The sequence below is a fragment of the Capra hircus genome, chromosome 18, assembly GCF_001704415.2.
Source record: "Capra hircus breed San Clemente chromosome 18, ASM170441v1, whole genome shotgun sequence".
Lineage (NCBI taxonomy): Eukaryota > Metazoa > Chordata > Mammalia > Artiodactyla > Bovidae > Capra > Capra hircus.
The window spans coordinates 48,481,428-49,010,152 of NC_030825.1; the positions used below are offsets into that span (position 1 = coordinate 48,481,428).

At 46.5% G+C, this 528,725-nt stretch overlaps 10 protein-coding genes, 1 non-coding gene and 2 pseudogenes across 29 annotated transcripts; 8 read left to right on the plus strand and 5 right to left on the minus strand.

Annotated features, from left to right (window-relative positions):
• LOC102171908 (zinc finger protein 30 homolog) lies at positions 410-22,616 on the minus strand. Of its 3 annotated transcripts, XM_005692356.3 has the most exons (7): positions 22,477-22,616; positions 21,995-22,157; positions 16,925-17,005; positions 15,355-15,446; positions 13,401-13,527; positions 11,572-11,670; positions 410-4,149 (listed from the first exon to the last, which is right to left on the minus strand). In XM_005692356.3, the coding sequence occupies exons 4-7, from the start codon at positions 15,361-15,363 to the stop codon at positions 2,780-2,782; spliced, it is 1,605 nt and encodes a 534-aa protein (XP_005692413.1). In that variant the 5' UTR covers positions 15,364-15,446; positions 16,925-17,005; positions 21,995-22,157; positions 22,477-22,616; the 3' UTR covers positions 410-2,779. The 3 variants fall into 3 exon arrangements, with proteins under 3 accessions (XP_005692413.1, XP_017918846.1, XP_013826629.1); XM_018063357.1 differs by lacking the exon at positions 15,355-15,446; XM_013971175.2 differs by lacking the exons at positions 13,401-13,527; positions 15,355-15,446; positions 16,925-17,005; positions 21,995-22,157; positions 22,477-22,616 and adding an exon at positions 8,709-8,843 and having other exon boundaries at positions 11,572-11,671.
• Positions 46,849-59,895, plus strand: LOC106503117 (zinc finger protein 383-like). Its single transcript, XM_018062309.1, has 7 exons — positions 46,849-46,929; positions 48,066-48,192; positions 48,952-49,047; positions 56,473-56,643; positions 57,649-57,792; positions 58,385-58,498; positions 59,472-59,895. Coding segments are annotated over exons 1-7 (663 nt in total). The 5' UTR covers positions 46,849-46,920; the 3' UTR covers positions 59,474-59,895.
• On the plus strand, positions 65,742-87,230 carry LOC102174867 (zinc finger protein 607). 2 transcript variants are annotated; one of them, XM_018062305.1, is made up of 5 exons: positions 65,742-65,952; positions 70,962-71,044; positions 74,908-75,034; positions 76,084-76,182; positions 85,209-87,230. In XM_018062305.1, exons 2-5 carry the CDS (start codon positions 71,036-71,038, stop codon positions 86,252-86,254), a joined length of 1,281 nt encoding a protein of 426 aa, XP_017917794.1. In that variant the 5' UTR covers positions 65,742-65,952; positions 70,962-71,035; the 3' UTR covers positions 86,255-87,230. The 2 variants fall into 2 exon arrangements, with proteins under 2 accessions (XP_017917794.1, XP_017917795.1); XM_018062306.1 differs by having other exon boundaries at positions 76,087-76,182.
• Positions 88,380-89,671, plus strand: LOC102176453 (nucleophosmin). Its single transcript, XM_018062307.1, has one exon. The coding sequence runs from the start codon at positions 88,695-88,697 to the stop codon at positions 89,568-89,570; it is 876 nt and encodes a 291-aa protein (XP_017917796.1). The 5' UTR covers positions 88,380-88,694; the 3' UTR covers positions 89,571-89,671.
• Positions 106,588-107,681, plus strand: LOC102176724 (annotated as a pseudogene).
• On the plus strand, positions 115,791-122,181 carry LOC108638065 (annotated as a pseudogene).
• Positions 130,196-148,229, minus strand: LOC102177273 (WD repeat-containing protein 87-like). The gene is made up of 9 exons (XM_018063166.1): positions 148,122-148,229; positions 138,747-141,622; positions 137,008-137,281; positions 135,362-136,423; positions 134,006-134,779; positions 132,872-133,888; positions 132,295-132,691; positions 131,213-131,913; positions 130,196-130,972 (listed from the first exon to the last, which is right to left on the minus strand). Exons 1-9 carry the CDS (start codon positions 148,227-148,229, stop codon positions 130,196-130,198), a joined length of 7,986 nt encoding a protein of 2,661 aa, XP_017918655.1.
• On the minus strand, positions 170,493-181,775 carry LOC102177559 (WD repeat-containing protein 87). Of its 2 annotated transcripts, none has more exons than XM_005692520.2 (6): positions 181,701-181,775; positions 180,746-180,792; positions 177,368-180,268; positions 176,638-176,909; positions 174,235-176,258; positions 170,493-173,982 (listed from the first exon to the last, which is right to left on the minus strand). In XM_005692520.2, the coding sequence occupies exons 1-6, from the start codon at positions 181,773-181,775 to the stop codon at positions 170,641-170,643; spliced, it is 8,661 nt and encodes a 2,886-aa protein (XP_005692577.2). In that variant the 3' UTR covers positions 170,493-170,640. The 2 variants fall into 2 exon arrangements, with proteins under 2 accessions (XP_005692577.2, XP_013826551.2); XM_013971097.2 differs by having other exon boundaries at positions 177,368-180,246; positions 180,622-180,792.
• SIPA1L3 (signal induced proliferation associated 1 like 3) lies at positions 189,122-442,565 on the plus strand. Of its 5 annotated transcripts, none has more exons than XM_018062310.1 (23): positions 189,122-189,221; positions 291,430-291,497; positions 336,123-337,964; positions 341,753-341,883; positions 352,295-352,483; positions 353,291-353,465; positions 355,573-355,676; positions 358,714-358,871; positions 366,012-366,588; positions 370,990-371,264; positions 378,486-378,737; positions 379,487-379,624; positions 389,713-389,840; positions 392,944-393,048; positions 395,258-395,376; positions 397,847-398,274; positions 412,307-412,528; positions 426,454-426,619; positions 427,380-427,626; positions 431,883-432,026; positions 437,001-437,136; positions 438,837-438,918; positions 440,346-442,565. In XM_018062310.1, the coding sequence occupies exons 3-23, from the start codon at positions 336,431-336,433 to the stop codon at positions 440,487-440,489; spliced, it is 5,454 nt and encodes a 1,817-aa protein (XP_017917799.1). In that variant the 5' UTR covers positions 189,122-189,221; positions 291,430-291,497; positions 336,123-336,430; the 3' UTR covers positions 440,490-442,565. The 5 variants fall into 5 exon arrangements, with proteins under 5 accessions (XP_017917799.1, XP_017917802.1, XP_017917801.1 ...); XM_018062313.1 differs by having other exon boundaries at positions 437,040-437,136; XM_018062312.1 differs by having other exon boundaries at positions 427,383-427,626.
• On the minus strand, positions 445,948-466,904 carry DPF1 (double PHD fingers 1). Of its 11 annotated transcripts, none has more exons than XR_001919484.1 (14): positions 466,559-466,904; positions 462,226-462,322; positions 459,804-460,348; positions 453,019-453,179; positions 452,836-452,943; positions 451,310-451,437; positions 450,950-451,039; positions 450,479-450,557; positions 450,165-450,296; positions 449,230-449,280; positions 449,018-449,137; positions 447,849-447,941; positions 447,191-447,272; positions 445,948-447,098 (listed from the first exon to the last, which is right to left on the minus strand). XR_001919484.1 is itself a non-coding variant. In XM_018062317.1 (14 exons), the coding sequence occupies exons 3-14, from the start codon at positions 459,944-459,946 to the stop codon at positions 447,028-447,030; spliced, it is 1,278 nt and encodes a 425-aa protein (XP_017917806.1). In that variant the 5' UTR covers positions 459,947-460,348; positions 462,226-462,322; positions 466,559-466,904; the 3' UTR covers positions 445,948-447,027. The 11 variants fall into 11 exon arrangements, 9 of the variants coding, with proteins under 9 accessions (XP_017917806.1, XP_017917804.1, XP_017917810.1 ...); XR_001919483.1 differs by having other exon boundaries at positions 447,191-447,302; XM_018062317.1 differs by having other exon boundaries at positions 447,849-447,961.
• PPP1R14A (protein phosphatase 1 regulatory inhibitor subunit 14A) lies at positions 483,939-488,178 on the minus strand. Its single transcript, XM_018062325.1, has 4 exons — positions 487,718-488,178; positions 485,599-485,679; positions 484,988-485,020; positions 483,939-484,183 (listed from the first exon to the last, which is right to left on the minus strand). Exons 1-4 carry the CDS (start codon positions 487,916-487,918, stop codon positions 484,055-484,057), a joined length of 444 nt encoding a protein of 147 aa, XP_017917814.1. The 5' UTR covers positions 487,919-488,178; the 3' UTR covers positions 483,939-484,054.
• Positions 493,538-493,609, plus strand: TRNAW-CCA. The gene has a single exon. It is a non-coding gene; the product is annotated as a tRNA-Trp (tRNA).
• Positions 496,095-523,672, plus strand: SPINT2 (serine peptidase inhibitor, Kunitz type 2). Its single transcript, XM_018062326.1, has 7 exons — positions 496,095-496,605; positions 515,902-516,072; positions 519,360-519,413; positions 520,632-520,685; positions 521,222-521,383; positions 521,717-521,755; positions 523,033-523,672. The coding sequence occupies exons 1-7, from the start codon at positions 496,500-496,502 to the stop codon at positions 523,197-523,199; spliced, it is 753 nt and encodes a 250-aa protein (XP_017917815.1). The 5' UTR covers positions 496,095-496,499; the 3' UTR covers positions 523,200-523,672.

The following is a 528,725-nucleotide window of genomic DNA, read 5'->3' on the forward strand; positions in this document are numbered from 1 at the left end:
GACCTAATTATCTTGAGAGGCCCCATCTCAATCCCATCACAGTGGGGCTTAGGATATCAACACATTTTGAGGAGACACATTCAGTCCATTGCAAGGCCCAAATGGTTTTACTGGAAAATTATACCATTCAAAGATTAATTAACACCAGTCCTACACTATCTCTTCCAGAAATTAAAAGGAGGCAATACTTCCAAACTCCTTATGTGAGGCCACCATCAACCTGATACCAAATGAAACAAAAAATAGAACAAAATTATAGACCAGTATCTTTCATGTAGACACAAAAATTCTCAAGAAAATGTTAGTTAAATTGTAGCAATCATAGCAAACATAGCAAATCCAGCTATATATGTGTGTGTGTGTGTATATATATATATATATTTGAAGTATACACTACAGACAAATGAAGTTTACTACAGTGATATAAGGTTTAATCAATATTTGAAAATCTATCATATTAACAGTAAAAAAAACATTATATTCATTATATCAATTGGTGCATATTTCAAGTAGAATTTCAAGGAAGTATAGAGGATTCATGACAGTGTTTACAGGTAGCAAAGGGTTCTCAAAATTACAATGGGCTTGAGAGGGGAGGAACGATCAAGTATGTGGTGCTGTCATAAAAATATGACTCTAGGGTAAAGATAAAGCCAACTTTCATTCTTTCTGTGAAAGAGCAGGGCTTCTAAGAATTTGAAAGTCTTTTTCCCACAGAAGCCTCACAGGAAACCCAATACAGAGAAGAACCTGTTGATCTTTTGTCTAACTGAATGAACCCTAATAAAAATCACAGAAAATACAATCTTAAAGAGAATTGTACTCAGTGCACTGCAAGCTTGAGCTTAATAGGAAACAGTATAAAATTTTAAAAAGGCCTTTGGATGCCAAAACATCTACAGGCCAAAAGCAGTCTGAGAAAATGACTCAGTAAACATAGGCTACATTTTATGAAGAGGGAAAAAAAAGAGTCCAGCATGACTCAGGGTAGAAGCAAGACCTCAGGATACAAACATGCTACTTGACAGCAGAGACACACTTAAATTTGGGTTCTGTATTATGTAGTAATGCAATCCACTGAATTTCACAGCTTCCCAACTACAGCAGAGAAATGCTGTGAGGAATTGAGATGTTAATCCTTTTTTTGAATGAAATATTCAAAACCTCATGTGTATTTTACACTTAAGACCATTTTAATTTGTATTAACTATCATTCCAGTTCTCAGTAGCTCAGTTTTAAGTGCTCAACATGCTGCTAGCATCTACTTTATTAAATAATACAGTTCTATTCCACTGATTATACAAACAGCTGCAACTGCTCTTTTTACTCACTCCTGAAATATATGAAGTACTATGGGAACAGGTACTACAAGAGATGTAGCATTAGGTGAACTAGAGAAAATCTGGATCCTCAATCTTAATTTCCCAAATACCTTATAGCACATTTAACATCCCTATGTGTAGAACTTTAGCTACATCCGGAAGTTCTAATAAGTAGCCATTTACAAATACTATTCACTTAAAGCTGGCTATAATTTCATAGATGTTTTAGGATTTTAAAATGATGGAAATTTTCAAATACATGAAAATAGAGAAAATAGCAAAAACAAAATAAGCAAAAACCATGCACCTGGTTTATCTTACCATGACTTAAACAAGTTATCTATCCTTACTTTTCTTTTGCATGAGCATTTTAACAGTAATTCTACACATACCGTTTTATGTGTATAAACTTGCTAATTTATCTCTAAGACACTTTTACATAAACACAAGGATATTAGCACATCTAACAAGAACATAATTTCTTAATATTATCTAGTACTGTCAATAGTCCCATTTCCCCAACTGTCATAAAAATGTCTTTTGCTTGTTCAACTTGTGATCTAAATGAAAAACACTCATTCATTGCATTTGATTGATACATCTCTTAAGACTTCGTTAACATCTAAGAGTTCCACCTCCCTTTTTCCAATCCATTTCACTGAGTGAGAAGCTTGAGTCATTACTCTCATAGAATTACCCACATTTTATTGGTCTGCTTCCTGTTATATCATGTAATTTGTTCTTCTGTTCCTCGAATTTTCTTTAAACTGGGAGTTAGGTCTTGATGCTTAATTAGATTCACGTTAATATTTTTTGGCAATGGTATGTCTTATTGTATCATACAAGGAGGCATAAAATGTTTTGTCCTATTTTTGATGAGATTAAAGTTGATCAGTGGGTCAGATGTTGTCAACCTGATCTATTCACTGGGAAGTTCATATAGACCATTCACCTAAAGGTCTTAACACTTCTACTGAGAACCGTGCTTAGATCCATTATTTCATTATGTCCTGAAAATTCTCTAATAAAGAACTTTACCTCATCAACCTCTAGTTGTCTTGAGCTATAGTTTATACAGGAAATGCAGGCTACATCACTCCTCCTTCCTTCTGTTTATCAATGTCCAGAATGAGTTGGTACCCTGGCAACCTCCAAAGGTTGGTATGTACAGATGAAAGAACAGAGGTGGTAATAAGTAAGATCAAAAGCTTTTTCACATTCACTCCTTTAAGAAAGTTTCTTTCTATGAATTTCTATCAGTCTCCTAAAGTTTAACATGGTTTGAGTGGTGATAAAACACTGCTGTGTATTCATTAATTTAACCTACTCTTTTAAAACCTCTTGTTTTAACTTTGAGCATGAAGCAAAAGGGATTCCTACATTCAAACACTTCTCTTCCAGATTTATTTTCTAATGCTCCTTAACACAAAATTCACAATGGGTGGCTTTCTTATAACTATTTAGTGACATTATGAACTCGCTGATGGTAAGTAAGATGTGAATGCTGCCTAAATGCCTTCTTACATTCCTTACATTTGTATGGTTTCTCACCAGAATGAATTCTCTGATGTTGGATAAGAGATGAATGAAGTCTAAAGGCCTTTCCACATTCCTTACAGTCATAGGGTTTCTCACCAGTATGAATACTCTGATGTTGAGTAAGTTGGGACAGCAATCTAAAATTCTTCTCACATTCCTTACACTTATAAGGTTTCTCACCAAAATGAATACTCTGATGTTGAGTAAGTTGTGAGAACAGTCTGAAGGCCTTCCCACATTCCTTACAATCATAAGGTTTCTCTCCAATATGAATACCCTGATGTGAAATAAGTTCTGAGTAACGACGAAAGAACTTCTGACATTCCTTACATTCATAAGGTTTCTCACCAGTATGAATTCTCTGATGGAGAGTCAGATGATAGGCACGACTAAAGGTCTTCCCACATTCCTTACAATCATAGGGTTTCTCGCCAGTATGAATTCTCTGATGAAGAGTAAGTTGTTGCCGCACTCTAAAGGCCTTCCCACATTCCTTACAGTCATAGGGTTTCTCACCAGTATGAAGTTTGTGATGTACTCGAAGGCCTGTACTGCACAGAAAAGCTTGCCCACATTCCTTGCATTCATAGCATTTCTCAGCAATATTAAGCCTTTGATGTCGAGTAAGGTGTGCATATTGTCTAAAGGTCTTCCCACACTCCTTACATTCATAGGGTTTCTCACCAGTATGAATCCTTTGATGGAGATTAAGTTGTCCTCGCACCCTAAAGGCTTTCCCACATTCCTTGCAGTCATAGGGCTTCTCACCAACATGAATTCTCTGATGTACACGAAGATCTGCACCACATGTAAAGATCTTTCCACATCTTTTACATTCAAGGAGTTTGTCAGAAGCATGAATTCTCTGATGTCGACTAAGGTGGGCACACTGTCTAAAAGCTTTTCCACATTCTTTACATTCATAGGGTTTCTCGCCCGTATGAATTCTCTGATGGAAAGTAAGTTGCTGGCGTACTCTAAAAGCCTTCCCGCAGTCCCCACATTCATAGGGCTTCTCTCTACTGTGAATTCTTGGATACAAAGTAAGAGATGTGCGTTTTCTGGTCTTGGGCATTTTTTCAGAGGTGGGTTTTTTCACTTGCCTGAAATATGCCTCATGAGGACCCTCTTGTCCCTCAAACTTTTTATATTCACAATCTTTCCTGAAAAAAGAGTCTTCAAGGCCACAGCTTCTAATTCTTTCCATTATCTTCCACTGAGAGAAACTCATTTCACAAATATCCTTTACTTGAAATAACTTTTTAGTGTCATATCTGGATTCCAAATCTGAAAGAAAAGAAGATAAAACACATGCTGTTTTCTTCTAGAAAAAGTAAACAAAGAAGCAAATAAAAACTTTATAATAGGAAAAAAGAAAATAAAGTCCAGTTGAAATAAATGTGCTTACAAGGACTTTAAAAAAGAACATAACTTGAGAAAAGCTAAGACAAATAAAGAAAATGATGAGTTAAGACCAGATAATTCCGAAGTAAATAAAAGTCTGAGATCTCTACCTAAACTTGTTAATGATTTCTTTTTCAGTAAGAATAAAGTACAAACACTTTATTATGAATAACACAGCATTTGTTTACCAAAAGATGTCATTTCAAGCTGTAGATCCCTTTACTCCCTATGTCTGTCACACTTGCCTCCTTTCAGATACTAAAATATGTCACAATCTTTCCATTTTTTAGAGCTTCTTACTGGCTATTAAATCTCCCAAGAATGCTGATGGGTTCTCCACATGGTTGGGTTCTTTTCATCCTTTAGATATCATGATAAAAATCAGAAAAGCTATCTGTGCGGACTTCATCTAATTTATATCCTTCATTTTCTATCCCAATAATTTGCTCCCTGCTTCTTAGCACTTTTTTCAATTCTGTTGTGATATATTCATTAATTTTCCAAGTTTTTATCCTGTGTTCTCAACAATTTCCCAAGAAGAAAAAATCTTTCACTTATCACTGAATAAAAAATCCACAGCACAGAGAAACTATTTATTATTGTTTCATAATTAGTTAATAGTAAAAATATATATGTTGCCTTGCCTCCAATCTTACACCTTTTTTTAGCACTATCTATAGAGATGGGAGACAAAAGCACACCAATGCTATCTCAATCAAATACATAAATGGAAAAATTTCTTTACATCTGCTCATCCCTCCAGTGGCCTCTTTACTTTCACGTGCAGATATCTCCATTTCAGCTCACTGTCTACACAGCTGTAAGTGAACCTCACTTTTGCAACCAAGGTAATGAAAGGTTTACTTATTTATCTTCAAGTTTATTAACTATACACATGTATATTACAAATATGCAGCCCATTTTGTTTCTTCATACCCTTTCCTATATTCTTCCTAAAGGCATCATAGCCAGTGCCATTTAGTTACTGTCTAGAAAGTATATTAGAGATTTTTCAGTCATAGCAACAGGTTTATAAAATAGTAACATGCTAGTAAAATTCTGAGCAAAAAATGTATTTAAAAACAAAATCTACAACATTATTTTTCATATGCATGAACTAGAAAGAATCCAAGTATTCATTAACAGAAGAATGACTGAGAAAAGTTATATAGATATGGATATAACACAATAAGAATAAACTGTAACAGCAATAAGAATGAATAATCTACAAGTACACACAACAATATGGATCATTCTCATTAACATAAGGGTGACCCAACAAAGCCAGGCATAAAATAATATATACTATATTATTTCATTTTTATAAAGCTCATAAACACTAAAACTAATCTATGGGCTTATTAAAAGTCAGGCTAGTAGTTAATTTTGATAGGGAGGAATGACTGGAGAAAACTAGAGAGGAGCTTCTGCTGCTGCTGCCTCTGCTGCTATCGCTTCAGTCGTGTCCGACTCTGTGCGACCCCATAGATGGCAGCCCACCAGGCTCCGCCGTCTCTGGCATTCTCCAGGCAAGAACACTGGAGTGGGTTGCCATTTCCTTCTCCAGTGCATGAAAGTGAAAAGTGAAAGTGAAGTCACTCAGTCGTGTCCGACTCTTCGCGACTCCATGGAGTGCAGCCTACCAGGCTCCTCCGTCCATGGGATTTTCCAGGCAAGATACTGGAGTGGGTTGCCATTGCCTTCTCCGAGAGAGGAGCTTTTGATATCCTACTAAAACTATTTCCGAATCAGTATACTGATAAACTGGGCATAATTACTTTGTGAAAATTCAATGAGCAGCATATTCTGACTTCTGTTTTTTGGATCTATTTCAAAAAGTTTACTTTAAAAGGATATAATAAAAAGATGTTAAAAGGCAACAATGATTTAAATACTGTAGATAATTTGTAAGCAGAGACAAATTAGTGAATGTCACAGAAGATACTCTGATGAAATCTGAGTATCTTTCTGCCTCATTCCATCTCCCATCCCTCTGTCCCTTCCTCCTTCCCTTCCTCTTTCTCTTTCTTTTCTCTCTTTCTCCCCCACATCTTCCCTTCCTTCCCTTACTCTTTCCTTTTCTTTCTCTCTCTCCCTCCCTGTCTATCTTCTCTATTCAAGAAAGCAATGTAAAACTAATGTTATTTTGTAAAAATTACTGGGAAAAAAAATTTAACACTTCATTAAGGTAAATACGTTATAAATGATATATAAAATGAACAGTAATTAGCTAGTCATAACAGTAGTAAATAACTAGGTAACTACAAAGGCGTGACAGCTGTTATTAAGATGGTGATTTCAAACAATTTACTTGCAAATTAAAAGTCAATGATTTAAAGGAAAATAATAGTCAAAATAAACACTGAAGGCCCAAACACTGGTAAGAAAAATGAGAAAGTGTATACAGCACAAAAGCCCATACAAACTGGTATAAGAAACATTAAACAATGGAAAAAGTAAGAGAATAAAGGACGTGAGCAGACAATGCACAAAATAAAAAACACAAACACACCGAGGGCAAAATGTCCATATTCACTCAATTAAAAGAAAAAAAAGTAGAAGTTACAATACTTACCCTATAGAATTTGAAAGTTTTAAAGAACAAACAAAACATTCCCAGTGTGGATATAGTGAACCTGAGACTTTTTTTTTAATTAATTTTTAAATTGAAGGATAATTGCTTTACAGAATTTTGTTGTTTTCTACCAAACATCAACATGAATCAGCCATAGGTGTACATACGTCCTCTCCCTCTTGAACTTCCCTCCCACCTCCCTCCCCATCCCACCCCTCTAGGTTGTACAGAGCCCCTGTCTGAGTTCCCTGAGACACAGAGCAAATTCCCATTGGCTATCTATTTTACATATGGTAATGTAAAGTTCCATGTTACTCTCTCCATACATCTCACCCTTTCCTCCCCTCTCCCCGTGTCCATAAGTCTGTTCTCTATGTCTGTTTCTCTATTGCTGTCTTGCAAATAAATTCATCAGTACCATCTTTCTAGATTCTATATATATGTGTTAGTATATGATATTTATTTTTCTCTTTCTGACTTACCTCACCCTGTATAATAGGCTCTAGGCTCAGTCACCTCATTAGAACTGACTCAAATATGTTCCTTTTTATAGCTGAGTGTAATATTCCATTGTGTATATGTACCACAAATTCTTTATCCAATCATCTGTCAGTGGACATCTAGGTTGCTTCCATGTTCTAGCTATTGTAAACAGTGCTGCAGTGAACATTGGGGTGCATGTGTCTTTTTCAGTTTGGGTTTCCTCAGGGTATATGCCTAGGAGTGGGATTGCTGGGTTATAACTGAGACTTTTATATGGCTTCCCTGCCTGACATGACACATTAAGACTTTGGCATGCTGAATATTCATATCTAGGAGACTATATTACAGTTGACCCTTGAACTGGAGTAATAGGGGCCAATACCACCCCTCCATTGAAAATCTGTGTATAACGTTACAGTTGGCCCTCCATACCTGCAGTTCCACATCCACAGATTCAACCAACCTCAGATCATATAGTACTGTGCATGTGTGCTAAGTCACTTCAGTCGTGTCCAACTCTTTGTGTGCCTATGGACTGTAGCCTGCCAGGCATTTCTGTCTATTGGATTCTCCAGGCAAGAATACTAGAGTAGTTTAGTTTGCCATGCCCTCCTCCAGGGGATCCTTCTGACCCAGGGATCAAACCCACATCTCTTAAACCTACACTGGTAGGTGGGTTCTTTACAATTAGCACCACCTGGGAAGCCCACAGTACTGTAGTACACATTTTTTTTTTAACCCATGTATAAATGGACCCATGCAGTTTAAACTCATGTTGTTCAAGGGTCAACTGTATAAACAACTGAACTATAATCTTACAATTTCTGTAAACAGTCAGCCATGATTTTTCCCAAATTCGTTTATGCCTGTTCTTTCCCCTTCAAGAAACTAAAAGATAGCCATTTCAGTCAATCAAAACTAGGTTCAGTGCTTTGCTAGTTCTGACATAGATGCACACTGCATTGTTTCTGAGAAGACAGTGAGAAAATAGTAAAGATTGATGGAAAACATAAAAATTCATGAAGGACTCTGCACACAGATTGCTTTACAAGTATCTTTAGATTCTTGTTCTACTTTAAATAAATTGAAACTGGAAATTATAGTCTATGCACTATACATGAGATTTAATCAAGAAAAAATTGGCTGGCCCAACACTGAAACAAAGGACAAACTAAACCTCAAAAGACATATACAAAATATTTAACTTCTCAAAATAAACCAAATACTAGTTTGTAGTCTATTGAATCAAAGGGCTTTATTCTAGTAAATGATACTAATGCAAAAGCAAAATATTAGCCCACCTTAGAGCAATATAAAAGGAGAAATGTTATTTCCATTGGCAAAATACCAACTTTAATTAAAAAGAAAATAAGGAGCTAATTACCTGGTCATAAAGTTAATTTGTTTCCTGAGATGATGTCTTCAATAACTTTGCTGATACAAGACGATATGAATGTAGAATATTTATGACAGAAGCAGTTTTAGTCACATTAACACCAGGGTTAATGTATCCAGAGATCTGTAAATGTTAAAACCTGATAACCAAAGAACTGTACTTCTGAAAGTCAAAACTGATTAAATAGTAAATAATCCATACTGAATTCCAAACAATTTTCACATTCTGCTAATTTTATTGCTAATTTCATCAAAGAATAAGACGCAATGGAAAGAAAAATGATATTCTCCCCTTTACCATGTTATCCAACCACTTAAGTGCATATTCTTATCATATGCATTGGTTTTCCTTCATAAATTGGCTCCTACTTCTACTCATTTACTGAAAGTCACTGCTTACAGAAATCACCCTCTCTCTTGATACCATCAGTTTTCCTCTTTGAAATCATTCTCTTTAGCCTATACACAGTCCTAATACCTCACATCTTAAGATACTTTCCCTGTACCCCATGTGTCTGCTTTTATGGCAAAATTCCTCTTAAGTGTTACATACATTTATTTTCACCACTGTCTCACTTTCTTTTCCTTTTATCTCCCACTAACTTTAAAAGAAACCAAAATTTTATTACAGAGTATTTCTAACATACACAAAAGTAGAAGAGTAATATTAAATGTACAAGTTATCTATGGACCAGCCTCAACAACATCAACCAAGCCCAATACTGACCTATGCAGACCCTTATCCACTCTCCGCACATTGTCTAAAGCAAGTCCCATAATATATTTTGTAATCACTTCAGGATTTATCTCTAAAAGGATTTTAAAAATAATTGTAATACCATTACCCAAACCTGAAAAAATGAACAGTAACTCTTTGTTGTCATTGTTCAGTTGCTAAACTGTGTCCAACTCTTTGTGACCCCATGAACTATAGCACACCAGGCTTCCCTGTCCTTCACCATCTCCCGGAGTTTGCTCAAACTCATGTCAACCATCCTCATACTTTTCTGCCTCTTTCTCCTCCTGCCTTCAGTCTTTCCCAGCATCAGGGTCTTTTCCAATGAGTTGGTTCTTTGCCTCAGGTGGTCAAAGTACTGGAGCTTCAGCATCAGCCCTTTCAATGAATATTCAGGGTTGATTTCCTTTAGGATTGACTGGTTGGATCTCCCTGCTGTCCAAGGGACTCTCAAGAGTCTTCCCCAGCACCACAGTTCAAAAGCATCAATTCTTTAGCCCTCAGCTTTCTTTATAGTCCAACTCTCACATCCATCCATGACTACTGGAAAAACCACAGCCTTGACTAGACAGATCTTTGTTGGCAAAGTAATGTCTCTATTTTCTAATATGCTGTCTAGGTTGGTCATAGCTTTCCTTCCAAGGAGAAAGCATCTTTTAATTTCATGGCTGCAGTTACAATCATCAGTGGTTTTGGAGCTCAAGAAAATAAAAGTCTGTCACTGTTTCCATTGTTTCCCCATCTATTTGCCATGACGTGATGGGATTGGATCTTAGTTTTCTTGAATGTTGAGTTTTAAGCCAGTTTTTTCACTCTCCTCTTTTACCTTCATCAAGAGGCTCTTCAGTTCCTCTTCACTTTGACCCTATAGCATTTCTCATATTCTGACTGTATTCCCAAGATGTAGTAGAACATGTTCCTCTATCTTTCTCCAATAAATTAGTGGTTGGCTAATTCAGAAGCTCCATCAGACTTAGGCCCACTTCATAGGTGATACTGTATTATTTCATTTGAAGAAATACAATCTGACTGTCTCTATTTCTGTGATGTTATCAGCATTGATGTTCAGTGTCTAGATCCAACAGCTTACTAGAGGTTCCAAACTGGTAATATTCTAAGTCTATAATCCTTCATTTATTCACTGAATACTTTAAGAAAAACATGGGCTTCCCCAGTGGCTCAGCTGGGTAAAGAATCTGCCTGCCCATGCAGGAGACATGAGTTTGATCCCTGGTTTCAGAAGATCCCACACACCACAGAGCAACTAAGCCTGTGCGCCAAAATCACTGAGCCTGTGCTCTAGAGCCCATAAGCCACAACTACTAAGCCCACACGCCACAACTAAAGCCCGCTTGCTTAGAGTCCGTGCTCTGCAACAAGAGAAGCCAGGTCAGTGAGAAGCCCATGCACTGCAATGAAGAGTAGTTCCCACTCACTGCAACTAAAGAAAACCCACAAGCAGCAATGAAGACCCGGTACAGCCAATAAATAAATAAATAGATCTTGGGGGAAAAAGAATTTACAGAATCAAGTATATTTTATGTGGTTGTAATACATTTCAGTTATGTATATAGATGCTTAAATGATTCCATCGTTTTTTACAGGCTGAAGAGCCTCTGCCAACTGGTTCCTCTTCCTTGACTACCCTATCTAAATTACCCAACTAACCCATCATAATTCCCCATATTCTTACTTCCTTACCCTTCTTAACAATATTTAATCACCTCATGATACTAATCCATTTGTTTACTATACGATTTCCCTACTATAATGTAAACATCATGAAAAGAAGGCAATGAAGAAATATATACCTAGGAGGCAAAATACAAAAGATGATCTAAGTAGAAATTAGATGCAAAATACAAGTAAAATGGTGGTCACTGGGGAAGAAAGCTTTCCCCCAATGAAATGAGAAGGAAACAGGACAGTGAAGAAAGAAGAGATAAATGGAAGTAGAGATGAAATTTCTTTGGTTGTCCATGCTGAGATCTAAGTTTTCTTCTCAGGTATCAGGTCTCTCCTTCATAATCAACAACTAAGGAGTGTGTTTCTTCCCAACCTGCAGGGATATGCTGTGCCACAGCAGCTTACCCTCCCCTGATAAGCACTTACTCACCTAGTCTCCATCTTCTTTTCTCATCCCTCACAACCATCCAGGGTTCTTTCCCTTGCTCTAACAGAGTAATTACATCTGGCTTAGAAATGGAACATCCTCCTTGAAAAAAAAAAAAAAAAGAACATAATAAAGTATAAAATTGACCAAGGCTTCAGAGCAAGAAGAGTAATTGGACTGAAAAACATTCATATTAGAGTTACTTGAGGATCACAAGAACAGAGAGGTAGGAATATTGTCTTATTATAATTGCCAATTGATACAGGCTTTGTCTCTAGAAGTAATCATTGAGAGCACTGGCTTCAAATCCTCCCTCTGTCACCTGAGTCACTTATAGACTCAGTTTTTTCAGTTGGAAAAATAATAATATATACTCATAAGTAAATAATAATATAGTAAATAATATATTAAAATATATAAAATAATAATGTATACCCTGGAGAAGGAAAGGGCAGCCCACTCCAGTATTGCCTAGAGAATCCTGTGGACAGAGGAGCCTGGTGGGCTGCTGTCCATCGGGTCACATAGAGTCGGACACGACTGAAGCGACTTAGCATGCATGCATACGACTGAAGCGACTTAGTATGCATGCATGCATGCATTGGAAAAGGACATGGCAACCCACTCCAGTATTCTTGCCTGGAGAATCCCATGGACAGAGGAGCCTGGTAGGCTGCAGTCCATGGGGTTGCTACGAGTTGGACACAACTGAAGTGACATAGCAGCGGCAGCAATGTATACTCATAAGATTTTTGTGAGGTGTCACTTAAGTTCCTGGATGAGTGCCTAGTACATACTAAGCACTATACATGTTCATTAGGTACTATTTTTGCTTTTATTTAAATATTTTGCTAGGAGGAAAACAATTTGCTTCTCACCAATATATTCACCCAATGTCAAATGCAAAGTTCATATATATTAAACTTTATATCATAAAAGTTAATGTTTAAATCAATTAAAAAGATAACATGTTTGTTGTAGTAAGTTGAATGTGTCCACTTGAATTTCAACAAACTATTGATTTAACCCAGTATCATATACACTGTATCAAGTTTTTCAGTAGGTGTGTACAGCCAGACACCTCTGTCTTCCTGCTCACACTGCAGGTAAGTTAATAGATAATAGACCATCTACAACAATATGAAAACAGACTTCTTTGAAAATGGTTTTACTCTGAGTGCCTAAGAATTTATATCCAACTGTCATTAAAGAGAAGCAATTATATAATAGAAAAGGCAAAGGAAAATGTAAAGGCCAATGATTTATGAGGGAAGCTGCTGCTGCTGCTGCTGCTAAGTCACTTCAGTCGTGTCCGACTCTGTGCGACACCATAGACGGCAGCCCACCAGGCTACCCCGTCCCTGAGATTCTCCAGGCAAGAGTACTGGAGTGGTTGCCATTTCCTTCTCCAATGCGTGAAAGTGAAGTCGCTCAGTCGTGTCTGACCCTCAGCAACCCCATGGACTGCAGCCTTCCAGGCTCCTCCGTCCAAGGGTTTTCCAGGCTAGAGTACTGGAGTGGGGTGCCATTGCCTTCTCCAATGGGGGAAGCTAACGGTGCTATTTAATAGTTTAGCAGCTGAAGACACCTATTCTCAAACTACAAAGCAGATAGTCAACTAGTGTTTGGACAGCCAGCCCTGAAATTCAGTTATGTGAATTTCTACATTATTTGACACAGATGGCTGGATGGCATCACCGACTCAATGGATGTGAGTTTGAGTGAACTCCGGGAGTTGGTGATGGACAGGGAGGCCTGGCGTGCTGCGATTCATGGGGTCGCAAAGAGTCGGACACAACTGAGCGACTGAACTGAACTGAACTGAAACTTACCCAGTGACACCAAGTTGCTATAATTCTCTAATATCACATCTCTGTATAAATTCCTCTGATTTGAGTTCAGGCATTCCCATTCTTCCTGAGAAAAGTCCACAGTCACATCTCTGAACATCACCAAATCCTGAAATGACAAACCCATGCTTTATTTGTAAAATTACTTATTTCTGTATAGGGCGATATGCCACATATTGTCTCTATTTGCGTATCCTTTCCTTTCCCTTCTTTTTTAAAGTAATTCTTTCAGAAAGTAATTAACTCATAGCTTGCGCTAAAACAGGACATGGGTTGACTCTGGCTCACAAGCTGCACTTTGCCTACTACTGCTATAGACAAAGCTTCCTATATACTGTGGTATACCTAGTTTTACTCCCAGATGTGCACAGATAGTTAATCAGAGTTTCACTAAATCACAGCAATATTTTCTTAGATCAGTCTCCCACAGCAAAAGAAATAAAAGCAAAAATAAACAAATGGGACCTAGTCAAACTTGAAAGCTTTTGCACAGTAAAGGAAACCATCAATCTTCTATTGATGGGCACAAAAGAAAACAAAATGAAAAGACAGCCTACTGAATGGGAGAAAATATTTGCAAATGATCTGACCAACAAGGGGTCAATATGCTAAAAATACCAAGAACTCATACAACTCAATACCAGGAAAAAAAAAAAAAATCAAAAAAAATGGGCAGAAGACCTAAAAAGACACTTTTCCAAAGAAGACATTCACATGGCCAGAAGACACATGAAAAAATGCTCAACATCACTGATTATAAGAGAAACGCAAATCAAAATCACAAGGTATTGCTTCATACCAGTGACAATGGTTATCACCCAAAGTAATAAATGTGGAGAGGGTGTGGAGAAAAGGGAATCTTCCTACACTGTTGGTGGAAATGTAAATTGGTGCAGCCACTATGGAGAACAGTATAGAAGTTCCTTAAAAAACTAAAAATAGAGCTACCATATGATCCAGTAATCCTACTTCTGGGTATATAATGAGAAAATAAAATTGGGTTCTGGAAAAAATTCTTTATTTTTATGCAACCTCTACTTTTTAAAACAGAGATCCAATTTCATGACTATATGTATCATTAGCATTTTCCCTTATTATAACAAACCCTTTATTGAATATTTTAAACTTACTACAAAATAGTCCATTTTATAGATATGTTGGCCGTAATGATTACATTTAGATATTTCTATACTTTTAAATATGCTAAGTTATATTTACAATTTAAGTTATACAAAATTTCTAAAGCTGCCATGTCTAACATGCTATCTTAGACAAATGTGGTTACTGAGCATTTGAACTGTAGCTAGTACAAATTTAGATGGGCTATAAAATACACACCAGATAGTGACTTTACCAAAAAAAAAAAAAAGACTGCAATATATCTCAATAGTTCTTATTTTGGTTACACTTTGAAACGATAATATTTTGCTATATTGGGTTAAATAAAACACTAAAATTACTTGTGCATTTCATTTTTACTTTTTAAAATGTGACACTAAAATGTTTAAGATTATGTGCCTTGCATATTATTCTACACTTTTTGTGAGACTGACATGAGACCTACTGTGCTAAGAAGGCACTAATTTTATATTTTTAATATTGGACACTGCAGCTCTAAAGTGTTCTCCAGTCCTGAGTTTCTCATATCAGTTGTCTCCCTCAAGGGACTACATTTCTGCTTTATCGCTGCTCTAGACAAAGACTGAACACATAGGAGACTGAATAGTTTGGTCAACTCACACATGGACATGGATGGACAAGAGAGGGGCACACAGGAAGGGCCAGGCTGTCTGGCTCCATCCTTTACTAGAATGGGAACATCTAGGAAGAAGCTGTTGGATGGGGATCTGTTTGGAAGTTTCAGGACAACTAATGAGAATATTCACATAACCTGAAAAAAATACAGCATTCCAAATAGAGAAAAAAACGAACTTACATGAGCCATGATTTCAGAGTTGCAAGAAAATGATTAGTTTTTCTCAAGGGTCATTTACTGAAGAAGCAGAGTCCACAGACAGAAGCCAAAAACTGGAGGAAAAGTATGAAGCCATAAGAACAAAATCCCAGAGCCCCCAAATTTAAAAAACTCACATGACTTCTCCATTCCTACATGCAACACCCCTCCATCACCCCTCCCAACACAGAGACAAGTTATGAAAGGCAAAAGCTAATCAATTTAGACAAATACATGCCCTCCCCAAACCAACAGGAAAATCACTGCACAAGGATAGACATGGAGAAGACTCTCCAGAAGAGAAGAACATTTCCAGCTGTTTTGGCAGGAGAGATTCTGGGCAGTCCTCCACCTCAGTAAGGCTGATCTGGACTCAAGGTTAGGCTACCCAGACCTGTCCTGAGCAGAGATCCATCTCCCCTCATTCCCAGTTTTCCCAGCTAAGAAGTGGCTACACCATCTAAACCAGAATATCCTTCTCAGACTCAGGAATCTGGCTTGCCTACCCAACCCTGAAGACAGAAAAAATTATAGAGAAGAATTTTCCAAACTATGCCACACATTGGAATCACCAGCTAATTTTTTTTTAAGAGAACTTGGTGTATTTTTTTTTTAACATTTTATTTATTTGACTGCACCAGGTCTTAGCTGTAGCATCTGAGATCTTTGATCTTCATTGCAAGCACGCAGGATTCTTTAGTTACAGCATGCAAACTCTTAGTTGCGGCATGTGGGATCTTCTATTCTAGTTCCCTGATCAGGGATTGAACCCAGGGCCCCTACATTGGGGCCACAGTCTTATCAGACCTTTAAAATATACTGATGCCTGACTCCCATGCCCCAAACATTCTGATTCAATTAGCAGAGAGAGCTGTGACTCGGGAATCAAAATTTTTAAACTTTCCCCAGGTGATCATAATGGGCAGGTTTAGTAATCAAACTTTGTATGCATCAGAATCATCTGAAAGGCTTATTAAAATACAGTTTGCAGGGCCCCGTTCCTCAAGTTTGGCATTTACTGGAGCTAGGGTTGGGCTTGAGAAATTGCATTTTGAAAACATTTCCATTGACACTGATGCTGCTGGTCCAAATGCCACAATTTGAGAACCACTTGCACAGACCATGACTAGCAGTCTTTATAATGGCAAAACTGTACTTGCATACTGGGATCTCTTCCTCAAGGCTAAACTATCTTTCCCAGAATCCTCAGAGCTCACTGTTCACCATCTTCCTATTAGGAATCATCAATACTGTCTACATGATCTCATTTACCAATCCTATTCTCTTGGTACCCAGGCTGGGGAAAAGTGAATTTGTAAAACCTGAGTATGGATAATGAAATAACCCACTAGTTAAAACTCAATAGTAACTAAGGAGTTGCATTCAAAGGAACTGGATTAGCAGATTTTAAAAACTGATAATACTTATCACTAAGACTGGAGAAATGGACACTTGTGGTATGGTGTAAAAAGAATGAAATGATACATGGAAAATGATTATAATGAGACCAAAAAAGTCAAAATGGACTTGGAATAAGATTTTATTGTGTTACCTCTGTTGGATAGTATCCCACGTGATCTTTATTTTGTTCTTCCCAGGAGTCTCTCAATTTTTTAATCAAGAAATTTTTAATCTGTAAAAAGAAAAGAAAAGAAAACTTTAATTGTGTCACTTGTACCTGGACATAAATTTAAAACAGCTCTACAAGGGATATCACAAAAAGCCCCAACAGTTCCATCCCTGCTACCCTTTCCTCTATCTTCCAAATCTAGAGGCAACAATTTTCACCTCTGTTAGCTATTTCTTTTGTTATATAAATACCATACATTCAAATCACATGCTAATATTACTACTTCAGTTATCTTTTATTTATTTTTTTTTCAGCTATCTTTTATCTACCCACCTCCCACTTCATGTGTGCATAATTGCATCTCCCTATCCTTCCAATATGTTCTTTTTTCCCCCCGTGCGGTTTTGTTCTATTAAAGGGTACACAGATGTTCAGTTTCCATGACTATGATCATTTAAATACCATTACCAACTGAACTATATAGTATAATCAGATTATTTTGCCTTTCTTCTCTGAGTTTAACATGATTTTGTTTTTTGTAAGATTCATTTTCTAGGTAATTATCATTAATTTATTTCTCAAATTCTCATTCAAATGAAGGATCAGGAGGATGAAGCTTCTGGCATAAAACAACAGAACTGTCCACTTCATACTCTTAACAATCCTTCAGAAATAAAGCCAAATACTTCAGAGTTATCACTTGTATCCCTAGTTGGCAGAAGTCAATGCTATATTCCTCAACATTCCTACCTCTGAAATCCCATATGATCCTGAAGTGAAAGCTGGTTAAGTAATAGGACCTAGAAAGCCTGCTGAAGGAATTGTTCAGGCAGTTTTGAACATCACTCCCCAATAACTTATTTCTTAAATACTTGATAAAACATCCACAAACAGAATAATAATCATTAAATGCTGAGTTTTTGAAAACTTAAGGAATGGAAAATATCCAAGACACACTGAAAGAAAAAAAAAATCAGTTTTAAAAATATATAAAATCCATAAAAATGTTACAAAATCCAGGAGAACACTGAATTCTTCTTTTTTATTAATTTTATCCTCATTAAAAAAAATAATGTGTTTCTTTTTTTCTAATTTTATTTATTTATTTTTGGCTGTGCTGGGCCATCACTGCTATGAGCAGAGGCTACTCTCTTATCACAGAGCACAGGCTCTAGCGCACACCGGCTTCAGTAGTTGTGGCTCCCCGGCTCTAGAGCACAGGCTTAATAGTTGTATATGGGGTAAGTGGCTCCACAGCATGTGAGATCTTCCTGGATCAGGGATCGAACCAGTCTCCTGCACTGGCAGGCAGACTCTGTACCACTGAGCCCCCAGGGAAGACTCCTGAATTCCTATCTTAAACGAAGAATTAGAGGTCTTGCTTTCCTTTAAATTTTTAATTAATGTTATCCTATTCAGAAATAAAACTGAATAAGCATATACAAATATGTATACAAATATACAAAACCACAAATGCTTGTAAAAAATATTTTGGGGAACATATGCTCTAAATAGGACTTCCCTGGTGGCTCAGAGGTTAAAGTGTCTGCCTGGAATGCAGGAGACCAGGGTTCAATCCCTGGGTTGAGAAGATCCCCTGGAGAAGGAAACGGCAACCCACTCCAGTACTCTTGCCTGGAGAATCCCATGGAGGGAGGAGCCTGGTAGGCTACAGTCCATGGGGTCGCAAAGAGTCGGACACGACTGAGCGACTTCACTTTCACTTATGCTCTAAATATGAATAGTGATTATTTCTGGATGTTGGGAGTATGTGTGTGTATGCTTAGTCAAGTCCAACTCTTTGTGACCCTATTGACTATAGTGTACCAGGCTCCTCTGTCCATGGGATTTTTCCAGGCAAAAATATAGGAGTGGGTTGCCATTTCCTCTTCCAGAGGATCTTCCCAACCCAGGGATGGAACCTGCATCTCCTGCAAGTCTCCTGAATTGCAGGTGGATTCTTTATCGCTGGGAGGCCCTGCTGAGGACTGTAATTTTTATTTTCTTCTTTAAGTTTCCTTAGTTACTAAATATTTCACAAACTTGCATTAAATACATTATCTGAAATTTTAAAAAAGCTACTCCCATTAAAAATAATTTTTTAATGATTTGGGTAGACAGGTATAGTCATTAAGAAAACTGTGATTACATAGGCCTGCATAAGTGGTAACAACAGGGAAATCAATGTCACTGAAAAAATAATTCTTACCAGTTCTTGAATACTGTATTTCATTAACACCCAGAAACCCTTCTGTGAAGGATCACAATGCTGATTCACGACATTTCCAAAGATCAAGAGATAGTATGCACAGCAGACAGAAAAAAATGCTTATTTCATAGCAAATGCTCAATCATTTGAGTTGACGCCTCCTGAATAACCAATTACTAAATCCTTGCAAAAGATCTTATTCCTTACCTTAGTGTTCAAGATACATAGGTAACAACAATTTCTTAAAAATTTTTATTCAGAACAATAAATACTTCCCAATATTACATTATATGGTTTTTACTTATGACTTTATAATCTTTATTATCCCATAACATTCCATCATATGGATGAAGTGTGAATTACTTAACATTTCCATATTGTTAGACACTAGTTTTTTAAGATTATCCTCAAAATTATTCCTATTTATTCCAGACTTTGATTCTAGACCAATGAAAATCAATCTTGTTGGGTCTTATACAACTCTGATATCATGAAATTATAAGTAAGTAGATTCCCCTCCCAAATTAACCACTGAAAAATATTTACAATATTTCTATATATATATTTGATTTTTTTTTCCTTGTCCTAAAACCCATAAACAGAAACCAAAGACTTCATGTTAAGAATCCCTATTCTGGTCCATTTGCTGTTGAACTTTCTGCTTGCATTCATCATAAGTAACTTCACATTTTCATTATTCTTGGGAATAAAGAAAGTTGATACGGAATGATTAAGAATCATCACTAACCGCTAATATAATTAGGCAGTATTCTACTATGCTAGGTAATGTTTTAAGAGCTTCAACAGATATTAATTCAGGTAACCTTCAAAACAACTCTGTGAGGCATATACTATTATAATTCCAATTTTACATATGAAGAAACTGCAACACAGTTTTCTTTCGACTGCCCAAACTCACTTAGATTTAAGTGATGGTCAGGATTAAAATCCTCTTAATCTAGGTTCAAAATTCTTAACCACTGCATACATCTTTCCTCCTCTATCCCAAAAAAGTGAAAGTGTTAGTCGCTCAGTCCTGTCTGATTTTTTTCCATCCACGGACTGTATTCTGCCAGGTTCCTCTGTCCATGGAATTCTCCAGGCAAGAATACTGGAGTGGGTAGCCATTCCTTTCCCCAGGGGATCTCCCCAAGACACTCCTAAAACAAACTCATGCTACAAAATTTCAGTTATAAGATAATAAGCTCTGAAGACCTAATGTACAACATGGTTACTATAGCTAATAATAGTGTATTACATACTGGAAGTTTGCCAAGAGTATATCTTAAGTACTATTGTCACATATACAAAATAGTTAACCTTGAGAGGTAATGGTTAATTAGTCGGTGTGGTATTCTGTTCCATAATGTTTACATATATCAAAACATTATGCTGTACACGTTAAACACTTTTTCATTTGTCCAAAATAAATAAAACTCATGCTAACAAACTCTAACCATATCAGGCTGGTACCAAAAAGTTCCACTCATGGATTCCCTTTGGGAAAAAAATCCCCACTCCTACTGTGGAATAATTAGAGCTGTCTAAACCCAACACAATCCAATAGCCATGAAATTAAAAGACACTCCTTGGAAGAGGAGTTATGACCAACCTAGACAGCATATTAAAAAGCAGAGACATTACTTTGCCAACAAAGGTCTGTCTAGTCAAGGCTATGGTATTTCCAGTGATCATGTATGGATACGAGAGTTGGACTACAAAAGAAAGCTGAGCGCCGAAGAATTGATGCTTTTGAACTGTGGTGTTGGAGAAGACTCTTGAGAGTTCCTTGGACTGCAAAGAGATCCAACCAGTCCATCCTAAAGGAGATCAGTCCTGAATGTTCATTGGAAGGACTGATTTTGAAGCTGAAACTCCAATACTTTGGCCACCTGATGCGAAGAGCTGACTCATTTGAAAAGACCCTGATGCTGGGAAAGTTTGAGGGCAGGAGGAGAAGGGGATGACAGAGGATGAGATGGTTGGATGGCATCACCGACTGGATGGACATGGATCTGGGTGAATTCTGGGGGTTGGTGATGGACAGGGAGGCCTGGCTGTGGTTCATGGGGTCGCAAAGAGTCAGACACAACTGAGAGACTGAACTGAACTGATGCGAAGAGCTGACTCATTTGAAAAGACCCTGATGCTGGGAAAGACTGAAGGCAGGAGAAGAATGGGGATGACAGAGGCTGAAATGGTTGGATGGCATCACTGATTCAATGGACATGAGTTTGAGCAAACTCCAGGAGTTGGTGATGGACAGGGAGGCCTGGCATGCTGCAGTCCATGGGGTCGCAGAGTCAGACAGGACTGAATGACTGAACTGAACTGAAACCCAACACCACTTAACAAATCACAGTTGAAAAGAAAACATAAACGGTAACTTCCAAAGGGCTACTTCCATCATTAGAAACTGCTCACAGAGCAACTGGATTTCTAGCACACGGTTAACTAAGGTGGCTCAGTGGTAAATAATCTGCCTGCTAAGGCAAGAGACACGAGTTCGATCCCTGGGTCGGGAAGATCCCCTGGCGTAGGAAACGGCAACCCACTCCACTATTCTTGCCTGGAAAATTCCAAGGACAGAGGAGCTTGGCAGGCTGCAGTCCATAAGGTCCTGAAGAGTCTGAGTCTAACTAACTGAAGACCTGCATTAAGCGGGCAACAGAACGGGGAATGTATAAACCGGGTTCCCTGCCAGGACGTAGGTAAATCCTAAAGTCCAAATCAGTAAGTAGATTATTCTTACTCAGGACATTTCAAGAGAAGGAAATTTTAACAATCTCGTGTCACAAATATCAAGTGCATTTCACGCAAACAAAGAAGCAGCAGAAACTCACAAAGAACGTGGTTTTTAGAGACGCAGCAGCGATTCACTTCACTTCATAGGCCTCTGGAGACTGACAGGGGTCAGGAAGCAAACCCGGTTGATTACATCGCAGGCGTTTCTGGACGCGGTCAACACCCACCGTCCACGCCCCCTTGACCGTTGCTACCCACCACCTGCAAACACAATGGAAAGATAAAGACGGGCGAAGGTCCGCGGCTCTGGGTCGGCTGTAATTCAGACACCACAGCCACCCACGCTCGGGCAGCCACCGCGCCCTGCAGGGGACTTTCATTCAGAGGTTCCACCTCCCGTTTCCCTCTCAGGCCTTTCCTCTACGGCCAGGCCCCAGTGGTCGAGGCGAGGAAGGCGACCGGCAGCACCGCCGGGAACAGGCCGGGGCGGCGCCCAATTACCGCCCCACGAGCTTAACCCCGCGCCGCCCAGTCTCAGACTGCAAAGCCCTCACTCCGGCCTGAGGCCCCCAAATCCAACCTCGATCTGGTCCGCAGAACCTGGACGGTCTCGCGCTTGTTTCCTTCAGAAGAGCAGCGGCTACCACCGAGCCTGCCTTACCGCCCTAGGGCTGCTCCAGACTCGGGGGACCGCCCAGCGCTCAAGACCGCGGCGCCGGAATTCCGGAGAGTGCCTTCTCGGTCCCGAGTGCGCAGGCGCGAAGGGGGTTGGGTGGGTGTTGGGGGCCGGTCCCCTAGCTCCTCCTGAAGCTCTCGGAAAGACAGCTGGGGCACGGTGCCCGTGGGGTTTGGAAGAAGAGCGGGGTTCCCTCGTAGGCCGACTCCTCACCTGTAAAGGTGACCTTGTGAGTGACTCGTGCCCTCGAGCAGAATCCACCCCTGCTCCCCTGTTGGAATTGTAGTCCAAAATCTGGGAAACTGTATATTCCAGCTTTTCTTACTCGGTTCTCGGCTCCGCAAAGGGCTCAGACCCGGAGCTCCGCCCCTGGCGCGAGAGCCCAGCGCCCAAGCTCTTGGAAGGTTTTGTCTCTGTCCCTCGTGGAGGTGGAGGTGTTCCAACCGGGGATTCTTAATGCAGCTGAGGAGGCTCTTAGGGCCACGCACGTTGAGGGCTGGGGGAGGAGGGGTACGAAGAGATTGGAGCCAGGATACCCAGTTGGTCCAGGGTGTCCAGATCTTTAGATTTTTAAGGGTGACCCTGATTGCTATATCCAGTGCCCCAAGCGTGGTCTCTGTGACATTCGCCAAAGGACTGATAGTGGTGTGGTGCCCTCTGTGCCTGCCTTGTGATCGTGGATGGAGTTGTGTTTTCATGCATTAAGTTTCATGTGATGGGTGCCGCTCCGTGGATGCTGGAGTGAAATGCACTCAGGGAGAAAGGAAACCAGGCAGGACCCCCTGCGGCCCTCCTTGATACAAAAGCTGTTTGGTTTTAGCCTCCTGCATCTTCTCAGAGTTCCAAAGGGCAGATTCAAACAGTTGCTAATCAAAAAAAGTGGGGAAATGTAGAAACAGAAGAGATGGGATCAAGCAACAGTGATCAGTACAAACAGGGCAGCAGTGAAAGTTCTAGTTTTCCCTCGAGGAATATACGTAGCAATATGCCTGAGTGCTGCTGGAGCTAAGGCCCACAGCCCGGTGGAGGATGGCAACTTGAGGCTGAGCACAAAAGTCCCGGGAGCCCTACCCTGTAATCTCACCACTAACCAATCAGAAGAAGGTCACACAGTCCACTGCCTTCACCCCAAATTTTGCCTTTAAAAACTTCTCCTGGAAAACCATTAGTGAGTTTGGGGCTTTGGAGGACGAGCCACTTGTTCTATTTGCTTGAAAAGTGAAAGTCACTCAGTCATGTCCACCTCTGCAACCCCATGGAGACTATACATTCCATGGAATTCTCTAGGCCAGAATACTGGAGTGGATAGTCTTTCCCTTCTCCAGGGGATCTTCCTGACCCAGGGATCCAACCAGAGTCTCCTGCATTGCAGGCAGATTCTTTACCAGCTGAGCTACCAGGGAAACTGCTACTTGCTTGACCCTGCAGTAAGCCATTCTCTGTTCCAATCTCTTGATTTGTTTGGCTTCACTATGGGTTGGGCACGAACTTGCATTTGGCAACAGGTCGCCTGCTATTATGCTGCACTGTGAAACCAGGTTTAGGAGTGTCTGGTAGTGTTGAAGAGGAGGGAATTTTCCTCTTAAGCTTCCAAGTTCTTCTGTCTGGTCTTGTTACTTGAAAACTGGGTTTGCCTCTTTTGGTGTTGAACCAAGAGACACAACTAGGCCAAAGATTGGGAGAAGGAGAGATTATTACCTGCAGCATTTAAGGAGAACACTGGGATCTTTCCCAAAGCAGTGTCTCCCCAAACAGAAATTGGGGAAGTTTTAAGTTAAGGATATATGCATATTCATGAAGGGGCTTGAGCAGAGGAAAATTCAACATTGAACAGGGATAATTCTAGAATCCTAGCTTTAGTTGTCTAAAGTCTGAAAAAGTCAACATCATCTTTCGGTCCTCCACCTCAGGTGGTGGGGCCTTAGTTTCTGTAGAACTCAGAGATATGTTACTCTGTATATCCCTTGAAGAGGAAATAGGACTTTGTTTTATCATTCCACTATTGTTTGATTTAGCAGCATTGTTTGACTGCCTTTTCTCTGTTCCTACGTTCCTTTGTTCCCTTAAGATCATTTGTTACTGAATCTGTTTACTGGCAAGGAGATCACAAAATGGCTTAGGCTGGGACTTCCCTGGTGATCCAGTGGTTGAGAATCCACCTTCCAATGCAGGGGACATAAGTTCCATCCCTGGTCAGGGAACTTATGTCCCATATGCCACAGAGCATCTAAACCCATGTGCAGCAACTACTGAGCCCGCACACTCTGGAGCCCCCATACCACAACTGCAGAGAAGCATGCCCCAACAAAAATCCCAGGTGTCACGACTAAGCCCCGACACAGTCAAAAACAGAGGCTGGGCCAAAATGGCTTCTCTGCATTCTTTCCTGGAGAATGCCAAGGAGAGAGGGGGCTGGTAGGCTACAGTCTATATAGGGTCAAAAAGAGTAGGACACAACTGAAGCAATTTAGTACATATACGCATATATGTCAGAAAAAGCATTCCTGATTCTCTTTCTCCAGTGACCCACTACCCTATCTGCTTACAATCTAAGAATTAAGTTGACATGACATAGGTTAGCAGAATAAAATCAGACAAAACTTTAATAACATGCATACTTGGGAGAGATCCAGGAAAACTGAGTTTCCTGCCAAAATAGCTAAAGACAAAAGAGGATGTTGGGAGTTATGGTTTGGGAATTCAAAGGAGGAAGGCAATTCAGCCAGAGATGGAAAAGCAAACGTTTGGTAAGCAAATGTTTGCTGAGCTACTCAGAGACAATGGAACAGGTAGTGAACTCATCTCTAGGCCCTGCCAAGAGTTTTCCCACCTCACTTAACTTGTGTCCTTTGCAGATCTCTGGACTGCTCTATTCTGAAAACAGCCCTTTATCTAAACTCGTGTGTGCATACTCGGTGGCATCCGACTCTTTGCAACTCCATGAACTATAGCCTGCCAGGCTCCTCTGTTCATGGAATTTTTCAGGCAAGAATACTAGAATGGGTTGCCATTTCCTACTCCAGGGGATCTTCCGGACCCAGGGATCAAACCTGCATCTTCTGCACCTCCTGCAAGGAGATGTAAAAAGAAAAATTTCCTGAGTCTTCTTTTTCTTAAATGTAATCAATCTAAATTAACCCTCATGCCAAAGAGACAGATTTGGGGTGGCAAAATTTGCTCCCGTACAGCTACTTCCTTGTGAAGTGCCTAAGATTATGTGTATCTGTGAAGACAGTGCCTTGAAGGTAAACCATAGTATGTCACTCAAACGTATGCCTTTTTGACAAAAAACAGTTTTGAGTTGAGGGCAATTTAGAACTATCAAATGCAGGAAAAACTCTCTCCACCCTCACCCATTTCTGCCTAAAGGCAGGATATAAATTCTCCTTTACAGGACACAACTCTAGACTCTTAGCGCATAGACAACACCAGAGGAATGTGCAAATAAATTTTACTCCATTAGTTTCCTCCCACAGTTTGCCACCCTTGGAAGTTCAAGACTGCTTTTCTTTATCCTGTCATTTCTCAATAAATTTATGTTCTTTGTTGAAGATACCACATAATATGGAGTTCTAAGCCACAACTTTGAATTGCTCTTGTTAAGGTTTTCCCATATGACAGGTACACACAAGTTAATAAATTGGCTTTGTCCTGTTAATCTTTTTCGTGAAAGAGACCTGGGTGGAAACCTAAGATGGCTAGAGATAAGATTTTTTTCTCTTGTAGCCCTATTATATTTTGGGGATGGTTTTGATAAGCCCACACTTCGGGCTCTTGCTTTCCATGAGCAGTGTGTTGTGGGTCTTTGTGTTACTAGATGTTAGGTTTTTGATGATCAGTGTCTAAAGTGTGTGCCTTCAGGAATGTGGAGCTATACTAGTTGGATGAGTAATTATAGGCACAAGCAACACTGGAAAGGGAGAGGCAAGGTTACTGAAAGAGATTTTCATATATTGAGGTATGGGGAAGTCATTCTGGCTTGTACATTATCTAACTCAAATTCTATGCTAAGTAAAACAGGCTGTCTGTGGCCTATCAAATGTACACTGCACATCTGCTTCAGTTATTAAGGGAAATGGTTCAAAGACCAGAAGTAAAGAATGTCCATTTTAAAGATAAAGATTAAATGCCTCTCTTCCTGAGATGCCAGTGTACCAGCTCCTTCGATAAGACTCCCTTCCTTGGTGCCAAGGCCTTACTCCCACGCTGTGAACATGCTCATCTATTTTGTTTTGCTGAACCTTGAAGGAATGTATCCCTGACTTGTTCGGTGTTCTTTGTGCTGACAAGATACAAGACTGTGCTGAAAACCATGCTTCTCTAGAGCAGTTCCTCCAAGTTATCTGTGAAGCTGTCTTCCAAGATATTGTTTTCAGTATGGCTCACACAAAATTCTTTTTGATTTCTATTAGAGATTGTTTATTCATTATTTTTGTGGCAGTGTAATCAGAAAGTTGAAATTAATAGGACTTTGTAAAACAAAAGAGAGAGGAACTTTATTTTCTCCCATAATTGCACTTATAGTATCCCTCTGTGGATGAGGGAGGGTCTTTTCCCCTGCTCCTAGATGAAATCTTGGATAAACTCAATGTCTTCATTGGGTAACAAAAGTTTCTCTGAACATTTTTAAAAGATCAGTCTCATTTTAGTAGTTAAAAATATCTTTTAGTTTCAACTAAAAAAATAAAGTGAAGTGAATGAAAGTTGCTCAGTCGTATGTGCCTCTTTGCAACTCCATGGAATTCTCCTGGCCAGAATACTGGAGTGGGTAGCCTTTCGCTTCTCCTGGGGATCTTCCTAACCCAAGGATTGAACCCAGTTCTCCTGCATTGCAGGCAGATTCTTTACCAGCTGAGCCACAAGGGAAACCCAAGAATACTGGAGTGGGTAGCCTATCCCTTCTCCAGTGATCTTCCTGACCCAGGAATTGAACCAGGGTCTCCTGCATTGCAGGCGGATTCTTTATCAACAGAGCTATCAGGGAAGCCCCTCCCCCCAAAAAATGTACAACCAAAATGTTGAGAATTTTATTATTGAGGAATATAGCCTAGGATGGGGCTTCTCTGGTGGCTCAGTGGTAAAGAATCCACCTGTCAATACAGAAGACACTACAGACTCGAGTTCAACCCCTGGGTCAGGAAGATCCCCTAGAGAAGGAAATGGCAACCCACTCCAGTATTCTTATCTGGGAAATGCCATGGAGAGAGGAGCCCAGCGGGCTATAGTCCATGGGGTCACAAAGAGTCAGACAGGACTGAACGATTAAACAACAGTGATAGCCTAGGATACAGCCTCTCAGATAGCTCTGAGGTATTGTCCCAAAGAGGTAAGGGAGGAGCCAGGATGTATAAGATTTTTTGCTGGTAGCGGGGGCAGGGACATATAGTCAAACATCAAATATTTCTGCAAATCACAAAAACCAGACATCTCAAGTTAATGATTTTAGTGCTTTTCTATGTATAGAAAGATGCAAGAGTCTGGGTGCATTGAAATTATTCCCTTGATATGCATTTTAACTGCTAGGGCCAGTATTCTATTTTTCTCCATCCTGAATTCTCCTAAGGGCTCACTTTCAGGGGCGACGGCAATGGCAGATGGTTTGATGATGGATTTTTTGTTTACTGAAATGGCAAGCAATATTTCTTGTCCACATTAGCAATAAAAATGTGCAGTGTAATAATACTTCATTTAAAGAAAAAAAAACTTCTTGTTTCTTTTTGACCATCTTCAAATATGGTTAAATCTCAGTTATTGGTTATATCAATATAATTATGTAAATTTTTTAAAATTCAAAACCAAGTGTTGTTTTAGATACATTTTTGTCTATTAAGGACTTAATTAGGGACTTCCCTGGTGGCCCAGTGGCTAAAGACTCCGTGCTTCCAATGCAGGGAGCCTGGGTTTGATCCCTGCTCAAGGAACTACTTCCCACATGTTGAAACTAAGACCCAGTGTGGCCAAATAAATATTTTTTCTTTTTAAAAGGACTTAATTAGCTTTCTATGTATCTGCTGCTAGTTTTTAGAGATGTTCCAATGCATGCATTAAGTGTCCATTGGTTTCTTTTTTTACGTTGTTCAAATATCCAGTTGGTATCTCTCAGGTTTCCATTCTGTGGCTCTAAGTAGACAGTACACTTACTATGAAACTTACTTTCATTGTCTTCCTGAATTGTATTCCTGTTTCCTAGAATTAAATTGATTTTTGCTAACTTTTCATTTTTGCTCAAGTTCCTTTTCCAATGGCTTCCTTAAGATACATGTGTTAGAAAGTGAAAGTGAAGTTGCTCAGTCGTGTCTGACTCGTAGCAACCCTGTGGACTGCAGCCTACCAGGCTCCGCTGTCCATGGGATTCTCCAGGCAAGGATACTGGAGTGGGTTGCCATTTCCTTCTCCAGGGGATCTTCCCCACCCAGGGATCGAACCCAGATCTCCCACATTGCAGGCAGATGCTTTAACCTCTGAGCCACCAGGAAAGAAGGAATTCCCTCCTGCTGCAGTGGTTAAGACTGTGCTTCTGAGGGCTCAGGTTTCAATCCCTGGTTGCCATGTGGCCAAAAGGAGAAACAAAGAAAAAATATGCATGTTTTAGAGATGAATATTTGAGTCTTTCATGTTTGAAAATGGCTTTATTCTACACACTTTGCCAGTATTCAGAATTTGGAAACATCACCTCAAAGTTTCCTGGTCGCTCCTGTTGTCAAGTCTAATGCCAATTATTTTCTGTTCCTTTGTATATTATCTTATGCCTCCTTCCTGCTCATCTGCTAATACTTACTGCTTTTTATATTTCCAATGTATTAACTTTCAGTTTGTACGATTTAGTTCTGCAGATGTTTCTTATATGTTTGTTATTTGATAGTCTTCTCTAGGCTTTTTTGTTCTCTTCCTGGAATTTGTATTTGTATTTGAAATCTTTTTCATGAGTTGTATCTAACTTCTCCTTCTTCACTGCTTTCTATTCTTACTTATAGATACAACATAATCTCTGATCTCTCAGAGATTAGATTTGTTTGAAGTTTTCTTGTCCATTTTTCTCTATGTCCAAATCACACTTAAAAAATTTTTTTTAATTGTTCTCTCCCTTTTGTATTGAATACTTTCCTGAAATGTGTAGCGATTCTGGCCTCCAGTTGTGAGGTAAAACTTCTCAACTGGTAGACTTTAGAGCCAACCTTTTCACCAGGAGACTGCCAGAGCTCTGTTCTCTGCTTTTTAGTTTAGAGCAGAGGACAGCTCCAGTCTCTTGCGTTACTGGTGTCTGGGGCCAGGATGGGGAAGATCCTGAGAGGCCCAAAGTCCTGGGTATGGTTTTTCACTCCATCTGTCTGTGCCTCCGGCTTATCTTTCTTTCTGCAGGTATACATCCTCTCCAGGTCAATTTATCCAGAGATCAAACCTCCCATTAGTGTATTATATTTGGTTAGAGAAAAAAGTAAAGGGAGAGAGCAATTAATTGTGCACAAATTTTAAACCAGTTTCCTGTTTCCAGTTCTGTATCTCTCCAGTGTCATCAAATTTCATACCTGAATGTCCAGAGGTCTTATACAGTTAATTGTCTCACTCTGTAGGCCCTTGGAAACCAGAGTTCTCCAACAGTTCTCATTTGTTGTCATTTTCATTTTCTTTCATTCTCACATGTTAATATTTTTTGTCTTTCTCAACTAAATATGCTCACTTTAATCTCTTTTTTTTTTGTAGAGGAAAAATGGAAAATAAATGCATCCACTGGCTCTGTTTATGGGAAAGCCTCTCTTACTCTTCCTAAATCATAAGATTTTGCTTTCGTACTGGAAGTTTTTCTCTTATGTCCATTTTTCTCTTTTCGCTACCAATTTTCTTATTTCATTAATTTCCACTTTTTTTCTCTATTGATTTCTTCTGACCGCTTTCAGTATTTTTTGTCAATGAAAACTTAATTAAAAGTCTAAGAAACAAATAGAGAATTGTACTTGAGCCAACCTGAGGATTATAACCCAAGAGACAATCTTTCAGAAAACTCTGAGGATTAAAGCGGATTTATATGTGTTTTCAATGCGAAGGATTAACAGGATCATTGCATGGAGCTGGGACTCAGGGATCTTTCATCGCGACCTGCCTTACCACGTTTCCACTCTGTCCCTCTCTCCCATTAGATGTAATTTCCACATAACCCGAACCAGGAACCAGGTTTGGTGGCACAGATACAGTATAATTGATGTAAAATGTTATACATTACAGGTGTACAATACAGTGATTCATGAATTTTTAAGGTTATAATTCACTTATTATAAAATATTGGCTATATTCCTTGTGCTGTATTAATACAATATAGCTTTCTAGCTTTTTTTTTTTAGTTTTTTTTTTTTTTTTTTAATGTGGACTGTTTTTTTTTTAAGTTGACTGTGTTGGGTCTTAGTTTCCTCATGCAGGAGCCTGTGGTGTGCAGGCTCAACAGCTGCAGCGTGCAGGCTTCTCCTCTAGGAGCTCACAAGGCAGGAACTTTAAAGACAGGAATCATGAAGGAAGGAAGAGTATCTATCTGCATCTTGCCACCAGGGCCTGCCCCACTGCAAACAAGCAGCAGAGATCTAGAAATCCGGGCTGTCAGAAACCAAAGGAAAGAAAGGCTGGTTCACCCTCCCTGCTGTTCCCCAGGTGGTTGCCCCAGAACCATACCCCTGCCCTTCCCCAGTGGAAGCCAACTGTGCAGGCTTCAGTGGCAGAACCAAACCTCAAAAGGAGAGAACCAGAAAAAAAAAAGAATATCAGAATGGAATGGTTTAAATCATCCTCTTGGCCTCTAGTGAACCTGAGCCTCATTCTATGCTCATTGGACTTCATTTGCCTAACAGGAAACACCTGACCATATGGAAGGAATTAAAAAAAAAAAAAAAAAAAAAACAGCAAGATGGGACCACAGTTCCAGGAAGAACCCTGCTTTTTCCAAGAAAATCCAAACCTCTTTCTCCCCTCATGATCCCTGTTTTTTAAAGTTCCTGCCTTGTGAGCCACTAGAGGAGAAGCCTGGGTGCTGCAACTACTGAGCCTGCACATGGAAACTAAGACCCAACACAGTCAACTTAAAAATGAAAATCTTAAAAGAATAAAACAAGCTACAAGGGTACATTGTATTAATACAACATAGGGAATATAGCCAATATTTTATAACCTTAAAAATTCATGAACCACTGTATTGTACACCTGTAACATATAATATTTTACATCAGTTGTACTGCAATAAATTTTTTAAAAACTGAAGTTTATTCAGTGAAAAACACAAATATACATTAGAGTATCTACAAGTGTCTTCTTTCCCACTCCTGGCACTGGAAGGAAAAAAATGGATACCTTTGGGGATCTGTCAGAGCTGTAAGTGCAATCAAGAGATTGTTCAAAGGTATGAACTAATAAAATCTCTTTGCTTTCTTCAATAACTTCAGTTTGTTTAACAGATGGATTTGTTGTTGTCTCAGTTCAGTTCAGTTCAGTCGCTCAGTCATTTCTTACTCTGCGACCCCATGAACCGCAGCATGCCAGGCCTCCCTGTCCATCACCAACTCCCAGAGTCCACCCAAACCCATGTGCATTGAGTCGGTGATGCCATCCAACCATCTCATCCTCTGTCGTCTCCTTCTCCTCCTGCCCTCAATCTTGCCCAGCATCAGGGTCTTTTCAAATGAGTCAGCTCTTCGCATCAGCTCTTGGCCAAAGTATTGGAGTTGCAGCTTCAAAATCAGTCCTACCAATGAACACCCAGGACTGATCTCCTTTAAGATGGACTGGTTGGATCTCCTTGCAGTCCAAGGGACTCTCAAGAGTCTTCTCCAACACCACAGTTCAAAAGCCCATTTCTTCCATGCTCAGCTTTCTTCATAGTCCAACTCTCACATCCATACACGACCACTGGAAAAACCACAACCTTGACTAGATGGGCCTCTGTTGACAAAGTAATGTCTCTGCTTTTCAATATGCTATCTAGGTTGGTCATAACTTTCCTTCAAAGGACTAAGCGTCTTTTAATTTCATGGCTGCAATCACCATCTGCAGTGATTCTAGAGCCCAGAAAAATAGAGTCAGCCACTGTTTCCACTGTTTCCCCATCTAGTTGCCAGGAAGTGATGGGACCAGATGCCATGATCTTCGTTTTCTGAATTTTGAGCTTTAAGCCAACTTTTTCAATCTCGTCTTTCACTTTCATCAAGAGGCTCTTTAGTTCTTCTTCACTTTCTGCCATAAGGGTGGTGTAATCTGCATATCTGAGGTTATTGATATTTCTCCCGGCAATCTCGATTCCAGCTTGTGCTTCATCCAGCCCAGCATTTCTCACGATGTACGCTGCATATAAGTTAAACAAGCAGGGTGACAATATACAGGCTTGATGTACTCCTTTCCCTATTTGGAACTAGTCTGTTGTTCCATGTCCAGTTCTAACTGTTGCTTCCTGACCTGCATATAGGTTTCTCAAGAGGCAGGTCAGGTGGTCTGGTATTCCCATCTCTTTCAGAATTTTCCACAGTTCATTGTGATCCACACAGTCAAAAGCTTTGGCATAGTCAATAAAACAGAAATAGATGTTTTTCTGGAACTCTCTTGCTTTGTCGATGATCCAACGGATGTTGGCAATTTGATCTCTGGTTCTTCTGCCTTTTCAAAAACCAGCTTGAACATCTGGAAGTTCACGGTTCACGTATTGCTGAAGCCTGGCTTGGAGAATTTTGAGCATTACTTTACTAGTGTGTGAGATGAGTGCAATTGTGTGCTAGTTTGAGCATTCTTTGGCATTGCCTTTCTTTGGGATTGAAATGAAAACTGACCTTTTCCAGTCCTGTGGCCACTGCTCAGTTTTCCAAATTTGCTGGCATATTGAGAGCAGCACTTTCACAGCATCATCTTTTAGGATTTTAAATAGCTCAACTGGAATTCCATCACCTCCACTAGCTTTGTTTATAGTGATGCTTCCTAAGCCTCGCTTAACTTCACATTCCAGGATGTCTGGCTCTAGGTGACTGTGAGTGATCATACCATGGTGATTATCTGGATTGTGAAGATCTTTTTTCTACAGTTCTTCTGTGTATTCTTGCTACCTCTTCTTAATATCTTCTGCTTCTGTTAGGTCCATACCATTTCTGTCCTTTATTGAGTCCATCTTTGCATGAAATGGTTCCTTGGTATCTCTAATTTTCTCTAAGAGGTCACTAGTCTTTCCCATTCTATTGTTTTCCTCTATTTCTTTGCACTGATCACTGAGGAAGGCTTTCTTATCTCTCCTTGCTGTTCTTTGGAACTGCACTCAAATGGGTATATTGTTCCTTTTCTCCTTTGCTTTTTGTTTCTCTTCTTTTCACAGCTATTTGTAAGGCCTCCTCAGACAGCCATTTTGCTTTTTTGCAGTTCTTTTCCATGGGGATGGTCTTGATCCCTGTCTCCCGTACAATGTCATGAGCCTCCGTCCATAGTTCATCAGGCACTCTGTCTATCAGATCTAGTCCCTTAAATCTATTTCTCACTTCCACTGTATAGTCATAAGGGATTTGATTTAGGTCATATTTGAATGGTCTAGTGGTTTTCTCACTTTCTTCAATTTAAGTCTGAATTTGGCAATAAGGAGTTCATGATCTGAGCCACATGGCAAACCACTTCAATATTCTTGCCTTGAGAACCCGATGAATGGTATGAAAAGACCAAAAGATAGGACAGTGAAAGATGAACTCCCCAGGTTGGTAGGTGCCCAATATGTTACTGGAGATCAGTGGAGAAATAACTCCACAAAGAATGAAGAGATGGAGCCAAAGCAAAAACAACACCCAGTTGTGGATGTGACTGGTGGTGGAAACAAGGTCTGATGCTATAAAGAGCAATATTGCATAAGAATCTGGAATGTCAAGTCCATGAATCAACGCAAACTGGAAGTGGTCAAACAGCAGATGGCAAGAGTGAAGGTAGACATTTTAGGAATCAGCAAACTAAAATGGACTGGAATGAGTGAATTTAACTCAGATGACAATTATATCTACTACTGTGAGCAAGAATCCCTTAGAAGAAATGGAGTAGCCATCATAGTCAACAAAAGAGTCTGAAATGCAGTACTTGGATACAATCTCAAAAACAACAGAATGATCTCTGTTCATTTCCAAGGCAAACCATTCATATCACTGTAATCCAAGTCTATGCCCTGACCAGTACTGCTGAAGAAGCTGAAGTTGAACGGTTCTGTGTAGACCTACAAGACCTTCTAGAACTAACACCCCAAAAAAGATGTCCTTTTCATTATAGGGGACTGGCATGCAAAAGTAGGAAGTCAAGAAACACCTGGAGTAACAGGCAAATTTGGCCTTGGAGTACAGAATGAAGCAGGGCAAAGGCTAATACAGTTTTGCGAAGAGAACGCACTGGTCATAGCAAACACCCTCTTCCAACAACACAAAAAGACATCACCACATGGTCAACACCAAAATCAGATTAATTATATTCTTTGCAGTCAAAAACAGAGAAGCTGTATACAATCAGCAAAAACAAGACTGGGAGCTCACTGTGGCTCAGATCATGAACTTCTTATTGCCAAATTCAGACTTAAATTGAAGTAGGGAAAACCACTAGACCATTCAATTATGACCTAAATCAAATCCCTTATGATTATACAGTGGAAATGAGAAATAGATTTACGGGACTAGATCTGATAGACAGAGTGCCTGATGAACTATGGATGCAGGTTCATGACATTGTACAGGAGACAGAGATCTAGACCATCCCTTAGAAAAAGAAATGCAAAAAAGCAAAATGGCTGTCTGAGGAGGCCTTACAAATAGCTGTGAAAAGAAGAGAAGTGAAAAGCAAAGGAGAAAAGGAAAGATGTACCCATTTGAATGCAGTTCCAAAGAACAGCAAGGAGAGATAAGAAAGCCTTCCTCAGTGATAGAAAGAAATAGAGGAAAACAATAGAATGGGAAAGACTAGTGATCTCTTCAAGAAAATTAGAGATTCCAAGGTGACATTTCATGCAAAGATGGGCTCAATAAAGGACAGAAATGGTATGGACCTAACAGAAGCAGATTAAGAAGCGGTGGCAAGAATACACAAAAGAATTATATTTAAAAGATCTTCATGACCCAGATAATCAAAATGGTGTGATCACTCACCTAGAGCCAGACATCCTGGAATGTGAAGTCAAGCGAGGCTTAGGAAGCATCACTATAAACAAAGCTAGTGGAGGTGATGGAATTCCAGTTGAGCTATTTAAAATCCTAAAAGATGATGCTGTGAAAGTGCTGCACTCAATATGTCAGCAAATTTGGAAAACTGAGCAGTGGCCACAGGACTGGAAAAGGTCAGTTTTCATTTCAATCCCAAAGAAAGGCAATGCCAAAGAATGCTCAAACTAGCACACAATTGCACTCATCTCACACACTAGTAAAGTAATGCTCAAAATTCTCCAAGCCAGGCTTCAACAGTACATGAACTGTGAACTTCCAGATATTCAAGCTGGTTTTAGAAAAGGCAGAGGAACGAGAGTTAAATTGCCAACATCTGTTGGATGATTGACAAAGCAAGAGAGTTCCAGAAAAACATCTATTTATGCTTTATTGACTATGCCAAAGCCTTTGACTGTGTGGATCACAATGAACCGTGGAAAATTCTGAAAGAGATGGGAATACCAGACCACCTGACCTGCCTCTTGAGAAATCTGTATGAAGGTCAGAAAGCAACAGCTAGAACTGGACATGGAACAACAGACTGGTTCCAAATAGGAAAAGGAGTACATCAAGGCTGTATATTGTCACCCTGCTTGTTTAACTTATATGCAGAGTACATCGTGAGAAATGCTGGGCTGGATGAAGCACAAGCTGGAATCGAGATTGCCGGGAGAAATATCAATAACCTCAGATATGCAGATGACACCACCCTTATGGCAAAAAGTGAAGAAAAACTAAAAAGCCTCTCGATGAAAGTGAAAGTGGAGAGTGAAAAAGCTGGCTTAAAGCTCAACATTCAGAAAACGAAGATCATGGCATCTGGTCCCATCACTTCATGGCAAATAGAAGGGGAAACAGTAAGAACAGTAACAAACTTTATTTTAGGGGGCTCCAAAATCACTGCAGATGGTGACTGCAGTCATGAAATTAAAAGATACTTACTCCTTGGAAGAAAAGTTATTACCAACCTAGTCAGCATATTAAAAAGCAGAGACATCACTTTTCCAACAATTTCCGTCTAGTCAAGGTTGTGGTTTTTCCAGTGGTCGTGTATGGATGTGACAACTGGACTATAAAGAAAGCTCAGCATGGAAAAATTGATGCTTCTGAACTGTGGTGTTGGAGAAGACTCTTGAGAGTCCCTTGGACTGTGAGGAGATCCAATCAGTCCATCCTAAAGGAAATTAGTCCTGAATATTCATTGGAAGGAGTGATGCTGAAGCTGAAACTCCAATACTTTGGCCACCTGATGCAAAGAACTGACCTTGGAAAAGACCCTGATCCTGCGAAAGATTGAAGGTGGGAGGAGAATGGGACGACAGAGGATGAGATGGTTGGATGGCATCACTGACTCAATGGACATAGTTTGGGTAAACTCTGGGAGTTGCTGATGGACAGGGAGGCCTGGCGTGCTGCATTCCATGGGGTCGCAAAGAGTTGGTTGGACATGACTGAATAACTGAACTGAACTGAAACAAAAGCAAGAACATTAATCCCTGGGAGATGACAGGATCAGAATTCAGACTTGCTACAACATATATAAAATGTCCAGGTATCAACAACAAAAAAATGAGAACTACAAAGAAATGGAAAATGTGACTCATAAATAGGAAAAAAGTTAATAGAAACCATCTCTGAGGGGGCAAAGATGATGGACTCAGCAGAAAAAGACTTAAAATCAGCTATTATAAATATGCTCAATGATCTAAATGGAACCATAATTAAAGAACTAAAAGAAATGATGATAGTCATCAAATAGAGAATGTCAATATAGAGATAAAAATTATTTTTTAAAAAGAACTTAATAAAATTTCTAGCTTGGAAGAGTTTAATATCTGAAATGAAAAGTTCTCAAGAGAAGCTCAAGAACAGACTCAGCTGGCAGAATGATGAATCTGTGAACCTGATGATAGATCACTGGAGATTATCTGTCTGAAAAAAAGAAACATTAAAAAAAAAAAAAAACAATGTCAGAAACTTGGACAATAATCAAGCATATCAAGAATACACAGTACCCAAAGTCTAACAGCTACTTTGAAGGAGAGCAGAGAAAGGCACAGAAAAATTCTTTGAACAAAAAATGGCCCAATGTTTCCTGAATATGATAGGGAAAAAATCTACAAATCAAAGGAGCTCAACAAACTCCAAGCAAGATAAACAAAATTAATTAACATTTAAAGTCACACAATCAAGCTACTGAAAGCCAAAGACAAGTAGGGAATCTTGAAAGAAGAACAGTTCATTATGTACAAGGGAACCACAATTGGATTAACAGCTGATTTCCCTTCAGAACAATGGAGGACAGATTGCAGTTGGATGACGTTGAAAATTTGTTGTTTTTTTCTCTTAACTGACTCAAAAAATAATTTCACAAGACAACTATAAAACTGTACTCTTGAACTTACAAAAAGATGTGATGTATATGATAATTGCACAACAGGAAGGGAAGGACTGGAGCTATATTAAAGCACAGTTTCTATATTTTTGATGTAAATTGATATTAATTTAAATCATTCTACATTAAGGTGAATACTGTCTTCTCTAGAGCAACCACTGAGAAAATAATTCAACATATTAAGAAATCTATAAAAGTAAAATGTTACACAAGAAAAAAATATTGAAAAGCTGTAAAGAAGATAAAAAAAGACACAAGAAACAAATGGGTAATGTAAATTCAACAATATAAAAATTTACATTAATTTGAAATGTATTGAAAACTCTGATCAAAAGGAGAGACTGTCATTCTCTAAATAAAACAATATTCAGGTGTATGCTATTTACAAGAGACACACTTTAGATTTAGGTAGATGGATGGTTTGAAGTAAAATGACAGGGAAGCATACCATGCAAATAATAGCATGATAGCTAGAGTTTCTAACCATATCAAGCAGAATAGTCTGTGATACAAAACAAAAAAAGTCACAAGAGACAAAAGGGAACATTTTACAATGATGAAAGTGTTAAAGTATATAAATATATAACAATTTTAAACATTGACAATGAGCAACAAAATAAATGAAGACTAGTAGAATTGAAAGAAGTAGACAGAAACAGCTGGATTCTTCAATTTGCCATTATTCCCTGGTGCAGGAAATGGCAAACTGAGTCCAATCAGGAGGGAGACACCACACAACAACTTGATCAGGAAATGTTTAAGTAAGTATTAACAATTACAGGGGATTATAATAGTGAGCAAGTAAGTAAAGCAAACTTTAGCAGATATTTAAGAGCATTAAATCTCACAAACCGAGAGTTGAGATTGAGAACCCAAGGAAGATCCACCTTCCACAATAGAGACCCAGATGTTGTTGGAGAGGACATGGCCATTAGCTCACTGAAAAGACATTGCTACTATGCCAGGCTGATGGAACTTACTGAAAATCTGCCCTCTGGGGTGCTTGGGAAAGCAATTGTCTCACCAGAGATATTAACTACAAAACTGCTCAAGGAAGGCTACTAGGGGAATCGGCTGTTACTGGCTGCTGCTAGAGCCCGGCACTGGAGAAGCTGTGAATGATTCAGGAGCTGAGGTACTCTGCCACAAAAGTATGTGAGGATGGGCATAACATTTAGAGGGCAAAGATGTATCTTCATAGAATAGTCTGACTACAAATGAATTGATAGCTAAGAGCAATAAAATATTAAGTGTCTCACATCACTCTCAATAATGGAGCTAATAGAGACTTCCCTGGTGGTTCAGTAGTTAAGGCTCCACTTCCAACATGGGGGTGAGGGTTTGATCCCTGGTCAGGGAACTAAGATCCTACATGCTGATCTGACCTAAGTGACATGCATAGACTATATACGTACCTTTCAAGCCTCTTTCTTTCTCTGAGTCTCTTATGCGGACTGCCGCGGCCAGCACAAGCAAGAGTCGCACCTGCACAGGGAGAGAACGGAGCATCCCCGCTAAGAAAAATAAGAGAGAGACAAAAGATGGGGTTGAGAGGATCAGACCAAAATGGCTGATGCCTTTCTTTATTAGGCTTCAGTATATATAGGATAATGTACGTGACTTATGACATTTACAAGATTGTTTTTAATCTCAGGATACAATCACCAGACCCTTACCATTGTGTACAGAATATAATAAGATAATCTATCTTCTATGAAGTGTTGCAAGAACTAGACATCCCGGAGCCTTAAGGGCTATAAAAATTCTTCAGGGGGGCGGGACAGGGAGCTTAGGAACATGCCTAAGGCTCTGCATAACCTGCCGAGCAGCTCCCAAGACTTAACCCTTCACGGGCAGTCCCCCGCAGTGGACTATTTATTTTGGAACAATGCTAGATACAATATGAAGGATACACAAACAGCAGAGAGGTTAATGTGGAGAAAATGAACATACTAGTATCAACTTATTAAGCATATAAAGAGGACCATCCAGCTCCAGTTGAGACTTGAGAAAACTGCAACCTCATGGGAATTGCCCAGAATCACCCAGCTACCTATTCCCAAGGGCTTCCCAGGTGGCTCAGTGGTGAAAAATCTGCCTGCCAATGCCAGAGATACAGGAGACGTGGGTTTGCTCCCTGGGTCAGAAAGATCCCCTGGTGTGGGAAATGGCAAACTACACCAGTATTCTTGCCTGGAAAATCTCATAGACAGAGGAGCCTGACGGGATACAGGCTGGCAGTCACAAAGAATTGGACACTACTGGTGACTGAGCACACGCCCATGCATGCACACCTATTTCCAAAATTCTGACCTTTAAAAATGACAAAAGATAGTAAATGTTAGTGGTGCTGCTCAGGAGTAGATATTAAAGAAGGTTGTTTGTTAAATTAAAATATCCAGCAAGTCTCATGGTGTGAATGTTGCAGGCACAGACAAATAAGAATCCTCATCTTTTGTGTATTTGCCCATATTTTAAATAGTCTGATTCTCGATTACAATACATAAGTTTACCTCCAATAGTGTCCAACAGTTTCAGGCTAAATTGTTGTTACTACAAGGGTGAATGCTGGTTTCCCTGGTTTCAGGCACAGAATACCTCGATTTAGATCAGGTAGAGAAAGGCTTCTACTCTACTAGGCAGGATTATGCCCACTCTCAGCAGGAAGTAACCGAACTAACAAGCTACCAACCAAGCAGAATTATTCAGGAAAGATCAAAAGGAGAGAGGAGCCGCCAGTCCATATGTCCTACCAACCTTCCAGAATCCTTCTGGCTGGAATCCATTTGGCTGAGCAATGCCTGTGCCATTAGGAAAGACGGAGTCAGAATGACTAGCCAGAGACAACCCGGAAACTAACCACATTACCGTAAAACCCAAGACTGTGAGCTACATGGCAGAGAAGTCCTCTTGGATTCTCTTACTCTCCAGCTCATTGGAAGGATTGATGCTGAAGCTGAAGCTCCAATACTTTGGTTACCTGATGCCAAGAGCTGACTCATTGGAAAAAACACTGATGCTCAGAAAGATTGATGGTAGGAGGAGAAGGGAATGATAGAGGGTAAGATGGTTGGATGGCATCACCGACTCAATGGACATGAGTTTGAGCAAATTCTGGCAGATGGTAAAGGACAGGGACGCCTGGCGTGCTGCAGTCTACAGGGTTCTCAAAGCTCAGACAGAACTTAGCAACTGAACACCACCACCACTCCAGCTCTATGCCTGGGGCCCCTCTTCCCAATATAGTCTCTTGCTTTGCAGCCCACGTATCACCTAGGACAATTCATTTCTGAGTGTTACACAAGAGCCCACTCTTGGGTCCTGGAAGGGCTCTCCCTTCCAGCAACAATACTATATGTTCACTTGCACACTCATAACACACACGCACAATTTGACTGGATCATGAACCTACCTTCAGGAGCTTGCACTCGATGACGCTTGGTGTCACATTACTGATTGAACAAGGCAGACTCCTCACATGAAGTCCTGAAAGTTAAGGTAAACGTCGCTCAATCGTGTCCGACTCTTTGGGACCCCGCGGACTATACAGTCCTTGGAAATCTCTAGGCCAGAATACTGGAGTGGGTGGCCTATCCCTTCTCTAGCGGATCTTCCCGACCCAGAATCCAACCCGGGTCTCCTGCACTGCAGGCAGATTATTTACCAACTGAGCTATTGGGGAAGCCTGAGAACTCGGAAAACAGCCCTGCAGTCGCCTTATCGTAATTTACTACTGCAATCAGTGCGATCACAATCGCACTCACCCCCTCCTGGCAGACCTTGAGAGCATCGACCCCATCCCTTGCCTCAGGTGTGGCCTCCAGCCATTCCGGATCTTAGGCTGCGCACTCGCAATCCGAGAGTCATTCCCAGAAGTGTCTGGGACTGGGTTGGGCGGCCGCTTTGAACTCGTAACTATATAGGGCATCTCCAGCGATGAAGCAGGTGACTTCCATCTCGGGTTCTTTGCTTGCTCCTTGAAGCATTGAAGGCATGTGAATGGCATCCATCTAAGCAGGAAACCAGTAGGTCGCCACGGAAACGACTGTGCAAAGGGAGCCCGAACCGACGAGAGACAGTGAGTGGCGGTGAGGGTGGGGTCGGGGGAGGCATTCAAAGTGTGGACGCCTAGCGCCGCTGCGCAGTCCGCCTCTCTCCTCCGGGCTGTGGGCGCTTGAGCTGCGGGGAGGGTGGTTGCAGCCCTGAAAGAAAGCCGGAAAGGGTGAGTGGTTGTGAGAGGCCATGCTTGGTGCAAAGGGCAGCGTTGGGGGGCCGGGGGTTGTTGACGGCGGTAGACGATTTTTTGAGACCGGAAGAGGTGCGCGGATATCCTTGCGTGTTGGGGACATAAGGTGCACATTTTTTATGTTAGCGTGGGTTGCTATGGTTCTGTCTTGAGTGTTTGCGTGACCGGTGGCTCTAGGTTCACTGTGGCTTCTTTCGCCCTCCTCACAGCCACGTGCGGCTGCCACCGAGAAGTGGTTACAAGAGGGAGGTCAAATTCTGAGCCCTGGATGAAGGTTTCCAGGAAGAGAGTCACTGTTAGGGTAGGAAGTTAGATCAGTAATTGGCCCGGAGATGAGCGCGATAGACTCTAACAAGGGGATTCCTTCCTGAAAGAGTGCCCCAGGGAGTTCTCTAGGGGTTCGTGGAAGTGTTTAAGAAATTTAGCATTCTTGAGCTCTGACCTCTAGAATCTGCAGTGAGCAAAAGAGGTTCCAGCCACCGTAAATCATTCTGATTTTATATAAGAGACCACGGAGCGGGTAACCTTGGAATGGGAAGCGTAAGCTCTCCATATATGACGATTCAGGGTCATTCCTCTTTAGGATTCTGTAGACCCAAAGGAACAGAAATATGAACTCAGTTGTGATGTGTGCTTGCAAATTAAGGTGAGCCAGAATTCAAGTGTTCCAAGGCAGGAGTTGTTAACTAGCAGCTTTTTTTGGTCTGTTTTTTATAGGATTAAAGTGCAACACAAACCTTTTGAAATTGTATAGCGCACGGCAGTATGTATTTGGTAAATTTGCCTTTCTCTCAGGTTCCTCCTACGTGCTTAATGGCTCAGTCGTGTCCAACTCTTTGCGACCCTTTGGACTGTAGCCCCCCAGGCTCCTCTGTCTTGCAGGAGATTTTTCAGGCAAGAATGCTGGAGTCGGTTGCCATTTCCTCCTCCAGGTGATCTTCCTGACCCAGGAATTGAATCTGCATATCTTGTGTCTCTTGCAGGCGGATCCTTTATCCGCAGAGCTAGCAGGGAAGCCGCCATGGGTGTACATAACCCAAATTATTTAACATGGGCTTTGGATCTGAAATGAAAAATTGTTGTACCTCATAATAGTTTTGCAGAAAATTAGTGGCCAAGATTATGTGAATGGTTAAGAATATCATGAGACATCTAGGATTAAGTATTAGGCAGATAATAAAATTTACCTTTGTAAAGAATTAGTCAATATAAGGAAAAATGGTGTTATCTAATAATGTTAAACCGTGTCCATGCTTATGGATAATAGTTCTCCAGAAAATTTTCAATTATATAGCCATCCCATTTGAAAAGATAGAATTTTGTAGAACTGTTGCAGGAAGGCGGACCCCTTCCAGGGCCTGAAACTGGGCTCTTGTCTAACACTTGGAAATGAATTGTCTGAGGAGACACATGTGCTGACGAAACAAGAGATTTTATTGGGAAAGGGCACCCCGGTGGAGAGCAGGAGGGTAAGGGAACCCAGGAGAACTGCTCTGCCACGTGGCTCACAGTCTTGGGTTTTATGGTGATGGGATTAGTTTCTGGGAGGTCTTCGGCTGATCATTTGGCTAATTCAGAGTCTTTCCTGGTGGCGCACACATCGCTCAGCCAAGATGGATGCTAGCAAGAGGGATTCCAGGAAGTGGATGGACATGCGGTGTCTCCTTTAGACCTTTCCTGAACTCTTCTGGTTGGTGGTGGCTTATTAGTTCCGTATTCCTTATCAGGATCTCCTGTCATAAAACAACTCATGCAAATGGTTACTATGGTGCCTGGCCAGGGTGGGCGGTTTCAATCAGTGTGCTTCCCCTAACAGAAACTTTTGCAAGGATTATATCCCAAGAGATAATTTAATTGATTATTCATGGAAAGATCAAAGGCGTGTGGCCCATCTTCTGAATATCTATCTTCATTAAATCTGCAAAGAAATTTCTCTTTCCATTAACAGTTGCATAGTGAAATGTGTCTAATTATACAGATGCTGCACAACTGAAAAATGTTCACAAACAGTAAATGCTTTAATCACACTGAGTTTTCATGCCATGGTTATATTTACAGAATTTTTTCTGATGAAGAAAATGCATCCTTTTCCAATGATGACACTTTTGAATATTTTAATATTTTGAAATAATGTTCTTGTTATGACAATGGAATTAAGGCAGGATTGTTTCCAAAATTTTCATTATCTAAGGAACTTATGGAGAACAGAGTTGGCATAATGCAGTACCCCACTGCCCAGAAATACAGACTTTCAAACTTGATATATATGTTTGCTGTTTTCATCAATGTACATTTCCAAGTGGTTTTGTTGCTGTAGAACTGAATTAATCAAATAAAGGACTCCAACTCTAATTTTGAAGAAGTAATCTGACCCAATTATGGCCCAATTTGGATTTCTTTATATCAGTGCTTGCAAGTAGTAGAGGGAAGGGCTCTCTTTAAAAAAAAAAAAAATTATTTATTTATTTATTTATTTATTTATTTATTGGCTTGGCACAGTTGTGGTGAGCACCCTTCTCTTCATTGCATGGGCAGGGTTCACCTTGTTGTGGCTTCTCTTGTTGCTGGGGCTTCCCAGGTGATGCAGTGGTAAGGAACCTGCCTGCCAATGCAGGAGATTCAATCCCTGGGTTATGTGTAGCCAGCCATAATGAAACTGAGACTGTACCCTGTGGGGCGCTCCAAGCAGTACCTGTGGGGTCCAATTTTTTTCTGTGTCCCATTTTCTTATTTGTAGGAAATAGGCTTCATTCAGGATCCTTGACCTTCCCAGAGTTCTGAAGAGTAGATTCAAACAGTGGGTAATCAGTGAAGGGAGAGAATGCATATACAAGGGAAAAGCAGTGAAGAAAAAAATTGTGCAGCCTTGGAGCAGCATGCCATTCCTCTAGGAGTATACAGAACAATACATCTGCAAAGAACTAAAGTGTGTGTTAGTTGGTTGGTCATGGACTCTTTGTGATCCCATGGACTGTAGCCTGCCAGGCTGCTCTGTCTATGAAATTCTTCACGCAAGAATACTGGAGTGGGTTGCCATTTCCTTTTCCAGGGGATCTTCCAGACCCAGGGAATGAGCCACCAACGAAGCCTGAACTAGCAAAAAACTAAGGCCCCATCCAGCTAGAGGATGAGATGATGCTGTTTACCCCTAGTGACTTCAACTAAAACTTGAACTCTGTAGACCTTTGTCTGAATCCTATGCTGAATTCTCTGCTCAAGCTGGCTCGTGAATATGCATATACCCTTAGCTTAAAACATCCCCACTTTCGCTGTTTGGGGGAGCTTTTGGGAAAGATCCAATGGACTTCCCTGGTGCCTCAGACTGTAAAGCGTTTGCCTACAATGCGGGAGACCTGGGTTAAATCCCTGGGTTGGGAAGTTCTCCTGGAGAAGGAAATGGCAACCCACTCCAGTATTCTTGCCTGGAAAATCCCATGGACAGAGGAGCCTGGTAGGCTACAGTCCATGGGGTCGCAAAGAGTCGGACATGACTGAGTGACTTCACTTCACTTGGGAAAGATCCTCAGTGTTCTCCTTACTTGCTGCAAGTAATAAATCCTTCTCCTGGGGTTTGGCTTAGTTGTGTCTATTGGTTTGACACCTACCAAGAAGTGAACCCAGTTTTCGAGTAACAATAACATGTTGAACCTTGTCTACATGTGAGATATTTTATATTTTTAGTTTAGGTTGTCTGGAAATCATTCTTTTTTTTGAGAGGGTTCCTAAAGTTTTTCTTAAAAACTTCCATTTTTTTTCTTTTGCCACGCCATGAGATATGCAGGATCTTAGTTTTATGACTACCTCTCTGCTAGTCTTTCCATGTATTATTAATATATTCATGTATTTTATAGAAAAGAAATATTGGCCAACCAGGTTTTTCTATTGACATTATATCTGGAATATTTTCCATGTCCTTAAATATTCTTCACAAGGTGATATTAATGACTACTTTGTTTTCTAGTATAATAATGGTGTGTCATATATTTAGTGAGTGAGCTTTGCTACATTCAAAATGTGGAACATTCATGTCCATTTCCAATATCTTGACAAACTAACCAATTTCTAAGCCACTTAAGAGGTTCTGTTTGGGATGATATGACCTCTATTTAGTCTTAAAGTTAAAATGTTAAAAATGGAAGAAGGAATATCTTCTCACAACAGATGAGTTGCTCAATCTCAGGTGCATATTCACCTGAACAAATTGATACATTGGCCAGAAAACTTCATGCTGAAGTGTCTGGGTCTGGCTTCAATACCTCTGGTCTATGCCCTTGTGCAGCTGCAGACTCTGGGAATTGGGGGATGAAATGGATTTATCCAGAATCCTAACTTCCCTAAATAACTATGATGGATAGCAGTTTGGAACTTGGAATGTAGGACATAATGATAATAATAGCTTAAATCCAGTGGGGAAACACAGCACTAAAGCGCAGCTGGTCTCAAGGTCTTTCTCTTTCCCCAGGTGTGGTTTTCTGGACTCTATTTTTCTGCTAAAGGAACCCTGAGGACTAATCAGCTCTTGCAGGTCCAAAACCATGGCCCGGGTAAATTAATGTTCTGTCACAGTTGAAATTTGTGTGTGTTTTTCACATCATGTAAGTACTGTCCTTAATTTTTGTGAAGTTTCCTACCCAAGGAGGAAACTTCATTAGCCTACATCTTAGTTCTTTTCTTCCCATAAAGTGTGCGCCACATTACCCAGCTTCTTCCCTACATGGCCCACTCTGAGCTAATTACTGTTCAGTATCATTATTGGCCAGATTACTCAACATCTCCCATGTGTCTGTTCTTTTGTTAAAGACACCAAAGGATGGGAAAGCAGACAAGTTACTTGAAGTCAAGGTTTATGCATTTCATGTCTGTTGTATCCTCTGGTGAGATAGAAACAATTGTTCTATTTGTCCATCCATGAGATGTGGTCACTGTAGGGCTTAAATGGAGTGGATCTGCTTCCAAGCTTACTTGGATAGTTGTTGATAGGATCTAATTCCCTTTAGGCTGTTGATCTGGGAGCCTTCCTTTCTCAAGAGTCTTTGGCTGGAGACTGCTCTAGGTTTATTGTCATGTGGGCTTCTCCTTAGAGTACCTCACCACAGAGCAAGTGGGAAATCACGAGAGGGAGAACAGTCTGGAAAGTACAGTCTTTTATATTCTGATATTGGAAGTGTCATTCATTCACTTTTGCTAATTCTGTTTGTTAGAGGTAAGTATGTCAGTAGGTTCATGCCATCCTCAAGGATAGGGAATTATGCAGGGCATAAATGCCAGGATGGTGAAGTCACTGATTACCATCTTTGAGGTTATCTTCCACACTCAGAATATGGAAAATGTTCAATAAGACATGGTAGATGGCAGTGAAAAAGAATATTGTAAGGAGTAGGTAAACACAGAATTCTAGTATTGGGGAAGGGCTTACAAATATTGTGTAAACTAATATATAAATGTTTATGCCTAATAGAATCTATCTTATAAGATCTAAAATATAAATCCATGACATATGTCTTATGATAAAATCTATTTGCTTATTCAAAGCACATGATAATGTTTATGGTAAGATTTGACATCCACATTTCTCACCAAATTACTTTATTGTTGTAATGCATGGTTTCATTTTATCTACTTCTGTTTTCCAAATATTTTTCTGTATTTTCCTGAGTAATCCATAGGTTTGCCGTTCCAGGGACCAGTAACATTCAGGGGTATGGTGATAGAGTTCTTTCCGCATGAGTGGGAATTTCTCGACTCGCTTCAGAAGAAATTGTATTGCAATGTGATGATGGAGAACTATAGTAACTTGGTCTCACTGGGTATGTTTATTAGCCTCAGTTAGAATCTACTCTGTAGGCTATATGTTTTTTCCACTGTGATTTTTAGGACTGCCTTTCAAGAAACTTGATTAAATTTGTTTTCCTCTCCCCACTCCCCAAAAGTGATTTGACCTTTTTCACACTGGAAATGGCAACTCTGTCAAAACACTTTCATCTTCTCTATCCATCAGTGACTTTCACACCTCCCTGTGGTTCTCCTTTTAGTTTCCTCTCTTCCTTAAGGACCAAGAGGCTACTTTAGACTTCTCTTCCTTTGATTATGTAACCATTGTGAAAGGATCCAGGTTTCTTATTCATTTCTGCTCAGAATTGCTGTGGTCCTCAGTTATGTTATATGATTCAGTTATTGGGACATTAGCTTGATAAAGTGCTCGAAACTGCTCTCATGTAAAGAGCTTCTGTAATGAAAAACACTCAGCTTCAATGACTTGCGCAAGGTCATATATGGTTGGGAAGTGTCACACACAGGAATTGATGCCAGGCTCTAGATTCTGTGTCTTCCACTATATTATGCTTACTCTCAAAAGTTATGAGGACAAAAGAGTTTAAATTTTTAATAAATAACAAAATAAAAGCTTTTACCCTCCCTAACTGATCTCTTATTCTTTAATTCTCTGACTCTTCTCAAAAATCGTATTCAATATGATTTCTGCCCTTTGTTTATTACAATTTTAATTTTAATTTTGACTTTTAAAGTTTGTGCCTATATTCTGTCACGTTTCTTTTCTTTGTAAGCAGGCCATTCCATTTCTAAGCCAGACATAATTGTGTTATTGGAAGAAGGAAGAAATCCCTGGATGGTTGTGAGAAAAGAAACAAGAAGCTGGAATACAGGTAAGTATGATGAGCAAGCCAGGCAAGGGAAACCACCCATATAAGGGATTGCCCAGGTGGTCAACACTCAATGAACACATCACTGAAACATCATTTGGAAAAGCCCACTTCTTAGTGGAGAAAAAGCTTGTGATGTAGAGAGGATATCTTGGCAAGAAATATCTAGTGAGCTTTATGTTCACCTCATTAACCACTTGCCATTTTATACTCCTAGTTTTGTCCCTAATTTAGTGAGAGTTACCATCCTTCCACAGATGGTACCTTTTTTTACCTCTATTTTGGATTCATTTACTTTGCAGATCCTCTTTCATATGTAGAGTTATATATGTGGCCCTGTTGCCTAAAAGTACATCATTCTGTATCTAGCAGGTATTTGAGTACCCTGAGCCTGGCACTATGCTTAGCACAGTTAACTCAGTAATACTGAATCAACAGATAATGTTCCTCCAATCATGGACATTGTAATATAGAAAGGATGATGTAAAATACACATGTAAACAATGTAATAGAAGCAGGTAGAAATATACCTGAATTAGTGAGGTGTGACTAACAAGATACTACTAGGTCAGTGTGTTAAGAAGAATCAGGTCTTATGAGATTTTGAGTTTCATTATGAAGATATTAGGATTGTTTTCTAAAAGCGATTAGGGGTCATGTTCTCATGTAAGTTTTTATATCATTACCTTTTAAAAAAGATTTCAACCTTTGTATTAATGTTGAGACTTACATAGAAATCCAGGTTAAATAAATAGAATGTGATGAGCTATTCACTTTCATATCTCTTACTTTTATTTCCTTTTGTTTTAATGCTGTCTTAACACTAACAGGTTGAGTTTATCCTCTTTCTTTCTATTTTGGTATTCTAAAATCATTTCCTCTTTAATTTCTACTTTATTCTTGAGCTCTGTTGTTTGTGAGCTTTGCTATTTCTCTTCATGTTGTTTTCTATTTCTAAATACTTCCTTTCTTGTACCTCATTATCAAATAGCATAGTGTTAGTCTGGTTTGATGGCACTCGTTTGAGTTGTATTTCTCTTATCTATGTGATGGTCATTTAGTCTGTTTTCTCTTCTGCATTCTTGTGTGGGATCTGACCTTAGACCTTTTTGTCATTCATTTGTTTTTCTCAAGCATGAGGAAAGAGTCATGGTTTAGGACCATGACTTCATTTCAGTTTCCAGATTTGTGGTTTTAAAGCTGTCTCTTCTTTTATTTAAGTGTTTTAGTCATCTTGGCTCTGGAGAAGGAATGGAGCTATATGGGAATGTAGCATTTGTATACTATTGTAATTCAGTTATAATAAATCTGATTTAAATTATTAATTAATTATAATCACAAGGGGAAACAAGAAAATAACGGAAATTTTAAAACTGGGGAGGGAAAAAGTATGAGAATTTAACTGGTATCTAGAAAATATCTATGAAAGAGAAAAGAAACCAATGATGGATAAACAGGGGAATAAAAAGACATAAGATATGTAGAAAATAATCAGGAGCAAATCAGATATATATTCTATAAGTAATTTAACTAAATGAAAATGGAATGAACACTCCGATTAAACACAAAACGTGGCAGAATGGATTTTAAAGAGAAAACTTCTTAGTATATGCTGTTCACCACAAAAATATTTTATAGTCAAAGGCACAAATAAGTAAAATTAAATGATGCAAGCAATCAGAATATTCAAATAGTACAAAGAATGCAGAAGTGGTTCTACTAATTTCAGACAAGATAAACTTTAAAATGAAAGGGTCAGATAATATATATTACACAAACACTAAAGAAAATAGAGTTTAAGGCAAAACGTGGTAGTAGGGAGAAAGAAGGAGGACATTTTATCATAAAAGGGCCAACCCACCGAGAGAATGTAACTGTTATAAATGTATGTTACCTGAGAAACAAGTCCCACAAGGTATGAAGGAAAAAAGTGATGGAATCAACGAGTAAAAGTATAGAAAAGTGAACTATAATTGATGGCAACAACAGTAACCTGGTTCTAATAATGAATGAAGGGACTTCTGGTGGTCCAGTGGTTAAGAACCTACCTGCCAATGCAGGGGATGCAGGTTTGATCCCTGGGTTAGGGCAATAAGATTCCCACATGCTGTGGGGCAGCTAAGCCTGAGCCACAACTAGAGAGAAGCACACGTGCTGCATGAAGTTTCCATGTGCCGCAATTAATCCGACACAGCCAAAAATCAAATAAACAGCATTAAAAAAGAATGAATGGAACAACTGGATAGAAAATCACTATGGAGAAAGAATATTTGAACAGTATTATGAACCGAATAGGTGGAAGTCTGTGGAATACTTCTCTCCAAAATATCAGAATGCACATTCTGCACACAGGGAACATTCTCTTTGATAGTAGAACATGTTTTTTGACCATAGTTGGGTCAAATGAAAAATTCATAACCTTTGGAAAGATCTTTGGGAAATTTAACTGTATGTGGAAGTTAAACAACACAACCCTTAAATAAGCAATGGGTCAGAGAAGAAATGAAAAGAAAATTAGTTCTTTGTGAGAGAAGATAATGAACATGCAACATACCAAAATTTATGGGATGCACCAGACTGCAGTAACGTTACGAGAGAATTTGAAGCTATAAATGCCTATATGAAAGAAGAAGGAAATCTCTAATATTTCTTAACCTACCTAAAGAAACAAGGAAAAGAAGGGTAAAATAAACATGAAGTATGTCGGAGAAAAGAAATAATGATAAGAAGGGAGATAAATGAAACACAGAATAAATACATTAAAAATATAGAAACTTAGTCTGAAAGTTTATTCTTTGAAAGATAAAGAAAAATTGACAAACCTTTGGATTGAGTGGCCAGTAAAAAGAAAAGATAGAAATTACTAATATCTGGAATGAAAGGGTACAGTTCTTCCCACTCTAGGAAAGAAAAAGGAATTATCAGGGAAAGTTATGAATGCTGCCGCTGCTGCTAAGTCGCTTCAGTCGTGTCCGACTCTGTGCAACTCCACCAGGCTCCACCACCCCTGGGATTCTCCAGGCAAAAACACTGGAGTAGGTTGCCATTTCCTTCTCGAGTGCATGAAAGTGAAAAGTGAAAGTGAAGTTGCTCAGCCGTGTGTGACTCTTCCCGACTCTTAGCGACCCCATGGACTGCAGCCTACCAGGCTCCTCCATCCATGGGATTTTCCAGGCAAGAGTACTGGAGTGGGTTTCCATTGCCTTCTCTGAAAGTTATGAATAACTGCCAACAAATTAGACTGAAAGATATGTTTCTTTATTTTCTTTTCAGTATCTTAAGTGATCATTTCCCATAATTTGATATTTGTATAGCCATTCCATCTTCTACATCATGTTCTTGTGTAGAGAAATATCTTTTACCTCTTTTTAACTTTTATATGTTAACATCTTTATAATTAAAATAGCACTAATCCAGTCTTTGGTTTTTGGTGGTGGTTTTTTTTTTTTTTTTGGTTGTTAGTTGGTTTTGTTGGTTTTAACAATCTGGATCTTTTTATTGGAGTATTTAGCACATTTATATCCAGTGGTGTAGATGTAGTTGAGTTGAGATTTACATCTTGCTATTGTTCCTTACTTCCTCTACTTGTTTTGGCTCATTTTAACATTTTTTTATAGTTAACATTTTTTTTTAACATTTAAAATTTTTTAAAATATTTTGTCTTTAGAATATTAAAAATATTCTAATATTTCTAAATATATTCTAATATATATCTAATAAATATATTCTAATATTCTAAATATATTTTAATATTTCATTTTACCTCCACTGTTTATTTATTGAAAATGTGCCTTTGGGTAATGTTTGTTCTAGTCCTTACAATAGGCATCCTTAACCTATCACAGACTACCTTCAAACAGTATTACATAGCATATGTAAGGCCCTTATAATAGAAGCTTCCCTGGTAGCTCAGATGGTAAAAGCATCTGGCCACAATGCGGGAGACCCAGGTTCAATACCTGGGTCGGGAAGATCCCCTGGAGAAAGAAATGGCAACCCATTCCAGTACTCTTGCCTGGAAAATCCCATGGATGGAGGAGCCTGGTAGGCTGCAGTCCATGGGGTCGTAAAGAGTCGGACGTGACTGAGCAACTTCACTTTCACTTACAATAGTCCAGTCCAGTTCCATTCTCTTACATAACTTTTATGCTATAGTTGCCATAATTGTTGGTTAATTCCTGAACAGACAGTGTTGCTTTTGCTCTTCCAACCTCTGTAAACCTTGGGGAGTTGCCTTTACATTGTAACAAGGTACTTCTGGCTGCTCTCTTGGTAGAGTTTTCTCACGTTAACATAACCAACATGAAATATTTCTCTGTATTCCTTTTTCTGTAGAATTCTGAGTTAAGCCAGACCACTAGAGATTGGGAAGATAAAAATGAAGCAGAAACCATATTCTTATGTTTGAAATGAATGTAGGCCAGAACATTGTCTTACAGTCATAAATTTTTTCACTCAACAACTGGCTAACTACATTGGCTTGAGTTGAAAGCTGAACCTGTGTTTGCTAGGCCTCCTCTTACAGCTACTATACATCTTGGGACTCATCAAGTCTCTAGCTCCATGAAGAAAGGTGCCAGCTTCTGCAGAATTCCCCCATTGTCAAAGCTGGAGTCTTGGAGAACATGAGATGGCAGTGCAAGTTCTAGTTTATCTTCATGGCTTCCAACTGATTTTCTAAAATTCTACTCTAAAGGTCCTTGCTCCCCTCACTTCACATCCAAGCTTCTAGCCCAGCTGTGCACTGCACTAAATAACAGTCTCACAGACAGTGTTTAACCAGCTCCCACTATAATTTACTTAACTAGTTGCCTGAGTAAATCCCTTAGTATTTATCTTTAATTTGTGTTTCTATCTTCAAATCCTGACTTCAAACTCTAAATGTTTTAATGGTACTATTTTCATTAAACCTTTGAATGCTTCCCTCTTTTTTGACTTAAGATTTCTAGGCTTGCTCTTCCAGTGCCCTTCTTGAATTGTGCCTTTGTCCAACTATCCTGTATTCATACTTTGGAACTGTATATTCAGTCATTACAACATAGGCAGGAAATCTGTTTAGCTTTCTCTTCTATGATCAAATGTGATGAATATGTCTATTCATTAGCATTCAGTTATACCATTATATAGTACTCTTGTAATTTATTTTATTTGTTTGCTTTCTTTGGGGAGTTTTTTGTTTGTTTTGTTTTTTGGCAGCACTGTGTGACTTGTGGGGAATTTTAGTTCCCCGATCAGGGATTGAACCCAAGCCCTCAGCAATGAAAGCACCAAGTCCTAAGCACTGAATTGCCAGGAAATTCTTCTTGAAATTTAAATAAATTCCTTTATATTTTTCATTTTCCTCTTTTAATTTTCATTATTTCTTTTTATAATTTTTGGTTGGTTTGGGCTTCAGAGAGTAAAGAATATGCTTAGACAGTAAAGAATCTGCCTGCAATGTAGCAGACCCAAGTTCGATCCCTGGGTCAGGAAGATCTCCTGGAGAAGGGAATGGCTACCCACTCCAGTATTCTTGCCTAGAGCATGCCATGGACAGAGGAACCTGGTAGGCCACAGTCCAAGAGGTCACAAAGAGTTGGACACAACTGAGTGATTAACACTGTCAATATTTTACTTTATGATATTTCTAAGCACCAGCTCTTCAGTTTATTAGTTAATGTTATTTTGTTTCCCAATTCATCACAATCTCTTTTTATTAAGTTTCCGATAGTTTACTATTTATTTCCTAAATATTGGATCCTACATTATTTGTTGATTCTAAAATATTTTTCTTCCTTCTTTCCTTCCTCCCTCCCTCTCTCCTTTTCTTTTTCTTTTCTTTCTTTTTTTTTTTTTTTTTTTGCCACACTGCATGACTTACAGGATCCCAGTTCCCCAACCAAGGATTGACCATGGTATCCTAACCACTAAGCCACCAGGGAACTCCCCAGATTTTTCTTTCTTTTTTATTGAAATAAATACTTAAGTCTCTGAATTCCGTCAATGTTGTAATGAATGGCCATGATTATGAAAAGCAGCTATTTTTTTCTATTGTGATTGGATAGGATTTAAAATTTTTATTAATTTTTGGCTGTGCTGTGTCTTCGTTGCTGCCCGTGGACTTTCTCTAGTTGCAGTGAGTGGGGGCTGCTCTCTAGTTGCAGTGCATGGGCTTCTCATTGCAGGTTTCTCTTTTTGCAGAACATGGGCTCTAGAGTACAAGCTCAGTAGTTGTGGCGCGCAGGCTTGGTTGCCCTGAGGCATGTGGAATCTTATCAGACCAGGGATCAACCCTGCATTGGCAGGCAGATTCTTAACCTCTGGACCACCAGGGAAATCCTGGTAGAATTTTTCCATTTCAGTTTTTTAATTTCCATATTGTCCTAGTATTTATTATGTAGAGGACATTTCCATTTCTACATGGAAGGGCTCATTTTTTTAATGTTATTATTATCTTTTGTTCCTGTATTCTGGAAGTGTATAGATTATTTCAGTTCTGTACACAAAACAGAGTGTAGTTACAAGATGATACTTTTTGTCTTGAGTCATGTAATTTGGCACTCGTGATTTTGTTCAAGCTATCACTTTGTATAAAATATAGACTATTATCCTGCAGTCCCCTTGTTCCAGTTCTTTTTCCTGTAGTTCTTGCTGTTTTTGCAATTGACAACATTATATAATTCAGGTCCACCTGTTTTGCTCCAAAGAGTCAGCATTCTATTAAAGTGGTGTTTATACCTGGTGCATGTCTGAAAACTCGTTGACATACCCTTCTGAGGATGAGAAGAATGGTTGGCCTGGGTTAAAAGGGAAAGCTGGACCAGACCTTTACAAAGATGGGAAGGAATAAAACGGATAAAATGGGTTGGTGATGTGAAATCTCAAGAGGAGTTAAGTAAATAACAGCTCAGTATCATCTGAAAAGAAGACATGGCTGTGCATAAAAGGGAATGAACTACAGTGGAGGAGACATTTGTGACTTTTAGGACATCATAATTGCAGAATATCAGATACAGAATGTTACCAGGCATAGATATTCATCTTTTCTTATTTATACATTTGTATATACCGACATTTAATGTGGGAGTGGTGTGTTAGAGCTAGGCAGTAATGTCATGGCAGGGCCAACTATATGCATCTCTTCCTAACTCTGTTCACTGAATCATATTAATACATTGATATTGGCCATGGTAGGAGTATTAACACTGTAAACACTGGTAAACACTACAAAATAGAGGTGTCTGTGTAGAGCTGATGGTTTAACCAGCACTTCACTCCATAAAACCATTGTTTTTTGAGCTGTCCTTTCAGTATTTCAAATTTTACAACTGTTCTCTCACCCATCTTTACTGGGGAAGATTTTTTAAATTTCTATTAATTATACTACAGAACATTACCTTTTTCTTACCATGGAATGGCAATATTTTTGTTTGTTCATTTATTTTTCAGATTTGGAATCAAGTTATAAAATAACCAGCGATAGGAAAACATTTGTATTTGGGAAACATTCATCTCTTTTTTTGCATCAGATCATTCATGGTGATGAGAAACTCTATGAAGAATGTGGGAAAGCTTTTTGTTGTGCTTCAAACCTTGCTCAACATGGAAGAGTTCATTATGGTGAGAAATCATGTATATGTAAGGAATGTGACACGGCCTTTCGTAATGCTTGAACTCAGATTGCATCATAGAATTTGTAGTGGTGCAAAACCCTTTGAATGTGTCAAATGTGGGAACTCTTTTATGTACATTTCAAACTTTAAACCACATCTGAGAATTCATACTGGTAAGAAGACTATGAATGGAAGAAATGTGGGAAGGTCTTTAGAGGGTGTGAGAGACTTACTCAACATCATAGTATTCATACTGGTGAGAAATCTTATAAATGTAACATGTATGGTAATTGCTTTAGTGTCAGTTCAGCCTTCACAGAGGATTCATACTGGTGAGAAACCCTGCTAATGTAAGGAATATGGGAAGGCATTTCACACTGCCTCATACCTTGTTATATGGGAGGAATTCCACTTCCTCACCAGCTTTTGATGTTTTCAGTATTTTGGAATTTGACCATTATAGTAAGTGTGTAGTGCTATTTCCATATTTTAATTTGTAATTCCCTAATGACTTACAATGGGTGTCCCTGGTGGCTCAGTAGTAAAGAATCCGCCTGCCAATGCTGGAGACATGGGTTTGATCCCTGGGTCAGGAAGATCCCCTGGAGGAGAAAATGGCAACCCACTCCAGTATTCTTACCTGGAAAATCCTATGGACAGAGGAGCCTGGCAGGCTACATAGTCCATGAGGTCACAAAAGAATTGGATATGACTTAACTACTAAACAACAACAAACGACATATTATGGTAAACATGCTTACTTGCCATCTGTACACCTTTGGTAAGGTTTCCAGGTGTTGTGCCCATTTTTAATCCATTTGTTTCTTTTCTTTATAACTGAGATAGAATTAACATATACCATTTTATCAGTTTCAGGTGTACAGCATAATGTACAATTCTTTTATACAGTGTGAAACAATCAACACCATAAGTCTGGTTAACATGGATCATTGTTCATAGTTAACGATTTTTTGTTTCCTTGTGATGAGAACTTTTAAGATCTCCCTCTTAGGAGCAGACTGCCAGGACTCCAAGATGGCATCAGTTTTACCACTGAAGAAAAAGAAACTCCTGGATGTCAAATTAAGGGAGCTGCCAAGCTGGATACTAATGCGAGATTTCATCCCTAAAGGCATTGCTGGAGCGCTTCAAAGAGGTCAGAGCCTTATGTGTAAATAAAAGCTAGTCTCTGGGTCTTCAGGTCTCTTTTTGCCCTGAATGAGTTTGGCCAGTAAAAGCTTTCTTAGACTAGTAAGTTATGTGGAGAAGGACAGGGTAAAATTGTTATCTCCTGAATTTCCATGTTTGATGGGTCCTATCCAAGGCTGGCTCTGGGGCATTTTGGACAAGGAAATGTTTTCCTATTGCTGGGAATCTGTACCACTGCCTCCATCATTAAAGAAATGTCTGAAGACTTGAGGAAAATGAGTTTGAAACATAGGGAACATCAATCTATGATGCTCATCTCCGTGTCGGAGAAAACTTCTGAGATGGATATTTGATATTGGCTGTCCTTCAGACCTGTGCATTTTAAAGTGCATGACTAGTCAGATCAATCCTGTGGAACCCATGTCATCATCCTTGGGGGGCCTCTTCCTTCTGTGTTTTTCATTATAATTTTGGCCACCCTATGACTGTCTTTTGTGTACTATTTCCTCCTGCCCTGAGGCCTTTCGTCAGCTTTGTCCGCTCATATTAGAATGTGTAGAACGTGCCCTCAGAGAAGTGACTTCCTCTCCTGTTTGCAGGTTATTGCCAGTATTACAACAAGTTAAACATGAAGAAAGGGAGTGTCGCTGGGCTTTCTATGGTGCTGGCAGCTTACATGCTTATCAACTGTTGCCATTCTAACAAGGAGCTTTGTAAGTCTCTTGCATTGTTTTGCCTTCGGTGGGGTTTCCTGTGACAGGGTGGTATTGGTTTTCTGTCAAATTGAGAAGTCCATTATTCTGCTGACAGCTGAAGAACTAAAAGGACTTATCAGAATATAGCCCATAAGTGAGAAAATTGTGGCAAAGACAGGAAAATGAGATGAGGATGGGGTAAAGGTAATACTTAGGCAGCTTTCTCTAAGTTACCACAGGCAAAGGTTGGTAGAAAACTTGGCTTTATCTTCTAGCTGCTGCTGTGGCTAAGTTGCTTCAGTTGTGTCCGACTCTGTGTGACCCCATAGACGGCAGCCCACCGGGCTCCCCCTGTCCCTGGGATTCTCCAGGCAAGAACACTGGAGTGAGTTGCCATTTCCTTCTCCAGTGCATGAAAGTGAAAAGAGAAAGTCAAGTCGCTCAGTCGTGTCCAACTCTTAGCGGCTCTGTGGACTACAGCCTACCAGGCTCCTCCATCCATGGGATTTTCCAGGCAAGAGTCCTGGAGTGGGTTGCCATTACCTTCTCCTTATCTTACTAGCAGCCATTGTGAATAAGGAAATAGGTTGAATGCTACAATCAAGTATTTGTAGTCTCTGGAAAAGCATGGCTGTTTCTGAGACTTGAGGGGAGTGTGTCTGATAGGAGACACCTGGTCAGGAACTGTTTCCCTTCTAGCCACTGACTGGGTTTCATGGACCATTTCTGGCTGCACCCTTGCCAGTCTGGCACCCAGAGCAATGAAGGATGGGCCCTTAGGTGCTGTTTTTCTGAGTGGGTGTTCCTTCAGGGAAGGAAGAGGCTCCCTAGGCGGCAGATTAGCTCCTAATTCCTCAAACAGGTTGTGGGTCATCTCCTGAAAGGAATTCTCGGGATGGTTTCAAGTGATCTTAGCCTGCTGCCCTCCCTGTCATCCTGTGCTTTCACTATACTTTTGAAGAAATTGATCATTTTGCCTTTCTAACTTCAGAACAAGAGCAGCCAAGCAAGTACCACTGAAGAGGGCACATTCTGCATTCCTGACCATCACCTTTGCCATGCACCCCTGAATCCTTTCATAGCCTAATGGAGAATTAACATCCAATTAAAGATGACTGGTTAAAAAAAAAAAATCTCTCTTAGCAACTTTCAAATCAAATAATATGAATTATAATCACCATTCTGTATATTACATCCCCATGAGTTATTTACTTTATAATTGGAAATTTGTGGCTTTTGGCCTTCTTCACACTTTTCAGCCACTGCCTCTGGCAGCCATTAGTTTCTTCTCTGTATCTGTGACTTCGGTTCCATCTTTTTGTTTTTGATTTTTTTTTTCCAGAGTCCTCATATAAATGAGGTCATACAGTACGGGTATATGTCTTTCTCTGTCTGACTTCACTTAGTATAATGCCCTCATCCATCCATGTTGTCACTAATGGCAGGATTTCCTTTTTTTATTATTGGATAATATTCAATTGTATACATGCCACATTTAAAAAAAAATCTCTTGATGATCTCTTGTTTCCATGTCTTGGCAACTGTAAAAAATGCTGCATTGAACACTGGAGTGTAGATATATTTCAAAATAGTGATTTTGGTTCCTTTGGATAAATACCAAGAAGTGGAACTGTTGGGTTAGATGGTAGTTTCTAGTTTTAATTTTTTGAGGAATCTCCATACTGTTTTTCATAATATCTGAACTAGCTGACATTCTCTCAGCAGTGTAGAGCTTCCCTGGTGGCTCTCAGATGGTAAAGAATCTGCCTGCAGTGCGGAACACCTGGGTTCGATCCCTGAGTTGGCAAGATCCCCTGGAGAAGGGAATGGCTACCCAGTCCAGTGTTCTTACCTAGACAGTTTCATGGACAAAGGACCCTAGCGGGCTACAGTCAGTGGGGTTGCAAAGAGTCAGACACTACTGAGCAACTAACACACACATACACCAGCAGTACATAAGGGCTCCCTTTTCTCTACATTCTTGCCAACATTTGTTATTTCTCATTTTAATAGCCATTCTTACAGGTATGAGGTGATATTTTATTGTAATTTTGATTTGTATTTCCCTGATGACTAGTGATGTCGAGCACCTTTTCCTGAATTTGTTGGCCATTTGTTTGTCTTCTTTGGAAAAATGTCTATTCAGAGCCTCTCATTTTTAAATTGGGTTGATTGCTTTTCTGTTAAGTTGTATAAGGGTTTTTTAAAAATATATTGTAGATTATAGATCAACTATATTCTAATAGAAAATCAAAGTTTTTAAAATCTACAGTGGAAATTGTTTTATTATGATACTTAGTGCCAAAGGCAGAAGATATTACATACTGAGTAGTAGTGCATTGAAATGTACATCAAAGAATCCTTGTAACAAACATTTTGAAATGTTCATACTGGTTTTAGTTTAAGAACTATATTATGCATGATTTGATTCTCCTTTATGTTTTTTCCCCCAAAATATCTTAGATAATTTTACTAAAATTTTTGTAATAAAAGCAGAAGAGAGCCTCTTGTAGTGTAAGGCCTAAAACTTGCATGTGTTATCCTAACATCGTTGAACCTCACAGGGCTCAACAGTCTAACCATGAGTTCCCCTCTTCTCACCAGATATGCCCACCACCCAGTGGGAGAGGCTTTCAGCTGGTTAGTTCCCATATCTGCCAAACCATCTATACCCTTCCTGGCCTTCAACCTGTTGGGGTGTATCTCCCTGTCAGTCACAAAGTTAATCAAAGAAGCCAATCCCATCCTTCCACAGCAACCAGGGATCAAGCACCTCATCTACTAACTTCTTGTTAGCAGAGCTCCTGTCTTCCACCGCTCCTATTGTTTTACTCTGCTCCTGAGTGACACCAGCCTGTGACCTGTTGTGTCCATCTCCCCTAGGACTTGAGGATACTCGACTCATAGACTTCTGTCAGTCTCATCTATCTGGTATCTAGGTGTATATTCAGATATCTCCAGAACTCTGAGGCAGGACTCCCTCCATTGTTGCTAGCTGAAACAAAAGCTGCCTACTCATTTTCACTGTTACTCCATGAATTGTCTGCATCTACACTGAGAAAAAAATTTTTTTTTTAATTTGGCTGCCTTGAGCCTTAGTTGTGGCACATGGGATCTTCATTGCATCATGTGGGATCCTTCACTGTAGCGTGGGCTCTCTTGTGGCACATGGGCCTTCAGGTTGTGGCAAATGCAGGTTCAGTAGTTGAGGCTCTGTAGGCTTAGTTGCTCTGACATGTGGGATCCTAGTTCCCCAACCAGGGATTGAACCCATGTCCCCTGCAGTGTAAGGTGGATCCTTAACCACTGGACCACCAGGAAAGTCTCAAGAAAGATTTTTCTGAAGCTCAATTAACCTTCAAATAGGAATGCTAGATCATGTTGTCAACTTACATGTCTGCGATTGAAATTTTATTTTGCTGAGCCTACAAACTAATATTACACTTTTGCCCTATTTGTAAGACAGATAAGGCTAAAATTAATGTAGGTATCATAGATAATGATTCCTCCTTAAGCTTGGAATCAAATAGAAAAGGACGTTTTTAGATTATTTTTTCAGATTGGGTGCAAGTGGAGCATTAGAATAAAAGAACTGCAAGTTAAAGGGGGTGAGGTGAGAAAAAAGAACTGAGAGTTAAAATGGGAAAATGGTAGCAGAAACACATTCTTGTACTGCTGTGAGAATGTAAAATGGTATAATCACAATGAGAAATTTGTCAATAACACAAGTTAACATGCAAAAAGCAAGTCTACTTTTGAAGTTAACTCACATATAAGCCTTACGTGCAAAACAGAAGTTTATGGAGGGATATTAATTGAGCATTATAAGAAAAAGTCTAGAGATCGCTTTAAGAAAATTAGAGATACCAAGGGAACATTTCATGCAAAGATGGGCTCGATAAAGGACAGAAATGGTATGGACCTAACAGAAGCAGAAGATATTAAGAAAAGGTGGCAAGAATACACAGAAGAACTGTACAAAAAAGATCTTCATGACCAAGATAATCACGATGGTGTGATCATTCACCTAGAACCAGACATCTTGGAATGTGAAGTCAAGTGGGTCTTAGAAAGCATCGCTACGAACAAAGCTAGAGGAGGTGATGGAATTCCAGTTGAGCTATTTCAAATCCTAAAAGATGATGCTGTGAAAGTGCTGCACTCAATATGCCAGCAAATTTGGAAAACTGAGCAGTGGCCACAGGACTGGAAAAGGTCAGTTTTCATTCCAATCCCAAAGAAAGGCAATGCCAAAGAATGCTCAAATTACCGCACAACTGCACTCATCTCACATGCTAGTAAAGTAATGCTCAAAATTCTCCAAGCCAGGCTTCAGCAATACATGAACCATGAACTTCCAGATGTTCAAGGTGGTTTTAGAAAAGGCAGAGGAACCGGAGATCAAATTGCCAACATCTGCTGGATCGTGGAAAAAGCAAGAGAGTTCCAGAAAAACATCTATTTCTGCTTTATTGACTATGCCAAAGCCTTTGACTGTGTGGATCACAATAAACTGTGGAAAATTCTGAAAGAGATGGGAATACCAGACCACCTGACCTGCCTCTTGAAAAACATATATGCAGGTCAGGCAGCAACAGTTAGAAGTGGACATGGAACAACAGACTGGTTTCAAATAGGAAAAGGAGTACGTCAGGGTCACCCTGCTTATTTAACTTATATGCAGAGTATGTCATGAGAAACTCTGGGCTGGTAGAAGCACAAGCTGGAATCAAGATTGCCAGGAGAAATAGAAATAACCTCAGATATGCAGATGACACCACCCTTATGGCAGAAAGTGAAGAGGGACTACAAAGCCTCTTGATGAAAGAGGAGAGGGAAAAAGTTGGCTTAAAGCTCAACATTCAGAAACTAAGATCATGGCATCTGGTCCCATCACTTCATGGGAAATAGATGGGGAAACAGTGGAAACAATGTCAGACTTTATTTTTGGGGGCTCCAAAATCACTGCAGATGGTGATTGCAGCCATGAAATTAAAAGACGCTTACTCCTTGGAAGGAAAGTTATAACCAACCTAGATAGCATATTCAAAAGCAGAGACATTGCTTTGCCAACAAAGATCCATCTATTCAAGCCTATGGTTTTTCCAGTGGTCATGTATGGGTGTGAGAGTTGGACTGTGAAGAAAGCTGAGCGCAAAGAATTGATACTTTTGAACTGTGGTGTTGGAGAAGACTCTTGAGAGTCCTTTGGACTGCAAGGACATCCAACCAATCCATTCTAAAGGAGATCAGTCCTGGGTGTTCATTGGAAGGAATGATACTAAAGCTGAAACTCCAATACTTTGGCCACCTCATGCGAAGAGTTGACTCATTGGAAAAGACTCTGATGCTGGGAGGGATTGGGGGCAGGAGGAGAAGGGGACGATAGAGGATGAGATGGCTGGATGGCATCACCGACTCGACGGATGTGAATTTGAGTGAACTCCTTGAGTTGGTGATGGATAGGGAGGCCTGGCGTGCTGCGATTCATGGGGTCACAAAGAGTCGGATACGACTGAGAGACTGAACTGATACGAAAAAGTAGGAAAATTTATAATATTTATTTGTCGAGTTTCATTTCTTAGAAAAAGGTTCAGCTACACATACTGTGACCTACTTTGCAGATGTTGAAAATGATAACACTTCTGTGTACTGATAAGGAAACACATTTGTGTGAAGAAAAATATATACTTTCATATGCATATAACATAGTATTTGAAATTACATATATATTTTGTATTCATGTATGTGTAAATATCTGTATATTTTATTTTAAAATAACATCTGAAACAACAAGGTCCTACTGTATAGCATGTTCAATATCCTGTGATAAACTATAAGGTAAAAGAATATGAAAAATTATATCTGTGTATAACTGAGTCACTTTGCTGTACAGCAGAAATTAATATTATAAATCAACTATATGTCAATAAAATTTTTAAAGATGTCAAGATAAATTGTTTTTATGAGAAGAGAAAAAAATCTGTAAGGTTAAACATTAAAATCAAAATGGTGTACATGCTAATATTAGCCACTGTATGTCTGAAATACATGGCAAAAGTTGATCACATTTTAATTAAACTTTATATCCTTTTAAATGTTAATCTATTCATGGTTTGCATATTTAAAATATGTTGTAATGATGATAACTGACATGTAGGTATCCTTTGATGAGAACTTAACATTTCCCACTGGCTGGTCTTACTCATTAATCTAAATTTATATAAATGCAACTTTGATTCTTCTGATAGCCCAGAAGATTTTTCCTCTTAGATTCTGAGCCTGATTTATCTTTACTGTCCAAACAAAAGAGAAGCAAAATATTTTTGAATGAGATGTCATGACCAGGCATTAGGAATTAAAAGATGTTTCTCAGCTTGCAGGCTTTTAAAATGCAGTCAAGCCCATCAATTCATAATAGAGTAGAGAGCGATGAAAACAATCCCTTAACACAATTTCAGGTGGACATAGTATTGTAAAATGTAAAGAAGTTATTGCTTTTCTTTTTGTTCTAGTTTTCAGAGAACTGCAATCAGTAGTCTAGAAAAAGGGACCAACATTCATTCTGCCTTTTTCTACAGTGGGAAAATGTTATATATTAATAGCAAAGTCTCACTTTATCCGGGCTTCCCAGGTGACTCAGTGGTAAAGAATCTGCCTGCTAATGCAGTAGATTCAAGACTTCTATCCCTGGGTCAGGAAGATTCCCTGGAGGAGGAAATGGCAACCCACTCCATTATTCTTTCCTGGAGAATTCCACGGACAGAAGCCTGGCAGGCTACAAGTCCATGGAGTCGCAAAGAGTCAGTCGACTGAGCAAACACACACACACACGCACTTTATCCAGCTTTTCTCACCTGGAAACACGGCTTTGCTAATCAACAATATAATGTTATACACCTTTTGTAACCTCAGAGGCTTCAGCTGTAAAAACCACAGGAATCTGTGGCATTTTGATGGAATGAGCCTTGTAGGAAAGGGAGAGTTTGTTTGGATTATGAACCCACCTTCCAGATCCTCCACTCATGGCCCTGAGGGTCATATTACCGATTTAATTGTGCAGACCTCTCACTAGCAGGCTTGAAGCCTGGGAAAAGAAGAGCCCCTCAGTCCACTCCTCCCAGTTCTCTGATCAGGTCCCATTCGGACACGCCTCCTCTCGGCCCAGGGACCCGCTGGACACGCCCCCTACCTCACGTCCCTCCTCCCGTCTTTGAGAAGTATGCGCTGCGCAAGCGCAGTCCGGCGGTCATTCCCAGAAGTCTCCCGGCCCCACCCGGCGGCTACTTTGCTTTAGGAGTTTTACGACGTGGATCCTCATGTCCCTCAGACGACCCGGTGACTTTGGCCTCTGGTTCTTTTTCCGTATCCCTTGTTGCAAACTGCGCGTGAGTGGCACCGTCTGAGGAGGAATCCAGCGTGGGTCGCCGCGGAGACGACTATGCAGACTTAGCCAGAGCCCGCGAGGGACGGTGAGTGGCGGTGGGAGTGAGGTTGCGAGAGTAGCTCAAAGCGTGGACCTCCCGAGCGCCCGCGCGTCCCCTCGGGGCTGTGGACGGTTCAGCAGCGGGGTTGGGGGGGCGCTGGTTTTCTCTCTCTTTTAGGGTGAGTGCGACTGTGAGACTTAGAGAGGTGTGCATTCGTTTGTGTGGCGGAGACACCGAGTGTGTGTCCTTTCTGTGAACGTGGATTACACAGAGCTCTTTGTCCCCGCCGCTGCTTCCAGGCTTCTCTCAAACATGTGTGTCTCCCAAAGAATGTGGACGCTGTTGGGAAATCTGTTTTTGAGTCCTGCAAGACACCTTCCAGCAAGAAAATACCTACCGGCTGCTGAGATCGGAATTTTAAAATCAAGAATTGTCCCTGAGGCCAGGGTTCTGAGAGAGCCCACTTTGTAGCGAGGGGCCTGAGAGTCTGTCCTGGTCGCTGCCCACCCTAAATTGTAAATTCCCCCATTTTTCCTCCTGCCGTCCAGAACTTTAAATAGCCTCCAGCACACTATGTGGCTCCCAAAAGTTGTATTAATAATTAAATAATGTCCAGCCGTCAAAAGGCTGTTATTGGGAGAAAAAAAAAAAATTGCTCCTGAGACAGGTTCCTACTCCGATCCTTCCTCGGATTACCCTTCCTGGAAGTTCTCTGGAGCTCATTTACACATTTGAGAATGAAATCATTTCTTGAGCTCCGATGGCAGAAACCTGCTGTGAGCCTTGATACAGATTCCACAGTCCTACTTAATTCTGGTTTTATGTATGAGATCACGGCGGATTTAGTAGCTTTGAAAGATGGAACACAATAAATGCTCAACATTGTCTTTATTGTGGTGTCATTCACCCTTCAGATTTCTATAAATCAATGACGAAAATATGAAGTTAATGTGATGAGTGCTTCTATATCAAAGGGCTAGGTGGAGCTAATTTTCCAGAGTGTTCTGATCCAGGGGTCCTTTGTGTTTGGGGGCTTACAAGGGACCAGAAAGTCTTTGTAATTGTCTAGAATTACAGCATATATTTGTAAAAATGCATTTTTCAAAGGTGTGCATAACTTTAAAAGATTAGACTTGGGTAACTGATCTGCAATGATAGATATTTATACTTTTGGATGATTTTTCACAAAATTAATGATTATACAAATGGAATGGTTAAGAAAAATCACAGGACATCCATGAATTAAAATATTATATAGATAATAAAATTCCTGTTCATAAGAATTAGTCATTACAAGAAAAAAATGGCTATGATCTAATGTTGAGCAATCTTAGTATAGTTATAAAACAGTAGTCAAGAAAATTGAAATCAGCAGCTCATTTTAAAAAGAATTTTGTAAAAACTTTTGCAAGGATTGTAGACAAAATGATATTGGTTTTTTAGAGAAGAATGAGTGTTCAGCTACATTTACTGAGCATTTTCTATGTACACAGAACTTTTCTATCTCTTTGGTATACATGTTCACATTAATTTGTGAAGGCAGTTTCCCTTTCCGTTGATGTTAGAGTGCTTACCGTGAAATGTCTCTAATTATCATCAGTGCAATACAGCTAAAGGGTATTCAGGAAGTGAATATACTTAAGTGGTATTTTAATCATGTTGAGTTTTTCATGGTAGGTCTGACACTAACAAATCTTTTTAATAAGGAAAATAAAACCTCTTTCCAAAGTCATGTCTATAAATATTTTAATACTTTGTAATACCTTTATATTTTATTTATGATAATGGAATTAATACAGGTTTACTGCCAAAAAATAAGCCTGTGTTCATTTCCTTAAGGAATTCATTGAGAAGAAAGCAAGGATAACCCATAATCTCCCTAGAGATAATCACTTTAACATTTTGATGTATATATATATATATTTTTTTATTCCATTTTTGTGTGGCTTTGTTTTGGCAGAATAAAATTGATCAAGTAAAGGAGACAAAACAGTCCAACTCATAGTTCAAAAAATCTAATCTAATCCAATAATAGACATTATACCCTGTATATGTAAGGAGAAGAGGGAATGGCAGAGAATCTTGTGTGAAAAGCATTACAAACAGTTATGCCTTTTATTTATTACAAATGTTATTTGAAACAATTACCAGGGCACTGTATTACTAAGGGAGACATCTTTTCATCTAAGTTAATAACTTAGAAGTTTGAGCTTACTTTCTGAAAAAATAACATTAATCTCTAATTTCCAGGTGTCTTGCAAGTACAAGCAATTTTTACAAACATAGTTGTTATGCTAGAAAATAAAGATAATATTTATAAATATTTATGTAAATATGTGAAGAATAAAATTGATTTCCCGGTTGTATTCTCAATTTTATCATACTATTCTTTGAACTGGTTTATGATTCTGAAAAGTTTTTCTTACTCTTTATAGCTGCTGGGGACTGAGGAAAGGCATAGTTTCTCTTTTCTTGTTTAAAAATCTCTCTTTTTTGAAATAATGATTTTATAAAGCAGAAATCTATTTTCTCAAATGTAGCTCCTAAAATTTTATTAAATATTAGAATTATAAGAAAGAGGAAGCTCAAGAAGCACAAGTTTTAATAAAACCAGGAAGCATCAGAATTAACTTTTTATAATGAAAGATTAAGGAATATGGAATGATTTTCTTCTTCAGTAATGATAGAAATTTTACATTAGTCATCATGATGTACAGTTTAGTGTGTATATGGATTATTTTGCCTAGTCTTCAAAATAGTTTTGTGTGATTTTTTATCCTTTGCTGATGAGGAAATCGGCATTGAAATGTTTTTCCTAATTTCAGTGGGATGCCACCTCCTAAATTATGCGTACCTTCTTCACTGTGCAATTCTTTTAATATTGTTTTCCATCAATTATGTGGTTTAATATCATCCTTATTAAGAATAGCATGGCATAAATGTCACAATATAGCAGACTATAATATATTTAACCTGTTTGCTTGCAGTGAGATTTTCATGTTTTTAATTGTGGACCATCAAAAATTACTCTCTGATGAACATCCTTGTGTATATACTTTGTAAATTTATATAGTTATTTCCTTTAAAATTTTTTGAAAAGTGGTGTTTTGTAGTAAAAAAAAATCATACTTCTTTTAATTGTTTAAAATATGCCAGACCTGGAAAGTATAATATTTGAGGTAATGCAGTTACTAAAAAGACATAATTGCTTCTATCAGAGTACTTATAATCTGTGAAGGAATTTAAAATCTGAATAGGAATAGGGCTTCCCTGGTGATTCAGTGGTTAAGAATCCACCTGGCAATACAAGAGACATAGGTTCAATCCCTGGTCCAGGAAAATTCCCACATGCCTCGGAGCAACTAAGCCCGTGTGCCACAACTACTGAGCTTGTGCTCTAGGGCTTTGCAAGCCACAGCTACTGAAGCTCGTGCACCCTAGAGCCCAGGCTCCACAACAAGACAAGCCATTGCAGTGAGAAGCCCGCACATCGCAACTAGAGAATAGCCCCTGCTTGCTGCAACTAGAGAAAAGCCAGTGCCACAGCGAAGACTCAGCACAGCCAAAAACAAATAAATTAATTAAAAAAAAGACAATCTGAATAAATCTGAATAGGGATAATTATAAGGTAGTATGTGATAAAGGCCACTGGTGAGAGTTAAGTGACCTGCCTAAAGGAGACATCTGGGTGACTGTAGTGACAGTAAGAATATAAACAAGTAATACTGAGCGCATGGGATCTGTATAGCAATATAAGTGGATATTTTTATCTTGTAGACTTCATTCTAGTATGAGATGTATAGCAAAATTATAGGTAAAATAATACAGCAGCTTTCTGGAGGGTATCATGACAAAACTGACTGGTTCAGAAACAAAAATTCTTTTGTCAAAAAGATCTGAAATAAAGATGCATTGAGACTGTCATCAGTTCACAAAAGAGATTACTCAGGGACTGTTCCCAAGTTTTTTGTAGCCAAAATTCCAACATAACTGAGAAAAAAGTATAAAATAAGATATTAGGATCCAGAGGTAACAAAAGCCATTTAGTAAAATAATGTGAATTTAAAGAACAAAGAACTTTTGGGAAGTCTTCACCTTAAGTTAAAAAAAATCTTTCAAATTCCTATGTCAGTTGTTACAATGATTATGAAGTAACTTTTAAAAAAAAACAAGATCTAAGCAAAAAGATAGGGATTGCTCATGTCAAATTCTGATCATGGCAAAGGTATATTTTATGTCTTCAGTAGTCTTATTTGATTGTTTCATGTATGGACTAAAAACAATTGAATACGCAGTGATTCATTTCTAAAGCCATCCCCACAAAAACAAACAATGCAAAAACAACCAAAAATATAAGAGCTCTTAGTATGTAGACATACAAATTTCTGGACATTTCTATCTTCTGTTTTATGATTATCTGTCATTCTTTTCTCTGTATTGATTAATATGCTGCTATATTTTATAAATAGAAATATTAGTTAAATTGACTTTTCTATTGATGTAACTGAAACATTTTCCACTTCGTTAAATATTCTTCCCAATTTAACATTTAATGACTACTTAGTATTCTAGTATATTGTTGGTCTGTCATATATTTAACTAATAAGCTCTGCTGGACTTAGAATGCTGAATATTTCTTGTCCATCTCTAATATTTTGATCAACTGCAACCACTTTCAAGGCCACAAAAGAGGTTTTAATTTGGATTACATAGCCTTTTTTATGTCTTGAAGTTCGCAATGGAAAGAGGAAGATCTGCTTAGAGCAGGACACAGCTGCCCAATCTCAGGTTCATATCAATCTGATCACAATGGTACATTGGTCAGAAAATTTTCTACTGAAGTATCTGGGTCTGGGTTTCAGTGCAGAAATGACTCTGCAGCTGAGGCCTCTGGGAAATGAGTGAGGAATGCATTTGTCCAGAATCCTAACTTACCCAAGTTGTGTGTGATGGGAAGTGATTAGGAATCTGGAATAGAAGAGCATAAATGGTGATATTAACTGACGCCCAGTGTGGAAACTAAAGCACATCTGAAAGTCTTTCTCTTCTCCCAGGTCTGGGTTTTCTGGACTCGGCTTTTCTGATAGAGAAGCCCAGAGGACTGATCAGCTTTTACAGGTCTAAAACCATGGCCCATGTAAGTTAATATTTCTCTTCTTGTTGAAATATGTGTGTGTTTTTTAGGTCATGTAAGCATTTTCATTAATTTTCCTGAAGTTTCCTAAGAGAAAGTTTGCTCAAATAACCTGTTTCCTAAAAAATAAATAACCTGTTTCCTAACTATTGTTCCAGAGAAATATGAGGTCAGATGACTTAGCATTGTCTCTGTTTGGCCCATTCGAAACTAGCATTCATATAATTATTTCCCAGATTATTCAGTATATTTTAAGTGCCCATTTTTCAATTAAGGCCAGTGATGGAATAATGGAGCTTAAAGCTCCTTGAAGTAAAGATTTATGCTGTGCAGGTCAGATTTGTAGTTTGGAAATAGAGACAGTTCAGTTCAGTCACTCACTCGTGTCCGACTCTTTGCGACCCTGTGGACTGCAGCACGCCGGCCTCCCTGACCATCACCATCACCAAGTCCTGGAGCCTGCTCAAACTCATGTCCATCAAGTCGGTGATGCCATCCAACCATCTCATCCTCTGTTGCCCCTTCTCCTGTCTTCAGTCTTTCCCAGCTTCAGGGTCTTTTCAAATGAGTCAGTTCTTCACATCAGGTGGCAAAAGTATTGGAGTTTCAGCTTCAGCATCACTCCTTCCAATGAATATTCAGGACTGATTTCCTTTAGGAGATAGAGATAGTGGTTCCATTTAACTATACATGGTAAGACTTTGATCTTTTCCACAGATGTGAGATTTCCGTAGATGCGGTGGAATTTATCGTTGAATGACCTGAATCTTAATGTGGTATGAAATTCTTGCTTTCTGTGGATTAGGTTATGATTGGGGCTTTTAAGATGGCAGTCATAGATTTGCTAGGAAAGCCATGAGACATAAATACTAAGGCTATTTTGTTGTTGAATGAGACATGCTATGTTTGTGTAACATCTGTATAATTGACCAGCCTTCTTCAGTATCATTTAAGTCAAATGAGTTATCTTTTACTGCATAATTAATTAATCTGTATCTTAAAGCAGCAAACATTTATCTCACAGTTTCAGTCATTCAAATATTTGGATGTGGCTTAGCTTGACTCTTCTGCTCTGGGTCTTTTATAGGGTTATCAATGTGTTGGTCAGGTTTGCAGTCATTTTAAAGCCCAACTTTGAGTGGATCTGCGTCCAAGCTCACTGGTGTGGTTGTTGACTTGATGCAGTTCTCATGGCTGTTGGATTGAGGGCCTCACTTCCTCAGTAGCTGTTGACTGGCAGCTGTTCTTGGTTTATTGTTATGTGGGCCTCTCCTTAGAGCAGCTCACAACATGGTAGCTGGCTTCCACAGAGTGAGCAAGTGAGACTGCAAGAGAGAATAAGCAGTGTGGAAATCATAGTTTTTTATAAGCTAACGTTGAACATGACATTCCATCACTTTTCTCTATTCTATTCTATCAGAAATAATTCTCTCACTGGGTTCAGCCCACATTCAAAAGGAGAGGATTACATGAGGACATAAATTCCAGGAAATGGAGATTATTGGTAGTCAATAAAGTTACCTGCCACTCAGAATAAGGAAAACAGTCAGTGAGAAATGGTAGATGACAGCAACAATGCATATCATTATATGTAGTTGGTGAAAATAGGACCTTAGAATTGTGGAAAACTTTCCAAATGTTGTGTATCTAATTGTGTAAATGATTAAATCTGATTTACTTATAAAATACAATGTTGTATACCAAAATAATACATGGATTTCTTGAACAAAGCAAAAATGCTTATGGCAATATCTGACATAATGGAGTGCTTCATGCATATTTCAAATCCTAAAAGATGATGCTGTTAAAGTGCTGCAGTCAATATGCCAGCAAATCTGGAAAACTCAGCAGTGGCCATAGGACTGGAAAAGGTCAGTTTTCATTTCAATCCCAAAGAAGGGCAATGCCAGAGAATGTTCAAACTACCGCAAAATTGCACTCATTTCACATGCTAACAAAGTAATGCTCAAAATCCTCCAAGCTAGGCTTCAACGATATGTGAACCGAGAACTTCCAGATATACAGGCTGGATTTAGAAAATGCAGAGGAACCAAAGATCAAATTGCCATCCATTGGATCATAGCAAAAGCTAGAGAATCTAGAAAAACATCTACTTCTTCTTCATTGACTACGCTAAAGATTTTGTATGCTGCTGCTGCTGCTAAGTCACTTCAGTCGTGTCCGACTCTATGACCGCATAGACGGTAGCCCACCAGGCTTCCCTGTCCCTGGGATTCTCCAGGCAAGAACACTGGAGTGGATTGCCATTTCCTTCTCCAGTGTGTGAAAGTGAAAAGTGAAAGTGAAGTTGCTCAGTCGTGTCTGACTCTTAGTGACCCCATGGACTGCAGCCTACCAGGCTCTTCCGTCCATGGGATTTGCCAGGCAAGAGTACTGGAGTGGGATGCCATTGCCTTCTCTGAAAGATTTTGTATAGATCACAATAAACTGTGCAAAATTCTTAAAGAGATGGAAATACCAGACCACCTTACCTGCCTCCTGCAAAACCTGTATTCAGGTCAAGAAGCAACAACAGTTAGAACTAGACATGGAACAATGGACTGCTTCAAAATTGGGAAAGGAGTATGACAAGACTGTATATTGTCACCCTGCTTACTTAACTTATATACAGAGTACGTCATGCGAAATGCCAGGCTAGGTGAAGCACAAGATGGAATCAAGAATGCCAGAAGAAATACCGGTAACTTCAGATATGCAGATAACACCACCTTGCAGAAAGTGAAGAAGAAATAAAGAGCCTCTTGATGAAGGGGAAAGAGGAGAGTGAAAAAGCTGGCTTAAAACTCAGCATTAAAAAAAAAAAGATTGTGGCATCCAGTGCCATCACTTCATGGCAAATAGATGGAGGAACAATGGAAGTAGTAACAGACTTTATTTTTGTGGGCTACAGGATCACTGTAGACGGTGACAACAGTCATGAAATTAAAAGATACTTGTTCTTTGGAAGAAAAGCAATGACAAACTTACATAGCATATTAAAAAGCAGAGACATTACTTTGCTGACAAATGTCCATCTAATCAAAGCTATGGTTTTTCCAGTAGTCATGTGTGAATGTGAGAGCTGGATAGTAAAAAAGGCTGAGTGACAAAGAATTGACAACCTTCAAACTGTGGTGCTGGTGAAGACTCTGAGAGTCCCTTGGACTGCAAGGAGATCAAACCTGTCATTCCTAAAGGAAATCAACCCTGAATATTCATTGGAAGGAATGATGCTGAAGCTGAAGCTCCAGTACTTTGGCTACCTGATGCGAAGAGCTGATTCATTGGAAAAGACCCTGATGCTGGGAAAGACTGAAGGCAGAAGGAGAAGGGGGTGACAGAGGATGAGATGGTTGGATCGCATCACCAACTCAGTGGACATGACTTTGAGCAAACTCCGGGAGATGGTGAAGGAGAGAGAAGCCTGGCGTGCTGCAGTCCGTGGGATCACAAGGAGTTGGACATGACTGAGTGACTGAACAACAATGCTTGAAGGAAATCTTTAATTTTACCCAGTTTTCTAAAATTTGAAGAAATATTTATTGAGAATTTTTGAGGCAGATACTATTTGAACATTATTCTTGTGTAGGCTTTTTAATTTAGGAGGGAAACATTATTATTTTGTCCATTTCCAAATGGTTCAGATATTTAGAAGTATCCAGAGTATGGAAGACATTCGACCTGTGTCAGCAGGCTTCTTAAAAAATACATATACATTGTGCTTCAGTCTCCTTCCACATTCTAGATTGCCAGTCTGCATGCTTTCATTTTCTCTTTTCCTGCAGAGAAGTCCATCAATTCCTCTGCTTCTACTTTCAACGTATTTTCTTTAATTTCTTCAGTGACACATGTATTTATGGTTTCAGGGATCGTTGACATTCAGTGATGTGGCCATAGGATTCTCTCAGCAGGAGTGGGAATGCCTGGACCCTGTTCAGAAGACCTTGTACCGGGATGTGATGATGGAGAACTATGGTAACTTGGTCTCATTGGGTACGTTCATCAACCTCAAATAATTTAGGTTAATTTAGAATCTGCTGTATAGGCTATGTATTTTTTCCACTGTGATTTGCAGGCTGCCTTTCAAGAAACTAACTAAATTTGTTTTTCCTCCTCCCCAAAAAGTGGCTGAGCTTTGTCAGGTTAGAAATGGCAGCACCATTAAATACCTTAATCTTCTCTATCCTTCAATCATATTTATATCTCCATGTGTTCTCTTTTTGTATTTGCATCTCTTCCATAATGACCAAGCAGCTAAATTAGAAATTTGTGGCATATATTGTACAACATGGTCAAAGGATTGAAGTTTTTTTGTTCATTTGTGTTCCAAATTGCTCTAATACTTCATTTTATGATTTGAAACAGTTTTAGGGATATTAGCTTATCACAGGGCCCTGAATTGCTCTCAGAGCCTCCACAGTTTGTATGATAATGGGTTGGATAATTGGAATTTATTTAAAATTGTACCAAACGCAGTTCATTTCCTAAAACAAAAGTCTTCATCTGATTTGCTGTTGAAAGTTGTGATTGGTGAAAATTAAATTCAAAATGGAATGACTATCTTATAGCTGTCTTTTCTTGTGTCCTCTAGTGATGCTAGAGCATAAGAATAAAGTTAATAGTTAACATTTTGATTACTGTGCAGTAATCATTATTCTAGGTACATTATGTGATTTAACTTATTAAAATAACTTGAGTATTAACTGAGTTAATTCCCCCAACAGTACTGTTATCCCCATTTTATAAAGGAGAATACTGAGGTGCATTGGGTTTAAATGAATTGTTCAAGTTATGCCAGGCTTCAGAGTATCTTTTTAACCACATTATGCTTGATCTCTAGAGTTAGAAGACATATGAGTTTGAATTTTAAACATAGCAAAACAAAAACTTTACCTTACCAACTGATCTCTTGTTCTTTAATTCTCTCATTCTTCTCTAAAATAGTTGATATTATTATGATCTTTTATAATCTTAATTATAATTTTAATCTAGACTAGTCGCAATTTATTTTTCCATCCTGTGGCATTCTTTTTTCTTTAAAGCAGGCCATTCCATTTCTAAGCCAAATGTAATTACCTTACTGGAGCAAGGAAAAGAGCCCTGGATAGTTGTGAGAGAAGAAACAAGAAGTTGGTGTACAGGTAAGAGCCAGTCAGGCAGAAGTCATTTGTGTAAGTGGTAGCCCAGGCGGTATGTACTTGGTAAACATATCCCTGAAACATTAGTTGAAAGCTCCCCTCTCAGTGATGTATGCTAAGTTGCTTCAGTTGTGTCCAACTCTTTGCGACCCCGTGAACTGTAGCTCACCAGGATCCTCTGTCCATGGCATTTCTGAGCCAAGATTACTGGAATGGGTTACCATATCCTTCTCCAGGGGATCTTCCTGACCCAGGGATCAAACCTGAGTCTCCTGCATTGCAGGCGGATTCTTTACCGACTGAGCCACCAGGGAAACCCAGTAACTGCATGTTTAACAATCTTAGAAAGTTTACATTGCTCCATTCCACTTACTCCATATCCTTTTCAACACTTGATCTTGTCAGTCCCTTAAATTCTAGATACTATACTTGGTATGTAGTAGTACCTTAGTGGTTTTAATTTATACCATGATGACTAATCCTGAGTTTCTTTCATTTACTGATCATTCATATTTTTAGGAGTATTTGTTCAAATCTTGACCCATTTGAAATCATTATTTTCTTACACTTGAGGGGTAACTGTTCTTTATTTTGCAACAGAAGGAAGTTGTTTTGGAACATTAAAAATATTTTCCCCACAATTTGTCTTACCTATTTTATTAATATCTTAGAAGGAGTTTTAAAATTTTTATATATCCAATTTATCAAATTCCTCTTTTATGATTTTTTTTGGGGTATACTATAAAAGAAATCTTTGTCTGCCCCAAGGTGGCAAAGTTTTGTCCCTATTTTTTCTTGACCTTTTTTAAGTTTTGCTTTTACATTTAGTTCTGTATTCATTTTGAGTTAATTTTTTATTACAGTGTGAGTAGGGTTCAGGACTAATGGTTTTCCTATGGATACAGTTATTCTAGCACTGTTTTTTAAAAAGGAATTTCCTTTCCCTTTTGGATTGCTTTGGCACCCCGTTGGGTTATGTGTGTGTGTGTCTATTTCTGGTCTCTATTATGTTCTTCATGTTGGCATAGAAAGTGAGAATCTTGAGGTAGATTTTTAAATTTGTAACCTTTGTTGAATTGAGGTAGTTTTCTTTGGTTCCTAGTTTGCTGCTTTCTTTTTTGTTGTTGTTTGTTTTTGCTATGAATGGGCGTTCAGTTTTGCCAAATGTTTTATCTGAGTCTATTATAATTTTTTTTCAAAACTTGACATTTCCTGTGTCCCCTCATAATCCTTCCTTTTCTGTCTCCTTCTGACTTCCCTAGGTAAGCACTGATCTACTTTCTACTTTCTATCACAATTGAGTTGATTGCATTTTCTATAGTTTTATATAAACATGATAGTGTAAAGTTTTTCATCTTCCTTTAGTCAGCGTAATTATGTTGAAGTTCATCATGTTGTTATTTGTATTTTACTGTGTATTACTCAGTACTACACAAGTATTTGATTATACCACAGTTTGTTTCTTCATTATTTGTTGATGGACATTTTTGGGTGTTAGCAATGACAAATTAAGATGCTGTAGATATTTGTTTACAAGTTTTTGAATGGACATATGCTTTCGTTTCTTTAGGATAAATACCGAGCAGTTGAATGCCTGGATTATATGGGACATGTATGATTAAATATGTAAGACTTAAAATTCATTTATTTTTGGCTATGCTGGGTCCTCGTTGGGGCTCAAGGGCTTTCTCTAGTTGCAGCAAGTGGGGGCTACTCTCTAGTTGCAGTGTGTGGCTTCTCATTGTAGTGGCTTCTGTTGTTGCAGAGCATGGGCTCTGGGGTGCGGGTTTCAGTAGTTGTGACTCACAGGCTTAGTTGCCTGGTGGCATGTGGAATCTTCTTGGATCAGGGATCGTACTTGTGTCCCCTGCTTTGGCAGGTGGATTCTTAACCACTGGATCACCAAGGAAGTCCAAGATTTTAAATTTAGATAAATAAATTAAAAAATAAATTTAGATAAATAAGATTATAAATTTAAATTTGTAAGAAACTTTTTTAGAGTTTTTATACCATTTCACATCTCCACCAGCTCTTAAGAGAAGGTGGATCCTCCATATCTTGTGAACAACTGGTCTGATCAGTCTTTTTAATTTTGGCCTTTCAAATAAGTATATAGTGGCATTTTCTTGTGGCTTAAATCTGATTCTCTGTAATGGCTCTTCTTTACTGTTTCTTTGGTGCAGTAAATCTTTTCTCTGTTTTCTTATTGAACTTGTAAGTTACTTTCCACATTCTACATTAAAATATAGTCTTTTTTAATATTCTCTTTTTTATTGTGATTTTTCCTTTCATTCTTATAGCAGTATGTTTAGAGAACAGAAGTTTTTAACTTTCACACAATTGAGTTTACCTGTTTATTCTTTATGAATCATGACTTTTGGTGTATCTAAGAATTCTCTTTGCTGTCCAAGGGACTCTTAAGAGTCTTCTCCAACACCACAGTTCAAAAGCATCAATTCTTTGGCACTCAAGCTTTCTTTATAGTCCAACTCTCACATCCATATATGACTACTGGAAAAACCATAGCTTTGACTAGACTGACCTTTGTTGGCAAAGTAATGTCTCTGCTTTTTAATATACTGTCTAGGTTGGCCATAACTTTTCTTCCAAGGGGCAAGCGTCTTTTAATTTCATGGCTGCAGTCACCATCTGCAGTGATTTTGGAGCCCCCAAAAATCAAGTCTGTCACTGTTTCCACTGTTTCCAAATCTATTTGCCATGAAGTGATGGGACCAGATGCCATGATCTTAGTTTTCTGAATGTTGAGTTTTAAACCAACTTTTCACTCTCCTCTTTCACTTTTATCAAGAGGTTCTTTAGTTCTTCTTCACTTTCTGCCATAACGGTAGTGTCATCTGCATATCTGAGGTTATAGTTATTTCTCCTGGCAGTCTTGATTCCAGCTTGTGCTCCATCCAGCCCAGCATTTCTCATGATGTACTCTGCATATAAGTTAAATAAGCAGGGTGACAATATACAGCCTTGACGTACTCCTTTCCTGATTTGGAACCAGTCTGTTGTTCCATGTTCAGTTCTAACTGTTGCTTCTAGTCCTGCGTACAGATTTCTCAGGAGGCAGGTCAGGTGGTCTGGTATTCCAACCAGTCCATCTAAAGGAAATTGGTCCTGAATATTCATTGGAAGGACTGATGCTGAAGCTAAAACTCCGATACTTTGGCCACCTGATACAAAGAACTGACTCGTTTGAAAAGACCCTAAAGCTGGGAAAGATTGAAGGCGGGAGGAGAAGGGGACGACAGAGGATGAGATGGTTGGATGGCATCACTGACTCAATGTACATGAGTTTGAGTAAACTCCGGGAGTTGGTGATGGACGGGCAGGCTTGGCATGCTGCAGTCCATGGGATCACAAAGAGTCGGATATGACTGAGCAACTGAACTTAAGAATTCTTTGCTTAGCCCAAGATCACACTTTTTTTCCCTGTTTTCTTCTGGAAGTTACACAGTTTTAACGTTCAGGTCTGTGATCCATTTTTTATTTCATTTTTATTTATAAAAGTCTGGATTAGTTTTTTCTTTTTCGGCGTATGGCTATCCCAATTGTTCCTGCATCATTTCTTTCTTCACTATTGCCTTTGAAATGATGAAAGTAAAATTTTCACATATGTATGGATCTATTTCTGATAATCTGTTCCATTGGTTATATGTCAGTTTGATGTGTCTTGCTGATTACTGTATCTTCATAAGTCTTATAATTAAGTAGTATTATTTGGTCCTTGCATTACAGTCTTTTCAAAGTTTAACTATTCTAGATCCTTTTCATTTCCTTATAAATTTTAGGATCAGCTTGTCAGTTTCATCATAGACAACAAAAATGTCTGCTAGGACTTTTTAATGAAATTACATTAAATCTATAAATCAATTCAGCAATAATTATTGACATCTTAATAATACCAAGTTTTACATCCCATGAACATGATATATCTCTCCATTTATTTATTTATTTATATTTCTCAGCTGTATTTTTTAGTTTATAGTGTACAGGTCTTCAGTTCAGTCACTCAGTTGTGTCCAACTCTTTGCGACCCCATGAACTGCAGCATGCCAGGCCTCCTCGTCTATCACCAACTCCCGGAGTTCACTCAGACTCACGTCCATCGAGTCCGTGATGCCATCCAGCCATCTCATCCTCTGTCGTCCCCTTCACTTCCTGCCCCTAATCCCTCCTAGCATCAGAGTCTTTTCCAATGAGTCAACTTTTCACATGAGGTGGCCAAAGTACTGGAGTTTCAGCTTTAGCATCAGTCCTTCCAAAGAACACCCAGGATCTATCTCCTTCAGAATGGACTGGTTGGATCTCCTTGCAGTCCAAGGGACTCTCAAGAGTCTTCTCCAACACCACAGTTCAAAAGTATCAATTCTTCGGCACTCAGCTTTCTTCACAGTCCAACTCTCACATCCATACATGACCACTGGAAAAACCATAGCCTTGACTAGACGGACCTTTGTTGGCAAAGTAATGTCTCTGCTTTTGAATCTGCTATCTAGGTTGGTCATAACTTTCCTTCCAAGGAGTAAACGTCTTACACATCTTTTTTGAGATATATTCCTCATGATATCCTATTTTTGATACTAAAGTTTTTAAAGTTTGAATTCCTGAGTGTTCTCTCATATTTATTATACACATTGGTTGTATATGCTTCAGGCTTGTTAAACTTAGTTATTATCTTCTAGTAGCTATTTTGTAAATTACATTTGACTTTCTACATGTATGATTAAGTAATCTTGATTAATGACATTTTTGTGTCTTAGCTTTTCTCCTGCATGCCTTTATTTATTTTCTTGACTTATTACACTGCCTGGAACTTCTAGTCCAGTGTTGGATAGAAGTGCTGAGGGCATAACTTTTTATTGTTCCTGATCATATGTGGTAGGCATAATTGTCTCACCATTGGATATTATGTTAGCTGTGGGTTTTTGGCAGATGATCTTTATTAGGATAAGTTCTTTTTTTCTAGTTTGCTGTAATTGTTTTTCAGATTTTCTTTAATATGAACTATATTTTAAAGTCTTTATTGAATTTGTTACAATATTGTTTCTGTTATTTATGTTACGGTTTTTTGGCTGCAATACATGTGGGATCTTAGCTTCCCGACCAGGAGTTGAACCCACACCCGCTCCATTGGAAGGCAAATTCTTAACCATTGGATCACCAAGAAAGTCCTTACTATGAGTTTTTATGAGGGACAGATATGACTTTTATTAAATGCTTAAAAAAATTTTTTTTAGACATGATCCATATGGGTTTTATAGTTAATTATATTGATGGAATTTTCAAATATTAAACCAGTCTTGTATTCCTGAGATTGATCATTGATATGGTCTGAATGTTTATATACCCCAGTATGCACATATTGAAATCCTAACTCCCAAAGATAATGGCATTTGGAGGAAAAGCCCTTGGGATTTGATTAGGGCATGAAGGTAGAGCCCTCATGAGTAGAATTAGTGTTCTTATTAAGAGTTCCCACAAAGATTCCTAAACCTCTTACATTGTATGAGAATGCATTGAGAGGGTACTGGCTATGAACTAGGAAGAAGGCCTTTCCCAGAATATGATCATACTGGTCCCTTGATCTTGGACTTCTCAGCCTTTGGAACTGTGAGAAATAAATTTCTGTGTTTATGAGCTACCCAGGGTATTTTTTGTTACAGTAGCCTAAATGGACTAAGACAGGCGTAATGTATTATCTTTTTTATATGTTGATCAATTCTGTTAAGACAGTGTTTAGTATTTTGCATATATGTTTACAAAGACTTCCCAGATGGCTCAGTGATAATCCACCTGCCAAGCAGGTTCTATCCCTTGGTCGAGAAGATTCCCTGGAGAAGAAAATGGCAACCCACTCCATTATTCTTGCCAGGTAATTCCATGGACAGAGGAGCCCGGTAGACTACAGTCCATAGGGTCACAGAGTTGGACATGACTGATCGACTAAGCATGTACACAGATATGTTTACAAGATTTTATACTGTGTAATTTTCACTTCTTACAGTGTTTTTCTCCTGTTTGGTATCACAGTAACTAGCTACCTAGAGTGATTCACTCCTCAATTTTCTGAAAGAGTTTGTTTAGAATTGGTAGTACTTCTTCACTAAGTATTTCAAACAGTTCATCAGTGAAATCACTTGTGCTTATAATTTTCTATATGGAGAGGTTTTTAAATTGTTTGTAGGTATAGTGTTTCCACACTGATTTATATCCTCATGCACATGTCATTGTTGATAAGGGTGAATGTTGTACTGATCCATACCCAAATGGGCTTCCCTGATAGCTCAGTTGGTAAAGAATCTGCCTGCAATGCAGGAGATCCAGGTTCGATCCCTGGGTTGGGAAGATCTCCTGGAGAAGGGAAAGGCTACCCATTCCAGTCTTCTGGCCTGGAGAATTCCATGCACTGTATATAGTCCATGGGGTCGCAACGAGTTGGGCACAACTGAGCGCCTTTCACTTTCACATACCCAAATACCAAATTAAGAAATCTCCTTTGCTGGCTATTTTTGTCCCAGCATTCCCCCCTTGCTTTCTAGTTTGGCAGTGCTCCCTCTCATTGTTCTTATAGCCAGAAATATTGTGGCGTTTCTGTTGGAAGTTTTGTAGCCCATGCTTACCTCACAATAGCTGGGACCTGCCCTTGAAACACAGACATGAGAGTGAGTTAAGCAAGAAACTCAGCTCAGTCTCGGCTGTTTTGTAAAGTCTTGACTCCTTTCCAAAGCCTTCCTGATTTATTTACAGCCTTAATGTAGTTAGTTTTTGTGTTTTGTCAAGTGTTAATTGTTGAAATCAGTCAGAAAGGGGCCAGGCCATAGGAACTTCATGCTGCCATACTGGTACTAGAACGTCTTCAATTAGAGTTATTTAATGATGAGAAACAGTTTTTTTCTCTTGTATCACTGCTGATTCATTGCTTTTTGTTGCATGGTTTTTACCTGTCAATCATTTTTATGCCACTATTTTTTAAATTTTTTGGCCAGGTTAAACTTTCTAAGCCTTTGAATTCTTCCTATCTTTTTGGCATAAGAGCCTAAATTTTCCCTTTGTCCAGCTATGCTGTATCCATTTTTTTAGATCTAGATATTGAGAAATTATAATACAGGTGTTAAAATATGTTTATTACTTTTTCTTTCCTGGCAGCTTTTTTTTTGTTTCTTCTGTAGCATCTGATTGATTTAGGCTTTCTCTTCTGTGGTCAGTTTTGATAAATTTTCCTAGAAAGTAATCCATACTTTCAAAAATAGTCATGTAGTATAATTCATACAAATTATACCTTATAGTTTAAATAAATTCCTGTTTCTTTTAATTCCTCTGATGGTTCTTGTTTTCCTCATATTATTAAATGTTTTTAATTGTCTTTTTTAATTGATTTATGTAACACTTCTTATAATGATTTTTTTTAAAGTACCATCTCTTTATTTATTAACGCTACTGTTTTCTAACTCATTACGTTCTACTTTTATCTTTATTTTACTTCCTCCCTCTACTTTGTTGTTTGTTGTTTATTTTTTACATATTGGGCTTCGAGTTTCAAATCACTTTTTTGTAGAGATATTAGTTTAGGTTTTCAGTTCTCTGCCTGGTGAAACAATGCCCAAGATTCAGATATGGGTTTGTTTTCTGTGTGGTCCACTTATTAGAATTCTTTTATTTTAGTTTTTTCTTCCCGTAGTGATCTAGCATTTTTCAAGAAGGCATTTTCATTTCCACATGAAAGTGCTTTTGGTTTCTAGTATTTATTAATTACCATTGTTATCAATTTTGAAACATGTTGTTAATATTCTTTCAATTTTTTATACACATACCACACCATACGCTAGTTACAAGAAAATATTTTTTGCCCTCAACTCATAGCCTCCTCATTAAACACTTTGTATTTTGATCAAGATACTTCACAGAGACTTTTATCATTCAGCCCCCAACTGCTGATTGTTTTTCATATAATTCTTGGTGCTCTTCTAGACTCTTTTGTATAATTCAAGTTCGCTCTTTTGCCCAGAGTCCCTAAATGTTCGAAATACTACATGACTTGTATGTATACCTGGTATATATCAGAGAACTGATTGACAAACTTTTCTGGGAATGACCAGAATGGTTGATGATGATGATGTGATGTTTAGTCGCTAAATTGTGTCCAACTCTTGTTACCCCCATGGACGGTAGCCTGCCAGGCTCTTCTGTCCCTAGGATTTCACAGGCAAGAATACTGGAATGGGTTGCTATTTCCATCTCCAGAAGATCTTCCCAAATAAAGGATCAAATCCATGTCTCCTGCATTGGTAGGCACATACTTTACCATCAGGGTAAAGCCTTGACCAGAATGGTTGGCCTTGGTTAAAAAGGAAAGCTCGAGAGGACCTGAGAAAAGCTATGAAGGAATGAATGAGATTGAACATCTATAAGGATGATAAATAATAAAGTGTCAGGGGAGGAGTAACTAAGCAAAGACCCTCAGTATCTTAATTAATATATATATGAAGAATAAAAAGCACATGTGGCTATGCACAGAGGGAAAGTGTCACAGTGGTGGAAATGCATATTTTTAGGGGAATTGTAATTGAAGACTGATCAGGTATAAATAATTGCTTTTTGAAATTTTATATATGTACATATTTATATTTTAGATGGAAATAGTATTTAGAGATAGCTGATACTGCCTCTCTAGGGAAAAGATTTTGCATATCATCCTAAGTCAAGTTTCAGTTACATTACACTGATAGCTTGAAATTGCCTGTGGTGGGACTGTTTACACCATAGACACTGGCAAACACTATAAATCAGGGCTGGATGTGTTAGGTGTGTGTCTTTGTAGAGCTGGTTGTTAAACATTTACCAGTACTGTACTGCATAAACTTACTTTTTCTGAGCCCTCCTTTTAAATTTTCAAGTTTTATAACTGTATTTTAGAGTTCTTTAAACCATCTTTACTGGGTGAAATTTTCAGTTTTTCTCTTAATTCTATAAAATGTTTTGTTTTGTGGTCAAAGGAACTTTTTTCTTATTTGTTTTAGATTTGGACTCAAGATATGAAATAACCAGCAATGGAAAAGCATACATTTATAAAAAACGTTCATCTCTTACTCTACCTCACAGAATTGATAATGGAGAGAAACCATATGAATGTAAGGAATGTGGGAAGGCCTTTAGTCGTCATACAGACCTAAAAGTACATCAAGTAATTCATACTGGTGAGAAACCGTATGAATGTAAGGAATGTGGGAAGGCCTTTAGTCGTTCTACAGATTTAAAAGTACATCAAGTAATTCATACTGGTGAGAAACCGTATGAATGTGAGGAATGTGGGAAGGCTTTTAGTCGTCTTACAGACTTTAAAGTACATAAGAGAATTCATACTGGTGAGAAACCCTATGAATGTGAACAGTGTGGGAAGGCTTTTAGTCGTGCCTCCAACCTTGCTCAACATGCCAGAGTTCATACTGGTGAGAAATCCTATGAATGTAAGGAATGTGGGAAAGCCTTTAGTGATGTTGGAACACTTAAAATACATCAGAGAATTCATACTGGTGAGAAACCGTATGAATGTAAGGAATGTGGGAAGGCCTTTAGTCAAGCCTCAAACCTCATACAACATGACAGGATTCATACTGGTGAAAAACCCTATGAATGTAAAGACTGCGGGAAGGCCTTTAGTCATGCTTCACATCTTGTTAGACATGAGAGAATTCATACTGGTAAGAAACCCTATGAATGTAAGGAGTGTGGGAAGGCTTTTAGGAGTAGCCATCAACTTACTATACACCATAGATTTCATACTGGTGAGAAACCGTATGAATGTGAGGCATGTGGGAAGGCCTTTAGTGTGTATGGACGACTTACTCGACATCAGAGTATTCACAGTGGTGAGAGACCTTTTGAATGTAACAAATGTGGGAAGTGCTTTAGGCTCAGTTCAAGCCTTAAAGTACACCAGAGTATTCATACTGGTGAGAAACCCTTTAGATGCCACAAATGTGGGAAGTCCTTTAGGCTTAGTTCAATGCTTAAGGTACATCACAGAATTCACACTGGAGAGAGACTTTGTGGGATATATGTATAGTAGACAGTGGAATTATACAACTTGTAATGAAGAGAATGTGAGAAGGATTTTATATGGTTCAGTTCTTAAGAGGCATCAAATAATTTAGGAACTCCTGGGAATTCAAGCAATGTTTGAAGTTTTTCAGTTATGACCCAAATACTGTTCACCTCCAGAGAATTTATATTGTACTTTATATTAACAAGTCTTTTATGGCATTTCCCTTTTGTTACTATTCACTGAGTGACCAAGCTCTTTGGCCAAGGTTGCAAAGCAGATAAGTGCCTCCAGTTCCCTGGTTGGGGAATTAAGATCCAGCAAGCCACACAGCATGGCCAAAAAAGGAAAAAAGAAAAATAACCTTCCAACAAAGAAAAGTCCTGGGCCTGGTGGCTTCACTGGTGAATTTAAACAAGAACTAATACCAGTCTTTCTCAAACTTTTCAAAAAAGTTGAAGAGGAGGGAATACTTCCTAACTGATTCTGTGAGACCAGCACAACCCTGTTAACAAAACTACTAAAAAACCACTACAGTAAAGAAAACTACAGAACAATGTCTCTTATGATCATTTATTCATAATTCAAAAATCCTCAACAAAATACTAGCAAACAGAATTCTGCAGCATATTAAAAGGATTATACACAATCACCAAATGAATTTATTCCTAGAATGCAAGCATGGTTCATCATATGAAAGTTCACCAATGTAATATGGCACATCAGCAAAATGAAGGAAAAAAACATGATCATGTCAACTGATACAAAAAAAGGATTTGACAAAATTCAACACCCCTTTATAATAAAAACACTCAACAAAATAGGAATAGAAGGAAATCATCTCCATTGTAACAAAAGGTATATATGAAATTATCTCCACATAGTAAAAGCTATATGAAAGACCAGTAGGAAGCATCAGTTCAGTTCAGTCGCTCAGTCGTGTCCGACTCTTTGCGACCCCTTGAATCACAGCACGACAGGCCTCCCTGTCCATCTGTCCATCACCAGTTCCTGGAGTTCACCCAAACTCATGTCCATCGAGTCGGTGATACCATCCAGCCATCTCATCCTCTATCGTCCCCTTCTCCTCCTGCCCCCAATCCCTCCCAGCATCAGAGTCTTTTCCAGTGAGTCAGCTCTTCACATGAGGTGGCCAAAGTGCTGGAGTTTCAGCTTTAGCATCATTCCTTCCAAAGAAATCCCAGGGCTGATCTCCTTCAGAATGGACTAGTTGGATCTCCTTGCAGTCCAAGGGGCTCTCAAGAGTCTTCTCCAACACCACAGTTCAAAAGCATCAATTCTTTGGTGCTCGGCTTTCTTCACAGTCCAACTCTCTCATCCATACATGACCACTGGAAAAACCATAGCCTTGAGTAGACAGACCTTTGTTGGCAAAATAATGTCTCTGCTTTTGAATCTGCTATCTAGGTTGGTTATAACTTTCCTTCCAAGGAGTAAGCGTCTTTTAATTTCATGGCTACAGTTACCATCTGCAGTGATTTTGGAGCCTAGAAAAATAAAGTCTGACGCTGTTTCCACTTTTCTCCATCTATTTCCCATGAAGTGATGGGGCCAGATGCCATGATCTTAGTTTTCTGAATGTTGAGCTTTAAACCAACTTTTTCACTCTCCTCTTTCATCAAGAGGCTTTTAAGTTCCTCTTCACTTTCTGCCATAAGGGTGGTGTCATATGCATATTTGAGGTTATTGATATTTCTCCTGCCAGTCTTGATTCCAGCTTGTACTTCTTCCACCCCAGCGTTTCTCATGATGTACTACTCTGCATAAAAGTTAAATAAGCAGGGTGACAATATACAGCCTTGACGTACTCCTTTTCCTATTTGGAACCAGTCTGTTCCATGTCCACTTCTAACTGTTGCTTCCTGACCTGCATATAGGTTTCTCAAGAGGCAGGTCAGGTGGTCTGGAATTCCCATCTCTTTCAGAATTTTCCACAGTTTATTGTGATTCACACAGTGAAAGGCTTTGGCATAGTCAATAAAGCAGAAGTAGATGTTTTTCTGGAACTCTCTTGCTTTTTCAATGATCCAGCAGATGTTGGCAGTTTGATCTCTGGTTCTTCTGCCTTTTCTAAAACCAGCTTGAGCATCTGGAAGTTCATGGTTCACATATTGCTGAAGCCTGACTTGGAGAATTTTGAGCATAATACTTGATAAAAGATTTTTATCTAACATCAAGAAACAAGGCAAGCATGTCTGCTTGTACCACTTCTATTCAACACAGCACTGAAAGGTCACAGCAGATCATTATGCAAGAAAAACAAAGGCATCCAAATTGGAGAGGAAAAAGTAAAACGATCTCTGTTAATAGGTGACATGATATTGTATGTAGAAAACCCTTGCTTTTTCCCTGGTGTGATTCCGTCCTGTGCGGCTGCTGGTTTGAATAGTAGTCATTTAATTCCGTCCGGCTTCTCTCCCACATAAGTGCGTGCCGCCAACCCATGGAGGATTCAATGGACATGGACATGAGCCCCCTGAGGCCCCAGAACTATCTTTTCGGTTGTGAACTAAAGGCTGACAGAGATTATCACTTCAAGGTGGATAATGATGAAAATGAGCACCAGTTATCTTCAAGAACGGTCAGTTTAGGGGCTGGAGCAAAGGATGAGTTACACATTGTTGAAGCAGAGGCGATGAATTATGAAGGCAGTCCAATTAAAGTAACACTGGCAACTTTGAAAATGTCTGTACAGCCAACGGTTTCTCTTGGGGGCTTTGAAATTACACCACCTGTGGTCTTACGGTTGAAGTGTGGTTCAGGGCCTGTGCATATCAGTGGACAGCACTTAGTAGCTGTGGAGGAAGATGCAGAGTCAGAAGAAGAGGAGGAGGAGGAGGAGGTGAAACTCCTAAGTATATCTGGAAAGCGTTCTGCCCCTGGAAGTGGTAGCAAGGTTCCCCAGAAAAAAGTAAAGCTTGCTGCTGATGAAGATGATGATGACGATGACGATGATGAAGACGATGATGCTGATGACGATTTTGATGAGGAAGTTGAAGAAAAAGCTCCAGTAAAGAAATCTGTACGAGATACTCCAGCCAAAAATGCACAAAAATCAAACCAAAATGGAAAAGACTCAAAACCATCAACACCAGGATCAAAAGGTCAAGAATCCTTCAAAAAACAGGAAAAAACACCTAAAACACCAAAAGGACCTAGCTCTGTAGAAGACATTAAAGCAAAAATGCAAGCAGGTATAGAAAAAGGTGGTTCCCTTCCCAAAGTGGAAGCCAAGTTTATCAATTATGTGAAGAATTGTTTCCGGATGACTGACCAGGAGGCTATTCAAGATCTCTGGCAGTGGAGGAAGTCTCTTTAAGAAAATAGTTTAAACAGTTTGTTAAAAATTTTCCGTCTTATTTCATTTCTGTAACAGTTGATATCTGGCTGTCCTTTTTATAATGCAGAGTGAGAACTTTCCCTACCGTGCCTGATAAATGTTGTCCACGTTCCATTGCCAAGAATGTGTTGTCCAAAATGCCTGTTTAGTTTTTAAAGATGGAACTCCACCCTTTGCTTGGTTTTAAGTATGTATGGAATGTTATGATAGGAATAGTAGTAGTGGTGGTGGTCAGACAGATGGGAATGGTGGGGAGACAAATATACATGTGAAATAAACTTAGTATTTTAATAATAATAATAAAAAGAAAACCCTTAAGACTACAAAAGAAATCTGTTAGATTTGGTAAATGAACTCAGCAAAGTTTCAGGATGCAAAGTCAACATGTAAAAATCAGTTGCATTTCTGTACATTAACAACAAAAGGAATTTCAAAAACAAGTCCATTTATAATAGCATCAAAAAGGATGAAATAGTGAAATTAACCAAGGAAGTAAAAGTGCAATGAAAGCTACAAAATCAATTACAGAAGACAAATAAATGAAGAAACATCCCATGTTCATAGATTAGAAGACAATGTTATTAAAATGCCAGTGCTACCCAAAGCAATCTACAGATTCAGAGCAATCCCAATCAAAATCCCAATGATGATTTTTGCAGAAATACAGAAACCCACCCTGAAATTCAAATGGAATCTCAAAAGGACCTCTAGTAGCCAAAATAATCTTGAACAAATCTAGAGGACTCACATTTCCTGATTTCAAAACTTACTATGAAACTTTAGTAATCAAAACAGGGTGGTATTTGCATAAAGACAGACATATCCATAAGTGGAATAGAATAGAGAGCCCATAAGTAAACCCTTACATATATAGTCAAGTGATTTTGACAAAGCTGCCAAGACCATTCAATGAGGAAAGTATCCTTTTTCAACAAATAGAGCTGGGAAAACTGGATGTCTACACTGAAAAGAATGAAGCTGGACCCTTACCTAATGTCATGTACAACAACTATCTCAAAATAGACTGAGGACCTAAACACAAGACTTAGAACCTTTAGAATGAAACAGGAAAAAACCTTCATGACATTGGATTTGGCAGTGTTTTCTTGGATATGACATCAAAGACACAGCAAAAGAATTGGACTTGGTGAAATTTTTTTTTTTAATTTGTATCAAAAGACAGTGTCCATTCAAACAATATCATTGAAACTAATGGAGTATCATTTTCAATAGGTGATTTTTGGAAATTACTTTTCTATAACTATGTATCTTTTTCATTAGATGAGAATGTGTAGATCATTGTCACCTGAAGGAAGAAAGAAAAAACAGACACTATCCACAGAGTAAAAAGGCAGTCCACAGAATGGGGGGAAATATTTGCAAATTTGATAAGCAATTATATCCAGAATGTAGAGAAACTTGTAAAACTCAACAACAATTTTTTAAAAATGGGTAAAAAACTTAAATAGACATTTCTCCAAAGAAGATATATGCATGGCGAATAAGCACATGAAAATATGCTTAACATCACTAATCATTAAGGAAATACAAATCAAAACTACTGTGAGGTGCCATCTGACATCTATTAAGATCACTACATTGGGGAAAAAAAAAACCAGAAAAAGAACAGTGTTGGAAAGGATATAGAGAAATTGGAACCTATCTGCACTACTGGTGGGAATGTAAAATGGTACAACCATTGTAGGAAACGTATGTAGTTTCCTTAAAAGGTTAAAAAGAGAAGCATGTATGATCCAGCTGTGGGTATAATTAAGGTCAAGGTCTTTTAAGAGCTAGTTATATACTGTTCATACCAGCATTGATCACATTAGCTCTAACATAGAGGAAATCCAAGAGTCTGTAAGCTAAATGTGGTATATATATACAATGGAATATTCCTCAGCCTTTTAAAAGAAGGAAATTCAGTAATATGCCAAACAAAGATGAACTGTGAGGATATTTTGGTGAATGAAGTAAATTGTCACAAAAGGCGCATATTCAATGATTCCACTTACGTGAAGTACTTGGTCGAAAATCACTGAACTTGTAATGGTGGTTGCCAGTGCCTGGGGAGAGTGGGGAATTATTGATTATGATTGATAAGTATAAAGTTTTAGTGTTAAAAAATTAATTTATAGGGTTCAATGGTAGTTATGACTACATATAATGTCACTGAAATGTATATTTAAAAATGGTTAAGATGGTAAATTTATGATATATGTATTTTTAAAAAATACAACAACAAAAATTCACAGACTTCATAGCTTTAATTTATCTTCTTACAGTTCTGGAGACAACATGTCATCAAGTTTGGTTTCTTCTGAGGCCAGCCTCTTTGGCTTGCAGATGACTGCCTTCTCACTGTGTCCTCATGTGGCCTTTTGTCTGTGTGTGTGCATCTCTGTGGTCTCTCTGTATGTCCTAATCTTGCTGTAGTGACATTAGTATTAATAAGAGTGCATTAGGGCCCACCCAAATAGCCTTATTTTAATTACTTCTTTTAAACCTTATCGCCAGATACAGTCACATTTTAAGGTCCTGAGGGTTAGGATTTCAATAGATCAATTTTGGGGAGGCACATAACACTGGTTCATAACACTGGTCAAACTGATAAAACGAGGTCTCAGGCATACAAAAAACTTTTTAGGCAAGATATTCCAAGGGATATTCCAGTTATTCCCAGAAACTGCTTAAGATCAATCCCTTCTTAGAATGTGTAGGATTGGGGCAAACCAAGGCTGAGGTATTAACCCTTTACTACAAGCTATGCAAGCACTAACTCAAAGCTAATTAAGAAAATAAAGATAACCGGAGATAAAGAGGAATAAAAAGGTGAACTCATCAGAAACACGCAGCAATTTAAAATTTTGTGTAAACCGAATAACATAACTTTAAAATATATGAAGTAAAAATGATAACAAAAAAAAGAAATAGAAAAATTGGCAATTATAGTGGAGGACTTTAATGCACACATAGAGAATAAGTAGACAAAAGAGTCAATGAATATCTGAGTAACATGATGAATGAATTTCACATATATAGAATACCATACCCAGTAATGACTGAATACACACCTATTTTCCCATGCATATGGAACAATATATAAAAGTTGATCATAATTTTTGGTTGAGCCATAAGTTTCCATGCATTTTTAAAAATTAGGATTGTTCAGATCATGGCCTCAGAGTAGAAGGGATCCAGAGTTTTGTCTAGAAAAAAAAATTTTTAATGTTGAAATATTGAAAACTTTCCCCCGAGACTTAAAGCAAGACAACATATCCATGGTCACCACTACTACTCAATATTGTATTGTAGAACTGAGCCATTGCAAAAGGCAAGTAGAAAAGACTTAAAGGTTGGAAAGGAAAAACTAAAATTTTATTATGTGTACATAGGGTATCTAAAAGGATTTCAGGTAGCTTAGAGGGAGTGTATGAAATCAGTAAGGTTACTGGCTGTAATGTCAATATTTTAAAATTGTATATATGTACCAACAACAAACACTTTAAAATGTTGTTTTTAATTACAGTTTATACAGTATTAAAATCAAATACCTAGTAATAAATTAACAGAAGACATGCAAAACTTCTACACAGAAAATTACGAACTAAATTGAGATGAAGTAATACTTAAAGAAATTAAAGAATATATACTTTGTAGATTGGGAAATTGTTGAAATAATTTCAGTTCTCTGCGATCTGAGTTGTATATTTATTGCATACTACTCCCCCCAAAATACCATCAGGCTCTGTGTATGTATAATGGACAAGCTGATTCTAAAATATACTTTGGGTTGCAAAGGAGGAAGAATAACTAAGACAAATTTCAAGAACCAGGAGGAGGAAGAGGGGAGGGATAAGAGCAACAACAAAACTGGAGGACGAGTACTAGCAGGCATCAACTCTTACTATCCATTGTGGCCTTGGAATTTCCCCTGCGGCCTTGGTCAAGGATAGACAAACAGATCAGTGGAACTGTAGAGTACAGAAACAGGCTCACACATGTAAGACAGAGTTAACACTTTGTTATAAGTTGGGAAAAGAATCTTTCTTGTAAGTATTGCTGGGTGAATTGAATATATGTATGGAGAAAAATTTTGATGCCTACATTACCCTTTTCTCATAACCATACCCCCTCATTCATATGACTTGAAGGACTAAATCTGACATAAACTTAAATCTGTAGGGGAAAAAATAAATTATGATTGTAGGTAGTAAATTTTTTCTCAAGTAGTGATAAAGTTTTTTTTATATTGGTATATAGTTGATTTAGTAATTTCTTAAATAGAATATAAAAAATACAGTGCCACTGAGGGGAAAATTGATGATCTGATCACATTGAACTTAAGAACTTGTATTTGTCAAAAGGCACTATAAATAATACACAAGAGGGTGGCACACCCACAGAGTGGGGAAAGATACTTGTAGTGCATATATCTGATGAAGACTTCCTATCCAGAATGAAGAGTTCCAAATCAATATGAAAATGAGGAAAAGGCATGAACTGTGCTTCACAAAAGGTAGATCCAGGAGACCCCAAAACATGAAAAAGTGCTCACCCTCGAGTTATTTTGCCTTATTTTAGTTTATCCAACTACTCATAGTTCCATTAAATTTGAAGTTACACCAAGATGTTTTATTGGGTTCTGATTGATCATTTTTGGAAAGAGTACTTGTTGCCAAAGTATTATTAGGTGATGTTGTATACATTAGAAAGCATACAGTGTTGGATTTTTCCAGTGTTCAGCTCTGTTCAGTTGCTCAGTCGTGTCCGACTCTTTCCAACCCCATGAATTGCAGCATGCCAAGCCTCCCTGTCCATCACCAACTCCCGGAGTTCACTCAAACTCACGTCCATCGAGTCGGTGATGCCATCCAGCCATCTTTTTTTTTTTTTTTTTAAACATAGTATGACTATATTTTAATATACAACCAAAATACAAAACACAGTAAATTGACAGCAATAAAATATGGTATTTCATTTGCACTACACTAAGACATTGACATACCAAGGAAAATGAAAAGGAAAAAAAAAAAAGCAAAATGAAATAATGCAAGAGACTGGTAAGGACTAAGCATATATGAAAATGACAGACTCAACAGTAACAGAAGAAGAGGCAATTTCTTTGTAACATCATATTGCCAAAGAATAAAAATGTAACATTTATACAGTTTTAGGAAATATATCCATATAAACACTTGTAGGTAAGATTGATGAAATCCTGTCTATATAATAGAGGAAAATCTATTTTACTTTGGACTTGAAACTATAAATTTTGGGTATCAGTCTTCATAGTTTCATTGGAATTATTTCAACAAATTAGTTGGATAAATTTACAATTCATATATACCATCCAGCCATCTTATCCTCTGTCGTCCCCTTCTCCTGTCCCCAGTCCCTCCCAGCATCAGAGTCTTTTCCAATGTGAACATTTTTTATGTTTTAAGAGAAAGCTGTCCTCAAAAAAAAAGTTCATTTATTAAACCATTATGTTCATGCATGTGGATTTCTGTCTATAAAATGGGGATGTCCTTGAGTAGAGTCGAATAAAAACTGATGCTGGACTCATTTCTACATCCTTTTTCAGATCTTCTTTACAGAAATATTTCTCTGTGTGTTAGTCATGATACACTCCAGATATCTGCTAAATTAGCCCATTACTCTCACTTTGCATCCAACATCATTAGAATAAAAAATGTAAGGTATAATTTACAGCATAAATTCCTTCCCTTCATCTCATCAGTTAGGCTTAATTTAATTAAGATCTGATCATGGTAACTGTAATCAGAATTAACATCACTACATCAAATTTCCAGGTCATGTCTTGTTAGCAGCCCCTAATCCTTAATACATATGCCTGTTGAGAGGTTATCTTACTACATTATAAGACACTTTAAAAACTATGTCAATTTAGTCTATCACCCCAAATACTTTAATTGCAGGATCTGGTATGTGTAGGTAATATAGTAAAGGTCTGATTGTTTTGTCCCAAATTCTACTTCTAGCAGTCAAGTTAGGGAAATATCTGTAGAAATGTATGACATGAAAGGACATTCAACATATATTTTGGATAACTAAACATTAAAAACAAAATTCTAACAATAGGCAACAGATTAATTAATTTGGTTCTGCTATATAAAGATAAATATACTATTGTTAGTCATAATGATTTTAGTCTGCATTAATTGCTGAAGAATTGGTGAGTAGGTTTACAATAAACATACATAATTTGGAGATGGTATCTTGTTGAAATTTAGATCATAGGGTCTCTTGTCAGATTTTTAAAATATGAAACTGAGTTCACAGTGTTTATGACATCTTAATGCCTTGTTTTTTCATTGATAAATGTAGAATATCACCTACTACATATGAGTATTGTGAAAAAAGATACTCTATAAAACAGCTAATAGTATTTTATCCCATTATATTAGTGTAAATTAGCTGGTTTTACTGATGTGAAGATGTTATATGTCCTCAAATTAAATATGAGTCTTAATAGTACTGTTATTATACTATTAATAAAATTTGTTTCTCATGCTTGCTATTTCTTATAGTGCTAATAACATCCACCTCAATTTGGTAGTTAAGTGTGAGAGTGCATTTATTCTTATTAAAGAAATTGATTTTTAATTAGAAAAGAGTTTTGAAATACAAACCCAACCCACATTGCCTGAGATTGGCCTTGGCTCAATTAATAGAACTTGAAACTGTAAGAAAAAAAAGGGAAAAGAGGCCTTTTTAAACTCAAGTGAGTAAACTTATTCCAATTGTTATTTATAAGCTAATAAGTTTTATATTGAAATACTTGATTCATGACTAGGTTTTAAAATGAAACTATGAGATATCTGATTCTATCTTTATGCAAAAATTAATTTGTAAATGAGCTATACTTATTCATTGGAAAAGACCCTCATGCTGGAAAAGATTGAAGGCAGGAGGAGAAGGGGATGACAGAGGATGGCATCACTGACTTGAAGGACTTGCGTTTGAGCAAGCTCCTGGAGTTGGTGATGGACAGGGAAGCCTGGCATGCTGCAGTCCATGGGCTTGCGAAGAGTCAGACACAACTGAGTGACTGAACTGAACTGAAAGGAAAGTAACTACTTACAAATCAAACATTTCTAAATACAACAGAAGCTAACCTAAAGTTGGCAATTTGATCTCTGGTTCCTCTGCCTTTTCTAAAACCAGCTTGAACATCTGGAAGTTCACAGTTCACGTATTGCTAAAGCCTGGCTTGGAGAATTTTGAGCATTACTTTACTAGCATGTGAGATGAGTGCGATTGTGCAGTAGTTTGAGCATTCTTTGGCATTGCCTTTCTTTGGGATTGGAATGAAAACTGACCTTTTCCAGTCCTGTGGCCACTGCTGAGTTTTCCAAATTTGCTGGCATATTGAGTGCAGCACTTTCACAGCATCGTCTTTCAGGATTTGAAATACCTCAACTGGAATTCCATCACCTCCACTAGCTTTGTTTATAGTGATGCTTCCTAAGGCCCATTTGACTTCACATTCCAGGATGTCTGGCTCTAGGTGAGTGATCACACCATTGTGATTATCTTGGTCATGAAGATCTTTTTTTGTACAGTTCTTCTGTGTATTCTTGCCACCTCTTCTTAATATTTTCTGCTTCTGTTAGGTCCATACCATTTCTGTCCTTTATTGAGCCCATCTTTGCATGAAATGTTCCCTTGGTATCTCCAATTTTCTTCAGATCTCTAGTCTTTCCCATTCTGTTGTTTTCCTCTATTTCTTTGCATTGTGCCTGACCTGCCTCTTGAGAAACCTATATGCAGGTCAGGAAGCAACAGTTAGAAGTGGACATGGAACAACAGACTGGTTCCAAATAGGAAAAGGAGTACGTCAAGGCTGTATATTGTCACCCTGCTTATTTAACTTTTATGCAGAGTACGTCATGAGAAACGTTGGGCTGGAAGAAGCACAAGGTGGAATCAAGATTGCCAGGAGAAATATCAATAACCTCAGATATGCAGATGACACCACCCTTATGGCAGAAAGTGAAGAAGAACTAAAGAACCTCTTGATGAAAGTGAAAGAGGAGAGTGAAAAAGTTGGTTTAAAGCTCAACATTCAGAAAACGAAGATCATGGCATCTGGTCCCGTCACTTCATGGCAAATAGATGGGGAAACAGTGGATACTGTGACAGACTTTATTGTTTTGGGCTCCAAAATCACTGCAGATGGTGACTGCAGCCATGAAATTAAAAGACGCTTACTCTTTGGAAGGAAAGTTATGACCAACCTAGATAGCAGATTCAAAAGCAGAGACATTACTTTGCCAACAAAGGTCTGTCTAGTCAAGGCTATGGTTTTTCCTGTGGTCATGTATGGATGTGAGAGTTGGACTGTGAAGAAAGCTGAGCACCGAAGAACTGATGCTTTTGAACTGTGGTGTTGGAGAAGACTCTTGAGAGTCCCTTGGACTGCAGGGAGATCCAACCAGTCCATTCTAAAGGAGATCAGTCCTGGGTGTTCATTGGAAGGACTGATGCTAAAGCTGAAGCTCCGGTACTTTGGCCACCTTATGTGAAGACTTGACTCATTGGAAAAGACTCTGATGCTGGGAGGGATTGGGGGCAGGAGGAGAAGGGGACAACAGAGGATGAGATGGCTGGATGGCATCACGGACTCGATGGACGTGAGTCTGAGTGAACTCCGGGAGTTGGTGATGGACGGGGAGGCCTGGTGTCCTGCAATTCATGGGGTCACAAAGAGTCAGACACGACTGAGCGATTGAACTGAACTGAACTGAACCTAAAGTTTTAAAGGATCACATGACCCAGTACTAATTTTTTTTTTAAATTTTACGAGTGAAAACATTTAAATTTGTTGGTTTAATTAATACAGACATGTCTTCAGAGTCATCAGTATGAAGTATAATACATTGAATGTATATTACTGAAAGTCAGTTAATTCATAGTGTGTCTCAGAATTTATCAGCAAGAAATATTAACAGGATGATAATATTTTTGTAACTAATAATAGAGATAAGTGCAATAGAAGATTTTAGGTAAACTTTAGAAATAATTATGCTTTGGTTTTTCCATATTTTTGTAACTTAAAACTCTAGAAGATGTAATAGGCATACAGAAGGAGATGGTATGTGAGGTCTCAGCATGAGCTCTGCACTTCAGATTAGAGTAGAGAACTCAGCACACCCAAGGAAATGACACGCGTGTAACTACTTCAGTATATTTTTTGCTTCTTTGTTTTTTTCTGACATGAATCACTGTTTACCTTACTTCTCATTTAAAATTTCCCAGAAGATCCAATCCAACCTTTTCTGTTTGTTCTTTTTTTGGGGGGGTGGGGATAGGGGGCACTTTGCTGGCATACAGGATCCTAGTTCCCCAGACCAGGGATCCAACCCATGCATCCCACCCCCTCTCCCTTACCCGCACCCCCTACCCTGCCACTGCTGTAGGAGTGAGGAGTCTTAACCACTTGACCACCACCTGGGAAATCCCCAGTCCAACTTTGTGATCAAAGAAAACTATATTTCTAATAGATGTGGACACATTCACAAGAAAATGGAGTTTCCTGGCAGCTTTGAACCTTACTGAACTCTTTTTTGAGGTCTGGAGAAAGAGTTTTCCCCAGCAAACTGCCTAAAAATCTACAGTCCACATTTCTGATTCTGGCTCCTTAAAAATAAGTAATAGGTTTTCAAAAATTATTTAGGAGTATCAGGAATTTCTATGCTTGAGACGTGGTGGAAACGTGTTGAGAAAATAACTTCAACTTAATGCTTTTATATCTGTCCTCTTGTTCATTTTTTCTGCACTTAAGATAGAAAATGTGAAACTTACCCAATATCCTCTTTTAGTCCTGGGTACTTTTTTCCAATTCCAGATATTACTGGGGCCCCTGAGTCTTAGATTATCTGGCTCTCAAGGAAGGAAGGAATAAATTAACTAACTGAATGTGATTTTGATGCGATCTGGTTCTCCTGGTGTTTAACATGACATGATGATGTATGCCCCTTCCAGAAAAGAGAATTACTGTAGACAGCCATTCCTGAAGTCAGTGATCATGAAAAGGACCCAAAGCTACTCTGTCTTGTCTACAATGAGAACACTAAAAGGTAGTCGCACTTTATCCAATAAGACCTGGAAACATGGCTTTGCTACTAAACAGTGTAACTTGTATCTGTTTTGATCTCAGAAGCTTCAGTTCTGAAATGGAAATACAGGGACTTCCCTGGTGGTTCAGTGGTTGAGAATCCACCTGCCAATGCAGAAACACGGGTTCAATCCCTGGTTGGGGAAGATACCACATGACACGGGGAAACTAAGTCCCTGCACCACAACTACTGAAGCCAGTGTGCCCTAGAACCCACTAGCGGCAAGAGAAGCCACCACAATGAGAAGCAGAAGCACAGCAACTAGAGAAAGCCTCGTGGGCAACAATGAAGGTGCGAAGCAATGAAGAAGACCTAACACAGCCAAAAATGAACTAAATGATTAAAAACAAGATAGAAATATGCTAAGCATCTGTAACATTTTAGGTGTAACTGGAATTTTAGGAAAGATATGTACACCCGAACATGCATACACACACAAATACACGAACCTACAGCATGGGTAGATTATGAACCCAAGTTCAGGTGCTCACCTGTCAGGCACTCCATGACCTTGGACATCCCATCACTGACTCAACAGGATGGACCCTCACACATAGTCCTGAGCCCTCGTAAAATATGATCTCTGAAGCCATCTCTTCAAAACTCCGGTGCCGTCTCACGCCACCGAGGGTCGCCTCTTCGTAACCCTGGGAACCACTCAGCTTGGCCTCGGCCTCAGGTCGGACTGAGATCTGCGGGCAGCGATAAGCGGTGCGCACGCGCAGTCCGGTGGTCTCGGAATTCTCCGGGCAGGCTGGGAGCCGCGGCTTAGCTTTGGGACTTCCTAGGCCAGACCGTAGCTTCCACAGTCGAAGAGGTGTTTTCGACCTCAGGTATTTTTTCCGTGTCCCTGTTCGCGCTGCGCGCGAGTGGCGCCCTTCCAAGGAAGAATCCGGCATGGGTCGCCGCAGAAACGACTGTGCACAGGTAGCCCGAGCCCGAGGAAGGCGGTGAGTGGAGGTGAGTGGAATTTCGGGAGGCGCTCAAAGCGTGGGCGCTCCGAGCGCCGTCGTGGGAATCCCCCAGCCCCCTCGGTCCTGTGGGCACTTGAGCAGCGGGGAGGGTGGTTGCAGCCCTGAGAGAAAGTCTGGACGGCTGCGTGGTTGTGAGAGGCCTTGCTCCGTGCGAAGGGCCGCGGGGCAGTTCCGCGGCGGTGGGTGCCATTTCGAGACCGGACGAGGTTATCCTTGCCTGACGGGGATCAAAGGTGCAGGTCCTTTGTGTGAACGTGAATTGCGGTAGCCTCCTGGTGAATATCTCAGTGACCCATGGCTCTGAGAGCTCCCTGCTGCTTCCTCTCCTTTCAGCACCTACTTGGAGAAATCACTCCAAGTGGGAAACCAGATGCTAAGCCCTCGATGAAGGGTTTTGGTAAGAAGGTACAGACTGGCTTTTATATGGGAATTTTAAATTAGGGATTGTCCCCGAGTCACGATTCTAGGAAGGAATGGATAGAGAGACTCTAGTATATTCAAAAGCAGAGACATTACTTTGCCAACAAAGGTCCTTCTAGTCAAGGCTATGGTTTTTCCAGTGGTCAAGTATGGATGTGAGAGTTGGACTGTGAAGAAGGCTGAGCGCCGAAGAATTGATGCTTTTGAACTGTGGTGTTGGAGAAGACTCTTGAGAGTCCCTTGGACTGCAGGGAGATCCAACCAGTGCGTTCTGAAGGAGATCAACCCTGGGATTTCTTTGGAAGGAATGATGCTAAAGCTGAAACTCCAGTACTTTGGCCACCTCATGCGAAGAGTTGACTCATTGGAAAAGACTCTGATGCTGGGAGGAATTGGGGCCAGGAGGAGAAGGGGACGACAGAGGATGAGATGGCTGGATGGCATCACTGACTCGATGGGCGTGAGTCTGAGTGAACTCCGGGAGTTGGTGATGGACAGGGAGGCCTGGCGTGCTGCGATTCATGGGATTGCAAAGAGTCGGACGCGACTGAGCGACTGATCTGAACTGAACTGAAGAATGGGGTTCCTTCCTGGGAAAGTTGTTTCTGGGTTCATTGGTACATTTGAGGATGACAATGTTTCTTGAGCTGTGAAGACGTGAACCTACTGTGAGCACCCTCTTATTATTTCATTTTGGTTTTCTGTATGAGCTCGCAACCGATGGAGCCACAGAGGGTGTACTGTAATAAATAATAAATACTCAGCGTGTGGCGACTCTGATTATTTCCCTGCAGATTTCTGTAGCTAAGAAGCAAAAAAAATGTCAGGTTAATTATGACTTGTGTTTGCAAGTTAAGCGACTGAGCCAGAATTCAGTTGTCTAGTTCTTAACCAAAGTTCTTTTGATTGAATTTATGGGTATAGAGGGAACCATACCCCCCCCCCAAGTTTTATAGATAATCACTATATGTATTTGTAATTTCCATTTTTCAAAGGTATACACAATTCAGAAGATTTAGACCTGGGTTTTTATCTAGAATAAAAATTTGTTATATCTTGGGACAGTTTTGTACAAAATTAGTGATCAAGATAATGAGAATGATTAAGAAACTCCCATGACATCCATGAGATGATATTATGTAGATAGTAAAATTTCTGTTTATAAAAGTTAGTCGTGATAAGGAAAAATGGCCATGATCTAATGTTAAATCATCTTCATATGGGACTTTCTTGATAGTTCAGTGGCTAAGACTCCTAGCTCTCAATGCAGGAGCCCCCCAACCCCCTTTACATCCCTGGTTGGGAAACTAGATCCCACATGCTGCAATGAAGACCTGCTGAATACAAATAAATATTTTAAAAAATCATCTTCATAGTTGTAGATAATGATACCCAAGAAAATTTAAAATTACATATGGCATTAATTTTTTAAAATAGGGGATAATCCTTGCCAAAGGATCCCCTTTCCTGCAACATTTAGATGGTTTATAGTCTTCAAAACAGCCCTCTTTTGTAGGTGGTATTCTTATCCCTTTTTTGCTGATGTTATAGGTAACATGGGCACTTAGAAATTTTTAACTCTCACAGCTTAAAGTTCGTTTTCAATTCCTGAAATTCCGGCAACATAGCTTGTGTCTTAATTTCAACAGTATATTATATTATATATTATGCATGCCTTTTCTTCTTTTTTTAATCCATTATGCCAATCTCTTTTAAGTGAACAGTTTAATCCATTTAAATTTGAAGTACTTACTGATTAGGAGGAACTGATGCCATTTTGCCAATTGTTTTGTTTGTCTTTTTTGCTCCTTGATCCCTCCATTCCTGCCTTACTTTTGTGTTTAATTGATTGTGCTGTCCTGTTTGATTATCCTTTCTCATTTTTCTCTATATTTTAGTTTTTTTCTTAATGGTTATCTTGAGGATTATAATGAGCATCTTAAATTTATGACAGCCTAGCTTGAATTAATACCAGCCTAACTTTAACAGTATACAACAAATCTGCTTTTTGTTTGTTTGGGGTTTTTTGTTTGTTTGTTTTTTAGTACACTGTGGGTATAGCTCAGTGGTAGAGCATTTGACTGCATACTTTTGAAACCTGCCTTGGTCTTCACTGAGTCAAAATTGTTTTCCATCATTTCATATGGATTAATTATTAAGGAAACCTTAAGAAAGGCAATGCCAAAGAATGCTCAAACTGCTGCACAATTGCAGTCATCTCACATGCTAGTAAAGTTATGCTTAAAATTCTCCAAGCCAGGCTTCAGCAATAGGTGAACCGTGAACTTCCAAATGTTCAAGCTGATTTCAGAAAAGGCAGAAGAACCAGAGATCAAATTGCCACCTTTGGCTGGATCATCAAAAAAGCAAGAGACTTCCAGAAAAATATCTATTTCTGCTTTATTGACTATGCCAAAGCCTTTGACTGTGTGGATCACAATAAACTGTGGACAATTCTGAAAGAGATGGGAATACCGGAACACCTGACCTGCCTCTTGAGAAATCTGTATGCAGGTCAGGAAGCAACAGTTAGAAGTGGACATGGAACAACAGACTGGTTCCAAATAGGAAAAAGAGTACGTTAAGGCTGTATATTGTCGCCCTGCTTATTTAACTTCTATGCAGAGTACATCATGAGAAACGCTAGGCTGGATGAAGCACAAGCTGGAATCGAGATTGCCGGGAGAAATATCAATAACCGCAGATATGCAGATGACACCACCCTTACGGCAGAAAGTGAAGCGAAACTAAAAAGCCTCTTGATGAAAGTGAAAGAGGAGAGCGAAAAAGTTGGCTTAAAGCTGAACATTCAGAAAACGAAGATCATGGCATCTGGTCCCATCACTTCATGGCAACTAGATGGGGAAACAGTGGAAACAGTGGCTGACTTTATTTTTCTGGGCTCCAAAATCACTGCAGATGGTGATTGCAGCCATGAAATTAAAAGATGCTTACTCCTTGGAAGGAAAGTTATGACCAACCTAGAGAGCATATTAAAAAGCAGAGACATTGCTTTGCCAACAAAGGTCTGTCTAGTCAAGGCTATGGTTTTTCCTGTGGTCATGTATGGATGTGAGAGTTGGACTGTGAAGAAAGCTGAGTGCCGAAGAATTGATGCTTTTGAACTGTGGTGTTGGAGAAGACTCTTGAGAGTCCCTTGAACTGCAAGGAGACCCAACCAGTCCATCCTAAAGGAGATCAGTCCTGGGTGTTCATTGAAAGGACTGATTTGGCCATCTGATGCGAAGAGCTGACTCATTGGAAAAGACCCTGATTCTGGGAAAGATTGAGGGCAGGAGGAGAAGGGGATGACAGAGGATAAAATGGTTGGATGACATCACCCACTCAATAGACATGGGTTTGGGTGGACTCCGGGAGTTGGTGACGGACAGGGAGGCCTGGCGTGGTGCAGTTCATGGGGTTGCAAAGAGTCGGACACAACTGAGTGACTGAACTGAACTGAATGTATCACTGTATTGCAAGCTGTCATATTTTTAACTTGTTGCCTGAAAGATAGTTATTTTTAATTTTTGCCTATTAAAAATTATTCTCTGATGAACGTCCCTGTACACATGCTATTAAGTGTCTACAATATTCTAGACCTAGAAGTTGTAAGACTTGGGGCAATACAATCACTAGAAAGCCATAGTTGCTTCCTTTAAAATGCTTATTATCTAAAATGAGGTAAAATCTGAGTAGGAGTAAGGTGGTGTGAAATGAGAGACAAAGGTGACCTACCTTGTGAATTCACAGGAATGTCTGTAGCAATAGATAGGACCTGAGCAGAATGCACAGATTCTGTGAAATATCAGTGATAATAAATGGATTTTTTTTGCTGTGACTTTTGTACTTTACAGTTTCCTTCTAATTTTGTTGGGCACAAAGTGAACCTAGTAGGATATCATAATTCAGCAGCTGTCTGGGAGACATGGCTTAGTTGACAGGTTTAGAAACCAGGTAAACCTTCTGTCAAGAAAACCTGAAATAAAGCTATATTAAAATCATCATCATTTCATACAAGAGATTACACAAAGACTGCTCTCTATTTTGTCTAGACAGAACTCCATCATACCTGAGAAGAAGTGGTAGAGTGAATGTAGATACTGGGATCCAAAGAAACAGACAAAAGATAAGCCGCTCAGTAAAACAATCTGAATTTAGATAACAAAGAATTTTCTTGAATGTTCCTCCTTTTCAGACAACATCTTTCTGTTAACAATTTTTTAAAAAATAATTCACATTTATTTCAAGTTTGTTGTTTAGTCACTAAGTTGTTTTTGATTCTCTGTGACCCCATGGACTGCAGCATGCCAGGCTTCCCTGTCCTTCACTATCTCCCAGAGTTTGCTCAGACTCATATGTCTATTGAGTCGGTGATGCCATCCAACCATCTCATCCTCCCTTGCCCCCTTCTCTTGCCCTCAGTCTTTCCCAGCATCCAAGTCTTTTCCAGTGAGTACGTTCTTCACATCACATGGCCAAAGTGGTAATTGTTAAAATAATCATTGGATAAACTTTAAAAAGAAAAATCAAGATCAGAATTAAAAAATAAGCACTGCTATTAGATGGTCACATAACCTTCCAGACTTTTATTATCTACTAATTTCAGTGGTCTGTTTCTCTGACTCTGCTTCTCTATGTTGCTTGATATATTCAGATATTGTTCAGAAATACTTATATTGATCAATCTGATTGTTTTGCTGACAGTGTATCTGGAATATTTCCCATATCCTTAAATATGTTCCCAACTTCACATTTGGTATCTACTTTGAATTATAGCATAGTGATGGTTTGTCATATATTTAACTAGTAAGCCTTGCTAGACTCAAAGTCCTGAACACTGACTTACTATCTTCAATGTCTTAACCTACTTCATATAATTATAAAGCCACAAAAGAGGTCCTTAGTAGGATGGTAGTCTTGGAAGATGGGAATAGAAGGAAGAGGATCTGCTCTGAGCAAAACTGCATTGCCTACTCCTAGGTCTGTATCTCCCTCACCAAAATGATACAGTGCCAGAAAACTTTCTGCTGACATATCTGGGTCTGGCAGAAAGGCCTCTGTTCTATGACTTTGTTCCTCCTAGACCCCTGGGATTTGGCAGAGGAAGTGGGTTTATCTAGAATCCTAATCTACCCAAATCATGTGTGATGGTAAATAGTTTGGAACCTGGAATGGAAGATTATGTTATTAACTTATGTTCTGTTGGGAACACCAAACTGATCTCAAGGTCTTTCTCTTCTACCAGCTCTGGCTTTCTGGACATGTGCTTTTCTGTTAGAGAAACCTTGAGGACTAATCCAGTCTTGCAGTTCTAAAACCATTGTTCATGTAAGTTGATGTTTCTCTCCTTCTTCGAATATGTGTATTTTTTTAGATCATTTGAGTATTTTCATTAATTTTTCTAAAGTTTACTACCCAAAGAGGTTCCTGAGATAACCTGCCTCCCAGCTTTTGTTCTAGTGAAATGTGATACATAATTACCCAGCATCCTCTCAGTGTGCCTCAGTCTAAACTAACTAGTGTTGGTGTCGCTGTCACACAAAGCTGGGTGTCAGATGAGCTGCAGGGCAGTGCAGCCGGGCAGTAAGGTAAGCTGTCTAGCCTTTAACCCTTCCTCCTTGGTTAAGGAAATGACCAACCAGTACAGTGTTCTCTTCAGACAAGAGCACACCCATGATGATGCCATCTGATCAGTTGCCTGAGGGTCAAACAAAGAAGACTCTGAGACAGTGGTCACAGGATCCCTGGATGACCAAGTGAAGGTCTGGAAATGGCGTGATGAGAAGCTGGACCTACAGTGGAATCTGGAGAGCCATCAGCTGAGTGTGTTGTTTGTAGACTTCAGCCACACCCTCCCTATTGCTGCATCCCATTCTCCTGATGCTCATATTCTTCTCTGGCAGTTGGAAAAGAGCGAATAAATAAAGTCTGTAGATGCAGAACCTGTGGATGCATGGACTTTGGCCTTTTCTCCCGATTCCCAGTATCTGGCCACAAGAACTCATGTGGGGAAAGTGAACGTTTTTGATGCGGAAAGTGGGAAAAAGGAGTGTTCTTTGGACACAAGAGGAAAATTCATTCTTAGTATTGCATATTGTCCTGATAGGAAGTTTCTGGCCAGTAGAGCCATAGGTGGAATCATCAGTATTTTTGATATCACAACTGGGAAACTTCTGCATGTGCTAGAAGGTCATGATATGCCCATTCGCTCCTTGAGTTTTTCCCTGGAGTCACAGATCCTTGTAACTGCTTTGGATGATGGCTCTGTCAAGATCTGTGACCAACAACATGCCTGCTTGGCTGGCACATTGAGTGTCCATGCATCCTGGGTGCTGACCGTTGCTTTTTTGTCCTGGTGACACACACTTGGTTTCCAGTTGATCTGACAAAAGTGTGAAAGTTTGGGGTGTTGGAATGAGGACTTGTGTTTATACCTTCTTTGATCATCAGGATAAAGTCTGGGGAGTAAAATACAATGGAAATGGCTCAAAAATTGTGTCTGTTAGAGAAACGACTAGGAAATTCACGTCTATGATTGTCTGATTTAAAGGTCAAAGTCTTCCAGACTAATGCTGCAAGGAGAATGTATAGATTGAGCATGACATCCCTTACCTTTCTGGCTTGTTTAAAAGAAATTGCATTTATTTTAGCAAAAACTTTTGTAGATACATATAAATCTCTTCCTGTTTTATTGTAAATGCCATTCATACTTTAACATAAAGTGTTCTTAATGCAAAAAAAAAAAAACTAGTGTTAATGTTATTACTAAGAAATTACCCAACATGTCTTACATGCCCATTCTTCTATCAAGGGCAGTGTTGAAGGAGTGAATGAGATAAGTCCATTAAAGATTTGTTATATGAGTCAGGTCTGGATTTTGTTTGAGATGGAGACAAAATTTTGTTTGGTTGTATTTGACTGCTCAAGAGAAGACTTTGAAATTTTCTAGATGTAAGATTCCAGGTAGATAAGACAGAAATTTGGTATTGAGTGACTTAAATCTCAGTGAATAGTAGTGTCTCATAGTTTATGTGAATTAGTGTATATACATGATTGAGATTTGCAAACTTGGAGGTCATGGATCTTGGCAGGAAATCCCTGAAAGCTAAATATCAAGACTATTCTGTTGTTGAATGGAACATACTAAATTTGGGTGACATATTTCAGCATCCTTCCTCAATATTCTTTAACTCTACGTATTAGTTATCTACTGTTGCATAACATATTACTCTGACAGTAGCTTAAAGCAGTAAACATTTATCTCATGATTTCACTGGTTCAGAAATCTGGACATGGCTTAGTTTGGCTCTAGATCTCTTTACACTAATTCTCTTGCAAGGCTATTAAGTTGTTGGGTAGAGTTGCAGTCATCTTAAGGCCAATATTGGGTATATCCTCTTCTGAGCTCACTCAGATGGTTCCAAGATCCAGTTTCTCATGGGAGGATTGGAGGCCACCCCTGGTTGAGCAAGTGAGACATCAAAAGAGGCAAACAACATAAAAGTCTTATTCTGCAATCTGCCATCACAAATAACATTTCACCACTTTAATCATATTGTGTTTATTAAAAACAAGTCATTCAATTCAGCTCATACACATGTAAAGGAGAGTACATAAGGGCATAAATACCAGAAGATGATCATTGGTAACCTAAGTAATCACTCAGCACAAGCCAAGTGTTCAGTGATAGACGTTAGATGGCAGTAAAAAGAAAATGTATCATCATAAGTAGTAAGTGAATACAGAATCATAGGATTGGAGAAGACCTTACAAATGCTGTGCCTCCTAAATGTTGTTCACTTAAATCTGATGTATATGTGCCAAAAATTAGGTGGATTTCTTTTTTAAAAAAACTATGAGATCTGACATAGTGAAGCATTTAATAATTGAGGAAATTCTCAATTTTATATAAACTGTATTTTCTAAATTGGGACTTTATACTGCATTAAAAAAAAAACTGATTAAATTTTCCCTTCTTTAAAAGGCAAACATTTTCCTTGACAGCTCATGTTTACTGAGAATTTACGTGACAGATACCAATCAGGCATTATCCTCATGTTCACTATTTAATAACCAAATGTTACTATTTTATCTGTTGTTAAATGGTTCAGATACTTAAGAACAAACCAGGAAATTTTGTCTACTTCAGCAAGCTTCTTCAAAAATACCTATATATTCTGCTTCAGTCCCCTCATATATTATAGATTTTTAGCCTATGTACTTGCCATATTGCTTTCTTCCTACAGTACAATCCTTATCGTCTCTCCTTCTGTGTTCAAAATATTCCTTTCATTTCCCCATTAATACATAGGTTTGCTGTTTCAGACATCGACATTCAGGGATGTGGCCATACACTTCTCCCAGCAGGAGTGGAAATGTCTCAACCCTGTTCAGAAGAACTTGTACCGGGATGTGATGATGGAGAACTATGATAACTTGGTCTCACTGGGTATGTTTATCAGCCTCAAGTGATTTAGAATAATTTAGAATCTGCTCTTTAAGATATGTATTTTTTTCCACTGTAATTTTTAGGGCTGCCTTTAGGAAACTAGTTAACACTTTCTTGTTCTTTTTTACTAAGAAAGTGGTTTCAGCTTTGTCAGGCTGGAAATCACATCTGCATTAAATATCTTTATCCTCCCTCTCCTTCAGTTACATTCATACCTCCTCTGTTCTTAATTACAGTTGCCTCTCTTCCTTTATGAATAGGGTGTAGTTTAGAAGTCTTTGGCATTTGTTATATATCATTGTCAAAGAATCCAAATTTCCTATTTATTTATGCTCGGAATTTATATAGATGTTCCATTTTATTATCTGATCCTCTTGCGGAGAGATTGTCCGGACACAGGGTGTTAAATTTCCCTACTTGCTCTAAATGAACCCCTACAATGTATATAGCAGTGGGTTAAATAAATGGAATTCATTGAAAACTGAAGAACATGCATTCTATTTTGGAGAAGTTTCTTCTGTTTTGTGGTTGAAAGTTATAATCAATGAACATTGCATTTTAAATGGATTTAATATCCTACAGACAGGTCTTCTTGTGTCCTGTTTGTAAAACAACAATATCGATAATAGTGTTAATAGCTAACATTGTGTCAAGTATTTAATAGGCAAGGCTCTAAGCATTTTATATACATACATATATCAACTTGTTTTTTCCTCCTTATTATTCCCATTTTATAAGTGAGTACTGAGTCACGATGGGTTTAAGTGACTTTCCCAAGGTCAGACGCAACTGGAAGGTGCAAAAGCAGGAAGTGAACTAAGTTTCCAGGATCTGTATTTCCAACCAAGATATTAATACATGCGTTCAATAAAAAGAGGATATGTGAGTCTATATGTATGTATTCATATATATCTATATCTATCTATCTATATATATATATATCTTAAACTGACCCTTCCTGATTTCTTGTATTTCATTCCCTTGCTGTCTCTTCTAGAAAATCTTATTCAATGTTATTTTGACCTTTTAACTGAGCGATGTTTTCTTCTACATCATGTGCCATTTTTTTCTTTGTAATCAGGACATTCCATTTCTAAGCCAGATGTGATTACATTATTGAAACAAGGAAAAGAGCCATGGATGGTTGTGAGAGAAGAAACAAGAAGATGATGTACAGGTCAGTATGAGCAAGTCAAATTATGGGGCCACATCCATGTAAGTAAAAGCCCAGTTGTCAAGGAGACACACACTTGAAATATTGGCTTGGAAAGCTTCATTCACGGTGGAGAAAATACCTTTGATCTAAAGTGGAAATAAATGCTTTGCATGAACTACCCAGTGAATTTTATCTTTACTTCATTAAACACTCCCTTTGTTATTCTTCTTACATTTTCCTCCCAGTTCAGTGATGGGCACTGTCCTTCTTCTTCATGTACTTCTTATTTATTTATTTATTTGGCTGCACCAGGTGTTAGTTCTGGCATGAAGGATCTTTTTTTTTTAGTTGCAGCATGTGGAATCTTTAGTTGAGGCATGTGAACTCTTATGCATGTGGAGTCCAGTTCCCTGACCAGGGATTGAACCTGGGTCCCTTGCGTTGAGAGCATGGAGTCTTAGCCACTGGACCAGCAGGGAAGTCCCCTTATGCACTTTTTAATATGTATTTTGGACTCAAATATTTTCTAGAACCTCCAGGGCACTTAGATTTGTAATATGGCTTCATTAACTAAAAATATATTTATTACTATATCTGGTTAATAAATGGAGTTTGTGTTATATTAGGGAAGACAAACAGTAGATAAATAGCAAATAAGTAGATAAATAACATCACATAGTGAAACATAGTTTGAAGGAGACTACCAAGGATAAGGTAAATTTAGATAATGAGGTAAGATGGTCAGGAACCCTTTTCTGAGGAAGTGGTATTTGAGCTGAGACATGGAGGGTAAGGGCCTGAGGCATTTGAGTATATGAGGAAGTCCATTACAAGAAGAATAAATGACACATACAAAGGCCTGAAGATGAACATGAATGTTGTATGTTAAGGAGTATGTGGCAGATCGGAATAGAGTTATTGAGGGTTAACTTACAAAACATGAAGTCAATATATTATGGCAGTTCAGGTAACTTAAGGTGTTATTAAGAATTAAAATTGTTTTCTAAGATTATTTAAGAGCCATGATCTGATTAAATTTTTAATATATATTTTAATACATTATTTCAAAAACCTTATTATTAATGAGACTTAGAAGTCTAGATAAAATAAATATAAATTTATTTGTTTATTTACTTTCTCATATACTTTTTACATATTTGAAATTTTTTATTAAAAATTTTTGTCCTAATATTAATATATTGGAGTTTTTCTTATTTCTTTCTAGGTTAATATTCTGAAATTATTTTTTCTTTTATCTCTACTATGTTGCTGAGCTCTATCACTTCATTTCTGAGTTTTTCTAATTCTGATTTATGTTGTTCTTTCAGCTCTTATAGCATATCAGAAAATTCAGAACACTTAATACTGTTAAGATGGCAACACTATCCCAAATTCTGTTGCTCAGTTGCTTAGTTGTGTCTGACTCTTTGTGACCATATGGACTGTAGCCTGCCAGGCTTCTCTGTCCATGGGATTCTCCAAGCAAGAATACTGGAGTAGGTTGCCATTTCCTTCTCCAGGGGAACTTCCTGACCCAGGGACTGAACCAGCGTCTCTTGCATTGGCAGGCAGATTCTTTACCACTGAGGCACCAAGGAAGACTCTTTAAACCATAATTTTAAAATTCTTTTTCAGGAACTTCGTATATCTGCTTTTCTTTAGAGTTGGTTTCTGGCGCTTTGTATTGATCCTTTGATTTCTCTGTTTCTCTGTATCCCTTGTGATTTTTCACTGAGACTTTGGCTTTGTGGAAACAGCCACTTCTTGCAGTCTTTAGAGACTGCCTTACTACCTTCACCAGTAAGCCCAACCAGGGGTCCTGGAACCTATCAACCACCTTTTCTTGGGAAGCATCTTTGGGGTTGTGTGTATGCTTTTATTTTAGTATAAATGGCTGCTTTTGACATCTTAATTTCCTGTTTCTTCTGAGGACCTTTTAGTTTCTCTTGTATTCCTCTATGCTTAATCTTTTGCTTCTCCTGTTGCCTGCCCGTGGAAATGCATATTCTTTGCCACCCTAACATGCTGCAATACTCAACTGTGTTTTCAGTAGCCTCCAATGTGATGTACAAACTATGCCACCATTCCCACTGGCAAACCAAGCCAGATAAGACAAAAACCAGTCCCTTGGGCAGCCCCCAGGGAAGTCAGAATGTTGGACACAAGTTCCACGTTTTTCCTGTTTTGAGGAAGGAGCCAGAAATTAGGGGTAGGTGGGCTTCCTAGGTGGCTCAGTTGAAAAAGCATGCACCTGCTAGTGCAGAAGATGCAACAGACTCAGGTTCGATCCCTGGGTCGGGAAGATTCCCTGAAGGAGGAAATGGCAGCCCACTCCAGTATTCTTGCCTGGGAAATCCCATGGACAGAGGAGCCTGGTGGGATGCCATTCCTAGGGTCACAAAAAGTAGGACACGACTGAACAACTGAGCATGGCACATATTCTTCCCATCACACCTCATTATACTGGGTGACAAGAGGGACTCGGGCAAACAAACTGTAAACAAGCAAATTTCTTGGCTGTCTTTTCTTTTGTTTATGTATTTATCTGAGTGCTAGAGCCCCTTAACTAGTTTTTAGAGTAAAGATATTTTGGTACATGTAACCCTGTTGATTCAGTATCTCTTGGGGAGAACAAGGGGCTGTATCTTTATAGTTCACGCTTCCTAATGTCCTGTCTGTCTTTGTTTTAGGTCTTCTGTTTCCATTTCCTGCTTTGTACTGGAGTATTGAAATATTTCTTTAGTATTCATTTTAGTTTTTCTCTTGGTATTTTGACTATTTCTCTTTGAATATTTGGTTTTAGTGTATGTTATGGGGGTTACAGTATAAAATATACCTAAGCTTTCACAGTCTATTTTTTCAAATATTGTAGCATTTCTTGTAAAATGAAAAAAACTATAGCTTCAATACGTTTATACTTACCTTTCACTTTATATTATAATTGTCATGTTTATCACATTTACATATATTGAAAACACCACCAGAATGTTAAAAGCTTTGCTTTCCAGTCAAATATATCTGAAATAACTTAATAGGGGAATAAATGACCTTAATATATTTACCTAGATATTTAACTTTCATGTTGCCATCTTTCATTCCTAAAGATTCTATCAGTGTAGATAACTTCCTGTAGTAATTTTTTTTCAATCAGTTTTTTGCCTCAATCTGTCTCCTTTCCTTTTCAGATTCTGTTTGCATCTTTACATATATTACTGCAATAACTTCTATACATCTGTCATATTTACTTTTTCCTCTGTCATTTCCATTCTGCCGCAAGCTCCCCAGCATTTTTTTTCCTCAAACTTTAAACTTTTTATTTTGTATTGAAGTATAGCTAGTAAACAATGTTGTGGTAGTTTCAACAGTGTTGTGGTAGTTTTGCCCTGGCTGAGCAAAGAAATTCAGCCATACATATACATGTATCCATTCTCCCCAATATTTTAGAAGTTACTTATTTCAGTTTTATAGTTTTAACGTTTTCCTTTATGTGGTTTCTTTTTTTCTGTGTTGTCTCAGCATCTGTGGTTTATCTTTTACCTTGAGAGGGGATCACATTTTTTTTTGTTGTTCTTTTTACAATTAATGATTTTTAAGTTGTTTTTTGGACATTGGGAGTGCTGTGTTGTGTTGAAATGTTTACATGTTGATATTTTTATTTTAGCAAGTAATTGAAGCAATAAAATTTAGGCTACATGTTCTGTCCTGCTGTTTGGGGGCAGTAGTATAATTCTCTGGTTCTGGGCTTAGCTATACTGATTTGTGTCCGTTTCATGCACACATGATTCATGTTTAGGCTAAGAGTTGTACATGTTTCCTCCCCAGATTAGGGAACCTTCTCTCAGCGTTTCCTTTCTAGGGTTCCTCCCTCACTTTCCTCTTCGGTAGTATTCCTTACTGTGATTCTTGTGGTAGGAAATATGCTGGGGTTTCTTTGTAACTCAGTTTTGCCCCAGTATACTTGAGGCCAACCCATATTGCAAAGCTGTGAGTGATAGAGAAAGTGGCAAGAAACTCAGTTTAGTGTAGGTCATTTTTTAAGGTTTTTACTCCCCTCCACAATCCTTTTCCATTTAATTTACAGACCTCAAGTGTTCGATTTTTTATTTTGTCAAACATTTTTAGTTGATAATCAGTCAGAGAGGGAGATGATCTTGAAAGGGTTTACATCACCATGATGGTACTAGAACATATTCAGTTAAGGAGTTATTTAATGTGAAAATGGTTTTTTAAATTTATTTTCTCTTGTATCATTGTGGACTCATTGCTTTTTTTCTTATTTGCTGGTTTTTAGTATATATGTATTTATTTATTTGGCTGCACTGGGTATGAGTTGTGCCATATGGGATCTAGTTCCCTGACCAATGATCAAACCCATGACCCCTGCGTTAGGAGCCCAGAGTCTTAGCCACCAGGGAAATCTCTCATTGCCTTTTATCATATTGTTACATCCTATCACAATCATTTTTATGCTGCTGTTTTCACAGTTTTGGCCAGTAACACCTCTGTAAGTCTTTGATGGAAACTGATACAAGAAAGAGTATATTAAATCACTCTAGTAAAGTATGATAAATGAGTTATGGAAACTGTCATTAATATTACGCAGTGTATAGCTGATTTTAGAGTTATCTAAAGTAATTCACTCTGATGAGTGATATTTTTAATTTAAAAGAATGTAGTGTAGAATATTGGAGAAGGCAGTGGCACCCCACTCCAGTACTCTTGCCTAGAAAATCCCGTGGATGGAGGAGCCTGGTGGGCTGCAGTCCATGGGGTCGCTAAGAGTTGGAGACAATTGAGTGACTTCACTTTGACTTCACTTTCATGCATTGGAGAAGGAAATGGCAACCCACTCCAGTATTCTTGCCTGGAGAATCCCAGGGACGGTGGAGCCTGGTGGGCTGCCATCTATGGTGTCTCACAGAGTCGGACACGACTGAAGCGACTTAGTAGTAGTAGTAGTAGTGTAGAATATTTACTGTTCTTTGTCAAGGAAAATAAAATGTTTTTCTCTTTTAGATTTGAATTCAAAATATAAAATACTCAGCTGTGAAAATGTACATATTTATTAAAAACATTCTTACTGTGCGTCAGAAAATTCAAACTGGTGAGAAACCCTATGAATGTAAGCAGTGTGGAAAGGCCTTTAGTGGCTCATCCAACTTTCTGGAACATCAACTAATTCATAGTGGTGAAAAACCCTATGAATGCCATGAATGTGAGATGATCTTTAGTCTTAGTATAGGTCTTAGGGAACATCATAGAATTCATACTGGGGAGAAACCCTACAAATGTAAGGAATGTGGAAAGGCCTTTAGTCGTGCCTCACATCTTGTTCAACATGAGAGAATTCATTCTGGGGAGAAGGCCTATAAGTGTAAGGAATGTGGGATGACATTTAGTCATGGCTATCAACTCATTCCGCTTCAGTAAATGCATATCGGTATAAAACCCTTTGAATGTCATGAATGTGAGAAGCCCTTTAGTCATGCTTCAGCACTTATTCAACATGAGAGAATTCGTACTGGTGAGAAACCCTATAAATGTGAAGAATGTGGGAAGGCCTTTATTAATGGTGGAAGGCTAAGAATGCATCACATAATTCATACTGGTGAGAAATCCTATGAATGTAAAGAATGTGAAAAGGCCTTTCAGTTCAGTTCAGCTCAGTTCAGTTCAGTCGCTCAGTAGTGTCCGACTCTTTGTGACCCCATAAATTGCAGCACGCCAGGCCTCCCTCTCCATCACCATTTCCCGGATTTCACTCAGACTCATGTCCATCGAGTCCGTGATGCCATCCAGCCATCCATCCTCTGTCGTCCCCTTCTCCTCCTGTCCCCAATCCCTCCCAGCATCAGAGTTTTTTCCAATGAGTCAGCTCTTCGCATGAGGTGGCCAAAGTACTGGAGCTTCAGCTTTAGCATCATTCCTTCCAATGAACACCCAGGACTGATCTCCTTCAGAATGGACTGGTTGGATCTCCTTGCAGTCCAAGGGACTCTCAAGAGTCTTCTCCAACACCACAGTTCAAAAGCATCAATTCTTCGGTGCTCAGCCTTCTTCACAGTCCAACTCTCACACCCATACATGACCACAGGAAAAACCATAGCCTTGACAAGATGGACGTTAGTCGGCAAAGTAATGTCTCTGCTTTTGAATATACTATTGAGGTTGGTCATAACTTTTCTTCCAAGGAGTAAGCGTCTTTTAATTTCATGGCTGCAGTCACCATCTGCAGTGATTTTGGAGCCCCCCAAAATGAAGTCTGACACTGTTTCTACTGTTTCCCCATTTATTTCCCATGAAGTGATGGGACCAGATGCCATGATCTTCGTTTTCTGAATGTTGAGCTTTAAGCCAACTTTTTCGCTCTCCTCTTTCACTTTCATCAAGAGGCTTTTTAGTTTTGCTTCACTTTCTGCCATAATGGTGGTGTCATCTGCGTATCTGAGGTTATTGATATTTCTCCCAGCAATCTTGATTCCAGCTTGTGTTTCTTCCAGTCCAGCGTTTCTCATGATGTACTCTGCATAGAAGTTAAATAAGCAGGGTGACAATCTACAGCCTTGACGTATTCCTTTTCCTATTTGGAACCAGTCTGTTGTTCCATGTCCAGTTCTAACTGTTGCTTCCTGACCTGCATACAGACTTCTCAAGAGGCAGGTTAGGTGGTCTGATATTCCCATCTCTCTCAGAATTTTCCACAGTTTCTTGTGATCCACACAGTCAAAGGCTTTGGCATAGTCAATAAAGCAGAAATGGATGTTTTTCTGGAACTCTCTTGCTTTTTCCGTGATCCAGCAGATGTTGGCAATTTGATCTCTGGTTCCTCTGCCTTTTCTAAAACCAGCTTGAACATCAGGGAGTTCACGGTTCACGTATTGCTGAAGCCTGGCTTGGAGAATTTTGAGCATTATTTTACTAGCATGTGAGATGAGTGCAATTGTGCGGTAGTTTGAGCATTCTTTGGCATTGCCTTTCTTTGGGATTGAAATGAAAACTGACCTTTTCCAGTCCTGTGGCCACTGCTCAGTTTTCCAAATTTGCTGGCATATTGAGTGCAGCACTTTCACAGCATCATCTTTCAGGATTTGAAATAGCTCTACTGGAATTCCATCACCTCCACTAGCTTTGTTTGTAGTGATGCTTTCTAAGGCCCACTTGACTTCACATTCCAAGATGTCTGGCTCTAGATGAGTGATCACATCATCATGATTATCTGGGTCGTGAAGATCTTTTTTGTACAGTTCTTCTGTGTATTCTTGCCACCTCTTCTTAGTATCTTCTGCTTCTGTTAGGTCCATACCATTTCTGTCCTTTATCGAGCCCATCTTTGCATGAAATGTTCCCTGGGTATCTTTAATTTTCTTGAAGAGATCTCTAGTCTTTCCCATTCTGTTGTTTTCCTCTATTTCTTTGCATTGATCTCTGAAGAAGGCTTTCTTATCTCTCCTTGCTATTCTTTGGAACTCTGCATTCAGATGCTTATATCTTTCCTTTTCTCCTTTGCTTTTCTCCTCTCTTCTTTTCACAGCTATTTGTAAGACCTCCCCAGACAGCCATTTTGCTTTTTTGCATTTCTTTTCCATGGGGATGGTCTTGATCCCTGTCTCCTGTACAATGTCATGAACCTCATTCCATAGTTCATCAGGCACTCTCTATCTATCAGATCTAGGCCTTTAAGTCTATTTCTCACTTCCACTGTATAATCATAAGGGATTTGATTTAGGTCATACCTGAATGGTCTAGCAGTTTTCCCTACTTTCTTCAATATAAGTCTGAATTTGGCAATAAGGAGTTCATGATCTGAGCCACAGTCAGCTCCTGGTCTTGTTTTTGTTGACTGTATAGAGCTTCTCCATCTTTGGCTGCAAAGAATATAATCAATCTGATTTCGGTGTTGACCATCTGGTGATATCCATGTGTAGAGTCTTCTCTTGTGTTGTTGGAAGAGGATGTTTGCTATGACCAGTGCATTTTCTTGGCAAAACTCTATTAGTCTTTGCCCTGCTTCATTCTGCATTCCAAGGCCAAATTTGCCTGTCACTCCAGGTGTTTCTTGACTTCCTACTTTTGCATTCCAGTCCCCTATAATGAAAAGGACATCTTTTTTTGGTGTCAGTTCTAAAAGGTCTTGTAGGTCTTCATAAAACCATTCAACTTCAGTTTTTTCAGCGTTACTGGTTGGGGCATAGACTTGGATTACCATGATATTGAATGGTTTGCCTTGGAAATGAAAAGAGATCATTCTGTCATTTTTGAGATTGCATCCAAGTACTGCATTTCGGACTCTTTTGTTGACCATGATGGCTACTCCATTTCTTCTGAGGGATTCCTGCCCGCAGTAGTAGATATAATGGTCATTGGAGTTAAATTCACCCATTCCGGTCCATTTTAGTTCACTGATTCCTAGACTGTCGATGTTCACCCTTGCCATCTCTTGTTTGACCACTTCCAATTTGCCTTGATTCATGGACCTGACATTCCAGGTTCCTATGCAATATTGCTCTTTATAGCATCGTATCTTGCTTCCATCACCAGTCACATCCACAACTGGGTATTGTTTTTGCTTTGGCTCCATCCCTTCATTCTTTCTGGAGTTATTTCTCCACTGTAGCATATTGGGCACCTAATGACCTGGGGAGTTCCTCTTTTGGTATCCTATCATTTTGCCTTTTCATACTGTTCATGGGGTTCTCAAGGCAAGAATACTGAAGTGGCTTGCCATTCCCTTCTCCAGTGGACCACATTCTGTCAGACCTCTCCACCATGACCCGCCCGTCTTGGGTTGCCCCGCGGGCATGGCTTGGTTTCATTGAGTTAGATGAGGCTGTGGTCCTAGTGTGATTAGATTAACGAGTTTTCTGTGAGTATGGTTTCAGTGTGTCTGCCCTCTGATGCCCTCTTGCAACACCTACCATCTTACTTGGGTTTCTCTTACCTTGGGTGTGGGGTATCTCTTCACAGCTGTTCCAGCAAAGTACAGCCGCTGCTCCTTACCTTGGACGAGGGGTATCTCCTTACCGCCACCGTTCCTGACCTTCAATGTGGGATAGCTCCTCTAGGAAAGGCCTTTATCACCCCTCAAACCTTGTTAGGCATAAGAGAATTCATACTTTAGAGAAACCATATCAGTGTAAAGAATGTTGGAAGGCCTTTAGTCACGTTGAAAGCCTTAGAATGCATCACAGAATTCACACCGGTTAGAAACACCGTCAATGTAAAGAGTGTGAGTAGTGGACATCAACTAATTATACAATGTAGATTTCATACTGGAGAGAAACCCTATGAATGTAAGGCATGTGGGAAGCCTTTAGTGTGTATGAACAACTTACTCGACCTCAGAGTATTCACAGTGGTGAGTGAGCTTTCAGTTCAGTTCAGTTCAGTCACTCAGTCATGTCCGACTCTTTGCAACCCCATGCACGCCAGGTCTCCCTGTCCATCACCAACTCCCGGAGTTCAGTCAGACTCATGTCCATCGAGTCAGTGATGCCATCCAGCCATCTCATCCTCTGTTGTCCCCGCCTCCTGCCCCTAATCCCTCCCAGCATCAGAGTATTTTCCAATAAGTCAACTCTTCGCATGAGGTGGCCAAAGTACTGGAGTTTCAGCTTCAGCATCATTCCCTCTGAGAGAGCTTTAGAATGTAACAAATGTGGAAAATCACTTAGGCTTAGTTCAAGCCTTAAAGTGTATCAGAAAATTCATACTGGAGAGAAACATTATGAATGTAAGGACTGTGGAAAAGCGTATATATGCAGTAGAGAATGTATAGTAAGTCATTGTATTTATAACACTGAGAAAAATTTTGAATGAAAAGAACATGGGAAGGCTTTTAGATATGGTTCAATTCTTAAGGCGTTAAATAATTTATACTGGTGAGAAGCCCTCAGAATGTAAATAATGTTTCAGATTTTTTAGTTACTACCCAAATGTTCAAATTCAGAAATTTACAGTTTATGTTTTTGTAACTCAGAAGGCCTTTACTAGCATTTCTCTATTTATGGATTACCAGAATATTTATAATGGAGAAAAATTCAGAGAATGTAGAAGTGACCTTGCTTTGTATGCTGTTTATAAAAGCTCTATAGCCCTAGTCAATTCTTGTTACATTTGAAAAAAACTAATGCCAAAGAAAATCCTTGTTGACCTAACAAATCTGAAAAAAAAAATCCTGATTGCCATTTGATTTTTAGAACCTGCGTGCAAAAATCTATCCCTGTGGGAGTCTTTTGTAAGTGATCGTAATAGTACCTATACTATAGTGCTGTTATTGGAGTATAAAGAACATAGAAAGCTATCATTTAAGATAATAATATTTATTCAGTAAGGGTGTGGTGTGTGTGTGTTTTTAGTTGCTAAGTCATGTCTGACTCTTGTGACCTCATGGACTGTAGCCCACCAGGCTTCTCTGTCCATGGGATTTCCCAAGTAAGAATACTGAAGCAGGTTGCCTTTTCCTTCTCCAGGGGATCTTCTCTACCCAGGGATCAAGTATCTTGCATTGACAGGCAGGTTGTGTACCACTGAGCGACCTGGAAACTTATAAGAAGCAATCAATACAACTAAAATTATTACAGTTTATTGATTATTAACCAAAATGATACTCTAATAAAAGTTTGGGTTTTTTTTCTGTGAAAAGTAATGAATATATATAAAAATATATTTTAATAATTTAGAAATGTAACAGTAATCTTGAAACTTTTTTAACTTTAAATTTTTTCTTTAAAAATGTTAACATCAAATAAATGTTGGTGAATCTGGCCAAGAAAAATTATAAATGTTACATTATAGCATTGTTAGTAAGAAAGGGGATTTAGCCATAAATATGGAAGAAAAAAGAATCAAAGGAAAACAACTCTTTTTTAAAAGGCAGCACTATGGCACATAGTCAGGTAAGACTTAAAGAAGGAAATTATTTCTAACAGTCTTTCTAGCTCATTGCTGTATGGATTACATAATTATAACAAATCTGTTAGAATAATAGGTCCTAAAAGTCAAAAGCTAAATGAAGTTTCCTTATAAATTGAGCATAGAAAATCCAAATATATTACCTGCCAACTAAAACTGAGAATCTACCAAAAGAATTATGTAATTAAAAATCATTTATCTAGAATATTCAAAACTTCACTATTCTTATTTGATTTTAAATCTTGGATGATCCAATTTGAAGTAATTGATTTAATACTTTCTATTTATTTGTTTAATTATTGTGGTTCTGTTATACAGCAAAGTGAATCAGCTCTGTGTGTACATGTATCCCCTCCCTCTTGGGCCTCTCTTTCACCCCCACCACCCATCACACCCGTCTAGACCATCACAGATTACTGAGCTGTGCTCCCTGTGCTGCACTGCAGATTTCCACTAAGCTATCTGTTTTACACATGGTAGTGTGTTTATGTCTCCAGTCTGGTACTTTCTAATGTTAAAGGTTAGCAAATGATTGCCCTGTGGGCCAGCCACCTGTTTTCTAAAGTTTTATTGGAACATAGCCGTATTCATTCACTTACATATTATCTAAAGCTGTAACAGAAAATGTATACCCCATAAGCCTAAAATATTTACTCTTGACCTTTAAGAACAAGTTTCCTGCAATCCCTATCAAGCTACCAGCCACATTTTTCACAGAACTAGAACAAATAATTTCAAGATTTGTATGGAAATACAAAAAACCTCGAATAGCCAAAGCAATCTTGAGAAAGAAGAATGGAACTGGAGGAATCAACTTGCCTGACTTCAGGCTCTACTACAAAGCCACAGTCATCAAGACAGTATGGTACTGGCACAAAGACAGACATATAGATCTATGGAACAAAATAGAAAGCCCAGAGATAAATCCACACACATATGGACACCTTATCTTTGACAAAGGAGGCAAGAATATACAATGGAATAAAGACAATCTCTTTAACAAGTGGTGCTGGGAAAACTGGTCAACCACTTGTAAAAGAATGAAACTAGATCACTTTCTAACACCGCACACAAAAATGAACTCAAAATGGATTAAAGATCTAAATGTAAGATCAGAAAATATAAAACTCCTAGAGGAGAACATACGCAAAACACTCTCAGACATAAATCACAGCAGGATCCTCTATGATCCACCTCCCAGAATTCTGGAAATAAAAGCAAAAATAAACAAATGGGATCTAATTAAAATTAAAAGCTTCTGCACAACAAAGGAAAATATAAGCAAGGTGAAAAGACAGCCTTCTGAATGGGAGAAAATAATAGCAAATGAAACAACTGACAAACAACTAATCTCAAAAATATACAAGCAACTTATGCAGCTCAATTCCAGAAAAATAAATGACCCAATCAAAAAATGGGCCAAAGAACTAAATAGACATTCCTCCAAAGAAGACATACGGATGGCTAGCAAACACATGAAAAGATGCTCAACATCACTCATTATTAGAGAAATGCAAATCAAAACCACAATGAGGTACCACTTCACACCAGTCAGAATGGCTGCGATCCAAAAATCTGCAAGCAATAAATGCTGGAGAGGGTGTGGAGAAAAGGGAACCCTCTTACACTGTTGGTGGGAATGCAAACTAGTACAGCCACTATGGAGAACAGTGTGGAGATTCCTTAAAAAATTGCAAATAGAACTACCTTATGACCCAGCAATCCTACTGCTGGGCATACACACCGAGGAAACCAGAATTGAAAGAGACACATGTACCCCAATGTTCATCGCAGCACTGTTTATAATAGCCAGGACATGGAAACAACCTAGATGTCCATCAGCAGATGAATGGATAAGAAAGCTGTGGTACATATACACAATGGAGTATTACTCAGCCGTTAAAAAGAATTCATTTGAATCAGTTCTGATGAGATGGATGAAACTGGAGCCGATTATACAGAGTGAAGTAAGCCAGAAAGAAAAACACCAATACAGTATACTAACACATATATATGGAATTTAGGAAGATGGCAAGGACGACCCCATATGCAAGACAGGAAAAAAGACACAGATGTGTATAACGGACTTTTGGATTCAGAGGCAGAGGGAGAGGGTGGGATGATTTGGGAGAATGGCATTCTAACATGTATACTATCATGTAAGAATTGAATCGCCAGTCTATGTCTGACGCAGGATACAGCAGGCTTGGGGCTGGTGCATGGGGATGACCCACAGAGATGTTGTGGGGAGGGAGGTGGGAGGGGGGTTCATGTTTGGGAACGCCTGTAAGAATTAAAGATTTTAAAATTTAAAAAATAAAAAACTGGAAAAAAAAAAAAGAACAAGTTTCCTGATCTGTGATCTAGATTCATTAGTTTTTCTAATATTAATACTAAAAGGAACGTCTCTTCCACCCTCTCAACACACCTACCTGACCATTTTTAAAATCAGGATACCTACTTTCAAACACTTCCAACCAGATAAATGTCAGAAATGAGTCATTTGAAATACCTTTCACTTTTTTTTTCGGGCAATGTCAAAGAAGTGCCAGCAGCAAATCATATTGGTTTTGATAAAATATTGTGTATTTTTGCATGGTTGGTATTCAACCGTATAAAAGAATTGTTATCTGTCAAATAAGAATGATTCATGGAAATTACAAGTTATGCATTGTCAGCCCACTATCTATGATGTCAGTGTGATTGTCCCTTATAACCTATACCTCTCTAACCACTTGTTGCAGTTGGGGAATCCACTGTCCTATTCAGTTGTTCACCATCTGATGGTTAACATCATTGTCCCATACATGTTTTGTTGTTTTTCAGTCACTCAGTAGTGTCTGACTCTTTGCGACCCCATAGACTGCATCACGCCAGACTTGCCTGTTCTTCACCATCTCCATGTTTAGGTTTTAGAATTAAATATAATACAAGACAGAATAACTTGAGTTCTGTAATAGAATAAGCCTGCAATAGGTCAGCATGGTACTTCTCCAAGTTACTATATACATAGTATATAATACATCTATTATTATATATTGTTGTTGTTAAGTCACTCAGTCACTTCCCACTCTTTGCGACCCCATGAACTGTAGCACTCCAGGCTTTCCTGTCCTTCCTTATCCCTCGAATTTTGCTCAGACTCATGTTCATTGAGTCAATGATGCCATCCAACTATCATTCTCTGTTGCCCCTTTCTCCTCCTGCCCTCAATCTTTCCCAGCATCGGGGTCTTTTCCAGTGAATCAGCTCTTCGCATCAGGTGGCCAAAGGACTGGAGCTTCAGCTTCAGCATCAGTCCTTCCAATGAATATTCAGGATTTATTTCCTTTAGGATTGACTGGTTTGATCTTGCAGCCCAAGGAACTTTCAAGGGTCTTCTCCAGTACCACAATTCAAAAGCATTAATTCTTTAGCAGTCAGCCTTCTTTATGGTCCCAACTGTCACATACATTGGAGAAGGAAATGACGCCCACTCCAGTATTCTTGCCTAGAGAATCCCGTGGACAGAGGAGCCTGGTGGGCTGCTGTCCATAGGGTTGCACAGAGTCGGACATGAGTGAAGTGACTTAGCATGCATGTATGCATTGGAGGAGGATATGGCAACCCACTCCAGTATTCTTGCCTGGAGAATCTCAGGGACAGAGGAGCCTGGTGGGGTGCTGTCTATGGGGTTGCACAGAGTCAGACACGACTGAAGCGACTTAGCAGCAGCAGCAGCTCACATACATACATGACTACTAGAAAAACCATGTCTTTGGCTAGACAGTCCTTTGTCAGCAAAATGATGTCTCTGCTTTGTAATATGCTGTCTAGGTTGGTTATAAATTTTCTTCCACGAAGCAAATGTCTTTTAATTCCATGGCTGCAGTCACTGCCTGCAGTGATTTTGGAGCCTGAGAGAATAAAGTCTGTCAGTATTTTCATTGTTTCCCCATCTATTTGCCATGAAGTGATGAAACCAGATGCCATCATCTTAGTTTTTTGAATGCTGAGTTTTAAGCCAGCTTTTTCACTCTCATCTTTCACCTTTATCAATAGGCTCTTTAATTCCTCTACCAAACATTTAAAGAGGAAGTAACACAAATCCTTCCCAAATTCTTCAAAAATAGAAAAGGAGAGAACACTTCCACACTCATTTTATGAAGCCAGTGTTTTGATACCAAAACCAGACAAAGACATTACAAGAAAAGAAAATTACAGGTCAGTATCCTTGATGGTCATATATGTAAAAATCCTCAACAAAATGTTAACAAACTGAATATAATACATTCAAAGTATACACCATGATCAAGTGAGATTTATTCCAGGAACAAGAGGATGGTTCAACATCCAGAAATCAATTGATGTGATATACCACATTAACAACATAAAAAATAAAAATCATATGATCATCTCAGTAGATGCAAAAGAAAAGCATTTGACAAAATTCAACATCTATTTATGATAAAAACAATGTGGGTATAGATGAGACATAGCTCAACATGATAAAGGATATGTATCAGAAGCCTGCAGCTAACATTGTACTCAATGATGAGAGACTGAAAGCTTTTCCTGTTAAGATCAAAACAAGACAAGAATGCCTACTCCCACCACTTTTATTAAATAGAGTACTGGGAGTCTTAGCCAGAGCAATTAAGCAGGAAAAAGTAATAAAATGTGAGAAGTTGGAAGAGAAGTAAAACTGTGCCTCCTTGTAGATGGTAAGGCATTATATAAAACACCACCAAAAAAAAAAAAAAAAAGAATTGATAAATGAATTCAGTAAAGTTAAAAGATGTGAAATCAATATCCAGAAATCTTGGACTCCCAGACCTCTCCCATGATATCTGACTCCTGCTCCAGGGTCTCTTCCCAAAGCTTCCAAGATTCTGATCGCCTGGGCTTCCAAGCTTTTGCTTAGATTCTGTCATATTCCAGAGAACTCTGAGAATTCTTACACCCAAGATTTTCTCCTGAGCCTCTAAGCATCTTCATGCTCTGGCATCTTCTTTGCTCTTGCTGGCCCTCTCCTTGAGCTCTGTCCCTTTTCTCAAGGTACCTCCAATCTCTCTTGAGGTTTCAGGCCCCTCATCTAGCCTACAATTCCTTTCCTGTGCTCCCAGTATGCTAAAATGGGCATAGGGAGGATCTCATTTGAACCTCATAATGAGCCCCATTTTTGCACATGATAAAACTGAGGATTAGAGAAATCATTGACGAGATTACATTTTAAATTGAAAGGCAGGGATTCAAATCCTGGTTTGAATCTAGAACCTACACTTTTATCCCCACACTATATCTCATTAAAAATAGCTATCCATTAGAGGAAAAGGACTGAATTCCTGGAACTGAATTAAGTGTTTCACTTAGGTAGACATTATTGTCACCATTTTACTTTGAGAAAATCAAAAACTAAGATTAAAGAACTAATACATGGCAAAGCAAGGGCTAGAATTCTTCTGAATTCAAATTGATACACAGCCATTATTTCACTCTTTATCCCTGTGATGTACATGAGAACACTGAATCAGAAATGTTGAAGAACTTAAGAACAAAGTTTAGACTTCCCTGGTGGCTCAGTGGTAAAGAATCTGCCTGCCAATGCAGGAGACACGGGTTCGATCCCTGGTCTGGGAAGATCCCATGTGCTGTGGAGCAACTAAGCCACAACTACTGAGTCCTGCTGCAAATACTGAAACCAGCGTGCCAAAAACCCGCGCTCCACAGAAAGAGAAGCCCACATATCAAAACTAGAGAGTAGCCCCCACTCGCTGCAACTTGCGAAAACCCACGTGCAGCAATGAAGACCCAGAACATCCATAAATCTTTTAAAAACAACATTTATAAAGGGACAAAACTGTGGGTCTTCTTTCCTTCCTCTCATATTAACACTAAATAAAAGTCCACCTGTACCAAACACTCCCTCCAAGATCTCTTAAGGAAAGGAAATTACAACCAAAGAATTTGAGTGAAGGACAGGCTTTCCTGTCAAAAAGTGATCAAACACTGGCCCCTGCCCTCCAAGGGATGTATCCCACTGAATGGAAAACTGGTCCCTCTTCAGTTCAGTTGCTCAGTTGTGTCCAACTCTTTGTGACCTCATGGACTGCAACACACCAGCCCTCCCTGTCCATCACCAACTCCTGGAGTTTACTCAAACTCATCTCTATTGAGTCAGTGATGCCATCCAACCATCTCATCCTCTGTCATCCCCTTCTCCTCCTATCTTCAATCTTTCCCAGCTTCAGGGTCTTTTCCAATTAGTTAGTTCTTCACATCAGGTGGCCAAAGTTTGGGGTTCCAGTGTCAGCGTCAGTCCTTCCAATAAATATTCCTTTAGGATGGACTGGATGGATCTCCTCGCAGTCCAAGGGACTCTCAAGAGTCTTGTCCAACACCACAGTCCAAAAACATCAATTCTTTGGCTCTCAGCTTTCTTTATAGTCCACCTCTCACATCTATACATGACTACTGGAAAAACCATAGCTTTGACTAGACGGACCTTTCTTGACAAAGTAATGTCTCTGCTTTTTCATATGCTGTCTAGGTTGGTCATAGTCTTTCTTTCAAGGAGCAAGCATCTTTTAATTTCATGATTGCGCCCACCATCTGTGGTGGTTTTGGAGCCCAAGAAAAGAAAATCAAGCAGTCTTGATTCCAGCTTGTGCTTCATCCAGCTCAGCATTTCTCATGATGTACTCTGCATATAAGTTAAATAAGCAGGGTGACAATATACAGCCTTGACATACTCCTTTTCTGATTTAGAACCAGTCTGTTGTTCCATGTCCAGTTCTAACTGTTGTTTCTTTACCTGTATACAGATTTCTTGGGAGGCAGGTAAGGTGGTCTGGTATTCCCATCTCTTGAAGAGTTTCCCACAGTTTGTTGTGATCCACACAGTCAAAGGCTTTGGCATAGTCAATAAAGCAGAAGTAGATTTTTTCTGGAACTCTCTTGCTTTTTTGATGATCCAGCAGATGTTGGCAATTTGATCTCTGGTTCTTCTGTCTTTTCTAAATCCAGCTTGAACATCTGGAAGTTCATGGTTCACATACTGTTGAAGCCTGGCTTGAAGAATTTGAAGCATTACTTTGCTAGCATGTGAGAGGAGTACAATTGTGCGGTAGTTTGAGCATTCTTTGGCATTGCCTTTCTTTGGGGTTGGAATGAAAACTGACCTTTTCCAGTCCTGTGGCCACTGCTAACTTTTCCAAATTTGCAGGCATATTGAGTGCAGCACTTTAACAGCATTATCATTTAGGATTTGAAATAGCTCATCTGGAATTCCATCACTTCCACTAGCTTTGTTCATAATGATGGTTCCTAAGGCCCTCTTGACTTCACATTCCAGGGTGTCTGGCTGTAGGTGAGTGATCACACCATCGTGATTATCTGGGTTGTGAGATCTTTTTTGTACAGATCTTCTGTGTATTCTTGTTACCTCTTCTTAATATCTCCTGCTTCTGTTAGGTCCATACCATTTCTGTCCTTTATTGTGCCCATCTTTACATGAAAAGTTCCCTTGGTATCTCTAATTTTCTTGACGAGATCTCTAATCTTTCCCATTCAGTTGTTTTCCTGTATTTCTTTCCATTGATCACTGCAAGGCTTTCTTATCTCTCCTTGCTATTCTTTGGAACTCTGCAATCAAATGGATGTATCTATCCTTTTCTCCTTTGCCTTTTACTTCTCTTAGGACAAAGGTTTTTTGTTTTTGTTTTTTTTTTTTTCTGTCTACTTTTTAGGGGATTCTAAGCATGGGGAGGAACAGAAATAAGCCAAAGTATTTGTTAGATTTTATTTTCTTGGGTTTCAAAATCATTGTGGACAGTGACTGCAGCCATGAAATTAAAAGATGCTCCTTGGAAAGAAAGCTATGACAAACCTAGACACCATATTAAAAAGCAAAGACATAACTTTGCTGACAAAGTTCCATATGGTCAAAGCTATGGTTTTTCCAGTGGTCATGAATGGATATGAGAGTTGGACCATAAAGAAGGCTGAGTGCTGAAGAACTGATGCTTTCAAATTGTAGTACTGGAGAAGACTCTTGAGAGTCCCTTGGACTGCAAGGAGAATAAACTAGTCAATCCTAAAGAAATGAACCTTGAATATTTATTGGAAGGTCTGATGCTGAAGATGAAGCTCCAATCCTTTGGCCAGCTGATGCAAAGAGACAACTCATTGGAAAAGACACTGATGCTGGGAAAGATCGAAGGCAAGAGAAGGAGAAGGCAGCAGAGGATGAGATGGGTAGATAGCATCACTGACCCAATGGACATGAGTTTAAGCAAACTCCAGGAGATAGTGATGGACAAGGACACCTGGAGTGCTGCAGTCCATGGGGTCTCAAAGAGTTGGACACAACTTAGCGACTGAATAACAAATTTGTTACAAATGAGAAATGTCATTTTATTTAGTATGTATTAATAGGTTTCTGGAGCTGAATGAAAAGGAGTCCATGTCTATCCTCACCTTAAAGTGGGTACCAGGTAAGGAGGCTTAAAACTTGTGGCTGGGTCTTATTTTCCAGTAAGACCCCAGAATCTTAATAGTCAACCAAATCAGAGAGTAGGGGTAGGGATGTTGGGCAGCCTCTCCCTACGGTAAGGATTGACCCTTGGTAGCCTTTTCCAGGCAAGTTCTAAGAATCCATACTGGGCAATGCCCATTGGTTGAACAGTATGCACTCTGTTCTGCCCAGGCAAGGGTACAACATTCTGGAACTCAAGGGGACCTGCAGGGGTACGAGAACTACCACACAACAGGTCAGAGAGTAACCGTTCACCAGGCACCAACTCCTTGATCCTTGCAGTGTCTTCGTAGATGATCTGTTGTGGTTGGAGTCTCTTTCCCCACAGCAACTCCAGTAGCAGCCTCTGGATTCGGGGGGACTTGAGCTGGTACAAGTCCATGAGACGTTTAAACTGTTCCATCCACGCAGCACTGTCTCTCGCATATCGCTTCTGCAACATCCGCAGAACATGGTACAAGGCCACAAATGTCTGCCATTGGGGGAGCTCTTCCTTGTCTTTAGAGACAGGCTGTGCCTTCTTTTCCAGCTGGGGCAGCTTGAGGGCCCTACCTTCACCCTTCAGAGCCCTGAGATCGTTCTGAAACATCAGTGCCAGAGTTTGTTTTCCCACAGAAGCATGGGCACCTGTGAAAATATCTCTTGTGGCAGGATGAAAGTGTTGCATTCCCATCTCTTGGAGAACATGGGATAACTGCTGTGCCCGTGCACTCCTGTAAGGCTCTCCTAAAAGAAGCCAAGTTAGAGCCTTTGGATCTTGAAGCCTGTAGGTCATTGATGGTAACGCTGATGTAGGGGTGGGCCGGGACTTTGCTTTGTGAAATGTGGGGAGCTCACTTCTTCTCCCCAAGGCTCGGATGTCCAAGGACTCTTTATCCATAGAGGGATAGAAGGCTGTAGGAACATCCTTTCTGGTTTGATAAAGGTGCTTTACCTTCTTGACAGCAGTGGATAACTGCTGTTCCTGCCCCTTCCTATAAGACTCAGCTAAGGGATGCCAGCTGAGATCCTGTGTGGTCTGAGTCCTCTTAGTAGCTGACAGTAACACTGGCTCATGGATAGGGAATGGCTCTCCCCAACTCTCCATTTCTTTCCTTCTGATTGGAGGGATCGCTTTTATGTATACTGGGCTCAAAGCATCTTTATAGCATTGTGATATATCTCTGTGACCTCCCTGTAGGTTCTGCTGGAGGCGTTTAGCCACAGCTTTAAGACTGTACAGATGTGTTTGTTTCAAATATCCCTTTGAAGTGAGGTGCTTGAGGAGTTGGCTCAGTCTATGGAAACTGTCCCTTGAAAGTTGTTCTCCTGCTTTCAGTCTTACTAAGACATTACTAATCCAGTCCTCATCTGGGGAATCAAGCCTTTTAGCTGGCATAGAGGTAAGGGATGGGTTCAGGGCTGTGGTTGGGGCAGGGGCAGGGGCCTGGCCCTCAGTCTTGCCCTTTTGAGAATCCTGAGACTTTAAGAACCACTTCCAGGTGTCATCTTTGGGCCTGAGTTTAGGTTTCTGTGATTCTCTGATAATTTCAAGTAAGTGAGACTTTGGCTTGTGGAGGCCTTTTGGGGTCTGTGTCTCCATTCCCATGACTTGTAAAAACATGCCCCTGCCTTTCTCCAAGAGCACATCCTCTTGTCTTCCCCATGATGTTGTCACGGGGTATGCTTTAAGAAGTTGACTTTCCTGTCCTTCCAAATCGAAATGATGCCCTAACACTTTCAGGACCATTCCCTTTTCTTTTCCCAGGGCTACAGGAAATGGTGTTTCGAGGGGGCTCTTCATAATTGTTGGCCACATAGTCTTATCCCTAACTGTGGGACTTACCTGTCCATAAAGCAATCTGTCTCTTTTAGGAGCCATTTCTTCTTTAGCTGTGTCTTCCCTTTTCTCAGCAAGAACCTCACTTACTGTCGCTGGCTTCGATAAGTTCACTCCTTCCTTTGGGAGCTCTGTTTTCCATACTCTCTGCTTTACTGGGAGCATTGCCTCTGTAAGTCTTCTTGGCTGTTCCTTCTCTTTACTCATACTCTCCTCATCCTTCTGTCTTGCCTTCTTTTCCTCCTCTTTTTTCTCTGTCTTCTCCATTTTTTCTTCTTTCTCCTCTTTCTCACTCAGATGACTCTTCTCACGCAGAGCCTTCTCTTTCTCACTCAGACTCTTCTCCTCCTCACTCAGGCCCTCCTCTTCTTCACTCAGGCCCTCCTCTTCCTCTTCACTCAGACTCTCCTCCTCACTCAGGCCCTCTTCCTCTTCACTCAGACTCTCCTCCTCACTTTGGCTCTTCTCCTCCTCACTGAGGTCCTCCTCCTCCTCCTCCTCCATGTGTGGGTCCCCACCTTCCTCCTTGCTGAAGAGCTCCATCTCTTCCTCATGTGGGCCCTCTTTTACCTTCTTATGCAGCTTCTCTTTCTCCTGAGTCAGTTTCTTTTCCTTTTTCCTTATTTGGGTTGAACCCTTTTTCTTATGCTTCCCAGCCAAGCTCTCTTCCAATTCCTCTTCACTCAGGCTTACTTTCTTTTCCTTCTTCTTCATCAGGTATTTCCCTTTCTCTTTCTTGGGCAGAATCTCCTCCTCCTCCTCCTCTCCTTCAATGAGCCTCTCCTCATCTATCCTCTTCTTAGTTGGAGCTCCCACTTCCTTCTCTATCAAATTCTCTGATAAGCCTTCGAATAGTATGTCTCTGATATTCTCTAATAACCACTTTACCTGGGTCTTTTCTGGTTTCTTCTCCTTGATTATCTTTAGAAGCTTCTTCAGCTGCTTTTCTCCTAACAGATTTTGCTGCTGAGCCTCCTTCAACATACTGTCTACCTGGGTTTTATCTAATAGTATATTTTCCTGGACCTTCTCTAATAACCTTTGGTCTTCCTCCAAGCCCTCTTCATCAGTCAGTATTCTCTCTTCAGTAGCTAGTCTGTCGTCTTCTAGTTTTCTCTCTTTCTGAACCAGCTGCTTCTCTTCTCTGGTTATTTCCTCTGGTTCTTTAGAAAATTCCCACCTCTGGCCATCAGTTTCACTCATTCCCATAGAAAACAATTGATCTTCCTCAGGTATTCCTGAGGTTTCTTTCAATGGCACTTTATTCATTTCTCTAATTATTTTAGCCAGGATCCGCATCAGGTGACTCTCTTTCTTCCTTATATCTTTTTCTCTGGAACTAGTCTCTCTTCCTTCAGAACTAATCCCCACCCCCATATCCAGTTTCCTCATTCCCTGTATGCTCTCCTCTTGGATTCTTTTCTTTTCTTCCTTAGCAACACCCATCTCCTTGGCCCTAACGTCATAGGCCAGTTTCCCCTCTTCTTCAATAGTTTCTTTCTCTTCTTGAGTTGCTTTTTCCTTTCTCTTAGTTACACCAATTCCTTCCCTGGCTGTTGCCCTTTCTTTCTTGGCAATATGCCTCTCTTCCTTGCCCATAATACTGTCTTCCTGAGTCAGTCTTTTCTCTAAAGCCCTTGCCTGTCTTTGCTGGGACTTTTTGTCCATTTCACCGGCTTGTTTCTTCTCTTCTCCGGACAATTTCTCTTTTCTCCAGGCCCATTGTTTTCTTCGCTCACTCTCTTTCTGACCCCATATTCTCTCTTTCTGGGCCTGTTTCTCCTCTGGTAGGGCTAGTTTTCTTTTGTGGGCCCATTGTTTTTTTTCCTTGCTGATTTTATCCTCTTTTTCCATGACCCATTTCTCTTCTTTGGGGGACACTTTCTCAATTTTCTCTCTACTTTTCTCTTTTGAGACCAGTTTCATTTTTTCTCTGACTAGTTGGGTTTTTTCCTCAGCTGCTTCCTCTACTTTGGGAGTCAATTTTTCCTTTTTCTGATCCTGTCTCTTTCCTTCCTGGGCCTGTTTCTCTTCTTTCAGTGACAGTTTCTCCATTTCCCTAGCCTCTCTCTTCTCTCCTAGATCCACGTTTTTCCCTGAGATCTGTTGTCTCTTTTTCTTAGTTATTTCCTCCACTTTCTGGGTCCCTCCCTCCTTTTCCCAAGCTTTGCTTGCCTTTTTCTGGATCTGTTTAACTTCTTGTTGTGACAGTTTTTCCTTTTCTCCAAACATTTCCTCCTCTTTTTGGCTTAGTTTCTGTCTTTTCCTGGCTAATTGCTTGTCCTTGGCATCTTCCTCCTTTTCCTTAGCCTGCCTCTCCTGGTCTACTTTCTCCGGTTTCTCAACTTGCTTTTCCTTTTCTTGGATTTGTTTCTTTTTACGGGCCTCTTTCTTCTCTATCATGAATGATTTCTTCTTTTCTCGGATCAATTTCATCTCTTGCTTTACCAAGCTGTGTCTTTTTAATGTCCATTTTCCCTCTTTCCCAGACAGTCTTTCCTCTTCTTTAGACAAATGTTCCTCTTCCTGGGCCAATTTTTCCCTTTCCCATGCCTCTTCCTCATCATGTTTCTTTATTTTGCGATAGCTTTTCATCATTTTTTCAATTTGTTTCTCTAGGTTCTGGATTATTTCCTCCTTCTGGGTCAGCGCCTCCTCTTCCTCACCCAGCTCCTCTAGTTCCTCATTGAGGTCCCCCAGTGCCTCAATTAGCTTCTCCAGTTCCTCACCCAGCACCTCCAATTCCTTTCTCAGCTCTTCATCTTCCTCACTCAACTCCTCCTCTTCCTCATTCAGCTCCTCCTCTTCCTCCATCAGCTCCTCCTCTTCCTCCATCAGCTCCTCTTCCTCCATCAGCTCCTCTTCCTCCATCAGCTCCTCTTCCTCCATCAGCTCCTCTTCCTCCATCAGCTCCTCCTCTTCCTCCATCAGCTCCTCCTCTTCCTCCATCAGCTCCTCCTCTTCCTCCATCAGCTCCTCCTCTTCATGGAGCAACTTCCTCTCCTCCCAGGCAGGCAACCCTTCTTCCTGGGCCTGCCTACCTTCTTTGTGGTCCAGCGTAACCTTCTCCAAGTACCATGTCCTTTGTCCCCGGGTGACCTTTCCCCTCTCCCAGTTCACCCTCTTTCCTTTTCCTAGTAGTTCCTCTTCTTTCCCAGTTCCCTTCTTTTCTCCTTGGACTAACTTCTGCTCTGCCTTGGTTAACTTCTTTTGTGAGATGGGTGATATTTCTTCCTCCTCAGCTCTTTTTTCTTTTTGAAGGATCGATTTCTTGTCCTTGGTCAGTTTCTCTTTTCTCTGCATTAATTTCAAATCCTGCTTACTCAGTTTTCTTGCTTCCCCAATTATTTTCCCTTTTTGCATAGCTAGTATCTTTACTTTTTGGAATCTCATTTTGTCTGATACTTGGTGATCATCTAAGTAAGCAACTTTCTTTTTCTTGACTTTAGAAGACACCTTGCCTTTCTTTAACATTTTTTTAGCTCTTTGTTCTTGTTCTCCGAGTCCTACTGTCTCTTCTTCCTTGACAACCTCTGTAACCACTTCTGTTACAACAGGTGTTTCTTCCATCTCCATGTCATCCAGTTCTGATAAGTCCTTTAAAAGAGGACAAATCTCCTGGAAGAGATCCCAGCTGGGCTCTTGGGGAGCAAGGATTGCCTGAGCCCAGTTCACCAACTCTTGACTCAGATCCCTTAACATTCCTGGATTGGAACTTGCTATCCTTGAGGTCACAAGATTGCAAATGTCATCCCGCCAAGATCTGGTTTCTGATTTGGTCGTGCGGCCAGGGATCCCAGACAAACCACGACCATCCTTTCTAAATACCTTTGTTGCATCTTCTTCTTGCTCAGCAACCTGTATAACTTCTTTCTTGGGCTCTTTTGCAGTTGTTTCTGGAATTTCCTTCAATTTTCTCTTCTCTTTCAACTTCACACTTACTTTGTGATGGGTTTTTTTCATTGCTCTTTCCCAGAGCTTTTTCAGGTGTTCTTGTCTCTGTGCCTCAGGGATCACTTTTCCATAATCTCTCATGTCCTGTTGATCTATAGCCTTCATAACTCCCATGGCCTCCACTGCCTCTCTGGCCTTCACTGCTTTTTTGATCTCCAAGGCTTTTGTGAGTTCTGTGACTTTTTTGGCCTCCAACACAACCTCCTTTGATTCAGCATCCTCTTTGGATGTGACTGGGCTGAGAGTACTTAGCGACAGCTCTGGCTCTGAGGCAACATCCTGAATGTCAATTTGATCTGATTCCTTGGCTTCTCTCTGTTCACCTTCATGCTCTAAAGTCACCAACACAGGGCTCAATTCTGTCTCTCCCTGCTTCCTGGAAATTTTCATGTCCTTTTTAACTGCAGAGATATTGGGAGAAAAGTAATTGAGAAAAACACAGAGGTCCTGAGTGAGATCCTCTGACACACCTAGTTCAATGAACTGCTGTAAAAGGTAACAAAAAGTACAGATGACAAAAGCTTTATGGCCCAGAAGTGCCTGCTCTTTTATCCCAATTTCCATATCCCTAAAGAAATAAGACTTGGTATTTGTTGTGGGAAGACCCCCCGAAGAAGGAAATGGCAGCTCACTCCAGTATTCTTGCTTGGGAAATCCCATGGACAGAGGAGCCTGGCAAGCTACAGTCCATAGTGTCCCAAAGAGTTGGACAGGACTGAAGTGAGTTAGGACAGCACAGCACAAAGAAATGAGACCTTGATATTTGTTGTGGGAAGATCTCCTGGAGAAGGAAATGGCAACCCACTCCAGTATTCTTGCCTGGGAAATCCCATGGACAGAAGACCTTGGCAGGCTATAGTCCATGGGGTCGCAAAAGAGTCACACACAACTTAGTGACTAAACAATAAAAACAAATTTGTTATGGGGTAGATCTTTCCCAGAAAGGTTACTTTCTGTGAAAGAGTCCTTACTTAAGTCTGTCACCACTGGTATCTTTTTATATAACTTGGGCTTATTGACCCTGCCTTTTGGTGCCCTAAAGTGGGCCCCAAATATACCCAATATGTTACCCCATACATACTGAGATTTTTGCTCTTTGCTGTAACACGTGTCATTCTTTGATCTGGTTTGGCGATCTTTGCAGGTTCTGACCAAATTTTGAGTGTTTGTTCATCAAGTTCACGATCCCTTGATATAACTAAAAGCAAAGGAGGTTTCTCCTCTCTGTGTGACAAGGTCAGGTTCTCATTTAACCGCTGTTCCACCTGAGTAAGCAGGTACTGGATACCACTAGGTTGAATTCCCAGCAGCTGGTCCAGAGAGATTTCTCCAATAAAGTCTTCCCTACAAAAGTCAAGGTAAAACAAGGATTATACCGAGCCATCAATAAAACCAAATTAGAGGAAGAGGAGGAGAAGAAGGAAGAAGAGGAAAAGGAGGTAGTGGCTTAAGGATAGTGGAAGAGGCAGGGCTAAAGTAACCATCTAGGACAGAGTAGTTCAAGGTAAAAGATGGATAAAGAGGTAAAAATCTACAACAGCAAGGAATAGAGTAGTCAGAGTGACCCAAGATGCTTCTTTAGTTGGGTGATTTGGGGACTTGAGTCTCGAAGAATCTTAAGGAAATGAGGAAATGATGGAAGAGCAGGCTACTCAATGGACAGAAAAAGAGGGTTTCAGCTACAAATTGCCACTTGCCAAGGACATTTGCCATCTGCCTCTACAAGGATTAAGTCATGTGCAAATGTGGTTGTTGACCATCAACACACCCTGAACTGTGTTCAGGAGGTGGAGATCAGGAATAAGGCAGTCTGCTCTGGAAAAACTGGCAGAATAGATCTTTAGATGGTTAGATATTTTCAGGAACTGATTTTATGTGCCCAATTCCTTTTTTTTTTTTTTTGAACTTTTAATTTTTTATTGGGATATAGCCAATTAACAATGTTGTGATAGTTTCAGGTGAACAGCAAAGGGACTCAGTCATACATATACTTGTATCCATTCTTCCCCAAACCCCCTACCATTCAGACTGCCACATAACATTGAGCAGAGTTCCATGTGCTATACAATAAGTCCTCGTTAGTTATCCATTTTAAATACAGCAGTGTGTACATGACCATCCCAAACTCCCTAACTATCTTTTCCACCTGGCAACTGTAAGTTCATTTTCTAAGTCTGTGAGTCTCTTTCTGTTTTGTAAGATCATTTGTATCATTTCTTTTTAGATTCCACATATAAGGGATGTCATATGATATTTCTCCTTCTCTGTCTGATTTACTTCATTCAGTATGACACTCGCTAGGTCCATCAATGTTGCTACAGATGGCATTATTTCATTCTTTTTAATGTATGAGCCCAATTCTTGCATCTCCTCATATCTAGAAAAGCACCAGATTCCTTCATGGTGACATTTGCTCCTTGTGACTAGCAGAAACCTTCTGCAAAAATAGGCACTTGATTGTATGAACTCCCCCTTCACCAAAATCACATATATATTGACCTCCCCCTGCACACCGCCCCCCCCCCATCTCTTTGGAGCATTTTCTCAGAAATATCTGAAATGCGGTCATAGCCTGAGCTATGATCCTCATTTTGCCCAAATAAAACTTAACTCCTGACTCTCATGTTGTGCTTTTTTTTTTTTTTTTAAGTCAGTAAGGGATAGACAGTGTGTGGGGGGAAAGCAAAGAGAAACAAAGAACACAGGCAGAGGAAAAGAACAGAAAAAGTTGTGGGAAAAGGAAAAGAAGCGTCAGATTTTGAAGGTTAGGAGCCAGAAGGAACAGAAGGGGATAAGGTTACTGACTTACTGCATTTCCTGGAGAGTGTCTCGTCTCTTCAGTAGAGCTATCAGCATGCTCTTAGTTTGGATGCCTGTGACTCTTACCATAAGGTATAAGGCCTTAGCCCGCACATTTTTATCACTGTCCATCAATCCCACAGCCAGGGGAATCGCAAAGAGACGGCTCATGAAGCCTAGCTTCTCCAGTCCCTCCCAGGCTGTCTCCCGGACCTCTGGATTGGAATGAGTTGTGTCTTCCATGAGGCGACAAGCAGTTTCAGAATGCCACCTTGGAGATACTTGATGGGAGGCAAAAATCTGTGCCAGGATACTGATATACGTCTTGTATTGCTCTATAGAACAGTAAACTGTGAGGTTGAGGATGGTCTCAATTATAGTATTGATAAGTCCTTCATCCAGTTTTCTTCCCATCCAATTTTGACTGGCCAAGTTTACAAGAATATCAAAGAAAGTTTGTTTTCCCAGCGTGGGTTTTCGGTCTGGTTTCCTCTTTGAGATTTTCTGTTTTCTTGAGGTCACAGGTGACAGTGCCTGACTTCTGCTCAGTCCAGTCATGTCCCAGTCCTTATCTTGGTAGGATGAGTGGAGATCACAGTGCAAGAAGATGGGGGTACCTTCAGGCCAAAGACGGGCACGGATCACTGAGTTGGGGATGTAGCCATCTGGAGGAAAGGGCCAAGGCCGCCCTTGACCAAAGAAACACCGTAATATCTGGTAAGGTTTCAACCCATCCCAGCCAGCCAGTCGCAACTGAGGAGGAACCACGAATGGGGGACGATCACGCTTGGGAGTAAGAATAGGAAAATCAATATACTTATCTTCCAAAAAATGCAATGTGGGTCCCTCCTGCATCACAGAGGACTTAGGCCTCTCTTCCTCCACAACATGGGGCACAGTATGGTCAAAGGCAATCATCCGCTTGTTAACAAGGGCCTCTAGCCCCCGTAACTCCTGCAACCCTTGACCAAAGTAGACAAATTTGGGTACAAATACTTTTTCGAATGAAAAGAAGAAGCTAGGCAGGAAGGGTTTAGGGGCTTCTTGTATGTCATCTGCATTGTTCAGGAGAGTAAGGTGAATCAGCTGGGCTGGAGGGAGCAGTTTTAAGCAGGATACCAGGTAAAGACTCTGGTTGAAAGTCAAAAGCAGGTCACCCCGGTCATTGGCAAAGCAGAGTGGGCCAAAATGTAACGCAGAGTCCAACTCAGTTATGAGTTTCCCATGGAAGTCCCAGATCCGGACTAAGCCGCCAGTGTCCCCCGTGACAAAAAGTTTCAGGGAAAGGCAGACATCAAATGAAGTGATGGCACACCGGTGCAGGCATTCTGTCTCTGTAAAGTCGGATCTCTGCTTTGACCCTGGAGATGTCAGGAAGTCCTGATAACTCCAGAGATGCCAGTGGTGGTTCTCAGTGATGGCACCCACAGAACCTGGCAAGAGTATCACGTGTTTTAGGGGCCAAACACAGATAATTTTGCTGACAGGCTGCAGGACTACCCTGTTCCCCTGCAGCACAGCTTCTGTGAGGTATACAATATTATCCATGCCATAGGAACAGACCAAGGAGTACTCCTGGGGACCCTCCAGGGTAGACAATGCCAGGACTGCCCCAGAGTGAAGAATCTTTGCTACTCGGGCACAACTGTAGTGGGAGAGGATTCTCACAGTGCCGCTGTCATGCCCACTGAACATCAGTCCTACAAGGCCCTTACCCAAATGGTAGTGCCCATAGGCCAGGCATCTGACTCTATCCGCAGGGTTTACTGAAGGACACATAAGATACTTGGCTGTGCAAGGAGAGCGTGTTGCGTCAAACACCAGCACCTCTGAACCATCTGTTGCCACAAAGAGCTCCTCTCTGTGTGAGTCATAGGCCCAAGCCACAGCCTTATCCATGATAAGTAGAGGCCAGGTGATAACCAGGAGATCTCCCGTTACTGGAGACAAGAAGCGCAACAGACCGTCCTTAGTGGCACATAGGATCCGAGTCCAATTATGGCCACAGCAGACCCGCCGCACCTCCTGGGGAGCAGAACCACAGACATTGAAGAGGCTATAAAAGTAGCGCAGGTGATACAATGAGAAATTGTGGTTAGTCTGGCAGAAAAAGGTGCTATTATCAATGAACTGCAGTCTCTGCATGTTCTTGTCAATGTCCAGCTGCCGCAGCAAGTTCCCAAAGGCAAGGTTCCATTCCTTCACTACACCTTCACCACCCGCTGTTAGTAAGGTATAGGTCTCTGACCGGCTTTGGATACATATCACTGATGAGGAATGAGCCTGGAAGCTGTGGAGGAAGTTTCCTCTGTCTAGACCCCAAGCATGGATTTCTCCATCCTTGTTTCCAACATAGAAGTAGCCCTGAGATAAACAAGTGAAGGAGCAGGTGATGGTGGAGCCACTGTTGATAGGAGTGAACTTCTTCACCTCTTCCAGCTGGCCCTGACCTTGGTGGGTGAAGACTCTCAGCTTATTCTCACAATGAGCCACCAGGAAGCCCGGGGGGCCATTCAGGGAAAAGCCCTGAACAAGCTCACCACCAGGCACAGGCACAGTTTGGGCCATTTGCAGGCCCCTGCCATTTGGCAAGATAATCCAGGTGACCACAGCCCCCAGGGTACCAGAGAGAAGCATCTCAGTTTCTGAGTCATAGCTGAGGCAGCTGATGGAGAAACGACAGGGGACCATACCCAGAGATACGAACCCTTGATGGTGATCCCCAAAGAGCCGCAGGCACATGTCATCACAGTAAGCAATTAACATGTGATAGGGAGCTATGTGGACCATTGCTTGGATGGGTGGAACCTGAGCCATCACATGGAACTTTATCTTTTTTATCACTCCTTCCATTTCTGCAGCTTTCTTCTGTATCCATAGTACTGCCTAGAATAGGATGAGAGATAAAAGCCTCACCATGGAGGAAGGCTACTCCCCAATGTGAAGGGTAAATGGATCTCCCTGGTGGGCCAGTGGCTAAGGCTTGTGCTCCCAATGCAGAGGGCCCGAATTTGATCCCTGGTCACGGAACCAGATCCCACATGCCCCAGCAAAGATCAAAGATTACATGCTGCAGCTAAGACCTGGCACAGCTGAATAAATAAAAATTTTAAATGAGGGGTAGAAAAAAGTTGAATGTTTAGATCCCTTTTCCCTCTTGTGGGTCTAAGAAAAGACTGAATAGCTTGACTGCGAGTTTCCTGTTGCTAGGAGTCAGGTGTGTGATAGAAGCGCTATTCTTAAGGCTCTTTCCTTGGCCTTTAGCCTACTTTATGGAGAATGTGAATTCTGTCAACCTGATGACTAGAGAGGAAGACGGATCACTGCATCCAGGTCAGATTGGTATATGGAGATGGGTATTACAATGAGCTAGCTTAGAATCACCCTCAGCATCCTGAGATGAGGGCAGTTTAAGTATGATGCATGTAAAGTGGATTAGGAACGAGGTAGGGGACCTTCCCTGGTGGTCCAGAGATTAAGAATTTGCCTGCCAATGTAGGGGACATGGGTTCATTCCATGGCCTGGGACTATTCACATGCCGTGGGGCAGCTAAGCCTGTGTGCCACAAATATTGAGTCTGTGCTATAGAGCCCACAAGCCACAACTAGTAGGCCTATGCAGTGTGACTGCTGAAACGTGCGTGCACTAGAGTGCATGCTCCATGACAAAAGAAGCCACTTCAGTGAGAAAGCCACTCACTGCAACTGGAGAGTAGCCCCCATTCATCACAACTGGAGAGAGGCTGAGCCCAGCAACAAAGACCCAGTGCAGCCAAATAAATAAATACAATTTTTTTTTTAAATGAGAGGGAAAAGCATGAGGTCACTTTACCTGCATTTGCTTTGAATACAGTTCCACCCAGTTTAAGGAAACAAAATAGTTGTCATCAATGGAGTAGAAGCAGATGAAAGGTTTGCTCTCAGGATGGTGAGACTCTTGGCATAGAATCTCAGTCCAGTCACTCAGCATATTCACATCACCCTCTGTCTTTTCACCAACCTGAGAGACAGGAGTGACCTGAGCTAAGAGGCTTGAATCCCCACATACTCATTCATTTAATGAATATTGAGGGATTAGTGGTAATCTGTTCTTTCGCTAACCAACATTTATTCACCCTACTTCTAGAAAGCACAACTGGGGGAGCTATCCTCTCCTCCCTCACCCTCAGAATGCATCCTAATTCATCACAGTATCTGCCAGCCTTCTTCACCAAAGTTCTGTGAGAGAAGGTAAGCCCCAACACCCCAACATATCTATTCTATATAATAGGTATTAATTCTTCCCTATGCATCAGAAATGCTACTAGTTATGTACCATCCTTAAGAGAACTGAGAAAATAGCCCCTCAAATCATTGTCTGTGTCCTATGGGTCAGAGGAGGTACCACCTTTGAGAAAGGCTGGTGGTATGTTTGTGACAGACACTGGGGCTATGATGCTAAGAGAAAGAGTTATGGGCTAAGCTCTTAAAAGATAAGAGTCCAGTGGAACAGGTGCTAAGCAAACAACTAACACAAGACTATATGTTTGTATGTACGTATGCTCAGTTCCTCAGTTGTGTCCTACTCATTGCAACCCCATGGACTGTAGCCTGCCCGGCTCCTCTGTCCATGGGATTTTCCTGGCAAGAATACTGAAGTGGGGTGTCATTTCCTCCTCCAGGGGATCTTCCCAACCCAGGGATCGAACCCATGTCTTCCTTGTCTCCTGCATTGACAGGCAGATTCTTTACTACTGAGCCTTCTAACAACTGACTATACAAAACAAAATCTTCAAAAGAAATACAATCCTATATGAGAATGATAAAGGAACTCAACCTTGGTAAATATCTCTTCCTGTCACAGTTGGACCAAAACTTTTAAGTTCCCGCCTGCACCCAAAGGACCACTCCTGTCACAATCACAGACATGATATGTAGCCTCTGGGAAACTCATGCTTCACACACGTGGAATGCCCACCATGTGTGACAACTAGACCCTTGTGGCATGCACCTCCTTCACTATTCTCATGGGCATCCATGGAAAACATGTTGTTGACAACACAGAGTTAGCTGTGCTTCAGCTCCAATATTCTGAATTCTGACCCAGTGGAGTGTGTGTGTGTGTGCACATGTGCACACACACTTCACACACATGCATCTCTCAAGAGAAGTTTGTTTCTTTTCAACATGTTACTAGTACAATACACACTACCTTCTAGTGACTATAGCATCTTCCTAGGATATATATCCTTATTTATATAAGGATATCCTTATAACAAGCATATGTGAACTCCTCATTCTGACTAACCAAAGCTGAGGCTCAATAACTTTACTTTGGAAGTCCCTCTTAGCAGACACTCATGCTATACCTGCCTCTTGAACAATCATCCATGAATTTAACTCTCCAAGTCTCTCTGTATTAGAATGTGGACTATGACCACCTAGGCTGGCAAGTGAAATACTCAAGTTCAGTTCAGTTCAGCTCAGCCACTCAGTCATGTCCAACTCTGCGACCTCATGGACTGCAGCACGCCAGGCCTCCCTGTCCATCACCAACTCCTGGAGCTTGCTCAAGCACATGGCCATTGAGTTGGTGATGCGATCTAACCATCTCATCCTCTGTCGTCCCCTTCTCCCCCTGCCTTCAATCTTTCCCAGCTGCTGCTGCTGCTAAGTCACATCAGTCATGTCTGACTCTGTGCGACCCCATAGATGGCAGCCCACCAGGCTCCTGTCCCTGAGATTCTCCAGACAAGAATACTGGAGTGGGTTGCCATTTCCTTCTCCAGTGCATGAAAGTGAAAAGTGAAAGTGAAGTTGCTCAGTCGTGTCTGACTCTTTGAGACCCCATGGACTGTAGCCTACCAGGCTCCTCCATCTATGGGATTTCCCAGGCAAGAATATTGGAGTAGGGTGCCATTGCCTTCTCTGTCTTTCCCAGCATCAGGGTCTTTTCTAGTGAGTTAGATCTTCACATCAGGTGGCCAAAGTATTGGAGTTTCAGCTTCAGCATCAGTCCTTCCAATGAATATTCAGGACTGATTTCCTTTAGGATTGACTGGTTGGATCTCCTTGCAGTCCAAGGGACTCTCAAGAGTCTTTGTCAACACCACAGTTCAAAAGCATCAGTTCTTCACTGTTTAGCTTTCTTTATGGTCCAATTCTTACATCCATACATGACTACTGGAAAAACCATAGCTTTGACTAGATGGACTTTTCTTGGCAAAGTAATGTCTCTGCTTTTTAATATGCTGTCTAGGTTGGTCACAGCTTTTCTTTCAAGGAGCAAGCATCTTTTAATTTCATGATTGCACTCACCATCTGCAGTGATTTTAGAGCCCAAGAAAAGAAAGTCTCTCACTGTTTCCACTGTTTCCCCATCTATTTGCCATGAAGTGATGGGACCAGATGCCAGGATCTTAGTTTTCTGAATGTTGAGTTTTAAGCCAGCTTTTTCACTCTGCTCTTTCACTTTCTTCAAGACGTTCTTTAGTGCCTCTTCACTTTCTGCCATAAGGGTGGTGTAATCTGGGTGGTGTAATCTGCATATCTGAGGTTATTGATATTTCTCCTGGCAGTCGTGATTCCAGCTTGTGCTTCATCCAACCCAGCATTTCTCATGATGTACTCTGCATATAAGTTAAATAAGCAGGGTGACAGTATACAGCCTTGACGTACTCCTTTCCCAATTTAGAACCAGTCTGTTATGCCATGTCCAGTTCTAACTGTTGTTTCTTGACTGCATACAGATTTCTCAGGAGGTAGGGAAAGTGGTCTAGTATTCCATCTCTTGAAGAATTTCCCACAGTTTGTTGTGATCCACACAGTCAAAGGCTTTAGCATAGTCAATAAAGCAGAAATAGATATTTTTCTGGAACTCTCTTGCTTTTTCTATAATCCAGCTGATGTTGGCAATTTGATCTCTGGTTCCTCTGCCTTTTCTAAATCCAGCTTGAACATCTGGAATTTTTCAGTTCATGTACTGTTGAAGCCTGGCTTAGAGAATTTTGAGCATTACTTTGCTAGTGTGTGAAATGAGTGCAATTGTGCGGTAGTTTGAACATTCTTTCGCATTGCCTTTCTTTGGGGTTGGAATGAAAACTGACCTTTTCCAGTCCTGTGGCCACTGCTGAGTTTTCCAAATTTGCTGGCATACTGAGTGCAGCACTTTAACAGCAGCATCTTTTAGGATTTGAAAGAGCTCAGCCGGAATTCCATCATGTCCACTAGCTTTGTTCATAATGATGGTTCCTAAGGCCCTCTTGACTTCACATTCCAGGATGTCTGGCTCTAGGTGAGTGATCACACCATCATGGTTATCTGGGTCATTAAGATCTTTTTTTTTTTTTTTTTGTATAGTTCTTCTGTGTATTCTTGCCACCTCTTCTTAATATCTTCTGCTTCTGTTAGGTCCATACTGTTCCTGTCCTTTATTGTGCCCAAATTTGCATGAAATATTCCCTTGGTATCTCTAATTTTCTTGAAGAAATCTCTAGTCTTTCCCATTCTATTGTTTTCCTCTATTTCTTTGCACTGATCACTGAGGAAGTCTTGCTTACCTCTCCTTGCTATTCTTTGGAACTCTGCATTCAGATGGGTATCTTTCCTTTTCTCTTTGCCTTTAGCTTCTCTTCTTTTCTCAGCTATTTTTAAGGCCTCCTCAGACAACCATTTTGCCTTTTTGCATTTCTTTTTCTTGGGGATGGTACAGTGTCACGAACCTCTGTCCATAGTTCTTCAGGCACTCTATCAGATCTAATCCCTTAAATCTATTCCTCACTTCCACTGTATAATCGTAAGGGATTTGATTTAGGTCATGATGACCTGGATGTTCAAATGACCTGAATGATCAAATGGTTTTCCCTACTTTCTTCAATTTAAGTCTGAATTTTGCAATGAGGAGTTCATGTTCTGAGCCACAGTCTGCTCCCAGTCTTGTTTTTGCTGACTGTATACAGCTTCTCCATCTTCGGCTGCAAAGAATATAATCAATCTGATTTTGGTATGGCCGTCTGATGAAGTCCATGGGTAGATTCAACTCTTGTGTTGTTGGAAGAGGGTGTTTGCTATGACCAGTGCATTCTCTTGGGAGAGCTCTGTTAGCCTTTGCCCTGCTTCATTTTATACTCCAAGTATTAATACTTCTTTACTCAAAATGCCCATCATGCCTGCTGCCTACATCCACAGAGGCTTTGAGACGGTGCTGAAGCCATTATCCACAACTCAGAATCTCTATCCTCCTTAAAATTCCCACAGTCAGATCTTTGTATGTTCTCAGAGAATACAGAGAGCTGGAGAACTTCAAGCATGATTCAGGGACAGCCACAGAGTTGAGAGGATCATGGTGTCTGATCATGATCTTCTGTCTTCATTGAACCAGAAGCCTCATTTACACACCCTTTGCTGCTGCTGCTGCTGCTAAGTCGCTTCAGTCATGTCCGACTCTGCGACCCCATAGACGGCAGCACACCCTTTATGCCTTAGTTAATCACCATTCCTCTCCTCCTTTCCAGACTTCGTGTACAAATAATTTACTCACTCATTCAGCACTGTCAATGCTCATCTACAGAAGAACTCTAAAAGAAAAGGATATCTTAAGCCCAAGCAGTGTGTCTGTACCTGGCACTACTGTTACCTACTCTGTGTCAATCCCCACTCCTTGCTCTTCCTCCTTCCATCTCGATAAAAATTGGAACTTGATTAAGGTGATCATGGACTCATAAATTCTGGAGAGCGGTACTGACGCTGACACTCCAACACTTCGGCCACCTGGTGTGAAGGGCTGACTCACTGGAAAAGACCCTGATGCTGGGAAAGATTGAGGCAAAAGGAGAAGTGGGTGACAGAGGATGAGATGGTAAGATAGCATCACTGACTCAATGGACGTGAGTTTGAGCAGACCCCAGGAGATAGTGAAGGACAGGGAAGCCCGGTGTGCTACACAGTCCACGGGGCCACAAAGAGTTGGACATGACTGAGCACCTGAACAACAGTGACAACAGAGTAGTGCCATGGTACCAAGGCTGGCACAACCCTGTGCTCTCTGACCTTCTCTCTTTTACCTACTTTTAATTTAAAGCTGGAAGTGTGGCAACTATCTTGTACCCTTATGATACTAAGCTGAATACTAAACAGGTAAAAAAGGGAGTAAAAAGGAACATGATTCTTTGACACCATGTAAGACAAAGATGCCTCCTGCTTGTTTAATCCACTTAAGGGCATTTTCTGGTTTTCGTTTAGTTTTTGCAGCACATGTTCTAATTATAACTAACGTTATCATATTAATCTAGACTGGGAGTTGTTTAGGGCTGTGAGAGGATCACATGTTGCTTCTGCCACAGGCTGCCCTGGCAGGGACAGAGAATTAGTCGAAGCCCACCATGCGTGTATCTCTCATATACGTCACCTGTTTATCCTTCAGGATGCCCTTTAAGAGGGGTTTCAAGTCCTTCCACTCAGGAATAAGTCTGGGTGATGTTGACGTTCTCGTGATATCCCAGCACTTAAAAGACATCTTGGATTATAGAATCTGTGGGAGCAAAAATGACTGAATTACAATGTCTGATGTGAGACTGGAAAATAAGGAAACTGAGAGAGAGAAGAGCAACAGGGAAACTTAGAGAAGGGCAGAAGCAAAATTAGTCCTTTAGAAACAGAAGAAGCTCTTATTTCAGAGAGATAGGGGCCAGGACTTCCCTGGTGGTACAGTGGGTAAGAATCTGCCTGCCAGTGCAGGGGACACGGCTCCATCCGTGCTCCAAGATTTCACAGGCTAAGGAGCAACAAAGCCCAGGTGCTGTAACTATTGAGCCCACGCTCCGCAATGAGAAGCTGCTGCAATTAAAGGCCCGCACACTGCAAGGAAGAATAGCCCCTGCTTGCTTCAACTAGTGAAAGCCTGAGTGCAGCAGCGAAGACCCAGTGAAGCAAAAACAAAACAAAACAAAACAAATAGGGGTCAGAGTGAACTACTGATACTTGCAACATGGATGAATCCCCAAAACGTTATAGAACATATACTATTTGATTCCATCTATTATATGAAATTCTAGAAAGGAATCATTGAACCTATAGGGACAGAGAGCAAATGAGTGACTACTTGGGGCTAAGAATTTGGGGGATTGCCTAGGCAGGGGTTGGAGAAGGCAATGGCACCCCACTCCAGTCCTCTTTCCTGGAAAATCCCATGGATGGAGGAGCCTAGAAGGCTGCAGTCCATGGGGTTGCTGAGGGTCAGACACGACTGAGCGACTTCAATTTTACTTTTCACTTTCATGCATTGGAGAAGGAAATGGCAACCCACTCCAGTGTTATGGCCTGGAGAATCCCAGGGACGGGGGAGCCTGGTGGGCTGACGTCTGTGGGGTCGCACAGAGTCGGACACGACTGAAGCGACTTAGCAGCAGCAGCAGCAGCTAGCCAGGGGTAAAAGGGAACATCTTGCAGTGATGGAAATATTCTATATCATGACTTTGGTAGTTGTCACATGGGTATATAAATTTGTCAAAACTCACCAAAACATACACTTAAATGGGTATACTTTAGTACATGCAAATTATACCTAAATATGGTTTCTAAAAAAAGATAGGAATGAAGTAGGGGTTTTTATGAAATCTACAATAGGAAAAAATGTAGCAAAAGCAAGCTGTTAGGTGAGCTTAAGTGAGTCAGTTGTAGCACAGGTGAAACAGCACAGGAGCCCGGCTTTCCAGCCCTCCTGGAACTCTCTTCATTGGCATGCTCATTTCTTAAGACATAATTTTGTAGACACAACTGTCTCTCTCCTCATCACAACTGAAGCCTTCATGTATGTGAAAGTCACTCATCTGTTCCACATAGATTCACTCAGCGTTCAGTATATGCCAGGCTCTGTGCTGAGGGCTAGAGACAAAGCACTGAACAGGAGTGTCTATCTGCCTGCATGGAGTTTACTACCCAACACAGAAGGCAGACGCTGAACAAGATGCCAGACTGAAATAAGCTGAAAGTCTCCTGCTACACACTCCTTAGAGATGCTGGGTAGAATAACAAGTAGCTCAATTCCAGGAGCCAGAAATGAAGAAAGGGTTAGGGAGAAGGACACAACAATAAGTGCAAACTGCTTCTGTGATGCTCCTGAGGAGGTGTAGTTCTCAGGGCCTCAAACTGACCCTAATGACTGGGAATTAGGGTAGTACTGCCTTGGCTAAGAGAGGAGAGAGGACTTGGGCCATGAGAGAGAGGGACCCAGGGCTTCGCTGGTGGTCCAGTGGTTAAGAATCTGCCTGCCCTAGGTAGGGGACACAGGTTCAATCCCTGGTTCAGGAAGATCCCACAACTAAGCCCACAAGATGCAACTACTGAAGCCCGTGTGCCTAGGGCCCATGCTCTGCAATAAGAGAAGTCATCACAATGAGAAGCCTGTACGCCTCAATGAAGAGTAGCCCCCGTTCACCATGGTTAGAGAAAGCCAGTGTGCAGCAACAAAGACCCAGCACAGACAAAACTAAATAGATAAATAAAGAGAAAAGAGAGCTAGGGACCCAGAACTGAGACTCCTCCATTACCTCAGAGAGTGATACTTCCACAGACAGAGCTGGCTTATGACCAGCTTCCTGAAAGCTTACACACCTTAAATCTTTTTTCCATGCATGAGTTGAGAATGTACACACCTCCATATTCAGGAGATAACTAAATGGGTATCATCAAGCTCCAAATAATTCTCTGACACATTATCTCCCAAAGAAGAGAAGGAAGGAGAAATACCACAGAGCATACGAATAATCCTTTCTAAAGAAATTATTTAAAATCTGCACCTGAGAGGGTAATGAGCTACAGAGGTAACAAAAATCTCCTTTACAAGGTCTTAGCATGCTCTACAGAGGTTATCTGACATCTGCTGTTCTCAAATGAAATTCCCAGAACATTGAGCCATATTTAATATTATGTTATAGGTGTATATTAAAAAATCTAAGGAAGCCACCAAAAACAAAGAAGCAAATAGACTGTATGATTTAAGCAGGGGAAACGGAATAGGAAATAAAAGAAATATAAATCAATCCAATAGGGGAAATATAAGACAAAACATAAGAAGGAAAAAAGAGGTCATGTAAATAGAAATAAGGTGATAGAAACAAATCTAAATATGTTATCATCATAATAAGTACAGACTAAACTCTTTAGGTAAAAGACAAATTTTCAAACAAATATTGTATCAGTTCAGTTCAGTTCAGTCGTTCAGTCATGTCTGACTATTTGCGACCCCATGAATCACAGCACGCCAGGCCTCCCTGTCCATCACCAACTCCCGGAGTTCACTCAGACTCACGTCCATCGAGTCCGTGATGCCATCCAGCCATCTCATCCTGGGCCGTCCCCTTCTCCTCCTGCCCCCAATCCCTCCCAGCATCAGAGTCTTTTCCAATGAGTCAACTCTTCTCATGAGGTGGCCAAAGTACTGGAGCTTCAGCTTTAGCATCATTCCTTCCAAAGAAATCCCAGGGCTGATCTCCTTCAGAATGGACTGGTTGGATCTCCTTGCAGTCCAAGGGACTCTCAAGAGTCTTCTCCAACACCACAGTTCAAAAGCATCAATTCTTTGGCGCTCAGCCTTCTTCACAGTCCAACTCTCACATCCATACATGACCACAGGAAAAACCATAGCCTTGACTAGACGGACATTAGTCGGCAAAGTAATGTCTCTGCTTTTGAATATACTATCTAGGTTGGTCATAACTTTTCTTCCAAGGAGTAAGTGTCTTTTAATTTCATGGCTGCAGTCACCATCTGCAGTGATTTTGGAGCCCACAAAAATAAAGTCTGACTGTGTTTCTACTGTTTCTCCATCTATTTCCCATGAAGTGATGGGACCAGATGCCATGATCTTCGTTTTCTGAATGTTGAGCTTTAAGCCAACTTTTCCACTCTCCTCTTTCACGTTCAAGATTCTTTTTAGTTCCTCTTCACTTTCTGCCATAAGGGTGGTGTCATCTGCATATCTGAGATTACTGATATTTCTCCCAGCAATCTTGATTCCAGCTTGTGTTTCTTCCAGTCCAGCGTTTCTCATGATGTACTCTGCATAGAAGTTAAATAAGCAGGGTGACAGTATACAGCCTTGATGTACTCCTTTTCCTATTTGGAACCAGTCTGTTGTTCCATGTCCAGTTCTAACTGTTGCTTCCTGACCTGCATACAGATATTAATGCATATATATGGAATCTAGAAAAATGGTACTGATGAGCCTGTTTGTAAGGGGGCAGTCGAGACACAGACGTGGAGAACAGACTTGCAGACACACTGTGGGAAGGAGAGGGTGGGGTGAATGGAGAGAGTAGCGTGGAAACCTTTACATTATCATATGTAAAACAGATTTCTTTCTTTCTTTCTTTCTTTTTTTTTGCTGTATGACACAGGGAACTCAACCCCATGCTCTGTGACAATCTAGAAGGCTGGGATAGAGTGGAAGGTGGGAGGGAGGTTCAAGAGGGGAGGGGACATATGTATACATGTGGCTGATTCATTTTGATATATGGCAGAAATCAACACAACATGGTAAGGCAACTATCCTCCAATTAAAAATAAATAATTTTTTTTAAAAGACAAACTTTCAGATTATATTTTTTCAAAAATGAATAACATATAGTTGTATGCTGTTAGTAAGAAACAAATCAAATATTTAAAAACATAGAAGCTTTAAAGTATCATTATTACCATGGTCTTCTATTCTGAAAATCATCTGAAAACAAGAAAAAGAATGAAAAGATCTTTGCAAACTCCACATTCAGCAAAACCAGGAGATGAGTATAATTGGAAGAGAATAAGTTACATGTAAGGATTGAGAAAAGCAGCTGAAATTGGGGGCAATAATGAAATAGGAACTGGAAACAAGAAAGTATGAAAAAAAAAAAAAGGCTTCCCTAGTGGTTAAGTGAAGTAGGCAATGGCAACCCACTCTGGTATTCTTGCCTGGAGAATCCCATGGACGGAGCAGCCTGGTAGGCTGCAGTCCATGGGGTCGCTACGAGCCGGACATGACTGAGCGACTTCACTTTCACTTTTCACTTTCATGCATTGGAGAAGGAAATGGCAACCCACTCCAGTGTTCTAGCCTGGAGAATCCCAGGGATGGAGGAGCCTGGTGGACTGCCGTCTATGGGGTCGCACAGAGTCAGACACGACTGAAGCGACTTAGCAGCAGCAGTGGTTAAGAATCCACCTGCCAACACAGGGAATAAGGGTTCGACCCCTGATCCTGGAAGATCTCACATGCCATAGAGCAACTAAGCTCGTGCACTGAGCCCACATGCCCTACAGCCTGTGCCTTGCAAAAGACAAGCCACTGCAGTGAGAAGCCCACCCACTGCAACTAGAGAGGAGCCCCCTCTCACCGCAACTAGAAAAAGCCTGAGGGAAGAAAACGAAGATCCAGGGCAGCCAAAAATAAATAATCAATTAATTTAAAAAATAATAATAGAAACTATGGAGGAACATTTGAGCATAAAGAGAGACAAGCAGAGGCAGATGTAAAAAACATGAGGAAAATTACATTTCCCAAAGGTGAGGGTCTTCCTACTTGTAACTACGGCTCCAAGAAACTGGGACACAGAGGAAGGAGGGCTGCTCAATCCTTTTATAAAGTCACATTTATGATGGGAGATAAGAAGGGAGCTTTAGTTTTGGTTTTGTTTTTGTTTGTTTTGGCTGTGCTGTGGGGGTTTTCCTGGTGGTTCAGTGGTAAAAAATCCACCTGCAACGCAGGAGACGTAAGAGACTCGTTTGATCCCAGGGTTGGAAAGATCTCCTGGAGGAGGTCACTGCAACCCACTAAAGTATTCTTGCCTGGAGAATCCCACAGACAGAGGAGCCCGGTGGGCTACAGTCCATGGGTTCTCAAAAAGCCGGAAGTAACTGAAGCAACTTAACAAGCATGCATGCATGTGCGACCAGGGATTGAACACAGGCCACAGCAGTAGAAGCCTGAAATCTTAACCACTAGACCACCAGGCAACTCCCAACAAGTAAGCTTTAATGTTATGAAAACCTGCTAACTTGGAACTCTACTCTGACTCCTTCAACATACCCAGGAACCTCTTGCAAAGAACTAGTCCGAGAAAACTCAGACAATGATGTGTAAGAAGAAAAGAATGAGTATAATATTAATCCAAAGCTACAAAATGAACTGTTCATAGATTCTTGAGGCAAGAATACTGAAGTGGTTTGCCATTCCCTTTTCCAGCGGACAACGTTTTGTCAGAATTCTCCATGACCCGTCCTTCTTGGGTGGCCCTGCACTGCATAGCTTATAGCTTCATTGTGATCCATGTGATCATTTTGGTTAGCTTTCTGTAGTTGTGGTTTTCATTCTGGAGACTGTGGGATTGTAGTACTTGCTTCTCCTGTTTGATCTCTGATGGATGAGGATAAGAGCTTGTGCAAGCTTCCTAATGGAAGGGAGGCTTGCTCCTTGGAAGAAAAGCTATAACCAACCTAAACAGCATATTAAAAAGAGACATCACTTTTCTGACAAAGGTCCACATAGTCAAAGCTATGGTTTTTCCAGTAGTCATGTATGGATGTGAGAGTTGGACCATAAAGTAGGCTGTGTGCTGAAGAATTGATGCTTTTGAACTATGGTATTAGAGAAGACTCATGAAAATCCCTTGGACAGCAAGGAGATCAAACCAGTCAATCCTAAAGAAAAACAACCCTGAATATTCACTGGAAGGACTGATGCTAGAGGTGAAGCTCCAGTACTTTGGCTACCTGATGCAAAGAGCCAACTCACTGCAAAAGACCCTGATGCTGAGAAAGATTGAGGGCAGAGGATAAGGGGAAGACAGAGAATGAGGTGGTTGGATGTCATCACCAACTCAATGGCAGGACACTATCAAAAAAATAAAAAGACAACCCACAGAATGGGAGGAAATATCTGCAAGTCATCTATATAGTGAGGGTATAATATCTAGAATATATAAAGAACAGTTAGAATTGAATAAAAAGACAAATAACCCAAATTAAAAATAGGCTAAGGATTTGAAATGACATTTCCCCAAACAAAAAATGCAAATGGCTAATATCCACAAGAAAAGATGCTCAACATCATAAGTCTTTAAAGAAATGCAAATCAACAAAATACCACCAAATATCCACTACAACAGCTATACTTTTTAAAAATGGAAAATAACAGGGGTTGGCAAGGATGTGGAGAAATTGGAATCAAATTGTCAAAACTTGGAAGGCCATCCTTGATAGGTAAGTGAATAAATAAATTGCAATACCTCTAGACAATGGAACATTATTCAGTTCTAAAAACAAGTGAGCTATTAAGACATGAGAAGACATGGAGGAACATTAAATGCTTATTATTAAGTGAAGGAAGCCAATCTGAAAAGGTGACATACTGTATAATTCCAACTATATGACATTCTTGGAAAGGTAAAACAATGGAGACAATAAAAAGATTCGTTGTCAGGGTTGGATGGGATGAATTTAGAGAAGAATAGGCAGAGCAGAGAGAATTTTTCTTCTGGTTTTTTGTTTTGTTTTGGCCACGAGGCATGTGGGATCTTAGCTCCCTGACCAGGGCTTAAACCCATACCCCTTACACTGGAAGGTGAAGTCTTAACCACTGAGCCACCAGGGAAGTCTCTCAGAGACGATTTTTATGGCATAAAAAACACTCTATGATGGGACTTCCCTGGTAGTCCAGTGGCTAAGACTAAGCTCCCAATTCACATGGCCCAGGTTTGATCCCTGATCAGGGAACTACATCCCACATGCCACAACTAAAGATCCCACAACTAAGCCCCAGAGCACCCAAGTAACTAAATGAAAGAAAGTGAAAAGTGAAATTTGCTCAGTCATATCTAACTCTGCGAATTCTGCAGGCTAGAATACTGGAATGGGTATCCTTTTCTCTTCCCACCCCAGGGATTGAACCCAGGTCTCCCACATTGTGGGCAGATTCTTTACCAGCTGAGCCACAAGGGAAGCCCAAGAATACTAGAGTGTGTAGCCTATCCCTTCTCCAGTGGATCTTCCTGACCCAGGAATCAAACTGGGGTCTCCTGCATTGCAGGCGGATTCTTTACCAACTGAGCTATCAGAGAAGCCCCAATAAATAAATATTTTTTTAAAAATATGATATTAAAGTGATGGATATATATCATTATGTTCAGTTTAGTCGCTCAGTCGTGTCCGACTCTTTGCGACCCCATGGACTGCAGCACGCCAGGCTTCCCTGTCCATCACCAACTCCCAGTTCAGTTCAGTTCAGTCGCTCAGTTGTGTCCGACTCTTTGCGACCCCATGAATCGCAGCACGCCAGGCCTCCCTGTCCATCACCAATTCCCGGAGTTCACTCAGAGTCGTGTCCATCGAGTCAGTGATTCCATCCACCCATCTCATCCTCTGTCATCCCCTTCTCCTCCTGCCCCCAATCCCTCCCAGCATCAAAGTCTTCTCCAATGAGAGGAAGCAGAAGATATTAAGAAGAGATGGCAAGAATACACAGAAGAACTGTACAAAAAGGATCTTCACGACCCAGATAATCACAATGATGTGATCACTCATCTAGAGCCAGACATCCTGGAATGTGAAGTCAAGTGGGCCTTAGAAAGCATCACTACGAACAAAGCTAGTGGAGGTGATAGAATTCCAGTTGAGCTGTTTCAAATCCTGAAAGATGATGCTGTGAAAGTGCTGCACTCAATATGCCAGCAAATTTGGAAAACTCAGCAGTGGCCACAGGACTGGAAAAGGTCAGTTTTCATTCCAATCTCAAAGAAAAGCAATGTCAAAGAATTCTCAAACTACCGCACAATTGCACTCATCTCACGTGCTAGTAAAGTAATGTTCAAAATTCTCCAAGCCAGGCTTCAGCAATACGTGAACCGTGAACTCCCTGATGTTCAAGCTGGTTTTAGAAAAGGCAGAGGAACCAGAGATCAAATTGCCAACATCTGCTGGATCATGGAAAAAGCAAGAGAGTTCCAGAAAAACATCTATTTCTGCTTTATTGACTATGCCAAAGCCTTTGACTGTGTGGATCACAAGAAACTGTGGAAAATTTTGAAAGAGATGGGAATACCAGACCACCTAACCTGCCTCTTGAGAAATCTGTATGCAGGCCAGGAAGCAACAGTTAGAACTGGACATGGAACAACAGACTGGTTCCAAATAGGAAAAGGAGTACGTCAAGGCTGTATATTGTCACCCTGCTTATTTAATTTCTATGCAGAGTACATCATGAGAAACGCTGGACTGGAAGAAACACAAGCTGGAATCAAGATTGCCGGGAGAAATATCAATAACCAACTCCCAGAGCCTGCTCAAACTCATGTCCATCAGGTCGGTGATGCCAAGTATATTTATATACATACTTTTGCCCAAACCTGTAAGATGCACACCAAGAGTGATAAGGCATGGACTTGGATGATTATACTCTATCAATGTAGGTTCATCCTTGATGAAAAATGCACCATGCTGGTGAATGATGATACTGAGGGAGAGGTAATGCATATGTGCAGGCAGGGAATATATGGAAAATCTCTGTATTTTCCTCTCAATTTTGTTATAAAACTGAAAGTGCTCTAAGAATATTTTTAAAAATATCTTTATGACTGATTTGCTTTTTGTATGACAGAAACCAATACAACTGTTAAGCAGTTTTCCTCCAATTAAAAAAAGATTTTAAAAAATCTTCACTTTAAAACTTGTATAGAAGTATTCACAGTAGCATTATTCATAATAGCCCCAAAGTATAAACAATCTAAATTTCCATCACTGGTGAATGAATTAAATTTGTTTTTTCATCCACATGAAGGAGAGTACTGGAACATGCTGCAAAATGGATGAAACTTGAAAATACTGTATTATTCTAAAATATTACATAACTACATGAAAGCATCTGGACACTGGATAATAACATGAAAAACTAATCATAATGAATTTCAAGTGTGAAATTCTGAGCTGTGGGGTTATGAGTATTGGCTCTATTATTTATACTTTCCTGCAGCTTATCTAATTGTAAAAAAGGAATTCCTTGGCAGTCCTGTAGTTAGGACTTGGCATTTTCACTGCCGTGGTCTGGGTTCAGTCCTTGGTCAAGGAATTAACATCCCGAAAGCCATGCACTGCTCAGCCAAAAAAGAAAAAAGCTAGTTCCAAAATAGTCAACAACTACTTGTTGACATTTTACTTTATAACATGTACTTTGCTATCCACTGGTTATCCTAAGATCAAAAGCAGTCTCTGTCCTCAAGGAACTTAAGTGGTTAAAATTCAGTGATTGCTGTAATGGAGCACGTGAAGCTGCATGCTATGCCACAGAAGATTCTAGGGGGAAAACATAGGTTCTCAGCGCAAGAGGAGTATGAGGGGGGCTGCTCATGCAGATAATGCATTCCAGGAGGAGAGTATGGCACAGACACTGAAAGTATGATTTGTGCCCAAAACTGCATAGGAGTTACTATTTTTTTAATTTTTAAAATGTATTTTATTGTATGGGGGCGGGTGCTGCACTGGGTCTTCATTGCCGCATGCAGGCTTTCTGGTTGCAGCGAGCAGGGGCTACTCTCTAGCTGTGGTGTGTGGGCTTCTCACTGCAGTGGCTTCTCCTGTTGCAGAGCACGGGCTGCAGCGCTCAGGGTCAGTAGTTGCAGCATGCAGGCTTTGTTGCTCCACTGCATGTGGGACCTTCCTGGAGCAGGGATCAGATCTGTGTCCCCTACATTGGCAGGTGGATTCTTAACCACTGGACCACTGAAGTCCCCGGAATTCAATTTTTACCTTGAGTAGTTGTTAGAAAAATACTTCAAAACAATTTTATTAATGTATTATCTGATTTAGAGCAGTGGGAAAGGAAAATCAAATTATGAGAGCAATATAAGAGATTTAGGGGTTAGAAACTATGGGCTTCCTCGATGGTGCTAGTGGTAAAGAACCTGCCTGCCAGTGCACGAGATGTAAGAGACAAAGGTTCTATCCCTGGGTCAGGGAGATCCCCTGGAGGAGAGCATTGCTTCTCCTGGAGGCAATCCACTCCAGTATTCTTGCCAGGAGAATCCCATGGACAGAGGAGCCTGGCAGGCTACTGTCCATAGGGTCGCAAAGAGTTGGACATGACTGAAGGAACTTTGCATGCATGCACACAGAATCTATGATCTTGAAAATTAGTCGGTGGGGAGAGTCAGGAAAGGAGAAATCTATAATGGTTCCTGGGTTTCTGAGTTGGCTGTGAATGAAATTTGGTGCATTCAGATGGACTAAAGAAGTAAAGAGCAGGTATGGGAGAAAGATCAGTTTGATTTTGGATTTGTTGAGATGGTTATGGAATATCTAAATGAAGACAACTGGATATGTGGGTCTGGAGATCAGGAAAAAGGTCTGAATTGAAACAAATATGAAAATGATCAACCCATAGGGAGAGCTGAAGCCAGGCACCCAGAGGAGTGTGCCCACAAGGGAATATGCAGCATGAGAGGGGACTTGATAAGCAGATAACTGGGGAAGCACACTGAGAAAGAACAACTATAGGAAGATAGGATGTTCTCCCAGAAACCAGAGGAGGAGAGTTTCGTGAAGGTAGATCAACTGTAACAGAGATGTCAAGTGAGATGAACTAAAGAGTGGATTTGGCAAATGCTACTGGCATCTTTAATGAGAACAGTATCACAGAAGAGTGATTCTTAAAGTCAGATTGGAGGGAGCTGAGGAGCAAATGAAAAGTAAGAGTACATCTTGAGAAACGCTGGGCTGGAGGAAGCACAAGCTGGAATCAAGATTGCCAGGAGAAATATCAATAACCTCAGATATGCAGATGACACCACCCTGATGGCAGAAAGTGAAGAACTAAAGAGCTTCTTGATGAAAGTGCAAGAGGAGAGTGAAAAAACTGGCTTAAAGCTCAATTCAGAAAACTAAGATCATGGCACCTGGTCCCATCACTTCGTGGCAATTAGATGGGGAAACAGTGGAAACAGTGGCTGACTTTATTTGGGGGGGCTCAAAAATCACTGCAGATGGTCATTGCAGCCATGAAATTAAAAGACGCTTGCTCCTTGGAAGGAAGTTATGACCAACCTAGACAGCATATTAAAAAGCAGAGACATTACTTTGCCAACAAAGATCTGTCTAGTCAAGGCTATGGTTTTTCCAGTGGTCATGTATGGATGTGAGAGTTGGACTATAAAGAAAGCTGAGCGCTGAAGAATTGATGCTTTGAACTGTGGTTTTGGAGAAGACTCTTGATAGTCCCTTGGACTGCAAGGAGATCCAACCAGTCCATCTTAAAGGAGATCAGTCCTGGGTGTTCTTTGGAGGGACTGATGTTGAAGCTGAAACTCCAATACTTTGGCCACCTGATGCAGAGAGCTGACTCATTTGAGAAGACCCTGATGCTGGGAAAGACTGAGGTCAGGAGGAGAAGGGGACAACAGAGGATGAGACCGTTGGATGACATCACCGACATGATGGACATGGGTTTGGTCCATGGACTCCAGGAGTTGGTGATGGACAGGGAAGCCTGGTGTCCTGCGGTCCATGGGGTCGCAAAGAGTCGGACATGACTGAGTGACTGAACTGAACTGAACTGAAGAAACTTAAGTGCAGCTTTTCAAAAGCTTGGAGATGAAGGGGAGAGAGGGAGGAGGGGAGAAATGGAGAGAGAGAGAGAGAGAGAGAGAGAGAGAGAGAAGTAGAAGAGTATATAGGGTCAAGGAAAGTTTTTTTTTTTAACTCTATTTTTCATTATTAAATTCAATAGATATGATTCCTGTCAAATTGCTATAAAAGTCCTGAAATACTTTCTCTGAATTTCTGTACTTGTTGAGGACTGGAGCAAACAGTTCCTGGCTGCCATTACTAAGGGGGACTGCCTTAGGGATTCCTACAATTCCAGGCATTTCTCTCCCACCTAGCAACCTCTCTTACTACCTCACTTCAGTTTCTACCACCAGGAAACTTTCAACCTTCCGAAACCTTGCATATGTCTGTCTAGGACATGCATGGGAAGACCAAATGCCTGCGTGCTCGGTCACTCAGTCACGTCGGACTCTTTGCGACCCTATAGACTGTAGCCCAGCTGGTTCCTCTGTCCATGGGATTTCCCAGGCAAGAATTTCCTCCTCCAGGGGATCTTCCCAACTCAGAGATGAAATCTGCATTTCCTTTGTTGGCAGGTGGATTCTTTTACCACTGGGCCACTTGGGAAGCCCGAAGACCAAATGATTGGTCCCTAACCTGAACCAATTTGCAGGGCAGGAATAGAGACCTAGATGTAGGGAATGGCTGTGTGGACATGAGGCAATCCAGGGTTGAATTGGGAAATTGGGACTGGTGTATGTACACTGCCATATATGAAACAGACAGTTAGTGGGAACTTGCTGTATAGCACAGGGAGCTAGCTCACTGCTCTGTGGTGGTGTAGATGGATGGGATGGGGCAGGGGGTGGGAGGATGAGGGAAGTCCAAAGGGAGGGGATATGTGTATATATATATAGCTGATTCACTTCTTTGTACAGAGGAAACTAACACAACATTGTAGAGAACTATACCCTGTTTTTTAAAAAAGGATTGTTTTAAATGAGATAATTAAACACAGTTAAATGGTGTTGGAGAAGACGCTTGATAGTCCCTTAGACAGCAAGGAGATCAAACCAATCAACCCTAATGGAAATAAACCCTGAATATTCATTGTAAAGACTGATGCTGAAGGTCTGATATTTTGGCCAGCTTAAGAGAAGAGCTGACTCATTGGAAAAGACCCAAATGCTGGCAAAGATTGAGGGCAGAAGAAGAAGGGGGCAAAAGAGGATGAGATGGTTGGATGGCATCATCGACTCAATGGACATGAGTTTGAGCAGACTCTGGGAGTTGGTGAAGAACAGGGACGTCTAGCGTGCTGCAGTCCATGGGGTCACAAAGAGTCAGACACGACTTAGCGACTGAACAACAACAAATGTCAGGAGGGGGATGCCATAAAGGAGGGAGAGTGCAAATACAGGAGAGAATGGGCTGCTACATTGGGCTGATATGAAGAGAAATGAGGGTTGGTTCCCACAATCCCAGAGGCTCCCTGAAGTTTTCTCTGGTAATTTAAGACTTGGAGCTCTGGCTTAAAAAAACCGGAACATGTCTGACACTTCTGTCCAAATCCTGGGCTAGGGAATTCCCTGGTGGTCCAGTGGTTAGGACTTGATGCTTTCACTGCATAGGCCCAGGGTTCAATCTCTGGTGGTGGAGCTAAGATCCTGTAAACCTCTCAGGAAAAAAAAAAAAAAAAAATCCTAGGTTGACACTCCATTTTACCAGGTTTGCAGTGAGAGGCATTTCACTTTAACCCCTCTTGGCCTCAAGGAGGAATGCCCCTCTCTTTCTCTCTATGAAAACCTTTTAAAAAATAAAGTGAGATACCGAAATTCAAGAGATTTTGCAAAAGAAAAAAAAATACAGTAAAATTCAGGAGGCTATTATTGTGAGAGAAGTGAAGGGGCATGTTGTGATTGAGGGAGAATAGGAAAGATGAAAAATGACGCTTGAGAATGAAATAGACTTACATGTATAATCCTAGGTTCTGCCACTTCAGTTTCTTCTTTTTTCCCTTTAGGTTTCTCAGACTGAACAAAGTCTTCTCTCACATATATCAGATACCTTAATGAGCTCAGTGGCTCATTAAGTGGCTCAGATACCTCAATGCCCCTCAATATACATTCTCCAAGTTGGTAAATTTTTACTAACATCATCCATCACAGGTTTCCCATCCCCTCCTTGTTCGCTCCTAGCTCATACTCCACAGAAGATAACATGCCCCTAATTCTAGAAGAGACAGACTGTATTACAGCTTCCTATAGAAAGAGTGTCACTAGCTCCATCATAATGGTTCAGATCTCCCAACCCCCGCCCCCCACACACTATGTCCAGTGGGGCACAACACCAGCACTGTTGAGAACCTCAAAATTCCCACATGAGTTTGAGGAGCACTGGGAGCAGGGAGAATCTGGACCTTTGAAAATATGGCAGTAGGATGGAGAGGGCATGTAAACTGGACTTGCTTGACAGAGTGGCTTTCCGGAGGGTGACCATTTCAGGTAGCACAGCCAGATGACTACAGACACTGTTGGGATGTGATGTAGTTAGAGGAGCTTTGCCATTTTATATAAATTTCAATGTATGTTTACATATGCCAGGCACTATTTTAGGAACTGTTTATGCACTGCTCCAACAATACCTTAAATCAGGGTTGCCAGATAAAATACAATTATACTTTAATTTGATTCCCAGTTAAATTCGAATTTCAGATAAAGAGTATTTGGGACATGTGCTTAAAAAAAAAAAAAAGAAAGAAAAAATTGTCCGTCTTTTAACTGAAATTCAAACTTAACTGGAGGTTCCACATTTTCATTTGCTGACTGCAGCCCCACAGAAGGTACTGTGATGCCCTGGTCCGGCCACACAGCTAGAACGTTGCAGAGCCTGAGGCAGAGTCCAGGCATGTTCTTAGCTATTATGCCATGTCACCGGATCTGCGGGGATGCGCATTTGAGGCTCTGGCCTTTATGACAGAGGCCGGGCATCAGCGGCCGCGGGGGCCGCTGCCCCTTTGTGATTATAAAGGGGCTTCTCGCGCCTTGTACGATGCCTGCGCCCGAGCCCCACGAGGCCAGATGAAGCCACAAAGCAAAACCTTTTATAAAAACACCAGTGGTAGGAGATGGAGCAACATTATCCAAACATTCCTCTTTCTGCGCTAACCCTCACAGGCAAACAGGCAGCGCGGCAACTGGAGGGCGAACTTGAGAGAGTGGCCCCGCTCCGTCCCTGTGCAGGCTGGTCGGAGGAGGGACGCGCGAATGAGTCACACCAACAGTCCCTTCCGCGTCCGGCCGGCCCTCTGCGAGGACCTCGCCGCCGCCTTGCTTGGGCCGGGAGGCGCGGCCGCAGTATTTGGCGGGAAAGCACGCGAGCACGGGGGCGGGCACGGGGGCGGGCACGGGGGCGGGCACGGGGGCGGGCACGGGGGCGGGCACGGGGGCGGGCACGGGGGCGGGCACGGGGGCGGGCACGGGGGGCGGAGCTGGCGCCCACGCACAGGCCCTGCTCCGCCAGACGCCGCACTTCCCACACCTGAGGCTTCTAGAGGCTCGCTTCGCCTTCTCCCGCTCGGTGGCGCCCTTTTTTGGCCTCTCGCGCTCTTCTGCCTCTTTTCTCCACGGGTATCGCGGTTTCCCCGCTCTTCAGTTCGGAGACACCAGAAGGGAGGGACAGAGAGACCCGCGTGAAAGGGTGGCTAGTCATACGCGATCTCTCTCTGGGCGGGAGATTTCGTCCCTCCAGGCAGGAGACTTGGAACAACACCCACGACGGCGAGTGAACTACGACTCCGGTTTGGGCCGCGGAGGCGGGACATTTCCCAGCGTCTATGCAGCGCTCTTTAGGCCAAGTCTTTCTCCGTCTCCTGGGGACGTGACGGGTAGAAGTTTGGATTTTTCCAGTGTGCTGCTGAATCATGCAGTTTCCAATACCATCCGTCCCAAGTTTCGTTAAGTTCCGCCTTTCACTTCAGTCTTAGCTTGTTCCCTAGGGACCCCAAGCCATATGAAAATAGGGAAAGGACGGCGCGGGGGCGTGGGGGGTGGGGGGCGGTGGGAAGGTGCGGCTGCAGCTCCCGGGATGCGATGCTCGTGGGGAAGCTCCTTGGGGTTTACCTTGCCATCAGGCCAATCCACCTGCCTAGTGTTGCCTGCCGTAAGTAGGTAGCTGTGAAGGCGGTGTTGGGAGTGGATGGGAACCATAACCCCTAACCTACACAATGTTGGGAAACTAGTTCCATTGTGGTGCTTGCCTGGCTTCTTGTGTTTCTTGGAGACGGCCAGGGAATTACAGCTGTCTGGAGACCCTGGGGAGAGAGGGAGCTTTCCCAGGAGGCCCGACGGGGTCACCTCTCTCCTTAAGTAGTTCAACTGGACCCGACCCAAACTCAAATCATTAAAAAAAAAATTTTTTTTATTGTGGTCAAAGTCACATAAAACATACTATTTTAACCATATTTAACTGTATAGTTCAGTGGCACTAAGTACATTCACATTGTTGCGCAGCTCTCACCATCATCCATCTCCCCAATTTTTCACCTTCCTAAACTGAAACTCTGTCCCCATTAAACACTAACTCCTGATTCCCCCTTCCCACCCTACCCCATCTCCTACCCCCAGCTGCTGGCATCTGCCAATGTACTTTCTGACTCTATGAATTTGACTCTTCGTCTAGTCAAGGCTATCGTTTTTCCTGTGGTCATGTATGGATGTGAGAGTTGGACTGTGAAGAAGGCTGAGCACCGAAGAATTGATGCTTTTGAACTTGGTGTTGGAGAAGACTCTTGAGAGTCCCTTGGACTGCAAGGAGATCCAACCAGTCCATTCTGAAGGAGATCAGCCCTGGGATTTCTTTGGAAGGAATGATGCTGGAGCTGAAACTCCAGTACTTGGGCCATCTCATGAGAAGAGTTGACTCATTGGAAAAGACTCTGATGCTGGGAGGGATTGGGGGCAGGAGGAGAAGGGGAGAACAGAGGATGAGATGGCTGGATGGCATCACGGACTCGATGGACGTGAGTCTGAGTGAACTCCGGGAGTTGGTGATGGACAGGGAGGCCTGGCGTGCTGCGATCATGGGGTCGCAAAGAGTCGGACACAACTGAGCGACTGAACTGAACTGAACTGAAGTATCTCTAGGTATAAGTGGATACAGTATCAAATCATTCTTGATGCTTCCCAGCACTTTTTTTTTCCTAAGTCCATTCACTGCCATACCCAACTTTTCAAACACATACTCCCATTCCCTTTCCCTCAACTAATAACCCTGCTTCTCACTTCACTGGGAAAATGTAAGCTATCAGAAGAGAATCTCCAGACTCACCCACCTACCTACTAATCTACATCTGTGCCTATGTATGAATGCTCCTCTAGTGCTCATCCCACAACTAAACCACGATTTGATCTAACTCTAGTCTCTCCACTTGGGCACTAGATCTTACCCTTTTTTTATTTTAAAATTTTAAATTTATTTGGTTGCACCAAGTCTTAGCTGCAGCTTGTGGAATCTAGTTCCCTAACCAGGGATTGAACCCAGGGCCCCCTGCATTGGGAGCACAGAATCTTAGCCACTGGACCACGAGGGAAGTCCAATCTCACCTATTTTTGTTTATCAATTTCTCTCTCTCTCTCTCTCTTTTTTTTTTTTTTTTTGGCCAAGTGGCTTGTGGGAATCTCAGTTTCCCCACCAGGGACTGAACCCTGGCCTGCAGTGAAAGCCACCAAGTCCTAACCATTGGACCACCAGGGAATTCTCCGTCAAGTTCTTGACTCCAGCAATTCCCTTACCTTGAAAAACACATACACACACATGACTTTTATTTCCTTTCTCTCATCAACTACAGTCACATTTCTAGCAAAGCTACTAGAAAATATCTGTATTTCGCTTCCAATTTCTTTTCTCTTGTTCTGTCTTTAAAGCAGTCTAATCAGACTTTTGCACTCATCACTCTACCAAAACTGCTCTTGTCAGGGTTACTAATAATCTTCATCTTGCTAAATATAATCACTGACATTCAATTATTTTCTGCTTGACCTGTTAGCAGCACTTGACACACTTGATCACTCCTTCCTCCTTGGTACACTTTCTTCACTTAGTTTCTGGTGAGAGGTTTCTTGATTTTTCTATTCATTAGCATTCCTCAGTTTCCTAGGCTGACTTCTCCCTGCCCTTGTAATGTTAGAGCTCCTCAGGCTACAATCCTTGTTTCTCTTTCCTTATCCACAACCACTTGCTTGGTCATCTCATCCAGTCTCTTGGATTTTTTTAAGTATCATCTATATACCAGCGAGTGCCAAACTTATGACCCCACTACAAACCTGTCTCTTAAACTCCAGACTTATATCCAGTGGCCTTCTGGACATCTCCTCTTAACTGTCTCATAGGCACATCAATCTCAATTTGTCCAAAACTGAATTCATGAACTCCTAATCTTCCTAGTACCAACTCTTTGTTAATCTTCAACTAACTTGATGGTGCCTCCAGCTTTCCAACTGGTCAAGCCCCAAACCTTGGGGTCATCTTTGACTTCTTCTATCTCTCCTGTTCACATCCATTCTGTCAGCAAATTCCAGTGGCTCCACCTATAGAAGGGTCCAAAACTTCCCAATACTCATTTTTACTGCCTCTTTCTCCCTGGTTCAGACCCACTGCCCTCTTTCCTCCAAATTGTTGTAGTAACCTCATCATTAATCTCCCTGTTTCCATTCCTGCCCCCAGCCTCTGACTCCCTTGCCACAGTCTATTCGCCACAAATAGGATGCTTTTTGAATAAGAAAATTGATGTGGGTTTTTTGGCCAAGATGTGTGTGGCTTGCAGGATGTTAGTTCCACAACCCGAGATTGAACCCTTGCCCTCGGCAGCGAAAGTGCAGAGTTCTAACCACTGGACCGCCAGGGAATTCCATGTAAATTAGATTTTTTTATCACTCATCTTCTCAGAACCCTCCTATGGTTTCCATCAAATGCAGAGTAAAAGCCAAAGGCCTTAAAATGACCCCAAAGTTGTTATAAGATATATGAACAATCTGTAGGATACCCCAGAACTGAGAAAGAGTACCTGGAGAAGAACAAATTTGGAAGAATTCTCCCATTCCAAGGTGGTGGAGGAATATCTTGCACATAGTAATTTAATTTCAGAAGTTTCATGCACCCCTGAAGCACAACCAGATCTCATTTAGCAAAACTCTGCTCAATTAGAAAACTACATGGAAGAAATCTAAAGGATAACTGATTCAGTGTCTTCAACAAATCAATAGTGTGAAAAAAAACTGGAGAGAGAGGAGTGTAAATATTTAAGATTAAGTCTTCAGTTCAGTTCAGCTCTGTCATTCAGTCGAGACCCCCTGGACTGCAGCATGCCAGGCCTCTGTGTCCATTACCAACTCCTAGAGTTCACTTAAACTCATCTCCATTGAGTCAGTGATACCATCCAACCATCCTCTGTCATCTCCTTCTCCTCCTGCCCTCAATCTTTCCCAGCATCAGGGTCTTCTCAAATGAGTCACCTCTTTGCATCAGGTGGCCAGAGTATTGGATTTTCAGCTTTAACATCAGTACTTCGAATGAACACAGGACTGATCTCCTTTAGAATGGACTGGCTGGATCTCCTTACAGTCCAAGGGACTATCAAGAGTCTTCTCCAACACCACAGTTCAAAAGCATCAATTCTTCAGTGCTCAGCTTTCTTTATAGTCCAACTCTCACATCCATACATGACTACTGGAAAAACCATAGCCTTGACTAGATGGACCTTTGTTGGCAAAGTAATATCTGTGCTTTTTAATATGCTGTCTAGGTTGGTCACAACTTTCCATCCAAGAAGTAAGCGTCCTTTAATTCCATGGCTGCAGTCACCATCTGCAGTGATTTTTGAGTCCCCAAAAATAAAGTCAGTCACTATTTCCCCATTTTTTTCCCATGAAGTGATAGGACCAGATGCTTTGATCTTAGTTTTTTGATTGTTGAGCTTTAAGCCAAATTTTTAGGAAGCGTAACAATAAAATCCAGTATGTAGCCCTTGTTTGAATTCTGATTCAAACAAATTAAGCATAAAAGGTCACTTTTGGGAACAACCAGGGAAATTTGCATAGAGTATTGGATAATAGTAAGGGATTATTATTTTGTTAGCTGTGAAAATTTTTATATAGCAAAATTTTATTTTATTTGAGATGAGTATCAAAGGACTTAGGGTCCTTTGATATTAAAGACATCATGATGTCTGGGATTTATTTTAAAATATTTCAATTAAGGAAAAAATATAGATGAAGCAGTTTTTGCAAGATGTTTATAATTAAGTGATGGTGTGATAGGGATCTGGGGGTTTGTGATAGTGCTTCTACTTTAGTGATTGAAATTTTCCATAATAAAGAGAAAATACAAACAAGCCCTGGTCTCTGCCATTCTGGTAGAGGCAAAAGGATATCCAGGTCATCATAGCCATAGCCAGTACCATCCATAGAATTTAAGAGCCATATATAGACTTCCTGACTCTGGGGCAACAGTTAAGACTATTTCTTGTCACAGTGTTTTATTTGTTGTTTGTTGACCAGAAGACCCACTGAAATCCTGCAAAATAGATTTGATAAGTATTACTATTCCCTTTCTGGATCTTTCTAGGAATTTGTCCTTTTCATCTGTATTGTCACATTTATGGGCATAGAGTTGTTCATATTAGTCTTTACCCTATTAATGTCTGTAGGGTCTGTAGTGATGTCTCCTCTTTCATGCCTTATATTTGTAATATATATAGTCTTTTTGACACAGATAAGTAAACAGATGCCAGAAAGGAGAAATGATTCAGGTCAGGGCTGCAGAGCCAGCTGGACCATCCTTACTTCTGCTACCTTGCCTGGCTATTCGGTTGATCATCCTTTTTGAGACTCCGTATCCCCAGCCCCCAGCTTGCATATACTCCATACTCCAGGCCTAGTATGTAATCTGACGTGGAAGAACTCAACTACATACTCAGGGTTCTTGTTACCCTTGCCCTCCAAGGTGAATCCAACATCTCAAAATGTTCTGTTGCCCTCTATTCTTGGATTCCCCACAAAAGCAAACTCAGGTGGAGGGAGTAGAATAAAGGAGAGGTTGGGATGGAGGGTGGCAAATAGCATAGATGGGCTACTTGCTAGAATCTGTTGGTTTGGCTTACCTGGAAAGAGGCAGTTTTGAAGTCTTCATAGTGGGAAGAGGAGATCAGGGAGGCTCACCATTACTGGCAGTGACAACTTCCTCCACTTTATTAATGCTTTCCCTTTGTCTTTTTTTTTTTTTTTTAAGGTTTACTTATTTATGGCTGTGGTGGGTCTTCATTGCTATGCACAGGCTTTCTCTAGCTGTAGTCAGCACGGGCTTCTTGTGGTGTGTTCTTTTGTTGTGGCACATGGGCTTAGTTGCTCCATGGCATGTGGAATCCTCCTAGCCCAGGGATCAAGCCAGTATCCTTTGCATTGCAAAAGGATTCTTAACTCCAGACCACCAGGGAAGCCCCTATTGTCTCCTTAATCACTAGAGGGAAGGATCATAAGTCCCTAGAATGTCTAGGGCCTATTAGAGTTTACACCTAATCTTTCAAATTTTTATTCTATCATTCTCCCCAAAACCGATGTCTAGGTTGGCAAAGGAAGTGAAAGACATAGCCTTCCCTCCTTTGCTTTCTGCTTTAACCTCAAATGGCCTCATCTTTTAATGCCATCCAGTAATGAGGTCACCAAGTAGTACTGGCTAGAATTTGAAGTTTTTCCCATATTCTGAGGATTTTTCTTAGCACCCACCATACCGGCTGTTTGGGAATTAGGCATTAGCATGCAGAACTATGATCAGAGAACAAGAGTCTGCCTCCACTGTGTACCTCCAGGACCCAAGGGCAAAATGCTAGGTCTTTTGGTTCTAAAATCCATTTTCTTTCCATTGTATCAATGCCTCTTATATTAATGCCAAATATACATTCATTTTTGTGCCAGGTGCTTCCCTTCCTCTAGTCTTTAGGGGAGAATGGTGGGGGGCAAGGAAGAAAGAGGACAAAGACAGATTCTTCTGCCAGAAGGCCTCTGAAGGGTGAGTACTGCTGGCTCTGGGGGAGTTTTCCCACTCTCAGAAGTAGGTGAGTGTCTGGTCTCCCTGGCTACCTTCCTAGAGAAGCAATGTTTGAAGAAAAAAGGACCCATCACGGTGCTTGTTATAAATGAGAACCTCCTCTTTATTCCACATATAAAAGCTAGTTTCTGGAACTGGCCAGGGAAAGAGCTTTGGCCTGGCTCTACCTCCCTGTGAGTCCTAGGGGTAAAGGTCTAGATCCTGGTGACAAGGCCTTTCTCCAGGTAGGCATGAAAAGTCCCGCCCCCTCCAGTCCCAAATCAGAGAGTAGGAGCAGCCACATAGGACAGTTCATTGGTTAGGTGTAAATCAGCTTCCGGCAGGCTCTTCCAGGCAAGCTCTAAGATCCCATACTGGGCAATGCCCATGGGGAGCATGGTACGCACATTGTTCTGCCCGGGGAGGGGAACCACCTCCTGGAATGCCAGAGGCTCTTTATGGGCTTGAGAGCCACCACAGAGCAGGTGGTAGAACAACCGCTCCCCAGGGGCTAGCTCGACGGCCCTTAGGGCATCTTTGTAAGTGACCTCTTGGAATTGGGGCTCTTCTCTCAGTAGCAGGTCCTGCATCAGCTTCTGGATTCGAGGAGACTTGAGCTGGTATAGGTCCATAAGACGGTTGAACTGTTCCATCCACGCAGCACTGTCTCTTGCGTATCGCTCCTGCAACATCCGCAGAACATGGTACAGTGCCACAAATGTCTCCCACAGAGGCACCTCCTCCTTTACTTTAGAGACGGGTCGTGCCTTCTTCTCCAACTTGGGCAATCTGGCAAACCTGCCCTTATCCTTAAAAGCCCAGAAGTCTTTCTGAAACATCAGCGCCAGGGTTTGTTTTTCAACAGGGTCCAGGGCACCTGTGAAAATGTCTCTTGTGGCAGAATCATAGTATCGCATCTCCATCCCCCTGAGAGCAGTGGCTATCTGCTTTGCCCGCGCACTCCGGTAAGGCTCTCCCAGAAGATGCCAGTTGATAGCCTTCGGGTCTGGGATCCCTTTGGTAGCTAACAGAGACTTTGGTGTGGAGACAGCCAGACGTTTGAGCCAGCTCTCCTTTTCCCTTCCTTTGATGGGAGGGATCACTTTCAGGTACTTTGGACCCAGGGGCTCCTTACTGGGCTTGGAGACATATGTGCCTCTGGATTCCATGATCTGCTTGTGATGGCACACAATGGCTTCGAGCTTGGCCAGGTGCATCCACTCTAAGTTCTCCTTTGCGGTGAGGTCTTTGAGAAGCTGGCACAATCGGTGGAAACTATCCCTGGAAAGCTGTTCTCCTGCCTCTATCTTTTCTAGGACATGGTGGATCCACTCTACATCTGAGAAACTGATGTCTGGGTAGATTTCCTCAGCCAGGATTTTGGACAAAGGTAATTGTACCTCACTCTGTTTCTTCAGAGATGGATGACGCTGCAGGATCCACTGCCACTTGGCCCCTAGCGGTTTGCCTTGGAGTTTCTGAGCTTCTATGGTCTTCCTCAGTATGTGGGATAAATATGGGGTCTCTAAGTCAGGCTCCTGGGCCTCCAAAACTATATCCAAAACATGTAGAGGCATGGGCTTATATTTCTTCAACAGTTCTAGTTTATCTATAAACCCTGCCCCTGGGAATACTCCAGGCTTCCCAAGTGCTATGGTCTTATCGTCCCAGGATATTTGTTTAGTTAGCAATGGCTCTGATATCTTCTGTTTGCTCCCCAGAGCAACTGAGATCAGTTGCTTGGGAGGGCTTTCCAGTTTTATAGCACTGCTTTTGACGTCAGGGATTCTTTTTTCAATATAAAGGACTTCTTCTCTTCCTCTTAAGTGCTTTTCCCCTTCTTCTAGTAATTTGTATATTTTTTCTCTTTTAAAAATTGCTTTTTTCTTGTCTACCTCTTCTAACAAGCTTCTGTCCTCTCCTTCCTCTTTCTCACTCAAATATTCCATCTCTTCATCACTTGTGCTTTCCTCCTCAACCACTTCCTCTTTCCCCTCTTCCTTCTCCTGTACTTTCTTCTTTTTTTTCTTTTTCCTTTTCTTCTTCCTCTCCTTCCCTTCTTCTTCCTCCTTCCCCAACTCCTCCTCTACCATTTCCTCCTCCTTCACCTCCTCCTCTTCTATTTCCTCCTCTTCCTCCTCCTCTTCCTCTTCCTCCTCCTCTTCTTCCTCCTCCTCCTCAGACAAACTCTCTTGCTCTATTTCATCTAACAGGCGTTCCATTTCTTCAGAAGAGCTCTCCTCACTTTTCACACTTTTCACCTCGTCCTCTTGACTGAGTAACTCTTCCTGTTGTGTATCAGCTGTCTTTAGCTTTTCTCTTTTTCTTGACTTATGTTTAAGGAATGACTTTGCCTCTTCTTCCTCTGTTGTTTCTTCTTCCTCTGTTTCCTGTATGACATCTCTCTGTTGCCTGGCCAATATGCTTTCTTGTTCAGTAACATTTTTCTCTCTCTTTATCAATCTTCTAATTTCCTTGGCTAGTCTTCTCTGCCTCTTAGCCAGTTTCTTCTCATCTATGGTAATTTCTGGTTGTTCCTCGGAAAAATCCCATTCCTTGGCATCAAGTTCATTCTGTACCTCGTTCAATTCCCTTTCCTTAAGGACAAATAACCTCTTTAACTTTGTCATCTCTATTTCTTCCTGGGTTAGTTTCCTTTCTTCTTTAATAAGGCCTTGAAGTATCTTTAAGACTTTGCTGCTCACTTTTAATGGTTCCTTGGAAATTCCCTTGCTTTCTTTAGCTAATTTCCTTAGTAACCTGGCTAGCTTCCTTTGTTCCTGGGCATATACTCTCTCTCCTCTAGTAAATTCCAGTTTTTCTTTGGCCATGTCTGTTTGCTCTGTGGCCAGGATCCTTTCTTCATAGAGCAATATCTTTTCCTCTAGTGACAATTTCCTCTTGATTAGCTCTAGTTCATCCTTAGGTAGTCCTTTCTCTTTGGAAGTTTCTTGAGTCTCTTCCTTGAAGAGAATTTCCTTTTGCTCAGCCAGTGTCTCTTTCTCCCAGGTCAGTATTTTCATTTCTATGTCCAGTTCCTTTTCTTCCCTGGTAATAGACCAGTCACCTCTGAGCTGGTTCAGTTCTTGGAACACTGCCCTCTTCCCTACAGCTAATTTCATTTTGTCTTGGGCAACTTTGTGCTGTTTCTTAGCCAGGCTTCCCTCTAATTGGGTCAGTTTCTCCTCTATGGTGGCCAGTTTCTCCTTCCTCTGGAAGAGTTTCTCCTTTTCCTCCATCAGCTTCTTCTCTATCTGAACCAGCCTATTCTTATACATGTCATGTTTCTCCTTCTCAGGGATTGATTTCTTTCTGTTCTGGATGAGGCTTTCTTGGAGCTGGATTAAGGTTTCCCTCCTCTGAGCCAATTTCACCTTCTCCTGAGCCAGTTTCTCCTTCTCCTGGGCCAGATTCTTTTGCCTCCAGGCCAGTATTTCTTTGGCATTGGGAAGTTCTTCCATGTTCTGGATAAGCTTAGTCTTCTCCTGGGCCAGTTTCTGCTTATTCTTGATCAATTTCTCCCTTTTCTGGGCAAGTTTTGCCTCCTTCACTGGCAGTGTTTCCATGTTCTGGGCCAGTTTCTTCTCTTCCTGGATCAGTAGCTCTTCCTCTTGGGCCAGTTTCTGCTTTTTCTCCATCAGTTGCTCCCTCTTCTCGGTAAGTTTTTCCTCTTCTCCAGGAAGTTTTACCTTGTCTTGGGCTAGTTCTTTCTCTTCTTGGATTAGCAGCTTTTCTTCCTGGGCCAATTTATGCTTATTCTCCATCAGTTGCTCCCTTTTCTGATCAAGTCCTTCCTTTTCCTCAGACAGATTTTGTTTGTCCTGGGCCAGTCTCCTCTTCTCCTGGACCAGCAGTTCTTCCTCCTGGATCACTGCTTTCTCTTCTGCATCCAGTTTCTCTTCTTGAGATGCCAGTGTCATCTCTTCCTGATCCAGCCTGCCCCCTTCATTGATCAGTTCCTCCTCTTCCTGATTCAGTTCCTCTTCTTTCAAAGCCAGTTCCTCCTCTTCCCAGGTCAGATCCTCCAATTCCTGGGCTAGTTCCTTTTCTTGCCATGCTAGATCTAGCTCTTTCTGGGCCAGTTTATCTAGTTTCTGCATCATTATCTTTTTGACTTCAGCTAGCTTCCCTCCTTTCTTTGCTATGTTCTCTTCTTCTCGGGCCAGTTTCTCCAATTTCTTGGCTAGTCTCTTCCTTTGCTGGGCCAATTTCTCTGCATCCTGGCTCAGCATTTCCTCTGTTTGGGCTAGTTTTTCCTCATTCTGGATAAGCTTCCTCTCCATCTGGACCATTTTCCTGTCTTTCTCAACCAGTTTCTCATACACTTGGGCCATTTTTCTCTCTTCCTGGGCTAGTCTCCTCTCTTCCTGTGCTAGCTTCTCCTCTTCCTGAGCCAGCTTCCTCTCTTCTTGGGCCCGTCTTCTTTCAGCCTGGGCCCGTTTTCGCTCAACCTGGGCCTGTTTGTATTCTTGGTGGATCTGCCTCTGCTCTTCTGTCATTGGTGCTTTTTCTTGTGCTGCTGCTGCTGCTGTTGCTTCTGCTTCTTCTTCCCGCTCCTGAGGTGGTTCTTCCTGCTCCTGAGGCGGTTCTTCCTCCAGAGTCACTTCCTCCTGAGTCACCAACATCTTCTTCCTGGCCTTGGCTGACATCTTTTCCCAGATCTGTGACCATTCATTCCATGTCCGCTTCATCTTGTCCCTTCTGACTTGTCCCTCTTCTGCATCCGGGAGCAGCTTCTCTTCCTCCTCAAGTAGTTGCTCCTCTTCCTGATGACTCTGGCTTTCCCATGTTTCCTTCCATTCATCCCACGATATCCTTGTCTCACCGAAAGCATTTTTCCATTGATCCCAGGACTTCTTCCACTCCTGCCAAGACAGTTTTATCTCATCTTTAAGTGGCCTTCTTTCTTGCTCAACCACTTTCTCCTTTAATTTGGCCACCTCCTCCACTTCCTGACCCATGCCCCTCTCTTCTTTGGCTATCTTCCCCTCTTTTTTATCCACTTTTATCTCCTGCTGGACTGCTTTCCTCTGTTTAGAAGGCTTAGAGGATTTCTTCTCTTCTTTCTTTGATATTCGTTTTCCCTTGCTTAGGTCTGGTTCTGCAAAAAGAACTTTCTTTTTCTTGCCTTTTTTTGGACTCACGTGGGTTTCCTGCAGGTCCTTTTCTGTCTTTCGCTCTTGTGTCTCTCTTGTCTCCTCTTCCACGTCTCTGATCATCATGTCCTCTCTAATTGCTGATCCGTGAATAAAAACTGGTTTCTCCTCTGGCCAGGCTACATCCCAGTCAAGGTCCTCAAGCAGTTCCTCACTGTCTTTCTTCAGCAGGGGGCAGATCTCCTGAAAGAGCTCCCAGCTGGGCCGTCGATCAGCCAGCATCTCCTGAGCCGTGGTGACTAGCTCATTGTTGAGAGCTTCTAACATTTTTGTCTGGGAACCAGATATCCTCAGGGTCATAAGACGACACAGGTCATCCCGCCACATCGAGCTATCTCTAGACCTGAGGCCAGGAGCTCCAGAGGCACCCCGCCCTGTGATTTGCAGTGGCTTCATAATTAAGTCTGTCTTTCCAGTATGTGGCAATCCCTCATGTGTAACTTCAGCGTCTGTTACTTTTCTTTTGCGCCTCTTTATGGTTTTCTGAGATACTGATTTCCGGCTTCTTTTGTCACGTGTCTTCCTCAACATCTTCATGGTCAAGGCCACGTGATCCTTTGAGGCATCTACCTCTGAAGATTCTTGTTCATCATCTTTTGAAACCTTTAGTATACTGGAGGCTGAAGATTTAGCCTCCTCCACCTCAGTGGGTGCAGGTTCACTCTGATCACCTTCATCCTCTAAGGGACCTGGCTCTGTGACAGTTTCTTTGAGCTTCTTGAGGCTCCGCAAAAATTTTCGGGCTATAGGGAAAATCAGGAGATGCAGATAAGGAAAGCATGGGAGGCTTAGATAACACCTTTCCCAATTGAGCTAAGATGAACTGCTGTAACAGAAGTAGTGACAGAGGGGGCTGAGGCCTTTAACAAGAAGGCCTTCTCCTTGCTTTATCCCCAGTGCCTTCCTTCCCTCTTCCCCTCTCCACTCCACCTCTGCTGAGTCCTACAGATAGGTTTTGGGGTCCCTCTTAATTTGGGTGGATCCTTCCTAGGAGGGTTCTTTTCTGTGAAAGGATCTTTTTACTTATCTCTGTTCTTCTCTGATACCTCTTGTCTCACTTTAGCCCTAACTGCCCTGCCTCTTGGGGACCCTGAGGCATGAATCAGATTACCCCATACATACTGTGCTTTCTGACTACTGGCCGGCCCCGTCTTGGGCCTTTGCTGTGCTTGAAGGCAACTTCAGGTTCTTCAGGGACAGTATCAATTTCCTTGGAAAGAGCAGTAAGTTCAGATGCCTCTGAGACATCTAAAGTAAAAGTAGGCTTTTCATCACCCTGGTATAAGGTCAGGTTTTCATTCAATCGCTGTGCCACTTGAGTATGAAGGATTTGGAGATCTGGGGCTCGTAGTCCCAGCAGACGGTCCAAGGTTTCATCCCCAACCATTTCCTGCCTATGAAAGTCAAAGGAGAGAAAGAACCATGCTGAATCAGGGACAAGAGGGAGACAAGAAGTAAAGAACTGTTATAGAACTGGCAGGAAACTGGGCAATGTAACTCACAGAGACAGCATATTTAGAGGAAATGATGGCCAAGAAGAAAGAAAAAGTCTAGGAAGTCAAGATGGCAATGAATGAAGTGACCTGTATGGGGGCTTCCGGGGTAGGAGAAAAGGGTGAAAGGGGTTCTTAAAGAGGCAGGGGACAAACAGGAACAGGAAAAGAAATGGAGAAAGGAGTGGGCACTTAGGGGATCATCAGATAGTCTAGGAATGGGAAAAGACTATGAACAAGGAAAAAAGAGCTCATGAACAGAGATGAAGAGACAGTGAAGGAAGGGAAGGGGGAAATGGGGAAGAGGAAGAAGAAAATCAGAAGCTAGTAAAGAACAGAGGAAGGCACAAAGAACTTACTGCATCTCCCGGAAAGTATCTCGACTCTGGACCAAGTTCAAGAGTGAAGTCTTAGAATGGACTCCAGTGTCAGCCATGAGGCTCAGGGTCTTATTCCTCACTCTGTCATCTTTGTCCATTAGTCCTTGGGCCAGAGGCACGGCAAAGAGATGAGTAATCATTCCTAGACGCTTCAGCCCTTCCCAGGCCAGCTCTCGAATCAGTGGGTTGGAATTGGTTGTATCATCCAATAGACGGTGGGCTGTTTCAGAGCGCAGGGGAGGAGACACCTGGTAAGAGGCAAAGATCTGCCCGAGGGCACCAATACAGCACTGGTACTTCAGTGGAGTAGCATGGATTAGAATACTGAGAATCGTCTCTATCAGGCTATTGATAGCAATTTCACTCATCTTTTTCCCCAGCCAACTGCGGTTTGCGGAGTCTGTAAGAACGGTGTAAGTGATATCCTTGGACGCTCTTGTAAGGAGGAAGTCTTCATCTTCCTTTTCATCTATGTATTGTTCTGCGTCGCTTATAGCTCTTGCCCGGCTGTGCCAGAAGAAGAATTGTTGAGACTTGTCCCATTCCAGCTCCCGCACGGGTGAGTGCAGGCTGCACTGCAGGTATATCGGGCTGCCCTCTGGCCAGAGACGGGCCCGGATCACCGAGTTAGGGATGTAGCAATCTGGAGCCAAGAGCCATTCCCGCCCATGACCAAAGTAGCACCGCAGTATCTGATAGGGGTTGAGTTCATCCCAGGTAGTCAGCTGTAGCTGGGGAGGAAGCACATAATGGAAATAAGGTGGTTTTTTCACCTGCGACACATCAACTTCCTTACACCTGGAATCATGTTTGAAGGAAGAGAGTAGCACAGGGCTCCCTTGCTCATCTTCTTCAATGACATGTGGCACATTATGATCAAAGGCAATGGCTCGATGATTGACAAGACTCTCCAGACCCACCAGTTGCTGCTGCCCGTGTCCAGGGTAGATATATTTGGGCACAAACATGGTCTCGAAGGAGAAGAAGAAGCTTGGTATGAAAGGCTTAGGGACTTCGAGCACTTCATCTGTCAGACCCATAAGGGGGAGGTGAACCAGCAGGGTTGCAGGAAGCAGCTTTAAACAGGACACCAGATAAAGACTCTCGTTGAAAGTTACAAGCAGGTCACCCCGGTCATTTGCAAAGCAGAGTGGGCCAAAATGCAGTGATGAGTCCAGCATGGCTATGAGTCTCCCATGGAAGTTCCAGATCCGGACAGAGCCATCACTGCCACCCGTGACAAAAAGACTCAGGGACAGGCAGACATCAAAAGAGATGATGGTGCATTGGTGCAAAGGCAAGGTCTCTATGAACGTTGAGCCATCCTGTGAGCCAGAAGACAGAAAGTCATGGAACTTCCAGAGACGCAGGCAGTTAGTCTGGGTGATAGCACCCACTGACTTGGGCAAGAGTATCAAGTGTGTTAGCTGACAGCTGCAGAGAATGCTGGCAAGGGTCCGCAGTTTCACTCTGACCCCTTCAAGCACAGCTTCTGAGAGGTGTATGTAGTCATCCATTCCATAGGAACAGAGCAAAGAGTTTTCTCGGCTACCAGAGAGCCCTCCGGGCAATGTAGAGAGGGCTAAGACAGACCCAAAGTGAATGTATGTCTCAATACGGGCACAGCTGTGCTGGGAGAGCACTCTAATCACACCGCTCTGGTATCCAGAGAACATCAGTCCTTCTAGACCCCGGCCCAGGTGAAAGTGCCCATAAGCCAGGCACTGTACCAGGTCCTGAGAATCTGGTGAGGTGCATAAGAGATACTTGGCCATGCAAGGGGAGCGGGTGGTGTCAAAGACCAGCACGTCTGGGCTGCCTGTTGCTACAAAGAGCTCCTCTTTATTGGGGTCATAGGCCCAATCCGTGGCCTGGTCCAGAATTGAGAAGGGCCAGGTGATGACCAGGAGATTCCCCGTTAGTGGGGACACGAAGCGCAGCAGGCCATCCTCGGTGGTGCACAGGATCCGGAACCAGTTACTGCCACAGTGGACCCGGCGCACCTGCAGGGGAGCAGAGCCACAGACATTGAAGAGGCTATAGAAGAAGGGCAGGCTGCGCAAGGAGAAAGAGTGGGTAGTCTGGCAGAAGAAAGTGGTGCCATCGATAAACTGGAGCCGATACAGCTCCTCGCCCAGTTCAAGCCGCCGTAGCAGATTGCCTGAAGTCAGGTTCCACTCTTTGATTATGCCTTCCCGGCCAGCTGTGAGCAGGGTGTGGGCTTCTGGCTGGCTGCGGATACAGACCACCGAAGAGAAGTGGGCCTTGAAAGTGTGGAGGGAGTGGCCCCAATTGAGGTTCCACACTTGGATCTCCCCAGTCTTGTTTCCAGCGTAAAGAAAGCCCTGCTCAGAACAAGTGAAGCAGCAGGTGATCGAGGAGCCACTGATGGTGGAAGAGAACTTCTTCACCTCTGCCAGGAGGCCATGGCCCTGGCGCTCCAGGACCCTCACCACATTCTCGCACATGGCAATCAGGGAGCCGTTGGGGCCATTCAGCATGATGTCATGGACCAACTCGTCACCAGGCAGGGCGACCATGTGGGCTATTTGGAGACCCCTGCCGCTGCGCTCAATGGTCCAGGTGACCACTGCCCCCAGGATTCCCGACAGAAGCATCTTCATTTCTGGGTCATAGCAGAGGCAGGTGATGTTAAAGCGACAGGGTACTACCCCCAGGGATTTGAATGACCGAAGGTGGTCCCCAAAGAGCCGCAGAAGCAGGTCACCACAGTAGACCACAAGGATATGAAACGAACCTGTGTGGACCATGGACTGGATGGGTGGCAGCCGATCTGTCATGGAGAACGTTCTCTTCTCCACCATGTCCTCAGTCTTGCTTTTCATCCATACTACAGCCTGAGAGAGAATAAAATGGAAACTATCTAGGATAGGTAGTAGAAGAGGAAAAGGCAGAATAGTCAGCTATTTTTCTCTTGCTAAGGAGAAGTTGGAAGATCCTAGAGTGACTTAACCCACTGGTTTGAGGAAGTAGAAATCCTGTAAAATCAGGAAACCTAGGACTCTTTCCCTAACCTTGGCCTACTTTAGGAGAAGAATAAAATCTACTCAACATGGAGATGGTAACAGGAGAAAGGATGAAGGAGGAGTCCTGGGTCCAGATCATGTTCACTCAAGGGGTATATCTTCCTGGATTAATCTAGGGTCAAAAGTTACATGGCCATGGCCCCCACTTAGAATGGGCTAAGGAGAAGAAAGACTGGGGACTTCTACCTGTATTTCTTTTGTGATTGTTGTCACCCAAGAGAGGGAAGAAAAGAAGTGGACGTCACTGAAGTAGTAGCATATAAGCGGCATGTTTTGAGGATGGCGAGACTCTTTGAACAGGATCTGGGACCGGTCACTCAACACAACTACATCAGTCTTCGGATCATCTAAATTTTGCTGGGAAGAGGCATGGCATTAAACTCAGAGACCAGAAACACACATACAATAAATATATTCTCACGCAAGTCACAATCGAAACCAGTGTCAAAGTTCTGCCTCCGCCCCAAGGATCACTCCTGTGACACCCACACATGCAGTTTATCACCTGTGGGACACCTGCACCACACAAGCAGGGAACAAACCCCTCAACACAAGAGTGAACCAAACCACTGTAGGGTCTATGTCGCATCGGGGGAAACTGATATTCCTTCCAATGTGAAGTTAGCTATACCCGTCCTTGAACATTTTCCCTTCTGTCTAATAGGGTACATATGTCATGAAAGAAACATTTAACAGATTATCAAGGCAAGTACACTGCCATATGCCCACATGTAAAGTAACAGGGTGTCCCAAAAGTCAGTGCAGCTTTATTAAAGCCTAAAATTGCACTAAGTAAGACTTTTAGGACATGCTACCTGGCCTTTAAATTTGACAGAGGACAATAACCTATCTATACACACATACATACACACATATGTATAAATGACCCCATGGTGATAGAGCATGTGCTATGAAACATGCACCTGGCATCCTTCTACAAAGAGCCAAACCATAGCGAACCTGAGGTTGGAAAATGTTCTCTCTGGTGCCTTCTTCCTTCTCATCTAGAAAAATCTCTATTCCCAGAGGGTAAGTTCTTCTGATAGCGCTCCAAAGTGTTCACCTCTCACTATCAAAATGTCCCAGCAAGAGGTCTCTAGGCTCACTTGGAAGTTGATGGCCTACTTCCTGCTATGGGGATAGTTGTCCTTATGATTTTCCCTGCCTGCTTCCTCTTTCCATAGATGATCTATGCTCCTCTAAAAGGCTCATAACTGTTCTAACAGACAGGGGCCAATAACATGTCTGTCCTACATATACATTACCTTGCTTTTCTGTATCATATCACTTAGAAGGTATTTAAAGTCCTTCCACAGGGGGATGAGTCTGGGAGAAGTCATCACGTCGATTATCTGCTGGTCTTCCTCAGGACTGTTGTTTAAAAACCGGTGGGAATCTGAAAGAGGCCAGCTTAGCCACTGCTGCTTTTTAAGATCTGGAAATCAGAAGTCCAGAGCCATGAACTCATGCTTATTGGACACTTTTTGAAAGTCAAGAACTATGCATAAGACATACGTTCTTAGGAGGAGAAGGGGACGACAGAGGACGAGGTGGTTGAATGGCATCACTGACTCAATGACATGAATTTGAGCAAGCTCTGGGAGATGGTGAAGGACAGGGAAGCCTGGTGTGCTGCAGTCCATGGGGTCACAGTTGGAAATGACTGAGTGACTGAACAACAATAGCCTGGGGAGGTAGATATTATCTCATTTGAGAAAACTGAGGCTTGGAGAGCATAAATAAAGGAAATGGAGCTTGAATCTTAGCATGGGCTGTCAGATCCAATAGGATATTCTAGGAGAAAGAAGCAGAGAAACCTAAAGAAGCTGGAAAGGAATACTGTCACCGGCAAATAGTTATTCTATGTTCATGGTGGGCTGTCAAGAGAGCTTTTTGCAAGGACTAGTAGTTCCCAAAGTGTGGTCCCGTGACCACCTACACCATGATTCCTGGGGGAGAGGTTCGTCTTAAAATGCAGATCCTTAGGTACTGAGGGCTTCCCTGATAGCTCAGTTGGTAAAGAATCCACCTGCAATGTAGGAGACCCCAGTTTGATTCCTGGGTCAGGAAAATCTGCTGTAGAAGGGATAGGTTACCCACTCCAGTATTCTTGGGCTTTCCTGGTAGGCTCAGCTGGTAAAGAATCCACCTGCAATGCGGGAGACCTGCACTGGGTTTGATCCCTGGGTTGAGAAGATCCCCTGGAGAAGGGAAAGGCTATCCACTCCAGTATTCTGGCCTGGAGAATTCCATGGACTGTATAATCCATGGGGTCGCAAAGAGCTGGACACGACTGAGTGACTTTCACTTTCACTTTCAGGTACTGAAGCCGAACCATGGCAGTGGGATCCTGAGTCCTTCCATTGTAACAAGCTCCCTAGGTGACTCAGTGGACGTTTAAGTTAGACTCCTGAACAGAAAATCAAGATAAAAGGTGCCTAGGACTAAGAGTCAGCCCCACGTAGTCCAGCTGGAGAAAGAATCCAGTCATTCAGCCATGCAGGCTTTCCCAGGCTTGCGGAATCAAGTCACTTTCTTGTGTGTGATACATCTGCTATTCATCTTCTTCCTCCCATTCCCTTCTCTCTAGCCTTCGTGAGGATAAACCTCTACTTTTTCTGACTGGATGTGAATAAAGCCTACTTTTAACAAGTCCCCTTTGTCAAGGAGTCTATCATTACTGGTCTGACGATGGACTTGTTTTCCTTATTTGTATTGATAATATGAAAATGCCAGTCTCGCCTACTTCACAGGATTGTTGAAAGGATCAAAGATGATAATTCCTGTGAATACCTTTTAAAGTATACTCTGAAGCAACAGACAATCATGACTGCTGTTTTTAGGCTGGTTTGGTTCTACAGAGAAGTAGTTATTTCCTCCCAACCTGTACTTTGTACTTTTCAGTTGCTCTGGAAACATTATAGCTAAATTTATAGTCTGGCCAGCAGGGGGCAGTGGAAGCCATCCTTGCACCTGCCAGATGAAGGAAAACTGGTGGACTTTTTTTTTTTTTTTTTAATTTTAAAATCTTTAATTCTTACATGCGTTCCCAAACATGAACCCCCCTCCCACCTCCCTCCCCATAACATCTCTCTGGGTCATCCCCATGCACCAGCCCCAAGCCTGCTGTATTCTGCGTCAGACATAGACTGGCGATTCGATTCTTACATGATAGTATACATGTTAGAATGCCATTCTCCCAAATCATCCCACCCTCTCCCTCTGCCTCTGAGTCCAAAAGTCTGTTATACACATCTGTGTCTTTTTTGCTGTCTTGCATACAGGGTCATCATTGCCATCTTTCTAAATTCCATATATATGTGTTAGTATACTGTATTGGTGTTTTTCTTTCTGGCTTACTTCACTCTGTATAATCGGCTCCAGTTTCATCCATCTCATCAGAACTGATTCAAATGAATTCTTTTTAACGGCTGAGTAATACTCCATTGTGTATATGTACCACAGCTTTCTTATCCATTCATCTGCTGATGGACATCTAGGTTGTTTCCATGTCCTGGCTATTATAAACAGTGCTGCGATGAACATTGGGGTACATGTGTCTCTTTCAATTCTGGTTTCCTCGGTGTGTATGCCCAGCAGTGGGATTGCTGGGTCATAAGGTAGTTCTATTTGCAATTTTTTAAGGAATCTCCACACTGTTCTCCATAGTGGCTGTACTAGTTTGCATTCCCACCAACAGTGTAGGAGGGTTCCCTTTTCTCCACACCCTCTCCAGCATTTATTGCTTGCAGATTTTTGGATCGCAGCCATTCTGACTGGTGTGAAGTGGTACCTCATTGTGGTTTTGATTTGCATTTCTCTAATAATGAGTGATGTTGAGCATCTTTTTGGTGGACTTTAAAAAAGAAGTAGTCCCCAAAGGGCAATCCTCAGGACAGCAGCATCAACATCACCTAGGAACATGTTAGGAGGCTGAGCGCTGAAGAATTGATGCTTTTGGACTGTGGTGTTGGAGAAGACTCTCGAGAGTCCCTTGGACTGCAAGGAGATCCAACCAGTCCATTCTGAAGGAGATCAGCCCTGGGATTTCTTTGGAAGGAATGATGCTGAAGCTGAAACTCCAGTACTTTGGCCACCTCATGCGAAGAGCTGACTCATTGGAAAAGACCCTGATGCTGGGAGGGATTGGGGGCAGGAGGAGAAGGGGATGACAGAGGATGAGATGGCTGGATGGCATCACTGACTCGATGGATGAGTCTGAGTGAGCTCTGGGAGTTGGTAATGGACAGGGCGAGCTGCGATTCATGGGGTCACAGAGTCAGACATGACTGAGCGACTGAACTGAACTGAACTGAACCCTCAACCTACTAAATTGTAAAGTCATAAGGGTAGGACCCAAAATTGAGTTTTAAACAGCCAATCTTAAAGTCTGGGAACTGGTGGTTTGGAGAACTCTTGGAATTCCAGGTCATTTGGCGGGGCATCCTGAGGTAAAGTCAGCAGAACCCACCCTCTGGCATGGTTAAGCCTAGACTGTGTGTTTCCACAGAGACATGATGGCTGGATCTGGGGCAGGGGGAGCAGCAGGCAAAGCTTATCATCATCTCATGTGTAGGGTGGGTAAGAGCCCTCCCCCCCGCCAAAAAAAACCCCACATCAATCACTTCATGAGTTCTCGAAAGAATTCTGAGGCAGATCCCGTCACCTCCATTGTATGGATAAAAATTGTGAATTCAGAGAGGTAAAGGATGCAAACAGAGCTACACCTGGTAGGCTCAAGACTGAAACTCAACCCACAGTTCAGGATTCTCCTGTCCTTTCAGAGAAGCAGGAGGTTCTCCCAGCTGAGGCTAAATGCACTCTCTGCCTCACAAACCCACTGATGGGGGCTTTCAGATATGAACATCCTGTGTTTCTTCTCTCCCAAAAGCTGCGCTCTGCCCTCCTGCTGTATATCTTTTTCCATTCTGTTTCCCTGTGACCCTGCACTTGCTGACCGCCTTTGAGGAGCCATTGTGACCTGCTGAAATGGATCGGTGGGTGGCCCCTCAGGCCAGGGCTCCATAGCTCAGAACTACACCCGCCCCCCCCAGTTCCTTCTTGAGGCCCCAGAGCTACTGAGAGTGGTCGCTTGAAGTCAACAAATCTGCTGTCACTGCCATACGTTTCCATTTTTCCTAATATCTCCTCTGGGTTCAGCTTCTCTCGACCAGCCTATAAAAAGCAAGTGGCTGGGACCCTTTGGGGGATATTCTTTGGAGGTTAGTAAGAAAGAAGTCCTCCAACCCCCAAACCTCTGTCTGTTGTTATTTTGGGAAGTTTTGTTAGTTCATTTTTTTGTGGGATCTTAGTTCCCCAACCAGGGATCAAATGTGTGCCCCCTGCAGTGGAAGCACAGAGTCCTAACCACTGGAATGCCAGGGAATTCCCTGTTTTTTTGGTGTTCTTTTGCCACTTTCTCCCATCTTATACACTGGTCTCCTTAGAGGAAACCCTCTCCTATAATCTTCCACTTTGATTCCCTAATCCCATTACCTGTTCTTAAAAGCAAGTCCGGAGTGAGCTTCAGCTTAAGCATTCAGCTTAAGCCCAATGATTTTGACTTTTTAATATCTTGATAACCGAAAGATGATCTAATGGGAAGTCATGCAGCCAACCTAGGGGAGTCAGTATGTGGGGGCCGAGATATGGTATGTAACACTGACTACAGAGACAAATTATAGGTCTATTATTGGACACTAATGCTGTCACCACATCCTTTTTCTTAACTGCAGTCCATTCCAAGGTACAGTGTTCTGTTGGTGGTGGTGGGATGAAAGACCAGCATCCTGTGAGCCCTGCCTTTGTAATACAGAGAAATGACTCTAGGGGGCACTGCACTCCATGTCACTGTTGGGCCCTGTTTAAGAGGGAAAAGAACAAAGTATTGTTGAGTATGTGTAACAGGGAAACCTGGCCACCCTAAAGGATAGTGATGTGTGCTCCACGCTGTGAGGTGAAGCCCTGCATGGATCCTATAGCCTTGCAGGTGGCTCTTATGTTTGGGGACAGCGATGCAGAAAGCCCAGCTGGCATCAGCTGACTATAAAGTCAGAGGGACTGGAAAGCCAAAGGGCAATCTCGGTTTACTCTGTTTTTTTCTCTTTTTTTCTGAATGACATTTCTAATAAACAGCTGAAGTCTGTCCCCAAGGCCTGGGACTACTACTCTGGTCTTATAAGTGATGTCACAGCTAGGGCTGGACTGGAATACATTTAACACACTTTATGGAAAGAAACAATTTTCCAGGCTGAGAAACATGTATTACCAGGGTAAGCAAGTTCCTATTGGGTAGAGTTATCCATCCAGCATGGGAGTAGTGATAGCATCCAGAAATGATTAAGGTAGTAAGTGGTAGCTAGGTATTTTACATATATTGTTTTAATACTATACAATAATTCTGTGGCTTAGCTATCATCCTCCACTAATTGATAGCTAAGTCACAGAATGGACATGGAACATAACATACTAACAAAACATACTAAGGAACATATACTGAAAAGAAAGTCAGTTGTCCTATTTCCCCTTCAGAAAGGTAACTCTGGTTGTCTTTCTACAGGTGTTCTGTACACACACAAAGATGTATGTGGAAAAATACTACTTTTCTTACACAAACATTAGTATGCTATATTGTTGTTTAGTCACTAAGTCATGTCAGATTCTTTTGCAATCCCATGGACTCTAGCCTATCAGGCTCCTCTGTCCATGGGATTTCCCAGGGAAGAATATTGGGGCTGGTTACCATTTCCTTCTCCAGGGGATCTTTCAGACCCAGGGATTGAACCCGTGTCTCCTACATTGGCAGGTGTATTCTTTACCGCTGAGCCACCAGGGAAGCCCAGGTGCTATACACTGCATTTTTCTCACTTAATAATCTTAAAGATTAACTCATATTAAAACATACAGTTCTGTCTCATTTTTCAACAGTTGTCAGCTGCATGCTACTCCATTGTCTGGCTGAACTATCATTTATTTATCTAACGTCCATTAATAGAAATTGGGCAGGTTCCAGCCTTTTGCTATAACCCATGCCACAAATGAATATTTTTGTTAATGCCTCACAGTTTTAATTAACTTAAAATTTAAAACTGAAGCGATGTTTTCATTAAACATAACTTATTTTAGATATACTGGCTTAAATTAATAAAATTTCACCTATTAACTTTTTTAATGTAAATCTTAAAGTTGCAGATTTGGCTTGCATTATACTTCTATTAGACAGTATTGCTTTAGATTATCACCTTCCGATGGCGGTGTGGACTTCGGTTCCTTGAGAGTAGGAACCGAATCTATCTTGATTTCTCCCCTGTCCTGATAATCAATCACCCAAGCTGGCATGAAGTAGGTGTCTAATACATTTTTGTTGAATGAATGAGCAAATGAATCACCCTCTGCCCCTCTCCCAGGAAGAAGAAATATATACTTCCCAGCTCAGTCTCATTCAGCATCTTCTTGGAAGGAAGGATGAGATGGGAAGGGTATTGACTGGGTTTTCCTGACCAAAGAACCTTGCAATTCCAGCTAGTTCCTTTGGTAACCCCTTACGGAGTAGTAGGAATGCCAATAAAAAAGGTCGGATCCTTGATTATGTCGACAAGTGGACTAAATTTTAACAAAATCTCCCCAGCCATAGGTACTCAACAAACACTGATTACCCTAAGAATGTGCGATCAACGAATAAATGATAGGTATCTTGGCCTCCAGGGGACGTCCCTTGCGTGATGGTTAAGAGACTCCCGTCGAAGGCAGAGCTCCGGAGACTCCTACTACCGAGGGAGGCGACCAGACCGGAATCCCAACACATTCTGGCATCCCGGCTCTCCGCGTGGGAGGGAAGAAGGGCGTGTCCGCCTCCTCAAGGCTGGGGCCGCGCCTGTTACCTGCGACGACTGGGCTCCAGACAGGGGACGGGGACGGCGTGTGTGGCGGCACTCCGAAGCTATGTGAAGCGCCAGACCTAGAATAGGAGCGCCAGAGGAGCGACCTTGGGGATACTGCGGGAGGACTCGGCCAACAAAACGGTTAGCTCCGCAACCCCGCGCCGGGCGGACTGACCAAGGCCAGGCGAGTGGGCGCGCGTGCGCACTGGCGCGCGCCCGGCAGGAAAAAGCCCAGCGCGAGACCCCGCGCGCGCGCGCGCGTTCGAAAGGGGAAAAAAAAAAAAGTCTTCCCCGCGGGGGCCCGCGGCAATTTAGGCCGGAGTTGGCCGGCGAGCGCGCGTGCGCGAGCGCGCATAGACGCCTTTCTCCACAGCTCCCCTCGGTTGGGGGTCTAGCGCTGTGTTCCGCTGCTCCTGCTTCTCCAGAGGCTCGCGCCCTCGGGGTAAGTACCTCGCGCCTCGCGGAAAGGGAGAAAGAGGGTCTACTGAAGGAAGGGAGGAGGCGGATAGAGCTGGGAAAAAGGAAAAAACCGCCTTCGCAGAGCAAGGAACGCAATCAACGGGTTGGAGTCTACAGAAGACACACCTCCATCCCTCACGCCCCTCGGGGCTGCGGAAGTACTCAGGAGACTAGAGCGGCACGGAGGCGACAGGTGGACTACCGTTCCCAGAAGGCGGCGCGGCGCCGCGCCTACTGCTCCCGGCAGCGCCTGCGCGTCAGGCTTTTTTCAGTTTGCGGCCGCCTAGGGCGAAACTACAGTTCCCAGGAGGCCTCGCGCGAGGCGGCTTGGAAGTGGGCAGCCTGGAAGTCACTCGGGCCACTGGAGCTGGCGGCGTCTCCAGCAAGCGGCGCGGATCTGAACGCCGCGGTCGTGGGGCCCGCGGGGCGGGCAGCCGGGACACCCAGGTATGTGGCTCCGGGTGCAGGGTTGGCCTTGCGCTAGGGTAGCGGGGAGTCGATGTCCAGTCGGACCCCGAGGGTCAGCGCGGGCGAGCTACTGGGCGGACGGCCGGGTGTGGGCACCGGCTGTTGGGGGGCGGCGGCGGCACTCTCGCCCTCCCGACCTGGCTGGACGCGTGCCCGCATGCTTCAACTTTCCAGACGAGCTACCCCGCGCCGTTGCGGGAAAGCGTGGCATGAGAGTCGGGTAGCGGTGGGTTCGTGTACGGACTCTTGCCTCTCGGGAGGTGCGATCTAGGGAAACCGCGCCGAACCTCAGTTTCTCCTTTCGGTCAAACCTGGGAAGAATAGTGGCTGTCTTATGCTGGGAATTCTGTTGAGATCCGATGAATAAAGCGTTTGTACATAGAAGACACTTATTACTTGCTTGTTTTATTGTTAGCTCCGGAGAAATGGGATGAAGGTATTATCGACTGAATGTGGTAAGCTGAGGGTGAGCCACATGGTTAGCACTCGGTGCAAGGTGGCTGTTAGGAGAAATTATTTTGCTGAGAGCTTCGGTTTTGGAGGCAGAGCCAGGTTCAAATTTAGGTTCTACCTTTTACCAGCTCTGTGACCTTGGGCGACAGACTTCACTGCTCTGTACCTTGGTTTTCTCTGTCTACAAAATGGGTATTTTTTCATAGCAGCCACCTTGTAGAGTCGTTTGGAGGATGCAGTGAGAATACCATTTGTGAAATGCTAAGAGCAGCAGCTGGCACATAGTCAGCATTTAATAAATGACCATTGATTCAGCGTTTTCCCGGTTTCTCCGAGACCCCCTGAGGGTGGGGCTCTGCCTGTAGTCTTGCTTTTCTAGTGGATCAGACTTATAACTGGTCTGGTTGACTTCCTCTCCTGCACCCTCAGGTTCCATCCGTGTAAAATGGGATAACAATATCAGCCTCAGAGGGTTGTAAGGATTTGCTGATACCGTGTTCCCAGTCCAGAGCCATCTCTCACTAAGTAGCAGCTCTTGTATATTATAATTGTTCTTCTTCCATGTGCTCCATCTGGCCCAGAGCTTGCCTAACTGTTGTGGGATGTGACATGACAGCCCTGAGCTCCCCCACATGTTCACTCCCAGCCTCAGTGTCCCATCTGTGAAATGATAGTCATAGGACATTTGTGCCAGGGTTGTTTCAATGATTCCAAAAGATAATTCATGTGTAATGTTCAGCACAGGGCCAGGTGCATCCTAAGCTCTTAATAAACATGCCTTGTTTCTCTTGATGGGCTTTTGCTGCTTATGTTTGCATTACAGTTCAGAGCAGGACAAGGTCCCCTCGCCTCTAATTTTTATTCACCAAAGGTAGAATTGTGGAACATACTGCCATATAAGGGGCTGAGAAGAAATGGCACTGACTAGCTGCTATCAGCAGGCCACCTGCCCTCCTCCCAGCTCTCACACACTCCTGCTCCCAAAACGACCACTCTGGGGCTTTTAAGTGTTGTACCACTGCTGCCCGCCATTGACTGTCTCAAAGCACCATTAGCCCCCGAGCTCCACCTCCACATGTGGGGCCTGTGCTCCTTGATGTCCTCTGCTAACTTGATGTCCCATTGGGTGCCATGAACTCAAAATGTTAAAACGAAGCTCCTTTTCCTCCCAGATCCAGTAGTCACCACCTCGGCAGATGGGCCAAACCGGAAGCCTGGGAGTCCTTCTTCTCCCCAAGGCTTCCCAGATGCAGTTGATTGGCAAGGTGGATGGTGCTGTCATTCCATAACAACCAGTTCTTTGGCCTGTCTTGGTCTCTTATCTTGTGGGCCACTGAAAGTCCCCCTTGACTACTGAAGGTGGCCTCTTCCAACATGGTTGAGTTGTTTCTTTCAAGTCACCAAGGATGGATACATGTCAAACACTGTATCATTAGGAGCCAGAGAGGGCACTGCAGATGTGGCCAGATGGCAGTGGCCACAAGTATGGAGTAAAAGCCCTGGCTGTCAGGGAGTCCATTTCTAGCCTGGCTAAGCTCAGCTGAGTCGCTTGCTTTCTTTCTGCAAAGTTACCCGGTGTCAGCGGGTTAGAATATCCTCTGTGCAACAGGCCATCCTGAGTGTTTTGGGAGGCAGCACACGCACACCCAGGAAGAGGCTGGGCAGGGAGTATGTTAGCTCTCTGTTTAGGGTGAGCCTGTCATCAGATCTGTCATTGTAATTTCTTTTTTTTTTTAGAGATTTTATTTATATATTCTTGGCTGTGCTGGGTGCTCCTTGCTGCACGTGGGTTTTCTCTAGTTGCAGTGAGCAGGGCTCTCCATTGTGGTGCACGGGCCTCTCTTTGCAGTGGCTTCTCTGGTTGCAGAGCACGGGTTCTCTGAGTAGCTGTGGCTCATGGGCTTAGGTGCTTCTCGGCATATGGGATCTTCTCAGACCAGGGATGGAACCCATGTCTCCTGGGTTGGCAGACAGATTCCTAACCCCTAGACGACCAGGGAAGCCCCTGTAATTGTAGTTTCATTTGGTGATGGGAACCTGTGGTCTCAAATTTGTTTTGACCACTAAAATTACCTAAGTGTGTTATTTTTTTATTAATTGATTGAATTGTGTTTTTTTTGTTTTTTTGGTGTTTTTTGGTTGAGCCATGTTGCTTGTTGGATCTTAGTTCCCTGACCAGGGATTGAACCTGGACTTCAGCAGTGAAAACTCCCAAGTCTTAAGCACTGGACTGCGAGGGAATTCCCCCTAAGTGCTTTTTTTTGCATCTGAGGAAATAAAGCAATGACTTTAAAACAAAAATCTTGGTCCTGATTGTTAGTGACGACAGCACGTGGGTTTTTAGCAGTCTGTGTGGAACGGTCAGAGTTAAACATGAGCCTGTTTTTCAGACATTGCAGTTGTTAGGCGGTAAATCAAAAATGGAATTTAGAATGTGCAGTGATTGGCGCCTTTTTTTTCCCCTGTGAAAGTTATTTTGCTTATATTTCAAACTTCAGTTTAAAAAAATGACCCAGGTTATGATAAGAGCTTAACCTTGTTGTGTGTATAATTTCCCAAATCTAAATTAAATGTCTATATGTTTTGATAAAATAATTGAGTAGTCATTGCCTCTAAAGCAAAGGGTTTTTAGCAGTTAGAACGAGAGGCCATTAGGACGGTTTGTGCGTTTGTGCTTTAAGACACTGCCTCTATTTCTTAGGACTTCTCTGGTCGTGGCCTTAGTTTGTATGTGTGTGTGCCCGAGGGTTGGTTGAATTTGGCTTTTAAAAAGTTATGCAAAGAAATGCATACTCGTAGTAACCTGTCAAACATTACAGAGATAGGCAAGGGAAGTAATAACTGCCACCCTTCATTCCAAAATCCCATCCCCCTAAGAAAACCATTTATTCAGACAGTGAGTGTTTACTAAGTGTCCAGTGTCAGGCTTTGGAGATGTCTGAGAGAACAAAGTAGATTCATTACCTTTGGAAATGTAGGGGTGGCTGCTCTCATCTTTTTCTGTGCTCCTTTGGATGTATGTATGCGTATAGTGGGGCATCATCCCTGGTGGCTCAGATGGTAAATAATCTGTCTGCAATGCAAGAGACCCAGGTCGGATCCACTGGAGAAGGGAATGGCAACCCACTCCAGTATTCTTGCCTGGAGAATCCCATGGACAGAGGAGCCTGGTGGGCTATAATAGTCCATGGGGTTGCAAAAGAGTCAGACACTGCTGAGTGACTAAACAGCAGCAATGCATATATCAACTGTTTTCTTTTTTCTCCCTCACCATTCCCCAGAAAAGGAGGGATCAAGTCATACATATTTGTAACTCGATTTTTAAAAATATTTGATAGCGCATATCTCTTCAAGTCATTACATACAGATCTGACTCATTCTTTTTAACAGCTAGACCCACGTTCTTCAGTGTGGAGAGACCGTGCTCCACACTGCCATTTCCCTATTACTGGACATTTAAATTCTTTCTGGGATTTCTTTTTTAAAATTTATTTGGTGGGCACCAGGTCTTAGTTGCAGCATATAAAATCTTTAGTTGTAGCATGTGAGATTTAGTTCCCTAACCAGGACTGGGAGCGTGGAGTCTTAGCCCCTAGATCACCAGGGAGGTCCCTCTAGGTTTTCTATTACATCCGCAAACACACATCCAGTAAGCATTCTGATACATAGGCAGTACGCCATAGTCGCTGAAAGCATAAATTCTGGACAGCGAATAAGAGAGACAAGATCCTTGCTCTGCTAGGGTTTACATTTCTAGCTGAGGGGACACGCAGCAAACAAGGTAGTCTCAGGTGGTTTTAATTTCAGATGGAGGCAATAACAGCGTGAGGGGATGGAGTAGACTGGTGATGGGGAACGGCTGGTTGCCTTCGCTTGTGTGACCCCAGAAGGTCTGCTGCTGCTGCTGCTGCTGCTGCTGCTGCTGAGTCGCTTCAGTCGTGTCCGACTCTGTGCGACCCCATAGACAGCAGCCCACTGGGCTCCCCCGTCCCTGGAATTCTCCAGGCAGGAACACTGGAGTGGGTTGCCATTTCCTTCTCCAATGCATGAAAGTGAAAAGTCAAAGTGAAGTCACTCAGTCGTGTCCAGCTCTTCGCGACCCCATGGACTGCAGCCTTCCAGACTCCTCCGTCCATGGGATTTTCCAGGCAAGAGTACTAGAGTGGGGTGCCATCACCTTCTCCGAGAAAGCCTCTTAGGCCTCACTGAAGGGGAGTCATGTGAGCTGAGACCTGAATGAGCAAGAGGCACCAGCTATGCCAAGAGCTGGGGGAAGACCATTCCAGGCCGAGGGAACAGGAAATGCAAAGGCCCAGGTGTGGGAATGTATTTTCTACAAAAACAGTATCATCGAAACTGGAGAAAGGTGAATTCCCACTGTTCAGGCTCATGCTACTTTAATTTTTGTAAAATAATAATACTGATAATAATAGCAGCTGACATTTCCTGGTACTTTACTCTGTACTTGGTGCTCTTCTAGGCATTTTGCACTTTTCCTCAATTAATCCTCACTCTAGAAGAAGGGGACAACAGAGGATGAGATGCTTGGATGGCATCACCGACTCAATGGACATGAGTTTGAGCAAGCTCCAGGAGTTGGTGATGGACAGAGAAGCCTGGCGTGCTCCAGTGCATGGAGTCGCAAAGAGTCGGACACGACTGAGCAACTGAACTGAAGTGAATCCTCACAAGAGTCCAGTGAAGTAGATAAATGTATGGAACTCATTGCCAATGAGGATGCTGACTCCAGGGTCCCAGGTCTTGGCCCGTATGCTATATTCCTTTCCCAGGCTCCCTTGACCAGGCTGAGGCAAGATTAAGAAGTGGGTGCAGCGTTTCCTTTCCACGTTGTTTAACATGCAGATCTCTGCGGACTATATTTAGTACCTCATTCATGTGGCCCCGGGAGTGGTCTGGGGATGTGGCGTCGTCTCCACAGTAAGACATGACAGCGTCAGATTCTGTGGGGATGTTTAGTTGGTTGGTTGTTGGTTACTTCAAAACTAAAGGCCCTTCAGCAGAGCATGTCCTCAAATAAAACAAGATTGGCGGTGTGGCCACCACACCAAACGCAAGTTAGCAAGAATTGAGGTGTGGTGTTGAAGGAGTGTGAACAAGGAGGTGTCCCATTGAGCTTGCAAGGGGTGAGCTTTGCAAGAGGACTTGGACCAGCCGGGGAAAGAGAGTTCCTAAGCACTGAACTAGTATTATGGACTGTTAAAGCTTTAAAATACCATTTAGTTATTAAAGTGCTGATGCCTGGCCCAAGTAGAGGCTCTAGGATCCTGTTCCAGCCACCATGACTGTGTCCATTTTGATCGGGTGTAGCTTGGAACTTAAGAGTTGTTCAATATTTTGAATGAAGGGCAGGCCTAGTTAGATGTGAAGATGGTGGTGGTTGCTTTTAAGACCAGGAAAAGTGTGGATGGTTTCATCCAGCCATCTATGAAGCATGTGTTTCTGCCCAGCCTGTGTGCCAGGCACCGTATGTTAGTCACATAAGAAGACTCTGGTTCTCCAGGGTTTGCACCAGAACTTTGCTTTAGAAATATAACCCAGGCCACCAATGTGGGCCATATATGTCATTGCAGATCTTATGGGGATCACAACATATAGCCAGTATAAAATTATTGAGATATATTACATCCTTTTTTTGTCACACTTCTTCAAAGTTCCATGTGAAATCTACTCCTTCAGCCATTTCCATCTGCACCAACCACGTTTCAGGTGCCCAGGAGCCACATGTATTGGACAGAGTGGGCCTCAGGTGTGAGACTCAAGTGTAGGTCAGGATTCACAGTGATGAGTCAAAGATGCCGTCCCTGTTTTATCTTGGTGAATAAGGGCAGATGAGTGATGAAAAGCATGCTGGTCAGAGGCAGGCCTAGCTAAACTCACAGCTGTCATCCTTCAAAGGCACCTTCTGGGCCTGGTGTTGTGCTTGGCGCATGTCACTTGTGTTCTGAGGTGGCCGGGACGCTGATCATCCCCACTAAACAGATGAAGGTGAGGTCTGGCAGCACGAGGCTATTTGCTCACAGTTAGCAAATGATGAGGGCAGAATTTGAACTCAGGTACAGAGACCGTACTCTTAAATCTCTGTGTGTCTGTGTTGTGTTAGTGTTTGAGGGAGGGTGGGGTCTGAGCTTTGAGCCACAAAAATACCATAGGAAGGACTCATCACACAAAACAGACTCCCAGTGTTCATCAGCCTCAGTCCTCGAGTTTCTGTTGGTATTGTAGTGCTGGTTTAGACCTGAGAGGTTGGCTGACCCCCTCCTTACTTAAGCCCCAGGTTTGGTGGGAACAGATCTTTACTTCCCAGGAAGGGGAATGGTCTTTGGGGACTGAGGACAGTGGGCAGGATGAGTGAAGGAAATGAGAAAAGGACCTAGCCTATTGAAAGTCCATTCTAAGCAGCTTCTGTGGGCATGAAGCCTCTTTTCTTTTCTTTTTTTTAAAAATATTTATTTATTTATGTATTTGGCTGCATTGGATCTTAGTTGCAACATGAGGGGCTCCTCCTTCGTTGCAGAATGTGGGCTTAGTTGCCCCACAGCTGAGGAAAGTTCCCGAAGCCTCTTTTCTCTTTCATCTGCCTCCTCTCTCTGTCCCTCTTGACTGTGACCTCCTGAGGGAGCTTCGTGGCCTTTTCCTGTCTCAGCGACAGCCAAGTTTACCCAGTGTGTGAGTATTGCCCTTGCCTGATTCAGAGGCACTGCTGCGTGGGGGCTAGCGGGAAGGGGACTCTCTCATCTATGGGAGTCATTATTCTAGAACTTCAGTTACTCTCTTGGTTCAGGATTCCCCCTCTCAGGAGCAAGGAGTATCTGGACCTTGTACCTAAACAAGGCAGGTGCTAGAGATTCCGAGTCTGTTCACGTGCCCAGATGACCTGTGCCAGCCCCAGTGGTGATTCCTGAGCGCTTTCACCTCTTTACCTCTCTTATCTCCTACTGCTGGACAGTGCCTGGCTGGTTAAAGATCCTCAGTGTGTGTCAGCTGAATTGCTGATACGAGCCAAGGTTCCCTGAGCTCTTACTGTGTACAAGTCTCTGCTCTGGGTGCTTTTCATGTAATATCTCATTTAATCCTCATAACTCCATGGTGTAGGTATTCTTACCATTCACATTTCTTACGTAAATAGACTCAGGTCCTGAGAAATACAAATCACAAAGCTGGTGAGTATCAAAGTCAGGATTCAAACCCAAGCCAGTCAAGTCCAGGCTGTCTTTTTTTTCAAGTTTCATCTATCTGTTTTTGTTTTTGTCTGCGCTGAGTCTTCATTGCTGCATGCGGGCTTTCTCTAGTTGTGGCATCTGGGGGGTACTGGCGGTGTGGTGGCTTCTCTTGCTGTGGGGTGCAGGCTCTAGAGCACAGGTGTCAGTAGCTGTGGTTCATGGGTCTTAGTTGCTCTGTGACATGGGGTATCTTCCTGGACCAGGATTGAACCTGTGTCCCCTGCATTGGCAGGCAGATTCTTAACCACTTGTCTACCAGGGAAGTCCCTAGGTCCAGGCTCTTAAACGCCCAGTCTGCAGTCTGTCCGTGGACAGCAGGTGGCCGAATGGGGTCGGGAAGCAGGGCCACACTGGCGAGTTGCAGTCTCCCCACTCCACACGTGGTCTCTGAACTGGTCTGGGGTAGTCCTGCAGCAGGTCCCAGGCCCCTTTGGGCCTGGAGACTTGACCATCACCCTGGGTGTGAGGTTTTTCTCTAATTCTGGACTTGAGGGACTTTTCCCTTGTGGTCCAGTGGCTAAGACTCTGTGTTCTCAATGCAGGGGGCCTGGGTTCGATCCCTATTTAGGAAGCTAGATCCCACATGCCATAATAAGACCTGGGGGGTCAAATAAATAAATACAAATACATATTTTAAAAAAATCAGCCAAAAATAACAAAAATGCACTGGATGTTTGACATTATTAAGGAATTCTTGTTAATTTTTGAAGATGTGATAATGATACTGTGGTTCTGCTTAAGAAAAGGTCCTTATTTTGAAGAGTTACAGTCTAAAATCCCCATGAACTGTTAAGATACCTGAGATTTGCTTCAGATTAATGTGGATGGGCAGGGAGGTGAGGGGCCCAAGTGTATGGGCGAGGAAAGAGAGGAAGTAAGATTGGCCAGGAGGCATTGCTGCTGAAGCTGGCTGGAGGGGCGTTCTTATGCTCTGCTTTTCACCTTTGTGTGTTTGCACCACGAACACCTCGCCACGAAAAGTTAGAAGCAGATATAACAACTATCACTCAGTGTTGGTGTGTTTCAAACTCGAGTGTAGTGTGGAGGGATTCCCTACCTCTGCCCAGTCCACTTATATAATACAAAAGTGGTATTTTTTTTTTTCTCTTTTCATCCTACGAGTCAATCTTTGGCTCTATTGGCCACATGCTCCCCCGACTGCTCTGAGCACCATGGCGCTGGTTCTCTGAGTCAGCTCACAGAGGTCCCTCTTTCTCCAGGTCTGGTTTTCTCCAGCATCTGAGCGTGGGGCCCCTCCCACATTTTTTCCAAAGACGAGTTCCAGCAGGAGGCCTCAGATCCTCCCCGCATCCTCCCCTCAGGACAGACTGCACAGATCCTTCCTCTGATGTGTCTCTGTCAGCCGCCCCCCCCCCCACCCCGCCCAACCCTGCAAGGAACCACAATCCAGCATTTGGTTTTGCCTCCAGCGCTGCTGCGGGAGGCAGGGAAAATGCCCCCTTTCAGTCCTGACTTTTGACAAAGCTGCAAGATGTAGCATGTGATAGTGCCACGGACCTGATGGTATTTCTCATCAAGCCAGCAGATAAAACTCCTTTAGAACAAACATGCACAGCACCGCCCCCCCTCCCCCCGCCCGCCCCTTCACATCAAGCAGAGAGGCTCCTGTTGCATTTGTTCATTGGGGGTCTGTAACTGAACAGCGAGTCAGCAAGGGGCAGAAATCCGCGTGTGAAAGTGGCAGGAAAAGCGGGTACCCTCATTTGAGGGTTTCTGCTTGTGGTTTGCTCGCCAGGGAGGGGTAGAGATGTGTGATGTGAAGAGGAACTCGGGTCTGGCCTTGCTCGGGGCTGGTGCCATTGGTTCTGGTGGTGGGCTCTTTCTCTGTATCGCGCTTTTGGTTTGCAGGGAGGAAGGCAGGCCGGGTCCTGGAACCCCCCCCCGCCCCCACCTCCTGCAGGCGTTGCTACCTCTGCCGCCACAGCAGTTCTCTTCTTTCCTGTTCCTTTGCAGGCTCTGAAGCGTGTCTAGCGCGGAGAGCTCATTAGGATCACTGTCATCAGTTTAGGCAGCCTGCTTTTTCCGGGTTTCCCAGTGTAGACCTATATATGTTGAATCTGAAGGTGGCAGACCCCAAACACTGATACTGATTTTTTTTTAAATATTCATGTATTTATTTGGCTGCGCCAGTTCTTGGTTGTGGCACGCAAGATCTTTGAGCTTTGTTGCGGCATGCAAACTCTTAGTTGTGGCACGTAGGATCTAGTTCCCTGACCCGGGATTGAACCTGGGCCCTTTGCATTGGAAGTGCAGAGTTTGAGCCACTGGCCCACCAGGGAAGTCCCCTGATTATGATTCTTAAACTTACTCATTCAACAGATATTCATCCAGCTGAATGTTCTTCCAGGTACTAGGTTTATAGCAGTGAGCAAAGCAGACAAGGGTTCTCCCCTTCTAGGGCTCTCAGTCAAGCCGGGATTCAAACAATCAACAGATAAATAAGACGTATACTGTGTTAGGGCGGTTCCCAGGTGGCACTAGTGGTCAAGACTGCCTACCAGTGCAGGAGACGTAAGAGGCCTGAGTTCGATCCCTGGGTCAGGAAGATCCCCTGGAGGAGGGCATGGCAGCCACTCCAGTATTCATGCCTGGAGAATCCCATGGACGGAGGAGTCTGGTGGGCTGCAGTCCATAGGGTCGCAAAGAGTCTGAAGTGATTTAGCATGCACACATACTGTGTTTGATGGTAATAAGTTCTGAGTGGAAGATACTAAGAAAGGGGATGTGAGATATTAGGGTGGAGGATGTTGACAGTTTAGACAGGGTGCCAAGGGATGGCCTCCCTGGGAGTGACCTGAGATCAGGCCTGAAGGAGGCGAGGCAGTGTGAGCAGTGGGGGTTTCTTGGCAGAGGGAGCAGCCAGTGCAAAGGCCCTGAGACAGCGGCTGGAGCAGAGTGGAAGGGGGAGCAGGAGTTGGAAGATCTCTTGGCATCTAGTGCAGCCTCGTCTTTTCTCTGAGATGGGACCATATTGCAGGGCGTGTTGAGTTATTAAATTTCATTAAGGGACTTCCCTGGTGTCCAGGGGCTAATAATCCCCCTTGCAATTCAGGGGATGCAGGTTCGATCCCTGGCCAGGGAACTAAGATCCTGCATGCTGCAACTAAGACCTGATACAGCCAAGTAAATACATAAATAAATTTTTTTTAACGTTTCATTAAGTTTTGATTAGTGGCCACACGTGCATGGAACCAAAGGAACAAAAATAAAGCACCCAGTTCCCTTCCCCAGAGGCCACCACCATCCCTGGTTCTTGTTGGTGACCAGTTCCTTGGCACTGCATTATTTGACTCATTTCCTGGCCTACATTTGTTCGAACCGTATGAAATTGCCTTTTTTGTGGGTCAGAAAGAATGGTTGAATGTTGACAGTTTTGGGAGGTTCAGCCTAACAGCTTCCTTTCCAGGGCCCAAGGAACTTGACCCATCCTTTCTTTGGTGCTTCCCTGGTAGTTCAGATGGTAAAGAAAATAGCTGCAATGCGGGAGACGCGGGTTCGATCCCTGGATTGGGAAGATCCCCTGGAGAAAGGAGTGGCTCCCCATTCCAGTATTCTTGCCTGGAGAATCCCATGGACAGAGGAGCCTGGTGGGCTACAGTCCATGGGGTTGCAAAGAGTGGGACACAATGAACACTTTCTTGCCTCAGGGATTGGTGGTCAGAGGTCGGGACCCCCTTTCTGCACCCGCACATCTCTTTCATTGACTGGCCCAACAGTGTCTGCGACACCAGTGTGTGTAAACCCCCTGCTCACCCATAGCCCCATACCCGTCTTGCTGTTAAGCCTGACAAGACGCTGCCTCTTCCTCCTAGGACGGTACCTGGGGGTGGCATTAGGCGTTCTTTGGCTTTCTGCGTCTTGGAGCCACCAGTTTTGAAATCACAGATAACTTGCAGAGGGAAGGGCATCCCTGGACTCTTACCAGGTGTTTGGCATGACTCACATGGCGGGACTGGATCAGTAACTGGGCAGAGTAGGTGGTAGAGAACCAGCCCAGAGTGTCCAGGAGGAGGTACTGGGACTGTGTAGGCTCAGGCTGTGGGGGGAGGGCTGAAGAGCGATGAAGAAAGGCCGTCCCTCTCCTCTGGTGTGTCCCCTCCAGAGAGCACACATCCTGAACCCCAGGGCCCTGGGCTGGATCTTGCTTTGGGGGAATTCAGCCAGAAAATGGTTTCAGTTGGTTTGCCTTTGGCTGCCAACAATACTGTTAGCAACAACAGCAGCAAATGTTTTTTTTTGGGGGTGGGGGTGGCGTACCACATGGTGTGTGGAACTTCCCTGACCAGGGATCGAACCTAACCCCTGGGCCATCAGGGACATGCCAGCAAATAGATAATTTATACAGTGTCTGCTAGATGCTAGGCACTGTGCTAGGTGCTTCCCACAAAGTGATTCATTTAAACCTCCCAACAACCCTGCAAGTACCCTTATTACTCCCCTTTTGCTGATGAGGCCAACTAAATTTAAATAACTTACCCGACAGCTAGAAAATGGTGGTGACACGATTTGGATCCTGGCAGCCTGGCTCCAGAGGCCACATCCTGAACTCTCAATCGCTGTGCTCCTGTCGTGGTTCTCAAACCCGTGCAGGCACCAGCATCCCCCAGAGGGCTGCTTAAAACGCGAGTTGCTGGGCCCCACCCAGAGTTTCCGATTCAGTAGGTCTGGCTTGAGAATATACATTTCTAACAAGTCCCCAGGTGATACTGCTGCTCCTGGGCCTGGGAGCACATTTCTGAGAACCACCGACCTGACCTACTATAATAGGAAGTTCAAATGAAATTGGCCCCAAATCAGGAGACTGATGATCTGTAACAAAGAAGCCTACAGATAGGCAGCACCAGGACAGAATAATTAAGCCTGTAAGGAGATCAGCCCTCTCCACTATACTTGGTGTGTCTCCTGTGTCCTCAGGCTCCCCTCACGGCCACAGGATGACTGTCACAGCTCCAGTCATCATTCCTGACGAGGCGATATCCAGCAGCAGAAATATCCGGAGTCTGGAGGATATGTCCAGAGCATCTCTTAGGAGTGTGGAAACTCTTCCTAAAAGCCCCGCCTCCCAGATTCCCCTCATATCTCATTGGCCAGCATTGTGATACCTGACCATGCCTGGGCAAATCACAGGCAAGAGCCAATCAGGATTTATTGTCAGGGCTGGGGCCTCTTCACCTGAAGCACAGGACCATGTAGTGCGGCTCCAGGAATAAACCCGTAGTACTGTTTAGGAAAAGACTGGGAGAGGGGGATGGACATTGGGTGGGCAGACAGTTGGATCTGCTGCAGAAGTTAGGGAAACAGGTGAAAGCCTCGTACCTATCTATTTTTGTGTCACTATCCTTACCAACAGTGTCCTTCCTTTTGTAATTACCTGAATCAGGACATGGCTTTTAAATTCTCTAATCATTTCCACCTTTAAGAAAGTGTGCACAGAGTCCCTGTATCATAGGAGCTCTCAATCCTGTCGGGAAACGAAGTATTTCATCTGAACACTCAGGGAAACCCAAGCTGGGGAATGAGGCAGCAGTCTGAGGGGCGGTGTTGGTGGTCCGTGAGCCCACTCACTATGCTCAGCAACACTTGGGGCTCCTCTCTCTGCTTCTGGCCAGTATTCCCATTCAAGGTGCTCCTTGCAGAGGCTCAGTTTCCCCCTTTGAGGACTGCCTGGTAGGGTGGTTGTGAGGAAGAAGGGAGAGGTTGCAGGGAATTTCCTGGCAGTCCGGTGGTTAGGATTCTGCACTTTCACTGCCAGAGCTCAGGTTTAATTCCTGGTGAAGGAACTAGGATTCCACAAGCTGGCTTAGTGGAAAAAAGAGAGGATGCAGGTCAAGTGCTTACCCCCAGGAGCTAGCTCATGGTAAGTGCTCAATAATGTGGCCCCTGCTGTTAACATATTTAATTTGACTTACTAATTGAATAGGGCTTTTCTGGTGTTTCAAGGGTAAAGAATCTGCCTGCAATGCAGGAGATATGGGTTCAATCCCAGGGTCAGGAAGATCCCCTCTAGAGGAAATGGCAACCCACTCCAGTATGGAAAAATTTTCCAGTCTGGAAAATCCCATGGACAGAGGAGCCTGGTGAGCTATAGTCTATGGGATCGCAAAGAATCGGATACGACTTAGGGACTAAACAACAATTAATTGAATAGTTATCATTTAATAATCCCACCCTTTCCTCCCAACAACACATGAAAGTGACCATTCATTTTGCAGACTGACATTTCCTGTGGGTGCCTGTTGCTGCAGCTTATGGACCCAGCATAAAGCTGTTGCCCTGTAGATCTGCCAAGGGACTGAGAAACAAAGAGCAGGCTGTGGAGCCACACCACTTGGGCTCAAGTCCTGGATCCATCTCGGGCTCCCATGTGACCTTGGGCAAGCCACTAGCCTTGCAGTACCTTGGGTTCCATATCTTTAAGGTGGTAATGAAACCGTGTAACTCAGATTGAGATTTGAATCAGTGAGCCCAGACTTGAACCCAGCCAGAAGCTAGATGGGGACTTGAATCCACGGTCTTTTAACTGAGATCCCACACCTGGTCTCAGGACTTAATGAAGCTCAGGTTCTTGATGTCTCCTTGCAGAAAGGATTCAGTGAAAGACAAAGCGATAGCTAAGAAGTTGATTTATTTAGAGAGAAATACACTCCACACACAGAGTGTGGGCCGTCTCAGAAGGGGAGAGTGGCCTTGAAATACGGTGTGGTTAGTTTTTATAGGCTGAGTCATTTCATAGGCTAATGAGTGGGAGGATTATTCCAACTATTTTGGGGAAGGGGGTGAGATTTCCAGGAATTGGGCCACTGCCCAGTTTGTGGTCTTTGATGATTGGCCTCAAAACTGTCCCCATACCTGTGAGTGTGTCATTTATCTTGTGCGTGTGTTTCAGTGAGCGTATACTGAGACTCAGGGTCTAGTGGAAGTTGACTTGTCCACCATCTTGGACTTACTTGGTTCTAATCAGTTTATGTCATGTCCTCGGGCTGTGTCATTCTTAAAAAGTCTGTGCCCTGTCACTTTCCCTCTGAGGTTGATGGGACAATTGCATTCAAGCACCCAAAGCATTTTGAGCACTGCAGCCCCTGGCCCACAGTGAGCACTCAGTATATCTGCTGTATCTGCTGTTCTTTGAATATTTGTGCCAGTTTATTCACAGGGGTGGCTTACTCCTTGGAAGGAAAGTTATGACCCACCTAGACAGCATATTAAAAAGCAGAGACATTACTTTGTCAACAAAGGTCTGTCTAGTCAAGGCTATGGTTTTTCCAGTAGTCATGTATGGATGTGAGAGTTGGACTATAAAGAAAGCTAGGCGCTGAAGAATTGATGCTTTTGAAGTGTTGTTGGAGAAGACTCTTGGAGAGTCCCTTGGACTGCAAGGAGATCCAACCAGTCCATCCTAAAGGAGATTAGTTCTGGGTGTTCATTAGAAGTACTGATGTTGAAGCTCAAACTCCAATACTTTGGCCACCTGACGCGAAGAGCTGACTTATTTGAGAAGACCCTGATGCTGGGAAAGATTGAGGGCGGGAGGAGAAGGGGACAATAGAGGATGAGATGGTTGGATGGCATCACCGATTCAATGGACGTGGATTTGGGTGGACTCTGGCAGTTGGTGATGGATAGGGAGGCTGGCGTGCTGTAGTTCATAGGGTCACAAAGAGTCAGACACGACTGAGCAACTGAACTGAACTGATTCACAGGGGATATGACTTCCCTGGTGGCTCAGTGGTAAAGAATCTTCCTGCCAATGCAGGAGACACAGGAGATGGGGGTTTGATCCGTGGGTTGGGAAGATCACTTGGAGAAGGAAATGGCAACCCACTCCAGTATTCTTGCCTGGAAAAATCCCACAGACAGAGGAACCTGGTGGACTGCAGTCCATGGGATTGCAGAGTCAAACTCGACTTAGCAACTAAACAAATAAATAAGCTCCTTGAGGGCAGGGTCTGTGTTTTGTTGTTGTTGTTGTTGAAACCACTGTGTCCTGAGTAGATGGGTTATATATTTCTTTTGTGGATGAAAACAAGGGCAGTAAGTCAGCCTTCTTTTGTTTTCCCTTTAGCTGCCCAGAATTTAAACTTGGTGACGGTAATAATCTCCTGTTTTGAACCTGATTGAATCTGGAGTCAGCATGTGATGACTGCAGCTGGTGGTTGAGCATTTTGTGCATTAGGGCTAAATGCTCTCTGTAAGCCCTCGCTGTGGAGAAGGAAATGGCAACCCACTCCAGTGTTCTTGCCTGGGGAATCCCAGGGATTACGAGCCTGGTGGGCTGCCGTCTATGGGGTCACACAGAGTCGGACACGATGAAGTGACTTAGCAGCAGCAGCAAGCCCTCACTGACTCTTCACACTCACCCCATTTTACCATTGAGGAACCTGAAGCCCAGTTGAGGGTGGGGCACCTGTCTTTCCTCTTGAGGAGGTCCAGTGCTGAGGTTAACAACTGGAAACCCAAGAGTTGCTCTGCTTGGCTTAACTCTGCGCCACCACTTTCTTGCTGTGTGACCTTTCGCCTGTGACTTCTCTGTTCTTGAACTTTCTCATATGTAAAGTAGGAATGCTAATCGTACTTACTTAGGACGGCTGTGAAGCCTAGGGGAGCGGGGAGATAATTCACGTCACGTGAAGTGCAGAGTGAGGAGGGGGCGTTCTGGGGCTGTTATTGTTGGGCACACCCATTCCTCGGTGCTTCCCAGGCTGGCTGGAGGAGTCCGGTGGCCGCGCTCAATCATTAAGCCGCGCTGCTTCGGCGAGCCGGCTGCCCTTCCGCCCGGCGAAAAGGAGCCCGTCTTTGGATCGTGCGGTTGTGAATGAAGCGAGCAGGGGAGGCCGTGGGCGCCGATCCAGCCCTGGATCGGCCAGCGAACAGGTGGCGCGCTCCTAGATCCGAGGCCAGCCGCCTTTGTTACCTTGAACTTTCACTGAAGCCCATTCAGGCTCCTCAGACCACGTGTCTGATGAGTAAGGAGTCCTTTTATTTCCCTCCCCTGAAGGGACCGCTGGCAGAACAGCCCGCCTTGGGGACGCGCCTTGTTCGCGAGACCAGCCTGCTGTCGGGGGAACTCCGGTGGCCGGCGGGTCGTTGCTGCGGCTGTTGCTGAACAAGTCGCTGTGAGGAGCTGGCGCGGCAGGTTCCCGCTTCCGCATTCCAGACACCCACCGCGGGCGGGGGAGGGCGAGGGCGGCCGCGGGCGCGGGCAGGCAGGTGGCCTCGGCCCGGGCCGGACCCTGGAGCTCCCCTCCGGGTCACCTGCCGACTTTGTGATCCCGGCCGGGCTCCGGACGTCTTTCAGGTGAGCGGTGGCGGTTAAGTTTGGTAGGGACTTGCAGAGAAAGTGCAGTGTGTTTCCTTCTTTTCGGGCATGAGACTGGTGGTTTTGTTTTCTTTTCTTTTTTCCCTCTCCTCTCCCATGAAATGTTTACCTGTCTGCTGCTGACTGTGAAGAAAGGGTGGGCGGAGTGTGGAGGGAGTGAGAAGGAAATGGAGGAGATTTCTCCCCGGAGAAGGCATGGGTGAATGCTGAACTCCCAGGGGGATGCCAACTTCTGTACCAGTGGGGCATCCTAGCCTGGTCCAGATGAGCTGTGTGGTCTCAGGCGAGTTCCTTTCCCTCTCTGAAGCTCAGTTTCCTCATCTGATGAGGTGGTAAATAGGAGCAGTACCCACTCACCTTCCTAGTGAATCATTGCTCACAGCCTGGGTGCTCACAGCCTGGGCGCTCACAGCCTGGGCGCTCACAGCCTGGGCGCAGAGTGGTGGTCAGTGTCAGCTCTCCCTAGCCCCCCTGATTCCCTGTCTGACCGTATCTCTGACTTCTCACCTGCTGCTAGCTGCCTCCTGCCCTTCCTCCCTCAGGGCTCTTGCCGCGGCTGTTCCCTCTACCTGTAGCATTTCCCCAGTATCCCCAAAGCTCCCACCCCCTTGGGGCTCTGCTCACATGTCACCTTCTCAGTGAGGCCTCTCTCCTCCCTAAGTAGCACCTTCTCCATCACACTCTAGCCCTCTGCTCTGCGTTGGTTTTCTTCATAGCATGACCACTGACGTGTTTATTCTCCCACCTCCCCTACCGTTGTTGTTTAGCCACTAAGTTGTGTCTGACTCTTTGCCACCCCGTGGACTGTAGCCCACCAGGCTCCTCTGTCCATGGGATTTCCCAGGCATGAATACTGGAGTGGGCTGCCGTTTCCTCCTCCAGATAGTCTTGCTGGCCCAGGAATCGAACCCGGTTTTCTCCTGCATTGGCAGGCGGACTCTTTATCCCCTAAGCCACCAGGGAAGTCTCCTCCCCTACCGTAGGCCCCAGGAAAGCACAGGTACTTCTGTCTTTCTTTGTGGAATCATCCCTGGCATGTAGTAGGTGTGCGATACATTGTCTCATGAGTGGATTTAGGATCATGAGTGAGGAAGGGTGGCTGTTCCTATCTGGGTTTTGAGGAGAATGTCAACATATCCTCAAACCTGGGGCTGAGGGTGGGCCGGCGGTGTGCGCACACCCTCTCCTTGGTCACCCAGGGTCTTCAGGCCTCCCTGCAGCGTCCAGCCCTCTGGCTTCCTGTCTGTCCATCAGCTCCTCCAGCCTGTGCAGCCTGGGCCCTGACAATGCCATGGGTGTATGTGGCATGGAACAGATGGCCTTGACCCTGACCTTGCTTCTCATGAGCACAGAGGATGTGTGCAGTTTAGCTCAGGTGAGGAAGGCTTTGTTGAAGACACCACACACATCCTCCCACACACATAACCCGCCCCCAACCTTCCCATATATGTAGAAAGCTGACTCTATTATCAGGCCCTCTTGAGTGTTCCTGCAGTAGTAGGGGGTCAGGGAATACTTTGGAAATAAGAATGAACTGGCCAGGCAGAGTTTATCAGTCTCCCCGGCTTTTACAGGCAATCATTCTTGTTCTGGGGCTGAACAGGCTTTAATTAAACGGTGAGCTCCACGAGTCTGACCGTGTAAGAGCTGACACCTCCACATCTGTCTCCTGGCTCCCGGTGTCAGCAATTGATTCTGTAAAAATATCCCGGGCTGGGCTTCCCCAGGCTCCACGGAGCGAGGTCAGTGGCCCTCTTGGGTTTCTCCCAACAGCACGGAGGGCCTGAGGTGTGTGCAGCCTTCACACACATCCTCACACCTAGGGGCCTACTGCTATTTTAAGAATGTGCAAAGTGTCAAGAATTGCTGCTCCTGTAAACTCTTAACTCTGTCCTCTGAGCTCCAAGTGCAGTGGGTTTTGGAGTTGACCCTCTTGCATAATAGTGCTCCCAGCACTGCCCAAGCTTTCGGCCACAGCACTTGGCTTCTCTGGGCCTCAGTTTCCGTATCTGGAAGATGGGAATAATTAATAGTACCTGCATTAAGTGAGCAGTTTAAAGTGCAATGGGGTGACCTAGCACTGTGTCTAGTGGATTGAGAGCACTCACTTAATGGGATAATTATTTTTACAATTTTTTTCAAGTCATTTAAAAATGTTTCCAGTCCCTTTTTTGGGGGGTTCCTTTCTACCGCATCCCCATGCCAGCATTCTCTCACAGTCCTTCACCCATGGGAACAATCAAGCACTGTATGTATCTTTCCACATGTTTCTCCATGGTTATATAATGCTATGCTGCTGCTAAGTCACTTCAGTCATGTCCAATCTGTGCAACCCCATAGATGGCAGCCCACCAGGCTCCCCTGTCCCTGGGATTCTCCAGGCAAGAACACTGGAGTGGGTTGCCATTTCCTTCTCCAATGCATGAAAGTGAAGTCACTCAGTCTTGTCCGACCCTCAGCGACCCCATGGACTGCAGGCTCCTCTGTCCATGGCATTTTCATGGCAAGAGTACTGGGAGTCGGGTGCCATTGCCTTCTCCTATATAATCCTATAGGGAAATATTACCCTATAAGGGATAATATTGCCCTCATTTTCCTGCAGGTTGCTTTTCTTACATGGCAGTACTGTGTGGAAATGGAGGCCCAAGTCCTCAGGTTATGCTCAAATTTGCTCTTGTTAATGTCTCCATAACACATGGAGGGGTGGGTGTACCAGAGTTTATTTGGCTCGGCTGTTACTGATGTGCATTCCTTTTGTTTCTAGGTTTTTTTTTTTTTTTCCCCCTCCTCCGTATTATTTTTACTGACAGCTTCTTAAAATTAGATTGCAGACATCCCATCTGCTTAGCCACCTTGTGGCTAAGCCGTCCCACCTTGTTAAGCTCTAAGCCTCTGAGAATGAATAGGAAGTGGTATTAGTTTAATGAGGCGTCTTGCCCAGATAGGAGATATGTTTTTGGAGGGTTCTCACCAGGTCCAGCACAATGTTGAGCCCTCTACTTTAAGTGCTTTTTACTTATAAAAATGATTAATAGATTCCTCATCCTCTATACAGATTAGTTGTGCTAAATGAGTAACTATTACCAAATAAGAGACAGAGAAAAGTTCTTATTTTTTTTTATTAATGATCTTTGTTGGAAATCAGAACATGCAAGAGATCTTATTAGAGTTGTGATCTATTGGCAAGTTTCCTTTTAAGGTGGTACTTTAGTAAAGGAATATATTTGGCTTCCTGAAACTTGTGCAGTGGTGTACCCATTTAGAGTTCTGTTTCAGTTCCCTGCTACATAACCAGCCATCCCAGAACTTATGCCTTAAGGGGATGAAAGTTTGTTATTTCTTATCAGTCTCTGATTGACTGAGGCTCATCTGGATGGCTCTTCTGCTGGTTTTAATTGGGGTCTCTTATGTGGCTAGAGTCAGAAGACGGATGGGTCTTAAGATGGTTGTACTCACAAGGGCTTCTCTGGTGTTTCAGTAGTAAAGAATCCCCCTGCAATGCAGGAGACACTGGTTCAATCCCTGGGTCAGAAAGATCCCTTGGAGAAGAAAACAGCAACCCACTCCAGCATTCTTGCCTGGGAAATCCTATGGACAGAGAAGCCTGGCGGGCTACAGTCCATGAGGTTGCAAAGAGTCAGACACAACTGAGCCTACTCAGCAACAACAACTCACATGGCACCTTGGAGACGCCTGGTCCTCTCTGTAGTCTCAGAACAACTCCTTCCACATGGGTCTTGCCATCCAGTAGCTGGACTTAGAACATGGCAGCCCAGAGCTTCCTCAAGTCAAGGTGTATGTAGGTCTAGAACTGACCCAGTGGCGGCCCAGATTTCATGTTGGAAGGCAGACAGAAGTCTTGAGCTCTGGAAGGTGTGGCCTTTGAGGGGCCATCTTTGGAAACCACCACAGCCTTCATTTTCTCCCAGAAGGAAAAGTGCAGAGGTCACCAGGTCCAGGTGGTGTTGCTGTTTGCAGGGCCCCAGTCTCTTGTTTATCTGTATTGCTGCCCTTAGCCTCATAGATACAAGAAGGCTGCCCCATCTCCAGCCTCACATCCTTGTTACAGGCAGAAAGAAGCAAAGCTCTAAGAAAAAGAAGTAGCACCTTTGTCAGGAAACCAAAGCCTTCCCTGAAATCCTTAGCAGACTGCTGCTTCGCCTCTTTGGCTAGAACTTTGTGACAAGATCACCCTTTGCCAAAAGGAAGTCTCAGAAGTGCAGTTTTTAAGCTGTGCTTATTGCCACTTCAGACAGAGGGTCAGTAAGGAAGCTGTGAGGAGAAAGGACATGCTGGGTCGACACGCTGTCCCTCCCTGGTGGTCGGCCTCCAGAGTCTGTGCACTGAACCACTGTGCTGTACTGCTTTAGTTTGTTTATGATTAACCCAACATTTCTTTTTGAAATGAGTGTGTAAGTGACAGAGATAGAAACCACTTACTGCTCCATCCCTCTCCCCTCCTGCTTCGTGCCTTATTGGTCTTATCTGTCAGTAACTTAGTGTATGTTCTTTTTCTCCTCTTTCTATATGCATTTCATGTTTTAAAGGTGACCTTTGGACATACAGAATTGGATTAATCATAATCCTTGGTGCATGTTATAGTGGTATTTTTGGTCCGTACAAATGTTTATTACAATGAATAGCCATTAGCCTACTCCCTACCCAAGAACTAGAACATTACCTACCAGTAGTTTATATGAAACTATGGTATTTCCCATTCAGTTCCCAGGCTCCTCTCAGCTGTGACCACCATCTTGAATATTTTGTTTAACGTTATTTGTTTTGAAATAGTTATTTTTGAATGTCTACAACAATCTCAAACTATACATAGTCTTCTGGGACTTGTATTTTTCTTTTAATATTGTGATGAATCCAGGTCATTTCGTATAGTGGTTTTTCATTTTTTACTGCTGTGTAATATTCCACTGGGCAAAGATATCACCTGTTTGTTTTAGTCATTTCTGTGGCAATGCATGTATCATTAGTGTCCAGATTTGTTTTTGCTCTTCTTGGGCTACTGTGAATGTTGTTAAACACATTTTCTAAGGTGCCTGAACAAGAATTTCTTTGAGGTATATAATGGGCACAAGATTGGTGGCTGTAGGATGTGAGCATCTTTAATTTTGCCAAATATCATCAAACTGTTCTCAGATTCTCACCAAGGATGTGTAAGAGTTCCTGTTGTTCTGTATCCTGTCACACTTGGTTTTATAAAGCTTTTTTGTTTTTGCCAGTCTGATGTGAGATGAAATCTCATTATGGTTTTAATTTGTATTCCCCTGAGGACTGGTAAGACATTCTTCTCATTTATGTTTTTTGGATATAGCCTATTCATCCTCTTTGCTTCTTTTTCTTATTGATTTGTAGTCATTCTTTGTATGGTCTGGTTACTCATCTCGAGGCTGCAGCCAGACCTAATGAAACATTCATGATTCTCATATCTCTGTTTCCTTTGTTGTCTCCTCTCTCCACTCTCTCCCCACCTCCACGATGCCTGTTTGTGTCCTCCAGCTCACAGTGATTCTCCCTGAAACAGTTCTCAAATTATGGGTGTTTTTATACGTTTGCGTGGATATATGACTATACCTGTTCCACCCATTGTACCACAGCTTTGTGATCCCAGGTGTAGCAGGATTAGGTTCAACTGTAGGTAATAGAAAACCGCTTATAAAACAAACTGACAATGGCTTAAACAAGGTAGAAGTTTATTTCTCTCTCACATAAAGGAGTCCAGTGATAAGGAGGCCCGGGCTGCACTCTATTCCAGAACCCAGGTTCCTTCTACCTTCGTGCTCCACCATCCTTATACTGTCACCTCCTGGTTCAACATGGCTGCTTAAGCTCCAGCCATTATATCTCAGCAGGGGATGAAGATGGACACTCTGCTTAATGGAAGTTTCACACTATGTTCTGCTTACAGACTCTTGCCCAGAATTTAGTCACATATATAGTTAAAAGGGAATCTAGAAAATATATTTCACATGACCTTGTTCTTAGCTAAAAATCTGATTCTATTACTGAGTTAAAAGGGGAGACTAAATACTGGATTAGGCTGCCAACAACTTTACTTGTTCTGAAAAGTTCCCTAAAATGGCTCTTAAAGGAGTTGCCAGACACCAGGATGGCACCTCTAGATGATGCCCCTTTTGATTCTTTGATTTGTTACACAGATGTTTATTGAGCATCTGTTTTGCACAGGCACTATTCTGGGAAGTAATGAACAAAACAAGTGAAGTCCCCACTCTCACGGAGCTTATTTTTATAAAAGGGAAGATAGATAGTAAACAGACAAGGAGTTTATAGTGAATCAGAAAGAGATAACAGGTGTGAAAAGAAATGCAGGAGAAGGCATGGGATGAGGGTGAGTCGCTGACCTGCTTCTTGAGAAACCTGTATGCAGGTCAGGAGGCAACAGTTAGAACTGGGCATGGAACAACAGACTGGTTCCAAATAGGAAACGAAGTACGTCAAGGCTGTATATTGTCACCCTGCTTATTTAACTTATATGCAGAGTACATCATGAGAAACGCTGGGCTGGAAGAAGCACAAGTTGGAATCAAGATTGCTGGGAGAAATATCAATAACCTCAGATATGCAGATGACACCACCCTTATGGCAGAAAGTGAAGCGGAACTAAAAAGCCTCTTGATGAAAGTGAAAGAGGAGAGTGAAAAAGTTGGCTTAAAGCTCAGCATTCAGAAAACGAAGATCATGGCATCCGGTCCCATCACTTCGTGGGAAAAAATGGGCAAACAGTGGAAACAGTGTCAGACTTTATTTTTCTGGCTCCAGAATCACTGCAGATGGTGACTGCAGCCAGGAAATTAAGACACTTACTCCTTGAAAGGAAGGTTATGACCAACCTAGATAGCATATTCAAAAGCAGAGACATTACTTTGCTAACAAAGGTCCATCTAGTCAAGGCTATGGTTTTTCCTGTGGTCATGTATGGATGTGAGAGTTGGACTGTGAAGAAGGCTGAGCGCCGAAGAATTGATGCTTTTGAACTGTGGTGTTGGAGAAGACTCTTGGAGAGTCCCTTGGACTGCAAGGAGATCCAACCAGTCCATCCTAAAAGAGATCAGTCCTGGGTGTTTTTTGGAAGGACTGATGCTAAAGCTGAATCTCCAATACTTTGGCTACCTCATGCAAAGAGTTGACTGATTGGAAAAGACAGCTGATGCTAGGAGGGATTGGGGGCAGGAGGAGAAGGGGACGACAGAGGATGAATGGCTGGATGGCATCACGGACTCGATGGACGTGAGTCTGAGTGAGCTTTGGGAGTTGGTGATGGACAGGGAGGCCTGGCGTGCTGCGATTCATGGTGTTGCAAAGAGTCGGACACGACTGAGCGACTGAAGTGAGCATGTGGTGCGGTTTTAGTTTTATTTCTTAAGGATTCATTTATTTTTGGCTGCACTGGATTTTCATCGCTGCACATGGGCTTTCTCTAGTTGCAGTGAGCGCAGGCTACTCCTCATTGCCATGTGAGGGCTTCTCATTGCAGTGGCTTCTTGTGGAGCAGTAGAGCTAGAGGCTTCAGTAGTTGTGGTTCGCAGGCTTAGTTGCCTCGAGGCATATAAGATCTTACCGTACCAGGGATCGAACCCATGCACCCTGCTTTGTAGGCACTCTTAACCACTAGACCACCAAGGAAGACCTGGTGCTGTTTCAGATGGAGTGAGTGGTCAGGAAAGGCCTCCTTCATGAGATGACATTGAAGCTGAGATGAAGGAGGCAAGTGAGAGAGCCATGTGGATCTCTGGGGGAAGAGCATTTGGGGCAAAATTTAAGGGCCAGTGAAAGGCCCTGGGGCAAGACAGTTACCAGGCTGCTTGAGGACCTTTGAGGAGTGGTTAGCAGAGCTTGAGATTGATGAGGGAGGGCGGTGGTGGGAATTGAGAGGAGAGAGGTGGTGGGGCAGATCAGTGGGAGTGAGGGGGTTGAGAGGGCTTGTGGGCCACAGTGAAGACTTTTGGCTTTACCCGGGGTGACATGGAGATACGGAAGGGATCCGAGCAGGAAGAAGACGTTATTTGATCATTAGCACTCGATAGTGGAAGTGATCTTTCTTTCTTCTCAGTTCAGTTGCTCAGTCGTGTCTGACTCTTTGTGACCCTGTGGACTGCAGCACGCCAGGCTTCCCTGTCCGTCACCAGCTCTCGGAGCTTGCTCAAACTCTTGTCCATCGTGTCGGTGATGCTATCCCACCATCTCATCCTCTGTCATCCCCTTCTCCTGCCTTCAATCTTTCTCAGTATCAGGGTCTTTCCAGTGAGTCAGTTCTTTGCATCAGGTGGCCCAAGTATTGGAGTGTCAGCTTCAGCATCAGTCCTTCCAGTGAATATTCAGGACTGATTTTCTTCTCAGAGCACCGTGCATTTTTCACCTCCAGACACCTTCTGAAAAAGTAAATAGCAACAGGGGGCCTTCCCGGTGGTCTAGTGGTTTAAAATCCGCCTTGCAATGTAGGGGACGCCAGTTTGATCCTTGGGCTGGGAAGATCCCATATGCTTCAGAGCAACTAAGCCTGGGCAACTAAGACCTGACACAGCCAAATAAATAAATAAATACTATCAACTCTTATTAACTGCTCTGGTTTTATATATATCTGCCACTGCCCTCTCCCACTGGATTATTTTAAAGCTAAATATTTCAGTATTGATCTCTGAAAGATAAGGATTCTTTAAGGACATAATGACAGTATTACTGTCATGATTAAAGTAACTACCAATAATTGAATGTTATCATCTAGTGTTCAGTTAGTGGCTCTTCTCATAAATATCTCTGTAGAATTGATTTGTTCCAGTCAAGACCCGACAAGGTCCATGGTTGGATTTGGTTCACATGCCTATTAGATGTCTTTTAATCTAAGTGTCTAATCTAATCTAGGTGTCTTTTAATCTATGGGCGCTCCCTCCCCAACACTTTTTTTTATTCCTTTTAATAGTTTAATTGTTGAGAGAAGCCATGTCATTTGTCTGAGATTTTGTATATTCTGTGTCTGGCATATGTGTGGTGGTATTTAATGAGCTCTTCTGTCCCTGTGTTTCCAGTGAATGAGTGGTAGGATTGAGACTGGAGCAGATTCGTATTTGAGATGCGCGCGCACACACACACATTTGTGTGTTGCTGTGTTTGTATATCTGTTGTTGTTAAGTCACTACATCGTGTCTCTTTTGAGACCCTGTGGACTATAGCCCATCAGGCTTCTCTGTCCATGGGATTTCCCAGGCAAGCCTTCTGGAGTGGGTTGCCATTTCCTCCTCTCAGGGATCTTCCTGACCCAGGGGTCAAACCCCTGTCTCCTGCGTCTCTTGCGTCGGCAGATGGACTCTTTCCCGCTGCGCCACCAAGGAAGCCCATGTATACCCATCAGGGTCTGGGAAGCCTGGTGTCTCTTTCCACGGTGTTCTGTAGAGCTAGCCACTGTAGATGACTGTTATATAGACCCAGGCTTTCACTTGGGGGTTGCAAAAATTGTGACATTGTAATTCGACCCTCCACTTATTAGCCGGAATATTCCTCTAGAGAAGAAACCTCTCTCATCTATTATTCAGCTATCCGGAGGGTACTGACTCTTTTCAGCTTTTGTTTATGTTAGAAATGAGTAGTGAACAACTGGCCTGGTGTCTAATCAGCTGGCTTTTCCTTCCATGATTCTAGCCTTCTTTGTTTTTGTGTTCATGCGTTTTGTGTTATTTACTGGCCTCTGTTACTGCCCACGTCTGTCTTGGATTTGGGAACAAACAGATGAGCAGCGCTCACAGTCATCTCATTTTGTAGGCCTGGCTGCCTCGGGCCTTACCTTTGACCAGGTGGAGCCCTGTATGCTTGTCAGTGTAACCAGGGAGAGTCGACTCTAGACTGTTGACATTTTCTTTTTTTTTTTTTTTTGCCCTCTCCTGCCCTGGCTATGTATTTCCAAACCAACAGCCTCCAGAGAGTTATCATTCAGTGCCAGGGGATTAAATCTTTCTGCTTGGGGCAAGAGGTTTTTGAGCATTTGAATTTCTTCTGATCTGAAACTCCATTCTTAAGACAAAAGAACAATAGAGGGCTCCTCTCCATTGGAAAGGCCAGCCCTTCTAGTAGCCTGGCCAGGGGCGAGCTCTGACCCCAGCCACTGCTGTCTGGGTCATAAATTCTTTAGGGCACTAACATGCTTGAAATCACTTGGATGCTTTGTGAGCAGTTACATACTAGATACCTGAGGGTTTTCTTTCCTCCTGGAGATTATAAACACATTTATTCCCACTGGGTGGGGAGAGAAGATTTGATGTGGAGTGGTCCAGAATTCATTAATTCCTTCAGCCCCTGACTTGTTCATTTGGCAAATACTTATGGAGCCTCATGTGTTCTAAGTGCCGGGGTCAGAGCCTGGGAAGGCCCATACTCTGGGAGTTTACGTTCGTGCTGAAGGACACAGGTGATAAAGTGGTAAACAGAGTGATCATATCCTTTCAGGTGAGGATGAATAATGCTCTGAAGTCATGGAAGCAGAATGTGAGTGGACACACCTGAAAGGTGGAGGGGGGCTGTGGGAGGCCAGATAACCGGGGTGCTTGGGGGAGAGCCTCGCTGGGGTAGTGACACATCAGCTGAGCTTGGGATGGTATGAGGTGACAGCCTTGTGTAAGACCCGAGGGAGAGCCCTCCCAGCTGAAGGGGCCGTGAGGGCAGGGGTGGGAGTGAGCTGGGTGTGTCTGCTCTCTCATTCCCTCTGGCTGCTGTGACAAGCAGAGGTGGCAGAGGTGGGGGCGGAAGTGGGGCGATGAGGGAGGTGGAGTGAGCAGAAGGGTGTAAGTAGTTACTACTTACACTTTCACAGATGAGGACACTGAGGCCCAGGGAGGTGAAGCCCTTGATCTTTGTCCCCCAGCTCCCCGGGGCCCGGGTTGGGAGCCGGGTAGCTCATCCCAGAGTCTGACCTTGGTTGAGCTATCTGACCACAGCTGTTAATTCACGATGTTGACAGAGTCTGTGCCTAGCAGGAGTCAAATGTCAGTGTCCTACATGTATGAAATCAGGACAGGGGATCAAGTCCACATCAGTGTCCCTCCCTTCTACCTTCCTGCTAACCTGGGTCCTGACACACCTTTTATTACAGTGTTTATTACAGGGCGGAAAACAAGGACTTTTTGGTTGCTGACACATTCGTAACTTGACTTTGTAAGTTGACACTCGGGCCAGATAAAAAGTGTATATAGGCCCCGGTCTTTGAGCTTCTGAGCCTGCTTAACTGATGGGGCTGAAAGTCTCCCCAACCATCAGATCCTTCTTATCTCCTCCTCCAGCGCTCCATGGGTCAAGGGGGCTCACTCCTTATGTGGTGTGACCTGTGTGATGCCTCAGCCAGATTCACGGCTGTATTTGGTGTCCCCTAGGAGAGAGGCTTGAGACGCCCCCCGCCCCCCACCCCACAACATGGCTCCTGGAAAAGGAGTTTGGTCCTGCCCACCACTTACCCTGTAACAGCACTGATGGATGCTGATCATCTGCCACTACCTGCCTTTAGGACAGGCAGCTAAAATTTTCTATCGATAGGTTTTTTAAAATTCTATTTTGGGGCTTCCCTGGTGGCTCGGTGGTAAAGAATCCCTCTACCAATGCAGGAGATTCGAGTTCAATCCCTGATCCGCAGGAAGTGCCCAGAGGCCTTGGCGCAACTAAACCTTCCTCACCTCAATGAGAAACCCATGCCCCGCAACTAGAGAGTAGACCCTGCTCACCACAACTAGGGAAAAGCCCTCATGCAGTAACAGATTTCTAGCACAGCTAAAAATAAATAAATAAAATTTGTTAAAAATTATATTTAAAAAATACTGATTTAAAACTTACAGAAGCCACTTGCTAGTTTTAACAGTTCAAAGAGCAGAGCAGCCTGTAAAACATGGAAGCTCCACGTTCCCACTGTGGCCCTAGCACCTGGCCTTCTCGCCTCCCTCACTTGCCCAGAGGGACACCACATGTGTGCCTCCTTGCTGTGTGTATGGGGGATTGTGTGTGCTAAGAGAGCGGGCTCTGGAGCCACAGTGCTTGGGTTCAGATCCCAGTTTTGCTGTGTGCAGACTTGGGCCTTGACTTAATCACTCTGTGCCTCAGTTTCCCCCTCTGTGAAATGGGAGTGATGATCCTAACTTCTTGACTGAGGATTCATTGCATTAAGTATGTAGCAGTTAGAGTGGCACCTTGGATGTGACAAGTACTCAAACGTTAGCTGTTTTTATTACACAGGTATATACGAGTATTGTTTTATAGACATACTTTTTCCACGTATGCACTTTCCTTTAATAATTGATCTTGGAGAGCCTCCCATGGTACTCATTGGGTCAAGGTCAGCCACATTCTTTTTAATGATTTCATAGTGTTCCATCCTGTCAGTGCCTGTGTTGAACACTGGTTGTTCCAACCTTCACTGTTATAACTGAACATCTCACACACCAAAACCTTTGTTTGCTTCTTAGATTTTTCTTAAGACAAAGCCCTGGGGTTGCAATTATTACCACAAAGTGAATAAACAGCTTAAAGACTTGTGATATTTATTGCTCACGACTTCTAGGATCTTTTTATTAAACATATGTATTCTTTGTTAGTTGCCTGTTTGTTCTAGGGTTTTTTTTTTTCTTATAGATTTATAGGGGATCTTTACATTATTGAAGGTATGATTCTTTTGTTATACGTTGCAAGTTTAATTTAAAAAAATTTATTTTTAATAAATTACATTTTTGCCCACCATGTGGCTCGTGGGATCTTTAGTTCCCCAACCAGGGGTTGAACCTGGGCCCAGCAGTGAAGGTGCCGCCGAATCCTAACCACTAGACTGCCAGGAAATTCCCTAATTTGTGAGTTTAAATTTCGACTTAGTTTTACTTTTTTTTTTTTTTATGTTGTTAAACATATCGAGACTTTTCTTTTTAAAGCTTCGGTTTTAAATTTGAGGTAATTATATCCCTAGTTATTTTATGGCTTCCTCTTTTACATTCAATATGTGGAATTTTTTCTTGGGGTTAGGTGTGGGATAAAGATCTTAAAAACACCCTTCACCCACCCTTAAGCAATAGTTAACCAATCATCTCCTTCATACTGTCAGAGCAATACATCCTTTCCCACCCGTTTGAAAAACTTATGAGCCAGGCCCCAGTCTAAGTGTCTTAACACTTACCTCTCAGTCCCCTGCTATAACTCAGTGAAGCGGGTTGGTAATATCGCCGTTCACTGGAGAAAACCAAAGCACCCAAGGGTGACCTTGCTTGCTTAATGTCTCACAATGTGGATGAGGCAGGCCATCCTGGCTTGCAGTCTTGTGGATTTATTCAGTCATGAGCTCCCTTATTTCTATTTTCAGCAGCTTTTCCTGCAGTTGCTTGACAGACCTTCCTTTTGTCCACTAGTAATAGCCATTTCCATTACTCCTGTGCTATTCCCTGCCTCGTTGCCTTGGCCAGGACTTCTGTGACAATGTTAAATACCAGTGGGGGGTTGCAGATGGGCGTGGGGGCCTCAAACTGCAGGGCCCCCCTTGTTAGGGGCCTAGTTAGGCAGGGCAATGTCAGTACAATGAAGCAGCGGTTCCCAACTTTGATCTGAAGTAGAGCTCATGTAGTAATAATTGAAATTAAATGCACAACAAATGTAATGTGCTTGATCCTGAAACCAGCTCCTACCACCAAGTCTGTGATTTAACTGTCTTCCATGAAACCGATCCCTGGTGCCAACAACGTTTGGGGAGCACTTCAATAAAGGACTCATCTGCCCCATGGCTGGGCCAAACCAGGGAAGAAGCTGGCTAAGACTTGACTGGCTGTCTCCGTCCCAGGACAGGGGGTCTGATTGGCCCAGCCATGGTCAGATGGTTCCCTCTCCTCCAGAGCTGTGGCGAGGCAGTAAGCATGGTACACACACCTCTCATAAGATGAGGGCTTTCAGAAGCCCAGCAGACCCTCTTCTTTGCTCTCCTGGCCTAGGACATCATTCCTCTTCGTATATATGAACCAGCATCATGCAGTGGGTTTGCACATGGGCCAGATGACTTGGATTCAAAGCTCAGCCAATTACTAGCTCTGCGAGTTTACCTTGTGTTTATCACTTCACCTCTCAGGGCCTCCGATGCCTTACGTATAAAAGATGATAACGGCTTCTACTTCATTGGGCTCTATGAGTATTTAATAAACTTATGGAGGGGACTTCCCTGGTGGTCCAGTAGCTAACACTCCATGCTTCCAATGCAAGGGGCCTGGGTTCGATACTTAGAGAACTGGATCCCGCATGCTGCAACTGAGACTCAGTGCAGCCAACTAAATTTTAAAAAACTTATGGAAAGTATTTAGTCTGAGCCTGCTACATTGTAAGTGCTCAGGAAGTATTAGTTCTCATCACCACCATCATCCTTATTTTTTTTTTTTTTTTCTTCTGAGACTAGATCGGGTTCTATTGTTCAAGCTTGGGCTTCGGAATAATGAGTCAGGAACTGATCTCAGCTTCCCCAACTAACCCTGTGACCTTCACCGAATGAGTAACTTCTGGAGGAGCTTTGGGTTCTTCATCTGCCGAGTGGGAAGAATCACAAACTGACAGGGCTCCTTCCCTGGGTGTTGCATGTGCTGTCTGCGGTTTGGGCGATTGTGGAGAGGGAAGAGATCCCCGGTGTCTGGACTCAGTATAGCCTGAGCTTCTCCTGATCACACACCTTGCAGGTGTGACCTAGTGGTGAGGCTAAGGTTAAGATCTGCCTTACCTCCTTCTCCAGTTTTCTTGCCTGGAGAATCCCAGGGACAGGGAAGCCTGGTAGGCTGCCGTCTATGGGGTCGCACAGAGTCAGACACGACTGAAACGACTTAGCAGCAGCAGCAGCACCTCCTTCTCAGAGTTGTGCAAGGCCTCTCTGCACGTGGTATGACACCACACCTGTTCCGTCTGCCGCCCCTGGACTGTGAGAGCAGGACCCAGGTCTGACCCACCCATTCCTGTCCCCTGGCTTCAGTGCCGCGTGGGAGTACAGAACACTCACCCTCATCAGGCTTCTTCTCTGGTGAAAGACTGATCTGGACAACAGCGTCGCAGAAAGTGTATTTGTATTTGGTCATACCCCTTCCCCAGTTGGTGATTCTGAAACCTGGCTGGGCATTCGCCTCACCTGGGGAATCTTATTAACAGTTGGGCTTTTCTGGCTTCTCTCCTGGAGCTCCTGTTTGGGCAGGTGTAGAAGATAACTGTCTGCTGGTTTGGCTGCCTGGCAACCATTCTTTGAGATTTTCCCTCGGGGAACTGTGCTTCCACCTTTCAGTCCATTTATTTACTGAGCTCTACTGTATATATGACGGGAGCTTCCCTGGTGGCTCAGCAGTAAAGAATCTGCCTGCAATGTAGGAGACCCAATCCCTGGGTTGGGAAGATCCCCTGGTTCAATCCCTGGGTCAGGAAGATCCTTTGGAGGAGGGCATGGCAACGCACTCCAATATTCTTGCCTGGAGAATCCTGTGGACCAAGGAGTCTGGTGGGCTGCAGTTCACAGGGTCACAAAGAGTCAGAAATGACTGAGGCGACTGAGCACGCACCGCATGTATGACACCAGTTGCTCTAGCACTGGGGACTGGGAGTGAGTCAGACACTGAAAGCCCTGCCCTTAGAAATGAGACGACAGTGTCTCTGCTTCTTAAATTTCTTTCTTTATTGTGATAAAAGTCACAGAATATAAAACATGCTGCTGCTGCTGCTGCTAAGTCGCTTCAGTCGTGTCCGACTCTGTGCGACCCCATAGACGGCAGCCCACCAGGCTCCCCTGTCCCTGGGATTCTCCAGGCAAGAACGCTGGTGTGGGTTGCCATTTCCTTCTCCAATGCATGACAGTGAAAAGTGAAAGTGAAGTTGCTAAGTCGTGTCCAACTCTTAGCGACCCCATGGACTGCAGCCTACCAGGCTCCTCCGTGGGCTTTTCCAGGCAAGAGTACTGGAGTGGGGTGCCATTGCCTTCTCCGATGAAACATGCTATTTTAACCATATTTAACTGTTCAGTTCAGTTACATTAAGTACATTCATATTGTTCTGCAACTGTTACCGTCATCCATCTTCCGAGTTTTTCACCTTCCTAAGTTGAAAGTCTGTCCCCATTAAACACTAACTCCCATCCCCCTTCCCCATCCCCTGGAATCTACCACTGACTCTGTGAACTTGACTATTCTAGGTACCTCCTGTAAGTAAAATCAAGCAGTATTTGTCTGCTTCACTGGTGGCTCAGATGGTAAAGAACCTGCCTGCAATGAGGGAGACGTGGGTTCGATCCCTGGGTTGGGAAGATCCTCTGGAGGAGGGCTTGGCAACCCACTGCAGTATTCTTGCCTGAAGAATCTCTAGGGACAGAGGAGCCCGGCGGGCTACAGTCCATGGGCTCCCAAAGAGTCAGACACAACTGAGCAACTCAGCACACACTCAGTTTATATTGGAATGCATGTTTAAGGTTAACTTAATACATGGAGATGGTAATATCTTATAAGTTATCAATTATCTTATGAGTTACATATTAGATTACATACATTAGATAACAGTCATTTTCTGATTTCAATAATTATACTCTGACTAGGAGAATATCATTGTTCTTTGGAAACAGGCACTGACTTCTGTAGGGGTTGAAAAGAAGAACCAATTCTTGGAAAAAGGACCAGCAAACCAGTATTGGCTGAGCAATCGTAAGATTGACTAAAATATTTATCCTTTTTCATTTTGGGGGTAACGGTCATGAAGACTCAGCCGTAAGGAAATGCTTTGTTTTATAGTATAGGTTTCTATTCAGGAAGCCAGTGTGTGTATGCACAATTTTGAGTTTAAAGGTTCTAAAAACATTAGGAGATAGGAAGTTTATAGATTCTTTTCTTTCTTTATACTTTGGTGTCTTTCTCACATTTTCCAGAAGGAACTTTTGGAAATAGGAGTGAGAAGCAGCTTTAAGAAAAAAAAGCCCCTCCCCCTGCTTGTGGAATGTTCTGGTCCATATGGTTTGGCTGTGGAACCGTGAGCAGGCACGGGTCCTTCCCATCAGCCCCCCTCCCTGCTACAGTGACTGGTTCAGGAAGGGAGGGTCTCATCAGACCACTCAGAATTAATACGTATCCTTTGCCAGAAAGCACCAGGAAAGAGGTATTTTTCTTTCTGCTGGGATCTGAAGTTGTGGGGCAGAAACCTAATGCCACCGGGGACCGTCTTTTCCAAGGGGTCAGACAGAAAGAACATAGAAATGATTAGTTCCTGATAAGCTCTGGAAGTAACTGGTGTTGGAATAACCCCTGCACTTGTCAGCATGGTGACCCAAAAGATTTCTTTTTTTTTTCCCTCCAGCCAGTTTGAGTTGGGTCTCAGCCACTGACAACCCAAAGAGCTCTGTAAGTAACAAAATAATCTTAGTGGGCCCTATAACTTGGAGCTTAAACATTTTTCACAAATGATTTGCATCAGGTTTCAGAACCACTTTGCTAGGGTTTTCCGAGCGGTCATTCTCAGACTTCACTGAGCGGCAGACTTGCCTGGAAGTCTTGCTAAAAATACAGAGCCTTTGCTCTGTTCCAGACTGCTGGAGGTTCTGATCTGGAGCCTGAGGCCAGGGGATCTGAGTTTTGAGCAACTTCCATTCTGACAAAGGGCAGAGATCATGCCCAGTCTAAGGCTTTACCCCTGGTTGGGGCCCGGGGTCTCTCTCAAATGAATGAAAGTAAAGTTTGAGTCTAGATCACCTTTGGAAAATCATTCCTCTCCTGCCTGTTACCCAGCTGTGCACACTACATGATATTTTAATAAACCTAACCAAGGGACTTCCTAGTGGTCTAGTGGTTAAGACTTTGCCTTCCAATGCAGGGGCTTTGGGTTCCATCCCTGGTTGGGGAGCTGGGATCCCACATGCCTTGCAGTCAAAAAAACCTCAAAACATAAAACAGAAGCACTATTGTAACAGACTCACTTTAAAAATGGCCCACATCACCCCTGCACCCACATCACCACTGTTGAGCCTGGGAACCTCACCCACTGAAGCCTGCTCACACTAGAGCCCATGCTCCACAGCAAGAAAAGCCTGCACACCACAACTAGAGAGTAGTCCCCACTCACCGCAACTAGAGAAAAAGCGCACGCAGCAATGAAGACCCAGCACAGCCAAAAATTTCAAAAAGTGATCCACTTCAAAAAAAAACGTAAGAAATCTAACCAAAGGAACTATGGTTAGATATGTGAGCTTCATTAGTGTAATGGTTTAACCAGCGTGGACCCCTCAAGTAATTTGGAAACAGCTGGATATTGTGCAAGCTGAAATTGTTGCTTCAAATTCAAAGCAGTCTGCTCTTGAAGAAAGATTTTGGCGGTAGTGGAAAATGTTCCAGAGGGTAATTACTCAGTGACTTAGTCTGAGGTAATTCATGGTGAATGCTTCCCTCACGTGTGTGTTGTGTGTGTGTGTGTCTGTGTACATGTGGACCCGTACTTACTTGGAGGTGAAGGAAGGGCCACAGCCCTTTTACTTGGATGAAAGGGAATCTTTTGAGTTGACCCGTCAGGCCAGAAAATCCCTTTTCACATACCATCTTGTAGCAGCTTTGCTCTTGAGGCCCCTGAGAGCTGGGGGAAGAAGGATGTGGAGCCTGAATGAAATGCCCTGTTGGCCCTCACCCCAGGCACGTGTGACTTTGCCATTGTCTAAAGTCTTTCCCCCTAACAAGGATTTGTACCCTACACTGAGTTCCTGTACCTCAGCCACCAGGAATTAGGGTGTGGGTTGGCCATGATTATGCAAATTAAACTGATCTTCAGATATTTTTGTTTGTGTCCCCTCAAGAGAATTCTGATAAGCCGCACCTCTTTTTACATTATAAAGCTAACGTCTAAAATGATTTTATGATAACAAAATTTTTCTTATTTGTGGGAGAAAGACAAGAGTGCATATTTTATAAGATGAGATAAGATGAAGACTGACTGTAATTGAAATAACTATTCTAGGATATGATTAGATAAAGTAGATTTTTCACTCTTCTATTAAATAAAACATGCAGACTCTGAAAGAAATCAGATTTGGAAATTTTTTCTGGTGGATTTCAAAAGGTTTGGTAGTCCTGCAAAACATTCCGTTTAAGTGAATCAAGATCACTAACCTTCGACAGTTCTGAATTTAGGCAATCCCATCATGGACCAAAATATCCTGTTTTTAAGGCCAAGTTTCATATCTAACAGAAATATGTGTAAGTCAGGGAAAGACAGGCAAGTCTGGGAGCTTAAGGAGCTTTATTATTCATTAAAGACTACTTCTCTGAAACCAGTGTTTTGATGCTTTCTGTTGCTCAGAGGCCTGGAAATTTATACACCCCGCTGGGCAGTGCTTTTTGAAAAGAAGTGGGAGGTTGTGCAATGAGGGCTGGACAGCTGAGAAGGCTGGCTGGTTCACAGATCAGTCTCAGGAAGGAAACCTGTGGCAGTTGACGATCTCTTCCTTTAGAGACATTTGTGTTCTTGGATCAACTGAAAGTCTCTTTAAACCCCTGGAGAGGAGTACTTCCTCTGAGCATGAGGACTGAGCTGAAAGAATTTCGCTGTTTCTTATCTCTTGATGAGGAAGTCCAGGGGTATCTAGGTTACCGAGATGGTTGACTGGCTCACCACGGTCACCACTGCTGCTGTCATCGTTGCAGATCCAGTTGATCTCATCTCCTGGCTCAGCAGGCTTCCTCCTCCTGTGTGCATGGTCCAGGGGCCATTCTGCAATCCTGGGCATCCTGGCCAGATAGGATAGTGTATAAGGGAGAAGGAAGCTGGTACCTGTCCCCTGAAGCCCCAACCAGTCTCTTCTTGCTTCTTGTTGGCCAACTGACTTAGATCAGACCATCTCCTACCGAGAGGTAACAAACTATCATGTTAGTATGTAAAAATTCTAAACATCACTTCTCTATCACTCATTAATACAGTGGCTAAAAGCCAATTGTCAGATGTATTTACACCACATTTCCCCTCTAGTCAATATCTAAACTTGCATCACCTGCATCAGCCTTGGTCGACTGGTTTCATGTCCACAGGTGGTTCTTACCTTCTGATTGTATTTAAAGTGTAACTTTGAGACTTTGCCTGCTTTAAATATTGTAGTGAGTTTTGAGAGCATAAATTTTTCCCACATAGAAAATTAGGTGAAAACACATCAAGAACTATATACACTCAGTGAAGTTTGTGTATTAAAGACCAAAGAGGCATTTTACTGGGAGAAGAATTTTAACCTGAAAGACATTCTTTGTAGTGATACCTGGCTTATAATAAGCCCTCAATAAATGTTTCTTGTTATTCTTACTAGTAGGGTATTTGTTAAAATCTGTAATACCCTGTTTCCCCTAAATTAACAGTGTCTAATAAAGTAGCCATTCAGAAAATGTTCGTTGAGTGAATTAGAAAGCACAGGGTAGTGACTGAATTGACAGCCTTGGAATTGTTGTTTTTCAGTCACTAAGCTGTGTCTGACTCTTTGCAGGCCCATGGACTTATAGCCTGCCAGGCTCCTCTGTCCGTGGGGTTTTCCAGGCAAGAATACTGGAGTGGGTTGCCATTTCCTTCTCCAGGGGATGAAACCCGACCCAGGGATCAAACTCCCATCTCCTGCGTTGGCAGGAGGATTCTTTACCCCTGAACCACCAGGGAAGTCCAATAGCCCTGGTACTAGACAGACCTATATTCTAATCCCATCTCTGCCATCGTTTAGCCTTGATTAATTTCCTAGTAAAAACAGGATTAACTCAAGGTACTGAGTCAGTACGGCTAGGCTAGGTTATGCTGCTGTAACAAATAACCTTAATACCTCAGTGACTTGAAAGATGGGGATTGTTTTCTTTATTACTGCCGCATGTTCCTTGTGGGTTGATAGTATTCCCTGCTCTGCATCATTCTCATTCAGAGATCCAGGTTCTGCCATCTAGAAGATGTTCACTCATGCAGGAAGGAGAGAGTGGGGGATTGTACATCAGCTCCCAGAGGATCCCACGTGGAACTGACCCGCATTGCTTCTGCTTATATTTCATTGGCCAGTGAAATATAAGCCTTCAGTGTGGTGGAGAGGTGTAGTCATACCCTTTGTCTAAAGGGTGAATCAGAACTAATACAATTGCAGTGCGGTTTAAATAAGAAATTTGTGAAGCATTTAGCACCGTGTCTTATGTTAAGTAGGAAGTGTAAGTGCTGTTTTGTTATGGTTGACGATGATGATAGGAAAATAAGTGGTTATTACTTTCATTCTGCAAATTTGCAGTGAGGTCTAGTGGTTGAGCTCTGTGACTAAGGTGCTGGCTTGGGTTCCAAAGTCAGTGGCCCTCCTTGCTAATAACCCTGTTGTTGAAGAGTGGTTCTAGTAGTGAACTCCTGGGGACCTGGGGATGTGATGTTCGTGCATGGAAGGGATCATTCCAGAGCCTGCCCTGGACACAGCCGAGAGTAGATTGTTACTGTTGTTGTCACGCAACTTGTTTCATTAGCTGAACCTGAATTACCCTACATAGAGTAAGTTTAAAATTACTTAGATTTTCTCTTTTGTTTCTTTTCCCGTACACCCCATTCAGTCCACACATACTTTACAGATTTTTGCTTTGTTATTTATTTATTTGGCTGTGTTGGGTCTTCATGGCAGCACACGTGATCTTCATGTGTCCTGCAGGATCTTCCATTACATAGCCTGGACTCTCCAGTTGTGGCGTGAAGGCTCTGGAGCATGTAGGTTCAATAGTTGGGGTGTGCGGGCTTTAGTTGCTCTGAGGCATGTGGAATCTTAGTTCCCTGACTAGGGATCTAACCTGAGACCCCTGCATGGCAAGGCGGATTCTTAACCACTGGACCACCAGGGAAGTCCCAACCCTAAAGGTTTTGATATGTCATTTCTTATGAGTCATACATTTTTTAAATGATTAGCAATTTTAAGGTACCTTTATTGAGGTATGACTTTTTATACCTGGGTTCTGCTGCTAGCAATCTGTTTTTTAGGCTCTTCATGTTTTAACATATTTCAGTTCACTCCTTTTGTTGCTGAATAGTATTCTATTGTATGAGTATACTGCCTTTTGTTTATCCATTCACCAGTTGATGGATATTTGGATTGTTTCCAGTGGGCTAGTATGAGTAATACTGTTACGAACATTCGAACATTCATGTACAAGTCTCTTTGTGGACATTTTCACTTCTACCTAGGAGTGAAATTGCTGGGTCATTTGATAACTCTGTGTTTAACATCTTAAGAAACTGCCAAATTCTTTTCCAAGGTGACCACACTGTTTTATAGTCCCACCAGCAATGTATTGAGGATTCCAGTTTTTCCATATTCTCATCAACACTTGTTATTACAGCCATCCTAGTGGCTGCGTGGTGGTATCTCATTGTGGTTTTGATTCACATTTCCCTGTCGATTAAGGATGTTGATCATCTTTTTATGTGCTTGTTGGCCATATTATATTTTATTTGGTGAAATGTCTCTCTGGATCTTCTACTCATGCTTAATCTTCTTATTTGGTTTTAAGACTCTTTTGATGTTGTGGATAACAGTCAGTCATCAGATATATAATTTGCAAATAATTTCTCCTAGACTGAGATTTGTCTTTTCATTTTCTTAGTGATATCTTTCGAAGTGCAGAAGTTTTAAATTTCGATAAAATCAAGTTTATCAACCTGTTCTTTTATGGAACCTGCTTTTGTGTCATGTCTAAGAATTCTGCCTGATCCAGTGTCAGGGATATTTTTCTTATATTTTCTCCTAGAAGTTTCATACTTTTAGTATAACTTGACCTAAAACCCTGTTATCTATTTTGACATCACTTGTGTGTTATTTAAGGTAAAGATCTCAATTTATCTGTTTGTATGTGACTGTCCAGTTGTCCCAGCACCGTTGGTTGAAAAAAACCACATTATTGCATTGAGCTGTGTTGGCACTTTTGTTGAAAACTCTCAGATTGTCTTTGTAGTTTTTTTTGGCCACACCACATGGCTTGTGGGACCTTAATTCCCTGACCAGGGATGGAACCGGGGCCACTACAGTGAAAGTGCCAAGTTCTAACCACTGGACCACCAGGGAATTGTATTTGCAGATGTTAAACCAACCTTGCATTCCTGGGCTAAATCCCTCTAGGTCATGTTGCTAGATTAAGCTGCTAATATTTGTTCAGGATTTTGGTATGTATCTGCTTCCCTGCTGGCTCAGAGGGCTTCCTTAGTGGTTCAGACAGTAAAGAGTCTGCCTGCAATGCAGAAGACCCAGGTTTGATCCCTGGGTTGGGAAGATTCCCTGGAGAAGGGAATGACTACACATTCCAGTATTCTTGCCTGGAGAATCCCATGGACAGAGGAGCCTGGCAGGCTACAGGTCATGGGGTTGCAAAGAGTCGGACATGACTGAGCGACTAATACTTGGTGTACATATTCATGAGTCATAATGGTATGTAGTTGGTTTGTTTTTTTATGATCTTATCCAACTTTGGTAGTAGGGTAATACTGGTTCCATGGCATGAATTGGAAATATCCTCTCCTCCTATATATTTATTAGAAATTTATGAAGGGTTGATTTTATATCTTCTGTAAGCCTTTCAAAGAATTCACCAGTGAAAGCATCTGGGATGAACTTTTTTTTTAGGGAAACATTTTTAATTACCTCTGTAAAATCATTTTCTGCAGGTTTTGATAGTTGTGTTTTTTTAGGATTTTGTCTTCTTCATCTAAGTTGACTAATTTGTTGGCATAGAAGTATTCCCCTATATTCCTGTTAATTTCTGCAAAGTTGGGATATTTTTTCACTCCTATATTTTCTTTTCTCTCTCTTTTTGGTTAGTCTTGCTAAAAGTTTGTTCATTTTGTTGAGCTTTTCACTAAGAACCAACTTTTAGTATATGTGCTGCCAAAGCAAGCGTAAGAACTAACTTTTAGTTTAACTGACTTTTCTGTTTTGTCAGTTTTTAATTTCATTGATTTGTTTTTTAATTGAATTATATTGACAATATAACATTATGTTAGTTTCAGATTTCAAACCATTACCATTTATATGTATTGTGAAATGATCACCACAATAAGTCTAGTTACATCTGTTATCATACATAGTTAACTTTTTTTTTCTTGTGATAAGAACTTCTAAGATTTATTCTTAGTAATTTTCAAATGCAATGCAGTATTATTAACTATAGTCACCAAGCTATATATTATATCCCCATGACTTACTTCTTTTATAAATGGAAGTTTGCATCTTTTGACCACCGTATCCCCATTGCCCACCTCTGGCAACCCCCAGTTTGTTTTCTCTATCTGAGTTTATTTTTTGTTTGTTTAGGTTCCTCATGTAAGTGAGAACATATGGTATTTGTCTTTTTCTGACTTATTTCACTTAGCACAATGCCTTCAAGGACCCATCTATGGCAAGATTTTATTCTTCTCAGGACTGAATAATACTCCATTGTGTGTATATCACATTTTTGTTTTTTAAAGTTTATCTGTTTATTTTTGGCTGTGCTGGCTGTTGCTTCTTTTTCTCTGGTTGCGGCCAGCCAGGGCTCCTGTCTAGTTGTGGTGCTCGGGCTTCTCATTTCGATGAGGTCTCTCGTTGTGGACCGTGGGCTCCAGGGCCTGTGGACTCAGTAGTTGTGGCTTCTGGGCTCTAGAGCACAGGCTCAGTAGTTGTGACACACGGGTTTAGTTGCTCTGTGACACGTGGAATTTTCCCAGATCAGGGATCAAACCTGTTTCTTGTGCATCGGCAAGTGGATTCTTCGCCTCTGAGCCACCCGAGAACCCCTGTCTCACAGTCTCTTCATCCATTCACCCACTGAAGGAAATTTATGTTGTTTCCGTATCTTGGCTCTTGTAAATAATGGCTGCATGAACATGGGGTGCATATATCTTTCTGAGTTAGTGTCTTTGTTTTCTTTGGATAAATACTCAGAAGTGAAATTGCAGGATCTTATGGTAGTTCTATTTTTAATTTTTTGAGGAATCTGCTCATCTGTTTTTAGTTTCTTCAGGTGAAAACTTAAATTATTGACTTGAATTCTTTCTTATTTTCTAATATAGGCATGCAAAGCTATAAATTTCCTTATAAATACTGACTTGACTGCATTCCATAAATGTTGATATGTTTTTGTTTTATTCAGTTTAAAATATTTTCTGATTATCCTTGTGATTTCTTCTTTAACTCCTGTGTTATTTTAAAGTGTCTTATTTAATCCAAATATTTGGAGGTTTATCAAATCTCTTTCTGTTGTTGATTATTGATTTAATTCTGTGTGTTGGAATAACATTCTTTGTATCATTTCAACCCTGTAGAAAATTTAAATCTCACAGAGAAATGCAGAAATACCGTAGGTGGAACAAATGGTTATCTTCATGCAGAAGAACAAAGTTAGATTCTTACCTCACACCATATACAAAATTACCTCAAAATAGACCATAGACCCAAATGTAAGAGCTAAAACTGTAAAACTCCTAGAAGGAAATATAGGAGTATGTCTTTGTGACCTTGGGATAGGGTAGTGGTTTCTTAAATATCACTCCAAAAGTACAGGTAACAAAAGAAAAAATAAATATATTGGATTTTAATCAAAATAAACTATTTTATGTGATTCAAAGAACACCAGCAAGAATATAAAAACTCAAACCATAAAATGGGTGGGAAATGAGCTGTTGATTGATTTGATGCTCCTTGTGCATAATAACCTGTTTCTTCCCTCCTACTTTAAAAGATTTTATTCTTGTCTTTGTGTTTGAACAGCTTGATTATGTGTTTCTAGGTGTGACTGTGTTTTTAGTTATCCTATATGTAATTTGTTGGGCTTCTTGGACATGTAGACTGATGTTTTTCATTAAATCTGAGATGGTTTTGGCCATTACTTGTTAAGATTTTCTTCTTCCCCTTCCGTTTTCTCTTTCTTCCTCTTTTGGAACTTTCATTATACCTGTGTTATTGTCCTTCCTTCATTTCTCCCCCCATTTTTTACTGTTTCAGGTTGGATAAGTTTTGTTAATCCACCTTTAAAGCTCACTGGTTATTTCTTTTGCCATTTCAGATCTGTTGAGCTCCTCAAGTGCGTTTTTCTTTGCAGCTATTATAAACTTCAGCTTTAAAAGTTTCTTTTTTAAAAAAAAAACATTTCTTTATTGTCTCTACTTTTAATTCTTTAAGCATGATTTCCTTTAGTTGCTAACTTATTTACAGTAACTCTATGCAGTCTTTGTTTGCTAAGTCTAACTTCTGAACCCTCTCAAAGACAGTTCCTGTTAACAACTGCTGCTTTTCCTGAGTGTGGGTCACACCTTACTATTCCTGTGTGTGTGTCATGTTCTTTTGTTGTTGTAGTTGAGAACTGCACATTTTAGATTGTATATTTCAGCAATTCTGGATTCTGATCCCTTTTTCCACAGATCATTGTTTTTCTAAAGTTGTTTTGTTCTTTTTATTCATTGAATGACTTTCCTGGGCTAATTCTTTGGTGTCTCTCTCTCCTGTGGTATAGAAACTGATGCCCATGCTCTTTAAAAAAAAAAGGTCTTAATTATAAGCTTTACTTACTAGAGGTTGTCCTAGGTTCAGAATGATTTGGTGGTGGTGGTTTATTCGCTAAATCGTGTCTGACTCTGGTGACCCCGTGGACTGCAGCCCACCAGTCCATGACATTTCCCAGGCAAGAGTACTGGCGTGGATCACCATTTCCTTCACCAGGGGATCTGGACCCAGGGATCGAACCCGTGTCTCCTGCTTTGGCAGGCGGGTTCTTTACGTCTGAGCCACAAGGGAAGTCCTCAGTGTGGTTTAGTGGCCAGCTGATGCTTGATCAGAGGTTGTGCTGAAAATCCTTGAGTCGGTAAGGCAATCTTTTGTGTGGATTGGGTAGTATTTTCAAAGTTTAAACAGTCTATGAATTTTCCTCTGTTACTGCTTTATGCCTGGTCATCTGGTATCTTCTTTGCATAGTCTGAAGGGCTCATGTTCAGCCAGGGATATGTGGATAGTGAAGGCCCTCTCTTGTGTCTCTGGAGCTTGCATATGGCTTTGTATAAATATACATTCTTCCAGACCAGCAGGGATACCCAGGAGCTTACAGGCCCAGTATGGCTGGCTCATTCTCTGGATCTTCCTGTGAAAGTTCTGGTTAGTCTGCAGGTCCATTGCTTGCTCCAGCCTGGTTGTAACCACAGTTCAGCTGTGATGATGGCCTCTCCCATTTGTTTGCTACTGAGACTGCTACTGTTTTAATAATGCCCAGGGGTGTGGGGTTTTGCCTTGCCTCTTTCCGATTCGGTCAGCCTCTCCAGCAGTGAAGTTTTCATGGCTTGCTCTGCTTTGGTTAAACTGTAGCGCAGATGGAGCATGTGATGGGAGTAACCTAAGTTAAATACCACATACCTCCACTATTCTTACTCAGAGTTCGGCAGTTTTTCTTATATAAACGCTTCTTAGGTTATTGTATGCATTTGGGTAATTTCTAGTGTCCTCAGATGTTTGTGTTTAGTAGTTTGGTCCATTTTTTTAAATTGGTTTTTGGGAGAAAGGATTTTGAGTTCCTCATTTCACCATTCCAGAAGTTTGATTGACACTTTTGACTTTTGATTTCCTGTTTAACTTAAGACACCCACAAGTATTTGTGAATTTTGCAGATTTCAATTATGTAACCCTGGCTACCCCTTTTGATCCGCTGGAGAACTTTTATTTATTTATTTTAAAATGCTTTTATTTACTTGGCTGCCCCAGGCCTTAGCTGTGGCACTCGGGATCTTTAGTTGCTCCATGTGAACTCTTAGCTGTGTCATATGGGATCAAGTTCCCTGACCACGGATTGAACCTGGGTCCCCTGCATTGGGAGTGTGGAATCTTAGCCATTAGACCACCAGAGAGGCCCCCATTGGAGAACTTTTTAAATTGCTTTTTTGTTTATTTGTATTTTACACTTTACATTTTATGATGAACAGTTGCCAACATGTAGAAGTACAGCATATATGATCTCGTCCTGACTAATCTCACCTTATTAATATTCTGATTGTGCCCGCTTCTCCTCACCATTAGTTTGAAACAAGTGTTATACATCATATCCAAGCCACAGATATCTCAGTATGTAATTCTAAAAGGAGAAGGTCACTTTTTGAAAACATAACCACAATGCCATTATTACAACTAAAACAATTAATAGTAATTGCTTAATATCATCACATAAACTTGGAAAACTTTGAAAAATAAGATGCCCAATCCAATGAAATCAGACTCTCTAGGGCTGAGTTCTCAGTATCAGGATATAGGATTAAACTCCCCAGGTTTGTTCGCTTGTTTATTTTTATATTTATTTATTTGGCTGCCTCAGGTCTTCTTTGCATCATGCAGGATCTTTCGTTGCTGTGCAGAGACTCTCTAGTTGTGGTGAGTGGACTTAGTTTCCCAACTAGGGTTGGAGCCCACATCTCCCACATTGCAAGGTGGGTTCTTAACCATTGGACCACCAGGGAAGTCCCCCACTCCCCCAGTTTAGAACCACTAAGTTAGATTTCTCTTTATCCTTTTCCAAAATTATGTTTATTTCTTGTTTAAATGCATTAGGGTCAGTGTGTTGTGATAGGAAAAATTCTCTTTGGGGAAATTTGAGAATTTTCTTAACATAGGATCAGCTTTTATGAATATTCAGTGGATATTTTATAAAGAATGAATCTTATCTGCTTTCAGGTAAAGAGATTTATATCAACCTTTAAAACCAAATTGCTACCAACAGGGACCTACTTGTCCAGCACAGGGAACTGCTCAATACTCTGTGATAACCTAAATGGGAAGAAAATTTGAGAAAGAATAGATTCTTGTATATGGGTAACTGAATAACTTTGCTGTACACCTGAAACTAACCCAACATTGTTAATCAACTGTGCTCCAGTAGAAAACAAGGAAACCAAGTTGCTAATTTATGTTATTCAGCTTCTCTGTAGCATTATAATTTGGCCACATTATCTACTGTTACTCTCCTGAAAGGAATGTGTGTATGTTTCCCACAGTCATTATAATTTTGTCTATTCTTATATTTTTAATGGTTTCTGTTTTAAGCATTTAATTCTTATTTTTTAATTTTCTTTTTTGGCCGTATGGCATGTGGAATCTTCCCCCAACCAGGGATTGAACCCGTGCCTCCTGCCTTGGGAGCATAGAGTCTTAATCACTGGACCACCAGCCCTGTTTTAAACATTTAGATTCACATTTCCCTCATAACTTTTTGCCACAAAAAGTTGAGGAAAACAACAGCAGACTGTCTCCTACCCACCCTCTCCCCCCTCCCCCCTGTTCCTGCATTTCCAAATCCTGAATTATAGTTGGAATGTCCTCTGATGTCGGTGTCATCAGATGTGTTGGGTGACATCAAATGCCACTTCAGCCCTTCTCTAACAGGCCCTGTCAATCCAAGGTTCATCTTAGGGTCCCAGCCTTGACTGTGCCTCAGTATGTCTGGACATGGCCATCTCCTGCCCACCTCCAAAGCATCTGCCGCGTTCCTGATCTTTGTGCATGGTGGGCGCTTAAGGGAAGCATTTATGTTAGAAACAGCAAGCTGTGTGCGATTTAACACCTGATTTTTTGTGGCCCGGGTGTGTGCTGGGCTCGCTCTCCACTCCCGCTGTTAGTACCATTTGGTCTAGACACAGAGTGTCTCCCCCACCCCCAACTCCCCTGCTGTGTGATCCACGGCTCAGTGTTTTTCCCCCCGAAATAAGTGCTAATTGGTTTTCAGTTCTGCTTGGATTTTAATGCTGCCCACTTCAGCCTTGGTCCAGAAACACTGCTCCGTTTGAAGAGGTGCCCCTCAGGAGGAGGAGTCCTCATGGCAGGGAGCTGGCAGGCTCTGCCCTCCCCAGCTTGCCATGGTGGCCGTGGGCCCCTGCCAGCCACACGTGCCACCTGCTTGGACTCTGCAAGGGGTGTTCTGCAGAGACCTGCTCACAGTGGCGAGGACAGGTTTGGACAGAGCTTCTTTGCCTCCATGAGTGGAGAGCGACCGGGTCTTGGTGGGTAGGGGCTGGGGGAGTGTCATTCCACCAGCTTTGGGGTGGTGGGATGGGGACTCCTGATCCGAGAGCGTTCTGGATGTGCCTTCTGGATGACTCCTGCCAGAGGCCCACCTCCCTCCGCCTTGCCCATCTGGGGGTCGGCTCTGCTCTTGGGGCTGCTGCCGTGCCAGCCATCTGGGATGGGGAGGTAGTTTTGATCCGCCTCCACTCACTCTCCTCTCTGGTGTTTACTCTGTGCAGAATGCTGTCCGGGATTGCCCCACTTCTGGGCAGCCCCCAGGGGCCTGCCCCTCTGCAGCCCATCTTCCCTTCTCCTCACTCATCCCGGCCCTGGGGGCGTGGGGAGGCCAGTGTCAGTCATGCTGATAGAGACCAGGGGCACAGGGAGGATTGGGGCCATTTCTAGATCCCGGGAAGGTGGACGGAGCAGTTCCCACAGGCCTGAGGAACAGAACGGTGGTTGGAAACATGGCCTGCCAAAGTAGACAGATCCAGCACCTCCCCCCCGCCAGCCGGGACATTTGGTGACGGTGACCCCACCCCTCCAGGCCTCAGGTTCCTCTTCACAGTATTAGTTTTCTGGAGCTGCCATAACCAAGTACCATGAACTGGGTGGCTTAAACAACTAAATGAATCATCTCAGAGTTCCAGAGGCTAGAAGTCCAAGATCCAAGTGTTGGCAAGGTTGCTTCTTTCAGAGGGCCATGAGGAAGACTGTTTGCCTCGCTCCTAGCTCCGGACAGTTCGCTGGCAGTGTCTGGTATTCCCTGGTTTCTGGTACATCGTTCTGAGCTCTGTCTTCACTTTCGCGTGGTATATGGTGTTCTCCCTGCAGGTATGTCTGTGTCCAAACTCCGCTTTCTTCTGAGGGCACCAGTCACACTGGGTTAGGGGCCCACCCAATTCCAGGGTCACTTTGTGAAGTCAAAGTGTTAGTTGCTCAGTCACGTCCGATTCTACGACCCCATGGACTGTAGCCCGCCAGGCTCCTCTGTCCATGGAATTCTCCAGGCAAGAATAATGGAGTGGGCTGCCATTTCCTTCTCCAGGCATCTTCCCAACCCAGGGATCAAACCCACATCTCCTGCATTAGAGGCAGATCCTTTACAGTCTGAGCCACCAGGGAAGCCCAGGATAACTTTATTCTAACATAATTGGTTACCTCTACACCTACTCTGTCTCCAAACAAGGTCCCATTCTCCGGTGCTGAAAATTAGGACTTCAGCGTGTGAGTCTTGGAGGGGACACAGTTCAACTCACAGCAGAAGAAAAGCAACTCTGATAATACTACCCATGCATGAGGATTGTTAAGTTACTAAAGCACTCGGCTCAGTTCCTGTCACATCCTAAGTGCCCAGTAAATGTTAGTCTTGTTAATAGGCTCTGGTGACCTCATCTTCCAGTGAGACTATTGAAGTAGCCTCCTAATTGGCTCACTGCTTCTATTCTGGCTTCCATGATTCATTCTCCAAATATAGAGATAAAGTCATGTTATATCCTGTACGTGCTTCCCCGGTGGCACAGTGGTAAAGGATCCGCCTGTCAATGCAGGAGATGTGGGTTCGATCTGTGGGTTGGGAAGATCCCCTGGAGAAGGAAACGGCTACCCACTCCATTATTCTTGCCTGGGAAATCTCATGGACAGAGGAGCCTGGTGGGCTACAGTCCACTGGGTCACAAAGAGACAAAACTGCGTGAGCACACATGCATACCACATATACAAACCCTCCAGTGGGTTCCCATTTCTAGTAGTCAGGAAATTAGGATTGCAAGAAACAAAACCCAGTCCAAACTGGCCTAAGGAAATTCAGAAGTCATTGGTATGACATGATTTTTTCAATTAATTTTTATTGCAGTATACAGTAGTTGCTTTACAATATTGTGTTGGTTGGCATGACATAATTGAAGTTCATTATGTCATGAACTTGATGCTTTAGATGCAACTTGATCCAGAGCTCAAATTATGCTATCACCAGTACCAAGTTTTTCTCCTTGATCTCTCGGTTGGTTCCTCTGAGCTGTTTTTACTCATAACAGTTCTGACACCAAATATGTGGGTGTTTCCCTCATAACATCCAGTCCTTCAACTCTCTGGACAAGTAGCCAGGTGTCCCACAACTCAGTTCTGAAAATAGCTACCGTGAGTTGTCACAGACCCCACAGGTGAAGGGCTTAGTTCCACAAGGCTGCCCCCACTTTGATGCCAGGTGCAAGGCCCCGGGGGCCCACTGTAAATTGAGGGCCTGACTATTAATTGAGGGTTCCAGTGACTCGAATTTATAGTTAAACCCTATAAATTGAGGGTTTCAGGTTTGATATTGAGTTGGCTAAAAAGTTCATTCAAGTTTTTCCTTGAGATATTATGGAAAAACCCAATCAAACTTTTTGGCCAACTTAACTGTTTAGTTCTAGATGGATTTCCCTGGTGGCACAGTGAATAAGAACCCAGCTGCCAATGCAGAGGAGACATGCCTTCGATCCCTGGTCTGGGAAGACCCCACATGCCTTGGAGCAGCTAAGCCCATGCGCCACATCTACTGAGCCTGGGCTCTAGAGCCCACTTGCACACAACTCCTGAAGCCCAAGTGCCTGGAGCCTGTGCTCCTCAACAAGAGAAGCCACCGCAGTGAGAAGCCTGCACACTGCAAGAAAGATGCAGTGCAAGCAAAAATTACAAAATAAAAAAGAAACTGCTTTTTTAAAAAAAAAGATAATTCTCTGTAACAACAGCTCGCAGAAGACTGGAAAACACCTTACTTAGCTTTACCGGTTTATGATAAAGGGTGCAGCATAGGACGAGCCCAGTGGAAAGGATGCGCAGGGTGGAGTTTGGGAGGAGGGCCGCAGAGCTTCCACGGCTCCCCGGCGCCGCGCTCCCCGCGCCTCCACCTGTTCACCAGGCTGGACGCTCGCCCAACCCGTTGTTTAGGGTTTGATGGAGATCTCAGTATGTAGGTGCAGTTGATGAAATCACTGGCTGGTTATCTCAGCCTCCAGCCCCGCTCCCTTCCTGTAGGTCCAGGGTTGAGGCGGATAGTTAACAACCCTTTGAGGATGCCTTGGTCTTTCTAGTGTGACCGGCCCCCATCCTGAAGCTCTCAGGGGCCTCTCAGTCAAGAGTCACTTTGTGACCATAAACTCAGGTATCGTTACACACAGCAAGATGTTCCGATCACCCCTGTCATTCAGGAAATTCCAAGGGTTTTAGAAGCTCTGTGTCAGCAACTGGGGACAAAGATCAAATATATATTTATCACAGTTCCAGTCTTAAATTGGTTGTTCTCTGATAGTTATGATTGCAACAACTCTAGCCTCAAATTATGAGGCTCAAGTCCAGTGGAAAAAGAGCTTTCTTGAGCCTTTTTTTTTTGGTGTGTGGGAATTTCTACAAAAGTTTGAAGTTCACTGTGAGCCAGCAGAGGTCATGTGTGCAAGTGTTACCTTCAGTGTGACCTGGGGAAGGTGGGACGCCTTGATGGACTTAGTCCTGGGTCAGGGCTGGAGCCCCACCGACATCTCCTGGCCTGCAAGTGGGGGCAATATGGGCTCCAAGTGCAGATAAGGTGCTTTGTGGGAAAAGAGACAGTGGCTGCCAGTGGGAACAAAGAACAGTCACCTACTAATATACTCCTGTACCGACAATAACTTTCAAAGATCCTTTTCATGGCCAGGACTTCCCTGGCATTCCAGCGGTTAAGATTTTGCATTTTCACTGCAGGGGTGTGGGTTTGTTCCCTGGTCGGGGAACTAAGACCCCCTCATGCTGTGTGGTATGGCCAAAAAAAAAAAAAAATCCTTATCATGCCCACAATACAGCCGCTGCTGACCTCACTCACAGCATACGAGCCAGTCTTTGATTTAGTTTCTCAAACAAGTCAAGCTTTTCCAACCTCAGAGCCTTTGTTCATGCACTTCCTTGTCCTTGAAATGCTTTTCCTGATGGCTTTTCTCCTAACCTTGGTTTTCATCCTGAAGATTGCAGCTTAAACAGCAGGGCTTCTAAGAGTCTCTCCTGGACCATCCTGATTCTAAACTAGGCCCCCTGTTATCCTCGTCTGGCAAACCTTCAGAGCAGTTATCATAATATTTAATTATACATTATATTTGCCTTCACATGTTTAATGCCTGTCTTCTCCACTGGGCTGTAAACCCCAGCAGGTCATGCCCAGGCCTGTTTTTATTTCCTCGCGTTGCATCTGCAGTACATGCTAGGTGCTTAAAAAAAATCTTTTCTAAATGAATGTGGTGGAAGTGGAAAAGTTTATTCATTTAAAATTATGATTAACCTGTCATTGAACTAGGGCAGGAAACAGTGACTGACCAGAAGTTTTTTAAACCCTGGAAGTGAAATTTCAGAGTGAAAGTTTTACTAGTAGATTAAATGAAATGCCTGCCTCAGCTATATTTTTTATAGGCCTCTGGGTATTAAGTGATACCCAAAGTGACCTTCTTTTTGGAGTCTTGGGGCCAGTTGAGATGGTCCATCTCCTAACAATAAAAACTTCACCACATTAACTAGCGAAGGACGAGGAACACACATTTTTAATTAGCCTGTTAGTCATCTTGTATCTGAGGAGGCCAGAAAGGAGGAAGCTAAGGTCAGGCATTTTAACACTTGGCTGCATTGTCCTGAATCTCTGCAGGCCATGGAGGCTCCTGCACTTGGAAACTTTCCCCATGTGGCTCTATTCTCTGCTAAAGCCACAGTCAGCCTTTCAGTGCAGATTGGAGAGGTCACCAAACTGGCATGACAGCCATGGGGGCTGAACCCACCTCTCCTGCAAGAGGCAGGGGTGGGGACACTTGAGGTTGGGGAGTGCACCTCGTGGCAGAGTTAGCTTTGGCAGTCATTGAGTAAAGCAGAAGCACTGTAGGGTCAGATGACCTTGAACTTCCTCTTAAGATGTCTAGTATCACTTGAAAATATGTGGGTTATTTTCAAATATCTTTTGGTATTGATTTCTAACATAATTCCACAGTGACAAGAGAAAGAATAGACTCTGTATGATTTCAGTACCGTTAGACCATGACATTTTTGCCCCTTGTTTTATGTCCCTGGATATGTTCCAGTGTCTCTGAGTTTATAGTCTATGGGAACTTGAACAGAATTTGTATCCTACTATTGTGTGAAAATTGTATAAATCTTCATTATGTTGAATTGGTTCATGGTGCTTTTCAGGTCTATTATATAATTTTCTGTATATTCTATTAATTTTTGAGAGTTTGATATTGAAACACCAACTAAAAATTTTAATTCATCTACTTAAAAAGTAATTAGAATATATAATGGAACTGTATGTAACTTCGTTCTGTGTTTTCCAAGTCGCCTGTAAATGTGTTATCATACTTTTGTAATTTAAAAATTAAAAGCAAAGAGAAAAAAAGATGTTGGGTATTAGTTGAATGTGGGTTTGGCTGCTGTAACAGACCCAGAATAGCAGTGGCATCAATGAGGGAGCAGTTGATTTCTCTTTCCTGAAACATTTGAGACTGAGCAGCCCAGGACTGACGATGCAGCTCGAGGAGCCAGGCTCCTGCCAGTCTGTTGCTCCCCATTCCTGGGATGTTGTCCTCTCTGCATGGTCCCGAGTGGCTCCCCACCATCACCATGTGTGCCTTCCAACCCACGGGAAGGGAGGATATAAGAAAAAGGGCACCTCCCCTTCTTCTTAAAGCACCAGTTACTTCTGTTTTGAGACAGAATTCACATACCGTAAAATTAACTGGTTCATTTTTTAAAAAGTTCTTTTAATATGTACCATTTTTAAGATATTTATTGAATTTGTTGTAAGATTGCTTCTGTTTTATGTTGTGGTGTTTTGGCCAAGAGGCATATGGGAACTTAGTTTCCCGACCAATGATAAAACCGGTGCCCCCTGCAGTGGAAGCATGGAGTCTTAGCCACTGGACTACCAAGAAAGTCCCAAAATAAAATTTTTGAAATAGGAAGATAACAAATTTGTGATATAGTGTGGCAAAACCCAATGACAGGGCCAATAGCTACATGATTTCAAAGTACCAGAAGACACTGATACTGTTTTGAGATGTTTGTAAGAACTGTAGTGTGGTTAAAAAAAAAAAAAAAAACCTGTGATTTCTATTGTAGGTGACAAATTCACAGGTATTGTGAAAACTACTGTGGTTTGCCTGTGTTCATAATGGAAGGAAATGCTGAATTTTGGTTAGAAGCTAGTGAAAATAAAAGAGGTAATCTTCTACCTCTGAATTAATGGAGCTTCTGAATTCTATCACACTTCAATGAGCTGACCCAGAAATCAAGTACAGCTCTTCCACTTCTGTCCTGTTGGTCTGAACGTAGTCACATGACCACACCTAGCTGCAAGGGAGGCAGGGAAATGTAGTCTGCATTCACATCAACCACGTGTCTGGCTAACATGTAAGGAGTTCAGTTATTAAAGGGAAAAGGGAAAAGGTGTACTGAAGGACAACAGGAAGTTAATAATACACTACACCCCATACAGCCAATTTCTTGCCCAGGTTCAGAATATGCATTCTTCTTTCTGACGAGTGCCTCCTGAAGGAGCTGGTTTGCCTCGAGAGGCCGTGTTTTAGGAAAATGTGTTTCTTGAGACACTGGAATACTGCTCGGGGTGGTGAGCTCCTAGCTGAACCTGCCTGAGGGAATAGTGTATGCTCGACTCCCCTCTCACATTCACACCAGAGCAAATACTCATGAAGTGGAATGCTGGACACCTGTCCCACCTTAATGATCGGTCCTTTGGAGGAAGGAAGGGGTCATGTGCATTGTTGAGTGTGTGCGAGGTAAACATTTGCTGCAACCTCTCGGTACCTCTGGACTGCGCCATAAGATGTGCGGTTGGCTTCTCAAATGCTGAAGTGGATGTTACATTGAACGCTTGATCTTAAGTGTCAGACAGAACTTATCTTAGATCACGCAGGACTGGAGAGGGACTGATTCGTTGGCTCCGAGTCCAAGGAGTTTGGCAACAGAGAGCAGACGGCTTAGGCGTCAAGGGTAGGAAATAGCAGGTCACTTTTGGCCCATTGTCTCGGTCCTAAGGCCAAAGAGCAGTGATGCTGATCATGATGATGGTAATGGCTAGTTTTCACTGAGTGCTTACCGTGTGCCTTGAGTTTATGAGTAAGCTCATTTGACAACCATCTTATGAGCTGAATCCTACTGTGTCCCCATTTTCCTGATGCACAGGGGTTAATTGGCCTGTGCCCGAGAGAGTATAGTTGTTTATTCATGGCAGGGATGGGATTTAAACACTGAAGGTGTGGTTCTGACCTGTGCTCTTAATTAACCCTGCTGTCATGAGGACAGAAAGTGAGCGCAGGAGTAGAAAGCTTGAAATTCTGGAAGGAGGAGTATGTTTACTTTCACGCGTTCATTTCCCCAGTATTTACTTTGTTGCTGACTTTTGAGTTGGTCTCAGACTCCCCTCCTTCTGCTGCAGCACCCAGGGGGTGCATCCTCGCCCTGTCAGCTCCACCGCTGAAATGCTCAGGTGACTCTGTTGATCTCGTTGCCTCCCTCGATTCTAGGCCACCCCTTCACCCTGGTTTTGGTTTTAATAGCCAGTGTTTTGCTGTCCTAGTCTTAAATGTGAATTTTTTAAAAGTGGTTGATTTGTTACTCAGCTAGTATTTCCAGGGGCCAGGTCTGAGCCACCAGACACAGGAACATCATTAAGCAAGTCCCTGCCTTCATGGAATTGACAGTCGGGAGGGGAGGCGAAAGACTCAGGCACTCAACAGATAACTTCACCAGCGCCGATGGCTGCGGTGACAGACACCATCAAGGAGAAATATAGGGAGCTCGGGGCGCATGTGAGGGTTTCACTGGTGGCTCAGTGGTAAAGAATCCACCTGCCAATGCAGGAGGCACAGGTTTGATCCCTGGATTGGGATGATCCCCTGGGGAAGGGAATGGCAACCCAATCCAATGTTCTTGTCTGGAGAGTCCCATGAACAGAAGAGCCTGGCGGGCTACAGTCCATGGGGTCGCGGAAAGAATCGGACATGGCTTAGCAGCTAAACAGCAACAGAGCATATGAACGTGTGAAACACAGGTCCTGGGTTGGGGGGCGGTGGTGAGGAGGGGCAGGGAAGCTGCAGACACTGGTCATAACCTCACTAGACTCTGAGGAGACCGCTTCCAAGCGAGGCCTCTCTACCTACAAGCAAGACCTGCAGCCTAATCAGGCTCGGTTTCCTCATCTGTCAGATAGCAGTGACCTTGGTCATGGTGCCCACTTCATTGGTGGCTGTGAGGATTAAATGAGTGGCTGTATGTAAGATGTTTAGACCAGCTCCTGTCATGTAGCAGGGGCTCTCTTCATGTTAACAGGTCATGAAAACTTGTGTGTTGTGGGACTTAAAACAGCTAATAGAAAATCAGAGAACCCAGCTTAAGGCCAGCATCCAAGCTAGGGAAGAGCTGGATGGGGGCTGCCAGGCCTGGGGACTTGGTGTGGGTATTAGGGCAGCAGCCACTGGATCCCATTCCCAGGAGTCTTTCAGGAACATATCGGGGTAGGTTTGGTCTCACAGTGAAATGGTAGAGACACCACAGGAATTTAGGACCTGGGGACCAAGGATGCTGAATGTCCTGCAGCGCAGAGGATTAGTAACAAGAGGGTCACTCTCATGAGTTTGTGTCATCTCCATATATTAAGTTAACCTTAAACGTGCATTCCAAAATACATTGTGCTTTATGCTGAGTCGTTCAGTTGTGTCTGACTCTTTATGACCCCATGGACTGCAGCCTGCCAGGCTCCTCTGTCTATGAGATTTCCCAGGCAAGAATACTAGAGTGGGTTGCCATCCCCTTCTCCAGGGGAATCTTCCCGACCCAGGGATCGAACCCTTGTCTCCTCCCTCTCCTGCATTGGCAGGTGGATTCTTTATCACTAAGCCACCTGGAAAGCCCAACAAAGGATTGTTCCACCCCAAATGCCAGCAACAGGCCCCCACCCCACCCCCTGGAGAGAGCTCTCCCCTAATGAGTCCCTTTGGTTCTCTCCTTGCTCTCTGTAACCTGTTTCCCCTCCCTTTCCTTACGCCTCTCCTCCCCACTTTGGAAAGAGGCTGCTCTGGCAGTTGCAAGCTGCCCCCAAAGCCCTGACCACTAACTCCACGTCCTCAAATGTTCATAAGGTGCTGCTGCCTTATAGCACTTGAAAACACTCTCTGCCCATCTGGCAGAAAGTGTGAAACCAAGTAAGTATTCCGGGTTTATCAGTCTGGTTCTTGGGTTGCAGGCAACAGAAACCAGCTGGGGCCACCTGCAGTAAAAGTGAAACCGGGGTCAGGCAGCTCTGGGGCACCTCGAGGTGGGTGTTCAGGGGCATCTCAGGGGCCGAGGGGCCAGGGGAGGGGAGCTGTGAGGAGCTCTGACTCCATAGCTGGCCTCCTGAGGATGAATCCCAACCTCACTACTTATTCAGAGGTTTCCTAACCTTTCTGTGCCTCAGTTTGTCATCTGTAAGACAAGGAAAAAGAAAAGAAGGGTTGGGACTTCCCTGGTGGTCCAGTGGTTAAGACGCCATGCTTCCCCAGCAGGGGCCGTGGGTTTGACCCCCATTGGTGAACTGAGACCCCACATGCTGCGCAATATGGCAAAAAGAAAAAAAAGATAACAATAAGGTAATAATTTTTAAAAAAGAATAGAAAGGTTATTGTAAGGATATAAGTATTTGAGACAGATTTAGAATAGTGCTTAGTACAGAGTATGCAGCTTTGATAAATATTACCTGCTTTTGTTTTTGTTTTATTGCCATAGTTACTGTCATTGTTTTTATTGAAGTCCAAATTCATGAGCAAGAGCAGCTGATCGGCCGAAGCTTGTGTGTGTGGTGGGGGGCGGAGTCCCATGATTGACAGCCCCCTCCTCCCCATGCTAGGAAGAACTGGGGAGGAGCTCTTCTAGGAGAAGTAGGCTGCTGTCACTCAAAATTGGGGCAGGCCCAGACCCTAGATGTCCTCCAAGCTCAGTAATTTGACCCCATTAATGTTGGTTATTTGCCTGCTTTGTACCATGACCCGCTCTAAGGACAGAGGACACAGGGAATGGTAATGAGCAAGGTCTTTTCCTGACAGGTCTCAAAGTTCAGAGGGAAGCAGCTGAAAAACAAGGGGTGTGGTTAAGACCAAGTACCTAGAATAATGCCTGGCTCTTCAAAGGTCAGTGTATATTTGTTGAATGAATAAACACATAGGAAAAGCACAGCATTGTAGGAGCACACCACCAATGCATCTGCCTTCCCTCTGATTCCATCAGTTTGTTTGTTTTTGGCTGTTCTGTGGATCTTGGTTCCCTGACCAGGGATAGCGCCCCTGTCCCCTGCAGTAGAAGCTTGGACCCCCAGCCACTACACAGCCAGGGAAGTCCCTCATCAGTTAATTTAAAAGAATCCCATGTTTGCACCTGCAGCCTCCAGGGCATAGTGCAGAGGGGTGTGTACCCTGGCACACAGTAGGTGTTTAATAAATGGGCACTGAGTGATCTCATGGATGCAGGCTGCAGTCCACCCCATGTGACACTCAGGGACAGACGCCGGGCTGGGAAACGGGCATCCTTCCCCGCCAAACAGGACGTGCAGACGTGGCTCCAGGAGGCATCTTTGTGGAATGTGGTTGCTAATACAAATGAACTTCCTTACGTCACAAGGCATCCATTATGTGGACAGTCGGATGACTTGCTGTGGGACTGGGCGGACTCTCGAGGGGAATTTTACAGCCGCAGTTATGTTTCAGGCTTCCCTTCGGAGGAAGGCTCTTCCCCATGAATGACTCTTAATGAGGGTAATAATAGCCAGCACTTTCCAGGTGCCTGGCGCTGTGCAAAAGGCTTATTAACCCGTGGAAGCCTCCTGACTGCCTGTGAAGCCAATACTGATGTTATCCCCATGGTGCTGGGGCTCAGAGATGGCACATAACTTGCCTGTTGGGTCCACAGCAGGTGAGGAAGAGTTGGGATTCCAGCCATGGTCTCTTAACTTCTGAGCATGGGCTTGTCACTCCACACACAGCCTCGTTTCTTGTTTAAGAATTAACTTGAAGACAGTACTCTGTTAATTCATTCATGGTGTGCTGTGTGCTAAGTTGCTTCAGTCATGTCTGACTCATTGCAACTCCATGAACTGTGGCCCGCCAGGCTCCTCTATCCGTGGGATTTCCCAGGCAAGAATACTGAAGTGGGTTGCCATTTCCTTCTCCAGGGGATCTCCCTGACCCAGGGATTGAACCTGTGCCTCTTACATCTCCTTCACTGGGTTCTTTACCACTGCTGCTGCTAAGTCGCTTCAGTCGTGTCCAACTCTTCGCCACCCCATGGACTGCAGCCTTCCAGGCTCCTCCGTCCGTGGGATTTTCCAGGCAAGAGTACTGGAGTGGGGTGCCATTGCCTTCTCCATCTTTACCACTAGCTATAAAGCGTCTGCCTGCAATGTGGGAGACCTGGGTTTGATCCCTGGGTCGGGAAGATCCCCTGGAGAAGGAAATGGCAACCCACTCCAGTATTCTTGCCTGGAGAATCCCATGGACGGAGGAGCTTGGTGGGCTACGGTCCACTGGGTCGCAAAGAGTCGGACACAACTGAGCGACTTCACTTGCACTTTCACACGTTATTTAAAAATAAAAAAATGAATTTCCTGCCTTGTCCATCTCTGAACCCTGCACAGAATCAGCCACTGTGACCTGTCTCCTTCCAGAAATTCTCTGCATATATGCATCAGGCATACACATGGTAGCCATTCTCTATACCCAGGGTGTCAGACTGAAGACCTTGGGCCTTTTAGCCCGCTGCATGTTTCTGGATGGTCCAGGAGCTAAGAATGATTTTTACATTTTTAAAAAAATGGTTAAAAAAAGAAAAAAATCAGGGCACTGTCCTGGTGGTCCAGTGGTTAAGAATCCACCTTGTGGGAATTCCCTGGTGGTCCAGTGGCTAAGACCCTGCACTCCCAACCAATACAGGGGGCCTGGGTTCGATCCCTGGTCAGGAAGCTAGATCCCACGTACCACAGCTAAGACCCTATGCAGCTAAATAAATAAAAATAACTATTAAAAAAAAAAGAATCCACCTTGCAATGCAGGGGATGTGGGTTCGATCCCTGGTCAGGGAACTAAGATCCCATGTGCCAGGGAGCAATTAAGCCTGCCAGTACCACAACTAAGACCCAGTGCAGCTAAATAAATTTTTTTAAAAATCAAAAGAATATTTCATGACATGTGAAATTAGATGAACTTCGGGTTTCAGTGTCCATGAGTGAAGTCTTGTTGGAGCACAGCTGTGCCCTTATTGCCAGGGCTGCTCTCACACGACAGGGCAAAGTTGAGTAGTTGAAACAGAACCATGCGAGCCCCCCAGGCTTAAAAAAGATTTACTCTCTGGCCATTGACAGGAAAAGGTGGCTCACTGAGCCACACTCTTTTCTTTCAGCAGTGTGTCTTAGAGCCCTTTTCTTGTATAGTAATTGTGTTCCCTTCCTCCATACTCATTAGTTTATTTCACAGAAACAGGCACACAGTGGGCTAAGCTCCGGTGTGCAGCGGGTGGTGAGTTGAATGGTGCATCCATTTCCGCCCACTCTGAGCATTTCTCGGGCACCAGCTGCGTGCCAGGCTCCTGGCTGGCAGCCCGAGCGGGTCCAGACCTGACCTCAGGGGTCCTGAGGGCCAGTGGGTGAGTCGGACATTATCAAGGAGTCCCACAGATGGATGTGTTCAGGTTTGTGGTCACAGTCTACCTCTTACCCTCTGCCCGTCACTCCTGCTTTGTTTTGTTTGTGTTAAATTTCATTTATTTATTTATTTCTGGTTGTGCTGGCTCTTTATTGCTGCGCAGGTTGTGGTGCACGGGCTCCTCATTGCCGTGGCTTCTTTTGTTGCGGAGCACGGGCTCTAGGGCACATGGGCTTCAGCCCTTGCAGTTCCCTGGTTCTAGAGCACAGGCTCAGTAGTTGCAGTGCACGGGCTTCATTGCTCCATAGCCTGTGAGATCTTCCCACACCAGGGATCGAACCTGTGTCTTCTGCGTTGGTAGGTGGATAATCTTTAGCACTGAGTTACCTGGGAAGCCGCCCTGCTTTGTTTTCGGGATACTTTTTTAAAAGTAGGTCATACATCTGTAAGCTTCAAAAGTCAGTTCTGCGTGCGTGGCTTTGTGCATGTGTGCGCATGTGTAGACGTACACACTGAGCTCTCTCCTACCCCTTTCCCTGCCCACCTTGTCCCTCCACCCCTTAAGCAATCATTTGTATTAGTCTCTTGTGTATCATCTAAGGTTTCCTTATGCAAACGCAAATACCTATTTTTATCTTCCCCTCCTTACACAAAGTGCAGCCTACTCCACACCCTGTCCTGTACTTTGCTTTTTTATTTGATTTTTTGAAATCTTACCGGCAGGTCCCAGAGCTGTCTTGTTATCCAGCCCAGTGGCTAAACATTGAAGGTTGGGTAGGAATTAATTAAGGGAAAGAGAACAATGTGTAGTGGGGCAAAGGGAAGCATGAGGAAGAACATTCTAGGCCAAGGGAAGAGGCTCTGGGGAGCGGGGCTTCCTCCAGAGCAGAGACAAGGCTGTGAGGCTACATTGGCAGGGAAGGGCCTGCTCTAGCTCCGAGGTCCTGATGGTCAAGGGGGGGACCATGGCCTTGATTCTAGGAGCAGCTGGGTGTGGAGTTCTGCTCTGTTTCCTTCCATGTCCTGCTTTTCTCTGTGGCCAAGTGCATGTGGCCTTTATCACATGTGGCCCAGGAGAGGCCAGTAGTGTCCTTGAGAACAGATTATTGAGTGTGGTTAATAGTGAAAAGAAATGTCTCCTGGGAGCTGTTTCCAAGAGGTGTGATCTGGGGTCTGGGGGTTGATAGACTTGTACCTTTGATCTCCGTGGTCCTTACCAGTCATGTGACCGAGGTCAAGTCTAGTCACCTCTCAGCTTTTCAGTGAACACGGTCGGTCATGGTGCTGAGCACAGGGGGTCTTTGGAGGGTAACATACTATGCTAGGCTCTCAGGTTGCCACATAGTAAGTGTTCAGTATGTGGTAGTGATGATTTTGATTATTTTTAAATAATCAGCCTTGTACCCATACTTTGTTAGTGTAGCTCACAATGAAGGCTTTATTAAATTTTTTTTTGGCTGTGGTGGGTCTTTGTTACTGCAAGTGCGCTTCTCTAGTTGCGGTGTTCGGGCTCCTCATTGCAGCGGTTTCTCTAGTTGTGGTGCACAGTCTGTAGGCTCAGTAGCTCTGGCATCCTGGCTTAGTTGCTCTGTGGCATGTGGGATCTTCCCGGACCAGGGATCGAACCTGTGTCCCCTGTATCTGCAGGTGGATTCTTAACCACTGGGCCATCAGGGAAGTCCACGGTGGAGATTTTTGGTTAGGAAGCCTGGTCACGTGGGTTCTGATAGGTCCTCTGCCACTGACTGTCTACATCGGGCAAGTTACTTATTGTGCTTGACTTTGGTCATCTGTAAATGGATATGATAATACCTGCCTTTTGGTCCTGTGCTGAGGCTGAAATGAGTTATCATTTGTATTGCGCTTAAAATAGTGCACAGCAAGTAGTGACAAAAGAGGTTGCCAGCCATTATTATTACATCACTGGACACCCTCTGCTTTCCATCCGGAGGTCTGTACACTGTATACTCGGGGGGATCTTGATGTCAAAGAGGACAGTATCACCATCATTTCAGGAGGGCACTGCCCTCTCTGCATTGCAGTAACATCTCACTTTTTCCAAAGACCATCTGCCCACAAATACCTGGAGAAGATTGTCTGTTTAGTCGAGGACGTAATTCCACCAGACTTCCTTTTATGTCTTTGGCCATATAAAGTCACATGACCACTCTTAAGTGCAAGGGCGGGCAGGAAATAGTTTTCTAATTCTCTGTCTTGGTAGAATACAAATAACATATTCACTGGCAGGCTCAGTAAATATTTGCAAGCATAGAAACTGATTTACCAATCTAGCTATCAGGAGACTTCCCTGCATTTTACACATATCCATGTTGTGGTCAGTTTGCAGAAAGTGACCCATCAAATGTGGCAAAACAACTGGCCCCCAACCTGAGGTGCTAGAAGGAAGCTTGTGAGGGACACTGTGTTAAAGCCTCTTGAATTGTAGCTGTCTAATCAGGGAGATAATTATACCTCCTAGATCAGCGTGGAGGGGCAGGCTCTGGGAACTGGGCCCAGAGCGGCCAGAGAAAAGCTGCAGAACCGGTTTCTTAAACTTTTGATTGCCAAGGGGAAAGGGAGGGGGAAGGGGTAAATGAGGAGACTGGGAGTGACACAAACTCACGTGTGAAACAGATAACTTGTAAGGACCCACCATATAGTACAGGGAACTCTATGAACTCATAGCCAGTACTCTGGGATGACCTATATGGGAAAAGAATCTAAAGAAGAGTGAACGTGTGTCTGTGTGATTCCTACGCCTGAGATGGTAAAGAATCTGCCTGCAATGCAGGAGACCTGGGTTCGATCCCTGAGATCGAACTGGAGATCTCCTGGAGAAGGGAATGGCACCCCACTCCAGAACTCTTGCCCGGAGAATCCCATGGACGGAGAGCCTGGTGGGCTGCAGTCCATGGGGTCGCAGAGTCAGGCATGACTGTGCAACTGGCACAACACAGCATAACTGATTCAATTTGCTGTGCATAAGACTAACATAACACTGTAAGTCAACTATACTCCAGTAACAATTTAAAAGAAAGAACCGGTTTCTTGGACAGGTCTGTTTACCTGCTTCTCTGATGCCTAGTGAACAATCCCATTGGCTCCCAAAGGCCTCCCAGGTCATCCCCTCCCTTAGGCTGGGCCTCTCTTTGCAAATGGATAAACACCCTGGGGCTAGGGAGTGCCTACTGTGTGTCTGGTGCTGTCCAATGTGCTGGAGATAAAGTAATAGATGACATGGCTCAGACGTAAAGCGTCTTGTCTACAATGCGGGAGACCCAGGTTCTATCCCTGGGTCAGGAAGATCCGCTGGAGAAGGAAATGGCAGTCCACTCCAGTACTGTTACCTAGAAAATCCCATGGACAGAGGAGCCTGGTAGGCTACAGTCCATGGAGTGGCAAAGAGTCGGACAGGACTGAGTGACTTCACTTTCACCATGCCAGGCACTGCAGGTGCTTGGGTTAACTCATGTAATTTTCTCAGCAGCCCCATGAGGTAGGTCTTGTGTTCGGCCCATTATAGATGTAGAAAAAACAAAATATGTGGGATTTGGGGATTTTTTGTGTTTTCTCCTTTTTCCCCCCTTTACTGAAGTACAGTTGATTTACAGTATTGTGTTAGCTTTAGGTGAGCAGCACAGTGATTCAGTTATTTCAGATTCTTTTCCCTTATATATATTACAAGATATTGAGTCTAGTTTTCTATGCTATACAGTGGTCCTTGTTGGTTATTTATTTTATATATGCTGCTGCTGCTGCTAAGTCGTTTCAGTTGTGTCTGACTCTGTGTGACCCCATAGACCCCATATTTTAGATATAGTAGTGTGTATATGTTTATCCCAAACTCTTAATTTTTCTCTCCTCTCCTTTCCCTCTTTGGTAACCATAAACTTGTTTTCTATATCTGTGAGTCTATTTCTGTTTTATAAATAAGTTCATATCATTTTTTTAAATTAAGTTTGTGGGTTTTTTTAATTGAATTATAGTTAATAAATTGTTTAGTCACCCAGTTGTCTGACTCTTTTGTGACCCCATGGATTGGGATTTTCTAGGCAAGAATACTGGATTGGATTGCCGTTTGCTTTCTCCAGGGGATCTTCCAAACCCAGGGATCAAAGCCACATCTCTTACCCACATCTCCTGCGTTGCAGGCAGGTTCTTTAATGCTGAGCCACTGGGGAAGCCCATGGTTGATATAACATATTATCAATAGTTTCAAGTATACAATGATTTTGTATCTGTATATATTGCAAAATGATCCTAAAGTCTTCATTTAAAAACCCTTATTTTGTTTTTCAGTCAGTAAGTCATCTCCGACTCTTTGCAATCCCATGGACTGCAGCATGCCAGGGCCTCCCTGTCCCTCCTATCCCCCAGAGTTTGCCCAGGTTCATGTCCATTGAGTCAGTGATGCTGTCCAACCATCTCATCCTCTGCCAACCCCTTCTCCTTCTGCCTTCAGTCTTTCCCAGTGTCAGGGTCTCTTGCAGTGAGCTGTCTGTTTGCATTGGGTGGCCAAAGTATTAGAACTTCAGCCTCCAGTCCTTCAGCATCAGTCCTTCCAATGAATATTCAGAGTTGATTTCCTTTAGCATTAACTGGTTTGATCTCCTTGCTGTTCAAGGGACTCTCAAGAGTCTTCTCCAGCACCTCAGTTCAAAAGCATCAATTCTTTGGTGCTCAGCCTTCTGTATCGTCCAAGTCTCACATCCGTACATGACTACTGAAAAAAGCCATGGCTTTGACTATACGGACCATTGTTGGCAAAGAAATGTCTCTGCTTTTTAATATTCTGTCTAGGTTTGTCATAACTTTCCTTCCAGGGAGAAAGGGTCTTTTAATTAAGTCTTCATTAAAAAAAACTTATTTTATATGATGCTTAATATTTTAAAATTATGAATATTTGTTATCTCAGAATAACATATGCCTTTTTCACTGATGGCTTGTTTTGTTAAGATTGATTCTTTTTTTTTTTTTTAATTTTTTATTTTTTTTTTTAATTTTAAAATCTTTAATTCTTACATGCGTTCCCAAACATGAACCCCCCTCCCACCTCCCTCCCCACGATTGATTCTTTTTTAAAGATTTACTTTTTATAGCAGTTTTAGAATCATAGCAAAAATTGAGGCGAAGGTATGGAGACTTTTCATGAATCCATACCCCACTCCTGAGTAACTTCCCCCATTTTCAATAACCCCCACCATAGTGATACATTTATTATAATTGATGAACTTACATTGAAATATTGTTATCACCATAGTTTATAGTTTACATTAGGGTTCACTGTTGGTTTTATACTTTCTGTGAGTTCAAACTAATGTATGCTATGAGTCTACCCTTGTGATGTCATACAGATTTTCACTGCCCTAAAAAATCCTGTGTGCCCCACCTGTTCATTCTCCCTCCCCTCAGCCTCTAGCAACCATTGATCTTTTTACTGTCTCCATAGTTTTTTCTTTTTTGGAATGTCATATAGATGGAATCACAGTAGGTAATCTTTTTATTTTGGCTTATTTCACTTAGTAAATATCTTTAACTTTCCTGAATATCTTTTAATGCCTTGATAGCTCATTTCTTTTCTGTACTGAATAATATTCCATCACATGTATATTTCCAAGTTTCGGCATTTGTTATATGCTATAACATTCTGTGTGCACAGGTTTCAACTTCTTTGGTAAATACCAGGGATCATGATTGCTGGATTGCATGGTAGGAGTATGTTTACTTTCCTGAGAAGCTGCCAAATTGTCTTCCAAAGTGGCTATACCATTTTGCGTTCCCACTAGCAATGGATGAGAGTTCCTATTTCTTCATATCCTTGTCAGCATTTGCTGTTGTCAGTTTCTGGTTTTGCTGATTCTAATGGGTATGTGGTAGTATCTCACTGTTCATTTCAATTTTCATTGACCTGGTGAAATGGAGCATCTTTTCATTTGCTTATTTGCCATCTGTATATCCTCTTTGATAGGATGTTTGTTAAAGTCTTTGGTCTATTTTTAATCATGTTTTTCTAATTGTTGAGTTTTAAGGGTTCTTTATATGTTTTGGGTTGCAGTCCTTTATCACGTGTCTTTTGCAAATATTTTATCACAGTCTGTGACTCATCTTCTCATTCTCTTAATGTCTTTTATAAAGCAGAAGTAGTAAATTTTAACAAAATCTGGCTTATTGATTCTTTCATGGATTGTGCCTTTAGTGTTATAACTGAAAAAGTTATTAACTGTACTCAAGGTCATCTAGATTTTCTCCTGTGTTATCTTCTAAGAGTTTCGTAGTTTTCATTTTACCTTTAGGTCTGTGACCCATTTTGAGTTAACTTTTGTGAAAGGGGGAGGATCTGTGTCTAGATTCTTTCTTCTTTTTTTGCATGTGGATTTCCAGCTGTTCCAATACCATTTGTTGAAAAAGATTGTCTTTGCTCCTTTATCAAAGATCAGTTGACTGTACTTATGTGAGTCTATTTCTGGGCTTTCCATTCTGTTCCGTTAATATATTTATCTGTTCTTTAGCCAGTACCACACTGTCTTGACTATTGTAGTGAGTCTTGAAGTCAGGTGGTGTCAGTCCTCCGACTGTTCTCCTTCAATATTGTGTTGGCTGTCCTGGGTCTTTTGTCTCTGCATATAAACTTTAGAATCAGTTTATCAATATCTAGAAAGTAATTTGCTGGGATTATGTAGAATCTATAGATCAAGTTGGAAGGAACTGAGATCTTGACCACATTGGAGCTTACTATTTATGAACATGGAATATCTCTCCATTTATTTAGTTCTTTGATATCTTTATCAGAATTTTGTAATTTTTCTCATATAGCTCTTATTGGGGTATTTTATCATATCCTCACCTAACTATTTTATTTTGTGGGGTGCTAATGTAAATGGTAATTGTATTTTTAATTTCAGATTCCACTTGTCCATTGCTGGTATATAGAAAAGCAATTGACTTTTTAATATTAACCTTGAATCCTACAACCTTGCTATAATCATTTCCAGGAGTTCCTTCTTTCCCTCCTCAATTCTTCAGGAGTTTTGATATAATGATCATGTCATCTGCAAACAAGGGCAGTTTTGTTTTTTTCTAATATGTGTTTCTTTCATTTCCTTTTCTTGTCTTATTACATTAGCTAGGACTTCCAATACAGTGTTGAAAAGCAGTGGTGATAGGTGACATCCTTGTCTTATTCTTGATCTTAGTGGGAAAGTTTTGAGCTTCTCACTGGTAAGTATGACACTGTGAATATGACTTTTCTCTCATTAGTTCCCCTATGCCAGACATTTGGAGGGTGGCACCTTGCATCTACTTCCCTTAGCCCAATCCTGACCATGTAATTGATTTTAAAAACATGTCAATGAATGAGTAATAAATGACTCTAGTGGCACAATGAACAGCTAAACAGAACTTCACTTGCAGTTATCTTCTGGGCGGTTGTCAAATTAGAGTTAAATAGGCAGTAGAGGGTAGTGATTGTCAGCAGAGTCTAGAGCCACGAGCTGGTTCAAATCTGGCTCTGCTGCTTACTTGGCTGAGTAACCTTGGGCAAGGGACTGCACTTCTAAGGACCTCAGCATTCTCATCTGTGAAGTGAGGATAATAATAGGACCTGCCCCATGAAGTAGTTGTGGGATTTAACTAAGTTGGGAGTGTAGAGTGTCTGCCACACCTCACATGTGTGAGAGTTAGCTACTGCTGTTACGGTGTTATGTGGTAGTTTCAACTTTAAAGGGTAATTTGTGTCTTAGCTTCAAGTATGTGGAGAGATAAGCTCAATTCCAGGGAAATGAAGTTCAACCCATAAACCTGAGAGCCAGCCATTTCAGCCCCGAATGGCTGCTTGGCGCTAACGTGGAAGTGTAAGTCCAGCCCTGATCAGTACACCTGCTTGTTAGTACAGGTATGATGAAAGCTGGAATTTTTGGAGTTGTGTTCTTTGTGGGAGAAGTTGGGAGAAAGACACAGCCTGCTTGAATCTCCTGAGAACGTTGAGGCACTTTCCCAGATGCCCTGTCATTCCAGTCTCAGGAAGCACTGCCGTATGCTCTGGGCAGGATGGTGCAGAACAGTGGTTAGACAGACTCGGTGCGGTATTCGGTCCTTGCTAAAGTGTGGCCTTGGGCAAGCAACATAGTCTTCCAAGCTTTGGTGTCCATCTCTGCAAAATGACGAGAAGAATAAGATGCTATATCCTAGGCCTGTTAAAGAGCTTTGAACTAGTAAAGCTCCTTGCAGTTTCTGTTCCTTGTAAGAAAAGCTATGACAAACCTAGACAGTGTATTAAAAAGCAGAAACATCAGTTTGTCAACAAAGGTCCGTCTAGTCAAAGTTATGATTTTTCCATTAGTCATGTATGGATGTGAGAGTTGGACCAGAAGGAAGGCTGAGTGCTGAAGAATTGATGCTTTCAAACCGTGGTATTGGAGAAGACTCTTGAGAGTCTCATGGACACAAGGAGATCAAACCAGTCAATCCTAAAGGCAATCAACCCTGAATATTCATTGGAAGGACTGAGGCTGAAGCTCCAATACTTTGGCCACCTGATGTGAAGAGCCAACTCATTGGAAAAGACTCTGATGCTGGGAAAGATTGAGGGCAAGAGAACGGGGCGACAGAGGATCAGATGGTTGGATGGCATCACCTACTCAATGGACGTGAGTTTGAGCACACTCCAGGAGACAGTGAAAGACAAGGAAGCTTGGTGTGCTGCAGTCCATGGGGTTGTAAAGAGTCGGACACCTCTTGACGACTGAATGACAACAGGCAACTCTGTAGCAAACTAGAACATCGTGGTCTTGGTGAACGCTCAAGAAGATAATATTTATTTCATTAACCTGAATAGAAATAAAAGATTCACATGTTCACTCAACAAATATATATATAGGGCTTCTGTTCTGTGCCAAGTACTGTTGTAAACCCCATGTCCATTATGGACAAGACAGACACAGTCCCTTGTACTCCTACAGTACAAGGTCTGGTGGGGGAGGCAGATTAAAAATAAACAGCATGTATTAGAGGTGATTGGTATTGTTAAACTAAACTAAAGCAGGATACTGAGATGTGAACAAGGGTGGGAGGGGGGCTTTGGCGAGTGGCGTCAGGAGATGTTGTTTGAGCTGAGATTTGAAGGATGAAAAGGCACCAGCCATGCAAAGAGATGAAGAAAGACCCAAGAGAACAGCAAATGCAAAGGCTCTGAGGTGGGAATGAGTTTGGGAAGTTGGAGGAAAAGAAGGGAGGCTGGCATGGCTTGAGCTGGGTGGACAAGGCTGAGACTGTGGGGGAGGGACTTGTGGGCCCTGAATTTGCTCCCTGAAACCTGTGCTTTCTTGCATCCCTGGGAGTGTTTGACGAGAGAGCTGAGTTCAGCACCTAGGAAGAGGTGTGGAGGGAACCAGAGGCTTGGCTCATGCCTCAGCTCTTAGCGACCTTCTCAAAATCCTAACCCAGGGACTCCAAGCCAGGATGAAGAGACCTTTCGCCCCATGGCTGGCTTCTCTGACTTCCAGCCAAGAATGTGGTTTACATTTTTTCTTGTCTCCAATGTGACCTAGCTGTGCTGTCAAGCACGGCAAAGCCTTGATGCTCTGTGCCCGAAGCCCATTCTCCTCTTCCACAAAGTAGGACAACTGAAAGCTAGCTGCCCTGGAGAGGTACCAGGAAGCACCCTGGCCAAACCCCCCTGCCTCTTGGGAACATGGAGGATACTTTGTGCCAAAGGGAATAGGCTGACAGGTCAGGTGCTCAGTCTTGTCTGAGACTTTGTGACCTTGTGGGCTGTAACCCACCAGGCTCCTCTGTCCATAGGATTTTCTAGGCAAGAATACTGGAGTAGGTTGCCATTCCCTCCTCCAGGGGATCTTCCCAGGGATCAAACCTGAATCTCCTGCGTCTCCTGCTTTGGCAGGTGGATTCTTTACTGGTAACTCAGCTAGTAAAGAATCTGCCTGCAATGCAGGAGACCCTGGTTCGATACCTGAGTCAGGAAGATCCCCTGGAGAAGGCATAGGCTACTTGTTCCAGTATTCTTGGGCTTCCCTGGTGGCTCAGATGGTAAAGAATCTGAGTGCAATGTGGGAGACCTGGGTTCGATCCCTGAGTTGGGACGATCCCCTAGAGGAGGGCATGGTAACCCACTCCAGTATTCTTGCCTGGAGAATCTGCATGGACAGAGGAACCTGGCAGGCTACAGTCCATGGGGTCAAAAAGAGTTGGACACAACTGAGCAACTAAGCACACCACAGTGCCACCTCCGAAGCCCCGTGCCAAAGGGGAGGGAGGTGTTAAAGCCCCAGGTCTTGGTGGGAGAGCAGTTCAGCAGTGAGGAGCCTGGTCTCTGAGTTTCAGCTCTCGCTTTACCACCTACGAGCTCTATGATCTTGAGCAAGTAACTGGCCTGTGCCTTGCTTTAGCTTTCTCATCTGTAGAATGGGGACATCAGCTCCTGTGCTTAGACACAGGCACATGGGACACACTGGCTATTGTTAGTATCACCTTCCAGTTTGAAGTCACAGTGAGATAAGTTCCTCTTTCTTCTTGTTTCCTGTGAACACTTAAGATGCTCGGATGTTTTACTCCTGTTTCTCCACATCGGCCTAGTTCCTGCCCAGGAGCTTGGCGTCTGGCAGACAGCATAGGCTCTGGGTGCCAAAGCACCCCTGCTTCTCGGGGGCCAGGTTATTCAATGCCAAGGACCCGAGAGTCGATAGGATGTTTGTCACCAGAGGTCGGCGACTCTGTGGGGGGGCCTCTACAGTGGCGACTTCTGTCTGCCTGCTAGGGAGAAAAGACTGCTTCCTCCAGGGCTGTGCTTCTGGGTTTCTCAACCCTGAGTTTGAATTGGTACTGAATTGGGAAGGTCGGGCTGGACTGTCAAAACCTGCCCAGCCGCCCCCCTCCCTCCTCTCCTTATGTAAAAAGCCTGAGGCCCAAGCATGGGAAATTTTTTTCAGTGCTCCCTAATTTGCCACCAGGATTCCCTGGATGTCCCATCACTGAATGTACCTGAGAATCTTGTTAAAAATGCAGATTCTGGGTAGATAGCTAGTGGGACAGCTGCTGAGGGTGGGATGGGGGTGAGTGGAGAGGAGGCCCAGGAGGGAGGGGATACATGTATATTTACAGCTGATTCATGCTGTTGGACAGAAGGAACTTAACGCAACCGGGTATAGCAATTATCCTCCAATGAAAAATAAACTGAAAAAAAAAATGCAGATACTGTTTCAGCAGGTCTGAGGAGGGGCGATGGTCTTCATTTCTAAGGTGCTTCCAGGTGTTACTGGTGCCCCTGCTCCCTGGACCATGACTTTGAGGCTCACAGGCCTAGAAGTTGGCTTCACAGACTAAAGAATCTCAGATCACCACCACTGCACCCCCACACACACTGAATTCCAATCTGCATTTTTACCAACTCCACTGGTGCTTTAGCATCTTTTTACAGTTTCCAAGCCTAGACCCAGGGTTGCGCAGGCTCATTTGTTGACCTTTGGGGCCAGATTGTCCTTTGTTGTGGGGCTGTTCTGTGCATCGTGGGACATGGAGCAGTGTCCCTCACCATTGTGCACAAGATCCCAGTAGCAGGCACCACCCCCAGTCATGATGCAAATGTCCCGGGGTGGTTGTTCAGTCGCCAAGTCATGTCTGAGACTTTGCGACCCCCTGGACTGCAGCATGCCAGGCCTCCCTGTCCCTCACCGTTTCTCCGAGTTTGTCCAAGTCCATGTCCATTGAATTGGTGATGCCATCCAATCGTCTCATCATTTTTTGCCCTTGTCTCCTTCTGCCTTCAATCTTTCCCATCATCAGGGTCTTTTTCCAAGTTGGCTATTCACGTCAGGTGGTCAAAGTCCCAGGGTAGGGGTGGCAGAACGCCCCCAGAAGCAAACCAGGGGCCACAAGCCCTCCAGCTTGGCCATGCCTGGGAATCTCCTGGCCAGGCGGCACACAGATGTCCAGGTCCTGAGGCAGAGGTCACGGCTGCTTTAGTTCTGGGTGGGGTTGGAATTCATACAGAGAATAAACACACAGAGCGCCAGACCGGCCAGATCATTACAAGTGGACTGTAATCACTGCCATCTCACAGCTGGTCAGGAAACCAAGAGCCCTGCCCCAGCTCCAGGCTGCTGTGCCCTTCGCCACCAGCAGGCCCGTGTGCTCCTTTGAGAGAGCTGGCTTCTAAAACAAGAAAAAAAAATTGTGCAGCTTGTGGGTGATCACAGGGTTTCTAAAAGACTGAATGGGAATCTGCCCTCCCAGTGGGCATAAATGTGTTTAATTGGGCTGCTCTTACTACAGCCAAAATACCTTTTTTTAAAACCTTTTTAAATATATATTTATTTTTTAATAGATTTAGTTTTATCTGGCTGCACCAGGTCTTGGTTGCAGCGTGTGGGATCTTTTATCTTCATTGTGGCATGCAGTATCTTTAGTTATGGCATGTGGAAACTAGTTCCCTGACCAGGGACTGAACCCTGGGACCCTGCATTGGGGATACTTGGAGTCTTAGCTACTGGATCAGCAGGGAAGTCCTATACAATAGCAAATATTTATGTAGCTCTAAGCACCAGGTCCTATTCTATATATTTTTACACAACAACCCTATGAAATTGGTACCATCATTATCCCCTTTTTCAAAAGGGGAACCTGAAGCACAGAGAGGAGAGGTAACTTGTCTGAGGTCCCATGGTGCGTAGTGGCAAAGATGGGATTTTCACCCAGACCACCTGGCCTCAGAGTCCTTGCTCTTAAACATGCTGTGGACATAGCGCAAGGTTGGCCAGAACCAGGACTGCTCACAGGTTGATCTCTTTGGAGATGCGAGGAAGCCCTGTGAGTGCAGAAGTGAGCAGTCCCAACTCCAGACCTTCAGGGAACAGACAGCTCCCCACGTCCCAGAACAGAGGCCACGGAGTACACCTGCAACTCATATAACATTGTCAATCAACTATTGTTTAGTCCCTAGATTGTGTCTGACTCTTTTGCAACCCCATGGACTGTAGCCCACCAGGCTCCCCTGTCCATGGGATTTCCCTGGCAAGAATACTGGAGTGGGTTGCTATTTCCTTCTCTGAGGGATTGTCTGGACCCAGGGATCAAACCTGCGTCTCCCGAATTGGCAAGCAGATTCTTTACTACTGAGCCACCAGGGAGGCCCCTAATCAACTATACTCCAATGTAAAATAAAAATTAAAACAAAAAGAAAACTAATAGGAAAAAGACAGGATTATTCATTAAAAAAAAGAGAACACGTAAAGAAAATTAAAAAGCAAAGGAACACGATTATAGATGCTGCAGAGATTAAACATATTGTGAATAACTTTATGCCAGTCAAGCTCAAAATTCACAGGCCACAGATCCACTCCTAGAGATACAAAATGCACCAAAAATCACTCTGTAGAAACAACAAACTGAATAGTACTAACATAGAAATTACCAAAAATTAATTAGATATTGATGATTGTACAACATGGTGAATATGGTTGATGCTGCTGAATTGTCTGTTTAAAAACCATTACACTGCAAATTTTATGTTATGTATATATTTTACCACAGTAAAAAACAACATTAAACCCTCAATCTAGAAGACAAGAACAACAAAAAGAGGTCATGGATAGGAGTAGAGACACAGATGTAGAGAGTGGACGGACTTGTGGACACAGCGGAGGAAGGAGAGAGCAGGACAAATCGGGAGAGTAGTCTTGAAATACATGTATTATCATACGTAAAAGAGCTAGTGGGAAGTTGCTGTGTAACAGGAAAGCTCAGCCTGGTGCTCTGTGATTACCTAGAGGGGTGAGATGAAGGGGGTGAGAAGGAGGCTTATGAGAGGGAATGTCCGTTTGCTTATGACTGATTCTTGCTTGGGAAATCCCATGCACAAAGGAGGCTGGCGGGCTACAGTCCGTGGGCTCGCAGAGTCCGACACGACTGAGAACACACACATGTGACTGATGCGCTTGAGTTCAGTAGGCTCATTACTGAGGAGGGGGGATGGTGCAAAGCAGCAGTTACCAGGCAGCGTGCGACTGCCAAGCTCTCTCCTGGCCTGGGGATTGGCCAGGGCTCCTGGTCACTGTGAGGCCCAGTAACAGTGATGGCAGTCCACCGTGAAGTGACTACTTGGAGCTAGAGACCGGTTTCAAGCAGGGTAGAGATTTAGGACATGTGGCATTTGGGTGTGAGGCTGTGAATCCTTGCAGCTAAGGGCTTTGGAGTCACGCGGTCGGCACCTGTGTCCTGGTTTGTCCTGCACTAGCTGCGTGACAGATGGGACTGCACGTCTCTGAATGTCAGGCTCTTTGTTTTTAAAGTATGCACCTTGGGACTTAGTGGTCCAGTGGTTAAGACTCCATGCTTCTAATGGAGGGGGCACAGATTCAATCCCTGGTTAGGGAACTAAGATCCCACATGCCATGTGGCATGGCCAAGAAAATGGGGGGGGGGACCTCATCAAGGTGTGTGTATACAGAAGGTAGATGTGGGAAGGCACTGAGGTCATCTCGTGGAAAGTGTTTAGTCCGGAGCCCAGCACCCCATGAGTGTTGAGTGCACAGGCGAGATTGTGTCATGGGAGGCAGTGTTACTGAATGGTTAGGGCAGGGCCTCCGGAGCCACCGCTCCCAGCTCTGTGGCCTTGGGCCAGTGGCCTTAGCCTCTGTGGAGCAGCATTTGCTCATCCTAAAACAAGAATAATGTTTGTCCTTACCTCATAAGGATGCTGTGAGCATTGGGTGAGTCAGAACCTGTGAGGCAGCTAAATTAGCGCAGGGCCTGGTGCTCATACCTGTCATGGTTTAATTAGCATTAAGAATGTGGGCCTGAGGCCTAGCAACCAGGTGAGGAGAACCTTGCACAGAAGAATGTTATGAATGGGCTGGTTTTAGAAACCTCCACTCAGGTCAGCCAGCTTCCCTCTAGGCGCAACAGACAGTGATGTGAGGCCCCTTTGGTTGTGTGAGGGCCTCTTCTCCTTTGAGACGGGAGTTGGCCTCTCAGGGCTGAATAACCTGAGCTAGAAGCAGGCAGTGAGAAAGCCAGGGAGTGGAGGTGCGCCAGGGCCCCAGGCCTGAGTTTCACTCGGGTTCTATGAGGTGCTGGCTGTGTGGTCGTGTGTGAGGGTGAGAATGCGCTCCAGGATCGGCTGACCTGGATCCCAGCTCTGAGCGGTGTGACTTCAGGCGAATTCCTCAATGTCAGCGTTCAGTTAGCTCAGAGGAGCTTAGTCAGCGCTGGCTATTCTGGGGTCAGCAGGGTAGTGAGGAAGTTAGGAGGGTGGGCCCCTGGAAGTTAGGAGGGTGGACCTGGATTCAGCCTTGGCTGTGTCACACCCCCGCTGTGGGACCTTGAACAAGCGACTTAATCCCTTCTGAAGCTCAGTTCCCTCGTCTGTGGAAGGAGAGTGGCACTGCTTTACCTGGGGCCATGTGAGGATCCTCAGTTTGCGTGTGTGTGTGTGTGTGTGTTGGTGCCTCAGTCGTGTCTGACTCTTTGAGACCCCATGGACTGTATAGCCTGCCAGGCTTCTCTGCCCCTGGAATTCTCAAGGCAAGAATACTGGAGTGGGTAGCCATTCCCTTCTCCAGGGAATCTCCCTGACCCAAGGATTGAACCTGGGTCTCCCGCGTTATCTATCTAAAGTCCTAAAGCAGGACCCAGTACAGGGAAAGTCCTTAGTGCCCATTGGCGGCTGTTCTTGTTGTTATTATTATAAACCCATCCTGGAAGACAGTGTCCGTGAAAGAATGAACCATGGATCCATTCCAGGGGACAGAGCCCTAGTGAGGAAGTTAGGGCTCTGCATCTGAGCTGGCATCTGAGCTTTGGTGTTACTAGAATGTAAGTGAAAAGAATGTGCAAAGGAACATTGGGTAGGAACCTGCTAACTAGGAATGATGCCTTACTGCCGTAGGGACAGGCTTCCCAAGGTCGGATCATTCCACTGGATAATTTGGAGTGGTATGAGTAAACACCTTAGACAGTTTCATAGTCGTACTTTTATTTTCATGCATAACAGGAAAACAATTTCAATAGCATATCAAATCCAGTATTCCATGGCTGTTACTGCTTTGGGTGAGGCTAGTGATGGCATGTAAGCCAAAATAAAAGGGAATGCAATTAAAGAAAAGTGCAAAGTAAGTCATAGTACCAGTGGTCTAAGGATATGGCAAAAACGGTGAAGGTGCGTGCAGATCCCTGCTGGCAGGACACGTGCGTTAGGAGAATGGGTCTGAGCTGGGTTTGTTGTTAGATTTTTTTTTTTTTTTTGGCTGCATCAGGTCTTAGTTGCGGCATGCAGAGTCTAATTCCATGACCAGGATGGAATCCGGCCCCCTGCATTGGGAGCATGGAGTCTCAGCCACTGGACCACCAGGGAAGTCCTGCCAGCTGGGTTCTAACCTTGTTTTTCAGCCTGGAAAGGCTGAGGTTCCCTCAGGAGGCTGCCAAGCTGTTGGGCCCCTTTCGCCCCTCTTCTCCTTGCCTCTTTCTTGCCCCGAAGGAGGGGATGCAGCCGCCTCAGAGAGGGGCCGCAGCCCTGGCGGCTGTAGCTTCCTCCGTCTGGGGTGGCAGGGCGGCGCTGAAATGTACTGAGGTGTCTGCAGCTGGCCCCTCCTCTCTCTGCCCCAGGATGTAGAAGCTGCGGTATGGCCACGAGCAGCTCACTATGATAATGGTAATAATCGCTAAGCAAGATTGAGTGAGCACCCAACAACATCCTGAGCGCTTTACATGCGAGATGGCATCGCACCCCTGCTCTGTGAAGCGATGTGTCAGTGAGGATACATCGGGCTGCAGATAACAAGATGCCTGGCGAGGACTCCCCCATGGCTCAGGTGGTGTGATTGTGATCCCTGAGTCAGAAAGATCCCCTGGAGGAGGAAAGAGCAGCCCACTCCAGGATTCTTGCCTGGGAAATCCCGTGGACAGAGGAGCCTGGAGGGCTACAGTCCACGGGGTCACAAAGAGTCGGACACGACTGAGGACTGAGCACCCACCTCCTGTGTAGGTTCCAGGGCAGATTCTGCATCGTGAGTGTTCACCAGTGTGGGTAGGGAGTGCGCTGTGGAACCTGGAGCAGTGGCCTCCCACGTGGAAAGCCCAGGATGCTACCTTGCCAGGATCCGGTGTTCTCATCTAAACCTTGATTGCTTGCTTTCAACTGTCAGCTCTGGCGCATAAAAGCTGTGTAACCCTGGACAAATGACTTTGCCTCCTATGCCTCAATGTCTACATTGGTACCAGGGGAAAAAGTGCTTAAGACATTGCCAAGCACATGAGAAGCATCAGTAAATATTTTTTGTTGAGTCCACGAATGGAAGAGCCAAGTCAGAAGATACATGCTGGTTGTCAAGGTTTTGGGGATCTGTATTACCAAGAGGCCCTGCAGAAAGGCATTACTCCATCATACTAGCTGAAGTGACCCATTTCCCTACTTGTTAGTCAACATGAGGTCTAGGAAAAAATACCTTCTAGGAAAAAATTCATTGTTATTTTGATCAGTTAAGAAACCAGCTTCATATTGTGGACACATAAGGACATGTCTGCATACTTCAGATCTACCAACTGAAACATGTAAAAGTGAAAGCACCTGATATCTAGGGTTTACTTTAACATGCTTCAGACAAAAGGAAAGGGGTGGAAGAGAAATCGGGAATAGATGAAGCTAATGGGGAAGAGTTGATAATTACTGAATCTGCATTTGAGTAATTGGGAGTGCATCATACTTTCTCTCTCTGCATATTTAGAATATTAGCAAAACTGAAAAAACCAGCCCCCGCCCCAGCACACACGCACACACCACACACACACACACACACACACACACACACAGCATCTAAAGATTGAAGCATGGTGAGACGTTACTGAGCTCTGGCTGTACAGAGGCATTTAGCAGGGCCCGGGGCCCTGGTGGGTTGGATACATGGCAGCCTTACAGCCCTCGCTTACCCCTTTTCTGCATGGATCCTCTTCATGGGGAGACTGGTTTGGCTCAGCACCTGCTGCTGCTAAGTCACTTCAGTCGTGTCCGACTCTGTGCGACCCCATAGATGGCAGCCCACCAGGCTCCCCTGTCCCTGGGATTCTCCAGGCAAGAACACTGGAGTGGGTTGCCATTTCCTTCTCCAATGCATGAAAGTGAAAAGTCAAAGTGAAGTCGCTCAGTTGTGTCCGACTCTTCTGCAACCCCATGGACTACAGCCCACCAGGCTCCTCCGTCCATGGGATTTTCCAGGCAAGAGTACTGGAGTGGGGTGCCATTGCCTTCTCTGGGCTCAGCACCTGGAAGGATAGTAATTCTCAGACTCCAAGGTGCAATTTCTCATCTCCCTCCCTGAACCGGGCATTCTGAGACTTTTTCCTGAGATGGAGGTTTTCCCTTCCTAGACTGGAGGGAAAACAGACTCCCGAGTAATTAACTCCTGGGAAGCCCGCCCCCCACCATGGTTGTGGGTCTGGTTTTGCTGTGGGGTTAGAGGGAGTCACAGAGCTGCTTTCTGTGTGATGATGGCATAAGCAGCTGATCCTCTGTGGTGATTCAGTATTGACTCTGGCCCCGCTCAGCCTCTGAACATGCCAAGAGCAGTCCCTGCCTACCCCTGTCAGCCGTAGCCCCCAGCCCTCCCGCTAGATTCACGTGTAAATACATGGCGGGCAGTCAGTTTTCTAAGCCTGTTTTCCAACCCACTGGGAGGTGAAGTTTGGGAGAGGCTTTCACATCCCATCTGACACTAGGTGGGGTCTCAGTCGGGGGAGTGTGATCCACCCGGGAACTGACCCCCGGTCCCCTCCCGAAAGGTCATCATTTAAGAATGTTTCTTAGCCCAGCAGAGACCTACATGTGTGTGTGGTCAGCTCTAGTTTCCGGCTATCTCACTTATGCTGAATTTCAACAATTTCTCATTTCCTTTAGGAAACAAAATGAGTCTGGAAAGAAGTATGAATAATCGTGATGACAGACTTGGCAACAGGGACATTGGGAACCTTGCCCTGAAGCTCATAGTTGGTGTCATTGTTGTCAGGGTCTTGATAGTTGAACCCAAAGGAAGAGGATCGCTGGCGCCAGATGACTTGGGTTCGGATACCCGCACCACCACTTAACGGCCATGTGACCTTCAGAAAGGCACTTAATCTCTCTGCCTCAGTCTTCTCATCTATAAAATAATAGTACCCTTATGGGATTGTAAGGATTAAATGAAACACTCTTTGTAAAAACGTTTAAAATGGCCTCATTGAAAATCTATGCTCAGTTAATGCTGGTGGTGATTGTTATATCCCGTTATGGTCATGCAGAGTTAGGACTGAGAACGACTGGTCTGTGGGCGCTTCCCTGGTGGTCCAGTGGTTAAGACTCCCAGCTTTAGTGCAAGGGGCCCGGGTTCAGTCTTTGGCCAGGGAACTAGATCCCACACGCGCATGCCCCAGCTGTCAGATCCCATATGCCAAAACGAATATTGAAGATCCTGCATGCTACAGCTAAGACCTGGTGAAGCCAAATATATATATATATTTTTTTTTTTAAAAAAAAGAAGAAGAAAGAAAGAGAAAAGAACCAGTGGTCTGTAATGGTGGTTCAGATGGAAGCAGAAGTTAGAGGATCAGAAGAAGGGGGTATTCTTCCTTCCCAAGTCTATAGTTTGGGAGACAGACTTAATTTTGCCATTTAAAAACATTTTTCACTCGATGTTTAAAATCTAGAAAAGCACAGGTGAAAGACTTCAAGGAAGAAGAAAAATCTCTTCACTGCTCTATACACATACTGCTCACACTAGAGAAAAAAGACCAGAAGGAAATGAACTAACGTCTTTATAGTGGCTATTCTCCGTGGGGAGATTATGGGTAGCTTTATATTCTTCTTGGCACATATATTTTCTAGGTTTTTAATGTGTATGTGTAAGCATATATCACTTTCATAAGCAAGAAAAATATTTTGAAAGGTAAGGAATCACGTGAGCTGTGGCTTCTGGGGAAGCTAGGTGGAATTCTCCCAGAACGGAGCCGTCTGTGTAATGTTTGAGAAGCTTGTGTTCCAGCCTTCCTTGACGAGGAACCCTATAACATTTCTACTCAGAAAATCCTTATTATCAAAGCTGATTCCTTAGCATCCAAGCCTCCACCTGCCCAGCCTTGCTCTAGGTATTCACACTGTCTCTCATCCTGTTCTCAAGATGAAAAAACTCCAGGGTTTTTTTGGTGGCTCTGACCTTGAGAAGGAGGCTCATTTTCAAACAGCCATGATCAGTGGTAAGCACCCCTTACATAGGTGCATCTCAGCCCACTGCCGTGTGCATACGGGTGCTTTCGTGTTAGCTAATGTTATGAATAACTATAAAATTGGAAGCAAAGCAGTTGATTTATTTATTCAATTAACATTCATTGGAGACCTGTCCTGTATCAGTGAGCAAGGCAGACTCAGTCTGCCCCACCACAGAAAGAGACTAGAAGACGCAAGAAACACATGGCCACACCGCTAATCCCCAGCTTCTAAACATTCAGAAGAAGGATAAGATTTTTTTGAGCCATAGGACAGGCGCTTCCCAGAGGCTCCCCAAGGAAGTAGAGTTTAAGTAACATACTCCGGGTGCAAATGGAAAAAATGAACTTGGTGTCCATCTCTAGATAAGCCTCGCTTCCGAACGTTTCCAGCTGTGGGCAGGGATCTCCAGATGGGCGTTGCTATGGAAGCATCTTCCAGTTCTCACTTCCTGAGTTTATTTCCGAGTTTCCCGCGCCCATGCCAGTTCCCAGCTGTGGATACAGACGTGGGGCGGAGGGGGGTGGGTGGCAGTCCGGTCTTCCTGCTGCCTCATAGCTGTGCGGAGAGCGGATGTGGCTGGAAGCCAGCCGGGAGCCTCCTCCCGGCTGAGTTAGTTGTGGAACCTGCCGTGTCGTGGTTTCTTTTGCATCCGGGCTCTTTCCTTTGTCCGCTCATGGGACTGTGCCAGCATGTCCCAGCCTGTGTTTTGAAACTTTAGACCCCAGCTTGTATTCGATGGAGAAATGAGCTCATAAGGGCTTCCTCCGCCACCCAGCTACAGAAGTTGAGTCTGATCTCTTTCATTCAAATTCCCTCTCCCTCCCCTCAGAGGTTAGATTTGCCACTCTCCTGACAGAAACTGGGCTGGCTGTTTGTTCTTTGGGACTGTTAGTGAATAAAGGATTTGATGACCTAAACAAAGGAGTAGCAAAACAAGATGGGGGAGGGCTGGAGCTAATTGCAGTCTGCGACTGAGGCCTTTCAGCTGCCCTTCGATGCTTTAGAATAATCATTGCTAACATGTTGAGAATTTACAATGTGTTAGGTATTCTTAAAATTGTTTCTAATCCTCTTAACCCAGTGAAGTGTTTATTATTATTATCCCCATTTTACAGCTGGATAAACTGTTGTTGTTCAGTCACTCAGTCTTGTCCAGCACTTTGCGACCCCATGGACTGCAGCACGCCAAGCTCCTCTGTCTTCACTGTCTACTGGAGTTTGTTCAAGTTCATGTTCATTGAGTCGGTGATTCTGTCTAACCACCCCATCAGGGTAACTTGTGACAGGGGGCAAATTATGTTGTCAGTCCAATTGCTTTATTGTTGTCTTAGAGCTCCTTAAGGCCTGCCATTTTAGCAGCTTTTTAGGCCAAAAAGGAAGATTTAACAAGAGGGTGCTAGGATGGCCCAGAGAACCAAAGCAGGGCCTCAGGAAGGACTGTGTACCAGTTACTTGGTTACAGGTAGCGGAAACACCAAGTCAGATGGACATAAGTCCTAGGGGACAAGATTGACCCACAATCGGAAAGCCCAGAGGTGGGACAAGCTTCTGGGCTGGTTGGCTCTGGAGCTCAGGGCCATCCCCAGAGACCTACTTTCTCTCTGTCCTTCCGTTCTTTCCTCTGATGTCCAAATCATCCTCAAACCTGGCTCTCCTAGAGGTAGCAGACTGGCTGCCAGCACTGGTCCAGGCTTTTGTCTTCTCATCCTTGGCCTGAGAGGTAGAGAGAGCGTCTTATCCCTCAGCCATAGTGCAGAGCTGCCGAGTTCCTGTCTGGTTGGATTAGCCTGGGTCATGTGACTCTCCCTGAACCAATCCCTGTGGCGAAAGGCTGGGGCCGCACAAACAGGCTGGTTGCTCCCACCCAAAACCACTCATGGGGAAGGGTGGAGTGGGTGCTGGGCAACAGCCGGCCTGTGAATTGGAACCAGCGCACAAATGCCACCAGCAGGGTTCTCTTCCTCATTCCTGCCCCCGCCCCCATCTGCTTTATCCTTTCTCTCATATTCAGAGTCTTTCTGCCTTTCCCTCTGCTCATTGACGACCATCTACAGACCATGCGGTATACCTTGTAGTGGGCTCCCAGAAAGGCCAGAACGACCCAGGGTAGGGAAGGTGTCTCCCTGTGGACTCATCACCCAGGGCCAGGGAAGGGTTCTCAAGATGGGCTCAGTTGCGGTCAGGTGCTGTTTCTGGACCGATCGGCTGTGGGCAGGGATGGAGTCATTGTTCCCTCTGTCCTCCCCTCCCCGCCAGGTGCCCCACTGCATCCTTTTCCCAGGACCTCTGGGCTGAGAGTCATGTCAGCAGGTCCCCTGAAGACAGCCTCCCAGGCGGTGCAGTTGTAAAGAATCTGCCTGCCAGTGCAGGAAATGCAAGAGACCCAGGTTTGATCCCCGGGTCTGAAACACCCCTGGAGTAGGAAGTGGCAACCCACTCCAACGTTCTTGCCTGGAAAATTCCGTGGCATCAAAAAGAGTCGGACACGACTGCACACACACAGACACACACACACACACGCATGCACACCTGAGGACAGCAGTTAGGCCTCACTTCTCGACGCTAAAACCTCATTTTATTTCCAAGCAGCTGGACATGAAGGGTGTCCCTTGCATTTTCCACAATCCTGGAGCTGTCCCCTTGCAGAAAGGCCAGCTCTTAAATCCCACCAGGCCGAGCAACCTGTGGCCCCTGCTCACCCCCTGCCCCCAGCCTCATCCTGCAGGCCCCTCTACACTCCACCCTCCAGCCACCTGGCTGGCTTTCGGTTCCTCCAGCGCGTGACATTTGTTCCCTCTCCTGGAGTGCTTCCCCTTCTCCCTGTCTTGCTCCCCAACCTCCCACCACCATTCTGGCCTCCCTGTGCCACTCCTCTTTCAGATTTCCCCTGACACATTCCTGCAGGGGTTTACCTTAACCACACACCCTACTCTTATTCCCTGAACTACTCAGCTGACATCTTCAGGGCCATTCATCCTCTCAGTGAAAGGATCAAATCTATTTTGCCTAAGTTGTAACCCTTTCTGTCAAAGATATGCCTGACTAAGTTTTGGTGAGGGAATAAATGAAGCAGTAATAACAGTAGCGGTCTTTTTTTTTAATTTATTAGGCTCCACTGGGTCTTAGTTGCAGCATGTGGGATCTAGTTCCCTGACCAGGGATCGAACGCAGGCCCCCTGCATCGGGAGCTCGGAGTTTTAGCCACTGGACCACCAGGGAAGTCCAAGACTTGGTTGATTATGGCAATTGAACCCAATCTTTAGCCCCTCTCCTCTCCTCAGAGGTCGGGGGATGGGACTGAAAGTTCCAAGCACTAATCCAAGTTGATTCTCCTGGCAGCCAAGCACCTCAGTGGGTGTAGGTGGTTTGTGGGGAATCCTTGGGTTTCCCCTAGGGACTTCCCATTAGTCACCCCATTAACAAACTCAGGTGTGGTTGGAAGGGGCTTGTTCTGAATAACAGGACACTCCTTTCCCCTTTACAACTCTGTAGTTACTTTAGGAATTTAGGATAAAACAACAATAATTTGAAACAAAAGATGTTCCCTTTGCTCTTATCACTTAGGAAATTCCCAGGATTTTAGAAACTCTGTACAAGAAACATAAGTTTGAGCAAACTCTGGGAGATGGTGAAGGACAGGGATGCCTGGCCTGCTGCAGTCCATGGGGTCACAAAAAGTCGAACATGACTGAGTGACTGAATTGAACTGTGCCAGAAACAAAGACCAACTGCATTTCTTACTATAAATCACAATACCACAATACATATTTCTATACATTCTACCTGTATAGTCTACATATATTCAACATGGCACATAATAAGATAAATGCCAGTTAAGATCATGCTGAGATAATAGTTTTCATCTCTCAGAGGCTTCCCTGGTGACTCAGACAGTAAAGAATCCGCCTGCAATGCAGGAGACCCGGGTTCAATCCCTGGGTCAGAAAGATTCCCTGGAGAAAGGAATGGCTACCCACTCCAGTATTCTTGCCTGGAGAATTCCATGGACAGAGGAGCCTGGTGGGCTACAGTCCATGGGGTCGCAAAGAGTCAGACACGACTGAGTGACCAATACACTTTCAGTCCTCAGAAGGGCAAGAGCAAAAGCTGAGCTGCTGGCAGTGGTGTGGGGAAGCAGGCAGGCTTGTCCAGCGCTGCGGGCGGCGGGTGAGCAGGACCGTTGTTTTGGAGCGGCTTGGGCGATATCAGCCCCACACTTGCACACCCCTCCCTTTGAACCCTCCCTTTGCCTAGCACTCCCACTTTGAGGAATTTTTGCCTCAAAAGATGTTCCCAAGTATGAGAAGTGATCTCTGTCCAGCATGGTTCATTGCAGCACCGTTTGGCAGAACAGAAGCTGGGAACTGCCCTAAGTTAAGTCGCTCGCTCAGTCGTGTCCGACTCTTTGGGACCCCGTGGACTGTAGCCCACCAGGCTCCTCCGTTCATGGGATTTTCCAGGCGAGAATACTGGAGTGGGTTGCCATTTCCTTCCCCAGGGGATCTTCCCGACCCAGGGATTGAACCCGGGTCTCCCACATTACAGGCAGACGCTTTAATCTCTGAGCCACCAGGGAACTGCCCTACATGTCCCTCATCGTGAGGGGACTGGGTGAATCAGTGAGGCACTGTACCACTTTGCAGGGGGCATGGGATCCTGATAGTGCCTTTCGTGTCTGTGGTACACCACCAAGTATGAAAAAGTGAAGGAAAAGGAACACCTTTTACAAATGATGCTCCACTGGGAAGGGCAGGTTGGAACCTGAGGGGAAAGTGTAGGTGTTTCAGGAAGGGGGACCCCTTCCGGGGTCTTGAGTGGGCTCTTGTCTAACCCTCAGAAATGAATTATCTGAGGAGACCCACATGCTGATAAAGCAAGAGACTTTATTGGAAAGTGACGCCTGGGAGAAGAGCACGAGGTTAAGGGAACCCAGGAGAACTGCTCTGCCAGGTGACTTGAAGTCTCAGGTTTTATGGTGACGGGATTGTCTTTGGCTAATCATTCTGACTCAAGGTCCTTCCTGGTGGCACACGCATTGCTTGGCCAGGATGAATTCCAGAGGGGAGAATTCTGGTAGGTTGGTAGGACACAATGACCTTTCCGGAATTCTTCTGGTTGGCGGTGGCTTGTTAGTTCCGTGATCCTTACCAGGACCTCCGGTTATAAAATAAGCCATGCAGATGGTTGCTATGGTGCCTGGCCAGGATGGGTGGTTTCAGTCAGTGTGTTTTCCCTAATAGAGGTTTTTTGAAGATTCCAACCCCTGGAAGCCCAAGAGCAAAAGTCACTATCAAAGCAGATACCTTAGATTTCTTTAGCAGGGGCTGTGTTCTTGGCTCTGTGTGTGTGTGTGTGTATATTATACATACAGCCAGCCAGCTATATCTAAGATTATGTATGTGTGGGTATGCGTGTATATATAATTTCACTACTTTATTCAGGCCTCAGCTTGAATGGCCCCTCAGAGAGGCCTTCCCAAGCACCCTAAGACGGCTCCTGCTCTGTTTCCTTTCATAGCAACTGTTATTACACATTTGTTTGCTTTCTGCACCATCCTCCTGAACTCTGAGAGCAGCAATCATGGGTCCACCCCTTGCCTTATCTCAGTGTTTAGAGCAGTGTCTGGCCCATAGTAGTTGCTTAATAAGTCTCTGCTGAATGACTCTGAATGCGCCTGAAGAATGAAAATTGTCCCCATGTTAGCTGTGGACCTGAGGCCCCCAGAGGCCTTGACCTTCTTTCATGGAACAAACTGAGGACCCCTGCTCTTCTGACTGGGGAAGAGGCAAGAAGTGGCCCTAGACTGCCTTTGATGTGGCTAAAATTCTCGCTTTATTCACATTTCCACCTTGAGAGATACAGATGCAGGTGGGGGGGGTCTGCCTGTGAGGCACTGAAAAACGAGCCTGTACTGTTCTCTTCTGATGCCCACTTCCCAGACTGTCTGTGGCCCATCTCCTCTCTCTGGCTTGCATTCGTGCCATGGAGAGTAGCTTAGAGGGGGAGAGAATCTTCCAACCTGAAGGCTTCTCTCCTCTGGAGGACCCTTCATTTCCACCCTGTGCTTAATATTATCAGAGTCCAGTTTGGCCCAAGGGTGTCGGCAGACGTGAGGAGTTGCGAGCATTGTTAATGGCTTCTTCAGTGTTTGGGGTATAACAGCTTTGCTAACATCTTTTAGAGCTCCCGCTGTGCCAGGCGTTTTGCCAGTCCCTCAATCCGTTACCTTACTTAATCCTCCCAACAGGCTTGTTCAGGGGCGGACATGGCCCACCCACCGCACCTCCACCTTTACTGATAAGCAGACTTGGGCTCAGAAAGGTCTAGTCATGAGCCATGGGTCACATAGCTGCTGAGAGGCTGAGCTGGGATTTGATTCTGGCCCTCGCCGACCACCATGAAGGCATTTTCCCAGCCACGGGGCCTTACTGCTTGTCCATCTGCTTTGGGTATTCTCCTGGTGGCCAGTGGAGGAGGGTCTGGTTTCCTTCAATGCGATATGATGGATTGTCGGTCAGGTCACAAAGCCCTGCTGGCCAGCATGAGGCCTTGTTGGGCTGGAGGAAGTGGGTGGAAAGCCTTCTGCTTGTTTCTTTTTCATAGACATTTACCACACGAATGACCAAACTTCTGTTTCTCTTCAAGACTGGTTTTCACCTTGGGCAGGAGAGAGGGTGGGAGAGCAGCCAGGGGAACCCTGTTACCACCCCGTCAGATCTGTCTGTCCTCTGCTCCCTATTCCCAAGTAAAAACCAAAGTCCTCATCATCCCTGCACAGTCTGCCCCGCCTTGACCTGTGACTTCTCCTCCCACTCCTCACCTGCCTGGCTCCTTCCATGGGCCTCCTCAGTGCTCCATAGACACTAGGGTATGTACCCTCCTCAGGACCCTTGCTCCGGCTCTTCCTGCTGCAAGGAAGGCTCTTATCTCATACCCATGCACTTTGCTCTCACATTATCTTCTAGGTCAAAATGTGCAAAGGCCCTAGGGTAGGAATAAGCTTGAAAGGGGAAAACAGGCCAGTATGGTGGGAGCATTTGGGTGAGGAGTAAAATGGAAGGGGATGAGGTTCCTAGAGGCGTTGAAAAATTTTAAGCAGGAAAGGGGTGTGGTCCTTGTTTGATTTGATCCTTCTGGCTGAGTGTGTGTAGAATAGAATCTGGGAAGGCAAAAGTGAACTCAGGAGGACCAGCAGCGGATGTAAGGGAGCTGTCCAGGTGAAAGATGGTGCTGGCAGCTTGGCCTGAGAGAAGGAAAAGGGGATGCGGGGTGGCTTCCCTGGTGGTCCAATGGTTAAGATTATGCCTTCCAGTGCAGAGGGAGCTGGTTCGATCCCTGGTCAGGGAACTAAGATTGCACATGCCTCAGGGCCAAAAAAACAAAACATACAACAAAAGCAATATTGTAACAAATTCAATAAAGACTTTAACAATGAAACAAAATTTAAAAGGCAAAAGGAAATAGATTCAGGATGTGTTTTGGAGGTTATGGCAACAGAACTGGCGAATGGACTCCCTGTGGAGGGGAGGGAAGGAGAGACATGGGCTCTGCATCGCACTCTGTTGGCTTGTCTCTCCTGATGGTCCCTCAAATTGTCTCCCGTTTTCCCCATTCACGGAGGCCGCCCACTCCTTTGCCGGCCAAATCTCGAAGGATCGAGGGCAAGGGCATCCCAGGTGGAGGGAACCACTCCAGCTAAGGCTCTGCCACACCTGGCCCAGCTCTGATCAGAGTGTGGGCTGCAGAACGGGAGCACAGGGCCTCAATCCACCGCCTAAATCCTGTGTACCTGCTGCTGATTTGAGATGTGTTTTCATGCCCTCCCGTCCCCTGCCTTCCCCTGAGTCACTTTCTCATCTGGCCACGTTCAGTCTCCTCCCTCCACCCTGACCCCTACCCCCCGACAGGTGAGTCCGGAGCTGCAGGCAGTGTGGCCGCAGCAGGTGCGTTCAGGTGGAGTGGCTGCCAATGCTCAGGGCCCTTGCTCTCTACATGAGCTCAGCTTTGTCGTCCTGTTGTTTGAGTCACGCCGGGGTCTTTGGTTCTGGACCAGCCCTGCAGGCCGACGGGCCTGTAGGAAGGGAATGAGAAGACCTCTTGCTTCTCTGAGCTCGACTCTTCCTTATTCTTCATCCCCTGTTCCCTCCTGTCTTGTCCTCAGAAGACAGGGCCCCTCAGCTAGCAGCTGCTCATGCAGCCTCCCTTGCCCTTCCTCAGAGGCTAGGGGCACTTGGGGGTCTCCAGGCTGCTCGCTAATGAGGCCGTTCAGCCAGCAGGAATTTAAAACCATGACCTGCACGCCCGTGAGGAGAGAGCGTCCCTTCTATCTTCTGCACTTGGTGCCTTCAGGTCCCTAAAGACCGGCTCCCGCCCTGGCTGGGGTTTCTTTCGTGCCATTGGGAGGTGTCGGCCAGGCTGACTTGTCAAAATTAGTATCTCTGGCAGTTTGCTTTCTGCCTGCTCAAGGGCTGTGGAATTAGAGGAATTGTGGATCTCACAAGCAGGTAAAATGTGATGTTTGAGTTTGCACTAGGTCAAAAAATGGGGGCTGGGGGGATGGACAGCCTTGAAGGAGAAAATATAGGGCATTAATGAGCTCAACTGAGTCTTCTCCCACGTTGCTGGAGGACATGTGAATCATCGCAACCTTTTTAGAAGACAGCCTAAAAAAGAAACCTTATTTATTTTTGAATGAGCAGTCCTGGCACGTGATAAAGCAGTCAAATGACGCAAAAAACCACATACAGTGAAAATCAAGTCTCCCTCCCCGGTCCCTTGCTGCCCAGTTCGCCTCCTGTGAGGACACCCATTTCAGGTGTATTCTTCCAGTGACACTCTACACCCCAGCAAGCACCTGCTAAACACACAGCTCTATCCTTTGATCTCAGAAGCCATTCTCTAAGCTAACTGTAAAATACTCCATAAATAGCCTTTGATGCCTGCGAATTTATCCTGTGGAAATAACGCCCCCCCTCCCCCACCCAGTACAAAAGGTTACTTATTGCAGCATTATTTGTGGTGGCAAAATGAAAAACAAAGCAAAACTCCAGAAGGAAAATGAACGCCCATTTTTCAGGGAATAATTGAGTAAAATATGGCACCTCCACACTGTGGAATATTAGCTGCTAAGAAGAGTGGGTCAGAGCTCTCCTAGTTGATTTAGAGGCAGTTCTTTGATGCAGTTAAGGGAAAGCAAGATTCTGAGAAGTAGATATGATATGATTCTGTTTATTTAAAATACAGTGAGAAAAATCCGTATGTTGTGTATGGTGTTTAAACAAAACAAAACATTTATTTGCTTGCACCAGGTCTTAGCTATGGCACATGGGATCTTTAGTTGTGGCGTGCAGACTTTTAGCTGTGGCATGTGGGACCTAGTTCCCTGACCAGAGATCAAACCCAGGCCCCCTGCACTGGGTGCAGAGTCTTAGCCCTGGGCCCCCGGGGAAGGCCCTGTATGTTGTGTCTGAGTGGCGGCTGTCGCACTCATGCTCTGCCACATCACGCGGCCCAGTGCTCTGTCTTCGGGAGACTTTGCAGCGTCCACTGTTGTGGTCAAAACAAACTCCACTCATTGGACAATCCTAGAGGGCACCTGGGGAGGGTATCGAACCCACATGAGGAGCGCCCATGGATTTGGTGTTGGGAAAGGCGCCCCTGGACCCGTGTCAGCATAGGAGGGGCTCGTGTGGCATGTGGTGAGAAGTCACTCTAAACGACAATGACAGGCTATTTGACCTATTTCCCAGGCATTTGGTAGGATGAAATAAGCAGAGTTTGGTCAACTGTGTGAAGCAGGCAGCGCCACCAAGTCTGCCCCTCAGGAGGATAACCAGGAAGAATTAGAGAAACGCCGAAGTCAAGGCCTCAGGTCCCGGGCCGTGATCTGGTGAAGCTGCCCAGGGCAGGGGGCACAGGCAGCAAGTTACCTCACATCCACCCCCTGCCCACCCACAGAGCCACATGATGGGATGCTGCTCACACCCCCTGCCCCCAGCAGACCAGCCCTGTTGCTGGGGAGAGAGGACCTAGAAGGAAGCCGTGGGGAGGACATGTCCCCAAAGGACGTTGTGTCTCGCCACTCCAGGGGCTCTGTTTGTGCTGTGGTCTGTGATCATGCTGGCCCTGGAGTTCTTCTCTGTGAGGCTCTGCTTCCCTCCCCCTTTCCCGCTCCTCGACCCAGAACAAAGGTGCATTCCTCCAGGATTCTGGTGTCCCCTCAGGATGCATGTGGCTTTCAGTGGGTTGGGGGTTCATAACCCCAGTGAGTCACAGCTCATCGCCTGCTGGGCTTCCCTGGGCAGTTGCTCCGTTGCTAAGCCAAGTCCAACTCTTTTCAACCCTAGGGACTGTAGCCCGCCAGGCTCCTCTGTCCGTGGGATTTCCCAAGCAAGAGTCCTGGAGTGGGTTGCCATTTCCTTCTCCAAGGAATCTTCCCAACCCATAGATTGAACCCAGGTCTCCTGCATTGGCAGGTGGATTCTTTACCCCTGAGCTACCAAGGAAGCCCTCACTGGCAGTGGCTGTTCTCGACTGAGGCCGCCTCGCTCAGTGGACCACTTTTATCTACAGTGCTTTCTCCCTGCTCTTGGCTGTGTTCCTTACGCTTCCATCACCACCAAAAAGAGAATGCTTCCTGTTGCTGGATCAGCGTCTCTTCCTCTGTTTCGTCTCCTACTGGTCGTTCATCAGAAGTGAGAGCTCACTGGTCCCTGGCTGATCTATTCACCCCCTCAGAGAAGGAAGGACCTGATTGTTGCTGACTCTGTCTTTATCTTGCTCAGGGTGGGTAGAGTGGGTGGGTGTGTGTGTGTGTGTCTATATATATATATATATAGTGTATATAGTATATATATATACACACTATATATATATACACTATATTATACTATACTATACTATATATATATATATATAGTATATAGTATATATATATAAAGAGTATTCTCAGGTTTCTGATTTGGGTAGTTGATGGTATCTCATGGACCACTGTCCACCAGTGGATGGGAGAGAAGCAGGTACAGGTAAGGATATTATATGGAGAGAGAGACAGAGTGTATGAGAGAATATATATATGATCGTACACACACATACATACGGAGAGAGAGAATTCATGTCTTTATTGAAAATACAAAAATACGCCCTACAAAGAATCAGGCGGCGACTGCTCATTCATTGAACTCATTTAACAGGCATTTGCTGATCTGCTCTTCTTGTGCTGTGCACAGTTAGAATCTGGCAGAAAACCGCTTTGGAGAAACTCATGAGACCGTGTAAAGATCACTCTCGAATCTTCCTTTTCCGCCTCACCCCACCACCCCCTTCACAGCCAGGCCCTCATCAGGGCTTCTCTGTCCTTGACCTGAAACAGATCATCACCAACCTTCTCTTCCATCCCGCTGCCCTTGCCCTGCTCCCAGCCACCAGCATTCGTCCTTGGGTGTGACAGCAGCCACTTCATGCTTCTCCCTGCTTCTCTTCAACCCCGGCAGTCTCTATGCAACAACCAGAGGGGTCTTTCAAATGTCAGTCAGAGCACACCATCCTCTTCCTCCTGGTTAGACTTAGAATAAAGAGCATATGGCTGGCTGGGGCTCACACAGCCCTCGAGCTTCTGCCTCATCTCCCAGCACCCCCTCCCTCCCTCACCACAGCGATCTGGACAAGAGGGCCTCCTCTGAGTGTATTTAACAAATTCTTCCATCTCCTGGAATATTCTTTTTCTTTCTTTCTTTTTCTTTTAGCTTTCATTAGAGACTTTATTACCAATCTGGTAATTCAATCTGAGTAGCCCTTTGAGTCTTTTAATTGAGATATAATTCACATACTGGGCTTCTCTGATAGCTCAGTTGGTAAAGAATCTGCCTGCAATGCAGGAAACCCCAGTTTGATTCCTGGGTCCGGAAGATTACCTGGAGAAGGGTTAGGCTACCCTCTCCAGTATTCTTGGGCTTCCCTTGTGGCTCAGCTGGTAAAGAATCCACCTGCAATGTGGGAGACTTGGGTTCAGTCCCTGGGTTGGGAAGATCCCCTGGAGAAGGGAAAGGCTATCCACTCCAGTATTCTGGCCTGGAGAATTCCACGGACTATATAGTCGATAGGGTCGCAAAGAGTCAGACATGACTGACTTTTCTTTCACATACCATAAAGTTCACCCTTTTAAAGCATGGTTCACAAGCGTGGTTCAGTGTTTTTTAGTGTGTTCACAAGATTGTGCGACCATCACCAGTATCTAATTCCAGGATGTTTTCATCCACACAGGAAACACCCTGAACCCATTAGCAGTTACTCCCCTACCATTACCCCCGACTTCCAGCCCCTGGCAACCGCTGATCTACTTTCTGTCTCTGGATTGTCCTCTTCTGGGCATTTCATATAAATGGAATCTCCTGATATGAGGTGGTCTTTGTCATTAGCCTCTTTCACTTAGCATCATGTTTTCAGTGTTCATCTATGTTGTATACACGAATCAGTGCTACAGTCTCTTTACAGCTGAGTAATATTCCACTGTATGGATGTATCATGTGTTGTTTATCCATCCCTCATTTGATGGGTGTTCTGGGATATTCTTACTCCTGTTCTTCACATGGCTTCCTTCTCCTTTCCCTTCAGTTTTGTGCTGAAACTCACTCAGGTTTCCGACGTCGTACTTCTTACGGTTTGCACTTGTGTATATGTCTGTTCCCCTGTTTGTCTTCTGTCCCCTGTTCTGGACTGTGAGTTCTGTAAGGGTGGGGACCTGTCTGCCTTTTTTTTTTTTTTTTTTTTGGCTGCAGGGTCTTCACTGCTGCTCATGCAGGCTTTCTCTTGTTGCAGTGAGTGGGGGCTACTCTTCAGTTGCAGTGTACAGGCTTCTCATAGTGATGGCTTCTCTTGTTGCAGAGGACAGGCTCCGTAGTTGTGGCTCATGGGCTTAGTTGCCCTGTGGCATGTGGAATCTTCCCAGACCAGGGATTGAACCCGTTTCCCCAGCATTGGCAGGTGGATTCTTAACCCCTGGAGCAACAGGGAAGTCCCGACTCTTATCTGCTTTTGTTCACCCTGTCTCACTCAGTGCCCAGAATAGGATAGTGCGTAGTAGTTGCTGGATGAATGATTCAGTACATCTCATCCAGTTCTCGCTTTACATCCTCTTAAGGCAAAATGATTGTAATTCCTTTCTGTGGAAAATTCTGTATGTAGCGTTCTACTTACTGTACCTAGCTCTCTACTCTGAATAGTGGCAGGTTGCTAGAAGGATTCCTCTGGTGTAGAACACTGTCACATCTGCTGTGTAAGGCCACAGTGTCATTGGAAACTGCATGTGGATGCCAGTAGCAGAGATGAGAAGTAACAGTGGTGTAAACTCAATGGCAGGTGGTTTCTCTTGTGAGTAAAATGTCCTGAGATCTGCAGTCTGGGGCTGGGCTGGCAGCTCCATAGTCCTCGGGTAAAGCAAGATACTTCTATCCTTTTGCTTAACCATCACGGCACTGATGCTGAAGCTGAAACTCCAATAGTTTGGCCACCTGATGCAAAGAACTGACTCATTGGAAAAGACCCTGATGCTGGGAAAGATTGAAGGCAGGAGGAGAAGGGGACGACAGAGGATGGGATGGTTGGATGGCATCACCGACTTGGTAGACATGAGTTTGAGCAAGCTTTGGGAGTTGGTGAATGACAGGGAAACCTGGCATGCTGCAGTCCATGGGTTTGTAAAGAGTTGGACACGACTGAACGACCAAACTGAACTGAGCTTTGGGGGAGCTTGGGAGATGTAGTCTTTGCTGAGCATCCCGAGAAGAAAGGGAAGAATGGCTGCTAGCTGGACAGCTAGCACCAGAAGGTCCATTTCCTGCCCCTGGGCCCTGGCAGCCAACTTCTGCCCATTGGCCTGAGCCTTCAAGCCTTCTCCTTCCCTAAATGGCCAGAATCCAAGGAATGACTTTCTGTCTGATTGACCAAAGGGGGAGATTTTGAAGCCTCTCTAGGGCCTTTAGTCCGAAAAACTGACCATGTCACCAGCATTAAAATTAATGGTATCGAACCTTTTTGAATATTTAGTACATGATCAGTTCTGCTCTAAACATTTTTCATGAAGTGATTGACTTCATGGGGCTTCCCAGGTGGCTCATTGGTAAAGAATCCACCTGCCAGTGCAGGAGACACAGGTTTGATCCCTGGTCCAGGAAGATCCCCTAGAGAAGGAAATGGCAACCCACTCCAGTATTCTTGCCTGGAGAAGCCTATGGACAGAGGAGCCTGGTGGGCTACAGTCCATGGGGTCTCAAAGAGTCAGACACGACTGAGTGACTGAAAAACAACAACAATTTACTTTATCCTCATCTCCACCTTACAGATGGGGAGACTGAGGCACAGAGAGGCTAAATAATCCTAGACATTCTCGCTGCTAATATTTCTTTTTCATTCTTCCCTTTCAGTGTATACAATGAACAAGAGGATTAAAAAATAAAGCCTGACCTACTTTGGTAGATTGACCAGTGTTCAGTCTCCCATCTGATGAGCTGAGTTCCAGAGAGTGCTTTGTGGAAAAGCACTCGGCAGTTGAAACCACATTGACAGGCTGTTTTCATAGGAGTGCAGGAAGGGGCTTAACTCTTGGCACATCCAGCAAATGCCTACTGACAGGAGGAAAAAGGATCCACAAGCTCTGCAGGATTTCCCCAGCCCGTGAGCCTGCAGCCAGTAGACCTCAAAGCATTTCTGCCAGTGGGCGTGGCGTGGCCTTTGAAACCATGGCCTCTGCGACAGCTCTTAGGGTCCATGGGGAGAAAGAAGGCCCTCTCCAGTTCAGATCCTTTGAGAATTAATTCAGGCACCAAGTCATCTTTCTGGATGCCTGTGATCTGGGAGATAGTGAAGGACAGGGAAGCCGGGTATGTTGCAGTCCATGGGGTCACAAAGAGCTGGACACGACTGAGCGACTAAACAACAGGAATGATCAGCCATGCTTGATGGAAATCTCCGATTCTCAGAGTTCACCTCTGAATTGGGACTTTTTGAGACTGTTTCAGTCTCCTGTTAGTGGCTCTTTACAAACTCTGGTTAGTGGTGTGATGGAGCGGGTGTTTCGTCAGGAGTGCATTGGGCTGCAAGTATCACAGGTGGCATTGTCACTTCAACACATTGGAGGTGGTTTGTGTCTTATAACACCTACAGGGAGAGGATGTAACTTAGTAACTTGGCAGAGTGAATGCCAGCGCTGTGCCCCATCATGGCCGCAAAACAGCTGCTGCCCCCACCCTCCCCACAGGGCTGGGGCACCCTGAGTGTTCAGTCCTTCCCTTCTGGCAAAGTAATGTTCTGGAGACAAGAGGGAGCCTCTCAAATCCAAGTATCATGTCTACATTCCAAGCTGGAAAAAGGCAGACTGGTGAAGAAGCAGAGGGTCATGTGGGTGAGCCTCATTCTTTTTGTGAGGAGAGCAAACACCTTCCCAGATGCCCTGACTGAGAAAGTTCGCTTACCCCAGTGTGGAGATACGATTCTGCTTTATCTTCTAGATACACTTGTAATTTCCTCTTGTGTTTAGGTCTTGGATCCATCTGAAAATGGTGTCTGAATGTGGAATGAGATTGGGTTCAGGGCTGAGCCTTTTCTGTTAACTCTGTGTTTGGAAATTGGCATGGTTGGTGGTTCTGGCACCAGACCCACTGGGTTCAAACCCTGCCTGGCTGCACCACCTCCTTGGCTGTGTGACCTTGGGCAGGCTACCCCTCTGTGCATCAGTTTCCTGAGCTGTTAAAAATGAGGATGCTGGTAGACCCACCTTCACAGGCTTGTTATGACAGTTAAATGAGTTGATGATTGACTTGAAAACAGTTCTGGCATGTAACAAAAATCAAAGCCTTACCCTTCAAGCCAGAATGAGAATTCACAAGGTCTCATGGGTCTGGGGACTTGGCAGGGAATCTCAGACCTCAGTCAGTGGGGAAAGTCACTGAGGTCACTGTCTTTCTTTACAAGAAATGGCCAGACTGTTCTCTGAAGATGACTGTTGCAACATACACTCCCACCTGCAGAGACTTCCCCTAATTCCATAACTTCAGTACATTTGATGGTGTCAGACTCTGACTTCTTAGCCAGTCTGCTGTGCATAAGATGGTCACTCATGGACGCTTTACCTGAGCAGTTTTTCTGTAGAGGTATGTCATGTGCCACTCAACCAGAAATTAGTTGGGCTAGGCTGGAGGCAGGACAACCATGAGACTGTTCCCCCCACCCCACCCCACTCCTGGCACAGTGAAGACCTCAGAGTTCTGTGCTGAGAGCCCAATACCAAGATGCTTCTCTGGGACAGGGTTGGGGAGGGGTGGAGGCTGAGGAGAGGACAGAAGATGAAGCTTTAACATCCTGATAGTGAGCAATCCAGCCTTGGTCATGATTGTGGACTGAATCAGTCAGTGAAGAACCAATGCTGAATCGTTAATGTGTGTTGTTAACAGAATATAGGTCATAAGAGAAAACGTGATTAATTACAAGAGGATCCCAGTGGCTGTCATACAAGATAGCAGTTAAGGGCCTGGATTTTCCCACAGCCAAGTCTTTTCTTCCCATAGCAGCCTTTCTTTGTTGGCAGGTGGGTAGAGGCAGTTTAGTGAATGGAGATTTTCCGAAGTTGCTGTTCCAGAAACAGGGTGGGGATGGGTATGATGGGAATCTTCTCTAAATGAAGGGTGATTGGACCACTTTATTGGTAGGTGAGTAGGTCCCTCACGCCCCCAATGTAAAGCTCTGGTAAAGTCTAAAAAGGAGAACGCAGCTTGTAGCAGAAGGCCCCTCCTGGGCTTGGTTCTCCTTCACCTCAAATTGAAATGCCTAGGCCAGCCACTTACAGACCTGTCTGCCGCAATGACCGCCTGGTCAGGGGGCTGCCTAGAGGTTGGATGAACACTGGCCAGGATGTGTGTCTTGTGCAGTAAAAGACAGAAGGCTGCCATCTCTGGGCACAGGGAGAGAAAGGAGCTGGTAGGGCCTGGTCCCAGCCTTTGGGGCTGCCGATCCTGCCCACTGGGGAAGTGGATACCAGCACCAGCCACAGACTGTCACTGTCAGATTAGCCAGCCCTTTACCCAGGTGGCACTAGTGGCAAAGAATCGAGCTGCCGGTGCAGGAGATGTGGGTTTGATCCCTGGGCCAGGAAGATCCCCTGGAGGAGGAAATGGCAACCTTCTCCAGTATTCTTGTCTGGGAAATTCCATGGACAGAGGAGCCTGGTGGGGTACAGTCCATGGAGTTGCAAAGAGTTGGACATGACTGAGTGCACACACACACACACACAGACTTCCTTACTTGGCCTTTGTGAAGAGGTATGAGTGGATGACCTTTTCCATGTGAGTTGAGATGGAAACTGAAGGGAAGAAGTGCAGGGACAGAAAGACCCAGGTGCATAGGCTGCTCTGGGGTCAGGAGAGCAGCGCCCGGGCTGGCTGGCCTTGCAGAAACACCTTGCCTGGAGCCATGGCTATAAAGCCGGCTTCACAGGATTTCAGCGAGGATCAAAGCCAAGATCATTAACATGTAAACACCATGAAATGTGATATAAGAGATTGGTTTTCAGGATGTTGATTGTGGAGTAATGGAACTTTTGTCAGATACTTCCCTGAGAGCCCATTTTGTAAAACAGAAAAAAGTAGAGCTGCTGTAGGGGAATGGGGGTATGGAGGCCCCCTGCTGTCTCCCTAAGGCCCATACTCAGGGGAGTTCAGGGTGAAACCTCCTTGGGCTGTGAGGAGGCTCTGCCCCCAACTGGCCCTGAGTCCCAAGCAAGACATCTCAGCATGCTGAACCTCAGTTTCCTTATCCATTAAGTGGGCAGATCAGAGTAGCTTGAAGAGTTCTTCACCCGGTTCCTATGAACAGAGGTTTCAGGTCTTTGGCATCCCCATTACAGTTTGGGGGGTGGAGGCAGGGAGGGGGCATTTCTAGAGAGACGTAGCATAGTTTTGTTTTGTCAGCTCCTTGGAAGGATTATGTTCATTGGAACACGAAGGAGCACTGTATTGATTTCTGAGGTCCCTTCCAGTTCTAACAGTCAGTTATTTCCGTTGTAAATGATAGAATGAATCCTCCCAACTCAAACTGGCTTAAACTGCAAAGGAGGAATTCATGGCTTTAGGACTTGAAAATCTCAGAGCTGGCCTGACCAGAGTCCGCACTCAGGTATTCTTGTCAGGAATCCACCCTACTCCACTTCTGGGTTCTGCCTCTTTCGGCTTTGACTTTATTCTCCGGTGACCATCCCCTCCCCCAGGGGGCAGAGAAAAACCCTCAAGCAGCCCCTACCTTCCACCCATTTCTTCCTCCCAGTAATCCAGCAAAATGTTTGGGGTCAACTGTGATTGGCCTTGCTTGGGTCACGTGTCTCTCCCAAGAGCCAATCACTGTGGCTGAGGGGAGGAGTCATGAGACTTGGAGGCAGGCCAGGATGCCCTCTCACCCCCAGGTTCTCTCATCCTGGCTTTTGTTTCTTGGTATAAACCCTGGGAAGCAAGGTGCGCAGCCCTGTGACTGTAACCTCTGTGACAGGTGAGCCAGGGCTGTTGCTCTGGTGGGTGCTGGAATTACTTAAGCAACTGCAACTGGGGTCCTTCCTTCCCAGGGTGGTGTAAGAGGGGCTCTGGGCTGTCTGGGGTCCTGGCTGAACTCCTGGTGCTAAACCCTGCCTTTGCTGCATTTCCACACCCCTTGGGCATCTTCCTTTCTGCTGCGGCCCCTCCTGTGTATCAAGGTCCCCAGACTGATGGACATCACAGCTTCCTCCATTTGACGGGAAATAGATTCCCAGCTCAGAGAGACGTGGCACAACTGCGCGTCACTGCTGATGTGTCTTTAAAGAGCCATGAGCATCACTCAAGAGAAAGAAAGGGGGGAAATGAATGGCAGAAAAGCAATTTCCAATGTAGTTAAAAAGGCACTGATTACAATTTTACAAGCAGGGGCTTCCTGATCATCCCAAGAATTTTTTTTAATGGAAAGCTTGGTGATAAAGGAAGGTGTTCTAGGTGCTTCTGGTTCCCTCTTGCCCTTCCAAGCATGTTGAAAATCCAAATCATTAGTATTTCATAGACCAGCTTTAGGGACTGCAACCACCCAAGAGATTATTTCTGAGTTTTTACAGAGTGTGTGTTTTTCTGTATTTGATGCTTCTATGTATAGTAGCTGTTTCTAATTTTATTTTATGCTTTCTGAAGTGTCTTGGTAGTGAGCTGTGGGAATTGTCAAGAACCGTACTCACGCCTTCCCTTCTGTGTCAGTTGAGAGTCATTCGGTTGTGTGAACAAGTAGAAATTCAGGTCAGCCTGCTCACATATGAGAGGAAATGTTTGAACTTGCAGTCTGGGACATTCTGTGTGTAACGACCTCAGGGTTTCTGGGACCCCGTTTCCTTCCATCTCCTGGCTCTGCAGTCCTCTGTTGGCTTTATTGTCAGATGGGCTCTGGGGCAGCTCCAGGTATATATCCAACCAGCTTAGCAGCCCCGGGGATTTTCCTATTATCCCAGCTCACGTCCTGAGACTCTTCTGTGGACCTGATCAGCTGGCTTTGGTGCCAGGGTCACCTTGAGCCATCCCTGAGGTTAGGGCTCTGGAAGAGGGGGTACAGTGACTTTATTGGCCAGGCCTATGTTTTTATGACACCATTCCCTTCCCTACCAAGCTGTGGGTGGGGTCATCCTGACAGGAATCCCATGGGCTGAGTGAGAAAGATGATGTTCCGAGGGCTGACCTGGAAAAGGGAAGTGGGTACAGGATGCACCAAAACCGCTCAGTGCCCAGGACCGCTTCCCATATGAAACTAACACAGATATGGATCTGCTCCACATTCCCCAGCTGTTACCTTCCCTTAACACCTGCTCCACCTTTACCCTATCTCAGGACTAGCACAGGCGTTCTTAGTCTTGGGTTCATGGACCCTTGAAGACTCTTTGGATGCAATTTAGAGGATCATGAAGTTGGCTGGGGAAAAATTACATCTTTATTTTCTCTACCATCTAACTGAAATAATTTCCATTCCTTCTGAACAAAGGCCACAAGCCACATTGTATTAGCAACACCCATGACTTTGTCGCCACTCGAAAACTCAAAAGTATTTCCATATCATATTACTGTTGTGGATATTGCAGATTGTCATTTACACTCATCTCTTCCTAAATGACTCTAGTTCCTGGACCCACTGCTAAGATCTTGTGATTTAAAGCATTCACTGTTGCTGTAGTTCATTTGCTCAGTCATGTCCAACTCTTTGCGACCCCGTGGACTGCAGCACGCCAGGCTTCCCTGTCCTTCACTGTCTCCTAGAGTTTGCTCAAACTCATGTCCATTGAGTCAGTGATGCCTTCCAACCATCTCATCTTCTGTCACCCCCCTTCTCTTGCCCTCAGTCTTTCCCAACATCAGGGTCTTTTCTGTGAGTTGGCTCCTCACATCAGGTGGCCAAAATATTGGAGCTTCAGCATCAGTCCTTCCAATGAATATTCAGGGTTGATTTCCTTTAGGATTGATTGGTTTGATCTCCTTGTTGTCCAAGGGACTCTCAAGAGCCTTCTCCAGTGCTACAACTTGAAAGCATCATTTCTTAGGTGCTCAGCCTTTTTTATGGTCCAGCTCTCAGTGGAAAAACCATAACTTTGTACAGACCTTTGTCAGCAAAGTGATGTCTCTGCCTTTTAATACACTGTTTAGGTTTGTCAAAAGCATTCATAAAGAAGCGCAAAGATGACTGTATCTCAGAATAGGTTTTGTGTTACAGATATTTCTGAATATAACTCATTTCCTTTGTAACCTTGTGTATTGCATTTTGTATGCTTGAGCATGTGATTCTAATAAAGAACTCACACCCTTCTTCACCAGGCTGCTAACAGGGATCCCTGGCCTGAGAAAGGGTAAGAACTAAGAACTCCTTTTGGCTTCTCCAGCATCCCTAAGGGCAAGATTATTGAAACTGTCCTAATCCTTAGGCTCTGGAAAGTAGGCCGGCTGCTTGCCAGGTTCCCTCCCTTAGGCTCTGGAAAGTAGGCCAGCTCCTTGCTAGGTTCCCTTCCTCGGAGGCTCGCTGGAGGGTCTGGCTGGGGTGTGAGGTCGGCCTTGGTGTGTGGGTGGCATGTGGACATGGCCGCATCGAGGAAGGATTGGGAGAGTCCTTGCCAGCCTGCAGTTGGCCCTTTCCTCATTGATCACCGTGACCACGTGGCCTGGCCAAGTGGTCAGGAACAGGCTGTGAGTAAGGGTGAGGGACCAGGCTGCCTGGGTTCATCCTCCCTATGGTGTACTTTTGACTGACTGGGCAGCCTCAGCTGGTGGGCCCATTACCCACTGTGTGCCTCAGTTCTCTCATCTGTAATACGGATGCAATAATGTTTTGTATTTCTTAGGCTTATTGGGCAGGGGTGGAGACATGAAATGAGCCGGCATGTTCTGCCTGGATGGAGCCTGGCACACAGGCAGTGAAAGTCACCATTTAGCATCTGGGAAGGTTCTGGGTTGTCCTCTAGATCTCATCTCCCTGCCTTCGTGCCTGGCCTCAACTGAAATATGTCAAACCATGGAGACAGTGGCTTCTCAACCCAGGAACATTCATTCATCCATGAAATAGCCACTCAAAAATGTACAACCATACTAAATAGTCAAAAACATAAGTTAGTAATACAGAGTTACAAGTCAGGATAAGAGCCTTTTCTCCACCACTCCTCTGCTCACAGTTGTCTGAAGGAGATGTCATTATAATGGGCTTTCATCTGTGCTCCTGACACCTCCCTGCCCTCATCTCCTACATGCACTCTGCTTCTGCTGCTCCTGAGTGACCCCCACGCCCCACCCCAACACACACACACTCACGTGCACACACACACTCCTGCCTCAGGTCACATGCCATCCCTGTGCCTGGAAGGCTCTTTCCCAGATGATCACACAGCTCATGGTCTCCTGTGTTCTGGTCTTCGTCCACAGGCCTCCTCTGGCCCCTCAAGAAAAGCAGCAGCTCCCTCAGTCTTAGGCACCTGCCACTCTCTGGCTGCAAATTGTATTTGTTCAGTGTCTCCCTTCCCTGCTGCAGTGTCTGCTCCCCATGGGCAGCACCCCGGTCCTGGTCATTGGCGTACCCTTGGTGCCTGGCACGCAGCAGGCGTTCAATAAATACTCAGTGAGGGACTGAATTCGTGAATAATGGCCGGGTACTATGTTAGGAAGGCTCATATTGGCCAAAGACGTAACCTTGTGGCTCTGGGGTTTTTTTTCTCCATAGATGCACAGTCTTTGACCTCAGCTTTCCTGGGACCCATAAGGAGCACTAGTGTCCAGAACGTACCAAGGGTGAGTACTAAGGTTTGTTTGACTTTGGTTTGCTTAAGCTTTACAACTCATGCATGTAAGTCTCTATTATTCTTTGCTTGTTTTTGAGTTTTTTGTTTGTTTTTTTCCTTTTTCTTTATTATTTTTAAAACATTTTTAATTGGAAGAGTATCAGGGGAAAGACAGAAGTCTCCTTCACTGTCCCTCCCCAGACCCACAGTCTGATGTCTTCCTTCCGAAGTAATGACTGTCAGTAGCTGGGCGGGTGTCCAGCCGGACCTCACTTCCTTTCAACTTTTTAATTTCCGTTTTTAAAATCTGCACCAAGTGCAATTCCCTTTTTGGTGTGTAGTTCTTTGAGTTTAGGCAAATGCACGCCATTGTGTACCTGCCACCGTGGTTAGGACACAGAACGGCCCCGGCCCCCACCGTGTGGATATGCTGCGAGTCTATCGGCTAAAAACGTTGTGCGAGTAGTTACACGAAATTAAAATAGGTGTACACGGTAAGTACTTACCTGTAATATGCAGATTTTTAACGTGTTTTGAAGTAGGTTTCTGGGTGTTTGGCTAGTGAGCACCTTCTTTGGTTTCTTTGGCTTAGACCAGAGGAGGGGGCCTCAGGGTGGGGGGTGTCCCAGGTGATAGTGGGTCATTCCTAAGTGAGCACACCTACCTTTGTTGGCAGGATGCCACAAGGGCCTTGGGAGAGGGGGTGCTGTCTGACCCTTGAAGCACCAAAAGACCCCAATAGTGTCTCTCGGCAAGTGGGAGAACAGAAGATTCTGGCATCCAGGCTCTGGATGCACATAATAGTATTAGCTGAGTTGCAGGGACCAGTCAGTCGAGTTTGGGAACTGAGTGACTCTGCGGACAGAGGGAATTCCCTGGCAGTCCAGTGGTTAGGGCTTCAAGCTCTCACTGCGAAGAGCCCAGGTTTGATCCCTGGTTAGGGAACTAAGATCTTGTGGCCAAAGCCCAATTTTTTTAATTAAAAAATTATAGACAGTATCTTCTTCCTTGTTTTTTTTCTTTGGTGTCTTCATATTCCTTCATCCTGGTCTGTGGATCTGCCCAGGTACAAAAGCTTGTTTGTGGACCAGTCTCTTGAGACCAGCTTTCCACTGTGGGATGCTTCTTGGCCCAATTCTTTATTAACTTTTTTTTATTTTAGAGGAATTTTAGACTTATAAAAAGTTACAAAAATAGTACAGAGAGTTCACATTATCTACCCTTCAATCAGCATCCCCTATTGCTACCATCTTATATAGCTGTAGCACAGCTATCAAAACCCAAGAAGTGAACTCTGGCCCAGAACTATGAACTAAGTTACAGACTTGTTTTACTTGTTTTTTCCCTGATGTCCTTTTGCTGTTCCAAGATCCTGTCCAGGATCCCTGACTGCGTTTAGTGGTCCCATCTCCTTAATCCTCCTCTCGTCCACCTCGGTTCCTCAGTCTCTCCTTGTCTTTTATGACTGTGACACTTCAGAAGAGAGCAATCCTGTCATTTTGTAGATTGTCTCAATTTGGGTTTCTCTGATATTTCTGCAGTTTATGCATTTTTTGGCGGAACACCTCAGAGGTGAGGTGCCCACCGTGGTGCATGGCACCCACAGGTCCACGTATCTTATCACTGGTGATGTTAACCTGGATCACTCGGTCGGGTTGCTGTCTGCTGGGTTTCTCCACTGTCTGGTAACTGTTTTTCCCTTTGTAATTGATAGATATCTTGGGAGAGGTGCTTTGAGACCACACGAGTTTCTCCTTAAGCTTGCACCCACTCATTTTGCCACTGGTAGGGTGAATCTTGCATGCAAGTTATTACTGTGGTATTTCCCAATGGTGATTGTTTTTAAATGTCCTTCACTCTTTTTACATTTATGAATTGTCCTCATGATTAGTTCTGTGAGGAAGACCTGTTCCTTCCCCCTCATTTATTTCAGTTATTAACATATATTTGTATGGCCTCATGAAGTGAGGTGAAAGTTGCTCAGTCGTGTCCGACTCTTTGCAACCCCATGGACTGTACATTCCAGGGAATTCTCCAGGCCAGAATACTTGAGTGGGTAGCCTTTCCCTTCTTCAGGGGATCTTCCTAAGCCAGGGATCGAACCCAGGTCTCCTGCATTGCGGGCAGATTCTTTACCAGCTGAGCCATAGGAAAGCCCTAGTATACTGGAGTGGGTAGCCTATCCCTTCTCTAGCGGATCTTCCTGACCCAGGAATCAAACCAGGGTCTCCTGCGTTGTAGACAGATTCTTTACCAGCTGAGCCACCAGGGAAGCCCTGTGGCCTCATGGGTACTTATTTGAATCGAGCGTGGTAAAAGGGGGACTTCCTTGGTGGTCCAGTGGTTAAGTCTCCACGTTTCCAGTGCACCAGGTTCAGGTCCAGTCCTTGATAGGGGAACTAAGGATCCCACATGCCGTGCAGCATGGCCAAAAAAAAAAATGTTTTGTTTTTAATTTAGTATGGTACAAGTTCCAGTTTCTGAGTGAATTCCTAGTATCGCCTCTCAAGCCACAGGAGGACCAGCATTGTTCCCACCTGGTAACCAGCACATCAGGGACTGGAGAGCGGGCGATGGGGTTTCATTTGTCCCTTCATTTGTTCCGTTCATTCCCTCAACAAACAGGCATTTGAGCACCTACTGTTATGTTCCAGATACTGGGGATTCAGGAATGAACAAGACAGACAAAACCCTTTCCCTGCAGGCACTGACATCCTACTGAAGGATAGAACAATAGACAAAGGAGTGAACGTCGGGATAAGTACTATAAGGATGAGTAAAGCAGAAAAGGAGACTCACTGGGAGCAACTGGGGGCGATTTTATTTTATTTTTGGCCACACTGTGCGGTGTGTGAGGTCTTAGCTCCCCAACCAGGGATCAAACCAGTGCCCTGTGTGTTGGGAGCACGGAGTCTTAGCTGCTGGATCACTAGGAAAGTCCAAGGGGGCGATTTTAGACCAGGTGATTCAGGAAGGCTTTTCTGAAGAGGCCCTGACCTAATTCTTCCACCTGCCAGCCAGGAGAGCTGAACAACTTAACTTACTTCTGAATCGGGTTTCAGGAATTGTGGCAAATAAGAAAATGTGTTCCCTCTCTGAGGAGCAGCCCCTACTTAGCTCTAGCCCATTTGCCGCCCTGTGGAAATGCTAAATCTTGCCAGATCTTTTGATTTTTTCCCCAATAGAAGACAAAAATGAGGAATTCTTGCCAACCACCTGAACCCAAATTATGGTACATCAGTTAACTTTCAGAGATCAGTGGATGACTATCTTTTGTTCCTTTTCATTGTGTTTATTCATTAAGTTACTTTTGTAGCAAAAGATACCAGTTTTGCTGTTTGAGTAAGAATGTAGATTCTGCATATAAATGTATGTATATATATTCAAGTTTATTGAGTAAGTAATTGTATAATGGGACACATTAATAGATGCAGCTGAAAAGGGAGGGTAGAACACAGAGACTCAGGTTTGGTAAATGCTGGTCTTGGCCTTCCATGCTTTCTTCTCTGGATCAGGAGTTCTCAGCCAGGGACCTGAACTGAGGCTGGTAGACAGTTTCCATGGCCATGTGCCCTGAGCTGTTTGTGTCATGGTGGGCACAGCAGCCTGGAATGGTTTCAGCTACAGGAGCAGAAAACCCAGCTCACAGCAGCTTAAATAAATGAGAGTTGCTTTCTGTCCCATAACAACAAACCAAGTGGTACTTGGCTGCCAATGTTAGTTCAGAGGCTGAGTAATGTCTAAGCTGGAGCCTCCTTGAGTCCCTTGGCCTTTCCCTCGTGGTTCCAAAGTTGCTGCTGCAGCTCGAGCCAGAACACAGAAGGGTGCATCAATGCCAGCAGCCTGTTTTCTTCTCAGTTCTGAACTGCTCAGCACTCCCAGAATCCCCTCCCCAGAAGATTCCACTTACGCATCCTTGGCCAGAAATGGGCCATATAACTTCCGCTAGTTCTAAACTATGAAAGTGTTAGTCACTTAGTTGTGCCTAACTCTTTGTGACCCCATGGACTGTAGCCCACCAGGCTCTTCTGTCCATGGAATTCTCCAGGCAAGAATATTGGAGTGGATTGCCATTCCCTTCTCCAGGAGGTCTTCCTGACCCAGGGATCGAACTCAGGTCTCCTGCGTTGCAGGCAGATTCTTTACCATCTGAGCCACCAAGGAAGGTGAGAAGTTTCATTTAGCATTTCAGCATTTTCTGAGGAGGAAGCCAGAGAAAAGGGGAATCAAGAGTGTCAGTGGGTTAGCCAGCCAACAGTGTCTGGCTCCGCAGGGGAAGAAAAACAATAATAATGAACATTAATGGGTGCTGACTCGGTGCCAAGGCCTGCTGTAAGCACTTTACACGCATGATCTCATTCACTCCTTCCACCCACCCTGTGAGGTCGCTGCTGTGATCTCCCCACTGGAATGACTTAGAAACTGAGGCACCGAGAGCTGAAGCCCTTTGCCAAGTAGAGGAGCTGGAGTGGGAGCCTTTATTTAGTTAGTTAGTTAGTTTTATTAAAAATGATGATTTTATTTTGGCTCTGCTGGGTCTTCATTGTAGCAGGCAGGCTTTCTGCAGTTGTGGTGCGTGAGCTTCTCGTTGCGATGATGTCTCTTGTTGCAGAGTGTGGGCTCTAAGGCGCACAGGTTTCAGTAGCTGCACCACTTGAGCTCAGTGGTTGCAGCCCTCAGGCTCTGGAGCACAGGCTCAGTTGTGGCACACCAGCTTCGTTGCTCCAAGGCATGTGGGATCTTCCCAGATCAGGGATCAAACTGGGATCAGAGATCAATGTCTCCTGCATTGGCAGGTGGATTCTTTACCACTGAGCCACTGGCAAAGCCCCAGAGTGGGAATCTTTACAGTGTCTCCAGAGTGCTCACTCAGAGCCACTGCATTTGGTTGCTTCATAAAAGGTCCTGGGGTTTCAGACTGCTAGCTGTCTGACCTCAGCTTAGATTTTTCTAGGAAGGGAGGAATCAGGCAGCATATTTGTTTTGGGGAAGTTTTGATCATTAAAAAGCTTCCTCATGAATCACATCCACTCTGTGTTCACATCTCAGTGGTTCTGGTCCCACCCTGGTGAGGGGCACTGGTCACACACCTTCCTCCTGGGGGCTGTTTGTGGCTTGCAGATGGTGGAGTCATCTCCTGACCTTCTTTTCCAAACAAGCTTTGCCTGTGCTTTCAACTTTTCTTCCCAGAATGGTGCTTCCAGCCTTCCTTCCTTTCTTGGGGTTCTGCTGATGGATTCAACACATATTTAATATGTTCCTCCTTAGTGCCCACCCCTGCAGTGTAGTGGTGTGGGTGAGATGGCTCCCATGGCTGAGTGGGCCCTGGACTCAGAGGGTTCCTTGTGTAGTGAGGGAAGCAGGCCCTCAGACAGTCACAGCGCAGGCTGTATGGGGCAAACCCAGGAAGTGCCCAGACAAACGTGGGGGTCAAGGAGGTCTCCTGGGAGCAGCTAGGGCCCTTGAAGAAGGAATGGCAGTCGTCAAGGGGCAATTTCTCTCTCTCCTCTAACTCCCCTTTCTTCAGGGAAACTCTTTCATGGCAGCTCTCATTGCGCACTCTCCACTGCCTTCCTGTAGGATGAAGGGTTTGGACTTGGGTTTCCATCCGTCCAACCAGTGAACAGATCCCATTTGGGCTCTGGGCTCCCAGGGCTGCCCTCTTGGATAGGGAGTATTTGGGGAAAGCTCTGTAGGTGCACAAGCCAGAGCGATGAGAGTGCTGAGAGGGGAGGCCACAGGGCCCTGGGAACTCTGAGGAGAGACATCTGACACTGGGGCTTCAGGGCCAGCTTCTTGAAGGAAGTGAAATCCACCAGAGCAGGCTGACACAGTGGCCAAGAGCACAGGCTCAGAGTCAAGCCCACCTGCCATCTAGTCTTAGCTTGATCACTGATGAGCCCCAAGTGGGGAGCCTAACTGGGAGCTTCTCTTTTCTCCTAAGATTGTCATGGGAATTACAACATGACTGTGAATGTTGGGGGCTTCCTTGGTGGCGCTGATAGTAAAGAGCCTGCCTGTCAGTACAGGAGACAGAAGAGATGGACGTTCGATCCCTGAATAGGGAAGATCCCCTGGAGGAGGAAATGGAAACCCACTCCAGTATTCTTGCTTGAAAAATCCCACGAAGAGAGGAGCCTGGCAGCCTATAGTCGATGGTGTCACAAAGAGTAGGACACAACTGAACAACAGCACAATGAATCTCAAGTACTTAATGCCTGGCTGAAGTAGTCACATAATAGATGAGATGGCCATGATGGTGGTGGTGATGGTGGCCACTTTCCTTCATTAGCCTTTACTGCACGTCAGAAGTTAGGCATCCTTTAGTCGCCAACCTATAAGATAATAATAAGCACTCACTGCTGCTGTTAGGATTGTTTATTCCTCAGATATGAGTGTTTACCTAGCACCCAGCTCCGAGCTAGCGGCGTGCCTGGACTATACTCTAGAAACAGCTGAGACCTAGGCCAGAAATTTTATGGGAGAAGAGAGGAGTTTGTTCAGTGTGTATTGGAAGCCGACAGCTTTCAGTCTCCCAGTCCCCTTTCCATCTAGTCCCCTGGAAGCTCCCCCAAATTCCATACTATTGGGATTTTGTGGAGCTTCATCATGTAGGCATGATCAATCATTAACCACATTTCCAGCCCCTCTTCTCTCTCTGGAGAAGGTGGCAGGGCCTGAAAATTTCAAGCTTGCGCCCCACCTCCCTGGGCCTTTCAGCGAGCTCTAGCCTCCAACGCATGGGCTGCCCTTGACCTCTGTGGTCAGAATGCATGGATGCTCTCTCTGCTCAGCCCATCAGCCGAGTCCCAAATTAGACCTGACAGTGTGATTTATTCTTTGGGATGGAGCTGGGAGGGCAGAGCCCCAGTGGGTGATTCCGAGGGAAGGTTGTCAGCCCGAATTAGCCCAAGCCCTTCATGCAGCCTTGCTGTTTCAGCTTCCACTAGCTAATAGGGTTTTCCAGGGTGTTGCTGGCTTCAGAGTGGCCTCCTCCCCATTCCCAGGGGCCAAGCCTTGGCTGTGATCCCTAAGGGGCTGCGTTTGATGAGGGCCCCGAGGCGGGCTCTGTCTGAAGGGAGTGGGGGCTCTGGGTCCTTTCATCTGCCGCAGCAGGCACTGAAAGTGGCGATGCCCCAGGGAGCAGTTTTTCAGTCTCCCCCTCTCATCCTTTCAGTGAGTTCAGTACTGGCAGCTGAAGCCACCTCCCTGCTCCTCACCTCCCAGTCTGTAATCACAGTTGTCTCTGCCTTCATTCATCCATGGAGAATGCCAGTGGGAGACAAGATTCTGCTGCAGGATCAAATTAACCCTGAAATCCTAGAGGCTGCATGCAACAAATGTTGCCTTCTTACTCATGACCCAAGTCAGGTCTGCTGGGGTCTTTACCTCAAACCTCAGAAACCCAGGATTGGCAGGGGTCGGGGGGCGGGGGGTGGGAGGCTCCCATGTCTTGAACAGCAGGAACATGCAGACTCCAAGGTCACCACTGCAGGGCACAGGAACTAGAGGGTCCACAGCAGAGCTTAGATGCCAAGGCCAGAGTAACACAGTCCACCTCTGCACACCCGGCACTAGCCGCATGGCCTTGCCTAACTGCAAGGGGCTGGGGTGTGGGTGCTCATGGGTATTCAGTGAGCAGTAAATATCCGCCACTGTAGGCAGGTGTGGTGTTTGTTAAGCACCTACTGTGTGCCAGTTCTCCTAAGGGGGCTCTGAAGATACAAAGGGGCCCTTGCCTTCTTGGGGCCCATGGTTCTGTGGAGGAAACACAACCTCAGTAAGTAATCACTGAATGATCTGAGTCATTAACTATGCACTACGTGCCCTGGTTGGGGAACCAGGAGAGCCTGTCCAAGGGGGAGAGGTCAGAGGACGTCTATCATACAGACTACCATTTGAGGGAAGGCCTGAGGACGTGTGGCTCCCCAGGTGGCTCAGTGGTAAGGAACCTCCCTGTCAATGCAGGACACATGGGTTCAGTCTCCAGGTCAGGAAGATACCCTTGGAGGAAGAAATGGCAACCCGCTGCAGTGTCCTTGCCTGGAGAATCCCATGGACAGAGGAGCCTGGCGGGATACAGTCCACAGGGTCACACAGAGTCAGACACAGCTGAGCATGCACACGCATGTGCTGAAGGCTCAGTAGACCTTCATGGATCAGGGCACATGCCCAGTAAAGGAAACAGCATCAGCGAGTTCTGGACGTGGGAAGGAGCTTGACTTGGAAGGAACTGGAAGGCGGCCAGCCTAACGACAGGATCCTGAGTTGGGGAGAGGAAAGTGGAGGCAGACCGTGCAGGGTCTGCGTGGTTGTAGGGAGGAGTTCGTTATTTGTTAACACCTACCTTTTGGAGCTGTTGGAAAAATTACATGAGCTCAGTCATTCTTTCAGCAAAGGCTTGTTTCAGCTCTTTGGCAGGCAGTGTTTCAGGTCCACGGGACATAGTGAGAACAAGATGGACACGTGTTCCTATCTCATGTAGCTGGCATTCTGGAAGGTTGTGGGAGACAGATAAGCAAGAAAACCAAGTAGTATCATTTTACTTGGTGCAAAAACTTCTGACCAGTGAAACAGGGTAATTTAACAGAGAGCATTTAGTTCAGATGCTTTTGGCCATGAGTAACAGAAAACCTGATTTGTGCAGACTTAAACTGTCAGGAAATGTGTGGGCTCCCCAAGTCCAGGTGTTCTCGGGGCTGAGGACTTGGCTGCTCAGTGTAGCGTAGAGAACCCAGGTTCACCCTGCGGCAGCTGGGCTGTCCATGATGCACCTGCCTGCACCTTAAGACAGGTCCCTCCCATGATCACTGGGTGACAGTTGGGACATCTCAGGCAGTCTCAGGGGTGGAAGCAGAAGCCTTTTCAAACTCTGTGTGCCCCAGGGATCTCCTTCAGCCCGCCTTTGTGGGCTGTAAATTGTAGGGCCCATGGGAGAGCAGAGAGGCGGCTTCTGCCAGAGTCCAGATGGCAGAGGATGGAGGACAGACGCAGAGTTGGGGGAGTGGAGGGAGAGGAGGGGGCAGGTTAGCAGGTAGAATGGCTGGGGCTTGCTGACAGCACGGCCGCTGGAAAGAAGAGATGCTGAGCACACACGCTCGCATGCATGCACACACACACGGCTGTCCGCCTTGTACTGCGTCCTTCCCTTGTAAAAATAATGGTGCGCATTTGCATATTGCTCTGAGAAATCTTGCAGGAAAGAAAGATTCTGCTTCTTTGACGATGGAACCTTTTACTTTTCTAAAAGGCACTTAGTAATCTGTTCTGCAGAAAAATTTGAAAATGTTTACTTTAATGGTGTCTCATCTTCACGGCACCTTAGAGTCACATGGGGAGCTTTAAGAAACCCCAAGGCCTGGGCCCCACCCCAGAGCATTTCACTAGAGTCACCAAGGGTAGGACCAGGCGTGGGATGGGTTTTTTTTTTTTAAGCTTCCCAGAAGTTTCCGGGGTGCGGCTGAGGGTGGGAACTATTGTTTTATTGTATCCTTTGGTGAGCCTCACATTATAGAACTGTATTGTTTTTCTGTGTGTCTGATTATCAAAGTAATAACTTGCTTGTTCAAAAAAAAAGAAAGATCAAAGGACCTGGATTCTGCCAAGATAATCATTTTTTCAAGCCTGATGTGTTCCTTCCAGATTAAAAAAAAATACTTGTACTTAAAAATATATATATGTTTTGTATAAAATATTATGTGTGAAGTGTGAAAGTCACTCAGTCATGTCCGACTCTAGGCCAGAATACTGGAGTGGGTAGCCATTCCCTTCTCCAGGAGATCTTCCCAACCCAGGTATCGAACCCAGGTTTCCCTCATTGCAAGCTGATGCTTTACCATCTGAGCCACCAGAGAAGCCCAAGAATGCTGGAGTGGGTAACCTTTCCCTTCTCCAGCGTATCTTCCCGACCCAGGAACCAAATCAGGGTCTCCTGCGTTGCAGACTGAGCTACCTGCTGAGCTACCAGGGAAGCCTCCAATATTTTACACACACACACACACACACACACACACACACACACACACACACAAGGCCCTAATGTTATATATATGTGTGTGTATATATACATCCCAAAGCAAAGTGAGCAGCTGAACTGAAAGCTAAGTGATTCCCCATCTTTCCAGAGAAAAGATTTTTTTTTAAGTTTTGGGGTCTACTTGAAATATTTAGGGATATTGATGACATAATCAGCAGCCTATCTATATTTTTCAACTTATTAATTTTGTGACACATTTAGAATCAAGATATTAAAAATGTTGAATTCAAAATGTGGCTTAGATCCGCTCACTTTGTAAAATGTCACTCATACTATTCATGGACCTCCCTCTCATTGGAGCGCCTTTTCAGTCATCGATGCACGTTTCCAGAATACACTGTTTCCACCTACTTCTAAAGTGCTTGTCATGCAGCACTTCTTGAATCTGTGTATTAAGTCATTTCTGGAAACTGTATCCCAAATAGTCTTATATCATTAGACAGTTTTTTTCAAATTCCCCTTTTAGTTGTGTATTGGTGATCTCTAATGTGTAGCCGATAACTTTTACTATGTTACATTAAGAAAGAAAAAAAAAACAGATTTTCTTTTAAAAGGCAATTACAGAAAATGAATAAATGACAAAATATGAACATATAAAAGTGGTTACATAAGCATTCATTTTTTGAGTCAATCAGACTAATGATTCCAATATGAATAATAAATGACAGTTTAGGAAAATGCAGTTTCATCCCACACAGCAGCACTTTGCCTCAAAATGGTTTTCAGTCTTACTCTACACAGCCTTTTTTTCAGTTTTCAAAATTTTGGGTTAAATGCCCCTTCCGTGTACAGTAAGACTTTTTCACTTTGAGGTTTTTTTTTTTTTTTTAAATTAAATGATTCCTTTGTCCCTATCTTGCTTTCTGTCTTTAAAGGGCCTCTTTAAGTGACTGAAAATACTTGGAATTGTGAAGTCAAGCCCCCTGGAACAGTTCCTGAGTCTGTTATACTATATCCCTCCTTTTTTATTGTTGCCAAAGCTAGCATCACTGAAATCTTTAGATGCTACTGTGGCTTCTTCCCAGATGGCACTTTGTTCAAAAGAAAATTATGTGAAAACTCTTATTTCTGAAGATCATTTTTCAGGGGGGAAATCTTACTTTATAGTTGGGTAGATCTTATATTCAAACTAAATTAATTAGGTTAAACACACAGTTTGCTCAGTGGTATTTGTATTTGATCTTCCTGCCATGAGCAATAACTCCTTGGAAAGCCTGAGTTTTCTCTTTCCCAACTTAATCTCATTGGCTCATTCAATATTGATTAATCTCCTATTAGCTACCCTAAGCGGAGAAGGCGATGGCACCCCACTCCATCGCCTGGAAAATCCCATAGACGGAGGAGCCTGGTAGGCTGCAGTCCATGGGGTCGCGAAGAGTGAAACACAACGGAGCGACTTCACTTTCACGTTTCCCTTTCATGCCTTGGAGAAGGAAATGGCAACCCACTCCAGTGTTCTTGCCTGGAGAATCCCAGGGGCGGGGGAGCCTGGTGGGCTGCCATCTATGGGGTCGCACAGAGTCGGACACGACTGAAGCGACGTAGTAGCAGCAGCAGCAGCAGCAGCAGCACCTACCCTAAGAACCAAGCTTCCCAGGTGGCTCAGTGGTAAAGCCGCCTGCCAGTGCAGAAGAGGTAAGAGACGAGGGTTTGATCCCTGGGTCAGGAAGATTCCCCTGGAGGAGGAAATGGCAACCCACTTTGGTATTCTTGCCTGGGGAATCCCACAGAGATGCCTAATGAGCTACAGGCCATGGGGACCCAAAGAGTGGAACGTGACTGGCCGACTGAGCATGCACAAACCCACGTACCCTAAGAACCAGTGAAGAGTCGTGAGACAAAAGGCCTGTGTTGGAATCCCAGCCTCCTACTCGTGTGAGTGTGGCCACGGCATTTAACCTGCCTGTGCCTCAGTGTTCCCATCTGCAAATGGATATGATATCACTACCTCCCTTGTAAAGTGGTTGTGGGGATTCAGGGGTTTTCAGCATTAAAGAATGCTAAAACTACCACACAATTGCACTCATCTCACACGCTAGTAAAGTAATGCTCAAAATTATCCAAGCCAGGCTTCAGCAATATGTGAACCGTGAATTTCCAGATGTTCAAGCTGGTTTTAGAAAAGGCAGAGGAACCAGAGACCAACTTGCCAACATCCGCTGGATCATTGAAAAAGCAAGAGTTCCAGAAAAACATCTAGTTCTGCTTTATTTACTATGCCAAAGCCTTTGACTATGTGGATCGCAATAAACTGTGGAAAATTCTGAAAGAGATGGGAATACCAGACCACCTGATCTGCCTCTTGAGAACTTTGTATGCAGGTCAGGAAGCAACAGTTAGAACTGGACATGGAGCAACAGATTGGTTCCAAATAGGAAAAGGAGTACGTCAAGGCTGTATATTGTCACCCTGCTTATTTAACTTATATGCTGAGTACATCATGAGAAACGCTGGGCTGGAAGAAGCACAAGCTGGAATCAAGATTGCTGGGAGAAATATCAATAACCTCAGATATGCAGATGACACCACCCTTATGGCAGAAAGTGAAGAGGAACTAAAAAGCCTCTTGAGGAAAGTGAAAGTGGAGAGTGAAAAAGTTGGCTTAAATCTCAACATTCAGAAAACTAAGATCATGGCATCTGGTCCCATCACTTCATGGGAAATAGATGGGGAAACAGTGGAAACAGTGTCAGACTTTATTTTTGGGGGCTCCAAAATCACTGCAGATGGTGACTGCAGTCATGAAATTAAAAGATGCTTACTCCTTGGAAGAAAAGTTATGACCAACCTAGATAGCATATTGAAAAGCAGAGACATTACTTTGCCGACTAAGGTCCGTCTAGTCAAGACTATGGTTTTTCCAGTGGTTATATATGGATGTGAGAGTTGGAGTGTGAAGAAATCTAAGCACCGAAGAATTGATGCTTTTGAACTGTGGTGTTGGAGGAGACTCCTGAAGAGTCCCTTGGACTGCAAGGAGATCCAACCAGTCCATTCTGAAGGAGATCAACCCTGGGATTACTTTGGAAGGAATGATGCTAAAGCTGAAACTCCAGTACTTTGGCCACCTCATGGGAAGAGTTGACTCATTGGAAAGGACTGTGATGCTGGAAGGGATTGGCAGCAGGAGGAGAAGGGGACGACAGAGGATGAGATGGCTGGATGGCATCATTGACTCAATGGACCTGAGTCTGAGTGAAATCTGGGAGTTGGTGATGGACAGGGAGGCCTGGCGTGCTGCGATTCATGGTGTCGCAAAGAGTCGGATACGACTGAGCGACTGAACCGAACAGTCCCAGGTGGAATGTTTTCCAAACAGTCTCAAAGTCCTGTCCATCTCTTTCCGATCTGATGAACTGCTGCACACTGGACTTCACTGTCCTTTGCTGTCTCCTGGAGTTTGCTCAAATTCCTGTCTGTTGAGTCAGTGATGCTATCTAACCCTTCGTTATTATTATTGTTTAAATAATAATATTTTTTCAAATAACCATTTGTACATATTATGTTAAATAATAATATTATGATTTAAATAACCTTTCATTATTATTATTATCTGAAGCGCATACCTCACTATCCTTAATCATCATGTGGAAATGCACATGATAACCGTGAGATGCCATCACACACCCACCTCAGTAGCTGAAATCAAAAGACAGCACAGGAGGAGATGAGGTCAGAGTTACATGTGAGGCCTGATAGGGACCATGGCTTTTTCCTCAGTGTGTTGTGGGAGGGCTCCGAGCAGAGGAGGGAGACGGTCTGACTCAAATCAGCAGACTCCCTCTGGCTGTGTGTGGGAATAGGGCTGGGAGCTCCTGCTTTGGTTCATGGTCCAGGCTGGCAGGGAGCGGTGGGGAGGACCAGGAAAGTGGGCAGATCCTCACCATAATTGGAGGGTGGGGCCAATACTAACTTTGAATGGACTGGATGTGGGGGTGAGAGCAGAGGGTGGAGGGTGGCACCAGGTGAAGAGTGAAGGCGTTGAGTTGAGAACCAGCAGAGTGGAGGTGTGCACGGAGCAGGTGAAGGTGGCAGGAAAACCAAAGATAGAGCTGATGGGAATGGATTCAAGAGAAACATGACTCTTTTTTTGTTAAAGAGGAGTTTTAAAGGTATACAGAAAAACGATCACAGAGTATAGAAAGTTCTCACAAACTCCATCTCTCCCTGCCTCACAGTTTCCCCTTTTATTTACATTTCTATTAGCATGGTATGTCTTTAAATCGATGAACCAGTACTGATACGACATTATTACCTGAAGTCTGTAGTGTATACCTAGGACTCATGCCTCATGTTCTACATGCCATGGGTCGTAACACACATGATATGTACCCACCATTACACTGTCATACAGGGTAGCTGCAAAGCCCTGTGCTCCACCTGTTGGGTCCCACCCCTCCACCAACCATCACCCCCTCAACCACTAATTGATCTCTACTAAAGAAGAACAGGACTTTGTATCCATCCCCACAGCAGACATGAGCCTGTGAAAATGCAGCTCCACGTGTTTCGTTTGTTGCTGTGTCTCTCGTGCTCCAGCCATGCCTGACCCACAGTAGTTGCACACTAAGACTTACCTGGCGGTCCAGTGGTTAACACTCTGAGTGTTGGTTCCATCTCTGGTTGGGGAACTTGCTGTGCTGCATGGCCAAAAGATGAGAATAAAACATAATATGCTCAGTTAGTGTCTTCTTGGATTGGAGAGGCTTTAGAGCCTGAAAGGGCTTCCCTGGTGGCTCAGATGGTAAAGTATCTGCCTGCAGTGCAGGAGAGTCAAGTTCAATCCCTGGATTGGGAAGATCACCTACAGAAGGGAAAGGCAACCTTCTCCAGTATTCTTGCCTGGAGAATTCCATGGACAGAGGAGCCTGGCGGGCTACAGTCCATGGGTTCAGAAAGTCAGACACGACTGAGTGACTAACACTTCTAGAACCAGAAGGAGCTCTTGGAATCAGAGGCTATACATAAGCAGCGTGTGACACAAATGCGCTCTGTGGACCTGGGCTTCTGCTCCTCCATGGGCTCCACTCCCCTCTACCTTGGAAATTAGGGAGCGGGAATAATCAGAATGTACCTCCAACATCTGTGTCCCCCCTCACCCCCAAACTAACCATTTACAGAGTGCCTGGTCCCATGGACAGGGCTGACGTGACTTCCCCATCTGTAAATTAGGGTAGTAATAGTATTGACCTCACAGGGCTGTGGTGAGGGGTCACTGAGATAATGCTGTGAAAACATCGTAGGTGTTTAATAAATGTGATGAGCTGTTGTTAAAAGTAATAATGTCACTGCCATTATTCTGACTTCACAGTACTCCCCATATGCTGAGGGAAGATACTTATCAGATAATCACTCAGATAACAACATAATTTAAACTGGTGGTAAAACTCTAAAGGAAAAGTTCAGAATGCCTTGACAGAGAGTTAACAGGTGGGCCCTTACTGGAGTGCGGTTGGGAGAGTCCTAGAAGCCTTTTCTGGAGAAATGACCCATTAACCTAGACTTGAAGGATTAAGTAGGAGCTCGCCCAAGGGTGAGCTGGAGGCCGGGTGTTTTGGGGGCAGGAAGAATAGCCTGTTAAGAGGCCCCGCGTTGTGGTGGAGGGGAGCAGAGGCCAAGTGCCCTGAACAGAGAGATGGGGGGAAGGGTCATTCCGGCCCTGGTGAACCATCCATAACGATTGGTCTTCTTCCGGTGGTCCCTGAGAACCGAGGAAGGGTTTTAAGGAGAGAAGTGACCTCGGCTGGCTTGGTTCCTTAACGCCTGTGTGCAGCCCTCTTTCACGGCCTGGCCTCCCAGCTGCCTTCCTCAGCCTGGGACAGTTTATACCAGAGACTGCAAGCCAGGGTCAAGGTCAGAGACTCCAACCCTCCCTGCCACCCCGTGGTGCTTTGTGTGGCCCTCTGGCTGTCCGTCTGCAGGCCTGGAAGGAGCTTTACATAAGAAGGTGCCCCCGTTCCAGACTCATCAACCCTGAGGAAAGAAGCAGCTTGCGGATCCATCCCAGGCCACAGGGAGGCCCGCGAAACAGGTCACCGCAGCAGGGCCTCTTCCTCAGAAAGGCTCAGGGCCTCGCTGACTCACCATCCCCTCCTCTCAGAGAAGGGACCCAGCCCCACCCGTTTCCCTGTTTCTTTTGTAAGATGCCCACCAGCAGGCTTCTCTCAGTTCCCTCTTGCAGGCCAGGCCCTGGAGAGACCGGGGACAGCAGTGGGGAGGAGAGATTTCCAGATGACTTTGGTCTCCTCAGCCTGGCACAGGAAACAGCTATTTTGTGGCCCAAGAGTTTGGGGAGGCCCCTGTGCCTGGCCCCTCTGAGAGGGCTCAGGTGATTCCTCCAGCCTGGGGAATGGTGTCAGGTTTTTGGGGTGTGGAGAAACCCAGGTACCCTGAGCAGCTCCTCTGATCCTGCCCTGGAGTCTCCCCTGCCGGTTTCTGGGTAAGTGGAGGACTTGCTGTCCCCTCTTCCGCTGTGTCCCTGTCTGGCCGTTCCCAGAGCTCCCAGAGAGGAACTCTGACCCGTGGAGGGGGTGGGGGGGTCTCCCTTCTGAGCACTTGGGGGCACTCTGTCTCAGGAAGCCCACAAAACTTTGAGCTGTGGCTTCTCATCATTGCTGCCTGGAGTGTTGAGAGGCTTAGAGAGTCTTAAACTGATGGATTCCACACCCAGGGTCTGTGCTGCTCTTATCTTGCTGAGTCCTCCCAACAGCCATGGGAGATGGGATCTCTTAAACTGATGAGGAAACCAGGGCACAGGTCTGTGAGGGCTCTTGCCTCAGCCCTGCAGCTGGGAAGTGGTGGGTTTGAACCTGGGCTGTTTGGTTTCCTAATCACTGGCTGTGCCTCTGGCCTGCCTGCCCTTATCACAGCACTCTGTTTATTTTCTCCTTAGCACCTACTCAGTTTGTTGACTTGTGTATTGCCTATCTACACACCCTTTAGGATGTAAGCTCCTATTTGATAATACTAATTATACTTCTTGTTTGCTGCTCAATAAACATCTGTTGAATGAATGATGACAAGGATGGGGAGGAACTGGATCACTCCCACTTTGCTGGTGGGAATGTCATGTGGTACAGGCACTCTGGAAAATAGACTGGTGAATTCTTAAAAACTAAGCGGGCAACTCTCATATGACCTGGCCATTTGACTCTTGGGCATTTATCCCAGAGAAGTAACACTTGGGTTCACACTCAAGCCTATATACACAGTTGTTCACAGCAGCTTCTTCATAATAGCACCACACTGGGAAGAGCCTGGCTGTCCCTCAGCAGATGAATGGTTAAACTGTGCTATATCCATACAATGAAATACTGTCAGCAGTAAAAGGGAACAAACTACTGATACACTTGCCAATTTGGATGAACCTAAGGTAGCAGCATCACTGACTCGATAGACGTGAGTCTGAGTGAACTCCGGGAGTTGGTGATGGACAGGGAGGCCTGGCATGCTGCAATGCATGGGGTCGCAAAGAGTCGGACACGACTGAGCAACTGAACGGAACTGAACTGAACTGAACTGAAGGTAGCAGCAGCAAGGGAGTTGTGCTGAGTGAAAAAAGCCGATCTCACAGGGTTGCACACAGTATGCTTCCATTTATATAACTTAAAAAAAAAAACTATATATGCTATAATTTTCTTTTTTCCACTCATCATTGTAGCTATCTTTGTTTTATATATATAATTTTTAAAAGTTACACTCTATTTACAGTTACTACAAAATGTTGGCTATAGTCCCCACGTTGTACAGTACATCCTTTTAGCCTGTCTTACACCCAGCAGTTTGTGCGTCCTGCTCCCTCACTCCTGTATTGCCCCCCATAACCACTAACTTGTTCCCTGAATCAGTGAGTCTGTGCTTCTTTGCTATAATACGCCTCTAGCTTGTTGTATTGTTGAGGCATTTACTTTTGGCTGCTCTGGGTCTTCGTTGCTGTGCGTAGGGTTTCTTTAATTGTGGCGAGAGGTGCTACTGTAGTTGCAGTGCACTGGCTCAGCAGTTGCGGCGCAAGGGCTTGGTTGCTCCGCGGCAGGTGAAATCGTCCCTGATTAGGGACTGAACCCCGTGCCCCCTGCCTTGGCAGGAGGATTCTTTACCACTGGACCACCAGGGAAGTCCGTTGTATTTTTCAGATCCCATAACTAAGTAAGATCCTACAGTATTTGTCTTTGTCTGACTTATTTCACATTGTCCTCCAAGTCTATGCATGTTGTTGCAATATGTAACGTTTTAAAATGCCAAAATCATACAAATGGAAAACATATTGGTGGTTGTCAGAGGTGAGGGATGTGGTTATGGAGGAGTGGGTGTGGTTACACAAGATAACACAAGGGGTCTTTGTGATCATGGACCTGTTCATATCTTGGTTGTATTGGTGGATACACGGGCACACACATGTGATGAGTGGGTGTAGAACAGGATTACACACACAAATGAATACAGGAAATTGGAATATTGTCAGTAGATTGTTTCAGTGTCCATATCCTGGTTATATTGTGTTTCATTTTTGTAAAATGTTACCTTGTGCCCAACTGGGTAAAGTGTGCATAGTATCTCTCTGTGGTGGTGGTTTAATTGCTAAGTTGTGTCCAACTCTTGTGACCCCTGCCAGGCTCCTCTGTCCATGGGGTTCTCCAGGCTTTATCATGTTTTACAAATGTAGGCTAGGCTGCAATGATCTCAATAAAAAATGGCTGTTTTTAAAAGTCACCAGTGAGACGGGGAAGTAGAGGATGGATCTCTGTGCAGAGACCTGGGAGATGGGCAGGCAGAGCACAGGGCCTGGAGGCCTGAGAGGGGTTTAGAGTTTACCCTGAGGTTAGCCCCAGAAGGGTTTCAGACACTGGAGAGGGGCCTGGCCAGTTAAGTGATAACATCACACTTAGAGATTACAGTCAGAGCAACTGGAGGACAGAGCCACGGCAAGGGGACCGGAATGTGGAGGAAAGGGAGCGGGCTGGGGAGCCTTTTAGGGCTACAGCTAACCAGCCTCCATAGGAGAGTGTCAGTGATGACTCCTGGAACAAGGCACTCAGTTAATATGTTTGGTCAGCTAGCCTCCGTGTCTTGTTCAGAGTGTGTGTTACAAGTGTAGACATGTGTCAAAATTATATATATATAATATACACACACACATATGTGTTGTTCAGTCGCTCAGTCGTATCCGACTCTTTGCAACCCCATGGATGGCAGCACGCCAGGCTTCCCTGTCCTTCACCGTCTCCCAGAGCTTGCTTAAACTCATGTCCATTGAGTTGGTGATGCCATCCAACCATTTCGTCCTCTGTCATCCCCTTCTCCTGCCTTCAATCTTTCCCAGCATCAGAGTCTTTTCTAATGAGTCAGCTCTTTGAATCAGCTGGCCAAAGTATTGGAGCTTCAGCATCAATCCTTCTAATGAATATTGAGGATTGATTTTCTTTAGGAATGACTGGTTCGATCTCCTTGCAGTCCAAGGGACTCTCAAGAGTCTTCAATACCACAGCTCAAAAGCATCAATTCTTTGGTGTTCAGCTTTATGGTCCAACTCTCACATCCATACATGACTACTGGGAAAAATGCATGTGTTATTTATTTATTTGGCTGCTCTGGATCTTAATCGCAGCATGTGGGAACTTTGGTTATGTCATGTGATCTCTCAGTTGTGACATGTGGGATCTAGTTCCCTGACTAGGGATCAAACCTGGGCCCCCTGCTTCATCAGGAGCCTGGGGTCTTGCCACTGGACCACCAGGGAAGTCCCCAAATTGTACACTTAAAACCAGTATGTGTTACAGTATATATAATTATACTTCAATAATTAATGCATACATACTATCAAATCTTAATGATTAAAAAATAATAGCCTACATTTATTAAGCCTTTACTCTGTGCCAGACTCCATGCTAAGCGCTTTACACATATTCGTTCATTTTATCCACACAACAATTCTGTGAAGTGGGTACTTCTGTCCTTATTTTATCGATGAGGCAGCTCAAGTGAAATCACTCATCCAGGGTCATGAGGCGGCCTCACGACTGAGCGGCCACTGGCACCAGGGCAGGCCAGCTCCAGAGGGCAGGTCTCTTTGAGCCCCTTTCATCTCATTCAGGCCTTTCCCTTGATCCTAATGGAGTGATGGTACACCAAAGCCAGTGGGGTGTCCTTGCTGAGGTCCTCAGGCCGTGAGCCATTTCAGAGAGCCTAGCTGTAGTCATATCTCAGGGTTCTCAGATCCAGAAGTCCAGCCTTTGATTCAGGAACAGAGTCTCTGCAGGAGAGCCAGGCTGGGCTTTCTTGTCCTGTCTCTCATCCTCAGCTGAGTCAGCTGGGGATTAACCCCCTGCCGAGTTCAGGACGAATAGAACATAGAAAACCAGCTGCAGCTTGGCTCTTATGAAGAATGAAGGAAACGAGTAACCCACTGCATGACGTTTCCTGAGCTCTGGGGCGCCAGGGACAACCCGACAGCCTTGTTTCTGCATCCCATGTGTGGTGTTGTCCCACCAGGCAGGGGACGCACATCTTGAGACTCGTAAACCTTCTTGATGCCGCATTCCTTCCTGTTGATGTCTCAGATGCCCCATTGCCTTCTTGCAGGATTTTCCTTTGTGAACAGTCGAAAAACAGCTGCCTACTTTGTGGTTTTAAGGATGCTTTCAGTTGCAAGTAACAAAAACCTTGGTATCATCTGGCCAAATGGTAAAGACATTTAATCCGTCTTAGAAGGCTAGAAGTGAGTGGGTATCAGGCCAGGTAGGGTCAGCAGCTCAAATGTCTGCCATCTAGGTTCTCAGCATTAGCTTTATCCTACAGTCTCTCACTTTCCATATAAATATATATATATGACCCATGTGCCTCTTTGTCCCAAGATGGCTACCAGTGACAGTCAGGGCCACCTGCTTTCCTGTCTACAGATATCAAGAGAGAAGAAAAAGAGAGCCCAGTCCCTCATGGGTTGTAAATACTTCCCTTTAGGCTAGGATTGGTCCAGCTGAGGTCACATGCTCTCCTCACCTGGCCAGTCAGATCACCAGAGGAATGCCACGCCCTGATTGCCTTTGACCAGTTGGGGTGCATCTTCCAGGGGAAAAGGGAGTGAGTATTGAGTAGACAGCCAAATACCGGCCAGAGCTGGGCAAGGCCTCCAGACTTGGTGACCAAGGCTAAGTTAACGAGTTGTCAGGCCCAACAGGTCATGCCATTGGAGAACAAAGGTTTTCTTTGTAAGAAGTGTAGTGATTAGTATCCAGTCTCTGCCTTCTGCCTCCTTGTCCACCCTCACCATGTGTACCATGTACTCAGTCCCTCAGTCGTGTCCGGCTCTTTGTGACTCATGGACTGTAGCCCACCAGGCTATTCTGTCCCTGGGATTTCCCAGGAAAGAATACTGGAGTGGGTTGCCATTTCCTCCTCCAGGGGATCTTCCCGACCCAGGGACTGAACTCATATTTCTTCATTTCCTGCATTGGCAGGCAGATTCTTTATGTCAGTTTAGAAGCCCCCAGAGGAAGGTAGAGGATTAGGTGACTTGCCCACGGTCACACACCTAGGGATCAGGGTACCAGGAATCCACATACGGGTAAAGGTAATAGCAGCTAACGCCTCCTGGTGGTTACCTGTGCCAGGCACTGCCCTCGGGGCTTTATATATGAACCCGCTTACCTGGTGGCTCAGAGGTTAAAGCATCTGCCTGCAATGCGGGAGACTTGGTTTTGATCCCTGGGTCGGGAAGATCCCCTGGAGAAGGAAATGGCAACCTACTCCAGTATTCTTGCCTGGAGAATCCCATGGACGGAGGAGCCTGGGGGACGCAAAGAGTCGGACACGACTGAGCGACTTCACTTTCACTTTCACTTCTTCACATCAACCCTGTGAGGGGAGGTACTGTAGTTATTTCCATCTTACAAGGAGGTGACAAGTCAAAGATAAGAATTAACATTTGCTTGCGAAGATACTTTGTACCGGACTGTTTCAGATTTCTAGCTCGTTAAAGCTGAGACAGATCGTGGTAGCCACTTGACAGGCAATAATACTGAGGGGAAAAAGAGGTTGACAGTGATCACAGCCACTGCCCATTCCTGGCATCAGGTCCTGTACTAAGTGCTCCTGTATACTAAGTGCTAAGTATAGATACTGATGCTTCCTCTGGAATCTTGTCAGGTAAGTCCTCACAGATGAGGAGACATAAGCTCAGAGAGCTGAGGTGCCCTGTTTGGAGCTGAAAGGTACTGTAGTTGGCACTCAGACTAGCGCCTGTGCTCCCAACAGTTGACCACGGTCACCAAGGACATCAGTGAGGATCAGTCACCAAATGTCACCTGTGTGCCTGCTGTGCCAGTTACTGTGCTGGTGCTGAGACACAACCATGCGCAACACTGGCATTGACCCCCTCAAGGAGCTCACATTTAAGTAACTGGACACAAACAAGACTGATGTTCACCATCCATTCTGGGTGCCTGTTACCATGTTATTGTTTTATGTCTCACCCTGGTATATAAGTGATGCAGAGTCAACTCACAGTGGCTTATTGATCAAGAAGTCCAGAGAAAAGGCAGTTCTGAGATTGGTTCCACAGCTTCACATGTCAGGGCCCCAAGAATGCACTCCTGAAATCATCTTGACCTTTCCTCATGGTTGCAAAATGATTGCTGTGGCTCCAGGTAACATGTCCTCTCAGCCACAAGGCAGAAAGCAAGAAACCAGCTAGGACTGCCATACTGCTCTTTTATGAGGAAGCATTCCTACCTTCTAGCAGCCTTCTCAGCTGGAAAAGTGAAAGTGAAAGTGAAGTCGCTCAGTCGTGTCCGACTCTTTGCGTCCCCCAGGCTCCTCCTTCCATGGGATTCTCCAGCTTTTTCTCTAGCTTTTTCAGCCTCAATATTAGCAGGTTAACAAAGATTTGGGGAGGCCAGTTGAGAGTGTTTGCTGTGGCTTAGGTGGAAAAAAATCAACTTTCTTGCTGCTCAAACCTGACCCCAGGTGCCTCTCTTCATGCCGCGGACATTTGCACATTTATTCTTGCAATGGAGAAAGATCTCCTAGAGGTTAAAAGCAGGGACTCTATAGAGTCAGTCTTCAAGATTTGAAACCAGCTTTGCCATTAACCAGCTGTGTGACCTTGGGCAAGTTCCTTCATTCTATGCCTCAGTTTCCTTCTATGTAAAGTGGGGTTAATAAAAGTATCATTCTCAAAGGGAATGGCAACCTACTCCAGTATTCTTCTCTGGAGAATTCCATGGACAGAGGAGTCTGGCAGGCTACTGTCCACAGGGTCACAAAAAGTCAGACACAACTGAGCGACTAACACATACTGACGTTTCTCAAAGGATTGTTGTGCTGATCAAATGAGCTAATACACATAAAGTGCTTAGAACAGTGCCAGGCACATAGTAGCCCCCATATGAATGTTGGGCAGCATGATTATTCTTTGTCCCATTCATAAGATGGACTTGAACTTGTCCTGGAGGTGCCAGCACTCCTGGGAGAGTCAGTACAGACCGTAAGACCACAGGAGCTGGTCTTGTGGAGGCTAACACGGCACCCAACAGGAGTGCCAGGTAGCCAGCCTTTCCAGACACCACATCAGGCAGCCAGTGGGCCAGACAGAGGGGCCCCGTAGCTTTCCTGAGGGGCAGTGCCAGGTGGGTTGGGGAAATCAGGGAAGGCTTCACTCAGGAGGTGGCTTGGGAACTGGACCTACGGAAGAGGAAGGATCGGCATACATGGCAGCCACTGAGACAAGCAAGCAGAGACAGCAAGCAAGAAGTCCAGAGAAAAGACTTCTTGTTTCAGCAGCAAGCAGAGACAAGACCAATGCAAGGCAGGGGGTGAGGAGGCTGCTGGAAGAGTTGTTGCGAATTCGCTGGGAATCCTGGGGTATTTGGCCTGTGAGAAATCATCTCAGGGTTAGGGGTTGTGTCAAGAAATCATCTTTGCATCCAAGAATCCCCTAGAGATGGTGAACTCTTTTGTTCACAAGAAGAGGTCTTTGGAAGAGGAGATCCACACTGTACCTCTGTGATAGTAATAATGGAACCAGTTATTGGGCACTCTGCTTTCCATTCATTCCTCATTGAACCTTCACAGCTTCCTGTAAAGCCAGTGGTGGTGCCCCCATTTTTCAGAAGAGTCACTCCACCTTCCCTGGCTTACCTATAGCAGAGTACAGTCTTGACTGATACGAGGGCATTGGTCATTGCTCCTTTGGGAACACCCAAAGCAAAGGAGCAAAGGAAGCTCGTGCTTCTAGTGAGCGGGGTAGACAAGCAAACTACTGAATGGAGAAGTAAATGGAAGCCAGGTTTTCTGCAAAGCCAGTATTCTTCACTAAGATTCAAGGAGCTGTTGATACTACGAAGTGGTTAGAGTACAGGTTCACATTCCAGCCTTATCTCTTCCTGGCTGTATGTGACCTTGGGCTAGTGCCCGGTCCTTGAAGAGCTTCTATTTCCTTATCTGTAAAATGAGGATCTGGTTAGGACCTCGTATCGCAACATAGTCTCTCCTGCACATGGGAAGGATATGGAGAGTGGGTGGACTGGCACAGGGCCACTGGCTGGGGGAGAGGGCTCCTGAATCCTTGCATGTGGCTTTCAGCCTCACAGTCACAGGATGGCTGCCACACCTCCAGCTATGGCATCCACATTCCAGGAAGGAGAAGGAGGCAGAGGATGTGCTCCTTTTTATTGGAAAGCAATAACTTTACCAGAAGGCCTCTTCCCCCATGCCCAGTGGACTTGCACTTAACCTCTTGTTGACCAGAAGGAGACACCTATTTAGCCATAACTACAAGGGAACCTGAGAAGGCAGTCTTTTTTGTATGTACATCCCGCTGCTCCAAACGAATTCAGGAAAAAAATGAATTTGACAGCCAGCAGTGAAGTCCATGGGCTTCCCTTGTAGCTCAATTGGTAAAGAATCTGCCTGCAGTGTAGGAAACCCAGGTTCAATTCCTGGGTTGGGAAGATCTCCTGGAGAAAGAAATGGCAACCCACTCCAGTATTCTTGTCTGGAGAATCCCATGGACAGAGGAGCCTGGCAGGCTACTGTCCATGGAGTCGCAAGAGTCAGACATGACTTAGCGAATAACCACCACCCACCACCAGCAGTGAAGTCTGTGCAGACACAAGTATGAACCATTCAGCGTGGGATGGCTAGCATGGGTGCTTAGCACGGGAGCAGGCCTGGGTGGAGAGTCACAGTATTCTCACAACTGAGGGCCCCAATTCTTACTCTTGTTATCAAGAAACACCATGATTTGCACCCGGTTTCCTTATCTACCCACTGGGGATGCTCCTTGCCTTAAGGTCTCCTGAGCAACACTTACAAAAAGCCTGCCCAGGAAGGATTTGAAATACTGCACATCCTACCCCATCAGAGGGTAGGGACTGGCTTTTCCTTGGAAACCTGTCACATTTCTTACAGCTGAACCCAGCCCTATCAGGTGACTGTCAGCCCAAACACGTTGCCTTGTAATGGCTCGTTGGCTCCCCTCTACCCCTCTGTAGTCTGAACAGCGTGGGGCTGAGAGCAAAGTGGTGGCCTGCATCTTGTAGCCGGTTCCCACCTGGTACTCAGTTTAGGATTGAGTGCCCTGGAGTTCCTCCTGTGTGAGGAGGAGGCAGCCAGATCCTCTCCAGTCCACGCCCTTCCCCTTCTCTACATCAGCACCACCCCCATCCTGGGCGAGGCCACTCCTGCCCTCTATGGGAATGGCTACCCCAGCTCCCAGGGGGGCTAACTCTGCCACTTGGCAGCCAAGTTGGGTCACTGCCTTCTAAATCTGCCATGAGGGACAACTCTAGACTCCTCAACACTCCGGGGTCTTTCCATTTGCTCTTCATCTCTGCTCCTCACTTACCACCCTCCCTTCTCTGGTCACCTTCACATCCTTCAGGGCTTAAATGCCACCACTTCCGAGATGGCTTCCTTGATCACCCATGCTGCGGCACCCTGTTCTTGTCTTCCATCAGCTCATTCTTTCTTCACATCGCTTATTCTAATGTGCGTGTTTGGTAAGGGCACGCAATTCATGTATATCTCCCCCTCCAGCCATGGGGCAGAGGGGGTCTATTTCATGCACTGCTTTATTACAGAAACTTTAGGAAACATTCCTCTAGTGAAAGGAAATCAATTAAATGGATGAATGCTTACTGCTTTATTCCCCTGATTTTGAAAGCATTTATTAAAGGTAATTGGGAAAATATAGGAATGTTTAGGTATAAAGAACACATTTTCAAAAATAACTGGGTGACTTCCCTGGTGGTCCAGTGGTTAAGACTCTGAGCCCCCAATGCAGGGTGCCTGGGTTTGATCCCTGGTCAGGAACTAGATCCCATATGCTACAACTAAGACCCAGTGGAGCCAAATAAATAAATTAAAAAACAGAATCACTGGTAGTCCCAACTCCAAAACATAACCCTGATGAACATTTTGCAATTTTTTCCCAATCTTTTCTCTATGATTGCATCTGCATTTATAATAACAATAATAATGTGTAATGTCATAAGGATATATGGTAATATATTTAACCATTCTCCTGTTAGACATTGAGGTTGGTTCTTTTTTCTTCCCCCTTTATAACCAATGCCATGAGTTTTTTTCTTCATTTCTAAGTGTTTCTCTGGGATCTGTTTACAGAAGTAGCTCTGCTGGAAGGTGAGAACCTTTTTAAAAGCTGTTGCCAGGTGTCCTGTTAAAAGTTTTCACCAACTGTGACCATTAAAAAAAAATGGTTGTCCTGCAAGTGAGTGGCTGGTTTCCTGGTGTGGTGTCCTAGGCTCGTTTGAGCTCCCAGGGAGGCCCTGCCATCATCTGCTCACGGCCAGTGCCCCTTCCAGCCTGTCTTCCTCAGCCGAGGCCTTGTTCTGAGTACCTATCCTGCGTGCAGTCCTGGGAAAGGATGTTTGATTATGGTGTTGTTCAAACAGAGCTGTTGTCCTCACCAGCTGTCAGCGGGTATATGGGCCCTAGAGGCGGCTGTGCACCCAGTCTCGGGTCAAGAGCCCTTCAGAGCTCACTGGTACAGTGCAGGGGCGGGACCCCACCCAGCCCTGTGCCCCGGAAGCCCTCCTGTATTTCTCAGGTGGGTGTCTGTCCCTCCCACCCTGTCCCCAGCTGTCACTTGACGACTTGTCCTGAACCTGATATTGTGAGATACCCCTCCTCTTCCTGCACCTGCCTCCCCACCCAGGGCTAGGAGGAAGTACACGTTCCCCCAGCCTGCTCAGGGTGTTTGTGTTCACACGGGCGAAGTGGCCCTGCAGGTTCTGGGAAGTGGAATCCTTTCACAGAGGAGAATGAGGAGCCAGGAGAGTGAGAGCTACAGGGGTGTGTGTGTGTGTTCCAGGAGAGCGAGAGCAACAGAGGTGTGTGTGTGTGCACACAACGTGCCAAGAGAGTTAGAGTAACTGTGTGTGTGGCAGGAGAGTGAAAAGAGAGTGAGAGCAACTGGGGTGTGTGTGTGTGGTGTGTGTGGTGTGTGCACATGTGTGTGTGTGTGCACATGTGTGCACGCCAGGAGAGTGAGAGCAACCGGGGTGGGTGTGTGTGTACGTTCACCAGGAGAGTGAGAGCAACCGGGATGTGTGTGTATGTGTGTGTGCACGCACACAAGCAACTGCGGTGTGTGTGTGAGACTGAGAGCAACTGGGGTGTCTGTGGGGGGTGTGTGTATGCACCATCCGCAAAGGCATGAAACTGACCCTCAGGTACTTCAGAGTGGGTCTGCAGAGATCAAACAGCTGAGACTTTCACATATGTATTTACGTGCTTTTTAAAATTACATAATATGAGTACAATAGTATATAATACTCATTATGTAACAGAATTATGATCTCATTTTTAAAAAGAATTCATACAATACAAAAGACTTTTTAAAAACTTTGTTACTGGGGAACGAAACATAGGCACAGAGAAGCACATAAGACATAGATACACAGTTTGGAGAACAGTTAAAAGGCAAGCACTCCTGTAACCCCCAGATCAAGGAGAGAATCTTGCTGGCACCCCCAGAAGCCACCGCTCTCAGGACTTCCCTGCTCACCGTGTCTTGCTTTTGAAGTTTGGTCACCTGTGTAAACAACTCTGCAGATCATGGCTCCATTTTGCCTGTGTTTGAACTGTACCATTATGGAATCATAACCCATTTTATGTCGCTCTCCATCCGGCTGCTTTTTTTTTAAACCCCCCTCAGGATCAAGTCTGGGAGCTGCATGCTGGTTTTGATGTCAGTGCATTTCTGGTATGAAAGCTTGTTCACACTGATGTACAGACAAGTCTTACAAAGGCTCGCATTTGTGCATTTTGTTTGATGAGTATTAGAAGAAAAAATAATAACTTCAGCACTGTTATTATTAAGGCTTTAGTGAGTGAGTTGGTTGAAAGGACCATCTTAAGTAAATAATAGCACACGTGATATGTTTAGTAAATAATAGCGCAGGTGGTCTGTCAAGTACATAAGCCCAGGTGGTCTGTTTGGTGGCAGTGAAGGTGCGTGACTTCGGGAAGTTTGGGAGCTTTAGGGTCCAAGACAGGATGATCGCTTGTATGCATACCACTGCTCCCCTCCCTGGGGTAACCAGCTACAGCTGGAGCACTGCCTTCCAGATTTCAACTCTGTGTTGACTTAGGTAACTATATAGACATAAAATAGGTAGCTGGGATTTTTATTTTAATACTGATTTTCTTTTTTGTTTGTTAAGAGTGTGTGCCATTCTTCTAAATTACTTCTTGAAGTTTCTAAGTTTGTTCTCCAATTAAAATAGCCCATTTCCTTTTAAGATTGCATTTCGGGGTGGAGATGAGCCTGGATATATATACATGTATGTATACATGTACGGTCTTGGGCTGCAGCTGTTGGGAACTTGGAATCTGGAAGGAACTTAACAGAGGGACCAGGCAGAGACTGCCAGCCTGGGACACATCCCCCGTGGTGAATTAGCACGGGATTGTGACTCAGGGATCCGACATGTGCAGGGCTGTGATGCGGCCATCTGTGTGTGCACATGTGTGAGAGAGACACACACAGAACGAGGACAGGGACGTGGGGAGATGGGGACAGGGACACAGAGGTGAAGCGGAGACACAGAAGCGTGGGGGAGAGACGCAGATGGACAGGGTTGAGGGCGCCAACTGAGACCAGCTCGAGGGCTAACTGGCCAGGTGGCTGGTTGGTTGGTTGGTTATCTGACTGAGTGACTGACTGGTTGCTCTGGTAGTTTGGGCTTGGGATTTTCTCAATGGACTCAGGAAACCCAGGACTCCGTGAACTATGGGAGACTCGCCCTGATCTTGGAGCTGCTGGGGACCTGGAGACAGGGCAGTTGGCAGTGGCTGCAGAGCATCTGGGTGTCTGACTCCCCACCCCCGTGAAGGTACTTTGAATGGAGCTGCTTTGTCTTCATTATTTGTGTGTGTGTGTGTGTGTGTGTGTGTGTGTGTGTGTGTGAATCCTGGATGAGGATGTATGAGTGCTGTGGGGAGTGGGGCCTTACAGGGGTCATCTCGGGCTCCTCCAGCAGTCCGACCAGGCGACACTGTTAATCCTCTCTGGTCTGTGTTGGGGGCAGGATTTGATCCCAGGAGATCTGACTCCAGGTCAAGAGCCTAACTTCTGCTGTGAAATTACCGAGGAACAGAGGCCAGGTGTTTACTGAAGATCCACCATGTTCACAGCTTCATGCCTGCTTTTTAGAGATGACAGTAGTTATGATGACCATAGAGTCACCCACCTGGGTTCAAGCCCCACCTTTGCCTTTTTCCTCTCTGGGTGATCTCAGACAGGAAACTTGCCGCTCTGAGCCTCAGTGTTCCTTTCTGTAAAGTGGGGAAAACAGTAAGGCCCTCCCGCTAGCAGGCAGTGTGGATTGAGGAGGGCCAGGCATGAGGCCAGTGCTTCTTAGCAGGGCCACCATTAGTACATGTAGCTTAGGGGACTGGACCTTGGGAGCAGGCCTCCAGCCTGGGCTCCTGGCTCCATAAGAGCCAGATTTGGTTCCCTCTTTTGACAACTTGTACTCATGTGCAGGGATCCCCCTGAGTGATCTCGGGGCAGACTCTGGAGTAGTGAGCCAGACCGAGATGCAGAACCCCGCTCCTCTGACAGTGGGCAAGTAATGTCCCCTCTCAGAACCTTCCCTTCCCCATTTTGAAGTGGAGGTACTGAGAACACTGCCTCCAAGGGTCGTTAGGAAATTTCAGTTCAGAGTTTTGTGACAAGTGCTCTGTAGGGAGCCTGCACTCTGGATGGGGGAGCGGTGGTTACTGTTGGCAGCTGGGCACCACCCAGGAAATCAGGGCTCAGCTCTGTGTGTCCCCCTCACCCCCTCCCCACCCTCTCACCGTGGGGAGGCTTCCTGGTGTTCCTGGGGGGCTCCACTGCCCACCAACCACCCCCACCGCAGAGCCGTCCTCAGGTGAGGACAAGCAGAGCCTGGCCCCCCAGGAGCAGGCTGGAAAGAACAGGGCTTTAACAGATGTTCGTTGATGAGGATTCCCTGGCTCTGTTTAATCAAGATTGTCAAATATTGATTTAATCTCCAAGCCCAGCAGATGTGATCTTAGCAGTGGCAATTAGCTGGGATTAGTTAGCAAGTCAGGCTCCACGCTGACAAGACATCATCTTCCAAAGGCAGCCTGACCTGGCCACAGGAGTGAGCCCTGGGAGAGGGGGACAGACTGATATTTAACCAGCAGTCCGACCAGCAGCAGCCATGAGAGCAGACTCAGAAGCAGGGTCCTTGAAGCCCCTGTGGGCCCAGCATTGTCTGAAACAGTGATCGTGGGAACACTTGGGGTTCAAGGCAGTAGCCACTGACAGAAAAGCTTCAATATCAAAATAAACACCACAGGGACTTCCCTGGCGGTCCAGTGGCTAAGACTCCACACTCCCAGTGCAGGGGGCCCAGGTTTGATCCTTGGTCAGGGAACTAGATCCCACATGCCGCAACTAAGTCCCAGCACAGCCAAATAAATAAATAAATGGACGGCCACACCAATGCTTGTGGCGTGACACTGGATGTTCAAGCGGGGTGATCCCCCGAGGGGTGTCTGACTCCTGGAAAGGGGCTTGTGCCCCTGATTAAGTCTCCCCAGAAGGATCTCCCCTTGACCACAGAGGCCCCCAGCCCGGCTCTATCACTGTCCCCCACTCCTCGAGCCACGGCTGCAGCTCCTGGGTGGGCCTGGCACGTGTGCCCTGACTCCAGGAGGCATCCTTTTTTAATTGTGCATTTCAAAGTCTCATTTGAAGTGAGCAGGACTGCCCCAAGAATTGGAACAAGATGCTCAATCCACATGTGCTTCAGGGAGGTAGTAACACCCTCAACCGACCCACCCGACCCCCCAGGGACTTTGCAGCGGGTGCCCTCCTGGCCCTGGGACCACCAGGAAGGAGGGGCTTGTTCAAGGTTGGCCAGCCGTGGGCCAGCTTCTGAGCCCAGAGGAACCAGAGTTTATTCCAAGGCCACATTTGGTCCTATTTGTTTGCTTGGGATATTATTATTACATAAATTAAATTAATTTAATTTTTGTTGTTGTTTAGTCACTCAGTCTGACTCTTTTGTGACCCCATGAACTGTAGGCTGCCAGGCTGCTCTGTCCATGGGATTTCCCCGGCAAGAATGCTGGAGTGGGTTGCCATTTCCTCTTCCAGGGGATCTTCCCGACCGAGGAAATCAAACCCACGTCTCCTGCATTAACAGGTGAATTCTTTCCCACTGAGCACCTACTAATATTTATATATCACTGTATGCCAGGGTTATTCTGAGTCTCTACGTTCATTAGTTCATAACGTCTCCAAGAGTTATGCCCTATTATTATCTCCATTTTACAGATGGGAAAACTGAGGTATCAGGCATCTAAGTCACCCGCCCAGGGTCTAACCAAGTGGTAGAGGTGGGAATTGAACCTGAGTGGTCCTTACTTCTAACCACTGTGCTACTGCTGTCACATCAGGAAACATCTCTGATATCTGGTAATAAGTAAGAAGAGCAACCATGGAGCTGTTAACTCATTTATTTAAAAAAAGATTGATATCTGGGTATAAGCACTTATTCCAGTTTAAGCATTTTGGGTAAATGCTGTTTCCCTTTCTCTGGGGAATACATAAGCCCGAGATGGGTGCTGCTTTCTTCCCTCAGGGGGTCTAGGGGCAAGCATCCTGTCAGGTCACAGAGGAATCTCCACTTGGAAAGATGTGTATTTTTCAGACTCCATGGTGCTAGAGGCCAGGTAGTTGTTGTTCAGTCACTCAGTTACTACCAGCTCCGCAACCGCATGGACTTGCAGCATGCCTGGCTTTCCCAGCATCACCATCTCCTGGAGCTTGCTCAAACTCATGTCCATTGAGTCGGTGATGCTATCCAACCATCTCATCCTCTGTCGTCCCCTTCTCCTCCCCTCAGTCTTTCCAGCATCAGGATCTTTTCCAGTGAGTCAGCTCTTCGCATCAGGTGACCAAAGGACTGAGGGGGGGACTTGTGCTCAATCCAGGGGGCGGGGTGGCTCTTCCATTCTAACCACATCCATCAGGGTGTTTGTGGCGTGGCTTTCGCTCTGCCCATGTTTCCCTTCCCAGGCTCCACTTTCAAAACTGAAAACCTAACCGCAGCCTGAGTCACCCCTCACCTGTGCAGTTGTGAGCATTTCCTTATAAACTCTCAGAGAAAGGTCTGGAAGAAGACATGCCAGACCCATTCTTTCTAGGATTTGGATTTGAGACAGAGCCTCATAGGAGTCTTGAAGAGGGCCTTGAACTTGCATGCTTGTAAAAGTTTGTATATAGCCAGGGAGAATATTTTGGTTTTTTTAAGTTTTCCTTTATCTCCATTCCATTTTACTCCTTAGAAGTAACTACTTAACAGTTTGACGGATGTCTTTCTAGACGCTTTCTTGTATATTTTATAGGATTTATGTACATACACACTCACACTAACAAAATGTGCCTCTCCCCAATTTAAACCTAATGGGCGTGGGGGGACTTCCCTGGTGGTCCAGTGGTGAAGAATCCAACCTCCAGTACAGGGGATACAGGTTCAATCCCTGGTCCAGGAAGATCCTACATGCCACGTGCTACTGAGCCTGCACGCTGTACAGCCTGTGGACCACAACTAGAGAGTTTGAGCGCTGCAGCAAAGACACCGTATGGCCAAATAAAAAAACAAACAAACCATGCTTTCTGGCTGAGTGATCTTGGGCAAGTTACTAAGCCTCTCTGGACTCAGTTGCATTGGCTTTATTTATTTACTTTTAATATTTATTTATTTGGCTGTGCCAGGTCTTAGCCGCAGCACTCAGCATTTTTGATCCTTGTTGCAGCATGTGGGATCCAGTTCCCTGACCAGGGATCAAACCCAGCCCTGCATTGGAAGCAAGGAGTCTTAGCCAGTGGACCATCAGGGAGGTCCATGCATTGTCTTTAAATGTCTTTAAAGGTCCCTCAGTTAGTCCCTCCCTCACAAGCCGGTCACGAGGATTAAATGGGTGCATGTGTGTAAGCATTTCCCCCTGGGGCACAGTAAGCACTCCATAAGTAGGAGCCAAACTCATTCACTTCAGGCCATGGAGACGATTCCTTTACATGACGCAGCGCCCCCTCACTGTTTATCACAGCAGCAGCACCTTCCCTGGAGTAAAGGCAGCCAGACACATTTAACCCATCATCTGCTCCTGGGCACTGGGGCTATTCCAGCGCTCCTGTATCACAGCAGAGGGACAGTGTGAGCACGCCTGTGATTGAGCCACCTTGAGCCTGTCTGTCAAGGTGCCTTGGGGTGAACACCTCAAATAAAGCAATATGAGGACTTCCCTGGTGGTCCAGGGGCTGATGCCCAGTGCTCCCAGTGCAGGGGGCCTGGGTTCATTCCCTGGTCAGGGAACTAGATCGGAAGTCACATGCTGCAGCTAAGAAGTCACATGCTGCAGCCAACTAAATAAGTAAATATTAAAACAAACAAGCAACAACCAATATGCACACCTAAAATTTCAGTGTGTAATTCCAATTTTCTTCCTGTTCTTTCAAGAGGAGAAGACCATTAACCGATTTATATCGTTAGAAGCAGGATGAGCCACTTGGGAACTCTGACCTTTCTGACTGAAATAGCTCTGTATGGCTGCCTTTGCCCATGTGGGGCTGCCCTTAACTCCTAGGTAGGAACATGGACCCTTCCTGGATGCCCGGGAACATTTAGTTAAAAACACCCATTCACGGGGCTCTTTGAGGTTAAATACTAAAGTACAGATTCTCACCATGTGATATTGTGATGTAGTAAGAAAAATATTTTGGTCTTCATTCAGGTTCCTGGCACAAGAGCTTCTAAAACCCTTGAGAGATGTGGGTGATACCATCTTTTTGTTATTCAAGATAAGCTCCTTTCAACCATTACTTGAGTTTATGCTGAAGGGGTGACTCTTGGTGGACCCCTGAATAGCTTCAGGGTTGCCAGAAGAACCAACCATGTGCTTAGAGGGTTGGGCCTATCAGTCCCGCCCTCTGACCTCTGGGAAAGGGAGAGGGGCTGCAGGTTGAGTTAATCACCAGTGGCCAGTGATTCAATCAACCCTGCCTTCAAACGGAATCTCCATGAAACCCCAGAAAGGAGGGTTCAGAGAGCTTCTAGGTTGATGAGCTCATCCATGCATTGGGAGGGCACCACACTCCAAACTCCATGGGAACAGAAGCTTCTGCACTTGGGACCTTTCTGGGCTTTGTCCTGTGTGTCTGACTGTTCATGTGTATCCTTTTTAATAAGCCAGTAATAGTAAGTCATATTACTATATAATAATAGATAACTAATAAGGACTGATTGTATAGCATTGGTGGCCCAGACAATAAAGAATCTGCCTGCAATGCCGGAGACCTGGGTTCCATCCCTGAGTCGGGAAGATCCCCTAGAGAAGGGAATGGCAACCTGCTCCAGTATTCTTGCCTGGAGAATCCCATGGACAGAGGAGCCTGGTGGGCTGCAGTCCATGGGGTCACAAAGAGTCGGACACGACTGAGCGACTAACACTATGCCACTTGTATAGCACAGAGAGCTCTGTTCAGCAGTCTGTAATAACCTAAATGGGAAAAGAATCTTTAACAAAAGGAAGTAGTGTTTCCCTGAGTTCTGTGAGCTGTTACCACACATGATGGAGCTTGAAGAAAGGCTCTTGGGAGCCCCTGATTTGTAGCCAAGTTGGACAGAAGTGTGGAGAACCTGGGGACCTGCTTCTTGCTGTCGGCGTCTGAGGTGGGGACAGTCTTATCGGACTAAGCCCTTCACCTTTGGGGTCTGTGCTAACTCCAGGTAGTTAGTCCGAGGACTGAGCTAAATTGCAGGACATCCAGTTGAAGAGTTGCTTGGTATGGAAAACCCACACATTTGGTGTCAGAACTGTTGAGAGTACAAAACAGATCACAGTAGTGTATGGCTGTAGTCAAGGCCCTGCTCCTTGTTCTTTGGGCTGATGGAGCAGTCTCTAACGTGATAACTTTCTAATGAGATTTCTGAGATTCCCATCCATCTCATTTCCTAGGGGAGCTCTAAAGCGGCGCTGCATTTGCTCAGATTTCCAATAAAGTGGGGAAAGATATAGGAGGAAGAAAACAGACTCCTAATCTGAAATCTGCTGAGCTGTTGCTGACATTCTAGAGCTTTGTCCTTATGAATTGATTCCGAAGATACATGCGTCACTCATGTATTCATACAGCACACCCATGGGACCTGCTGCATCTTTTATTGAGAGTGGAGCAGGGAAGGTATGGGAGCCAGACTGTCGAGGTTTGCATCCCAGCTGCCCCACTTGCCAGCTTGTGACTTGGCCGTGTTACCCTTGCCTCATCTGTAACATGGGCATGCTAGGGTCCCTACTTAATAGGATAATGATAGCACACAAGTTAATACACCCCACGAGGGTAGCTTCACATGTGATCCATCAGACTCATAGTGTTAGCCTTATTGTTACAAACATCACCACCATATTATCCTTCCCCTCTTCCCAACCACGTAGCAAGGACACGTATGTTAGATTCCAGTCCACCACAGACTTGGGGCTGTTCAAGGCCTGAGGAGAACAAAAGATATTCAGAGGCTTAAAAATCCAGTGCGCTTGGGACTTCCCCGGTGGTCCAGTGTCTAAGATTCCACCTTCCCAATGCAGAGGGCCCAGGTTCCATCTCTGGTCAGGGAACTAGATTCCACGTGCCACAACTAAAACCCAGCACAGCCAAATAAATAAAATATATTTTTTAAAAATCCAGGGGGCTAAGTCTTGTAGGTGAGTGTGTATGCAGCCCGGAGCCCGGAGAGCTCAGCCAGGGGAGGACGCAGGTGAACCCTGCCTGGATTGTGGAAGAGCTGGCGGAAGGAAAGCATGTGGGCCAGCAACACTGGGGCTGAGGGGTATGAACTAGGCTCCCTGGAGCGGCAGTCCTCCGAAATACCTCCTCCATCATCACCAGTGCGCTTCAGACCAGTGCTGTGTGCGCTCAGTTGCTCAGTCGTGTCTCTTTTCAACCCCGTGTACTGTACCCCACCGGGCTCCTCTCTGACCATGGCCTTTCTGAGGCAAGAATCCTGGGGTGGGTTGCCATTTCCTCCTCCAGAGGATCTTCCAACCCAGGGATCGAACCCGTGTCTCCTGAGTCTCCTGCATTGGCAGGCTGATTCTTTACCACTGAAGCCACCAGGGACACCCTCTTCAGACCAGTAATCGCCACCAAAGGTGATCCTCTCGGCGGCATCCAGCCCTGTCGACCCCCTGGTCCTCCCCAGACCACATCCCCCTCCAGGCCCTTCTGCGTCACACTTGCCCTCCTGCCCCCCGGCCTGAGCCCGCTGGAACCGGTGCGCTCGCTCCCTCTGGCATTTGTGGCCTCTCAAGGCTTGACGTCAGACCCTCCTCTCTTTGCTGTCTCCATTTCTCCCTCTGTCCTCAGCCCTGGCTGCGTATTGGAGTCAGCTGCAAGCTCTTAAAAGACGCTCATGCCTGGGCCCCAATGCCAGCCAGGTGATTCAGACACTCTGAGGAAGTAATGGGAACACCTGTATTTTTACAAAGCTCCCCTGGTGCCTCTAATGGACAGCTGGGGGAGAGAACCATGGCCTTGGACAACCCCTTGTACATGGCCTCTCCCAGCTTTCCTGCCTGGACACGTCAGCCTTGCTCATCAGCCCACCTGGAACGCAACAGGCACCCTCTCTTAGTCCTGACCCCCATCAGAGGGCACCCCCTCTCTGAGCCTTCAGGGTAGGACCTCCTCCCACCCTGTCACAGCACTGACTCCCTTATATGACTGACTACCCTTTGAAGTTCCTTTGTTTTCTGTCTTTGTTTACTCATTCCTCTGGCTTCCTTCTACCGGATGTACATTCTTAAAAGAAGACATGGTCCATTCTCTATCTTCACTTCCTGCAACAGTAGCACATAACAGTAGATGCTTTAAAAAATTTATTGAATACCAGATTTGAAGTGTTTGTGGAATGAATGAGTTTTACATGCCTAGTAAATGTTGAATGAGTGAATGGTTTTTAGATTCGTATCTGATACTGGAATATAGTTGATTAACAATGTTACGTTAGTTTCAGGTGTACAGCGAAGTGATTCACTTTTACATGAACACGTATCTATTCTTTCACAAATTTTCCCATTTAGGTTATTAGAGTATTGATCACAGAGTTCCCTGTGCCGTACAGTCGATCCTCATTGGTTATCTGTTTTAAATGCGGCAGTGTGTGCATGTCAGTCCCAAACTCCCTAACTCACTCTGCTCCCTACCCTTTCCCCCTCCTAACCATAACTTCATTTGCTAAGTCTGTGAGTAGGTATTGTGAATAAATTCATTTGTATCATGTTTTAGATTCCACTTCTAAGTCTTTGTCTAACACACTTAGTATGATGATCTCCAAGTTCATCCGTGTTACAGCATTGGCCTTATTTCATCCTTTTTAGTGGCTGAGTAGTATTCCATCGTATATATTAGCGTGTACCACGTCTTCTTTATCCATTCTTCTATCAGTGGACATTTAGGTTGCGTCCACGTCTTGGCTATTGTGAACAGCCCTGCAGTGACCATTGGAGTGCATGTATCCTTCTGAACCATGTTTTCCTCCAGGTATATGTCCAGGAGTGGGTTAGCTGGATCATATGGTAATTCTATTTTTAGTTTCTTAAGGAACCTCCATACTGTTCTGCATAGTGGCTGCACCAATTTACATTCTCACCAACAGTGTAAGAGGATTCCCTTTTTCTCCACGGTGAATAAGTCTTTAGTGCTTTAAGAATGTGGCAGATATTTGTTGTGTGAGTGAATGAACGAATAAGTTTTAAGAACTGACTAGTTCTTACTGGTCAAATGAATGACTTGTATATGCCAGAAATGGCTGAATCACCAGTTGTTATATATGCTTTGTTGTTGTTTCGTCATGTAACTAAAATGTCCAAAGGTAGAATGGGGTTGGCTTCAGGTTCAGGCTTGATGTTGAGACTCACATAGTGACTGTAAGCCCCCAGATTGGCTGTAACCTCAGCCCCTGTCACAAACGGACTTCCCTGGTGGCTCAGATGGTAAAGCGTCTGCCTACAACGCAGGAGACCTGGGTTCGATCCCTAGGTAGGGGAGATCCCCTGGAGAAGGAAATAGCAACCCACTCCGGCACTGTTGCCTTGAAAATCCCATGGATGGAGGAACCTGGTAGGCTACAGTCCATGGGGTCACAAAGATTCGGACACGACTGAGTGACTTTACTTTCTTTCACTTTTCACAAACGATTCTCCCCACATGATCACAAGAGGCTGCAATGATTCCATCCTTCACATCCTCTCCTACTTGGGGTAAGAGGAGAAAGCACACTCTTCAGCCGCAGCACTTCTAGCAAAGCCATCACTGAGTCTGTGGTTCTGATTGGGTCACATGATTTGTTCCTGACCTCAAGAAGAAGCCCTTCTCTAGCCCATGGGATAGAGATTAGAGGAGGCAGATTCTCAAAGGGAAATCTGGGCTGTTGTTAGAAAAAGAAGTCATGGAGCAAACTACAAATGTCTTAACACTGGAAGACTTGTGTTTTTCCCTTCTGCTCTGCTCTGTGAGGTTCTGGTAGACATTGTGGCCCAGCAGAGCAGGGCCCTTCAGAGCCAAGCTGGGGCCATGATGCTAGCCTGTTAGTCTGCTGTTCTAGCCTCCGGGCTTTGGGGGCCTGATAAAGAAGTGTCTTCTCAGCTCCAAGTTAGTTCCCCAGCATCTCATAAGTTATACCGTAAGTTGCCTGCTCTTCTAACAGACCCTGATGTTCTCAGGGAACCAGTGTGGCCAGCCCCAGATACAAGTCCTCCCTGGCCCAAAGGCAATCAGAATGGTCACAGATATTGCTTTACCAGCTTCTCTGGCAGATAGAGTGGCCATAGTGACCGCATTCTGGCCAATGAGACATAAAAGGAAGTGTGTGGAGGTAGGGGCAGCGTTCTGGCAAATGTCCTCATTCCTGATTAGAGCAGATAGATAAGAAGGATGCTCTTACATCATCTTTTCTTTGGCCCTTGCCAATAGTGCAGCGAGAAGCATGACTGTAGCCGCCAGCTTGTGACCGTGAGGCCGCAGTCAAAGATTCAGGCCAGCTGCGCACTGCAGGACAACGGCGGGGGAGGGAGAGAAAGCGCCTGGCATCATTCACCTGGCCCAAGCCTGGAGCTGCCGTATCTGGCCTCCTTCTTCCATGAGATGATGAATCATTGCCCAAGACACCGTTGGGCGATACCATTACTTGCAGCCAAATGCCTCCCATTGTTGCTTGCTTCTCCTTGTGCCACTGCCTGGACCCCATTTGATCGCCTCTGCCACTCATGGCTGCCTTTGCTCACAGCACCGCGTATTCATCAAGGTCCTCGGATGCCAGCAGCAGAAGCCTGACTTGATAGTCTTGGGCAGAAGCAGATTTATCAGTGCCTCATAGAATCAAAAGGGGGGGAAAAAAAAAAAGAATCAAAAGGGGGCCAGAGGGCCCATCGTAGAAAGCAGGCCAGGAGCCAAGCAACCCTGGAAGAAACCCAGGGACTTCCCTGGTGGTCCAGCGGCAAGACTCCATGCTCCCAGTGCCAGGGGCCTGGGTTTAAATTCCTGGTCAGGGAACTAGATCCCACAGGCTGTAACTAAAAGATGCTGCATGCCACAGTGAAGATTGAAGATCCTGTGTGCCACATCTAAGACTTGACGCAGCCAAGTAAACAAGTACACATTTTTAAAAGAGAAAGAAAAGAACCCAGGCGTCCCTTGCAAGTCACATGTAGGAAAAGCCAGATCCATATTCCCTGTCACTGCAGGACACCCTCCAGCCTTTCATGCTCTGCTGAGGTCCTCCCCCCCACCCCGCCCCCCGTGCACTTCTGTCTGGGGCGGGGGAAGAGCTCCTGCCAAAGAGACAGGAAGGAATGGTGATAATAGCAGGGACCCTGAGCTAGAGGGTATAATCCCCAGTTTACAGATTAAAACTGAGTTGTGGTTTCAGTGACAAGTCCACGGCACAGCAGTGTCTGAACCCAGGCAGGATGGCTCTCATATTGTGAGCATCTCCATCAGGATGATCAGAGGGCTTTTAGGCAGAGGAAGTTCGACAGAGGCAGCTGGAAAGGGACCCGTGTGTACCGGTCCCTGAGCCCCAGGGAGGCTGCGGGTATCACACACTCAGTCTGGGAACGTCACGGGGAGACGCAGTGGCACCTGCTCGGGGAGGGATTTGTGCAGGGACTGGGGCCTCGAGAACATCTGTGTGTTTTCACAGAGCAAAGCGAATTGGGGGTTTCTGACTGAGCGGGAACAAAATGCCATCAGCAAAGCCCATCTGTCAGAGGTGTTTGCATAAGCAAGTCAGGGTTGCTTCGTGGCCACTGTTGTTTTCCAAACCAGCCCAAACGGGGCCTCTGAAGACTGATCCTCTGAACCCTGCCAGGCTGACCCCAGGACACAGCCAAGCTGCTGAGTGCTGCCGGCCTGGACCCCTAGCCTGGCCTGGGACCTGGGGCCCAGCAGAGTATGGGGCTGCCTTCAAGCCCTCATTGCGGGCAAAGCTGAAGACCAGTCACATAAAGTCACAAACCAACAGCCTCTGCTCGAATCCGGCCCACATGCTGCCTTTGTCGGCCCTCCTGGTGATGTGTGTTGTAATACTGTTGAGAGGTGTTCTGTTGACGAGAAATACAAGCAAGTAATCCAAACAGTCGCCAGCGGTGTGCAGGGAAAAATAAGGCTCCTTCCCACCCCTTCTTCAAAAACACAGATCCTGGTGATACACAGGCTCCCCGAGTGGCACAGTGGTAAAGAATCCACCTGCCAGTGCAGGAGATGGGGGTTCGATTTCTGGGTCAGGAAGATCCCCTGGAGAAGGAAATGGCAACCCACTCTAGTATGCTTGCCTGGGAAATCCCATGGACAGAGGAGCCTAGTGGGCTACAGTCCATGGGGTCACAAAGAGTCAGACATGACTGACTGAGCATGGGGATACACAGTAGCTCACATTCTTTTGGGGAGGGAGACGAGGGATAAATCAGAGAAATAAGTACTAAGGAAAATACACGAAGCAGGGGAGGGAGGGGGCTGGGAGTAGAGGGAAAAGATACCCAATTTCCCTCCCCAGAGGCAATCACCATGAGCAGTTTCTTGAAAATCCTTTTAGAGGTCATCTCTGCATATAAATTTGTTGCTGTGATAGCTGCTGATTTTGTTTTTTCAAACTGGGAGATGTTGCATACAGTTCCAGACTTCCAGTTTGTCTTGAAAAACCCCATGATCAGGCATTCACATTCCTGCAAGGCTCAGTTGCAGGAGCTGAGGCCCACCTGCCTCTTCAGAAGACACTTCTGCTGGCCAGGTCATCACAGCTTCACCTGGCCTCCATCTCCCTTAACCAGCCCAGCCCTGGGGACTTTCCACTTTCTTGCCCCTTCTCCACCCCCTCTCCTGTGTGCCTCCCTTCAACTTCTTCAGGAATGCTCTCGTGCTCTTGGGGAACCAGGAAGAGGGTCCCCTTTTGTTCCCCACCTCACATCTCTCCCCTCACCTAGTTCTCACTTTCTCAGAGGTTACAGGCTCCCCTTAGGAGTCTTCCCAGGTGGAGCAGTGGTAAAGAACCCGCCAGTCAATGCAGGTTCAATCCCTGGGTTGGGAAGATCCCCTAGAGGAGGGCATGACAACCCACTCTAGTAGTCTTGCCTGGAGAATTCCATGGACAGAGGAGCCTGGCGGACTACAGTCTATGGGGGTCACCAAGAGTCAGACACAACTGGAGCGACTTAGCACACATAGGCTTTCCTCACTGTTTTGCTCCATGAATCTGCTTCATGCTTCCTGCTCGCTCCCTCTCTGCCAGCTAACTCCATACCTCTGGGCAGGAGTTGTGAAATGCTTCTTGCACGTGTGTGTGCATGTGCGCACACACACACACAGTCATACTCTCACACAGGAAGCCTTCGACTTCCTCACTCAGAAAGCATGCACAGTCACCGACCACAGTGGCTGTGTCCAGCTCCACATTCTAAAGGACAGAAAAGTTGCGGTCCCCTTGAGTCAGATGCTGACCCAGCATTCTGCTGCCCTGTAGAGAATCAGTTTGGTTGGCAGGAGCAAAGGGCACAGCTGCTGGGCCAAGCAGGAGGTTTTGCTGCAGGCTATGATCCACTTTCCCCTTCCTTCCCCACTGAGGGTTTCATCTTCCAGCAGCTCAAAGTGGAGACAAACGGAAGTGATCCTGCAGAGGACTTTATGTTGCTGGGCAGAAGAAGGATGAATTTCCCTTCCCCAGAGGTCTGCAAGTCAGGATGCATATACACATCAAGTTAGACAGAAGCTCTCTGTTCACTCGTTCGTACACTAAAAGAGTGAATGAGGGTCCCGGACACTGTTCTGGGAACTGGGGCTACATCAGTGAACAACAGAGACACCCTTGCCATTCTGGAACGGATCATTTAGTGGTGGGGATGGTCAGTAAATAGATAATGAGCAAAGTAATTTCAGCTAGTGGTAACTGCCAAGGAAAAAGAAGAAAGAGTGACAGAGAAAGGCTTTGAGGGTGGTTTTGGAAGGCTTCATTAAAGAGCGAATGTCAAGTGAGGGAACCGGCCTGGTGAAAAACCGAGAAAGGATTCCCCACGTATCCCGGATGGAGCTGGATGTGTTAGAAGAATAGACAAGAAGACCAGTGTGATGGGATCTTAGGTCTAGGGAGAGGCATCAGAGAGACTGGCCAGTCCTGTGGGGCTGGTGAGCCAGCAGGAGCAATTTAGATTTTATTCTAATAAATTAGAAGCTACTGGGGAGATCTCAGTGAAGTAGTGATGGGAATTGATCTACTGGCTCTCATAGTATAGTAATCATGTAGATTTCCAGAGACAGTCCCTTCGCAAAATCCACCAGTGCTCATGGTGATTCCTCCATCCTTCTCACTTCCTTTCTGGTGGGTGAATGGTCAGGTGCACTGGAAAACAGACAACAGTGCAGCCTCTGCATGCAGCCACTAGTAGTCAGGACTCATGGCAGAGGGGCCGCAGGGGAACATGTTTGGACACTACAGAGAATAGCCAGCCAGGTCCTGAAAGTGGGAAACTGAGACAACTGACCCTATTCCTTCCAGAAGTAAATATCATCAAGATGGGGAGGGGGAGGTACAGAGTAGCAGAGACCTGAGAAATATAATCTGCCAGAGCAGAGCAAAGATATTGTTTGGATCCTGATTTGAGCAAACCACCTCTCAAAAGACACTTCTGAGACAATGGGGGCGGCGGGGGAATATAATTCAGTTGGGGTATTACATCACCTTAAAGAATTCTTATTTATCTAGATGGGTGTGATAAAGGTGAAAGTGAAAAAGTGAAAGTGTTAGTCGCTCAGTCATGTACAACTCTTTTGCAGCCCTATGGACTGTAGCCTGCCAGGCTCCTCTGTCCATGGGATTTCGCAGGCAAGAGTATTGGAGTGGGTAGCCATTCCCTTCTGCAGGGGATCTTCCCGACCCAGGGATCAGACCCAGTTCTCCTGCATTAAAGGCAAATTGTTTACCATCTGAGCTACCAGAGAAGCCTCTATGATAAAGGTATTGTGTTTTGTTTTGTTTTGTTTTTGGAGGCCTTATCACCTAGAGATACAAGCTAAAGTATTTATAGGTGACATGGCCTGATGTCTGGGATTTACTCTAAAATATCCTGTCAAAGGGCTTCCCTGGTGGCTCAGTGGTAAAGAATTCACCTGCCAATGCAGGAGACTCAGGTTCAATCCCTGGGTTGGAAAGATGCTCTGGAAGGAAATGGCAACCCAGTCCAGTATTGTTGACTGGGAAACACCATGAACAGAGGAGCCTGGTGAGCTACAGTCAGTGGGGTCGCAAAGAGTCGGACACAGTTGAGCGAGTAAACAAGAGCAGTCCTGTCAAAAACACCGTGGAGTCGGGGAGCAGATGGAAGGAATGAGAAATAGTGGTGTTGAAGTTGGTGTGGAGGGGGCTCATCATGCTCTTCTCTCTGCTTCTGGGTACCTTTGAAAATTTCCATAATAAAAGTTGTTGTTTTTGTTTTAATAAGTAAAGTTGAAAAAAATAAGTCATTCTGTGGCAGCAGTAACCTCACATCTCACTTCTGTCTCTTCTCCCTTTTCAGCATGGCAGGGAAGGTGGCCCTGCAGCCTGCCAGCCTTCACGCACAACTGCTGCTCTCTCTGCCCCGCTGACCCACTCAGTCTGGAGGCCCCGGGACAGCGCCTGCCTCGAGAGGTTGTCCAGGCACTGCTGTCCACAGCGATGGTGGAGAATTGGACTCCACAGGCTCACAACCTTCCCATCAGGCTTCAGGGGCCAGCATCCTTCATCCTAGGACTGGTGGCCCTGAACAATGGCTGAGGGCCAGGGGACCCCATAAAGTTAGGCTACAGCTTTCAGGGGCCAGCAGCACTCCAGCGCCCGTGGACTATGACCACCTATCGGCCCATCCCCAGTGATGGTGTGGACCTGGCAGCCGGCTGTGGGGCCAGGGCGGCCGATGTCCTGCCCGGGCCGCACACGGGGGACTACGCTCCCTTGGGATTCTGGGTGCAGAACGGCAGCGTGCCCCAGCCCGTGGGCGAGAGCACGGTCAGCGCCCCCACCCGCCCCAGCCCCACCACCCCTGCCATGCCCAAGATGGGCGTGCGCGCCCGGGTGGCCGACTGGCCGCCCAAGCGGGAGGCCCTGAGAGAACAGAACAACCCCAGCCCCTCCCTGGACGCAGATGGCACGAAGGCCACGAAGGCGGCTCATGCCATGAGGAGCGTACAACAGAACGGACAGCCCCCAGCCGGTACCCCTACCCCGGCTTCCTCAGGGTCCAAAGCCTTGCACCGACTCGCCAGGAGGCGGTCTAAGGATGTGGAGTTCCAGGATGGGTGGCCCCGGTCCCCCGGCCGGGCCTTCCTCCCGCTGCGGAACCGCAGCAGCAGCGAGATCACCCTCAGCGAGTGCGACGTGGAGGACACGGCGGAGCCCCGGGCGGCCCGCCACACGGGGGCGCTGCCGCTCTTCCGCGAGTACGGAAGCACGTCCTCCATCGACGTGCAGGGCGTGCCCGAGCAGAGCTTCTTCGACATCCTCAACGAGTTCCGCAGTGAGCAGCCTGAGGCCCGGGGCACCCCGAGCCTCACCGAGCTCCTGCGGGCCGATCCCGGTCCCCACGTCTCGGGGGGCGGCGGCGGCGGCGCAGCCAAGGGGGAGGCCCGCAACGGGCAGCCCACCAAGGACGGCCTGCTGCCGCTGCAGCCCCTGAAAGAGAAGGAGAAGGCCCGCAAGAAGCCCTCGCGGGGCCTGGGCGGTGGGGACCAGGTGGACTCGTCCATTTTCCGGAAGCTGCGGAGCAGCAGAGCCGAAGGCGAAGCGGCCCGGTACCCCGGGGAGGCCGAGGACGGCCGGAGCCCCCCGGAGGCCAGCCGGCCGTGGGTCTGCCAGAAGAGCTTCGCCCACTTCGACGTGCAGAGCATGCTGTTCGACCTCAATGAGGCGGCAGCCAACCGGGCGTCCACGGCCCAGCGGCGGAACACGACCACCGGGGCCTCGGCCGCCTCGGCCATGGCGTCCCTGACGGCGTCGCGGGCCCACAGCCTCGGTGGCCTGGACCCCGCCTTCACCAGCACGGAGGACCTGAACTGCAAGGAGAACCTGGAGCAAGACCTGGGCGACGACACCAGCAACGACCTGCTGCTCAGCTGCCCGCACTTCCGCAACGAGATTGGCGGCGAGTGCGAGCGCAACGTGAGCTTCTCGAGGGCGGCCGCTGGCTCCCCAGGCGGAGGTGGGGGCGGCGGCGAGGTCCGCCCTCCAGAGCCAACCCTGAGCGCCTACCGCACCAACGCCAGCATCTCGGTGCTGGAGGTGCCCAAGGAGCAGCAGAGGACGCAGAGTCGCCCGCGACAGTACAGCATCGAGCACGTGGACCTGGGCGCCCGCTACTATCAGGACTACTTCGTGGGCAAAGGTGACGTGGGGGGCGGACGGGCGGGTGGGGCATTGCTCCTTCATATTCTGTGTTCGTCCTGCCCTGGCACGGAGGATGCAGAGAGGGGCTGGGGGACTCAGTGAGCCCCGTCTCATGCCTCATGCTTCACACTGCGCTGCAGGAGACAATAGACAGGCATTTAGCAAATAAGTGCTACGTTCAGCTGCGTGTCAGGCACTTTGTAGAATCAAGGTATACAGTGTTGACCATCTTAACGCAAAAATTGTGTCTTCCTAGCATACAGTGTTTTAATGGGGGAAGACAAGCAATTATACTAGATAAATATCTAAAGTATATAAGGCGTCATGAGGTGGGAAGTGCGGTGGAGAAAAGTAAAATAGGGAGGCGGGAAAACAGTGTCAGTGTCCAGGTGTTGCGTTTTCAATAAGGAATGGTCAGGGGGGACTTTCTAGGTGGGTCCCTTTTGAGTACTGAGCTGAAGAAGGTGAGGGAGGGAACCTTGCAGGGATTGGAGATGGTGTTCCTGGCATGGAAAACAAGTACAAAAGTCCTGGAATATTGGGGGAGTAGGATAGAGGCCAGTGTTGCCGGGACATAGTGCGGGATGGAGGCTGAAAGGAGACAAGATCACATGGGATTTTGTGAGCCATGGTGAGGACTCCCATTTTTACCTTAAGTGAAATGGAGCCACAGGAAGACTCTGAGCAGGAAAGGGCCTCGATGTGACTCAGGTGTTCACAGCTTCCCTCTGGGGAAGGAAGCTGTAGGGGCAGAGGATCAGGGAGACCCAGGAGGAGTCTACTGCAGTAGTCCAGGCAGGAGATGGTGATGGGCAAGTCTAGGATGGGAGCCCAGGAGTGAGGAGAAAGCAAGCAGATTCTTGATCCCCTCAGAAGGTGGAGCTGCTGATGTTTGGAGGGTGTTAACATGGGGATCACACATGGTTAAACTCATTGATGCTGATGAGGCAATCCTCAGAGGCAACAGAGCATAGTGCAAAGACCACAAGTCCAGGCAGCCACAGAGGCCAGGCAGGAGATAATAGAGGGAGGCAGACCAGGCAGGGGCTGTGCAGAGGGGAACTCCGGTTCACTATTGTCATCCAGGAAGTGTAGACAAACCCAATGTTGCCATCCTTTCTAATTATCTAGATTCTCCTGAAATTCAGATTTTTTTGAATATGGATTCTCCTATGTCAATTCAGAATTGCTTGTAACTGCCAGTAACAGGCTTAAACAACATAAATTATTTTTCTCCACATAAAAAAGTCTAGAGATGTGCACCTCAGGGCTAGTATGGTTACTCCTCAGCATCAGTGGAATGCCAGCCTTAGTGCATTAGCCTCCATGCCCTCAGAGTGATCTCCTGATGCTCAAGATGGCTGCCTGAGTTCCAGCCATCACATCCATGTTTCCAGGCAAACAGAAGGAGGAAAGGATTCAGACAGAATAACAGATTTCCTGTCAAGTCAGCACCCCTCCCCTATCTTTTTATTAAGTCAGCCCCTTTTAAGAAGAGCATTCTCAGAAGTCCTAGCCAACTGCTTCTGTTTGTTGGCCACTCCAGTCTGCAAGGTAAGCTGGGAAATGTTGGTAAGACAGAGCCTCTCTCTTTTCTTCCTCCAAGAACAGAGGTTGTCTCTTAAGAAGAAGGGAAGAATAGGTAATGAATAGGCAGCTAGTACTCCACAGCTAATTTAAAATTTTTTGTAAAGCAGTGTCCTAGTCAAATGCAACTAATGTCATCCCTGTAGGTCATCCCTCTGTCCAGAGTACAGTCTCTGGCGCTCCACCAGTGTTGGACTCAGCCTTGGGCTTGGGATGTATGTTTCGTAGCTTATTAGCTACATGACACATTTTACCCCTTGTACTCTGTGTCCTCATGTGAGGAACAGAGATGATTGTAGCAGTATCATGTGCCCAGAAAAAAAGTGACACAGAGATTGGAAATTAAAGGATGAAAAAAGAAGTTCAGACAGTGCTAATCAAGAGAAAGCCAGTGAGGCAACATCAGTATCACACGAAATAGACTTCAAGGCTAACAGCATTTGTTAGAAGAACCGAAAGGACCGTTTCAAGTAGATTTTCTAAAAATTTACCAAGAAACTCTAGTAGTTGTGTACCTGGTAACCTGGTTGAGGGGCATATAAATAAAAAACTAATACGGCTACAGGAGTACATGAACAAATCCACAACCCATGGGAGAAGTTGACAGGGTCTGTCTTTGAAATTTACAAACCTAGTGGCCAGAATTGAGGGGATTTGAAAAAATCTGGTTTTGCATTTATATTATATTAATTTTCTACCTAACCAGCAGAGAACACATATTTCATTTAGTGCACAGAAATACCTACACGGAAGGACTGTGGTAAGGATCAAAGAAGATTGTACATCAAAACACTCAGTTCTTCATCAGGCAGGTAGTAAGTACTTATCATGGAGCTTTAAAAAGAAGCTGTTTTCTTTAAAAAAATAATTTCTTTGTAGCTCCGGAAGCTCAGAAATGTTAGTCATTGGTCAGTATTTATTGAGTGCCTAGTATATTCTAGGACCTCAAGGGTACTGGGTATGCATTGGTGGAAAACAGAATGGCCCCTGCCAGTGTTTCAGGGATAGATTGATATCTGTGGAGCACATTTATTCTGTTCTTTGACCAGTTGGGGAGATTGTCTAATCCACTGCAGGTGCTGTTCTGATTGGGACCATTAATTAACGTTATTTGAGCTTTCGATAAGCCTTTAATTCACCAAGAGCATCTCATGAGACTAGGAATCCTCTTTTAAACATGGAAAGCACTGGAGTGGGAAGAAATTTCTGGCAGTGTATAGCTGCCCGCTTCGTGGACTGAAGTTGAGACAGACTGCTGGTGGGCATCCACCAGAAGCAGGAGATACTTGGGTTAGACATCAGGAAGAACTGTTTGCCTGGAAAGGTTGTAAGACAGCAGCTTTTTTTTTTTTTTTTTAAAGCACAGACAGCTGTCATTTCAGAGAGAGAACAAATGAGTTCCTCCATGACTCGTTAAAGGCTCAGTCACCATAAGGAAAAAAAGAGTAGTGCTGAAGTTTCCTACATCTATGGGAGCATGGCTAGATACAGGTGATGCTTAGGGACTTGAGTTGTGGTCCTGTTCTGTGATGAACGTCATGCCCTGCGGGTAGTAATAGCCAACACATCTCACTTGCTCCCTCTGTGCCTGGCTCTCTGCTCCCCACTTACTAACCTATTTAATCTTCACAGTCATGCTGAGATCCCACTCTACTAATGAGAATGCTGTCGAGTGACGTGGGCCACATGTAATGAGTCCAGGGCCCGGATTTCAGCCAAGCAGAAGACACTTTAGTCTACAATCTTATTTTTTTTTTTTTAGACTAGAATTGTAACTGCTTCACAAGGGCTAATTGGCAGCTAAGCCGCTGAGCATTTGCAAATATGAGATAATCACAACGAGAGACTAAGTTTATTACAAGGCAGGCACCGCACTAAGCGTTTTTTTATTTGTAGCTTCAGTTCACTCTCACACCACCTCTTACGAATTGCAGGTAGCACTAGGGCCCCCTTTTTCCTAGATGAGAACATGGAGACTCAGGAAACTTCTATGACTGCAAGAAGGTACAGTAAGGTGGGCTTGACCTCTCATGGTCTCTCCATCTAGTGTGACTGCGACCAGGCATGAAGTTTGTGTGACCAGGACCCCACAGGGCACACAAGAGCCTTCCCCAACTGTCCCCTCAGCAGGCCTGCCATGGGACATCACCCCTCCTTCCCAGAGAGCTGGCTCTGAACTTCCTTGCTCTTCCTTCACAGAACACGCCAATTACTTCGGGGTGGACGAGAAGCTAGGGCCAGTGGCCGTGAGCATCAAGCGAGAGAAGCTGGAGGACCACAAGGACCACGGGCCTCAGTACCAGTACAGGATCATCTTCCGGACCCGAGAGGTAGGTGCAGTCGCTCACGTTCCTGTGACATAACGCCACAGCCACTCACATTGCTGAGCCCCTACTCGGTATCTGGTTCTGTGAGCAAGCGCTGCCCCTGCTTCAGCTCCTGTAATCCTTCCCACAGCCTCACAAGAGCCATCACGTCAGTCCCCCCATTTTACAGACGAGAAGACTAAGACTCTGAGACATGTATGAATCAGTGGCCAACACTGGAATCCAGTGGATCTGACCACAGAGCCCCGGATTCTGATATTTGCAAAAGGTTGAAAGTGGCGAGCATAAAAAATAAAGGGAGAACTGTAGGCGATTCTTTCAGGATCGTGAGGTGTCCTGCAGAGTGGAAAGACAAATGAAGGCCGCAGGTCACAGGCAGGGTAGGAACTGGGGACTCAGGAGCGGGCACTGCTGTTGATGGGCTCAAAACATCCCAGCCCTGCTCCTTCTATTCAGAATAGAGGCGCCCCTTGTCCCAGCTTGGTCCAAGTCTTCCCCTGGAATAAAGGTCAGCTGTGGCTAAGGAACGAGGCCTGTTCAGGGCACCCTGTGTGATTAGGTCTCTTAAGTTTTAAGTGGCAGATAATCTACTGTCAGGGGTTTTTTGTTTGTTTGTTTGTTTGTTTTAGTTTGGCTCCCGTAGACAGAGGAACCTGCCAGGCTCATTAGAGCTTGCGAGATCTTTACTTGTGGCATGCGAACTCTTAGTTACAGCATGTGGGATCTGATTCCCTAACCAGGAGTGAAATCCAAGCCCCCAGCATTAGGAGGGCTGAGTCTTAGTCCCAGTTTTTGCCTGCTTTAAGCCAGTAGTAGAAGTCATTGGCTCATGAAACTGCAAGTCCAGGGGTAGGGCTGGCTTCAGGCATAGCTGGATCCAGGCAGTCAAATGATGTCACCAGAGCACTGTCTTCCTGTCTCTTCCACTCAGCTGGCTCTGCCGCTTTTTGCATTGTGGGTTGTCATTCTCTTCTGCAAACAGACCAGCTGCTCGAGTCTTCCACATCTTTATACTTTCTCCTCCACATTCTTGCCTGTTGGAGCTCTGGGAAGAACTCTGATTGGCTCTGCATGGATCACATGCCTGTGCCCCAGGCCAGTCACTGTCATCAGGGATGGTAGAGGAATGCTCCACCCTGGGTCCAGGGCCAGGCAGGGCACTGTGACTGATGGTTCTGTCAGAGCCACCTGGCGGTGCTCGAGAGGCAGTTCCTCAGCAAAAGGAGAGGGAGCTAGGCCAGCACAAACGATGGAGACTTCCAAAAGACCCGAAGGAAGACTTTCCAGAAAAGAGGCAATCATCAGCTGGGCTTCCCAGGTGGCGCTAGTGGTAAAGAATCTGCCTGCGAGTGCAGGAGACATGAGAGACGCAGATTCGATCCCTTGAGTCAGAAAGATCCCCCGGAGGAAGGCATGGCAGCCCGCTCCACTATTCTTGCTGGGAGAATCCCATGGACGGAGGGGCCTGGCGGGCTGCAGTCCATGGGGTTGCAAAGAGTCAGACATGACTGAAGCGACTTAGCATGCACATCAGCTGGGCAGACCCCCAAAGTTGATCTCCCTCCCCGCATGCATTACCCCATCCCCCTTGCTCCTGGCAGACATGGGGACCAGCAGGCAGCCGCTGCCAGGGAGTTTGGCTGTGGGGCCGGCCAAACCTGGACCTCATCCAGACGGCAGATGCTGCACCGAGGGCCACGGCCCCATCTCCTCACGAAGACCTTCCTGCTGAGGGAGAATGAGAGGACACACAGGCTTTGTGGCAACGCAGGGGAGGCAGCCCCCCAAACTTGGCATCCATCCCGCAGGTGGTCCCCATCCCCCTGTCTCCCTAGCACCACCCCCTGCCCTGCCTTTCTGGCCAGATGAGCGCCAGGGCAGAATGTGAGGTGACAGCTCACCCTGCGTCAGAGTGTTTGACATATGGGGAGCGGCCAGGTGAGGTGACAGCAGCAATCATATACTAATAAATAATATTGCGGCTGCTGTTACATTGCAGGTTCACTTCACACTGCGTGTCAGGCATTTGCTGTACTTGTTATGTGCATTCACTCACTTAAATGTCATGACAGTTGTACAGTGAAGGCACTATAATCCTTCTCATTGTAATGATGAAACAGGCACAGTCAGGGTAGGGGATTTGCCCAGAGCACCCTCAGTGGGTGACAGGGCAAGGTGTCAGCTCGTGCCCCGGCCACCGCTCGGCCGCCTCGGGTTCCTCTGACTCAGCTCAGGCTGTATGTACATCTGACCCATTCATGAGTTATGACCTCACTTTCATGCCAGCGTTTTATTGTGGGTTTTTTTTTTTTTTCATGAAGACAGAACATATAGAATGATTATTTTTTTAATGTACCAGACTTTGCTTTCTTTTGTTTGTTCTTTTATTTTGATTTTTGGGATTTTTTGGCCATGCTCTGTGGCTTGCAGGATCTTAGTTCTCTGACCAGGGGTTGAACCCAGGCCTCAGTAGTGAAAGCACAGAATCCTAACCACTAGACCACCAGGGAATTCCCCCAGAATTGGTTGTGCACACTGAGAGTCGTGGAGATGCTAGGTCAGGGTGTAACATTTTTCTGTGGTTCCTATTCAGTAGCTTTGAAACTGACTTGGTGCCTTTACTGGATTATGCCTACTTCCACACACTTCCCACCCCCAATACCCATAAAAACTAGTCTCTGAGCCACCCCAGGCTGGAAAAGGTCCTTGGAGCTCAGGGACACAGGTGTGGAATTCTCCCCTTGACAGAGATTTACTCAGCACCACCACCAGCCAGCCCTGCACTGGGCACTGAGGAAACTGCAGTAAATACAGCAGAGATGCTCATGCCTGGGGAAGGCAGACAGTACATAGACGGCCTAGCGAATTACGCACTGTGGCGTATGCTGACAAGGTGGAACAGAAAGCAAGGAGGAGAGAAGTGTGGGCGTGGTAAGATGTTTCGACCAGATAGTCAAGGGCGGTGTCACTCAGGACATTTGAGTAAAGGGCCTAAAGAAGATGAGAGAAGGAGCCATGGGGACATGTGGAAGAATGTTCCAGGTGAAGGGAACAACCTGCGCAAAAGTCCTGAGGCAGGAAGTGCCTGGTACAGTCACCTCGTGGTCGTGAAACCTTAGACGACTCCTCTCAGAGCTTCCATTCCCTCCGTAGGATCCCTGTCTCTCAGGACTGTGGCGTAGGCTTGGTGAGGTTGCCCATAACGTGGGCACTGCTGGGCCTGGCACTTGGGGAGGGCCCACAGTTAGCCTTTGGCGGGGGTCTCAGTTTCCCATCCCTTTGTCACATTCCAACCAGCCCTGTTAGTTCTGGCCCAGCGTGAGATTCACAGCCACAGATGGGCCTTTCTCTGACCTCACACATGTGCAGGCCACATGGGTATTCAGTCCTGGGCCCAGCCCCTCACAGAGCTGCCTGTTGGACACTCAGGCCTGAGGACCTTGTCATCAGGAGGAAAGGGCAGAGGCCAGCAAGGGTTCCATTGCTCCTTCCAAAGGCCCTTCCTGGGACTTCCCTGGCGGTCCAGTGGCGAAGACTCCACACTCCCAATGCAGGGAGCCTGGGTTTGATCCCTGGTCAGGGAACTAGATCCCACATGCCACAACTAAGAGCCAACACAGCCAAATAAATATATATTTTAATTTTAAAAAAACAAGCAAAGGCCCTTCCTGCTGTGGCAGCAGAGGAGTCACATAACCCAAAAGTAGAAAGGACAGTAGTCATAGGAGTGGTTAACACTTTTAGCGCATATTCCTGATATGTGCTGTGCCAAGTGTTTTATGTTCATTGACCTTTCACAGCCTCTCAGTAGTCCCTAGATGTAGGTTCCATGGTCCCCATTCCACAGATGAAGATTCTCGAGGCCTAGGCAGATAATCACTTGTCAGGGTCCACAGTGGCAGAGCCAGGACAGGAACCCAGACTGCCTGCGTCTCTAGCCCATGCTCTTAACCTCTAGCCACTCACTCTAGGGCTGAGTTTGAATCCTGGCCCTGTGACCAGACAGCCTGGGGTTCGGTTGAGCTCTGCCACTCACCAGCCTTGTGGCCTTAGGCAGATGGCTTTGCCCCTGGACTCCTCCATTTCTTCATCCATAAGATAGACTTGTACTGTCTGTGTGCTGTCTTCAGGAAAGGCGGGAAGGCTCCGCTGGAGTGGCGCACGCGAGCTGGGAGCACACGGCTGCTGGGCAGCGAGTGTCTCTGAGCGGAAGGTGCTGTGATGACGCTGAGGTTGCGGCTGTCGCTCTTTTCCGATAGGTCAGAGGGCCGTGCTGGGGAGTGAAGGTCAAGCTCGTGGACAGAGTTCTGTCCTTCTCCTGTCACACACTTGTGTCTTGGGGGCCAGAGCGAGGGGCCCAGGCTGTTTTCCAAGCCAGCTGGCTGGCCTGCCCCAGATGGCCGCCCCCAGCCACCAGGGAGACAGAGTGGGCCCACGTCTCCCAGCAGATGGGACCGGAGTGTTGGCAGCACCAAGCTTCCCGCCAGGGTGGGAACAGACTGGAGCTGGGCTGCGGTACTGCACACCAGAACGTCAGCCTCACCCGCCCTGAGCCTAGAAAGGACAAGCTCCAGGTCCAGGCCAGGGCAGCCCTGCCCTGAGCCCCTGGTTGGCAGGACACAGGGACTGCCAGCAGCCAGGGGCTCCCTGGCCCAGTGGGTTCCCTTTGGCTCCCAAACATGAGCTTTTGACAGCCTTAGTTTTGTTAGGGTTAGAGGTTTGGATTCTTTTTCGTTCCTTATTGAAAAAAGTAACAGTCGCTCATTAAGAATTTAAAGAGAATTTAAATGTATACACAGTAAAAAGAGGAAGAATCTTGTATTAAGTGCAGAAAACAAGGGTAGTAGTGAAGCTCATTTGGGACCTCACTTGTGTTCAGGGGGTACCTCTGTTGGTGTGATGTTATCTCCAGAACATCCTGTTAAGTGAGGGGAAAAAACAAACTGTAGCTTCCTAATAAGGTTAAATTTTCTTTACTTTTTTTTCCTTTACATTTTTAACAACACATGGCTTTCTGTAAATACATTTGTGTACTGTGACAACAGCTAACGTATTGAGTGCTCACTTTGTGCAGATAGATGGTAATAAGCACTGTATTAATTTTTCTTATTGAATTTATTTTTTTGACTGTGCCGGGTCTTCACTGGGGCTTTCAGGCTTTCTCTGGTTGTGGTGCACGGGCTCCTCATTGTGATGGCTTCTCTTGTTGCGGTTCCTGGGCTCTAGAGCACAGGCTCAGTAGTTGTGGCACATGGGCTTAGTTGGTCTGAGGCATGTGGGAGCCTCTGGGATCAGGGACTGAACCCCCGTCTCCTGCATCGGCAGGCGAATTCTTTACCTCTGAGCCACCAGGGAAGCCCTTTGTATTGAATCTTTACAACCCTTTTTGGCAGGCGCTGTTATTCCCCATTTTATCGGTAAAAGGCACAGAGAAATTCAGCAACTTGCCAGAGTCACACAGCTGGCAGAGGGGGAGAGCCAAGATTTGAACCAAGGCAGACCGATTCCCAAGGGACCTCCCAGAAAGAACTCCAGGAGAGTGGACCAGCACGGAGGAAGGCAGGGGTGCTTCTGAGTTGGAGGCTGGTGGAGAACAGCCTGCACGGGTGGGAACCTCCTTGCTGGCGTGGCCCTGAGGCCCTTTAACAGCCCAGTGAGATGATGCCAGGTGTCATGAAGGGTGTTGCAGGCCGAGTGATGAGTGTAGATTTTATTGGGAGAGAGATGGACTGCTGTCAGCGCCTTCTGCACAGAGGAGAGACATGATCTGACTCAAGCGGCTGCGGGAAGAATGGATTGGAGTCAGGTGGAGACCAGGGAGACCAGGAGAAGGCTGCTGTCAGTCCAGGTAGGACAGGACCAGGTGGAGGGCGGAGGTGGCTGCACGTTGCAGCCTGCCAGTGCCCTACTTATCATCCCTAGCAGAGAAGTACAATCTGGGAGCTTTTCAACTGGTGGCTTTTGGTCAAGTCTTCAGAGCCAAAAATGTGACGGTAGGCCACCTGTCTCCAGTGCGGACGAAAACGAGGACTTCTGGGCCACACTGTCTCTTGTCTCCAGCAGAGGGCGCTGTGGGACAGTGTCTGCAGGATTCAAAGGCACTGATCCTGTGGGTCCATGAGTGGAAATTCACAATCCCAGGGCCACCCAGATTGACAGAGCAAAGCATCCATATCATGGCTTTTCATGATCTATTTCAAGACTATCCTGCCTATGATAAGAGAGTTGTTTGTTTATAACTGGGAACTCCCAACCATGAGTTCATCTCCTTTCCACGCATGCCTCTTGCCCAGTCCTGTTTGGCAAGGGCAGGCTGTGTGTTTAGAGGCAATGTTGTGACATGTTCTTTTTGCTGTCTCTCGGCATCTGTTGACTGAGGGTGAGCGTGTTTTTCCAGTAACGCTGAGCCGCCTCAGTCTCTTAAACTGCAGCCCCACGTGTGTTTCCGGGGCCACAGCAGTCCCCGCGGGGGAGGATTCTTTCCCTGTCCTGCTGTAGACCAGGGAGTCATCTCACAATGGCACCAGAGCTGCGGTGCTGCGCCCAGGCCATGGCGAGCCCGGCGGCCAGCAGCGCTCTGTGGGTGGGAGCCTGAGCTAGAGTCAGTGAGGACATGCAGCAGGGGCTCTCAGACAGGGCTGCCGTGTGTAAATGGGCACAGCCACTGGGAAAACTGCTTGGCAGTTCCATAAAAGTGAAAATTAACATGCCTGGTGACTCAGCAGTTCCTCTCCTAGGTATAAACCCAGACGCAAATGTGTTCATGTGCTCTGAGAGGTGCTTCTGTGACTGTTCCTAACAACCCTCTTCGCAGTTGTCAAACACTGGAAGCAGCTTCCACGCTTATCAGCAGTAGGATGGATTAAATCCATCGTGGTAGAGACGGCAGCCTCTTGCAGCAACGTGGTCCCATCTCATAGCTGTGGCATTGTGAGAAAGAGGCCAGATAGAAATGAATATAAACACATGAAGCTCAGAAGCGGGCAGAAATAAATCATGGTGCGAAGAATTAGGATAGGATCGCTCTTGTTCTTGTTTAGTCACTGCGTGGTCCCTGACTCTGCAGCCCCATGCATGCACTATAGCCTGCCAGACTCCTCTGTCCATGCGATTCTCCAGGCAAGAATGCTGGGGTGGGTTGCCGTTTCCTTCTCCAGGGGATCTTCCTGACCCAGGGATCGAACCCGCGTCTGGCACACTGGCAGGTGAAGTCTTTCCCACTGAGCCACTAGGGAAGCCTAGGGTTGCTTTTAGGGAGGTGAAAAGGGACACAAAAAAGTTTTTTGGAGACTGGTAATGTGTTTCTTCATCTGGGTGGTGATTACCTAGATATTCACTCTGTGCTAATTCCTCAAGCTGTACTTACATGTGTGGTGTACTCTTCTGGAGTACATTATATTTCAGAGGGAAAAAATTACTCAAAGAGAAAAATCATGAGCTCTGGAGACATCACACCTAGGGTGGAATCCTGATTCAGCCTCTTAGCTGTGGTGACCTTGGATAAGGCACCTAGCATCTTAGAGCTTCAGTTTTCTTATCAGTAAAGGGGAGATAGTAACATTCCCCTCCCCCAACAGACCGACACATATACTAGTAGTTACAACTACTATCATGCCTGAGTACAGTGCAGTTGAACTGTGCTTTCGTAAATGTGACTTGTTATTGCTAGATCTGTTAGAAATTACTTTGTCTGCAAAGTAACAGAAAAGATGACTATAGCTGAAACAAATACGGGTTATTTTAATTATCTAACAGGAAATCTGGAGGTAGGAAGTGGCAGGGACTGACTTCTATGTGATTTTGTTGTTGTCTCATTCCTAATGATCCCAGGGTGGCTGTCGCAGCTCCAGACATCTTATCCTCATACCAGCATCCTTAGAAAAAAATGAGCAGGTGGAAAGGGGCTTTTTAAACCAGGGAAGAAAATCTTTACCAGGAAAGATAATCTGCCACAGATGTCTTCCCCAAGCTGAATTTCCTTCTCATTTCAAGGCCTGGATCTAGTCATGTGGCCACCTGTAGGAGAAACTTGGAAAGCAGCCTCTGGGGAAGGAGAAGGCGATGGCCGTGATTGGCTTGACTAAAGGTTTTGTTTTGTTAAGCAATTTAGACGGTGTGTATTTCATAATTTACTGTTACATTCCATCAGGATATTTGTTATGACAGTCCAGATAAAACATGTATCTTTGGAAAAAAGCTTCAAATGCTTAGTTTCATAACACGTAAATATAATGCACATAACAAAGATATAGCAAGAAACCGCCACCTACCCTCCAGGGAAAAGACCCTGGTGCTGGGAAAGGCTGAGGGCAGGAGAAGGGGGCGAGAGAGGATGAGATGGTTAGATGGCAACATGGACTCAATGGACATGAGTTGGAGCAAACTCCGGGAGATGGTGAAAGACGGGGGAGCCTGGGCGTGCTGCAGTCCATGGGGTCACAGAGTCAGACACGACTGAGTGGCTGAACAACAGCATCAACCCAGAAACTGCCATATTCATCATTTCTGAAACACCTCTGTATTGGCCACGATGCTTTCAGCTCTAAGAAAACTTAAGTTTGTAAAGCACCAGATAGTAACTGTCTTCGGTTCTATGGGGCATATGGTCTTCTTCAGACTATTGAACTCTGCTAATGTAGTGTGCAGGCAGCCACAGGTAAAACAAGTGTTTTTTTATTAGCATTCTAATAAAACTTGACTTTATGGACACTTAAGTTTGAATATCATATACTTTTCACATCACACGATGTTAATTTTTCAACCATTTAGAAATGTAAAACATGGCAGGCAGTGGGCCAGATCCAAATCACTTGTGGAAAAACGGACAACCCGACCAAAGCAAGGCGCTGCAGCAGTGAAGTGAGGGGTGAATGCTGGTAGCCAACCTTTTATTTATTCATTTTGCAGCACAGTTCAAAAAATAAAAATTATAATGATGGTAGTATCTAACATGGAGCTCTTCCTGTGTCTCAAACACTAATTCTAAGGACTTCAAAAATATTAACTCATGCACACCTCAAAGCAATCCTAATATATTGTTATTATCACTTCTCTTTTATAGAAAAGGGAACTGAGGCACGGAGAGGTTGAGTGCATGCCTCGTGCTAGAATCTGAGCCTGGGTAGTTGGAGTCCCGAGTCCACGCTCTTAACCTCTGTGTCATGTTGCTTCTACTAGAAAGATAAAGATAGTAAAGACCATGTAGGATTCTCATATAATTCAGCTGCAGTATAAATTGCAACCTGCTCTGCAACCTGCTCAATATCAGTTCAGCTCTGCAACCTGCTAAAACAACACTAACATATTTCTTTCTGTAGTATTATGTTTTTATTATTGTATAGGGTGTTTTCAGCTTTTTAAAAAATTGTTGTTTAGTTGCAAAATCATACCTGAGTCTTTTGTGATCCCATGGATTGTAGCCCACCAGGCTCCTCTCTGTCCATGGGATTTCCCAGGCAAGAATACTGGAGTGGGTTGCCATTTCCTTTTCCACTAAGTAAAGGTTTTAAAATCTGACTGCACATCAGAATTTCCTGAGAAGTATTAGAAGAGAATAGGTATGTAAATACACAGATATGTAAGTGTGTGTATACTACATACGTACATACAAGCCTGGGCCCCACCACCAACCAGCTGAATCAGAGCCATTGGTGGTGATTTTGACAGGAAACCAGTGCTACAGTTCAAGACCCACAACGGTACTGGTGTCTGGGGCAGGCAGGTGTTTTACCTGAGTGTGTGGTAATAGACTTCCCTGGTGGCTCAGACGGTAAAGAATCCGCCTGCGATGCAGGAGACTCGGGTTCGATCCCTGGGTCAGGAAGATCCCCTGGAGAAGGGAATGACTACCAACTCCAGTTTTCTTGCCTGGAGAATTCCACAGACCGAGGAACCTGGTGGTCTACAGTCCATGGTGTCTCAGAGAGTTGGACGTGAGTGAGCAACGAAGTACACATTAAGTAATGCATGTACATGTATTACTGTGATAACGACAGTGAAAGTGTCTGTTAGCATGCCGACGTTGTAGTCCCTATTTTATTCACTGTACCTGTTATTACCTGACACAATCCACCTCCCCACCTGCGTATCAGCTCCAGGAAGACAGAGGTCTTTGTTTTTTCACCACGCTAAAGAGGGCGCTGGGACAATATTTATTGAACAAACAAAGGCTGTTCATCCACTGTCCCAACACTCCCTGGGAGCTGAGGTGGAGCGATAGGAAGTCACTTGGTCAAGATCTCACAGCCAAGGGGCAGCAAGTTCAAGTTCTTTCAGACCCAGTGCTTTCCAGCCCCAGAGTCCAAGCTTCTGACCATCACACATGTTGCTGTGAGCACAGAACAGCCTCGTGGGCCCTCTCTCCTTCCTTCCCGCGTCCTGAGAGCTTCGTCTCCCCCCCTTCTCCCTGGAGCAGCTCACCACCTTGCGGGGCTCCATCCTGGAGGATGCCACACCCACCGCCATGAAGCACGGGACTGGGCGGGGCCTGCCCCTTCGGGACGCTCTGGAGTACGTCATCCCTGAGCTCAACATCCACTGCCTGCGCCTGGCTCTCAACACTCCCAAGGTGACGGAGCAGCTGCTGAAGCTCGACGAGCAAGGGGTAAGCCGGGGCCCGGGATGGGTGGGGACGCAGGGGCAGCACCCTGCAGCCCCACTGCCCAACTCTCTTCCATCTCACTTTTTCTTTTCCTCCAAAGAACAGAAACCCACTCAGGCTAGTTCCAGTTAGAGGAGGAACCTTCTATCAAGTTCTAGGGCTGCCAGGAGCCGGCATGTGACTGCTGCGGCTCCCAAGGGAGATAGTCTGGGACTGAGGCAGCCACCGGGTCCCCATGTGTGTCAGTGCTTGCGCTCCCTCACTGCATACTGCCTCCCACAGCTCCCAAAGGTGCTATTAGGATGAGAGCCTTGTACCGGCCCTGGCTAGCTGACCCTCAGTCCCAGAAGAGCCTCTCCCAGCCCCACGCTTAGGTCACGTGACTGTCCGTGGTCCAGTGACCAGGGCATCAGGGACACATAAAGCAAACATGGCTACCAAGGCTCGCCCCCCAAGAAGTAACGTCGACTCCACTGAGCCCTCCAGAATGGCCTTTTGCAGAACCCTAGCCAGTTCCAGCCCACCTACCGTGGGAAGCCGGCCAGGGTGGCCGTCTTTCCCTCGAGAGAGCGCCACCCTCCACCCTTGTGTAGAAAGCCTGGGCGTGGTGGTGGCGCCCCTTGCAGTGCCCCTCTGGAAACTCGGAAAGGGAGAGGGATGGCCGGGACATGCCCCCAACACCTCTTTTCTTCTCCGGCTGAGCCCCTGAGCCCCCACGTAACCCCAGCAGCCAGGGAGAGCCCCCTCTGTCCTGCGCCCTCCTCCGTCTCTGCCTGGCCTGCCTCCCTGACGCCACTCTCGCCTCTGCAGCTCTGCCGGAAGCACAAAGTGGGCATCCTCTACTGCAAGGCCGGCCAGAGCTCAGAGGAGGAGATGTACAACAACGAGGAGGCCGGCCCAGCCTTCGAAGAATTCCTCTCCCTCATCGGGGAGAAGGTCTGCCTGAAGGGCTTCACCAAGTACGCTGCCCAGCTGGACGTCAAGAGTAAGTGGCCACAGTGGGTGGCCTGGCGGGGGGAGCCCTAACCAGCCCACTTATCCCATGGGCCTACAGTCCAAAGGCCCGGTGATACCCTGGGGAGGATGCAGGGCAGCGGGCATTCGAGGACTCGGCTGATGACAGTGTGGGTGGTGCAGGCACTCTGGATAAGAGTGTTGCATATTCTATTAAAGCCTGAAGATTGTCCTGCTGTGTGTCTCAGCACCTATGCTCCCAGACACATGCTCTGAGATCCCGAGCACGTGCATGCCCGGGTGGGTCCTGAAGGGGTCACAGCCGCAGACACCTGCATGGTGCCCACTGTGCCCAAGGACCCCAGGGAACACAGTGCTCCTGGCCAGTCTCCCAGATCGCAGCCAGCTGGAGGTCACTTGGCCCTGGTGCTAGCCAGCCATGGCTTCAGTGACTTCACCTGTCACAGCTTATCCCCTGGGATGTGAGCCCACAAGAACAGACATTCCTTGGTCTGTTCTATTGCTGCTTCCCTCGCACCTGCAAGTAAGTAAAGCTGGGGTCCTAAGGGGCCGAGGCATAGGCCTCCGGGGTGAGTGTGACACCCTGGAGTGAGTCGCAGCGTGGACATGGAGCGGAAACCAGCTCCTGGTGTCCTGCCTGGACAGAAAGGAGCGGCTCAAGGTGATAGAAGAAAATGTGGGGAACCTGACCTTGTATCGGGCGCAGGCCTGGACAACAGTGTGACCTGAGAGGGGTGAGATGGAATAAAATAAACAAAGAAGGAACAAGAAGTGTGTTCCAAGAAAAAGAAACAGCGCATGCGAAAGCCCTGAGGTCCCAAGCCTTCAGGGAATAAATGGGAAGGACGAACTGAGGGAGGCCAGCAGGGGCCTCACGTGTAGGACCTTTACTGCTAAAGATTAGTGATTTGGGTCTCTTTCCTATGAGAATTTTGAAACTCATAAGAGGCATCATTGAATACTGTTAAGAAAACATTCTGGAAACTTCCCTCATGGTTCACTGGGTCTGACTCCACACTTCCAGTGCAGGGGCCCCGGGTGCAGTCCCTGATTGGGGAACTAAGATCCCACATGCCAGGTGGCCCAGAAAACAACAAAAAAGAACAGTGCATGGCATGCCCAAAAATTTTTAAAAAAAGAAAACGCTGGAGTCAGATAGTCTGGGTTCCAGTTCAAGCCCCACCACTCACTGCAGTGTGTAAGCCCTGGGGTGAGTCACTCCACCCGTGTGCCTCAGTTTCCCCCTTGGAGTCCACAGTCAGGTGGGTTTCTCCCCGGTCATAACACCCTGCCGTTAGAGAAGAAAGTGTCTTTATACTCGGGATTATCAGTTCCTTCTTCATAGTTTGGCAATCTGTATATGCATCTCTAAGTAATAGAATCCATTTTGCTTGTTTGGGGATATTAAGTGAATGGAATTATACAGTTTGTGCTCCTTTGTGTCTGGCATCTTTCGTTCCACGTTGCATTTGTAGGATTAGCCCATGTGGTGGCCGTGACTCATTATTTTCATGGCTGTGTATTTTTCCACAGTATGAATTGTTTATCCCTGGGACTGACATACTGAGACTAGCTGTACCCGTATCCTGGGGCACTCGTGTATGATTTCTCTAGGCTGTGATCCTAGGAGATAAAGCGCTTGGGTCATCAGTGAAGCCTGTCTTCGGGTTCAGTAACTATTACTAAAGTTTTCCGAAATGATTGTACCAATTTACACACCTCACCAGCCGCATAAAGGGTTCTGGTTGCTCCACACCCTCACCAGCCCTTGGCACCGTCAGACTTTCAAAGGTTTACCAGTCTGGTGGGTGCTTAATATAAGATTTCCTTTTTATCTTAATTTACTGAAATTTTATTGTTGTTGCTGTTGTTGTTATTGTAGCTGTGTGACATGTGGGATCTTAGTTCCCCAACCAAGGATCAAACCCACATGCCTTGCAGTGGAAGGACAGAGTCTTAATTACCAGACCACCAGGCACATCTCTAAATTTACTGAGCTTTAAAGGGTGAAGTTAAATGAAAACATCAACTTAAAAACTAACACAGATGGCGTGTGGGACATGGCAGGAGCCCAGAGGTTTTGGAGACGTGATGCTTAACTGGTGTTTCTGTTTCAGCCGACTCCACGGGAACCCACTCCCTCTACACAACGTACCAGGACTACGAGATCATGTTCCACGTCTCCACCCTACTCCCATACACCCCCAACAACAGGCAGCAGGTCAGTGGGGCCCAGGGTGGGGGCTCCAAGTGACTTCTGGTTGATGCACACCTGAACCCAAGGCAGCTTCCCTCCCCACGACCTTTGGCTGGCTGCCGGCCCGGCACCGGCTCTCCTGGCGCCACCTCAGGCAGCAGGTGGAGGCCTTCAGCCTTGGAGACCTTCTCTACCACGGTCTCATCACCTGGGGCTTGGAGACTAGATCAGGTGTCATTCAATGTCACTTTTTTGTTCTGGCTATTCCTTGGCCACCCTGCAACCCCAGCTTCTCTCAAGGGTCTCTTGAGTCATCAGGGGTCCTCTGGGGAAGACCCAAGTGAATCAGTCAACATTATTTTGACTGCAAGTGACAGAGTACAAATCGAATGAGTAAAAGCGAAAAATGAGATTTACCGAGTTATATAATTCCCAAGTATAATTCCAATACTTTGGCCACCTGATACAAAGAGCTAACTCATTGAAAAGACCCTGATTCTGGGAAAGACCGAGGGCAGGAGGAGAAGGGGGTGACAGAGGATGAGATGGTTGGGTGGCATCACTGACTCAGTGGACATGAATTTGATCAAGCTCCAGGAGATGGTGAAGGACAGGGAAGCCTGGGCATGCTGCAGTCCATGGGGTCGCAAAGAGTCAGACATGACTGAGCGACTGAACAACAGTTGTCAAGTACTGGGAGAGGGCTGGCTTTAGGTATGGCTGGATCCAGGGGCTCAGACAGTGTCAGGAGTTCTTCCCATTTCTCACCTCTGCTTTTATTCTTAGTGGTTGTATTCACAGACCTTCCCAAGGAGTGGCAGCCCTCACCTTACATCCCACCAGCTTAGCTCCCTCAGGAGAAAGAGAGCTCTGCCTTGCAAGTGTCCCAGAAATGTTTCCGGGCTGAATCTCATTGCACCACCCACTTGCCAGGCCCAGGGCAGGGATAGAATAGGCTGGCCAAACCTGAAGCATGTGCCCACCCCTGAGAGGGCCAGTGGGAGGTGCTTTCCCAAAGGGGATGGACACGGCTGCCTGGAGGAGGAGGAGGTGCTAGGTGGGCACAACAGCTGCTGTGTGCCACCAGGGCCTCCTCTCCTGGACACACCATGCATGTCCAGGAGCTGTTTCTCATGAACAGAAACCCTACAGGCTTTTGATGGCTTAGGAAGTGTGTGTATTTTTTCCTATTGGTACGGGGTTTCCCAGGTGACTCAGTGGTAAAAAATACACCTGCCAATGCAGGAAACCTGGGTTCGATTCCTGGGTCAGGAAAATGGTCTGGAGTAAGCAGCAGCAGCCCACTCCAGGATTCTTGTCTGAAGAATCCCATGGACAGGGGAGTTTGGCAGGCTGCAGTCCATGGGGTCACACAGTCAGACACAGCTGAGCACACACACCACACCACCACAGGTGGCACTGTGCATTCTGCTGACCATTTTTATGGTCAGATGTCGGTGATTTTTAGAAAGTTCACCTAGTAGCTGCTGTAAGAGCATTGCTCTCATTGAGCATGAGTTGGCGTTCTTGGTCTGCCACTTCCTCACTGTGTCATCTCACCTCCCTGGGCCTCGGGTCCCTGCTCTGAAGTGGGCAGAACAATAGCACCCATATCTCAGGGTCATGGGGAAAGGACCCTGCGCTTGTGTGTGAAACCAGAGCTCGTGGCAGGGCCCAGCTCAGGAGGTACACGGGAAGCAGCTGAGCGTACTCCTGGAGGTGCGGTGGGGAAAGCTTGGGGTGTGGGGGTCAAGCAGAAGTGGGTTCAAATCACAGCTCCTCCCTCCATGACTCTGGACTGAGGGCAAGATGTTTAACCCCCGTGAACCTAACTTTTCTCATCAACAAAAGGAGGTCAGATGAATTAATCCCTCACAGGACTTGTTGTAAAAATAAAATGAGGTTACAGCTTTCATATGTAGGTGTAAGACGCCTGGTTCAGGGCTGGTCACAATAAATGGGTACTTAAGCAGTTTAGTTTAATCCTGTGTAAAACACACAGAGAGCCAACGGTTCAGCAGTGTGTATTGTGCCACTAAGTGTGACCAGATTTCACACTCCCGGCCACCTCACGTAGAGTTGCATGCAACCCCCTCCTCATTGGCAGGAATTCCTAACAGTTACATGAAGGCTAAACTTCTGTACCTAAGAACAATGTGGGGCTTCCCTGGACATCCAGTGATTAAGACTCTGCACTTCCACTGCAGGGGCGCAGGTTCGATCCCTGGCTGGGAAACTAAATTCCACATGCCCACTCGGTGTGGCCAAAAAAAAAAGAACAATGTAATTTTAGCAAGGAAGTAAAATGCGAAGAGTACATCATCGCCTTTGAAGATGACAGTTTTTCTCAGAGGCCATGACAGGCAGCAGGGAAATGACGGGGTTCTTGTGGGCTGATCTGAGGTTATCACCCCAGCCTTCTCAACTCCGTAGCCAGAGATGGGCCCTGCTAGCGGTCTCAAGGCTGCCTCTGCCAGAGTCCATGAATGTGACCTTGAGCAAGTCAAAAGCTGCCAGACCGTGCTGTCCTCCAGCTGACGTTTCTTGAGCACCCGCTGTGTGCCAGGCCCTGCTCTAGGCCCTGAGGATAAAGCACCTGGCAGTGAACAAAGCAGACAAAATCCTTATTCTCCAGGAGTTGCCATGTTAGTGGGGAAAGGCAGAAACAAAAGGAAGAGGGGCAGCCGCTTGTTAAGATGAGTGTGGACGAGTAACACACTATTACTTGAGTAACAGGGGCAGAAAAGCAGAGGGGGTGACATGATGGGTAAGACAGTCAAGGCCCTGTGGGAAGGTGACATTTCAGCCCAGACCTGAAGGAGGGCAGGCAGGAGCAAGCCGTGTGGGGATCTGGGGGAAGAAGTTCCAGGCCTCAGGATGGTCCACGGGAGCCTCAGGAAAGGAAAGGTTTCTGATTCACTCAAGGAGCAGCAGGAGGCTAGTGTGGCTGGGGCAAAGGGGGAGCATGGCAGGAGCCAGCAGAGAGGTGATGGGCCAGGTCATGAACCTGGAGCCTACCCTGACGTTTTCCTCTCCCCCGCCACTGTCTCCCCACCACCAGCTGCTGAGGAAGAGGCACATAGGCAACGACATCGTGACCATCATCTTCCAGGAGCCCGGGGCGCTGCCGTTCACCCCCAAGAACATCCGCTCCCACTTTCAGCATGTCTTCATCATTGTCCGGGCCCACAACCCCTGCACTGATAACGTCTGCTACAGGTACACGCCCCGCCCCTCCCCCTGCATGCGCAGGAAGTCAGGAAAGCTGGCTTCCAGCAGCCGGGGAGCATGAGGGTGGGGGGAGAGAGGGCACGGCTGGCCCAGGCAGGCAGCCGCCCACGTTTCTTGTCCGTGCTTCAGTAGGGGAGCTCTACTCACTCATACCCGCACGTCCCGAGAGAGTGGTTCTTAACCAGAAAGGGCCATGTCATCCCAGTTTCGACAAAGAAACCATCAGGAATTTGTTTTTGCCTGGAGTCTTTTGGCTGCAAGTGACAGAAAACCCATCTCAAAAAGCAGTCACAGGGCTTCCCTGGCAGTCCAGTGGTTAAGACTGTGCTCTTCCAGTGCAGAGGACACAAGTTTGATCCCTGGTCAGGGAACTAGGATCTCACATGCCTCGTGGTGCACGAAAAGAACATAAATAAATAAATGAAGAGGCGGTCTTACATGCTGGCTATCATAAATGACACATTCAGGCCCACCTGGAGGTGTTCCAGTTCCCTGTACATCATTTCATTTGCTGGCAGCTCCATGCTTAGCATCTTGCCAGCTGCAGACCCAGCAGAAAGAGAGCCTACTTTTCCCAGGAAAAGAAGCCCCAGAACTGAGGCTCATTGACCCACATGAGGTCACGTGCCCATCCCAGAGCAAGACTAGCAGCTGTGCTGGGCATTGGGCGTGTGGCTGAGAGGCACCGGAGTGTGGCCCAAAGGAAGACTGGAAGATGCAAGGATGGAGGCAGGGTTGACAGGGGCGGCCCCCTTGGGAAACAGAGCTGAGGGTTCTTAATTTGAAGATCAATAAGTGACACAAGGGACTTCCCCGGTGGTCGTGGCTAAGGTTCCACGTTCCCAGTGCTGGGGGCCTGGGTTCAATCCCTGGTCAGGGAACTAGGTCACTCATACCACAACAAAGACCCAGTGCAGGCAAATAAATAAATAAATGTATTGAATAATACTGTGTTACAAGCTTCAGTCCCGTTCACTGTCCTCCCCAAGCGCCAGTCTCATCAGAGGACATGGCCGGCCCCCACAGGACAAATGGAAAGTGCTCTGGGTGTGGAGTGAGGAGAGTGCGGTGGTTCTTGAAAACCATCCTATCAATAACCTGGGCCCGGGCCAAGGTCTACATTGGTCCCTGGTCAGCATCGCAGACACTGGGGCCTGGGCTTGGGAGTGTTCAGTTCAGTTCAGTTGCATCCGACTCTTTGCAACCCGGTGAACCGCAGCACGCCAGGCCTCCCTGTCCATCACCAACTCCCGGAATCCACCCAAACCCATGTCCATCGAGTCGGTGATGCCATCCAGCCATCTCATCCTCTGTCATCCCCTTCTCCTCCTGCCCTCAATCTTTCCCAGCATCAGGGTCTTTTCAAATGAGTCAGCTCTTCACATCAGGTGGTTAAAGTATTGGAGTTTCAGCTTCAACATCAGTCCTTCCAGTGAACGCCCAGAACTGATCTCCTTTAGGATGGACTGGTTGGATCTCCTTGCAGTCCAAGGGACTCTCAAGCATCTTCTCCAACACCACAGTTCAAAAGCATCAATTCTTCGGCGCTCAGCCTTCTTTATAGTCCAACCCTTACATCCATACATGACCACTGGAAAACCATAGCCTTGACTAGACGGACCTTTGTTGGCAAAGTAATGTTAGTTTACATTTAAAGGGGAAAAAAAAGTTTGAAATTAGATACAAAAGGTAATTTTTTAAGTTAAAGATCAAAATTCACCTTTCATCTCTTAAGTCCTCATTATCCCATCGCCCTCGCAGAGGCAGCTGCTGTTAGTGATTTCCTGATAACCTAGGCCCATACAGGCAAATGTATGGAAGTATTCCTTTTCACCTTTTTAATTAATACAGGTGGTATCATATCCCACACACTGTTTGTTCTGCATCCTGTATTTTTTCACTCAGCAGAATTTGAGAACTTTGCACACCAGTCTGTAAAGTGTTTTTCCCTTCATGACGGCGTATTATTCCATTACATAGATGCCTAAGAATCTCCCCTTATGCCTTGGCGACAGGTATTGGGGTTGTTTCCTGTCACCTGTTGCTACATTCCACCTTGCAGCGCTGTTATTAACACATTCCCTCCACGTAGTTTTGTGAGGGAGGGGCGGTTGTTTTTGGCCGTGCTCTGCTGCCTGTGAGATCTTAGTTCCCTGGCCAAGGATTGAACCCAGGCCCTCGGCAGGGAAAGCACTGAGTCTTAACCAGTGGACCACCCAGGTGTTCCCCATAACCTAGTTTAGACTCTCATGGCACACAGCTGGGATAGGTAAGGTCCTCAGCATGGAGTTACTGGGCCAAACAGTATGTTCATAGGTGCCCTGGTTGGACTCAATGGAGTTGCCAAGAACCTACCAGTTTCTTCTCATTTGACTCATTTGAAAAGACCCTGATGCTGGGAAAGATTGAAGGTGAAAGGAGAAGGGGACAACAGAGGATGAGATGGCTGGATGGCATCACCGACTCAATGGACATGAGTTTCAGTAAACTCTGGGGGTTGGTGAAGGGAGGCTTGGTGTGCTGCGGTCCATGGGGTCACAGAGTCAGACACGACTGAGCGACTGAACTAAGCTGACCAGTTTCTTCTCTGGGCCAGATACGTGAGAGGAGGCAGGGGGATTCCAAAATGCAGGAAGGTTGTGGACCACCAGGCTGGATGTGTTGCTGCTGGGAGCCAGCACACTAGGTGGAAGGCCTGCGGCCCCTTCCCCCACCCATGCCTGTTCCCAGGACAGAGCTGCAGCTCAGAGGGCTTGTGCCTTCAGCCTCCCTGTAGGCCTGAGGTTACAAAGATAGAGTTCTTGAACATGCGCAGAATGCGTGTGCACATACCCTTATAGCACATCAGAGGCAGGAGGCTGCTGGGTGAGCCCTTTTCCCCTTTCTCCTAACCGTGGGCTCCCCTCTCCTACCTGGCTTATCACAGGAGCCTGCGGCCGACCTCCGCGCTTTCCGGGCCAGCCTTCATGTGGTTTCCAGAGGGTTTCTTTTTGTTCTGACGCACCAAGGTTTCTTGTTTTGTTTTTTTTTTGCAATTCAGAATATTTTCATTATGCAACATTTCAAACGTTCTGAAAAGTACAGAGAATAACAGACACCCATGTGCCCACCACCAGATCTCACAGATGTTAACATTTTGCCATCTTTGCTTCAGCTCTCGCTTTTAATTTTGAAGAAAGAAAATGTTAGAGATGCAACCAAACGGCCCCCTCCCACAACCCCTTTTCTCCCCTCCTGCACACACAGCTGTTCTCTGGACAGACCTTTCCCATCCCCTCTTCTCCCCGTGACCCCTAGACACATTTCTGTCATAGAACTTGTCACACTGTAAGAACTAAGTTGTTGTGTTGTTTTTTTTTTTTTTAAGATTTATTTGCTTTATTTTTTGGCTGTGATGGACCTTTGTTACTGCACACGAGCTTTCTCTAACTGGTGAGCGGGAGCCGCGCTCTGGCTGCAGTGCACGGGCTTCTCGTTGTGGCTTCTCTTGTTGCAGAACATGGGCTCTGAGGGCGTGGGCTTCAGTAGCTGCAGCTTTCGGGCTCTAGAACACCAGCTCAGCAGTTGTGGCACACAGGCTTAGTTGCTCCAGGGCAACTAAGAGAGATCTTCCCAGGGAGATCTTCCCAGAGCACGGGGCCTGGCCCTCCTGGGTCTGCAGGAGCTCCCTCCACGGTCTCTGCACCCGCTCTGGCCCCTTCCTTCCCTTTCTTCATGGGGCAGCCACAGTGATCCCTGCAGATGGTCCACCTGGCACCTGTGTTCATCAGGGACCCACAGAAAGCAGGTGCCCCCCACTCAGGGTTTTTTGGTTTTGTTTTAATTTATTTGGCTGTGTCTGGGCTTAGGTGCAGCACACAGGATCTTTTGTTATAGTGCATGAACTCTCTAGTTGTGGCGCATGGGCTCAGTAGTGACAGGCTTAGTTGCAGTTGTGGGATCTTAGTTCCCTGACCAGGGATCAGACTTGTGTCCCCTGCATTGCAAGGTGGATTCTTAAGCAGTGGACCACAAGGGAAGTCCCCCACGCAGGGTTTTAACTGAGGGATTAATGAACAGGCTGATAGGTGTGGGTAGGGCTTCCCTGGTGGCTCAGATGATAAAGAATCTGCCTGCAGTACAGGGGTTCCATCCCTGGGTCAGGAAGATCCCCTGGAGGAGGGCATGGCAACTCACTCCATTCTCACCTGGAGAATCCCATGCACAGAAGAGTCTATGACAGGCTACCCTCAGTGGGGTCACAAAGAGTCTGACAAGACTGAGCAGCTTTCACTAATAGGTGTGGGTAGGTTAAAGGAACCAGTATAGGAAAGTGAGGCACCCAGGAGCCAGCAATAGCAAGGAGCCATTACCCACCATGAGGGATGAGGTCAGAGGGCACGGGAGACATTTCTGGAAACCAGGGTGAAGTTGGCTCTGGGAGAGGGGCCACCCCTCAGAAGCTATGGCTGTTGAGCAAAGGACCAAGGACTATAGCCACTGTCCTAGCTCGACAGGCAGGCAGTGAAGAGAAATAAAGACTCCACCCTCTCTCCCCTCCCATGTATCCTGGCCGGGGGAACCGGTGAAGCTGACACAGCCTGTGGAAACCCACCTTCCAGGGCACTGGATGGGGCAGAAGATGGCAGAGACTGGGTCTGGGGGTGCAGACGGTGAAAAGCTGGTCCAGATGGTTAAATGGGTGCTTGTTTTCACAATCAGGATGCAGAATGCTTGCTCACGTGTCAAGGCCGTGCCTGGCCTGGTCCCTGCTGACCTCACCAGCCTTCCGCCGTTTACTCTCTGGGCTGTGGCGCACCAGCCGCATCTCACCTTGCACGTGCTCTTTCCTGTTGGGTCTTATACCTCCCATGCCCATTGCCTGCAGCACCCTCTCCTCTGCTCTTCCTTTGGCTCCTACTCGGCCTCAGATCCCGGCTTAATTTCTCTTCCTCATAGCGCCACACCCAGAACACTAACTCCCCAGGGTCCAAGGAGAGGGCCATCCTGGAAATGCTGATCAGACACACGCCCTGGTCAAGTTGGGTGGAGGTTCAGGAGTCAAAACTTAAACAAGCCTTACACTGTGGTTAGATTTCATGAAATAGGTTTTAATCAACAATCTCATTACTTTAAAAATTGTCTTACAGTATGTTAGTCTCTCCCCAGCACCATGATCACAAGCTGACATTTTTATAGAAGGTGAATGCATTACTCTTTAAGAAAAAACCTTTTTAGTATCTTATACTGGTTTTTAATTGTCATTGTGTAAATAGCATAATTCACTCATGGTATCCCTGGAGGCTTTTTTTTCCTTTAATTGGCTACATGTAGCAGCATGTGAAATCTTAGTTCCCCAACCATGGATTGAATCCATGCAGTGGAAGCTCAGAGTCCTAACCCCTGGACTGCCAGGGAAGTCCCTGGAGCCCCTTTAAATTAAATGTCTTCCCCTGCTCCCTGGGTGCTCACTCTGGCAGGTGCGATAGCCTTTCTGCCTGATCTTTGAAGTCATCAAAGATCACTCAGTGGCCCTGTAGCCACTGAGTCTCGAGCTGGTCATCGCAGCATCGTAACTGAGATTCATCAGATCTGAACCTGACTTTAGCAGCCAGTCTCCTGCCTCGCAGCTCAAGGCTGCCTCCACCTGGGAACCTCGGTGGATGGGGAGCCTGCATCCCTCTCCTCTGTGTCTCCGCCTTGCACTTCCCCTCCCCCAGGCTCACTGCCAGTTTCTGACCTGTCCAAGGAAGGAGCACAAGAGGAAACAGGAAGCCGGAAATTACCACTGGAGCTGTGGTGACAGCTGCTGCAGGGACTTGCGAGTCCCTTTCTTTCTACCAGCTGAATAATTTCTGGACCCTGGGCTCTTCCGGGGCTCCCGACCCTCCTTCCAGAGCTCCCAGGCAGGAGCAGCCCCCAGTCTCCTTCCAAACTTAAGGGTCACCGAGGAGGCCACTATTCAGGGAGGGAATGGAGATGACGGGCCCACTTTTTCCACGGATTTTCCTCCCAATAAGACTCTCCCTCTCTAGTTAGCATAATGGAAGAGGAAGTTCAGGAATTTAAGGGAGAAGGTTTTAGATCATTTCTTTTATACCTTCTCATTCAGTTGCTGTATGACTTGTGTCCTAATGGCAGCTCAGTTAAAACCAAAGTAGGGGACTTCCCTGGCGGTCCTGTGGTTAAGACTTTGCCTTCCAGTGCAAGGGATGCAAGTTCGACCCCCTGGTTGGGGAGCTAAGATCTCACATGCTTCACAGCCGAAAGACCAAGACATAAAACAGAAGCAGTACTGTAACAAATTTAATAAAGATTTTTTTAATGGTTCACATTTAAAAAATCTTTAAAAAAAAAAAACAAAAAACCAAAGTAGGAAGGGTCCCATCCTAACTTCCCCTTGTAGTGAATTTTCAAAATAACCTTTGTAGAGATGATTTACAAAGCGTGTTTGTGTTACACAAGTGTCTGAAAGAAGTAAATCACAGAATGTTCCATATCAGTCCGATTTTCCTATAGTAACACTGCTTAATGAACCACCCCAAAAGTCCGAGGCTCACAAACATTATCATTTCTTCTTGGCTTACTCATCTGCAGGTTGGCTGAGGCCTGGCTGCCCTTGGCTGCATGTCTGCTCCAGGCACCCTCATTCTCCCTGACCAGTAGACCCCAGAGCATGTTCACTTCATGGAGAGGGCGGGTACATAGGAGGCAAGCCTGGTGCACGTGCCCATTTGTGCCTTTGCTTGAATGCCATTAGCCAAATCAAATCTCATGACCAAGCTTAGGATGAACAGGGCGGGGATGTACCTGTCCATAAAGGTAGAGAGAAAGGGATGAATCTTTGCAAAACTATAATTCACCACAAGCCTGTATGTATGTAAAACAAGAATAACTGAAGTTGAACAGTGCTAGGAAAATTACCCTTTAAATATCAGTGGATGTTCTAACATCTGCTGTATAGGAAGTAAAAACGCATATGTGTACCCTAAGACTTTCTCCAGTTTCCAGTCTAGTCAGCTGGCAACTTACTAATTAGATGTAGACTTCCTTTCTTAGAAAGGAAACTCCTCTTTCTGTTTATTTTCTTTCTAAAGGGACTTTCAAGTGCCTTTCTTTCCGCCATCTAAAAAATTTCTCCCTCCTCAGTATGGCAGTGACCCGATCCAAAGATGCTCCTCCTTTCGGCCCCCCGATCCCCAGCGGAACCACATTCCGAAAATCTGACGTCTTCAGAGACTTCTTGCTGGCCAAGGTGATTAATGCTGAGAACGCTGCGCACAAGTCTGACAAGTTCCACACCATGGCCACCAGGACCCGCCAGGAGTACCTCAAGGACCTGGCGGAAAACTGTGTCTCCAACACACCCATTGACTCCACCGGCAAGTTCAACCTCATCTCCCTGACCTCCAAGAAGAAGGAGAAGACAAAAGCCCGGGCAGGCGCTGAGCAGCACAGCGCCGGGGCCATCGCCTGGAGGGTGGCGGCTGAGGACTATGCGCAGGGGGTAGAGATAGACTGCATTTTGGGAATTTCCAACGAGTTTGTGGTGCTCCTAGACCTACGCACTAAGCAAGTGGTGTTCAACTGCTACTGCGGGGATGTCATCGGCTGGACCCCAGACTCCTCGACAATCAAAATCTTCTACGGGCGAGGGGACCACATCTTCCTCAAGGCCTCTGAGGGTTCTGTGGAGGACATAAGAGAAATTGTCCAGAGACTGAAGGTAAGGGAGAGAACCCCTCAAGGTGCAGCAGTTCTGTGGTCTGGCAGAGGCCTTAGGAACCACTGAAGTACCTCCCTGAGCCCCGTCAATTGGCCCAGGACACTCGTCAGCCCCAAGAGAATCAGAATTGTCACTTTAAACACCGGGGGTCTAGTGGGTTCTACAGCCTGGGTTCTCCCTGGGGAAGGCTTGGGCCAAAGATCTGAGGCTCTCCATGTCATCACCTTGAGAGGACAAAAGGCTTATTTACTCACTCTAGATGTTTAAACTCATGTTAAAAATGTAAGGATACTTTCCAGAAGAATTAAAATATTGGATTGGCCAAAAAGTTCATGTGGGTTTTTCTGTACCTTCTTACAAAACACGAGATGAACTTTTTGGCCACCTCAACAGAATGAAAGACTTCCCGGACCTTTAAAATATAGAGGCGGAAGCAGGATATTGGGGGTGGGGTGTAAAAAAGCATAAGAAAACAAAATTATGTGGCAGGAATAATTCCACATAGGTAATCACAATAAATGTAAGTGATTTAACATTCTCTGTTAAAGAACAGAGACTCACAGTCTAGATTTAAAAAATCTTACCCTAACCTCTTGGCAGCTCAGGCTCAGACAGCTGCCAAACCAAAGGTAGCAGATTGGTCTCAAGTGAGATGACAGTTTAGTTGGTAATGGTCGTTGGAAGCATTGGGCTAAGACGTACTAAGGCTACCTCAGAGCCCCGAGTGAAGGAAAGCTGTGGTCAGTGATTGGCTCTCAGTGGGTTTAGCAGAATGTCAACCATGAATTAGAGAAGGCAGTATATCATGGGAGTTAACGACACAAGTTCTCAAGTCAGAAGGCTTGGCTTCAAGTCCCAGCACTGCCACTTACCATCCTACCATCCACTTACCACTTACCATCCTACATCATCTGGAAATTTTAAGGACTGGATGAGTTATGTTGCCCAGGCAAGCTGGCCTGACTTAGGAGGCTGTGATCTCCAGAGGCCAGTATCACAGCCAGCCCTCTTCACCCTTCTAGGCTTTTGCACTCGTTCCTTGAGTTCAGGTGGGATTGGTAAAGACCAGCTTTCAGCTTCCCTGACTCCAAACTTCATGCCCCGCCTTAAACTACAGCAACAGCTGGTGTGTAGATTTCCCATTAGGATGTGAGGTCCGTGAACAAGGGCCTCTGTTTTGCTCACTTGCTTATCTCATTTGTGTAGATCAGGGCTGGCACATAGTAGGTGTTTATTAAATGCTGATTGGTCAATTAGCTGAATAAGATGATTGACCCCTGATTGTGCGCCATGACCGATGATCTCATAGCCCTCCACCCGCCCTGTGGAGTGTAGGCACTGTTTTTATTCCCATTGGACCCATGAGGAGCATGCAGCTCAGAGAAGTCACACAGCCAGTAGGTGGCAGACTGGGATCTGAATCCAGATTTTTCTGACTCCAAAACCTATTTGTGCCCAAACTTGAGACTAATGACTAACTGCCTACTCAACCTGTGAAACTCAACATATCTAAGAGCAAGCTCCTGATTTCGTTCCCCCTGCCTCCCGGGGTTCTCCTGTCTCATCAGAGAACAAGCCCATCACGTGAGTGGAATCGTAAGCCTCCGCACCAGCCTCACTCCTCTGTCTCTCATTCCGACGTCCAGTCTGTCGGCTCCACCCCCGGAGGCAGACTCTGCTACTCCTGCCCTTTCTGCAGCCCCTCTTGGCCTGTCCAGTAGCCTGCTTGCTGGTCTCCTTTGCCTCCTTGCTTGCGTCCCTGGGGTCTGTTCTCAGGAAGGTTGTCAGAGGGATCTTGATCATGTCCCTGCTCTGCTCAAACCCCTCAGCTCACTCCAGGTATAAGCCCGGTTCCTTATGGTGGCCTGTGAGGCCCTACATAGCCTGGCTGGCTGTCACTCTTGCCTCCTTATTACTCTCTCTGCTCCAAGAACACAGACTTCTATGTCCAGAGTGGGCTCATCGGGCAGTCAGCCTCAGGGCCTTTGCACTACCTGTGCCCTCTCGCTGGAACACGTTCTTCATCCCCACATGCCTCCCTCCCTTTCTACATGCATTTATTCAAAGGTCACCTATCGGTGAGGCCTTGTTATCCAAAATTATAAAAACCCCCTCCACAACCTGGCCTTGAGCTTGTTCCACCCACTTTCCCGGCTTTGTCACAGTAGCACCTACCGCCATTTGATGTGTATTTTTACATATTTGCTGCGTCCTCAGCACCTGGGCCAGTGTCTGGTGTGCAGCAGACACTCAGTGACCGTGGACTGAAGGCACGCATACGTGCTGTCTGTAGTGATAGCAAAAGTGGCCATTCGCAGGGGGCCAACTATCTGACTCCTTGCAGCCTTGCGCAACCTTGCATTTCTTCTTCCCAAAACCCAGTGAGGGAGATACTATTATTAACTCAATTCACGGGACACAAGGACGATGACTTCAAAGGGAAGAAGCGTTTTGACTCCCAAAGCAGAGGCCATGGTCTGGGATGAAGCCAGTCATGAGTTTCTCTTTTGAGGCACTAAACTGTAGGCTTTCCTTTCAAACAAATTTGTTTTAGCTTTTTAATCATGGAAAATTTCAAACAGACGCAAAAGTAGAGAAACTCGCCTAGTGAACCCCTAGCCTTATCACCAGCTTCCGTAGTTATCAGCCTGGGGCCCATCTTGTTTCTCCCTTCCCTCTCTCCCTTCCCCTGATAATTTTGAAACAAATCCTAGACATCCTATCATTTCATCGGTAAATGTGTCAAGATTTCTCTCTAAAACATACAGCTTCTGAAAAATAACTATTTTGCCTATTATGTATTTTAAAAAAGAATAGTAATTCCTTAGTGGCATGTAAACAAGTTGGGCCATGAAATCAGTTACTGGATCTCAATAGGCAATTTTCAAGGACAGGCTAGAAAAGAATGAGGCACTGAGGAGGCACCTGGTCTCATGGAGCTTTGTCCCAGTTTCACATGCTTCCTCACCTCCCAAATGCTCACTGTCCAGACTAGCCAGGAACAGATGTGTTTACATCTTCAGGTAAGTCCTTCACCATCCACACTCGTTTCTTGCTACCCACACTCGGGAACGTCTGTGTGGATTGCAAAGAATATTTTTGTGTATGTGGATACATGTGTAAATGTATGAATGCGCAGCGTGGCTTGTGACATAAGATTCTTACTGTGCAGCTCTAATGAGTACATCAGATAGCATCATTTCTAACCAGGGAATGACTTCTCACGGGAAATGTCAACCATTACACAGCCGCTTTCCTTAAGGCAGTTTTTAGGCAGGCAGATCTTGCTGTAACTTGGTTAACAGCTCTGGCTTATCAAGTTAATCTTTTTATTCCAAGAAGAAGAGGGAATCCCTAAGGATATGCTGAAGATCTAGGTGTTCTGTTCAGTGGCTTCTCCTATCTATGGTCATAGGTTAGCATGGCGAAAGTCTCCCACAAGTGAAACAGGGAATAAATCAGAGAGAAGGCCCTCCCAGTGTGGTCTGGTTGGCTTCAGGATGGGGGACAGTCTGAGGTGGAGGTTCGAAAGGGGTTTTTGCCTTGCAGAATGAGGTCCTGGAGTAAAGACTGTGGCGCCGAGCCCCCTGCCTAGAAAAACTCGCAGGGTCTCTGGTCTCTGGCTTCTCCAGCTTACTCTGTTTACAGTCACCGTATCCATTAGGGCTTCAGACAACAAAGGTTTATCTCACTCATGCCACGTGACCATCTCAGGTTGGGCTGGAGGCTGTAAACTCACAGACCCTAGCTGACCAAACAGGCGGTCTCTGAAATAATCCCAGTGGCCGTGGCAGAGGGGAAAGGCCTGAAGAGGGTCTCAAATTGGCAATGAAATGCCCCAGCCCAGACAGTATGCCAGTCCCATTCACAGCTCATTGGCCAAAACAAGTCGTGTGCATGCGTGCTAAGTTGCTTCAGTTGTGTCTGACTCTTTGTGACCCCATGGACCATAGCCAACCAGGCTCCTCTGTCCATGGGATTCTTGGGCAAGAATACTGGAGTGGGTTGCTGTTTCCTCCTCCAGGGGATCTGCCCAACCCAGGGATCAAACCCGAGTCTCTTACGTCTCTTGCATTGGTGGGCAGGTTCTTTATCACTAGTGCCACCTGGAAAGCCCAAAACAAGCTCCAGAGACCACCAACCATAGAGAGGGCGGGAGGGGCATGTGGAGAACACAACTCATGACCACCGCCTCTGTATGAGGTGTACACGTTTCTCCAGGAGTCAGAAGCCTAGGCTGGGACAAGGTGGGTGTCTGCGCGCCTGTACCCTGACATCACCTGGGAGAGTGGAGGGGTTGGGGGGTGCTCTTTGGCCTCCAAAGGGCAGAATCTCCCCCCAAGAGCTGCCCCTGCTCCCCCCGAGCAGCTTGTGAAACTGGACCCTGCGTGTGGCCCACAGGTGATGACCAACGGCTGGGAGACAGTGGACATGACCCTGCGGCGGAACGGGCTGGGGCAGCTGGGCTTCCACGTGAAGTACGACGGGACCGTGGCCGAGGTGGAGGATTACGGGTTTGCCTGGCAGGCCGGCCTGCGGCAGGGCAGCCGGCTGGTGGAGATCTGCAAGGTGGCCGTGGTCACACTGACCCACGACCAGATGATCGACCTGCTACGCACCTCCGTCACCGTCAAGGTAGTCATCATCCCGCCTTTCGACGACGGCACGCCCCGGAGGTAAGTCTGTCCCCCCGGAGAGGTCAGCAGCTCCCCGGGCCCTGGCCCTTGGGGCCCTTCCTCAGCAGGTGGCGATAATGGTGTCAGGGTCCAAGTCAGCATCTGTGGAACCCCTCCTGCAGGCAGTCATGGTCTAAGCTCTGCACGCGCATGCTGTCCCCTCCGGCCCCCACCACAGCCCCACAAGGTGGGCGCCCTCCTTAGTCGCACGTAGCGTTCAAGTCCTTGCCTGAGGGAGTTCCCTGGCGGTCCAGTGGTTAAGACCATTTCCACTGCAGGGGCCGTGAGTTTGATCCCTAGTTGGGGAACTGAGATACCACATACCTCAAGGCATAGCCAAAAAATAGTGGGAAAAAAGACCTTGCCTAAAGGTCCAATGTGCTTCATCATTTGTTCGGCACGTATTTACTGAACCCCTACTGTGTATACACTCCATTTGAAGTCTTAAGTAGGATTTAGCAGTAAACAAAATAAAGGCCCCTCTTCCCTTGGAGTTTGTGTCCTGACAGGCAGTCATTAAATAGGTGTGTAACACAGGACCAGGCAGTGAAGAGCTCCGAGGAGAAGAGCAGGGTCTAGAAGGGGCTAACAGGTGGTCAGGGAGGGCTCCCTGGTGGAGGCTGCCATGTGATTTTCCAGGCCAGCAGAACCCAGGCCATGGACAGGCCAGGGCAGGGTCTCCAGAGTGTCAGCGTATGTAGGGGGAGGGTTCCTGCAGCCCAGGTAGGGCGGTGTGGAGCACGCCGAGGAAGGCTGAGATGGGGGAGAGGGCCTGGGCGGGGGAGCAGACTGGGCGCCCTTCCTGGACACAGTGTCAGGCTTGGGTTTTGTTCACTGGGAAGCCAGGGCAGGATTTGTTTCTTTCTGTTTTGTTTTAATGGAATATCTCAAGCATCTTTCTCTTATTTATCTGTCTGCATCAGGCCTTAGTTGCTGCACGTGGCATGTTCGTTGTGGCCCATGGGCTTAGTCTAAACTCCATGGCTTATGGAGTCTTAGTTCCCCAACCAGAAATCGAACCTGCGTCCCCTGCCTTGGAAGGTGGATTCTTAACCCCGGACCACCAGGGAAGTCCCGTATTTCAAGCATATTAAAAGCATGCTAAGTCCCCTGTTTCAAGATTTGTCAACATGTGGCCAGTTCTTATTTTGTCTTTGTTTCTTTTTCATCCCATACCTCTCCACCTTAGATTATTTGAAGCAGTCTCAACTCCTTCAACTGTGTCTCTACCCAGTCAGGACCTTAAAAAAATTTAGCAGACTGCCTCAACTCCCCTGTCCATCTTTAACTTCTTTTGTATCACAGGCTCTTCCTGTGGCATTTGGTTGATGAATCTCTTTTTTTTTTTTTTTAATCTTATATTTTTTCTTACCTTTTGTTTTGGGAGGAAACCGGGCCTCTTGTTTTTCAGTTTCCCGCTTCCTGGATTTATCTGCTTGCATCCTGCTGATGTCCTTTAACCTGTTCTTCTGGCACGTGTATTTCCCACAAACTGGAGTTAGGCATAAAAGCTTGATCAGATTCTAGTTAAATTTCCTTTTTTTTTTTTTTCTTAGGATTTTTTTTGATGCGGACCATTTTAAAGACTTCATTGGATTTGTTACAATATTACTTTTGGTTTCTGTTTCAGTTCCTTGGCTTTGAGGCATGTGGGATCTTAGTTCCCTGACCAGGGATCGAACCCACCTTCCCCGGCTTGGAAAGCGAAGTCTTAACTGCCAGGGAGGTCCTTGAATTTCTTTTGGTCACAGCACTTCCCAGGTGTGCATCCATCAGGAGGCGCCACATGTCTGGCTGTCCCTGTGGGAGTGATACTAGGGGCGGTCAGAGGGTTCCGAGGGTGGCAGCCTGACCCTAAACGCTATACATTTCCCCTCGGCTCTCAGCAGCCATTTGTGATCCTTGTCTGGATCCCCTGTGTCATGATGGGTCACACTCAAGTGATGCCCTCAGTTCTAGCCTGCCTTCTTTATTTTTAAACAAATGTATTTATGTGTCTGTCTTTGTGCTGCGTCTCTGTTGCTGCACACCAGGTTTCTCCAGTTGCCGTGAGCAGGGCTATTCTCTAGCTGCAGCACACGGGCTTCTCATCGCAGCAGCTCCTCTTGTCACGGAGCACAGGCTCTAGGGCACGCGAGCTTCAGCAGTTGCTACTCCCGGGCTCTAGAGCACAGCGTCAGTAGTTGAGGCTCACGGGCTTAGTTGCCCCTCGACGTGTCGGATCTTCTCAGACCAGGGATTGAACCTGTGTCCCCTGCGGTGGCAGGCAGATTCTTAACCACCGGCCCATCCACCAAGGAAATCTTTTCTTCATTTATTGTCTGGAATTCTTCCAAAATGAACATTCCTTCAGCAGCCGTTTGATTCCTCTGAAATATAATTTGTACAGAGAAGGCAGGATAGATGTGATTCTGAGAAGAATGAATTGGTACCCTAGCAACCTCCAGCGATGACTTGGAAACAGTGGTTCTAGAATCACTACATCCCAAGGCCTGAAGCACAGCTGCACAAAGGACAGTCTGGGCCTGGGCCCTCACAGCCCTGATGAATGGATTGGGGAAGACAACCAATAAAAAAGTAAGCCAGTGAGATGGTTCACACAGTCCAAGCAGAAGTCACTGGGTGTAGTGGGAAGGCAGACCTGCAGGGAGGTTGCCTACATTTGAGCCCAGGCTCCTCGTCTTATTAACTGTGACCTTGAGATTTCCCCACCACTCTGTGCCTGTTTTCCTCTTTTATAAAAGAGGAAATGGAGCTTTTACCCAAAAGTGGCTATAAGGTTGGAGGAGGCGAGCCCCACAGAGCACGCAGAACAGGACGTGGCCTGTAGGAGGCACTCAGAAGACACCAGCCATGAGGTCCTGGGTGTGAGGAACATTAGGCCTGACCTGACATCGGACTGGGTGGTCAGGAAAGGCCTGGGGGGGGGGGGTAAGAACAAGAGGCCCTTGGGTTGTTGACGGACCAGAAGGAGGGACACGTGGCTGGAACAGGGTGAGCCAAGAGAAAGGCACACAATGAGGGGACACTGAGAGCTTACACACGTGATCTCCCAGGGCTGGTGTGATCCCTGGTCTACAGATAAGAAAACTGACACCCAGGGTGGACCACTGTCTTGTGCAGAGTTGCATGGCTACTAAGTGGCAGAGCAAAACTCAGTCCAGGTTCCCCATCTCCGTGTATTCTGCTGCCTCTCAAAGCAGTCTCGAGCTGTGGGCATGTGAGTCCTGGCTGCACCCTCCCACCTTCTTGAGTCTTGCTTGCTCTGAACTTGGTGGGGGACAGTTCAACCCTGCTACAACCCAGGGCTTGGCCACCCAGGTGCCAGTCCTCTAGCCTTGGGACTCCAGTCAGGCCCTAGGCTTCCCCTTTTCCCAGCCCTCTTCCAGGGCTTCCTCCATCCCTGCATGGGGCCAAGGGCGGGCCACACCCACGCCAAGCTCTGCAGGGGCAAGTCAGGCTGAGGTAACCCTTCTGCCTCGTTGCATACACACACAGACACACACGCAGTAGCAGCCCGCCTGTTGGATGACTCTCCAAAGCTCGGAAGCACCAGAGGCCACACAAATATCCTTGGACCTGCAGGTAGGGACCAGCTGAGTGAAAGGCAGCATCTGCAGGCTCCCTTCTCCAGTTCTGGGGAGATGAGGCCAAGGAGGGTGTGACCAGACAGACGGGTTCCACTCCCTGCCCTGTTTAGGAGGAAAGCTATCATCCAGCTCCCTTTACAAGGCAGCCACCGAAACGGGACAGCTGTGGGTTGGGACTTGTATGGTGTGTGTGGCTCTTCAAGCGCAGAGGGGTCTGGCTGACCTCGTTTGCAGAGCTGATAGTCCAGTTTTGCGGTTCCTCCAGCCTCTTGCTATGACCCTGGCCTCCTAGCCTGGGTGTCACAATCCCTGCCACCAGCCAGGCTTTGTAGGCCCTGGGTCTGGACCCCAGGCTCTTCAGATACTGCATAGCATACAGGGGGTCATACTCACACCCCCAGACCATGAGGCTGGTGTTCTCAAGTGAGCCCCGCCCAGGGGGGCCAGGTAGCCAGGAGGGACATCCCAGACCCTGAGGCTGGGGTTCTCAAGTGAGCCCCGCCCAGGGGGGCCAGGTAGCCAGGAGGGACATCCCAGAGTCCCTGAAGCAGCGTGTCATGGTAACCTGGCGTGTTTGTACAGGCTCATCTCACTGTGTCTGTCCTGCCTGATGGAGAAGCTGATCCAGGACACCTTTGGTTCCTCATTTGGATTCAAGATATCTGAAGGGAGGGGATGCTCCTCCCTGAGAAGGGGAATTGAAACCCCACAAGTGAGTGAGTTGGAGAGAGAGAAAGGAGTCCCCATGGCCTCCAGAAACTAGGCTGTTGGGAATCAAAGAGGAGGTGGCAGATAGGAAAAGCGGTTTGTGAAGCTGGCCATCCATCACCAGGCATCTTCCGCACATGGCTGAGAGATTGGAGAGGGAATGTTTAGTGCAGCGTTGTTGGTCGAGCAAAAGACTGGAAGAAACTAGATGTCCAACCATAGGAGACTGGCTGAGTAAATCCCAGGTCATCCATATGATGGAGTAGTAATTGATTGTTTACAGAAAATGCAGTGAGTCAAGAATATGTAAAAACCTGGCAGCTGTGGGTGCTTCTGGTGGGTGTAACTGGTGGACAGAGGTGCCGTTTAATAACACTAATTTTTAAAAACAATCCTAAAACTGGATCAGTGAAAGGAGCTTCTTAAACTTTCTCATGTCAGCATCATCCCTGGCAGCTTGGTAAAATGCAGCTTCCTGGGCCCCGCCTCAAAGAGGACTGTGATTCAGAGGAGCTGAGTTGGGCCCAGGCATCTGCTTTCCTTTACTGAGCACTCAGGGTAATCTAGATGCTGATGGATCTCAGATCACGGGGAAGGAATTTGTTCTAGAGCCCCTGGGTGGGTTTGGCTGGACTTCAGAAAATGGAAAGAAGGCTTCTGCTTCTGAGCTTGTGGGAATGGCAGGCAGAGTCCACAGAATCAGCTGGAGAAGGCAACCACAACAACAGCTGTTATGTGTTAAGCACTTGGCATGCGCCAGACTTCTAGCTGATGCTCACCACCACCCCCATTTTGCAGATGAGGAAACTGAGGCTCTGAGAAGGAAACTCCTTCACCCAAGACTACATGGGCCATAAGCAGCAGAGCTGTGATCTGAACCAGCTGTCCGCCTGCTGCGCCCTGGCTCTCTGTCAGTCTGTGCTACCCTCCAATGATTGTTTTCCCTCTTTGAGGTCATGCCCAGGGATTCTTGGCCAAAGGTGGAGCTGTCAGTAACAGGGGCAGAAGTCACAGGCCCGCGGAATCTACCCACTGGCTCCCAAACCACTGTCCCAGTAAGCCAGTGTGTATGGTGGTTAAAGTTGTGGGCTTTCGAGTCAGCTTACTATCTTTAAATCCAGTTTCTGGGAATTCCCTGGTAATCCAGTGCTTTCACTGCCAGGGCGTGGGTTCAATCCCTGGTCAGGGAGCTAAAATTCTACAAGCCACATGGCACAGCCAAAAAAGAAAGGAAAAAAAAAAAAAGATAAATCAATCAATTCAGTTTCTACCTCTTACTGGCTATGTGACCTTGGATAGGTTACTTAACTTCTCTGTGCCTCAATTTGCTTCTTTCTTCAGTGTATCTATTGATAATAACCAGCAACAGAGGTGAAGCAAAAGAGAAACTTGACTAGCTAATGCACCTAAGAATACTGGGAGATAGGGCAAGATTGAAATGTGGCTTTATGCAGGGTCTTGGACATCTTCATCAAGAATCTCTCTCAGCTGTCTCATGTTCTGCATTGCTATCATTCTCAAGCCACCTCTTCCTCGTCGCAGCTCCAGCTTAGGTCTCCCCAGCTCAGCAGCCCAGTGAAACAGATCTTTTTCTTACCACCTACCCCCCCTCCCCTGCTTGCCCACCCCCCACCACACCCCCCTTGCAGCAGTTCCAGAGTTGATGCTCACTGTCTTTGATTGGCTCAGCTTGGGGCACCTGACAATCCTGTGCCCGTCACCTCAAAGAAGCGCTGCTGATTGGCTGGCCTGGGTCACATGCTCATACCTGGAGCCAGGAAGTGGGATCCACCCCACCCAGAGCCCACAGACCTGTTCTCAGGAGAAGGGGGTGTAGAAGCTAGGCAGGCAGGAGCAGCGGGTATGCACTGCCTGGGTCCACGGTGGTACCACCTCCACCTGGGCCTGGCAGATCTGCAGGTCCTGTTAGGCGTTCGTATGCTGTCATTCCTCACCTGGCACCTGGTGAGGCGTGGGCACCTACTGATCCAGAGAAGCTGCTGGAAGGCGCTTCTGAATACCAGCTCCAGCTCCAGTGCTGCCGAGGGCACTGTGTGTCTGGCCCAGGTGCCAGAGAACATTCCTGGGTCACTTTTTGATGCCTCCTTAGCAGACGTGACCTGGGTCCCCGACCACCAGATCTTTTGCCGGTTGACCCTGCGAGTGCCCCAGGCTCCAGGAGGCTCAGGAGAACCCCAGAGGGCTGGCTCGGTGTGGGCCTGATGGCTTCCAGGCCCAGGGCTCCTGCCAGCTTGGCTCCCACAGCCCCTGGGAGGTGGGTTTTGTGAGCATGGCCCCCTGCTCGGGCTCAGAGCCCCCTCCCACGCTGCACTGCAGCGGAGGCGGAGGACGCCAGCCCAGCCCGCGGAGCCCCCCGCCCTGAGCCAGGAACATTGCGGTGCGTGTGCCAGCCTGGTCTAGGGGGAGTCACAGGCCGTTGTGCATCTATTTCAAGGTTCTGGATTTTTTGTGGCTTTTTTTTTTTTCCAACCACCCTGCAAAGTAGGTCACCTGCTCCTCTTCCAGCTGCCTTTGAGCTTCTTTGGAACAAGGCAGATACTGTCCTTTGATGCCGAGGGCATCCGCCTTTCTGGCCCTGAGTACTGCCAAGGGAGGGTGGGGGCGCCAAGCTAGCCTGAAGAGGACACTGGCCAACTGGAGTCCTGGGTCAGGGTGAAGGGAGAGACTAGGAGACACAAAGAGGAAGGGACGGGGAGATGAAGTAGAGTGTGCCCAGCAGTCGGGGTCATTGTGTTGGACCCTGTCTCGGTTGAGGACACAGAGCTGCTCCATTTCAGACCAATTTGAAGGGTCCCCACTCGGCCTTTAAAATAGAAGACTGTTCAGATTTGGGCTGCGAAGCAGCAGCGCTGCGCGCTGGTGGGCCGGGGCCTTTTCCGAGTAACGATGTTTTTCTTCCCAGAGGGTGGCCAGAAACCTATGATATGAATACCTCGGAGCCCAAGACCGAGCCGGAGGGCCTGGCCCCAGGGGGCCGGCCCCCCTACCGCAGCAACGCTCCCTGGCAGTGGAGCGGGCCCGCGTCCCACAACTCTCTCCCGGCCTCCAAGTGGGCCGCCCCCGCCACCCCTGGACACGCCCAGTCCCTGAGCCGGCCCCCGAAGCAGACCCCCATGGTCCCCTTCCGGGAGTCCCAGCCCCTGCACAGCAAGAGGTAAGGACACCCCCACCCCTGCCCAGGGGTGCCACCCAGCCCCCCCCTGCCCCCTGCCGCCCTCTGCCTTTCTCTCTCTCCGCCTGTTGTCCGCCCTCCTCCTCTCCCTTGCCTTCTCATTCTCTTACCCCTCCCTTCTTCCTTGCCTTAAACTTGCCTCGTGAGCCTCTGGAGCGTGGACACAGAGCTGGGGCGCTCAGTGCCTGCTGTTGGAAATCCACCCTACCATGTGTGATTAAAACCATGTATTTGTTTTAAAGGTCAAGGGACTGATAAGCACAAAATTTAGGAGAGTGATTACTTCTTGGGGAGACAGGGAAGTGGCGGGGGGAGGAGCCCACCCATGGGTACACATGGCCCCAGTTCTAGCTCTCGGGTCGGTGGTAACTTTAGGCAGTTTGTTTTATTATGATGGCATATACCTTACAGATAAGTGCTTTTGAATACCTTATATATTAAAGAAAAATTTCTAAGAAATGAGGGAATCTAACTTGCAGAGGAGAGTCTTGTCCCTGGTGTGGGTGGCCCGTCCAGCCTGTGTCAGGCTGTAGACTCTGAGGGGTGGGCTCAGCTGTGGTGGGAAGGGGTGTCCTGGCCTCCCCAGCCCTTCGCTCAGCAGCCTTGCCTCCATCCCCACAGAGAAGAGCACGTGAAGCCCACGGGTGTGGGGGTGTGGCTGCGTAGCAGGACTGGGCCGGGCTCCTCCTTGCTCACCCCCACCCTCTTCCTCTCTCCTACCTCTGTTCCAGGCCCGTCAGCTTCCCCGAAACCCCTTACACAGCGTCACCAGCAGGGGTCGACAAAGTCCCTCCCTACCGACAGCCTTCTGGGAGCTTCTCCACCCCCGGCTCGGCCACCTACGCGAGATACAAGCCATCCCCAGAAAGGTCAGACTCTCCTCTCTCTTTTCCGTTAAGGAATCTGATGAAAGCCAGCAACCTTCTTCCCCGGGAGATGCACTTACCTGACATACAGGTTTATTTGCCATTTTATGGGGCTTTTGGATTCCCCAGGGTCCTCAGAGGCCTGCTAGGATAGAGGGCTGTGTGTGTTAGGATGTGGGGCCAAGCCAGCCTGACCAGGAAGGGCCCTGCCGGTCTTTGCAGCAGCGTTTCAGTTGCCATTTTTCTCAATGCCTGAATCACTTGTCTGAGCACGCCCCTTGCAACACAGCTGTTATCTGCCTCCAGCCCACGCTCCCCCAACACCAGGCCCCCAGCATTACCCAGTTTTTAGGGCCAGTCCCCTTCCCCAGTCTGGCAGCTTAGGGGATCTTCCCAACTCCTGCCTGGCTCTCGGTGCCCTTGGAATAAACACAGTTTCTCTAGCTTACTCTCCAGCAGCCTTCCACTCCAGTGCCCTGGAACCTTCCTCCTCCCCTGGGGTGCCTGTCTGAGGGGTGGCCACACCACTCGCCTGTCCTTGGGCCAGAGCCGTGCACCTCATCCTGGATGCCTCCCTTTCCCCTCCCCTCTACTGCGGCCCATCTCTTCAACCTCCTGAGCATCTCTGCCCCCGCCCCCTCCTCCTTTCCCCAGTGCCCTGCCCTGGCCACCTCCTTGAGCCCCCAGCCTCTGTGCCACCTCCTCTAGTCCACCCCCACTCAGTAGCCAGGGGGTCTTTGTCTGGCTGGCCACGTCTATTGCCTGCTCCAAACCCCACCCCCACGTGTCCCAGAGCTCTCGTGACACAGCCTCCACGCTTCACTGTGGCCAGCAGGGACCCCTCCTCCTCCTCTGCCTCTCCAGCCTCGTGCAGTGCCCTGCACATCAGCCTCCCCAGCCCCTTCTCCCATCCAAGTACTGACCAGGCCCGACCCTGCTTAGCTTTCAACATCAGACAAGATGGGACGAGTTCAGGGTGGTGTGGCCTTAGACCCCAGCCACTTCTGATCTCCTAGGCAGGCTGTGTGCTTTGCAGAATCCTCCCTGTGTTCTTCTGTCCACCTGGAAGTTCTTCATGATCTTCACCCCCACAGACTCCCTGGACCCCACTCTTCCAGTGTGAGTGCTGATGCTCCTCCAGGAAGCCTTCCCTGTACCCCCACCTCCCACACAGTGACATGTTGCCACCTGTTCCCTTGACTTCCGTTTGTCTTTTCCTGATGACGGCCTTGAGTCCTCTCCATCCTGTTAGCCCAGGGAAGTGTGCGTGCATGTATATTCATGCGTGTGTGCATGAACAGGCCTGCTGCTTTCCAATATATAACACTTTTTGTTCTTATGATCACCATCACACAGCTCAGGGACTGGTAGATCCTTGGTGTATATTTGATGAAAGGATGGAGTGAGTGAGTGAGTTTGTTTAACTAACATGCCTCAGAATCACCCAGAAGGAGCGCTTGTTAAAATACTGATAACTGGGCCTCACCCTCGAATTTCCAGCTTAGTAGGACTAGGGTAGGACATGTGATTCCAAGGCTGCCAGCCCAGGGAACACACTTTGAGAGCTACTACACTAAACCACTGCTTGATTCTAAGCCTCTGTTGTAAAATTGGGGAAACATACTCTTTCATCTTCTGGTAGCCACCATTCAGCTCTCAACTGCAGTGGGTCCCAAGAGCCCTCTGTGTTCCAGGTGCCAGGAGAAATATTTAAGATACTTACCCAGGGGTTCCTGTTATCAGCACCGTCTATGGTGAGAGAAGATCTCAGAAGGGATGCACACACTGCCAAGAGCTCTGATAGACTCAGGCCTTAGAGGAGGGAGCTCAGCCCAACCCCAGCTCTAAGCTGGCTGCCCAGAGCAGGTGGTATTTGAATAGGGCTTTGAGAGATGAATAGGAGTTTGCCGCAGAGAAGAGGGAGAAAGTCATTCCAGACAGAGCAGAGGCCACAGACATCAGTAAGCAGAAAGGTGTGGAATGGAGAGGAGTCTGAGTTGTGGGGGCACCTGGGTGGCAACAGTGGCTGAGGCTGGAAGTGGCAGTTGGCATGGAGCCATCAGCCAAGAATAGAGGTGGTGGGGATGATGCTTTTTGTTAATTCCAAGGAGCATTTTCCCCCCAAAGTCCTGGTGTCCCCACTCCTATCTTATTGCTTTTAAACTATTTGAATAATTATAGATTCACAAGAAGTTTAAAAGAAATGTATAGAGCCCTCTTTGAATCCTTCACCCAGCCTCTCCAAATTTAACATCTTGAATAACTAATACAATATCAAAGCAGTTGACATTGGTACAATCCACAGTGCTTATTCAGAATACACCAATTACCTGTGTGTGTGTAGCTGTGTGGAGTTTTGTCCACAGTTAAGACCGAACTGTGCCGTCACCATGAAACTCCCTCCGGCTACCCCTTTATAGCCACACCCATCCCCTCCCCCATCCCTCTGGCAACCACTAATCTTTTCTGGGTCTCTTACTTCATGAATGCTGTGTAAAAGGAATCACACAGTATGTGCCCTTTTGAGATTTTTCTCTCAGTTGAGAGTCATCCACATTTTTGCCTGTATCTGTAGTCAAATCCTTACTGTTGCCGAGTTGTATTTGGTGGTGTGGTACCATTGATGAATATTCAGGTAGTTTCTGGGTTTGGGCTGTGCAAATGTTCATGCTCTGAACATGCGTGAAAAGAAGTTTTCACTTCTCTGCAATAAATGCCCAAGAATGCAGTTGCTTGCCAAAATATAGAAACAACCTAAATGGCTGTTGACAGATGAATGGATAAAGGAAACGTGGTGTAATATACACAATGGACCATAAAAAGAGGAAATCCTGCCATTTGCAATAACGTGGATGAACCTTAAAGGCATTATGTTCAGTGAGATAAAGCAGAAAGACAAATACTGTGCAGTATCACATGTGGAATGAAAAAAAATCAAAGAAACAGAGTAGATAGAATGGTAGTTACTTGGGGGTGGGGAGAATGAGACAGTGTTGGTCAAAGGGCACAAACTTTGAGTTATAAGATGAGTGAGTTCTGAAGATTTCACGTGTCACATGGTGGCTGTAGTTAATTCTGTATTATACACTTAAAATCTGCTAAGTGGGTAGATCTTAAACATTCTCACCCCCAAAAAATATAACTATTTGAGATGTTAGATGTGGTAATTGTGGTAATCATTTTACAGCGTATACATATTTCAAACCATTACATTGTACAACTTTAAGTATATTATGATTTTATTTGTCCCTTACACCTCAGTAAACCTGGGGCGGGTGTGGGGAGATGTTTCTCCAAGTGCCACTTACTCAGCAAGTTGAGAGCATTATTATTTCAGTGAAAGGGTGTGCTGACCATTCTGTATTGTGTGTAGAAAAGTGTTTAGGGAAAAAAAGAAAAGAATACAATTGCATACTGTGTGGTAAGTCCATTTTTAGTTTTAAAAAGAACTGCCAAACTATTTTCCGGAGTGGTTGTACCATTGTACGTTCCCACTGGCAAGCTGTGAGTCATCCGGTTTCTCCACGTCCTCATCTCTATCTGGTGTCATCGCCACTTTTCACTTCAGCTATTCTCATAGGTGTGATGATAGCTCATCGTGGTTTTAATTTGCATTTCTCCAGTGGCTAATGATGTTGAACACCTTTGTGTTTCAGTGTTTGTATATTCTAGACACAAGTCCTTTGTCAGCTCTGCGGTTTGCAAATACTTCCTCCCACCAGTCATTAGTTTGTCTTTTCATCTTGTTAACAGAGTCTTTCACAAAACAAAAGTTTTTAATTTTGGTGAGATGCAAATTACAATTGTTTTCCCTTTATGGATCCTGCTTTTGGTGTTAAATCTTAGAACTCTTTCCTAGTCCTGAGTCCTGAAGACGTTTTTTCCTAGAAGTTTTTCCTTATTTTTTTTTTAAGCTGCACCACTTGGCATGTTGGGATCCTAGTTCCCCGACCAGTGATCAAACCCATGCCCCTTGCAGTGGAAGCACAGAATCTGCACCACTGAACCACCAGGAAATTCCCCTCCTAAGAAATTTTTATTGTTTTATATTTTGCAATTAAGTCCATAGTTGACTCTGAGTTAATTTTTTAAAGCTAGTTTTTTCATAGGGTGAAAGGTTTAGGTTGAGATTCCTTTTTTTGCCTGCCAGTGTCCAGCTCCATTTATTGAAAAGGCTCCTTCTCCTCCGCTGTCCCTGTTTTGCTCCTTAAAGCAAAAGCTCATTGGAAGGGGAAATCACCTGGGCACACTTGTGGGGGTCTATTTCTTTGTTTTCTGGACTGTCCCATTGATACATGAGCTCAGTGGGCTGTTTCTATCAATTCCACGAGGTGGGTAGAATGTCCCATTTTATAGAGGGAGAGGGAAAACTGAGGCTCAACAAAGTGGATCCACTTGGGCGGGATCACTTTTCCAGGAACCTGGGCCTGTGTGATTCCAAGGGACCAACTCTGACCCAGCGCTGTGCTGCCTGTCCACAGGAACGGTCCCTTCAGGAGTCCCCGCCCCCGCAGTGACACTGGGAGGCTGTGATTCTGTGTTTCAGGCTCTCTGGCACTGGCAAGTGGAAAACTCTCACTTCCCCTCAGATTCCATCTCCTCCCAGCCCACCCCTCTCTCCCCAGGCTCCCTGATGCTGCTTTCTGTATCACTGGTCTCAGTATTTTTCATCTCTGACAGCCAGCCAGGTTCCAAGTTCTGCCAAACATTCCTAGCATACCTCAGCCCCTGAACCCCGCCAGTGTTTCTCGTGGCTGGTCACCAGCCAGCCTTAGGAGGCCCTGAAGCAGGTTGGGCTGCCCCAGTGGCCTTTGGCCTCAGCTCCATTCCCCGTTTCCTGTCGCGCAGTTGACATCCTGGAGCCTGTGGGACCCAAGCCAGGCATTCCAGCCCAGCCACAGACGTTTCCCCCTTCGGGACTCCTCTGGCTCCTGCTGTCTTCTGCGGGCCTTGACCTGCCAGATTCATCAAGTTTCCAGGAACTCAGAGACCCTCATAGACCGAACCTGTCCTGCAGCCCATCTTAGATTTACTGGGAGACAAGAGGACAAGAGGGCCTGCACTTCATCAGCCATGTGGTGTGGGTGAGGGGCTTCACTCTGCCCCTAGGTTTGCTCACATGTAAAACGTCTGCCTCAGGGCCTTCCCTGGCAGTCCAGTGTCAGGGCTCCACAGTTCCACTGCAAGGGGGCACAGGTTCAATCCCTACTCGGGGAACTAGGATCCTGCATGCTGCATAGCACAGCCCCAAAAAGAAAAAAATTAGCTGTTTAGGAAAAAAAAAACTCTCAAGGCTTCCCTGGTGGCTCAGTGAAAAGGAATCCACCTGCCAATGCAAGAGACACGGGTTCGATCCCTGGTCCAGGAGGATCCCACAGCAGTGGAGCACCTAGACCTGTGTGCCACAACTGCTGAGTCTGTGGCTTAGAGCCCAGGAGCCACAACCACCAAGCTCACATGTCGCAACTATGGAAGTTGTTTTCCTCTGCCAGTTCCATAAAGAGTGGTCCATCAGTTGGGAAGCATTTGATATTTGTGGGGGTGGCGGGGTTGCTACTGTGGGTCTTCATTATGGTGCACAGGTTCTTGGTTGCTGTATGTGGACTAAGTAGTTGCAAGGCACGGGCTTAGTTGCCCCACAGCATATGGGATCTTGGTTCCTGGACCAGGGATAGAAACTGTGTCCCCTACGTTGGCAGGCACATTGGTATCTACTGGACCACCAGGGCAGTTGAAACATTTGACTTTAGACAGAAAACCTAACTCAAGAAGGCATGAGCATTAAGGGGATTTATCATCATGTGATAATTCCAGAGGCAGGTGGCTCTCGGGCTGGTCAATTGTGTAGGTTCTTCCTCAAGGACCTGACTACACTCATGACCCGCAGGGGCTGCTGTGGCCCCAGGCAAAACCGGTGCCCTGCAGAAGAGGGAAGAGCTGCTCTCTGTTTCTAAGGATGAAGGAACTCAGTCACTTACCCACCCCTGAACTAACCCCTGGCGAGGTCACGTGGGACCCCCACAATTGTCTTGTGTGCTTAGTTGCTCAGTCATGTCCAACTCTTTGTGACCCCATGGACTGTAGCCACACCAGGCTCCTCTGTCCATGGGGATTGTCCAGGCAAGAATACTGGAGTGAGTTGACATGTCCTCCTCCAGAGGATCTTCCCAACCCAGGGTCTGAACCCAGGTTTCTCGTGTTGCAGGCGGATTTTTTTTTACCGTTTGAGCCACCAGGGAAGCTCAAACCCTCAGTATTTGCTCAAGTCATGTGGTCGAGGGTTGGCTGCCAGAGCAGCATCCGGACTCCACCAGCAGGGTCAAAGAAGGTGGTGCCTCCTGGAGTGGCAGCCAACAATGGCTGCATCGTGTGTCCACCCTTTACCCAGCCATCCTATAATGCACCCATCCCCAGCTCCACCCGTCAGTCTCTGTAGGAGACTGACCGAGCACGCTGGAGCCCTGCCCTCAGGACTCCACATCTGTCTTGGTACTTTCCTACGTGGCAGAGTAGGAAGTTCAAAGCAAAGATCCTGGCAGCCCAGGCCTGCTTCTGGGGAGTTTTGCCCAGAGCTGTGCATGGTGAGATGCTGGAATGTCCTAGTTCCATCAGCTTGACCAGGATTTGGCAGTGATACAGATGGCCCCAAATGGGACATATTCAGCATCTAAAGAATGGTCAGCATAGGCCAGTCAGTTTCCATTGGGATGGGAAGAAGGCTTTTTAGTGAAAGAATTACGTGAGTGAACAAAGTACAGGTTTTCTTGATAGAAGACAGTTAGCTGAGAGATGACGCTGAAAACATTTGTTCAGCTAAAGATAGTCCATCGAGGAATTCCCCAGTAATCCAGAGGTTAGGACTCTGTTCTTTCACTGTCAGGGCCTAGGTTCAATCCCTGATTGGGGAACTAAGATCCCACACCATGCTGCCAGGGGAGTCGCATGTAGTGCTTTTATTTCATTGGAATAAAGCAAGGGAGTCTGGGAAATGTAGTCTGATAACCCATCGCATTGCTGCCACCAATGCTATTTGGATTCTGCTACCATGGTGGAAGCAGAGAATAGACATTGAGGGAAGTGCCTGTAGTGTCTGCCTCTTACAAATCTAGCAAGCGCCGACCATTTTCCTTTAGCACTCAGGATTTGATTCAGGTGTTTTCAAAAAATGAAATAAACCCATCAACACTTCAACTTCCAGCAATACTGGAGTCACATTTTACCAGGAGGTTGGCTGGCTGCTAAGTCAGCCAGTAAGGTGAAGACTCCCTATGCTTTTTGTTTTTAAATAGCGTATAACTGCTTTACAGTGTTGTGTTAGTTTCTGCTGTTCTACAGCTCGCATCAACCACGTGTCTACATTTTATCTCCTCCCTTTGGAGCCTCCCTCACACCCCACCCCCAACCCCACTTAGGTCATCGCAGAGCACCACGCTGAGCTACCTGTGCTATGCGGCAGCTCCCCCCAGCTCTCTGTTCTGCGCTCAGCACTGTTCTCTCAAGTCATCCCACCCCCTTCTCCCACCACCCCCATGTCCCCAAAGCTGTTCTCTACATCTGTGTCTCCATTCCTTCCCTGTAAACAGGTTCCTCAATATCCTTTGTCTAGATTCCATGTATGTGCATTAATATATGGTATTTGTCTTTTCTCTTTCACACTTCACTCTGTATGACAGACTCTACATCACTTGCGTCACTACAAACAACCCAATTTTGGTCTCTTTCACACACACATATATACACCACATCTTCTTTATCCATTCACCTGTCAGTAGTGTCTTTTTTTCCTGGAGGCATTAGAGTTCAGGGCCTGGAGAAGTGGGGATAATACGTGTTTTCCTGGCAGGTGAGGAAAGATAAGATTTCAGAAAGTCCAGTGCACCTCTGCAGCACTTCTCTGCTGCCTGTATACATGAAAGCCAGGAGCTCAGAGTTGGTCTTTGCAGAGACAGCCCTGGCTTTGGACTGGCAGGGTGACCCCAGAGAAGTCAGTTAACTTCTTTTGGATTTTGGGGGTGGGATTCCAGTTCATTACCCTCTCAAGTTTCAAGTTCAGGCACAGGAAACAAGTGAGGAATCACAGTATCAGCTTGATTAATGGAGGCTCAGCGACTCCTCCAAAGTCCAGGGTTTGTGCCCGTGGAATGCTTCTGGCTGCAAGTAACCAAACATTGCAGGAATTTGTTGTCTCCCAGAAAAGAGGGTTCAGAGGCAGAGCAGTTCCCAGGGAGGTTAATCCAGCACCTTGACAACATTATGAAGGGCCCAGTGGCTCTTCCTGCCCAGTCTCTTCCACATTCAGCATTGGCCGTGTTCTCAGACTGGTTGGGAGAGGGCAACAGCTGCAAGTGATGTCGTATTTGGACCCGGCAACATCTGATGAGGAAGAGAGGGCATCTTTCCTTGTCATCTCCCTCTGGAGCAAGGAGACTTCACAAGCTCTGAGCAGACTTCCCCTATCTCAGTCAGGTTATGCTGGTTAACAGACCTGAAAATTGCAGTGACTTAAGTCAGTGAAGGGGTTTCCCAGGTGATTCCACGATAAAGAATCTGCCTGCTAACGAGTTTGATCCCTGGGTCAGGAATATCCCCTGGAAAAGGAAATGGCAACCTATTCCAGTATTCTTGCCTGGGAAATCCCGTGGACTGAAGAGACTGGCGGGCTACAGTCCATGGGGTTGCAGAGTCAGACACAACTGAGCAACTAAATAACAACAAGTCAACCCAGGTTTATTTTGCACCTACACTTCAGGTCCACCACTGAGTGGACCTCTTAGGACCCAGGCTCCCTCACAACTCCCTGATCGTCACACAGCCCCAACCAGCCAGTCTCAAAGGGCTGGAAGAGTGGCCCTGCCATGTGTTTGTCAGGTGAAGAATCAGAAGTACTTCATGGGAATGAAACTTAATAACTCAAATCCTCTCACATGTCCTCTGCCTTTCCTAACCAACCCCAGTCAGAGAGAGGGTTTCCACCATGATGGATTCTGATCTGAGGTGGAATGGATGTTTGGGAGGCACCCACAGGCTCTGGGTTCACAGAGAATGTCTCTGGGACGCGAGGCCACAGAGAACCTTTGCCAGTCCCTCTGTTAAACCTCAGGCCTTGCCTGTGGCTCTGCAGGGCCCACCTCCAGGAGAATCTCTCTCTAGGAGACAGCTTTATTATTCCATCCCTCCACAACCCTGTGTGGTAGAAAATGTCATTTTTCAGGTGGGAAAACTGCAGCTCAAACTGATGAGCACTTGCCCAGCCAAGGTCATGCAGCTAGTGAGGGATGGAGCTAGGGTTGGGCCCAGACCTGCCTTGTGCTGACTCCTGAGCCCTCAACCTCTACCCTGCAGCCCCTTCCTCCAGCAGAGAGCCAGACAGATTTGGTTCCGGCCCCTCAGCCAGTTGTATCACGTGTCAGTCTCAACGCATTCAGTCCTACAAGGAAAGACTTACTACAGTTGCCTCTTGACAGCTTGGGAAACTGTCGGGGCAAGGAAGTGACTGAACCTGGCTGGGCAGGAGGCCAAGGAGAAGTTTGATCCCCCAAGCGGCCTACTTCCAGGCCTCCTGGACCTACAAATGGCTGCCTTGTTTTGCTCTCTTCCATCAGAGAGAGAGGGAGCCCAAGACCAGCCTAGGAGTAGGGGCTGCTGACAGCAGCGCACCCCATTTCATAGCCAAGAAACAGAACCCCGGAGGACTTCCCTGGCGGTCCAGTGATTAGGTCCCCCGTGCTTGCAATGCATGGAGCGATTCCTAGTCAGGGATCTAAGATCCCACATGCTGTGTGGTACAGCCGAAAAAAGAAATGGGACTCTAGAGGAGCCTAGGTCCTGAGTGGCTTCTGCCCCCGCCCTTTCCCTGAAGACCCCACCTGGCCCCACGTGCCCTGCCGCCACCGGCTCCCTGGCATGCTTCCTGGACAGAGCTCATTCCTGACCCGCAGTTAATAGCACGTTTCCAGGCTTACTCATCCAGCCTCCCAGCCTCAAGGAGCCTCCCGGGTATTTAAAACCCCCAGCAAGCAAGTCTCGGCCTCAGGTGGTTTTTGACACACCAGCCCTTCACCTTGTGCCCGCCTGCTCTCGCTCCCCTGCAGGTACACGGCTGCCCCACACCCGCTGCTGTCTTTTGATCCCCACTTCAGCCACGACGGGACATCCAGCGGTGACTCCTCATCAGGCGGCCTGACCAGCCAGGAGAGCACCATGGAGCGTCAGAAGCCAGGTAGGGCCCCCCCAGGCCAGCCACGCCCGTGGCCCCACCCTGCATGACCCGTTACCCACAGTGTGACGGGTGAAGCCCCTCCCCCTGTCAGTGATGGATAAAACATGAAAGCAAGCTGTTAGTGCACCATGTAAGGTTAGAGAAGGCTTCTGGGAGAGCGGTAGGGACCAGTGTCCATCCAGACAGGGCATCAGCAGGCGGGGTCTGCCGTTGCTGTCAAGCAGGAGTTGGAGCACAAATGTGCAGCCCGGAGGAGGGGACTGCCAGGGGACATCTGAAAGTGGTCCTCTGGGGGCGGGGGGCTGAGCAGAACCGGCAGTGTCCTGACTGCTCATTACAGAAAGCCTTCGATGCTGTTTCTCAATTGTTATGCTGAGACACGAGCCCAAATCCAGAGCATCTCGTGTGATAATATAATCACAAAGTGAACACACCCCTGTTCCACACCCAGGGCGAGAGAGACATGGCCAGCCTCCTGGCAGGCCCCAGCCCCTCCTAGTCAGCACCCCCGAAGGCCACCACACCCTGTTTCTCACGGCCAGGTTTAGTCTTGCCTGGTTCTAAACTTCACGCATATGGAACGTAGATTCCCACTGGACATGCTGTGTGTGTGTATACATGATTGTGACTTCTGTGGCTCAGTACTGTGTTGGTGAGGGCCAGCCACATGACTGTCACAGCGCAGTTCTGAGTAGTATATCCACTGTCTGAATGACCCGCAATGTCTTACCCCATTCTAGCTTTGAAGGACATTTAGATTGGACCAGTTTGGGGTTGCTTAGAACAGTGCGGCCAGGAATATCCTTGTACCTGCCTTTTCTGAAGATGTGCTCACGTTTCTGCAGGGAATATACCCAGGAGTGGAATTGCTGGGTTATGCATTTAACTTTCTAAGAGATTGTCAAATCTCTTAGAGAGAGAGAGAGTTCTTAGCGGCTTCAGTCTTCCCCAGCTTTTCTCATTTCAGCCCTTCCTGGTGGGCACACAGTGGTGCCACATTGTGTGTTTCATTTGCATTTTTCTGATGCCTGGTGAGACTAAAAGTCTTCTCATCTGTTTACTCTCCTGTGTATAAGTATTAATCATGACATATACTCCTTGGATGAATGTCTTCAACGTGATGTCTCCTAACAAAGGTGTTAGCCCTTTGAAACTGTGAGAACCAGCAGGTGATAGGTAGGTTCAGAAGAAAGAAAATCAATGAAGAATCGGAGGGTGCTAACGTCGGAGGGGGAGGAGATGGAGATGTCCACACAGTGGGTGTTTGAGAATATCCAGGCAGTTCTCATGGGGGTTGCCCATGTCTGCACATCACTGGCTACCCCCCAGGTGCTATGGGGCAAGGAGAGAGGCGCGTGCACCCTGTTCCCCAGGTGAGCAGCCTGGAGAATTCCTCAGCACCTCCACGCCATGGTTCTCTCCCTCTGTATGTGTCTCTTTTTCTTAAATTTTCTTCCCTCCTCCTTTCCTTTGTCTGTGGCTGCACTGAATCTTCGTTGCTATGCACAGTCTCTCTGGTTGTGGAGAGCGAGGGCTACTTTCCATTACAGTGCACAGGCTTCTCGTTGCGGAGCACAGGCTTTAGGCACACAAGCTTCAGTAGTTGCAGCACGTGGGCATCAGCAGTCCATGGTTCTGTTAAACCAGGGACAACAGTTGGACTTCAGCCAAGCAGGTTGCCTCCTCCCCGACCACACTCCCCCCAGGTCCGCTGCCTCCGGGGCCTGCAGACACGGCTCGCTCCTCCACTCAGCACACTTGATCCCACCTGCACGCAGGTCTGTGATCTCTGCTCCCAGAAAAAGAGAAACCTGTTGCTGGGAGATGTCATTACACCAGGGTGTAAGTGGGGAGGAAACTTCCCCAGCGTTCACTATTCACTATGGGCCCCAGATAAGGGAGTCACAGAAGCTCTCCGTGGGCCCTCCTTCCTTCCATCTTCAGTCCCCCACGGCCCTATTCCCCTCTCACCGCCTTGAGACCTTGTAAGTTGGCCGATATTTCCCTGCACGCTCACAGATCAGGGTGATCTGTGCCCAGAAGTCACCATAAAGTCCAGAGTGTATTCAAGCTCCAGGGTGGGGGGAATCCAGCAGAGGGGATGGATGTGGGGGAGTGCCCAGCCCTGGTCAGATGACTGTGGTCACAGCAACAGTAGCACAGTTTCAGGTGCTCCACACTCCCTTCTGTTTAATCATCTCAGGAACACAACAGAGGGGCCACTGGGACCACCCCATTTTAGAAACAAGAAAGGTGAGGCCCTGAAAGGGTGTCTCTTGTCCGAGGTCCCGGCTGGTGAGTAGCTGCATTGAAATTTGGACCAGGACCTACTGGTTCTGTAATAGGACCTCTCTTTGACCCATGCCTGCTGCATATACCACCATAGTCCCTCAACCACAGTGTGAGCTGAATATTAACTGGAAATAAGCATAGTTCCTGGAAAGTGATTTGTGGGGTCTGAGGAGGTCTCTGAACAAATCACATTTTAGGAGAGGCTAGAAGAATGTGAGGGAGACAGCTGGGAGAACATTCCAGGGAAAGGGAACTGCTGAGCGAAGAACCCCGGGTGGCAGGGGGTCTGGTGTTGGATAAAGAGGCAGAGGGGCTAGAGAAATGGTGGGAGACGAGGCCAAGGGAGGTGGCGGGGACAGCAGGGACTTTGTCCTTTACTCAGAACCACGGGGCTCAGCTCTTCTGAGCAGAGGGGGATAGGATCTAACTAGGTGTTCACAGAGTTCCTCTGGCTACAGATTCGCATGGGGCAGGGCCAGTGGAGGGGGAGAGGTTGCCAGGTTCTGGATACAGTTCTTTGGAGGTAAAGTTAGGATTTCCTGAGGTTCAAGGATGATTACTGGTTTCTGACCTGAGCAGCCAAAAGGACAGAGGAGACGAGAGATGGAGGTTTGGGGGAAGATAAGGAGCTGGCTTTGGCCATGTCCAGTAGTGGGTGCCTGGTAGACACTCCATGGAGGTGTGTGGGCAGCTGTATGTACAAGGCTGAAGTCGTGGGGACATGTCCCACCAGAGACAGAAGTGTGGGAGCCATGGTGTCCTAGGTGGTAGAAGAGCTGGGTGTGACTGCCACGGGCTTGGCTCTCTGCAGAAACGTGGTCTCCTGGCATTTTCGGCCCTCCTCCCAGAAGACCAGTGCTTCCTGGGCGTCTTGGACACCTCCCAGGAAGAAAAGCATCTCTGGAGGTTGAAGCAGGTGGGCATAGTGGGCAGTGACACCCTCGACTGTGTGCAGTCAGGCGGCTCTCTCTGTGTCCCTGAGTGCCCTCCCTGACCCTCCACGCCCACCTTCCCCATCAGGAACATGGGCCCAGAGCCCCCTAAGGTTGCAACAGGGGCAGCGGTGTGTGTATGGTGGTGAACTCAGGCTCCGATGGGCCTGGTGGGAAGTTCTGAGTCAGCTGTATAACCTTGCCAATGACCTCATCTCTCCCAGCCTCAGGTCCTTTTTCTGTAGTGGACACCCTAAGTGTCTCTCCTTGCAGGGTGGTTTTGGGATCCAGTGAGATCACACCTGTCTGGCCCCAGCACAGGACCCAGCCCATCATTCAGAGAATGGCGACTCCAGCTTCCGGAGCACTTATTCTGCACTGTTGCTAGCATTGTCGTCGCTGGGGAAGCGCAGAGAGGTTGCCAGGGTTGAGAGCATAGGCCTGAAGCTCTGTGTGACCTTGGACCAGTTTTTTAACCTTTCTGAGTCTTGATGTTCTCCTTCATCTATTAAACTGGTACTAACGTCCACCTCATAATATCACTGAGTGGTTATAGCAAGGTAACGCAGGCAGAGGGCTTATAGTAATACTGGACACAACTTGTGCTTAGTAATAATTATCATTATTGTGAGTATTTTAACTACAGCACTGATCAAAAGTGTGAACTCTGGGGTTAGACCACCGAGGTTTGGGTCCTCTGTTAACGCATTGTGTAAGTTTGATAGATATTAATTAGCCCTCCATTTAGATTGTGTGTGTGTACATGTGTTTAACTTTCGATTTTATGTTGGAGTATAGCCCATTAACAGTGTTGTGATAGGGCCTTCCCTGGTGGCTTGGTGATAAAGAATCCACCTGCCAGTGCAGGAGACACGGGTTCAATCCCTGATCTGCGAAGATCCCACATGCCAGAGGTCACTAAAGCCGTGTAGAACTACTGAAGCCCACACTCTAGAGCCCGTGCTCTGTAAGAGCAGCCCCTGCAGTGAGAACCCGACGCCCTACGACTAGAGAGTAGCCCCTGCTCGCCGCAGCTAGATGAAGCCTGCATGCAGCAAAGAAGCACAGCCAAAAATCAATCATTTTTTAGAAAAGGAACGATGATGTGGTAGTTTCAGGTGGACAGCAGAGAGACTCAGCCGTATACATGTATCCATTCTTCCCAGAGGTTGTGTGTTTTTTTAAGATCTGATGCTCCATTCAGGCACGTTGACCAGCCTTGGGAGTTTAGGCTAATTTACACCCATAGCAGCCATCATGATTTTAAACCTGTTTCGCCTTTGAACCAGCCATTTCACTTAGAGAATTCTGTCCCAGACACAATTCTGCACTTGCTCAAAGTTGAATGTAGAGAAAAGGCCACCAAAATGTTAAGAAAAATTGAAAATAACCTGAATATCCATCAGTAGAAAACTGGCTAGATAATTGATGTCCATTCAATGATGGAAAACTCTGCAGCTGTTAAAAATAAGATAACTTGCAGTTCAGTTATGTGAATGTGTGTCATGAAGATACACAGCAAAAAGCAAGTGTCAGTATATTTATCTGTGAAGTTAGAGTTAAATTGTCAAACAGTGCTTATTATGATTGTACTTCCATTTAACCAAAAAAGTTGTGCATGGTTAACCAACAAAGAATGCTACTTTGCATATATAAAGAACCCTGTTCAGGGACTTCCTGGTAGTCCAGTCGTTAAAACTGCACCACCACTGCATGGGGGCCGGGGGTTAGGGGAGTGGTTCAGTCCCGATCAGGGAACTAAGATCCCGTATGCCACGTGATGTGGCCAACAGAAAAAGAAAAAAGAGCCCTGCTTGCCAGAAAGGGGTCAGTTCCATAGAAAAATTTATAAAGCATATGGACAAATAATTTATAAAATAGAAAATCCAGGTGGCCCGGAAGGCCGAAAATGCACTCAGCCTCCTCTGAGGGTTGAGGGTTGTTACAGTAAGGCTTCACTAAGTTAAGCTATGTAAAGCACTAGCATGGTGCCTGGCACTTAGTAAGTGCTCAGTAAATCCTCTGTTCCTGAGTGTTGCTAGACCCTAAGGCCTGAGCGGATGGGGTCATGGCCGTGTCATGGGCACAAGCTGGCAGAGGAATGGGACCGTCAAAGCCACATGTAGCGCCAGATGCTTCCGGTGGATGCCTGAGTCGCTTCTAACCACTGGTGTGTCTCCTGTTGCACTGCAGAGCCTTTGTGGCATGTGCCTGCCCAGGCCCGGCTCTCGGCCATGGCTGGAAGCAACGGGAGCAAGCACGCCTCCAGGCAGGACACAGCAGGCAAAGATTCCCCCAACAGGCATTCCAAGGTGAGTCTGGGCCCCGCCCGCCAACCCTGGGGAGCCAGGGCCACGGGAGCCAGCTGCCTGGCCCGCCCTGGCTGCCAACAGCTGGACTGCTTCACAGCTTCACCTGGGCGTGCTCCTCCTCCGCCCCCCTCCACTCCAGCAGAAGGGGCTACATGGCTGGTCTGGAGTTAGACCCAGCCAGTGGTGCATCCTGGCTCCAGCCCCCACCGTCCATCTCATCTTGAGCAAATCACTCACCCCTTTGAGCCACGATTTCCTCATTCCATCAGCCATGGTGGGTGTCTCCACCAGCTCAGGCTTCCCTAACTAAAACACCACAGACTGGATGGCTGATAAACAGCAGTTACTGATTTCTGCTAGTTCTGGAGGCTGGACAGTCCAAGGTTGAGGCACAGGCAGATTCGGTGTCTGATGAGAACCTGCTTCCTGGTTCATGGACAGCCTTCGCCTCACCTCATGTGTGAAGGGAGCTCTCTGTGATCTCTTTTTTAAGGATATAAATGTATATATGGACTCTATAACCCCCTTCATGAGGACTGTATAAACATATATAGGATAAACACATGAAAATACATAGGGATTGGTAATCTCATTCATGAGGGCTCCACCCTCATAACCTAATCACTTTCCAAAGGCCCTCCCTCCTAGTACCATCCCATCAGATTAGAATTCAGTGTACGCATGTTGGGGGACACAGACTGTTCAATCTTTAGCAATAGGTTAACTGTTTCCCAGGTGGCTCAGTGGTAAAGAATCCTCCTGCCAATGCAGGAAATGCGAGTTCAGTCCCTGGGTTGGGAAGATCCCCTGGAGGAGGAAGTAGCACCCCACTCCAATATTATTATCTGGAAAATGCCATGAACAGGGGAGGCCGACAGGCTACAGTCCACGGGGTCATGAGAGTCGGACGCGACCGAGTGACTAAACAACAAACTGCTGTAACAGATGATCCCCAGGTCCCAGTGACCTCACATAATAAAGTTTATTCCCCTCTAATGTAGCAATTCAGTGTGGTTGTTCAGCAAGCAGCTTTCTGCAGGATTCAGAAACCCAGGCTCCCTCCCTCTTGTAGCCTCAGGGCACCAGAGCCCTCTACCGGGCCCCTGCCTCTTTCCAGCAGTTGAGGGAGAGAGGACGTTTTGTGGCTCAGACCTAGACAAATGGCATAAATGACATCCACGTGTAATGTTACATTGGCCAGGATGCTGTCACGTGGCCACACATCACTGCAAGGGGAGCTGGGGGATGTAGTCCTGTGTGCCCGGGAAGAGACTGAGAACTTGGCAGTCTCTTCACATCCATTCATTCAGTGAGTGAATGATGAGCATGTACCATGGTCCAGGTACTGGGACCCCAGGGATGAAGAGGACAGGTAGGCCCCTGTGCTCACAAGGCTGACTTTCCAGTGTGGGCAACAAGCAGTCAGCAGAGAAACAGATTCATTATATAATGATTAGAACTGATTCTTACTGCAAATAAAAAGTCCAGTTAAAGAGAATGTCAGGCGTAGCTGCTTTAGATGAGGTGGTCAGAGAAGGCCTTCGAGGAGGTGACCTGTAAACAAAACCTTGAAGTAAGAGGCAACCCAGGAAAATCATCTGAGGGAAGTGCATTGCAAGCAGAGGAAACAGCAAGTGCAAAGGCCCTGAGAGAACAGTGCGCCTGGCGTGCTCAGAGCAGCGAGGAGGTCATTGTGGCTGGAACGGAGTGATCCAGAGAGAGGAAGAAGGAGATGAAGTTAGAGACTGGAACCCAGATCATGCAGGGCCCCAGGGGCCATGGGGAGGACTCTGGCTTTTCCCTAGTGAGAAGGAGGGTTCTGAGCAGGGAACAGATGTGAATGGACATGAGTGTTCACAGCCTGTCCCTGGCTGCATGTAGGGCACAGCTTGGGGTCCGGGGGTGAGGAAAGACAGACAGGAGGAGGGAGACAGGAGGAGGCTGCTGCCATGGTCCAGTGGGACGCAGTGGCAGACAGGACCAGGGTGGAGTCTTGAAGGGAGGCAAGCTGGCAGGTTTGGATCTGTTTTGAAGACACAGGCAACAAGATTTGCCGTTGGACTAGATATGGGTGTGAGAGCAAAATCAAGGTCCAGAGTGCCTCCACAGCTCTTGGGTAAGGACAGCCGAAACGACGGAGGTGCCCTTAGGAGACAAGGAAGAGGCGAATTCAGGAGGGAAGGCCAGGAGCTCAGCTCCAGACACACTGAGCTTAGTGCTGGCAGCACGTTACGTAAGCAGTGTCGTTTATCCCTCTGAGCCACCCCATGGAGCAGGGTTATTGTCAGCCCATTTCACAGATATAGAAACTGAGGCACAGGGAAGTTCAATTAGTGGCCTGAGGAGAGCCAGAGTTCAAAGCTGTCTAGCTCCAGGGTTCACGCTCAGCTATGAGGTGAACCCCAGTGGGAGGGTAGGTTGCCCCCTACCTGGAGTCTAGGAATGATGACACAGTTCTCCTGCCTTCCAGGGGGAGCCCCAGTACTCCAGTCATTCCAGCAGCAATACCCTCTCCAGCAATGCTTCCAGCAGCCACAGCGATGACCGTTGGTTCGACCCCCTGGACCCCCTGGAGCCCGAGCAAGACCCTCTCTCCAAGGGCGGCTCTAGCGACAGTGGCATCGACACCACCCTCTACACCTCCAGCCCCGGCTGCGTGTCTCTGGCCAAGACACCTCGACCAGCCAAGCCGCACAAGCCCCCGGGAAGCATGGGCCTCTGCGGGGGTGGGCGCGAGGCCACCGGGAGGTCTCACCAAGCAGACCGGCGGCGGGAGGTCTCGCCCGCCCCGGGCATCACTGGACAGAACAAGGGCTACCGACCGAAGCTGTACTCCTCAGGCTCCAGCACCCCAACAGGCCTGGCCGGGGGCAGCCGCGACCCATCCAGGCAGTCCAGGTAAGGCTCCGAATCTAGCCCCAGTTCTTCAGGGGTTCTGACAACCTTCCACATCCCCTACAGTCCTGATGGTGGAGCTCCCCTCCCCAGAAATATGCTCACAGATGGATGTGCTCACACATTAGTTTGCTAACAGATCTGGGATACCATGGACCATCCCTGGCTACCCATCCACTGGCCTTTAAGGATCTCAGTAGAGGAAGGAAAATCCTTAACTGTCTGTCTCTGGTTCACTCTGACCCTCAGTCTCTTTCCTTTTTCTCTTTCCCAAGACCAGTAGTTTTTATGCCTACTGGGAGTCACACACTCTTTCTATTAGGAGTGCATTTGGCTGAAGGTAATAGAAAACCAGACCCACAGAGGCTTGAGCAAATAGAGATTTAACAGTTCCCCGTTTGGAAGTCCAGGGAGGGCAGAGCTGGGCTAGTACAGCAGCAGCTCAGGGAGGGCCTTGAGGCCTGGCACCCTGTGTCTTCCTGCTCCGTCGTCGTCCTCATACTGGCTGCGACTTCCTGGTCTCCAGATGGCTGTGGTGCCCTGAGAGGCCTGGGGGCAGAGAACAGAGGGAAGAGGGTAGCATCCTTGTTGCTCCCTGACTGTGGAAAAAGCAAAAGCTTTCCCAGAACCCCTTCCACAGGCAATGTCACCTGGCCATGTTAGTTGCAAGGAAGTCTGGGGAAACTTGGCCTAGCCTTCCAGCCTCCGTAGTAAAGGGCAGTGTGGACCCCAGATGGTCTCCACTGGAGGGCTGTTCAACACACATTCCCCTAACCTACTGGGCAGGGCCTGAGAATGTGCATTTGTACAGGGTTCTGTGTCGGTGCTGATGCTGTCGATCCCCAGACCGTGCTTTGAGAACCACTGGTAGAGAGGCAGACAGGGGAATAAGTGAGAACAAGCAGGCATTGACTAACCAACAGCCTGGAGTCTATACCGCGTGGGCGTGCGTGTGTGCTCAGTAGCTTCAGTGGTGTCTGACTCTCTGTGACCCCATGGACTATAGCCCGCCAGGCTCCTCTGTTCATGAGATTCTCCAGTCAAGAATACTGGAGTGGGTTGCCATGCCCTCCTCCAGGGGCTATCCCTGACCCAGGGATCCAACCCGTGTCTCTTAAGTCTCCTGCATTGGCAGGCAGGTGCTGTACCACTGGCACCACCTGGGAAGCCCGTGCACCACATACACTTGAGAATCTGATGGAAGCCACGAGGTGCCATCCTGCCGTCACAGGACTCAGCCTGATCCAGGGACCCTGTGAGGTCTGTGGCCCCGGGCAATGAGTACAGTGCTGCAGCCCCAAGTGTGGACCCCTAAGTGTGGGTCCACCTTCCCAGGTCCACAGTGTGGACGCCTCCCTTCCTTCCCCTGACAAGCAGGGGCCGGGACCGCCTTAGGGATCTTCATCTCCCTTGGCTTCCTGACACCCTGGCCAGTGCCCAGACCTGAGCCTCTCTCTGCACAGAACACACACACCTGGCAGTTGCCTCGGGCCTCTTTGACCACAGCCCCCAATGGCCCTGGGTCTTGGTCTGTGTAGAAATGTCTGGGTTTTTTTCAAAGGTGAAGCAGTACTTCGCTGGTGTTCCAGTGGTTAAGACTGCTTCAAATGCAAGGGGCACGGGTTGGATCCCTGGTCAGGGAACTAGATCCCATGCGCCACAAGACATGGTCAAAAAAAAAAAAAATGGTTTTTAAAAAGGTAGAGCAAAAGTCTCCCTCGAAATTCTTAGTGTGATGGTGCAAAGCCCTTTAGTCCAGTCTAGTCCATTCAGAATGTGTGAGTGCTGCTCGCTACCTCCTTCAAGGATCGCATGACCTCTCAGTGAGTGGTCTTACCAGACTCAGGTTCTGCTGCTCATCGCTTGAAAGCCAGTATTTGAGAGATTGGCGTTGGCTGGAAAGAAAACTATGCCGTAGTGTGAGGGTCCTAGAGCTTAGAGATTTAAGTGTAACTGGATTCTAAGACCAAGGGGCTCCTGACACTGACCGGTTTGGAAACCGCCGTGTTTGGGGGTGCTCGCGTGTCAGTGCTGCCCTCCCCCTGGCCTCAGCCCTCCTGGAGTCAGGGGCCAGGAGAACGGCGAGTGTGGAGAGGAAGGGTCTCACGGAGACCTAAGTCTCTGTCACAGTCCGCCTCACTAGACAGATCTCTTTTTTTTTTTTTAATTTACTGACTGTGTGAGGTCTTAGTCACAGCACACAGTATCTTTCGTTGAGGTCCTCGGGCTCCAGGGTGCTTGAGCCCTCCAATTGAGGCATATGCGCTCAGAAGTAGAAGCACACGGGCTTAGTTGCTCTTCGACACAAGGCAGAGTCTTAATCACTGGACTACCGGGGAAGTCCTTAGATAGATGGATCTGAATCATTTGAGCTCACAGGCTCTTTTGAACAGCTCCTTCATTCATTAATCTACCCATTCATTTCATTCACAAATATCTCTCAGGGACTTGTTTTGTCCCACGTTCTAGGCTGAGAGCTGAAGAGAAGGAGCACGCAAATTCAGATGAGACGCCTTGCCCTCCCCTCACCCACCATCCACTGAGGGAGACAGACATCACTGAGACACGTCTGAGGGCACCCACCAAGAGGGACTCGCTGCCATGGGGTGCCCGGGTCTCCCCTGCTGGGCGCAGGCCTGAGTAGTAAAGCTGAGTAGCTGAAGCGTTTTGGAATGTGTGCTATAAAAGCAGCGGTGCTGGGGAGTCGACCGTGGCTGAGGCAGGAGGAGTGGGGACAAAATTACCCTGTGTCTGAGAGAAGGATTTGCTGAACCCAGAAATGAAGGGGGTAAAATGGGAGCGGCACCGCTTCCAAAGAGGGCCCTGTGGTTGGGAGCTTTAATTTGCATGCAGACAATTGATGCTAATTGCAAATCATTCTTATCTGCTCATTAAAGCTGCTTCCTGAAGTTTTCTCCTAGGCAACCAGGCTTTAGTGTGGAGCAGCCTTTTCCAAAATGGGGTGCTCAAGGTAATTCGGGTGGTGCGAGGAGGAAAATGTTTTATTTTAAATGGATATTAGGAAAAGTGTTATCAACCCATCCCCTGATTTTACAGATACTGCCTTGGACAGGTTAAGGAAAATTAAATGAATTGATTTAAAGAAATAAATACCTTCACAGTCGATGAGAGTGTGGACTCCAGAGTCAGCCCACCCGGGTTTGAGCCTTGCCTCTGCCTTGTCTTGGCTGTGTGGCCTTGGACAAATGACCGAACCTCTCTGGGCCTCAGTTTCCTCATCTGTACAATGGGGGCCTAGTCACTGTCCCTAACTAAGGCTGTGTCAGTGTCCCTAGCTGAGACCCTGATGCTGTCATTAAGGTCCTGACACTGTCCCTAACTAAGGACCTGAGCTATTTCTAACTAATGTCCCAAACTGTCCCTAACCAGCTTGACCCTCTCACTAATAGCCTGCAGCTGTCCCTGACCAAAGCCCTGATTCTGTCCCTAACTAAGACCCTGAGTGTGTGCTCAATTGCTAAGTCGTATCCAACTCTCTGCAACCCCGTGGACTGTAGTTCACCAGACTCCTCTATCCATGGGATTCTCCAGGCAGGAATCCTGAAGTAGCTAGCCATTCGCTTCTTCAGGGGATCTTCCCAACCCAGGGACTGAACCCACATCTCCTGCATTGGCAGGCAGATTCTTTACCACTGAGACGCCTGGGAAGTCCACCTGAGGCCCTGACTGTCCCTAAAGCCCTGCTGCTGCTGCTGCTGCAAAGTCGCTTCAGTCGTGTCCAACTCTGTGCAACCCCATAGATGGCAGCCCACAGGCTCCTCCGTCCCTGGGATTCTCCAGGCAAGAACGCTGGAGTGGGTTGCCATTTCCTTCTCCAATGCGTGAAAGTGAAAATTGAAAATGAAGTCTCTCAGTCGTGCCCAACTCTTCGCGACCCCATGGACTGCAGCCCACCAGGCTCCTCCGTCCGTGGGATTTTCCAGGCAAGAGTATTGGAGTGAGGTGCCATTGCCTTCTCCCAGTCCTGAGGCTGTCACAAACTCAAAGCCTGACTGTCCTGACAACCTGAGCATCAGCATCTATTTAGGGACAGAGCCCTTAGTGTTCGCAGTCAATGTGGGTGACAGATCCGCCTCCAGTGACAGCCCATAGTGGCCAGGGCCAGGGTGAGGGAAGCCCTCAGGGTGTGGCAGCCCAGAGGAGGGGCCGGACCCACTGTTGGGGGAGCTTCCCTGGAGAAAAGAGGCTGAGCTCCTGGGAAGGAGGAGGGTGGAGTGTTCCAGACAGAGAGGGTGTGTGGTCCCATTCACCCCGCTGGCCCTCCCACCTCTTCCCAGCGGGTCCCTGAGCAGCTGTGCTCAAGGGGCCCACATGTGCCTCTGACTGCCGCTGGCCGCACACTGCCCTTCGCTTGGGGCAGCTCTGTGCTTCTGCTGACATAGGTCCATTCCCTGGGGCGGGGCCAGAACGACACCCTGCTGCCCAGTCGGCTCCCCGCAGGCAGGCACGAGCACTGTGGCTGCCCTTGTGTCTCCTTCTGGGGCCTTTGTAGCCCAGCACTTCTTGCTCATTTATGTAGCAGGCATCAAGTGTATGCACAGCTCTCTGCCTCAAACAGGTTCCCTCGCTCTCCTGGAACAGACAGGGTGCTGGGGTAGACAGCAGGCAAATAATTACAAAAGCAATGAGTGAATTATGCTAGGGGAGTGCCTGCAGGGCAAACCTCCTGGGATCTGAGGGGATGTGATGCATGGCTGGAGGGCTGTCTGATCTAACGGGGGGCGGGGGGGGGCGGGGGGGGTGTGGGGGGTGGGGCGGGAAGGGATAATTTCCCTGAGGAGGAGTCATTTCTACCAAGGACCAGAGGGTTAAGGGGGAAGGAGCAGGTAAAGTGGTTTCTGGGGAACTGATGATTTCATCTTGGTGCTGTTACGTGGGTGTTTGCTTTGTAACTGTTTGTTAAATTGTACATATATGTTTTGTACACTTTGCTATATGTGGGCTATTTTACAAATTTTTTTAAAAGAAAATAGAAAGATGATGTATGGAGAAAGGGTCCCTATGAGCAGAAATAGCAAGTGCAAAGGCCCTGGGGTGGGGAGGAGGGTGGGTGCCGGCAGGTCACAGGCCCCTTGGCTCAAGGATGGAAATTGGGAGGGCAGCTGATGGGAAGTTGAGGAGCTTGTCAGGGGCCAGACCACGCAAGGCCCTGTCAGCCACAGCACAGAGTTTGGACTTAGTCTGAAGAACTGTGGGCAGCAAGGAAGTGTTTCAGCAGAAAGGATGATACAGGCAGATAGATGTTTTGAAAGATGGTGCTGGAGGCAGGATTGGAGGAGAAGTGTCAGGGGTGGGTCTGAGGCTGAGACATCAGTGAGAAGGGAGGAAGGGGACCTGGACCAGAGGGCAGAGCAGCTGTGACTGTGTCAGCAGTGGTACTGCCAGGACGTAAGAAGGGAGGCGACAATGGTCCGGGACAGTGCTGGTGACTGCTCATGTCAGGAGGCTACTGCAGACGGGGGTCTTGAGATTCGTGAGAAAACAGAGGAGACTGGGGCCAAGCAGTCCCGAGAGGAATGCTGTGCTGGGTCTTCACTGCGGCAGGCAGGCTCTTGGTTATAGCTCACGGGGTTTCTCTAGTTGCGGTGCACGGACTCTCTAGTTGTGGCACACGGGCTCTAGGGCACGTGGACTCAGTAGTTGTGGCACGTGGGCTTAGTTGCCCCATGCCATGTGGGATGTTAGTTCCCAGCCAGGGATCAAACCCATGTCCCCTGCATTGGAAAGCAGATTCTTAACCACTGGACCACCAGGGAAGTCCCCAGGAGTGTTATTCTTATGTTTATTGTTGTTTAGCCTCTGAGTCATGTCTGACTCTTTGCAACCCTGTGGACTGTAGCCCACCAGGCTTCTCTGTCCATGGGATTCTCCAGGCAAGAATATTGGAGTGGGTTGCCATTTCCTTCTCCAGGGGATCTTCCTGACCCACAGATAGAACCTGTGTTTCCTGCATTGTCAGGCAGATTCTTTACCACTGAACCACAGGGGAAATCCCTGTTCTTATGTTTACTGACCCTAAAGCACCTACTGTGTGCCAGGTACCGTTTGAAACACAGTGGACAAAGTCAAGTCCCTCTTTTGTGGAACTGACACTATCCTGGAGAGAAAGCGAGGCAGACAGATAGCTGAGCAGCCATGTGCTGTTAATATGCCAGGTGGAGATAAGGTCTGGGAAGAAAACCCAGCTAGGCAGAGGTCCCGGAAGGCCTCTTGGAGGAGGTGATATTTCACAGGATGCATGGAAATGATCCAGGCAGGGGAAATAGCAGATGCCGAGTCCCTGAAGGTGAACTCATTTGCAGTGTTCTGTAGATGCTGTGCTGGCCAGACAGGCCGAATGGGAGAATGGCGGGAGGTCTGATTTGCACGGTGGGCAGGGACCCAGCTCAGGCAGGCTTACCAACCATGGTCAGATGCTGGGTTTTGGTTCTGAGAGACATGGGAGCCACAGAACATAATCTGACCTGTGTTTTAAGATCACTGTGGGCTCCTCAGGGGAACGTGGGCTGTCTCAGGGGTAGTAGGGATTGAGTTTGCCAGCACAACTCAAGGACTGACTGACTGCCAGGGAAGGGAAGGGCTCCGCCATGCCCAAACCCCCCACCCACTCCCTCCGCGCGCTCCAGCCCTCCCGTGGAAACCGCTGCAGCCTGTAGCAGCTTGTGCCCGTGGATGATTCCAGTGACTTCACAGACTCTGCCCCCAGACATTCGTCATGGGAGCCCGGCTTCCAGGCACAGGGCCAGGCGCCAGTGCCTGCTGCGGGCACGGCAGTGGGCTGAGCGATCCCAGGCGGGCAGCCACCTGGCCCCCCGCCCTCTCTCAAGGCAGCACACACTCCAGAGCCCCCTGGGTTTCCAGAGCAATTTGTCGGCGCTGTTTAGAGGCGATGCGCGGCGATGAGAGGCTCTCAGCTCCACATGGAGCTGACACGGCCAGGCATTCCCGGGCGGACAGGCAGGCAGGAAGCCCGCAGCCCTGCTTCCGCAGGCAGGGCCCTTGTCTCCAGGATCCCCTCCTGGGGGCACAGCCCTGAAAGGTAACATGAGGCCCTCAGGGTCCACTGGGCCCCACCCCGCTCGTGTAGGCTGGGAAGCCAAGGTCAAGGGGAGACACCTACTCGGAGAGTCACTGTCAGCTTGGGAAGAAGAACTCAGGCCATCTCCAGAAACTCCAGGGAAGGAGGATACCGAGCAGAAATCATGGGGCGGGGCAAGGGGAGGGCAAAGGCCCTGAGGTGGAAGTGTGTCTGGTGCGTTTGAGGAACAGTGTCCATGTGACCAGAGCAGAATGAGTGCGAGGGGGAGTGGGAGTTGCTGAGGGCAGAGAGGGGTCAGCCCCGATGGCGTGGGGCTCTGTGGACCGGGGAGGACCTGACCCTGAGCTGAGGAGAGTGGCGAGGGCTCTCACCCTCTGGCTGGGTTTGGGGTGAGGGCAGGAGGAGGCCACTGTGGGGATACCTAGGCACTGTGGCTGGAGGTGGGGTGGAGGTGGCTGGTGGCAGTTGGAGTCCCCGTTGATTTTGTGCCATGGAGTTTTTGCCCCATATTGTCACTCCTTCCACTTTCTAAAGACCTGATATTTTTGCTCCGAGGCTGAAGGCAGAATGTTGCCACGTGTGGCTACTACACTGAGCCTGATAATTCTAGCCATGTGCAGGGACTGATTCGGCTCTCAAGCCCCTGCCGGACACCAGGCAGAAAAGGCCCCACACAGGCCCCCCTGGGGGTATCTGGTGAGCAGCATATCCCAGGCTCTGGTCTCTGACTGCCTGTGTCCAGGTCACAACTCCACCACTAACCAGCTGCGTGGTCTCCACCAGGCTCCTTAGTTTCTCTGAGGCTCAGTTTCCTCGTCTGTAAAATGGAGGTGAGGATAGACTCTGTGGTCCAAGGCTGCGAGGAAACACACACACCATGGGTTTGAAGCAGCCAGCACAGGGCCTGAGACATAGCTGGTCCAAATACATCAGCTGCTGCTAGGTTCGGTTCTCATGTGTTACGTATTTGTCATGACTACCGTTGTCATCAAGAGTACAGGTTGGTGGTTAAACAGAACGTCTCTTGAGCCAGACTGCCTGGCTTTGTATCCTGGTACTGTCCTCAACCAGTTGTGTAATTTGGGGCATTATTTTAAAATCTCTCTGGGCCTCGGTTTCCCCACTTGGAACATAGGGAGAGTGGTACTTCCTGCCTCATGTGTTGCTGGGGCAACCGAATGAAGTGACGCCTCCGAGATGCTTGGAGCAGGGCCTCGCTGTGTGCACGGGCTCGGCGCCGGCCGCTGCCCTCACTACCACCTGCTCCGTCAGTGCTCTTCCTCCCAAAGGCAAGGGCAGGATTCCCCCGGTGATCTGGTGGCCAAGAGTCCACCTGCCGATGCAGGGGGCGAGGGTTCTGTCCCTGGTCTGGAAGGATTCCACATGCTGTGGGGCAACCAAGCTCAGGCTCCACAGCTACTGAGCCCCCACGCTAGAGCCTGTGAGCCTTGAGCACTGAAAACCGAGCACTCTAGAGCCCGTGCTCTACAATAAGAGAAGCCCCGGCAACTAGAGAGTAGCCCACACTCACTAAAATTAGAGAAAACCTATGCACAGCAACAAAGACCCAATGCAACCAAAAAGGCAGGGGTGCAGCTCCCTTTGTGCCTGTTGCCTGCCCGGGGCCACCCATCAGCCTCCCCAGGGATGAACAGACCAGAGCATGGCACACTCCCAGGCAGCTGTGCAGTTTCTTCATTCAGCCTACAGTTTTCCTGTTTTCACTCCAACAAAATCTTGACTGCTCCCCCTGAGATATAGCACAGGTAAATGCCCAGCCTCTCTGGGGGAAGGTGGGGTGAGAGTACAGAGCAGAATGCCCCCTCCTCAGCCCTGGGAGAGCCCGGAGCCTGGGCATTTAGCCCCTGGGCACACCACATCCCTGTGTGTCTGCAGCTCCAAGAGCACATCCCGGTGCCCAGGCCTACCCTGAGCACTTTGTGCAGATATGATCTCGTGAGGCAAGTGTGTTGTTGCCTCGATTCTCAGAGGAGGAAACTGAGGCTCACTGAGGGGAAGGGGCTCCAGCAAAGATTACAGCATGTCAGTCGGGGCTGGGATTGGACCCCAGGTCAAGTAAGCAGCATGGTCTATGTTCTCAGCATGGTTCTCCGGCAGCGCTCATGCCTCGTTTTTCAAGCTGAGGCTCGGGGAGGGCACCTGGCCTTGCAGGTGCTTCAGAGAAAAGGTGTATTCACTCTGTTGATTGCTGGTGGGGTAAGAACTCCACCCTGTGCTTGGCACCTGGCACAGCTCATGGTCCAAGGGGGAGTGAGAAGGAGCGCCCGTCTGAGCGGGCCGGGTTGAGAAGCACAGCATATTCAGAATAGTTCTTTGTGGCCCTGCTGTGTGTGGGGGGCACCCGTTCATGCCTGAGGCTGGTAGAGGTTGAAAGCAGGGATAGTCGTGGGAATGCCTTTGGCTCCAAGCAACAAGTCCCAGCTCAATTGGAGGAAGTCTGTTACCTCTGAGAACATGAAGTCCCACACTAGGGAGGGCCCCATGATTGGGGAATTTACTGACTCAAGGACTCAGGTTCTTTCCCTTTCTTTGTTCTGTCTCCATCGGCCTGCACACTGGCTCCCCTCTCAGTCTCAAAGTGACTGTCCAGATGGTCACCGTGTCAAGTGGAAGAAGAAGTGACGTTTACTACAAGTGGTCTTTGTTAGTTTTCCAGTGAAGAAACCTTCCCCAGAAGTCACCTACCAGACAGTCCACACACACACCTGATGCTTCACTGTCCACAAGTAGATCACAGACCTACCCCTGACCCGTCCCAGACAGGTGGCATCCAACATTCGGGATTGTGTCCTGGGCTGGGTGCCAGGTCACCTTCCTTGAGGCTGAGTAAAACCAGCCTTCATTTACAAGATGACGGGGAATAGGATGATACCCAGTGCCTGCCATAGGCTGAGGGAGCAAGCCCATCCCAAATGGGGCAATGGATGGAGCCAGCTGGCAGACACAGAGAACGGGCTGTTCTTCTTTGCCTCTTGCTTTGATTCTTAATATTTGCTTTGGCCATGCTGGGTCTTTGTTGCAGCACACAGGCGTTCTCCAGTTGTGGCATGGGGCAGAGGCTCTCTCATTGTGGCATGTGGGCTTCTCGGTGCAGAGCGTGGGCTTAGTTGCCCTGTGGCATGTGAGATCTTAGCTCCCCAACTGGGGATCAAACCTGCGTCCCCTGCCCTGGGGGGCAGATTCTTAACCACTGGACCCGATCTTCCTTTTTTTTCTTTATCATCTCTTGTTTGTTCTTTCCAGCTCATAAAAGCTGAACATGGCTGATGACAGGGTAGAGAAATATGTACTGTAGAAATATAAAAGTTAGGGTTAAAACCAGTTAGGATATATTCATAGAGTGGACCACCTGCAGCCATTGAAGGGGAGAGGGTTTTGTGTGGACTGACATGGAGAGAGCTCCAGGGCATGGTGTTAAAGTCAAAGCCAGGTGCAGAGCAAGCTCATGATAGGCTGCCATTTATGTTAAAAATGAAAATTGGGAGGCTACACACACTGGGCTCTCTGTTGAAGAAGAAGAAAGGGGGAAAGTCAAGGTTGCTTCAAATAAGGAGACTGAGCTGTCAGACAGCACTTTCATTTCTACCCTGTGCTGTGTATGTGGTTTCATCCCCCCCGTCATTACTGCCTCCAGAGATAATCAGTGTGCACTCCTCCAGAGATTTTTCTCCAAATCTGTACCAACCCAGGTCTATCAAACATATTTTGACGGTTACCCAAAACAGGGAAAGCATTTTACATTACACCCCAGTGTGGACATCCTCAGTAAAGTTTCACAAAACCACTTACCCTTGCCTCATATGAGGTACACTGAGGTTTTTTATTCCAGTCTGTTTCTCCCCACCCCCTACCCCAAATAACAGTCAAGATCTAGTACATTGATTTCATGGCCCACAGTTGGGGAAAAAACTATACATTTCCTTTTCATAAAAAAAAGACACCCCCCCCCAAAAAAAAGCCCAATAAACATTTGACAACCTATGTACATTTTAAAAAGAAAAAGCACGCTTTGCATGATGCCTCGTTTCCACTTCCTGTAGCTCAGGCATCTGTCTTCATCCATAAACAGAAGTTGACCTCATTCTTCACACTAGCTGCATAGTTTTTGATCCTATGGATATGCTTGGACTGATCTAAGAATTCAGGCCATGTCCAGCTTTTTCTTGTTTACACACAGCATTGCAGTGACCATCCTTGTATGTGCCTGCATGTCCTTGTGCAGGCTTTTCTGTGGCGTGGATTTCTGGGAGATCAGATGCTAGACTGACACTACTCACATCTTTCAGTTCAGCTCAGACACTGTCTCCTCCTTGGGGAAGCCCCTGTGACCTCCCCAGATCAAGTCCAATCCTGATGTTACATGCTCCGTGACTCCCTGGACAACCCCTCACCAGTGCACAACCTTGGACGTGTTGACAGATGTTGCTAAATTATAGAAAGTCTACATAAGTCAGTCAGAGCTTGCATTTTAAAGTCCATCCTGACAGTCTCCCTTAGGCTTGGGGTGTTTCAGCATTCACACTTAGTGACGTTGCTGGTGATGATTAGATTGGCATTCGCCGTTTTGCGCTTTGCTTTCTGTGTTCACTATCTTTCTCCTTTGCTCTTCCTGTACTTTTGCCTTTTGTGTTAAATTAGTTTTAGTACACCATTTGGATTCTTCTTAACTTTAATTATAGTATGCATCTTATCAATGTATTTCAGATGAGTGCTAACGGAATACCAACAAAATATAGACACTTTCCTCCAATAAAGCCCCGTTCCTTTCCCTCTCCTCTGTGCTGTTACTGTCATACATTCTGCATCCATATATGTTATAAACCAAACAATAGAGTGTTATTATTGCCTTATACAGTCTTACATGTAACTTTAGAAGTTAGAGAAGAAATAAGAAAACCTAAATATTCTATGTTGCTGCTCAGTTGTGTCCAACTCTTTGTGACCCCGTGTCTACAGCCCACCAGGCTCCTCTGTCCATGGGATTTTCCATGCAAGAATACTGGAGTGAGTTGCCATTTCCTTCTCCAAAATACTCTATGAAGTCTTTTATTTTAACCCATTCTTACCATCTTGGACCCTTCACTTCTCCATGTGAATTCAGGTCATCACCTGCAGTCATTTCCTTTCAGCCCAGGGAATTTTTACTTATTAGGCAGATGTGCTAGCAGTGAATTCCCTGAGTCTGTTTATCTGGGGACATCTTCATTCTGCCTTCATCTATGAAGGATAGTTTTGCTGGACATAGAAGTCTTGGTTGATGGTTTTTTCTCTCAGCACCTTGAAAATACCACCCCATTCTTGGCAACCCACTTCAGTACCCTTGCCTGGAAAATCTCATGAACGCAGGAGCCTGGTAGGCTGCAGTCCATGGGGTCGCAAAGAGTGGGGCACGACTGAGCAAATAACACACACTTGCATTGGTTCAAATGACAGGTCAGCAGTTGATTGTATTGATTTCCTCTGTATATGATGAATCTTTTTCTCTTGATGCTTTCAGAGGTTTTATCTTAGTGCTTGACTTTCACTTGTTTTTCTGGATGAAGTCTTTGTGTTTATCCTGGTGGGGATTTGTTGAGTTTCTTAGATGTGTAGATGAATGTTTTTTTACCCAGTTTGAGAAGCTTTTAGCCATTATTCCTTCAAACCTTTCTTCTGCCCCTCTTTCTCTTCTCCTTCTGGAACCCTCAGTGAGGTTTTGCGGTGGCAGAACTTGCTTGTTCATTGAGCTGGGCAGGGGGATGGGAGGAGCCCCAGGCTAAAACATCAGATTTCCTCTGTTCTTACCCTGAAGTTCAGTTTTTCAAGAAAATAAACAATACTTGGATTGTTGCATGTCCTCGGTCAATTTCCAGAGTGCTGAAATGGTTGTTTTTGTTGATTTTGTGCTTGGTGGAGAGAGAATTTGCCAGTCTTTTCATTCATCCATAGTCAGAAGTCCCACCCTTTAATTTTGCTAAATTGACCTTCAGTAAGTTTTTATTAACTTGCACTCCAAGGACATTAATTTTCCCATTAAAGACCTCTTACTTGAAGTGGAATTAGAATTTTATTTTAAAGTTTTAAAAGCTGATTTGCTTCAGTGGGGTCAGCAGTTGGGTCCCCAAGACTTGGGTCCTAATTAACCACATGAGGGTCATTGTAGCATTAACTCCACAGGAATCCAGCATTTGGAATATCGAGCTGTGGTTTTAGATTAGATCAGCTGGAGTGGTATCTGACGTGTATTAGTGCTCAAAAAATATTTGAGTGAAGATACTATGTGGCAAGGCATAAGTTTAACAAAAATAAGTTACAGAACAGTTTATTAGCACAGACTCAGTTATGTGAAAATATAATTCTCGCACCCTTCAAAAAAAAGGTTCCTGTTTTCCAGTTGTATACACAATTTTCTTTTTGTCTGTTTTTCTTTTTCTTCTTTCTTCTTTTTTTTTTTTTAAAGCCGTGCTGTGCTGCTTGTGGGAATTTAGTTCCTGGCCAGGGATCGAACCCAGGGCCCCAGCAGTGAAAGTGAGTCCTAACCATGGACCACCAGGGAATTCCCAACATGTGTGTTTTAACAATAGGAAAGGGTTAAGAAAGAAATATGGTGAACTGTAAACCATGGTTACCTCCAGAGATGGGTTGGCAGGACCCCCACCTTCAGCTGTGTAGGTTGTGCTCAGGATACAAAGAATCTCCAGGTGCTTAGGGAATCATCCACCCACAGAGGGTGACTTTTTTAGATACCCATAGAGGTACCAGCTGTGCTAGGAGGACATCGCTGGGAGGGAATGGGGGCTGTGAAGGCAGCATTACCTTTTCTCCACGTAGACATCTATGTATTAGAATTTTCACAACAGTATCTCTCCTATGTGAATGAACTATTTTTTTTGTTTCCCAAGAGTCGACTTAAACAGATGGACTTTTCGAAACGTAGGACAGAGTTGTTTTACTTTTCCAATTTTTACATTGCAGCGATATGAGCTCCAGGGCCGGCTACCCCGCTCAGGTTCACAAGACAGCCAGCACCGAGACCCCGCGGCCCTCACAGCTGGCCCAGGCCAGCGCCTTCCAGCTCTCCACCTCTGTCCCCAAGTCCTTCTTCTCCAAGCAGCCCATGCGCAACAAGCACCCCACGGGGTGGAAGAGGACAGACGAGCCCCCGCCACGGCCGCTCCCCTTCACTGACCCAAAGAAGTAAGTACCTGGGCACCTGGTGAGGCACCCCCAGAGCCAAGCTTGGCATCTCAGGGCAGGGGAGAGGGTGACCCCTCGCTCCCTCATATGTCAGTCACCATGCCAGTCTACACACTGGGAATACAACCACGCACAGGCCGACAGGGTCCCTGCCCTCCAGGGGGCCATGCTGGTTGGGAACACAGACGGCAGATAGGGTGACTAAGAAAAGTGTGCAGAGTCGGGTGGTGGCGAGCCTTGTGACACATCTGGATGAAGACCCTTCCAGGCAGAGGGAACAGCAGCTGACAGACCCTGCGGCAGGAGCGGGCTTGGTCTGCGGGGGAAGGCCAGTGTGGCTCGGACCATGTGAGCACATGAGGTCAGAGAGGCAATGAGCACAGGCCGTGGAGGGTTCTGTGGGCCCCAGGTAAGGGCCTGGGTGTCTGCTGTAATTCAGGGGGAACCGCAGAAGGGTCTGGAACAGAAGGGGACAGACCTAAGTTGGGTATTCACAGGGCCCCTGTGGCTGCATGTGGAGCATGGCCTGCAAGGGACCAGGAGACAGGGGGCGCTGGTGTGATGGTCCAGGCAGGACATAAGAGGCCTGGGGTGGGATGGAGGCTGAGGAGGAAGAAGGAGGCAGCTTTGGGATAGATTCTCTGAAATGGGAGCTAGCAGGTTCCGCTGGCAGATCGGATGTGATGTGAGAGAAAGAGCGAGGTGAAAGGTGATACCAGGTCTTTCAACCTGGAGGATGGGCAGACTCTTCTTGAGCTGAGATGGGGACTGAGTGGGGAGTGGGCTCAGGGTTGGAACTGTAGCTGCTGCTGCTAAGTCACTTCAGTCGTGTCCGACTCTGTGCGACCCCATAGGCGGCAGCCCACCAGGCGCCCCCGTCCTGGGATTCTCCAGGCAAGAACGCTGGAGTGGGTTGCCATTTCCTTCTCCAGTGCATGAAAGTGAAAAGTGAAAGGGAAGTTGCTCAGTCATGTCTGACTCTTGAGACCCCATGGGCTGCAGCCTACCAGGCTCCTCCATCCATGGGATTTTCCAGGCAAGAGTACTGGAGTGGGGTGCCATTGCCTCTCCGTGGAACTGTAGAGTGAACTGTAAACCATGGTTCCCTCCAAGTGGGGAGCTCCAGAGCTCAGGGCTGGACGGGTTACCCTTTATTATTTTTTAGCTGCACTGGGTCTTGGTTGCTGCACGAGGGCTTTCTCCAGTTGCAGTGAGCAGGGGCTACTCTCATTGTGGTGCACAGGCTTCTCATTTTGGTGGCCTCTCTTGTTGGAGCACAGGCTCTGTGGCACATGGGCTACAGTAGTTGCAGCTTGCAGGCTCTATAGAGTACAGGCTCAGTAACCCTGAGGCATGTGGGATCTTCCCAGACCAGGGATCAAACCAGTGTCCCCTGCATTGGCAGGCGGATTCTTAGCCACCGGACCACCAGGGAAGCCCACAGATGGATTTCTGTTGTGATGTTCGGTAGACACGGAGGAGGCAGTCGGGTAAGGAGTCTGGAGCTCCGGGGAGAGGTCAGGCTGGAGAGAATGGGACTATTGTCAGCATAAAGGCTGGAGAGGAGGGGGATGTAGGCCTCCGCCTGAGATCCCTCAGTGTTCATATGAGGAGGAGGAGCCAGTGAAGGAGGAGCCCAGACGAATGTGGGGTCTGGGAGCCCAGGGTGACGACTGGGAGCAATCAGGGAGCATAGGGTTGAGCCTCCCAGAGGTGACTAGAGGATGCCAGAGAGAAGCCAGGGCAGAACAGGAGGCAGCTGGTTTGGGGCATTTTGCTCTGAAACCAACAAGAAGAGAGGAGTGGTCAGTTAAAAACCGGTTCTTTGAATTTGGAGGTTTTATTTATTTTAATTTGGCTGCACTGCGCAGCACATGGGATCTTAGTTCCCCAACCTAGGATCGAACTCGTGCCCCCTGCATTGGAAGTGTGGAGTCTTAACCACTGGACCACCAGGGAAGTGCCAGGTTTTGAAGTTAGAGTACAATGATACTGAAACTTTATCCAGTACTCACCACATGCAAGTTTGGGTGCTGAGCTCTAGTCCATGAATTGATTCACTGAACCCATCTCAACAACCCTTCTATGGGTTGTTGTTCAGTCAGTCATTCATTTCCAACTGTGTGACCCCATGGACTGCAGCACATCAGGCTTCACCATCTCGTGGAGTCTGCTCAAACTCATGTCCATTGAGTCAGTCATGCCATCCAACCATCTCATCCTCTGTCACCTCCTCCTCATCCCGCCCTCAATCTTTCCAAGCATCAGGGTCTTTTCCAGTGAGTTGGCTGTTCGCATCTGGCTGCCAAAGTATCAGAGTTTCAGCCTCAGCGTCAGTCCTTCCAGTGGGTAGTCAGAGTTGATTTCCTTTAGGATTGACTGGTTTGATCTTGGAGTCCACGGGGCCCTCAAGAGTGTTCTCCAGCACAACAGTTGGAAAACATCGTCACGTTCTTTGGCTCTCAGCCTTCTTTATGTTCCAACTCTCACGTCTGTACACGACTACTAGAAAAGTCATTTCTAGTGATTTTTGACTAGATGGACCTTTGTCTGCAAAGTGATGTCTTTGCTATTTAATATGCTGTCTAGGTTTGTCATAGCTTTTCTTCCAAGGAGCCGGCATCTTTTAATTTCATGGCTGCAGGCACCGTCCCCGGTGCTCCATGAAGCAGACCTGTCATTTGCCCAGCTTTACTGAGGAGGCCCAGAGGCTCACAGCTGGGAAGGGGTGGAGCTTGGGTCAGAACCCAGAAAGCCACGGCTCCTCTTCAGGTGGGGGGCCTGCCCTCCTCCGTCCTGTTCTCTGTAACGTCCTCTCTCATGACCTGGAGGGGGCCATTCAGATGTGTGGTGACACACAGAGCTCATAAGGAGAGAGGTGTCAGGATCCCTGGAGAGGTGGGCGAGCGAGCAAGCCGGGAATCCAGTTCACGCTGCTCGGTGACAGCCGGGGGCCACTCTGCAAACTAGATTTTGATCCTCCCCTCCCCTGACTAAAACCTCCAGCGGCTTGCCCCGCTCCCAGGACTAATGACAAAGGCGCTCCTTTCCTGAGCGCATATATCGTACCAGCCACTAGCGCACCGTGCGCTTTGCCCAGACTCCCACCTGGACCCCACACAGCGTGCCCGTCACCCCTCTGCCCTCCTCTCCCACGCTCCCCCAGGCTTGCTTCGCTCCACCCGCCCGGCCTCTCCCGGCTCCTCGGTCTTGAGTCCCACCACGTGCAGGCCGACCTCAGGGCCTCTGCAGTGGCTGTCACCAGTTCCCAGGATGCTCTTCCTCCACGTCTTGTGGCCGAGGTGGGGTTCCGGAGCTTGGTCTGGTGCCACCTCCTTATTCGGGTCTCCCCAGCCTTCCGTCCCTGCTGCCGTCACTCCCTCCCTGGTCTCCGTTCCATGGCCCGTTCCTCCACTGGAAAGCAGGTGACAATCTTGGTCACAAGACAGGTGTCACCTGACACTGTGTGGGCACTCCATCAGTGAGTGGGATGTCTGAGCCTCACATCACACTCCATTCTCACTGTAACCCCATAAAATACGGTAAGGCCCTCATTTTCCGGGTTGCCAGAGGGTCCAGCCCTGCTGGCCCCACTCTGCTCCTCCATGGGAGTGGCTGCCCTGGCCTCCCCAGCACGCGTGCTGTCCCTTCTGCCTGGGTGCCCCCTGCCTCACTGGCTCCGTCCTGCCCACCTGGAGTTTGCTGGGGCTGCCATAACAAAGCACTGCAGATGGGGGCTCAATAGCACAAGTGTCTTTCCTCGGAGCTCTGGAGGCTGGAGGCTGGAGCCAGGGTGGAAGCAGGGTTGGTTCCCTCTGTGGGCAGAGAGGAAGTGTCTGTAGCATGCCTCTCTCCCGGCTTCTGCTTGATTCGCCAGCAATCTGTGGGGTTTCTTGGCATGTAGATACATCTGGGTGTGTGTCTCTGTGTCCACGTCTCCCTTTATAAGGACACCGGTTGTTAGATTAGGGTCGCTCTTAATTGCCTCATTTTACCTTGATTGGGCTTCCCTGGTGGCTCAGATGGTAGAGAATCTACCTTCAATGCAGGAGACCTGGGTTTGATCCCTGAGTCAGAAAGATCCCCTAGAGAAGGAAATGGCAACCCACTCCAGTATTCATGCTTGAAGAATCCCATGGACAGAGAGGTTGGCAGGCAACACAGTCCATGGAGTAACAAAAAGTCGGACACAACTAAGCGAGTAACACTTTGACTTTACCTTGATTACCTCTGGAAAGACACCATTTCCACATCAGGCCAAATTCTGATATTTGGGACTTAAACATATCATTTGAAGGAGACCCATAACGCCAGCCCTCAGGTCTCTCACAGACCTGCCATCCTCAAAGAAACTTCCAAGCCCCACACCAGGCTCATCCGTCCCATGGACCCCACACTTCTTCCCCTGCTTGGCCTCTATCCAGAGCTCATCACAGTCTTTTGCTAGATATTCAGTTCTTTCCTGTCAACCCATTGGACTAAGGGTACTGGGACAGCAGACCCACCTGGGCCCCATCCAGGACAAGGTATGTAGTAGGCGCTCAGAAAATATATCTGGCAGATTTCCCTGGTGGTCCAGTGGTTGGGACTCCACGCTTCCACTGCAGGGGCACAGGTTTGATCCCTACACCAACCGAGATCCTACACGCCACCGTGGCATGGCTGAAAAAAAATAGATACCTGGACAGGTGACAGCCAAAAACAAACAGCAGCCCCCTTTTCCCACCATAAGATCCAAAGAAAGCTTTTTATGTCTGTGTGTGCATTGCGTAAAAATATGTAAACTAAATATATACAATACTGGGGGACACAGAATAGTTTCATGGTTTCTTATATTTATTCATTTGGTTACAGATACATTTTTAAAATTACGTGCTTTAAGTAATATGTTAACTTAGAATTAATGCTTTTGTCCACGTGCTTTTAAGAAAGCTGCTTTATTCAAACTCTCCCCGAGCATTTTGGAAATGTCTTTGTCATTGTTAGAGACACTTCTGAGTCACCTAACCTAGTTTTCCAGAAAACATTGTCTTTACTTCCAGCTAAAGTATTTGAGGCTAAACATGTTTTTTTTTAACCTGTGTATAATTCTGTTGCTGAAATTTTATCCCAAGGCATGAGAACTCATTTGCATAACTTATTTACCTACTTTTACTGGTACCTCCCCTGCCAAGTGGGCTTCCCCAGTGGTGCGGGGGTAAAGAATCTGTCTGCCAGTGCAAGAGACGCAGGTTCAGTCCCTGGGCCAGGTAGATCCCCTGGAGGAGGAAATGGCAACCCCCTCCAGTGTTCTTGCCTGGAGAATCCCCATGGACAGAGGAGCCTGGTGGGCTACAGTCCATGGGATCAAAAAGAGTCAGACACGACTGAGCGACTAAGCGCGCCCGCGTGCACTCGCGCACACACACACACACACACACACGCTTATAAGCTCTTTACCTTTTTTAACTCATTTAACCTTCACTACGCACAGTGAGTTGTAGGACACACACACGCTGACACACACACACACACACACTCATAAGCTCTTAACCTTTTTTAACTCATTTAACCTTCACTACGAACAGTGAGTTGTAGGACTTTGTAGCCCATTTTCCAGGTAAGAAAAATTGAGGTACAGAATGGTTAAGTCATTTGCCCAAATTCACTCTGTTAGTTAAGGTTAGTCATTGCAGGTGTCATGGTTGTACAAAGGTCACCACATATTTCTTTTAACATTTATCTTCACTTATTGGCTACCCCCAGCCTTAATGGCAGCACGCAGAAGCTTTGATCTCTACTGTGCATGCGGAGTCTTTAGTTGCCACACGTGGGACCTTAGTTCCCTGACCAAGGATCAGACCCAGGCCTTCTGCATTGGGAACTCAGAGTCTTAGCCACTGGACCACCAGGGAAGTCCCATAGGCCACCCCTAATATGACTGTGTCCCCAAAGGAGTAATCACCAAATCTGCCTCCTTTCTCATTGATTCTGGTCAGGGACCTCTAACATATCCCCAGAGCGCTATAAATGGCTGCAGCCAGCACAGGGATGCTGTCTTTCAGCCAGGCTGTGTGGATGGGGCTTTACAGACCCCCCAGGTCCTCCCAGTGACCCTATTTCTAGAGGAGGAAGCTGATGCACAGTTAGAAGTGCGTAGCCTGGGTCACCCAACTGGAAGTGGCAGAGCTAGGATTCATACCTAGAAAGGGAACTGGCAGGGCATCTCATCATGGGAAAGACTCAGGCAAGGCTCGCATCCAAGGCCGGACTCGCGCCTTCTGAGGACTACTGACTTCTCGGAGGAAACAGTCACCTGTTGGGGGCGCATGCTCCATTGCACGAAAAGCAGGGAGTGAGCTGTACCCTGAGGGGACCCAGGGCACTGAGGTGGAAGCCCCCCACCCCCCGCACCCAGCCCCTCTGCTGCAGGCCCCGGTCAACACTGCAGCTCTGCCTCAGGAGAGGGCCGAACAGCCCCATTTTGACTGCTTTGTCGCAGGACGCTGAACTCACTGGCCTGCCTTCCCCCGACCATGAGAGCAACACAGCCTGGGGGTCGGGAAGGACTCCCTCGTTGGCCGCTCACCCCTCCCTCACTCAGCTGGTCTCTCTTTAGACTGGCATGACATCCTCCCCACCTCCCGGCTGTGAGGACTTCCTGAGGTAACCCCAGCACGAAGGTTGAGCTGCACAGGGCTGAGCAGGAGAGAGGGTGACCAGGGTGGCCAGGCTGGGCCCCCACGGAGCAGGAGACAGAACCTGTGGCCATCAGCCCCCTTCCTCAGCCGTCCAGGGCACCTCCTCCCCGCCAGGCCGGTCTCAGCCCGACTGAAAGGCTGGCGTGTGGCGGCCCTGCTGGCCCTGGTCCCTGCAGACAGGGCCTGGTGAGGAGGAGGCAGGCGTGCCCTAGGGAATAGCCTGCTTATTGCTTACAGTGGAGCAGTGGTTGTGGCGGGTGATCCCCCAGGTCACATCTGGGGACCCAGGCTCCAAATGTCCTCATCCATCAGAAGGGCAGTCTTGGGACTTCCCTGGTGGGCCAGTGGTGAGGACTCCCACTTCAGCTGCAGGGCCATGGGTTCAATCCCTGTTCGGGGAACTAAGATCCCATATACTGCATGGCGTTGCCAAAAAGTGGGGGTGGGGGGGATGAGCAGCCTGGGGCCTGAGAGAGAGGGAGTGCTCAGGGGGCGAGCTTTGTTGCAGCTGCTGTTACTGCCACCGCAGTCAGGAGCAGTCCCCCGAGTCAAGCCCAGGACCCGACTCTGCGGTCACTGTGTCAGAAGCTCTCAGGGCATCAGTGCTCTTGCCGGTAAAGCAAGGCGATGGAAGTGATGGCCACGGGGAAGGAACGTAGCCCCGTGAGACACCCCAGCTCCAGAGTGGGGGCCCACACCCCCAGAGCCGCCGTCACTGCGTCCCAGGCACACTGAGCACTGTGATCGTTCATCAAGAGCAAATCTCAGGCGGCTCAGAGCATAGGGCAGATGTGGCTTCCGAGCATCATCCACTCACCATGCCTCGGTCCCCAGCCTCTAAAGGGGAGGACGGGGTGCCTCCCTCCCTGAGGTGGCACAAGGCGTCAGCGAGGCCTCGGAAAGGGCCGCTCAGCGTGGGCACTGGCATCTAGCGGTTGACGCCTGGCCTGCAGGTGCCCTCCTTCCTCAAGTTTAGGGGCCCTGGGTTCAGCTCAGCACAGCCACGGAAGCAGCAGCGTCCCCACCCCACGGCAGGGTCGACCCCCACCCCCACCCGCCTCTCCCAGCCAGCCTTCCAGGAAAGTCGGCATGCAGCCCAAGGCGCAGACTCGATGAGTGTCCTCGCCAGCAAGGCTGGCAGAACCCCCAGCTCAGGCAGGCCAACCGACAGTGGTGCTAATTAGCTTAATTAACCCAGCCCCAAGGGAGCTGCCTGGGTTGGAGGCCAGAGCGCCCAGTCGTCTGGGATCAGGCCCAGCCAAGTCAGAGCCTTTGGTCGCCTTCCACTCCTGGCCCAGGCATCACAGGAAAAAGAAGTTGCTGTTGTCCTGCTCCTAACTACAGGGCCTTCTTTGTCATTTTTCTGTCTCCCTCTTTCTTTTCTAATGTGAGTGGTTTAATTCCCCAGCGTGGCAAATGCAAGTTCAAACAACACGGGCAAATGAGGGACTCTGTCCAAGGCTGTCAGTCAGAACTTTGAGAGAGGGTACCTCCTTCTGGGTGTTTTCTTCATTTGTGTGTTAGATGGTAAAACATGCAGAGAGTAAAAACCAAACTAGTTCAAAAGGGTGTGCCGTGAAAACCAGGCCTGTCTCCCTTCCCTGGCCCCTAGCCATCTAGCTCCCCTCCCCGGAGCAACCATTGTTTCATTTCTTGTCCGTCCTTACAGAAATGTTCTGAGCACACGTGAGTGTGTGTGTTTCCTTCCCGCCTCCCCCTTTTTTTTTATCCGTGGGGTCACCTCCTGTCTGTGCTTCAGCCTCTTTCACTTGCTCTTTTCTCAGCTTGGCGACAGTTCCATATTAGATAGAACACAGAAGGTGATCTCATTCTTTTTAACAATCAGAGTCGAGTCCATTTTATCCTCAGAGGTCATTAGATTTAAACATTTATAAAGACCAAAGATCTTGAGAAGAAGGAAAAAGATCAGAGGTGCACAAACCCAGTTTTTTTCATTTTAACCCGGAATTAATGCCATCTTAAATTATTGCTTAGAATTTTCAGTTTAGACAATACATTAGGAAATCCTCCCGGAAGAGAGAGAGTGTGGACAAAAATGATGAGTTTGACTCTCCGCACTGAATTTCATCATATTTTATTCCCTTTAGATATGTCATAGCTGCCCACTAACAGTCTCAGGCCATGTGGAACTTGCAGTGTGTAGATACGATGTGGAGCTGAGGGTCGGAGAGGAGGTTCCAGCAGGATTTCTTCCAGGGAGCCAGCCCTCCGCTGGACAACCAGGAGAGCCCCACTCAAGTCCTAGGGGTTCTGAGAGCTGGGAAGATGGTTTCAGCAAATGAACCCAAACAGAGCAAGGAAGGAATGCTTGTGTTCTCCTGGCTTGACTTTTAAAGTACCTCTGTCCTTTTGTTAATTTATTTTTGTTGGCTGTGCTAGGTCTTCATTGCTGTGCACTGGCTTTCTCGAGTTGCAGCAAGAGGGGGCTGCTCTCTACTTGCGGTGCGAGGGCTTCTCATTGTGGTGGCTTCTCTTGTTGCAAGCATGGGTTCTAGGGTGCGTGGGCCTCAGTAATTGTGGTACACAGGCTTAGTTGCTCCGTGGCACGTGGGATCTTCCCAGACCAGGGGGCAAACCCATGTCCACAGCATTGGCAGACAGATTCTTAAACACTGCACCACCAGGGAAGTCCTCTCTACTTTCTCCTGGTTTATGGAAGTCATTTAAGCTTGCTGGGAAAGGAAGGGAGAGCGGAAGGGAAGTTGGAAGGAAGGAAGGAGATGGGTAGGGAGGTTGGCTGATGGGTTGGAAGGAAGGTCAGTTTTGTGTGATACACATTTAACAACTCAGTCAGTGTGCCTGCCAGTCTCGTCCCCAACCCTGGACATAAACACAGACTGCAGGTGAGGTGGGAGGAGTGGGACCCCAAAACAGTTACACAGGACAAATGGCTGTGAGATGAAGACAGTGAAGAAGTAGCCCAGGAGAGTGTGATGTAGCTCACCTGGGCTGGGAGGGAGCCACAAACGGTGGAGTGTCAGGGAAGGCCTCTCTGAGGATGTGGCATTTGAGTGAAGCCGGCTGGATGAGAAGCTGCCATTTGTGGGGAATGTTGGGGAGGTTGCTCTGGGCAGACAGAACAGCAGGTGCAAAGGCCCTGAGGCAGGGACTTCCCTGGTGTGTTTGAGGAACCTTGGGAAGCCTGTATGGGAGGAGATGAGGGCTGAGGTGGGGTAGAACAGATTGTTTTGGACCTGGTGGGCTGTGGCGAGGATGTTTTTAGAAAGAAAATCCCTCTCACATACCCACCTTAGGAGCTGAGAGTTTGGTAAACTTGAATATACCACGCTAAGCTGTGTGTGGGGCTTTCCTGATGGCTCAGACAGTAAAGATTCCACCTGCAATGTGGGAGTCCTGGGTTCGATCCCTGGGTTGGGAAGATCTCATGGAGATGGGCACGGCAACCCACTCTAGTATTCTTGCCTGGAGAATCCCATGGACAGAGGAGCCTGGCGGGCTACAGTCTATGGGGTCACAAAGAGTTGGACACAACTGAGTGACTAAGCACAGCACAGCATAAGCTGTGCGCGAGTTTTGTTTCCTAAAAATGCTTTCACACCGTACATACTTTTTATATATATATATTTATTTGGCTGCACCAGGTCTTAGTTATGGCACACAGAATCTTTAGTTGTGGCATGAGAACTCTTAGTTGCCACATGTGGGATCTAGTTCCCTGACCAGGGATCAAACCTGGGCCCCCTGCATTGGGAGTATGGAGTCTTAGCCACTGGACCGCCAGGAAAGTCCCCATAACTTGTTTACTCCCATGACGTATCTGGGCAAACCTCCTCCTGTGTCATGTGGCCCAAGTCCTCTTGTCTTCAGCAGCTAGAGGGGATTGTTCTGGGGCCCTCCCTGCGGGGCCTCACCCTGCCAGTACTGTTTCCTCTGTAGTCAGGACTTCATGAAGCGTCCCCACGCACCTGGCCCCGTAAAGGGGACACTCCCAGACGTAGAACTCCTAGGGTGGAGAGAGTGCACAGTTTTACATTTTCAGCAGGTCATTTTACACCCTTCCCAGAGGGGGGCCTCGTGGACAGCACCCCTTGTGCGGGGATTCTGGGAAATGGTAAAATCAAAAGGGAAGCGGCAGGGGTGAGGCCCTTTCGAGCTCCCAGGGGAACAGCATGTACTCTGGGGTGTGTGTGTGTCTTTCTTGCTTTTGTCTGGTTCTCTCTTTTGGATAGAAAGCCTTTCGTTTGCCCAGAAAGCATACTTCCCTAGTAATGACAGAGCCAGAATTACCCTAGCCCTGGAATTCTCATTTGAAAAGGAATACGACCTAAGGAAAAAAAAAAAAACACTTAACCACCCTCTCTTCCTTCCTTTGTTGAAATCCCAAGGCTGGCAGCTGAGAAAATAAGAGAAAAAATAAAAAACATGGACTTCAGTACCCTCAGGAGCCCAAGATATCTTATTTCTTCCTGAGTTCAAAGACTCTTCTCTTTTTCTTTCTTGAGTTAACACAATGATGAAGTCTAGGTGTCAGCTCTTTTTTAAACTAGTTTTTATTATTATTTTTGTTACAATACATGATTATAGCAAAATAAATTCAAGCAGTTCAGAAGGGTGTTTGTATCAGATGAAAAGTGAAAGTTTCATTTTTCCATCTTCTAATATGACTCCTACTTCCCAGAAGTAATCATTGTTCATAATTTCTTCCAGGATTTTTTTTTTATGTATAAAAACTTTTTTAAAAATACTTATTTATTTGGCTGTGTCTGGTCTTAGCACATGGGATCTTTGTTGGGGCATGCGAGCTTCTCCAGTTGGGGTGCCTGTGTTTCTCTTCAGTTATGGTTCCTGGGTTCAGTTGCCCTGCAGCATATGGGTATCTTAGTTCCCTGACCAGTAATTGAACCCATGTCCCCTGCATGGAAAGGTGGATATTTAACCATGGGACCACCAGGAAAGTCCCTATAAAAGCGTACCATTAAACCCGATGTGATTATGTTCCACACACTGTACGTCTTTCATGCACCATCTCTTTGATAGAAACGTGACAGCCAAGCACTGTCGTGATGCCCGTGGGCTCTGCAGCCCGGTGGCCTGGACTGGAATCCTACCTCCTCTGCTCCCAGGCTGTGTGACTGTGGACGGTTACTTTAACCTCTCCGTATCTCCGTTTCCCACCTGTAAAGTGGAGATGCCAATTAACAGTGGCTCCCAGGGAGGGCTGCTGTGTGGATTTCACAGGTCAGCTCACATGGAGCCCTCGGACTGGTAGATAGCGCCTGGCTCTGCGCTTCTGTTAGCTGTCATTATTTCTTTCCAGGGGAGGGGGGGTGGCAACACCTCAGATGAGGGATCCAGTGTTGGCTGGAAAAGTAGGACCTGATCCCAAAGGCTGGGCCAGACTCAGGAGGCAAGAGGAGACTGCAGAGGAAGTCCCAGGAGTGGAGGACAGAGAGCCCCCAGGAGCCAGCCTGGGCCAGGGAGCTGGGGTGCCAGCCTGTGGTGCCTGCAGAATGGGGAAGGGGCAGCAGGAGAGGACTGTGCAGCTCAGGGTGCCCAGCACCCGCAGGGAAACGGTTAGGAGAGCAGCTCTCATCTTCCCAGCGTCCGCTCAGTGAGGTGCTGGCCGTGCAGTTTGCAGCAAACTCCAAAATGTAGTAAGGTCACTGTGTTTTCCCTGTGTGCAAACCAAGGATCAGAGAGGTGGTATGACTTGCCCAGGGTCCCACAGCAGGAACAGGCAGAGTCTAGACTCAGACCCAGACCTGTCTGCCCACTAGGGCTCCTGCTCTTAACCCCAGACTGTGCCTCAGTGACTTTTAGCTCATAGAGTCTTCTGGAAGGCAGCCCTGGGTCAGCTTTGGGAATGCTGAAGAAGAGTGTGGTGATCAGAGTGACCCTGGCTCACAAATCAGCTTCTGGAACAAGATTGGAAGTTGCTCAGTCATGTCCGACTCTTTGTGACCGCATGGACTATATAGTCCATGGAATTCACCAGGCCACAACACTGGAGTGGGTAGCCGTTCCCCTCTCCAAGGGCTCTTCCCAACCCAGAGGTCAAATGCAGTCTCCGGCATTGCGGGAGGATTCTTTACCAGCTGAGCCACCAGGGAAGCCCAACGAGAATGGGAGGCGCCCAGTAGAAAAGCGAGATAGCAGTCAGAGGCTGCTGCAAGCCCTTGTGCCTCGTCTTCTAGGTCCTCCCAGCCACCCCGCGATGTTTGAGCCTACCCACGTGATGGAAAGCAGAGTGAGGGGGATCTGGTGCCAGGCCCTGGAGCGCCCAGGCCAGAGGTCCACTGTCTGTGGTCCAGCTCTGGCCCAAAGAGACCAGCCCCCCAGGGGAGTCTAACTCTGTGGGACCCCCTCCCTCTTCTGTGGCTGAGTCCCTGGTCCGCACCGTCCCTGTTTTCCACCTGAACAACTCCAGAGTCTCCTGTCTCCTTGTTACCATGAGGGTGGTGTCGCAGCCCACAGCTCTTCTAAAGCACAAATCAGGACCAGGCACTCACCAGCTCAGACTCTCCAGATGCAATCCTGAGACCCTTCTGTGGCTCATAAGTTCCCGAACACCTGCCCCAGCCCCTCCCAGACCTCCCCGCCTCCCCCTCACCGTTTTGCCCCCCACGCCTCTGTTAACTCACCAGGCTTGTTCACACGTCTCAGCCCAGCACTCACTGTTCCCCTCTATCTGGCATCCTCTTCTACCAGATTCCTGCCTTCCCTTTCTGCTCAGATGTCATCCCCTTAGAAAAGCCTGCCTTGGGGTTTCCCTGGTGGCCCAGTGGTTGAGACTCCATGCTTCCAGTGTAGGGGCCGCGGGTTTGATCCCTGAGCAGGGAACTAAGATCTCCATGCCATGTGGCACTGCCAAAAGATGACAAGAAAACCCAGCCTGCATCTCCAGCGACCCCTATCCTTTTACCCAGCTTGCTTCTCCTCGGAATCCCTCTCTCCACCTCGCATTATGGGGTCTCCCCCTGCTCATTTATTCACGGTCAGTCTCTCTGACAGGTCTGCCCCACACTCACTGCTGTGTTCCCACTGCTGAGCACACACACGGCGCAGAGTGGGTTTCCAGGACACAGCTGGGGGATGGGCAAGTGGAGAGGGTGACCCCGGTCTCGTCTCTGTCCATCCTCACCGGGTGACGTGGGGAAGCTGCGGTCACTTATCCAGTGGCGGTCAGCTCCCTGGGGTCAGGACGGCTTTGAGAAGCGACTCGAGCCTCCTGAGACCCTTCTGACCGTGACCTTCTCCTTCCAGGCAGGTGGACAGCAGCACGAAAAACGTCTTCGGGCAGCCACGGTTGAGGGCCTCCCTCCGAGACCTCCGCTCCCCACGGAAGAACTACAAGTCCACCATCGAAGATGACCTAAAGAAACTCATCATCATGGACAACCTGGCGCCCGAGCAGGAGAGAGACACCGGCGTACGTAGAGGCTGCCCCTGCCAGGCCAACACCCTTGCTCGCATGCGTGCAATCAGGCAGAGGGGGGCAGGGCCAGGCCGGGGCAGCTCCCTGCACTCCTGCCTCTTCCTGCTCGCCGCACCCACCGGCCTGTTGGGGGGTGTGTGTGCCCCTGCAGCCAGGAGTCAGGACGTCACGTTGGTCAGGGATAGGATCACAGCGTGAGCCAGCCTGGCAGGCTCGCGGGGGCTTTATCCCCACTGGACCGCTCTCACATCCTCCCCGAGTGCAGGGTGGAAGCAGCACCTGCCTGCCCAGACCACAGGACCAGGAGTGGAGGGACTGCTCAGGGGGCACTTGGGCTCCCGTGACCCAGAGGTTGAGGGAGGCCAAGACAGCAGGCGTTCTCTGTCCCTCTCGTCTCTGCCTCCCCTGGTGGGCCAGGCGCTTGGGCAGGTGCACTCTTGTTGGGACCTGGGTGGCCCCAGTCTCTGCAGGGTTTCCTCCCACCGGCTCTGGGGGGAGCCAGTACTCTGTCCCAGGTGGTCCCCACCAACACCTGGGTCTCCTGCTCTAGCTGAGGTCGCCCCACCTTCCCTACCTCCCCTGGAGCTGGAGAGTGGAGGTGGGCTGCAAAGAGGGGAGGAGGAATCCTCAGGGAGAAGTTGGGTACTTTGGGCAGAAATGGATGCTGGGTGGGTGAGGACTGCACATGGTGGGGAAGAAGCATCCAAGGGCGGTGACCGTGGGCCTGGCCGTGACCACACCCCTGTCCTGGCAGCAGTCGCCACAGAAGAGCCTGCAGCGGACGCTGTCAGATGAGAGTCTGTGCAGTGGGCGTCGGGAGCCCAGCTTCGCCAACCCTGCCGGCCTGGAGCCGGGCCTGCCCAGCGACGTGCTCTTCACCAGCACCTGCGCCTTCCCCTCCAGCACGCTGCCCGCCCGCCGCCAACACCAGCACCCCCACCCGCCTGGCGGCCCTGGCCCCATCCCCACCACCGCCGGCAACAGCTTCCCCGAGAAGAAATGTGAGCCTGGGAGCCTGGAGGCTGGTTGAGGGTGGAGGTAGCAGGAAGGCATAAGCGTGTGGATCACCTCGAGGTCAAAGGACATGGGTCATCAGTGTCAAAGTCAGATGAGGGTGGGAACTGAAGTACATGGGAGCATCCGGGGACTGCAGTGGTTGAGCACATTGGGTGTCACCCTCAGAGCAAGGGATTGTTGGCCAAGCATCAGTCACCTAGGAATGGGGGGCCCCCAAAGATCGAGGTCATCTGAGACGAGAGAGAGGGCGTTAGTCTCTCTAGGTGTCTCCAGACTGGAAGCTCATTACTAGGGCCCTGAGGATCAGGGTTTCCATTATATATGCCCCTTCCGCAGCTCCCTGTTCCAGCACCAAGCAAATTACCTCATGAATTTTTTTTAATATTTATTTTTACTTATGTATTTATTTGGCTGTTCTGGGTCTTAGTTGCAGCACGCAGGATCTTTAGTTATAGCCAGTAAACTCTCAGTTGTGGCATTTGGGCTCTAGTTCCCTGGCTAGGGATCAAACCCGAGCCCCCTGCATTGGGAGCACAGAGTCTTAACCACTGGACCACCATGGAGGTTCCTGTCTTCACATACGTGACTTCCTCCAGGCCTGCCAGCTCTCAACGGGAGGAGATACAGTGGTGTGACCACCATCAGCAAATATTTACTGAAGGGAATGCCGTGTGCATGGTTGCACGCTGGCTGGGGTCAGCTTTGCCTTCAGTCCGCGCTGTAGTCCTCTATCCACAGCCTCAAAGGCTCTCAGACTGGAGGGCAGGGCAGACTTCCAGGCCAGGCCCCACAGCAGTGTTCGTGGCCCTTCTTGACCCTACTTGGCGTGAAGCGTCTGCTGCTTAGTTGAGGAACACGGGTGTGCTGGATGGGGGCCGCTGCCCACCTTTTCGGGTGTGTGTGTACAGTATGCCGTCACTTTGTCAGATAGCCACAAACCTTGACTTCCAAGATCTGCCCGTCCCAGGTTTCAGCTGAGGGGCTGTGCCCTGTCGCGTCTGATGGAGCCCTTTTGTAGACCGCAGAGAATGGGATGGAGGCTCGGGGACTTTTTTGAGGGGTTCTGTCTCCCCGCTTAAAATTCTTCCGCAGCTTCTCATTGACCTCGTATCTGGGTCCATAGTCCTTGCCCTGATATTTTGGGGCTCCACCCTAGGGCCCTTCCTCAGTGCCTCCCTGAGAACCTCCTGTCCGCACTCTCTCTCAGGGTACTCCAAGTGACTGTGCCCTCTGCCTGCCATGCTGCTCCTCCAGCCCTGTGCTTGCTTCCTGACTCCCACTTCTCCTTTAGGACTTCGCTCAGATCTGGCTCTTTTCTGGAGTCTCCCGTAAGCCCCAGGCTGGGTCCTCTCTCCCAGTTTAAACTCCAGAGCCCCTGGCCTGCCCCTCCATTGCTTTCATCCCACTGTTTGTCCAGCCCCTGGTCTGGGCCAGGCTCTGCTGTAGGCGCTGGGCACCCAGCAGTGGGGGGCACACAGCACCCCTGCCCTGGTGGCACTGAGCTTCCCGGCGGTTTCTCTTGCTTCCCTGATCTTCACTCTGTGTCTCCTTCATCAGCCTCTCACCTCACTGCCCTGTCTGTGCCGAAGGCAGGGCCAGGCACGAGGAGGCATTTGACACATGGTGAGAAGGCAAGAGACCGGCCAGGGCAGAAGGGTGCACAGAGATCACAGACAGACAGTGTGCTTGCCTGGCTCTGCCTTTCCTTTTAGTCATGTCAAAGATGCTGCCTCCTCCAGGAAGTCCTCTCTCCCTAACCAGGCTGAGTCAGGCACCTCCTCTGGACACCCGTGCCCCCAGCCCCCTCCCATCCTACCCATCATGCTGTCTCAGCCTTGTGTTTCCCCATCACAGCCCCACTCCCTCCCGGTGGTCGCTGCGTGGGAATGAGTCTGTCTCCCCCGCTGAACTGGAGACTCCCTAAGAGCAAGGCCCAGGGTTGTTTGGGTCCTTACAGTGACCACAGCCCAGGGCCCTCTTTCTCATGAAACAGACACACACACACACCCCTCTCTGTGCCCATCTGACTCCCCTGTCCTCCTGAACCTGAGAGTCCCATCTGGCCGGACCCCTGGCCTTTCCACATCTCCATGCCTGCTCGAGAGCCCTTCCCAAGCCTAGTCGGGGCTGGAGAGGTGCTGTCAGCCTGGGGCCCCGGCTCCACTGATGAAGAGCCCTCAAGGCGAAGGAGCCTCTCACGAGGCAGCGCCTGAGATGACTTGTGTGGCAGAGGCAGCTGCTCCCACGGTCCCCACCTGCTCAGCCATGAGACACTAGGAGGCTGGAAACGGGAGTGTGGGGATCGAGGGCATCCTTCAGCCTGCCTTCTCATCCATTCCCCTGAGCGTTCATTCACTCACCAACTAGCACCTCGCATCCTGAGAGCCAGGGTGGCCCGAGTTTGTGGTCAGGTCCTGACCTTACAGCTGTAACCTCCCTGTGCCTATAGAATGTAGGCCAAAAAAGCACCCACCTCACTGAGTTAACCCAAGAATCAAACAAGCTAGTAAGTACATGGAAAACACCCAGCTCAGAGCCTGATATGCAGTAAGCGCTGGAAACACTCACTGTTGATGTATTTGTCAGTGTTTGGTCACCAGGAGCGAGCATTCTAACCTCTCATCAGTGGATTTTTGTCTCTGAACTAAGACATGAACAGGGAGCCTCTCAAGACCAACGCCGCATGGGGCTGGGCTTAGAGCAGGGTCAGCGTCAGACCCCACGTGTCAAAATCAGGTGCCCCCACCAGTGAGAGAGAGGGTGCAAGGCAGCTAGCTTCCTGCTCTGAGCCCCAGTCACCCCCTCTGTCACACAGGGTCATAGTAGCTCTTCCCTCCTGGCTAATTTGGGGGAGTGGGGACTAAGAGATGATTGCTGTAGTACCCAGTGAGGTGCCCAGCGAGAGGATGAGCCTGGGGTTCGTGGAGCAGGCCCAGCCTTTCTTGCCGGAGTCACCGCCTGACCTCTGTGCTTCACTGTCACCCTCTGCCCTCCGCTGTAGGGTCTGTGAGGCCTCAGTGAGTCAGGGCCTAAGCCCCACAGGAGGCCTCCATCTCTGCAGCAGGTGCCGCAGTTGACACGCTGCTTGTGCCTTCCAGCACCCGGAGACTGTCTGCCTGTCGTGTCATGCCTGAACCCACCAGGTCTCCCCACAGTGACCCTAAACACCAGCCGTACCCCAGAGCCCCACGTTCTGTCTGCAGCCTGGCACTGTCCCCTCTGCTCCAGACACAGGTGGCCCGCACCCCGCCCACGGCTCCGTGCGGGTGTCTTAGGCACCTCACACTCACACCTCCAGAAGCCGCACTTCTGGTCCCGCCCCTGGCCCTCCCGACTCAGTGCCAGCTCCTAGATCCTGAAGTCCTCCCAGAGGCCCTCTGTCTCACGCCCACGTCCACCCTCAGGGAATGCTTTCGGCCCCACCTGCCAGGCAGACCCAGGACCTTGTCCCTCCAGCCGTACTGGCTCCTGTCTGCCTTCATCTCCCTCCTGGACCATCCCAGGAGCCTCTTCACAGCCTCCCTGATCCCCCCACACAAAGCTGGAGAGACCCAGTGGCACCTGCCACAGCTCAGAACCCTCCTCTGGCTCCATCTCACTCGGGGAAGCGATACGGTTCTTGTCATAGCCCCCAGGGGCCCTGCACCATCCAGCCCTGTCACTACCTTCTGTCCTGGCCACGCAAGCCGCCTCTTTTTTTTTTTTTTTTTCCCTAGTTTGTCTGTGCCGGGTCTTAGTGTGGCATGTGGGATTTAGTTCCCTGACAAGGGATCAAATCCGGGCCCCCTGCAGTGGAAATGCGGAGTCTTAGCCGCTGGACATCTAGAGGAGTGCCCTCCTCAGTGTTTCTTAAACCTCCAGGCACGTTCCTGCTTCAGGGATTGATTTCTCACTGGTTGGGTCATCTGCCCAGAATGCTCTTCTCCCAAGATGTACCCCCTGACCACCCCCCGACAGTCTCACCTCCTTCTGAGTTTTGTACAAAAGGCCATCTTCTCTGCAAGGCCTCCCCAGCACCCCATTTCAAATCATACCCTCATAAATATCCAAGACCCCTACCCCCTTACCCTGCTGGTGGTTTTCCCTGGCATTTATCATCTAATAAATATAATTTATTCATTTAATTATAACAGTGTAACCGTTATGTAATGTTACATAACTGTATGTGAAATGTAAAGTAACGTGTTCATTTCTTTATTTCTCCCACGCCGTCACTCGCACCCATCCTCTCCCCACCCAGCCACCATCTCAGCCTCCGAGCTCTCGCTGGCCGACGGGCGGGACCGGCCCCTGCGGCGTCTGGACCCAGGAATGATGCCGCTCCCCGACACGGCTGCTGGCCTCGAGTGGTCCAGCCTGGTGAACGCAGCCAAGGCCTATGAAGGTAGGCGCCTTCCGCTCAACCCCAGCAGATCCCGCTCCCTTCTCTGTTCTGGAAGGATCCACAGAGGGCGTTGGAGCTTTTTGTTTCTTCTAGCTTACTATATTTTACTTAACTCGTCCCTCTATACTGTTGTACTCAGCCGCGTCTGACTCTTTGTAACCCCATGGACAGTAGCCCGCAAGGCGCCTCTGTCCATGGGATTCTCCAGGCAAGAGTACTGGAGCGGGTAACAATTTCCTCCCCGAGGGGACCTTCCCGACCAAGGGATCAAACCCATGTCTGTTGCACTGGCATACGGGTTTTTTGCCACAGAGCCACCTGGGAAGCCCACTTACCCTCTCTGTTGACATTACCTTTTTTTTTTTTTCTCAAACTGGGCCTTTTTCTAAGAAGGAAGATGTGTTTTCTTTTTAACTTACTTTTTAATTGGAGGAAAATTGCTTAAAAAACATGGAACACTTCACGAATTTGAATGTCATCCTTCTGCAGGGGCCATGCTAATCCTCTCTGTTGACCCAGCTTTAGTGTATGTGCTGCCAAAGTGAGCATGGCCTTGAGGCTTTAAAGGGGGACACACTCAGGTTCCAGAATCAGGGGAGGGCAGGGATCACATCCTCCCTGTCGCTTGCTCACTGTGCAGTCCTGGGCAAATGTCTTCATCTCTCTGATCCCCCCAGCTAGCTTGTCTACAAGACAGGAACGAGACTACCCACTGCCTAGGGCCACAGGGAGGAATCTATGAAAACTGTTTATAAAACTTATCATCACAGAACATGCCATCAACAGAGAGTGCTCCCTGTTGTTGTTTTAGTGCGGAAGTGTAGTGATCCCAGTTGTACTTAGATGTACTTTGGCTATAAGTGGCAGAAAATCCAGTGACTTAAACAGGGTTTTATGCAGTGAAAATTCCAGGGGTGAGCAGTCAGGCTGGTGGGCAGTAAAAATTTCTGGGGTGATCACTTCTGATTAGGGCCAAACTCCTTCCCCTTCTACTCTGCCATTCCTGGGGACCTCACCCTCACAGTCGGGCTGCTAGAGCTCTGGCCATCACGTCCAGCTCTGCCCGCAGGTAGAGACAGACACCCACCCCACCCCGACTTGAAGGATGTTTCCCATAACCTCACCTTCCTCCTGCACTTACATCCCATTGGCCTGAGTGTCATGGCCACACTTTGCTACAGGGCAGGCTGGGGAATGAGGCCCTGTGCATGGCTGAAATGTGGGATCTATTATTAGGGAGAAAGAGAAAACAGACCATAAGACAGCTGGCTGTCTCTGCCATTTCCATCCCACGTGTCCTTGGACAAGCAGCTTTACTTTTCTCAGCCTCGGTTTCCTCATCTGTGAAACCCTGACAGATAAGGATATATTCTTCTGGCTCATTTTTCATCTTTTAGGCCTCAGCTTTGCAGTCCCTCCTCCAGGAAGCCCTCCCTCCTATCCCTTAGTCTGGATCAGACACCTCCTCCTGTTTCCCATGGCCCTGACCCCTCAGCCTGTGCCCTTGCTTTCTTTCTAATTAATTAATTAGTTTGGTTGCATCAGGGCTAAGTTGCAGCACTCAGGCTTCTCTAGCTGTGGCTCATGGGCTTAGTGGCCCCAAGCACATGGGGTCTTAGTTCCCTGACCAGGGATTGAACCTATGCCCCTTGTTGAAGTAGAGAGTCTTAACCACCGGACCACCAGGGATGTCCCCTGCAATAAGCTGTTTTTAAAAAGTAAAGGAGAAGGGGCTTCCCTGTTGGCTCAGTTCAGTTCAGTCGCTCAGTCGTGTCTGACTCTTTGCGACCCCATGAATCGCAGCACGCCAGGCCTCCCTGTCTATCACCATCTCTCAGAGTTCACTCAGACTCGCGTCCATCAAGTCCGTGATGCCATCCAGCCATCTCATCCTTGGTCGTCCCCTTCTCCTCCTGCCCCCAATCCATCCCAGCATCAGAGTCTTTTCCAATGAGTCAACTCTTCGCATGAGGTGGCCAAAGTACTGGAGCTTCAGCTTTAGCATCATTCCTTCCATAGAACAACTAGGACTGATCTCCTTTAGAATGGACTGGTTGGATCTCCTTGCAGTCCAAGGGACTCTCAAGAGTCTTCTCCAACACCACCGTTCAAACGCATCAATTCTTCGGCACTCAGCCTTCTTCACAATCCAACTCTCATATCCATACAGGACCACAGGAAAAACCATAGCCTTGGCTAGACGGACCTTAGTCTGCAAAGTAATACCTCTGCTTTTGAATATACTATCTAAGTTGGTCATAACTTTTCTTCCAAGGAGTAAGCGTCTTTTAATTTCATGGCTGCAGTCACCATCTGCAGTGATTTGGGAGCCCCAAAAAATAGTCTGACACTGTTTCCACTGTTTCCCTATCTATTTCCCATGAAGTGATGGGACCAGATGCCATGATCTTCGTTTTCTGAATGTTGAGCTTTAAGCCAACTTTTTCGCTCTCTCTTTCACTTTCATCAAGAGGCTTTTTAGCTCCTCTTCACTTTCTGCCATAAGGGTGGTGTCATCTGCATATCTGAGGTTATTGATATTTCTCCCGGCAATCTTGATTCCAGCTTGTGTTTCTTCCAGCCCAGCGTTTCTCATGATGTACTCTGCATATAAGTTAAATAAGCAGGGTGACAGTATACAGCCTTGACGTACTCCTTTTCCTATTTGGAACCAGTCTGCTGTTCCATGTCCAGTTCTAACTGTTGCTTCCTGGCCTGCATACAGATTTCTCAAGAGGCAGGTTAGGTGGTCTGGTATTCCCATCTCTTTCAGAACTGTCCACAGTTTACTGTGATCCACACAGTCAAAGGCTTTGGCATAGTCAGTAAAGCAGAAATAGATGTTTTTCTGGAACTCTCTTGCTCTTTTGATGATCCAGCAGATGTTGGCAATTTGATCTCTGGTTCCTCTGCCTTTTCTAAAACCAGCTTGAACATCAGGGAGTTCACAGTTCATATATTGCTGAAGCCTGGCTTGGAGAATTTTGAGCATTACTTTACTAGCATGTGAGATGAGTGCAATTGTGCGGTAGTTTGAGCATTCTTTGGCATTGCCTTTCTTTGGAATTGGAATGAAAACTGACCTTTTCCAGTCCTGTGGCCACTGCTCAATTTTCCGAATTTGCTGGCAGATTGAGTGCAGCACTTTCACAGCATCATCTTTCAGGATTTGAAACAGCTCAACTGGAATTCCATCACCTCCACTAGCTTTGTTCATAGTGATGCTTTCTAAGGCCCACTTGACTTCACATTCCAGGATGTCTGGCTCTAGATGAGTGATCACATCATCATGATTATCTGGGTCGTGAAGATCTTTTTTGTACAGTTTTTCCATGTATTCTTGCCACCTCTTGTTAATATCTTCTGCTTCTGTTAGGTCCATACCATTTCTGTCCTTTATCAAGCCCATCTTTGCATGAAATGTTCCCTTGGTATCTCTAATTTTCTTGAAGAGATCTCTAGTCTTTCCCATTCTGTTGTTTTCCTCTATTTCTTTGCATTGATCGCTGAAAAAGGCTTTCTTATCTCTTCTTGCTATTCTCTGGAACTCTGCACTCAGATGCTTATATCTTTCCTTTTCTCCTTTGCTTTTCGCCTCTTTTTCTTTTCACAGCTATTTGTAAGGCCTCCTCAGACAGCCATTTTGCTTTTTTGCCTTTCTTTTCCATGAGGATGGTCTTGATCCCTGTCTCCTGTACAATGTCACGAACCTCATTCCATAGTTCATCAGGCACTCTATCTATCAGATCTAGGCCCTTAAATCTATTTCTCACTTCCACTGTATAATCATAAGGGATTTGATTTAGGTCATACCTGAATGGTCTAGCGGTTTTCCCTACTTTCTTCAATTTAAGTCTGAATTTAGCAATAAGGAGTTCATGATCTGAGCCAGTCAGCTCCTGGTCTTGTTTTTGTTGACTGTATAGAGCTTCTGCATCTTTGGCTGCAAAGAATGTAATCAGTCTGATTTCTGTGTTGACCATCTGGTGATGTCCACATGTCGAGTCTTCTCTTGTGTTGTTGGAAGAGGGTGTTTGCTATGACCAGTGCATTTTCTGGCAAAACTCTATTAGTCTTTGCCCTGCTTCATTCCACATTCCAAGGCCAAATTTGCCTGTTACTCCAGGTGTTTCTTGACTTCCAACTTTTGCATTCCAGTCCCCTATGATGAAAAGGACATCTTTTTTGGGTGTTAGTTCTAAAAGGTCTTGTAGGTCTTCATAAAACTGTTCAACTTCAGTTTCTTCAGCGTTACTGGTTGGGGCATAGACTTGGATAACTGTGATATTGAATGGTTTGCCTTGGAGACGAACAGAGATCATTCTGTCGTTTTTGAGATTGCATCCAAGTACTGCATTTTGAACTCTTTTGTTGACCATGATGGCTACTCCATTTCTTCTCAGGGATTCCTCCCCGCAGTAGTAGATATAACTGGTCATGAGCCAGTCACGTGTCTGGGGGATGGGCCCCGGGCATCTTTGCTTTAACCGCCAGCCCCATGAGACTGTTTCTCTCTTCCATATACCTGGTAGTCTCTGTTTGGTGTCTCTCTTTGCTTTGGAGGTTTCACAGACATTCTCAGAATTAGGTGTGTCCTCATCAGCCAGTGTCAACCCCATCCACTTCCAGCCATTTTCCCCCCTCACCATTATTGACAAAACCAGGCCATTTCAGCTGAATTGGGGCGGTTCCTTGCCCACACCACACTCAACTCCTTGCTCTGTCCCTTGTATTTTGTACAAACTGGTCGTTGGGTCTGGAGGCTTACTCAGAAACAGGACGGAATATTGTGTTTGTGTCCTGACTTGGTTTGGTTTTTTGGCGAGAATCCATCCTGTATGCCTGTGTGATCTAAGCGGGTGTGATTGGGAGTGTCCTGGGGGTTTTAGGGAAGGGATTGGCCATTGCGAGGGAAGGGGTGGTGTGAGGAGGAGCCCGGAGCCCAGCCGACCACCACGCCCCTCTCCCCCGCAGTGCAAAGAGCCGTCTCACTCTTCTCTCTCAACGACCCAGCTCTGAGCCCGGACGTCCCGCCTGCACACAGTCCTGTCCACAGTCATCTGAGCCTGGAAAGGGGGCCCCCGACCCCCAGGACCACCCCTACCATGAGGTGAGGCTCCCCTACCCCGCTGTCCAGGCAGGAGGCCACCCTGCAGGTCCCCCACCCCCTCAGCAGTAGCAGGAAGGGCAGCCACGGCCTCATCTAACAGACTTTGGGCTCATCCACTCGCTGGGGCCCAGCGGGGACCGAGCAGTGTCGGTCCTGCCCTCGCATGGAGGCCCTGTCTCCTCGGAGGAGACAGCACAGTGATCATTGTTCTGCTGCTTTGAAAATCGATTAGCAGTACCCCCAGTCTTCCCTGCCCGCTGCCTCACGTCCGCCCCTCTGTCCACCCCACTCCCAGTCTCCAGCCGGCCCTGTCTGCCCCCGGGTCTCCTCCTCTGCAGGTTCCTAAATTACGTGCCGGTGCCCCTGACATTTATCTCTCACCTCGTCCCTGGCAGGCCCCAGGCCAGACTGTCTGGGGACCCAGTGGTGACTGGGGCCCGAGCCCTGTCCTCATGAGGCTTCCGGGGGCGGGGAGGCGGGCGAGGAGGCAGGCTTCTCCCATTTGTCATCTCACATTCGGTGCAGCATGTTTGAGTGCACTAGCTTGGCAGAAAATAGAATCACAAAGAGGGAGAGAGGATGGAAATGGCAGGCTTGCATGTCCGTGGATTTAAATAGTGCATTCCACACTCAGCTGCGTACTCCACCATGCGGAGTGACGTGTGCGACAGTCGTGCACTCCACTGTATGGGCACTTGAAGGATTTTCGGGGGTGGTTTTGACTCTTCTTGTTTTTCACTTCACACCCTGGCTTTAGAGCTCAACCTCCACCGAAGACTGGCCCCACTGTCACAGCAGAGCTGAGCGGTTCCAGGACGGAACCAGGGCGCTGCAGTGGGGTTGGAAACTGGGTGCGTGTGTAGAAATGTCAGGACCTGTGGCTTCCTGGCAGACTCCTGGACTCCTTTTGCCCTGAGCTGCTGACCTCCTCCCACCTGCCTCCAGCCTCCCCCTGTGACTGCAGCTCCCCCAGATGTAGGACCAGCAGGGAAGAAGGACTGGTGGGGGTATGGGGGGTGGGCAGCGGGTCCTTCCCGCTTCTTGGGTGGACACCCTGCCTCCCTCCTCATCCATCCTGGGTGCCTGCGTTCCCACCGCGCCCAGAGGAGCCTTCTGCAGAAAGAGGCTTTTCCCTTCCTCTGCAGGAGCCAGGCAGGCCCAGAATGGGGGAACCCTTCTCAGGAGGAGCCACAGGCTGGGGTCCTGGGTACAGCGTCCCCACCTGAGCTGCTCAGACTTCACACGTCACGGGGGTGGGCTCTCAGGAACGGGGGCTGTTACCATCATCCGTCTGGTTACTAGTCCTGCCCCCCAGGCAGGCCCTCCTGCTCGCGTGCCCGCTTACACACCTGAGTGCCAGCTCCATGCTAGGGCTTGCTCGGTGCTGCATGGGTGGGTATGATGAGGGGGCTTTGTACCGTGCTGCCCCGCGGTACAATTCCAGAAATTCCAGGAATTTCTCCTGGAAGCGCATACTTGGTCCCTCTGTGGGAGGACCGCCACTCACTTCAGGTCTGGTGCTCCCAAGCCCCACCAGGTGAGGAGCCCGCCCCAGACAGAGTGCAGCCTTCACCCACCAGGCACCCCTGGTACTCCAGCCAGGAGAGGACTCTCCAGAGCCTCAGGGACTAGAGGGGCCTGTAACCCGGGCTCCTCCCAGCTGTGGGCGGAGATCCTGACCCCGCCCCCTGCCTTTGCAGCGAGGAGCCACCCCTGGATCTGACAGGCAAGGTATACCAGCTGGAGGTGATGCTGAAACAGCTGCACACGGACCTCCAGAAGGTAAGGCCGCCAGGCAGCTGCCTCACATGGCACTTCCCGGATGCCTGGGGGGTGGGCAGCAAGGCTGGGGCTCCCGTCTCCACCCCAATCCCGCCTGTTCTAGGAGAGGCCACCCAGCTCTGAATGTAGTCATGAATGAAGAGTTTGACATAGGGAAGGCTAGGAACGCACCCAGAAACTCTTAGAAGGAGAATAAGTTGGCTCAACCTTTTTGGAGGGAGGTCAGACCATATTTATCAAAACCATAATTGTGTACCTTGTCGACCCAGCAGTTTCACTGTGAGAATTCGTCCAATAGAATTCCAAACACAGGCACAAAGAGACCTGTGAGCAAGGGTGTTCACCGCTGCACCACTGGCCGTAAAAGACTGGGGCCGGTGCAGCTGTCTGTTCACAGGAGAATCGTGATGTAAACGACAGGACAGCCATGCCGTGGAGTAATCTGCTGCGAATTAGTCATGGCAGAAATCTGTATATTCACAGACATACAGAAGAAGTCCAGTAACTGAAGGAGAAAACTCAGCGTGCAGCAGGCCTGTCTCCTAGAACACTGTAGCACTTTAAAAATGTCTCCCAGCTGTGGGTCAGAGGGCTATCTAGAAGGTGACATTCCAGATTGTTCCTTATCTCCAGAGGGTGGGAGAGTGACGAAAAATAAGTGTGAAAGAGACTCTCTTGTTTTGCATACTTCTGGGTAAAGGGCCAGAAGGTGGCCAAGTATAATGTGGAAGCCTCAAGCACAGGAATCGTGGGGGCCTGGGTTCAAATCCCACCCCATCATGTAAGGCTGTGTGACGCTGCACACATCACTGCCGCTGCACACATCACTGCCGCATGTTCCCCTGTCCTGAGAGGGCAGCCCTGCGTCCACGTCCCAGCCCCCTGCTCGCTGCATGAGGAGGTCTGGTCTCCTTTCCTGGTCCAGGAAAATAGGGGTCGCCACATCCCACAACCGTTGGGTGGCTGCAGGGCTGGAATGAGGTGATCATAGCAACTGTCCCACAGTTACTCCACTTCAGGCTGTGTGCTGAGAGCTCAATATGCATGACCTCAGGGAAATCTCTCAACCGCCCCTTTCACAGTTTTCTTGTTTGGTCTTTTTCACCAAGCAGTGGGGCGTGTGGGATATTAGTTTCCCAACCAGGGGTGGAACCCGCACCCCCTGCCTTGGAAACGTGGAGTCTTAACCACTAGACCACCAGGGAAGTCCTGTCAACCCCCACCCCCAGCTTTTAGAACTGGGGAAGCTGGGGCCCAAAGAGTTTGACCCAGAGAGGGTCAAACAGGCCCATAAGGTGACTTGCCTGAGGTTACTCAGCTGCTGAGAAGCAGAGCTGGGCCTTGAACCTTGGCAGCCGGGCAAGGCTCACAGGCCACGGGGGTGCCGTTTAGCGTGCACCCCACTGACACCAGCCCCCACCCCACAGGAGAAGCAGGACAAGGCGGTGCTGCAGTCAGAGGTGGCCAGCCTGAGGCAGAACAACCAGCGGCTGCAGGAGGAGTCGCAGGCCGCCAGCGAGCAGCTGCGCAAGTTCGCGGAGATCTTCTGCAGGGAAAAGAAGGAACTCTGAGGTGGAGAGGCCACCGGCCGCCTGGGCAGGCGTGGGCTCCTGCCCTCCTCTCCCTCGGCCCGGCCCCTGGTCGCAGGCGTGACCAAGATACTGCAGCCCAGGCCCCACCGCCCTTCCAAGGACAGGGACGCTTGGGGCAGCAGTGGGACCTGAGGGAGGCCTCCCAGGCTGTCTGCTCTTGGTCCTCGAGCCCCAGGGGGCAATGTGGTCTCCAGCCTCCCTCTGAGCTGCTCTCTCTGGTTCCTGGGGGCTGGGCCCATGCCCACACCACCCCCAGGGGGCCCGTCCCACCCTCCCCACCCAGCCTCTTCCTAGGACCAAGCCATCGGAAGCTATAGGAAGGCGGGGAGGGCAGGAGCGAGTCTCCAAACCCCACAGCTCCAGGAGTTCACAAACCAGGTTTCCTCACCACGTCCAACAGTATCTGGGCGGGTGGGGCCATGACCCCTGCATGAAAAATCGTGGTGGGAAACCGGCCCACCAACGTGGAAGTGGGGCCAGGGCTCCCCATCCTGGGTGCACTGGCTCCAGAAAGCATGGACTTTGCCCCCTCCCCAACCCTATCCTCCAAAAAGCAACCAGGAGCACTTTCTTAGAGTTTCATTTATTTTCCTGAGGGGAGGGGATCCCAGAATGGAAAGAGGAAACGCCAGCATTCCAGAGTTAACTTCTTTGAAGGGGAAGCTATTTGCACACTTGGGACCATTTCCACAGTCTTTTTCGACCAGTCCCCAGACTGCCAGAGGCCGTGGCGCCTGGGCCCCTCCACCTTCGAGCTACTGACGCAGCCAGGCCCAGCGGCCCACCGCTCCTGCATCAGCCCCGGCCTCTTCTGGACACCAGGAGGGCCTCCACCGAGCCCTCAGGTCAGGGGTGGAGAGAAACAGCCTTCATCTCCTCTCTGCTTCTGTTTTCCCTTTACAAGCCCCCCAGCCCATCTCGCAGGCCCCCCAGCAGCGACACTGGCGCCCCCCGGGGAGCACTGCAGTGCGCACCCCCACTAGACGCTGGTTCTCCAAAGGCAATAAGGGGCAGCTGGCCGGGCAGCCGGGCCAGTGTGGTACTACGCTGCTCACCCAGGAAACAGAGCTTCTTTTTTTTTTTCCTTTAAAAACAAACAAGAAAATATATATCTCTATATTTATTTTTTCATGTAGAGTTGCGCCAGAACAAGTCTGTATAGTCACACAATCTGTGGACTCCCCCAACCTCAAACTGAGGATCGAGGCTCGTCAGCTCCCAGTGGGCTGGGGCTCAGCGGGGGGCACTCGGAGGGCCGAAAGCCGGGCAGGCCCGGGGACCCTGCTCCAAGCAGCACACTCCTACTGGGAGGCCAGCATCAGGCAGCCCAGCCCCACGTCCAGAGACCCCCACCACCACCTGTTTGGGGCCAGAAACCTCAGGGGAGGAGGCCTACACAGGACACAGACTTTTAAGGAGCAGGAGAAAAGGACCCTGGTCCTCCCCCCCCCAACTCCCCTGCAACCAAACTCTGGCCCCTGAAGCAACACTGCAGACCCACAAGAAGAGCACTCGGACCTGCCATCTCCTCTCCCCCAGGAAGGATGGGGGGAGCAGCCCGCGGGGTCCTCAGCCCTGGCCAACTACTGTGATGTCTCTGCCCCTCTTCCTGGATGGATCCCTCTTGGAAGGGTTCTCCAGGATCACCCACCCCACCCCCACCCCTTTCCTCCTCAGACCCTAACCTGGAGCCTGTCCCGCCCCCACCCTCTTTTTTTAAGTCATCTCCTATCTTCAGACCATTTGAATCATCTTGGGGACCTAATCATGTACATTGACACGTGTAAATTAGGATTTTTGGTTTTGTTTCCTGTTGTTTTTTAAGGATCTCTGCAAAGCACATCTATTTAATTCGAGTTTGGTGAAGATAGCAGCAGGGTTTTTTGTGTGTTTTTTTTCCCTCTTTTCCCCCAATATGTTGATTTGTTTCCTTTGGATTTTTTTTTTTTTTTAATTCTTTATTGTCTTTCCCTCCCCAACTCTCCTCCCCATTCCAGTCTTGAGATTTTCTGGCATGTTTCTGGACGTTTCAAAGGAAATAAATGTTTCATAGAAGTGGCTTGTGTGTTCATTAGCTGACCAGTCCCGCGGAGTCCCTGACAAGAGGGGGTGATCCAGCATCAGCCTCCTGTCCCCCTTGTCCCAGACACCATCACCCCCAGTGCACACACACCTCTAAGAACCCAGGAGCACCATTCTCACCAACTTCTCTTTCTCAAAACCCTGGCGACAGAAATCCAGCACTGAGAATGTAAGAAACATAGTGAAAAGCACAAAATACTAACCCCTGGACCGCCAGGAGATTCCTTCAAATGTAAGAAATTATTAAAAAGAGGGAGGTTCTACCCTCACAAGTCATGTACTGGAGGCCCGAAACCCAGACCTGGGGCTTCCCTGGTGGTCCAGTGGTTAAGAATCCGCCTTGCGATTCAAGGGACACAAGGTCAATCCCTGGTCCAGGAAGATCCCACATGCCTTGGAGCAACTAAGCCCATGCGCCTTATCTACAGAGACTGCACTTTGGAGCCCAGGAGCCTCAACTACCAGGCACTGCAGCGAGAAGCCTGCACACACAAGAGAGTAGCCTCTGCTCTTCACAGCCAGAGAAAGCCCAAGCACAGCCAGAAGTAAATGCGTTGAGATAGAAAAAAAACGTTTTTTTAATAACGGTCAGCTTGATCTCGACTGGCCTTGACCTGCAGTGGCTTGAAGCAGGATTTCTGTTCCTGGTCAGAGATTGAGGTCTGCCCACAGCAGTGAAAGTGCTGAATCCTAACTACTAGACCACCCGGGACGGTGGCCAGTGAAGGCCCTGGCCCGTCAGCTGTGTAGAAATGGATTTCCACATAGAGACGGAGAGTACTGAAATAAGTGTTCATTAGGAGGAAAAAGAGTACAGTCCGTGTGGATTAGATACACGGGTGGGCTCAGAGAAAGTCGTGCCCTCCTGGTAGTTTGAATTACTTTTATGGGGCATTTCTTCAGGGTTTCCTCTGGCCGATCATCTTGCATTGCCTGGTTCCGAGTTCCTCTTTGGTTTATCCCAGGATCCTCTCATGTGTACCCAAGCATCTCTTAGCCAAGATGGATTCCAGCAAAGAGGGCTATGGGTAGGAGTTGACATCACTTACTGAGATGACGCCCCCTTCCTTTTGACCTCAAAGGAGCCTTTCTGCGCATGTGTAGTGGGGAAAGTCTACTTGACTTGGAGAATAAAGAATGTGTGGTCTGTCTTTTATCTGGGCAGGTCCAGCTCATCTCTCTCCCGCTATTTTGATGGATATTTTGAACAGGGGAGAAGCCAGCTGTTCACCCTGGGGCCCATCTAGCTCTTGCCTCATGCTTTTTGAAATCTGGAGGTGGTATAGAAAGAAAGCTGGATTTTGAGCTTGGTAACTGTCCTCAAACTCTGAGCTGCAAGACTCAGAACGGAGGGGCCCCTGCCTCCCAGCTGGGCTGTTGCCCCAGGCCACACCCTCCAGGCGGCGCAGGCTCGCTTGCACACCCACCTCTGCCACCCCCATCCCCGCCCTGTCTTCTCTCCGCCCGTCGTCTAGTTGGTGGTTTGGAGTGAAGAGCAGCTGCTGCTTCCAGTCCCGGAGCTCCAGGCGGTGTCAGTGTCTTGGAAAGATACTGGTGTCCCCTGGGACCTCAGCCCTGGGCCAGACCCTCTAGGGGCTCTCCTGGCCGGGAGGGATCCTAAACCCCTGGCCCCAGATCTGCAGCTGCCCTGGTGAAACCCCACGTGCAGTTTGACCCAGAGATCGGGGTCAAACTTATTTTCCAAATCCCAAAATTTGATGTGAGAATCCCATGGTCCGGCCTCTTGTGGGAAGTCTGGGTCCAACTCCGCCTGGATCTGGGAAGCAATCCCACTACCTCTTGACAGGCCTGGCCCCACATCTGGGGCTTTCTGGCCCACCTCCCCATTTACCTGTGCTGGACTTGATTATTTCTGAGCTCATACCTGACACTTCTCTAACCCAGACCCCCGCCCTGCAAAAAAAAAAAAAAAAAAAAAGCTCCTTCCCAAACGGGTACATATCCTTTTTCCAGAGGAGGTGGACCAACTATTTCCACACCTCCCAAAAATTCTAGAGTGTTCCAGACGCCCTCCCTGTCTCCACCCTCCTTGAGGCTCCATCCTCAACCCGGGCTCCCCTCCCCCCACCGGCACGGAAACGGTGGAACAAGCTGTTCTCACATCCTCTCCTGGCGCCTGTGACACACACCAACTTCCAACACCCCACAACTCACACACGCCAGCCTGTGCTCTCGCCCGAACTGTGCCCTGCGCGTCCCTTCCCCGGCTTGCCCCAGTTTTCTGCTTCCTCTGCCTGTTGCCCCCCCTCTCCCCACAACCCAAGCAGGCGCCCCTGTCCCCGCCCCCAGCTTCTCCCTCAGCCTCCCACCCCACTTCTGGCTCTCCCCTCACCCAGCCTTTGAATCCTTTCGTGCCTTTGGCGCTCTCCAGATTTTTCTATTGTCTCCCTCAGTTCTTGACGCCCTCTTCCCTGTGAAGTCTCATCTCTGTATCTTTGTCCTGGGACTTTGCCTGTCCTGGATGCTGACTTCATCTGTTTCCCCAAGTGTACCTCCTCTCTCATTCCCTCTTCCCCTCTCCTCTCTGATGGGCCCTGGTTCTCCGCCTTCCCTCGCAGAATCTCTTCTGCTTCTCTCTCCAAATCACTACTTCCTCCTTTCTCTGTCTCTCCCCATGCGTCTGCTATTTTTTATTACTGTTATTTCCTCTCTCCCACTAAATCTCCATCTCGTCTGTTCTCTTCCCCCATAATTCCTGTGGCTCCTTCATCCGCATCTCTCTCCCAGATCTATGTCTTCCTTCTCCTGCTCTTTTTTCTGATTTTCTAAAAATGTGTGACTCTCATAGCTGTCTCTTTCCTGACCGTTCTTGTGTCCTGGTTCTCACTCTTCACCTCACCTCACCCAAGTCTGTCTTTCACCTGACATCCCTGAATCTTCACTGCCCTTTCCTTTGGCCCTTCCTATCTGTCCTTGGCCCCACAGTGGGGATGGGGAGCTCCAGGGGATGTCTGGTCCTAGGGTGAGGCCCTAGGCGGGTCCCCCTGCTCCCTCCTGTAGCCCGGAGGGGAGGGTGTCTTCATCTCTCCATCCCTTCCCTTCCCCCCGTCACTGCTTCCCGCTGCAGCTGCAGCAGTCGGTTGCCAGGGCAACCACAGCTGGCTGGGTGGGAGCCCCCTCTTCCCCATCCCCCCCTCTTCGCCTGTCTCCTCCCCTCTACCCCATCCTCCCCTCTTCTCCTTTCCAGCGAGGCTGGGAGGAGCTGGGACAAAGCCAGAGAAAGGCAGGGGTGCCGAGGGGAGCTGGGAGGGAGATGGAGGTAGGGGCCCCACTCCAGCTGTTCACCTCCTTTGCTTCTCCCCTCACGAGGCCCCAAAGCAGCCTGGAGAATGAAGCCGACGCCGTGGGCAGAGGGGTCAGCCCCACTTTAATACACAGAACAAGTTAATTCACAGCAGAGGCAGGCAATAAAGGAGACTCGTTAACAAGGGGGGGTGGGCACGCCTGGACTGGGGGGAGACTCCCCCAAGTCCACCACTTCTCCCACTTGCAGTCTCGATTTCCCTTTTTTTTTTTAAAACCCGAACAACAAACACACACAACCACAAGAAACAACCACGCCCCCTCGCGACCCGAAAGTGGCCAGCGAGGGTGGCAGGGGTGGGGCGGGCAGAGGAAGGGGGAGAATCTAGTCCGTTGCAAAGTCTGTGCTTCTCATTCCAGCAGACGCTGGGCAGGGGCCCGCCTCGCCCCACCGGCGACGGCCAGCCAAGGCCGGCAGGCACGGAGTGGGCACAGGCGGGCAGGGCTCTGGGGGAGGGAGCAGGAACGGAATTCAAAACCATGGTTCACGTCATCATGCAGTATCCACGGTGGGCACCGAGAGGGGGTGAGGGGTGGACACCACACCCCCCGGCCCGGGGCACAAGGAAGGGATGGTGCCCGTCTTGGGTGGGGAGGTGGGACAGCTGTAACTCCAGGGGCTGGGGGGAGGGGCCGCCAGGCAGGACGCTGGCGTAGACTGGTGCCCAGTAGATGCGCTCAGCAGTGCCCCCTCCACCCAGCCAGACCTTATAGGACTCTTTGTTATATATTAATTTCTTTCTTTTTTTTTTTTTAAGTTTTTGACTTTTTCTTTAGAAAAAGGCTTTGTCCATGCCCCTAGCCGGCATCCACCACCCCTCGTGCCCGCCTAGAGGCGGGGTATGGCTTTGAGGGGAGCAGAAGGCCCTGGTACCCATTTGCCAAGGGGGTGAGGAAGGAGGAGGAAGGGAGAGGACCCTGCTGGGCCCACCAACCCACAGGGCAAACATTCCACTTGCACAGAGGGGAGGGGGTGGCCCGGCCCCCTCTCTGACTCCCCCCGCCCCTCCCACTGTGGGGCATTAAGGATGGGGAGAGAGTGGAGGAGCTCCGAGAGGAGAGGCAGGTAGACAGGCATCACCCCAGAGGTCCGGGCGAGCCAGAGCCAGGCCTAGGTGAGGGTGATGTAGGCAGACGCCTTCTCTTTCAGGTGCCGAAGACAGAGGTGACAACTCCAGCTCCCTGTGGGGCGGGCAGAGGACAGGGAGTTGGGTCGGGTTTGGGCAGGGCTGCCCCCACCCCCACCCCCATGTCAGACCCTCCTCCTCTCTCACCTTCTGGGGGCTCCGCCATGGGAGGACTCAGGCAGTACATGTGGTAACCCCGATCGCAGTCGTCACAAAACAGCAGCTGGTCCTGGGGGGTGAGACCCGCCCAGCTGGCACCCTGGGGCACGGGCACCAGAAACCGGGGTGGGGGGCGGGGGCAGGGGCCAGGTCAAAGGGGCTGGGGGAGGTGTCTTCTTGCAAGACACAAAGGGCTCTGAGAAGGTCATCTTTGCAAAACCCTGCTGGGCCACACCAAACGCCCTTGAGGACCATCAGTTTGTCGTTTGTAGTCTGGGTTTTATAGGATTCTGTGGGACACTGAAAACGACACTGAGATGGACTGGAAGCCATGGGTTCAGGTCCCAGCAGAACCATGTCCCTAGCTGGGTGACCTCGGGCAAGTGTATTCCCCTCTCTGAGCGCGGTGTCTTCTCTGTGAAGTGGGAACAAGAGCACCTACCTCAGGGTGGTTGGGAGCACTCAGAGAGTGAAGAGTGTTAAGTGCCGGGTTCAATTAATGGCCACTAACAATAATAATAATACAGGTTAACTGGTGTTCACGAGGGAGGGCCGGGGAAAGGCTTAGGCCCAGCTGGCGGAGGGGGCGGTGCCAGGCGGGGAGGCTGCGCGGGCAGGTCCCGGGGAGGAGCGGACGGGTACTCACGTCGTTCTCCGAGGTGCCGCACAGGCTGCAGGACTTGCACTCGATGCATTGCCAGCGGTAGGTGCGCACGGCTGCCGTCATGTTCACCGTGAACTGTAAACACGAGGGGTGTCCTGGGGGCCGAGGGGCAGGGATGCGGTTAGGGGCTGCCGCGCCCCTGGTGGCTGCTGACCCTGGGGAAGCCCCTGGGGGCTCAGCCCCCACCCCCTGGCTCACAAGGCCTGACCCCGCCCAGCCCACGGTGCCCCGCGCCTGTTCCGCAGGCAGCGCCGCCCTGGCCACCAGTCTCCTACCCGGCCACCATGGCAACCACACTCTGCTCCCCAGAACACCATGGCAACCGCATTCCATTACCCAGGGTGCTGTGGCAACCACTTTCTACCACCCACAACACCGGGGCAGCCACGTTCTGTGAACCGCTGTGCTGAGGCAGCCACATTCCATTAGCCACAGCAGAGTGGCCAACCCGTTCCCTTAACCGCAGAACGTGGCAACCACAGTCTCCCAGCCACGATGCCATGGCAACTGCCTTCCACAGAGGGGTCCCCACACCCTGGTTCCCTGCAGCCCAAGGCCATTACACACACCACAGCAACCACAACATTACCAACATGACTGTGGAGCGTGTCAACCCTCTGGTTGTCCCACCACCCAAGCGCAGACCCACAGCCACGACCCCAGGCCACCACGACACCCAATCGCCATGACAACCGTATTTCACTACCCTTAATACCATGACAACCACAATTCGTTAGCCACTGTGCTGAGCAACCACAGTCTCTTACCCCCAAGTCCACCTTGGGAAACCACATTCTATTAACCACAACTCCACGGCAAGCGCCCTCTGTTGTCCACAGCATCCAGGCGCTGCTGGCAATCCGTTACTCGCTATCACAGCCCACTACCCCCTGGTGTTTTGGCAGCTATCTTTCACTGTTCCCCATGCCAGACCCCCTGCCGGTGCCCACAATGCCATGACAACCGCGTTCCATTGTTCCCAGAGCCTCCCTGACCCCACTGAGCTCCCCACAGTCCTCAGCAGTTGAGTCAGCTCTGTGCATCCACCAGGATGCTCTGCGTCCCCCCAATTCTCTCTCCTCTGCTTCCTGCCCTCCAGATCTGGAGTCTCTCCACCCCAGCCCCCAGAAGCCTCAGGTGGGGGGCATCACCTGATCGCCCACAGTCAGCACAGGAGATGAGGTCCTCAGGACACCCCGTCTTCTTGGAGCCCCCCAGGCAGAAGTCGCAGTAGCCGTTGGGGATGACAGTGCCGTCAGGCGCCTTCTTGGCTGAAAGACAGCAGGCAGGGGTTGGCAGGGGCAGGAAGGGACCCTCAGTCCAAGGCTGCTACAGAAGTAGGGGCAGAGGGAGGCGTCCCTACCTGTGTGTTTCCTCTGTGACTCAGGGACCCAGGCCAATTCTTTGTAAAACTCTGGGGGTAGGGGGACAGAGAGAGGGGCTCTCACCACAGGCAAGGCTCCACCCTGCCCACGGCCTCGGCCCCAGGGGTGGACCCCTTGTCCAGGCATGGAGGAGGTGAGGAGAGGGAGCCGCTACCCTAAGCTGCATCCAGCAGCAAAAGAGAGTTGCAGGGAGCCCAGGTAATTCTCATCAGGACCTTGCAACTCTCTGAAAACGACTGACAGGTCCTCTTTATTAGGTAAAAACTTGGCAGGTACAAGCCCCCTGCTTCCCCTGCCCGTACGCACTTCTGCCAGACAGCCACTCCCAACGAAGCCCCAACTAAATAAAAATTAGGTAGAGGCCACTGGCCACGATCTGGTATGGAAACAGACACTCAGAAGGAAAATTCTGAACACAGAGGTGCCTGGGTGTGTAGTAGGGGTGGGATGAAGAGACTGCTCTCTCCCACCGAGGAATGGGTGGGAGGATGGTTCCTCCACTGGCAGAGCCTCTCCCCAAGCCTTCCCCCATCCCTCAGCTGTCAAGGTTGGCACTGGATTGGCATGGGCGGATGCCAAGGGTTCCCAGGCCACGGCCCCTGCCCCTTGGCCGAAGCTCAGCAGAGAAGGGAGGAAGGGAGGCAGGGAGGGAGGGAGTCATCTATCACCCCCCTCCCCAAGCTCTAATTGAAACAATAAATCAGACCCAGAAATATTACGCCCGGCCGGGAGCGAGGGAGAGATGGTTGGTTGCCATGGCAACCCCAGAGCCAGCATCCCCATGGTTGGTGGGGGGAGGGGACCGCTGAGCTGGAGATTTTCCAGAAATGTCTAATGTGCCCCCTCCCTCCCAGGCTCCTTAGCCCCCACTCCCAGGGCCCCTCACCACCCCACGCCCTGCCCGCCTGCTCACGTTTATGGTTGTTTTTCCGGTGGAAGGGCAGGGCGTGGCGTTCGGCGTTCTCCTCCCCCTCCTCCTCAGCCAGGTGGGTGTGGGTGTAGTGGTAGCTGAGCCCTGGCCGATTCTTATACCGTTTCCCACAGACTGGAGAGTGAGCAGGGAGGGCCGGTCAGCCCTCCAGCCCCTGCCGCCTCCACCCTGGCCTCCAGGATCACACCTCCCCCCTCTGCCAGGGTCCAGAACGGGAGGGAAGGGGGCCAGTTGGGGGCAAGGTCTCTGGGTCCCACTCTCTCTCTCTCTCTTCCCCCCTCTTCAGAAGGACTCACTATCACAGACATACGGCTTGTCTCGGTCCTCCAGGGAAGCGGTGTCCTGGCGTTTCCGGAGCCCCCCGATGCCGTATGCCTGAGGGGAAAGTCAGGAGTGAGGGGCCAAGAAAGGGAAGAAACTAAAACAATTTTCACCATTTGGACTTGAAAGCCCAATCACAGCTCTGCCACTTCCTAGCTGTGAGTCTAGAGTAACTCTCTTGACCTCTCAGAGGTTCCATTTTCTCATCTGTGCCACGTGTAGGAAGATAGCTCTAACCCCCTGTACAATCTCTGTTTTGCAAATGGCTTAATATGCCCAAGTCTCAATTTCCTCATCTATAAAATGGGTATAAAAATCCCCTACCCCTTCAAGCTGCTCTGAGAGTTAAATAAGGTAAAATTGGGGCAGGGTCTGAACACTGCATAAGCAATCAATGGAACCTGCCTTGAGGGGAAGGGTGATGGGGGGAGGTTTGGGAGTAATACCTTTCCTTTGGCCCTGTTCTTCCTCCTGGGCATGTCATCCTCTGGGTCTTCCACTTCAAGATCATGCGGAAACTCCAACAGTTGCTGTTTCTGGGCACCAGGAGAAGGGAGACTGGGGTCAAGAAACGGGGTATTGTTCTGCTTTGGGAGGTAGTTCTGGACACAGCAAAGATCAGGGGTGGCAGGGCAAGTTAGGAGGTCTTCCCAAAAAGAGATGAAGTGTGGAGGGATGGAGACAGGATGCTCAAAGGTCCTAGGGAATCAGGGGAGATTTCAGAGCAGGAGCAAGATGGGCCAGGACACAGGCCGGTTGAGAGGGCAGCCACAGCTCCTGGATGGGTGGGGGCTGGGCAGTCCTACCTGACAGTCCATAATGGTCTCCTCCTCCTTCAGCTCTATCTTCTTCTCCCCTGTCTCGGCACACAGGAGAGCCTCAAGGACTGGCCCCTCAGGGAGGCCACCCTCCTTCTTCAGTGGCGCTTCACAGTCTGGGGACAAGACCACGGTAGGTAGGAGGGGGGTCAGGTGAAGAACTTGTCCCTGGAGGACTCCTCAGACTGCCCAGGTTGGGGAATCATGCTCTTTTCTGGAGGAAAGAGGCTTTCCCACACTCAACCAGCAACAGACTCAAATACTCAACCATCCATACCACCCTCATTACTTCCACACATCCTAAGGATGCCCAGACCCTGGAGAAGACACAGTCAGACCATCAGAGACCATTGGACATACTCAGGAGAAACATGGCCGGACCCTCCTATATAACTACATAATACAAGTAGGAGACCCCACCCAGACCCCCCACAACTGGAGAGAAGAGACATTCAAACAGGACACACATGGACATACACAAGGGAGATACAGACAGATCATCTGAGACAGCCAGAAACACAAGGGAAGAGGTACACCCAGACACTCAGATACACCTAGACTCACGGAGGAGACATAGCCAGACCCTTGGGCACACTCAGAGACACTCCAAAAGAGAACATTAGACCATCAGATAAACCCAGACCACATGGGGAAAACACAACCAAACCCTACCAAACACCTGAACATACTTAGGGGAGAGACACCAGAGAATCACTCAGATGGATACTCATACACACAGGTGATACAGACAGTCCCTCTGGGACAATCAGACACACCCAGGAAGACAGAGCCAGATGGACACGCCAGTACACCTGCCTGGACCCACACAGATCCTTGGTTATACCTGAGCCAGGGAAGAGAAACAGCCAGTGACTCTATCAGTGCTGGACACATTTGAGAAGTGATAAAGCCAGACACTCATGGCGCAGCAGACACGGGCAGAAACACACCTGACACTCCAAACAGACACTCAGGGACAAGACTCTCCCAGACATTCCAGAGCATCTGGCACTCAAAGGAAGAGAGACACTCAGGAACAGATAGACCAGACACACTTAAGAGGAAATAAGCCTGGAAACACCTGAAAAGAGACACAGACACCAAGACACGCTGTACTGCAAATGGAAAAAGTTACAACCAGACACTGACACACCCAGACACACACTCAGACATCCACAGGAAAGAACAGGCAGATACTCTAATACATCCCAACTCACAAGGGAAGAGATATACAAGGATGGGATACACCTGGACACACAAAACAGATACCACGCTCTGTCCAGGAATACACCTGGGTCCAAGTAGAAGACGCAGTTCAAAATACTCAGGGAAAACTGGAGAGTGTCTGTACTACCCCCAGACACACACCAGCAGACGCAGCCCGTCACTCAGACGTGGGCCAGGAGGGAGATAAAGGCAGATGCTCAGACGCACAAGGGCATCAACACACTGATCAGCCAGTGGTGTGGGCACCCACAGGGGCCACCCCAGGCACAGGACGGAGCCCCACCTACCGATCTTGTACTCGCAGGGCCGGAGTCTGGGGTCTTCCAGGATGTTGAGCCTCCGTTTCTTTCTCCAACAGCGGGCCGGGTACGTATAGATCTGTCCGGGGGCCAAACCTGGAGTAAGAAGGGCGGTAAGAACGCGGCTGGGAAGCCGCCGCCCCGCCCCAACCCCGCCCTCCCGGCCGGTACCCGGGCCGCGGTGGGTCTTCTCCATCCAGATGTAGCAGTTGTTCTGGGCCACGCCGGTCTGCGAGTCGAGGAAGGGCAGGCGCAGGCTGCGCTCGGCGCACAGGCGCGCGTTGTAGCTGCGGCAGTGCTCGATGGCCTCGCGGTAGAAGTCCTCGCCTAGGCTGCGAGGGGCGGGTAAGCCGGCGGGCGGCTGTCAGCAAGGGCAGGAGCACCCGGTCGCCCAGCACCCCTCCCCCAGCCCACCCGTCGGGAATGGGTGGGCCGACTCCTCCAACCTCACCTCTCCCCTCCGGTCGGGACCCAGGCGCCCCCAACCCGGGAATCAAGCGGGCCTCGAGCCAAGGAGTGGATACAATATAGGAACAGATAAAGATACACCAGGACACATCCATTCAGGCACATATCCAAATCCACAACACAAATGTATCACACATAGTCGCACAGGATTCACACACAAAGAGAGACATATCCCAAGACTCACAAAGGGAGAAACAGACACATCTCACATATGGGCACACACAAATATCTTCTGAAAAATACAGATCTCTCAAGTTCCATAGTGTAGAAACAAACAGATCACACACGTGTCCATGCACAAATATATATCACATATCCAAAGACACACAACATAAACAATCACCCACACAAAGACACACAACATGTAAACAGATTACACACCACAGTCACTCACACTCACTCATGCATCCAAAGACACAGGTACACAATGTTAAGAGAAAAAATGTTAAAACAAACTACCCGTTTAAGCACTTACACACATATCCAAATACACAACCCAAATCACACACAATTCAGATACACTATACAAAGAAATCACACAGATTCACACAGGATACACACACACAGTCACAAAGATACACAATAATTTAGAAACCAACATCTAAAATACCACATATTCAAATACACAAAGATACACATATACTCAATGTAGAAACAAATCCACCCATATTCACACAAAAATTTGCACATAAATACAGGAATGCCTACATATCCAAAGACACAGAACACAAATGAGGCACAGTTTCAAAGGACATGCACACACACTCAAAGACTCAAATATCCAAAGATACCTAGAGTAGAATAAAAGAAACCAAATACACATCCACACACATATCCAAAAAAAATAAAAAACACCAGAATCCGAACAAGTGACACACACTCCATATCCCAAGACAAAGGTACTGTGAGCTTCACTCAAGTTTACCAAGGTCCCCGCGCCCCTAGTCCATTTCACCTTCTCCCCAACCCCGGGGGTCTCAGGGCGGGACATGACCCCCTTTTCCCGAAGAGGACTCGGAGTTCCGCACACTCTCCTCTCCTCCAAAAGCAGCGCGTCGGACACGGTTCTTGCCAGAGACCCACAGTCACACACACTCGCAACCCCGCGCAGCCCGGCCCACGGTGACAGCCCCCCAGACACCCCATCGGCCCCACCCCCAGCCGCCACACACACACACGCCCGCGCGATCCGCCCGCGCTCCCTCCCCCGCCTCCCGCCGGCCCGCAGCACCTCAGGGGGCCGGGGATGACCGTGGCCATCTTGCTCCCCGGGTCCTGCCCCCAGCAGGTCCCCGCCGGGCCGGTCCTCCCAGCGCTCGGGCGGGCGCTGAGGCCGCCCATCCATTCATTCCCGGGGGGCGGGAGCACCGGGGCCACAGCCAATCAGGGCGGCGGGGCGGGCCCGCCCGGGCCATGCTGGGAGTCGTAGTTCCCCGCCTGCGGCAGGCGGGACCCCAGCGGGAAGCCGGTCAGAGATGGGGCTCGAGGCACGCATAGCCACTCGCGCACGCTCACCCATGCACACCTCGGAGTCTCGCACATGGGTCTACACTCACGCATGCACACCTGGGCTCACACACACCCACACACGGCGACTTACACACACATTCACACATATACTCACAGCCTCCCACGCAGACTCACGCACACTCCCTCTCCCACACCTTCGCATAGACTCGCATACATTTGCACTCACACAAACACTTGAGTGCCAGGAGACTTAGAGACAACGTACAGATGCCCACGCAAACGTCCCGCCAACGCATGGCTCCCTGCCGCCGCCTCTCCCCCGAGTCCCTCCTAGCTCCAGAGCACCCTCTCGGTCCCCGGCCTCTGGTCACCGTCGGGGCTGTCTCTCTCACAGGGACCACGCCCGACTCAGCCCCTTCCCCGGCCTGACAGCAGCCGTGCCAGTTATGTGTGTGCTGTAGCCACCCTTCATGGGTTCAAATTCTGACTCTACCACTTGGTGGCCATGTAACCCTGGGCAAATAATCTTTCTGGGAATCAGTTTCCTCATCTGTAAAATAAGGATGATACCTCATTGGATTATTGTGAGCATTGAATGAGTAAGTATTGGGGTGTGCATGTGTTAAGTCGCTTCAGTCGTATCTGACTCTTTATGACCCCGCGGACTGTAGCCCGCCAGGCTCCTCTGTCTGTGGGATTCTCCAGGCAAGAATACTGGAGTGGGTTGCCATACCCTCCTCTAGGGGATCTTCCCAATCCAGGGACTCTTTATGTCTCCTGCATTGGCAGGAGGGTTCTTTACCACTAGCACCACCTGGGAAGCCCTTAAATATTGGTAAATTGCTTCAAAAGGCATCTGACGGGGATTTCACTGTTGGTCCAGTAGTAGGAGAAGGCAATGGCACCCCACTCCAGTACTCTTGCCTGGAAAATCCCATGGACAGAGGAGCCTGGCGGGCTGCAGTCCATGGGGTCGCTGAGAGTCGGGCACGACAGCGACTTCACTTTCCGTTTTCATATTCATTCATTGGAGAAGGAAATGCAACCCACTCCTGTATTCTTGCCTGGAGAATCCCAGGGACAGGGGAGCCTGGTAGGCTGCCATCTATAGAGTCGCACAGAGTCGGACACGACTGAAGCGACTTAGCAGCAGCAGCAGCAGCCAGCAGTTGAGACTCCGCACTCCCACTGCAGAGGGCACAGGTTGGTTGGGGAACAAAGATCCCTTATGCCATGCAGTTTAGCAAACAAACAAACAAAACAAAAGGTACCTGGCAGGTAGTAGGTGTTCAATAAATTCATTCATTCCACGAAGAGGACCTGATATGTACTAAGATGTAAAATGGTGATAGCTAACCATTATTAGAAAGAATAACGCTTGACATATGTGTGTGAGTCACTCAGTCGTGTCCGACTGTTTGTGACCCATGAACTGTAACCCACTAGGCTTCTCTGTCCATGGGATTCTCCAGGCAAGAATACTGGAGTGGGTTGCCATTTCTTCCTCCAGGGGATCTTCCCCACCCAGGGATCAAACCTGAGTCTCCTGGATTGCAGGCAGATTCTTTACCCTCTGAGCAGATTTACTTTACCAGGGAAGCTTGGCATATAATAGATGCTTACAAAATATTTGTTAAGAATAAATATACTGAGTAGCCACCAAGTGCAGGCACAGTTCTTTAACAGAGATTCACCCACCTGATCCTCATAATGACCCACCAGGGTGATATTACCATTACCCCCATTTTCCCGGAGGAAGTAGAGTCGCATGCCGTCAGCCCCTGGTGTTTGCTTGAAAGTGAGACTAAGATAAGTATTCACTCGCCCAGATGTCTGTATCACGTGGGTCACCCCCTTCTTTCTGCCACTCCACCCTAAGGGATGCCCAGAGAGGAAGCTGACCTTTGGAGTCACAGCACTTGCCAAATCCCACTCACCCACACCAAACCCACACCCCCATCCAAAGTTCCTGTTCAGGTTTGAGCCCTTGCATGGATAAAAAGGCCCACAAATGTCCTTGTCTACCAGGGAGCTCTCCAGCAGACGGAAGAGGCCTCAAAGCCCTCACCTCTTTTGTCTCTTGATGCCCCCACCTACCTCCCTGATGAGAGAGGCCCCTCCAGGTCTTCCACACCCATGGTCACTTCTAAACACACACACACACACACACACACACACACACACACTTCCCTGGTGGTCCAGTGGTTTAGACTCCACACTCCCCAGTGCAGGGGTCATGAGTTCAATCCCTGGTCAGGAAACTAAGATCCTCCAGGCAGCAAGGCATGACCCCAAAACAAAAAAGAAAATACACACACACACACACACACACACACACACCTCTAGTCTTAGACCCCTTCCACAGGCTCTCCCCCATCTCTCTCAGGTAAGGCCTTGATCTCCCTCTCCTCAAACCCCCAAAGCAGGGAGTGGGTCTCTGCTTCACATCTGGCCTAGAGCAGATGGCAAGGGGGTGAGGCACCTCACTCTGCGTCACAGATCACACAGTGCCACAGGGACACTGGCACCTCACAGTCACTCTGGCCTCCAGGTCCCCTACAGTGGCTACCCCAATCTCATCCACAGTGAGCCCTGCTCCCCGCAACCCACCAGCTCAGCTCCAAGAGCCCTTGCCACCTTCCTCTGTCACCTCCCACCAGCCTCCAATACATACTTACACTTGCTCCCCCACACCTCTAGCCTCAGCCACCTGGCTCACCCCAGAACCTTGGCATCAGTTTTGCTCAGCTTGGAGCCTGAGTACAGAACACTCCATCAGCTCCCTGGAGGCCCTTGTCCACCAGTGCAATTTGACCCACAGCTGACACCTAGAGAAGGGTCTCTCTCCCCTTCCTTACCCCTAGTCACCCTCTCAGACCCCTCAGCCGCAGTCAAGCTCCCATGTCCAAACAGTCCTGTCCCCATCCCCCCATGCCGTGTGTGGAAACTGGACCACAAGTGAAATCAACATCGATACTAAACAGTAAAGAATCTGCCTCCAATGCAAGAGACCCGGGTTTGATCCCTGGGTCGAGAGGATCCCCTGGAGAAGGAAATGACAACCCACTCCAGTATCTTTGCCAGAAGAATTCCACGGACAGAGGAGCCTTACGGGCTCCAGTCCATGGGGTCGCAAAGAGTCAAGACACAACTGACACTCTCACTACATTTAGTCAGAGTCAGGCTCAGTACCAAGTGCTTTACAAACATCACAGCAGCAACCATGAGATAATAAGAACTGTAATGATGCCCCAGTTCACAGATGGTAACGCTGAGGCTCAAGGTGGGGAGGTGGTTAGTGCTCAAGATAGGGTTCCAATACAGGCAGTCAGAACCCTCCAGAGCCCATTCCTAAGGGGACTGGATTCTCTCAGGAGCCAGCCCCTTCCCTCCCCTCACCTCCTGTAGATCCCTCAGAAGGTGAGTGCAGAGAGGGCTACTGGCACTCCCACCCCCAAGCTTACTCAGGTCTTCAGGCCCCCCGCAATGGCTGCCCCACACCTACTCCAAGAGGTCAAAGTGAGGAGGTCTGGATACCTATAGATCCACCAACCTGCACACGAGCCCAGTGCCAGCCAGTTTGAGGGTGTCCCTGATAGGGGTAACACGTCTGTGTTGAGGAATTAAGAGCGAGAGGGAGGCAGAAGTGTCACCGTTACACACTGTCTCACGCCTACCCCAACCCCACACACGCCCTCCAAGCCGGCTTGGCTCTCCGCAAAGCCACACGTGTAGGCGCGAGCTTGTAAGGCCCGGCCCCCTCCATGGCCCAACTCCCCCCACCATCAGAAACCCGAAGCTACTGGGGGCCTTAGGTCCGGCCACCCTAGGCACAGCCTTTCCGGAGGGTGGGGGCGGGGGGCGCCCCGAGCCCCTCCCCCACCCCAACCCCCAGCACCCGTAGCTCAAGGTCAAGGTGGCGGAGGCGAGGGGCTGGGGGGAGGGTGGGGGAGGTCGCCCCGGCCCCTTTGTGCGGCGCCGCGGGCGTTCGCCCTCCGCCTCCTCCCCGCCAGGCCGGGGAGCGGGGGAGGGGAGGGCCGCGCGCGCCAGCCGGGGAGGGAGAGCCGGAGCGGCCGCGCGCCTGTCACTCCCAGCCCGCTGTCACCGTTGGGGAAGGGGGCGGGGAGCACTGGGACCCAGGAGTTCGGGATCCCGAGGAAGGAGCGAGAGAGACGGAAAGAGAGGGAAGAAGTGGAGAGAGCGAGGGCTGGCCAGGAGAGGAGAGGGCTGGGAGAGAGCATAGGTTTGAACCCAGGCGTCCAGGATGCCAGCCGCGGGGTCCGGGAGGAAGCGAAGCTCGGAGGAGGCACGCGGACAGGGAGAAACGGAGGGAATCCCCGGAGACTGAGGGCGCTCCCAGCACCCTCTCCCGAGGCATCCGGTCCCCAAGGAGATAGGAGATGCTCTCATTACATGTGTACGGGCAGGGAGAGGCAGAGAGCCCACGGTCTAAACTGACCGGAGCGTCGGGGCTTTTAGGTCCTGAAGACCCGGAAAGGAAAAAAAGCGGGGGAGACAGCAGGGATCGAATTGGGGACCCCCGACGTCTCAGCTCCCACCCTGCGGCCGCGCAGACCGAGGTTCCGGGAGAAAGAGAGGGGAAAGAGAGAAAGATGCTTTTGAGGAGGTAGAGACCTGGGAGACTAGGGTCCGGACTTAGGCATTCGTACTCCCAGCCCCAGGCAGGGGCAGACCCGGCGCCCCCAGAGACTCGGAGGAGGAGAAGGAAGCCCCTACCCCCACTCTGGGTGGGGAAACGGCCTCCGCCACCCCCAGCCCGCGCCACATTCCTTCACTGACAGCGACAAAGAAGAGGCGCCCCCGCGACCCTGGAGTGGCTCCTGCCCCCAGCCCCAGGGGGGAGACAGGGGGTGGCGGCACGCCCCGGGGGGACAGGGGGACAAGCTGGGGGGCCCATTCAACTACCATCCGCCCACTGCGTCCCCCTCCCCAGCGAGGGCGGGGGCAGGGTTCGGGTTGGGGGCGGATGGAGGGACGTGGACGGCGGGGACACTCACGACTTGAGCGGGTTCTGAATGGCGGTGGCCATGGCCCGCTCGGCTGGGCCGCCTCCGGCCCGGGGCGCCGCTGCCGCTGCGCGCGGGCCCAGCCCGGCCTGCGCCGCCCGCTCTGCCGCCCAGCGCGCTACGATTTCATTCATTCTTGGGGCTGCAGCGCGAGCGGAGCGGGGCGGGCCGGGGGCGGGGCTCGGCCAATCCCCGCACCTCCCGGCGCACGACGGGACGTGGAGTCTAGGGGCGTTCGGCGGCGCCCGAGGGCGCCCCTGTCCGGACTACACGTCCCAGGGGGCGTCGGGAAAACCGTGTGCCCATTGGCTACTGAGGATACAGGGCGGGACTGGACTCGCCCCAGAGCATCCTTTCCCTCCCATGGAGCGCTCCCTTCCCAGCTCTGGCTCTCCATCCTTCAAGAACCACGGGCGCGTGGGAATGGGTGGCCGCTGATTTCTGGATCTCCCCTGGGTATGTGGATGATCCCAGAGTCTGTCGTGTATTCTTGTCTTTGCCTGCTTCTCTAGGTGTCTCTTCTTTTGTAAGCCAGTCTGTAAACAAGCACAGGGGTTAATCAATGCCTTTGTTCATTTATTAAGTGACAGGCACTCTTCTAGGCACTGGGGAAACAGCATGAACAACAGACAGAATTGCTGCCCTCAAGGAGCTGAGCTGTGAGTGGGGAAAAACAGATGATAAACAGGCAAACAAGCTGTTAATTTCAGAGAGTGGAAAGTGCTATAAAGAAAGTGGCTTCTCTGAGGAGGTGACATTTGAGCTGAGACCTGAGAAGCTGTCACCATGCAATACACAGAAGCAGGAAAAGCTTGACAAGTTCAAAGATTATTGTGGAAAGCTAGTGTAAAAGAGTCGAGTGAGTGAGGAGGGAGACAAGGTTAGCCAGAGAGCAAGTAACCAGATTATGTAGGGCCTTGTAGGCCATTATAAAGAAAATGGATTTTTGTTCCAAGTGCAATCAATCATCCTTGACTCTTCTTTTTTCACACACACCTCAAGTCCATCATCAAATCCTGTTATCTCTACATTCACAAATAGATCCAGAATCTACTCACCCTTCTCCCTTCACAGCCTCCGTCCTAGGACTCCCTCCTCCCATCATCTTCCCCCTGGACAGTCCCTGACTATTCTCTCCAGGGTAGCCAGAGTGAACTGCCTAAAACAGCTGGCATCACCACGCTGTCTGGCTCAAAACTTCCAATGACTTCTTTCACACTTGGAATGAAGTTCTAAGTCCTCACTATGCTCTCAGGGCCCTACTTAAGCAGATCCCCAACCTCCATCTCATTTCCTCTGTTTATTTAGGCTGTGCTGGGTCTTAGTTGCAGCCGCCAGGATCTTCGTTGTGTGGCATGCAAACTCTTAGTTGCAGTGTGCGTGCTGGATCTACTCCCCAGCCAGGATGGAGCCTGGCCCCCTTATATTAGGAGCACAGAGTCTTACACTCTGGACCACCAGGGAAATCTCCCCCACTACCCCCATTTCTGATCTCATCTCCCTTCTTTTCCTTGACTAGCTTTGCTGACTCATTAGAAAAGACCCTGATGCTGGGAAAGATCAAAGGTGAGAGGAGAAGGGGACGACATGGTTGGATGGTCGGATGGCATCACCTACTCAATGGACATGAGTTTGAGTAAGCTCCAGGAGTTGGTGATGGACGGGGAAGGCTGGTGTTCTGCAGTCCATGGGCTTACAAAGAGTTGGACATGACTGAGCAACTGAACTAACTTTGCTCCAGCCGCACTGGCCTCCTCCTTATTCCTGGAACACTCCGGCCCCACATCAGCCACAGGACCTTTGCATCTGCTGTTCTCACTGCCTAGAATGCTCCTCCTCCAGGCATCTTCATGGTTCCAATGCTGACTTTATTCAGGTTTCTTAATTAATGTCACTCCCTCAGAGACAACCTCAGCTAAAACAGCATCCCTGAGAAATTCTATGTCCTCTTGAAAGCTTTTTTTTTTTTCCCCTGGGACTTTCCTGGTGGTCCAGTGGCTAAAATTCCACTCTCCCAGTGTAGGGAGTCCGGGTTCAATCCCTGGTCAGGGAACTAGATCCTGTATGCCAGTCTTTGCCATATGGAAAAGACCTTGGTGCTGGGAAAGACTGAGGGCAGGAGGAGAAGGGGACGACGGAGGATGAGATGTTTGGATGGCATTACTGACTCGATGGGATGAGTTTCAGCAAACTCCGGGAGATGGCGAAGGACAGGGAAGCCTGGCATGCTGCAGTCCATGGGGTCACAAAGAGTCGGACACGACTTAGTGACTGAACAACAAAATGCTGATCCTGTGTTGCCGTAACTAAGATCTGGTGTAGCCACATAGATTCATTAAAAAAAAAAAAAAGCTTTCTTTTTCTCCCAACACTTACAGTACTCCATCCTCATACTATAGACCGATTTACTTACTTGATTCATTGCCATCTCCACTCCTTTGAATACCAGCTCTATGAGGCAGAGGTTGTTATTTAATCCGCTGCTCTCTCCCCAGTACCTAAAACAGGGCCTAAAAAATAGCAGGTGCTCAACAATTATTTGTTGAATAAATAAATGAATCAATTAGTCATTATGCTCCATGTCTCTCCCCACTGTCTGGCTCTGTGGAGCACAACCAGCAAGGAGAGAGAGAGTCATGTGGGCCCCAGGCTGTGCCCTCCCACACACATAGACACTTAGACAATCTGAAGGGACCAGGGTGGTGGCCAGGGTAGCAGCGGGGGCCGTTGTTGAATTAAGACAACCTTCCCAGCAGAGGGTCTGGAGCTAAAGCTTCAAGGCGAAAAGAAAGGAGAAGTTCATTTCTACAGAATCATGCCCTGTGTGGGCATGCAGTGATGTGTTTGCACTACTTATTTACGTATTGGCTGCACTGAATCTTCATTGCTGTGCACGGGTTTGTCTTTCGTCGTGGCGAGTGAGGGCTACTATCTGGTTTCAGAACATGGGCTCTAGAGCACAGGCTTGCTAGTTGTGGCACACGGGGTTCATTGTTCCATGGCTTGTGGGATCTTCCCGGACTGGGGATCGAACCTGTGTCCCCTGCATTGGCAGGCAGATTCTCAACCACTGGACCACCAGGGAAGGCCCAGCAATGAAATGTCTGATGGCTCTGCCCTAGGCTTTGCCTTAAGTTTGCAGTCCTGTCGGGTAACAGACCCCTCACTATACAATGACAGCCAAGGGTAGACAGGCAGAGGGGTCAGGAAATACACGGGCTAGGGGAGCCCAGAGGAGGTTCCTGACCAGTCTGGGGGTCAGGGAGGGCTTCTTGGAGGAGGTTTCAGGGAAATCTTTTAAATCTTGACCCTCTGATCTCTCCAGACACAAGGCAAGTTCCTGTCCTGACCTCTTGTGTCCGTGATGCCTGATCTTCCTGTCACTCGAATCTTGGTAACAAGCAATTTAATCACTTTAAGCACTTCTCCCAACCTAGAACCCAAAGATTTGACCACCAGAGGGCACTGTGGCTCCAGTTTTTGTCTGGGCAGTCTGTTCAGGACTCCTCAGATCCAGGAGGGACACTGTGGGGGGCAGTGGGACCAACCAGTGGACACATTGGTCCCCCCACTCTGAGCCTCAGACACTGCCCTGGACTTAGTTATCAAGGTCAGAGCCCCTCCCTACAAAAACTCCTGTGGAATCAATGTGTATGTGCGCGATAAGTCACTTCAGTCGTGGCCGACTCTTTGCAACGCTATGGACCATAGCCGGCCAGGCTCCTCTGTTCATGGGATTCTCCAGGCAAGAATACTTCAGTGGGCTGCCATGCCCTCCTCCAGGGGGTCTTCCTGACCCAGGGATCGAATCCACATCTCTTGTCTCCTGCATTGGCATGCAGGTTCTTTACCACAAGCGCCACCTGGGAATCAATAGGAGTCTCTCTGTCCCAGACCCCTGGGAGCCCAGCTTGGGCCTCTGAGGGAGCAACTTGCTTAGCCTCCCTGATCCCTCTTTCCCACTATTCTTCAGAGGGTACAGCCCTCCCCTAAGCTGCCCTTGGGATATTCAGACATGACCCTTGGAAGTCTCCTGCCCAGATGGGGATACTGAGGTATACAGGAGGTGTGGCTGGTGGCGGGGAGGGTGTCATGCATTACCAGGACAAAAACAATAGCAGTTAATAATAATAACTACAATACAGGACTTCCCTGGTGGCGAAGTGGATAAGAATCTGTCCACCAATGCTGGGGACACGGGCTCCATCCCTGGTCCAGGAAGATTCCACATGCCACGGAGCAGCTCCACTAATGAGAACCACAGCTTACTGAAGCCCACGGGCCCAGGGCCCATGCTCTGTAACAGAAGAAACCACCGCAACGAGAGTCCCTCACACTGCAGCTAGAGAGAGCCCACGGCAACAGTGGAGATCCAGGGCACCCAATGAACAACTGAGAAGCAATACCCAAGGCCCTGTTAGTTAGCTCCTCCTGTGCATCAAGACCTGCCCCGAGCCTTTTACAGGCCTAATATTGCTATCACACAGACCACACTTTGGAAGCAGGACTCTTCACCTCAGAGTCAGACAAGACGATCTGGGCTCAGAGAGACAACACCCTTATCAAAACACCCCACTCATCATGGCAGGAAGATCTGGGACTTTTTAAATTAATTTTTATTGGAATATAGTTGCTTTACAATATGTTAGTTTCTACTGTACAACAAAATGAATCAGCTATATTGATACTTTGACCCCTGTTTGTTTGGGTTTCCTTCCCGTGTAGGCCACCACAGAGCACTGAGTGGAGTTTCCTGCGCCATCCAAGTTCCCATTAGTTATCCATTTCATATATAGCAGTGAATATAGGTCAATCCCAATTTCCCAGTTCGTCTCACCATCCTTTCCCACCTTGGTGCCTTTATGTCCATTCTCTATATCTGTGTCTGTATTTCTGTTTTGCAAATAAGATCATCGATACCATTTTTCTAGCTTCCACATATATGTGTTAATGTACAGTATTCTTTTTCTCTTTCTGACTTCACTCTGTATGACAGACTCTAAGTCCATCCACGTCTCTACAAATGAACCAATTTCATTCCTTTTCATGACCAAGTAATATTCCACTGGGCCTTCCACCATTGTTCAGCGGTAAAAACACTGCCTACAACGCAGGAGACTGGTTTGATCCCTGGATCAGGAAGATCCCCTGGAGGAGGAAATGACAACCCACTCCAGTATTCTTGCCTGGAAAATCTCATGGACAGAAGAGCCTGGTGGGCTACAGTCCATAGGGTGGCAAAAAGTTTGATATGACTAAGCAACTGAGTGGGCTTCCCTTCCCTGATAACTCAGCTGGTAAAGAATCGGCCTGCAATGGGAGATCCCGGTTCAGTTCCTGGGTTGGGAAGACTCCTTGGAGAAGGGATAGGCTACCCACTGTAGAATTCATGGGCTTCCCGAAATCTGGGTTCGATCTCTGGGTTGGGAAGATCCTCTGAAGGAGGGCATGGCAGTCCACTCCAGTGTTCTTGCCTGGAGAATCCCCATGGACAGAGGAGCCTGGCGGGCTACCTTCCGCGGAATCTCAAAGACTCAAATGAATACACAAAAGCAACTGAGCAGGAAGAAGAGAGAAAGCCCTTAGTGGCTGGCACATTTTAGCACACAATAAATATTGTTTGTGGTCCTCACAATACCAGCTCCTATGCCTGCATACCTCCTGAGTGCCATGCCCATGAGGGTTTTACATGCATAAAACACATTTCTCAGCGGCCTAGAGAAATGTGGTCTCCAGATAGAGATCACAAAGAAATCACGGAATCTGGACTTTGGACTCGTGTGCTGACCCAAAGCACCGTCTGTGCGGCCCTAATGGGCACTTTTATTTATTTGGTGGTGATGGGTCTTCGCTGTTCCATTGTGGCACACAGGCTCAGTAGTTGGGGCATGTGGGATCTTAGTTCCCAGACCAGGGATTGGACTCGTGTCCCCTACATTGCAAGGTGGATTCTTTAGCAGAAACCCCCAGGGAAGCCCCTTGGGGAGCACTCTCACCTCTACCAGTTACTGTGCTAGTGGTCACACTCGTGTGACCCTCCCAACAATCCTGAGACAGGGGATAAGGTGAGGCCATATCAGAGAGGACCACAAAACCTAGGGTAAGGGGTTTGGGTTTGATTCTGAGGCTAGGGGGAAGCCAGTGGAGGGTTTTCAGCATGATCTCCTTCTGTTTTAGATAGATCCCCACGGCTGCAAGTGTGGGACAGACATTGGGGACAAGGTAGGAGATGGGAGACCTGGGAGGGGGCTTCGATGGCTTGGGTGGGGCCAGTGTAAGGGTGACAAGGTGATGAGAGGCAGCAGAATGCAGCTGCTGGGACAAATGACCATGAACTTGGCAGCTTAGAACAATAGGAATCTATTTTTTAAATAATTTTATTTATGTGTTTATTTTTGGCTGTGCTGGGTCTTCGTTGCTGAATGGGCTTTTCTCTAGTTAGGATGAGAGGGGGCAACTCTTCTTTGCGATGCATGGGCTCCTTGTCACGGTGGCTTCTCTTGTTGCAAAGTATGAGCTCTGGGGCATGTGGGCTTCATCTTCCCAGACCAAGATTCGAACCTGTGTCCCCTGCATTGCCAGGAGGATTCTTATCCACTAGTACCACAAGGAAGGTCCCAGCAACAAAGATTTATGCTCTCAGGGTTCTGGGGGCCAGAAGTCAGAAATTGGTATCACTGAGCTGAAAACAAGGGGAGGGCAGGGTCACACTCCCTTGGAGACCCCCAGGGAGCATTCTTCCGTACCTCTTCCAGCTTCCGGTGTCTGCTGACGCTACTTGGTTTGTGGCCTTACTGCTCCAGTCTTAAAGCCTCCGTCTTCACATCGCTTCCTCCTCTATGCGTGCTTCTTTCTCTCTCTCTGCTTCTGCCTATAAGGACACTTACAAGTGATGCTGTTTAGGGCCCACCTGGACAGTCCAGGATAATCTTCCCATCTCAGGATCCCTAACTTCATCACACACTCTTTTTCCTTATAAGGGATTAGAACCAGTTGCTTTGGGGTACCGTTATTCTGCCTACTACAGCAGAGTGGGTGGAATCTGTAGATGGATAATGTATGGAGAGGGATTCCCAAGTGGCTCAATGGTAAAGAATCTGCCTGCCCAGCAGGAGATGCAAATTCGATCCCTGAGTCGGGAAGATTCCCCTGGAGAAAGGAAATGGCAACCCACTCCAGTATTCTTGCCTGGGAAATCCCACGGACAGAGGAGCCCAGTGGGCTGCATTCCATGGGGTCGTAAAGAGTTGGACATGACTTACCAACTAAACAACAGCAGCAGCAATGATTTATGGAGAAAGAGGGAAAGAGTCTTTGGAATGGCAGGGAGGACTCCGAGGTGAGTGGCCTGAGCAGCTGGAGGGGCGGAGGTGCCATCCCCGGGATGGGGCTGGCGGGGGAGGGGCAGGTTTGGGAGAGCCCAGGAGCTCAGCTTTGGAAGCAGAACCCTTGAGTCTGAATTGGATGTCAAGCAACTAAGAGGGGCTGCTGGGTAAGTCTGGAGGTTGGGTTAAAGAGAAATTTGCATGCATAAAGAGACTGGATGAGCTTTCCAGGGAGAGAAGAGCACCAAAGTCAAGAGAGAAGAGCATCAAAGTCACACGACCAGGGTTTTTCAACAAATAATTTGCTTTAAAGAAAAGGGCATATTAGGGAGTGTCATTAAGCTTTTGAATGCAGGGGGATCCGTATGTACCTCAACATCTCTCAAAGCCCATAAGGCCCTTTTCAGAATCAAGTTTACAAAGGTATAACATCCACAAAGTTACGAAGGAAACTTTTTGTATTAATATACAGTTTAAAAAATAATTGTGATATTTGTGCTTCTTTATTAATACAGTAAAGAATAACCTGATAACTCAGTTGGTAAAGAAAAGGCCTGCAATGCAGGAGACCCTGGATTGATTCCTGGGTCGGGAAGATCCCCTGGAGAAGGGATAGGCTACCCACTCCAATATTCTTGGGCTTCCCTGGTGGCTCAGCTGGTAAAGAATCTGCCTATAATGGGGGAGACCTGGGTTCAATCCCTGAGTTGGGAAGATCCCCTGGAGAAGGAAAAGGCTGCCCATTCCAGTATTATGGCCTGGAGAATTCCCTGGACTGTGTAGTCCATGGGGTTGCAAAGAGTTGGACACAGCTGGGCAACTTTCACTTTCTTCTTTCAAAGAATGAGATCTGGCTGCAGATCCAGTGGGGCTTCCCAGTGGCACTAGTGGTGAAGAACCTGCCAATGCAGGAGGCGGACGTAAGAGACGCGGGTTTGGTCCCTGGGTTGTCCCTAGGGAAGAGCACATCAACCCTCTCCAGTCCTCTTGCCTGGAGAATCCCATGGACAGAGCAGCCTGGCAGGCTACAATCCATGGAGTCACAAAGAGTGGGACACAACTGAAGCGACTTAGCACGCAGATCCAGTAACTACCATAATTTCAAGCACTGATGAGTAAAACCAATGTTTCAAGATATCTACAACAGTTATGTGCTGTGAAACAGCTGTGATTTATGTGGATGATGAAGTCACAGGTTTTGCCAATAGTACTGATTTGTTGCCAATGTTCATAATTGACAAAAATATCAAATTTTAGTTAGAGGTTTGTGAAAACAGACATTTCAAAATTTTCCCACCAACGATAGAACTCTGGACCCCTTGGAGGTCCTGGGACCCCAGGTCAAGAATCCCTGTAGATTAAAAACACAACCTGGGAGTTTGCTAGTGGTCCAGTGGTTAAGAATCTGCCTGTCAATGCAGGGGACACAGGTTCGATCCCTGGTCGGGGACAATTCCACATGCCGCAGGGCAACTAAGCCCATGCGCCATAACTACTGACGCTGGAGTGCTCTAGAGCCTGTGCTCCACAAGAGAAACCACCGCAGTGAGAAGCCTGAGCACCGCGACTAGAGCGTAGCCTCCACTCGCAGAGCCTAGAGAAAGCCCACCTGCAGCAATGAAGACTCAATGCAGTCAAAACTAAATTACTTAATACAATACTTTTATTTTATTTATTTTTCTTATATTTATATACTTGGCAGCCTTGGGTCATAGTTGCAGCTCATGGGCTTTGTTGCCCCATGGCATGTGGGATCTTAGTTCCTAGACCAGGGGTTGAACCAGCATCCTCTGCATTAGAAGGCATATTCTTAACCCTGGACCACCAGAGAACTCCATAAAATAAGTTTTAAAAATACAACGTGTATAAGAACAAACATGTGGATACCAAGAGTGGGGAGGGTGGAATGAATTGAGAGATTGGGGTTGACCGCCTTGGCAACCCACTCCAGTATTCTTGCCTGGAGAATCTGATGGACAGAGGAGCCTGGCGGGCTACAGTCCATGGGGTCTCAAGAGTCAGACACAACTTAGCAACTCAACCACCACTACAACATATACTACTATGCATAAAATAGATAGCTAAGGAGAATCTACTGTATAACACAGGAAACTCTACTCGGGGCTCTTTTGTGACCTAAATGGGAAGGTGAGGTGAGGTGAGGTGAAGTTGCTCAGTCGTGTCCGACTCTTTGCGACCCCGTGGACTGTAACCTACTAGGCTTCTCCGTCCATGGGACTCTCCAGGCAAGAATACTGGAGTGGATTGCCATTTCCTTCTCCAGGGGATCTTCCCGACCCAGGGATCGAACCCCTGTCTCCCGCATTAGAGGCAGACGCTTTAACCTCTGAGCCACAAGGGAAGCCTAAATGGGAAGGAAATACAGGAAAGAGAGGATATATGTATATGTACACCTGATTCACTTTGCTGTACAGCAGAAACTAACCTAACTCTGTAAAGCAACTATACTCCAAATAAATTTAAAAAAAAAAAAAAAAACGCTATGTGTGGATCTTGCATAGATCCTGATTTGAACAAACCGACTTAAAAAGACACTTCCAAGATAATTGGGATATTTGAACATAGACTGTGTATTATAAGATATTAAGGAAATATTGTTCATTTTTTGTATGATACAGGCATTGTGGTTATGATTTTTGTCACATTATTACTGATTTGAGATAGATGGTGAAATATTTGAGATAGAAAGTTACAGCTAGGGTTGGCTTATTGTGCAAGCTTAAAATTAGGGTTTGTTTTAAAGTACTATAGCTAAAGGAGAGTGAGGTCATTTTCTTGAATGATGGTGATGTCCTGCTTCTTTGCACGTATGTGTGTTCTCAGTTCAGTTCAGTCCCTTAGCCGTGTCCGACTCTTTGCGACCCCATGGACTGCAGCATGCCCGGCCTCCCTGTCCATCACCAACTCCCGGAGCTTGCTCAAACCCATGTCCATTGAGTCGGTGATGCCATCCAACCATCTCATCCTCTGTCATCCCCTTCTCCTCCTGCCTTCAGTCTTTCCCAACATCAGGGGCTTTTCCAAGGTGTGTGTTCTATTTCTTATCAAAGATTGGGATTACACAGGTACAAGCATTTGTCAAAACCCATCAAGAGCACACTTAAGATTTTGAATTTCTTGGTGTACAGATTTAGGTAAAATTTGGTAAAAGCTACCAGCGTCCCTGGTAGCTGTGTGGTAACGAGTCTGCCTGTCAATGCAGGAGACACAGGTTCGGTCCCCAATCCAGAAAGATCCCGTATGTGGTAGAGCAGCTAAGCCTGTGCGTGTGCCGCAACTACTGAGCCTGTTCTCTAGAGCCCAGGAGCCACAGCGGATGAAGCCCACGCACCCTAGAGCCTGTGCTGCACAAGAGGAGCCACCGCAATGAGCAGCCTGCGTGTTGCAGCTGGAGAGCAGCCGCCACTCCCTGCAACTAGACATAAGCCCAAGCATAGCCAATGAAGACCCAGAACAATACACACTGAATAAATAGGTGTTTTTTAAGTAAATAAATCTTGAACCTCGGTAATTGTATGTGTATTAGCTTCCTAGGGCAGCCATAACAAAGTACCACAAACTGGGGGTTTAAAGACAACGGAAATTTATTCTCTCATGGTTCTGGAGGCCAGAAGTCTGAACTCAAGGTGTCTGTCTGACCATGCTCTCTCAAAGCTTCTAGGAGAGGCTCTTTCCTTGCCTCTCCCAAGCTTCTGGGTGTGCCAGGAGTTCCTTGGTTTGTGACTGCGCCATTCTGCCCTTTGCCTCTGTCTTCACATGGCCTCTTTCTGTGTCTCTGTGCCTGCATGTGGCTGTCTTCTTACAAGGGCACAAGTCCTCCTGGGTTAGGAGCTTCCAGCATGACTTTCCCGTAACCAATCATGTATGTGTTAGGCAGTTAGAGTAGGGGAAAGGAGTCCAAAATGGCGGCGGCTACAAGACAAGGAAGGGAAGAGCCCACGAAAATAGAGCAAAGGAAGGTCGGAGGAAGGTCGGAGGACCAGAGTGAGAACTTCAGGTGGAACAGCACTCCTGGCTGAGCCCAATTTGCATAGGCCAGGCCCAGGGGGAAGAAAACATATAAAAGGAGGAGCCAAGCACGCTCTCTCCCCCCGCCCGCCCCCGCCCCCCCCTTCCTCACCCCATGCGCCGCTCCCCACCCCGGGGGCCCCCCTCCCAACCCCGCGCCCCACCTCCGCACCCCGCCCCCACCTCCCGCCCTCCACTCTCTTCTCTTCTTCCAGGATGGATTCTCCTGCTGTCTTCTAAATAAAATAGAGCTGTAACACTGATTGGTCTAAGAGCTATGACACGGTGTGTTCAAGACCCGAGAGCTGTGATGCACTGAGGGCTTTAATGTCCATCGCTCCAAATCGTTGTTGTGACAAGACAAGAACTGAGACACGTACACTCGCCTGACACACGCATCTTTGTTTGCCATGCCACAAGGCTTGGGGGATCTTAGTTCCTTGACCAGGGATCAAGCCCGGGCCCTTGGCAGTAAGAGCTCAGAGCCTTAGCCACTGACCACCAGGGAATTCCCTATCTGCATCTTATTATTTGGAAATAAGGTCACACTCTAAAGTGCTGGGAGTCAGAACTTCAAGTATCATTTTTGAGGGGATACAATTCAACTCTTACTAATATGCTTGCTGAAAAGTTCAGAGGAAGAAGGTGGAGCTTTGAAACGTATTCAAAAATGTGATGGGTGGATGGATAGAGGGAAAATATGAGTGCTAGGGCCAGTAGATTAGAATGTTTTTGATTAAGACTTCCCTCGTGGTGCAGTGGCCAAGACTCTGCGTTCCTAATGAGGGGGCCTGGATTCCATCCCTGGTCAGGGAATTAGATCCCACATGTTCTAGGAGTTTGCCTGCTGCAACTAAGACCTCCGGCAGTCAAATAAAGATAAATATTTTCTATAAAAAATGCTAATGGTAGAGTCCAGCTGATGGGTGTGTGGGTATTCCCTGAACAATTACTTCAACTTTTCTGTATTTTTGAAATTGTGGAAAATAAAGTGTTTCAGCTTAAAAAACAAAAAGGGTAAGGAGGATAATTAAAATACAAATCACTGTGCATTGATAATTCTTGGGGCTGAATAACAGCTAAATAGGGGGTCATGCTATTCTCTCTACCTTCTATGCTTGGAAATTCCCAAAATAAGTAAATAAAATTAAGAATTCTGTTTAGTGAAGGAATTATGAACAAAATTAATAGACAGGTAAGTGAAAAGTACCATATCTGAAACTGACAAAAGATTAATGATAAGAATATTCAAAGAACCCTTAAAAGTGAATAAGACAGCCACTTCCCCCGCAAAAAAAAAATCTGAGCAAGCAAAGGATATGAGCACTTAAATGTCAGAAGACCCCAAAACCTGTCAATGTAAGAAAATGTTTTCAAAATTGTTAGTACTCAGAAAAATGGAAGTTAAAAACAACTGGGATATGAGTGTTCAAATTCCTTCCAATTTTTCTATACATCTGAAAATTTTTCATAATATAAATGGGGGGGGGAAACAATGAGAGAGCACTTAGTACCTAGTTGTTGTTGTTCAGTCACTAAGTTGTATCTGACTCTTTGTGAGCCCATGGACTGAAGCACTCTAGACTCCCCTGTCCTCCACCATCTCCCAGAGTTTGCTCAAATTCATGTCCATTGAATCGGTGATGCCATCCAAACATCTCATTCTCTGTCATCCCCTTCTCCTCCTGCCCTCAATCTTTCCCAGCATCAGGGTCTTTCCCAGTGAGTTGGCTCTTCACCTCAGGTGCCAAAATATTGGAGCTTCAGCATCAGTACTGCCAGTAAATATTCAGGATTGATTTCCTTTAGGATGGGCTGGTTTGATCTCCTTGCTCTCCAGGGGACTCTCAAGAGTCTTCTCCAGTACCACAATTTGAAAGCATCAATTCTTTTTTTTTTTTTTTTTGAAAGCATCAATTCTTAATGCTCAGCCTTCTTTATAGCACCTACTAGACAGACAAAAATCAGAAAGCTGGATCATGTCAGGTGGTAGAGGGAATGTAGAGACCCAGAAACCCTCATGCATGGGGCAGGGGTGAGGGGGGTGGGTACTGTTAGGGGAAACACTGACTGACACTGCCCACTCTGGCCAAGCACCATACTAACCCCTTGCATGAGTTTTATGGCAGGAGGTCCTAGTAAAGAACAAGGAACTAACAGGCCACCACCAACTGGAAGAAATCAGGAAAGGTCAGAAGGAGATACCACATGCCCTACCAGCTCCCAGAATCCTCCTCACTGGTGTCCATCTTGGCTGAGCAATGTTTGTACCACCAGGAAGAACCCCGAATCAAAATGACTGGCCACAGACGACCTGGAAACTAACCCATCACCACGAAACCGGATCCTGCTACTCTAGTGGCAGGCAGTCCTCCCGGGTTCCCTCACCCTCCTGTGCTCCACCCGGGTGCCTCTCCCCGGTAAAGTGCTTTGCTTTGCCAGCAGGTGTGTCTCCTCAGACAATTCATCTTCGAGGGTTAGACAAGAGCCCCCTTTTGGGCCCCCTCCCCTGACTCAAGATCTAGAGTGATTTCCCCCCCATTCTGTAAACAGCTTCTCTATGAGAAGTTATCTTACTCAGGTTATCTTCATCTGCTTGGCCTTGTGTTTCCTCTTGGGGCCATGACTGATACAGCCAAGTCCGCCTCAAGCCAGTGGTACACTTAGAGGCCCACACACAGGACCAGGAGTACAGCTGTAGAAGCATCATCGGTTCTGTGGTGTCTCCGGTGAATTCCTCATTGGGCTCCCCAGTCCTTTATGATGATTTCATTACCACGAGAGTTGATGCAAGCTGCCAGCAGACTGTGTATATCACAGCCACCCAAGTCAATCTGTTTTCTCATTCCAGCTGCTTTCTTAAATTGTGGCCCATGCTTGGGCACTTACACGTTCAGCATGTAAACTGAACTTATAGCCAATTGCTATATTTATTCCCATGGGAAAGTGCCCTGTGAAGGTGTCTGCTTAGCATTCAGTCTTTGGGGGTCTCTGACCTGACCACATAGCTAACCCTTAAGAAAGATCCTGTTTTTTTAGACTCTCAGACATGGAGAGTAGACTTGTGGTTGCCAATGGGGAGGGGAGGGATGGGTGGAGCGGGAGTTTGGGATCAGCAGATGCAGACTATTATACAGAGTGGCTAAAAAACAAAGTCCTACTGGATAGCACAGGGCACTATATTCAATATGCTGTGGTAAACCATAATGAAAACATATTTTAAAGTTTTATATATATATATATATAAATCATTTTGCTGTACAACAGAAATTAACACAACATTGAAAATCAACTATACTTCAACTTAAAAAAAAAAAGAAATGCCCCCTGGTCACAGTGATTGGTTCAGAGACAGGACAGGACCCTGCTTCACCAATGAGGGCTGTTCCCTGGGATTTTTCACAGTGGACCTAAGTAGAGAGGTCTTTAGTTCAGGTCCACCATGCAGTCTGTGGCTTGCAACCAAAAAATCCTGATGGACACAGTCTAAGTGTCTTCAAGTCTTTTATTTATCCATTCGCTCACTGATTCAGCAAACAAGTGCCAATGTATGTGCCCATGCTGGGCTTCCCTGGTGGCTCAGATGATCAAGAACGCACCCGAAGTGGAGGGGATGCAGAAGATGCGGGTTCGACCCTTAGGTTGAGAAGATCGCCTGGAGAAGAGAAGGGCAACCCACTCCAGTGCTCTTACCTGGGGAACTCCATGAACAGAGGAGTCTGGGGGCTACAGTCCATGGAGTTGCAAAGAGTCAGACAACTGAGCAACTAACACTTTCGCTTCCACCGCGTGTCCATGTTGGGCTCCAGGGCTACAGCAGTGGGTGAATCACCACTCCCATGTTGGGAGTATGAGAATGTTCAGTCATGGGAGACTGCATTCCTTGCTACAGGAAGGAAGCAGGTCTTAGAAAAAAGTCAGAGAGACAGCCCAGTCCCTGTTTAGTAGAGTGACAGCTGTCTCGTGGTTAAGAGTTTGAGTTCGGGAGTCAGATTGCCTGAGTTTGACTCTCTTTACAAATGACTGGCCCTCACTGTGCCCCGATTTCCTCACCTGTAACGTGGAATCATAATAAGACCCACTTCATCCATTTAATCATCTCTTCTATAAATATTTACCCAGGTCCATTTCTCCGTCTGTCTGGAAGGATGTTGTTGTTGAGTTGTCAAGGAGAAAAACTACCATGTCTTCCAGTTCTTTGACCAAACCTCAGATGTGTGGTCTTCTGGCCAATATCTGTGATTTCATATCCTTGCATTATTCACTGTCTCCCTGGGAGTTGCAACTTTCTATAAGTTTGATGTGGTTGAGCAAGGAAAGAAGATATATGCAGATTTCTGCAAAAATTATAACTCCATAAAAGCTGTTGAGGAGATCAGGAAAACTGGTATCTTTCAGAGTGCAATATGATTTTGGAATGGAAAGAATTTCTTTGGGTTGCGTTCCATGGAAGTTTGCCACTTGCCTGTGTTCCTGCACTATGAACTATGAATATCTGGGCTAAGGAATAGTTTCTCTAGATAAATAAATGATTAAAAACTACTGTGCAAAAAAAAAAAAAAGGTTTAACAAGTACCTATCCTGTGTCAGATGCTGTTTTAAGGATGAAGAGCCCTGCAGGAAAAGAAAGAAAGAAAGCAGACAAAAATCCCTGCTCTCCTGGAGCTGATATATGAGAGGAATTGTCGGCTAAAAAGATGCACAACATGAGAGTTGCCGTTTAAGTTTTATTTGGGGCAAAATGAGGCCTGCAGCCCAGGAGACAGCGCTTCAGATAGCTCGGAGAGACTGCTCCAAAGAGGGAGTAGGGGGAGGTCAATATATAAGACTTCGGTAAAGGGGGAGTTCAATGAAATCAAGCGCTTACTTTACAAAAGTTTTTCGGCTGGTCATGAGTCACCATGAAGGGATTTAGTGCTTTTCTAGATATAAGGGTTTCCCTGGTAGCTCAGTGGTAGAGAATCTGCCTGCCAATGCAGGAGACACAGGTTTGATCCCTGAGTTGGGAATATCCCCTGGAGAAAGAAGTGGCAACCCACTTCAGTATTGTTGCCTGGGGAATCCCATGGACAGAGGAGCCTGGCGGGCTACGGACCATGGGGTCCCAAAAAGTCGGACAGGACTGAGTGATTAAACAACAATAACAAGGATTGGGATCATGCAATCAGTCCCTGAGAATATCTAACTATCTCAAGACCTGTTCCACCAGTGTCCCCAGGGCACAGAGGGTCTCACTCTCCACCCTGAGCTCCCAGGGTCAGTAGCTGCAGCAGCACAGCGGGATGGCAAGTGCCCTTGCTGTCACTCAGTTGCTGGCAGTCTGTAGCTCACAGATGTTACCTGAGAAACTGCGTTCGCCTCTTGGTGGGCGTTGAGCCAAAAGACAGGACTAAGCCAGAGCAAGGGAAAAGGAAGGGTTATGATCACTTTCATCCAGTCCCAAAGAAAGGCAATGCCAAAGAACGCTCAAACTACTGCACAGTTGCACTCATCTCACACGCTAAAAAAGTAATGCTCAAAATTCTCCAAGCCAGGCTTCAATAGTACGTGAACCGTGAACCTCCAGATGTTTAAGCTGGATTTAGAAAAGGCAGAGGAACCAGAGATCAAATTGCCAACATCCACTGGATCATCGAAAAAGCAAGAGAGTTCCAGAAAAACATCTATTTCTGCTTTATTGACTATGCCAAAATCTTTGACTGTGTGGACCACAACAAACTCTGGAAAATTCTTAAAGAGATGGGAATACCAGACCACCTGACCTGCCTCTTGAGAAGCCTATATGCAGGTCAGGAAGCAATAGTTAGAACTGGACATGGAACAACAGACTGGTTCCAAATAGGAAAAGGAGTACGTCAAGGAGTACGACAAGGTATATTGTCACCCTGCTTATTTAACTTACATGCAAAGTACATCACGAGAAATGCTGGGCTGTATAAAGCACAAACTGGAATCAAGATCACTGGGAGAAATATCAATCACCTCAGATATGCAGATGACACTGCCCTTATGGCAGAAAGCAAAGAAGAACTAAAGAGCCTCTTGATGAAAGTGAAAGAGGAGAGTGAAAAAGTTGGCTTAAAGCTCAACATTCAGAAAACGAAGATCATGGTATCTGGTCCCATCACTTCATGGCAAATAGATGGGGAAACAGTGGGAACAGTGTCAGACTTTATTTTTTGGGGCTCCAAAATCACTGCAGATGGTGACTGCAGCCATGAAATTAAAAGATGCTTACTCCTTGGGAGAAAAGTTATAACCAACCTAGACAGCATATTAAAAAGCAGAGACGTTACTTTGCCAACAAGGTCCATCTAGTCAAGGCTACATACAGTAGTCTTGTATGGATGTGAGAGTTGGACTATAAAGAAAGCTGAGCACCGAAGAATTGATGCTTTTGAACTGTGGTGCTGGAGAAGACTCTTGAGAGTCCCTTGGACTGCAAGGAGATCCAACCAGTCAATCTTAAAGGAAATCAGTCCTGAATATTGGAAGGACTGATGTCGAAGCTGAAACTCCAACACTTTGGCCACCTGATTCGAAGAGCTGACTCATTTGAAAAGACCCTGATGCTGGGAAAGATTGAAGGCGGGAGGAGAAGGGGACGACAGAGGATGAGATGGTTGGATAGCATCACTGACTCAATGGACATGAGTTTGAGTGAACTTTGGGAGTTTGTGTTGGACAGGGAGGTCCGGCGTGCTGTGGTCTATGGAGAGTCGGACATGACTGAGCGACTGAACTGAACTGAACTGAACAGCAGTAAGTAAGGAGAACACCAGGGAGCTCTCCCAAGACAGTGTCTCCTCAAACAGTAAAACTGGGAAAGTTTTAAGCTAAGGGTGCATGCATACTCATGAAGGGGTTTGGGTGGCCAACAGAGTTCAAGCTTCAGTTGATTAAAGTTACAAGGGTCAGAAAAGGTCTATGTCATCATCGCTGAGGTTCTGATCTGGTGGTTGAGTACTTCAGTCTAATCTTTACCATTGAAATAGAACTGTACCTTTACCACTGATACATTATCTTTGCTATTATTATTTGTCTTGCATGCTAACCCTCCTTTGTTTCTGCATTATTTTATTCCCTTTAGTTCACTTATTACTGAGAACTATTCAAGGGCAAGCCTTGTGGCTGGGCTCAGATCACAAAATGACTTCTCAGGTCAAAAATGGATTCTCAGGTTTCCATGGTGGCTCAGTGGTAAAGAATCTACCTGCCAACTCAAAAGACAAGGGTTCAATCCGTGGTCCGGGAAGATCACACATGCTGAGGAGCAACTAAGCCTGTGTGTGCGCCACACTATTGAGCTGATGCTCTAGAGCCTGGTAGCCGCACCTCCTGAGCCCACACACCCTAGAGCCCTGCTCCACAAGAGAAGTCAGCGAAATGAGAAGCCCGAGCACCGCAACCAGAAAGGAGCCCTTACTTGCCGCAACTATAAAAAAAGGCCACGCAGCAACCAAGACCCAGCAAAACCAAAATTAACTAAATAAATGAATGAATTTGTTTATAAATGGCTTCTCCTGTGTCAGGAAAGCCATGCCTCGTTCTTTCTCTCCAGGGACCCTCTACCCTATCTGCTTACAAGAGGAGACAGACAAGAAACGTATGTTTTGAAGTTTCATGGAGATTTCTGGCTCTGACCAAGATGGAATAACAAGGACTGGATGTGTTTTACTGCCTGAGGCAAGCAAAATCACAAAAACAGACAAATACTGGAGTAGAAAATGGCAACCCCCTCCAGAAGTCTCGCCTGGAAGTCCCATGGACAGAGGAGCCTGGTGGTCCTGTCTGCGAGTCTCTTCTGTTTTTTTGCTGTATTCATCTGTTGCTGCATCAATGCCATGGTTTTATTTATTTTTGGCTGCACCTGTTGACATGTAGGATCCTATTTACCTGACCAGGGATCAAACCCAAGTCCCCTGCATTGGAAGCATGGAGTCCCAGTCACTGGGCCACCAGAGAAATCCCCAGAGTTTTCATTACTATGGTTTTGCAATATGGCTGATATTTGGTAGAGCAAGCCCTCTTCTCTTTCCTCTCTAATGCTGACTTCGTCATTCCTCCATACGGCTTCCCAGGTGGCGCTAGTGGTAAAGAACCTGCCTGCCAGTGAAGGAGACAGAAGATACATGATTCGATCGTCGGGAGGATCCTCTGGAGGAGGGCATGGCAACCAACTCCAGTATTCTTGCCTGAGAAATCCCATGGACAAAGGAGCCTGGCAAGCTACAGTCCATAGCGTCGAAGAGTCGGACACGACTGAAGCGACTCAGCATGCATGCATACGTTCCTCCACACAAATTTCAGAATAGGTTTTATCAAGTACCTCAGAAAACCCATCCAGAATTCTGAATGAAGTTGCTTTGAATTTATTGACTAATTTGGAGAGAACTGACTTGTGGATAAGGCTAAGATATCTTATGCAAAGGCATGGATAGTCTCATTTTTTCCCACATTATCTTCTGTATCCTTTATCGGCATATTGATGCTTTTTCCTTCAAGGACTTAAGTATCTTTAAGGTGTTAAATAAACTATAGTTTTTGTAGCTACTGAGAGCTGAACAGGTTTGTTTTGCTTTTTGGTGCTGGATTTCCAGAACACATTTTTTAAATAATGTTTTATTGGTTATGTTAGTATTAGTGAAATGACATTGATTCTTGTAGGCTTATCTTGTATCAACCATGATACACCTTTTGTGAATAGCCTTCCTGCCCTCTTTATTATAAAGGCAAGTAGTACTTCTAAAACATTTTGGCCAATTAGCAATCATATCATCAATGTGATCCCATTTCTAATATTTATCATTCTATTAGCAAAGCCTTTGCTGTTGATCAAAGATGGGCGAGTGCTTTGCAGTAACAATCTCTGCAGCCAGCTCTTAATTAATGCCGGCTGAGCCCCCTGGTTTGGGTGGACTCCGGGAGTTGGTGATGGACAGGGAGGCCTGGCGTGCTGCGGTCCATGGGGTCGCAAAGAGTCGGACACGACAGAGCGACTGAACTGAATGACTGAGCCCCCTGGAGTAACTGACCTTTCGGGTGTAGTTTAAAACAAGTCAGATCCTCTGGTGAAGGGAATGGCAACCCACTCCAGTATTCTTGCCTGGAAAATCCCATGGTAGGCTACAGTCCATGGGATCGCAAAGAGTCGGATAAGACTGAGCAACTAAAAAAAAACAAAAAAAAACTTTAAAACAAGTCGCATAGCCACGAGGGGGCGCTAAGGCTTCACATCCCTTCACCCTCGAGGAGGGTTACTGTGCGCGGAGAATGTGGCCACCAGGAGGCGCTGTTATTGGTCCAGCACCTACCGGGTGCCAGGCGCCGCTCCTGACGTTAGGAATACCGCTGGGCCTAGTAAGCTAATATTCTGAAAGAAGGGGAAGGTAGGGGGCTTCCCCGGTGGCTCCTTCTCTGGCAGCTCAGTGGTAAAGAACCCGTCTACCAAGCCGGAGACGCAAAAAGCACAGGTTCGATTCCTGGGTTGGGATAATCTCCTGGAGGAGGGCATGGCAACCCGCTCCAGTGTTCTTACCTGGAGAATTCCATGGACAGAGGAGCCTCATGGATACAGTCCATAGGGTCGCAAGCGACCAGGGAGGGTAGACAGAAAGTAAACTAAAATTTCAGGGTGTGATAAATCCTGTGGAGAAAATTTATTGTGACAGGATAGCCATAGGGGCTCAAGGACACCTGTCTGAAATTACATCTAAATGATGAGGGATTCTGAGTAGAGTGCTGGGGCAGAGAAACATTTGAGAGTCCAGGAGGGAAAGAGCCTCCTGGAAGTGAGGGAAAGAGGAGGGAGGGGGAAAGAGGAGGGATGAAGGCAGAATGGTGACAGGTGAGGGGGGTGGAGAGTGGAGGATTTCTCTTCTGAAGCCAGAAGAAGCCCATGGAGGGAGCAAGGTGGAAGAAAACCAAAAAGTAAGAGGGACTTCCCTGGAGGTCCGGTGGTTTGAGCTCTGCTTTAATTGCTGACCCCCTGGTTCAATCCCTGGTCAGGGAACCAAGATCCCACAACCTGAGAGATGAAGCCAAAATTTTTAAAAATGAGAAAAAGTATTATTTGACTGATAAGTGAGAAACAAGATCACAGATGCCTGGGAGGCAGTGTGAGGAGGTGAGTGTGGCAATGGCAATGATGCAAGCCTGGTAGGCCAGGTACACTGTGTCCTTTGTGACTTTTCCTTAACCGGGGGGCTGTGATTCAGTGTCCCTGAGGACATTTTGTTGGCCAGGGATGGTGGCTGTAAGGAGCTAATGGTTCAGTCTTCCCCCCAATGATAAAGTTGATCATAAAGCTTATTATGTGCCCTGGCGCTAGTCTATGATCAATGCATTTAAACTTCACAACCACCCTGGAAGGCAGGTACTATTATCATCACCTTCATTTTACAGATGTGAACACTTGAAGCATGTGGACACAGAGGGGTTAAGTGATTTGCACTAGACCAGACAGCTACGAAGTAGAACAGATGGCCTTTGAATCCAGGCCTTAACCCCAGAGGTCATGCTCTTACCCACCATGGTATGCTGCTTCCAGATCCATTTGTTGTAGCCACGTTCTCAAACTGTATTGCCCTTTATTTTACTTTAAAAAAATTTTTGGCTGCACCACACAGCATGTGGGACCTAGTTCTCTGACCAGGGATGAAACCCACGGTCCCTGCGTTAGAAGCATGGAGTCTTAACCACTTGAACGCCAAGGAATTCCCTGCATTGCCCTTTGGATAGGCTATTTCAGAGAGCTGGTAGCAGTCACTTGCACCTTAGCATGAATTAGTACATCTCTTCTTGCCCCTGAAGAACTGCAATTTATGCTAAAGCTATGGCTTATAAGGGCACTGTAGTGAAGAAGTAGTTGGGTTCTGGAGTCATAATGCCTAGGATTGAAACCCAGCACCACTTCCCAGCTGAGTGACTTGGGGCAACTGACATCACTGTCTGGGCCTCAGTTTCCTCATGGGTGAAGTCCCCACTTTACAGATGAGGAAACTGAGAGGCCCGACACCTGGCACACCCAAGACTTCCTGTGGCTGCTGGGAGGAGGGGTTCCCCGCTCACACTCTGTACCCGGTTGTGTGGAGGGGAAGAGGTACTGGAAGCCTGAGGTCTGTCTGCACAGGGACAGCAAGGTCACCTGAAGGGCTGGACAGACCAGAGGCTCCTGGATATTCCTCTTCTCCAGGGTCAGCTTCTCTTCCTGCCAGACAAGAACTCAGACCCCTGGGATGGGCGCCTAATTTTGGCAAGGCTGCTGGGTGGCACTGAATGGGCATGGGGGTTGAGGCGCAAATTTTGGTTAGTAGGGGTGAGATGGGAGAGGTGCTTTGCCCCTCCAGGCTAGGGATGAGTCCAGACACTCAGCTCCACAACCAGCACTGGATCCAGAGAGGGCCAGAGGGTCACAAAGCAGCTCTGGCCTGACCCCAGCGCTAAACACAGCCACACCCCCATCTCCTGATTGTACATGGCTGGGACTGATGGTACAACAAAACTATTGTTATAATAATGAAATACTTCCACAGTCTTTGATAAATAGCTGCTATTCACTTGATACCCTGGCCCTTCCCCTAAGACTCTTCCAGGCCTCCTTTCCCCAGCATGAGCATGCCCCAGCCTAATCGGCTTCCCTGTTTCAGTTCTGGAGGACTTGTCTATTCTGAATGATAGATGGGCCTGCCAATTATTTGTTATCTTCCCTGTCTTAGAAAGAAAGTGAAGTTGCTCAGTCGTGTCCAACTCTTTGCGACCCCCATGGACTGCAGCTCACCAGACTCCTCCATCTGAGGAATTTTCCAGGCAAGAGTACTGGAATGGGTTGCCATTTCCTTCCCCAGGGGATCTTCCTGACCCAAGGTTTGAACCTGGGTATCCCATACTGCAGGCAAATGCTTTACCGTCTGAGCCACCAGGGAAGCCTCCTCAGCCCCAGTGTTAATCCCGTCACCCACCAGTTCAGAGTCCTCAAATATGGGTACCCATTTCACACACACTCCTACACATCCTTCAAAGCCCTGCCCAAGTGTCACTTTCTTCGGGAAGCACTCCTAGATTTCTTCACCACCCCAAGAACCGCTCCTCCCACTCCCTAGGCTCCCAAGTATCTTGAACCATTCAGCACACTTTGCTCTAATCTCCCGCCTGCAGGCTCTCCTTCCCCACCACCTTGACGCCAGGGGCCATTTTCTGCTTATCTCTGTGGCCTCAATACCAATGGCAGTGCTAAGCATCCAATGGTGGTGGTTTAGTCACTAAGTCGTGTTCGACTCTTGCCACCCCATGGACTGTAGCCTTCCAGGCTCCTCTGTCCATGGAATTTCCCAGGCAAGAATACTGGAGTGGCTTTCCATTTCCTTCTCCAGGGGATCTTTCCGACCCCGGGATAAAAGCATCCAATGAATGTGCAATAAAATCTATGGAGAGGATGAATGGTTTGTTCCGGGTACGCTGCGGTCACAGCAGGCACATTCGGTCCTGGGCCTCTGCTGCGGTGGTCCACAGGTGGTCCTCCCCACAGCACCCCCCTTCCACCACTGCCCACATACGGAGGCCTGCTGGCTGGGGCTAGGCCAAGGCTGGGGGAGGCGAGGACAGGATGTGAACCCCAGGGGTGGAAGGTCAGCAGGGCCTGTTCTCATGCTCTCTGGCTGAGGAGCTGTTCTCCATCTGTCCGGGCCAGCTGCGGGGGCAGGGGGCCGAGGAGACGCAGCGGGAAAGAGGGCTGTGGGGGGAGGCGCTCAGGGAAGCCCACAGTAACCGGGGAGAGGAAAAACAGGCACGCGATGTCATTGTTACGGAACCATTAAATACGACTTATAAACAAGCCAGGACGGCGTTGGGTGGCAGGGAGACGGAGCAGGTCACGGAGGCCAGAGGGGGTCAGGGCGGTGCGGTCCGGGCTCGGTCCTGGCGGGGGCTCAGGCTGCCGTCGCCGGAGGGGCTGGGCTGACGGAGGCCTGGCTGCTTGTGGAGGCCTCGCAGCTTCGCCAGAAGCTCCTGGACAAAGTCCTGAGGACGGGGCGAGGGTGCTGAGAACACAGGGATGGGTGGGGGCACCCCCTGGCCAGCCCAGCCCTTCCGACCTGGGACCCCTCTTTTTCCTGCCCTCTGGCCAGTGAGAGGGGATGGAGGTGGAGGTAAGGAGGGGCAGAGGCTCCAGATGGAGATGAACAGGCCAGAGAGAGAGGAAGAGACCGGAGGCAGGGAGAGAGACAGAAACAGAGAGAGGTGCAGAGAAGAGGTGGGGAGAGAAACAAGGGGCCCGAGAAAGAAACAGAGCCACGGGGCGACATGGGGCTATTTCTCAGGCCAAGAGATTACCAGGAGGGTCCCCAGGGGCCAGAGGCCTGAGCCGGCTCCAGGGCAGACAGACACACAGTGACGTTTGTCCCTCAGGCAGCCCAGAGCTGGTCAGAGAAACACGAATAGTTTTCCCTTTTAAAGCCGGGAAGGAAGTGGGAAGGGTTGGGCCACTCAGGGCCTGGAAGGCTGGGGGGCCCCTGAGAGGTGGGGAAGGGAGCCCCAGGGTGCTGCAGGCAGGGACGGGGGAGAGAGGCAGAGACAGGAGACAGATGGGGGAGCGTCTCAGCAGGGGGAGATAATGGAGCCCCTGGCAGCAGATGGGGAGAGAGGGACAGGAGTGAGGAAGACAAAGGACACCACTGAGATGAGGAAAGGGCCCTGGGAGATGCAGGGCCCCCAGGGTTTCCTCTGCGGGTCCTGGCCCTGCCAGCTTCCTCCCTCCTCCCTGGAGCCCACCCCCACGGGTGGGGAGGACAGAACAGGGCCTAGAGTGGGGGACAGAAAACTCACCTCTGTGGGGTTCATGCACGACTTTAGGAGTCCCTAAACAACCCCCAACAGAAAAAAAAAAAATAGTAAATGACCAACACCTACACCCCTCCAACCCAGCAAAGCCCCAAGGCAGCAAGACAGATGGACGTCCAGGTGGACTTCCCACGTGGCTTCAAGGGAAGAAATAGATCTGGGCATCCTAGAGAGCTACTGGGGGCTAGGGGTGAGTCGAGACACTCAGCCCCCAACCAGCGCTGGATCCACAGAGGGCCGGAAGGTCACAAAGCATTCCCTCCCTCTAGAGCACAGAGGCCGGAAAAGCGGGGCACTGCGTGCGCTCTGCCTCTCAGCTCTGCCCCTGCTGAGCTGTGTGACCCTGGGCAAGTGATTAGATGTCTCTGGGAGTCATTTTCCTCGAGTTGAAAATGGAGATAATAGTAGCGATAGTAGTGCAATGGAGATAACAGCCCCTTTGGAGGATTTTGTGAAGATTAAATAAGTTACAAAGCTTAAAACCATTGAAACAGTGCCTGGCACTGAGGGAGTGCTCAATAAACCCGTTAATTATTGATACGATTTTTAGGGAGATGCAGGGGAGGGGGCTAGGTGCGGCTTTCCCTTCCACCTACCTGTATTTTCCGGCTTCTCTCCTCTTCGCTCTCTAATTCCAACAATTCATCGATGTTGACCTCATCAGGCATGTCTGCCTCCTGATCGGAGAAGGAGGGGCAGTCAGGGTCCCTTCCCTCCCTCCCCTGTCTTTGTCCCAGGCTCCGGAGGAGCCCCAGCAGCCCCAGGGCCCAGCTGGCGGGTTCTGGAGCAATAATGTGGTAGTCAGGGACAGCACCGCCGAGGCGGGACATCTGGGTGTGGTGGGGTGGAGGGGGGGATGACAGATGGGTTGACAGAGGCCCCAGAGCTTGTACCAGCTCGGATCCTGGCCCCTGGGTCCCGGGAGTCTCGGGCCTGGCACTGCACTCCTGCCTTGGCTCTGGTTCCCACAGTGGGAAGCAGGCCTGGTCGAGTCTTGGAATGTCAGATTATGGGATTCTGGAGAGGGGCTGGCTCTGTCCTTTCAAGGAAAAGTTTAAGCACTAGGTGGAGGGGAGGGAAGCTGGCAGGCTAGAGCCTGATAGGGATGGCCCCTTACCCCCTGGGGCCCTAGCACAACCCTCAAGTCCCCAAGGTGGGTGGGTGGGATAAGTCATGAGCCAATTTCGAGCGGCCAAGAGGGGGACCCTTGGGTGGCCTCTTGAGGCAAAGGGCCAAATGCAGGCTGGCTCGGTACCCCTGTGGGGGACAGATCCCAGCTGTCTGAGCAAAGAGATCCCAGAGGCTACAGTCTCTCCTCCTCCAGCAAAATCTGGCTGACTCTACTGTGGGCTTCAGGCCCGGGCAGTCGGGGGATGGTATGTGGCGTGGAGTGTCTGTAAGGGTGTAAACCGCCTATGTGAGTCTCTGTGTTTGAGACCAGGGCCGATGGGAGGATGCAGAGATGTGTCATGTGTGTGTGTGATGTTCTCTGTGTCAGGGGTCTGTGGTCCTAAGGGTGGAGGTGGGTGACTCTGGCTTAGCTGCGTTTGTCTCACTGCAGCATAGGTCAATCAATAAGTGACCACAGCTTGTGTCTCTGAGAGTCTGGCTAGCTGATGCCACCTACCACTAGCCACTGTCCATCAGTGTGAGCCCACACGTGTCTGAGGACGGAGGGACCTCGGGTCACTGCAAGGGGCTGTGGCGTCTCCCAGCTTCGAGCTGTGCTGAGGACAGTATCTCATCCTCTGTGTGTGTGTGTGTGTGTGTGTGTGTGTGTACCTGTGACCGTGCTCTGCAGCATGTGTGTGTTGCACAATTGTGACTACAGACAGTGAAATGGCATGTCTGTCTGTAGCCCAAGAGATAGCAGTGGAGGCTGTAGCATATGCCGTGTGTGTTCATGGGCAGATGCAGTTTCTGCCTTTGTGTGGCCGGAGGAGCCCATGGCTTACGCAGTTTGCTGTCTGGGTGTAGCTATAATTTCTGTTATTTTATGTCTGTGCGTGGCTGCAGCATCTATCATTGCGCTTGCAAAGTGATTATCGTTTTTTTGCTTTTAGGAGATAATGGATGGTCGTTACTTGAATCACTGGGTGTCAGAGGTAGCTGTTGTAGCTTGCAGTGTCTGCGAGTTGCTACAGCTTTGCTGTACATCTGTGGACAGCCGTGACTAGAGTCCTTTTGTGTGGGTATAGCCGTGTTGTGTCTGCATGTGGCCGTGGCCTGGGTTGGGGTGACTGGGAGAGCCTGTGGCAGTCACATAGGCTGATCTGTAAGCGCCCCCCTCTTGTGACCCGGGGAGGCCGTGTGGAGTTGTTGCTTCTGTCGCTGTGTCTGCGAGTGGCCGCAGCGCCTAGCTGAGCCTGTCTGTGAATGCCAATGCTTCCTTTGCTGTATGCTGTGGTTGTATCTCCCCCAGGCACCACGTCTATGCTTGGTTTTAAGACATCCCCCTTGCCCCCACCCTTTCTCCAAATAAGGTCACTCCAGCTCCCACAAGCTGAAGCCGGGAGTCTGGACCCAAGTACGTGTCTGTGTGCACAAGCAGAGTGTCATGGAAGGTAGACGGCGGGGCCCAGGAGTCCAGGAGGCTGCGTTTTCCCGTGCGAAGGAGGCTGCATCAGGGTGCATCAGCGAGAACATACAACCAGAGTCCCCCTTCCCCTCCCCCGGGGTCTCCCCGTCTGTGCCCCCCACCCCTCTCCGCCTCACCCTGCCGCGGTACAGCTCCTCCAAGCGCCCGTCGATCCACTTCTCCACGTCCAGCCGCCGCTGCAGCTCTCGCCGGTCATACTTGACGGTGACGCGCGCGTGCCGCTTCTGCAGCCCCCCGGGGCTGCCCCCCGGCCCCCGGGCCCGCGATGGAGCCTGCAGCTTGCTCAGCACCCGCTTGCCCAGCCGCTGAGCTGCCATCGTGGTCCTGGCCCCGGCCCCGGCGCCGCGCTGTGCGCTTTCGCCGGGCGCCCAGGGGGACTCTTACGGGCCGGGGCGGGGCCGGCCGGGGGCGGGGGATCGGACTCGCAGGGGGGCCGGCCCCGCCCCGACCGCCCCGGGCCTCAGTTTCCCCGCCTGCAGCGCGAGGACTTGCCGCTGCGCCCTCGGGAAGCCAGCGGCTGTTCCTGATTCAGGTATGGGCGGGGTCCGGGAGCCCCAGGCCCGGCAGAGTGGCTGGGGCTCCCGGGACCTGGATCCCCGGGGCGGGGCGGGGCGGGTACCGGGATGGGCTCTCGGGGACCCAGCCTGTCTTCGCCCCCTGGTGGTTGCCAGGGACAGTGCGGGAGGCCCTGTGCTACCTACTCTGTTCGCAAAGGAAGGTCAAGCCATAGCACTCCCGGTAGGTCTTTTGACCCATCTTTCGTTTATTCAGTCACCCATGTATCCATTTGTTCATATTCGCTTTATTCAACAAATATTCTTTTGACATCATGTCATCTGAGCTGTTAGCCACCCCTCCCCGCCACCTCGCCGCCTTTCTCTCTCCCCTTCATATCAGTCTCCTTATGTCAGATAGCATCCAAGGGTTCTCCCGTCTCCCCGGTGATCACCAGGTTCCCCCTGCTCAACTTCCCTGGGCACCGAGGACAGAGCGGTGAACAAAACACAAGCCTAATCCTCATGGAGTCAACATTCCATGAGGTGGAGACAAGTGGTGACATAATAAGTAAGTATAGTATATTACACAGTTTGTTAGAATATGATTAGTTTATGGAGAAATATGAAGCAGAAAATGAGAAATGGAGGAGGGTGGAGTTTGCACGTTTAACAAGGGTGACCAGAGAAATTTCTTACCTCACAAGTCTTCCCACCTTAATTGAAAGCACTTCAAAACTTAAATTTGGCAGGACTTCCCTGGTGGTCCAGTGGTTGAGAATCTGCCTGCCAATGAAAGGAACCCGAGTTTGATCTTTGGTCCAGGAAGATTCCACATGCCATGGGGCAACTAAGCCTGTGTGCTGCAACTGCTAAAACCCGCATGCCCTTAGAGGCTGTGCTCGGAAACAAGAGAAGCCACTGCAATGAGAAGCCCGGGCACCGCAGCGAGAGAGTAACCCCCACTTGCCGCAACGAGAGAAAAGCCCAGGAGCAGCAACGAAGACCCAGTGCAGCCATAAATAAACAATTTTTTAAAAACCTTACATTTGGCCATGTCCTTCCCCTGCCTAAGATTATCCATTCCTAGACAATGGTTCCTTAAATATGACACCAAAAGCAAAGCGACAAAAGAAAAAAATAAATAAATTGGACACCATCAAAATTTAAAACTTGTTTTAAAGAACTTCACGAAAGTGAAGAGACAACCCACAGAACGAGATAAAAAGTTGCAAATTATCTATTTGATAAGGTACTTGTATCTAAAATAAAGAAAGAAGTCATGTAACTCAATTATAAGATGACCCATTTTAAAACTAGACAAAGGACATGAATAGACATTTCTAGAAAAAAGATATACTAGAGTCTATACCTGAAAAGGTGATCAACATCATTAACATCAGGAAAATGTAAATCGAAACAACAATGAAATACCACTTCGCACTCAGTAGGAGGGCTATCGTTTTTTAATGGAAAATACCAAGTGCTGGCAAGAATGAGGAGGAATCAGAACCCTGATACATTGATGGTGGGAATGTGTATGGTTCAGCCACTTTGGAAACCAGTCTGACAGTTTTTTTTTTTAAGATTTATTAAAAAATAGAGCTCTATTTATTTATTTATGGCTGCGCTGGGTCTTCCTTGCAGCACACTGGCTTTCTCTAGCTGAGGGGACAGGGGGCTACTCTTGCTGCGGAGCAGGGGCTCTAGGCGTGGGCTTCAGTAGTGGCTTGCAGGCTTAGTTGCTCAGAGGCATGTAGGATCTTCCAGGACCAAGGGTCAAACCCGCGTCCCCTGCATTGGCAGGTGGATTCTTACCTGCTGGACCACCAGGGAAGCCCCTGGCAGTTCCTTAAAAAGTTAAACTTAGAGTTACCATATGATCCAGCAATTCTATTCTTAGTGTACCAGAGAGTTGAGAACATATGTTCACACAAAAATCTGTACATGAATGTTCATAGCAGACAACAGGTGGGAAAAAACCCAGCCCATCAACTGATGAATGGATACATAAAATTTGGTATATCCATATGATGGACTCTTATTTGGTAATAGAAAGAAATTAAGTACCTATATATGAACCTTGAAAACATGCTAAGGCAGAGAAGTGAAGTGAAAGTCACCCAGCAGTATCTGACTCTTTGTGACCCCATGGACTATACAGTCCATGGCATTCTCCAGGCCAGAATACTGGAGTGGGTAGCCTTTCCCTTCTCCAGGGGATTGTTCCCAACCGAGGGATCAAACCCAGGTCTGTCTCCTACATTGCACGCAGATTCTTTACCAGCTGAGACACGACGGAAGCCCAAGGTAGAGAAACCAGATACAAAAGGCCACATGTTGTATGATTCTATTTACAGGAAATGTTCAGGATAGGTAAATTCATAGAGACAGAAAATAGATTTATGGTTGCCTGTGGCTGAGAGGGCTAGAGGAAGGAGAGTGACTGCTAAAGAGTAAGGGGCTTCTTTTGAGGACGATGAAATTTTCTAAAATTGAACGTGATGATAGTTGCACAACTCTATGAATATACTAAAACCCATTGAATTGCACACCTCTATGAATATACTAAAACCCGCTGAATTGCACACATTGAAAGGGTACATTGTACGCTACGTGAGTTGTAGCTCAATAAAGCTGAGGTATCTTGAAAAACCAACCAAACAAAACTGTCCATAGCTCCCCACTGTTGTGGGACAATCAAAGCTCTGCCAAACAGTCCTACCCCAACAACTTTGCATTAGCTGTTCCTCTGTCATGAAAACTCTTCCCTAGAATGATGTCAACAGGGCTAACTCCTTCATCTCCCTCAAATGTTACCTGTGCGGTGATCTTCTCTGGCAATCCTAGTTTATATTGCAACTCCCATGCCCCATACCTGGCTGTATGTTTTATCCATAATGCTCACTGCCTTTTAACCTAGTATATAATTTACTTATTTTATTTACTGTCTTTTTCCCAGCTAGTGGTATACCAAAGGGAGGGAAACAGGAATGGTCCAACTTGAGCACAGGACAAAAGGGGATGCACGGTCTGTACAGAAGCTTTTAAGGTTTATTTATGTATTTGGGGCTATGCTGGGCTTTCTCTGGCTGCAGCAAGCAGGGGCCACTCTCTAGTTGTGGTGCACAAGCTTCTGATTGCAGCGGTTTCTCGTGTTGCTCCAGAGCGCTGGCCCGGTAGTCGCAGGGCACGGGCTTAGTTGTCCGACAGCAGGTGAGAACTTCCTGGACCAGGGATTGAACCCGTGTCCCCTGCACTGGCAGGCAAATTCTTTTCCACGAGCCAACCCTGCAGAGAATTTTAAAATAATAATAAAACTGATCAAAAGTTGAAGATGTGGTACATGTTTATGATGGAATATTACTCAGCCATTAAAAAGAATAAAATAATGCCATTTGTAGCGACATGGATGGACCTAGAGATTGTCACACTGAGTGAAGTAAGTCAGACAGAGAAGGAGAAATACCATACAACATCCCCTACATGTGAAATCTAAAAAGAAATGATACAAATGAACTTATAAAACAGAAAGAGACTCAGATTTAGAAAACGAACTTATGGTTGTGGGTTAGGGGGTGAGGAAGGGATAGTTGGGGACTTTAGGAAGGTCATGTTCACACTGCTGTATTTAAAATGGATAACTAACAAGGACCACAGCACGTGGAACTCTGCTCAGTGTTATGTGCCAGACTGAATGGGAGGGGATTTGTGGGGAGAATGGATTAATGTATATGTACAGCTGAGTTCCTTTGCTGTTCACCTGAAACTACCACAGCATTGTTAATCAGCTATAATGCAATACAAAATAAAAAGTTTAAAGTCTGGGGAAAACAAATTTGGCCAAGTTTATATTATGCCATGCACTGACAAATTCTAAACGGTATCAGTGATAAAAGAATCATTCCACCCTTAGGAAAAAAATTGTTTGGAGGTCTACTGACTGAACAATTATGCAATACTGTTGAATTTGTTTTTTAAAACTGTTGACTTTTAATAATATATTGGTAAGTTTCACATTAGATATTTTTATTACTCTTATCCTTTAGTAAATATTGTATGTGTATTAGTTTCTTATTGCTCTGAATAAATTACCACAAATTCTGTGGCTTAAAACAACACCTGTTGGCTCAGTGGTAAAGAATCTGCCTGCCAATGCAGGAGACATGGTTCGATTCCTGGTCTGGGAAGATCCCATGTGCCACAGAGCAGCTAAGCCCATGCACCACAACCACTGAGCATGCGCCCTAGAGCCTGGGAGCCGCAGCTACTGAGCCCATATGCCGCAGCTACTGAAGCCCGTATGCCCTAGGGCCCATGCTCTGCAGAAAGGGAGGCCACCACAATGAGAAGCCTGTGCCCCGAAAGTAGCGCATAGCCCCCAGTCGCCTCAACCACAGAAGAGCCCACGCAGCAGTGAAGACCCAGTGCAGCCACAAATGAAAAAACACTTGTTTATTATCCCATGGTTTCAGTTATGGCTTAGCTGGGCCTTCTCTCTCCAGGGCCTCATCAGGCAGCAATCCAGGGGTCAGCCAGTGCTGCCATCTCATCGGAGACTCCACTGAGAAAAGATGCGTTTCCATCTATTTGAGGCTGTGGGGATGCGGTCTTCAATTTCTAGCTGGCTATCAGTGGGAATGGCCCTCGACTCCCAGAGGCCACCTATAATCCCTTACCATGCGGTCTTCTCCATCAATCCTCACAATGTGGCGACTTCTTTCTTTCAGAGCCAGCCATGGACAGTCTCTCAGTCCATGGGGACAGTCTTACATAATGTAATGTAAACCTCCTTTGCCATATTCTGTTGGTTAGAAGCAAGTCCCAGGTCCTGCTCACACCTAAGCGGAGGGGATTATAGGGGGCTGTTTGCCACAATAGTCTAAAGGAAAGTTAATATGGAGAACTCTCATGTATACTGTTGACTTCTGACATATATAGACTGAGCTATGTGCTCATTTTGAAAATAAGTTCATAACAATTTGGAATCATTTGGCCTTGTATCAGGCACAGTTTGAGTCTCCAATTTCTGTGATTCCATATAGTCTTGCATTTAAATACATTAGAAATTTAAAGGATAGCACAATGATTGTAAAGATGGAGAAATTATTGTCATTCTACATGTTCTTTTGGAGTTTTTGTGTTTAAAAATTCAAAAGAGTGAATCAGGGTATGAACTGTAAGACATAATATTTTTATTTGATAAGTACAAACTTTCATTCATACATGAAATATTTTACTGAATTTGAGTAATATCTTTAAAAGGGAAATTTATTAAATTTTGATTATTAATTAAAAATTAAAGAACAAATAAAATAATTATACTTACATGATTATTACTGAAAATAATTTGGTAGAGTGGAGGAGGTATAAAAAATTATTTACCCCACAGGCTGTTACAGAACTGAATGTAGGTTCATTGGCCTGCCATACAGCAAAGCTTCCCTGGTGGCTCAGAGGTTAAAGCGTCTGCCTCCAATGCAGGAGACCCAGGTTCAATCCCTGGGTCGGGAAGATCCCCTGGAGAAGGAAATGGCAACCCACTCCAGTATTCTTGCCTGGAAAATCCCATGGACGGAGAATCCTGGTAGGCTACAGTCCACGGGGTCACAAAGAGTCGGACACGACTGAGTGACTTCACTTTCACTTTCACAGCAAAGCTAATTTACTGACACTGGGTTGTGGTAAAGAAAAGTGCAGCATTTATTTGCAGGACAGCAAGCAAGGTGAGGCTTCCCAGGTGGCTCAGTGGTAATGAATCTGCCTGTCAATGCAGGAGACACAGGTTCAATTCCTGGGTCAGGAAGGTCCCCTGGAGAAGGAAATGGCAACCCACTCTAGTATTCCTGCCTGGGAAATCCCACGGACAGAGGAGGCTGGAGGGCTACAGTCCATGGAGTGGAAAAGAACCGGACGTGACTGAGCATGCATGCATGCAGGGAGAAGGGGCAGCTCAAAAGACGGATCTCGCTGAAGGCTTTCAGGGAGGGGGTTTTAAAGGTAACATTTTGGGTGAGGGTTTTAGTTCATAGACTTTCTTTTGATTGGTTGGTGGTGAGGTAACTGGGTGATGTTTCAGGAATCTTAATCATCAACCTTCTGGTTCCAGCCAGTCTGGGGTCTACATGCCTGTGGTCAGCATTTAGTCACTGTCCTCCACCTGGGTGGGGGTCTCAGTTTCTGCAAACAAAACTTAAAGATATGCGTCAGATTGTTACGTATATCCCTTGAGGAGGAACTAGGACTCTGTTTTATCACTGAACTGTTGTTTCTTGCCTGTTTCCTTTGTTTCCATTCCCTTACTTCCCTAATTAGTAACTTTTGAGTTGACTCTTTGGAACTCAAGGAAGGCCTAGGAGACCAAAGCTTTCTTCTACAAACAAGAAAAAGGGTCCGGCTCAGTTTCAATTCCCTTTTTCTTTGATACTCTTCAATCCTGAAGGGCACAGGAGCAGAACAAGAAAGGGAATAAAGTTTTGGATAAAGAGGCAGGGGAACTCAGAATAGGGGGCTCAGTCTCAGTGTCAGATACGCTAGTTACATCACTGTTCTCAATAATAGAAAGTGAGTTCCAACAGGTCAGACATTTCGCTTTGCTCACTGTGGTATCTTCTCCAGTGTTTACAAGAGCATCTGGCTCATAGTGGGGCTCAAAGAAAGTATGAATGAATGAACAGGCCTGCGTCTCCTTTCCAGCCTCACCTCCCACCACAGTCCTCTCAGTCCTCCAGCATAAACCTGGGTTTAGTGGAATGTGGTGGGGATACTGGGTTCAAGTGCTTAAGAGATCTTGGGCCTCACATTCAGACTCTTGGCCTTGAGTCCCAGGGCCTCACTGCAAGATTAAAGAAGATGGAGGGCATAAAACTTTAATTGTTTAAGGCAAACACCACGTAGTTAACCCAGTTAAGACTCTTCAGATACTATTATGTCAGGAGGGAAGCCAAGTAGTGGGTGTGACCCTGGCTTCTGTAACACACTGACATCCTTTTTGCTTCAGGACTTTTGCATTTGCTGTTTGCTTAGAATGTTTGTCCATCAGCTCTTCTTATCCTCCAGGGTTCATATCTAAATCACCTCCTCCACTGTTATTTTCCATCCTAGCCCCCAGTTTATTTCCTTCATAGCACTGTTACGGGCTTTTAATAATACATTTATTTTAATTATTCATCAGCTGTCCTCTACTCCTATGCTTGCCGTATTCCATCCTCCTTTCGAGATCCAGCTCACATATGCCTCTTTCAGGAAGTCCCGCCATGGCCCCTAAGCTGGTCAGGTGCCTCCTTTGGGTTTCCCTCCTTTCAGGTCTGATTACTCTGCCTGTGCTTCCCCAACACTCTCCTGACACCTATCTGTCTCTGGTTAATTATCTGTCTTCATCTCAGTACTGGAAACGCGAAGGCAGAGTCTGGGGCTCTTGTTCACTCATGGGTCTATAATCTCCTCTGAGAGCCCTCTCTGGCCCTCTCTCAGACTGAGCGGGGAACCTGTCTGGGCTCCCAGGTCTTCCTCCTCGCAGCCCCTGATCATTCAGCCTGTGTTTGCCCCGTCTCATCCATAATCACTTTGTCATGTGCTTCTGTCATCACTCTGCTGCACTGTTCCTGTCTGGTGATGCGGGAACTGGTCAACGCTGGGGAGGCACTTAGTGAACGTTGGAATTTAGAAAGAAGAAATCCCTTGCCGTCATGGGAAGGCTGAAGCAAGCTGGGCAAAAACCCCACAGGTGTCCAGTGAGAGCACGCCTGCACCCTCATTTCCCAGAGGCCAAGTTCAAGAGCGAAGGTGCTCGGACAAGGTCAACAAGCCCAACAAGCCGACGCCCACGGGCAGCAAGAGCCCTAGGGCTCACCCTGCGCCTACCGCCCCTGGCTAGGCCTCACGCGGGGCGGAGCCAATATAAGCCCCGCCCTTACCTCAGCGCCAGGGGCGGGCCCAGGTGCGCCTAGGGAGGAGTACGGCCGCTCAGGTGCAGGCTCTCTGCGCCTGCGCTCTACGCGTCCCGCCTTACCAGGTGCGCCCCGCCCCCTACCTGGCCTTCCACCTTCAACAGCTGCTTCGAGGCGGCCGCCATTACCTCTGGCGCCCACCGAGGGTCTGGGGGTGTGGTGGGGTTCTGAAGGGTAGAGGGAGTCTGGGGCGACTGAAGAGCAGAGAAAATCATCGTGGGCACAGGAGGCAAAGTATCCGCACACCGAAGGACCGAGAAAAGGGCTTCCTGGAGATTTCCTGTGTGGCGAGGGCAGAGGCGCGCCCCGCAGTCCCCTACGAGCGCCCGCACCCGAACGCAAGGCGCTCCAGTGCGCGTGCGCGTGCGTGGAGAGGGTCTTCCCGCACCTGCTCGCGAGACCCCAACGACCAGAGACTCGAGGCCTCTCTCCTGGGCTGCCGGGCGGAGTCCGTCATGGCGCAGCTTTCTGAGCCGAGGCGGTGCGGGGTGCTCCTCGCCCTGCTGGCATCGCTGCTCCTCTCCGGGGCTGAGGCGGCCGACGAAGAACGTGGCGTCCACGGTGAGGGCCCGGGCGGGTGTCCTGGGGGTTGTGGAGGGTCGAGAGGCCGAAGGCGGGGCGGTAGGGGCAGGGTGGAGGGGCTAAGTTGGGGAACGAGGAGGGCCGGAGCGAGGTCTGAGTAGGGAGAATTCGCGAGGGAGGAAGTTTGGGGGCGATTGGGTGAAGCATAGGGGGGTGTAGTGGAGCCAGCCCTGCTGGATTGAACCTTGAGAAAGAGATTCGGGAGCCCCCGGGAGCGAGGGCGGGTGGCAGAGCCGGGCTGGGAAAAGTTTCCTGTAGAGGAGGGAGGAGACTGGCTTAGGGCTGTTCACCAAGAAGGAGTGGCAGAGGCCTTTCCTGTGGCAGGAAGGAGGTGAGGGACCGAACCGAAGACCAGCCTCTTCCTGCCAGCGAAGAAAAAGCCCAAGAAAGCCCGCGGTGGGCGGCCAGCCCCAGAGGACAGGGCTTGGGTTAGGGGACCTGACCTGTTGGCCTGAAGCCTGCACCCTATGTTTTTGGGTATTGGACCACAGCCTCCTAAGAAATCTTTCTGGGTTCAGTTGCATTAGAGCGCCTCCCAGAACAGAGGTGCTTCTCAGTGATATTCAAAGGAAAAGAAAAGCAAATATGTTGGGAGGGAAGACTTGCACGGGGTGCAAGGGGCGGGGATAGAGCGCCTCTTGGCTTAAGAATATTGGCATTGAGAAGCTGGGCTTGAATTTGTCCTTAGAGGTTGGTGGAGGGTAAGACCCAATTTAAACCTCTAAACTCTTCGGAAGTTCGGCCTGAAAGATCTTTTTGAACAAGTATTGGTTTAACCTTACTTCTGCAGACAAGTACAAGCAGATTTTGAAAATACTCCTCCTGAAAGAAGAATTCGTTGATTCAGCAAAACTTCTTGAGCCCCTGCTATGTGTCAGAGGGCAGTGCTGAAAGCTGTGATACCATTTGTGACTCAGGCAAGCCATGTCCTTGCACTTAGAGAGCTGATACTCTAGTGGGACAGACAGAGACAGGGAGTAAACATTTAAATAAAGAGTACTTACCGCAGTATTAAATTACTAAGACGTAATTGAACAGGAAGAAGCAGACAAACAGGGATGATGGGGGCACTTTAGCTCATGTTCTCAGGGGAGGTCGCCCTGAGGACAGGGACAGCTGAGCTCTAATGTGAAGAAGGAACAAGTGGCAGTGACACAGAGGCCTCAGGGATGATTGTCCAGTTGGAAGCAATGGAGTACAGGGGCCTTGAGGCTGGAATGAGCTTGGTGGTATTTGAGGAAAAGACTGCCAGCGCGACTGGAGTGTGGAGGGGGAGGTGGGAGATTGGAAGAGGAGGCCAAGTGGGGAAAGCAGACAGGAACCAGGTTACTTTACAGGCCAGGATTTTGGATAGAAAGAGAAAGCACTGGTGTTTGTACACCAAGTCATCTCCTGCGGTGACTTCTGAAGACTGTTATTTTCCCTGTGCCCAAGGCAGAGAGGAAAAAGTGAGTTGAGGGCCTGTGGGGAGAGACTCAGCTCCAGGGAATTAGAAATGCAGGCGTTGATCATTCTTGTGATCTGAACTAGAATTTGTCAGCCCTTCTGGACATTTTTTAGATATACTTCTCAATACGTGGAATTCTCCAGGCAAGGATACTGGAGTGGGTAGCCATTCCCTTCTCCAGGGGATCTTCCCAACCCAGGGATCAAACCAGGGGCTATTGCATTGTAGGCTAGATTCTTTACCGGCTGAGTTATCCAGGAAACCCATACCTTCCAGTTAGCTGGCCTGGGATTTTTGTCAAAACAGAGTTTGGGGCTAACATCTACTGCTTACTTTGAGCACTTAGGCATTGTTTAATTCTTGAAACAACTTAGTGTGGTGGTGAAGATACAAATCTTGCCTAAGGCCACACATTAGTAATTGACAAAGCTGGGTCTGGCTACAGAGACCTTTTCTGCTTGTTCCCAGTGGTTTTCCCAGCTGCTGTAGCTGGCTGGACCTCCTGACCTTTCAGAAGTATTCCTATCTGGCTGGGTAAACTAATGCCCTTGCTTATCTGAAGTTCTGTTTGTATGAGAGCTGAATCAACGGCTTATTTGGAGACAAGAAGTAGTTTTTATTCCTCTGCCCACCTTCTGATTGCTTTGATTTTTCTCAGGAAGCAAAGTCGTCCACTAAGAGTGAGGTGTTTCTCCAGCCACACACAACTGTGCAGGTACCTCCAGATGAATATAATGGAGGGAGGGGGAATGTGTAAGGGGGTGATCATAATGGTTGGTCAAAGAACAATCTGTGTGAAGATATGAGGGGCTGAGGGGTAGTGGAAAGGTGGTAGGACCAGTGAGTTATTGGACCTGAGGTTTCAAAAAGAATGGACTAGGAAGATAAACTACACTCAGCAGTGAGGGAGACCCATGAAGCTGAGGTTCTGAAAGGTCTAGGGGAGCGGCTGTGGGGAGGACAAGATCACTAGAGGAGAGGAAGTCTAGGAACCAAGAGGCCAGGATGGTTGGAGGAGCACCTATCTGGATACAGAAATCACTGAGAATGGTGATAAGAGCCACAGTGGGAATGACAGGGAGCTAAAATCAACGGAGAAACAAGGGGGGTTGAACTGGGTCAGCAAATGACACACAGGGTGGGGTGTGATTTACTCTAAGGACGAGATTCATAACTGGGGTGTTGAGGGTGGAGGGAGAATGGTGTAGAAGCAGTGCCCACTTGCAAGGGCACAAGAGAAGCTATCTCTTCAGGGGCAAGCTGGGTTCAGTTAGGGTAAGACTGTTCAGAGAAGAGATTGAGGGAATGAGAGGTTTTGCTGAAGACAGGCTGTGAGTATCAGAGACTCCGGGAGTTGAGGGAAGGGAGATGGCAACAAAACAGGATGCATGGGGATGAAGGGTAACTCGGGAGTCTGGAGCTGGTGTGGTGATAAGCAAGTGGTAGGAGAGTCACGTGGTGTCGAGACGGACAGTGTTGGTGAGGCACTGGGTGCAGAGGGCAGATAGGAAGGGGTGTGGAATGTAGTGGGCATTTGGAGGCACACCTCTGCAGATGGAGGTGGGGGACAGTTGATACATCTCCAGGTGTTCGTAGCATCCAGGGACAGAGCCAGTCTGCCGTGGAAACACACAGATTATAAACTGGCTGCCGAGACTTCCCTGGTGGTCTAGTGGCTAAGACCCCGCACTTCCCATGCAGGGTCTGGGGTTCAGTTCCCAGTCGGGAAACTAAGATCCCACATTCCATGTGGCACAGCCAAAATATTTTAAAGTAAAAAGTAAATAAAACTATTTTAAAAAACCCCACCAAACTGGCTGTTCCCAGGAGGCCTCAGACAGGCTTTATGTGACTTGTTTCTAGAATTGAGAATTTTTTAATGAAATATTTTGATTTGGGGTTGTGCCTAAAAAATATGAAGATCTGGCGCAGTGTTCCCACATAGCACCCTGGGGTAGTGCCAAGTACTTCTGGAAAGGACACAGACTGCTCTCTGTGTTTATTCCCCTGGCCTGCCCTCTGTATCTTCTGAGCATTTGAGTTGTGACCTCCGCATTAAGAATATGCCCCATTTAGTAAACAAAGGTAGATAAACATAATAGTTTATAAATTGTACAGTTCAGTGTGTGTATGTGTGTTGTTATTCTCAGGGAACACCCCTTAACAGGTGGCCACAAACGTGCATGATTTTTATCTCTTCTTGCGTGGTAAGTCCTGGTATTTGGAGTACCTGCAGATATGTCATTTTGATCAATACAAATAGTATATTCCTTTTCAGAATAGAACCTCAAAAATTCCTTTTGGGAGTGGTCAGTTAAATGTAGTTCCTACTGCCAGTAACTTATACATGAGAACTTGTGTTAATGGTTCCTTGGCTCATAGCCCTTTGTTGATTGTTCTTGGGAATTTCCACTGGAAACAAGTGTGGCAGCACTCATGTGAAAGCCTCCAGCGCACTTTGAAGTGATCTTCTGTGTATTTTATTTTATTTATTTATGTTCGGTTGCATTGGGTCTTTGCTGTTGGGCCCCAGCTTTCTCTAGTTGTGGCAGTTGGGGGCTTCTCATTGCCATGGTTTCTCTTGTTGCAGAGCACGGGCTCTAGAGCCTGGGGACTTTGTTGCTCCATGGCATATGGGATCTTCCTGGACCAGGGATCGAACCCATGTCCTCTGCATTGGCAGGTGGATTCTTAACCACTGGACCACCAGGAGAGTCTGTGATCTTCCGTTTGCATCAATTTCTTGAATTAATTAGTTTCTCCAGAACTTTGACTGAAAGAGTGAACTTTCCAGTAAATCTCCGATAAGCATATTAATCACCACTCATTTCTCTTCTCCTCACCCCCATGAATAGTTGTAAACTGGGTAGTCAAAAAGAGGATGAGAGATAAGAATGAAATTGCAGCTGGTGTTGGTGATCAGCTGAGAGGTCTCCAAAGTGGCATCTTACACAATTTTCATCCTTCATAGAAGCACTCGTTCTATTTTCAGGAAAGACAGGTTGGTTCCAGGACAGTTTGAAATATTTATTAACTGATTTATTCAACACAAACACCCACCAAGTACCAGGCACAGTTTTAGGCCCTGGAAACAAAGCACTGAATGAAACAGATGGCAACCCCCCCACCCCCAATCCATGACAGTTACATTGTAATGAGAGGAAGACAATACAATAAATAAACAATGAATAGATACTTGGTAATGAGTACTATAAAGAAAAATACGGTAGGGAGGAAAGATAACTTAGAAATTGGGGATTAACAGATGCACATTCAGTTCAATTCAGTTCAGTTTAGTCTCTCAGTCGTGTCCGACTCTTTGCGACCCCATGAATCGCAGCACACCAGGCCTCCCTGTCCATCACCATCTCCCGGAGTTCACTCAGACTCACGTCCATCGAGTCCGTGATGCCATCCAGCCATCTCATCCTCTGTCGTCCCCTTCTCCTCCTGCCCCCAATCCCTCCCAGTATCAGAGTCTTTTCTAATGAGTCAACTCTTGGCATGAGATGGCCAAAGTACTGGAGCTTCAGCTTTAGCATCATTCCTTCCAAAGAAATCCCAGGGTTGATCTCCTTTACTATGTATAAAATACACAACAAGGACCTACTGTGTAGCCCAGGGAACTGTTGGTACTGAAGATATTCAGTATTGTGTAATAACCTACAATGGACAAAAATCTGAAAAACTGAGTCACTTGGCTGTAAACCTGAAGCACTGTAAACAATGATTAAAAAGAGAAGAAAAGGAAGGTAAGGTTTGGTGTGTTTAGTGCTAAAAACATGGCCTTTGAGGCTGAAATGTTGACAATACTTAAAGAACATTGAAGGATTTGCCTTCAGGCCCACTGAGGGAAAGTGGACCCTTACCCTGGTCAGCATTTGAGAAGTCAGCCTGTAATAGAGAAAGCCAGCCTGTGACGTGTATACCTGTCTCCTGAGTCATTCGCAACACTCAGGCTTGTCTTCAGGTAGTTGGCCAGGCAGCCAAACCTCTGTTTACCATGTCCTGAGGCTGACAGGCTGAATAAGGGATGAGGTAGCCTGTGATTCATGTGAGGCAGGAGAGACCCTGAAGGGGTCACACTGAAATGACTTAATTAACCCCAGGAAGATTTCATGGCCCATTGGTCACTGACTAATAAGGAGTTCACAAATGACCGCAGAAGCATTAGTGTATGGATTGTGGACCTCCTTTTCTGATGCTGGTCACAAATGTCGTTTCACTTGTTTCTGACAAGATAATTTTGAAAACTAATGAAGGGGTGCTGAGGCCCAGGAACTTTGAAGTTAAAGTTACTTGGAAGTTTATTTGAAGCACACTTTTTTATTACTAGGAAGCTATTTTAGAAATGAGGCAAATGTTTGAGATCGATCTCACCAGTGGGGTCCTCGGTCCCTGGCTTCAGAAGCCTGTGATTCTTTGTGTTTATTCCAGGGTCAGTCATTTAGAATCTAGGACATGTTCGGGAAGTGGGGTAGAATAATAGATAGTATAATAGTTTTTGACCTTGCAAAGGGCTACATATATGTCTGTGGTGTTAGTGGGGTGATTAGAGAAAATGTCTAAAAAGTCTCCGGGGGTGAGAGGTGATAATAGGAAAAAAGGTCGGGAAACATTGTTCTAGGTAGATAGCCCATAAGCTATAATCATTTCTGAAAAATGGTCCCAGGTTTTAAAAAAGTTAAGAACCCCTGAGTGTGAATTAACAGTTCAAAGCCCATGAAAGACTTTGAAACTACTGTTTGAAATTATTCAGATTGACCACTGTAATTCTAGTTACAGATTTAGGTAAGGGTAGAATTTATAGTCCTGCTTGAGTAATGAATATGAGGTGACAGAGGGTAGGAGTGGTGGCTGGCATTGTGATGATGGTTTATGGAATGTAAACCTTTATATCTAAATATTTTATATCTAAAATGCCAAGATTTTATATCTAAAACAAGATTTTATGAGTTTTACAATGTAAGTTGGGTTTGTCATTGTAAATGTTCTCTCCTTGTAAATACCTAGCAGTTAAAATTATTTAAAATAACTTTAAAGTTTCTGAATTATTTATCCTAATAATGACAACTTCCAGGCACCCGAACCTAGAGGAAGGCATGGGTAGTAATAGCTTTCTGTCCTAGAAGCAGAAGTTCTCAAGTATGTAGAGCCTATCCAGCTAACCAAAACAGGTGGATTTATAGATCACCTTGAAATAAGACTGATTGTGAAATAAATGTCAACTTTGGGATTTGGCCCAGCAGAATTAAAACAGGGGTGAATATCTGCCTCCCCAGTATTTAGTACCTCTTCACTCACACGGAATGTGAGTCTCTCATTCCTTGGTGAAAAGATAACTTGAAGTCAAAATAGGTAACCAACGCATAAAGTGAAGTGAAGTCGCTCAGTCATGTCCGACTCTTTGCGACCCCATGGACACCAGGCTTCTCTGTCCATGGGATTTTCTAGGCAAGAGTACTGGAGTGCGTTGCCATTTCCTTCTCCAGGGAACTTCCCAACCCAGGGATCAAACCCAGGTCTCCCACATTGTAAACAGACGCTTTACCATCTGAGCCACCAGGGAAATCACGGATAGTGTTTATTTTCTCCTCTCCCACGTCTTAATCTCCCGATATTGTAGTGTTGCAGGACTTCACTGCAGGTGAAAATAAGGAATTTTACACCTTCAGGCAGGTATGCCAGGTGGTTGCACAGCAGAAAACCAAAGGGAAAGAGTGATGGTTGGATTGCTTTGATCAACTCACTGACTGGAGTTTGTACTTTGATTTTCTATATCCCCTCTATCCTGTCAGTCACCACCAGTCTGGGCTTCATAAAAATACACTACTTATTCAAAGCTTCGTGCCAAATGTTTTAAGCATTTATAATGGAGTAAAAAATGCCTTTAATTTTTACAACACTCTTAATGATTGGTCCCAGTGTCAAAAAAGTCCCTTCCATTTGAGTCGTTTTTAAGAGATGCATCCGCAAGCCCACAGAATTTATCTCAGTGGGACATATGGGGGGAAAGCCAACTGAATCTCTGCTTTATTACTCAGCAGTGAATTCAGGTTACATTGAGCAAATGCCCTTTCCCAGACAAGCCGTTGCAAGATAGCCTCTAATACATGGTGCATTCCACAGCAGTAAGCAAAAGTCTAGGTCTCACAAGATGGGACTTACTGCTAACAAACTTGTCAAAAAACATTTTTATATTAACTAGATTTAGAATGGATATTAATCACACAGAGAGGCCTTCAACCAGGGCTGAGTTATGTTTATAATGTCCTCAAGTTGGTTCTTCAGCTAACATTCTCAGCTTTCGCTTTAATCTTGAAGGGATTTTAAAGAGAACACTCTCCTGTCTACTGCAGAAAATATTTTTGATACAAGATGTGTGGGTTTTTCCACATCAGGCAATTCTCAGCAGACTCAGAATGGGTGTCTGGCAATTTAACTCAGTTCTGAAGCTGCTGGATGTGAGCACAGATACTGCAGGTTAAGGACTCGGTCTCACAAGACTACCCTTCTCCCTTCAGATGCCAATCAAAGCCCAGGGTTGTCATCTGTCAGTTTCACCAACTTGAAATGTTCCAGGGTTCCTATAACCCTCTCAGATAACTCAGAGAAACACATTTACCAGTTTATTATAAAGGATACAAATGAATAGCCAGGTGAAGACAGAGGTCTGGGAGGGTCCCCCAGTGTACAAGCTTCTGTCCTTATGGAGTTTGGAGTGAGCCACCCTTCTGGCATGTGGGTGTGTTCACCACCCGTTCAGCTGGGATATTTTATTGAAACTTCATCATGCAGGCATGATTGATTATTAACTCAGACTCCCTGGAGAATAGGGGGTGGGGCTGAAAGATACAATCCTTTAATCTAGGCTTGGTTTTTCTGGCACCCAGTCCCCATCCTTTTTGGGGGCAGGGTGTTGTGCCACACAACTTGTGGGATCTTAGTTCCCCAATCAGGTTGAACCCAGGCCCACTGCAGTGAAAGTGTGGAGCCCTCACCACTGGACTGCCAGGGAATTCCCCCAGCCTCTATCCTGAAGTTCCTGAAACTTTCTAGGGCACCCACCAGCCACTAGTCATCTCACTGGCATTCAGTAAGACCATTGTGCCACTCCAGAGATCGCTGGGGTTTTAGTTTTTGTGTCAGAAAACCGAATATTAGAGTAGAGCATGATATGGCACTCAAGAAATTCCAAGGGTTTTAGGAGCTCTCTATCAGGAACATGGGGTGGGGAGAGACCAAATACATATTTCTAATTATGTCACAGATATGATAGGTTTGTAATCAGAGCTTTGCCTTATCAAGCCTCCAAAGAGTCTGATTTAGAAGCCTCTGAAAAAAAATTTTTTTTTTAATTAGCCCGACCTAAATCAGAGAATACAGGGCTTGCTGAATTGAAGAATGCTGCGTTTATGCGTTTTCCAGCTTTATTGAGAGGTTTACACATTTTTGTCATTTGTATTATTGTTTCCTTATTGTGAATGAGGAAATACACGTACAGGGAGGTTAGGAAAGCTGCCCCCACCCCCACCCCTAACCCCAAACAGTGGGCAAATAAGAGGCAGCCAGGGGCTCCTACACACACTGGTCCCTCAGCAGGACAGCTTCCTGCGGGCCCTGTCCTCTAATCTGTCCCCTGCACTTTGGCCAAATGACTTTTCTTACTGTGTCACTTCCTGATACCAGAGCTTTTCCTCATTTCCTTTGTGCCCTGTGTGGCTTACAAGCCCTTTAAATTTAGGGTGTGATTGTAGTAGTTTACCTTGTGTGGTTTTCTTTTTTTCCTTCTGTCCAAGCCAGTCTTGTGGCTCTAACTTAATCGTAAACCCCTGGAGGTCAGGGGCTACCTTCCCAGTGGGTGCCTTCTGTGTAGCTACTCAGCTCAGTTTACCTTAGAGGGTTCCAACTTATGCCACTGTACTTCCCAGGGTGGCTGTTAAGAACACCGCTTTTCACTCTGAAAAGTGTCTTGATTGGAGGATAAATTGTATGATCACCCCATTTACATAGATGAGCTATTAACCAAACACTGTGTGCTAATTTGTGTTAATTTGCTTCAGTTGTGTCCAACTCAACGACCCTATGGACTGTACCCCTCCAAGCTCCTCTGTCCATGGGATTCTCCAGGCAAAAATACTGGAGTGGGTTGCCATTTCCTCCTCCAGGGGATCTTCTTAAATCTCCTGCATTGGCAGGTGGGTTCTTTACCACTAGTGTCACCTGGAAGCCCCATAACCAAACACTGGTGTGCCTAGTCACTCTATCGTGTCCGACTCTTTATGACCTCATGGACTTGTGTAGCCTGCCAGGCTCCTCTCTCCATAGCGATTCTCCAGGCAAGTCTACTGGGGGGGTTACCACGCCCTCCTCCTGGAGATCTTCCCAACCTAGGGATAGAACCCAGGTCTCCCGCATTGCAGATGTATTCTTTACCATCTGAGCCACCAGGGAAGCCCAAGAATACTGGAATGGGTAGCCTATCCCTTCTCCAGGGGATTTTCCCAACCCAGGGATTGAACCGAGGTCTACTGCATTGCAGATGGATTCTTTACCAGCTGAGCTACCAGGGAAGGGTCAGTCAGTCAGTTCAGTTGCTCAGTTGTGTCTGACTCTTTATGACCCCATGAATCGCAGCATGCCAGGCCTCCCTCTCCATCACCAACTCCAGGAATTCACTCAAACTCATGTCCATCAAGTCGGTGATGCCATCCAGGCATCTCATCCTCTGTTGTCCCCTTTTCCTCCTGCCCCCAATCCCTCCCAGCATTAGAGTCTTTTGCAATGAGTCAACTCTTCGTATGAGGTAGCCAAAGTACTGGAGTTTCAGCTTGAGCATCAGTCCTTCCAATGAACACCCAGGACTGATCTCCTTTAGAATGGACTGGTTGGATCTCCTTGCAGTCCAAGGGACTCTCAAGAGTCTTCTCCAACACCACAGTTCAAAAGCATCAATTCTTCGGCGCTCAGCTTTCTTCACGGTCCAACTTTCACATCCATACATGACCACTGGAAAAACCATAGCCTTGACTAGAAGGACCTTTGTTGGCAAAGTAATGTCTCTGCTTTTCAATATGCTGTCTAGGTTGGTCATAACCTTCCTTTCAAGGAGTTAGCGTCTTTTAATTTCGTGGCTTCAATCACCATCTGCAGTTAGTTGCTTACTATTCTCAAGATACTGGGGAATTTAATACATTCATTTCGTTACCATGAAAAATGTAACAATTTAAGCAAACAGAAGGGTTGACTGTAATCCAGTATCCAGATAAAACTCTGAAAGAAAATAAGTTGTGCATTCACAATACTGCTCAAATTATCCTAAAACATACCGATGAAAAAAAGAAACTGGAGAAGCTTCTGCCTCCTTTAGTCTCTTTTCCCTAAAGGTATATTCACACACATATCTAAATTAAAAGTTAAAAAAAATCATAATATTGCATGTAAACCATTCTTTTGCTTTTGTCTCCCTAGTTCTCTACAAGCATATGTGTAGTGTGTGTGGATGTCTCACAAGTTACTTCACCAGCCTGAACAGGGTGTTCATGAAAATTCAGTGGTGAATTTCCAGCTAATGTAGGTTTGTGGGTAGCAAGCCCTTCGTGAGTATGCTAATAGTTGTCCCTGTTGTTTGAAACTCGAATTAATGGATTCTTCCTAGTTTGCTTTTCGGTACTGAGGAGTGAAGTGTATTCTGTCCTCTTTTTTTTTTTTTTTGGTAATATTTTCACATGTCTGAGTATTATTGTAGCAAATCATTTCCTGTTGGCCATTATCCTTTGAATTCTATGTGGCTTTCATGAAATGAGTAGAGTTGGTTTTAGTGATGAAAGGGTGCGTTGTCATAAGAAATGTGAGCCCTCGGAGTCCATGTGATAGCTTCTGACCACACATAGGATTTGCTGAGTTCTGTGACGTGACGGGGGAGGAGTAAATGTGGAAAATCTGAGCACAGTGTTTTTATAAACACTCTCTAAAGAGCTGATTGGCAAACTCCAGCTCGTGGTGACTACATGCATACAGCCTGCACACTAAGTATGGCTTCTGCTCTTTTTTTGGTGGTGGGGGTGGCTGTGCCGGGTCTTCATTGCGGCACTTGGGCTTTCTCTAGTTGAAGAGCGCAGGTTCTAGGGTGCTCGGGCTTCAGTAGTTACCGCACCACAGGATCAAACCCATGTACCCTGCATTGGCAAGCAGATTCTTAACTACTGGATCAACAGGGAAGTCCTTAAATAGTTGAAAAAGATCACAAGAATATTTTACGGCATAAAAATTATATGAAATCAATTTTTATTGGAATGCCAGTCGTGGTCATTTATTTCCGTGCTGTAATGACAGAGTTGACTAGTTAGACTGTGTGACCCGTGAAGCTTGAGATAAAGGCAGTCCTTGGTTTGCATGGACACACATGCATGGTACCTGGTCACTGCACGTGTTACTCAGCTCATACACAGCAAAGCATGTAGTTGTGTTATCTCCTTGCTCCACAGAAAATGCGACAGTTTACAAAAATGATCGATCGATAGAGGAAATTGGGCCAAAATAGACCAAAGTGTAGCAAAGAAGACAAGTGATATCGCTGGATGTGAAATTCGGGTTGAGCATAAATGGAGTGATCAGAGGATGAGCCAGCTGTGGGAGTGGGCACTGCTGCCATTCGAGACCGGTGTGCAGCCAGAGGAGCTCACAGGCATGAAGAGAGTAGTTGGGACAAAAAAGGATGGTGTTCTGTGTGTGGAAGTCACGCTGGCCGAACCTTGGACAGAATGCCAGGCAACTCTCCGAGTGGTTTCATGGCATTGACAGAGCAAAGCATGAAAGGTTAGAAGCTGACCCAAACCCAGAGAGAGGTATGACACTTACTGTAAGGTGAACTGAAAAGAAACTGGCCTCGTTTCAGTACGTATATGACTAAAGACCTTTGCAAGTACAATTCACACTACTCTTGGTGAGTTTGCTTGCTTCTTTGCTTGCTCGGTTGTGTCCGACTCTTTGCAACCCCATGGACTGTCCAGGCCAGAATACTGGAGTGGGTAGCCTTTCCCTTCTCCAGGGGATCTTCCCAACTCTGGGATTGAACCCAGGTCTCCAGCATTGCAGGTGGATTTTTTACCAACTGAGCCACAAGGGAAGCCCTTATTTACAAAGTACTTATTTACAAAGAAAATTAACACTTCAATTCTCAAGTTTCTAATGTTTTAACTTACAGTGAACTAAATAAATATTCATTTTGTTATTTTTTATCCTATGCATTTGTAACCCACAGGTTTTTTTTTTTTATCTTAAAGGTCATGGAACAGTCATAATTTTTTCCATTGTTTTGCCTTATTTCACACTGTTCTGGCTGTATTTACTATCTGGCCCATCTTAAAAAAGTGTATTGACGTTTGCTGTAGAGAAAACAGATCGGGGGAAGAAAAGGACCATTTCATGAGTGGGTCCGAGCTTGTGAGATGATCCAGGGCTTTCTTTTTGTTGATCCAGGGTTTTCTTATTAGGAAACAGTGAGGCAGTAAGTTGGTGTTTTTCAGTGTATAACACCCACAGGAGTAAAAAGTGTGTCAAGGACTAGAGTCTCAGGAGAGTTGTTTTTGCTTGTTTTGTAAGTAAGCTGACTCTGAATGGGTATAAAAAACATGAATAAAAGAAAATGCTAAGTTCAAGGTGGTTGTTAATTTAGGGGAGAGAGAACAAGTGGGACTGAAGTGAGGGGGTGCACAAAGGGTTTCAGCTCTGTCATGTTTTGGTCCTTAAAATGTTAGAATTTCATAAAGCTGAGAAGTCGGTGTACCAGTGTTGTGACATTTTCTGTAATTTTCAAAATATTTGAAATATATTAAACTCTTCAGTAGGGACAGCTGTAATTGTGCATTTCTGAAGAATGATTGGATACCATCTTCTGAGGCCTGTAAAATTAGGTTGGGTTAGTAGTGCCTGGGAGCTTAAAATGTCTGTGATGTCCTTGTTAGAAGGTAGCAGGTCATTCTAGCAGGTAGAGTGAAGTAGAGCACGTCTAAGCCATTGGCTCCTTATTTTGGTTAAAGCTCAAGTGACTTCAGAACCAGAAAAACCTGTTTTCTATGACAAAGACCTGTCTGTTTGGCAATTTTGTAACAGCTAATGTTCAAAATGCCTGCCAGGGTTTTGTAATTTAGATTCCTATTGCAGATAATGTGTGACTTTAACCATTTTTGATGCGTTTCCAAGACAGTGTTACTCTTTCCCATTTTTTCGTATTCTGAAGCAAACGGTATCCAAATTTGGCGCCCCTCAGCTTTTCCCCGTTTTTTTTCTTCTTCTTTTTTACCCTCTTTTTTTCCCTCCGTTTTGAAAACTTAACGGAACGTATTTAATTTTGCACTAACATTGTTGAGCATAGAAATAGGACTTGAAACAACGTTTTTCATGATTGTTTCCCAAAACTATTCTGAGACCAAAATGTCATCTCTTAACAATAACAGTTATTAAGGAATAACTTCCTGAAAATTGTCCGGCCAAGTCCTCTCAGCCCGGGGCAGTTCTTTGGTATGGTGCTATCAGTGACCCTGTCATTGGGACCATGAAAAGACCTAGCAGAAGGCCTGGCCTCCAGTTGTGATGAAGCCTTGAGGAATGTTTTGGCTTTTAGGCAACTTCAGTTTCCTGTTTTTCCCACTGCCTGTCACTGCAGTTGCTTTTTCTTTCTTTCCATCGAAGGGGTCGTTAAGTTTGTGCCTGAGCTGTCTGATCAGATCAGTTTGCTTTCAGATCCAGCTCTGCTGCTTGCTTAGGTTAACCTGCCCAGAGTGTTCTCATTTGTAAAGGGAGGTGGGTGTTACCGCATGAGTCAGTTTTTATCATGACTATTAGAAATAGCGCACATAACGTGCCCGGCATCTAGCTTAGTGAAGGCAGTGAAATGGAGTGTCAAGCAATAATCCATGCTCTGCATTTTGATTTTAAGCTGAGTCTACCAAAGATAGTATTCTGACTTTTTGGAAGCTTTTTCTAAGGAAGCTGATAAGTCATGGAAGTCATCTTATATACTAAAGTATTTCTGGCTCTTTGTACAACAGAAGAGAGAATGCATCGATGTGATTTGGAGTGAGGTGAAGAATATGTGACCTGTGTTTCCTAAAGGAACATTCTCTCCTTTGAAACAAAACCAAACAAACAAAAAAAAACCTCCTTCTTCATAAGATCATTTCCTTAAGCCTACAGAGTAAAAATGTGTATCGTAGAAGCCGGAAAGCAATTTAGTTAGGAAAGGCATGCAGCAAAATGGACTCTTCTCCATTGCATTTGACAGGGAGCCTCCTTCCTCACAGAAGGTACTCTGTCTTGACACAGTAGCTGTGTGGTTAAATTTCATCTTGGTAGAACCTAGCTTTGGCCAACTAATCTGCTACTTAGAGCTCTTTTACTCTGTTCAAATTTATTTTGAAAAGAGATTAGCTTCTTTCTGTTTTTATTACAGGAATTTCCAAGTGTACACGAAGTAGTAGAAGCAGGTTTATGAGCTCCCATAGACCATCACTCACCTTCAACAATTGTCAACATTATGTCTTTCCATATATACTATGTCTTTAGTGCAGCAGGTGGGTGTGTTAGTCGTTCAGTCGTGCCTGACTCTTTGTGACCCCATGGACTGCAGCCCACCAGGCTTGTCTATCCCTGGGGTTTTCCAGGCAAGAATACTGGAGTGGGTAGCCATTTCCTTCTCCAGGAGATCTTCCGGACCCAGGGATCAGACCCAGGTCTCCTGCACTGCAGGCAAATACTCTATCCACTGAGCTTCTCTTAACCAGACGTTTCTAAATTCCCCGGGACAAAAATGAAGCCACCCTCATCCCCTCCTACTCCACCCAAGGAACCTGAAAATAAGGCTGCTTCCAAAACTTAAACCGTGAGATCAGTGTGTGATCATTGTCAGCAGATGTGAGCAGCTGAGACAGAATGGCCTCTCAGTCCCACAAAGTTCGTAAGGAAGGAACCATCTCATCTACAGAAAGAGCTTTCCGGTCAGGAAGGGGCATTGGTTCGTGGCGGCAGTTAGAAAAGTAAGTGTTCAGACGCAGACCTTGACCACGCTCTCTTGACCAATGCGCATCCTGAGCCGTCTCCTGAGAGCCTCTAGTCCGCCTGGTAGATCCCAGCAGAGTGGATCTTCATAGGAATCCTCCAGAAAACTGCCTTACTCAGACGCCGGGTGACCTGCTTCATGTCAGCTGGCTTTCCGAGGTGGTATGTTGGCACACATCCACCCTGCTGGACAGTTATTTTCTCAGTTTCCTCAGTGTGCTTTGTTACCAAGATCAGCATCCCTGTGCCTCTTCAGCCCTGGGGCACTAAGAGTGCCTGTCTGAGCCTCCAAAGAAGAGGCCAGATTCCAGGCAGTGTTTATTTCACCAGGGTAGCTACTGTCCATCCCTGGATAAGCTTTCTCCCTCCTCCTCTTTATGCACCCTCAGGTTTCTGTACCTGCACAGAACATCTGACAGAAGTATCTGGCATCCTTGCTTATGAAAAGCCACCCAATTCCCACTCTTCATACTGTGGTCACCCTGCTGTGGCATCTGACGGTTCCCGGCAACCCTGCCTTGAGCTCCGTTCGGCCCCTCTCAGGTGTTTGTTTCAACTGAGACGTGATTCACAGTCCGCACAGTCAACCCATTTAAAGCATACAATTCCTTTTTCAGGTATTTTTGTTTAAAAGACCATACCTGAAGCTTTTGGAAGTTTTGCTTTTGTTTTAGATTTGAAGGGTTTGTTAACAAAAGAAACCTTTATTTGTCACACACAATAAACAATTTCAGTATTTAATAGAGGGTTATTTAACTTAATTTTACTACACAGTCTTTAAAAGAAAAGAGAAATAGAAACAATGGGGAAGAGTAACCGTGTGTATGAACATCACCAAATTGGGCCCACCAGCATCAGACCTCAGCAGCGCTGGGAGGTCGCTTGTTAACAGCCGCCTGGAGATAGTGCATCCGCTTTGTTGATGAGGCTGCAAATTGCAGTTTTGGGGGGCTCCCATTTGTAATCCCAGGCTGCAAACTGATATCCTGGTCAGTTTGCCTGCAAAACTTGTAGCTCTGGTTTTAAGTTTTACAATGCTTTTTGTTTCACCTGGTGAGTCACAGGATTTTCTGGACCCCAGGGGCTGGCCGAGACCTGCTCCCTCTCTCATCTAAAGTGCCTCTTGACTTGCTGATAACAGTTGGTGTTTTTGCAAGCAGGCGGGTAGTACAGGCAGGGTCAGAAGACAATCAGAGGCCTGCTGTCCTGCTTCTGAAGCCTGAACAAGACTGCTTCCATTTTCATTTCCCTAACAGCTGCTTGGGAAGCAAGGACACCAAGCAGTCAGTGGTCTTCAAGGCTCTCAGCTTGGCAGGGCATTGGACAGGCAGCTGCCACACCTCGGCAGCAGTTGGGTGCCTCTGCCCTAATGTTTTCAGTTTGGGGTCATAGGGGCTCCTGTCTGGGTCCTCTCCAGCTTGTCATGTTGATAGCAGTGCTGCTTCTGGCCTTTGACAGCCTGGTGGGTTGGGCAGAAACATACACCAGAGAACTCTTCTGCTGTGTCTTCCCTGGGCCTTGTTGATGGTGTTTGTTTTGTGACTTTCGGCACATTGTCAAAAATGCCTGTTCGGGGTGCACACCCAGCTGGTTCTGGTTGATGCAGTTATATGGACAAAAGGGGTCTGAGCCTCTTTAAAACAACAACAAACAAAACTGATTTGTTATTTATATACCATAAAATCAGTTATTATAGGCATATAGCCCAATGGTACATTTACAGAGTTGTACAACCATCCCTGCAATCCAATTTTAGAACATTTCCATCATCCCCATTTGCAGTCATTGTCCAACACCCCACCCCCACCCCCACCCCCCAGCACCAGGCAAACACTAATCTTACTTCCTGTCTCTCTTGGTTTGCCTTTTCTGGACATATTGTATGATTCCATTCACATGAAGTGTCCAGATAAGGTACTTTTTAGCTGATGATTTTGGTGATGGTTGCTTGCACATTAACAGAGATTTTTTTTACTTCAGAGTATGCTTTTTCTGCTCTGCTAGTTACCTGTGATTTATTGGAGTTCCTTGGGGATGTTTGTTTGTTTGGCATAGTACCAGCCTTTTTTGCCCGTAGATAGATGTCTTGTGGAACGTTTGGTTTCCTGCCCGCATTTTGGGAGATGCAGCAGAAGCACAGATACTGCTGTCTCTGCTTTGAAAGGCTTCCCCTCAGTGAGATAAACCTAGCAAGGCTGAGAACAACTGGGGAGGAGTCATTGGCAACACATAACCCAAGTTTTGGGCCCTGGGATGGTTGTGTTTGAGATGTTTAGGAAGCGCCCTGTGCTGGGCCTTAGGCAGGTTGCAATTCCCTTATGCAAGAAGGCAGAGATGTAGGACTTCCCTGGTGGCTCAGATGGTAAAGCGTATGCCTATAATGTGGGAGACCTGGGTTTCATTCCTGGGTCGGAAATGGAGAAGGAAATGGCACCCCACTCCAGTACTCTTGCCTGGAAAATCCCGTGGACGGAGGAGCATGGTAGGCTACAGTGCATGGGGTTGCGAAGAGTCGGACACGACTTCAGTTCACTTCAGAGATGTAGGAGACCAGGGTGGAGGCAGAGGTGATGTAGGTTCGTGATCCCAGAAAGGGGTGACATGGGAGTGCAGAGCAGACACTGAACCACAGGGTCAGGTGACTTCCCTTTTCAGGTTGCTTTCAACCCTCCCAATTCCTCCAGAAGAAATGGTCATTCTAGTAAAGGTGTTGTCTCCAGCACTTGTTTATCTCTCCCTTTTCAAGAGAGAGAGCAGAGGGACTTCCCTGGTGGTCCAGTGGTTAAGAATCTACCTTTCAACGCTGGGGACATGGGTTCAATCCCTGCTGTAGGAGGATCCCATGTGCTATGGGGCAGCTAAGCCCACACACCATAACTACTGAGCCCGCGCTCTAGGGCCTGTGAGCCTGACATGAGACACCTAAGCCTTGCACCTAGAGAGTAACCCCTGCTTGCCACAACCAGAGAAAACCCGCCTGCAGCAACAAAGACCCAGCTCAGCCAGAAATTAATTAATATTTAAAAAGAGAGCGAGCAGATCTCTAGGCTTTCTGTAGACAAATGTATCTGGCTGGAATTTTATAACTTTGTTCTGTTTCCCTTGTACCAAAGCGGGGCCAGATTTGGAGGCACCTTGTAACTCCAGACCATCAAAATAGGAGCCATTATAAATGCTGGAAGAAAGGAGCGACCTGAGTTGCCTTTGAAGGGTTGGCGGTGGGGGGAACTAACGTTCGGGAGCTTCTTTCTGAGGCTCTAGTGGTAACTCGACTATGAAGTGGCCAGTCTTGGCAGAGAGTAGACAGGAGAAGTTAGGAAAGGTCCTTCTGGGTTGCTAAGAGCACCATGCTGTGCGCGTCCTTCCTGACCCCACATCGCCAGCTCTAGCCTTTGAGTGCTAAGCTCCCCTTGGCCCGGTGAGACAGGCACATATCCAGAAGGATCCTGCTGCAGTCTGGTGTTGTGCCTCTGAAGTCCAGCTTCTGTACTGGGTGGGTGTGTGTTTGATAATGGGGCAGGGGCAGTATCAGCACACAACTGACATTCAGTGCAGTTGGGTAGTCAGTATCTGTTGTTAGATGATGCCTTTTTTTCCTATACAAAGAAGGAATCCCTAAGCAGGTCTGATGGCGACACTTCAGAAACGGCTCACAGAGGAGCTGCTGGGACTTAAGGCTCTGGAAAGCTGTAGGCCTCTTCCTCCAGGGTTGTGCGTGTTCTCTCTTGCCTGAATTGCCCTGCTAAGCATGGTCTCTGGTTGTGTTTTAGATTTTTGCCACCTTCCCAAGAAAGTGGGAAGATGCCGGGCCTCTTTCCCTCGGTGGTGGTACAATGTTACTGACGGATCCTGCCAGCAGTTTGTGTATGGAGGCTGTGACAGGAATGACAATAATTACATGACCAAGGAGGAGTGTCTTGCGAAGTGTGCTGGTGTCACAGGTAAGACAGTGCTGTTGGGGAGGTTTTATCACCTGTTGCCGTTTCTCAGTCATTAAGCTGTGTCTGACTCTTTGAGACCCCATGGACTGCAGCACACCAGGCTCTTCTGTCCTCCGCTATCTCCTGGAGTTGGCTTAAATTCATGTCCACTGAGTTGGTGATGGCCATCTAACTGTCTCATCCTCTGCCTCCTCCTCTTTGCCTTCAGTCTTTCCCAACATCAGAATCTTTTCCAGTGAGTCGGCTCTTTGCATCAGGTGGCCGAAGTATTGGAGCGTCAACATCAGTCTTTCTAATGAATATTGAGAGTTGATTTCCTTTAGGATTGACTGGTTTGTTCTCCTTGTTGTTGAAGGGACTTTCACGAGTCTTCTTCAGCACCACAATTCGAAAGCATCAATTCTTTGGCATTCAGCCTTCTTTATGGACCAACTCTCACATCCATATGTGACTATTGGAAAAACCATGGCTTTGACCATATGGACCTTTGTCAACAAAGTGACGTCTCTACTTTTAAAAAATACATATTTATTAATTTGTCTGCATCAGGTGTTAGTTGCGGCACGTGGGATCTAGTTTCCTGACCAGGAATCAAACCCAGACGCCCTGCACTGGGAGCGCTGAGTCCTAGTCACTAACCACCAGGGAAGTCCCAGAGTTTGCTTTGTAACACGCTGTCTAGGTTTGTCGTAGCTTCCCTTCCAAGGAGCAGGCCTCTTTTAACTTCGTGTTATCTAGAGACGCCTTATTAACTGGGTCGTAGATGTCTTTTGCTCTTTGCTAGTTCTTCATGGCTGAAACTGGGAGATGTTTTTAAAAGCAGAAGAAACTGGCCCGGTGTGAAGGTCACGCACACACGGCGGTTTCACGACGGTTCCCTTCCCTCTCTTCTAGAGCCAGGGGAGGGGGGACACGACTGCTTCTCCCCCCCAGCTTCCTTCCTCCCACTAGTGGATGCACATTCCACGCCACGCCAGGTCTGCTCAGACAGGCAGCCCCCTTGTTCCCTGGGCCTTTGGGTTATTTTTACCTTTGGAACAAATGACTTGAGGAGCTCAGCCAGCCAGCCGAGTAATGAATCAAGTTAAAACTAGAACACACTTCTGGAATCCATCCTTGTCCCAGTCTTCAGTGAGGACTTCTGTGCAGTCACATTGACCCTGTGAGCCTCCCAGTTTAAATAAAAACCTAAGCCCCACCACAGCATGTGCCAGCTCTGAACGCAGCCTCGGGGGACTCCTTGAGACCTGATGGCAGTGAGATGTTGGCCCTCTGGGGCCTGATCCCTCCCAAGTGTTCCAGAGACCTGAGGATTTGGCCAGCCAAACTGTCTGTTAAAGATTTTCACTGGCTGCTTCTGTCATTGTCACGGGACTTCTTACATCCTTTCCTGACAGCTTGGCATCGCTGGTAGCACCTGGATTGTGATTCTGGGTCAGAAAGTGCTTGTGGCACCCTCAGCGCTCACAGCCCCGCCACCTGGGAGCCTGCGCCAGGCGTTTGTATCTCCTCCTGCACTGGCTGTACCCTCTGTTGGCTTTGAGCTCTGCATTCAGAAATCACATAAGTGAATAAGTTATGTGCCTAAAGAGAGGACAGCAGCAGTGGCCTTGGCTGTGGCCTGAGGTTTACAGCAGCGCCCAGGCGCACGAGCCCAGCTGAGACCCAGTGCCTAGAGGAGCGTTTTACTCATCTTTATGTGCCCAGCGAGTGCTTAGCGCTCAGCACGTGTTTGGAGAGCCAAGGGGGCTGGTACTATTTTTGGATTGTGAGTGAGCCCCTCACTTTTTAGGGGGTGACTGGCAACCTCACCAAATGGTGAGTAAGGAAAATACCATTTATTGTATGTAATTTTCTGTTATAAGCTGTGATCCAGTGTCAGGGAAGAAATTAAGAGGAAATGTTTTTTGCTACCTTTCCTGTCCTCTCCCTATCAAGAGTTCACAGTATGGGACTTCCCTGGTGATCCAGTGGTTAAGATTTCACCTTGCAGTACAGGGGGCATGAGTTCAATCCCTGGTTGGGAGGCTGAGATCCCATATGCCTCCTGGTCCAAAAAACCAAAGCGCATAAAACAGAAGCAATATTGTAACGCATTCAATAAAGACTTTGAAAATGGTCTACATTAAAAAAAAAATAGAGTTGACAGTAGCAAATGCACATGCCGTTCTGGTTACTCCTTGGTTTCTCAGTGGGGAGTTCAGTTTTAAGAACACAAGCAGTGAATAGCAGGCATAAGATGGAATGTCTCTGCTAAGGGCCATGGGGTGTAGTGTTTTGCTGACAGAAGGCAGACAGCTGTCTTCCTAAAGGTCAGAGTCTGGCCCCACCCTGGAGGTCCCAGAAAACCCATTTGCTGGCACCTGAGCATGGCTGCACGACACAGCTCCTGAGGCGTTCTCTCGTGAGTCTGCAAGGAGAACTGGAACTGCCAGGGCGACGACTGGGCAACAAGTCACTCACGGAGGCCTTGCCAGCAGATTCCCTCCCAGGCAGGCGAGCTCTGTGGGGAGCCAAATGAGAATGAGAATGACAGTTCATTAACAACCGATTAATTAATTATAATGAGAACCAAAGCCGCTGAAGGGACCTGACTCTCCCATTTAGTCTACGCTTTATTCTGCGTAGACAGAGCTCAGCCAGATTCCCAAAAGATTGCTTGATGAGGGGTGGGGCGGAGCCAGGAGAGCTGGTTTGTATGCGAGTGTGCAGTGGCATCAGGTTAGACCAGCCCCACGCCTCTGCACACCAGAGGGCTCCTCCCTCCTGCACCCTGCCAGCCCTCCCTTTTTTGCACTTCCTTAAATGGCTAGCCTCTCCACCCACCCTCTTAGCTTTGTGTGTGTGTGTGAGAGAGAAAATATACATAGCATACAATTGACCATGTTAACAGCTGTAAGTGCATGGGTTGGTGGCAGGAAGTGCGTGCATTCCCAGTGCTGAGCATGCCCTTCAGTTTTTAATTCACTTCGTGAGTTAATACAGTTCAACAGGTTATTTGGCCATGGAAGCCATTCTGTCTTTTTATAATGTCACTTCACACGTCTTTGCTCTGATTTCCAGCTGGTTGATCTTAACGTTTAACCCACAAGGACAGTCTTGGTTCCTTATTTTCCAAGTTCTGGCAGGTTTGTGGTCCAGCATGCACTCTGAAGGGCCCACATAAAGGAGAAATGGGAGTCTGTGAGAGGCCCACAGGACCAGGCCTGCTCAGGGATGCAGTCTGTTTTGTTTCACCAGCGATCTTAGAGGTGCCCTTTCTCACTATGCTGTTTGTCCCCTTGCAGAGAATACCACTGATGAGCGGACCAGGGATAAAGCAGATTCCTCTGTCCCAAGTGGTAGGTTTTTAAAAAGACCCAAGATGGAATGAGGGCCATCCAGATGGGTAATGTGAAAGGACGTTTGTCATTTGGGAGTTGTACCAGGGCTTCCTCCTCCTGGTTCTGTTGACGCAGGATTGGCAGGCTGGGGCTGCCAGCTTCTGGCTCCTGGCCGCCTCCTCACGCTGGGGAGTTCGCATTGTCCTGCAGACAGGAAGGGCTGAGGGACTCCACAGCGCTCCCTCCTGGGGGCGGGGGTGTGCTACCGCTGCATGTGGCTCAGGCCTCAAGTCTTCACTGCCCATCCCCACTCCTTGCCGCTTCTCCTTTGCTCTCTGTCATCCTTGCCGGTCCATCTCCCTCCCTGTGCTGAATTCTCTGTCCTCTGCCACCCCGCCTCCCTTCCCACTGCAGTCCTTGATCTCTTTGTGTTAGCTTGCTTTGTAGTGCTGAGAACAGCTGCCCCATTCTTTGTTTATGCTTAAAGGACTCTGCCTCAGGAGCCTGGGGTGAGTGGCCCAGATGCACCAGCAAGGCCAGTCCCCAGGCAGTGGGTTCTGCCGGTCGAGTCCTGCTGTGGAGGGAGGGAGTCCGCCCTCACCCCCTTTGAGGATGGCCCCAGTCAGCCAGTGGCCATACACTGGTTGCAGTCTTGATTCTGGTCCTTTGACTCTGGCCTCAGCGCCCGCATGCGAGTAACCATTTATTAGTTTAGCAGTCAACCAGTTGGCAGAATGCTGAGAGTTAAGGTTAGAGGCGCTTTCCAGTTTCCATAGGCTAGGATTCCTGTGACTCCTGGCTACCGCTTTGCCTGGGTTCATTGTTTATTCTCGAACTGGCCTCTGCGAGGTCATCCAGAGCCATGGGGCACTGGATTCATAACTCTGGTGTCCTGTTTCAGAAGAAAATTTCCCCAAGAGAATAAGTGACCTCCTATACCTCTGGTCTTTCTCATCAGCCCAGAAATTGTGGCTGGGATTGGTTTCCATAGTAACCCCTGACCTGCCCAGCAGGCATCCCCGTCCAGCCATGGTGCTGGAGGCGCTGTAGAGCACATTAGGACTGAGAGGTGATGAGCAGAGCTGCCCACGCAGAGGGATTCCACTCCCTCCCTTCCAGGTGCCAGAGTGTCCACGCTCCCTCAGTGGGCCCCTTTCGACTCAGCCCCAGCTAGGTCACGTGTCCTGTGTCCATTCCGGCCTCCCTGACGTGGAGACATGGATGTTTGTGTTTCAGTTCCCAGAAGGCAGGATTCTGATGACCTCTCCGGTGATATTTTCAGCTATGAAGGTACAACTTTTTAAAAAACACGTTTTCTTACTTAGTTGGGAATTGAGACACACTTGAGGGTTTCTATTAAGGATATCGTGGAGCAGGGCTTCCCGACCTTTCCTGGGTATTAGGACTCGAGAGGATGCCCCGGGGCACAGGAAGCAGGGTGGGCCCACAGCATGCCCTTGGAGAAGTTTGCCCTGCCTGCCAGCAGCTGCGCTGTGGGGCAGGTAACTAGCTCTGCCCCCCGAGCCCTGAGATTGAAATGAGCGGCCTGGTTCAGACCTTTCAGAGCTCACACAGATTGAGTACCTACAACAGTCACTGACATAGGGTAACCTCCATAACCGTAGTCTGGTTATGCTGCTGTGTAAAGAGAGAGGCATCTGAAAATGTGGGCCAGACTGGCCATGCCTGCAATTAACCAGTTTCTTTTAGCAGAGAGAGGTTTTCCCCATGGGCCAGCAGCCATATGATTGCTTAGGAGCATTCCAGCTCCAGTCACCTCTCCTGGGCCCTGCTAATTTGTGCCCCTTGGGCTGTCTCGCTCCCAGAACACTGCGTTGCCAAGGCCGTCACTGGGCCTTGCCGCGCAGCCTTCCCACGCTGGTACTTTAATGCCGAGGAGAACTCTTGTGATAACTTCATCTACGGAGGATGCCGGGGCAATAAGAACAACTATCGCTCCAAGGAGGAGTGCATGCAGCAGTGCTTCGGTGAGTCTGCCTAGGGCCGCAGTCCAAGACACAGCCACGGGCGGGGGACCCTCCCAGGAGGACCCAGTCCCTCTCCTTGTCCTCTGGACTCTTATCCTCACCTCTTTCTGACTCCCTAGTAGGGAGGGGGTGGCTTTGGCCCCAGCTGTTGGGCAGATATGTCCTATGTCCCTACTGGGGTGGCAAGGCCTCAGAACCCTCTGAAGAACTGGAAGAAGTCGCTTAGCTAGAGCTCCCCTTGAAGGCCCAGGACCAAGGGGAGGCCTCTCGTGGCTGCCACTCTGAGCAAAGGAGGGCTGGGAGCTGACCTCAGGGTTGTGTGTTTTCTTCCAGGCAAGCAGTTGTATCCTGCCCTGCCCCTCGGCAGTAAAGGTAAATAGCCTCTTGCCCCTCTCCACCTGCCTGCCTTGACTGAACTCGGCTGTCTTTGTGGCCTCATGTTGTCTTAGACACGTCATCCTTCACTGTCCACATCTTTTGTTAAAAAGCCACGTTTCTGCACGAGAATGGCTGGGCGGCTTGGAACACGCTGTAGACGTGTGTCCCATGGTGCGGCTTGCATAAACGGGGGTTAGAAATGTGGTCGTCTCTTTCCCACAGCCCCGAGGGCGACCGAGGGACACTTCCTCCTGCTTAGGCATGCGGGACCTGCCGCACTCAGGCCTGAGATTAAGTGCAGGTTGGGGGAGCTTTGCCGCCCTGGTGTGTTCATCGCTGGCCCTGGGTGGCACTGAGGAGCGCGGAGCCCTCGCAGTGGGTGGGCCCCAGCCCCCAGCAGCACTGTTGTCCCCACCCAGGCTGGTCTGGCAAGGAGGCTGGGCCTTCTCTTGCTTTTGTCTCTGATTCTGAGCCCTAATCATGGATGATAGTGTTTGCACAAAAGACCTGCCATGCTGGTTTGGCCGCTTTCTACCTGTTTCCTATTCAGGCCTGGCCTGTGTGTCTTCCCCCCTTTAGAAAAGGGATGAAGCTGGAACCTGGTTGGCCAGGCATCGGGGTCTGGAGGGTGGGAGATGGGGAGGGAATTGACCTTGTCTGGTTCTGCAGCTACTTGGGGAGAGGTAGCTGGGCAACTGCTACCAGACCGCATTCCTTAAGGGGAGCCTCGCCTGAAGAAAAAGCCTCTTAATTGACCCGTGGGACTACAGTGGGGCAACCACTGCCAGATTTGTCTGGGCAATTAGGAGTGTGAGGGTCCCCTCCTGGCCCTGCTCCGAATAGACCCGTGCCCATCCCTTGTTCCACAGGCCACCACCCCAGCAACCTGCCGGGCCACATCTTTCTCTGGGCTGGTTGGGGGAGGGGCGTGTTTATACACCCACGCCAGAGATGGGTGCTTTTCCTGTACAGGTTGCCCCAGAGAGGTGGTAGGGAGATAGAGTTGAAGTGAGGATTTTTTTGTTGTTCAAAAAGAAGAAACACAAATAGCCACTCTGTGTGCACCTCGCATAGCACCTCCAATTTTTAGAAACCTATTTCTCAAGACTGTAGGGACTCTCTTGAGGACTCGACTTCCTGTCAGGCTTCCTGGGTTGGGGCGGGGGGACATGTGGCCCAAGGGCTGTTGGTCCTCCTCCTGAGCTCCCGAGGACACCGGTTGTGGCCCCCTGGTCCCCGCCCAAGTTCTGAGGCCTCTCTCTCATCCACAGTGGTGGTCCTGGTGGGGCTGTTCGTGATGGTCCTGATCCTCTTGCTGGGAGCCTCCGTGGTCTGCCTGATCAGGGTGGCGCGGAGGAACCAGGAGCGCACCCTCCGCACCGTCTGGAGCTCTGGGGATGACAAGGAGCAGCTGGTGAAGAACTCTTACGTCCTGTGAACCCCCGTTGCCAAGGGGCTGCCCCCCGACCCCCTGCTGATGAGAATCTGGGAAGGGAGGGGAGACAAGTGTCGACGCGTGTGTGCTTTTTCAAATAGAGCGATTGATTTGTACTTGCACGATCATTAGGGCTTTTGGTCTGTTTGTTCTTCCAGAAGGTGAGAGGGCTGCTCCCTGGCCGACCAGATGGGTTTGCTTTAGAAGTCCTCTCAGTGAAGCTCTGTGCACAGTGCAGGTGGTCTGGCCTCCATCCGAGTCGGTTCCTCTTCGATTTCTTTCTTTGCTCCAGGTGTAGTTTTCTTCGCTTATGTTGAATCCTGTTGCCTCCTTTCCCATCACAAAAGTGATGTTTTCAGAGTTTGTTTGTTGTTGTTGTTTTTTTAAGTAAGCAGAAACATGGCTTTTTTTTTTATTAGGATTCTGAAAGGAAGAAAGTAAAATGTACAAGTTTAATAAAAAGGGGCCTTCCCATTAAAAAAAAAAAATTCAGCATGTGCTTTTTTTTATGGGACTGTTAATATAGACTCTACCAAAGTATCTACAGGACATGAGATGTCCCCATCGAGGAATAGACTGTAACAAAACAACATCTTTCAGATCTTTTTGAAGGAAATACAACTTACATTACAGCTGAGTGCTCATAAAGTTTCGCCAAACAACACTTGGCCTTACACCTGTGGTAAGCTCTGATGTTCTCTTTTTTTTTAGCTCTGCTATTTTCTTACTCCATTTCACTTTTTAAAAATTCTGGTCATACCGACTCAGTTTGGCATCCATGATCTTCATCTTTGCTGCATGTCTGCCGTCATCCCCAGGCCTCCCTCCCTGCATAGAAATGGGGACAGGGCACCACCAGGCTGAACTCTGCCTCCAGGCTTAGTCCCAATTCTGCTGCCTGCTTGAGGGTACTCCCTTCCTCTCAAAGCTCTCAAAGCCCCCTTTCTCCTCACCCTTCTCCTAAACACATAGTCCTAAACATGGGGCAGCATCTGGGCAACCCATGGGGTCAGGCAGGTAGACTGGGGCCTCCACCTGCCTCAGTGACTCAGAAGGCTGGTCTCCAGCCTGGGAGTAGGTAGAGGTGCTGGGCCTGGCTGGGGGCCCATGCTACCGGACACAACAGTTCCAGGTCTTGGTGTGGCCTCTCCTTGGAACAAAGAAACAATAAGGGTTTCCTTGACCCTTCCTAGAAATCCCTTCAGGCCAAAGGCTACCCTCTATACATACTATAACCGGCAGACCTTTTATTGTACTCTGAAGACACAGCAGCCTTGTTAGATAATGGGGTTCGCATTTAAGTACATTTAAATTAATGTATATACATTGTTTATTTTAGACCTAGTGCAGTTGTACACCTAATAGACTGTAATGTAAACAAAACTGTTAAATGCACCGGGGAAGTCAGAAATTTCATGCGACTGGCTTTATTGTGATAGTCTGGAACCAAACACACAATATCTTGGAAGGATGCTTGCACATTGAGGGAAAGACTTGTGTCTGTTAGGGCTTGAAATCTGTTGCCAAAGCAATTGGGTAAATACTTCATCCACTCCCAGCCTTTCTGGACCATGGTAGACATTGCTCCTGGATTCTGGTATTCTCCCTGCCAAACCTTCCAGGCAACCTGGCACTCCAGGCCCTCACTGCAGTTGACTCAAAGAGTTTGTGAGCAGGGGAAACCTACTTGTCGCGTCCCAGACAAATTAGGACCCCTCAGTGCCTCCAGAAGAGCCTGTGGTCCAGGGAAAGAGGGCTGAGGCATTGGGAAGAGACCCTCCACCCACTGCCCTCAAGCAGGCAGGTCACTTAACTCCTTTGAACCTCCGGTTTCCTCACCTGTTAGATGGGTGGATGGGAAAGCTGCACCACATCACAGATGTCAGGTCACCCATGGAAAGTGGTGGCCACCTCTGCCCACCTACCTGTGTCCTCGTTGCTCCTGACTTGCTGTTTCTCCCCTACACGCCCCCTACCACCCCACGGCCAACCCTCAGGTCCACTCGTGTGTCCTGTCAAGTTCAGGAGCCTCAGACCCACTGACGCCTCTGGCCCAGCAGAAGGCCTTTCTCCACCTACTTGGACAAGAGTTGCCTCTCCTTCATATCTCAGTCATATGAAGGGAAAAAAGTAGTGTGTTGGATTTTAAAAGAAACTATTGGGAATCACTTTTAAATCTGCAGTAGGAGGAGATCATGGTGAATTCTCCTGACACCATCAAGGCCGTCCCTTTATGTGTTTCTTATGCAGACATTATCTCTGTGACTCACTTCTGCCCAGATTTGTCCTGTCCTGTCTCGTGGTTTGGGAGGCCCTGTGGCCCCACTTGCTCCTGGCAGGGGGCCTTTGGGTCCTCTTGGTCTGCCAGGGTTGTCTCCCTTCTGTACTTTTCCATGTTATGGTACCACTGTTCCAATCTGGTTGGCTGCCTCCTGCCACACCACTGTGGCCACTGAAACTAAACTGCCATGTTTTCCACTTTATAGACCATTTACAGGGTAACATTGGTCCTCTTTTTGTTGTAAAAACTGCCTAACAGTAGGCGAGTAGCCAAGGTGCTCAACAGACATTTCATGGCCTTTGTTATCATCAGACAGACTGCTGGTATCATTTAGAGGTGGAATGGATTTCTAAAAAAATCAACAAAGATCTCTCCTCTACTTCTTCTTGGTCCATACACTTAAGTAAGGCAGTTTGGTCACTGAATGTGGTTGTCATCAGAAAGGGTTTTTTCTCTCAACCATCTCCTGGGTAAAAATCAGGTTAAAAGGGTTGGGAGTTATGTAGACTATTTTGAAAAATTTGGAATTCTGCCCTCATCAGCCCTGTGTATGACGCATCTTCCCCTGAACAGCAAGCCCATGTGCAACCTCCAGGTGGCAGCTGATCAAAGGGAGCCTCAGGAATTAATGCTGGTTTAGCCCCCAAGATTCCTTCTTGGACAACTAGTCCCAAGTCACGGGGACAATGGCTGCTTGGTCACTGAGTGTCCTGCCTGCCATGTCTCCCTACAGGGGCCCAAGTGGTCTCTGTAAATTTATAAAAATGTTTGTTCCATTCACGTCTGACCTTTCTAAACAAAGGTCTGGGTGTGAGTAGATGACAGAAGAGATAAAGCTGTACCCAGTGGGACAGGAGTCACGCTGATTCTTTGTCTTTGAAGGGAGTATAACACCCTAGCACCTGGTGTGCGTGCTAAGTTGCTTCAGTCATGTCTGATTCTTTTCGACCCCATGGACTGCAGCTAGCCAGGCTCCTCTGTCCATGGGATTCTCCAGGCAAGAATACTGGAGTGGGTTGCCATTTCCTTCTCCAGGGGATCTTCCCCACCCAGGGATCAAACCTGAGTCTCTTGCATTGGCAGGCGGATTCTTTACCATCTGAGCCACCTGGGAACCCCTGCTGAGGGAATATCTTAGACCCCAGGAAGTGGGGGTGGGGAGCGGGAGGGGTGCCATCAGCACTCTCTCCTCTAGACCCTGCGCCTCAGCCTGCCAACCCACCACCTGGTCCACCTGAGCCCTGCAGCCGGCAGTGTGGCCCATAGACCCGGCCAGTCCTGAAACGTTCTATGCCTGATCCAGTCACTGCCTGAATCTGAGTCCCACCCGTAGACCTTTACAAACATGGACCTGCTCAGCCCTGTTCTAATCTGGCTGATAACAAAAGTACACACTTCTGACGCCCAAGCGGCCCTTGGCTATGCCATGTATGGCAGTTGAGGCTTCGGCTTCTCACAGCACTGCCCACGTGACTTAACCAAACCAGTGGTGAACTGGAGTGCTCTGTGCCCAGCCCTGCGCGTGTTTGCCTGTGGGGAAGAATGAGTCACAATGCCTTTCCATGGGGCATGAGGGCTGCTCTGGGGCTGTGTAATTATTGGCAGTGACACCGAAGATCAGCAGGTCAGTCTGAACTCCCTCGTGTGGTTCCTAATGGACGAGAGGCTAACCTTTGATTATGACCTTGCTGGCTGTGTCCTGCTCAGGCACAGCTGGATGATGCTGGGATGCTGGATGGCAGGTTGGCCACATAACAGGAGTCACTGCTGCTTGGGGTCCTGCTGACAGTAATTAAGTGCCTTATGAGACAAACAGAGTTTAGCCCCAGCCTCAGTCTAGTTGGGCTTCCCTGGTGGCTCAGCCGGCAAAGAATCTGCTTGCAATGCAGGAGACTTGGGTTCGATCCCTGGGTTGGGAAAATCCCCTGGAAAAGGGAACCACTACCCACTCCAGTATTCTGGCCTGGAGGATTCCCAAGGACAGACGACCCTGGCAGGCTACAGTCCATGGGGTTGCAAAGAGTCGGACATGACTGAGCAACTTTCACTTTCAGTCTGGTTAATCAGAATGGCATATTCGCGTGAAAATTCACAAGAAGCCAAGTGAGATGCATTGTTTGGACAGACGATCCTCCATGGAGATCTTCTGCTTCTACAAATCTTGATGAGTGTGTCAAGAACAGACAACCCTGACAGCTGCTTACCTGGGCCTTTCTCAGTTGGATTTGCGGTGAGAGCACCTTGAGGGATGAGGTGAGGCAGTGGCTCCCTCGAGAACAAAGAGCAGGCTTGCCTACTGCCTGCTGTACAGTGGCGGGTGCTCCATGCTCAGTGGCCCTCTCTTGTAATGCAGACTCCATCTGGACCGGTGCTTTGCCCCCTTGGGGCAAGGGAGGGCAATACACAGGTTGATGCTTATGCTGCTGCTGTAATAAAGCCTTCTGTCTCTGACCCAAGAGTCGAAAGGCTTCTGCCAGCATTTTGGAAACAGTTAAAAGGCTAATTTATTGTCGCTTAGTCATGTTCAACTCTTTTGCGACCCCATGGACTGTAGCCCACCAGGCTCCTCTGCCCATGGGATTCTCCAGGCCAGGATAGTGGAGTGGGTTGCCATTTCCATGTCCAGGGTATCTTCCTGACCCAGGGATCAAACCCAAGTCTCCTGCATTGGCAGACAGATTGTTTACCACTGAGCCACCTGGGAAAGCCCGCAAGGCTAATTTATTAATAACTTGTAAATAGAATAAAGTCAAACCCCAGACACAACAGTCAGCTGGTGTAGACCAAGCTTGGGTTTCTCCAGCTGGGCCGTCAGCCCCTTGGAACCTCCCAGAGGATGATCTGTTGCAATTTGCTGATTACCAGTATTCTAGAACATCCAGGGGAGCATTTCTGTCTTGTGGGAAAAACTGAGACCCTGCATACTGTGTGCATAAGGTCATCCATCTCCCGGGATGTGGTTAGGTTCAAAGAAAACATTCCAGGATGGGGATTATGGTGTTTATAGGACTGGGGCACTCTGGCCGTGTAAACTTCAGGAAGGAGACAAAACCAGGCCTCCAGCAGTTGCTCTTCCAGTTAGGTGTGTCCATCCACAGACCTGCAGAAGCACAAGACCCCCAGGGAGGACTGTCCCAGCAATCTCCTCAGTCCTGTACTGCTAAAGTTGGCATCCAGAAATCTCTTCCTTAACTGCAGTGACTAAGTAAACTTGAGGGTTCGAGTGACCCTTTGAAGCATGTTTGCTG

Coding starts and splice junctions, on each gene's coding strand:
- PPP1R14A (XM_018062325.1), bottom strand. CDS start 487,918: ATGGCAGCTCAGCGGCTGGGCAAGCGGGTGCTGAGCAAGCTGCAGGCT. Junction 485,021..485,598: donor AGAGAAGCCGGAAAATACAG/GTAGGTGGAAGG, acceptor GGGGTTGTTTAG/GGACTCCTAAAGTCGTGCAT. Junction 484,184..484,987: donor CGTGCATGAACCCCACAGAG/GTGAGTTTTCTG, acceptor CCCCGTCCTCAG/GACTTTGTCCAGGAGCTTCT.
- LOC102177559 (XM_013971097.2), bottom strand. CDS start 181,775: ATGACTTCTCCCAGACTCATCCCCCTGTGGAAGGACTTTAAATACCTT. Junction 180,247..180,621: donor CAATCACAAAAGAAATACAG/GTAGAAGTCCCC, acceptor ATTCTCTCTCAG/GCTGTAGTATGGATGAAAAG. Junction 173,983..174,234: donor AACTGGATGCAGAAGAGAAA/GCAGTGATCCAG, acceptor GAGAAAAAGCAG/AAACTGGCCCAAGAGGAAGA.
- LOC102171908 (XM_005692356.3), bottom strand. Junction 11,671..13,400: donor TAGCAACTTGGTGTCACTGG/GTAAGTTTCAGT, acceptor TTTTTTTTCAAG/GAGGATGTTCCATTTCTAAG. Junction 4,150..11,571: donor GAAAAGAAGATGGAGACTAG/GTGAGTAAGTGC, acceptor CTTTTCTTTCAG/ATTTGGAATCCAGATATGAC.
- DPF1 (XM_018062315.1), bottom strand. CDS start 459,946: ATGAATGAAATCGTAGCGCGCTGGGCGGCAGAGCGGGCGGCGCAGGCC. Junction 450,558..450,949: donor AGAACAGGGCCAAAGGAAAG/GTATTACTCCCA, acceptor CTTTCCCCTCAG/GCATACGGCATCGGGGGGCT. Junction 447,303..447,848: donor GCGGCACCTCGGAGAACGAC/GTGAGTACCCGT, acceptor CCCGTGCCCCAG/GGTGCCAGCTGGGCGGGTCT.
- LOC106503117 (XM_018062309.1), top strand. Junction 48,193..48,951: donor TAGTAACTTGGTCTCACTGG/GTATGTTTATTA, acceptor CTTTGTAAGCAG/GCCATTCCATTTCTAAGCCA. Junction 56,644..57,648: donor ACATGGAAGAGTTCATTATG/GTGAGAAATCAT, acceptor TCTCCCTCTTAG/GAGCAGACTGCCAGGACTCC.
- LOC102177273 (XM_018063166.1), bottom strand. CDS start 148,229: ATGTCTTTTAAGTGCTGGGATATCACGAGAACGTCAACATCACCCAGA. Junction 137,282..138,746: donor GACACTCTCCAGGAAATGCA/GTAAGTCAGTAA, acceptor TGACTTTTGTAG/GGAAGACTTTATTGGAGAAA. Junction 133,889..134,005: donor CACTGAAAGAAGAGAAACAG/GCCCAGGAAGGA, acceptor GTCTCAAAAGAG/AAAAGTAGAGAGAAAATTGA.
- LOC102174867 (XM_018062305.1), top strand. Junction 75,035..76,083: donor TGGTAACTTGGTCTCATTGG/GTACGTTCATCA, acceptor TTTTCTTTAAAG/CAGGCCATTCCATTTCTAAG. Junction 76,183..85,208: donor AACAAGAAGTTGGTGTACAG/GTAAGAGCCAGT, acceptor TATTTGTTTTAG/ATTTGGACTCAAGATATGAA.
- SPINT2 (XM_018062326.1), top strand. CDS start 496,500: ATGGCGCAGCTTTCTGAGCCGAGGCGGTGCGGGGTGCTCCTCGCCCTG. Junction 520,686..521,221: donor TGATATTTTCAGCTATGAAG/GTACAACTTTTT, acceptor TCTCGCTCCCAG/AACACTGCGTTGCCAAGGCC. Junction 521,756..523,032: donor CCTGCCCCTCGGCAGTAAAG/GTAAATAGCCTC, acceptor TCTCATCCACAG/TGGTGGTCCTGGTGGGGCTG.
- SIPA1L3 (XM_018062310.1), top strand. CDS start 336,431: ATGACCACCTATCGGCCCATCCCCAGTGATGGTGTGGACCTGGCAGCC. Junction 393,049..395,257: donor ATCTCTGGAGGTTGAAGCAG/GTGGGCATAGTG, acceptor GTTGCACTGCAG/AGCCTTTGTGGCATGTGCCT. Junction 432,027..437,000: donor CGCAGCCAAGGCCTATGAAG/GTAGGCGCCTTC, acceptor TCTCCCCCGCAG/TGCAAAGAGCCGTCTCACTC.
- LOC102176453 (XM_018062307.1), top strand. CDS start 88,695: ATGGAGGATTCAATGGACATGGACATGAGCCCCCTGAGGCCCCAGAAC.